Here is a 452,432-nt window from a genome sequence, read left to right as displayed (position 1 = left end):
GGACGTGTGGAATGAGTTTGATGGGCGAAAGGATTTATACAAGATGGATGGCCTGCATCTGAATGGATTTGGTGTATGGAGATTGGAAAAAGTGTTGCTGAAAGAAGTGAAATGGATGTGCAGAACCAGGGAAAGTAGAACTACGAGGAGGGGGGGGGTAGTGGATATGCGGACATCAATGAGACAGTTGAATGTAAGAATGTATATAATGTACCCGACCCAGTACTAAGGACAAGTAATCGGAATGGGATAATTAGAATAACGCATCAAGATAGGGGTGGGACAAAGGGACCTCTGCATTTAATATATATTAATGCCAGGAGTATTAGGAACAACAAGGAAGAATTTTTGGCCTTGGTTGGCTCTTCCTGGCCACAGATTATTGGCATTAGTGAAACATGGCTGATGGAAGATGATATAGTTAGTGGGATAGAATGTGTAGGTTATAGTGTGTTTAAGAGGGACAGAGAGAGAGAATAAAATGGGGGGAGGGGTGTTATTGATGATAGCTGATGAACTGCAGCCAAGGAGAATTGAAGTTGTATTGCAGGATAGTGAAAAGAGCTCATTTGAGGCTATTTGGTGTGAGATTGAGACTGGCAGAACAAACTATACAGTTCGGTACTGCTATAGACCAGGTGATGGAATAGATGGTGGAGATAGTATGCATAAAAAAATTGATGAAATGAGTGGAAGGAGGGTAATTATTATGGGAGATTTCAATTATGGTAACACTGATTGGAAGGAGGAGAGGTCACGTGTGAGGAAGGAAATGGATTTTATTCAATTATTAAGGGATAACTATCTGAGACAGCATGTAATTGAAAATACTAGGGGACCGAGAGTGCTTGACCTGGTAACAGCATCTGAGAATTTGACTGTAATGAATATGACCATGTTGCCACCTATTGGTGAGAGTGATCATAAGGTCTTGACCTGGGAGGTGGCTAAAGGTGTGGAATTTTCGATTAAGACAGGGTATATGTGGAATTACCGTGCTGGCAAGTATGACAAGCTTAGGAGATTTCTTGGATCAGTGCCATGGCATGTAAAACTGCAAGGGCTGGATGTCGATAGAGCATGGGAAGTGGTCAGGGAGCATTTACAGGAGGTTATGGCTGATTATATACCTAGGGTCCGAATAGTAAAACAAGTAGGGGTTAAATGGATGAATAACACCATTAAGCTTGAGCTGCAAAAAAAGAAACAACTGTGGAGGGAATTTAAAGAAAGAGGTGACCTGCAGGCACATGAACGGTATAAAGCGCAAGCCAGAAGGGTAATGAGTGTGGTAAAAAAAGTACAAGCGGATTATGAAAGGAAACTAGCTATGCAAGCTAAAGAGAATCCCAAACAGTTCTTTCAATATGCTGCAAGCAAAAAAAAAAAAAAAAAAACTGTACACAGCAGAATGATTTTAAGGAATGTCGATGGTAAGGTGGTCACTGAATCAGTCAATACAGTGGAATTACTGAGTGAGCACTTTGCAAGAGTATATCATCCAGGTGGTGAATTGAAAAAATGAAGGAACCATTAGTTTATAGAGGAATTGTGATGAATGAAGTGGAGGTGAATAGTCTATTACAGAACCTTAATGTGAATACATCTGTGGGATTGGATGGTATACCGGCACGGGTCTTACGTGAAGCGGCTAAAGAATTATCAGTGCCCTTGACCATGTTGTTTAATCTGAGTCTCGGGTATGGTTTAGTCCTGAAGGTGTGAAAAGAGGGGAAAATAGTACCACTGCATAAAGGAGGATCCAAGACTACTGTTGCAAATTACCAACCGATCAGCATATCAGGAGTCATTGTCAAGGTCTTGGAGAAAGTAGTTAAGGGAAAAATACAGGAATGGATTGATGAAAATGAGATACTGTACGGGGGGACAGCATGGCTTTGTGAAGGGTAGATCATGCCTCAGTAACTTGAGCAAGTTTTATAACACAGTGACGGCTGAACTAGATAAGGGTAATGGGTTTACAGTGATACTGCTGGACCTGTCTAAGGCATTTGACAGGATACCACATGGAATTCTAATCCGTAAACTGCAACATATGGGAATGGATATAGGGTTGGTGAGATGGATAGGTGGGTGGTTGATAGAGAGATATCAGAGAGTAGTTTATTCAGGAGTAGAGTCCAAAAGACGGCCTGTGACTAGTGGTGTGCCGCAGGGTTCTGTTTGTGGACCACTGCTGTTTAATTTGTTTATTAACGATATCGGGAAGGATCTAAGTGGAACAGTTCATTTTTTCGCTGATGATGCAAAGTTGGGTAGGACAATAGTGAATGCAGACGATGTCAAAATCTTGCAGGCCGATTTGAATAGATTGGAGTTCTGGGCTAAGGAGAATGGATATCAATTTAATGTGACAAAATGTAAGGTTATGCATTTTGGGGAGAAAAGATTAGCAGCAGTATACCACATTGGTGGAACTGTACTCCAGGTAGATTGATGAGGGCAGGGACCTGGGAGTGTTAGTGGATAGGGAGATGAAGTGTAGGGGGTACATTGCAAAAGTGGCTAAATCAGCTCATCAACTCACTTGATTGTTGAAAAATACTTTGACGAGCAGAGACAAGCAAGTTATTGTTCCTCTGTACCGAGCCTTGATAAGACCTCATCTCGACTACTGTGCCCAGATTTGGTCACCTAGGTTTCTTCTTGATGGGGGGGAGGAGGAGGAGGAGGAGGAGAGGATCCAGAGGATCCTCCCCCCCCCCATCAAGTGACCAAAATGATAGCAGGTCTATGGAACGAACCTTATGAGAACAGGTTGAAGATTTGTGGGTTGCAGAAAGTGGTTGATAGGCAGAAAAGGGGAGATATGATTGAGACATTCAAATTGCTAAAGGATTTCTATAGGATTAATTCAGAGGATATTTTTGAGATCAGGACCGGTGGTGGGAGAACTATGGAACATCTATGGAAGCTGGGCAAGAGTGTGGTTGGCAACGGTGTTAGAGCTGGGTTTTTTACTTTTAGAGTGGTAAATGAGTGGAATAAGCTGCCAGAGTCTGTTGTGGGTGCTGTGACAGTGAGTGAGTTCAAGGCAAGGTATGGTAGATACTGTGAGAATGTCGTATAGTTGTGCGGACATGTTTAGGGCCTCCCTAAACATCATGAATCTAAGGACTCCCTGGAGTTGTCCGTAATAATAATAATAATGGTGATTTATGGTTTTTTAATGGTGCAAGGACAGCAAAAGTCATACTGTGCCATATCAAAGGTTATAGCAGTACACAAGGTAAGATAATCACTAACATACATGCCCGCAGTGGGATTCGAACCTGCAACCTGTTGGTGAGAGTACAGGTACACTAACTACTCAGCCAACCAGGTTTGTGTATGAGAAGCAGAAAGAGTTGGGGATGTCAGTGAGAGAAGAACAAATGGAGCTGTGATGTATGCAGATTAAATGATTCTGTTTGCACAGAGCAGGATATTAGAGGACTACTTGCCTAGAGGAAGAAGGAGGCAATCCTCCCTGCTTCCAACAATCTTCAATGTACTGTCATATCAGAAACATTAATCTCAGTAGCTGCCAAGTCTCTACTTGAGTCTATAGCAGACAATCTTGGATTCATTTTGCTTTTCCTAACTAGTAAACAATCTTTAGTAAGTGTTTTTCCTTTTTCACCCACATTTTCCTTTTCTGTCAGGAGAAAAGGTAGCTGTCTCCCTAAACCTACACAAATTTACATTTTAAAATCACAGTACCCAACACCACACTCATTTGGCAATTTGTCTTTGAATTATGAATGTGTACTGAGAAAGAGTACATATTTTTGAATGCTTTCTTGGAGATGTATCCATTTGATAGCTACACAAAATGATTAAAGCACTAGGTTTTCAATAGTGTAAACAAGTTGACACTATTAATAAACATTGTAGAGACAGTTAAAACATGCAGCACTCAACCAAAATAGTGAACTAAAACCAAAACAATTGCGAACTGAAACAAAAAATCAAAAACTGGACAAAAATTTGGCTTGTTCGGATTAATTTGTTCGCTAATGTATAGGACTCGATAAATATGCTTGACCACTTGTTATAGATAGACAAGACCGATTATAATTAAAAAAAAATAATAATAAATAAAATAACCTCTCCAACCACAGTTCAACACTATTAATAATTTTGTGGAACTTTTATTGACTTATTAGGTCACATCATTAAATAAATGGGATCTTAGGAGATTAAATTTTTTGGGTGGTGAATAGGGTTTGGCGAGAAATTTGTCAAGCCTTGTATATGTATATATATACATATATGAATACATTTTCATAAAATATGAATTTTTATTATTTTAATTTCAATTATTTAATTTTAAACTTAATTTCAAAATTAAGTTTTCAAAATATATTGCTATATTTTGTACTGTTATATTTTGAAAACTTTACAAGATCACAGTTCTCCCTTTGAAAATAAGACTAACACTTCTCCAAATAATGCGGGAAATATGTTAAAATCTAATTTTTCACTAATCATATGAATGCTATTCCTAAAAATCAAAAGAGATTACTAAAGAGGGAAAGACTTTGGTTATCATATTTCTGACACACACACACACACACGGGCTTCCACTGGCTACCGAGCACATCCCCTAGGTGGAAGATGGGGGGGGAAACCCTGACTACATCCATTGGATATCAGGGCAGCTCAGAATATACTGAATAAAGAGCTGTGGACCAGTGGTTTTGGCACTGGCGATCCCATGTGAAAATATTGTCATTCACCAACCTGCAGTGGGTCAGCATGGTGAATATATGGCCCAACCTTCCAAGATGAATCAAAGAGAAATAAAATGACCTCATTCACTGGAGCCAGATTGTTACTATCTACGGCAGCAGGCAGTTACACATGAAGGCAGAAGGTGCTAAGAATCCCAAAGTAACCAGATCCTGCTGCCATTGGAAACTAGACCTTGGAACTTTAAACTGTAAGACTCTGAGCAGTGAAGCATGGCTAATTTAACTAACTGAAGAGCTAAAGCGACTAAAATGGGACATTCTCAGACTGTGTGAAATTAGACATAATGGTGAGGAAATTCTTCAATTAAAAAAAGGAGACACATTATATTACAGAGACCAAGATAAGGAAAGAATCAGTGGAGTTGGATTCATGATCAACAAAAAATTGAAGAACAACATAATAGAATTTGATAGCATATCTGATCGAATAGCAAGTACTGTTGTTCAAATCTCAAAATGATACACCATCCAGGTCTATGCACCAATAATGTCATACTGATGAAGAAATTGAAGCCTTCTATCATGATGTATCCCAACTTTACAATAAAGGAAAACATAATTTTAGAATTGTAATGGGAGACTTTAATGCTAGAATTGGTATACAACAATAAGATGAAAGCTCAATGGGAAATTTTGGATATTGCATGAGAGATGATAGAGGAATAAGGTTAATAAAATTTGCAGGAAAAGAAAACTTGTACATCATGAATTCTTTTTTCAAGAAGTGGACATGGAAAAGTTCAAATGGAAAAACTAGTGAAATTGACTTTATTCTCAGCAATAAGAAAAACATCTTTCAAGACTGCACTGTTATAAACACCTTCAATATTGGAAGTGACCATTGTATGGTACGCAGTAAGATTCAAATAAGCTGCCAAAAAGGAAGAAGAAAAATGTTTCGAAGATTAAAGTAAAATAAAACATAGACATACACAAACTCAACATTAAAAAAGATATATTCCAAACATGAACTAAACAGCAGATTTTAAAAATTTATTACAGGTGACAATGTTGATCCATCAGAAAATAATGACATTATTGCCCAAAACCTTTTACAATGCTCATAGCTAATACCACAGAACAGAAACAAGAAAAAATTTTATTATTATTATGTGACACCTCCAGGGAATCCAAAGACTCATCGAGGGAGGGCCCCCACTCTACAGCTCTGTCTTCACGACTCAATTCACCAACCACAATGAACTGCAACTGCACCAACACCATCTATCTCCCACCATCAACAGTATTTTCACAGACAATCACAAACATCCATGCCCATGGTGGGATTTGAACCCACAGCCTTTTGGCTGGAGAGCGGATATGCCAACCAGGCCGGCGAATTTCTGAAGAAACAAAGAGAAATGAAACAATCAAATAACCTACAGAATAAAACTGAATACACTGAATTGTGCAAAATGATCAGAAAATGTATCACGGAAGAAATAAGAAAATTCAATTGTAAATTCATACAACAAACAACTGAAAACAACTATAGTCTCAGAAAAGCCAAATAGCAATTTATGAACCGCAATAAACAGATGGTTGCAAGATGGGACCATAACCAGAGATAGATTATGCTATAGCAAAAAGAATTGAATTTTATTTAGTATTATATCAGGATGATGAATTAAATGAAGAAGAACTATGGAATAGCTAAAATACCACAGATTCTACCAGAAGAAGTTATGTGGAGCATCCAAAGCTTGCAAAAATAGAAAAGCAGGTGAGGATAAAGTTATCGCTGAATTTCTAAAAGTAGATAGAGAAATGATCTACAAACTCTTAGCAAAACTATTTACTTTATGCCTGAAGAAAAATGATGTACCAAGAACATGGAAGAAGGTTACCCTAATTCTGATACATAAAAAAATGTGAGGTAGAGGACTTGACAAATTACCAACCCATCAGTCTACTATCAGTGGTTTACAAAATGTTTACAAAAGAGCTCATAAGCTTTGTATGACTCTAGACCTAGCACAACCAAAAGAACAGGCAGGTTTTCGAAGTGGCTTCAGTACAATGGACCTTATTCAAGTTGTACAACAGATTATTGAATGGTGTAATGAATAAATGAATATCAGTTACCATTATGTCTTGGTTTTATTGATTATGAGAAAGACTTTGATTCAGTAAAAACTTGTACAATACTTAAAGCATTATGAAACCAACAAGTGGAGGAGCAATATGTCAGGACCATCAAATCAGCACATATACTAATGCCACAGCTGCAATTTATTTCAATGGAAACATCTCTACTGTGGAAATACGGAGGAGTATATAAGACAGGGTGGCACAATTTCTCCGAAATTATTCATAGCATGCCTAGAAGAAATATTCAAACTTCTTGATTCAGAAGGGAAAGGTCTGAAGATAAATGGAAGATATTTAAGCCATTTACTCTTTGCAGATGACATAGTTATCTTTACTTCAACTGTGCATGAATTACAGACTTGTATCCATGAACTCCAAATTGTTACCAAAACAGCTGGCCTAAAGATAAGCCTAAAGAAGACCCAAGTTATGTTCAATAGCTATGTCCACCCAGAAATAATAAAAATCAATAATGATGGAATTAAACAAATATATCATTACACATACTTACGAAAACAGGTATGGAACAAAATATCATGGATGGAATTAAAAGACACACGATGCTTGGGTGGAAAGCATTTGGAAAATTAGATTCAATAACAAAAGCCAACTACCATTATGCTTGAAGAGAAAAGTTTTTAACCAATATATTCTTCTATATTGACATATGGCTGCAAAACATGGACACTAAATGCAAAGGAAATTCAAAAATTAAGAACAACACAATTTAGCATGGAAAGAAGTATGCTTGGTATCACAAGACTGGATCACAAAAGGAATACATGGATAAGAAATCAATCCAAAGTCTCTGACATCATAGGAAGAGTGAAACATCTGAAATGACAATGAGCTGGGTATATTGCTTGAAGACAGGATCAATGATGGACAAAAGAAGTACTGGATTGGATTCCACAAGAGGAGAAATGACCACCATCATGACGATGGCCTAAATCACGATGGATTAATGATATCATTAGATTTGCAGGAGTGACATGGGAAAGGAGAGCCATGGACAGACAATTTTGGAGTAATCCTGGAAAGGCCTTCATCCAGCAGTAGATCGACAATGGCTGATAATGATGATATAAATAAATAAATAAATATATATATATATATCACAGATGCAAGACAGAGAAAGATTTGTCTTCATAACAACAAATGACTCATATCTGAAGTTAAGAAGTTGTAATTCATTCTGATATCTTACATGATTTTTCAATAAATGTGTGTGTATGTATGTATTGGTCATATTATTATTATATGTATGGTCATGTCTTCCTGCATACATACTGTTAATATTGAAGATACAGAAGATTATTATTATTATACAGGCATCTCCATGGAGTCCGAAGATTCATGCAGGAGATACAATCTATCCACACAATCTATCATACCTCTCTCTCTTTGAACCCATTAACAGACAAAGCACTCAAAACTGACTCGGGTAACCCACTCCATTCATTCACAACTCTCCAATCAAAAAATCTAGTCCTCACAATTATTGTAATGTCACATTTTCTTAAGATCAGTGACATTTTAATCATATGATTTATTATCATTATTATTATATGACACCTCCAGGGAGTAAAAAGACTCATTAAGGGAGGGTACCTACTCTACAGCTCGTTCTAACTGCAACTACACTAACACCATCTACTGCCCACCACCACCACTAATATTTCCACAGACAATCATAAACATCCATGCCCATGGCAGGATTTGAACCCGCAGCCTTTTGGCTGGAGAGTGGATATGCTAGCCAGTCGGCCAACCAGACCAGCAATATAAAGGAGGTGCAATTTTCAATGTCCTATGCTTTAAAAAATTGATTTAAGAATTAAACATTCAAACAGTGAACATGTCAGAGAAAGAAGAAGTTTATTTGAGTGTTAATAATAATAATAATAATAATAAAAAACCACTCCTCTCATCACAAATAATTTTGTGTGCATTAACAGACTTAGTTTTCAAAATTAACTACAGATGGAGCATAAATACCCATCTCCTCCAGGATGTATCGAAGTGCTACCAAAACAGATGATAGATGGTAACAGTCATATAACACAATCAATACTTTAAGAGATTACAATAATAATCAGAGGATGGAACAAGATTTGAAGCTTTTGTGTCATAAGAAAGTATTTCTAGAAATAACATTTACAGAAGGACTTGACATTTTGCATTAAATACAAACTGAGAAAAATCAACAAATAATAACCCTATCACTAATAAAGTTATTCAAATGTGTTTTCACTTCTTGGGTCATATGACTGAAAGGAACTCAAGTACAAAACAACAACAATGAAGAAATGATTGTATTTGTTATTAATGAAGTGCTTGCATCAATTTTGCCATCTTATCATTCTGAAACATTTAGTGTTTTGACTTGTTAGTTTATGATGACTGGAAGAAACTCATGTATAAATGAATAACAATGACAAAATACATGTATTTGTCATTAATAAGAATGCACTTAAGTAATGTGCTGCATACCAAAGACATAATGAAGAAAATTAACTGAGCTACTAATCTAAGTGAGTTGAAGATTTGGAATCTTATATTTATTAAGGAAAAGCAGTTTACAGGCTTTGTATATTACATATATATTATTCATCACCTTTATCATATTTTGTCATATTTGTAATATATAAAGATCATTTGATCTAACTTCCCCTTATTTGGAGCTTAATGTCAACTCCATTAAAATAAATTCCAAATCCCATTAAAGATTGAATAAAGTGATGTGGTTAGTACTCAAATGCTAACAATTGTGTGAGCCTATAAGTGACTGGCCCTAGCGTTAGCATCTAAACAATCCACAAACTTCAACTGCTACTCCTAATTGTGCGTACTTCTTCAGAGAAAAAAGAATTTCGAAAAGATGAAATAAAAATATTGTTTTACATTTTGCATGGATATATTAATCTTTTATATACAATGTATACTTTTTTCTTCTTTAATACACTTGAACAGCATTTTTACTGAAACTTTTAAAAATTGTTCCTTTGATATGAAATGGAAATAGGCCAATGAAAAATATGTACTTTGATGCCCTTTCTAAATATATATATATATATATATATATATATATATATTAAAAAAAAAAAATACAAATATCAGTCAAGCTTATTTCATCCAACAGCATATATATATATATATTTTTTTTTTCCACCCTCCCAGAAATACAGTATTGTAATATTTTCATAATCAGCAAATGCAAAAGTCACTACTAATTAAGATTTTATAAAACACTACTCTGAAATTGCAATACTTTAGAAACTATTCCAGATTGTGTTTCATTTTTGTTCCTCCAACAAAACAGTAACAATATCTTTGAAAGATATGTTGAATAAGTAATATAGTACAATGATGAGTGCTTCATGTCAAGTGACTGATTAAAAAAAAAATCTCAAACAGATTTAAGAACTAAATACATTGCACAAGGCACTTTTTTTTAACTATACAAGACAACTGTACAATGAGAATGATCTACTCAAGACTTATTTGTAAAAAAAAAAATAAATAAAATAAAATAAAATAAAAAATAAATAAAAATCTAAGCATGATGTATGATAAAATTTTTTATCTTAGCTTTTATATTAATTGAAAAATATTACACTTTCAATCATGGATTTAAAATCTAGATGTAAAAAATTTATTATACATCTGTGAATAAGCTATATTACAACAATATTTAAGACATTTCATATAGGATATTTCAGTAGCAGTACAAAATAGTGAGCATAACCTTGAGAATGGGGGAAGGGGGCAACACAAAAAAAGTTCAACATAAGTATTCTTTAAAATTAAACAAACCAATTTTGAATATTACTAATGATTTTCTCAATGCACAATTATTAAAGTAACATAGGTCTAAGTGAAATTAGGTAGCAGCTAAAGTTTGATCTCTGTATTATTCAAAAATAAGTACAGAAACAAAAGCTTATTTTGTTATATTAAAAAAATGTTAAACCCTGCATATATATTTAGTATTTATATATTTTTTTTCTAGATGAAATATTTGATAACAAAATTTAAGATTTTCTATTTTTGATTCATTACAAGTAAGTACCAGGATAATCAAAATCCTTTATGAAATTGAAATCTACTTATGATGTATGTACTATATACAGTTTTAATTATATACAATGAAGAGATGAGTCCCTTACATGAGAGATTAATAACATCAACAAATGTTTCCACAGATAAGCACAATTAAAACGACAGCTGGGAAACAGCAAAAATATTGTACATCATTCAATTTTTCAATTACATTTTAGTATACAAATAGCTGAAATCACATAGTGATATTTTACTGGATATATAAAAATATTGAGCTTTTCAACTTGGATAAAGTAACTAATAATATAAATAATTCAGAAAACAGTATAATTAATAACATTCGTAATGAAAACTAATGAATACATGGAATTCATTACTATGAAGTCATATATGCCAAGTTCTATCATAACACATTAAACCAAAGCAGTACAGTTATATTTTAAACTGCTTTTTAATCAACAAAATTTGGTCAGTGGAATTTTATTATATACTAGTATGAAATAAATCCAACACAAAAAGCTTTGCTTAACTACTTATTAGGATCCCACTAGAAAACTGCTCCACCCATATTTAATTAATAAAATAAGGAGCATTAATTTGAAATAGCAACAGAATTTAATTAAAATTCTCATTATTTCAACAATACCATTTTCTTCATTTTAATGAATATTCAGGGATTCTATAACATTAAAAGTTATGTAATTTTTATGTCTGCACAAATTGAATAATGAAACATTACTTATACAATTCACATATTTGAAGAGAAATGTGTTTATTATGCCTACTGAATCATTAACTATATGAAATAGGAACACATAAATTTTTTGTAATTTACTTGTTTAAGTGACAGAAATCGAAATGGAATTGCAGTCTGTCTCACAAAAGAGAAGAAATAACTTTTATAAAAAAATTATCATCATGATTATACACAGCTAAGAATAGTACAAAAACTGTATTTTTTGCATGAAGTATAGCGAGAGACAAAAAAAAAAAAAAAATTGCATTACTACTGTATATATCATCATTCTGCTTTGGGAATTTCAATACTACTGACTGATATAATGCACCTTCTGTAGTGCAACTGGAAGAATGAGACATTGTGCTGTTTGACTGGAAATGACCTGAGTGTTCAATTCTTGTTGTAATCAGAAGAATTTTTATATGGACTTTTTCAATGGAGGTGAGTTAGCCAATCTCATATGGAGGTGGTAGGGTTTTTGTCTCTCAAAAACTTGGGTTATTCATCCCACATATAAGCAAATTGGCCAGATAACAAACAATTTAGAGGCAAAAAACATTACTACTGGGTGATATAATGTTGCAAGCAGATGGAGGACTGTTTAGTGTAGATGGTGGGGTATGTGGAGTATGTCCTTTGGCAATGAATCCTTAGTTTTCTTGAATTGTCATGTAATAACAATAACTGATAAGCAAGATTACTGCAGCAGCATTAAAGTGATTAACAACCGTTTACATTTTTCATAATGTTAAATAATATTTTTCTGGAGAAAATCTTTATTTTAAATAAACCAAATTTTAAGTCTAAATGAAATCTGTGAAACAAAAAATACTAAGAAAAACCACTTCTACTAAATAGCTTTCATCTAGAGATGACAATTCTTTTCAGATAACAGAGATGTTAGTAGAGCAGGACTGTCATATTAAACAATCCATAAATATTTACTGAAGCATTAGACTTCTGTAAACTTTTTTTTTTTTTTTTGAGATACTTAATTTTTCTTGCAGCGATTTTGCATATGTGATATAGAAAATATCACGTATTCACCTTGTCTATCAATTTTTTCTTTCTTTCTGTACTGTGATGCAATCTGAGTTACATGGATTTAAAAAAAAAACTTTGTTGACAAAATGAAATTTAAATTTGCCAGCAAAGATTGGTCGAGCCTCTGCTACTAATGGCTCAGCAAAAAGTTAAGTTTGAGCACGTTTTGTAGTTGGAAGGGGTTCAAATTGTTTGATGCTGTTGGCACACTCTCCCTCGATGAGTCTTTGGACTCCCTGGAGTTGTCACATAATAATAATAGCTGAAAACTTGAAATGGCAAAACCTGAATAAATGGTAAATTTTTGAAAAAAATTAATGTAATAATTCTTAGAGGTATCCTTACAATATGCAGGTATGTGTAGTCCAATGATCAGTTTTATCATAACTATATGGTAGAATATCTTTTATATGGAAAAATTCGTAACTAGTGATTTATTTCTGATCTCTGATTCTTTAAATAGGAAATCACTCTCTCTATCACTTCCAAGTGATAGAGAGAGTGATTCAAGCAAGTAGTTCTCTAGGGAATATTTTTGAAAATTTGAAGACATTCATAGGAAAATATATATGTACATAAACAAAAAAAAGTTTACAGAAGTTTAATACTTCAGTAAAATATTTATGAATTGTTTCTATTGTTCATCTCTATAAAAATTATAGAGATGAACAATAGTGACTAAAATCACTATTGTTCATCTCTGCTGGGAAATGATGAGCAAAATGCATGATCAAGGTCAACACTTGTTTTTCAGAAACAATAGTTGAAAATCTGGGAATTCAAGATAAGGAAAGGGATTTCAGACAGAATTATGAAAAATTCCAAGCTGACATAGCATACCACACTCAAACATTTCAAGAATGCTACAGGTGACTATCACCTTTATCAATATCATTACTACCATCAACTAACGCTACAAAATAAGAAGTACATGTGGCTGGTGACTGGCCTGTCTAAAACTTCATTCCATAACTAGGATGAACTGATATCTAACTTTAATTTTTCTAGGTCTTCATTCTTTCTCAACCATTGCACTTCTCATGCAACTTTGATGATGTAAAAATAATTTCAAAAAAATCATGCAATACCATTTTGGGAGGAGATCTTTCATAACCTATAAAAAATATTTCAAAGAACTGGCAAAGACTGTACAATCCGCATAATCCTATGGTGCACTCCATTACTAGATATTGACTTGGATGCTTAACAAATAGGAATGAGCCAGCAATTAATAAAATTATGATACAAAGTATCATAATGTTTAAATTAATGTCATATGCGTTATGAGAAACAATCTGAAGATGAGGTTTGCAATTATACTGTCCATTTATCATATTTCAAATTTACTAATAAGTTAAGGATGTAAATAACATTTATTTAGCTATGATATGCTACAAAACTGACAAAGATAAATGTATATCACAAACATGCACAACAAGAACAATACAATAACAAAAAAAAAAAAAAAAACTAACAAAAAAAAGTATTAAACAAGATATTTAAAGTGTACTACTGCAATCAATATAGCAGTCTTCTGAAAATGACAGTGATGTAGAAGACAAACCATATTCTAGAGACTTGTGTGAGATCATTATAATTTAAATTAGGGGTATTCAACATAGCTTCTTATTAAACTTCATATTTCTTGAACAGTGTCACCAGTTCTATATGGTAATGTTGCAATTTCTAAACTGTCAATTATTTTCATTGTGACCACCTTGCTTAAGGAAGACTCAAGTGACATAAACATTACTAGATAATCAGAGCAGGTTTCTCAGCTTATTTAAGGTTTAGAATGGGATGCACATGATATAACCTTTACAACTTTTGGTGGGTGCGACTGCAATAAAACCAGTCTCACAGATTTATATTTTACAAGTGGATAAGTTTCACTTGTAAATTTTATTACATTCCATTTTATTATGCAATACATGCAATGACTTAAGTATCATCAAACTTCTCTAGCTATAGGAATCATATATTTATGTTATTTAAGTCAATTGCTGCAAACTCTATGACTAAACACTATTCTTTATTTTAATTCATAGTTTTTATACGAGGATAAAAAAATAACAAGAAGGTTTATCAAACAGGAGCACAAGTAGCCAGTACTAAATTCTGCATGCCTTCAAAATTATAAGCAGAGTCTATTAAATTTCTTACTTTCTAGTATTTCAAAATATAACTAATCTCTGTGTAGATATTGATAAAATGATTAGAACAACTGGGAAAGATTAGAGAATGAAGCAGATACAAAATAGCAGAGAGGCTTAGAATAAGTACAAAATAATCATAGCACAAATGGAGAAAAGTAGCAGAATGAGGACTCAACACACACACAGAAAGAAAGAGAGAGAGAGAGAAAGAGAGAGGAGAGGGGGAATAGGTGGAAATAAAGCTGATTTATTCATCTTCAAAACCTAATTGTGTTTGTTATAATGAAAGACAATTGTAATATGTTTAGCTTTATACCACTTTGTTGAAGACCAGAATCTGTAATTCTTGGTAGCAACAAGTCTTGGCAAGATAGTTTATTATATACTTATACATAGTCTAAATGTCTATTACTTCTGGTTTAGCAGTTTCATGGGTGCTTTACTGAAGTGGCATGAGCTGTTATTTTTGGCAACTATATTAATCACAATAGCACTCCATTGTATGTCTGCATGGTTAGCCTAGTGGCTATGCGCTTCGCAACCACATGCCTGGGGAAGGAGTGTCCTAGGTTCATTCCTGTCGACAATGTGAGGAGCTTAAGGATCTTCCTCAGTCATAACCAAGTTAGCCGGTCTTGGGGTAGACAGCAGAGGTTTTTCCCCCAGTTTATCTGGGGTTTTTCATCCCACAAGCAAGCAAACCAGCCCCGTGAACACACATACAGTCAGGAATATTTAACACAATCACTCCAGTTATAGGTCTGAATTGTCAGCTGTGCCGGTTCCAAGCCTGGATAAAAATGGGGGTGGGGGGATTGAGGTGGTGTCGAACCTCCCTGTAAAAGGGGCTCACGGCCATTGAATCATCATATGAAATGAATGGTATATACAACACCAAAAGAGGAAAAAATAAATTAATTTATGGAACTTATTAATATTTCACTGGTTTTCTACTCAACATCTTCAGCATACAAAATATAACCATGAAAAGCACACAGGCACTAAATTAAAACATTAACAACAATTTAAACTGTAACTGAAAGAGAATTAATGTTCCAACATCGGCTCCTCTATTGGATAGATGACTATCTCCCAGATCTTTGGAAAATTAATGCAACCATACTTGTTGAGGTCGTGGGGAGTGCTTCATAACAGATACTGATTCTGAAAATAGTCTCTCAGACCTAAGTGACTTCTATGTAATATTGATGTCTTTTGCCATTTAATCCTATGTGAAGGAAGCATCAAAAGCATAGTCTGCTAGTTCTGACTTGCCATACAGATGATCAAGACTGTAATTTTTATGTTCTTCAAAGCAGATGTAATCTGATCTACCAGTGTCTGTCCAAAGTAGGACAGACTTTGTAGGCACAAGGAACTTCATATACTTCAGGATATGCAAGTGGATGAAACTGATCTTTGAGAGAATAGATGAAGGGAGAATGAGTGATTTGAAAGCAGCATGGGGATCATATTTACAGAGAACTTTAACTATCTTTTCTGATGTATGCTGTGATCCGGTGTGTTGGTTGCAGGAAGGATGGAGGGATGAATGCAGTATTTTATGTATTTTATACTGGTTGTAGCCACTGGCTAAAATGGTGTTGAAAAAGTCCCTGAGCTCAGATGCAAGGGCTGTGTGTCATTTGAACAAATAGCCTCGGCTCTGTGAGTAAGTGTTTTGAGGATGCCATACTATTGGGATTGGTATTATGCAAATACCTTCCTATATGTGTGGATTTTCTGTAAATAGAAAAGGATACTGAACCATTAGGAAGTCATATCACTAATATATCTCGAAAGGAGTGAGAACTGTTACTTTCTTTTTCTATTGTGAAGGTTTTAGGATGCTGGCTGCTGAGATGTGCTAAAACCATATCCAATGTGTTTGGCTGAGGTTGAATAGCAAACACATCATCAACATAGTGCAGCCAGTTCATTGGTGTGAACTGGCTGCACTATGTAATGGTATTGAGTATTTGCTTCTCTGCAAATATAATCATTACACCACTTTTAAATCACTCATTCAGCTAGCTACCATCATCTATTCTCCCAAAAATCAACTTCATCCTCTTGCACATCCTAGAGTGTACAAAGTTCCTTGTGTCTGTAGTTTAGCTTACTTTAGACAGAATTATAGATCATTTAACATCCACCTTGAAGAACACAAAAATTACATCCATGATCATCTATATGGCAGAAAATACTAGTATTATGTAGACGTCACTATAGGTCTGAGAGCCTATTTTCAGAATAAGTATATGCTATGAAGCACAACCTCAACAAGTGGCTGCATTAATTTGCAAAAAATCCCTCCTGCAACCAACACACAGGATCATAGCATACATCAGAAAAGATGGTTAAAGTTCTCTGTGAATATAGCATAATGAAAGGAACAACTTATAACTGTGAAAAGCACACAGGCACTAAACAGAAACAATTCGAATTGTAAGTGAAACATAACTAATGTTGTAACACCAATTCTGTTTCAGTTACAATTTGAATTGTTTCTAATGTTTTAGTTTAGTGCCTGTGTGCTTTTCAGTTATAATTTGTGCTTTTATTATGTTAGGTAGAAAAACATCAAAATATTAGTAGGTTCAAGAAATCAATTTTTTCTCTTGAGGTATTGTTTATATTGAAACGCTATTATGAATAATCAACAACACGTAAGCCTTTCTATATGTATAAACTGCATTAATATTGTTGTCTTCCTTTTGGTGCTAGAGGAAGGGGATGCTGTAATCTTTGACGTGGGGTAAATATGCATATTAAGGCACAGTCCAACATAGGAAGTACTGTACTTTGCTGACAAGCTTAGCGCTGGAGATAGCAAATAACATCAGACTTGATGTTGCCAACATCCTCGCCTCCAAAAAGTAATTTAACATCCACCCAACACAACACACTGCTCTCATGAAATTATGGAAAGAAAAAAGTATTGTCATCACCAGAGCGGATAAGGGTAATGCCACAGAATACAATCGAAAAACGGAAACATCCTCTGAGATCACTCTACTTACATCCCGCTAAAACCCCACAAAAACACAAGTTAAAAAATTAAAAAACTTACTTAAAAAAGTATCTTCCTGGCCCCCAGACATCATGAAAAAACTTGAACCTTTCTGTTCCCCCCCCCCAATATACGGTTTACCAAAAATCCACAAACCCGATTCTGCACTAAGACCTATAGTAGATGCCACCTTGCTACAAACTGTCAAAACAACTGGCCAACTCTCTGACACCCCCTCCCCTCACTGGACTTTCCACATCCTATATAAAAAATTGTACCCATTTTAAAACCCTCATAGAAAATTTAACCTTAAATAACACAGACACATTGGTAAGCTTTGACATCTTCTCATTGTTTACCAATATTCCCTTAATTGATACCTTAACAATCTTAGAAAACGTTTTTCCTTCTGACATCTTAGATCTCTTTTCCTTTGCCATAAATTCTGGTTATTTTTCTTGGAAGAAAAAAATCTACAAGCAGATAGAGGGAACAGCCATGGGTCCCCCCCCCCCCCCTCTTGCTAATTTTTATATGGAAGATTTTGAAAAACAAGCCATAGACTCGGCCCCTCTCAAACCTTCTATCTGGCTAAGATATGTATATGATGTGTTCTCTATTTAGCCTCATGGCCCAGACACATTAGACTCCTTTCTCAGCCACCTCAACAGCCTACACCCAAGAATCCAGTTTACAATGGAAAAGGAAAAGAACAATTGTTTACCCTTCCTAGACACCTTAGTTACACGCCTTGCTAACAGTACACTTTCCTTCACTGTATATAGAAAACCTACGCATACAGGCAGATACATTCACAAACTCTCCCACCACCCCGCTCAACAATATGGCATTATTAAAACTCTAGCCGAGAGAGCCCACAATCTGTGTTCCAGTGGAACTGCCCATACAACTGAGCTTGACCACATACATAACACTTTCCTCTCCAATGGCTACAGCAATCACAGTATTAAAAAAATAATCAGTTCCTTTCCCCATTCCTCGGTCCTCTCTTCAGAAAGAGTTTAGACATGCCATCACTATACCCTACATTCGTGGCACATCCGAAAAAATGCCAAGATTTTAAAAAAGTATAACCTACACACAGTATTTAAGCCCCACCGCAAACTTGCTACCTTTATCTGTTCTACAAAAGATCAGCTCCCTCCTCTCTCAGTGCCTGGAGTTTATAAAGTACCCTGTTCTTGTAAGCTGGTGTACTTTGGACAGACAGGCAGATCAGCAGATCAGCCTGGAGGAACACACGTCATACATCTGCAACCACGACTATGGTCAATCAGGCCTGGCTGACCATATCTTGGATATAACCAGTGGTGAGCTATAAGGGGCTTGTGCGAGCCCTTTGTTAAATTTTTCTCAAATTTGTGAGCACCTTCTTCTTCTTGTTTAATAATTGTTTAGAACTAGAAAATACCACCGTAGAATGTAAACACTATATAATTGTTACTTTAAATTGCTACTTTAAATTTATGTGGATTTTCTGATAACTATATAAAAAATAATTTCATTGCATTTTGTTCTGATTGAGCTAGTGTAATGTTAGGAAACAAATCAGGTGTTGCAATCAAATTTCTACAAAAATTTCCCAACGTTGTGTTTTGGCATTGTGCTCATCGTTTACACTTAGCATTAGATGACTCGATAAAAAACATTAAAGAAATAAATCATTTTGAAATATTTATGGCTAAATTATATGCTTTTTATCATCAATCACCAAAAAATCAATGAGAATTAAATACGATTGACCTTGGTAACAAAATTTTAAAGATCGGCCGTGTATTTTGACCATGATGAGCAGCTTGCAGTTTACAAATGGCTCTTGCTTTGTGGAGAAATTATCCAGCTTTATGCAAGCATTTTGCATCGAACGATAAATACAAGGTCTTTTTAAACCGACTTCTCAATTTGGAATTTTTAAAAGATCTAGCATTAATGATTGATATCCTGCAGGAATTATCATATCTATCAAAAGCTCTACAAAGTTGCAATATGAGTATTATAAGGGCTAAGTTAGGCCTTTTTTTTTTTTTTTTTTTTTTTTTTTTTTTTTTTTGCCTGATGATGCGAGCCATTTGTTAAAACAACCCACAGGATCTCATGGAAAAAACCACCATGCTCCACTACAGCAAATTCAAAAAAGAGAGACTATTTTTGAAATCAGCAGCAGCTCTCAGAAATCAACCAAATCTTAATAAATACGGTTGCATTAAGCTTCCTAAGATTTGGGAAACACTTATCAGAGATCCGACCTTACATTCCAGGCCACCTACAACTGCCCTTAGAGGGCGTTCCACCTAGACAGGACTTTAGTGTCACCCACGTGGTTGGGCTTAGTATTGTGTGTTATTTGTATATATGTTACATTAGTTTTTTTGTAATCCCTGAAGATGTCTCAGTGACTGAGATGAAATAGAGGAGGTATTAAATTCTGTTTTAATCCTTTCTGAGTGCATATACAATCCATTAAGCCTCCAACATGATAACACCAGATAATGAAATTCATGTATGCCTAAAGCTGGTTTATACTTATCTCATTCCATCCTATCTTCCTTTAAGTATTAGGCTAGATGACTGTGTAACTTGGCTTTCTATAAATTAAATTTTAGTGATGATTATGCTTATTATTATTTGACACCTCTAAGGACTCCAAAGACACATTGCGAGAGAGCACTCTAACCTACTTCATTACATACATCTCACTGTCCACCCTGCTATGACTTAATTCTCCAACTACACTCACTGATACTACTACTGCTACCAACACCATCTACTGTCCACCAGCAACAGCAGCAGCATTTTTTGTCTGTAAATTTATGTGTTCTCATGGGCAATTTACCTGTATGCAGGATGAAAAACCCTACCACCTCCCATATCAGATCAGCTAACTTGCCTTCAATCAAAAAACCCCCATATGAAGATTCCTCTCATCAGAACGAGAAATGAATGCAAGTCTTTTCCAATCAAAGGTCGCAATGTTCTGTTATTCTTGGTGGTTAATCCTATCTCTATAGTCTCTTTATATCTGTCAATACATGTGTTCTCTGAACTGTTTGTATGTTTGGCAAGAAAAGTCCTGATACCATCATTTCACCAGTAGCTGAAATATCTTTATAAATGTTCTTCTCGTATATACCATGACAGGAATTAAAAACACAACATTTCTGACCAAAGTATCAATAAAATCAACTGTGATAGTGAAGTAAAGGTACATCATACCAACATGATAATTTATATTTATTCTCACATCTATTATATTTATAATAGTGAGAACGTTTCAATAAGTAAATGATCTGCACTCTCTCTTTAAATGTTTCTTTTTTTAAAAATTAAGATACTGAACTAATTTTAAAAACTAAATTCTGAGACAGCATTAACTTGCTTAGCACAAGTAGTTCTACTATTAAAAAAAAGCTCATTTTCCAAACAAAAAATGAAGCTATATACTTTTATTTTACTTCAAAAAGTTTCATGGACAGTTTTATATTAACATATGACAGGAGTGTTCAACCCATCGATCGCGGAGAGATTTTTGGTCGATCTCTTGTGTGTTCCTCCTTACTTACAAATTTAATTAAAACTGAAAACATAATATTTTATTTATCATTATTTTTGTATTATTTTTAATTCGCTTTAAATGTATTGCTATTGTTTATTTATTTTTCGTTAAATTGTCAGTAATTTTCTTATAAGTCCGGGTAAATGAATTAATTTGGAACAGTGGAAGTCAAACAGCAAGCGGAGTGAATACGATTATAAGCAAAGTGTAAAAACTCAATAGTAGCTTAAATATTAAATATTCCAAAACACATTACATCAAATTTTTACTTAGGTTAAGTCCCATGTGAATATTGTAAAAAAATAAACTTTGTTTGTCTCGGTAGTTTGTATTAGATGTTTTTGTAAATAACTCTTTTGAAGCTAACTGTATATACTGCTTTAATAAGAATATGTTAGAGTGTTAAAAACAAAAACGATGTTTTTGTCGCCGAAGCTGTACATGGTGGCATTAGAAAGATTGTTATTGAAACTCGTATGTATGAGAAAGGCTTGGAGGCTCTAAGTGTAAAAATCTCCGAAGTCAGTCAGAAAGAGTACAAACAACTTTCTGATGGCTGGCAACTTACAATCAAAAGAAAGCGGAGGAGAACAAAAGGCGTGCTGAACTTGAAACTTAAGATGAAAGACTCATACCGATTCTTTGGGGGTTGCCAAACTTCATGCGAGGTCTCAGAGGAGGCCTAATAAAAAGGGACTGAAACAAGCAGAAGGGGTCCCGGTTCCAGAATTGCTGTCAGAGAGGAGGTTGCCCGGTCCAGAGTTGCTGTCAGAGAGACTGCCCGGATTCACGTTGCTTGAGAGAGGTTTCCCGTTTCCTGAAAGAAGCCTTCTCGATTCGAGACGTCACTAGAGAGAGACTACTTCTAGGTCGCAGACAAGGTTTGAAATTGCCAAAAAGAAGAGTTCCAATTGCCAGAGAAAAGTTTCCAGGCCAAGTTAATGTCAGACATTCACCAGTGTGTTGCGTTTTCATTACAATTTGATGAATCAAACGACTTCACCGATATTGCTCAGTTAATGGTATTTATTTGCATGGTATTTCAAGATTATTCAAGTAAAGAAGAATTTTTGAAAATTATACCATTATTGGGAAGGACTAGGGGAGAAGATATTTTTTCGGCATTTGATGAATTTGTGAAACAAAACAAACTTCCGCTTTTTAAACTTGTGACTATTACTACTGATGGTGCTCTTGCAATGATATGTAATAAATCAGGCTTCATTTCATCATGTAAAAACGATGACAAATATCCAGATTTTTTAATGTACCACTGTATTATTCACCAACAAGTACTGTGTAGTAAAAGATTAAACACAAAAGATGTTTTGGATATTATATTTAAAATTGTAAATTCTGTTCGAGGAAAAGCCCTGCAACAGCGGTTATTTAAATTACAGGCAGATGAAGATGATGATATAGTTGTACAATAATGTTTGCTGGCTCAGCAGAAGTCCATTTTTTGAAAGATTTCTTTTATTAATTAACGATATAAAAAATTTTCTTGATGAAAAAGGAGATATTTATCCACAATTGAGTGATAAAAGATGGTTGTTACACTTATCATTTTTAGTAGATTTCTGTATGAAATTAAGCAATTTAAATTTACAGTTACAAGGTAGAGATAAAAATTTAATTGATATGTTAAGTTCAATAAAAACTTTCCAACAATACTTACTTTTATTAAAGAAAAATATAAATGACCGCGAATTTAGACATCTCCCATATTTATTAAAAGTTTTTGAACAAAATCAAGAAGTGCTTCGCTATGATTTATTCGTGAAATAAAATTAGTTGAGGAAGAAATAAATTCAAGATTTAAAGATTTTAATAAAACTGAAATGATTGTATCTTTTATCAATAATCCATTTCAAGAAAACTTGAACATCACAGAAATTTCAAATAAAATTAGTGGGCTGTTTGATATAAACCAAGCTGAAGTAGAACTTCAGATAATAAACATTTAGAATAGTTTACATTTAAAATCAATAAACAACGAAGTCATTTGGAAGTATGCACATCAAAAATTCCCAATATTAACTGATATTGCGCGAAAAATTCTGTCGTGTTTCGCATTGACAAACTTGTCAGAATCCACTTTTTCAAATATGACCGTCATAAAAAATCAATTAAGAAACCAAATTACAAATGATCATTTGGATGACTGTCTGTGATTGGCCACTTCTTCATATCAACTTGACTATTAAAATATTGCGAGGTCCAAACAATGCCAAATTTCACATTAACTTTTTTTTTTTTTTAAATCAACCAGCATTTCCCTGTAACTTGTGTGAGTTTGTAATCAATCTGTTGTTTTTTCTAACTTTGGTTTTCCAAAATAGAGAAATAAACATTTTATTCCAATATATATATATATTTTTTTGTTGTTGTTGTATTAAAATATCTGTTGTATTAAAATAATTAGAAGTGATAAATAAATTTTTAAATACACAAATAAAGTTTTTAGTTGTGTAATTTTTTTTAGTTGTTCCTTTGTGCATAATCAGATATCAGGTTGGGGGAACGTGATCTATATAAGAGAGTAGATCGCCGAATAACTTATTATAGAAAAGTAGCTCACATAGTAAAATAGGTTGAACACCACTGACATATGACATCATATCCTGAACACATCTGCACTCAAATGAAAATTATAATTTTTTTTTTAATGCAGAAATATATAAGAAATTGTGGCCGTAATTTTTTTTTTTTTTTTGTAAAAATGTTATTTAGAAAAAAATCCACTTCTCAGAATCTCAAGAAAATGTTTTCTTTTCAGCTACCTGGACCAAAAGTTTACTTATTAGTGATTTTTAGAACTAAAGCAGACACACTTAAATTTGTGACCCACAGTGGCTTACCAATCCCACAGACAAAATAAGGTGATCAAATTACATTAAACTTGCCAAGAAATTTTATTCTCATTTAATTTGTTATCCCAGTGTAAGCAAGCAAGGTTTATGCATGAAGTGTCTTCACAACTATCCTGCTTGTATATAGACACTGATTAGAAATTAAACTTCACATCAATTGCCTTAGTATCCCATAATGTAAAGCACACTTCCTTCCAACAGCGAACATTTCCATGCACTATGGAAAGGGTCACTACCCAGACTATATTGATCTTTATTGTGGTCTCATCAGTGTAAGCTAGACCTTAACCCACTTCTGAAAGAAAGTGTGCTTTGCATTATGGGATACTAAGGCAAGCGATGTGAAGTCATTAGCCTCTATAAACAAGTATCCTAGTTGTAAAGCTACTTCATGCACAAACTTTGTTTGCTTATACTTGGATAAAGTACTAAACAAGAATGTTTAATTTAATTTCTAATGAAGTGGAAAAACCTTCTACAAGGTGATCCAAATGTGATGTACTTTGTCCTATAGCAAAGACACTAAGAAAGAACTCTACTAATGGATCACATAATGTAAAATTGTTAATTTTTAATGTATCTGGGGCAAACACCATCCTGACCAGTAGTTATGTTAATTACAAGAATCATTGAGCACAAATTCAAATTGTTGTAATGCAATGGTTCCTAATCAAATATTTTCAATCATCACAAATGTTTTGTTGAATAAATATCATGCGAAAAAATTAAAGCAATTTGAAAACAGAAAAAAAAACAAAAACATAATTTTTCTTCTCCTCCAGAGACCCCATTAAGGTCAGTTATACTAATTTAATAAATTAAAAAAAAAAATTGGAATATAACTTTTGTACATTGCTTCACCTTGCCCAACGAATTCCAACCAAATCTAGAAAAGAATTATTTTTCATGTTGTTTAAGGTCCTTTGAAAATATTCAGCCCAACTAGACCAAAATGAAGAGAAAGAAAAGGTAAGGGGAAGGGGAAGGGGTAATTTCTATGAAAGATAACTCTAGGCTGCTTATTCGACTGTCTTCAACCTTCATTTTTATGTCTGGAATATATATATATATATATATATATATATATATATATATATTTTTTTTTTTTTTTTTAATATCATCAAATCCTGGAAGTATTTCTCCCAACTGTGCTCAAAATTTATAAAAATGCTTTATGCTCCAGAATTAATACACACCCTGTATCAACTTTCTCATGGAAAGGCTTAGACGTTGGTTATGCATTTTTTACTAAATAATTTAAGGAAATTACAACGAAATATTGAAGTATATTAAAATTTATTTTAATGTATATCCTAGTTGACGTTGTAATTTCCTTAAATTATTTAGTAAAAAATGTATCAGCTTTATATCTGATAACATACAAACAAGTTCTATATTTAGCTTATTCCAAAAAAAAAGAGAAAGAGATAAAGTCAATCACCAATCATTCCACTACTTTTTGTTTCAATTCTCAGGAAAATAATGGAGAAAAGTCACACCAACTTTTACACTACCTGGAGGCTCACCAATTAATTAGTGATCACCAGTATGGATTCTGCTACACTTGATCCATAACATATCTCCTAGTGAATAGTGTTCACCTCTGGATACAAGCTACAGAAAGGGCTAAATAAATCTATGTAACTTGCTCTTGACATTTCCAGGGTCTTTGATCTAGTATAGCATAGAGGCCTATTTACCAAGCTCCTATCTTATGACCTTTCTTGTCTACACTTCATTTTTTTTCTTTTTAATGTGGCTTCCTGATGGTTGTAAACCTATAATACATTAGTATACCATGGGTGAAATCATTAGGTACCAGTTTCCTCTCTTCAGATTTCTCCACTAGAATATCCCCTGGAATCTATATGCTCTTTGTCTAATAAGAAAATGATCTATTATCAACATCAAATCCTATCCATAGTTTTTTAATGGTGACAGTATATGCTATTCTTCTTTATCAAGTGACAAATTTTGTAGTGCCCAAGCATTCCAAATTTTGATCTTCCATAGCAAATGCTTCACCATAATTGAATGTGATAAGAAGCACTGCAAACTTTAATACTATCAAAACAGAGCTCTCTAATTTCTTGCAAGAAAGCTATTACTTCACCTCCCATTACCTTTGACAATAATAATCAGATTTATAGGCAAGATCAGGTTTCATTTTATGGGCTGGCAGAAATATCCATAGCCTCTTCCACCTAAAAACTCAGTGTCCTTTTCTATTCTGGACACTACTGATCACTGTATATCAGCTAACACATGCAACTGCCAATACTACATAAATTTCAAATCTGTACAAAATATGCTTTATGCCACCCAAAAGAGAACATTTATTAAGTTAACAGATGATCCTCCTCTTTCACATTTACTCCAATCAATTTCTTATAGATATTCTGTTTCTGCTGAACTGGCCAACATCATTTCTCACATTCTATTGTATAATAAGCAACTACTAGTCAACATTCATATGTACACAGTCCACCTTCAAAATATCTAGAAATACCAACAAGTTTCTTATTTTTTTCTCAATCACTTGTCTAAACATGGCACAGATGTAATACAGATTTTGCACTCCACAAAGTGGGTGTGATAATAATACAAGCTTCTCTGAAAATTTCAGTCAACTTGACTGGACTAAAATGAAGTGTGATGTGCAAAAGGGAAGAATTGTAAGGGGGGATCATTTTCTCCAAAGATGCTTTTATAGGTCACATTGTTCAACAGTTTTTGATCAAATGGAATATAGTTATCTTTTACAAATATATTCTATTTGATCAAAAGGTCCCTTGATAATTTTGCATAACCAGACAAGAATAAAAAGTGGAGTATTAAAGAAAGCTTTGAAAGCATTAAAAAAAAAAAAAAAAAAAAAACTCATGAAAGAAAGGAAGAGATGGTCTACAATTCTGAACCCACTCAGTTGATATAGTTAAAATTATTGAGAATGTAAATTTCTCTCTGAAATTTGTGGCTACTTCTGCGTGTTTTCTTCTCAGTAGTTTGCACATGATTTTACAGAAGATTTATTTTAATAAGATCATTTCTATATTCCTGCTTTCATTAGTTTTTGTAAAGATACAAAGGTCATTCCATAAGTTATGGCAACTGTTCATTTTCATAAAATGTGAAAGGCAGGAAGTCAAGTGCATACAATTCAAAGTAGATAGTATGCAATTGCAAATGACACCATCACATGGTGTATATGTACTGCAGTTATGAGTATGATTATTCAGATGGAGGCCTGTAAAGTGGAGCAGCATTTTTATACAAAAACTGCAGTACAGTTGTAACAAAAATGAAAGTACCATGAAGATTTACCTAAACAATGTGTGTGTTTGTGCCCTAAACATATCATACAGTAGCAAACTGGGTGCATGCATTCAAACGCAGAATGCCAACTGCAGACACAAATCACAATAGATGTTATGTTCATGCAAATGTGTCAGTGGTAATATGAATAGTGCACTGGATTTACCTATACCTCCAACTTTTCCTGGAAAACATATTTCAACCATATCATCTGCTAACTTTATACAAATCCCAAATTGGTCCAAACATGGAATATTGCTCACATATTTAGAATGGTGCACCAAAATCTTCTCTTAGATTGCTCAATTCTATCCAGAAGAGGGCAGTTCAGTTAATAATCATAAGAACAAGAGCTACTGCTAACCAACACCCTTTTTACAGTCTAGCTTGAAACTAACCAAACCAACTTCTCTGCCTCTTTCATTCCATCTACTTTTGTTCTTTGGAACAGCACCTCCCTCGCTCTGTCTTCCTTCACAAAAACGTAAACAGATTCCGCTTTTCTTCTCATCAACTATATGCCTTGTAACCTTTTGTGTGTGTGGATGAGATATAAAAAGACAGAGTATAGTCAGAATTTCAATTAGCAGAACATACAAGAATTTTTGAGTCTAGAGTGCTGTGAATTTTATAACAGGATTTAAATGAACGCACTATGAGACGTACTATCTGGAATAATTTTTCACAAAGATAATGATACATCAAATTGGATAACTACAAATGAAATATGGTCATAGTCAGTTCTGTGACTGACTAGTTCACAGTCAGTTCTGTGACTGTGAACTGACTATGACTTGGAAACCAAGTCATAGTCAGTTCACAGACTATGACTTGGTTTCCAAAGCATCCACTGAATGAAAAGATGCTTTGCAAACAGAAAGGGCATTTTAACAGGCCCAGTCGAAGAGTAATATGAATTAGCATATAATGCTATTGAGGCTTTTAGTTTAGTTGTAAAGACAGTGACATAATTTGCAACTAATTGTAAATAGCCACCAAATATTTCAATGTTTGTATTCAAACACTCAATGCACATTGTAATGCATGTGCATAGCCTAGTGAATGACATCTGCAATTCCATGCCAAGTCTTTAACAGTACATATACTAGATTTTTTGTGTTGCCAGATTTTCATAAAAAAATAACTAGTTAACATGATTTATGGAATAACTTGAATAATAAATAAATAATCTTACATGATAAAAGATTTTTGCTATGCAAAAGTAAAATCCTAAATTATCTTTCATTTTAAGAATATTATAATGTAATCACTATAAACACAAGCAATTATAATTCAAATAAAAGTATTTATTAAAGGTTTCTTTTTGAAACCAAGCAATAATATTTTCAAGTCATTAAAAATCTGCCTAAGAACCTGCAGTCACTCTGTCATCACAAATTACTCTACAGCGGTAAAAATTATAAAATAATCACCGATATCTACCGATATTAGAGTTAGGAAAAATAAATTCCTTGTCTTACAAAGGTTACCAAGCTAAATGATACACGCATGCACACAAAAAAAAAAAGTTGCATTCTCTTGCAAATAACACTTTGCTGCAGATCTACTAAATTTCTGCTTATCCATTAAAAAAAGGATCCCCAATGCAATATAAATCTAACACCATACTAAATCTCTGCATATTTTTCTTTTCAAGTAATATATTGATATATATTTGTTGTTTTCTCTAAATAACATTCATGAAGCAGTGAGTTACATGATCTGATATTCCTATAAACTTCACCTTCCAGTCTTCAATTTCAGTGGGCTTAGTTCTACTTTGATCTCGAGCATAGTAGTGCTGCAATAATTAAAATAGGTGGAATGATGAATCACAGTTACTATCTTTTGTTAATAGCTATTTTTTTTTAAAAAAAAAAAAGAACTGTATGCATTCTTTTTTTTTAAATATGATTTTGTGTATGTGCATGCGTGCGAGCGTGTGCGTGCGTGTGAGGAGGGGGGGGGGAATAATGTGGTATATATATTTCTTGCAAGTTTTCTTGATATGTGAATTGAGGCTCATACAAATAAATCTTGATTCTACTTCATAACAACTATGAAGATGTTACTGGTTCAATAATTTCTATTAATGCCCATCCAAAAAAATTTGAGAAAAATAAAGAAATGGTTGCAGACAATCATGGTAGCATGTACAGTGACATCATCAGAACAACTGAAACTAGAGTTATTTTTGGCATACTGTAGAAAATTTTGTTTTGCCTAATTTTTTTAATAGATGATAGTTCAACTAAAATGACAAATGTCAAATTTCATTTAATTAAACTCTATCAAGCCAAGGAGGAATTACTATTGTCATTTCAAATTAGTTTGCCAATTAAAATGATCCATTCCAAAAAGGTTACTGTGATCATTTCAAATCTTTTTGACAATAAAAATTATGATTTGGGGGGTGGGGGCTTTCGGTGAACAGTCTTGAACTGCCAGGTTCAAGACTGTTCAACAAAATGTATGGTTTAACAATGAAAATTACTGCACTGCTTTGTATTTATGATAAGATAAAAATTAGACTTTGTAGGTCTTATAATTGTTTAAATACAACACAATACAGTTTGAAATTGTTCAGAATGAAGTTTGATTGTCAATAATCCCATTGTTTACACAAAAACTATCACAATCTGTGACAAATTTATGTTATTCAAAGAACTATCAAGTGTAGTACTTCAGTAAAAATATTATATGAAAATGAAATATGAAAAGTTTATGGGATTATCTAACACTTAGCTCACCAAAGGTACTAACAAGAGGAGGCAAGAGTTTATGACATGCTGATCTCTATTTGGCTGATGTACTACAGATATATAATTTTGTTTTTGCTTAATTTTGCTATTAAAAATGGTACAATTGAAACCAAATTTAAAACAACAACTTTTAACAGACATCCTAGATACTAAATTCAACTGTATCCAACCAGCAATCCAGTGTGCAATTAATAATGATATTAGTAATCACGCAAAAAATAAAAATTAATCAACTGAAATCAAAGCTGATTAATATGGACATCTTCTTATGGTCATCTTAAATCCTGAATTTTATTAAATTTCCTGTAGCAAGAGCAAGTTATTATTATTATTATTATTATGTGACACCTCCAGGGAGTCCAAAGACAACTAACTCATCGAGGGAGGGCACCTACTCTACAACTCTGTTTCCACCACTCAATTCACCAATACCATCATCATCTACACCAATGCCATCTACCGCCCACCACCACTAGTATTTTTACAAGACAATCACAAACATCCATGCCCACAGCGGGATTCGGACCTGTCATGGGCATGGAGCCTTTTGGCTGGAGAGAGGATAATAGTTATATAGCATATAAGTTATAACATATAATTTCAACGTAGTTCCCCTGAAAAATGGTCAAGTGGAACATAAATCAGGATAACTCAAGAAATTTATATAAGTTGTTCCAAACAATCTGTTCACCAGAATTCTGGATTAACTTACCTGCAGATGGAGGATTTATAAAAAAATGAATCTAAACCTTGTGAAATGCACCTAAATGGTGTCAGAATTTTCAGAAGTAATGCTGTTTAGTATGCTTACACCATACTTAACCCCTCGTCACATTACATTTGAGCAAGAAATATTCATGAAATATACTTTTCTGCTTAGTTATACTGTTTTGTGATCATATATTGTGTGTGTGAAGGTACATGGCTCACCTTTTTTTATTTTTGGGGAAAAAAAAAAGGACAAATTTTAAAATTCTAAAGGCCTTTATCTTTTATCTAACTATACATTATTCTTGAATTTCACCAGTTTAAGGCAGAGAGGAAATTGCTAAATATGTGCTACTGTGCAGGAATTGTCTAGAATAATATTAAACTGCTCAGCCAACCAGTTTGGTTGGACAAGTAGTTAGCATATTCATTCTTCAGACAGGTAGTGGGGTAAAATCCTGTCATAGTGATGGAAGTTTACACTATGAATTTCACTGCTTGGAGTGAGATCACCAACTCATTTATTGGAGGCTTGAAATGGTCTTTAGAGCAGGGTTTCTTTATTATCTAACCCTTAACCTACTCATGATAATAATACCAATGCATTATTGGCTAACAGTGAGTGGGACTCATATTTATTTTAAAAAAAGTCACAAAACCAAGCCATTTTGTTAAAAAAAAAATTAAATTTTTCAGATAAGAAACAAATTTAACAATTTAAAAATCATTACAAACAGCCTTATTACCTTAGGTTGAAAGAAAAGAAAGATAAAAAACAGTGAAAATAAACTTCTATCAGGTATTTAAATGGATAACCTTTAATGCGTTTCCATATTTCAATTTTTTTAAAAATTATTATATGAGATGGAAAGAAGAAAGGTTCTTAAGCTCTATGAGAGGTAAGGAGAGGGAAAGGTTCACAATCAAAACTAGTTAATTCTATTTTCTGCCTGGAAATATTAAAAATAAATGACCATGCCAAATAACCAGTAATATTGTATATATTAACAATAAACTGTGTATTAAATGATTATAAAATAAGTTTAATATTTTTTATAAACAGAGAAGCAATATGTCATATTGTGTAACTGTTGCATTGCTTTATATTTTAATTTTTTTAATGTTATGTTTTAATGATTTTTGTTGCCGGGAAGGATCACGATCACCACCCTCTTCAGCAGAAAGTTTGAAGTGGCTTGAAAAGTTAAACATTTGGTTTCTAGAGTAGGCTTTCTGGATTATCTGATGAGAGCCCATTCACAGCACAGTATCCATAAAAGGTTAGCAAACTTTCATGGAGGGATGGATCTATAACATTTCTTAATTGTGCTGCAATTGCTACCATTAATGGAGTAGATCAAGAGCATTCCTTCCTTTAATTTGTACTAGTTTACTTCTGCCTCTGACAGTCCCACTTCCTAATTACAGCACTCTGGAATATTACAACTTTGGTAAGTAAGCTCTGACTCAAGGTGGTTGGATGTCACTTAACTCACTGTAGATAATCTGGAAAAGTTTTTCACTATTGGGAAATTACAAATGACTTATCATTTCTACTTTTAGAGAATTTGCTAATGATGTGGTGCAAAATTGTCTAACTGTTTATCGGTGTTGAGAAACAGGTTCAGTCTTTCAGATTAAACTGCACCATTTATAACAGATTCAAACAGTACCATTTCAGTTCTTTCTTTTTTAAGGTTACATGATGGTCAGCACTCATAGTGAAAAATTTATGGAGACAAAAACATGTGTTGTAATAAATACTTCACTCATAATTATGAAAATAACACTCGACATGTCGACCTCTATATCGAGATCATCATCAGGAAACATGAATATGGCACAGGACACAAGTTATATGACACTACATAAAAGTAAGATACATCTAAATGTTTTGTGAATTGTTTACTCTAGCCTGATCTCTGGTACAAAAAAAAAAAAAATAAATAAATAAAAATATATGCAAAAATAAAATTAATTAACAAAAAAAAAAATTTTTTATACATATCAGTATAATAATATACAGATGATTAAAAAAACAGTTTTACAGCAAAACTACATTAAACACATCTCTACAGTTCTCTTATATTAAGGCTTTCTTGTGTTGGGGTTCTATCATTATGTTCTGAATGTTATATAGGTTGCAGATGGGTCCTCCAGATTCTTGGAATTACTAACTCACCAATCTAGTTTAGATTCGAATGATGTTTCAAGATCTCCCAAGCTTCCTTGAACTTTCTTTCAAACCAGGTTTTGGTGAGTATAGGGACTTGGTGCCTTTTCAGTTGATGCTGTGACATGTTTGAAGTGCACGGTCTGACAGGCACGTCATTTTACCATAGTAGAGGAATTTAATGTAGCATTTATGTTTGTTTTTGTTTACTGGGATGGTGCACCTTGTTTCCCCTATGTAGGGTAGGGGGAAACAGGGTGAATTTTTTAAACCCCTGGGTGAGCAAGATATGATGGCAGAACACCAACACAAGAAAACCTTAATATAAGAGGACTGTAGAGATGTGTTTAATGTAGTTCCACTATAAAACTTTATTTTTATTTATTTAGAGATTTTTTTCCCTATCAGTATATTATTATACTGATACACTAGTGGCCAAAATTGTGGAAACCTTTTGGAAAAAGTGTATTTTTGAAGTTTGATGGCTCATAAGACCACTTTTTTTTTTATGTAATACCATAAAATTACATATCAATGGAAAGAAAATTTAATCAAGAATATAATGCAACAAAGTTTGTTCAATTATCTGTATTCTATGAAAAGTTATAGACAAATAACGAGAAAAAAAAAGAAGCACAACTTCCTTAGGTTGATACGAAGTAGCTTTCCTTCATTTAAATGTAGCCAAGGAGCATGAGTGTTTAGAGAGCCAATCAGGTGTCATCTTGCTTTGGCAATGAGCCAATAAGGTCACAGTAGGATTCAGCTATTGATGTCATGTATTGGAGCTGAGAGGAGAACATTTGTTAGTGTGTGTTATGTGATTGCTATCAAGTTGGTTGATTTTTTTGTGTTCTTTCATTTAGTGAGCTTGTAAAACGTAATAAAATTAAAGAAATGGCATAAAGAGTTGATTGTTCACCCAGAAAGTGATCTAAAATAGTACTATTAAGTGAACAAGGCTACAGTTATGAAGAAATTAGAAGAAAAATTGGTGGAAACTTAACCAAAGGTGGCATTTCTAAATTTTTGAAGAGGTATAAGGAGACTCAGTCACTACAAAACCAGACTGATAAAGGCAGGAAAAGGTGCACAACAGCAAGTGATGATAGCAGAATTGAGAGACTGTGCTTACGTGACAGAAGAAAATCATCTGGGTGTATACAAGATGAAATGGTGCAATACAATGTGAAGTTGAGTGCAAGGACTGTTCGGCACAGATTGCAGGAATTTGGTCTAAATGCTAGAATTCCGCGAAAAAAGCCATTTTTATCTCTCAAACAAAGGTTGAAAAGATTAAACTGGGCTAAAACCCATGTTAATTGGACAGCAGAACAATGGGACAGTGTTATTTGGAGTGATGAGACCAAAATCTCCCTGTTTGTTAGTGATGGCATAAAATACGTAAGGAGAAGAATCGGAGAAGATTTGCATCCTGATTGCATTACACCTACCATGAAACACACACTTAGTGTTATGATCTGGGGTTGTCTATGACATCAAAAGATGTGGGCAGAATTGGCATGATTAATGGGAATATAAATGCACCAAAATACATAAATGAAATACTTGAGCCCAAACTGAAGCCTTCCGCACGTGATCTTTTCCAAGATAATGAAGCATTTATATTTCAACAGGATTCAGCTCCATGTCATGTTGCTGCTGTGTGCAAAAAGTGGTTTCAGGATAATCATATTCCACTGCTGGAATGGCCTGAGAATAGCCCAGACCTTACCCCAATCGAAAATCTATGGAGCCGACTAAAGAAACTTGTTAGTCAGAAGCAATCCACAAATAAAACCCAATTAATAGAAGCAATAATTCAATCTTGATTTCACATTATAACAGCTGCAGAACTAAAAATCTTGGTTGACTCCATGGGAAGGCGTTGTAAGGCCGTAATTAACGCTAAAGGTTACCCAACTAAGTATTAACTCACAATGTGAGAATTTTTGTATATCTCTTTTTTCTATGTGTTTTACTTTTCTTCTTTATAACTGCTGTTCTAATAAAAAATCCTTCATAAAAGTTATTGCATTACATTCTTGATTAAATTATCTTTCCATTGATATATAACTTTATGGAATTACACCAAAAAAAAGTGGTGTTATGAGCCATCAAACCTCAAAAATACACTTTTTCCAAAAGTGTTTCCACAATTTTGGCCACTAGTGTATGTGGTATTATTTTTTTTCTACCAGAGGTCAGACTAGGTAAACAATTCACAAAGCATTTAGATTTATCTTACTTTTGTGTAGTCATGTAGCTTGTGTCCTGTGCATATGTATGTTTTCCTGATGATGACTTTGATGCAGAGATTAAAATGGCAAGTGTTTATTTTCATAATTATAAATCGAGTAATTCTCCAACATTTGTTTTTGTCTCTATAAATTCTTCACTATGAATACTATTTCAGAATGGCTTTTGTATTTCGTACTTCTCTGTCACAAAACCAACAGACCAACCCTTGATGTTATCAATTAAATCATGCTATTATTTATGATATTCAGTAACTTTATTTTTATACCAAATATAACAAGCCCTTTTAAAAAACTTTTAGATTTCAGCTATAATCAAATTATGTTCAATGTGATTTTAACTAAACTCAGAGTGTATGCTAACAAGTTTCAATACAGTTTTTTTTTTTTTTAAACTTAAGAATATATAGGATCATCAAATACAAATGCTCTAGTAAATATTGTCTATATTTATTAAAGCATTTCATGTACAATATTTTTTTACAAAATAAATAATACTTAAGCATTTATTATTAGTTAATTACTGGTAAATATTACTTTATCAGACTTTTTTAATAGAAAAATACATTATTTCTTATAGAGATTCCTTAAAAAAATGAGTGCAATTTTTGATGAGCCTATATCTATTTTACCTATATAAAGTCAGATCCCAACTTACACAGGAGTCACATTCTACAAACCTTTTTTATATAACATGAATTTTACACAAGTCAGATCTAATACATCTAACCTCTTAATCACACCCTATTGTTTATGTGTTTGCAATACATGCATCCAATAGTACATTAACATGTTTTAAAGGTTATTTCTGTTCAGTTTCATTCTCAGGATGCACAAATTGAAATTAGATTCCAATTCAATATGTAACTATTAATGCGAAGTAATGTAATACAGTACAGTATAAATAATATTAGAAAATAGAAAAATTAAAATGTGTTTGCAATACATGCATACAATAGTACATTAACATGTTTTAAAGGTTATTCTGATTTTTCTCTCCCCATCATCACTAGAGCTGCAATTGTTTGAAGTCTTCTAAGATTGAAAGAAATTGTGAAGATGCTTGTAGAAGCAGAAAATGACGTCAATGTGAAGAACAAGACAAACTTCACACCGTTGGATTTTGCATGTGAGAAAGGATTCGAACCGTTTATTGAATACCTTGTTGTAAACGGGGCTGATGCTGACCAAGTTAGCAGTGTTGGATTCTGAATATATAAAGATTTGAGTAATTATATTTGCTTCAGAATACAACATGATCTTCCATCACATGGGAAAGACTTGTATATATCATTTTAATGTAAATCACTTGTTAATAAGTTAATATTCATATAACTACCTTTAATTTTAGTAATATTTTATTATTTAATCAAGGATAAGTATTAATAGTGAAAAGATTCTGTATTAAAATATTATAAAGTTTATTTTATTTATTCCTATGTTAATATTATAAGAATTTGTATTCAACATTTAAATTGCGTATTAATTGAAGTGTAAATATTCATTTGTTTCTGTATATAGAGGTATAACATTGTGCAATGCCTCTGTTTTATTATATTTTTTGGTTGTCAAGGAGACGTACGTAAGATAGCTAGCGCGACAGTGCGTGATAGATCGGTATTGAGAGGCTGAAAAGGCTTTAGTAGAAGTAAAGCATGAGAACAATTTCAGAAGGAAGAGGGGATATATAAGCGAAGAACAGAGAAAACGATTGACTGGAAAGGAATAAAGAGGAGATTCATTCAGGGGGAATCAGGGTGAAATAACAGAGAGTTGGCGAGTCAAGCAAGTAGCTAGTTAAAGTCTAATAGTCGAGGAGTGAGTTAGCTAGTAAGTTGCAGAACAACAAATAAAGCAACGGAAAATAGCAAAGTAACTACTGGATGACTAGCGATATAATTGTTGGGATTTTGATTCAGGACTGACCTTTCAGGGACACATGGAAACTTGAAGCATAGCACGGAGTAACTAAGAGAATAATTAGAGGCAACAAGGTTGAGTTTAAACGATAGCTGTGTTAAGAGATATAATGACTAAAAGATTAATTAAGTGCTGGAAGAATAGGCAATTGTGCATAAAAACTTCAAATTAAAGAATTATTGCGTGTTCCTTAGTACATCAGTTATTAGTAGAATACTGAATTGGTCAAATGACGTCAAAGATAGTACAAGTGTTTGCTCCATACAAGAACATTTAACTATGTGAATTGCGACCATTAAATTATTCAGTTATTACTAAGAAGATTTGTTTTAATAAGTGCTGTCAATTGTTTTAAGTGAATACAGTTATAAAAGGTGTTCGTATATAAGTAGATGAACAGGGAAAATTACTGGTAAGAATTATCCAGCTTTGATACTTCTATGTGGAGATATACATGTGTGTTTCTTCCTAAAATATCCCAACATTAACAGTAACATTTTGCAGAGATTAGCTGGAGTGTGGATTTAAGAGTGTATACTTGTGAAGAAGTGTTGCTGCCCTTTTATCATATTTGTAACTTAAGTAACTATGAGATACTTGTGTAATCAGTTACTAAAGAACTTTATGACTTTGAACTTTATCAAATAGTTAATTGAATTTTGTGTAAGCTGTATTTCAGACAACAGATTAACCATTGCCTATTGCCTGAAATTATGTGACTATATTATCAGATGACCCAAATTGTTTATAATACCTTATTCAGTGATTTAAACTGAAGCGTATAATTTGTAATCCTAAATTAAATGTTTGTTTTGTTGATCTAAAGTTGTATTTTGCCTGAATCTCTTTTACTGCACCGCTCATAAAATAATCGAACCAAAGCGGAAGAATTAAATAAGTTAAATTAACTCGGCCTGTATACATAATAACAACATATAGAAAGAAATAGTTGAGAGTTGGTTTTACTTCAATTTTTTTGAACAAATTCAGATATAGAGTGGTGCAGTCAATAAATACAAATTTTCTCTATATTTGGATTAGAAATCAACTAGCAACCTATTATTTGTTTAAGAACATCGTAGTAACAAAATGATGGATCCAAAGTACAGGTTAAGATGAAATGGGATCCAAAAGCAGCAAGGTATCGTGCCAGCTAAAGTGTGGAGCAAATCATCCAGCAGGAGGGGAAGAGACAAAGCAAGCTCTTGGCATTCGTCATCGTCAATTTTTAAGAGCAATTCAGATGAGAAACATTGCGCAAGTGAATTGGATCTTGATGAAAGGAGGAGATCCAAATACACTCTGTAGAGGAGTGCCGGTTCTGTTCGATGCTGTTAGAAGAAGACATGCAGAACTAGTTGAATGCTTATTGGGATGGCGATGTGAACATTAAAGACAAGAAAGGTTTGACCCCCTTTACATATGGCAACAAGACTAGAAGACGTGAGAATTGTCAAACTGCTGTTGGATTACGGAGTGATACATTACTCAAGGATACATTAGATTATGAAATATTTAAGGACAATCTTATTTCTCAGTTCTCAAAGTTAAGAAGTATTTGCCCAAACTTATGGAAGCTACAGAGAATTTCACAAAAGGACAGAGAAACTGTTTCTGATTTTTACAATCAGTTGATGACTTTATCTAATAGCTTAAATGTCACAAGTGAAGACAAACCTCATTTAGAATGGGCTGTGTTTCAACAATTCTGCCAAGGTGTTAGAACAGAATTGAGGGAAACAGTGTATAAAAAGAAAATTTCCACATTGGAAGAGTGTTTTAAAGCTGTAAAGGAAAAAGAGCAGATGATAGGGGATTTCTCTCCCTCATCCAACATAAGCCATATAAATATCTTAGAAAAGGATAATTGTTCCTCTGTCATTAACAAAACTGAGAAGGAGAATAAAAAGGAAAAAGGAAGGATATTGGGGAAAATCTTATAAATTTTAATCAAATGTCAAATAGCGAAAATCAATCTGACAGAATGAAATTAATGGAAGAAATGAAAACTCTAGTTCATCATGAAGTGAACAGATTGCAGCAACCAGTAATAGATCGTCTCGATCAAGTGGTGACACAGCTTGCATCTATTACCTTGAAATCTCATGAGGATAACAACCTCTCAACCGATGGAATCAACAAGATAATAGAACAAGAAGTACAAAGACAAAATCTACCCATATTAATAAGTCTGGATAGAGTGATACAAAAACTAGAGGGTTTTAGTCAACAAGTACCTAATAACTCTCAATCTCAAGAAAGGAAGGAATATCTCACTACCCTTAGAGATCCTCCTCAATGCTTCAGGTGCAACAAAATTGGACATCTCGCTAGAAATTGTTATTATAACAAGAAAGATTACTCTACCAAAAACTGGGATTCAAAGTTTGGATACATACCCCACAGAAGAAATAATAGAATTCGGAAACACCAAGCATCTAGTGAAAGAATGATGAGAGTTAGAGGAGAAATCCTGGGTTCTGAATGTAATATTTTGTTTGATACAGGATGTAATGCTTCAACTATTAGAAAGGACTATCTCCAAGGTAGATAGCCCTTGGAGATAGTCCTTTCAACATAAATTAAGGAATAACATTGCCAATCTAAGACAACCTGTAAGAATTACTACTCTTTCAGATTCAAACTTTGTAGCATATGAAAAGATCCATGCAAGAATCTACCTACCAGAATTTAAGCTAAATGTCTGGCAAGACGTACTTATCATCCCTTCAACCTCTAACATAAACTCCCACATCATATTGGGAACAAATTTCTTAGAAAGATATCAGTTCTCCTGTGATTTTTTTTAGAAGGGAAATATGTCTAATGAGCAGGAAAATAAGTGTCAGAACAAATGACAATTATATGCGTAATAGAACAAGGAGACAGAGGGAAAGGTTTTATATACCTGAGAAAGGATTTGCCCCAAATAAAGTAGAACTGACTGTGAATGAACCAACTGTGGAGGATAGTAATACACAATCTGTTATGCCTTATCAACCAGGATCACAATGTAATACTGATAAACATTCTCAACAACTGATATCCAAACCCGAACCTGAAATTATCAATAAGGAACAAACAACAGTTGAAGTCAATTGTGCCAAGGTGAGTAGTCTATATGACAGAAAACAAGATTTATATCTTAAAAGGACTTTTTCACACACTAAATGCAAAATAGAATTAGTTACTTGTGTATGGAACAAAAGAATCCAAGGAGAGAAGTAAAGTAAAATAAGTGCACAAACTGGAATGGCAAGTGTAAAAACTATGTAAGACCATATGGAAAAAATAAAGGATCTAAGTTCTTAGACATATGAAGAGCTAAAGGTTTCAATTCGGCGACATATATAACTTGTTTAAGTTAAGGGATATATATCCCATATCATTTCTTAGCCTTCTACTCATAGAAGGGTGGTAAGTTCTGTTCACTACAAACTTGATATTAACTAGGTCTACCTACTCACTGATGAGACCTCAATAAAGGTTGAAACTGGTCTGTATAGTGACCTTCTCTGATAATATAGAACAGTAATACAGCTCCTAGAAGCTAAGTTCACATTATGGGTAAATATCAAGAATAGTGATCGGAGCTTGCTCCACCTTAGACATGAGTTGCCTCAGCTTGCACTACGTTAAGGGAAAGTTGCTGCAGTATCCAGGTATTTGCTTACGCTTGGAATCGCCGAACTTTATATAGTTTCTACTATATTCGGCATGAAACTCTTTGAGTTTCTTATTAGGCTAAGAAATGATATGGGATATATATCCCTTAACTTAAACAAGGATCTAAGTTCTCCTCTGAAGGAACTTGTATGAAAAATTTTTTAAAGGAAGAGTAAACCTTTGTTGGATTCTGAATATATAGAGATTTGAGTAATTAATATTTGCTTCAGAATCCAACATGATCTTCCATCACATGGGAAAGACGTAAATATTATTTTAATGTAAATCACTTGTTTATAAGTTAATATTCATATAACTACCTTTAATTTTAGTAATCTTTTATTATTTAATCAAGGATAAGTATTAATAGTGAAAAGATTCTGTATTAAAATATTATAAAGTTTATTTTATTTATTCCTATGTTAATATTATAAGAATTTGTATTCAACATTTAAAATGCGTATTAATTGAAGTGTAAATATTCTTTATTTGTTTCTGTATATAGAGGTATAACGTTGTGCAATGCTTCTGTTTTATTATATTTTGTTTTGGTTGTCATGGAGACGTATGTAAGATAGCTAGCGCTAGTTTAGAACAGTGCGTGACAGATCAGTATTGAGAGGCTGAAAAGGATTTAGTAGAAGTAAAGCACAAGAACAATTTCGGCAGGAAGAGGGGATATATAAGAGAAGAACAGAGAAAACGATTGATTGGGAAGGAATAAAAAGGAGATTCATTCAGGAATCGCGAGTCAAGCAAGTAGCTAGTTAAAGTCTAATAGTCTAGGAGCAAGTTAGCTAGTAAGTTGCAGAACAATAAATGAAGCAACGGAAAATAGCAAAGTAACTACTGGATGACTAGCAATATACTTGTTGGGATTTTGATTCAGGACCATACTTTCAGGGACACACGGAAACTTAAAGCATAGCATGGTGTAACTTAGAGAATAATTAGAGGCAACAAGGATGAGTTTAAACAATAGCTGAGTTAAGAGATATAATGTCTAAAAGATTAATTAAATGCTGGAAGAATAGGCAACTGTGCATAAAAACTTCAAATTAAAGAATTATTGCGTGTTCCTTAGTTCATGAGTTATTAGTAGAATACTGACTTGGTCAAGTGACGTCAAAGATAGTACAAGTGTTTGCTCCATACAAGAACTTTTAACTATGTGAATTGCGACCATTAAATTATTCAGTTATTACTAAGAAGATTTGTTTTAATAAGTGCTGTCAATTGTTTTAAGTGAATACAGTTATAAAAGGTGTTCGTATATAAGTAGATGAACAGGGAAAATTACCGGTAAGAATTATCCAACTTTGATACTCCTATGCGGAGATATGTGTGTGTTTCTTCCTAAAATATCACTACATTAACAGTAACAATTTACGGAGATTAGCTGGAGTGTGGATTTAAGAGTGTATACCTGTGAAGAAGTTGCCGCCCTTTTATCGTATTTGTAACTTAAGTAACTATGAGATATTTGTGTAATCAGTTACTAAAGAACTTTATGACTTTGAACTTTATCAAATAGTTAATTGAATTTTGTGTAAGCTGTATTTCAGACAACAGATTAACTATTGCCTATTGCCTGAAATTATGTGACTATATTATCAGATGAGCCAAATTGTTTATAATACCTTATTCAGTGATTTAAACTGAAGCGTATAATTTGTAATCCTAAATTAAATGTTTGTTTTGTTGATCTAAAGTTGTATTTTGCCTGAATCTCTTTTACTGCACCGTTCATAAAATAATCGAACCAAAGCGGAAGATTTAAATAAGTTAAATAAACTCGGCCTGTATACATAATAACAACATATAGAAAGAAATAGTTGAGAGTTGGTTTTACTTCAATTTTTTTGAACAACTTCAGATATAGAGTGGCGCAGTCAATAAATACAAATTTTCTCTATATTTGGATTAGAAATCAACTAGCAACCTATTATTTGTTTAAGAACATCATAGTAACAAAATGATGGATCCAACAGCAGCAAGGTATCGTGCCAGCTAAAGTGTGGAGCAAATCATCCAGCAGGAGGGGAAGAGACAAAGCAAGCTTTCGGCATTCGTCATCATCAATTTTTAAGAGCAATTCAGATGAGAAACATTGCGCAAGTGAATCGGATCTTGATGAAAGGAAAAGATCCAAATACACTCTGTAGAGGAGTGCCAGTTCTGTTCGATGCTGTTAGAAAAAGATATTCAGAACTAATTGAATGCTTATTGGGATGGCGATGTGAATTGAACATTAAAGACAAAAAAGGTTTGAACCCTTTACATATGGCAACAAGGCTAGGATACGTGAGACTTGTCAAACTGCTGTTGGATTATGGAGCAGATATCACATTGAAATCAGTCACAACTGGAAATACTGCTCTGCAAGAGGCATTTTGGAGTAATGCTGCTTACAGATTTGACGTTCTGGAGATGCTTGGAAAAGCAGGAAGTGACGTCAACGCAGAGAACCGAAGTGAACACACACCTCTTGTTATGGCTTGCAAGGAAGGATCCGTAATGTTAATGAAATACCTTCTCGAACACGGAGCCGATGTTAATCGACCTGACTCTAGAGGAACAACTCCTTTAATTTACGCAGTTTGCTCAAATAATACATCCCTTGTGCCCTCTTTGCTTGATGCTGGAGCTAAGGTAAATCACTGATGTAAACAGAATATCACAGCTCTACATTTTGCCATCATCAGTGCTTTTATTTTTAAAACTAGTTGGGATCCCCTAGCCAATCAGCAACAAATGCTAATTATCGACCTCCTCATTGCCGCTAGAACTGATCTGAATGATTCCTCTGGAGTGGATGTGATGTTCTACAGATCAATATCAATAATCACTTGTTTATAAGTTAATGTTCATATAACTACCTTTAAGTTTATTAATATTTTATTATTTAATCAAGGATAAGTATTAATAGTGAAAAGATTCTGTATTAAAATATAAAGTTTATTTTATTTATTCCTATGTTAATATTATAAGAATTTGTATTCAACATTTAAAATGCATATTAATTGAAGTGTAAATATTCTTTATTTGTTTCTGTATGTAGAGGTATAACGTTGTGCAATGCCTCTGTTTCATTATATTTTGTTTTGGTTGTCATGGAGACGTATGTAAGATAGCTAGCGCGAGTTTAGAACAGTGCGTGACAGATCGGTATTTAGAGGCTGAAAAGGATTTAGTAGAAGTAAAGCACGAGAACAATTTCGGCAGGAAGAGGGGATATATAAGCGAAGAACGGAGAAAACGATTGATTGGGAAGGAATAAAAAGTCGATTCATTCAGGGGGAATCAGGGTAAAATAACAGAGAGTCGGTGAGTCAAGCAAGTAGCTAGTTAAAGTCTAATAATCGAGGAGCGAGTTAGCTAGTAAGTTGCAAAACAACAAATAAAGCAACGGAAAATAGCAAAGTAACTACTGGATGACTAGCGATATACTTGTTGGGATTTTGATTCAGGACTGACCTTCCAGGGACACATGGAAACTTGAAGCATAGCATGGAGTAACTAAGAGAATAATTAGAGGCAACAAGGTTGAGTTTAAACGATAGCTGTGTTAAGAGATATAATGACTAAAAGATTAATTAAGTGCTGGAAAAATAGGCAACTGTGCATAAAAACTTCAAGTTAAAGAATTATTGTGTGTTCCTTAGTTCGTGAGTTATTAGTAGAATACTGAATTGGTCAAGTGATGTCAAAGATAGTACAAGTGTTTGCTCCATACAAGAACATTTAACTATGTGAATTGCGACCATTAAATTATTCAGTTATTACTAAGAAGATTTGTTTTAATAAGTGCTGTCAATTGTTTTAAGTGAATACAGTTATAAAAGGTGTTCGTATATAAGTAGATGAACAGGGAAAATTACCGGTAAGAATTATCCAACTTTGATACTCCTATGCAGAGATATGTGTGTGTTTCTTCCTAAAATATCACTACATTAACAGTAACATTTTGCGGAGATTAGCTGGAGTGTGGATTTAAGAGTGTATACTTGTGAAGAAGTGTTGCCACCCTTTTATCGTATTTGTAACTTAAGTAACTATGAGATATTTGTGTAATCAGTTTCTAAAGAACTTTATGACTTTGATCTTTATCAAATAGTTAATTGAATTATGTGTAAGCTGTATTTCAGACAACAGATTAACCATTGCCTGAAATTATGTGACTATATTATCAGATGACCCAAATTGTTTATAATACCTTATTCAGTGATTTAAACTGAAGCGTATAATTTGTAATCCTAAATTAAATGTTTGTTTTGTTGATCTAAAGTTGTATTTTGCCTGAATCTCTTTTACTGCACCGTTCATAAAATAATCGAACCAAAGCGGAAGAATTAAATAAGTTAAATTAACTCGGCCTGTATACATAATAACAACATATAGAAAGAAATAGTTGAGAGTTGGTTTTACTTCAATTTTTTTGAACAACTTCAGATATAGAGTGGCGCAGTCAATAAATACAAATTTTCTCTATATTTGGATTAGAAATCAACTAGCAACCTATTATTTGTTTAAGAACATTGTAGTAACAAAATGACGGATCCAAAGCATAGGTTAAGATGAAATGGGATCCAAAAGCAGCAAGGTATCGTGCCAGCTAAAGTGTGGAGCAAATCATCCAGCAAGAGGGGAAGAGACAAAGCAAACTCTTGGCATTCGTCATCGTCAATTTTTAAGAGCAATTCAAATGAGAAACATTGTGCAAGTGAATTGGATCTTGATGAAAGGAGGAGATCCAAATACACTCTGTAGAGGAGTGCCGGTTCTGTTCGATGCTGTTAGAAGAAGACATGCAGAACTAGTTGAATGCTTATTGGGATGACGATGTGAACTGAACATTAAAGACAAAAAAGGTTTGACCCCTTTACATATGGGCAACAAGGCTAGGAGATGTGAGAATTGTTAAACTGCTGAAATCAGTCGCACGAGGCATTTCGGAGTAATGCTGCTTACAGATTTGACGTTCTGGAGTTGCTTGTAAAAGCAGGAAGTGATGTCAACGCAGAGAACCGAAGTGAACACACACCTCTTGTTATGTCTTGCAAGGAAGGATCCGTAATGTTAATGAAATACCTTCTCGAACACGGAGCCGATGTTAATCGACCTGACTCCAGAGGAACAACTCCTTTAATTTACACAGTTTGCTCAAATAATACATCCCTTGTGTCCTCTTTGCTTGATGCTGGAGCTAATGTAAATCACCGATGTAAACAGAATATCACAGCTCTACATTTTGCCATCATCAGTGCTTTTATTTTTTAAAACTAGTAGGGATCCCCTAGCCAATCAGCAACAAATGCTAATTATCGACCTCCTCATTGCTGCTGGAACTGATCTGAATGATTCCTCTGGATTGGATGTGATGTTCTACAGTTCAATATTAGGAATTGGAAGAGTCATGGAAAAGCTGGTTTACGCTCACTATGACCTGAGTAAATGTCCGACAGATTACACATCAGCGTTGTTTCAACTAGCTGACGAAGGTAACAAAAGAGTAGTTATGCTGCTTGTAGCAGGGAATTGACTTACAGCAGCAGCAAACGTGGTTGAAAAACAAATCCCTCCTTGATAAAATTAGCGATAACGATATCAAGAAGTGGCTGCTTGATCAGATGTCATCTCCTCCCTCCCTTCTTCACTGAGTCATATTGCTATAAGAAACCTCCTGGGGGCGAAAGATGGATACTGTCGTGGAGAGTGGAATGTCTAACAACATTGAAAACCTATTTATTTATGTGTTCGGGATGACCGTTCTGGTGAACCTCTATAGTTCGCTTCTTTTGGAGGTAATTATTAGAATATTTTTATAGCCTTATTCGCATTGACACTTCAGATCCCTGGTCAGGAGAAGTGTATATGCGACCACAGCAAAGATGCCACTACAACAACAGAAACATCCCCGAGTCCTGCATGGCCCACACTCACCTTTCTACAGTGGCGGTGAGGCACTGAGTGTGGCCAGGGGTGCTAAGAATGTCGCAGATGAAAACAGGCCACCTCTTAAATCTATGAAAATGGCAATCGGTACCCTCAATACTCGAACTTTGGCAAGAGACTACAGAATAGATTTATTAATCAAAGAACTAACTAATATCAACTTGGATATCCTGCTAGCGAATGAAACAAAAAGATTGAAAGAACTGACAGCAAAATGGTACAATGGCTCACAGATACTCCTCGGAGCATCCTCAAACAATGGCAAACAAGGTGTAGTGGGTTTCATTGTTAAATCTAAGCTCACCAAGTCAATCCTTTCTTGTAACATCATATCTGAAAGAATAAGTGTACTCGTAATTGGAATAGAGAACAATAAAACAATAAAATCGACCAACCTTGCCGGCGAAGGTTGGTCGATTGGTAGAGCCTCTGCTACTAATGGCTCAGTTAAGTAAGTTTGAGCGCGGTTAGTAGTTGGAAGGGGGCCAATCGTTCGATGCTGTCGGCACACTCTCCCTCGATGAGTCTTTGGACTCCCTGGAGGTGTCAAAATAATAATAATAATAAAAAATTAATATCCTGCTATGCTCCAACATCTGTAGCTGATAATCAAGAAATAGAAAATTTTTACATGAATCTTGAACAGGCATTAAATTATAAGTCAACATACACATTTGTTGGTGGTGACTTTAATGCAAAAATAGGATGTGGAAAAGAAGATGGAAAAGAAGATGAAAAGTTTATAGGACCACATGGCCTAGGAGAAAGAAATAGAAGAGGAGAGAGATTAGCTGAATTTGCTGCAGCTGAACAACTCTTTATCATGAACACTTTTTTTCAACAAACGCCTAGGAAGAAGATGAACTTGGCAATCACCGAATGGAGACACAAAAAATGAAATTGACTACATTTTAACAGACTGTAAAAGACTGGTACAAAATGTTGGTACAATAGGTGAAACATACTTCAACATAGATTCTGACCACAGACTCCTCAGAGCCATTATAAGAATAGACCACAAAAAAGAACAACCTATCAGGGCAACATCCAACCATAAAAGACAATCCAAACAAATAGACTACCACTAGTTCAGGAAGTACATAGAAGAGACCGAATGGACTATTAAAAACTGTTACATAAATGATGACTACATTGACTTTATTAATAAATTCAATGAGTGCAAGAAAAAATCAGAAATTCCCGTGAAACAAAAAAAAAAAAAAGAGAACGACTCTCACCTCAAACTCTAGAACTACTGAAAAAGAGAAAAGAACTGAAGAAATCTGAGGAAAAGTTTCTAGAATACAAAATTATCTGTAAATTACTAAGGAAAAGAATTCCAGAGGACTACAAAGCTTTCAGGATACAAAAATTAAGTGAAGCAGTGCAGGCAAAAACCAGCCTGAAAAAAATAGAGAAAGACTTAAATTTTAAACAGTCAATTCCATCTGCTTTACAGAATCAAAATTGAGAAAAACATACTAATAGAAAAAGGATAGAAGAAACTGTGCAGAATTTTTATAATGATCTCTATTCAACTAAGTGCCAAGTTTCAGAACCTATCATTCCAAAACCAAGCAATAAACCAGATGTATTTCCAGAAGAAATAGAACACGCCCTTAAGAAAATGAGTCAAGGAAAAGCCTCAGGACTCAATCATGTTAAGGCTGAAGAAATCCAACAAGGTGAACCAATTATTTTTAAAGCCTTGGCTGCCAGATTCATGTGGCACTTCAGAGAAAGAAAGATTCCAGAGGAATGGAAAACCTCAAAAACCATACTTCTATTCAAAAAAAAGGGAACAAGGAAGACATAAAAAACTATCGTCTAATCTGTCTACTCTCTCACATATATAAGATCATGAACAGAGTAATACTGAACAGAATCCAAAACACCCTAGAAGACAATTCCAGCAGAGAGCAGGCAGGATTCAGAAGAGGCTTCTCCACAATAGATCATATCCAGGTCATTTCACAACTAACAGAAAAATGCAGAGAATACCGAATCCCTCTATCTTTCCTCTTGATTGATTTTAAAAAGCATTTGATACCATAGAACACAATGCAGTCATCAGTGCCTTACTGGAAATAAATGTGGATCCTACTTATATCCACATGATAAAAGAAATTAACAAAAATCAGACCACACAAATAACCCTATTTGATCAACCTATAAATATAGATATAAAGAGAGGGGTCCGCCAAGGCAATGTGATCTCCACAAATCTATTTACCAGCACTTTAGAATACATTCCGAAAAAAATAGACCTAAACGGAGGAATAAGCACAGATGGTGAAAAGCTACAAATTCTTATGTTTGCCGATGATCTAGTACTGATATCCCACAACCCAAAAGACCTAGAAGAAATGGGTGAAAAAGTATACACAAACAGCAGTAAGATAGGCTTAGAAATGAATCTAGAAAAAACAAAATGGATCAAAAACATCTACACAAGTGACAGTCACCTATGTATTGATAACATCCCTATAGAACAAGTTGACTCATACAAGTACTTAGGACAAACAATAAAAAAGAACTAGCAAAAAGAAAGAAAGCTGCATGGCTATCATTCAACAGACTAAAAGAAACACTTACTGATCCAAATCTTGATATCTCTCCGAAGGCAAAACTATTTAATAGTGATATTCTACCATCACTCACATATGGATCAGAAACATGGAACACGACAAGAAAAGAAGAGACTCTCAGAATAACTCAGCGTGCAATAGAACACAGGATTTGTAACATCAGCAGAATGGAACATGTTAGAAACACGGAACTAAGAAAGAGATCAGGCATAAAAGATGTGGTAACTGCAGTATATGAAAGCAAGATGAGATGGGCAGGTCACATAGCCAGACTCAGGGATAACAGATGGACATATAGAATACTCAACTGGCAACCAAGAATAAAGAGAAAACCAGGAAGACCACCTACAAGATGGGAAGATCCACTAGTGAAATCTATGGGTATAACATGGAAGAGAGAGGCTCAAGATCGAGATCGTTGGAGGAATCTTTGTGATCTGCATTCATAGAGAAATCCTGAGTGAAATACGGGTCCATCAAGGTATAATTTTGCTGTTTGATATTTTCTTTATGAAATTATTAAGAGATGACTGAGCAGTGGCTTATTTCTTCTTTTCTGTAAATCTCTTGATATCAAGCTAAAGTGTCATCTAATTATTTTTGGACTTTTTAAGCAAAGATGTAGGAACACTTTGGCATTGGGGCAGTTGCCAAGGACACCAGCATTAGCAGGGCACCAGATGCTGGATATTTTACCAATTATCAAACTGACACACTATAAAAGGCACTTAGTGATAAATCTACCAAGGATACCAAGAGCCTGGCTACAATGCTATTTCTAATAACCATGAGGCATTAAGACCGGTCTTCCCCAATCATGCTATTTCTGCTGTAATCTCAAAGAATGCAACTGTCATCTCCTCAAGGCAACTACTTTCATATGTTCCTTTACATGAGTAGCATCCTTCATAATTATGTTCAATGCCAATGGTCATAGACCAAGATCACATCCTATGAACATTAAGCTTTGTCCATCCTGTCAACATTTATTTATAATTTTTCAGAGACAGAGCTATATAAAAGAGATGGGCTACATTTTGGTGTGAGTCAGTTGGACAAATTGTTGCTGCAAGAGAAAGTAATTACTAAAGTGACTGGAAGACCTGAGGAAGCAAGAGGTGGTGTGGAAAAGCATGAGAGTAAGGTACGAGAGTTGGCAATAAAGAGGTGAGTGGCATGACTGAAGAGAATGAGAGAGAAGGAACACAAGATTGACAGGGAAATGGTTGGGTTGGGATGGACAGGGAAAACACTGTAAGACCTGTGGTTTCAGGAATGGATGCGTGATTGTGCAGGAAAGGAAGAAGGAGTGCTGTTGATGATGGTAGAGGAGTTGCGCCCATCTAGGGTGGAGATGCTAGGAGCAAATAGTGAGAATGGTTTTGCAACAGCATGGAGGTGGACAGGATGAAATGTTTAGTAGGATTTTGCTATAGACCTGGTAAAGTGGGAAGCAGTGAGAAGGAAATCTATAGGAAAATTGGTATGGCTAATAAGAAAACAGTGATCAATATAGGTAATTTCAATTATAGTAATAAGAATGGAATGAAAAGACAGCATCTAGAACCATAGAGAATGAATTTGAATTTTTGAGGAACAACAATCTTAGGCAATACATAACAGAGATTATGCAAGGATTGAGGGTCTTTGATTTGATCATCTCTTCAGAGAATATTATTGTAAAGGAAGTGTCAAGTCTTCCTCCAGATGGTGAAAGTTACCAAGATCACTTCTTGATGAAAGATGATTATGACAAACTCTGGAGGCCATTTGCAGTTTTATCATGGAATGCAGAATTAGATAAGAAATTAATCAATACTGCTAGGTCTTTAGTCAGAAACTATCTGACAGAGACAATGACAGTGTATTCCAAAGGATAAGAGATTAAATAAGGTAGGTGTAAAATGGATGACTGAAGAGGTATAGCATACAATCTGGAAGAAAAAGGCATTATGTAGGCAGCACAAGATGGGTGGCAATAATCAGTTATATGAAGTATAAAGAGCAAGCAAGGAAGATAACTTGCTTGATAAGGGTAGTGAAATCACAGTATGAGTAGCAGTAAGCAAATGAGGCTAAAGAAAATCCTAAGGAGTTTTTTTGATATGTGGCCAGTAGAAGAAACACTGGTTATTATGGGAGGAATGACATTATTTGGTGATAAGGGTAGAATGACAGCCACCGAAGAAGACATAGTAGAGGTAATAAAATAGCAGTTCATTAAAGTATTCCAGTCTTGTGAATAGAACATAATGCAGAACTTGAGAGCAGTGGGAAGAACTACTGATGGTGAGTAAGCAGGAGATATGTGAAGAATTGACTAAACTTGATGTCATTAAAGCCACTTGGTGGAATATCACCACGTGTTTCAGGGAATGTTCCAGGGAGTTAAAAACAGATTTAACTTGCATTTTTAACATAAGTCTTAGATTTACTCAAGTTCCAAAATGAGCGGAAAGAGGGCAAAATTGTTGAACTTCATATAGGGGAGTGATAAGACTAAGACTTCGAATTACAGACCAATCTGCTTGCCTGGAATTGTGGTTAAGATGTTAGAGAAGCTAATAAGGACCAGAACTCAGAATTCAGAGTTGACAGCAGCAGAATTCTCTTTGATGGACTGCATAGGTTTGCTAAAGGAAGATGTTTTAGACTGCTTAAACATTGCCACATGGTAAACTGGTAAGTAAATTGGGACAGATGGGGTTGGATGGTAGATTAGTGCATTAGACTGGTTGTCTGATAGTTATTGGCAGGTTACATATTGAGGATGATATACCAAAAGAGGAACGTTAACTTTTGGGATAACTAGTAACTTAATTTGTATGTAAATGACACTGGAAAATGCTTGAATAGTGATACTGATATACAGTTATTTGCAGATGATGTAAAGTTGTGGAAAATATGAGAAGTAGAGCAGATGCTGTAGCTTTACAAGAGACTTGAATAAACTGTGCAAATGGGTGAGTATGTGGGGATTAAGTTCAATGTAGCAAAGTGTAAGGTTTTAAAATTTGGGAAGCAAAGATGGGGGTGCAGAATATAAAATTTGTGGAGATATCTTAGAGAAGGTGGAGGAGATGAAAGATCTGGGTGATGGTGGATAGGGACCTGAAATTTTGGGGGCAACAATGGATTATGGCAATGATATGGAGAACATGTAGAAGGATGTTATGATTCCATTGTACAAGACTTTGATCAGACCAACAGGATTACTGTGCACAGATTTGGTCAACTAGATGTCAGAAGGATGATGAAATGTTAGAGATGGTTCAGAAATGATTAACTGAATTGGTTTCATGTCTTTGGAATGTGAAGTATGAGAATAGATTAAGAGAATGCAAATTGCAGAGCCTAGTGGATAGAGGATGAGGTGGGACATGATCGAGACATAAGTTAGTAAGTGATAATTTCCAAATTAATGTGGATGAGATTTTTCATAGAATGGCTCCTTATGCATGGAAGCTGTATAAGGAGGGTGTGAGCAAGGAGGGGGGGGGGTGAGAAGTAATTTTTTGAATGGAGAGTGGTGGGTGATTGGAATTCTTTGCCTGAAAGTGTGGGATAACTAGTAACTAAATGCATTTAAGTTAAGGCGTATGGTGAGCTGTGTGTGTGTGTGTGTGTGTGTGTGTGTGAGAGAGCAAGAAAGTGGCACCTTCCACAATGAGTCTCTTGACACCATGGTTCACTTTTTCTGCTTTTGTTCCTTTTTCAGTTATGACTGTACTCTACCAAGCATGAAAACACTAAAAATTATAAAAGTGTAGGAAAAGAAATGCAGAGCAAGTCCACGTTCAACAGTAAACAAAGCAAGACTGAGGAATGCTCATGCATGGGCTCTTTGTCCTGCGGAAGACTGTTGCTAAGTAACGGCTTTATGTAAAATTTTTGTATCTTGAAATTTTTTCTATAGTCCTTTCAGAATAATTTGCTAAGTCCAGATTTATATAAGTTGGGGTCTGCCTGTACTAGGATTCTGCACTAAAGACTGGTTAATAATACCATGCCATTAACTAAGGAAATAAATATTCATTATTTTCCCTGTATCTATTGAAAATATCTTTTTTTTTTTTTAAATCAAATTATATGTAAATTTTATAATAACAGTATTTTACTACAGTATTTAGCAGAAATACTCTAGAAAATGTATTAGTAAGCCAATTTTCTGCAAAAATGGAAATAAAATTTACTACTTGTTCTAAGCACTTATTTTAAAAATTATTTCGATAACAGTATAAGGTACTGATGTTACAAGTTTTTTTACTTGGTTATACTATAAATTAAAGATGCTAAGAAATTATATTCTTGGTTTCATCTTTTATCCAAGTGGAAGCAAACAAAGTTTGCGTGTGATGTAACTTCACTACTTGTATATAGAGGCTAACGACTTCACATCAATTGCCTTAGCATTCCATAAAGCAACACACACATATCCTTACAGTCTGTAAGTAGCCCAGTCGTGAAGTTACTTTATGCACAAACTTTGTTTGCTTACACTTACAGTCTGTAAGGATATGTGCATTCCATTATGGGTTACTAAGGCAATTGATGTGAAGTCATTAGTCTCTATATACAAGTAGCTCAGTCATGAAGTTACTTCATGTGCTTTGCTTACACTTGGATAAAGGATGAAACCAAGAACATAATTTCTTGGCATCTTTAATTTATAGTATAAGTTATCTGTTAATGTCGGAATGCCAATCAATTTTTTTCAAAAACTAATTTTTACAAAGATGCACATTTCAGTAATGTGTATGAATTAAGAAAACTTTATCAACATGTTTTAAAAGATATACTCCATAAGAGATTAACAGTCCAGAAGCATTTGAAATCAGCCAGCAAAAATAACACAAAACAGTTTATAGAGTTCATGCAATTCTTATATTCCTACAAATAGAATAAAATATTTTAGTTGTAGAACAAAAATATTTTGTTCTGCAAAGAACAAAATATTGATGATGAATAATGTTATCAACAACAGGACAATGCAAAACATGCTATGGCACTTATTAGTTCTGTTCATATATCCAATGCAATTATATGGCTACAAAAATCTGGAGAAGAAAATACATGAGAGGATAAAAATAATAATAAAAAGAAACAGACATTCCTTTAGAGATATGTAATCGTGTACTAATATTTGCATGATCACAAATTTTGTCTTCTAAAAGATTTTTTTTTTTTACAGGTGTCTCTAAATTAAATGTCTTAATTGATGTGTGACTTACTAGATAATTAATATTATAATTAAATGAGAAACTATATATTCCTGAAATTGTTTCATTACATGAATGAAAACACCTTAATTCACGAATTTAAAAAAAAATGATAATCACTAATCTGATGAAAAATAGTCAAAGTTATTGAAATTATCTACTGTCATAATTATTTCATGTTAGTATTATAATACTATACCACTAATTCATGAACAGAAAATAATAATAATAATCTTAAGAGCTAAGGAACTATCACCAAGCATAAAAAACTTGCACTTGGACTCAAGAAAGAATAAAAACATTCCTTGCTTTCTTAAGTTTTTAAATAAAAATATATACTTTTTAAACTACTACACACTTTTTGGAGGATACCTCCATTAGATATATACAAATAATTAAAAGCATTGATTTATGCAGACTTATCACTGGAGTGGGCTGTCAGATTCAGTACTGAAACTACGAACACGTGAAAACCAAAAAGGAGGAAAATTTGCTGGAGTTAAATCAAATTCAGATATGACTTCTTGTCCATTCCTTGAAATAACAAATAAAATTTTAAATGAGTTAACAATTATACATTTTTAAAATCCAACTAACATTTAAATAATATTAATAAAGATAAAAACAGAACTGGAAATCTAACTGCTTGCAATTTTTTTTACATTTTGAAAAAATGAATTTACAGTAGCGTCATAGAACCATGTGACAATCTGCATAATCTAGCAGATTTATAAGATTCTAAATCTTATAAATCTGCTAGATTATGCATATAGCAGAATATTTTAATAAAGCCTTCTAAATGCAAGGAGCATGCCACCCTGTATATAATTATTAGCTCTACCAGATCAAACAAACAGTTGGAAATTAATCCAGAGTTCTAAAAATTGGGTGCTTTGAAAAATATGATAAACAGTGTTTCTCAGAAGGATTATAATTTAAGAAATGCTGATGTTAATGAAACTTGAGCATACAATATGGTCAAACACAGTTAATAAATAATTAAAAAAATAATAAAACATTCAAATTATCTGTGCATTTCTTTTATCATAGTTCAGCAAACATAAATTATGCATCTTAAAATAGCTGCTTTAAGAGCTTTGAGTAAAATAAATTATTATTTTTTTTGATCTATCGTGGTTTAAAGCAGAAAAATAATGCTCCCCAACAACTACTAAAACTGAATTCACATATTCTTTTCCCACTAAGTAAGAAAAGCAAATGGTCATTTAAAATAATGATTCTGAATTATAATTTTGAACAAAATTTCAAATTTCATTATGAACTATGACTTCATATGTTTTTTTGGAAAAAGGTCACATAAAAAATTTTTCAGATTAAACTAAAAGTGGATTTTTTAAAGGTGGCATCATTTTTTAAATGATGCCAGCATTTAAATTATCTCACACCAGAGGTCTGGACAAAATATAAAGTTAGCAGGTGCTATAGACCAGAGGATGCAAAGGATAAGGCAGACAGTATACACTAAATAAACTCAATGAGTAGAGGCAAGTGATTATTATGGAGGACTTCAACTATGAAAACACATATTAGAAGGAGAAAAGGAAAAGACACATGGGAAGAATGAAATGCAATTTATGCAGTTACTAAGGAATAATTACCTGAGGCAGTATGGAAAGTATTAGGGGTTTGAGATTGCCAGATCTAGTAACTGCACATCATAGGATTTGTCTGTAACCAAGCTGATAGGATCGAAAGAGGTGATCACCCTCACCATATTGCTGAGAACTGGTGAGAATGCTCATGTAGTTTAGACCTGGAAAGTGACTAAATGTGTGGAATTTTCAGTAAATAGGAGATATGTTTATGTGAAATTACAGGGTTGGTAAGTATGAGAAACTTAGGAGATTGTTTGGAGCAATGCCATGGCAAAAGAAACTGCAAGGGTTGGATGTTGATGCAAGGAAGTGGTAAAGGAAGCTTTGAAAGAAGTAACAGTAGATTGCATACCTAGAGTCAGAAGGCTACATCAAGTGGGAGTTAAATGGATGAACAGATCTTTAAGCAGAGGTTATTAATAAAAAAAAAAATTGTGGAGGGAACTGATGACTAGCAGGCACATGAGAAGTACAAAACACAGGCCAGACAGCGTGATGGGTATAGTAAAGAAGGCAAAATTAGAGTATAAGAGGAAACTGGTGGTGCAAGCCAAAGGTAATCCCAAAGAGTTCTTCTGGTAAGTAGCAAGTAAAAGGAGGAATGATTATGGAAGAATCATTTTGACAAATGCTAATGGTAGGGCAATAAGTGATGCAGAATGAAATAGTTGAATTACTAAGTGATCATTTTGCAAAGGTATATTTGTCAAGATTGTACCACTTCATAAAGGAGGTGGCAGAAGTCAGGCATTTCTTCTTTCAAATTATAGGCCAATCTGTGTGTCAGATATTGTGTTAAAGTGTTGGAAAGACTGGTGAGAATCAGGATCCAGAATTGGGTTGACAACAATGGTATTATCTTTGATGAACAGCATGGATTTGCTAAAGGGAAGTAAGTAAGTAAGTAGTCTACTTACTTATTATAATAAGGTGACAACAGCATTGGATGCAGGAGATGGATACAAAGTAGTATATTTGAACTTTGTAAAGACTTTTGATAGAATACTGCACGACGAATTGATAGTCAAACTAGCGTGGATGGTGGTTGGATATTAGACTAGTACAGTAGATTGGAGATTGACTGTCTGATAGGTATCAATAAGTTGTGTATGGGGAAGCAATATCACAGAAGAAGAAAGTCACTAGTGGTATGCCTCAGGGGTCTGTTTTAGGGCCATTGCTGGTTAACCTGTTTAATATGTTAATGATATTGAGGAAGACATGAATGGGAATATTCAGTTGTTGGTGGATGATCCAAAGTTGGAACAAATTTTGAGGAATAGAGCAGATGTTGTGGCCTTATACTATACACGAAGGCTTGAATAGACACTGAGTGAGTGGGCATGGGAATGCAGATGCCAATTCAATTTTGCAAAATGTAAGGTTTTAAAATTTGGAAAACAAAGATGAGATGTAGAATTTACTCTTGGTGAGGATATATGTATTGGAGGTGGAGAAATAAGAAATCTTGGGGGTGATAGTGGATAAGGATCTGAAATTTAGAGGACATATTGCCAAAATTATGAGGACAACACAATGAATTCTGGGAATGATGTGGAGGACACTGACTTGCAGAAGTAAGGAGATTGTGGTTCCATTGTATTAGGCTCTGATTATGGACTACTGTGCACAAATGTGGTCACCTTGTTTTCAAAAGGATGAAAAGATCTTGGAGAGGGTGTAGAGGCAATTGACCAAAATAGTTTCTGATCTCTGGAATGTTGAATATGAAGAAAGGTTGAGACGATGCAATCTGAAGAGTCTAGTGCAGGGGTCGGCAACTTGCGGCTCGCGAGCCACATGCGGCTCTTTGGATGTGAAGCTGCGGCTCTTTAGTTCCATACGCAAATATTATTTATTTTATCAAAAAAAAAAAAAAAAAAATTTAAAATTCGTTCTGAATCGATTAACGAGGATTAGGCACCGATTCTATCTCTCAGCCACTTGTACTCGCTTTTCACCGCACCCCTCCCCCGTGACACGCATTGTCACTGTCGTCAGTCCGTCGGAAGCTCTCGAATGACGCCGTCGTCGGATGTTTCTATGTAGGTTTTAATTCGCTTTCGACACAAGACAATTTGGCGTCTTCACCAGTGCTTTGGCTGTGGCTCTTTAAAAAATTTTGTGGCTCTTTAAAAACTTTGAAATTTTGTAAATTGTAATTTTTGACTCTTCCGACTCAAAAGGTTGCCGACCCCGGGTCTAGTGGATAGGAGGAAGGGGGGGGTGAAAAGATAGAGACATACAAGTAAAAGGTTATTATAAGATTAATGTTGAAGAGGTTTTTCATAAAATGGCAGGAGATTGGGGAGAACAGGAGGTCATCCCTGGAAGCTATATTAGGAGGGTGTGAACAGGGGAGTGTCAAGCAGATTTTTTGCATGAAGAGTTCTGAATGATTGGAATGCATTGCCTGATGGTGTCTGCAGAGAATTTGAATGTGTTTAAGGTGAGATATGATGAGCTGCATGTATGACAAAAGAGACCTTCTAGATGAGTCTGTGACTCCATGGGGTATTGGGATAATAATGATAATAATAACCAGGGAAGGATGCTGAAAAGCAATTGGAAGAAACCAAATGCAAAAAATGGATCGTAGAAGAAAACAGAGAAATTATGAAAGGTTTTTACAGATCGTCACCAGAAAAATGGGGTTTTAGAAAGTGTATGCACATGATTTGGAAACAGAAATTTACAGAATCTGCAATGACAGAATGAAGACTTATGGACCAAAAGAATTTCATTTTCCACAACAAAATATTTACTCAATTTGAGCTGCAAAAGTTACGTAATAAACCAACAGCTCCAGTAACAGCAAATCATTAGGAGGTAGCTATATCTAACTTTGAAATTCAACTCAATAAGGATCAAGCTGACAACATACCTCAGAATGTTTTAACAGAAGTACAGTGTAAAATGAAGTCAGGGATATTGGAACATATGAACTCCATAAATGACCATATAAGATTATCAACATTAAAATCCTTACATAAATCTAAGCTTAAAAAAACTCCTCTTAGATGCAAATACTGTGATAAAAACCATCACAATCAATAGTATAAAGGAAACAATCAGCTCCTGCACAGTACAGCTTGTATCATTACAATGATCTTGGTTGCAAACTACAAGAATAAAAGCCAAAGATAAAGCAATTTGCACCATGGAAAATCTGGTTGGAACAAGTGATAATTTCCTTGTCTTGTCAGGTGTTATCTCCTTCCAGGAGGTTGACTATAATGAACTTTCACTGTGTATAGTTTGTGCTTTTCTCTTACATTCTTCATAAGACAAAAAGGTCCAGTCCTTAATATTTCCCATATAATCTATTCTTTGTCTTCCTCCTCTTCTTTTCTTTGTATCATTCCTTCTGAAAGTGTTTCTCTCCAATCATCTCTAATATCTTTAAATTAGTTTTTTTAGGCAGTCCATGGGACCCTAAGGATCCACATTTCAAAGGCTTTAGTTTATCTTCACGATAATTTGATATTGTCCAGGTTTCTGCTCCATATAGCAGTGTTGACCATATGTAGCATTTGGACAGCCTAATTCTTGATTTTATGTGAATTTTCCTTGAGTTCAGAATGTTTTCATGCTAATGAATGTTGATCTAGCAATTTCTATCCTCCTTAATATTTCTTCAACACACTTTCCATTCTCTGTAATTAGCAGACCCAAATATATATGACTCTCTACTTGATCTAAAGTATTTCCCTTGATCTTAATATTTATATTGGGTATCTTCCCTTTTTCTCTTGTTATCAGCATGGTTTTGGTTTTTTTGATGTTGAAATCAAGTCCATATTTTTCGCTTAGTTTCAGTGTCTCTTCTAGTAGGTTTTGAAGGTCTTTAAAATGTAAGTAATATAATCTTTCTATAATAGTTCCAACATTGAAGAGTCCTTCTCTAGTCCCTTTATTTTCCTGAAAACCAGATTATGTTTCATTAATTTCCAATTTCATTTTATGTTTATTTCTTTCTAGGATGATATATAGCATAACTTTTGTATCTGACTGATCAGATTAATTGTTCTGTACTCTTCACATTTGATTGTCTTAGATTTTTTTAGGTAGTGGTAGGAATGCTGAGTGCTTAATATTTTCAGTAAGGCTTTAAGTGATCACTTAAAGCCTTTACATTCTGCCATAATTCCATCCGTTCCTGGAGCTTTTCCTGGTTTAAGTTTCCTAATGGCGTTTGTTACTTCTGAGGTAAGAATAGTCAGTCCCTCCAAATTTTCTTGCAACGGCTTATCTATTCTATCATGATTGTAGTGTCCCTTTGAATACTCTACCCATCTATCCCTTATTTTGTCTTTCTCCATTAGGATGTTTCCACTGGCAGAATCTTCAATGCAATAAAAGCCTATCTTTTTGCAAGATTTGCTAGTTAGCTCCCTAACTTTTTCATGAAGTTCTCTGGCTTTGTATTTTTTGTCCAAAAGCTCAATTTCCTTGCATTTGTTGTTGAGCCATAGTTCTTTTGCAATCCTGCATTCTTTCTGATCTCCTCATTTAAGTTCTTGTATTCAGGACAATTTTTGTTTCTTTCTTTCCTCCATCATTTTCAGTATCTTGTATTCATTCATCCAGGGTTTACTCATCTTCTTCTCAAATTTGTGAATTGTTTGTTTAACTACCTTTTTTTATGTCCTCTTCAAATTTCTGCAATCTATCCTCAATCTCATCTTTAGGGTAAGGATACTTGGTGGAATCAGGAATGTTAACAGCAGTGGATTGTGCAAGTTCCTTTAAATATTTATCTTGTGTTTCTTGATTTTTAAGGGAGCCAAAATCGTATTTTTCTATGCGTATAGGTTTCATTGTTTTCATTAATTTTATTGCTGCTTTAAGGACCACAGGGTTGGTCTGATCCAATATCAGCCCCCTGGTATGTTTTGGCATGTAAGATGCTATTCCAAAATCTTTTTTTTAATCATTATATAGTCAATCTGGTTCCTACAGCTATATCTGAGGCTTTTCCGTGTGTAAAATCTTCTAGGAGGTTGGTTAAACGAAGTATATTGTTATCGGATCGTTTTCTACACAGAATTGTATTAATCTTTTCCTCTTGGATTTCTATGTCCCAGACCTTAGTTTCCCATAGGGAAGAAATCTTTTCTGAGTCTACTTTAGTTTAGATCTCCAGTAACGATAGTTATATCATCTGATTTGGCATTGTTAAGTGCATTTTGAATGTTTTTATAGAAGTGTTCTACACCTTCATTTGGGTAATCAGAAGTAGGTGCATATATTTGGATGATAAAAATATTAAAAGGTTGGGCTGTAAATTTTAATGCAATTGCTCTGTCCTTATGGGCCAACATTCAAGTAAGGATTGGGCAATCTTATTTTTAGTACAAATGCTACTCCATTCCTATGACTGTCTCTGCATGAATATATGACTGAAATACCCTTTCTTTCTGGTTTCAGAAATATTCTGAAAACAAAACTTAATGGATTAAGCTATAGCATATAGGGCTATAGCAGTGATCCAATCATGGCATAATAAATTGGACAAAAGAGGACCTGGACAAATTAGACTGCAAAATAAATTTAATGACTATGCATCATGCATTACATCCATGAAGAAGCTGACTGGCAGTACCTACCAAGAAGAATAGGTGGACGAGGTCTTCTGCAAGTGAGACAGATTGTGGAAGAAAAAGAAATCAGTTTAAAAAATTACAACGATGATGGTACTGAGCAAATGCTTCAAGCCATTTCACAAGAAGGCCTTTTAAATGCAATAGGAAACAAATCCAATTACAAAAAGGAACAGCAAAATAATCGATATGATCACTGGAAAAATAAACCCTTGAATGGTCAATTTCTTTGAGATACTGAGGATAAAATAAATGAGACCAAGATGTGGCAATGGCTACAACATGGATATATTAAAAAAGAAACAGAAAGATTTATTGTAGCTGTCAAGAACAGGCATTACAAACTAATGCAATCACAGCAAAAATTTTTAACATTGATAATGACAGCTGCAGACTACATAATCAGAAAGATGAGACTTAGAACATCTAATCAGTGTATTAGATGCTATCTTGCCTGCAGCAAGATAGCATAAACTGATTACAAATACAACCATGACCAAGTGGCCAAAATAATTCATTGGCATGTATACAAAAAATATGGTTTTCCTACTTCTGATAACTGGTCGCAACATTAAAATAGGCAGTATTGGAAAATGAAACAGCAATAATTCTCTGGGACATTAGAATACAAACTGATTGGCATTTGGAACACAACACTATTTACAAGAATTAAACATCAACGAAGTGACCACATATTTTATGGAACAGTCCTTATTTTATGACACTACCTAACAGACTATTCTTAGATTCTTAGGTAGAATATGAACTGCTCTAACACCAAACTGTTGTTTGAATGATATCTTGTTTTGACTGTGTATCAACTGTGTGAATAATATAATAATATCATCTAGGTGGATATATTGCAGTAACAAGAGAGTCAAGAGCCTATATGGAAATAGAGATAGATGAAGTGGAGGTACATAGGATATTACAGAACCTTGATGTGAATACAGCTATGGGATTAGATAGTATACCAACTAGGGAATTGGCAGCATCTTTGATCACCAGTAATGATCTGTACTAAGTCTCAGCTCTGTGTTAGTCCCAAGAGGATGGCAAGAGAAGAAAATAGTTCCATTGTATAAAGGAAATGCCAAACTGAGGAAGCAAATTATTTACCAATAAGCATCTCAGGAGTGGTGATCAAGGTATTGGAGAAGTTGGTTAAGAGCAAAATCCAGGAATGGCTAGATAAGAATGGGATATCATATGGGGTTGGCCATATTTTAGTAACTTACTCACCTTTTATAACACAATGATAGCTGAAATGGCTACATGGTGATACTGATGGACTCGGCAAAGGTTTCTGACAGGATTCTGCATGGAATTCTGATAAATAAATTGCAGTGGATAAGAAGATAGCTGATGGAGAGATACCGGATAGTGGTTTATTTAGGAGAAGAATCCATGAGAAGGCCTGTGATTAGTGACATGCCTCAGGGCTCTGTAGATGGGCATCTACTATTTAATTTGTATATTAATGATATGAGAAATGAAAGGGGATATATTCAGTTGTTTGCCAATGAAAAAATTGGGTAGAGTAACAGTTAATAAAAATGACATTAACATTTTGCAGGATGATTTAAATAGTAATAATAGCAAAGTAAGATTATGTATTTTAAGGTGAAAAGATCACCAGCTATGTGCCATATTGATGGAACAGTACTCCAGGAAATTGTTGAAGCTAGATATTTGTGGATAGGGAGTTGAAGTTTAGCAGACACATTGCAAAAGTAGCTAAAAAAGCTCATCAGATTATTTGATTACTGAAGAACACCCTGATGAGAAGAGATAAGCAGGTTACTATATCTCTTTATAGGGTCTTACCAAGACCCTATTTCGACTACTGCACACAGATGGCCACCTGGGTTTCTTGGAAATGAGGAGGAGGTGGAGAGGTGAGTGGCCAAGGTAGCAGATCTATGGAATGAAAAAGATAGGTTAAAGAATTGTTGTTTATAGAATTGATACAGAGAAAATTTTTCAGAACAGGTCTGGTGTGTATATGGTGTGTGTGTGGGGGGGGGGGATCAAAGGAAATGGTCATTCTTTGAAATTGAGCAAGTATGTGGTTAGCAAGGGCATAAGGACTAGATGTTTTTTTGCGGTGGTTAATGAGTGGACTAGGAAAGGAAATTTATCCATGGAGAGAATGCAATCAACTGGATACATGATTTATGCAACAAAATCTGGAAGAGGAAGATAGCCAAATGATTGGACTAGTTCCACCATTATCCCAATCTACAAAAAAAGGCAATTACAACAAATGTGAAAACTCTGTGCCATCACCCTTATCTTACATACTAGGAAAATTTTATTATTAAGGAAAGATTACAAAGTTTTATAGACCATCATATCTCAGAAGAACAAGCAGGATTCAGAAAAGGTCGAGAAACTAGAGATCATATATCTAACATCACACAAATAATCAAAAAAGCAAGGGAATTTGATTTAAGCCTTTATCTATGCTTTATAGATTACTCCAAGGCCTTTGACTGTATGAGATGGGATATTTTATGGGATATCATGCAAGAATCAGGAATACCAAGCCATCTAGTAACCCTCATAAAGAACTTATATCAAGGAAATTAAGCAACAGTAAGAAATGAAAAACTCGATGTCTTCTGCATTCCAATTTGAAAAAGGATCAAGACAAGGATGCATACTCTTGCCATTACTATTCAACCTTTACAGCAAAACTATAATGAAAAGATCTCTAGAAAAGTGGAATGGAGACATTAAAATAGGTGGCGGAACAATCACTAACCTATGATATGCAGATGACACAGTGATAATAGTCACAAATGAACAGGAATTAAAATCCATCCTAAATCAATTAGAATGGGAAAGCTTAAGCAAATAAATAAAGATAAAACCAAAATATTGATTTTAAACGATGTAGAAGAGATAGATATAGAAGGAATTGAAATTGTCGACAATTTCAAATACCTTGAAGTGATAATCACAAAAAAGATTATTATTATTTAATATTATTATTATTATTTGACACCTCCAAGGAGTCCAAAGACTCATCGAGGGAGGGCACCTGCTCTACAACTCTGTCTCCACCACTCAATCCACCAACTGACTGCAACTACACCAGTGCCATCTACTGCCAACTACCACCACTAATTTTTACACAGACAATCACAAACATCCATGCCCCTGGTGGGATTCGAACCCGCAGCCCTTTGGCTAGAGAGCGGATACGCTAACTACTCGACCAGCCAGGCAAGACGGATGGGAAAAAAAAAAAAAAGAGATAAGAAGAAGAAGAATAGCACTAGCTAAGAAAGCGATGGCTGATTTAACTAAGATCTGGAAAGACAGGTACATCTCCAAAAGATGATAGAAGAATTGAGGCATTTGAGCTCTGGTGCTGGAGAAGAATGTTAAGAGTGTCTTGGACAGAAAAATGAACAAACAAAAAAAACAAACAAAAGTATCCGAGAAGAACTGAATATCCATGCAAGACTGACAAACATAATTGACAAGAGAATTGTGCAATATTTTGGACACATATGCAGAAGGGAAAATGAAAAAGTGGGAAACTGTGTGGGAAATGAAAAAGCGGGAAACTCTCAACAGATGGATTAACCAAATATCAAGAATCACCGAACTTAAACTAGAACAAACAATAAGAGAAGCACAGGGGAAAAAGAAATGGCAAAGCATCATCAAGAAGGTCACAAGTCCTCAGGCATTAGGAGATCTGAGAGAGAGAGAGAGGAAAGCAGCATGATCTGTTTAGGGGTGCCATGACTAAATGAGTTCAAAGCAAAGTATGATAGATACTGCACGAATACTGGATAGTGCTTGGAATAATTTTTAGGGTTTTTCTTGATGAGTCTACAGACTCCATGGAGTTGTCCATTTAGTAATAATAATAATTGACCATAAGTGTCTCTTATGATAAAGCTATGAGGCCAATATATTATCTTTATGGTTGGCTGATTAAGGTTTCAGGTGAAAGGAAAGCAAAGGTCATACCATGCTAAACCAAAGATTACAGCAGTACTCAAGATAATAATACACAGTAACAAACAGATAAATTAGTATATAACATATTATGTATAAAAATATAATTTTAAAAAATTAATATGTTAAGCAAAGCAGTACCTACATATAAATAGAATTTATAATCAAATGTGTTTGTATAAACTAATTCTTGTTAAAAACTTCATGCATTTGCCTGAGTTTTATAAGATCTGCTTGAGGGTATAAGGCTCAGAGATTAGTAAAAAAATTCATCTGTCTCTTGAGTGAAGTGCTGGTATTTCACTCAAGAGTGAAGTACCAGCAAATGGTGAGGTGACTGTTGAATTGTTCAAACATATGTGAGTCATTAGCCCCCCATTAAATACAAACATGTATGATGACTGTGACCTATGCAGAGTCTAGCAAGAACAACTTCCTCTCTTCTGTTTCAACGTTGTTTCTAAGACTGCTAAGTGCTTCCTGCCATTGCATTTTATATTTGATATTATAAACTGTCTGTAGGCTGTATAAGGAACTGGCAAACAGTACCTGGAAAACGTGTGATCTATCACCTGCAGTCTCATTTCCCTTAATTCCAATGTGGCTGGGAATCCAACACGTATGTTATACAAATTGAACTTCACAAAGCATTGGGTGTGGATTATACATAAGAGACAAGGATGGCCTGTAAAGAACTCAATGAGTCTATATAATATAAATTATACACTTTTGATAATGGTTTTCTTTTATATCCACAAACCCAAGCTGAATTGCATACAATTCTGTTGTATAACTGCTCCAATTGAGTAGGATCTGATTAGATTTGATAAAGTCAAAAAACCACTACCAAAAGAGCATATAATTTATAAGTCATATAATTTATAAAAATCAAAATTTTCTTCCCATTGCTGACAGGTGGTAAATACTGGAAAAAAAAAAAAAAACCTGTCCAACACATTACATAATCTGTTCCAAATACATAAGGCAGCTGTAGAATGCATATTCTACTATTTTCCAACTGGTAACAGATATCACAAATTGGATTTCCGATGTTCAAGTACCTCCACCATTTGATGATATTGACTGGAAGGAACCATATGCAATTCTCCAAAAAAGATCCCTCCGATTAGTGTATCCTTGGTTTGAAATTATGAAACAACAACACTTTGTTTCATAATTTACTTGGAACTTTAGTAAATTATGAAAGAAAGTGTTGTTGTCAGTACCTAACTGTGAAAGTCTGTGGCAAAAGAGATTAAAGATTTTTTTATACCAACTTTTATTAATGGAAAGAATGTCAATGCCAGAATGTTGTAGCAATCTTAGAGTTAAGCACAGAATGTTGTAGTATTCAAGAACAATATCTCACTTTTGGACCATTATAATAATTTATTCCAAACAAGGAGAAGATGAAAACTTAGGAAGTACCAGAGAAGGTCTGCAACATTTTATGGATTTTTGAAGATGTAATGCTTAAATAGCAACTAGCAGAATTTTAAGAGTGGAAGTCCAAAGCCTCCATGCTTCTTTGATAGTTGAAGAAATTCCTTTTAGACTTCTTGGTATTGGCTGGTCAAAAAAAATTACATAGGCTTACTATATAATTGCTTTTCTTTAGCTTCTGTAATGTCTGTAATATTTATTATGCACAATTGAGCAGGGAAAGTTATGGTTTTAAGTACTATGGTTTAGAAGAAAGAAGATTCCAATCTTGTAAGGTTTCGATGTTCTTGTATATAAGTTCTTGAACTGGTATTTTTGGGTAAGTGGAGATGGGAATTCCAAGTATAATGAGGGGTTCTCTCTTAAGGGTTAGTTCAAAAGGAATGCCTTCAATATCCAACTTTTCAAAAACGTTTATTTTTGTCTTGTCTGCATGAGCAGTTAATCCACTAATTTTGCTGAATTTTTCCAAAATACCAAAAAAGATGTATACGGAATCATTATTCTTCAAAGTGCCTACTACATCATCGGTATAAGAAGATAGTCTGAAAAGTTCTTGGCTTAACATTGAAAAAATGAATTTATAATTTCAAAATTATTTTTATTTTTCAACATAATCTCCCATAAGACTAATACATTTATTCCAACGTTGCTCCAGCACCATTATCCCATTCCTGTAGCAGTTCTCAGTAAGATCTGCAAATTACCACTCTACAGCAGCAATCACCTCTTGATTCGAAGAAAAATGCTGATCAGCAAGAAAGAGTTTTAGTTTTGAGAAGAGATAGAAGTCAGAGGGAGCCAAATCTGGAGAATAGGGTGGATGTTCTAACAATTCATAGTGCAGATCCCTTAATTTTCCCATTGCCAAAACACTTTTGTGGGCAGGTGCACTGTCCTGATGAAAGACAATTTTCTTCTTCTGCAAACCAGGTCTTTTCTCATGAATTTTTTTTTGTCTAGTCTTGTTAAAATATCGGAATAATATTCCCCGGTTATTGTTTTACCCTTTTCAAGATAATTAATAAACAAAACCTTTAGCATCCTAAAATACCAATGTCATGACCTTTCCTGCTGATGGAATCGACTTTGTCTTCTTTGGCGCTGAACAACCAGCTTCTGTCCACTGTTTTGACTGCTGTTTGGATTCTGGTATGTAATGGTGAATCCAAGTCTCATCCATAGTAATAAATCAACACACAAAATCAGTTTTATTCTTGTTAAAATGCTCCAAGCGCTGTTTAGAGATTTTCATGCGAGTGTGTTTTTGATCTGCTGTGAGCAAGCATGGCACTCATCTTGCGATTTTCATTTGCAATTCTTCATGCAAAATATATCCTATACATTCTTTTCAAATACCTATAGTCTCAGCAATTTCATGCGCTTTGCCTTGCCGGTCATCCAATATCATATCGTGCACTTGATCAATGATTTCTGGTATTGTTACACTTTTTGGATGTCCTTCACATGGATCATCTTCAAGGCTGGTACAGCCATGTCTAAACTCGGCAGCCCATTTCTTAATTGTTGAAAATGAAGGAGAAGAGTGCCCATAAACTTTTATGAACTTCGAATGAATTTTTTTGGCGTTAAACCTTCTTTTACAAAGAATTTGATAACCACACGATACTCAATTTTATCCATTTCAAGGGATATAGACAACACTTTTGCTTCAGACAGCTGTATAAAACAAACTACTTGATAGAATGACTTCCATTTTCACATGGATGCTTATGACAGATGTACCAATTTAGAAAAAAAAAAAATCTTGCCGATAGTGTTGCCATCTATGGTCGAGGGCGAGAACTTTTCAGACCACCTTCGTATGCTAATACCTAATTTTCCTTTATAGTTGAAGGAATTGTTATACCTCACCCCCGCACATGTATTGTTGACTTCCTGCAATGAAAATTCAAGAACCAATGCAATGAGTAATGGACCAAGAGGACAATCTTGCTTGATTCCTTTTTTTGAATTTTGACTGGATCTAATAGGAACACATTAACTAGGAGGCAGGTAGTTGAAATGGTAGGCTCCTTTAATAACAGACAGCAGTTTTTGCCTGCACCAATCTTCTGGAGGATGCCAGTCATTATCAAATGCTTAAGTCAGGTCTACTGATACCACTGTCATTAGCTGCCTTTTTGTATTAACTAAGAGGAGTAGATCATACAGCAGAAACAGATCAAATTCTACTGCTTGGCCTGGAACTCCATATATCTGTGTGCTTTTAATTATGTATCTCATTCCCAATTTGAGCCTGTTATTGATAATGTGGAAAAATATCTTGTAGTCAGTATCAGATAAAGAAATATGGCTCCAGCTGCTGATTAAGGTATGATCTCTATTAGGTTTTGGAATGAGTACGGTATGGCTTGCTACAAATTCACTTGGTATGTGCACTGGAAAAAAGAAAAAAGCATTAAACAGTATAACTAAAATGGGAAGAATCAAATCCCAGTCTAAATCCTGCCTGTTCTTTTATCAGCATTTTATCTATTTTCTGGACTTAGTCTGTTCAAGATTAACCTTTCATACAGCTTCAGAATTGAGCATAGGAGAGCTACAGGTGTGTAGCTCTTTGGATCGTCAGCAAGTTTACCTGGTTTCAGGATAGGTATTACTTTAGTTGGCCTCCATATGCTGGGTATTTTAGTAAATTTCCAACAAAAGTTGAAAAATTCTAACAACCACTCTGTTGCTTTTTCTCCCAGATTCCTTAGTATCTCGTTTTTGACATCATAATACCAGCAGCTTTTCCTCATTTTAAGGCTTTTAGGGCATTTTCTAGGTCCTCTTTAGTAAATGGTGCTTCAAAGATATTATTTTCTGAATCCCTAACTTTTTTAATGTAATTTTAGGTATTTTCCCTTCAGTACTTGGTTTACCTGGTTTCTACAATACTTTCTACAAGAATTACTTGGTTTACCATTCAGAGATAGCTGAATTGAAAGTTGGTTTGCATCTATATTAACTTTGGTTGCTGCTGTTATGGGGTCACCAGATAATTTTTTGAGTAAGAGTCAGGCTTTCCTGCTACCATGTTTCATATCGAAACTTTTAAATTTTCTCTGCCCATTGTCGACTTCTTTTTTCAGACAGTGCTGTTATAAGTTCCTCTCCTGTGTCAATTGTTTCTGATGAAAATGGATCTTTATCACATAGGTCACAATATCTTTCATATATTTCCACTTTCCATTCTGTAAAACCCAGAATATAACATGTTCTACAACACCTCTTGGGATGTGCTACCAATCTAATACCTATCTAATACCCACCGTCTAATAGCTTTGATGAACTTTCCATAATTTCCTGGTCTGGGTAAAATGTTGGACAAGTTTATGTCTAATTCTCTTGAGAATTGTTCTCAGTTAGCTTTTTTTAAAATTAAAGCATCTTCTAAGTGGGATCTCCTTAAGTTGGACTGGTGGGAAAACTTGCAGCATTATTGGTCTATGTTGTGAACTTGGGATTCATGAAAGTACCTGTTTCACTAAACAGTTTCATAGATTAGCTTACTAACAATTCCAAGGTTTGGGTTATAGCCTCTTTTCCATCTTCCACTGTTAAATTATGATGGCTGTTTAGGATCATGTATAAGACAGATGTGTGTACCACAATTCTGTCTTATACACGATCTACATGATGTGTTTCCCAGATGTGTGGTGCACACCGAGCACACCTGAATATGTGTCCCTACAAATAATGTAGGGTAAAAATAAGTGTTCAATATGAAGAAAGATGTTATGGAGGTGGAATAATGTAGCATACTATAAAGATGACATGTATTATTATTATTATTATTACTATTATTATTACATCACACCTCCAGGGAGTCCAAAGACTCATCGAGGGAGGGCATCTACTCTACAACTCTACATCTCACTACTCCACCACTTAGTGCTTTCACAGACAATCACAAACATCCATGCCCACGGCAGGATTCGAACCCACAACCTTTTGGCTGGAGAGCGGATACGCTAACCACTCAGCCAACCAGGCTGGCTAAGTATGATAAGGAAAAAGAAAGTACAGTATAACTAGCACTCAGGCAATCAAGCTAAAGGAAAATTTTCAGTATGCAGTCAGTGAGAGAAAGAATGATTATGGAAAGAAGACTAGATGATGGAAATGGTAGCAGCAACTCAAGTAGATATAGTGAAACTATTTAAAGGGCATTTCATTAAGGCGTTTCATGCTTGTGAGGGTGATTTTGTGTCAAATTTTTGAAAAAGGAGAGAAAAATACTGAGGACAAAAGTCCACCTGACAACTTAAGGTACTGCATAGAGTATATGTAAGAAGCATAAGAGACAGAGGCAGCAGAAAGAAAACTGATGGAAAGAAAAGTAATCAACAAATGTCATCTTTTTAAACTAAATATTTAAAAAAATAAAAATAAAATAAAATCACTTAATATATAGATATATTTTATAAATTGTATACTAACCTGTACATGGTATGCACAGAATAATGATGCCATACTAGCTGAAAATTTGGTCGTCCTTTCACTGTTCTTACTTCCAGTTCCTTATATTAAAGAGATTTATATATCCTTAGTGCATATAATAGTGCCATTTAATTCTACTACATAAATGACATTAAATATGAATTAGAGGCTCATGCATATTCTACTACTAAGAATGTTATAAAAACACTATAAAAACAAATAGAATTTAAATATTATCATACACAGTGATTGTAAGTTGTGCACTAGGCGTTTTTGATTTTTCATTTAATTTGATTTTTGCAAATTCACCAACATTAATTGGAAAAAAGCCAGTTTCTTTACTTTTTGTTTTTGATAAATTTTCAAACATTTCCAAAAATGTACTTTCATTAAAAAACATTACAAAACTAATGTTATTTATAAATATTTCAAGTAATTAAAAATGCTACTAATTTTTTAAAATATTTAATAATAATATACAATTCTGAAAGGATTTTATGTCAATGCAAAGCTGGATAATGAAATTGTTTATAGTAAAGCTTATTTAACTAGGATGAAACTTCCTGTGATAGATCAAAATGGAATATGCTAACATAAAATGACAAAAACAAGTAATGAAATTATATTTAATATATTAGGAGGAGAATAAAAATTTTAAACAAACCTGAATTTTTTTTGAAGATGAAGTCAATGATGTTACGTTCAGTAAGGAATTTGATAATGCTGCAGATAAACAGTATTAGATTTTGACATAATATAAAATATCGAATCAGTGAATAAGATAAAATGGCAAGAATGAGATAAAAATAAAAGAAATGATAAAAACAATGACTCAAAAAATTACTGATTTCAGAAGAAAGCAAAAGAATATAAAAAAATAATAAATAAAAATAAACAAACAAAAAAGCCCTGTAAGAATGAATTACAAGCCAGTAGTATGACAGAGTGTTGGCAGTTTAGACATCAAATAGTGGAGAATGTGACAACTGGCTGTAAACTTTTCGTGTGCTTTAGGGAATAAGATAATAAGTGGAATTCAATTGGTTTGAGAGTAATGAGGAAGTAATTTATTTTATTTAATTGCCATGAGTGAGAGATTAGATTATTGGCTTTGTGTTTGTATCATACTGATCTGATCTTAGAGCAATACACTGAGAACAACATGATTTGATTTCATTATACTGGAAATCAATAATGGTAATCTTGATCTGAAGGGGTGTATGTTTCGATTGAAATGCAGATGATATTTCATCATCATCAATTTCCTACTATGTACCCTCAAGTAGTGTATAGGTTTGTATTACAGGCTATGACAGTACTACACCTGTTTCGGTAACTTTTCCTCTTCCATTCTGTTTAAGTGACTATACCACCTTAGATTAGAAAGTGAAGAAAGATCTTCAATTTTGTTTCAGTAAGGAAATACTGTGAGTAGACATATTAATTAAAATTATAATAACGGAATTAACTCACGTAAAATATTACTTATTAGTATAATTTTTACCTGAGTATCACAGGCATCTTTAGTACATGTAAGAAGCTAATTAAACAATAACTGACAATTCCAAAAGGCACCACCTAAGTAGCTAATGTAAAATAACTAAAAAAGGTCATTAAATTTCCTAACTTATTTAAAAAAAATAGATAAATAAATAAATAATATATATATATATATATACAAATTAAAAAAGTTAGGAAAGATTAGCTGATTTAAAAAGTACTATCTCCCACAAAGGGGATAGATGTAGACCATCGGATCTCTTTAAGTTAGGAGAATGAAGTAAAGTTTCACGTCTTAATATGCTTCTTTATAAAGCCGTTCCATGAGGAACTGACTTTTGTGAAGAACTTTTGTCTTGTTCCAGTGAACTCTATGTCTAGTGTTGATGGCATGCTCTGCAAGTCCAGACTGTTCGGGATCAAGGTATTGAATATATGACTTGTGTTCTTCTAGCCGAATAAAAACAGATCTTTCTGTTTGTCCGAAATAAGATAACCCACAAGAGCAAGGAATCTGGTAAACACCTGGATAATTGAGATGTGGAAGCTTGTCCTTTGGAGAAGTGAGAAAGGTGGAGATTTTTCTGATGGGTCGAAAAGCAACAAAAATATTTAGTGGTTTTAATACTTTTGCTATGGTTCACTAATGTCTTGTACATAAGGGATAGGAATACGTGTTATTTCTTTTGTATTTGAAGAGGAAGATATATCAACACTACTCAAAGCCCTTTTGATGAAAGAATTCTTGTATCTATTAGATAAAAAAGAGGAAATAATATATTGCAATTCTTTCTGTAATAGTTCCTCTAAAGAACAAAAGGAGTGGGCCCGATGAACAAGTGTTTTAATAATTCCCACCTTTTGACTGGGATGGTGATGAGATTCAGCATGGATATAATGGAATGTATGAGTCTCCTTCCTATAGATGACAAATGTAGATTATCATTTGGGTGGTGAAGAATTAAAAGATCTAAAAAGGCTAACTGCTTATTTACTTCTACTTCTAGGGTGAACTGGATCCTTGGATGAAGTGCATTTAATTTAGAGAGAAATTGTTGCAATTCATCAGAAGAGCCATTCCAGATAGCAAAAATGTCATCTATATATCTGAACCAATGAATAGGTCTAGGAGAAATGTTGTCAAAATACATTGTTCAAAGTGCTCCATAAAGAAGTTGACAATAGCAGGAGAAATAGGATTGCCTATTGCTGTTCCTTCGATTTGTTGATATAACTTGTTTGTAAAGAAAAATAACCAGAATGTATTACAAAATAAAATATTTTTGCAATGTCTGAAGGAAATTCTTCTTGCAGTAAATCATTGGTGTCAGATAAAGGACACTTCAGATATTATGATTAGTCTAGATGTTGTTTCATTATTTACTGTTTTTTCATGAATAACATTTATATAATCTACAATTTACCTGTAAAAGCTGCTCAACTTTAATTCTTTCTAAAGCTTTTTTACATATTGTTCTTTTCATATTATATTCATTTTAACCTACCTAAAATTAAGTGATGGTCATTCCAATTTCAAATCCTCTGTACACTTTTATATCCTGAACTAACATCATTATCAACAATAACATAGAAGTTTTTCTTATTACTTGTGTCTTCTTTCCACGTGAACTTGTGAACATCTTTATGCTGGAACATGGTATCAGTAGTGACCAGTTCAGAGAATAAATATAGCAGGTACTTAACCATTATTATCAGCCTTGCTGCTTTTTCCAAATTTTCAAAAATGTTTTTGTATGCCTGGTTGGATTCATTTCCTACTCTGTTATTTAGATCTCCAACATGGACCACTTTCCATTTTCTTTATGTCAAGTGCCTACTCTAATGACTAAAAATTCTCCCACCTCTTTGTTAGAGAAACTTCTGGGAACATAAGCACAAATAAGTTTTTGTCCATTTCCCATTATGAAGTTTTTCAACATAACTCTACTTGAAATACAACCAAGAAGTTTATCTTCATTTTTAGTGTTGAATACTATTGCTACTCCTTCCTTTCCTTGATCATTATTGTCCAGATATAATATCCTATACTTATTTAATAGGATATTACCTATTTTAGTCTTCTTTTTCTCAGTAATGCCAATTATGTCCATGTGGTGTATTTTTCCAGTTCTTCTGCATGTTCTATTTCCTTTCCAATGATAATCTTTTATGGTGATGTTTACTATCTTCAATTCTTCTGACATTTAGGAATTATAGACACGTTAACACAAGAATATTTTAATATTTGCCAAATATTTCAATCTGAAACTAACAGACTTTTAATGTAGGAATTAAACTTTTAATTCCTACATTAAAAAAAAAATTTTTTTTAATTAAAAAAAAAATTAATGTGTTATCTGGATTAAACTTTCCTATATTTTTGATAAGGATATACAGTCATTTCGATTCATTTGGTTTGTTGTTGTTGTTCTTTATGTTGTGTTGGAATTTGTTACAGTGGCTGAATTTTCACTGTTTGCCCTGGCTTCCTGACAAAATAGCAGGATCCTTGTTTAACTGGGCAACACCCCAGCTGACATGAAATTTCATTGTACCATCACGTTTGTCTGGTTCAAGCCAAAAGATAGTACAATTTGAATGGCTAAGTCTAAAATTGCCAGTACATCCTTGTTCATTCATTCATTACCCAATGAATACCTATTACCAGCGTGCACTGCATGAAGGTGAGGGTTGGATATTAGGCTAAAAGCCCCCACTTGATTCTGTGCAATGTTTAAAAGTCATGTAGGGGTTGCTTCCCAGTTATCTGACTTTTACCTTCAAGCAGCCCCAGGTACAGGAACATTACAATTATGACAATGCTCAATTACATGGGATTTTAAAGAATGAATAATAGACCGAATGCAAGAATGCTGCAGATAGATTGTCAGTTAAATTTATATATAACGTGCCATGATAATATATCAGATAGTGTTGATCTGGTTTTATGTTTTAATAAGTTCCATAGTTTATTACTAGTGGTGACAATTTTGTACTTCAAATATTTAAAGATATGTAGCTTTGTAAATATTTTGGATATATGAAAATTTTAAGACTAAAAACTGTTTTGGATTTTTATTCCAGGAGGAGGCAATATGATTTTGGGCAGACTGGATGGTATAGTTTATTAGCTGTAGAAGATAATGCTGAATACTGAAGATATGTTTGAGGCATGTAATTTCTTGGTTTAAAGCTGTGATTGATGATGAATACAATTGTATGCATGATAGATTGATATTTATCATGCATTTATATTTTATATGGCAGATTTTTATTTTATTTTATTATACATATATATATATATATATATACACACACACAATTTTATTTTATTATATATCTTATAAAGGCACTAAAAATACAATGTGCAGATTTAGTTAAGGTTTTAATTAAAAAAATCAATCAGAATTTATCTTTTTCATATTCAATTCATAATTGTAATTTTGAATGGCTAAAGAAGTTTAGAGAATGCAATAATTTTTGTTTAATGGCAATACCTTACATATATCGTAATGCAAATGTCAAAGAAAGTGTGTTTAGCATCATGGGACACTAATGCAACTGATGTGAAGTCATCAGTCTCCATAAACAAGTACCCTAGTCATGAAGATACTTTATTCACAAGCTTTGTTTGTTTACACTTGGATAAAAAAAAAAATTTCTTGTCAAGTATAATTTAATTTAAACTACTTCTTGTTACTCTCAAATCGACCCAATTCTACTTAATACCTTATTTCCTGAAGCACACAAGTTCACAGCTAGTTTTCACATTTCCATTATCTGATGACAATTTCTTGAAAATGGCCAGCGCACGCACGCACGCTGTCATATCATGAGCAGCATTATTAAATGCCATATTGAATATAACATCATCCACTTCATCTTCAAAAAAATTCAGGTTTGTTTAAAATTTTTATTCTCCTCCTAAAATATATTCTCATGACTACCTTGTTTTTTGACAATTTATGTTTATTAATCACTTTTAAACATAGCTTATCCTTTTGATCTATCAAGGGGAGAGCTTCATCCTGGTTAAACAAGTTTGGTAAGACATTTTCATTAAAATATTTAATATTGAAAGCAGCTGATTTTTGCATATACTGAAGAGAGTTGCATATGCACAGTATGGTTAACATTTTACATAATACTTTTCAAATACGAGGAAACAGAGGCACCATTATTATTATTTTAATATACATATATAAATGGTTTTAATATCAATGTTAAACTACAGATTTTATTATCAACACTTTCACTATCTTCTGCTATATTACAGCATCAAAAAGTAAAATTATACTAAAATGAGGATATTATGAATCCCATGTTTTTTTAGCCAAATATAGAAAAAAACTTAAGCTCTGGAATTTAGCAGAGATCTTATATGAATATGGCCCTTGCCATTGGAGATGTCTTGGCATGGGCCTCTGTTCAAAACCCAGTATATTTACTCTGCAACAGTAATGAACAGAGGATATTTGTCCTTCCGTGTGTAGAGGCTTAAGTGCTGTGAGGACATCATGTTGGAGGCTTAATGGATTTTTTACAACACTCAGAAAGGATTAAAACAGAATTTAATACTTCCCATATTTTGTCGTCACTGAGACATCTTCAGGGATTACAAAAAAAACTAATGTAACATAAACACAAATAACAAACAATACTAAACCCAACCATGTGGGTGACACTAAAGTCCTAACTAGGTGAAGCGCCCTCTAAAGGCGGTTGTAGGTGACTTGGAATGTACGGTGGGACCTCTGGTGACAAGTGTTTCCCAAATCTTAGGAAGCTTAATGCAACCGCATTTATTAAGATTTAGTTGATTTCTGAGAGCTGCTGCTCTCTTTTTTGAATTTGCTGTGGTGGAGCATGGTGTTTTTTTTCCATGAGATCCTATGGTTGTATCCAAGACATGGTCAGCAAGGCCTGACTGACCAGTGTGTTGCAGATGTATGACTTGTGTTCCTCCAGGCAGATGATTGCTGATCTGCCTGTCTGTCCAAAGTACGCCAGCTTACAGGAACAGGGTACTTTATAAACTCCAAGCACTGAGAGAGGAGGGAGCTGATCTTTTATAGAACAGATAAAGGTAGCAAGTTTGCGGTGGGGTTTAAATATTGTGTGTAGGTTATACTTTTTTAAAATTTTGGCTAATTTTTTGGATGTGCCACGAATGTAGGGTATAGTGATGGCATGTCTAAACTCTTTCTGAAGAGAGGACCGAGGAATGGGGAAAGGAACTGATTATTTTTTTAATACTGTGATTGCTGTAGCCATTGGAGAGGAAACTGTTATTTATGTATGTGGTCAAGCTCAGTTGTATGGGCAATTCCACTGGAACACAGATTGTGGGCTCTCTTGGCTAGAGTTTTAATAATGCCATATTGTTGAGCGGGGTGGTGGGAGAGTTTGTGAATGTATCTGCCTGTATGCATAGGTTTTCTATATGCAGTGAAGGAAAGTGTACTGTTAGCAAGGTGTGTAACTAAGGTGTCTAGGAAGGGTAAACAATTGTTCTTTTCCTTTTCCATTGTAAACTGGATTCTTGGGTGTAGGCTGTTGAGGTGCCTGAGAAAGGAGTCTAATGTGTCTGGGCCATGAGGACAAATAGAGAACACATCATATACATATCTTAGCCAGATAGAAGGTTTGAGAGGGGCCGAGTCTATGGCTTGTTTTTCAAAATCTTCCATATTAAAATTAGCAAGAGGGAGTGAGGGGGGGGGGGAACTCATGGCTGTTCCCTCTATCTGCTTGTAGATTTTTTTCTTCCAAGAAAAATAACCAGAATTTATGGCAAAGGAAAAGAGATCTAAGATGTCAGAAGGAAAAACGTTTTCTAAGATTGTTAAGGTATCAATTAAGGGAATATTGGTAAACAATGAGGAGATGTCAAAGCTTACCAATATGTCTATGTTATTTAAGGTTAAATATTCTATGAGGGTTTTAAAATGGGTACAATTTTTTATATAGGATGTGGAAAGTCCAGTGGGGGGGGTCAGAGAGTTGGCCAGTTGTTTTGACAGTTTGTAACAAGGTGCATTAGTGGCATCCACTATAAGTCTTAGTGGGGAATAGGGTTTATGGATTTTTGGTAAACTGCATATTGGGGGGGGGGGGGGAGAACAGAAAGACTCGAGTTTTTCTGTGATGTTCGGGGGGGGGGGATAGTTTTTAAATTTTTAACTTGTGTTTTTGTGTGGTCGTGTTCTAGCGGGGTGTAGGTCGAGCAATCTTGGAATATAATACCCATTTTCCAATTGTATAACGTGCATCCGATTATATTTCCTTTGCCATCAATTCTGGGTATTTTTCTTGAAAGTACAAAATCTACAAAAAGTACAAAATAGAGGGAACCGCCATGAGTTCTCACCTCTCTTGCGAATTTTTATATGGAAGATTTCGAAAAACGAGCCATAGACTCAGCCCCTCTCAAACCTTCTATCTGGCTAAGATATGTTGATGATGTGTTCTCTATTTGGCCTCATGGTCCAGACACATTAGACCGTTTCCTCAGTCACCTCAACAGCCTACATCCAAGAATCCAGTTTACGATGGAAAAGGAAAACAACTGTTTACCCTTCCTAGACACCTTAGTTACACGCCTTCCTAACAGTACACTTTCCTTCACTGTATATAGAAAACCTATGCACACAGACAGATACAATCACAAACTTTCTCACCACCATCAACCTGCTCTACAATATGGCATTATTAAAACTCTTACCAAGAGAGACAATCTTTGTTCCAGTGGAACTGCCCTTACTACTGAACTTGACCACATAGACAACACTTTCCTCGCCAATGGCAACAGCGATCACAGTATCAAAAAAAATAATCAGTTCCTCCCCCATTCCCCGGTCTTCTCGTCAGGAAGAGTTTAGAAATGCCATCACCGTACCCTACATCCGTGGTGCATCCGAAAAAATAGCCAAGATTTTAAACAAGTACAACCAACACACAGCTTTTAAGCCCCACTGCAAACTTGCTACCCTTATTCTGTTCTACAAAAGATCAGCTCCCTCCTCTCTCAGTGCCTGTAGTTTATAAAGTACCCTGTTCCTGTAAGCTGGTGTACTTTGGACAGACAGACAGATCAGCAACCATCCGCCTGGAGGAACAAAAGTCATACATCTGCAACCACGACTATGGTCAGTCAGGCCTTGCTGACCATGTCTTGGATACAACCCATAGGATCTCATGGGAAAAAACCACCATGCTCCACCACAGCAAATTCAAAAAAGAGAGACTAGTCTAAGAATCAGCAGCAGCTCTCCAAAATCAACCAAATCTTAATAAATGCAGTTGCATTAAGCTTCCTAAAATTTGGGAAACACTTATCACCAGAGGTGCCACCCTACATTCCGGCCACCTACAACTGCTCTTAGAGGGCACTCCACCTAGTTAGGACTTTAGTGTCACCCATGTGGTTGGGCTTAGTATTGTTTGTTATTTGTGTTTATGTTACATTAGTTTTTTTTGTAATCCCTGAAGATGTCTCAGTGACTGAGACAGGAAGTATTAAATTCTGTTTTAATCTTTTCTGAGTGTTGTAAGAAATCCATTAAGCCTCCAACATGATATTTGTCCTCTTGGGTTCTGCCTAGTTTCTAGTAAATCCTACAGAGTTTTTGATATGTGTGAAGTGGAAGAAAGAGTGATTATGGAATAATAATGCTAGCAGATAAAATGGTAGACTGGTACCTTCTGCAGATGATATAGTTCAGGTTTTCAAAAAGCATTTATTGGGTTATTTCATCCTCATGAATGTGAAGCTTGAATATAAAGGATGTGGTGGGGGAGGGACTGGTAATGAGTGAACAAGAGGATAAGTTATCACTACATGTCTTAAAGGGATGCTCCTGAGAGTCAATGACACCTATGTATTTCTGTTAAACAAGAGTCTTGCAACAAGAAGAAGAATCCCAAAGAAGTGAAAAGAGAATAAAATTGTTCCACTTCATAAAGAGAATATAAAACTGAGGCTACAAATTGTAGGCCAATCTGCATGTGTGTCTGAAGTTGTGGGTAAAGTATTGGAGAGGTTGGTGAATACTGCAATTATCAATTCAGAAATGATTTGATATGAGCAGCCTTCTCCCTGGCAGTCACCATGAGCTACGTAAAGAGAGTTGATGTTTTAGCAATGCACTTATACTAGAACAAGGTGACAAATTCAATGAACAAGGGAGATGCGCACACACACACATGTACAGTAGTATACTTGGATTTTTCAAAGGCCTTTGATAGACTTCCACATGACAAGCTGCTAACCAAATTAAAATGGATGGGTATAGATAACAGATTGGTGAAATGGATAGTGATTGGGTATTAGACAGGTATAAGTGGGATAGGTATCAAAAGGCCCCCTTGGCCCTTTGCTATTCTTCTGCTGAATACGCTTGCCCAGTATGGTTCAGATCCTGCCATCCTGTAATAAAGCTGCCGCTTAATTACAGGATGCCTGAAACCAACACCACTAAAAGACCTGTATACTTTGGCTGGTATTGCACCCCCTTCAATTCAAAGATCTGTATTCTCAGCTGATGAAAGAAGCAAACAAATGAATGATGAATGCCACCCACTATTCGGCCAGACCGCAGTGCCCCAAAGACTAAGATCCTGACACAGCTTCCTGGCAACTGTTGAACCACCTGAAAACCTCCTAGAGACAAGACTTCAACAATGGCTTGCACTATATCCTGAAAATAATACTGGTATTCCAATAGCTGAACATCTTGCACACTTGGATTGGAATACTTCAAAAAGCCTCCTGACTTCGAACGACAGGACGCTGCAAACAAAACCTCACCAAATGGGGCTACCTCACTGGCCCAGACAATTGTGAGTGTGGGACAACCCAGTCCATGGAACAGCTTCTTTCTTGTCCCTTTCTCCCATCACCATGCACAAAAAAGGACCTTATATCCTGCACAGAAAGAGCAGTTGATTGTGCAAGATACTGGAGGAACATCTGACCATGTTTATTGTATATAAGTTATGTATGGTTTCATTTTTTTCATATTTAATGATTAGTCCCTGTATAATTCACCTATCACATCTAAGCTGATCTCATTGTAATGTATCCTAATTTGCTGTAAATCATGTTGTACCACTTACTACTGTACCACTTGTATTTGGATACGAAATAAAAGTGATATTCCAAAAGATGTATGTAATGTAAGGGTCTGTTTTGGGACTGCCATTGCTTAACTTGTATGTTAATGTGATTGAGACAAGTTTAACTGAGATGTATAGCTGTTTGAAGATGATGCAATTGGGAAGAACTATGAGCAACAGAGCAGATGGTGAGGTCTTAGAGGAGAATCTGAATAGTGTGTATGTGAGTGGGCAAGTGAGTGGAGATACCAGTCGAATGTTAAAAAGTGTAAGGTCTTGAATGGTAGGCAAGGATGGGATGAAGAGTATACAATTAATGGGGGAAAGTTTGAAGAAGGTGGGGATGATGATGAGAGATCTGGGGGTGGTGGAGGACAAAGTCTCAAAGTTTAGGAGTAATGTTGCTAAATTGTGAAAACATCACAATTCTATACATTAAGATTCTTTTCATGATTGCATGAAAAGAATCTTAATATGCAGAAACAAAGAGGTTATGATTCCTTTGTATGAGGCCTTGATCAGACCACATATGAACTAGTGTGCACAAATCTGGTCACCTGGATTTCAAGGTGATGAAAATATCTTAGAAAGAGTACAGAGGAGATTTACTAAGGAAGTGTTACATCTCTGAAATGTGGGATATCTGACTAAGGGAATGCAATTTGCAGAGACTTGTGAATAGAAGGAGATATGACTGAGATATGTAAGTTGGTGAGAGGTTATAACTAGATTAATGTAAGGGGATTTTTCACAAAGTAGAGGGAGATAGGCATAACAAGAGGCCATCTCTTTTGTTTTATCTGTGTAGAAAAAACAGTGCTAGCAAGGGAGTGAGAAGCAGGTTCTCTGCACAGAGTGTGGTAATGAGTGGAATGCAATACCTGAGAATGTAATGGGAACAAAACTGAGAATGACACGGTTCAATGATCTTTTTGTGTGAGTGTGTGTGTGTGTGGACCTCCAGTGATGAGTCTACTCCATGGAGGTCTGATGTTGATGATAATCTATTGGGATTCAATTATTATCATCACATTTTATATTTTGGTCTTCTAAGGCAATTCATACTGTATCAATCAACCATTGTGGCATCAAATACTTGTATTGCTAACCTTTTTTCTTCCATTCTCTTCAAATGACCATACTACTAGATTAGCTCTGCTAGCAGTGTCAAGTTCTTTCTTAGTATTTTTCTCGTTCTTAGAACTTTATAGATCTACATAAAGCATTCCACAGTATAAAATTACAAGATATATAAAGTAGATAGTAAAGCTTATCAAAGATATATGTCATTAGCATCATCCTGCACTTCAGGGATTTAGTTTAGGTCTATTAGATTTAAAAGCCATCAGCAAGTCTCTCCAGTGGATGTCCTAGTCTTTTTTTATTCTTTCCTGATGGTTTATAATGAAGAATGAGTTTGGGTAGTCTTTCCATTTGTATTATTTTAACATCATCCAGCCATATTGGATCTTGGTTTAAATTTTTCATTATTTCTTCTTTTATGATCAAATAGAGTATAATTTGCTGTTTTATTATTATTACAGGCAACTTCAAGGAGTCCTTTGAGGGAGGCCCTAAACATTATGTCAAGAACTATTCAGCATTCACAGTATCTATCATACTTTGCTTTGAACTCATTCACAGTCATGACACCCACAACAGACTCTGGCATCTTATTCCACTCATTCACCACTATCCAAGTAAAAAACCTAGTTCTAACACCCTTGCTAACTACACTCTTGCTCAGTTTCCACGGATAGCTACTAGTTCTCCCACCACCACACTTGTTCTGAAAAATTTCCTCTGAATTAATCTTGTAAAAACCCCTCAGTAATTTGAATGTCTCAATCGCATCATCCCTTTTCTGCCTATCAACCAGTTTCTGTAACCCACATATCTTCAACTTGTTCTTACAAGGTTCATTCCATAGACCAGCTACCATATTGGTGACTTGCCTCTGGAACCTCTCTACCTCCTCCCAATCACCAAAAAACCCTGGCACCCATATCTGTGCACAGTAGTCAAGATGGGGTCTTATCAATTCTCGATAAAGATGAACAATAACTTGCTTGTCTCTGCTCATCAAATTAGGTACTTTTGCTATGTGCCCCCTAAACTTTAACTCCCTATCAATTAACACTCTGGCTTTGTCAATTTCCTGGAGTATGGTTCCACCAATGTGGTATACTGCTGATAATCTTTTTCACTCCAAAATGCATAACCTTACACTTTGCCACATTAAACTAACATCCATTCTCCTTAGCACAGTCTGCCAATCTATTCAAATTATCCTGCAAAATTTTGACATCTTGTGTATTCACTATTGCTCTATCCAACTTTGCATCATAGGCAAATAACTGAACAGTTCCTCTCAGATCCTTTCCTATATCATTAATGACCAAATTAAATAGCAGTAGTCCAAGAACAGAATCCTCCAGCACAGGCCTTCTTTTGGATTCTACACCTGAATAAACTACTTTCTGATATCTCTCCATCAACCACACTCCTATCCATCTCACCAACCCTATATCCATCCCCCATGTGCTGCAGTTTACTGATTAGAATTCTATGTGGTATCCTGTCAAAGGCCTTTGCAATGTCTAGCAGTATCACTGTAAACCTATTATCCTTATCCAATTCAGCTGTCACTGTATTAAAAAACACGAGCAAGTTATTGAGGAATGACTACCCTTCACAAAACCATGCTACCCCCCCCCTCCATACAGTATCCCATTTCCATCTATCCATTCCTGTAGTTTGCTCTTGACCAACTTCTCCAAATACTTTGAAAATGACTCCTGATATGCTAATTGATCAGTCATTTACAACTGCAGTCTTGGAGTCTCCTTTACGCAATGGAACTATTTTTTTCCCTCTTTACACCCCCTCGGGACTAACCTAGAGCTGAGACTTAGATTAAACAATATGGTAAAGGGCACTGACAATTCCTTTGCCACTTCATGCAAGACTTGAGCTGGTATACCATCCAATCCCATGGATGTATCTACATTAAGGTTCTGTAATATGCTATTCATCTCAGTTCCCATATAAGCCCTAAGTTCCCTCATTCCTTCAATATCACTGCCTGGATGATATACTCTTGCAAAGTGTTCACTTAGTAATTCTACTATTTTGGCTGATTCAGTTACCTCCCTACCATCAGCATTCCTTAAAATCATTCTGCCGTATACATTTTTTCTTCTACTTGTAGCATATCGAAAGAACTGTTTTGGGATTCTCTTTAGCCTGCGTTGCCAACTTCCTTTCATAATTTGCTTTTGCTTTTCTTACCACACTAGTTACCCTTCTGGCCTGTGCCTTGTACTGTTTGTGTGCCTGCAGGTCACCCTTCTCCTTAAATTCCCTCCATAATTGTTTCTTATTTTTCAGCTCAGCTTAATGGTGTTATTCATCAATTTAACTCACACTTGATTTACTCTCCTGACTCTAGGTATGCACTGAGCCATTACCTCTCTCCAACACTTCTTTACCGCTTCCCATGCACTATCAATATCCAGCCCTTGCAGTTTTACATGCCATGGCACTGATCCAAGCAATTTCCTAAGCTTGTCATACTTACCAGCCTGGTAATTCCACATATACCCAGTTTTAACTGAAAATTCCACACATTTAGCCACCTCCCAGGTCAAGACCATATGATCACTCTCACCAATAGATGGCAACGTGGTCATAATCATTATAGACAAATTCTCAGATGCAATTACTAGATTGAGCACTCTCAAACCCCTAGTATATTCCATTACATGCTGTCTCAGGTAAATATCCCTTACTAACTACATAAAATCCATTTTCTTCCTCCCATGTGCCATCTCCTCCTTCCTTTCCTCATAAATTTAACTCCAACTGTTTATGTCCTTTTCATCTCCATCATTCTGGATTTGCACCATTAAAAGCGGTTGTTTTTTATTTTTCTGTTGAGATTATCATTTTCTAAAAATTATCTTCATAGTTTGTAATTACCACCTGGTCATCAGGGAAGAGGATTGTGTTTAAATTGACATTACAGGAGATAGTTTAATACCTTGATAGTTTCTATTCCATTTTTCATTTAAATTAATAGTGAATATAGTTGAAGATGAGGGACATCCTTGTCTAACTCTGTAGTTTATTTTTCTTCAAGATGACAGTTCAGAGTTCAATTATATTTGTATTTCTTTATATGTATATAATTACTTTTAGAATTTGTATTTGTCTTTTTTGTAATAAGTTAAATAAAATGTTTATTTTTATCTTATCAAATGCTTTTTCAAGATCAAAGTTAAATCAATGCATAAATATTGAGCCTATAAAGACAATAAATGTGTAATAAAGTACTACACAATACTGAAACAAAAGAAGCTGAAATGAAAACAGGAATTCAAGAGGTAGATTGATTAAATCCTTTATTGGTCAAGATTTTAATGAATGAAATAATAACAAAACTAAAAGATAAGAAATAAATGGGTAAAAAATAATAGATAATAATATAATAAATCTAATCAGCTAGGCAGATGACATAGTAATGGCAGGAGGGACAGAAGTTAATTTACAAAGACTAAGTATTTCATTTCTTACCAATTTGCCAAAAATAAAATATGGAAATATCAACAGAAACAAACCAAAACACTTGTGATTACAACCAATCAGGTGTAATCTAGAAATAAACAGAAAAATAACTGAACAAGTGATGAATTTTAAATACTTAGCAATTCAGATTAATTCAGAATAAACAACAGAAATCAGTATTATCACTAGTATTACTTCCAAGCCTCCATGGTGTCCAAAGACATCATGGGAGGTCAAACACTCACTGACCACAATAACTATCATACCTTAACTTGAATACATTCAATGTTGGAGCACTAATCACCTACGCTGGCAATATATTTCACTCATTCATCACTTGCCAAGCAAAAAAAAAAAAATCTTGATTTCAGTTTCTTATTCACATGGCCTTTATACAGTTTCCAGGGATAACCTCTCATTCTTGAATCACCCATTATCCTATGCAGCAATTCCCTATATCTATTTGATAGGCTCATCATACTAACTTGTATATCTCAATCATATTACTCCTTCTCCTCCTATCTGTCAAGCTATCCTCACACTCAATATTCCCGAGTCCTGAGGCAATCTTAGTAATTTGTCTCTGCACTCTCTCCACTGTTTCCTTATCACTGATATAGCCAGGTAACCAGATCTGATTTTTTTCTATATCATTATAGACAATGTTACCACATGCTTCTCTGGCTAAACCAATCAATGTTTTCTTCAACGTGTGCCAACGAGATTCCAAGTTTTAATTCTTGTTTTCAAACTCTTTAATTTTTTTCTTCCATAATATTTCCATACTTGAGCCTACAGTTTACCTATGAAAGTTGCTTTCTTTTTAAAACAGATTTCCTTTTTTAAAATAGGATGTATGTAGACATAATAATATCTTTATTAGCAGAATTTCTACTAATGTATTACAGGCATCACTAGTGGTAGTGGGGGGGGGGGGAAGACATAACATACAGATACAGCTTAAAAGAAAAAAAGTTTGACAAAGCAGCAATGAGGTTTAGCAGACAATTTCTTTAATTCCTGCTTGTTATAGAATTAAAGTTTTTTTTTTTTTTTTTAATTACTCCAAGGCCCATCAGATTTATATGAGGATGAGTAAGTAATACATCATGTCATCTCAACAAAATCAAAATATCTTTAGCATTCCTAAATGTTGAAAGTAATTCCATTAAGGACTCTCTTATCATTGTTTGACTGAGTTATTTAACATTGTTCGCCAAACTTTCTCAGAATCCTCCAAATGGATTTTTAAAGAAAAATAAACATAAAAAAAAATATGTTGTACATGACAATCTCAAACAAAATTTGAATTACTCACAGCTGTTCTTGAACACCTTCAATCATCATACCATTAGTAACCAAGATTAATTATTATTATTACATAACATCTCCAGGGAGTCCAAAGATTCATTGAGGGAGGGGTACCTACCCTACAACTCTCTGTCTCCACCAATTGCAACTATGCTCATCATCTATACCGCCGACCACCACTAATATTTTCACAGACAAATATCCATGCCCTGTGGGATTCGAACCTGAAGCCTTTTGGCTGGAGAGCAGATACGCTAACCACTCGGCCAACCAGGCCAGCAAAAAAGTCTTGGCAAATGTTCCTCTAGTCATCTAGATTTCAACTGAAGTCTTCCATGCGGTCAAGCGCTGTGGAATGCAAACGCAATTTCCACTGAGCTACACAGGCTCCCTATTAGTAGCTAAGATTTCTGGCCATCCAATCTCTTAAGATTAATGGCATTATCCGAGGATCAGGATATGCTGTTTCACCAAGAAAAGTACCAATCATGGATTTTTTTTTCATTTGATAGAGGTAAGCTTATACCATTCTTTCCAAGACATCCAACAGAATTTGTTTTGAAGCTGCTATGGTTCTTTTCACAGCAAAGGCATCTTCCCCCAAACTTACATTTTCTAGAAATGAATATTCTTAAATTCTTAAAACACGATATTAATCTTATTGTCACCAAGGAAGACAAAGGCAAAGACAAAACAGAATATTAGGATGATTTCTTTAATGCACTGTGGCCACTCTACCCAACCCCTCTCTTGTGGTCCTACACTTGATTCATTCATTCAAGTGCTGTCTGGAGTTGGCAGCCATGGAGCTTCACTAATTGCTATCTTGTGCTTCTCTAAAGATCTCTGTATGGTAGTATTGACTGACCAGTGTTCATTATACTTTATACAGAGATGTCATAGTCAATCTCTATATCTTCGTTTTCTTCCCTGTAATTTTCATATGATAATCACATTGTTCAGTCCACTTTCTTATACCACATGTCCTAAGAATTTTATTTTCCTCTTTTTGATCTCATTCAGTAATCTTTTTGGTTTACTCTCTATTGGTTATCTGTAACATTTTCTATCCAGTTAATCCACATCATTCATCTTAGTAACCATCTCCATCTTAGTTATCATCTCCAGAGACATCATTTTCCCTCACCCACCCCCTCTGATAGTTCATGTTTCTGAGGTGATACAATGATGAAAAAGATGCATAATAATGCAACACTCATATTCATGTATTTATATTGACTTTTCTGTAGAAAAGTATTTGTTTCATGTTAAAAAGTGCTGTTTTGACTATTTGTATTTATCTTTTGATTTCTTCTGTTGTTTCACATTTTCCATCATCATCACTGATTAGACTTCTGAGATATATAAATCTATGTACTTATTCTATGAGGTGGCCCTTTTAAGGTTATGCTTAGGTTTTTATCCATTGTTTTACCTGTGATTATCATTATTTTTGTTGTGTGTTTAATTTTAGTCTTTATCACAGCTCTCTGTTAGTTTATTAACGATATTTTGCTCATACGCTTCATTCTCAGTGATTAGTATGTTGTCTGAATACCTTAGGTTAATGTTTCTCCCACCAAATGAAATGCTTCTACATGTTTTGATTTATGATCCCTTTCTGAGAAGTTCCCAAACAGCAATGGTAATAATATACATCCCTGTCAGACTCCTCTCGATTGCAGATTGTTGATTCCAGTATATGTTTTTATCTTCCTTAAATCTTTGAGTTCAGACCAGTGATTTCTAAGATTCTTATGAACTTATAATGAGAAACATGTCAAATGCTTTTTAAAAATCGATGAAGCAGCAGCAGACTTGTTTATGTACAGTAATTGATCTTTAGCATATCAGTCTGAAGTTTAGTATTGCATCACTTGTGCTTTTTACCACTTCGGCATCCATATTATTTTTTGGCTATTACTTCATTTAATGAGTTTTGAAACCTCTCTAATATTATTATTATTATTATATTATTAAGAGAGACCTCCAGGGAGTCACGAACTTATCGAGGGAGGCCACATACTGCACACACCAGCTATTATACACATTCATGAATTCATTCACACTGCAAGCAGTGTGAATGAATTCATGATTCCAATCGTGCACCACCCTATGAGAAAAAAATCTAGCCCTCACCCCCTTCTTTGTGGCATTCATTCTTAGCTTCCAAGGATGCCCTCTTGTCTTTTCACCACTCTCTATATGAAAAATTCCATCAACTGAAATCCTATATGACTCTTTCAGAAGTTTGTACGTCTCAATCATGTCACCCTTCTTTTTCCTGTTTGCTAGTGTCTGTAGTCTACAAATTCTCAGATTGTCTTCATAATCAGTATTCCACAATCCTGATTATTATTTTAAAATTCTCTTTTGCAGTCTCTTCACTGAATCAGAATCACAAAGGAAACTAGGAGACCAGACCTGCACACAATAGTCCAGGTGAGGTCTTATCAAGAGGCAACATTATAAAAATAACTTCATGGCATTGCACATTAAGCTGATTGTTCAATAATCAGCACATCTTAGATAATTTGGCCTTTTTGGTATTGGAACGATTGTTGATTTTTAGTGTTAGGTAAAATACCATCGAGCTTGAGTTTCTTCTGTCACATGCTGCTTGAGGAAGTTGTCTTGCGACACTCAATAAATTCAGTTTCATTCTTCTTAAGATTTCACAGCTACCCAATAAACTTTCAGATAATTAAAGTTACTCATTATGTTTCTCACCCACCATCTTTATTTCGTTATGCATTTCTTCATCACTAGCGACTGATCCACAGGTCTATAACAACATCCCACTATGTATTTGATCTTATTAGACTCCACCTCACACCAGTACATAAAACTATTACTAGTATTGCAATTGTAGGTCTCAACTCTACTGGATACAAGTTGTCTAATGTCATTAGCAGCACCCCTTCCACTCTAGTCTATCCTTCTAATAATACTGTAATAAGCTTTACACTTGATATCAGTTAATATATCTGCTTCTGACAGGCAGGTCCCACTAATGTCTACAGTGTGAGGTCCCAACACATTGACCAAGGCAACAAACTCTATCCCTTTGTTTCTGATACTCTCAGCATTTATGAACAGATATAATAAGTTACCTGGATGCCTTCTTGTATCCTCTTGTTTGTAATCTGTATAACACAGATTAAAGCAGCAAAATTATATAATACGAAGACTTTAAAAACTAAAACAAAATGTATGAAAATATCACAAGAACCACAAAGATGCAAATTAGAATTAGAAGGTACTATTATCGAACAAATAACAAATTCCAACTATTTATGTGTATACAACTGAACAGGGAAGGGAAGGCCACATCTAGAAGTCAGAGAGCAATTTGCAAAAGCTGCAAGAATATCAGGATGTTTGAATGAAACAATATGGAAAAATAAACATCTTAGAATAGAGACAAAAACCAGAATTTATAAAGCAGTAATCAGGCCTATTATGACATATAATGCAGAAACAAGACCAGACACTAGGAAAACAAGACAAATGTTAAACACAAGCGAAATGAATATATTAAGAAAAATAGTAAATAAATCTTTTATCTAGACTAGATAAAATAAAAAATACAGATATCAGAAAACAATGTTAAATACAAGCAATAAGGAAGAATAAAATGGATTGAACATGTGGAGAGAAGAAGTGAAGAAAGAATAATAAAACAAGTCTATAGTTGGAAACTAAAGAATAAGAGAAGAACAGGAAGACCTAGAAAAGACTAAAATTTTGATACCATTAAAGAAGACAAATCTTGGTCACAATAGATATCACATCTAATGCATGAAGAAGAAGAAGATGATTTTCAATATCATTTTTAGCAGGGAAAGCTTTGTTGTTCTCTACTTCACTGTTCTTGTTAGTGTGTGTTTTTTGGCACTATTTTACAGTTGTATTTAATACTGTAATATCCCAATAAAACTATGTTAAAAAACACAATAAATACTCTAAAAACATGAAAATATACTCTAATATACTATAAAACACCAATTTTCAAAGGAAAAAATAAATAAATAAAAAGATGAAAATCAACAATTTTACGAGTGCTAAATACACTGACTACTCACAGCGTAGCCTCAAACCCAGGTATTTCAAGCCTGTTAAGCATTTCAGCTTAGTCTCAAGCTTTTATTGCTACTTAGTCAGATTAACAAAACTCAATAATTTCATTGATAATGTTTCCACAGTGGAACCTCGGTTGTCAAACTTAATTCGTTTGCGAAGGCTGTTCAAAAACCGAATTGTTAAACTGAAACCATTTTCCCATAAGAATTAATGTAAAATGGATTAATCCATTACCGAAACCCATTTGATTGTTTATTTAAACCTTCACAACAGTACTTCATGCATAAGATCATATACAAACATAATGAAAATGCATAAAATTTTACATAAAAAGAATAAACACAATACACTAGTGGCCAAAATTGTGGAAACCTTTTGGAAAAGTGTATTTTTGAGGTTTGATGGCTCATAACACTACTTTTTTTTGGTGTAATACCTAGGGATCCCAGATACATTGGAAAAAAATATGGAACACTTATGACTGAGGGTGAAAGTTTAGTATGTGCATCCATCACATATGCCAGTCATACAAAATGATTCTAACTTTCCAAGTGTGTGAGTGGTAAGGTTTACTATGCACACACTTTACTAAGTACAAATAAACAAATAGTAAATCCAATTGTTAGGCTGCATCTTATCATTAAGCCACTTTAAGTTGCCTCCAAATGGTTTTTTACTTACTATTATAGATACAAAATGGATTGTTAATACAGTAATGCTCTTCTCACCTGACAATATTCTTATTAATCAATCAGTCTTGCTCACTCTTGCAATACTTTTCTGAAGAATGAATTTCACTTAACAATTGTTTGCTTTTAAGAATCATGTCATGAAAAGCTACACAATCCTCATTGAAGAATGATAGAATGAGAAAATAAATGTGTCTATAGTTCCCTGTAATGACGGAGAGCGATGCTTGTAATAGAATAGAAATTGTTACTCATCGATTTTGTTATTCAGTCTTGAACTCTAAAATACAGGACAAAAAGCTGCCCCGAAGAGTTTTTTCGGGACAACGGGATGCATTAGCCAAAAATGGGATTCCCGTATTTTACGGGACGTCTAGGATACCAAGTAATACCATAAAATTACCGTATTTTTCGGACCATAAGATGCACTTTTTTATATAGAAAAATTGACTTAAAATTGGGGTGCGTCTTATGGCCCAAAGGTAACATTAAAATACGAATCTTTACAGTGTACCGAAGCTCAATTACTGGTGCAATATGTTAATAAAATTAGTAAGTACGCCACTGAAGGTAGGTACCTAAGTTATCTCGCTGCATGTGGGTGAACCACCGATTTAGAGCGTAAATAGTCATTAGTGTGTAAACATGTGCTTTTGTACAGTTCATTTGAATTATTTTTTATAAGTCGCTAAAATTTTTATCTTAAAATTAGAAAATAATGAGTAAAACAAAAAAAATTTCATATAACGTGAGTTATAAATTAAATGTGATAAATTATACAAAACAATATGGAAACAGAGCAGCAGAAAGACATTTTGGTCCACCACCAACAGAAAAAATGGTTTGCAAGTGGAGAAAACAAGAGGAACAATTAAAACTGCTATGAAAACACAAGAAAACATTTAGTTTGCACCTAGAAAAATGGTTAGAATTAGAAGTACAAACGAAAAATAACAAATCATTGAAACATGGGAATATCTGTTTCTATGAAAATGATAATTTTTGAAGCGAAACGTTGGACAACTGCTAATGGAATTTTAGATTTTACCAGATCACCGTCTTGGATTGTTATGCATGCGTACAAAAACCACTCTAGCCTCAAAAAATGCCGGCTGACTATGAAGCTAAAATTATAGAATTCCATACATTTGTCATATCAGCGAGAAGGAATTTAAATTTAAGCTTAATCAAATTGCAAACATGGATGAAGTGCCTCTAACTTTTGATGTTCCTTCAAATCAGACAGTAGATACAAAAGGCACCAAATCAATAGTGATCAAAACACAGGTCACGAAAAAACTCACTACACTGTAGTAAGAGCTTGTTGCGCAGACAGAACAAAACTACCCCCATGTTAATCTTCAAGAGAAAAACGTTACTGAGAGATGAAATTCCTCGCGGCATTATTATCCACGTTCAAGATAAAGGCTGGATGGATGAAACAGGAATGAAATTATGAATACAAAAGATATGGGCAAAACGTCCAGGTGTGTTGTTTAAAAAAAGCCTGCAATGTTAGTGTGGGATCAATTCAGAGTGCATAAAACAGAATCAACCAAGAAGCTTCTAAAAGAAATAAATACAGAATTAGCTGTCATTCCTGGAGGCCTTACAAGTCAATTATAACCCTTGGATGGATCCATTAATAAACCATTCAAAAATTTTAATGTGGGAAGAGTGGAACAAATGGATGGCAAAGGCAAATCACGATGTTACAGCAACAGGACATATGAAACAGCCAACAATTTCAGAAGTATGTACCTGGGTGAAAAATTCATGGGAAGCTGTGAAAGAAGAGACGATTATAAAGTCATTTAAGAAATGCGGGATAAGTAATGCGATGGATGGCACCAAAGATGATGCAGTTTTTGAAGGGAGTGATAACAATAGTTCAGACGAAAGTAATATGAACTTTTTTGACGCTAACGAGACGAGTGATAGTACCGAGAGTGAAGATGAACTGAATATTGCTAATACAAATGATTGTAACAATAAATAAAAATTAAGTAAGAATTTGTAAATATCTTTATATAATAAAATATTTCATTCTAAAAATCACCTCATAAATTTGGGGGTGCGTCTTATCATACGAAAAATACGGTATATATCAATGGAAAGATAATTTAATCAAGAATGAAATGCAACAAAGTTTGTTCCCTATCAGTATATTATTATACTGATACACTAGTGGCCAAAATTGTGGAAACCTTTTGGAAAAAGTGTATTTTTGAGGTTGGATGGCTCATAAGACCACTTTTTTTTTATGTAATACCATAAAATTACATATCAATGGAAAGAAAATTTAATCAAGAATATAATGCAACAAAGTTTGTTCAATTATCTGTATTCTATGAAAAGTTATAGACAAATAACGAGAAAAAAAAAAGAAGCACAACTTCCTTAGGTTGATACGAAGTAGCTTTCCTTCATTTAAATGTAGCCAAGGAGCATGAGTGTTTAGAGAGCCAATCAGGTGTCATCTTGCTTTGGCAATGAGCCAATAAGGTCACAGTAGGATTCAGCTATTGATGTCATGTATTGGAGCTGAGAGGAGAACATTTGTTAGTGTGTGTTATGTGATTGCTATCAAGCTGGTTGATTTTTTTGTGTTCTTTCATTTAGTGAGCTTGTAAAACGTAATAAAATTAAAGATATGGCATAAAGAGTTGATTGTTCACCCAGAAAGTGATCTAAAATAGTACTATTAAGTGAACAAGGCTACAGTTATGAAGAAATTAGAAGAAAAATTGGTGGAAACTTAACCAAAGGTGGCATCTCTAAATTTTTGAAGAGGTATAAGGAGACTCAGTCACTACAAAACCAGGTAAAGGTTTTGTAGTGAAGTGCATCTTTTTTGTAGTGTTGTGCATCTTTTCCTGGTAAAGGCAGGAAAAGATGCACAACAGCAAGTGATGATAGCAGAATTGAGAGACTGTGCTTATGTGACAGAAGAAAATCATCTGGGTGTATACAAGATGAAATGGTGCAATACAATGTGAGTGCAAGGCCTGTTCGGCACAGATTGCAGGAATTTGGTCTAAATGCTAGAATTCCACGAAAAAAGTCATTTTTATCTCTCAAACAAAAGGTTGAAAAGATTAAACTGGGCTAAAACCCATGTTAATTGGACAGCAGAACAATGGGACAGTGTTATTTGGAGTGATGAGACCAAAATCTCCCTGTTTGTTAGTGATGGCATAAAATACGTAAGGAGAAGAATCGGAGAAGATTTGCATCCTGATTGCATTACACCTACCGTGAAACACCCATTTAGTGTTATGATCTGGGGTTGTCTATGACATCAAAAGATGTGGGCAGAATTGCCGTGATTAATGGGAATATAAATGCACCAAAATACATAAATGAAATACTTGAGCCCAAACTGAAGCCTTCCACACGTGATCTTTTCCAAGATAATGGAAGCATTTATATTTCAACAGGATTCAGCTCCATGTCATGTTGCTGCTGTGCAAAAAGTGGTTTCAAGATAATCATATTCCACTGCTGGAATGGCCTGAGAATAGCCCAGACCTTAACCCAATCGATAATCTATGGACTGACTAAAGAAATTTGTCAGTCAGAAGCAACCAATAAAACCCAATTAATAGAAGCAATAATTCAATCTTGGTTTCACATTATAACAGCTGCAGAACTAAAAAACTTGGTTCACTCCATGGGAAGAAGTAAGGGCATAATTAACGCTAAAGGTTACCCAACTAAGTATTAACTCACATTGTGAGAATTTTTGTATATCTCATTTTTTCTATGTGTTTCAATTTTCTTCTTTATAACTGCTGTTCTAATAAAAAATCCTTCATAAAAGTTATTGCATTACATTCTTAATTAAATTCTTTCCATTGATATATAATTTTATGGTATTACACCAAAAAAAGTGGTATTATGAGCCATCAAATCTCAAAAATACACTTTTTCCAAAAGGTTTCCACAATTTTGGCCCCTAGTGTAAACAGATAAAATAAAAACGAAAATTTAACTTCCTTTAACCATACATAAGGAGAAGAGTTGATGGCATAAGTGGAAGGAGGTGAGTAAGGGGAGTCCCCTTCCATAAAAACATCAGGTTATCATCTTTCTGGGGATTTTTCTCTTTCTCTTTTCTGTCTCTTGGCATCACTAGACTCTGCTTGAGACACACTGGGCCTCTGTCTCACTAAAAACCTGTGCAATGACATTTGTTTTTGCCTGTGTTTTAAAATGTTTCTGAAGTGAGACAGGGCACTGTCATTGAAATGGTTTATGATGTGGTTTGTTACAGCTTTGTGAGGGTGATATCTTGCCACAAAACTTTGCACCTCATCCCATTTTGTACACATTTCTTTGATCAAAGAACTAGGAACATCCTAAATCCCTTCCTCTGTGTTTGAAGACATTTCCTCCACCTCCGTCTTTTGCTGCTCTTTCTGAAGGTGTTCCAGTTCTTCCGTGGTGAGCTCATCCCTGTGATCCTCCACATCAGCATTGTCAACTTCCAAGCTCATGCTTTTGCCCAGAGACACAATATCATCGACAAGAGCAACATGCTCAACCTCGATGTCTCTGTCTGCTACACAGTCTGGCCACAATTTCCTCAAGGCCGAGTTCATTCCTTTAAGTCACTTGTGCCCAGGTTTTGTCAAGGATACTTAAGTAATGGAGGATGCTGAAGTGATTTTTCCAGAATTCTCTGAGTGTTAATTCTGTGTCAGAAGTCACTTCAAAACACCTTTGAAACAGTGCTTTGGTGTAGAGTTTCTTAAAGTTCGAAATGACCTGCTGGTCCATGGGCTGAATTAGAGAAGTTGTGTTAGCGGGCAGGAACTTCACTGTGATAAAATCAGATTCCTCCACTAACTCGTCCTAGAGAGTGAGCAGGAGCATTGTCTATCACAAGAAGGCATCTAATTGGCAAATTTTTTTCTTGAAGGTATTTTCTCACACGGGAAAAGACTTCATGGATATGTCTCTCAATAAACAATTGCCTGGTTACCCAAGCCCTACTATTAGCCCTCCACATAACAGGCAATTTACTTTTCATCATGTTATTTTTCTTAAACACCCTCAGATTCTCAGAGTGGTACACAAGCAATGGCTTGATCTTGAAGTCCCCACTTACGTTTTCATATAGCAAAAGAGTCAGCCTGTCCTTCATCGCTTGTGTCCTGGCAATGCTTTTTTCTCCTGAGTGATGTAGGTCCTCTTTGGCAATTTTTTTTCCAGAATAGGCTGGTTCCATCACAGTTGAACACTTGTTGGGTAAGAAAACCCTCAGCCTTTACACAGTCACTAAATTCTTGCACATATTTCTCAGCAGCCTTCCCCAAACTATGTATCCGCTTTTCCCCTTAAATTTCTCGAAAAACTCTCTACTAGCTTTGAACACATCAGTAGCAGCACTTGCACCATGGTTTTTCTTTAACAGGTCATCATATAATCGCCTTGCTTTTTCACAAATTATAGCCTCAGAAACACTATCACCAGCTAACTGTTTCTTGTTTATCCAAATTAGCAACAATTTTTCCACTTCTTCGCCTGCAATCTTTGTTTAGTAAGCACTTTCACTCCTCTTGCAACTTCAGCTCTCTTGATCGCCTCTTTATTTTTGAATATTGTACATATCGTTGATTTCGCCATACTGAACTGCATAGATTCGAGACACGAACGCTATTTTCATGTTTGGATATGATTTCTTTTTTCATCTCTATCATGGTTCTAACAACTTTTCTTTTCACTTTGCTGCTATCACTATTCTTCTGTGGCCCCATGGTGGCTTATTTAATAATAATTTATTAAAATAAAAAAAAAAAATAAAAAAAATAAAAAATCAAGAAAACGCACTGCAAATTTGAGCAGGTGTCTGGACTGAATGTAAATGACGCTTTCCTGCCTTACAGCTCAGCACGCGGAGCACGTGGTTGCCATTTGCCTGTTCGGGAACCAAAATTCTGTTCGGAAACCGGGGCGTTTTTTGTTTGAAAAATATGTTCGGAAACCGAATTGTTCAAGAACAGAGGCGTTCAACAACCGAAGTTCCACTGTAGTTAGAATGATGATTAAAAAAAAAAAAAAAAAAAAAAAAAAAAAAAAAAAAAAAAAAAAAAAATCAAGACTTTCTACAGTTCATAAACTCTCAAAACATCTGTCAACTTTGCCCTGTGGTTTCAGGCAAGTCACCTCTCTACACTAACAACAAAATTTGTGATCTTCATCTGGACATATCTTACCATTAGGATCATTTGATCAGTCTCACTTTTACAAACATACCTTTAAAGGATAGCAATGAATTTCCTAATTCATTGCTTGTTTGATTATTTTTCTATTTATTTCTAGTGTACATACATCTGAAGAGTTTCTTATTTCTTTCCTGTATGCAAATTTTTGTACATCCTTATGTTGGTATATTTGAGTAATTACTAGTCCAGTTCCTGAACAGAAATTCAACAGGTATTTACCATTATTTTTACTCTTTTCTCCAAATTTTCTCCCCACGTTATTTTATGATTTTCTTTATGTTGGTAGAATGCGTTATTTATTCTCAATTCATTTTTTGTACAGAACTGCAGTAATTTAATTCCATTTTTATTTTGTAATTGGTTCACGAAATCTTTGGCATATTCCTGGTACCCAATTCGTGAATCTAACTCTCCAGCTATAATGATAATTTCTGTTGGTTTTATTTTATATAGAGTTCTTGTAATTTTTTGTAGAATGCATTTATTTCTATTTATGTTTCCCCCCCCCTCTTCAGGACTATAAACAAATATTAAATTTATTATATGTTCTTTTATCACATATGAATGATCTTTCTGATATGTAGTTATATTCTTTTATATTTAACTGATACTGTTCATGTAGTATTATTGATACTCCCACTTTGGCCCTTCATTATTTACTCCATATGTTATTACATAATTTTGTGTTTTCTACATTCCATTTCCTTTCTTTTTAGTTTCAGACAATGCTACTATTTTAATTTAATATTTCTTTTCTTAATTTCTTTAATTAACACATCTTTTGATCTTATACTGCAAGTTGCTATTTTAAAGGCATACCATTTGCAAGTTTTTGATTTCCTTGTAAAATCCATCAGTTCTGTATGGTCAGTCTGGTTGCAATCTTCACAGCTCCCCTGAGTAAGATAACTTTATGTCTTGAGACAGGCTGCTAACGTAATTTTTCTCTGCCCCCCCCCCCCCATATTAACTGTGCACAGTGACGTGGCCTTCATGGCTAGGGTGGCCCTACTGGTAGTATATACTATTGACATGCTTTGTCCACATTCGCCTCTTACCACTAAGGTGCAGAAGGATCAAAGAGCATTGTCAGAAATTAACAATAAAAATTCAGAAAGTATTTTACCTTGGGTATAATAAATGTTAAGGATACCAAGCTATTTTTAAACCTGGTTTTACTCCATTTCCTAAGTAAGCAAACAGACAAACAAGTCAAGTTTGTCCCTGCAAGTGTTGCAAGTCTAGCTGACCCTGCACGTAGTGCAAGACCAAGGCAACTCATGGAAAAGTAAAATAAGCTCTGATCACTAATCTTGTTCTGGTAAAATACTTATAAGCTCTGTATTAATAAAATCTTGGTATTTCTAGCCTGGCTCCCACTGATGAGACCTCAATCATCTTGATGTGGTCTTCTGGGTAGTGGCCCCTTGCCTTTAATACAAAGCATCATACATCTCCTCCAGGAGATGTGCTTTGCATTAAGGGTAAATATTAAGATTAGTGATCAGAGCTTATTCTACTTTTACCATGAGTTGCCTTGGTCTTGCACTACGTGCAGGGTCAGCTAGACTTGCAACACTTGCAGGCATAAACTTGACTTGTTTGTCTGTTTGCTTACTTGGGAAATGGAGTAAAACCAGGTTTAAAAATAGCTTGGTATCTTTAACAATAAAAATTCATTCAAACTTCTGATCACGAATCCCTGGTTTCCTTGTCATAATGCTTATTTTCACTTAGTATAAAATACTGAGTGATAAAAGGCACTACTAACAGTTTTTTTTGTCATTTTTTATAAAAGAAATTTATAGAAATCATAAAATGTGCATCACAAAAGGAGAGATTTTCAACTAATGCCATACTGAAAGGGTAATGAATACAAAATTGGCATTACATCAACTAATCTGAAAAGGCTTTACCATTTTCTTACTGTGAAGAGGTTGAAAATATGAAAAATAATTTGATTCAAGAATTTTATAAATGCTCTTTCTAGGTTTAAGTCAGATGCTTGATAATATATCCAGTGATGTATAATGTACAGGAAGGCTAGAGAAAAAAATTTGTGGACCAGATTTGGCTGCACTGAGAAATACTTCTTGGACTACAAATGGCAACAAGTCAATTACACAAATTCTCTTTCTCGTTATCATCCATACTTATACTCTAATTGTAAATTAGATATTTCGGATCACTTATTTATTCAGGCATTAGGAATTTGAAAAGGAAGGGGTATTCATAATATTCACCTAAAATGCAGATAAACTTCTTGAATGAATTCAATTTAAAGTAAAGTGATATGGCTAAATAGGAAACTGGACAATAAGACTTGTATGAGCCTATGGTCTTCTTAATTATCAAAGATGTAGAAAAAGAAGAGAAGAGGAGGAGGAATATTAGCTCATTACAGATGCCAGATAGGAAAAGCTTCTTGTTGGAGACATAATCAGTGACTTGAGAAACACATCAAGATGCATATCAATGTTTTGGAAAAATTTGTATAAAAGGCTGGGCTAATAATAACAAAAAGCAGCAACTAGAGATAAACACCTACTAGATTTCTGCTCAGGACTCCCCAAAAACTTAACTACTAAATGGCCTATTGTTGACCAAAAACCTTACTGATAATAAACAGTCGAATAACATATATTTTGTATGTTATATGTTTTATATACTGTATTCTTGCAATAAAGTAAGATAAAGAAAAGAAAATGTTATTAAGAAAATCATAAGGAAGACAGAGAATACATTTACAGTACTGTATTTATCGATACAGTAAGTTTATGTTGTCTGTTTACAAGATGAATGGTCCGTCTGTTAGTACCTACATCGATATTGTCTTATATGATACTAAACACTGTAGATATTATACGTATTACTAACCCTATACATCAATAATAAAAATATCTGAAAAAGAAATTCATATTTATTTACAGGCATAACGATTAATGCACTGATAATGAAAAATCAGCAATATGACTGCTTTATGGTAGCCTAACAATAATAATAATAATTATCTGAGAACTCCAGGGAGTCAAGAACTCATCAAGGAAAGCTGTAAATCACCCAAACCAGCTGTCACATATTCACATAAATTCATTCACACTAGATACTCTTACTACCCCCCCCCCCCCAAAGGCAAATTATTCCACTCACTCACTGCTCTGTGAGAGAAAAACCTACACCTTTCTTGACTGTGAATAAACTTAACTTAACTTCCATGGATGCCTCTGTGTTCTCTCCCCACCTTCCATATAACGAAAACTTTCATCAGTTGATATCCTATAACACCCATTCAAAAGTTTATAGATCTCTATTATATCATCCTCTTTCTCCTATTAACCATAGTCTGTAATCCACATACTCACAATCTGTCCTCATAATCTAAATCCCATAAGAGTTACAAAAATATAATCTTTGTAACTCTTCTTTATTCCCTTGGAATCTGGGAGATCAAATCTGTGCATAATAATCCAGATGCGGTCTTATCAAAGCCTTATAAAGCGACAAAATTACTTCCCTATCCATAGATGTCAAGGTTCGCTTCAACATGGCAATCATCCTCTGAGTTGTACTTGCAACTTTTCCTATATGACCTTTGAACTTCAAAGGTCACATATGCCAAGATCCCTTGTCTCCTTCAGTTCTTGTAGAATAATTCTGCTAATATAATATGCCACTGGAATTCTCATCATGCCAAAGTGCATAAATTTATAGCCATTTTCATTTGTCCAAATTTCCAGCCTATTCAAATCATTTTGTAAGTGCTGCATATCAGTAGCATCCCTGATTGCCCTGCCCTGATCACCATCCCCTGATCTAAGTTAAGAGTTTATATTCCAATCCCAGAGTTATATTCTCCAGTTTATGCAACAGCCTTTCATGTGGTATCCTATCAAATGCCTTAGAAAATTCCATCATCCATTCCCTTTATCCAACTTGGCCATAACATTGTTATAAAATATGAGTAAATTGCTAAAACATGACCTTCCTTTAGTAAACCCATGCTACTCCTTGTAGAGTATGGCTTGTTTGTCTACACATTTCTATATGCGTGTTCTTACCAACTTCTCTAAAATATTCTCTACCAGACCAAAGATACTAACAGATCAGTAGTTAGACACATCAGTTCTTGCACCACCTTTGTACAATGGAACTATCATACATTCCTTCCATTCCTGTGGTATCCTTCCTGAGTTGAGACTCACATTATACAAACATGTGAAATCGACCCCTAACAATGTTATATCGACCCCCCCAGGGGTCGATATAACATTGTTATGGGTCGATTTGGGCTCAACAGAAAAATATAAGACATCATTGTATGGGTAATATTTAATTCGGTTAACTTGGATTACCTCCATGACAAAAGACATGGAGGTAATGACAACGCAATTAAGAGTGAATCGTGAGATCAGTACCTCCATCTTACAGGTCTATGAATAGGACCCGTAAGATGGAGTAAGGTCATGAAAATAGTTACTGAGGCCAATCAAGTACGCTAAAATGACATATTTACCAATAAACGGATGTTGGTGGTTCCTGCCGGCCGGCACAGTGGGAGCGAGATTGCAACACATGCGTGGTTCTTATTTATTGATACTTACAAGTATTCGATCCCAGTCTCATTTTTGCGCATCGACATACAAGTGAGCGTTACTGTTCTAAAATTCATCAACATACATATTATAATTCAATCGTTATTCATTCACGAACTAAACCTGTTGAAGAGTTGAGCAGCGCTGGTAGTAATACCAGTGATATTAATACCAGTAGTTTATTAATATCACTAGTAATACCAGTGATATTACTAGTGATAGTAATAGTAATATAATAATATATACTATATTATACATACAATAAACACTAACTATAAAATAAACAATCTAAAAACTTACATAAGCGCCTTTTTTTTGCTTGTCATATTATAATTATGTAATAGTAAAATAGAGGGGGGGGGGTCGATAAAAAGTCAAGAAACTCTTCAAGGGGGTCGACGGGCAAATAACTTTGGCGACCCCTGGCCTAGACAATTCAGCTGAACATTCCTTTAGCAAAAGGGCTGATATTCCATCTGTCCCTATAGACAAATTCTTATACAGGTTATGCAACAGCTCTTCAACCTCATTTTCACAAATCTCCAACTCTTCATCCAATGTAGCAGTAGCACTGTGCACCATGTTACATACACCTGGTTGATATATCTTAGCAAAGTGAGCACTCATTAACTGAACAATCTCATTAGCTTCTGATAATAGTCTGCATCCAATAAAGTTATTCATTCACATTCATTCTTTCTTTTGCTTGCATGACCAATACTTTGATTTAGCTTTCTGCACAATACTCATTACTTTCTTTGGCCTGAGCTTTATATATTTCACAACTGCCCTCACAATATTCTTTCCACATCATCTTCTTTTTGTGGACCTCTTACTTAATAAGGTTCCACCCCTCTCCATTTCACTCCCGACCTATTTATTCTTTGAACACTAAGGATACATTCAGATACTGCCTCATTTAAACACTTTTTCAAAGATTCCCATGCATTGTTGACATTTTTCTCATTCAGTAACTGATACTATGGGACCGAAGATAGTACAGGCAGCCCTCAGTTTAAGACGGTTCAATTTATGCCGATTCACAATAACGGCAGATGCCTGCACGTGCTTTCTTACTGTAGTGTGGTCTGACTGAGAAATGATGCTAGCAGGCACTCTAGTGTTTGAGTGTTTACCGAGCTACTACGACGTATATGTATCAAACCTAGTTTTGCTGTTGAATCTACCTAATTGTTCTATTTAATTTTTTTTACATACATACATATTTAAATTGATAAAGTACGTAATTACATAACATGTCTGATAAAAGAAGTGCAGAAAAGTTAGCAGAACTTGGTGTTAAGAAATTGCAGAAATCAATCACACTTCAAAAGAAGATGGAGGTGATTCGAAGAATGGAAGTTGGGCAGACACGTGCTAATGTCTGTAGAAGTATGAACTTAGCTCCATCGACTGTTACAACAATTATGAAAAATGCAGATAGAATAAAACAGTCTGCGCAACAATCTACGGCAGTACTAAATGCAAAACATGTAAGTTATAGCAGGGGTAAACTTTATGAAAAAATGGAAAAATTATTATCATTATGGGATTTGAATCAGAAAAACATTCCTCTGATGCAGGCTGTTATAATTGAGAAAGCAAAAACAATTTTTGAGGATCTTAAAAAGACAGATGGAGGCGAAGAAACATTTTTAGAAAGCAAAGGTTGGTTCATACTATTAAAGACTATTGGTGGTGAGGCAGCAAGTGCAGATGTTGCAGCAGTGGCTGCTTTTCCTAAAAAATTTCAAGACTGTGTAGAACAAGGAAGTTATCCTCCTGATCTCATTTTTAATGTTGATGAGACTGGGCTCTACTGGAAAAAATTGCCATCATGCACCTTCATTTCCTGTGAAGAACGTTCTGCTCCAGGTTTTAAAGCTGCAAAAGCTAGACTTACGCTTTTGTTGGATGCAAATGTCTCCGGAACTTTGAAGCTTAAACCAATGTTGGTGTACCATTCACAGACACCATGTGTCTTCAAGGGTCAAAAAGCCATGTTGCCAGTCTATTGGAAATGGAACAAGAAAGCTTGGGTTACACAAGATTTTATAGATTGGTACACAAATTATTTTTGCCCTACCATGCTTCGCTTCTGTAAAAAAAATGATTTGCCAGTCAAGGCATTGCTTCTCTTGGATAATGCCCCTGGACATCCTCAAAACCTTGCTGAAGTAAAAACACCATTGGATGTCAAGGTTGTTTACATGTTCCCCAAGCACAACACCGTTTTTGCAACCGATGGATCACGGGATTATATCAATCTTCAAAGCCTATTACCTCCGTATAACATTTATAGAAATGGTAGGAGTCTTGAACACTTCAGGAAAAACTATTAAAGACTATTAGTCGTCATTCGATATTTTGAAGGGCATTAACAACATCAAGGCAGCTCAGAACGAAGTGTCAGCAAAGTGTTTAAAAGGAGCATGGCAAAAACTTCTTCCAGAATTTATTCACGACTTCGAGGAATTAAAGCAAGAGGAGAATGTTACTGAAGATGTTACCAAGCTTGCATGAGAGGTAGGATTGGACGATATTACAGCTGAAGATGTGACAGAAGTCTTAGAGAGCCATGATAAACCGCTTTCCAATGAAGACTTAAAAGAATTAGCTGAACAATTAAGTCAACATCCAAAGGAGGAGAAAGAAACCGAAGAAGGTCCTCTGAGAGATATAAAAACGGCCGATTTACAGCATATCCTTGCAAGCAAAGAGACATGGACTGATGAACGCTGCGAAATGGACCACAATTGGAAATAGAGTGCGAATGTAAAAAGGAGTGTAATCACATCTATTCGACCTTACACTGAACTCCTTAAAGAAAGAAAAAGAAAATCTAGGCACTTAACAGCTGGATACTTTTTTCAAAGAAAATGCAGGTGATCCGAAACCAGGTACTTCAACATGGAAATATGTAATATCTTTTCGAAGTTTCATATTTTTTATATATAATTTTTTGTTTTCTTTTTTGTTATAAATAATTTTATTTTAACAAATATATATGTATGTTAAATCCCACATAGTTTTAAAACCGAATAAGAAACTCAAAGATAGGAATCAGAGAGTTTCTTGCCGAATATAGTAAAAACTATAAAGTATCGGCGACACTAGCGTTAGCCAATGCAAGTGACCCTAGTACATAGTACAATACCGGACGACTTGTTGCAAAGGTGGGGGAAGTTCAGATCGCTATTCTTAGGTGTTTTCCATAATGTAAAAACACATTTCCTAGGAAATGTATGCTGTTATTACATTATGGAGGGAGGTCACTACCCAGACCGGTTTCAGCCTTTTTTGAGGCTTCATCAGTGAGTAGTTAGACCTAATACCAAAGTGTATAGCGAAAAGAACTTATATATTCTGCGAACGAGTTTTCCAAACAGGTGCAACCATTAAGTTACTTAAGTATAAAGAGCTAATAAGCTTCATTTCGGCAATGAAAACATTACTTAAATTAAGGGGATATTAAATCCCACATAGTTTTAAAACCGAATAAGAAACTCAAAGATAGGAATCAGAGAGTTTCTTGCCGAATATAGTATAGTAATGTAATAACAGCATACACTTCCTAGGAAATGTGTTTTTACATTATGGAAAATACCTAAGAATAGCGATCTGAACTTCCCCCCTTTGCAACGAGTCGTCCGGTATTGTACTACGTACTAGGGTCACTTGCATTGGCTAACGCTAGTGTCGCCGATACTTTATAGTTTTTACTATATTCGGCAAGAAACTCTCTGATTCCTATCTTTGAGTTTCTTATTCGGTTTTAAAACTATGTGGGATTTAATATCCCCTTAATTTAAGTAATGTTTTCATTGCCGAAATGAAGCTTATTAGCTCTTTATACTTAAATATATATATGTATTATCAAAGCTTTAAATATAATAATGTTACACATTTTTTTTTTGAACTACGTGGAACATAACTTTGTACCTCCCATTAAAATTGGGTTAGTTTTACGCCAATTTGGTATATGCTCGTGTTTTCAGGAATGGAAGTGAGGCATAAACCGAGAGCTGCCTGTATTCTTCTAAGTTGATCATAATTTTCAGTTTTGTAGTTCAACATGTAACCTGCTCTAATCAGAGCATCAATACAATTAGATATTTCTCAAAAAAGTACAGCATGATTAAGGACTCATCAAGAGAGGCTATAAATCACTCAAACCAGCTGTCATACCTTCCCTTAAATTCATTCACACTAGATATACTTACTACCAATTGGTGGTAAAATAGTCATATTCTTAACAGAGACCCCTTCTCAGACTATGAGCAAATCCAATGCTCTTTGACCTCGAGAACACAAGAAAACAATGATGGTAACAATGTTTTCTTGTGTTTTGATCCTAACTGACTTAAGTCATTTGATATCATTAGTAGTACTCCTCCTCCTCTCCTATCTCTTCTGTCATTCCTAAAAATAGTATACCCATTACGCTTGATCCTAGTTACTATATCTGATTCTGATACCCATGTTTCACTAATGGCAACAGTCTTAGGCCACATTATATTCAATAAGGCAACAAACTCAACCCCTATGTTTCTGATGCTCCTGGCATCTGAGGGTGGTCTGAAAAGTTCTCGGCCTAAAAATGGAAAAAAAAAAAAAAAAAAAAATTATAATGTTAAAATTATTTTTATTTTTCAACATAATCTACCTTAAGACTAATACATTTAATCCAGTGATGCTCAAGCGCCATTATCCCATCCCTGTAGTGGTTGGTTCTCAGTAAGATATGCAAAATACCTCTCTAAAGCTGCAATCACCTCTTCATTCGAAGAAAAACACTGACCAGCGAGGAAGAGTTTTAATTTTGGGAAGAGATAGAAGTCAGAGGGAGCCAAATCTGGGGAATAGATTGGATGTTCCAACAATTCATAGTGCAGATCCCTTAATTTTCCCATTGCCAAAACGCTTTTGTGGACAGGTGCACTGTCCTGATGAAAGACGATTTTTTTCTTCTGCAAACCAGTCTTTTTTCACAAATTTTTTTGTCTAGTCTTTAAAAGATCGGAATAATATTCCCCGGATATTGTTTTACCCTTTCCAAGATAATTAATAAACAAAATGCTTTTAAGCATCCCAAAACACCAATGCCATGACCTTACCTGCCGATGGAACCGACTTTGTCTTCTTTGGTGCTGAACAACCAGCTTCTGTCCACTGTTTTGACTGCTGTTTGGATTCTGGTGTGTAACGGTGAATCCAAGTCTCATCCATAGTAATAAATTGATGCACAAAATCACTTTTATTCTTGTCAAAACGCTCCAAGCACTGTTCAGAGATTTTCATGCGAGTGTGTTTTTGATCTGCTGTGAGCAAGCACGGCACCCATCTTGCACAAAGCTTTTTCATTTGCCATTCTTCATGCAAAATATATCCTACACATTCTTTTCAAATGCCTATAGTCTCAGCAATTTCATGCACTTTGACTCGCCGGTCATCCAATATCATATCGTGCACTTGATCAATGATTTCTGGTGGTGGTACACTTTTTGGATGTCTCCTTCACGTGGATCATCTTCGAGGCTGGTACAGCCACGTTTAAACTCAATAGTCCATTTCTTAATTGTCAAAAATGAAGGAGAAGAGAGCCCATAAACTTTTATGAACTTCGAATGAATTTCTTTTGTTGTTAAACCTTCTTTTACAAAGAATTTCATAACCACACGATACTCAGTTTATCATTTCAAGGGATATAGACAACACTTTTGCTTCAGACAGCTGTATCAAACAAACTACTTGATAGAATGACTTGCATTTTCACATGGATGTTCATGACAGATGTACCAACTTAAAAAAAAATCTTGCTAATAGTGTTTCCATCTATGGTCAATCCAAGAACTTTTCAGACCACCCTTGAAAAAACTCACATCCATTTCTTCTACACAGCCTGCACGTGAAATCATTTGCTATTGTCCTCCTCCTTAACTCAGTACTCTCACATTTCTTTCTCCCTTCTTCCAACAGACCTTTCATACCTTCTCTTATACTATGTTTGTTACTACTTAAATTATTTGTACCTACCAGAACTACCATCTCTTTTACTTTTGTTTTTTTGTTTTTCAAGTATGTTTGTGATATCTTTAATTTTCACCTCCAGGAAACTAGAAGTGGTGACTCCCTCGGAAAGCGCAAATTTTAAGATTGAATCACTATACCATATCATTTCTTTTTTCTTAGATTTTACCTGACTTACCTTGTTGTTAATATTATGATTACTAAGTTCAGTGCTATCCTACTTGTTCTTGTTCTTATCCTGTTTAAGTTTAGTTAAATGTTTTTCCACGTTTTCTAATTCTCTCTTTTAATCGATATATTTCTAATGTCTGTTTATCCTCAGATAAATTATCATCATCACTGTAGCAGCACTTTTGTTTACCAGGACAAATGCTCTCCTCAGTAGTAACAATTTGAGCTTTAGACACTGCCCTGCTGTGACAAGTTTTCAGCACCACTCTTAAGAGTAGTAAAAATTAAGAATATTTCTGCAGTAATGTTATAGAACACTGCAGTACATAATTACACTAAAACACTAAATAATATAATAAAAATACACCATTAAATTGAAGAAAGCACTCAATAAATCAACAAAAATCTCAGATCTTTCAGGAGCTTTCTAACATCACGTCTTTTCATCACATAGCCTCAAACCCAAAAAATCAATTGTTATGATTGCTTCACAGTAGCCTAACCTATACACTAATGAATCTTTATAAAAATTTTATTTTATGCTAATTAATTAAAATTAACAAATTAATAACAGTTAATTTATGCAGTCATGATTGCACTTTACGTTTGCTTACCTTTCTCTTGGCTGCAAACTGAGCTATTTACAATTTGTAAGTATTTGTGTGCATAAGTTTTGATAAATTTTAACTTTTTATAATAGATTTGTGTATGTTTTATCAGTAAATGATAAAAAGACTAGTATCTACATATATTTTATGCTTTCATGACATACCTAACTTTTTCTTAATTTTTTCAATATTTTTAGTCTTACCTTGTTGTTCATCTGCAAATTTTTTCAAATTGTCGCAAATCTTTAAAAAATGTTCCAATATATTTATTGAAAAAAATCCGTGTATAAGTGGATCTGAGCAGTTTAAACCCACGTTGTTCAAGAGTCAACTGTACTTAACTATTATAACTAATGCGCATTGACAAATTCTCATACATAAACTATAGAGTCAAATACATACATTTATTGGGAAAAGATGAAAGAATTTGAAAACCAGAATGAAATATCAGAGACCGAGTGGAAATCTGAGTGAAAGCACTAATTAAATCAGGCAAAGAAGTTAGTGCTATGGCTGTCTGCAAGAATAAACAAAAATTTTTAGTGACACAAGAAATTAAAGTTCAGATAAAAAATAAATAAATAAATAATGGATACTGAAAGCCCCCAGGAAATAAATCAGCATGCTAAGATTCAATATGAAGTACCAAAATAATATGAAGACTTTGGAAAGAATATAAAAGATAAATATCATGCACTGGAGAAAAAATGTCTAGAGCATCGGTTCCCAACCAGTGGTATGCGTACCCCTGGGGTATGTGCTGGGCCATTCAGGAGTACATGAAAAATAATCAGTAATGGCAGAAAAACAAGTAAAGTAAACAATTTTACATCAAGATAGGCACTGAAAAAAGTGTCAGTATTTAAAAACAGCTATTTTAAAAACAAGGGGTACAATTTATACAAATGGGTTTAAAAGGGGTACACAAGTGGGAAAAAGGTTGGGAACCACTGGTCTAGAACCCTGTTCTTCAACCTGTGGTCTGGACCAGTGCCGCTCCACGGAAATTTCCTGGCGGTCTGCCAAAAATTCCCCCCCCAATCATGTGGCGGCAGGCGCTACATTGTTGAATGGTGAGCGGGACGCTACACACGACAATGTAGTGCCTGAAGTATAGGCAAAGAGGCGGCCGTCGAATGCCAGTATTGCGTCAGCTCGCAATACTGGCATTTGTCGACATGTCCCAAAAATTCTTATTTTATCGCACTCTTCCATATTGTTTTCTAATATTGTGTTGTGGTATTTCGGAAAACAAGTTATTTCTTTTGTAAAATTTGAAACCCTACAAAATGGAGACAAAAAAGTCAAACAGCAAAACCTTTTAACCTTCTTTAGTTGAGGCAAGGACAATATTCAGGAGAAAAGTAGCGATGGTACCAAAAGCATGCCAAGTACTAGTGCTTCAAAGTTTAGAAGAAACAAAGAAAAAGAAATATGTTGATACTTCAGAATGTACAATACAAACCAAAAAAAGAAAAGGAAACTTTGTTAGGCATTTCGACAAGGACTATTTAAATATCACCATGGCCTTTGTGTGTAGTATGTTCTGAAATTCTGTCAAGTGATGCTATGAAACCTTCCAAACTTGCTCGTCATTTGCATTCAAAGCATAGAGATTTTATTGATAAGCCACTGGACTTTTTTCAAAGATTACGTGACCAGATGAAAAGTCAGAAAAGTGAAATGAAGATGACGATGACTAGTGACAAGTCTCTGCTTTGAGTGTCTTATTTAGTTGCTCTTTGATTAGCTAAAACGAAAAAACCATTTGCTATTGGTGAGGAATTAGTAAAGCCTTGCATCTTAGATGTCGTACGAGAAATTTTGGGTCCTCAAGCCACTAAAAAACTGGAGGCTATATTGCTTTCGGACATCACCATTCAGAGGAGAATTACTGATATGGCCACCGATATTGAAAAGCAAGTTGTAGATGGGGATAAAGAAATCGAGATGTTTCGCGATTAAACTTGATGAATCAACTGACGTGAGTAACCATGCTATCCTACTTTACTTCGTGAGGTATAGTGAAGATGAAGACTTAAGGGAAGAACTTCTTTGTTGCCTTGACTTACCTGGATGGACCACTAGTTCAGAGATATTTAATGCTCTTGACGGGTATTTTCAAGCACAGGGCTTAGAATGGAGCAAATGCGTCGGAGTGTGTACGGATGGTGCTGCGAGCATGACTGGACGTCGCTCAGGAGTAGTTGCGAAAATAAAGGAAGTCGTGCACCCAGAAGTTTTGTCAACTCACTGTATGATCCACCTGGAGCACCTAGCTGCAAAGCTTTCTACTGAACTAAACACTGATGAATGACACGGTGAAGATCATTAATGAAATGTGTAGTCGAGCTATGAATTCCAGGCTGTTCACGACACTGTGTGAGAATGTGGACTCACACCACCATCATCTCCTTCTCCATGCAGAAGTGAGGTGGTTATCGAGAGGAAGGCTTCTTGCACGCCTTTTGGAACTGAGGGAAGAAAGCAGTTTCTGCGAGAGCAAAAATCTGACCTAGTAGAGCCTTTGTTGAATGAGGAATGGATGGCTGAGCTTGCATATATGGCAGGCATATTTAGCCTTCTAACAGATAAGCTTAGGTGTTGATGGTTATTCATGACTTATTTTTCACAGTATTAACAACACAACACACTTTTTTCACAAAGATGTTTTATTAACGCTTATATTTCGCTGATTTTCAACTCAGCATCATCAGAGCACAATACACTTGTACACGCAACAGTGAGTGAGTGAAACAATATAATTGTAAAAGACAAAAGATCTAAATAATAAAGTAACACGTAAAAACAGTCAAATCTTTAATTAGTAAGAAGACAGATATTTCGTACTAAAAATAATAGTACATCTTCAGTGTCTGTAACAGTAATAGGAATGGAATACAGGTAAATGTTCGGTGGATCACCTATTAAAATACAATTGTTGCCGTGTGCTAGGAAATAATAGAAATAACAAATTTAATCTATTAAGATAAATGGTTTTTTACATTAGATAAAAGTCTCCCAGATCTTTGAGAGAGACATAGTCATTTCTATTTAAATTCGGTCGGTGTAAGATAGTTTCACAACTTTCTTTGAATAAGCGTTTATATTTGAATCTGCATCTATGGAGGAGAACTGCTTTATCCCACTGGACAATATGAGTAGAGTCAATACTGTGCTATGCCAGACCAGACTTCAGAGGTTTGTTATAATCAATATAATATTGATGTTCTTTTAGTCTTTTTTCCAAAGAACAGCCAGCTTGTCCAAAATAAGAGACATCGCATTCGCAAGGTATTTCGTAAATGCCAGCCAAAGATAGAGAAGACAGTTTATCCTTTGTAGAAGGTAATAAAGAAGAAATTTTGTTGATAGGAATATATGTTGGAATCAGTTGATACTTTTTCAGAATTCTACCTATAGGTTCTGAGATTCCTGGAATGTACGGAATAGGAACTCTGCGGACTGTTGAAGAAACTGTAAGTGTTGGAACATAAGAGTCAAGTATCTGTTGGATTTGATTGGAGTTGTAATCATTTGATTCCATTAACTTTTTAATGATGGAAAGTTCTTGTTGTAAGATTATTGGGGAAGAGCAAACTTTATGTGCTCTATGAATTAAAGATTTAAGAATGCCAAATTTTTGAGACATGTGGTGCGTAGACTTTTTGTGAATGTATCTGCCAGTAAAAGTGGGTTTTCGAAAGACGCTTGTAGATAAGGTACCAGAAGACATTCTAGTAAGAAGGATGTCCAAAAATGATAAAGTACCAGAGTTTTCTTTTTCCATAGTGAATTAGATGCATGGGTGAAGGTTATTTATCCGTTGTAGAAAAGTGGAAAGTTCATCTTCAGTGTGTGGGCAAACAGCAAAAACATCATCGACGTAATGGTACCAAAGAGATGGATGAGGATGAATGCATAGTATCTGAGAACATAGTATCTTCGAATTATTTCAAATAGTAGTTTGCCAAAGGTGGAGACAGAGGGCTACCCATGGCAGTACCTTCGATTTGTTTGTAGATTTTGTTTTTCCAACTGAAATAAACTGAGTGGATGACATATTTGAATATCCTTGCGATATCTGAAGGATAATCTTCATATAATGAATTGACTGTGTCGGTTAATGGGATATTGGTGAACAGAGAAATTGGTGAACAGAGAAAAAACTGACTAATATTAAAACAATCCTTATCCTGGTCTTATGAGAAATCTTCAAAATCTTATGCAAAAATACAACTATTTATATAACAAGCAAAAGAAAAATCTTACCTCTGATGGTACGTCTACAAATAAATGGATTGTAAACATTTCCGATCGCCAATTATCCACCGCTGAAACCAGAGCTTTAGCAAAGGGCCTTGATTTTGCTGTTATTCCTTCACGCATTCCTTATCTTGATTTCTTACATATTATATAATGCAATTTGTCAGGACTTCCTAGCGAAGATGCCAACAAACTACATTTTGAAGTTTTGACTTCGTTATTCAAAAGCAAATTACCTCCATGCAATTTATCAAATGCTGAAATTAAAGGTCTAACTTCTTTAAGAAAAGATAATACAATATCCATTTCTAAGGCCGATAAAGGAAAAGCTATTGTAATTATGAATAAGACTGACTATGAGACAAAAGTATCCAGCCTATTAGAAGACACCACAACCTACCAAGAGATCACAAGTAATCCTACTAATTCACAAATTAAACAGCTAAATAAATAAATTACTTGATGAGGTTATAAGTTGGGATCCGAACTACGTGGATAAAATACACACCTACTTTGGAAGAACTCCTCGTCTTTATGGACTCCCAAAAATCCATAAAGAAGGCTGTCCTGTATGACCCATCGTAAATTGCATTGACTCTCCAACTTATTGGATTGCAAAAGTATTATCACATTCCTTAAGTGCTCTCACTGGTCATTCCAGATCCTATATAAAAAACTCAACAGATTTTCTTGAAAAAATCAAGGATATAAAAATTACAGATTCTGAAATATTAGTCAGTTTTGACATCATTTCTCTGTTTACCAATATCCCATTAACCGACACAGTCAATTCATTATATGAAGATTACCCTCCAGATATTGCAAGGATATTGGAATATGTCATCCACTCAGGTTGGAAAAACAAAATCTACAAACAAATTGAAGGTACTGCCATAGGTAGCCCTCTATCTCCACCTTTGGCAAACTATTATTTGAAACAATTCGAAGATATTACGTTTGCCTGTATTCCACATCTATTACTGTTACAGACACTGAAGATGTACTATTATTTTTAGTACGAAATATCTGTCTTTTTACTAATTAAAGATTTCACTGTGATTTTTACGTGTTACTTTATTATTTAATTACTATGCCACAGGTTCCACTAAAAATCAAAAGATCTAAAGTTCTATTTTTGGCACCCTCTAACGAAAAAAAAAAAAAAAAAAAAAGCTATGCAGGAGTTTTTCTTAGGATAACCATCTCCCAAATTTTTGGCAAATTAATGCAACCATATTTGTTAAGGTTGGGAGAGCTTCAAAGCCATTGCTGACTCAAAAAATAACCTTTCAGATCTATAATGACACCTAAATAGCACATTTGTTTTCCTCCATCTAATCCTGTGTAAAGGAGTGTCCAAAGCATGGTCTGCCAGTTCCGACTTGCCATAGTAATAGTAGCAAATGTATCTTTCATGTTCTTCCAGGCAGATGTTCACTGATCTTCCTGAATTTCATACACTCCTGGGTGTGCTAAAGGGTGAAGTTTATCCTTAGGCGAGTAGATCAGAGTTGCGCTTGACATGAGGTTTGAAAGTGGTGCGAAGGCTATTTTTCAACAAAATTTCAGCTATCTTGTACCTCTGATATAGGGAATAGAAATGGTCATGTTGTATTCTTGTGTATTAGGGGAGGGGAGAGTAATGGGCCTATGTAGTGTTTTATCTATTTTGTAGGGATTGTAGCCATTAGCTAAGAACGTATAGTGCAGATATTGGAGTTCTGTGGTTAGGGCTGTATCGTTGGAACAAATGGCTCTGGCTCTGTGTGTAAGTGTTTTTAAAATGCTGTACTGTTGGACTGGATGATGATGTGATTGTTTATGTAGGTATCTTCCTGTGTGTGTAGGCTTTCTGTAAATAGAAAAAGATAGTGATCCATCTGAAAGGCAGGTGACTAATGTGTCAAGAAATTTTAAACAGTTATTTGATTATTTTTCTACTGTGAAGTGGATTTTGGGGTGTTGGCTGTTTAGGTAGGTGACAAACACATCCAAAGTGTCTTTTCCATGGGGCCAGATGGCAAACACATCTTCTACATAGCATAACCACACGTGGCTTGTATGTAGCTGTGGTAAATACTTTGTTTTCAAAGTGTTCCATGTAAAAATTTGCTAACAGGGAAGAGAGGGGGGAACCCATAGCAGTACCATTAATCTGTTTGTAGAATGGCAAGTCAGGACTGGCAGACCACGCTTTGGACACCCCTTCACATTCGTTTTCTTCCATTACATGGAGGAAAACGAATGTGCTATTTAGGAGTCGTTATAGATCTGAAAGGTTATTTTTTGAGTCAGCTATGGCTTTGAAGAATTCTCCCAACCTTAACAAATCTGGTTGCATTAATTTGCCAAAAATTTGGGAGACGGTTATCCTAAGAAAAACTCCTGCATAGCTGTTTTTTTTCGTCAGAGGGTGCCAAAAATAGGAGTTCAGATCTTTTGTCTTTTGCAATTATATTGTTTCACTCACTCACTGTCGTGTGTACAAGTGTGTTGTGCTCTGATGATGCTAAGTTGAAAATCAGCAAAATATAAGCATTAATAAAAAATCTTTGTGGAAAAAGTGTGTGTTGTTGTTAATACCATGAAAAATAAGTCATGAATATTTAGCCTTCTTAACGAACTTAATATTTCTCTTCAGGGATCTTGTACAAATATTTTTACACTGAGAAATAAAATGGATGTGTTCGTTCAAAAAGAAGCTGGCTCTTTGGGATAGTCACGTACAAGAGGAAGATATAGAAATGTTTCCACTTTTGGGAGAATTTTTGATTGCTGCTGATGTCAACAAGAAAGTCATAATCAACAATATAAGTCAATATTTAATGGCATTAGCTGAAAACTTTAATAATTATTTCCCTGAAAATGAGAATCCTTGTAAAGGTAACTTCTGGATTAATAATCCCTTCTTGGAAGATATAAAATTATGTGCACTTGATCCTCATGAAAAAGAAAAGCTGATTGAGTTGTCTTCTGATGTCACTCTGGTGTCCAGACATAAAATGCAATCATTGTCTCAATTTTGGATATTACTCGAAAAAGAATATCCATCTCTGAGTTATAAAACTATCAAATTGTTGGTCGTTTTTTCTACTTCCTATTTGTGTGAAAAGACTTTTTCAGCCATGTCAGTAATAAAAACCAAACAGAGAAATCGAATGGATGTTATTGCAGCACTTTGTCTCTCGGAAACAACTCCAGCCATGTATATCAAATTTTCTAATCTCTAAGCAGCAGCAGATGTCGCACTAGCTAAAAATTGTAATTTTATAACATTGGATTTAATAAATAAAATACTATCTACATTGGTTTATGTTTCTGTCTTAGTCGTCAGCTAGTCCGCAAAATATTTCTCCTATTTTCCCCAGTCCGCAGGTAAAAAGGTTGAAGAATGCTGGTCTAGAGGATACAAAGAAAGTACGAAAGAATACATGAAAAGAATCAATGATTGTAAAGGTGAAGAATATTCTTAAGATAAAGATATGCTATGCTTGTTCCTGGAGTAATTAGTTAGTAAAACTATTAAATGAGATACAGAAAAGTAAAAAATATCTAGGCAGAATGCAACAAGAAGAACATATTGATGATTTAGATAAAAAAATACCATCGGAAATCTAAAATGTGGAAGTTGCAGTATATAATATTTGATCTGAAACACTTATTTGGTCATTTCACATCAAATATTAAATGGAATTTAATTGTTTATGGCTATTACATAATTAAGAAAACACGGTCAAAGGTTGGATTTCAGATGGAGTAGTTAAGTCGTCAGGAATCAAGCACAGTACCCAACTAGAAAGTGAGAAATAAAATGGAAATTTATATATTGAACATGACAAAAAAGATTAATACATGCTTACTTTGAAAAAAAAAGGAAAGAAACATGTGAAAGATCAGGTTGGATTCAGACAAAAGATAATCTTTAAGATAAACTGTTAAGATAGTGTAGGTCCAGAACTTTGAAAGTTTTGCAGATCTTATGACATTATAAATCAAAACTGAAGGATGTACAGAAGATGGTTTGATATTTATGTTATAGAGCACTCAGTTGTAAGGGAAGGCTGCATAATATCCACTGTATAATCATTCTACATAGGTTACATTATGAAGAAAAGTATCATTAAATCTAATATCAAAATCTGAGATATTCAACTCAGTTCTTGACTATATGCAGATGATGTTATACTCTGAAATAAAGGACAGGTTCCTTATAGGAGAGACTGCAAAGCATTAGTAAAACATCCTAATCTTAATAGATCTGAATACCTGTGTTTTATTCAGAGTGTGGTGATATAAACTCAGTCCATCAGGATAGTACTGCTTAACAGCATTCAACATACTGTATTTATTTTCCTTAAAAAAAAGAGGGATTTCACTTACAACAATTAGAATGCAACACAACTACCACTAATGATTTCATATCTGCACTGGGGGTCCTTTTGTCATTTATGTTATGCTCTTTTTTGTTGTTGTTCCATTTTTTCATATCTAAAATGCCCAATAAGACAAATGAGATATGAATGATTATACATATTGAAAGAAAAGGTAATTTTTTTTAAATAAAAAAAGTCATTTCATGTAAGTAATCCATATTTATTATTCATTTGTATTACTAAATAAATCTGCTACAGACCTTGACTCTTTAACTGAACTGAATAACAGCTGTAACAAATTTGATATAAAAATCAGAAATAAAAATATGAAAACTATGAAAATGGATAAGAATACGAAACCTAACTATATTCTCTTATCTGTTTCTATAGCAGGGTTTTTTCTCCCGGAAACTCAGATTTTTCATCCAGCATACAGACAAATCGGCCCTTCAGAACACATGCAATTTACAGACAAAAAAATACTTGTTTTGGTGGTGGGTGGTAGATGGCACTGATGTAGTTGATTGGTAGTAGAAGTTCGGTGCAGTGATGGAGATGGAGAGTTGTACAGTAGGCGTTCTCCTGCAATGAGTCTTCGGACTCCTTGGAGGTGTCACGAATAATAATAATAATAATAGAAGAAATAAAACATATCAACAATTTATGCATAGTTTTTAGTGAAACTAGCAACAAAAAATAAAACAAAATGGAATAGAACAAAAAATAAAATAAGAAAAGCTAGGATAGTAAGGATATCAGATGAATAAATTTATTTATCTAGTTTCCCCACTTAGCTTTTCTTATAAAATAAGAGCAAAGATCAGTCAAAAAACTGATGCAGCAGTAAATTAAAAGAAAAGCATCTTAATAGTTATTAGCATTTATTTAAAACATCATAAGAACAAAATAAATAAGATTACTTAATTATTGGACTGCTTTGTCAGATTTTAAAACTTATAATTTCAAAGTAGAATGTAAGATATCTGTATTAAAATTCAGAAAATCCACAAATTAAAGAATTTTGCGTGTTGCAAGCAATCTTTAGCAAATCAAACCTTGCTTATGAATAAATAAATATTTGATATGAGGTTTAGTGAATAAATGTGTTCATATGATTGTTATATTGAAAACAATTTTGACATCCCCTCCCTATCAATTGAAAACAATTGATAGGGAGGGGATGTCAAAAGTGAGTGCTTTATACATGTTTTGGAAGTGAAACAAGCTTACCTCAGAGTTTAAATATTGTGAAATTAAAAAGTCATAATATTCATTACTTTCATCATTGCAAAATTATGAATGTATAACTTTCTTGAACTAAGAAAATAATATTGATGGTGTTTCAAGAAAAATGCCAACATTAGTAATAGTGGACAATGTTGAAATAGAACAGAAATTGCTCTGCTATATTTCTGAATATGTGCAGAAGTAAAAATAATGATAATGGACATTGTGAAGGATCTGCTGTTTGAGAGAGAGAGGAGAAGATAATACAACAGAAGAACTGTAATATTTTTGTGTCTTTGATATATATGAAGGCTGAACAGAAATTACAAGAAAGGTTAGAAATAGAAGACAGATGGAGGAAACATCCTTTAAAAAAAAGAAAAATAAATGTGAACTTTATTATAGTTATTAGTCCATATAGGATTTATTCAGTTAAAATTTAAAAGAAACTTTATTGCTTTTTAGATCATACAGAAAGTGACCCAGTAATTTGTATGTAAGTCATGAACTTGTTTTATTTCATTCGCTATCTGAAGGGTGATTTGAAACTGTTGATGTGGTTTTAGTTATTTCTTCAACAAAGTATGATGACTTTCATATAGAAGGCAAATCATTCTAAAGTGAGTGATTAAAGATGTAGGAAGAACTTAATTTATGCTGCTGTTTTATAAGTAGGAGCAGTTTCTATATTAATCTTCCTCCTGCATGAATGACTCCAAGAGAATGTGAGTTCTGCTTGAAGAAAGAGCCTAAAATTCTAGAAGACTGGCCATAAAGGGTAAATACTATTCACTCACATAAACTGCTGCTTTTCCCATTGTACTGAAAGGAAGCAGCATGTTTTTCATACAGTTTCGTGATATATATATATATACACATACAGTAGATTCCAGTTAATTGGGACAATCAGGACCAGATCATTTTAATCCAATTAAGTGGCTCCTCAATTATGCAAAATTTCATGTTAATAGTTAAAGAGATATAAAAAGGCAAACTAATATTTCACTGAGAAACAAATCATTTATCGTCGCATGGTTAGCCTAGTGGCTGTGCACTTCATAACCATATGCCGCGGGGAAGGAGTGTTCTAGGTTCAATTCCTGTTGGAGACATGAGGAGTTGAAGGATTTTCCTCAACCATAACCAAGTTAGTCAGTCTTGGGCATGGACAGTAGGGTTTTCCCCCCAGTTTATTCTGGGGTTTTTCATCCTGCAAAGCAGGCAAACCGGCCTTGAGAACTGAACGCTACGGACATAGGATACACCAGAGTGTAGGACTGACCACCTTATCCTGTGAACGGTTTAGGTCCAATAATTAACAAACCCTCGACACCGCAAGGTAAAAAGGAAAATGAGATGAGATGACAAATCATTTATTCAAATTAATTATAACAGTAAAATATGTACATATTTAAATTTCCCTCATCACCAATATCGACAAAAACAATGACATGTTGTCCTTAGTCTTTCAATGTAATCCTATTTAAAATCATCATGACCCAGCTTTTCAGCTAGCTCCTCTGACTTCTTTTTTGACACTGGACCACTTATGCATATCCCTTGTCGTTTATAATGGAGAACCACTGATTCAGGGCATCTTCAATGTCAGGATCCTTACCTTCATGCCTCTATTTTTTTTCCCATGCCATGGCATGTCTATTCTTCTTGCAGTTTATCTCGCTCTTGTTTCAAATCATAGATTTTGGTAGTCCAGTTATCTCCACCAGACAATGATAACAGATACTGGCGAATGGCCTTTGATTGAGTCTAGTAAGGCAATTTTTTTTGGCTAGTGATAAATTTTTATGTGGTATCTTTGTAAGAGTACAAAATTTTATAAAATTAAAAACAAAATTATCCAAAAACAGAGCACTGAAAAATCTCTGCGCTTTTCTGATTATATGTTGACCTAGCATGAAAGATGATAAGTGCACACAGCTGATACTAGTTAGAAACTGTTACTCATAAGGTAATACAGCATGTAACCTGAGTTGGTGAGAAGAATGATGAGTTATTCACATGATCACCCAAAACATGCATAGAACAAAGCCGATGAGTCATTTACAAGCTGTAGTTTGGCATAGTATGACCTTTGCTCTCCTTATATCAATAATCCTTAAACATTTACAAGTAATTACTTCAGAGGGATACTCTTGAGTGCTGCATTCTCCTGTCCTAAATAACTAAAGAAAACTGGCAAATTTTTTTTACTTGGTTTTGTTCTTTAAGATATGTATCAAATAAATGGCTCTCACAATTAAATGGATTCTACTGTGTTTACATACATACATATATCTGAGATCCTGGATATGTATATGTGAGCAAGTTGATTTGCATTTTTTTTTCTTTTAAAAAAGACTTAATCACTTGAAATCAAAGATGTAATTTATAGATAGCACTTACAGAACCGAATGTATGAAAAGAAAATAAACATTCCTAACATAAAAAAAAAACACTTGCTGCAGTACAAAAGGCACCAACAATCAAGTAAGCATTAAAATACTATAATAGAGGGAAGAACTGCTGTAGTACCAATGCATTCTCAGGGTCAGACATTTAAAGTTATTTGTGACTGTTGGATTGAAGATTATTATTATTACATAACACCTCCAGGGAGTCCAAAGACTCATCGAGGGAGGGAACCTACTCTACAACTCTCCGTCTCCACCACTCCACCAGCCGCAACAACCTTCATCATCATCTACACCAACTGTATCTACCGCCGACCATCAACACTAGTATTTTCACAAACAAACATCCATGCCCATGGTGGGATTCGAACCTGCAGCCTTTTGACTGGATACGCTAACCACTCGGCCAACCAGGCTGGCGATCTAAAAATGATTGTTTCCAACATTTTTGGAAAAAACTTGCAGCCTTTTTATGTACTATGCACCAGTTATACATTAGTAAAACAATTTTTGAATATATGCTTGAAATTTTTTGTTCTTATTTAACCATGCTTAATCTGCCTTTGTTATCATCATCATCAAATTCCTAACATATACCCCTCAGGGGATGTAGTGGATATTATGATGGTACTACATGAAAAATTTAAGCCATTACTGACTTCTAATCAACAATTTTCCTCTAAATTAATTTGTTATCTATCAAGACTCCAACATTATCATCATCGACATCAAATTCCTGATATGTCACCCTGGGGGAGGGGGTACAGGATAATCATGATGGTACTACATGAAAAAGTTACACCATTACTGCCCTTTGATCAACAATTTTCCTCCAAATTAATCTGTTATCTGTCAAGACTTCAAATTATCAGATCTTATATTTTTATCTTTAAGGCACTTTTTACTGTGTCTATCCATCTTGGTCTTCCTCTGGGTCTTTTCCCTGACAACCTGGCAAAGAACACTTGTTTTGATATCCTTCCTCTCCCATTCAATTCTAGACACAACATGCCTCTCTTGCTGAATTGATAAATATTATCTTCAGGGTTTGCCACTGAATCTCTGATTCGCTTCTTGTTTTCAAACTCTTATTTTTTCATCAATGATTTGTATATTTAACAGCCTACAGTCACCTCTGAAAGTTGCTCAACTTAATTTATTTTAAAACTTTCTTACACACTCTTCTGTTCAATATAAATTTAATTTTATTGTGTTCAAAACTAAATAGTGATTACTTCCAATTTCAAATCCTCTGTATACTCTTGTGTCCTGAACCAGTGGAAAAATATTGCTATCATCTATAACCTAGTCAATGAAACAATGAAATTGATGCAAGAAATAAGACAGGTCTTATTTCTTGCATCTTCTCTTCATGTAAATTTGTGCCCATTTTTATGTTGGAAAATGGTGTTAGTAATAACTAATCCATGTCCTGAACAGAAGTCCAATAAGCGTTTGAAGTTTATTTTCCACTTGGTTAGACTATAATACTTTTAATTAATCCTTTATCCAAGTGTAGGCAAACAAAGTTTGCACCTGAAGTAGTTCAGAACTGAGGCAACTTGTAGCAAAGGTGGACCAAGCTCTCATCACTCTTTGTCTCAGTATCTCCCATAATGCAAAGCACATCTACTTGCGGACATGTATAATGCTATGCATTAAGGGAAGGGCCACTATCCAGACTGGTTTCGACCTTTATTGAGGTCTTGTCAGTGGGAGGTAGACCCAGAAGTGGTGATACTAAGGCAAAAGCAATGGAGAGGTCATATTTACTTATACGAGTTGCCAAAAGGTGTTTCACCTTATTATTAATTGACTCTAGATTTAGAGAAAGATGTTGGAAGTTTATTTTCCACTTGGTTAGACTATGATAATTTTAGTTTAATCCTTTACCCAAGTGTAGGCAAACAAAGATGAGAGCTTGGTTCACCTTTATTATGAGTTGCCTCAGTCCTGAACTACTTCAGGCGCAAACTTTGCGTACACTTGGGTAAAGGATTAAACTAAATTTATTATAGTCTAACCAAGTGGAAAATAAACTTCCAACATCTTTTTCTAAATCCAGAGAAAATTAATAATAAGGTGAAACACCTTTTGGCAACTCGTATAAGTAAATATGACCTCTCCATTGCTTCTGCCTTCCACTGACGAGACCTCAATAAAGGTCAAACCAGTCTGGGTAGTGGTCCTTCCCCTAATGCATAACATTATACATGTCCGCAAGGAGATGTGCTTTGCATTATGGGAGTTAGTGAGACAAGGAGTGATGAGAGCTTGGTCCACCTTTGCTATGAGTTGCCTCAGTCCTGAACTACTTCAGGTTCAACCTTTGTTTGCCTACACTTAAAGGATTAAACTAAAATTATTAAAATCCAATAGGCATTCACCATTATTATTACCTTTGCACTTTTCTCCAAATATTCCTAAAACATTTCTGTATACCCACAATGTAAAATGATGGTACAACATGACAGAACTTCCAACATTATCAGATCTTAAATTTCTGTCTTCTTCTAAGGCACTTTTTACTGTATCTACCCACTTACATCTTGGTCTTTCTCTGAGTCTTTTTCCTGCCAACTTGGTAAACAACACTTGTTTTGCTCTTTCCTCCCCCATTCTGTTTAAGTGGGTGTTTAAGCTCTAATTCTGATATCAGGTTTAATGTCCTATTTCCACTCCTGTAGAACATGGCCTAATCTAAGACTTGTGTTAAAATAGTTCAAAGCTGTTGTTAACTCCCTGGAACATTCTTTCAAAACAAGTGGTGATATATCATTAAGTCCTACATGCTTCCTAACATTATGTTTAATCAATTCCTTATATATAACTCTTGCTCACAATCAGTAGATTCTTCTCCCTTTTCACTGCTTGCAAGCTTTGCATATAATGTTATAATCAAGAAGATAACATACCTTTATGAACAGCTCATTTAACACTTCAATTATGTCCTCCTTGGTGATTATTATTCTAGCATTTTCATTAACAAGTATCATCCTTCCACAATCTTTCATTCTTTCTTTCTTCTACTTGCCACATACTAAAAAATGTCCTGTTTTTTTCCTCATTAGCTCAACTCTTATGAGTAACTTTTCTCACCTACTCTTTGTAAACTTTCATGAAATTGATTATTATCCCTCATCTTGTACTGTCCCCCATAATGCCTTCTTCTTCCAAACTGCATGATGACACCTCTTCATTCATCCATTTCACATCTACTTTGTTTAACCTCCTGACCTTTGGAAAGTATTCAAACATTGCCTCTAGCAAATAGTTCCCAAGCAGTACTGATATTCTTTCTATCCAATTCCTCATTCCACGAGCACCAAGCTATTTCCTGAGTTTATCTCCTCACCAGCCTTATAGTCCACCCATGTCCTTTTCTCCAAGAAGTCCTTATATGGCTGGCCACTACCTAAATGATCACTTTATGGTCACTTTCACCAACTGAAGAAAGATTTGACACTATTTACAATAGCATCCTGTGACGGGATAATCAAATTCAAGACCCTTGATCCTCATGTGCCCTCTGTTATATACTGCCTAAGGTAGCTGTTTCTCAGAAATCCAGAAATTCATTCCCTTTGCACCTGGATGCTCTCTCTTCATTTCAGTCTATATTACTATAATTAAAGTCACCCATAATGATCACCCTTTTTTTACTAGTCAGACCAATTTGCCTATATATTTCCTTCTCACTGCCCTCCACATTACTGTGTCTATAGCAACATCCAACTAAATATTTCAACCTGTCTGCCTCTACCTCACACCATGCCACATCAAAACTACTGTTACGATTTGCTCCTTGCATCTCCACCTTGGACTGGCATAACTCCTCTGTTACCTTTTCTTCCCTGTCTGTTTTCATGAAAAAGACCATATCCTTCCATCACCATTCCTGTCATCATCCTCATCCAACCATGTCTCACTTTTTCCAAAAATTTTGGATGAATGACCTCGATCAATGAAACAATTTCATATCATATAGAACCATAATAGTTCCTTTCTGGTTATATAACAAGTTCCACCGGCAACCTTGAATGAATCCTCCATACCCTACTACCATTCCTCTCCATCATCACCATTCTTACATCTCTTCCTATATCTGAATGATCCCATCCTTTCATATCTCTGGATGTTCTTCAAGGGTAGTAGATGTTAACAAAGATAACTTGACGTATAGGAAAACGTAAGACATGATAATTAATAAATAACATAAAATGGAATACTTATATCTATGTTTTATTAGTATAAAATTTTTGTCCTAGTATCAAGATCATCTTCATACTGAAGATACCCTTGATACAGGGCAAAAATGTTATAGTAATAAAAATACAGATTGAGCATACTATGAACAGACAAACAGGAAAATCTTTGTTAACATTAATAAATAACATAAAATGGGTTACATATATCTATATTTTTATTAGTATAAAATTTTTGCCCTAGTATCAAGGACATGTTCACACTGAAGATCATATCAAGGGTATCCTCAGCATGAAGATGATCTTGATACTAGGGCAAAACTTTTATACTAATAAAAATATAGATGTAAGTAATCCATTTTATGTTATTTATTAATGTTAACAAAGATTTTCTTGTTTGTCTGTCCATAGTCAGACAAGTTATAAACTCAAGACAATTTATACACTGTCAGGTGTGTCAGAGATGGAGTCCCCCCCCCCCCCCTTAGAAGACTAGATAAGGGTTGCTAGTTTGATATGAGGTTAAGAGTATTGTAAAGATTATAAGAAATTACAGCTATTTCATTTAAGAAGTTCACTTTGAAACCTCAAAGTCTGGTTTGTTCTAAACAGCAATAAAATATCCTTAGAATATGAAAAATATAAAATGTAAATAATTAAACTATCATCATAAACTTACCATGTGAAAATTCTGTTCTTGTGTTTCTTGAGAAATTGCTTGACGTCTTCTGTAACGATAATATCCTATTCCACCTGCATTTTCAGATTTAGGCTTTTTAACAACTGCTGTTACTTTATTGCCCACAAGACGATAATGACCACATATAACATTCTGATACCTGGGTTTACGATAACGGAGTTTTGCCACAGACTGGTATGGATCATCAGGTGTAGTAATCATTAAAACTAAGCCTTGTGTGTGTGGGGGGGGGGAGAGAAAGAGAGTAGTGATCTTAGAAAATTTTAAAAGTCAAAAAGTCAAAATATACAAAGGATTAATTTTAATATAACAAGTCAACAAGTCAAAATATACAAAGGATTAATTTTAATAATCTTGCAGAACTGCACATAACATGTTTAGTACTTTTGTCAGTACTATTAATAGTTTTGAATTTTTTTCTTCTTTAAGCATTCTTTATTCACAAGTTTATTTTCCGATAATTAGTGTATCCAATGTAACTTTAATTAAAGTCACCCATAACGGTCACCCTTTTTTTTACTAGCCAGGCCAATTTGCCTATATATTTCCTTCTCACTGCCCTCCACATTACTGTGTCTATAGCAACATCCAACTAAATATTTCAACCTGTCTGCCTCTACCTCACACCATGCCACCTCAAAACTACTGTTACGATTTGCTCCTTGCATCTCCACCTTGGACTGTTGTTGAAAGTTTTTTCAGTTGGTTACAAAGTAAATTATAACAGACAAGAAATTATATTTTTGTTTAAATCCTTTATCGATGTATAAGCAAAGTTTGTACCAGAAGTATCTTCACAATTAGCCTACTTGTACATAGAAGCTGTTGACTTCACAACAATTACCTTAATATCCCATTAATGCAAAATCCACTTCCTTTTGAATATACTGGTGTGTATCATGGAAAGGGTTGCTGCCCAGATTGGTTTCAGCATTTATTGAGGTCTTATCAGAGGGAGCTAGACCCAAGAAGATAATGAGATGAAATAAATGCAGAAACAATATGCAAACAGTAAAATGGTGTACCACCATAGAAATACAATTTTATTAATACAGACCAGTTTACAATAAAACATTTATTAAAACCTACCAGTTTCGCCAGCAAACTGTCTGGCTTTTTCAAGGCGTTATGGAGATATGAAAGTTAGTAAATACAAATTAAAAGGAACATAAAAAACGTTGTAAAAACCAAACTAGTAGCCCTTCCACATACATGTTTCGCGTGACAGAGATGACTTATTGTTCTTATTCATTATCACGCATGCATGTTTGTTGTAGACTTGTAATGTGATTACTGGCTAGCTGTAGTTCAGATTGATTGAGAGAGAGGGGATCAAGTTTTTCCACGAACTGTTTAGAATTACACCCTGATTTCTGTTGAGGTTTCCGCCGGTTATTAATACTATTGTGGCTTCCTTAAATACACGATGCCTGTAGTCGTCATCGAGATATGGCATGGAGCTGTTTTGCCGATCTATCGTGTGGTTAGACATGCAGAAATGATGTGCTAAGCCAGAAGAGATGCTTCTGTTGTGGCTTACATCACCAACATGTTCTTTTTGTCTAATTTCTAAACTTCATGAAGTTTTTCCGATGTAGGCAAGACCACAGGAGCAGGGAATGTAATATACTCCTGGATATTTGTAAAACGAACTTTATCTTTTGGAGATCCTAAAACTTGTCTGATGTTGGTGGTTGGTTTGAAGACCACTCTGATGTTGTGGGCTCTTAGTATTCTTGCTATTTGATAAGAAATTGACTTGATGAAAGGTATCACTACAGTAGAAATGTGCTGACAGTGGGATGCTTCTTGTCTGGGGTTGTCATTGTATAGATATTTTTTGATGATGTTTTGAGGATATCCATTTTGTGATAATGTGTTGGCTATTAGTGAGAGTTCATTCTGTGTATCCTCCTCTTCTGATATAAACTTTTTGGCTCTATGTTTCAACATGTGGATAATACTCAGTTTGTGTGTCTTGTGATGGTTTGAAGTATAATGAAGATATCTTCCAGTATCTGTGGGCTTTCTGTAAATGGATAATTTGACACTGTTAGGTTGTTTTTTTTATCAAGATATCTAAAAAATGCAGTTGGTTGTTGTTTTCTACTTCCAGAGTGAATTTAGGTGTACCACCATATTATTAAAATACTTTGATAAAGGATTTAAACATAGAGATATGAAACCAACAGCCTCTATGTACAAGCAGACTAGTTGTGAAGATACTTCACGTGCAAACTTATTCTGCTAGAGGGCAATGTGTGTGCAGGGGTTCATAATTAGAGCAGTGCAGAAAAATAAGTAATTTTTCGAATTCAGTTAATAACATTATGTCAATCTGTTGTAGTTTTTTGTTTTTATGAGTATATGATAGACAGAGTCATTTACCTTTTAAGTAGATATGTTTTCATGGCACCAATGCATAACAGAACAATGGTGGCAAAGACATCTTTGTCGGGGGGGGGGGTGTTTAACAGGTGAGGTTTTGCTTAATGCAGTGTGTGCATGCACGTGTATGATATACATATTGCAAAAGGTGAAAATATGTGGAAGGAAAGCAAGACTGGTGAGCAAATATGTAGGAAATATTTTGAGAGAGAGAAAGAGAGCCAATACAATTGAAAAAAAAAAAAAAATCAAATGTAATAAAGGAGTAGAGAATATTGAAAAAAGCTGGAAAAATGTCAGTGTTAGTGATATCATTGAAAGTGAAATGGCAGCAAGTCAGGAGAACGTCATGAAAGAAACAGCCCACTTACATGGAGACCTCCAAAAGACAAAATGCAAGATTGAACAATTGCATAAACATCAGGCAAATGGTATAGCTGAGAAGAGAAAAACAAACTAACAAGAAGCACAAAGAAGAAAAAGGAACATATGACTATGTGATAGAAAGAGTAAAGAGAAAATTTTTTATGGCATTCTATGATAGTGTCTTATGCTCTATAGCATACTTCATCAGGAATATAGCTAACAATATGAAAACATAAAAGAGTAGAATGATTCTGAAACTCAGAAGTATAAATAGAAAAGAACTAGTGGAAGAATTAGAGGAGCACCACATTGACATAATTGGTATTACTGAAACAAAGAAGACAAAACAGGAGAGATTTTTCTGAATAACAACTAGTTGTTATAGATGTTAATAACTATACATTCAACATTACACATGTGATGATCTTCTTGAGTGGAAGGCAATTTAAAGTAGTATGATGGATGGGAATGGGACAATGATACATTGTGCCACCAGAAGGTTCTACTAAGGAAGAAATGGATGATCTTTGAGTCTATAAAGAAGGCACCTAACAAAGAGTAAAATTGGTTCACTGAAAATGTATGCAATAGAGCAGGAAATAAATAAGAGACATACAGAACTATTTGGAAAAATTTGAAGATAAGAGCAAAACTAATGATAACAGTAAGTACCTGTTGAAGTTTGGTTCAGAATATGGACCAGTCATTACTAATGCCATGTTCCAATGTAAAGATGTGCACAAATTCACATGAAGAGAAGACAAAAGAAATAAGAAAAATCTCACAATATTACTATTATTATTTATATGGGCACTCCATAGGGTCAAAAAGACTCATCACAGGAGACCCACTCATTCCATTAACAAAATACCTATCATCCATCTACCAAATTACACATTACACAGCTCTTTCTAGCACAGAGGCAGCACTTTGCATTCATCAGATCTACCATACCATGCCAAAGACAACACATCCTTGAATCCTGACTGTTTGATCTGCTTTGGCTCAAAATTTCTCTACCAAACTAACCTGCCCTTTCCATTATGCTCTCTACTGCTCTCGAAACTCAGTCAACCATTCTGACCTCATCCATTTCTTCAACTATCTCTCTAAAGTTTGATTTTCTGCAGTTGAAATACCCCTAATAGTGAAGTCATCCTTCTTGGGGATTTCAGTATCCACAAGTCACACTGGCTCTCCTTCTCCAGTTTCACCGACCAAGAAGGGAGGGATGCCAAGGTATTTGCTATCAGCAATGACCTATCTAAGATCATCAATCTTCCTACCAGAATACTTGACAACCCCCCTCCAATTTGCCAACACACGACATCTTCCTAACAAGCTCTCCTTCCAGGTATAATGTGGTTGTTGGTTCTTCTCTTGTAAACTTGGACTACAACCACATACAAATCTTTTGCCACAGAACAACCTTCACCCATCAGTTCACAATCTTGTGTCCTTTGGCACTACAAAGGTGCCAACTGGGAGAATCTCTGTCAGTTCTATTCCTTCTTCCCATGGTGAGATTACTGTTTCAGTTCTTCTGATCCAAACACCTGCTCAGATTGAATAACAAAAATCATCCTCACAGGAATGAAGGCTTTCATCCTTTATTCCAATCCAAATTCTCAGTCACTATCCAAGCCTTGGTTCTCAAAAAAGTGTGCCAATGCAATAAAAGAAAAAACCTCTGCTTATCAGGAATGGCTCAAGACCAAAAGTCCAACTGCTCACTCAGCAGATTGCAACAGTTGTAAAAGAATCATCACCAAGTCCAAGTTAGACTTTAAAAGGGCCAAATGCTGCAAACTTGTCTCCTGCCCAAATGGCAGTTGCTCCTTCTGGTCTCTTGCCAAGGCCACCAGCCACAACTTCTGACCCATCTGGATTTCCACCACTCTCAACATCCGGATGGTGCTGTAGTTACCTCACCTAAGGACAAGGGCAACTTACTGGCATCACTCTTCTCTTCCAATTCCTGCAATGATGCAAAGTTCCCTCCACAATACCAAGAACAGCTCCTTTCATGTCACCCATAGTCTTTCAACAAAAAGAAATCCGAAGAATCCTCAATAACCTGAACACAAACAAGGCTCCTAGTCCTGATGGTATGCCTATTGTGTTTATTATGATCAAAAATGTATAATTTATATGGAGTAATTACTTAGAAAAATTACTAAATGAAACAATCAGTGACAGCACAGTGACAAAAAACACTCGACAAGCATGCAATCAGGAATACATATCCATACTTGAAGTAGAAGAAGCCATCAAAAGCCTGAAATGTGGAAAGGCAAGAGGAGTAGATGATATTCAACCAGAAATGCTGATGTATGGAGGTATAAACGTCTTACAGTGGCCACTGTATAGTTCAGAAGGCGTGGACAGAGGGACGAATTCCAGATGAATGGAGTAGGGCTCTCATAGTACCCATATCTTCTTCTTTTCAGCCATTTTCTGTCCATTGCTGGATGAAGGTTCTTTCCACCTTTCTCTGTTGGTGGAAAGAACCTTCTTTCCACCAACAGAGAAAGATGTAGAATGATGTCCATTGTACATCTTCTTTCCACCAACAGAGAAAGAAGATGTACAATGATGTCCATTGTCATCTTCTCTTCTGGATAATGTCTGGCCCATTTCCATTTTAGTCACTTATGGTGAAGAATGATGTCAGTGATATAAGTCTGGCTCCTTATCCAGGTGTTTCGCTTATCTTTTAATGTGATGCCTAGCATCAACCTCTCCATTTTTCTTTGAGTTGTTGCTAGTTTATTTGCAGTGCTTTGTTACAGATCAAGTTTCACAACCATATGTGATGACTGGAAGTATACACTGGTTAAATGTCTTCCTTTTTAAACAGAGTGGGACATCATTGTTTTGAAAAATGTTTTTCAATTTTCTGAATGCACTCCAAGTAAGTTGAACTCTACTATTTATTTCCTTTTGGAATCCACAGTTTAGATCAATGAGATGACCTAAGTATATACAAAATGAGATGACCCATACACAAAAAGGGAAATAAAACTGAATGTGAGAAATATCTCTGTAATTCTCAAAAGGTAAGATTTATGCAAATATACTTGAGAAACAGTTGAAAAGGATTGTGGAAGAGAAGCTTGGTGAAGAACAAGCTGGATTCAGTTCAAATAGAGGCTGTCAGGATCAGATTTTCACTTTATGACAAATAGTGGAGAAATCATGGGAATATAACAAAGATCTGTATTTAAGTTTTGTACATCTGGAAAAGGCATATGACGAGGTGCCAAGAGAGAAGCTATTCAAAATATTACAGTTGTATGGTGTCAATGGGACATTATATCAAGCAATATATAGTCTTTATATTTGTTGTAAGTCAACAGTTAGAATTGAAGAATGTACAGGAAGAGGATCTGATGTTAAATCTGGTGTCAGACAAGGATGTACATTATCCCATCTGTTATTCATTATCTATATGGATCACATTATGAACCAAAGCAGTATTAAACCTGATATCAAAAATTGGAGATGTAATTTCAGTCATTACTTTATGCAGATGATGTTATACTTTTAAATAAATCCAGTACAAGCCTGCAAGATTCCCTGACTAAATTGCATAACTGTTGTAATAAACCTGGTATAGAAATCAGCAATAACAAAACAAAGACAATGAAAATAGGCAGAAATATTGAAGATATCAACTACATCATGAAAGGAAAACCTATAGAACAACTAAAACATATCAGCTACTTAGGCACAATTTTTAGTAAAGATGGTAAAATAAATATGGAAATAGACAACAGAATCAACAGAGTTGATATGGTAGGAAATCAACTGAATAAATTTATATGGAATAAGAGAGAAATTAGTCAAAACACTAAATTAGCTATATACAAGAGAGTGTTCAAACCAATTTTAGCTTATGGATCTGAGAGTTGGGTTAGAAATAAAGCACTTGACCAAAGACTACAGACTACAGATATGAGAATCCTGAGAAAGACTGAGGGTAGGAACAGATGGCATCAATGGCAATATCATATTAAAAATGAGGATATTAAGAAAGAACTTGACTATCCAGGAATATGTTAGCAAGCTAATCTCATTTAAACAGAATGGGAGAGGAAGATTTGCAAAACAAGTGTTCTCTGCCAGGTTGGAGAAAAAAAAGACCCAATGGAAGACCAAGACATAGGTGGATTGATACAGTAAAAAGTGCCTTAGAAGATAGAAATATAAGATCTGATAATGTTGGAGTCTTGACAGATAACAGATTGATTTTTAGGAAAATTGTTGATATCAAATTATATTCTAGAGGTACAGAATGGATTTAGAAAAGGACGATCATGTATAGACCCAGCCTTTTGCCTAAAATTAATAGTAGAAAAAAGAAGAGAATATAATTTGGAAACACATATTGCATTTATTGACTTTGAAAAAGCATTTGACAAAGTTAAAAGAAACATATTATTTAACATATTAAAAGAAAGACAAATACCAAATAATATCCTAAAAGCTATCACAAGTATATATGAAAATAATCAAATACAAATAAGATTAAATCACGAGCTATCACATACAAGAGAGATAAACCAAGGGGTCCGACAGGGATGTCCCCTCTCAGCAACTCTTTTTAATATCTACTTAAATGAAATAATAATAAAATGGAGTAAAAATTTACACCAAGGAATTAAACTTTCATCTACAGTTAACTTAAACACTCTCCTCTTTGCAGACGACCAAATAATAATTACAAATTCTGAAGATAACTTACAGAAAGCTATTTTAAATCTAAATGAGATATCCAAAGATTATGGTATGATAATATTAACAGAAAAATCAAAAACTATGGCCTTTAAAGGACAAGATTCAGCAAGAACTAAAATAGTAATAGATAACAAGATCTTAGAACAGGTGAATTCATTTAACTACCTAGGATGTATGATCACATATGAAAATGAAAAAGATATAAACGTAAAAATTGCAAAATATTTAAAAATAACAGGTGTAATTAACTCTATATTTAAACCAAACCTAGTTCAAAAACAAACCAGGCTAAAAGTATACAATACATTAGCCTTGCCGGTCTTAATGTATGGAAGTGAAATCTGGACAATAAAACAAAAAGACAAACAAAGATTAACAACAGCAGAAATGAAGTTTATGAGAAAAACTGCAAAGTATACCCTATTTGATCACAAAAGAAACGTAGATATTATGAAAGAATTAAACCAAGAACCAGTAATAGAAAAAATTAAAAAATATAAACATAAATGGATGGAAGATGTTCAAAGAATGAAAACAGAAAGATTACCAAAACAAGCCTTAAAGTACAAGCCATTAAAAAAAAGAAAACCAGGACGTCCTCTTAAACGATGACTTCTAAGGCCGGAACAGGCCATGCTAGGCCTAAATCCTTGATACGTATGATGATGATGATGAAGTTATAATGATGTAAGTTCTTCACGTAGTGCTATCATAATATCCTGCACACCCCTTGAGGGTACATGTCAGGAATAAACATGATTTGAAAACCAGCAGTATGATATACAAATGATTTACAATATTGTATTGTGAAAATTGTATTATTCAGTTAGATTATTTTTATATTTAGAAAGAAGCATTCTAGGAGATATCAGTTTTTTTGGCTAGATGGTGTAGACCCCCCCCCCACATTATGTAATATTCATGAGGGGGCAAAAAAGGTTTCTGTCTATTTTTACTATGTTTTAAAAGGTTCCATCCTCTTAGTTCAATGTGGTCTTATGGTCAATTGCAGGGATAACTGGAGGGCAATCCCAGGCAGAGAAGGCCAACTCAAGGCAGTTAACCATCCAGGTATCAGTCATCTTTGTGCTTTAGTTTCAATTGGTCTTTTGGTTGTTCATCTGAATGATACTGATGAAAAAGGAAAACTGATAGTCTTTGGCTATATGAGGATAAAAGAGTTGAGGACTTTTTCTCTAACTCTGAGACTATCTATCTCGCTTTTCTTTCTCCTAATACTATCAAACGCTCTTGCACCGTTATACTTAACTATTCTAGGCCTATGATGAACATCCCTTTACTTTTTCACCTCAATAAAGGTAGAAACCAGTCTGCATTATGGAATACTAAGGCAGCTGATGTGAAGTCATTAACTCAATACACAAGTAGCCCAATCGTGAAGATTCTTCATGCACAAACTTTGTTCGCTTACATTTGGATAAAGGATGAAACCAAGAACATAATTTCTTGGCATCTTTAATTAACACTATAACCAAGTGAATAAACTTTTAACATCCATAGCACAGCAGTTGTTTCTCTCATTTTTAAAAATGAATACTGGTTACCATCTAACTATGAAAGAAAGGTTTTTCTTTACATGTGATTATACCAGATCTATTTATTATGAACCCCCAACCACAGAAAGTTGTCTATAATTTCATTTCACCCAATTTTGTCATTAAAATAGTGTCTGAGAGAAACAAAAGTTGCAATGACTTCAAATTTAAAAGATCTTGACACTGACTACCAAAAAGATTTCATGAAATCCTATCTACAGAGATGAAACTCTTTAACTGAAACTGTTCAAATATTTTGAACAGTTTTATAAATAAAAATGAGCAAATTATAATGGGAGAGTGGTAAAATATCATTCATCAACCAGGCTTGAAAGTAAGAACGAAACAGTGGGTGAGAGGAATCCGTAACAAGTTTTTAACCTAAAACTGAAAATTTCTGCATATTTTAAGATATACATTATAGAAAAAAAAACACACACACATATATATATGTGTGATAATCGGCTTTTACTTGGTTGTTGTGATACATTTTAAAAACATATAGATTTAATGACTAAAGAGAAATTTTCGGTTTTTAGTCATTAAATCTATTTTTTTAATATATATATACAGGGTGTTCGGGATAAATTTGACATATTTATAATTAATTATATTTTTCCGTAAGTTACATGTATTAACACACACTTCTCTTCATTTAAAAGTTTGGACCCTTCTTCATTCATATACAAGATGTCAGAAAGGATGGATAGCTGGAACCCACCTGAATCATGGAAGAGAATAACTTGTATCATGATGATTCGTGCCCGCCATCAAAATAAGGATATTACGACTGCTGCCCAATGCTCCCTGAATACAGTAAAAACAATCAGGCATGAACTAGAGACTTGCAATGGTGACTACGAGGATGTAGCAAGAAGAAAGATCCCTAGCAGACGATCTGATTGCGTTCGTACAGCAGAATTCCTCGCAAATCTGCAGGAACAGGTGTTGAAGAACCCTGGCATTGGAATTCGGGCTTTGTTCGTGGAGTTGCTAACTGTAGTCAAGCCCTGGATAACAAGGGTAGCCAATGGTAGGCCGTATGTATGGCAGCAGGATTCGGCCCCTTGCCACACCTCTGGGAAAAGTCAAAAATGGTTGTCTGAAAATTTCTACGACTTCACCAGTCCAAATGTTTGGCCTCCAAACTCCCCAGACCTTAACCCCATGGATTATTTTGTATGGGGCGCAGTTGAAAAAGACACCAATCGCACTTCCAGTAATACAAAAGCCCAGTTAATGGATAAAATTAAAACAGTTTTTGCGGCCCTTCCCAGGGAGACTGTAGCATCAGCTTGTTCGAGGTTCCGAAGCAGAATTGAAGCTGTGATCGATGCTAATGGTGGTTATTTTGAGTAAATCTTGTTGATAGTATTGTAATTAACTCTGCCTGTAATGTTTTTTTGTCAATTCATTAAATTTAATAGATACAAAGAAGATTTTATTTTTCCTTACGAAACTGTCAAATTTATCCCGAACACCCTGTATATATATATAGCAATTTACCTTGCTCTTATAATCCTTTACATAAAATACAGTTTGAAAAACTTTGAAATTTGAATTTTCACTAGATATAACTGAGAGGAGACCTCCACATAGCCTTTAAAGGAATGTGGAGAACCGACCAGAGCTACTAACCTAATGTCCACTTCTCACCTTCTCGTGGTGCACTCTGTTGGGTATCTACCTGGATACTGAACGAACGAGGATGGGCTGGCAATTTGGAATTTAGCTGACCAAATTGTATTTCTATTGGTTAAACCAAAATACAAAATGACGGTACAACATGAAAAAATTTCATGCCGGCTGGGGCATCGCCCGGTTAAACAAGGCTCCCGTTGTTTTTGCCAGGGAACCAGGGCAAACAGCGAAAAGTCAGCTACTGGAACAAATCTGAAAACACACCCCAACTCAACATCACCAGAGTTAAAAATCGGTACTATCAACATAAGAAGCCTGAATGGCAAAGAAATGGAGCTAGCTGAGGAATTAGATAAGTACCAGATCGACATAATAGGGGTGACTGAAACAAAAAAGATAAAAACTGGTGAGATCTTTCTAAGCAATAAATACAAAATGTTATATTCAGGCAATGACAATCAAGGAAAAGAAGGAGTAGCCATAGTATTCAACACAAAATACGAAGCTCATCTTCTTGAATGGCAGGCAGTGTCAAGTAGAGTGATTTCGGCAAATATCAGAATGGGGAACTGGACAATGAGACTTATTTGTGCCTATGGTCCCACAGAAGGTTCTACTAAGGTAGAAGTGGAGGAATTTTTTGAGGCTCTAGAGAAAGCTACTGACACAATGAAAAAGAAAAAGTTGGTCCTTGGGGATCTAAATAGCAGAGTAGGAAGTGATTGTCAGACACACAAAAATGTTTTGGGAAAATTTGGAGAAAAGAGCAAAGCTAATAATAATGGCAAATACCTGTTGGATTTTTGCTCAGGGCATGGACTGGTTATTACTAACACCATGTTCCAACATAAAAATGTGCACAAATTCATATGGAGAGAAGAGGCAAGGAATAAGAAAAGTCTCATTGACTATGTTATTGTTGATAGTGATGTTTTCTCCCTGGTGCAGGACACCAGAGTGTACAAAGGATTTGAAATTGGAAGTGATCACTATTTAGTTTTGAGCAGGATAAAATTGAATTTCATATTGAAAAGAATGAATGACATGTAAGAAAGTTTTAAAGCGAATAAAAGTTGAGCAGCTCTCAGATGTCAACTGTAGACTAAAATACATAAAGATTATTGAAGGAAAAATGAAAAAGTTTGAGAACAGGAACCAAACCTTGGAGATTCATTGGCAAGCCTTGAAGAAAACCCTGATTGATTCAGCTAGAGAGGCATGTGGTGAATTTGTCTGCAAGGATAGAAAAATTAGAACTCCATGGTGGACACAAGAAGTTAAAGAGGCAGGAAAAGAAGAAAGCATATCAAAAGTTCCTGGCAAATATGTCTGCTTGTGTTCTTAGAGAATACAGAGACAAATGTAAGAAAGCTAAACATTGTGTAAAACTAGCTAAACAAAAGTCATGGGAGGACTTTGGCAAGAATATAGAAAATAAATATCAAGAAGGTGGCAAAATATTCTGGAGGTTGGTAAAGAAGCTTAGGAATGGAGGAAAGAGTGCTGTAAAAGGAGTTAGAGATGATAAAGGTGAAATGAAAAAGGGAGAAAAAGATATCCTTGAAGTATGGAGTAATTACTTTGAAAATTTGCTAAATGAAACAAGTAGTGATGACAGCACAGTGATAAAAAACACTGACCAGGCATGCAGTCAGGAATACATATCCATACTTGAAGTAGAAAAAGCCATCAAAGGCTTGAAATGTGGAAAGGCAACTGGAGTAGATGATATTCGACCAGAAATGCTGAAGTATGTTGGTATAAAAGTCTTACAGTGGCTGCACTTCATAGTTCAGAATGCCTGGACAGAGGGACGGATTCCAGATGATTGGAGTAGAGCTCTCATAGTACCCATATATAAAAAAGGGAAATAAAACCGAATGTGAGATTTACAGAGGTATATCCCTATTGAGTGTTCCTGGTAAGATATATGCAAGTATACTTGAGAAACAGTTGAGAAGAATTGTGGAAGAAAAGCTTGGTGAAGAACAAGCTGGATTCAGGTCAAATAGAGACTGTCAGGATCAGATCTTCACTTTATGACAAATAGTGGAGAAATCATGGGAATATAACAAAGATCTGTATTTAAGTTTTGTCGATAAAAGTTAACATTTCTAGTAAAAAATATTTGAAAACATTTAAACACTGGAAAGTGTGCATTCACTATTATGCTGGCTGTTGGTTCGTGGGTTGCGGTAACATACTGCTAGTGACTTTAGCATACTATGTGGATTGTAACTTAGCTTGTTTCTTTGTGTATATATATGTGTATACTCCAGATGATGACCTTGATATGAAGGTCAAAATTGCAGGTGATTGCTTTGGTTTATACTAAAATGAAATTTTACTATAGCATGGTTAGCTGTTTCTATAATTTTTAGATACAAGTGTATCATGATGGATTAAGGAAGACCAGACTTGATGTAAATAATCACTTGTTTTTTGTTACACTGTAGAGAATGCTTCACATTTCAGCTGATTATTTGAATGCTCTTGAGTAAAAATGGTAATCAATGTGGAGCATTTCATAGCTTGTTACAATTCTACTTGGTATTTTGGTTCCATTGCATGTGCTGCCAGCCCTGATTTGTGATTTCTTCCATTCTCAATGTCTCAAAATATACAAAGAGGATATTTGTAAAAATTAGTGCATTTATTAAACTCTGACTGATTTTGGCTTATAATCAACTTGCATGCTATAAAAACCTATTGCAAAGTCTCCAGTCCCACCAAAGATCCTAAATATAATGCAACTAAAAGAAATTCACTATAGCAAACTATTCTTGTAATCCCCTATATGTTGTAGCAAGAATAGACTATATAATGTGAGCACCACATTGTCTACCCTACTTCATCATATGAACCTGCAAATCATATAATGAAACAAAAACTAAGAACACTTTGACTTTTTTAATGGATTTCAAAACACACATTTCAATGAAATCCAATCAGCCAAAGTCCATGAACAATTTGTGTTGTACTTCAGGGTGCAGTACTAGGGCCACTACTCTAATTTGTATATCAATGGCAGAGGGAAAGATTTAAGAGGGAATATTCAGTTGTTTGCTGATGATGCAAACTGAGGAGAGCAATAGTTGTTGGAGGTGATGTAGATATCCTGCAGGAAGATTTAAATAAATTGGCATTGCAAGCAAAGGATAATGATTATCAATTTAATGTTGCAAAACAAAGGGTTGAAAAGGTTGCATATAGTGTATCATATTGATAGTATGGTTTGAAGAAAATTGATGAGGCTAGGGACTTGGGGATAATGGTGAACAAAGAGTTAAACTTCAGAGGGCATATCGCAAAAGTTGGTAAAATAGCTCAAAGAATTACTTGGATGTTGAAAAGCATGTTAACAAGTAAAGATAAGGAAGTTATTATCCCTTTTTATAAGGCTATGATTCAGCCACATCTTGACCACTGTGCACAGATTTGGTCACTTGGGTTTCTTGGGGAACAGGGGGTGCTCAAAAAGATTCAGAGACAAGTGACTAGCATGGTGACAGGTGTGTGTGTGGAATAATCCCCCATGAAGATAGGTTGAAGGTTGGGGGGGGGGGGGTTACAAAGTTTAGTCGATAGGCAGAAAAGAGGGGAACATGATAGACTCTTTTAAGATATTAAAGGGATTTTATAAAATTGATGCAAGTGAATTGATGCTTTCAATATATGACAAGTAATCAGAGAACTAGGGACCATCCGTGGAAGTTGTGTAAGGGTGTGGTTAGTGGGGGAGGAGACCAGCTGTAGTGCTGCTGGAACATTATCAACAATGTTCAAGAACTACAGGACATACTACTCAGTAGGCTGATTTGAGCTTTGTGCAATTCTCTCAAACATCTCTTGATGCTTCAGCACAAAAAGAATTTTAAAAAGTAAAGGCTCACCATATCCAAAAGTTTAATAATTTAGAAAAGAAGATAAGCTGCAGTTACCTCCAGAACATGTGGTAATTAATAAATTGTTTAAGCTGAAGAAAGACACTAGCAAATCTCTCAATATTAGCACCATAACTATACCATAATTCCAGAAAAAATATACCGAGCCTGCAAATTATGGCCAAAACAGATTGTAGCATCTACAGCCCGCTCCCCATATTGCTAATAACATCCAGCTAGATATAGCCAACATTTCACTCTCAGCAAGGCCTCCAAAAAGAAAAGCTATCAAGGCTCTCAATCTTAGCGCCATAACTATGCCATAATTCCAAAAGAAATATACTGAGCCTGCAAATTATGGCCAAAACAGATTGTAGCATCTACAGCCCGTTCCCCATATTGCCAATAACATCCAGCTAGATATAGCCAACATTTTCCTCTCAGCAAGGCCATCAAAAAGAAAAGCTATCAAGGCTCTCAATCTTAACACCATAACTCCAAAAGAAATACCAAGCCTACAAATTATGGGCAAAATGGAATGTAGCATCTACAGTCTCCTACCCCAAATTGCCAATAACATCTAGCTAGAAGTAAACAACATTTTACAGTCAGCAGAGCCTCCAAAAAGAAACATATTCTATGTGAAATTGATGACACTTAAAAACCTACACCAGAACATTATCATCACCAAAGCAGATAATGGTAATGTCACTGCAATACTTGATCACTCAGAATATGATCGAAAAATGCCAATCTTACACAAAGATCGATTGCTAAACACAAAAAAAAGCTCTTGAAAAATTATTAGAGAAATTGGTATTCTGACCTAAAATTAAAACTATTTAAAAACTTAAAATATATAATCATAGACCCCCCCCCCTCTAGATTTATACATTACCAAATATACACAATCAGAAGATACCCTTGAGACCCATAATAGACAGGATTGATTCCCCTGCTTATAAAGTGGCCAAACACTAAGTCAAAGAACTCTTTCTCATTTGGCCCCACTTCTGTCCATATAAAAGATTCTGTGCACTTCAAGCCTTGCTTGTCAGATCGAACCTCAGAGACACTGACATTATGATCATGATATAGCCTCCCTATTCACTAATGTACTGCTACAAGAAATCTCAGAACTCATTCAGACTCTATCCCCACCCCCAACCTATCAGTCTTATTCACTTTCACCATGCACTCTGACTATTTTACCTCGCAAGTAAAACCTACAAGCAGATTGAAGGTACAACTATGGGCTCCCCCTTGCTAATCTTGACACAGAACATTATTTTGAAAACATAGCCTTAACTCTGCCCCCCCCCCCCCTCAAACCCACAATACGGCTATGCTACATTGACGATGAGGTCTCCATATGGCCACATGGTGGAGATATGTTAGAAATGTTTATAGCACACCTCAATAACCAACACCTGAGGATCCGTTTCACTGTTGTAAAGATACATGGTACTAACATCCTATAGAATGTTAGTACCATGTCTGGGCAACAGGTTGAGAAAGGAGAAATGGTTTCCATTCGATTTGAAAGCCTGTATATTGCATTCCCTGGAAACATGGAGGGGGGGGGGGGGCGAAACTGTTCCACAATATAGCAGTAGCAAGGAGAAGGAGGACGAAAAGAAACTTGTTCTGTGAGTCTGGAATTGGATCGTGAAGGGATGTTGGGCAGAAGTTGCATATGTTGCAACAGATCTAGTAGAGTGGTAATTAGTTTACGGAATTAACAACGCAAATGAAGTATGTTAATTAAAGGTAACTTTAATGAATCACTTCTATATTTCGGCAACGTCACATTGCCATCTTCAGGAACATAAAGATATGGTATGTGCACACAGGCACTAACACAAAGCAAATGAGGAAGAAAACAAGAAAATAATATTGTTCCTAAAGTCCTAATGGTGCCCTCTTGCGGGCTAATTTGGTAGTCTTGGCTGTTGGGCTGAAGTTCTCATAATGTAAGTCTCCCAAATTTGGGGTAGTTTCATGCACCGAAATTTGTTGAGGTTAGGAACGTTTTTTAGAGCTGCTGAAGATTCTTTGAATAATCTTTCGTATTTAAACTTGCTGCGATGAATTATTTTTGTTTTTTTCCAACGAATTTTATGGTGGGTATCTAAGGCATGGTCTGCCAGCCCAGAGCGGCTGTACTGGTGAAACCAGATGTAGTCTTTTGTGTTCTGAAATCCTGATATTAGTTATTCTGCCTGTTTGGCCAAAGTAGGACAATTTGCAGCTGCAAGGGACCTGGTATACACCAGGTAGGTCTAGGGGAAGTGGTTGGTCTTTGGTAGAGCGGATAAGGGATGCCAACTTTTTATATGGTCTGTAACAGGAAGTAAGGTCATATTTTTTGAGGATATTGGTTATTTTCTCAGAGGTGCCCTGGATGTAGGGGATGGTGATAGACTTGGTGTAATCTTTATTGTGGAGGGGGGGAGGGGGGTTGTGAATAACAAATATGCAGCCCTACAAGAATTGAAAAACAACAACAAAAAAAAAAAACAGTAATCACCAAAGCTGATAAGGGAAGCGCCACTGTGGTGCTCAATCAAAAAGACTACAAAGGTAAGCTAAATGCTTTAGTACTAGACCATACTACTTACCTCCCCATTGAATACAATCCGACCAGCTCTCAGATTAGAACTCTCCACAGACTCCTTAAGAAAGTCACTTCTTGGCCTGTGGAAGTCACCAACAAACTTAAACCTTATAACTCTAGACCCCCCCCCAGATTATATGGACTCCCAAAAATACATACACAAAATGTACCATTGCATCCCATAGTGGATGGCATTGATTCCCCCACATATAAATTAGCCAAACATTTAGCCAAAACGCTCACACACTACACTGGCAACACACCGTCACACATAAAAAACTCAGCCCACTTTAAAGCCAGTATAGAAAACCTCACACTCCAACACACTGACATAATGGTCAGTTTTGATGTCTCCTCCCTATTCACTAATGTCCCACTCAAAGAAACCCTTGAGCTCATCCAAGCCAAGTTTCCTCCCGATATCTCAGCCCTATTTCAGTTCACAATGAACTCAGGCATTGATTCCCTCACATATAAATTAGCCAAACATTTAGCCAAAACGCTCACACACTACACTGGCAACACACCGTCACACATAAAAAACTCAGCCCACTTTAAAGCCAGTATAGAAAACCTCACACTCCAACACACTGACATAATGGTCAGTTTTGACGTCTCCTCCCTATTCACTAATGTCCCACTCAAAGAAACCCTTGAGCTCATCCAAGCCAAGTTTCCTCCCGATATCTCAGCCCTATTTCAGTTCACAATGAACTCAGGCTATTTCGTTTGGCAAGGAAAGTTCTACAAACAGATAGAGGGGACAGCCATGGGCTCACCAGTTTCCCCACCCTTGGCCAATTTCTTTATGGAGACATTCGAAGAGAAAGCCTTAAACTCCGCCCCACAAAAACCCACTATTTGGCTTTGTTATGTGGATGATGTGTTTGCTATTTGGCCACATGGCTCAGACACACTCCACTCCTTCCTAACACACTTAAACAACCAACACCCCAGAGTCCAGTTCACCTTAGAAAAAGAGGAAAACAGCACCCTCCCCTTCCTAGACACTTTAATCACCCGCCAGCTTAATGGATCTTTGGTTTTCTCTGTTTACAGAAAACTCACCCATACTGGCCGATACATTCACCAGCAATCCCCCCCCCCCACTCACAACAATATGGGGTTATAAAAACACTATATAACAGGGCAAAATTAATCTGCTCAGAGAAACCCTTGAGCTCATCCAAGTTCAGTAGACAAAGCCCTGACTACTGAACTAAACCATATCCTCAACACTTTCTTAGCCAATGGCTATAACCCCAAAAAAATCCAAAAAATACTAAAACCAGTAAACCACAACCCCCCTCCCCCCCTCCACAATAAAGATTACACCAAGTCTATCACCATCCCCTACATCCAGGGCACCTCTGAGAAAATAACCAATATCCTCAAAAAATATGACCTTACTTCCTGTTACAGACCATATAAAAAGTTGGCATCCCTTATCCGCTCTATCAAAGACCAACCACTTCCCCTAGACCTACCTGGTGTATACCAGGTCCCTTGCAGCTGCAAATTGTCCTACTTTGGCCAAACAGGCAGAACAACTAATATCAGGATTTCAGAACACAAAGACTACATCCGGTTTCACCAGTACAGCCACTCTGGGCTGGCAGACCATGCCTTAGATACCCACCATAAAATTCGTTGGAAAAAAACAAAAATAATTCATCGCAGCAAGTTTAAATACCAAAGATTATTCAAAGAATCTTCAGCAGCTCTAAAAAACGTTCCTAACCTCAACAAATTTGGGTGCATGAAACTACCCCAAATTTGGGAGACTTACATTATGAGAACTTCAGCCCAACAGCCAAGACTACCAAATTAGCCCGCAAGAGGGCACCATTAGGACTTGAGGAACAATATTATTTTCTTGCTTTCTTCCTCATTTGCTTTGTGTTAGTGCCTGCGTGCACATACCATATCTTTATGTTCCTGAAGATGGCAATGTGACATTGCCGAAATATAGAAGTGATTCATTAAAGTTACCTTTAATTAATATACTTCATTTGCATTGTTAATTCCGTAAACTAATTACCAGTTATGTCTAACCAGCGTATAAGCCTTGCTACTAGAATCAAGATCTAGTAGAGAGTGGAGGAATAATTGACATTGCGGAAACCAAAGACCTGTGTGAAAGTGGGCAGAGTGAGTTGGTAAGAGATAGGTTATTAATCAAATCTGATTGTTCTCTTCTGTATTATGTCAAGTATTTTTAGGGAGTTCTTAGGGTCCATCCCAAATGTGGGAGCAGAATTCAATAGCTGGGTGGATTTGTGATTTGTAAAAGGTTAGTAGCTGTTCTGAGGTGAAGTAATGCCTTGTACAAGAGAGAAATCCTAGTTTTTTGGAAGCTGAGGAAGCAATGGTTGTGATGTGTTTATTCCAGGAGAGGCGTGATGTCAGAGTGTTCCCCAAGAAGAGAAATCTCATCTTGTTTAGAGATCTGAGTGTTATCGAAGAAAATATCAGAAGCAAATGTTTTGTGAGTGCGCGCACAAAAAAAATAATAGAGATCAGAATTAAGGGCAGTGAAGGTTGATGTTTTGTAAGTGGAGGTAATTTGTGTAGCATATAGTTTGTCAAATGAAAGGGAAAAGTGCAATGTGCTGTTATGTGCAAAACTGTATATTGAGATGGTGGTCAACTGAAGTAGGTCATTGATATACCGAAGGAAGAGGGCTGGTGAGAAAACAGTATTAGTTGAATAGTGAGAGGATAAGGAATTATCTATCATGACACTTAACGTGTGTCCAGTCAGAAAGCTGGCAGTCCAATTGCAGAAGTCATTGATAGACAAAATGATGGGAGTAATGGTTCTCTCCATTACTTTAGGCAGGACTGAGGTGAGTAAGATAGGGCATAATTGGATGGCAGTGATTTGTCACCCTTTTTGAGAATAGGCCAATTTCTAAGCTGTGGGGTAGATACCAGTGGAGTAAGAGAGCATAAACAGGTGACATAGGCCAGAGATTAGTTCTGGTGAATGCGGGATTATTGCATATTGTGCATCTGGAGTGGTGATGGGCAAGGGGGAGGGGGGAGTTTTACCATGATTAATTATGAATGCACTGTAGGCTCTGTTGCATCATCAGAGCCATAGCCATCTGGATATGACAGGAGTAGTTTGAGGCAAAAATTATGACCAATTGCCTTGGTGAAAGACCAAAAGGCTTGACTGTCATTTGGACAAGATGCAAATTTTCTGCTTTTTTTTGCTCTTTCAAACTCTGTTAAAGAAGTACTGATAGTTTTCTTTGGGTTTCAGTATAGACACTAAATGAAGACAGAGTTCTTGATGTAAGCCAGTTGTGGTATGCTTGATTTTTTTTTGCTTGTACAGCCTTGGTACATCTTTTGGTGAATCAAGTTTAGCTTGGGGGGGGGGGGGGAGACAAATCAGAAAGTGTGGGGAATGTATGTTTCCATGCATTGCCAGGATTACTTCGATATATTCTGTGCATATGTTTGGGGTTGGAAGATCGAAAACAACAGTCCAACCATGGGAATGAGACAAATAAGTCACAGAGGCCTTCCCATTTGGCACTATTATAATGCTTTACTACTCTTGTTTGAGAGGGACTGTGCAAGTGTTATTCATGGGGGAGGAGACATGTTATGGTCGTCTACATTACTTATGGGGACCCACTACATTTGCAGTGTACTTGGAAGAGTCGTTCGTGAGGAAAAAATTTACGGTATTTGGGAAGTGGTTAGGATTATCTGGTATTCCAGTAGGCATGTGAACAATTTGTGTAACGTCATTAGTGATGGCAAATGTCAGCATCTCTGCCTACTTTCCACCTCCAGTTTGTAGGAGGAAATCCAGTTGGTATTATGAACATCAAACTCTCCAATGAGGATGATTTCACTGTTAAGGAAGTGGGACTGGATAAGGTTGAGATGAGTAGCTTGGGGAAGGGGTGAGATATGGGTTTCTGCCAGGAAGAGTAGATGGGGTTTGGTAAACTAGAGATGATAACAGACACTATTAAGGTTGAAGCCATGGATGTTGGCGAAGTGAATATGGAAGATTATGTGGGGTATATATTTGACCACAATGATACAGCCACATGCACATTTGGGTTGTGCACATTTCCTATTCAGTGCCTGCACACTGGTTTTTACAGTGACTAATAGCATCACTTAATTTCTGCATCAACTTTCCATGTTTGTAGTCAATGATCCAACTGGCATCTTCATTTTGGCATTTTCCTTCTAGTTGTTTTCATAATTTACAACCTTGTTCTCTTTGAGCAAAGGTTAGGTCAGGCTGAGCTGATGTGCCATTAAACTTGTTGTTAATGGCTGTTAACAACAAGTTTGATGTGCTTGTCAGTGTGTCATAAGTCATTTTAATGAGACATGGGAAGTCCATTTTGTTCTTTTTTTTTATTTGTGAGTCCAAACAGATGGCATCTGATAATATTTCTGGGAAAAAAAGTTGCATTTTCCTGCCAACTTAGTGATATCATCCTTTAGTGATTGGCTAGTTTCCGCTGGAAAGTTCAGAATGACAGCGATTAATTTCTTGTTTACGACCTCAATCGAGAGTTGTGTATCAATGACATGATGAGGTCACAAAGTTTGTGAGTTCTGTCGGGAGGGAAAAGAACACTTGATTATGGCACTGATCATCAAGAAATTCAAGTTTTGCTTCCTTTGTTCCAATTTTGGAGGAGAATGTTTTATCTATAGAGTTAAAGTGATTCAAGACTTCAATGTGTTTTTCTCAAGTTCAGAAACTGCTTTACAGAAGAGAAGACAGCAAACAAAAAAAAGGCTGGGTGAGGTCAATGAGCGGTTTGTGTGCCAATTTTTGTGCTACAAGCATGGAGCAGTCCAACTGAAATCAAATTAGACTTTTTTCTTGTCGGTAATATCTAGTTTGCAACTGTGGCACTTTGTATCATCGCTGGATTTGTCAGTGACCAACAGCATTGCACCGGCAAGACCTGAAGTGCTCTGCCATCTATGGATTTTAATGCTGCCACCTCTGCTTTGCATGGTAACATTGCAAGCAAACTTGCATGTGGTTGATATTTAATTGAGCAAATAAACTGACAATGCACTTTAAGTACTTAAGAGCTGTGCAGAAGTATTCAGCTCTTTAGTACCTGCTGTTGTGATTTCTATTTATTGGATATATATTTTGGATGGAAAACACTTTTAATAATAATAAAATATGAGCACACATATTTATACTAACTTATTCCAAGGTGCCATGTAGTGAATCCAGTCAGCCTTCCTTGAAATTTACCCAGCTACTAAAGGGATACTTATCCTTTTCAGAGTACAGAAAACCCCACACTATCTGCCACACTGGTACATCCACCACTTTTCCAAGCAGTAAGGTGTTATCAAAACCTTAGCAAACAAAGCTCAGAACCATCTGCTTGGATCACATTATCCTCTCCACTGAAGTCAGTCACATTCAGGACACATTTTTAGCCAATTGCTTCTCCCTTAACAAAATCAACAGAACTATCTGCCTAACCCAACACCTTCTTTTTTTTCCAGAACACAAAAAATCCATTGCTATTCCCTACATCTCAGGAAAAACTGCACACATTCTTAAAAAAAGTATAACACAGAAATATCATTGAAACCTAAAAATTGGTTATCCTTATCCCTCACATAAAGACGCTCTCCACCATTTGACCATGCTAGGATCTACGACATCCCTTGCTACCGCAAGCTTAACTTTAGACAAAAGGAAGAACTGCCAATATCTGTCAAGAAGAACACAGAAAATAGGTTCATCTACACTAAAGTTATTCATGGTTTGCATAACCATAGCATGGTTATGCAAACCATGCTATGGATATGGATCACCAAATCTAGTGGAATAAACCTCTCTTCCATATAGAAACAGATTTAAATCAGAGTGAGACTATTTCTGGAATCTGCTACAGAACTACATTTCCAAAACTTAAACAAATTTGGCTGTATCATATTGCCAAAAATCTGGGAGACCTTCATTTTGAGACCATCGACAAGTGTCCACCACCACCACACAATAGAGGGTGCCAGTTAGGACTGTAGGAGCCCACAGTTACAATCTTTGTGTTTGCTTTCCTACCAGTGTGCTTGTCATGCTTATGTTAAATATATATCTTCGTGCCCATGAAGAAGCTTTGATGATTAAGCTAAATTCACTAAATAAATTCAGTTAGTTAATTATTAGCTTTCGGCATCTGTTTTTTCTACTAAACATCAACACAGCAGAAAATTATACAAGTGTAAACACATGACACCAATGACAGGACCATATTAAAAACAAATATAGAAAGAAAAGAGAATTGTTAATATTTAAGATGCAGAAGTAAAGTTAATCTATGATAATATGAACACATTAGCAAAACATGTACCCGAAGTAAAAATGGAAGGGAAGAAATTCAAAGAGAATGAATGAATTAATGAATATACACCAGAAGAGAATGCACTTGATTTTTGAAATGTAGAAATATAACAATTGATTAAATTGCAAACATATGAATAAAATTCACTGACAGAAACCCAATAATGAAGTCTGTTGGATTATCAATATATCCTGCACTCTTTGAGAGTGTACATTCAGTTATATTCATATATCCATAAATATAATCATTTTATCTTTGAAATGATAATTTCAAAGATAAATGTAACTTCCTTTAACTATTTCTTAAACAAAAAGTAACAATAATGCAAGAAAAAATTATAACAACAATAATTACAAAGCAAAAGCATTTCAGTTACCTTCTGGAAAAAAGCGCAGATATCGAAAATATTCAACCAAGTAACAAGGTCTGTAATTGGTATCCTGAAATGATGGTTCTCCATATCTAACATAAGTTGTTTTACTGATATAGGCTCCTAATAAAATAAAATACTTTTTTATTAGCTTCTGATAATTTGATTGAATTTTAGAAACACATATTCAGGAATGAACTACAAAACAGAAGGCTAGAAATGCATTTTTTACTAAACAGAAAATTCAAATACAGTCAGTGCTTGACTCATAACAGGGTTCTGTTCTGACAATCCTGTCATAAGCTGAAAAGACTGTAAGTCAGAAATCGCTATATGAACCATAAGGTTCATACAGTGATTGTTAACATACTGTTAACAATCGTGCATATGTTAACAATTAATATGCCTGAATGATGAACTGTGTAAGTCTGTTAGGTCATATTTCTTAACCAATTTTCCTCTTGCTTTAAAATGAAATTATAAATAAATGTACAAAGTAAAACAAAATTTCTGCATATAGCACTGTACTGTAATAAATAATGAAGCATGAATGTACAGCACTTCAGTGCTTTTATCAGCAAAATAATAATAATTATTATTATTAGAATATCTCCAAGAGAGTCCAAGGGACTCATCGAGAGAGGGCACCTACTCTACAACTCTCTGTCTTCACCACTCAATCCATCAACTACAACGAACCGAACTATCATCATCATCTATACCAACGTCATTACCGCCCACCACTACGACCACTGGTATTTTCACAGACAATCACAATAACACAGATAATCATATGGAAACACATACAGCAAGAGTAATTCTTCAAAGCTACTGCATGTGTTTCCAGCTGGCTATATTACTTTATTAACATGATTCATCAGAACAGCCAGGGGAGGCCAGGTAATCAGCAACAAATTGTTCAAATTCAAGAACTGCAGCTAAGCATTTTTCAGGTTGGTTCAAAAGATGCATAACTTGTGGAAGGTCTAGGCTCATCTTCAGGGGATGAGGTGATAGCAAGAATAGGTTTCTTAAAAAAAGTTGTGAATTACCACCAACTTTGCACAGGTTTTCTTTTCTTTTCTGCATAAATTTCTCTGCATTTCTGAGATCCATTTCCTCAAACAACTGAACTGCCTTATGGGCACAGGCAAATGCTTCTACAATTTTTTCAGTGGACACTTTTTAAAAGACTCAGTTTCCTCTTCTTGTTTTTTTTCTTTTCTCTTCGTGCTTTTAGCTCTATAAGGTCTTTGTTTGAGAGCACTTCTCCCACAGCTTCCAACAAATGCTCTTCATCTACAATGTCACCCTACAACTCCCTTGTTAACTAGGAGCACAATACATTGCTTCAATCTCTTGTAAGACTTTGTCATTGTTGAATTTTGCGAATGTATATATTTTTTGCAGTTTCTTCCAAACACCAATATACTGTTGCTTCACTCTATGTTGCATCTACATTTTTTGTAGTGCAAGATATTGTATTTCTTCCAACAGTCTCTAGGGGTTTTTTCACCCTCATCAGTAGCCTGGGTAAAACTATTTCTTAAATAATATTCTGTAAAGACAACAATAACACAATGGTCCATGGGTTGCAGAGTGAGCTATTATTCAATGAATGCATTAATGGGATGACAATCATAAGTTGCATACGTTGTAAGTCGAGAAATGATTGTATGTGTGTATATGGGTGTGTTTGTACACACACACACACACACACTATTATCATCAGAACTTCATGGAGTCAAGCAATCTAATCAGAAAGGCTACATCTAACCAGGAACACATCTTGCATATCATTCCTTAAACTCAATCACACTCTTCATTCACTCATTTTGCTAATTCACCATTCTACACGTAAAAATATCTGCTCCTCATTCTCTTGCTCATGACACTCTTATACAACTTCTAGGAATGACCACTCATTCTCCTCCACCCTATGAAAACCATATTAAAATGGTAAAACCCTTTCACCAACTGAAAGGTCTATAGAACATACATCAAGCTCTGCAATTTACATTTCTTAACCTCTTTTCATAACTAACATTCCTAAACCATGATAATGCCATAATTAATCATCTCTGAATAGTCTATAGTTTCCTCATTGCTGCAGAAACAAATTTACACACAACAGTGTCCAGATGCAGGACTGTTAAGGCCTTACATAGTGGTACCTCTCTCTCCTTATCTCACTTGTATCTTCTTTATTGTAACAGCAACACTCTATGGTCTTCACCCTCTTGCAATGTATACATAAACTTTAGGTGTTGGTTATCAGCCCCCCTCCCCCCCCCACCACCACACATTCCAAATCTTATCCACTTCCTGCAGGTAGTTCCAACCACAATATATAACATTTCACACACACGTATACACTTTTTATATCGACCACACAAAACAAGAAGTTATACAATCCACATACCATGTGGCATGCATGGGCCATGGTTATGGAAAGAGAAGGAAGCAGTTCATTTATTTTTTGAACAGCTGGGGGGAGTAAGAAATACAATGTGGAAGGAAAACTGTTCCAAAGAACAATGTTAGATGATGAATGAGAATAAGCAACTATTTTAATAAGTTTGAAGCTGAGCTGCACCTGATGTTGTTGACCATGTCCAATACATAGGAATTCTGCTTTATTCATAAATCATTAAAGCTGCTGTTATTATTTGGGATTATGGACTAAGCAACAAGGCTATAAACCCAACATATCATGTCTGTTAGTTGCAAGTGTTCTGGTGGTTTGCCTGTTGTGCAAGATGAAAAAGCTAGCCAGTAAGTTAGCTCCCATCTCTGTATGAGACTGGCTAACTCAACTTCAGCTGAAAAGCATTTATCATATCCTAGAAAGGATTCGAATACAGGTCTTTCCAACCATAGGGCATTACTGATATCTACTGAGTGAGCTACAAAGCTCCCATAAAAGCAAAAGACTCAGTAAAAAACTTTATAAAGGTTATTTATTTACTAGACCAATGTTATCGGATCATATTCACTGAATTTGTTTACTATAAAAAAAATTCTATTATCTCAACTTCATAATTAAAAACCTCTAGAAAATGTTTCATGTTACTGAACACTCAATAAATATAAGAGATTAAACCAAATTAACTATTAATTGGACTTAGGAATTTGCTAACATAAAAGGAAGATTTCAGTGGGGAGGGATCTCCGAGTAGAGCTTTTCATGATTACATGGGAAGCTACACTTTTCAAAAGCTATTTTTGAATCACTATTATTTCTCATTCTCCTCACCTTTTTTCCTTTTTGATTTCATTTCTTATCTTCTTCTTACCTTTGTTTTTTTTTTTTTTTTTGTGTGTGTGTGTGTCTTTCAAGTGCCTATATAAAGCTAGCTTGAGCCTTTAATTCATCATGAGTTAAATAGTGCTTTCTAATCAACTGATATGCTCAAAGATTCAAGCACTGGTTAAATAATGTTATGGTTAGTTGAGGATCATATAAATGAGATCTCTGCAGTTTAAATTCCATCTGTAACAGGAGGAACTTTATGCCTTTTTTCAGAAAGCTATATTAGAAGTTGTTAAGCAGAGATTACAGGATTTCCCCTTCATAAATGAATAAACCAAATGTTACATGCATTTGTATCATATAAACAGTTTGTGAGTTTTAAGCTAGCCATTTTAACCAGCTAAAGATATAGTTAAATGTCAGTAAACTCTTATACTTACAGGTATCCTAAGAATAAAGCAAAGATACTTTTTAAAAAAACAAAATTACATGCTTATAACCAGGGCTACAGAAATACAACTTAAATCTACTAGACAGAAAAAAAGTTTACTTAATGAAGGTCTACTTAATATAAATATTGTTATTGGTGATGCTAAAAAAAAAAACACTAAAAGTTATATGTTGAAAAAAGCAAAATAATACATTCTTTAATTCTCATTATACATTATCAGTAAATATACAGAAATAGCTTTCCTGAAGATGGACTTAAAATGTATGCTATAACACAGCTTATCACAGCTCAGTTTGTTTTCTTTTGTTTATAATGAAGGATGTATTTATAATCCATGAACAATAATTCAACAGGATAGACAAATAATAAAATTCACGAAAGCAAGAAAGTAGGTAGCACTCAATATGAAGGCAGACTCACTTTTCACAATGCACTCAGTCATATGATTTGGTCTTTGACCTGTCTTTAAAAGAAAATTGTATTTTTTAAATAACAGTATTAAAAAGAATCTGTGTTATGCAATATTTTCACACATTTAATTACACAAAGCTAATTCATGTTGTGAGCTGTGAAAATCAGCTTAGGACAATACTATATTACAATTGCACACCTACTTAAGAGGTAAAGATGTTTGAAGAATAAGACAATATAGATGTACTGCAGTATTTAATTAGATTGTACTAATTTTAATTTTTTGTGTTTATAATTATTGATTTGTTTTGTTGATGAAATTATATTGTAAGAAAAGTACTTTAATAATTTTTTTAAATAATAGATTGTCTATTACATAAGTTGTGCACACTGTATATATGTGTAAGTTTAATATTAAACGAAATGAATGCATTGATTTGATTAAAAATTTATTTATTGGAAATGATAACTGCAATTTAATTTAAATGTATATATGATATGAAAAACTTATATATTTTTTTTCACACGCTTGAAGTGTGCAAGATTGACTGTTTTCAAGTCAAACTCATTTTTTTCACTTCATAACTGAAACGAAAACCAGAAGCATGTAGCACAGTGAAGCATGCATGGAGTGAAGGCAACACTATAATATTGCTGTTAGAAAAATGAGATTTTTGGAACTCAAAAGCAGATATCCATGAAGTCTTTCATATAGAAAGAAAAATGTTTCGAAGTTATCAATTATTATGTTACAACAATGATGACAGAACAACTGATGGGGGGGAGATCCATCATGTTGAGTTTTTAATTACTATGAACAGTCTTTCGTATAAAAAGAAAACTAAAGTTCTGAACCTTAAAGGTGATAAAGGAGGGAAGAAAGTGAAGACAAGTGGTTTATATTATGTCTTAGAGAACTGGAAACTAAAATTGCAACTGTTTCAGTGATTTTTCAAAAGAGAATGCTGCAATGTTCGAATTAACTATTTCAGATACAGATGTTTTATTTCCAACTCTCTGGGAAATAAAACTTCTCTAATGAATTCATTGCCAGTCACCCATGATCAAAATAACTTGACAGTGAATGAGATATTTTAAGAAAAGAAAAAAAAAGTGTAAATTATGCAAAATATATATATATAGATAGATAGAGATAGATATTGAATGCATTTAGAAGGAGGCCGAAAATTCACTTGCCACTTGCCTTTGTTTACTCGCTGTGGTGAGTGGATTTCCTGGAGCCCTGCTTGTAACATTATCTTAAAAGTTCTGTTTGACTCTGCAATATATATCAACACACATTAAATAGCAAATTAACTGTCCATCATCACCCAGAGTTGTAAAATCATTACGCTGATTTTACAACGGAGCCCTGCTTTCCATCCTAAACGTTCTGCTTGACTCTGCAATATATACCAACACATATTAAATAGCAGATAACTGTCTGTCACCCAGAGTTGTAAAATCACTACGCTGCTTATTGACAATGTCTGAAGTGGCTTAAAAATAATTCTAAATCTGGTGTCTACCAGTGGATTTCTGGATTATCTAAATCCTTATCTCACCCATCCTCAAGTATACTAACTGTTACAGGTTTCCAACCTTTTATAGATGAAACTGACATTACCAATTATATATTTGGTTTAATCCTTTATCCAAGTGTAAGCAAACAAAGTTTGAACATGAAGTATTTTCAGGACTGTGGCAACTCGTGGTAAAGGTGTTATAAGTTCTGATCACCTGCCTTAGTATCCCACAATGCAAAGCACATATCCTTATGGGTATGTATAATACTATGCATTATGAAAAGAGTCAATACCCACACCGGTTTCGACCTTTATCGAGGTCTCGTCAGTGGGAGCCAGACCTTGAGGTGGTGATACTAAGGTGGAAGTAATGCAGAAGTCATATCACCATATACCAGTTGCCAAAAAGTGTCAACACCTTATTATTAAAGTTCTCTGAATTAGAGATAGTTGATGGAAGTTTTTTCACTTGGCTATGCTACTAATTATATATTTGGTTTAATCCTTTATCCAAGTGTAAGCAAACATTGTGTTTGCTTACACTTGGATAAAGGATTAAACCAAATGTTGCCCCGGTCCTGAAAATACTACAGGGCAAACTTTGTTTGCTTACACTTGGATAAAGGATTAAACCAAATGTTGCCCCGGTCCTGAAAATACTACAGGGCAAACTTTGTTTGCTTACACTTGGATAAAGGATTAAACCAAATATATAATTCGTAGCATAGCCAAGTGAAAAAACTTCCAGAAACTGACAAAAAAATGAGAAAATAAATAAAATTAGTAAGGTGACAAATGATTTTTAAAAAAAAGTTTCTAAAAAACTTTAAAAAAAAAAATCTAAAAAAAGTGAAGCCAGCAAAAACATGCACACGTACACACATTCATAACCAAGAATGTTACATAATTTATTATTATTATGAGAGTGATCTCAAGAGTTTTTGGCCTAACAATGAAAAAACGAATTTATATTTTCAAAATTATTTCCCTTGAGACTAATACATTTATTTCAGCGATGCTCAAGCGCCATCCCTGTAGTGGTTCTCAGTAAGATCTGCAAAATACCCCTCTACAGCTGCAATCACCTCTTGATTCGAAGAAAAACACTGACAAGCGAGGAAGAGTTTTAGTTTTGGGAAGAGATAGAAGTCAGAGGAAGCTAAATCTGGGGAATAGGGTGGATGTTCCAACAATTCATAGTGCAGATCCCTTAATTTTCCCATTGCCGAAACACTTTTGTGGGCAGGTGCACTGTCCTGATGAAAGACGATTTTTTTCTTCTGCAAACTGGGTTTTTTCTCATGAATATTTTTGTCTAGTCTCGTTAAAAGATTGGAATAATATTCCACAGTTATTGTTTTGCCCTTTTCAAGATAATTAACAAACAAAATGCTTTTAGCATCATCCCAAAACATTAATGCCATGACCTTTCCTGTTGATGGAACTGACTTTGTCTTCTTTGGCACTGAACAACTGGCTTCTCTCCACTGTTTTGACTGCTGTTTGGATTCTAGTGTGTAATGGTGAGTCCAAGTCTCATCCCTAGTAATAAATCGATGCCCAAAATCAGTTTTATTCTTGTTAAAATGCTCCAAGCACTGTTCAGAGGTTTTCATGCGAGTGGATTTTTGATCTGCTGTGAGCAAGCGCAGCATCCATCTTGCGCAAAGCTTTATCATTTGCAATTCTACATGCAATATATATCCTAAATGTTCTTTTGAAATGCCTATAGTCTCAGAAATTTCATGCACTTTGACTCACCGGTCATCCAATACCGTATCGTGCACTTGATCAATGATTTCTGGTGTTGTTACTCTTTTTGGACGTCCTTCACGTGGATCATCTTCAAGGCTGGTATGGCCAAGTTTAAACTCAGCAACCCATTTCTTAATTGTCGAAAATAAAGAAGAAGAGTACCCATAAACTTTAATGAACTTCTTTTGGCGTTAAACCTTCTTTTATAAAGAATTTTATAACCACACGATACTCAATTTTATCCATTTCAAGGGATATAGACAACATTTTTGCTTCAGACAGCTGTATAAAACAAACTACTTAATAGAATGACTTGGATTTTCACATGGAGGCTTATGACAGATGTACCAACTTAGGGAAAAAAATATCTTGCTGATAGTGTTGCTATCTATGGTTGAGGCCGAGAACTTTTCAGACCCTCGTATTACGGTAACCTCCATGGAGTCAGGAGACTCATTCTAGGAGGCCCACTTAACTAGCAACATGAATATCATTTTAAACCTTGGAATCATTTACACTCCCTGTATTCATAATATACTCCAACAAAGCACTCCACTCGCAAAACAACTCTTCAGGTAAAAAAAAGTACTCCTCACACTCTTCTTTACCACATCTTTATACAACTTCCATGGATGGCTTTGCGCTCTTCCCCATCTTAAGGTCCACTCCTTTTATAATTCCTTCTGTATTAATTCTGTAATTACACACACACACACACACATCTGAAGATGTCTGAAGTGGCTTAAAAATAATTCTAAATCTGGTGTCTAGCACAGAATTTCTGGATTATCTAAATCCTTATCTCACCCATCCTCAAGTGTACTAACTCTTATATATATATCTCCATCAAACTCTGTAATGTACATTGCATCAACCACTCTACATGACGAACACTCCAAAGCCCCGATATCATTTTGATTATTCATCCTTTAGTGTTTTCACATCACAATGAAAACTAGGAAACCAAATTTCAGCAAAATAGTCTATTTGTGGTCTGAGTAATGCCTTATACAGAAGCACCACCACCACCACCTTATCCCTACATGTCACTGTACTATGATAAGAAGTATGCATATATACAATGCTTGGTAGTCTTTGCAACACTTGCAATGTGCCCTCTTTACTTTTGTACACTGTTTACCATCACCCCAAGATCCCAAATCTCATCCACTTCCTGAATCACATTCATCAGTACAGTATACAGCCTTATATCTCTGTATCCCAGTGGCAGGCTAGGCAACCGGTTGGGAGTGGTACCAACAAGAAGTCGCATCTAAGTAACACGCGAACCCTGCATAGGAAGCGGGAATAAAGCGTAGTGAAAGAAGAAGTGTGAGACTATTACTCTGCTTACTGAAGGCCTGAAGTGGCTTGTTCTCTAGAGCAGGGTTTCTGGATTATGTAAAAACAAAACTAGCTTGTATATAGTAGTTATATACCTGTGCTTCGCTACAGTATTTAACTACTATAAATCCATTTTGACTCCAATAAACTTTCCTTTGATTGCAATGAACAATTTAAATTTAGAACAACTACCCCATGGTTCCATCAAATGACATGACCAACACCACATTGATGTTCGGGTTAAAATTCCCTTTAATTTGATACCTCACATTATATTTTTAGACATTTGTACATTGAATTCGAAATTTATATATATTTGTCATTTAAAAACAATCAAATTATAATACTTCTGGGTATATAACTTCTTTTTTTTTTTTAAATTGTTATTTTCGTATTTTTGAATTGGTTTTCTGATATAATAGCATAGTAACCATGCTTTGCAAAGGCATTTGCAAAAGTAAATGAAAACTAATAAAGAAAAAGTATATATAGTTTGAATAAAGCGAAACGTATTGATGCAGAAAAACTGAAGTAAAATTCAAAATATAATATTTGATGAAGAAATAAAAAAAAAAGAAGATTGTAGTGAAACAAATAGTGAGAAAAATACCTACGACCTTTTTTTTTCTCTACTTAAGGACCTCTTAAGGATCAAACTAAAAACACTATGCAATCATCACTTGAGTTTCACATTGAATTGAAACAGAGTTTTGGAACAGCTGTCACTGGCAGAAATGAGGAATACCAGGATTAATTTTGCTCTCCTTCCTTGAAGGAGAGCAAAATTAATTAAGATTGAAGGAAACAGAATGCATCAAGCCTCCTATTTTAGTGCTGGTACATACTCAAAGTAACTGGGAGAATGATAAATGCTCTCCATAAAGTGAGCAGATATCTAAAATGGAATTTTCCCTTTGAAAAAGTTAGAAGTTGTATATAATTTATATACATAAAAACGTATATATTTGTTCACAACATCTGGAACAACGTAACTTAAAAAGGACAAATGAAATCTCTTTTTGAACAGTTCAATCAATCTAAGAAATTTGATAGGTAAGATGCAGTGCGGGGATACAATTTTTTTTTTTTTTTTTTTTTTTTTTAATAAAAAAAAAGGTGGGAAGAGAAAGAGACCAGCTGATTAAGAAAGTAATGAAAAAAGAAATAAAGGTTTTCTTACAGTTAAATAAAACTACAAAACTTACAGTTTTCTGACTAAAGGGCTTCGTCTATACTGACTGAGCTATGGAGGCTCTTGGAGTGGTGGTGAAGGTACTATAGAGAGATTGGTAAGAACTAGGATACGGAAATGGGTTGATAACAGCAGTATTCTCAACAGATGTCTTGAACAAGGGAGGTGCGTGAGTTGGATCGGCAACTGGCTGTTAGATAGGTATCAGAAAGTTGAATATAGGGTGCAGTATCCTGAAAGAGAAAAGTCACTAGTGGTGTGCAACAGGGGTCAGTTTGTTTTCGGACCATTGTTGTTCAATTTGTATATTAATAGGACAATGTTCAAACCAATTTTAACTTATGGATTCTGAGAGCTGGGCTAGAAGTAAAACACTTGACCAAAGACTAGAGACAGCAGATATGAGAATCCTGAGAAAGATTAGGGGAGTGAACAGATGGCATCAATGGCAATATCATATTAAAAATGAGGATATTAGGAAAGTACTTGACATTGTTTGCATCCAGGAATGTGTTAGCAGAGCTAATCTCAGGTGGTATGGTCACTTAAACAGAATGGGAGAGGAAAGGTTAGCAAAACAAGTGTTCTCTGCCAGGGTGGCAGGAAAAAGACCCAGAGGAAGACCAAGATATAGGTGGATTGCTACAGTAAAAAGTGCCTTAGAAGATAGAAATATAAGATATGATGATGTTGGAATCTTGACAGGTAATAACAGATTGATTTGGAGGAAATTGTAGATAGGAAGTTAGTAATGATGTACATTTTTCATGTAGTACTATCATATCCTATATATCCCTTGGGGTACATGTCAGGAATTGATGATAATAATGATACTGGGATAGGTCTAACTGGTGATATGTAGCTGTTTGCAGATTATGCATAATTGGGGAGGGCAATGGAGAGTCAAGCAGATGTTATGGCCTTACAGGAGGACTTAAATAGATTATATGAATAAGGAGGGAAGTGGAACTGTCAGTTCAATGTTACAAAGTGTAAGGTTTTGAAATTTGGTAAGCAACAATGGGATGCAAAGAATACATATGGTGGGGAAACTTTAAAGGAGGTAGAGGATGAGAGATCTGGAAGTGGTGGTGGACAAAGATCTGAAATTTAGGGGCCACATTCAAGCTGTGAAAATGTCACATCAGATAATGGCAATATTGCAGAAGACTCTGATGTGTAGAAATAAAGAGGTTATTTGGTCACTGGGTTTTCACGGTGATGAGGCTATGTTAGAAAGGGTCCAGAGAAGATTCACAAAGGTGGTCAGTGGAGTGTGGAATTCTTTGGAATGTGGAGTATAAGGGCAAATTGAGAGAATGTAAATTGAAAATCCTTGTGAATAGGAGGAGGAGGATGTGATTGATATATATAAGTTAGTCAGAGGTTGTTATCAGGCTCATATGGAAAATATTTTTCATAGAATGAGAGAGGAGGATAGAACAAGAGGCCATCCCTGGAAACTGCATAAGGAGGATGTGAGTAGAGAAGTGAGGTTTGGTTTATAGTTTATTTGGCAGAAAAACAACAAAGAGCAAAGAGCATAGTGCACCATAGTAAAGGTTACAGCTATATATAAATAGTTAAAGAAAATTGTAAACAATATGCATGTACAAAAATTAAGTTCCACAATGCAGCATCTACATATAATCAAAATTACTGCAGAGGTCACAGCAACATACAAGTCAAAAGTTACAGCAGTACATAAATATTCAGCAGTGCAAGTTAAACAAAATGCATGTACAAAGCAAAGGAATGCAGTATCTACATATAGATAAAATTACAACAAATGTTATTACAGCAGTATAAAATAGTCAAAAAAGGAATTATTATACAATATGCATGCATAAAAATTAAGTTTAGCAATGTGGTATCTACATATAAACAAAATTACAAGGTTATACAAATATACAAGGCCAAAGGCTACAGCAATATATAATTAGTCAAAAAATAAACTAGTAAATAATGTGTATCTACAAAAGTTAAGTTAAGCAATGCAGTATCTATGTATAAACAAAATTACAGTCAAATGTGTTTGTACAAATTAATTCCTTTGTAAAAAGTTAAAACATCATGCAATCTGCCTGAGTCTGCTAGCAGCTGTCTGAGTGTAGATGGTTTAGCTAGATAGGTAAAAATTTAATTTCTCTCTTCTGTAAAGTGCTGGCACTCCACCATTTTTCACACATGGGAGGGTTACGAATCCTCGGTAAATAAGAATGTGTAAGATGACTGTGATCTATGCAGAGCCTAACAAGAACAACTTTCTCTCTTCTCTTTATATGTTGAATAGAATGCCAATGCTTAATTTCAAGCTTAATGTCATATAATTATTTCTTTTAAGGTTACATGATGGTCAGCATTCATAGAGAAGAATTTATGGAGACACAACACACATGTTAGAATAATTACTTTACTTATCATTAAGAAAGTAACATTTGACCTCTATATTGAGGTCATCATCAGGATAACATACATATGTACAGGATACAAGCTACATGACACTACACTATACAAAAGATGAATCTAAATGTTTGTTAATTATTTACTGCCTGACCTCTAGTGAAAACAAAAAACAGAACTACATTAAACAATTTCTAAAGTCTTCTCGTATACAATACAATAGGACTTTACGATACGAGGACTTTAGAAATTGTTTAATGTAGTTCTTTTTTCTTTCACCAGAGGGCAAGCTAGGATAAATGATTAACAAACATTTAGATTCATCTTACTTTTGTGTAGTGTATTGTCATGTAGCTTGTATCCTGTACATATGTATGTTTTCCTGATGATGACTTCAACAGAGGTTCACACGTTGAATGTCACTTTCTTAATGATAAGTAAAGTAATTATTCTAGCATGTGTGCTGTGTCTCCATAAATTCTTCACTATGAATGTCATATAATTTGTCAATGATGACTGTCATTGAGTAATTAGCTTTGATATTATAAACTGTCTGTAGTCTGTACATGGTAGTGTCTAACAGTATGTGGAGAAAGTATGAGCTGATTTAGCAGCTGCAGCCTCAATTCCCTTAATTCCAATGTGGCTGGGAATCCAGCACAACTAAACATCAAAATTAAGGATTTCATTTTGTACAATGGCTATAACACCTCATACAGCACTGGATTTGGATTATACATAGGAGAGGAGATAGCCTGTAAAGAGCTCAATGAGTCTGTATAAATTGTATAGAAGATATATGTTGGAGATATATATCTCCAACAGAAGATATATAATAAATAATACCGAAGTGCTTAATAGATTTAATACAGGAAGTGACCACAAACTAGTAAGGGCAAAAGTATGGATCAACAAAAAATGGGAACAGAATAAGCTCATAAGAAAAAAGTGCAATTTAGTGAATCTACAAACCCTCTACCACAATAAAAGCTGTTATAGAGAATCATCACTCAAAAATGAACTAAAAAAGTTAAACACAGCTACTACATCGATGATGCTAATGAAATCTTAACAAAATCTATCTTGAATTGTGCACTAGAAATAGAAGGTGTAAAAAGGCACCAAAGAGAGGAAAAACTAAGACAGGAACCTTAGATCTGATGAAGAAGATATGAAGAGATTTGAATGACACCAATAAAATAGAATATGCGGAAATTTGTAAAGCTATACGTATCAAATAAAAGGATGGAACATAAAATTAGATCGTATAATACTAGGAAAATTAAAGAAGCAATAAAAAACAATAGTAATATGAAGGTCCTAAGACGAACATTATCAGTTGGAACCAAGGAAATAGCTGCTGTAAGAGGAAAAAATGGTGAATTCAGTATAAAATTCAGGAATTTTATACTGAACTCTATGAAGACAAAAACACAAAGACCAAGACATCCAAGAATCATCTATGAATAACTCAAGTGAAGAAGAACACAATGCCTCTGAGATCTTACAAGTTGAAGTGAAAATGGCACCTCAACTTGTAAGATCACAGTGGAAATGAAGAATGGAAAGGCCCCAGGAGAAGATGGAATTATGGTAGACTTCTTAAAACTGGGAGGAAGCCCTGTCATCAAACAGCTGACTAAACTCTTTAATAAATGCCTCAAACAGAGAAAAATTCCAAAAAATTGGAACAATTCACTTCTAATAATAATTTTTAAAAGGGCAATAAGGAAGAAATTAAAAACTACAGACCTATAAGCCTACTCCCCCACAATATATAAAGTCTTCACAAAAATTATAAATAATAGAATAAAATCTAAACTAGAGGGAATGCAATCCTGTGAACAAGCTGGATTTAGAAAGAATTACAATACTTTGGACCATATTCACACATTAAGAGAGCTAATTGAAAAATCAACTGAATACAATAAACCTTATGTTTGGCCTATATAGACATTGAAAAAGCATTTGATTCAGTTAAAACATCTGCAACACTAAAAGCTCTTGAAACCCAGGGAACTGAGAAACCATATATTGAAACACTAAAACATATAATGCAACTTCTGTAATTAAATTATATAAAAACAGTGAAAAGTTCCCAATACAAAAAGGCATCTGGCAAGGTGACACCATATCTCCCAAATTATTTACAGCTGCATTAAAGGAAGTCTTTAGAAGCCTTAATTGGGAAACAAAAGGAATAAACATAAATGGAGAAAAGCCTAATATCATCTTGAAGATCTAGAAGAAAGGCTAAATCAGCTAAATGAAGCTTCCAAAGTAATTGGATTAAAAATAAATAGAGAAAAAAAAAAAATAATGATGAATAAATACATAAACCATAGAACTGTCAAAGTTGAAAACCATGAAATAGAACAAGTTACTTCATATGTATATTTGGGCCAATTGTTATCCTTTAAGGATTGCCAAAGAAAAGAGATTGAACAAAGAATTCACCTTGAATGGATGGTTTATGGGAAAATGAGAGACATATTCAGAAGTGACATCCCTATGAGTCTAAAAAGGAAAGCTTTCGACCAGTGCATACTTACTGTCCTAACATACGAAGGAGAAACATGGACTTTAACAGAAGCCCTAAACAAAAAGCTGAGAACAACACAACATCGCATGGGGAGAAGTATGCTAAAAATAACATTAAGAGATAGGAAGATAAATACCTGGATAAGATCTCAAACAGGTGTCATGGATATTGTAAAATACATTAAACAGGCTAAGTGGAGATGGGCTGGCCATATTGCTAGATGAAGTGATGGGAAATGGACTAGAAAAACAACAGAGTGGAGACCAATGGATGGAGCAAGACAAAGAGGAAGACCGAGAAGAAGGTGGAAGGATGAGCTGGAACAAATTGCAGGAGTGAGATAGATGGGAGAGGTCTGGAAAATCATGGGGGAGACCTTTGTCCAGCAGTGGACAGAACCAAAAGGTTCAAGAAGAAGTAGTAGTAGTGGTTTTCTTTTATATGCACAAGTGCAAGTCGAATGGCATGCAACTCTGCTTTATAATTGCTGCAATCAGGTGGGATCTGGTTGAAGATAATAATGTCAGGAAACACAGCAGCACAGCCAACAGAGGTATCAGTTCTTTAACCATCAGTATAGATGGGCAAGAAATCAGTGGGCTGCTCTGTGTGCATTAAACAATTGCAGGTAGACAGATGATGGGGTATGAGACTTTTGTAGCTGACCAAGTGAGAGATTGCAGGATGAAGTGCAAACCTGCCATGGAGTGATGCTGTTATGTTCAGTGTAGGCAATGTTGTCAACATTCATGCCAAAAGCTTGCACATGCACATGTCTCTTTAACATGCATACCAAAAGGACGTATGGCAGTCTGAAGTGTGTGATATTGAGCTTCCCAATGCAGAGAAAAGAGACTAGTCCATGTAGAATAATCTAGGAGAAACTTTATCTTTATGGCATAATTAAGAGACAACTGTTTCAAACAAAGTGATAAAGCCAGTTCATTTGCTTCAACATAAGGACTTTGAGTGGGTGACGTGTGAAAGGTACCAGTAGCTATCCATATACCTTGATGATGGATGGAATCTAACAATCGCAGGTTACTCTGTCTTGCAGAACCATAAGACTTGAGACCCATAATCCAGCTTTGAACATATAAGTTTTCTGTCAAAGATGAGTCCCAAGAATTCGGCTTCTGTAGCTACTGGAATAACAGCTCATCCCATTCTTAATTCAGGATCTGGGTGAAGAATGGAATTTCGACAGCATGTACACAGACACTTTTTTCTGTTGAAAATCTGAACCCATTACTAAGAGCCCACAGAGAAATATGATCAATTGCTTGCTGAAGTCGTCTTTCAATTACCCTCATGTTATGAGAGTGACAGTAAATTGTGAAGTCATCAACATATAGAGCACTGACTACAGTGGGAGGAAGCTGTTCAGTGATTGAGTTAACTTTAATATCAAAAAGTGTCATACTTAAGACAGAGCCTTAGGGAAACGCCCTGTTCTTGATATGGTCGAGATAGTGTACTTCCCACTCTAACTTGCAAAGTTCGCCTGGACGGAAAGTTTTTAATAAATACAGGAAGGTGTCCTTGAAAACCAGGTTATAGAGGTCTTTTAATATGTCATATCTCTAGGCTGCATCATAAGGTTTTTCCATGTTAGAGAAAACTGAAACAAGATGTTCTTGCTTCAGAAATGTATCTCTTATACAAGTTTCTAAATGAACCAAATGGTCTAAAGTTGAACAATGTCTATATTACCCACATTGTGTATTGGAGAGAAGATAGTCGCTTTCTAAATATCAGAAGTCTGGCATCATTCAACTTTAGACCATTTGGTTCATTTATAAACTTGTATAAGAGCTGCATTTCTGAAGCAAGAACATCTTGTTCTTGCTTCAGTTTTTCTAGTGTCTTACAAAGACAGCTGGTTAGAGCAATAGGTCGATAATTATTTGCTTGTGTTGGATCCTTTCCTGGTTTTGGGATAGCAATAACAACTGACTTATGCCAAACATCCAGAAACTCTTCCTCTGCAAGTATTCTGTAGTATATTAAGAGAAGGAGATCCACAGAAGATGATGGCAGATATTTTATAATTTTGTAATGGATGTCATAAGGCCTTAGTGAACTAGGGTGAGACAGTAGAAGAGTTCCTTAACGAATGGCTGATTGTATGGATCAAAAACATTTGTAGAAAAATTTAGCCTTTGTTTCGCTTGCTGCTCTTACAGTATTAAAAATTCAGGACATGAAGCTGTTGCTAAGATTCTGGCAAAATTTTCTCCCAAAATGTCTGCAATACTTTGCCAGCCTGTCTGGCTGAGTGGTTAGCATATCCATTCTCCAGCCAAAAGGCAGTGCATTCGAATCTCGCAGTGGACAAGGATGTTTGTGATTGTCTGTGAAAATACTCGTGGTGGTGGGCAATATATGGTGTTGGTGTAGATTATGGGGTTTGCTGTAGTTGGTGGAGATGGAGAGTTGTAGAGTAGGTGCCCTCCCTTGATGAGTCTTTGGACTCCTTGGAGGTGTCACATAATAATAGCTTTGGGATCAGCAGTAACATTTCCATTATGGTCTAAGGTAGACAAAAGAATGTGTTCTATATCTACCTTTTATTTTCTGTATTTTATCCCATACAGTTTTTTGGGCTAGTCAATTTGATTAATTGATGTGGTAAATTGGATCCATGATTGTTTTTGGTTTGAGCATGCTTAAAAGCTATTAGGTTTGATGTGGTGGGGAATCTACGAAATATACCCCATGCTCTGTGTTGATCTTTTTTGGCTGTCTGGCATTCTGGGTTCCACCAAGGCTTTCGATAGAGTGGAAATTGAGATGATGTTTTCAGGATGGATGCTGTTGCTGCCTGGACAATGCATTCTGCTATATACTTTACCACTTCACTGATAGGAGTTTGACCTGGTATCAGCATTAAATTTTGCAAGATGAGAAAAAGTGTTCCAGTCAGCTTGATCCATTTTCCATATGGGTGAACATGGTTCCTGTGAAGACATTGTGCAAAGAACAGGAAAGTGATCACTTCCTTATATGTTCTCTTCAACGTCCCATATGACCAATGGAAGAATGGAAGGGGAACAGATTGTAAGATCAATTGGAATATGAGCAGGTAGGCATATAGAAGAAAGTATTGAGTCTATTATTCAAAAGGGAAGAGGTCAAGGATTCTTTCAGTGATTCGACCTTGTCTATTAGTGTTGGCACTACCCCACAGAGTACTGTGACTATGAAAGTCACCCCATCAAAAGTATGGGTTCAGGCAGTTGCAAGATAAGGTTATCAAGATCAATTTCATTTAACTCAGAACTCAGTGGTAAATAAATTGAACATACTATAATAAGAAATTCCACGGAGAGGTGAATCACTACTGCTTCCAAAGCAGTATTAAGTTGGATATAATGGAAAGGAATATGACTGCTCACTAGGACAGCTACTCCTCCATGAGCAGGACCACCTCGAGTTCTGTCCTTGCATACAACAGTGAACTTCCTAAAGATAGGGTCCTCATTGGGTCTTAAGTACGTTTCCTGTAGACAGAAACAGAAAGGTTTGCGTTTCTGCAACAAAATCTTAATATCATCGATATTCTGGAGAAACCCAAGACAGTTCCATTGTTAAAATTTTGCTATTGTTTTGGCTTTATAGACTTGTCTGGTTTTTGGGTGGTTGAGGGCTTACCTTTGTCAGGTTCATATTTATCAGTTGTTTTTGGGAAGCATGAACGGCCAGTGTCCATCTCTTCCTCTGGTAAAATATTCAATACGTCTCATGTGTTAAAGTCAGTTGGTAAGTTTAATTTACTTTCAGTGGATACCGAAGTATCCAATTTTTCTGTGGAGATGTCTGGTAGTTTATCTATAAGTGCTATCTTTGCCATAATTTTTTGACAAGTGGATTCTCATTGAATGGGACCATTTTTGGAGATGTATCTGGAGTAAGGCCATAGATCAACAGAGAATTGATGTGCTCAACAGAGAAGTACTCATGATGATTAAGTTCAGATATGGTGAAATTATCAGATGGTGGAATAGACGTACGATGGCATATTCTTAATTGTTACCTTCTTAGCATACGAGGATCGTCATCACACGTACGAGCAGGTGTGATGGTCGTTAGCTTTCTTTTTGCATCCTGATATATGTTTTTTTCTGTTTTCATTTTCTGTATTTCTTTTTCATCTTTCCACTTCTGACATGCACGAGAGTAAGCTGGATGATCTCCCTGACACTTGACATATTTAGCTTTTTTTGCACAGCAAGATTTGTTATTATGCTCTTTACTACCACATCAGGCACAGGTAGTGGAACCACAAAAGGCAGTTTGGGTATATCCCATATTTCTGACATTTAAAGCAACTTAGTGGATTAGGGATGTACATTCTAATAGGGCAGCTGAAATACCCTACTTTTTCCAGATGCTGGAGGCTTAGGTGTATCAAAAGTAAGGACGATGTTCCTGGTTGAAACCAGGTGACCATCCTACGTATCACAATACGCCTCAAACCCCTTCCCCGATCTTTAAGCTTTGAACATATCTCCTCATCAGGAACATCAAGGAGATCCCATTCTGATATCACTCTTCTACAGGAATTGAGTGTTTTATGAGATGTTAATGTGATTGGTATTCTACCCATTGACATTGCTCCAGTAGTTTCTTGGAATGTTGCTGACACAATATTTCCACAAGGATATCACCAGAACGCAATTTCTTAACAATTTTGGGAGGTCCTGCCAGTCCTTCTAAACCCTTTTGAATAAAGAAGGTTGACATTTTCCCTATTGGCTTTTCACCTGTTGCATGAATGATCAGGTACATTTATACTAGTATCATATATCTTTTGTATACATGATATACAAAAGATGTATGATACTAGTATAATACATCTTTTATATCTTACTTCTGTTACCCAATGCTGTATCAATAGTATCAGTACTTGATTGAGACTTTGTTAGAGCTCCTGAAATGTTCGAGGATGAAGAATTCATGCTCAAGGAATTTTTTGGTCCAGCACCAGAGCTCCCCACCCACCACAGAACCACACATAGATACCCACTGGCTGGCAAGCAATGCCTGAGCTCAGGAGTGGAATGCCAGGGCTACCCCCGGATGCTATACCGCTACTACAGCAAGCCTAGAATCCCGACCCCAGATCATTGGGTGAGAGACTTACTGCAATACTGTTGACCCTTGCAGACAAATCCACTAGCCGACTGATCCTGGCTGAGCCATCCAGGAATGCCCATTTTGCCAAAGCAGAGACCAAAGTAGCAAGACTACAAGGATCTCCCCTTTCCAGATGTCCACGGGTCGCACCGCACAGCAAACACAAAGTTTGATCCCAGTGATGGTGGTCTGGAAAAAAAGGATAGTAAAAAAGACTCAGGAGAAGTAGAGCCAAGAATACAGAAAGAAAAGTAAAGAAAAAGAGGAAGAATGAAAAGGGCCTGTATCATCACCGGGAAGTCCCTCCACCACAAACAGGTGCTCCACATGGAGGGGGGGGGGGGGAGTGAGGAGCAAGTTCTTTATATGGAGAGTGGAATTCATTGCCTGAGTGTGTTGTGAATGTAGACACACTGAATCAATTATGGTATGGTTGGATGAGCTTTGTGTGTGATAGTGTGTATTACCCATGATAAGTCTCTGACTCCACAGAGTTCAGATGTTAATAGTAATAATAATAAATATCTCTTGGAGTCAAATACTAATTATTCATTACTTTTTTAAATATAATAATAATTCTTTTATGGAGAAGTTAAGCTAAACTAAAATAACACATCGTGTGTAATATAACACAAGAAAAATCATGACTTTGTAAATAAAAGGTTTTAAAAAACAACATTTTCCTTTAAATTAATTAGTTTAATTCTTTATCCAAGTGTAAGCAAACAAAGTTTGCACCTGAAGTGTTTTCAGGACTGGAGCAACTCGTGGTAAAGGTGCTATGACTTCACATCACTTGCCTTAGTATCCCACAATGCAAAGCACATCTCCTTGTGGACATGTATAATGCATTATGAGAAAGGTCACTACCCAGACTGGTTTCGATCTTTATTGAGGTCTCATCAGTGGGAGCCAGACCCAGAGGTGATACCAAGGTTGAAGTAATGTAGAAGTCATATTTTCATATACGAGTTGCCAGAAGGTAACTGTTGTTGAAAGTTTTTCCACTTGGTTAAACTATAAATTAATTGATCTAATCCTTTATTCAAGTGTAAGCAAACAAAGTTTGTGCCTGTAGTATTTTCAGACCTGGGCAAGTGGAAAAACTTTCAACCACTACATTTTCCTTCTCCACTTCTGAATAATATTGATTTTTTGCTGATATATGGAAGGCAACAATAACACATCTCACAAAAACTGGTCGCTTTTTTTTTTGTGATAATGATCCAGATTTCCTTCATGTTATATTGTGTTTGTTTAAAATTTAAACTGTAAATGTAAACACAGGCAATAAATTTTGTCAGACATGATTATTAAGTGCAAAATAAAAGGCTTCACAAATGTATCAGTAGCAATGGATGCAATTTCCCTATTAGCTCTACCAATGGTAATTACAGTTCACTCATATCAAATTCAACCTTCTAAGAGAAAAATCTATTCATTCCATCAAACAGTAATATTTTAAAAAGGTTAATATTGAAAAACTGTTTTACTCAATGCATGTTTTGGAATGTGTATGCTTCTAACACTTTCAGTCAAGTGGCAAATTATATATTATGTTTGCTGCACTGAATTTTCTCCACCACCACTACCTTTCATGGTTTTTCCCCATATAAACAACCTAGATATCCTGTCAGCCCTGATGATTCTAATTCATTTCTTAAAACTATAACTCCCGTTGTAGGAAATAAACAATGCACTGCACTTTGCTCTTACAGACCTCCAAGCAGATGATAAAAGGCTTATTCCCATGACAGTGGCCATGGCATTATACTATGTTTTTTTTTCAAGGTCATAGCAGTATATATGCTGCCATGACCAACTTTAAAGTTGTTTAATTAAATACTCCCAGATGCATAAGCTGAACGTATATACTTGAATTATTTATCTGTATCGCAGTTTTTGATTTCTTAAAAATAATGCTTTTTTTCCCAATTAGGTTACTTTTAAATCAAATTGGTTAGAAAGAAAAATTATTTCTGAGAATTTTTTTATTGTTTAACACAAAACAACAAGAATGCAATTTTGTCCCACTACATTGATTTAAAAAGAAAAAAAATTCAAATATTTTGCAGTAAGATTTGTTTAAATCTTGGTTATTTCATTTGTGACACAATTTTTAAGCTTTATTAAGCTGTATTCTAGCCTAAGTACACTTTGGCATTGGGATATTTGCCATGGGTGTCAAGATACATAAAGCAATGTATATCTTGCCAAGGCCAAGATACATTGCTTTGTATTCCATATTCAGATTATCTATTCTAGCAACCATAGGAATGATTCAGAATGAGTAATAATCTCAGCCATGCTTTGTATTGTTATTAATGCTGGCATAAACTTTTCAGTCAATACCAGAAAATGTGCAAAGTGATTCAATTACATAAAAAGTAAGAAAAAAATCTTACTAACAAGGCCAAGATACATTGCTTTGTATTCCATATTCAGATCATCTATTCTAGCAACCATAGGAATGATTCAGAATGAGTAGTAATCTCAGCCATGCTTTGTATTGTTATTAATGCTGGCATAAACTTTTCAGTCAATACCAGAAAATGTGCAAAGTGATTCAATTACATAAAAAGTAAGAAAAAAATCATGCCTAAAAATTTTGATTAAGTTGTTGTGATGAACAATAATTATTATTATTATTATTATTATTATTATTACGGGTATCTCCATGGAGTCAGTAGACTCATCGCGGGAGACCCAAACTAGCAAAACAATATCTGTCATATCTCTTCTTGAATTCATTTACAGACGAAGAGCTCACAACTAAGTCAGGCAATGAATTCCACTCATTCACCACCCTCCAGGCAAAAAACCTTGTTCTGACACCTTTGTTAACCACACTCTTCTTTAATTTCCAGAGATGACCTCTTGTTCTTCCATCACTATCACACAGCTGAAACATTTCCCCTGCATCAATCCTATAAAAACCTTTTAGTAATTTGAATGTTTCTATCATATCACCTCTTCTTCGCCTATCAACCAATCTCTGCAATCCACAAGCTCTCAATCTATCAATGTAGGGAGTATTTTTTATATCACTCACCAACTTGGTCACTCTTCTCTGAACCCTCTCCACAGCCTCCTGATCTCCAAGGAATCCAGGTGACCTGAGCACAGTAATCCAAATGTGGAAGTATCAATGCTTTATAAAGGGGAATAATAACCTCTTTATCTCTAGATGTCAGTGTGTTCCTCAACAACCAAGTAATCCTATGTGCAATCTTGGACACCTTAGCAATGTGTCCTCTGAACTTCATCTCCCTATCTACCAATACCCCTAAGTCCCTAGCCTCATCAATCTCTTGGAGTACCTTTCCATCGATGTAGTACACAGCTGGTAATCTTTTAATCCCAAAATGCATGACTTTATACTTTTCCACATTGAACTGACATCCATTTTCTTTTGCCCATTTTACCAGCTTATTTAAATCCTCCTGCAAACTTTCAACATCAGCTTGATTTTTTATTGCACTACACAACTTTGCATCATCAGCAAACAACTGAATATCTCCCTTTAAGCCGTTTCCTATATCATTTATATACAAATTAAACAACATTGGCCCAAGCACAGAGCCCTGAGGTACACCACTGGTCACCTGCCTCATTCTGGACTCGGCTCCTCCATACACCACCTTATGGTATCTCTCCCTGAGCCATTCTCCTATCCATATCACCAATTTAATATCCATTCCCATCTGCTCCAATTTGCGTAACAGTGTTCTATGGGGTATCCTGTCAAAAGCCTTAGCAAAATCCAGAAGTACCACTGTGTAGCCAGTTGTTAAATACATAATAATGTATTTAACTGTAAGCACGTTGACAAGGCATACTGGAATTTCACAAGAAAATAACAAAAAGTTCATGTATTTCAACAAATGTTATTTGGAACCATTGTGTTTTTCATATATATGTAATGTAATTATTTTTTATCCAAGCATTTTTGCATAAAAAATATCTGCAATACAGTGGTATCTCGCTAATCCAAACCTTCCAGTAATTCAAACTGCAGTTTGAAAAAAAAAAGTTTCATTTATTGCGTATTATTATTTTGTGTACTATTATTTTTATTTAATAATTAATATTTTAATTATTATTTATTATATTATTATTATTATTATAGTACAGTGTTTTTCATACTGTCAATTATACCATTATACTGAAGGCCTATTTTGATTTATTGTGTGTTCACGTTTGCTTTTTTATACTGTACAGTAAGTACTGTATTGTCGGCATGAATCACAAATACAGTATACACAAAAATAGGAAATTCAAAACATGCATAATTTGGTTAAAAATATAAATTCAGATGTTGAAATTTCACAAATAGATGTTATGGAATGGGTTATAGGTAGAACCGAAAGTGAATTTGAAATCAAATCAGATGCTAAAATTATAAATATGATACTACAGAATGAATTAGAAGACGATGATGAACTCGAAGAAGAAAAAAAAAGAGAGTAAAACATGAAGAGGTAGGTGACAGTTTTAATATGTGTATAGAATGGGCTAAGGAAAATGATAAGCCATTCCACAAAATTTTGTTACTAATGCAGCTTCAAGAAGAAGCATTCGAAAAAAGTTCAGCTTCCAAGAAACAAAAGAAAATCAGTGACTTTTTGTACAAAGAAATAAAAAACTTTTTGTGTTATTTTGTAAAACTTTTTTTGTGTTGTGTACAAGAAATATTTTTTATGAAATTAAGTTACGTACTAAACTATGCAATTTTATTAAATCAGAATCCTCAACAATATAGGTACATACAAATTAAATTTTTTTTACTAAAATAAACTTGTGTACTGTATTATTATTTTTTTGTTTTACATTACAGTACAGTAGCTTTTTTTTTTCTATCAGTTACTTCATTTATTTACAGAATTAAATTCCTGTACCATTAGAATCTGATTATTTTCGTTTTAAACGCTAGTTATTGTTGCCTCTTGGAGGAAAATTCACTAATCCGAACTTGCATGGTTTTTATTAGTTCAGATTAGCGAGATACCACTGTATTTTCAGCAAAATGAAAGAACCTGAATAAAATATCTGTTCATTACACTGATTGGAAGAATAAATAATAATAATAACAAAAAATGGTAAGGCAAATATTACCATAAATAAATAAATGTACTGCTATGATTGATCTCATATTTCAAAATAGATGATTTATTTTCACATTTGAAATTTTACACCTCTTGTGGACAAACAAAATAAATGAATTTTAAAATAGAATGTTTTTATCATTGAAATATTGCAGGTAAGACAGTTCGTGTAGCTGATGCACTTCAGAGATTAATAGAAATACGGTGGGCTCACTGGACATGTTTCATAGAACCACTGCATGTTCCAACATCTTGGATAGACAGCTGTAGTATATTTTCATAGGAAGTATTTGCATATCTCAAGACACTGGTTAGAAAGTAGCATACCAGTATATATAAGGCATCAAATTTTCCCTGTGCAACATAGCACTGTTTTCCTTTTAATTTTTGGTTTTATTGAAAGTAATAGAAGAACAGCATCTAAATTATCACCTAGCAAGAAGGGGATGAAACAGATGATATTTTAGCAAGAAAGGAAAGTTTTTTTTTTTTTTTTTTTTGCAAGGAATCTTCTAAGTTGCTGAGTAAGTGGAAGACACTGACAAAACTAAGAACAGAGATTGTTGATGAAGTAGCATGTTAATGGTTTCAGCAGCAACAAGTAAAGAAGATTCTGGTGACAGGTTGACTAATTAGAGAAAAGCCAAAATACTTCCACGAAAAAATTAACATACTTTAAATTGCATGTATATGTAAGGGATAGTTGTACTGGTTTAAGTAGCATCACAGAATCAGGTGCACTGTAATTTGAGAGAAGTGAAGCAATCATCAGATTTCAAGGCTGCAGAAGATTTTGAAACAGTTTTCCAAGAATTGTTCATGATAACAAGTGTTTAATGCAGATGAGATCGGCTTGTTTTGGAGGATGGTGCCAACATCAACTATGGCATACAGCAGCAAGCAAACACTATTTCTGAATATTACAACTGCAAATTCAAACAAATCAGCTTGTCACAATTTGTATAACTGACGATTTCAAGCAGAAAGTGGGTACACATTCTAATTTTCAAATCATGCACAAAGGAATCATGTGGTAGCACTCAATAGGATAAAAGGCAAAAGGCTGCAGTAAGCAAATTGTGTTTGAAGGAAGCTCTTTTCATGAAGGAATAAAGTTTCAAACTTGGATGTCTTGTAATGTGTCAAAGAGATCATCTAGATGATTTCACGTGGGGAAGAATTACTGGAACACTTGAAGGCCACAGAATTACTGATACTACCCAAAGAGTTTGGAATCTCATGCAGCATTGTATCTAGGCTGCAGAAACACTGCTCTGGGCAGTATTTCAAACCAATGGAATATGTTCCAAACATTTGTTAAGAAGTTGCCCTCACGCAGCTATGAAGCATGAAGACAGATTTTTGGTTATAACAGCAAAATGTAATCAACGCAGCACCATTCAGTTTCCAATCCGAAACTGAGTGAGTCAAAAATGAAGAAAAAAATTACAAAAAACCTAGCAAACAAATACACCCATTAAAAAAAAATCATTTTCATATCCACTTAACCAACATTCACAGTATAAACAGAAACATAAGAACATACATCAATACTTACAAACATGCAGACATAACTCAATTTCTGACCGAACCTCAATATCAACTGTAACAGCATACATCTCAGCTGTCCAAACTATACTGTATGATTCCTTCCACCACAAAGGCAGTTCTGCCTTTGCTCAATCTGCAATATGATGATCCAAGGAATTCTGTTTTTGACTTCTCAGGCTTAAAGTCCCTTGTCTGACTCTATTATATTCATGAAACTTCTTTCTCACTATATTCAAATTCTGAAAATCACTGTGACCGATCCTCTATGACTTTCTATCACAAACTTATATAAACAATAATCTGAAATCTTTCATCTCTCTATCCACCAGAAAACAGGATAATCGCAAACTTTCCCATCTCTGACCCTTACTAACAGTATGGTAGTATTAGAAGTAACTAATTAAGCCATCAGTCTATGTTCCAAAGGAGTATCCCATACATCTTCTTATCTGATGACTATCATTCCAATAGAAGATCAAAATATTTAACCTCCTTCTTAAACTTGACCTTCACCATATACAGATCATAGTAATGCAAACCAGATTTTCTATAACATTATATGTAACAAAAAATTTCACTAGCTGTCCTTATCAGTTCCAGGGGATGGATAGGGGAAACCAGTTTCGAGTGTGTGTGTGGGGGGGGGGGGGGGGGGCTGGATGCAAGTAGCTTAACAAAAGAACTCTAATGTAATTCTCAACCTACATTGAAGCATGCAACACAAAACAAAACAACCAGTAACAAATCCAAATCTGACTTTGAAAGTGCCAAATGCAGAAAATTTGCTTCCTATGCTATTTTAGCAATTTGCAGTTATAACTGAAGCAACTAAAGCTATGATGGCAGTATATTATGTCTATTATACTGGTCAGTTTGTCAGAATGAAAAACACAAGTGTTTAGAGGAAAAACCCTGTTATCTCTTATGAGGCTCTGTACAAATGGCAGTTGTACCTTCTTCTCCTGTAAAGGTCATCAAGTATAACTTCCTCTACTCTGCTTCAGTCTCTTTCTTGCCCAGAGATGATAACAGTGTTGCTACAATAACACCTAATAATAAAATAAATGAAAAGTTTACATTATTACTAACTTCCTACTGATAATTTTCCTCCATTAGGTTATCTGCCAGGATTCCAATATTGTCAGATCTTATATTTTGTCCTCCAAAAGTACTTTGTAATGTATCATTCCATCTGGATGTTGGTCTTCCTCTGGATCTTTTAGCCACTGTCTTTGCATCAAATGCCTGCTTTGCTAATCTTTCCTTTCCCATTCTTTTTAAGTGACCATACAGACTAAGATTAGCTCTGTTCACATATTCCTGAATGCTAATAATGTCAAGTTCCTTCCTAATATCTTCATTCTGAATAAAATTCTGCAATTGATGTCATCCATTCATTCCTTAACTTTTCTCAGAACTTTCCTATCTGTGGTCTCTGGTCTTTGATCGATTGTTTTACTTTTAACCTAGCTCTTAGATCCATAAGTTAAAACTGGTTTGAATACTGTCTTATATTCTGCAGGTTTAGTGTTTTGACTAATTTTCCATTAATGCCATACAGATTTATTTGGATGACTCCCCATGATACCTGCTTATTTATTCTACTATCTATTTCCATATTTAATTTGCCATAGTCACTAAAATAATTTTTAGTGAATATGGCAAATTGCTTAAATGTTGTTCTACAGGTTCTCCATTCAGGAAACAGTGGATGTTTTTAATATTGCTGCCTAAGTTCACTCATTTTGTTTTTATTGCTAATTTCATGCCTTATTTGTTACATCAGTTATTCAAATTACTTAATCCTGAAAACATGTACAGCATTTATTAAGAAGTATAACAACATCTGCATAAAGTGGAGATCTGAGATTAACATTGCCAATGATGACATCTGGTTCAGTGCCACTTTCCTTCATAATGTGATTAATAACAGTTGCGGTAGTGTGCACTCTTATCTCACACCAGATTTACATCAGCCATCTACCTGTGCCTCTTTCAATTCTAATTGCTGATTTACAACTTAAATATAGGATGTGTGAAATAGAATGTGAAATCATTATATGATTTCACTCATGTTTTCTCAAATATTTTTCTTAAGTGAAAATCTGATCCTGACAACATCTATTTGGCCTGAACCTGGCTTTACTCTAATCCAAGTTTGGAAAAGGCCTAAGTTCGATTCTCATTGTGATGGGAGGAATCTTTATATGGGTTTTTTCAATTGAAGGTGAGTTAGCCAATCTCATACGGAGGTAGCAGGGTTTTTTCTCCCAGAAACTCAGGTTTTTCATCCTGCATATACAGATAAATCAGCCTTCAGGACACAAGCAATTTACAGACAAAAAAAAAAAAAAACTAGTGGTGGTGTAAATGATGGTGACAGATGGAAGTGGCGGAGACAAAGAGTTGTAGAGTAGGTGCCCTCCCTTGATGAGTCTTTGGACTCCTTGGAGGTGTCACGAAATAATAATAAAGACAAAAGATTTTCTTCAAAAAATAGTAGTGGTTCCAAAAGATATTTACTTTTAAATAAACATTCTTTCATTTTCTTCTGATTTCAATTCAATTCATTTTATTCAAAATATTTTTAAAATAATGCTAAAAAAAAAATCAGCTAATGCCTTTTATTCCCTTATAGGGAGTAGTCAGCGTGAGGCTTTAGGGAGTAGTATAGTAGGTTCGAAAGCAATGGTGTAGCTAGAGCTTTTGCTGCCCAGGGTGGTCCTTGAGTTGCAGGCCCCTCTCAATACTCACCAAAATACTACAAAATACTACATATTGGAAAATAAATTAAAACACTATGTTTATTTTTGAAGTAAAACTTTAATTTCAACATTCTAAAATGTTATTTTTCTTGCTTTTCTCTTAGCAAAATCGTCGATGACATTGGCGAAGTCTATTTCATAGTAATGTAGGTAATTCGTAATCAATTTTATTTAGAAAAAAATCCTCTCACAACTAGCAACACTCACAGCAATTGTGAGGAAAATTCACAGTAGTATTACAATATTTGGAACTGAGTTCTCAAGATTGTATTTTAGAATTAACTGCAAAGTTCAAAAAGGTTCAAAGTGCCGCCCCTCCCTAGCTATGCCAGTGTTTGAAAGTGAGTTAGCTGATCTCCCTAGCTTTTGAGGACTGAGTGGGAAGTTCAATTTCCAGCAGTAGCCAATCAGAGATAGCTGGCTACAGATAGTTAGGTATTGAGAGATGGTGGCACTTGTTTGCCTGTCTATCACTAATTATAGATGGGACCAGTGAAGAGACAGGCAAACAAGTGCCACCATCTCTCAATACCTAACCCTAACAGGATATTACTGTCTGAAATAATGTGGGTCCTATGGTCGATTTTCTTGAGTTCACGGGAAGGAAAACCCGCTTGCCCGTGCCAGAGATCGACTAACTAGAGAAGTGGCCAAAGATAGGCTTAGAAAAAGTTCCTTCAGTCGGTGACTAGACTTGAACTTAAGTCTACCTATGCAGATATAACACACACACACACACACACACACACACACACACACACACACACACACACACACACACACACACACACACACACACACACAGTGGATTCCAGTTAAATGGGCAACATCGCGGGAATAGCATAATCTGGCTCAACTAAGCAGCTGTGCCTACTGCACAAAAATGCATGTAGAAAGTGCACATACATAACATAAAAATACAAGTTTAAACAAGTTTTTCATTTACTGAGTAGAAAATTACTGATTTAGAGAGACACTTAAACAGTTGAATGTAATTAAAGTAAAATGTGTATTAAAGATGCATGCAGTTCCTAGCAGTTAACAAAGTTGTAGGAATCTGTAATATGTTACACTCAATTGATTGAGTGTAGCCTATTGTAGTCCATTTGCAATGGTTCAAGATCTAGGCTTGCTTTTTTGCATCACTAATCTAAGTCTCAACTGCACAAAATCAGCAGAGGTATCTAGTGCAGATATAGCACTGATGTTGGAAGTTTTTTTTTCACTTGGTTATCCTATAAATTAAAGATACCAAGAAGTGATATACTTAGTTTAATCCTTTATCCAAGTGTAAGCAAACAAAGTTTGGACCTGAAGTATTTTAAGGACTAGGGAAATTCGTATAAAGTTAAGACTTCATATCACTTGCCTTAGTATCCCATAATGCAAAGCACATCTCCTTGCAGACATGTAATGCTATGCATTATGGGAAGGGTCACTACCCAGACCGGTTTCGACTTTTATTGAGATCTTTTCAGTGGGAGCCAAACCCAGAGGTGAGGTGATACTAAGTTTGAAGTAATGCCGAAGTCATATTTTCATATTCCAGTTGCCAAAAGTGTCACACTGAAATAGAATTCATCATCTAGCAATAAAATAACTGAAGAAATACAGCCTTCAGTTGTTCAAAAAAATGTAAACAGATTCTTGCTTTCTTCTTATAATATCTCACTCACACACACATGGCACTGATCTGCCATAGGTCTTGGGAACTATCATGTGTAGGTCATCATCATCAAATTCCTGATATGCACCCCTTTGAGGGTGCACAGAATAATTAAAGTAATACATCAAAAAGTCACACCATTACTAACTTCCAATAAACAATTTTCCTCCAAATTAACTGTTATCTGTCAAGACTCCAGCATTATCAGATCTTATATTTCTGATTTTTAAGCACTTTTTACTGTATCAATTCATCTATATCTTAGGTCTTCCTCTGCATCTTTTTCCTGCCGACCTGGAAAAGAATACTTGTTTCGCTAATCTTTCCTCCCTCATCCTGTTTACACCTGAGATTAGCTCTACTATCAGATAACACAGGTAAGCTTGCTTCTTTATGTTTAGATCGGTCTACCTGCCTCCCTATAGAATATGATCCCACCAGTTCCCAAATCACAGCACTCCATAAGCTCCTTAAGAAGGTTAACTCTTGGCCTGTGGAAGTGACTAACAGACTAAAACATTTTAACTCTAGACCCCCCCCCACCCCAGATAAATGGACTACCAAAAATCCATAAGCAAAATGTACCATTATGTCCCACTGTGGATGGCACTGATTCTCCCACATACAAATCAGCCAAACATTTAGCCAAAGTGCTCACACAATATGCTGGCAATACACCTTCACACATAAAAAACTCAGACGACTTTAAAGCCAGTATAGAAAACCTCAACACTCCCCCACACTGATATAGTGGTCAGTTTTGATGCCTCCTCCTTATTCACCAATGTCCCACTCAAAGATATCTTAGACCTCATCCAAGCCAAATTTCCTCACAATATCTCAGCCCTATTTCAGTTCACCATGAACTCCGGCTATTTCGTTTAGCAAGGAAAATTCTACAAACAGATAGAGGGGACAGTCATGGAATCTCCACCTCTGGCCAACTTCTTTATAGAGACTTTTGAAGAAAAAGCCTTAACCCAGTCCCACATAAACCCACTGCTGGGCTACGCTATGTGGATGGCGTGTTCACTATTAGATGCACGGCCTGGATAGAATCAACAATTTCTCAACATACTTAAATGATCAACACCCAAGGATCCAGTTCACCTTGGAAAAGGAAAACAACAACAGTCTCCCCTTTCCTAAATTCTCTGATAAAGATGGATCACTGGCTTTCTCTATTTACAGAAAACCTACACATACTGATAGATACATTCACCAGCAGTCACCCCTCAACAATATGGGATAACAGAGCAAAATTAATCAGTTCAGATAACAATGCTCTAACCATATCCTTAACACCTTCTTAGCAAATGGCTACAACCCCCAAAAATACAAAAAAAATATTAAAACCAGTAAACCACAATCCTCCTCCCCCCTTCATAGCAGAGATTACTCTAAATTTATCACCATTCCTTATATCCAGGGTACATCCAAAAAACTAACAAAAATCCTAAGAAAATATGACCTCACAACTTGTTATAAACCACATAAGAAATTGGCATCTCTTACCACTCCTCCACCAAAGACCAGCTACTTGCACTAGACTTACCTGAAGTAGACCAAGTCCCTTGCAGTTGTAAACTGTCCTCCTATGGCCAAAAAGGCAGGACAGTCAATATCAGGATATCTGAACACAAGGCCTACATTTGGTTCAACCACTCAGGTGTCTTGCTGACCATGCACTGGCCACCCACCACAGAATACGCTGGAAGAAAGCCACTTTATTACACCATAGCAAGTACAAGTATGAAAGACCGTTCCTTGGATGAGCCTCAGCTCTGAAAAACTTGCCAAACCTCAACAAATTTGGGTGCATGAGATTGTCCCAAATTTGGAAATCTTACATTCTTAGATTATCAGCCCCAATGTCCAAGACAACCCAATTTAGCCTGCTAGAGGGAACCTTAAAGACTCTAGAACTGACTTCAGTTGTTTTTCTTCAGCCTCATCTGCTTAGTGTGAGTGCCTGCATGCACATATCAATGTTTTGTGATCCCTGAAGATGACAATGTAACATTGCCAAGGTATTGATTAACATTTTTTAATTAATATTCTAATATACGTTGTCATTTCCTGAAAAATTAAAAGCTAAGTAAACATGGGCACTGTAAGTTATCAGAATGCCAACTGCCAATCCTGTATCAATTTCTATTTGTAGGACAAGCCCCTGATATTCTGGTTCAGAGAACCAGGACAAACAGTGAAAAGTCAGCTACTGGAACAAGCTCCAACTCAATATCTTGAAGAAGAAGAATAAACCTAATAACAGAAGAAATGAAAATAGGAACCATCAATATAAGGAGTATTAATGAAAAGGAAATCAAACCTGCAGAAGAACTGGAAAAGTACCACGTGGACATACAAGGGTGGTCTGAACAGTTCTCGGCCTCGACCACAGATTGGAACATTATTGGCAAGATTTTTATTTTTAAATGTTGTTACATCTGTCATAAGCATCCATGTGAAAATGCAAGTCATTCTATCAAGTAGTTTGTTTTATACAGCTGTCTGAAGCAAAAGTGTTGTCTATATCCCTTGAAATGATAAACTGAGTATCGTGTAGTTATGAAATTCTTTGTAAAAGAAAGGTTTAACAACAAAAGAAATTCATCCGAAGTTCATAAAAGTTTATGGGCACTCTTCTCCTTCATTTTTGACAATTAAGAAATGGACTATTGAGTTTAAACGTGGCTGTACCAGCCTCAAAGATAATCCACGTGAAGGAGACGTCCAAAAAGTGTACCACCACCAGAAATCATTGATCAAGTGCACAACATGGTATTGGAAGACCAGCGAGTCAAAGTGCGTGAAATTGCTGAGACTATAGGCATTTCAAAAGAACATGTAGGATATATTTTGCATGAAGAATGGCAAATGAAAAAGTTTTGTGCAAGATGGGTGATCAAAAAAGATCAGCAAGATGTGCAAGATCAGCAGATCAAAAATGCACTCGCATGAAAACCTCTGAACAGTGCTTGGAGCATTTTAACAAGAATACAACTGATTTTGTGTGTCGATTTATTACTATGGATGAAACTTGGATTCATCATTACATACTAGAATCCAAACAGCAGTCAAAACAGTGGACAGAAACTGATTGTTCAGCGCTAAAGAAGATAAAGTCAGTTTCATCAGCAGAAAAGGTCATGGCATTGGTGTTTTGGGATGCTAAAGGCATTTTGTTTGTTAATTATCTTGAAAAGGGTAAAACAATAACCTGGGAATATTATTCCGATTTTTTAACCAGACTAGAAGAAATAATTCGTGAGAAAAGACCTGGTTTGTAGAAGAAAAAATCATCTTTTATCAGGACAATGCACCTGCCCACAAAGGTGTTTTGGCAATGGGAAAATTAAGGGATCTGCACTATGAATTGTTGGAACATCCACCCTATTCCTCAGATTTGGCTCCCTTTGACTTCTATCTCTTCCCAAAACTAAAACTCTTCCTTGCTGGTCAGCGTTTTTCTTCAAATCAAGAGGTGATTGCAGCTGTAGAGGGATATTTTGTAGATCTTACTGAGAACCACTACAGGGATGGGATTATGGTGCTTGAGCATCACTGGCATAAATGTATGTCTTAAGGGAGATTATGTTGAAAAATAAAAAATAATTTTGAAATTATAAATTCATTTTTTCATTGTTAGGCCAAGTCTTTTCAGATAACCCTCATAATTGGCATTACTCAGACAAAGAAGACAAAAACATGGAGATTTTGTAAATAATAAGTATAAGAGATGCTATTTTCAGACAATAATGATCAAGGAAAGGAAAAAGTAAAGATAGCATTCAACGACATGAAGATAAACTACTTGATTGGAAGGCAGTTTCAAGTAGTTATGTGGACAAACTTCAAAATGAGGACATGGACAACAAAACTGATTTGTGCCTATGGTCATATAGTAGGTTCTTCAAGGAAGAAGTGGAGGAATTTTTTAAGTCATTAGAACAGGCAACTAACAAAGAAAATGGAAAAAGTGGTCCTTGTTGGATATCTCAACAGCAGAGTATGAAATGAACCCCACCAGGCATATAGGAACATTTTGGGAAAATTTGGAGAAAAGGGCAAAGCTAATAATAATGGTAAGTATTTACTGGGCTTCTGCTCAAGACAAAGACTAGTCGTTACTAACACAATGTTTCCACATAAAGATGTGCATAAGTTTACATGGAGAGAAGACACAAGAAATGAAAAGCTTAATTGACTACATCATTGTTGATAGTGATATCTTCATGCTCATTCAGGATACAAAAGTATACAGAGGATTTGAAATTGGAAGTGACCATCACTTAGTACTAAGCATGATAAATATGGATATCACACTGAAAAGAAGAATATGTAAGAAAGTTAAAAAAATAATTACGGTTGAGCAGCTTTCACAAGCAAATTATAGACTTGACTATGCAAACACTTAAAGCAGTCCTGGAAAAGAAGAAAGCATACCAAATGTTCTTAGCAAATAAGTCAGCAGATGCCCTAAAAGAATACAGAGAAAAATGTAAAAGAGCTGTGTAAGAGCTAAGCTAAGATTGTGAAAGAGAAATTTGGAGAAGAACAAGGATCTGTACTTAAGTTTTATAGGTCTGGAAAAGGCATATGACAAGGTGTCCAGAGAAAGGCTTTTTCAAAACACTTCAATTATATGGGGTGAATGGAACATTATACACAGCAATATATAGTGTATAAATATCAGGAAGGTGATAAAATGTTCTGCAGGTTATTGAAGAACCTTAGAAATGGAGGAAAGAATACTGTAAAAGGAATCAAAGATGATAAAGGTGACATAAAAACTGAAGATTAAAGATATCCTATCTGGAGTTTGAAAGATGGTTTTAAACGAACCAAGCAGCAACAGAAACCATACTAGAAAACTTTCAAGGGTAGTACATATCAATACTTTCAGTAGAAAATGCCATCAAAAACTTGAAATGTGGAAAGGCAGCTGGAGTATTATTAGACTATATATTAGACCAGAAATGCTTATATATGGAGGTATAAAAATTTTACAGTGGCTTCACTGCATAATTCAGAGGGCCTGGACTAGAGATCTCATGGCACCCATCTATAAAAAAGGGAATAAAACTGAATGTGAGAATTACAGAGGAATTTTTCTACTAAATGTTCCAGGTAAGATTAATGTAAGCATACTTGAAAAGAGGTTGAGAAAGAGTGTGAAAGAGAAACTTGGAGAAGAACAAGCTGGGTTCAAATCAAATAGAGGTTGTCAGGATTCAGATTTTCACTTTAAGACAAATAGTTGAGAAATCGTGGCAATATGACAAAGATCTGTACTTTAGTTTTGTAGGTCTGGAAAAGGCATATGGCAAATGCTCAGAGAAAAGCTTTTCAAAACCCTTCAATTATATGGGGTGAATGGAACATTATACAGAGCAATACATAGTCTATATTTAAGTTGTCAGTCAGCAGTCAGAATTGAAGGAAACAGAAATATGGTTTGATGTAAAATCAGGGGTAAGACAAGGATGCACATTATCTCCATTCATATTCATCATCTATATGGATCACGTTATGAAAGAAAGTGGCATAAAGCTGATATTAGAATCTGAAATGTTAAATTTGGCTCTTTGCTTTATGCAGATGATGATGTATTCCTAAATGCATCTAGTGCAAGTCTCCAGGATTCACTAACTAAAATAAATAACAGCTATAACAAATTTATCATGAAAATCGGCAATAAAAAGACCAAAGCTATGAAAATAGGCAGGAGCATATAAAACTGCAGTCTGAATGGATGCAGAAATTGTGAAGATGGCAGGTTAAATCTGGAAATAGACAACAGAATAAGCAAAGATGGTATGGTGGGTGCTAGCCAGCTGAATAAATGTATATGGAATAAGAGAGAAATTAGCCAAAACACCATTGTTTAAACAGTGTTTAAACCAGTTTTAAGTTATGGATCTGAGAGTTGGATTAGAAATACAGCACTTGATCAAAGACTTGAGACCACAGATATGAGGTTTCTGAGTAAAATTAGGAGAGTGAACCAACTGGCATCAATGGCGAAATCATATTAAAAATGAAGACATTAGAAAGAAATTTGACATCATTAGCATTCAAGAATGTGTCAGCAGAGCTAATCTAAGCTGGTATGGCCACTTAAATAGAATGGGTGAAGAAAGGTTAGCAAAACTGGTGTTTGATGCCAAGAAGGCAAAGAGACCAAGGTCTAGGTGGACTAATATGGTCAGAAGTGCTTTAGAAGCAAGGAATGTTAGATATAACATGCTCACAAGTAATAGATTGATTTGGAGGAAAATTGTTGATAGGAAATTAATAATAATGTAAACTTAATCATGCAGTGCTGTCATAGCACTGAACACCCCTTGCAGGCACATATCAGGAAATTGATGATAATGATGATGTATTTAAATATTCAGCTGTAGAATTAGAAGTAGTTACAATTTTCAACTGTAAGTAGCTTTCACCTCTGCATGTAATTACCATTTATAAATAAGACCTTGCTTACCACTATGCTAAAATTTTTTATTAAGTTCATAATATGGAGCTAAACAAATATCCAATTGTCTCGTGAATTTTCTGGAGCGCTCGACTGAGGGATCATCATCCGCAAAATAAGTTCCTAACTTTCTCACCAAGTCCAATCCTTCTGTTAATTTCTTTAAACTGAATTTTTTAACGGATTCATCACAACAGAATCATCGGAAGAACTTTCCCCGTCATTTGGTTTGACGTCATCTATTAATTGTACCAGTTCCTCCTCATTTAAATCTAGTTCCTAATCAGTTAATTCACTAATTTCGTTTTCAACCATATCACAAAAGCCCTCCAAGTGGCCATTACTATAAAAATAAATTTTTTTTTACATAAAAAAAGCATTACATATTGTATGTAACTCACCAGAAAATAAAGTGCTCAGCTTGAGATTAACACACTTATGATTTTTAATGTGCTTTCCTGGCAGAAAACAAAGATAATTTTCAACAATAAACGCTTTATATGGTAACCAACTGACGTAAATGCGTGCTAAAGGATATTTCCCCTAATATAAATTTGCTACTTATAACTACGTGTGATATGAGCTGATGCAAATTTAACGAAGATAAGAAGATAAAATTTGATTTTTAAGTCGCACGGTGAAAAATATTTTTAAAGTTAAAGGATTACTACAATCTGTAGACCGTGTTTTTATCGAAACCGTGTTGTATAAGTACTGCGTTGAACAAGGGTTACTACAATTTGTAGACTGTGTTATATCGAAACCATGTTATACGAGGGTTACCATATTTACAAATGGAGTAATTACAGAAATATGTTATGAGCTACATATCCCCAGATATGTAGTTCATAACATGTATAATAAATGACCACAGATAAGATGTTCAACAATGCAGGATGCAGAAATATTTATCTAAGCTTAGTTAAAAGTATAAATTATGAAATAATAAGTATTTCTCAATTTTTAAACTTATTTTATGAATAATTCTAAAAATACTGAAATTACTTATGACTGTGAATCAATACATCTTTTAGAATTTTTTTAAATTTAAAAATACTACCATTGAAAGAAAGATGAGGTCTGTAAAGAAACATCTCTCGCCAGGAACCATATTTATTTGGTGTCCCACAGTTAACTCCCCAAATCCTATAAAACCAAAACAATAATAATTTAATTGTCATATAATTTATTATACGACACTTCAAAATTGAATATATTATTAAATGGGCATTTTTATGGCATTCCAAGACTCAACATGAGAAGCATACATTGATCTTTCATTTTGGATCACCATTATTCATATAGGTTACTCATTGACAATGCACTCGTGAAATCAGATAAACCATTCCATTCAGTCATCACAAAAAAATCCATAAAAGGTGTTAAAAGCTTATAGACACCAAATTAAAGTAATAAAACTAATATGTATATAATTTATATAAGATGATATACACTGATACTTCACAAAAACTTAATAAGACCAGGGATGATACTTGATGAATCTTATAAAATCGGCATAAGTCTACATGGCTCAAGCAGATTATGAATGTGACCAAAATAGTGACTGCACTTGTTGATGAAATGAGGACAGTCGATTAAAATATGAATGATGGTTAGTCCAGTACCACACCACTCACACATAGGTATCATCACACCTCAGTAGAAAGCAGTGCATAAGGTGGCTATGACCTATGTGAAGCCAAGCAAGAATAACTTCCTCCTTAGGGTTCCTACTAGAATGCCGCAATTTGATTTCAGGCTTGATTTGATTGGAGCTTATTAATGATAACTCTCTCTCTCACACACACACACAAATCCACTCTAACTACTATGTTGGAGTGAAGCAATACTGCTCAAGTGAAGCCAGCAACTGCTCAACATCCACAGTCCAAATGCAAACCCACCAAACCTGCTCCTCTTCTACTTTTCCCTCTATAGCTGGCTCTCACTACACCAAACTTCTAAAGATCACAGAAACAGTTACTTATGGTAACTAGTTAGCTGCCTTTGATTAGGACTTTCTAGTGGTTTGTTATATTGAGTAATTTTTTTAGTGATGTTTGCTTAGTAAGAGATGATTATACCACTGTTCTCTAGAAGAGCCAGACTTAACAAATGTTTTCCAAGAACTATAACCTAGAACTATTCAAAAAGAACATCAACAGATTACATCTCTTTTAATACTACATGCAATGGCACTAATGTATTATAATTCAACAACCTTTCATATGTATGTGTGGTGGAGGAGATTGACATATCAAAAAAAAAAAAAAAAATGAAAATGAAAGAAAGAAAAATTTAAACCTTAAAATAATTTATGCATAATTAACATGCTCATATAACTATCAGGCTATAATATCCTGCAATTTATGCATAATTAACATGCTCATATAACTATCAGGCTATAATATCCTGCAATTTATGCATAATTAACATGCTCATATAACTATCAGGCTATAATATCCTGCAATTTATGCATAATTAACATGCTCATATAACTATCAGGCTATAATATCCTGCAATGTGACAGATAAGAATATTCGGGTTCTTAAGAGGTTCACTGAAAGTTTGTTGTAGGGAAGGTGAAAAGATATAGCTATCTCCCATATGTCAATGCCACACACTTTGGAGGGAATTTGTTTCAAATAGTCAATCATGAAGAAAACAATTTTTTTTTTCTCAAATTCACTAGCGATTTATTTTTATATCATGACAAGTATTTTTTTAGCCCTACAGCTTCACTATATTGAGCATCTACTAAATGAATATTATTCATTTTATATATATATATATATATATATATATATATATATATATATATATATATATATATATATATATATATATATATATATATTAGCTCCACACATGAGAGGTCCCAAGACTAATGACACAGCAACACTGTGTATAGGCAGGTGATTAGGAGGAAGAAAGAAATTTGTTGATGTGTATTTTTTTTTTTTTGAAGACCTGAAGGTTTATAATCATTGGGGAAAACTGTATGGGAAAGACTGTTCCAAACAGTACAGTGAATGGAATGAAGGCAGAGGATAAGAAGTGGTTCAATTTATTTATTTATTTATTTCATATCCAAACACAGTAGTACAGTAGTAAGTAAGTGGTACAACATGATTCACACCAAATTAGGATACATTACAATGAGATCAGTTTAGATTTGGTAGGTGAATTATACAGGGAAATAATAATTAAATATGAAAAAAGGAAACTATACATAATTTATATACAATAGATATGGTCAGATATTCCTCCAGTATCTTGCACAATCAACTGCTCTTTCTGTGCAGAATATAAGGTCCTCTTTTGTGCAAGTTGATGGAAGAAAGGGGAAAGCAAGGTGTTCCATGGACTGGATTGTCCCATGCCCACAATTGTCTGGGCCAGTGAGGTAGCCCCATTTGATGAGGTTTTGTTTGTAGCGTCTTGTTCGTTCGCAGTCTGTTGAGGCTTTTCCAAATATTCCAGTGCAAGTGGGCACTACGTGGAAGATGTTCGGCTATTGGAATGCCAGTATTATTTTCAGGATACAATGCAAGACATTGTTGAAGTCTTATCTCTGGGAGGTTTTTAGGTGGTTCAACAGTTGCCAGGAAGCTATGTCGAGATCTTAGTCTTTGGGGCACTGCAGTCTGGCCGAATAGTGGGTGGCATTCGTCATTCATTTATCTGCTTCTTTCATCAGCTGAGAATGCAGATCTTCGAATTGAAGGGGGTGCAATGCCAGCCAAAGTATACAGGTCTTTTAGTGGTGTTGGTTTCAGGCATCCTGTAATTAAGCGGCAGCTTTCATGCAATGCTGGATCAAGTTTTTCAGCATGGCAGGATCTGGACCATACTGGGCAGGCATATTCAGCAGAAGAATAGCAAAGGGCCAAGGCAGAAGATCTCAGTGTGTTACGGTCTGCACCCCATTTGGAGGAGGTAAGCTTTCATAATATATTGTTTCTTGCATTCACTTTTGCCTTTGTTTTTCCTATGTGGGTTTTATATGAGAGGTGCGATCGAGAGTCACACTGAGGTAGATTGGGTTCCAGGAATGTTCTATTATAGAGCCTTCACAAGAAATCTGTAGCTTCCTGTTTGCTTCCTTGATGTTAAGGTGGAAAAGGCCAGTCTGGGTTTTCAAGGGGTTTGGTTTTAGTTGATTGCTGGTACAGTATGTGGTTAGACTATTTAAGGCAAGTGCTAGAGTAGTTTCAATGGACTTGAAATTTTTTGATTGGGTAGCTATGGCAAGGTCATCAGCATAGATAAAATTTCTAGTTCTTGGAAAGATGGGGGGGATCACTGACGTAGATGTTGAAAAGTAATGGTGATAACACACTTCCCTGGGGGAGGCCATTTTTTTGGAGGTGCCAGCGGCTCTTCCTACCCCAAGGTCCACATAAAAGCATCTGTTTTCCAAGAGTGATTGGATCAGGAGGACAAGGCAATAGTCTCTACTTATTCTGTATATTTTATTTCTGAGTGCGAGATGGTTTATGGTATCATATGCTGCAGTTAGGTCTACAAAGACTGCTCCTGTTCCTAGTTTTTGCTCATAAACATTTTCTATATATTGAGTGAGGCTGAGAATTTGAGGTAGTTCAATGAGTTTGTAGTTAGACTTTAAATGGATGTTGACTAGCAGCTGCTTGTGTTTGTATATGATTAGAGGAAAGCAGAGGAATGGTAGTAGTAGGCAGTTCAGTGGAGCAGCACTGAAATACATATAGAAGAGGCATAATACAGCAACAAAGTATTTGGAAAGTGAGCAACTGGAGGAAGTCAGTGGAGGAGGGGTCATCTCCCCCCCCCCACTGACTTCATCTAGAAGGTTGGATGCATGAGCTTTATAAAGGATCAAGGAGCTGAGCAGGAGAGTAGTACTGTTGGAAACAAAAAAGAATTCCAAGCTTTTTTAGAGGATGAAGAGGCTATGGATGTGATATTTTCTCTTACTGAGTTACTTCTCACATATAATCTGTTCTAAAATAATATCAGGTTGGCAAGAAGAGCATTGTCAAAAGTGAGAGAGAGGGGCATGGTCTTTCTTCCAGGAAATGAAACAGGATTGTATTTTCAAGACATTAACATTTACCAGGTTGTCCTCACCCCATTTAAGAACTACAAGGAGATCAGCATTTTAAGCATTGGTAAAAGAAGATCTTGAAATGTGAATTACCTGAGCACTACAAGATTTTGAAAATGAAATAGGAAGTTCAATCCATTTAAAAAGGGAAGGAGGAATACTATAAGAGGGTAGCTTGGCAAGAAAGCCACAATACCAAACTTAATCAAATGTCAAGAGTAACTACCTGAGATTCTCCAAACATTTCCAAGACATATGTCCAAAAGTGAATGAGGCTGAAAGTAAGCCTAAGGTCAGAGTAATAGTCTGATGGATGTTTGGGAACACGGTGGATGAAAGCTTTCTTCCAAGCTGCTGAATAGATGCCAGATAATATGACAGTTGAAACGATGATGATACAAGATAAATGTGAGTTCTAGAGTACAACTGAAAGAATGCCATCAAGAGAAGGAAACTTACTGATATCAAGGCTAGTCAGAATTTTTCTGACGTCCTTTCTGCCAAACTTTCAGAGGAAGCACGCCATGGATGGTTAGTGGAATGGAGGAAGGAAATCTGCCTTGATCATTTACATGCGAGTTGCAAGGAAAAAAAAACTGATGCCAAGAGATATTACCACTGTACCATTAGAATGTATGAGAGAGAGGTGGAAACATGGAAAACAGAAGTTGCATCGCGCAGTTTTGGTGAAGGACCAGAAGGCTCAATTGTCATTTGGATAGGAGACTAAGCTTAGTGCTTTTGTTCCTTACAATGTCTTCTTTGGAATTGCTGATGATTTTTTGTGGACATTGTTATGAGCTGTAAGCTTGGTGAGAGGTTGAAGTTTTGACTGGAGCCAATGGGCATAATTTTTTGGATTGAATTGCTTTTTTACAAATGTTGGAGAACCAGAGTTTGAATAAAAGTCAAGGATTTTGAGTGGAGTGGGGAATAAAGGCACTCATCCCAGTGAGAATTTTCTCTGTTCAGAGCACATGCTAGGATCAGAAAAGAGGAAGCATTAATCAGAACATGGGAACAAGGTGCAGAAGTCCCAAAGGTCATCCCAATTGGCACTGTCGTAGTACAAGAGGATATGAGGCTAAGAATGACTGGAAGAAAGACAATCTGTAGAAATGGAGACATGGACAGTTATGGTCAGACTTGCTAAGAGGAGAGCTAACATCATCAGTGTATCTGGAGAATGATTAGGATTATCTAGCATTCTGATGGGTGAGTGAACAATTTGAGTTAACTCATTAATGACAGCAAAAACTTTGGCTTCTTTTCAAGCTTAGTCTGTAAAGTTGGAGAAGGGGGGGGAGAACCGTTATAAATTGTGGACATTGAAATTCACCAAGGAAGATTACCTCACAGTTCAGGTAACGTACACTGTATATGATTGACTTTCAGAGATAGCCAGTCAAATAGGTCAGTGAAGTTTTCTGAATTAGGAGAACAGAACAGGTAGCAAATGAAAGCAGAAAAAAGCAAGGTAAGGTAATTGTGAGCCAAAGCAGATCACATAAAGGGGATTCCAGGTCTGATAACCTTTGCAAGGGAATTAGACCTAACAAATGCACAAGTCTTGCCCTTCCTACAAAAAACATTGTGGAAGATGTAATGAGTAAAGTAAAGATGTGAGATGCTGTTGCAGTGGATGCCAGTTGTAGCTCTGAATAACATATAGGGTTTGGATGTCTGTAGTAAGTGGTGCACATCTTTGATATTAGAATTAAGACCTCTGATGTAAGTAAAGTCAATCACTAAGTTTCTTTTTATTGCACTGTCTGAGATGGAATTCTGAGATTTTGTTTGTTTTTTGAAGTATATTTTTTTTTGCAAAATTTTGAAGCGTTTTTGATATTTTTAGAGATTTTATAGTGGTTTTTGTGGGGGATTTTTTATAACTGCAGTGACTGGAATTTTTTGCACTTTATCAATTATAATAGATGCTATTCTATGCTCCTTCTATTCTATATATCATCCAATATCATGAGATCTTATATATTAGTCAACCCACCACTTACTTTAATCTTCTTCTCTTCAAGGATTAGGCATTTGCTGTTCTGGCTTCACTGGTTTTTCCCATCTTGCCGCTGGTCTTCCTTTCTCTCTCTCTCTCTCTCTTGTCATAAAGACTTCTCATTATATAAAAATAAATCACTGTAATGAATTTGAGGGGGGGGGGGATTGATGAATCTGATAAAATCTGCCTAAGTGTACATGGCTCAAGCAAATTATGAATGTGACTAAATTAGTGACTGCACTGGTTGATGAAACGAGGATATTCAATTAAATTATGAATGATGGTTAGTCCAGTACCACACACCACTCACACGTAGGTGTCATCACTTCTCAGCAGAAAGCAGTGTGTGAGTGGCTATGATCTATGTGACGCCAAGCAAGAATAACTTCCTCTTCAGGGTCCCTACCAGAATGCCGCAATTTGATTACAGGCTTGATCTATCCACTTCTTTTGGTAACCAATATCTTTTCATCCTAAATAGAGGTTCTTTCCATTTCTCTCTCTATATTCCTTGATCTTTTCATTTTTGTTATAAATATCTAGGTCTTTTCTGATGTTCTCATTTCTTATGTGGTCCAATTTTGATCTAACTTTAATAATTCATCCAAATCTTGATTTTCCTCTGGGTCTTTTTTCTACTATCCCAGGAAAACCCATGTTTTGCTAATCTTTCCTCTCCCATTCTGTTTAAGGAACACCATACTAACTTAGAATATCTATCACACAATTCCTGAATGCTAACCATGTCAAGTACCTTTCTAACTCCTCATTTTAAATATGATTCTGCCATTGATGCCATCTCCTGACCCTCCTAGATTAGTTCACTCTTGAAATTGTTCTTAGAACTATCATACGTATAGTCTACTGGCTTTGATCAAATGCTTTACTTTTATCCCAACTCTCAGATCCATAACTTACAATCAGTTTCAAGTGTATGAGTGGCTATGTACACTGCTCTATGGCATTTAGGACTAATTTCTCTCTCATTCCATATAAATTTATTCATTTGACTTTCTATCATATCATCTTTGATAAGTCTGCTATTTATTTCCATATTTATTTTGCTATCTTCACTAAAAAATTGTGCCTAAATAGCTGAAACAAGACAATGTTGAAACTGATTGTATTGATTGTTCAACTCCAACTTAGAATAGCTATGCTGACACAATTCCTGAATGCTTCAAGATGCAGTTGATGTTTCTGCCTATTTTCATAGTTGTTGTCTTGGTTTTTCATCTATTTTCATCTTGGCTCTTTATCAGGAAATTTATTATGTAAAGCTGTTATTCAATTTAGTAAGCAAACTTTTACATTATTTGTTTAGGATTGAGATTACACACTTATTTGCATAAAGTAAAGATACGAGATTAACATCAAATTTCATCAGATTTAATTCCATTTTCCTTCTTAATGCAATCCATATAGATGATAAACAATAGTACAGATAATGTGTGCTCTTACACCTAATTTAACACGTTCACTGCCACGCTACTTCGGCAAACAATTTCACTTCTTCAAGGTCAGTACGGTAATCTCGTTGCCTGCAGTAAGCGTCATACGAGTATACTCGTAGTTGGCTTGTGTAGAGCATATACTATTTATGAGAATACACAGTTTTGATGCTAGCTCCACAAGCCAAGCATTTTCACTTCTTCAAGGTCAGTACAGTAATCTCGTTACCGGCGGTAAGCGCCATACGAGTATACTCGTAATTGGCAGCGAATGTGTTAACATTCAACCATCTTCTTGTACCGCCTTCAATTCTAACTGCTGACAGAGAACTCAAATATAGATGTGCATTGATTGATATAATGTATCATTTACACTACATACAATGGTGTCCAAAAGCTAATGACAAACTACATTTTTATCTGTATATGCAAAAATTTTTCATGACTACAGCCAAATGTGGACATAAATTTATTGCAAGCATACTAATAAATTGTATTACACAAAAAAAGTGTTACAAATTAAATTGCAATATGTTTTTGGTAAAACTTACAAATTTCCTAAGGACATGTTAAGGAATTAATGTACAATGTTTACAGAAAACTATGTAGAGAGACATTTCAGTATGACATATGTCCACTCCAAACTATAATGCAGCTCTCAAAATGACGTACCATGCTTAACACCAAGTGATATGGGAGCTCCTGAGGCAAACTGGCCCACCTCCATCAGAGCAAGAATAAGGCCTTGTTTGTCTTCAGGAGCAAAATTTAGAGCAGCAATGCATTTTCCAAATGTGTCCCAAATGTGTTCTATGGGTTGAAATCTGGGGAACATACTTGCCACTTGATTTGATTAATATCCTCAAGTCTCCAGAAGTATCTCAACTACTCCTGTACAATGTCATATGGCATTGTCATCCATAAAAATTAATTCTTCACTTACAAATGTGGGATTGTTCCATCATGTAACAATCCCTCATGATGTTGAAGAACTTCATTGCAATATTGTTTACCAGTCATAGTCCATTTTTCCAGCACTTGCAGCTTGGTGTGTCCATTAAGCATAATGCCCTCCCTCCCAACACACACACCATGACCCCAGCACCACCATATCTATCCATTTCAAGAACATTCTCGCAATGGTAAGCAGTACCACTTTCACGCCCAATTAAGTGTCATCTAGAATTGGAGGAAAGACTAAAACGACTCTCATCTATAAAGAGTACCTTAGCCCACTGGTATCTTGCCCAATTTTTATGGATACAACACCACTGAAAATGTGCTCTATGATGAGCTGTTGATAAAGGGACACAGGCTACAGGCCTTTGGATGCATAGGCCTACTTGTCACAGACGTCTTGCCACGGTTTGTCCAGATATTTACATACCTGTGCTTGAACGGAGCCAACTTGCAAGCTGACCTGCTATGGTGCATCGATTATGTTTTGCTGTTATAACCAAAAATCTGGCTTCATGGTTGAGCGAGGGCAACTTCTTAGTAAACCTCAATAACACATGCCATCGGTTTCACATAGCACTGTATAATTAATACAATGCTATGTGTATTAATATATGTATTAATTTATATTAATATATAAAACCTATGCGAGATTCCAAACTCTATGGTAAAATCAGTAATTCTGCGGCCTTCAAGCTTTCCAATAATTTGTCCCTGCATGAAATAATCTAGATGATGTCTTTGACATTACAAAACATTCAAGTTTGCAACTTTATTCCTTCAGATGATGTAGATATTTTATAAGATGGTTTAAATAAATTGGCAGTGTGGGCAAAGGACAATGGTAGTCAATTCAATGTTGTAAAATGTAAGGTAATGCACTTGGTATAAAATGATTACAAACTTTTGTACCATACTGATGGTACAAGTTTACAGGAAACTGATGATGTTAGGAATCTGGGGGTGATGGTGGATAGAGATTTGAAATTCAGAGGATATACTGCAAGGAGTTGGAGAAATAGCTCAGAGGATTACTTGGATGCTGAAGAGCACACTGAAAAGTAAAGATAGGAAGGTTATTACCCATCTTCATAAAGCTATGATTCAGTCGCATGTTCACAGATTTGATCACTTGCATTTCTTAGGGGATCAGGAGGTATTGGAGAGGATTCAGAGATGAGTGACCAAGTTGGTGATGGGTCTGCAGAATGTTCCTTATGAGGATGGATTGAGGGTGTGTAGGTTGCAAAATTTAGCTGACAGGAGGAGGAGGAGGAAGAGAAGGGGATATGATAGAAACTTATAAGTAACTAAAGGGATTCTATAAGATTTACACAGAAGAAATATTTCAATACATGGGGAGTAGCGGGAAAACAAGGGGTCACACTTGGAAGCTAAGAGTGTGGTTAGTAAGGGTGTACTGACCAGATTCTTTACTTGGAGAGTGGTAAATGAGTGGAATGAGTTGCCAGAAGTGGTTGTGAGTAACCCAACAGTGAATAGATTTGAGGAGATGTATGATAGGTATTGTGTTATGGATAGAGTAGGTCTCTTGCGATGAGTCTTTTGAATTCATGGAGTGCCCATATAAATAATAATAATAATAATAATTCTTATCAAAGTTCTCCCTTGGCTTTTGTTCAGCTTCTTTTATGCACTGTTTTACTTTCCTACATTTTTCTCTGTTCTCTTGGAACACATGCTGATTTACTTGCTAGGAACTTTCGATATGCTTTTTTTTTTTTTTTAATCATGACTACCTATTTCACTTCCTCAGTCCACCATAGAGTTCTGATTTTTCTATCCTTGCAGTACATGTTTCCATATCTGAATCAATTAATGTTTTCTTCATGAATCTGCAAAGTTTGATTCTTGTCTTCAAACTCTTTCATTTTTTCTTGAATGCTATTTGTATATTTGAGTCTACAGTGCACCCCTGTAAGCAGCTTGATTTTGATTCCTTCAAAAACTTTCTTATAAGCTTTTCTTTTCTTCTCAATGTGATAATCGATTTTAGTCTGATCAAGCCTAAATGGTAATCACTTCGTCTTTTATAGCAGCTGAGAGTCGATGAGATTTTTTTCTTATTTCTTGTGTCTTCTCTCAATGTGAATTTTTGCACATCTTTATGTGAAACATGACATTAATAATGATAGTCCACATCCTGAACAGAAATCCAGCAGGCACTTACTAAAATAAAGAGTCAAAAGTCTTCATTTTGGTGGTTATTAAATCAAGCGAATATTAAATCCAGCATTATTTCAAAGCCGAATGCAGAAACTATGAAAGTTTCATATGACATTTGACCAGAGAGCTTATGAGAATACACTCACCAGCATTTACGAGTTGTCCTGCTGCGGACCTTATAGAAAACATGATTGCTTGCCCAAGCATCCATAATGTTTCTGCCTGGTCTCCGAGGAGAACCAACCAGTTCGAAACAGCTGTCAGGTCGGTGAAACCTTATCAAAATGGACCAATAGAAGGAAATGCAAAAACGATGAAACTTTCATCGTTTTTGCATTTCTTTCTTGATTTATATATTTTTGCATCACCAAAATGAAACCTTCTGGCTCTTTATTTTAGTAAATACTTAACACCCCAACCGAGAGTTGGTGCAAAAAATATTTACTTACAAAAAATACACCTCTCCAACACTTCGAGTTCCTTAGTACTGAATGAGAGTTTTTTCTCTCTTAAGGTTTCTGCCTGGTCTCTGAGGAGAACCAACCTGTTCGAAACAGCTGTCAGGTCAGTGAAACCTTATCAAAATGGACCAAGAGAAGGCGAATATATGAACGCTTGGGCAAACGATCATGTTTTCTATAAGGTCTGTGCTAGGGTGAATCGTAAATGCCAGTGAGTGTATTCCCATAAGCTCTCTCTCTGTTCAAATTTCATACGAAACTTTCATAGTTTCTGCATTCAGTTTGAAATAATGCTTGATTTATTAATAATGCTTGATTTATAAAGACCTACGATTATTATTATTAGTGCTGCTCCTTTCTCCAAATTTCCCCAGTGACTTGAAAAATTCAGCAACTAGAAAATTCCTCCACTTCTTTCTTATTAGACCTTCTGTGGGACCAGGCACAAATAAGCCTCCTCCTCAAATTCCCATTATGATGTTCGGCCATATCATTCTGCTTGATACTGCTTGCCATTCAATAAGCATAATCTTCATATTTAGTGTTGAATGCTATAACAACACCTTCCTTTTCCACTTAACATTATTGCATGCATATAACATATTATAATGATTATTTAGAAGAATCTCACTTTCTTCTTCTTTTTTTTTTTTTGCCTTCTTTCTTTCTTTTGGCAGCACCAATTATGTCACCCTAGTACTTCTCTAGTTCTTCAGCTAATTCCACTTCTTTTCCACTGATGCCTCTTATGTTGATGATGCCAAGCTTGAATTCTGTGGATGATGATTTTTTCACTGTTCATTGTGGTTCCCTGGTGAAAACAGTGGCGATGATATTGCTTAACTGGGTGAAGCCTGAGCTTGTATGAAATTCCATCTTGTCATACCATCATTTTGTATTTTGGGTTAGGCTATTAAGAATACAATTTAGTCAGCTAAATCTCAAATTGCCAGCCCATCCTCATTCATTCAGTGTCCAAGTAGATAACTATTAATGGGAGTGCACCTAAAGAAGGTGACAACTGGATATTGAAAATTCATAGATGAGCCAATAATCTGGGATTTAAATGACCAAATTTTGTTCTTAGTGGCTGAAACAGAAATAGAAAACGGTGGTACAATATGATGGAATTTATGCCAACTAATTTCTTTCTTCTAGGTCAGATGCTCTGCTCAGTCCTCCACTTTTCTTAAAAGGCTATGTGGAAGCAGCCTTAGTTATCTAGCTTTCAGCCTTAAGTGATCCCTTTATATATATATATATATATATATATATATATATATATATATATATCACTACAAAAAATATATCCTTCACAGAATCACAAGTATCTATTCCAATCTGCTTGGAAGTACAAGATCAAATTGACATTTTTTGTATTTCATTATATAAAAAGCAAAGTAACAAGCAATGATTTACGTTCTCGGTATATAAATGCATAATGATAATAGTAGTAGAATGCCCTTACAAATAAATATGTTTTCTGTGAATAAATAGTTGAAGAGAGTCATTTCAGTGATAATTTCAGATGGAGAGAAATTTTCAGCTGATTTACTCTCATAATTAGCAATAATGACAAATCAGCAAAAGTTGACTTGTTACAGTGATAATGTTGAATTTCTAGTATGATAAGCTGCATGCTATGTTTCATTTATTTTTAAACTTTATACATTAGTTAATAGAAAAATGAGAAAAGCATTGCCTTAAATATATGAACTATAAATTCCAAAAGAATTTATTACCTTTTATTTTTTAAGCAAATTATGCAAACATTACCAAACAATGGAGGGGAGGAGGGAGATGCTGAAATGGATATGCAATTCTTGAAGATTAATAACATTAAAACACTTAATTTTAAAGTCTACATATCTGCCTGATTAAAGAGAATAATTTCTGTTTTTTATTATTAATAAAAAATTAAAATATGATAGTTTCATTGTACAAGGGTGGTGCAAAAACTGACGTATCTTACTACTGACCTATTAGTATCTCTGGAGTGGTAGTGAAGATTTTAGAGAAGTTGGTAAGAACTCGCATACAGAAATGGGTAGACAAATATGCTATACTCTGCAAGGAACTGCATGGGTTTACTAAAGGAAGATCATGTTTTAGCAATTTGCTCATATTTTATAACAATGTTCCAGCCGAGTTGGATAAAGGGAATGGATACACTATGATAACGTTGGATTTTTCTAAGGCATTTGATAGCATACCACACGAAAGGCTGTTGTATAAACTGGTGAATATGGGATTGGAATATAAACTCTTGACTTTGATCAGGAGATGGTTGACAGATAGATATCAAAAAGTGGTATACAGTGGGTGTGAATCTGCCAAATTTAAGGTGACCAGTGATGTACCTCAGGATTCAGTCCTTGGGCCATTATTGTTCAATATATATGCATTAATAACATCAGGAAGGATCTAACATCAGATGTGCAATTGTTTGCCGATGATGTGAAGATAGGTAGGGCAATCAGGGATGCTATTGATATTCAACAATTACAAAATGATTTGAATAGAGTGGAAATTTGGGCAAACAAAAATGGGTAGCGATTTAATGTTAGTAAGTGTAAAGTTATGCATTTTGGCATGATTAGAGTTCCAGTGGCATATTATATTAGTGGGGTTATGCTACAAGAAAATGAGGAGGCAAGGGATCTTGGCATATTGGTGGATAGGAATTAAAGTTCAAAGGTCACATAGCAAAAGTTGGAAATACAACTCAGAGGATAATTGTAATATAAAAGCAAATCTTGACATGTAAGGATAAGGAAGTCATTTTTGCCTCTTTATAAGGTTTTGATAAGACCCCACCTAGATTATTGTGACAAGATTTGGTCTCCCGGTTCCAAGAGGATAAAGAAGCTGTGGAAAGAGTGCAAAAAAGAGTTACAAAGATTATATCTGGATTATGGGATTTAGATTATGAGAACAGATTGTAAGCATGCAGATTGCAGACTGGTTAACAGGAGAAAGGGGGGGGGGTATGATTGAGGTCTATAAACGTTTGAATGGGTGTTATAGGATATCAACTGATGAAATTTTTCATTATATAGAAGGTGGGGAAAGAACACGGGGGCATCTATGGAAGTTAAATTTATTTGCAGTCAAGAAAGAAGTAAGAGCTAGGTTTTTCTCCCAGAGAGCAGTGAGTGAGTGGAATAATTTGCCCTTACAGGTAATGAGTGCATCTAGTGTGATTTAATTTAAGGGAAGGTATGATAGCTGGTTTGGGTGATTTATAGCCTCCCTCGATGAGCCCTTGACTTCCTGGAAGTCTCGGATAATAATAATAATTAATTTCTATACATGACGAGTTATAATTTTAAAATATGAAATATCTGAAGCATCTCAGATATTGCACTATGTGCCACACATGACAACAACATATTTTACCATGTGTAACATATACTACATTATCAGTACTTAAATCTTTAATATTTTCTCATTTCTGAGCTCAGGTGACCACATCTAAAGGTTTAAGAACCAGTAATGCATAGATGTGATCACGAGCTTCTCAGAAATGAGGAAATAGTAGCGAGAATCCAGAGTCGAGTGTCTAAGATGGTGGGTGGTCAGCTGAATATTCCCTACAACAGCATACTGAAAGTTTGTGCATCGCAGAAGTTAATGTTGATATGTGGGAAAGAGGGAATATGATAGAAATGTTTTATGCATAGGAAATTTTTCAGCACTTGCCTAGAACAAGGCTTGGGCCAGAAAAATGAAACTGAGTAAGTATGTAGTGAGTAAGGTCAACATTTTTCACTTGGAGAGTGGCGAATGAATGGTATTGGTTGTCAGAGTCTGTCGTGAATGCTTTGTCAGTGAGTGCAATGAGAAATGAGATAGATACTTGTGTGGATAGTGCAGGTCTCTTGCAATGAGTCTGCGGTTGTCCCATGTAGTAATAGTAATAAGAAAAAAAATCATCCAGCATTATTTCATTGTAAAAAAAAAACTAGTATGACATTTATTTTTATTTATTAGTTTTCTTGATTCAGAAGAAAAACACACTAACATGTTCAAAAATATAATTATATATCTACAGCATTACACAACATAAGATCCAATAAGAATTGAGCAAATTATTGCTAATCACGAAAAGAGAATTTTCACTTTTGCTAAGATTATCTATTAACATTTTCAGACATACTACTTAACAAAAAAACAATTTATCTACTATCTAACAAACAAAAAATCAATTACTGACCTTAGACATGCTAACCTCCATATCTCAGGATCACGAGAACATAAGTAGAAACCTCGGCATACCTAAAGCAAAATGTAATAGAAAAATTCCATAATATTAAAAGGCATATCCAAAAACCACATAAAGCTGATCTGTTGTTACATTAATTTTGATGAATCTTATTTACAGACCCAAATATCTTGAAATATGTTTGCAAGTTATTTAGAAAAAAACAAGTTTTAATATATATATATATATATATATATATATATATATATATGTAAATAAGTTTTTTTACCTTGGGAATAATGTATATTAGGGTTACCAAGTAATTTTATAAACTTGGTTATTTTACTCCTAATCCCAAGTAAGCAAACAGTTAAGTTTGTGCCTGAACGTAATTCAAGTCTAAAGGTGATGCAACACAGGGCAACTCACTGGTAAAGGTGGGTAAAGCTCTGATCACTATTCTTAGTATTTTCCATAATGTAAAGCACATCTCACTAAGAGATGTATAGTGCAACACATGAGATGTGCTTTACATTATGGAAAATACTAAAAATAGTGATCAGAGCTTTACCCACCTTTACAATGAGTTGCCCTGGTGTTGCACCACCTTTAGACTTGAACTATGTTCAGGTGCAAACTTAACTGTTTGCTTACTTGGGATTAGGAGTAAAATAACCAAGTTTATAAAATTACTTGGTAACCCTAATATATATATATATATATATATATATATATATATATATATATATATACACACACACACACACTAGAGGGGGGACCCCCTAGCGCCTACGGTGCCCCCCCCTCCCCGAGTTCCGGGCTGGTAAGACAAAAAACGTGACATAAAAAACGTTTCAAATTTCGGCTTATCTTTTTATATATAGAGAGTAGATATATATATATATATATATATATATATATATATATATATATATATATATATATTACATAAATTCCACTATATGCTACATTTATCATCAATTCTTGATCATGTATTCTCAAAGGGTATAAAGAATTCTAAGATAGCACCAAATAATTAAGTTTTATCAGTTTATGTTATCAAATAGAGTGATCAACAAACATGCAATTTACTTTCTTGTGGCCGAAATGTCTAAGAAAATGACTTTTATCTCCTGTATTACAAGTTTCAGGAGATAAATTTATGTACACATTAGAAACTATACCCTCTCTTGGTGTTTAAACAGGAGAATGGAAAGTCACTGTTAAGTAAGTTAACTATTAAGTTTATATATTGCACTTTGAGCTTGTTTCAGAAGTGAACAAGCTCAAAGTGCAATATATCAATGAGAGATCATTTTCAAAATGTCTAAAATTTCAAAGGGAAATACTGTATGTTGCTTGTACATAAAATAACAATGGTTATTTTATGTGCAAACTTTTTTTTCTTCATCTTACCAGATATTATTTTGTTTAATAATATCTGGTAAGATGAAGCTTCTTAGCTCTTTTTCCTGAATAAATCTGAACTTCACAACAAATCTCAGATTATGCATTTAAAGTACTCTTTATCTGATTTAATCAATATCCATAAACCGAAAACCAATGTAGCTACAATGTATACTAGAGCACACATTTCTAAGGCAATAGTAGAGATATTAAAATTCCTCTCCTCAACTCTAAATTTATGTTTAAGTCCACAAAGAGGTCCAAAAAAAAAAAAAAAAATCTTATCTGGAAAGTTCCTAGATAACCAGCATATGCTCTAAGCAAACACAGAGAAAAATGTATGCAAGTTATGTGTGAAAGTAGCCATGAGGAAAATTTCAATGAAGGAAAAAGATACTTCACAAAGGAATCGAATTTCATAAGTGTAACATCAAAATGAAAGATAAAAATATCCTGAATGAGGAATACTTTTACCATCATCATCAAATTCCTGATATGTACCCTCAAGGGATGTACAGGGACAGTACCACATGAAAAGTTTACATCATTATTAACTTCCAAGTAACCTCCTATAGTCCTGACAGATAAATTGCTCTGTTATCTGTCAGGACTATAATATTATCTTATATTTGTCTTCTAAGACAAAGACACTTATGCTGCATTAAGTTCAGGAGGAAGCGTGAAGCCATGGCATAAAAACCTGCAAGGGAAGGATGTTAATAGTGCATGGAAGATAGTAAACAGACATCTAGAGGAAGCAATATCAAATGGTATACCTAAGGTCAGGAGGGTTAATCAAGTAGGAGTTAAATAGTAGTGTCATTAAGCATAAGCTGCAGAAAACAAAAATGATGTGGAACATATATAAGGAGAAAGATGATATATAAGGAGAGAGGATGACCAGCAAGCTCATGAACAGCAAAAGAATCAGGCAAGAAAGGTGAGTGACCAGCCAGGTGAGGAAGATAAAATCAGATTATGAGAGGAATCGAGCCAAGCAGACCAAGGGAAATCCCAATAAGCTTAATGAATGCTGATGGCGACAAAGTGACAGAAGCTGATAAAATAGTTGAGTTACTGAGTGACTACTTTGCAAGGGTATATCATCCATGTGAAGTTACTTCTGGGACAGAGACTGATGTGGAACAGAGGTGTATGAATTGGAGGTTATTAGGATATTGCAGAATCTCAATGTAAATATGTGGGATATTAGCTCACATTTTACAAGAATGTGCAAGGGAGCTTGGTAATGGCTCTAACTGGGCTCTTTAAGTCTCAGCTCTGGTACAGTTTCAAGGGAGTAGAAAAAAAGGCAAAATAATTCCTTTGCATAAGGGAAGTTCTATGACTGCAGTAGCAAATTATAGACCAATCAGTATCTCAGTAGTGGTGGTAAAAGTACTTGAAATTGGTCAAAAAGAGAATTCAAGAATGGGTAGATAAAAATATGATACTCTATGAGGGACAACATGGCTTCGTGAAGGGTTGGTCATGCCTTAGTAATTTACTAATCTTTTATAATAGAGTGACAGCTCAGTTGGATAAAGGAAATGGCTACACGATGATTCTGTTGGATTCTGAAGGCATCTGACAGAATACCACATCAAACTCTATTACACAAATCAGAAGATATGGGAATGGATATGAGGATGGCTGATGGATAGATATCAAAAAAAGAGGTATATGAAGGAGCAGAATCCAGGAGAATGTGAGTGAGTAGAGGTGTGCCACAAGGTTCTGTGTTAAGATCATTACTGTTTAATTTGTACATAAATGACACAAGTAATCTGAATGGATTTATATTCAACCTGATATATTCAGTTGTTTGGCAATGATGCAAAACTAGGTAGAGTAACGGTTAATCAAGCCGATGTGGACAGCTTGCAGGATGATTTAAATAGGTATGGGCAAAAGATAATGGGTATCAGTTTAATGTGAAGAAATGTAAATTATGCATTTTGGATAAATCGATTACAAGCTGTGTACCACACTGATGGCACTTTATTCCAAGAAATAGATGAGGCTAGGGATTTGGAGGTGGCAGTAGACAGAGAGATGAAGTTTAGAAGGGATACTGCTGAAGTTGCCAAGGTAAGAGGGCAATTCTATATATTTCTATGTGACTCAATAGTTACTTGGCTAATGAAGAATACACTAACAAGTAGAGATAAGGAAGTTATTATTCCTCTTTATAAAGTCATGATACATGCATATGTGGATTACTGTTCCTGGGTCTGGCCTCTGGAGTTCCTTGATGAGAAAGTGGTAGTGGAGAGGATTCAGAGGCAAGTGACCAAGATGGTGAATAATCTGTGGAATGCAGCCTATTAGGACATAGTTGAGAGTGTGTGGATTGCAGAAGTTGGTTGATAGTTGAAAAAGAGATGATATGATAGAAACATTTTACTTAAAAGGATTTCATAAGATTGATGCAGGGAAAACATTTCAGTACTAGATGTGACATAACAAGAGGTTATCCATCTACGTTGATTAAAGTGTTATTACTAGGTGTGCAAGGACTAGATTTTTTGCTTGGAGAAAGTTTGAATGAATGGAATGGGTTGCCAGTCAGCTGGCATTGTCTTGTTAATAGTCACAGGGAAATATGATAGATTGTATGGATAGTTTGGGTCTTCCCAGAAGAGTCTTCAGACTCCAATAATAATAATAACATTGTGTTAGTAATGACTAGTCCATATCCTGTGCAGAAATCCAAAAGGTACTTACTATTATTATTATAAGCCTTACCTTTTTTTTCTCCAAAATTTTCAAAGTATTTCTATATGCCTGGTGGGATTCATTTTCTACTCTGCTGTTTAGATCTCCAACATGTACCACTTTTTCCATTTTCTTTGTCAGCTTCCTGATCTAATGACTAGAAAAATTCCTCAATTTCTTCCTCAGAAGAACCTTCTGTGGGACCATAGGCACAAATAAGTTTTATTGTCCATTTCCTCGTTTTGAACTTTGTCCACATCTTTCAGCTTGAAATTACCTTCCAACCAAGAACTTTATCTTCATGTTTGGTGTTAATTGCTATCACCACCCCTTGCTTTCCTTGATCATTATTGTTTGAATATAACATCCTATACTTATTAAATTAGTAGTACAATCTCAGCTATTTTTGTATCCATAATCCCAATTATATAATGTTCACATGGTACTTTTCCAGTTCCTCTGTAAGTCTGATTTCCTTTCCATTAATTCTCCTGATGTTGAAGGTTTCTACTTTAAATAATCATTCAGGTTTAAAAAAGCACCTGCAGACAAGACCAATGGATTTCTTGTAGATGTGGTATTGGTGCTCTTGAAGTATGTTCTAAATGAAATTCCTGGTTTGTCCAAAGTATGTGAGGTGGATATCACAAAAATACTTGGTACAATCTTAGAAAAGCCACCAGTGAAAGTGTCATTGTTGGATGCATTTATAACATGAATGGTCATCATCATCATCATCGAATTCCTGCTATGCACCCTCAAGGGGTTTACAGGATATGAGAGTACTACATGAAAAATTAACATCATTATTAACTTCCCATCTACAATTTACTCCATATCAATGAATCTGTTACCTGTCAAGACTCCAACATTATCATATCTTATATTTCTATCATCTAAGGCACTATTTACCATATTAATCCACCTATATCTTGGTCATCCTCTGGGTTTTATTTCCTGCCAACCTGGCAGAGAATTGTTTTGCTAATCTTTCCACACCCATTCTGTTTAGGTGACCATACCACCTGAGATTAGCTCTGCTAACACATTCCTGGATGCTGACAATGTCAAGTTCTTTCCTAATATCCTTATTTTTAATATGATATTGCCATTGATGCCATCTGTTGGTGCCCCCAATCTTTCTCAGGACTCTCATATCTGGGATCTCTAGTCTTTGTCAAGTGTTTTACTTCTGACCCAGCTCTCAGATCCATAAGTTAAAACTGGTTTGAACACTGTCTTGTATACAACTAATTTAGTGTTCCGACTAAGTTCTCTCTTATTCCATATGAATTTATTGAATTGACTTCCTACCATACCAGCTTTGTTAATTCTGTTGTCTATTTCCATATTTAAGTTACCATCTTCACTAAAAACTATGCCTAAGTAGTTGAAATGTTTTAGTTGTTCCACAGATTCTCCATTCACAACGCAGTTGACATTTTCGGTGCTTCTGCTTATTTTCATTGTCTTTGTCTTGTTATTGCTGACCTTCATACCATATCTATTACAACAGTTTTTCAATTTAGTCAGGGAATCTTGCAGACTTGCAGCAGATTTATTTAGAAGTATAACATCGTCTGCATAAAGCAAAGAGCTGAGATTAACATCTCCAATTTTGATATCAGGTTTAAAACCACTTTCCTTCATAATGTGATCCAAACAGATAATGAATAACAGAGGGGATAATGTACATCCTTGTCTCACACCAGATTCAACATTAAACCATCTTCCTGTACTTCCTTCAATTCTAACTGCTGACTTACAACTCAAATAAAGACTAAGTGTTGCTTGATATAATGCCCCATTGACACCATATAACTGTAATGTATTGAATGGCTTCTCTCTCTCTCTCTTTTGGCACCTTGTTATATGCCTTTTCCAGATCTACAAAACTTAAATACAGATCTTTGTTATATTCCATGATTTCTCCACTATTTGTCATAAAGTGAAGATCTGATCCTGACAGCTTCTATTTGGCCTGAATCCAGCTTGTTCTTCACCAAGCTTTTCTTCCACAATTCTTCTCAACCGTTTCTCAAGTATACTTGCATAGATCTTACCAGGAACACTCAGTAGGGAAATACCTCTGTAATTCTCACATTCAGTTTTATTTCCCTTTTTATATATGGGTACTATGAGAGCTCTACTCCAATCATCGGGGATTCGTCCCACTGTCCACACCTTCTGAACTATGCAGTGTAGCCACTGTAAGACTGTTATACCACCATACTTCAGCATTTCTGATCGAATATCATCTACTCCTGCTGCCTTTCCACATTTCAAGCCTTTGATGGCTTTTTCTACTTCAAGTATGGATATGTATTCCTGACTGCCTGTTGAGTGTTTATTACCACTGTGCTATCACTGCTTGTTTCATTTAGCAATTTTTCGAAGTAATTACTCCATACTTCAAGGATATCTTTTTCTCCTATTTTCATGTCACCTTTATCATCTTAACTCCCTTTACAACACTCTTTCCTCCATTCCTAAGCTTCTTCAACAACCTTCAGAATATTATGCCACCTTATTGATATTTATTTTCTATGTTCTAGCCAAAGTCCTCCCATGACTTTTGTTTAACGAGTTTTACGCAGTGTTTAGCTTTCTTACATTTGTCTCTGTATTCTCTAAGAGCACAAGCTGACTTATTTGGCAGGAACTCTTGATATGCTTTCTTCTTTTCCTTCATTGCCTCTTTAACTTCTTGTGTCCACCATGGAGTTCTAATTTTTCTATTCTTGCAGACAACCTCAACACATGCCTCTCTGGCTGAATCAATCAGGGTTTTCTTCAAGGCTTGCACTGAATCTCCAAGGTTTGGTTCCTCTTCTCAAATTCTTTTATTTTTTCTTCAATAATCTTTGTGTGTTTTAGTCTACAGTTCACATCCGAGAGCTGCTCAACTTTTATTTGCTTTAAAACTTTCTTATATGTTCTTCTTTTCAATATGAAATTCAATTTTATCTTGATCAAGACTAAATAGTGATCGCTTCCAATTTCAAATCCTCTGTACACTCTGGTGTCCTGCACCAGGGAGAAAACATCACTATCACAATAACATAGTCAATGAGACTTTTTTTATTCCTTGACTCTTCTCTCCATGTGAATTTGTGCATATTTTTATGTTGGAACATGGTGTTAGTAATAACTAGTCCATGGCCTGAGCAGAAATCCAACAGGTATTTGCCATTATTATTAGCTTTGCTCTTTTCTCCAAATTTTCCCAAAGCATTTTTGTATGTCTGACAATCACTTCCTACACTGCTTAGATCCAACAAGGACCAACTTTTTCTTTTTCATTGTGTCAATTGCTTTCTCTAAAGCCTCAAAAAATTCCTCCACTTCTACTTTAGTAAAACCTTCTGTGGGACCATAGGCACAACTAAGTCTCATTGTCCAGTTCTCCATTCTGATATTGCCCTCATCACTCTACTTGAGACTGCCTGCCATTCAAGAAGATTAGCCTCATATTTAGTGTTGAATACTATGGCTACTCCTTCTTTCCCTTGATTGTCATTGCCTGAATATAACATTTTGTATTTATTGCTCAGAAAGATCTCACCAGTTTTGGTCTATTTTGTTTCAGTCACCCCTATTATGTCGACCTGGTACTTATCTAATTCCTCAGCTAGCTCCATTTCTTTGCCATTCAGGCTTCTTATGTTCATAGTACTGATCTTTAACTCTGGTGATGTTGAGTTGGGGTGTGTTTTCAGATTTGTTCCAGTAGCTGACTTCTTGCTGTTTGCCCTAGTTCCCTGGCAAAAACAACGGGGGCCTTGTTTAACTGGGTGATGCCCCAGCCAGCATGAAATTTTGTCATGTTGTACCATCATTTTGTATTTTGGTTTAAGCCAATAAGAATACAATTTGGTTGGCTAAATCCCAAACTGCCAGCCCATCCTCGTTCGTTCAGTATCTAGGTAGATACCCAACAGGGTGCACCACGAGAAGGTGAGGAATGGACATTAGGGTCAGAAGCCCTGGTCGGTTCTCTGCATTCCTTTAAAGGCTATATGGAGGTCTCCTCTCAGTTATACAGCTTTGACCCTTAAGTACCCCTTAAGGTGAATGGTTGTGAAAGAAGATAAACCCAATCGTAGAAGATAAACCCAATCAAGCAGAGTGATGTGGGCCAATATCAGAATGGGGAATTGGACAAAGAGACTTATTTGTGCCTATGATCCCACAAAAGGTTCTATTAAGGAAGAAATGAAGGAATTTTTTGAGGAGTTAGAGAAGGCAACTGAGACAATGAAAAAAGAAAGGTTGGTCCTTGTGGTGATCTAAACTGTAGAGTAGTAAATGATTAACAGACATATAGAAATCTTAAGGACCAACCTTTCTTTTTTGGAGAATTTGGAGAAAAAAAGTAAAGCTAATAATAATGGTAAGTGCCTGTTGGATTTCTGTTCAGGACATGGATTAATTATTACTAATACCATGATCCAACATAAAAATGTGCACAAATTCACATGCAGGAAGGTGCAAGAAATAAAAAAAGTCTCATTGACCGTCTCATAGTTGAAAGCAATGTTTTCCCACTGGCTCAGGACATAAGAGCATACAGAGGATTTGAATAAGAAGTGATTATTATTTAATTTTGAGCAGTGTAGTACTGTGCACTGTGTAAAACCAGCTAAATAAAAGTCATGAGAAGACTTTGGTAAGAACATAGAAAATAAATATCAGGAAAGTGGCAAAATATTCTAGAGGCTATAGCTTAGAAATGAAGGAAAAAGTACTGTAAAAAGAATCAGAGTTGTTATAGGTAACATGAAAACTGAAGATAAAGATATTCTAAATGTCTGGAGTAATTACAGAACTTCTCAACATACATAACCATTCCACAACTTCTTATGCAAGTTGAAATTTACATAAGTCGGATTCCCTCCCTTCTCTTCCCTCGACCTTTCATAATAGACTTTGTCATGTCAAACACATATGCAAAAAATTAACCATGTAATGCAAGGCAGAAATATTAAATAGTAAAAAAATTATAAACACCCTGTATTAAATCCTTTCCTTACATGGTGATCAGCATTTATTATTAAAAATAATTATGGAAACAAGTACCATGCTCTCTCAGGGGACCCTGTAACCCCTAGAGAGCGCGTCCCCTGGGTGGCGGATAGGGGAGCCCACCGTGTGTGTGTGTGTGTACATTGTATTTTGTGAGAGCAACATGCTCTCACAAAATTCCTAAATAAATTAGAACAAAACAGTATAGATGGTGGCCAATAAGAGTTGAAATTATTGCTTAGCCTAAAGCAAGTGCTTGCTGGAAAACTCGAAATATTAATTGGGCTGAATGTGTGTCATCCAAATTTTCAGGATTTTTATGCCACTATTATTATTAAGATTAGGATGGTGGTTCAAAATTTCACAGGCTTCTTTAAATTTGCATTCATACCAAGCTTTTTGTACAATGTAAGAAACAGGTCCTTTTCCAATCAATTTGGTGTAGAGTGTTAGTAAGAGCATGATCCGAGAGGTCTGCTTTACCAAGGTTTTTAAATTTAATGCATTGTTTGTGATCTTTTTTTTATGGATAGGAATTATGTGTCCAGTTTCACCAATATAAGGAAAGTTACAAGTGCAAAGGATACAGTACAGCACAGGATGGAGGGGAGGAGGAAGATCCCTGGAGGAGTTGAATATGTTTTTATTTTATTTTATTTTTATATTTTGATAAATTGTTTAAAAGCAGCATTAAGATTGTAATGGTGTAGAATTCTATTATTTTATCTGATAACTCTTTAATGTATGGGAGAGCTATGGTTTTATTCTAATCTGTATTATATGCAATTTTTGATAAAGTTGAAGTTTTATGAAGAACTTTATACCATCTATACTGTTTTGTTCTAATTTATGTGAGTAATTATGTAAGGACATGTTGCTCACTAGCTTTAATGTAGTAAGGTTTTTTCCCCCACCAGAGGTCAAGCCAGTAGTTTTAACGGTTGACCAAATTACTGTGACTTTTAACATACCATGTAGATTGTCACATAACATGTTTCTTTGTATATATATGTATATACCACAGATGATGACCTTGATATGAAGGTCAAAACGTCTTGTAATTATTTTGGTTTATATTAAACTGAAGTTTTACTATAATACAGTAGTTGTTTCCATAATTTTTTTTAATAATGAACCTTGTATTAAATACATAAAAGATACATACATTTTACACATATCCAGTTGGACAATTTTGAAACACCAAAAACACCACATATATTATTACAATTTGACCATTTGAAAGCCAGAATGATTTTTATAACATGCAAACTAACCACTGCTTGCAGCAAACGACTGTATTCCTTCATGGAATTTTCCCTTAAGGTTCTCAAATAAACTTCTTGCCCTTAGCATGTATTGTCATAAGACCTAAAGGAACATGTTTCTGAATCTGGTCTTACATCCATATCATAAGCAATTTTTCCATCTATGTTAGTGTGCCTTCACATTTTTTTGTTATCATGGCTGTTTTCATGCTGGCTGTTCCTCGAACATGTTCTTTTTTATGCAAGGCATCCTTTACTATATTATTTACTGTCAATACCACAAACCAGAGATCATGTGCTATACCTGATAAGCTTGCTCCACCTTCATATTTCATTATTATCCATAATTTCATCTCTAGATCAATTGCAGTATGTCTGCAAGATAGTTCACATTTTGATTCAAGGACATGTTTACCACCAGCCATTGTGAATAATATTAAGAAAAAACACCAAAAATGTGAAAATAAGCACAATACTATATAGATGCGTTCACAGCAAGAGACAAATGGGAACTGGGATGATGCAGCATATGGGGCTGCATTGTGGAATTATCTTTTTAGTTGTATTTTCAACCTTTGCTACATGGCCCATGAACTTCAACTTACTATCTAATAACACTCCGAGATCCTTAGCCTGATCAGTTTCTTCTAGCATAATCCCACCAATATGATACGACATTGGATATCTAATTCAAAGTGCATGCTTTAACATTTACTGACATCCATTTTCACATACCCACAATTCCAACCTATTCAAATTATTCAGCAAGTACTGCATATCAGTAGCATTTCTGATTACCCTGCCCATCTTTGCATCATCAGCAAACAGCTGAATATGTTGCCTGTCAAATCCTTCCCAATATCATTAATGTACAGATTGAATAACAGTGGACCAAGGACTAATCCTTGTGGTACACCACTAGTTACCTTAAATCTTGCAGACTCATCCCCCATATACCACTTTTTGATATCTGTTAGTCAGTCATCCTCTTATCCACGCTAATATTTTATAATCCAAACCTATATTCTCCAATTTATGCAAAAGTCTTCCATGCTATATTCTTAGCAATATCCAAAAGTATCATGATGTATCCTCCATTCACCTAGTTCAATAGTAACATTATTATAGAATGTGAGCAAGTTGATCAAACATGACCTTCCCTTAGTAAACCCATGCTGTTCATTGCAAAGTGTAGGTTTCCTGTCAATCTATTTCTAAATGTGAGTTCTAACCAACTTTTCCAAAATCTTCACCACCACTCTGAGATACTAATTGGTTGATAGTTGCATAAATCGGTCTTTGCACCACTCTTGTGCAATGGGATTACCACACATTCTTTCCACTCTTGTGGAATCTTCACTGTTCTGAGACTCAAATTATATAGTCTGGTCAAAGGAATTGCCAGTTCAGTCGAACACTCTTTTAGCACCTGTGCTGATATCCCATCAGTCCGTATTGGTGAATTCTTATTCAGTTTGTGTAACAACTCTAATACCTCCTCTTCATACACCTGAGTTTCTTCAAAAGAAGTAGTAGTAGTGAACTCAATGTTGCATACACCAAGTTGATAGCTTGAGCAAAATGGGTACTCATTAGTTGAACAACCTTTTCTGCATCTGTACCCTCACACCATCTGCATTCAGAAGAGTTATTCTTTCATATTCATTCTTTCTTTTATTTACAGAATATCAATAGAATTCCCATGGGTTGTCTTTAGCTTGCAGAACCAGTTTCTTGTCATATGCAGCCTTTAGCTTTCCATACAACAGTTGTGACCTTCTGGCCTGGTGTTTATAATTTTCATAACAGACATCATCCTTGTGAAGACGATATTCCTTCCACATCATCCATTTCTTACAAACATCCTGCTAAATAAGATTACACATCTATTTGACTCCTACTCTTTTATTCTTTGAACTCTTGGGACACATTCTGATATTGCAACATTTAAGTATTCTTTAAATGCTTCCCATGCATTGTTGGTATTCTTCACATCCAGCAACTGACCATTCCACTGAACTCAGTACATACTCCTCAGTTGGTCATAATTTCCTGCTTTGTAGTTTGATTATGCAGTACTCACTTCCCAAGTGAGTACTGCATGATCACTGTCACCAACTGGAGGCAGAATAGTTACGTTTTTAACTAAAACACCCTCTGACACTATATTCAAATATAACACTCTTTGACCTTGAGATTCTTCTTGTCACATGCTGCTTGAGGAAGTTGTCCTGCAACAGCTCAATAAATTCAGTTTCTTTCTTTTCATGAGATTATACTATATCCAATCAATATTTGGATAATTCAAGTTTCCCATTACGATTACTCTTTTGGTGCCCATCATCTCTATTTGGTGGTGCATTTTTTCATTACTAGCAAATGATCCACCAGGTATGTAACAACACCCCACTATGTAATTGATTTTATTAGATTCCACATTGTACCAGATGGCTTCAAATTCACTGGCATGTGAAATATTGTTACTAGTAGTACTACAATCATAGTTCTCAACACCTAAATGAAGTGAAGTCATCCGATATTATTAGCAGCACATCCTCTCCTATCATGTCTATCCTTCTTAAAAATAATATAGCCTTTACACTCAATACCAGTTAGTATGTCAGATTCTGATAGCCAGGTCTTACTAATGCCCATAATCCGAGGTCTCAACATATTGACCAAGGCAACAAACTCAACCCCTCCCCCTTTGCTTCTGATACTCCTAGCATTCGTATATAGACATAATTAGCTACCTGCATGTTCTTTTGTATGGATGTCTTTTATGTGGAGTCTGCAGTCCGCATAACACAGTTTGACAACTTGCAAATCTCTACTCTTCTCTAGTGCTTTATACATGTAGACATCTTTGCACATTTTTGATGGGTTCAAACCAGACAAACACAAAGTTGAAATCATTCTCTCCTCATAATCATTTCCATGATGATATAACTCCTAAATAAATCCAGGACAAATCTTCAGCATTCCTCGACCAAATTGAATAACTGTTGTAATAAATTTGATATGAAAATCAGCATTAAAAAAATAAAGACAATGAAAATAGACAGAAAGATTGAAAACATCAACTGTATCCTGAACGAAAAAACCTATAGAACAAGTTAAAACATTTCAGCTATTTAGGTGCAATTTTTAGTGTAGATGGTAAATTAAATATGGAAATAGGCAACAGAATTAGTAAAGCTGGTATGGTAGGAAAACAACTGAATAAATTAATAAGAAAAATATTAGTCAAAACACTAAATCAGCTGTATACAACGGAGTGTTCAATGGCAGTATCATTAAAGATAATGATATTAGGAAAGAACTTGGCATTGTTAGCATTCAGGAATGTGTTAGAAGAGCTAATCTCAGGTGGTATAGTCATTTAAACAGAATGGGAGGGGAAAGATTAGCAAAACAAGTTTTCTTTGCCAGGTTTGCAGGAAAAAGACCCAGAGGAAGACAAAGATGTAGTTGGATTGATACAGTAAAAAGTGTAAGAAGACAGAAATATAAGATCTCATAATGTTGGAGTCCCGATAGATAACAGATTAATTTGGAGGGAAAATTGTTGATCAGAAATTACTAATGACGTAACTTTTTCACGTAGTACCATTAATTCTCCTGTACACACCCTGGAGGTACATATCAGGAATTTGATGATGATGAATATTTTCTAGGTTCACTGTTGCACAAGAATGTCAGTGAATGTCCTGGAATATATTTTTCCCCAATTATGGCTGAAGCAACTAAGAGAGAGGCAGATATATCTGAATGTATCTTTGAGGGTACATATCAGGAATTTGATGCTGATGATTACAAAGTTGTATGTTCTCAGAATTCTTGAAAATGACTCAGAGATTATTATTATTATTACATCACACCTCCAGGGAGTCCAAAGACTCATCAAGGGAGGGCATCTACTCTACAACTCGTCTCACTACTCCACCAACCTTCATCATCTAACACCAACGCAATCTACCGCCGACTACTACCACTAGTGCTTTCACAAACAATCACAAACATCCATGCCCACGGCAGGATTTGAACCCGCAGCCTTCTGGCTGGAGAGCAGATGTGCTAACCACTCGGCCAACCAGACCGGCAAAAATTAGACGTGGTGATGGAGTAGTCTGAATTGAGTTATGATGCGCCCATCGTACCACTTCACATATCGCGCTACATTTGCCAGCCGTGAGCCTTCCCAACTCTGTTGAAAGAACGTAGCATCTGCCGATCCCACTAGATGGTGGTAACGGCATCACACGCCGATATTCCTCAACAGGTGAATTTCTCTTGACTCACCTCCCATTAAGGGAGGATCCTGCTAGGATCTATGAGGGCCTTTCTCTCAGACCTTCCCAAGGATAAGAAGAGTAATAAATACTCAGTAAGTCATCCATCCCTAATGTGAACATCACCACCCTCATTTTGATTATGAGTCAAATTGTAAATGCCTATAATGGTTGGGATCTTCTTAGGGATAGTGTTTCCCAAAGTGTTATATGTGTATGCCTGTGAATATATCTTTAGGAGTACATGATACTAAAATTTTGATTACTTTACTTTTATTTAATTTTATGTTTTTACCACTACATCGTTGCAGATAACTGCAGGTCTATTCAACAGTTAATTTTGCAATAACTAAAAAATTTAAAGGAAGTTTTAGACAAAATGTGTCTCTTGGTATTGACCGACTTCTGTTAGGGTTGTATCTGGTTGACAGCACAACTGTGTTTCCTTTGCATGCATTACAAGTTTAAAGTCAAACTATGCAGTCGGAACTCACTGGTAATTTTATTTATCTCATGAAACTTTTTATTCTTATTCAAAACTGAAGTTTATGTTTCTACTCTATGCATATTGATTTCATATAAGTATAAATATATTTAATAATTAAAAAATTATTAATAGGCATAGTGAGTTATAATGAGAAGTTATAATAACTTCTCCAAAATTGCCTTTGTCTGAGAAGGAGTACTCACCATTGTTAGTAAATTTTTAAAAGGAATACGTGAGTAATGAAAGTTTAGGAAACACTGTTTTTAGATGTGAAAACTTTTCCTTTCTTTCTTTCTTTCTTTTCCCTTTTATTATCAAAATTCAAAAACAAAATTCTATCATTAGTAATATTCCTATTATCATTTGCAGCTCACAATTCATACAAAGAATGGGAAATTGACTGTATCCTACCATTATCTACTCACCAAAAGATTCTCTCCATCATCTAGTTCATAGATGGCAAACCTATGACATGCATGACAGAGGTGGCACGTCCGAGAATTTTGCTGGCACGTCAATGATTTACAGGTGATATCCTTTTATACGCTTATAAATTATTCAACCTTTTTTTTAATTGTTACATATATACTTACAAGTTAAAGTTTGTTTTACACCAGAGAGCAGCAATGAAGATGTGCATATGACTGGTGCGGTATTAACAAAAGGTGGCACGACCCAAAGGCAACCTACAATTGTTGAGTTGAAATGCTAATTCTCTTTAACCGATTTCCATAACATCTGAAACCGTCCTAACAACATTCACTATATATTTCTTAATTTTAAAACATTCACGTCAGGTTGTATTTTATCGTTCTGATGGAACTTCTCTTTATCGGTGGGCCCAACTCACACAAAGTTTCACCCTTGGGTTGAATTTTATTGGTGCTTTTTGCATTTGAGCTCAGGAACTCACACATGCATATGGCATATTTCAATTCGTGATAGAATTTTATTTGAAGTTAGCCTTTGTGATCTGTCACAATGACATCGAGAATTTCAAATGCAATAAAACAAACACTTATTTCATGTAATTGAAAAATTGGACAACAGTTTTTAGTTAGATACTGTGTTTCCAGTGCAACATATGGTTTTGCTTGAGTCTATACAGCTCAGTTTCTGTGAGAAGGAACATGTGATTCATTAGTTAGCACCGTTTTTATTCCAGCTGTCTCTAATTGCAATATTCGTTGAGAAATATATTACACAAACTGCAAAAGCCTCCATACCTTAATCAGGGATACAATAAAATACTTGTTTTTCTTGCATTTGCAGTATAATGGCTGTTGGGGAGGGCATGTTGTTAACTGCAGGGAGCGAGTTACTATCGCCTCGACGTGAATATGTTTAAACATTTTTCATGTGAGAGACATATGCAACACTTTTTAATGTCTTTTTTCATAAAGTAAAATCAGGGGTGCCAGTTATATGTGAGGGAGAGTTATTTTCGAGTAAATATGGTAAGCGTTTCGCACACAAGTTGACAAACTTCTGCTGCTTCCCTTGCTCAGCTAACTTCGATGGTGAGTTACAATGCATATTTTACTCACTACTTTTTTTTTTTCAAACCAACATAATGAAAATCAATTTAATAATACAATAATCAATTTTACACTGAAGAACATTATAAATTTTACATAAATAAAATAAAATATTTATAAAATTATAAATAATTATTTATAAAATATTATAAATAAATACATATATTATAAATTTATAAATAAATAAGTTAGATTAATTTTCTATTAATTTTTCCCCTATTAAAAACTGCCCAGCACGTCAGCAAATCGATTGGTAAATTTTGACACACACCGCAACTCGATTTGTAAATTTTTGGCACGCGCACATAAAAAGGTTCGCCACCACTGATCTAGTTCATCCAAGGTTCTAGAATATCTCTTGCTCCTGCAAACTAATATTTGTAAAAATTGGAAAAAAATACAGCCATTCAGAGATGGCAGTGGATCTAATGCAAAAAAAAATCCTTTTATCCAGAAGGAAATATGAGAAACTACTACTAGAATCCACCACAACACTGTTATATTCTCCAAATCTAAACAAATTTGGCTACTTAACATTACCAAAACTCTTGTAGACCATTATCTTGAGCCCTTCATCAAGATCCCATACCTCACCCATAGAGGGTGCCACTTTTTTTTTTTACACTCAGTCTGTGTTTGCTTTCTTACTGATGTGCTTCTGTACTCAAGCACATGTATATCTTTGTACCATAATGATGCCTTAGTGACTAAGGTGAAATATTTGTCTAGTAATTTAATACTAAATAAATTTTGTTAGTTAATTATTAATCTCCAGATGGGTGCGCATTTACTCCTCTTCGTTTGATGCTGGAGTTAGCATTTTCTTGTGCCAAATTTTGCTTGGTTAATTCTTGAAATTTCTCATTTGTGAGAGGGTATCGAAAACAAATTTACTTAATATCTCAAACACATCACATTCATCAATTTCCATTCTCTTACTGTCCCAGCTTACAGCTGGGCTCAATGCTAATTCCCCTTCATTCAACATGAAATATGCTGACAAAATATCATTAAACATTTCTACACTATATCACCTGCTGTCATCACCATAGCCCACTCCAGCAACCATGATTAATCTTGCACTTCTCCTTTTAGTCACACACTTAAACTGTATCTAGTCTATTCTTTCAAACTTCTTTTCATATTCCATTTTCTACTTCCACAACTGTCACTTTTCTTGCCTTACATGCAAAAATCACATATACCTCCTCCTCCAGGGCACTTTCTTCTTCTCAAATTAGTTCCTGTCTAATCACATTATCATCCACTACTTACTCTGTTTATCTTCCTAACCTGAGGGCTCGCAAAACTGTTTTTAATGGTCATGAACTAAACTGTAGGCACTATAGGTTATCTTTTCACCTAGTTCTTCCTTCTCAAATAATATCTATTGACTTGTAGCCAATCATAATTGTTCTTTGACAGACAGTTCCACGTGTTTTTTTTCTCATTAGAACATGAACCTACCTGTACATGTTAACTGTCAATAGAATAAAATGATAACAGAATAAAAGTCAATATAATAAATTTTTTGAAAAAAATTAAACGTTTATAAAACAGCATAATTATACATACAAGTGTATTTAAAAGAAAACTATTTTCTTGAGAAATTTCTGGAGGTAGTTTGCAATGATTTTTGTTTCTTTTATCCATGATTAATGGATAAAAGAAACATTACTGTGAAATGTCTGTGTAGATTTCACAGTAATAGTTCACAGCTTCATCTTCAACTTACATGATGTGATCAAGATTAAGGTCCAAATTAATTTAAAGTTACATTGTTATGTCGTTTATCAAATTAATGAGGTCATTGTCACTCCCTTCTTCTGAATGAGAATTTAATAATTCCCGAACATTTATTTGTCAATTTCATTTAAGCCTAATTCTTTCCCAATGTTCACTATTTTTTTTTTTAATAACAGAGTCCATTCATTGGGTAAAGCCTACAAAATCATTTGCACAATGTGACAGAAGATTTTCTTCATACAGCTCTCATGTTAGTTTTGTCACTTGGTGCCATGCTTTCTCAATATTTTCAATAGAATTTGTTATATTATAATTTTTCCAGAATTCCAGCAATGTAATTGGTTTGCTGGATATAGTGCTTGAATCAAAAGCCTACCAAAGCTTCAAAATTCAAAAGCCTGTTCAAATGCTTTTTTCACATAATAAGTCATAAAAGGTAAAACTGTTCCTTGATCCATATATTGTAAAATTGATGATGTATGTGGTGATAAATATTACCTTCACATTTTCATTCAAATTATCTAGTGAAAAAGGATGGAGGCATTATTTAAAAGCAATACATCATTAAAACTATAATTAGTTTCATTACAATACCTTTCAACTAATAAACAGAAACAATTACTGAAACAGTCTTCAAAGAGAATCATGGCCATTCATGTTTTAAGTAGTATGCCAAGTGACAGGCAGTGATTGCTGGCTGTAACTTCTAAGCATTCTAGGATTTTGCATGCAGTACACTTTAGCATTACCACACATTAAATTTTTTATCTAATCTTTTAATGATTTATAACTAAATTGTGATTTTATATTTGCAATACAAATTTTGGAAAGTATTATTTTCAAGAGCAAACCTATTTCATTCACAATGAAAAGTTACTTGCCACAATAACCACCGTCTATTATTTTTTGAAAAAATCATGGAAACTTTATTGCAATTGTGGACTCACTTTAAATTGTAAGATTATGCAATCCATTCATTTTTTTACAGCATTCACAAACCAGTCAGAGTTACCAAAAAAAAAACTTTTTTTTTTTATCACATCCTTTCAATATAGAAAACAGCCTTAAAGTTTGATAAATAAAATTTTTAATTGATAAAAGTTGCTCCATTTCAATTATTTCATCGCTTTGATTTCTAGTGGAATACATAGTTACTGAAATCAATGCAATTAGTCTCTTTTTCCTATAAATCACATCACATGTATTTTCTACTTCATCACCATGCTCAATATCTTTCAATTCAAGTTTTTGCTCTAAAGTGATATTTGCTTTTTATCATTGGTACTTACGATTTCATGCTTCCATTTATCCTTTTTAATATAAAAATGTTTATATAACACAAAAGACAATTAGTCAACAGATGCTTATTTAATGGTGGCTTGAACCACAATGCTTACTAAGCACACAGCATTATATGTATGTATGTTTAGTATGTCGCAATGATAACCAAAGCAAATTTTTAACCCATGTTAAATTCTGGTATCAATTTATTAACTATGTTAATTCAAAAAGTGTTATTCAATATTACATAAAATTAGGGATTCCTGTAGCTTGTCACAGTAAGTAAGCAATAACAATCAGTTATTAGTGAAAACAATCTTAAAATTGTAATGGATAAACACGAATTACTATCCTAATTTGGTACCATCTGTTCTTGGACAAGCTGATCTTAAAATGATTACCCCCAGATTTCTGACAAATTAATACAGCCACACTTGATGAAATTTGAGTAGTGTTTCAAAGATAATGATTACAAAAACTGTCTTTCCAAGTTGAAACAACTTGTGTGCAGCACTCTGGATTTCTTCCATCTAATCCTGTTGTATGTTTGGGGGGGGGGGGAAGAAACTTCTACCAAAGCTGCTTCTGTTAAGATTGTTGATGATAAGTTCATAACAATAAAATCATGATATAGCTGTGGTTGATCTGCTATATGCTATTGGAGGATTTCGATATTTTTCTGGTGCTTCCTTTTAACTTTTTTGATTTCCTTAATTGCTACAGCTTTGAAGATACTGAGGATAGCCCATAATTCAGGATTTAAAGTTTTGTACAGGTAATGATACAATGATGTTATAATGAATGAAACAGAACATGACAAAAAAAAAAAAAAAAAAAAAAAAAAAAAAAACTCTGCAAGATCATGCCACAGCACACTAACACTTAAAATAAAAAAAAAGTCAAATTACAGAAAAAAAAGTCACATTTTTGCCCAAAGAAATTATTATGAAGCTAAAAGCATATTACAGAAAACTACTCAGAATATTGAACACCAAATCACAAATCAATATTCATCATGATTAGTTTTCATATTTCCTATTTACTAATTTACCACTCAGAGAAACCCTTGATTTGATAAATTCCTCTGCAATCCTACACTTAAATTCCTACACTTGAACTACTCAAATTTACAGTACAGGCTGATTATTTCACATAAAAAAGAAAAATATACCAGTAACTAGATAAGAAAGCAATGGAATTTCCTACATTGCTGTTTCTAAATTACTACATAAAAAACAAATACTCAATACAGCTGCACTCAAAACCAGTGGTCTGGTTGTACTATAGAGAGAGATATGTTTGCTATTTGGTTCCATGTTCCAAACATTCTGGATACATTTTAAGTGTATTTAAATAACCAATATTCCAATATCTCTTTAAAATACAAAAGAATCTAATAACTGTCTGCCCTTCCTAGATACACTGGTCATGCATCTTACTAACAGTTCATTTTCTTTTCTATTTACAGAATGCCAACACACACACACACACACACACACACACACACACACACACACACACACACACACACACACACACACACACACACACCGGAAGATATTTACACAAGCAATCCCACCATCATCCAGTGTAAAAATAGGACATCCTAAAGAGAATAAACACACACAGCAAGAGCTATCTGTTCTGATGATTCTGTTCTTGCAACTTACCTGCATGAAAAGTTTTAACCAATGGATTTATATCTCCCAAGAAAATAAATAAAATACTGAATGCCCCCCCCCCCCAAAAAAAAGAACACAAGAGATAACAGGTATTAGTTATGTCTTAAGATGACCATCTCCCAAATTTTAGGCAAATTTATACAGCCATACTTGTTGAATTATCTCTCACTTTTTTTTTTTAACATAGAGGGTACCTAATTAGGACTTTAGTCTTTGTGTTGTAGTTACAATTGCTCTAACTAGTCCCATTGTTACACCAGATTGTTGTTGTCTCATGCACTGTGATAAACTGCTTTTGGGCTCTGAAGATGCTGGTTAGAATACCAGCGAAATATCAGCAATAAGTCAATAAATTAATTATTTACTTATCAGTCCGTGTTCTAATATATACTGTCAAAATTAACTAACTTCTAACTAGATGGGATCTGAACAGGAGTCTTTACAACCCAAGGGCATCATCACTGATACTAACTGAGCCTGTCTCATGTGGGATTGTGGGCTTGGCCTCCACATCCTGAAGTAGACCCCCAGGTCAAGATTTTTGGCGGTCCCCTACCTGTCGCTCGGGTTAAGGACAACACATTGCTATACAGTCTACAAGGTTTAGGATCAATTAGTTCAAATGATAACACAAAAGTAATATTTATTTAAAAAACTACCAAAATCTATATAATACAAACTAATAATAATATTCAAAATTACTTCCAAATATATTTTCTAGCTTTTTTCGACGCAAATTTATCAATAATGTCAATAAAATCAACTCGCTTAGCCAAATCATTTTCGATGCACAAAATTGCTAGGTGATTAAGTCGTTCTTGGCTACTTGTGCTTCTTTGCCATGTTTTCAATGAATTGGCCAGTCTGCTGAATGATCTCTCAGCTGAAGAAACAGTAACCAGTATTGTGCAAAACAGTTTAATGATGAGGCAAATATTGGCAAATATACCTTGCAGGTTTTTGTCATAAATTGCATTCAGAAGTCTTACCGGACTTGTTTCTGTGCCAAAAACTATCTTATGAATACATCTAAGGTGAAGAATTTCATTAAATAACTCTTCTGACAGATCTTTTTCATACATATTCACATGTTTTGCTGCTTTTGCAATAAGTTGACCGTCGTTCAAGTTGTGGAAATTTAAAATAGGTGAGAATAATTCACATATATTACCTGCTGCTTCAGACCTTGTTTTTAAATCATTCATAATGAAATTCAATACTGGATAAATTACGAAAATTTTGAAATCTTGTTCAGGTGTTCTAGAGTATTTTCTTGATTTTCACAAAATTGAGGTTGCACACCGATTGCTTCAGCAACTACTTTTTGCTTCTTGGACAACACTTTCCCATGAGTCACGTAAGTGTTGTATCTCTTGCACTAATTCTCTTATAAGCACGGACTCGACCTCAAGAGATATTCCTTTACTTTGTATAATAATGTTCTTATTGTCAATATTTGCTAATATTTTGTGCCAAAACATTGTCATTAGCATACCTTTATAAGATCTGAAATATTTTTTCAAGCCTTTAATTGTGTTGAGTGTTGAAGGAGAAAGCAAGACGGGCGAATGAAAACCGAAAACTAAAGTAAATCCTTTTGAATGGGAAGTTCAGAAGAGTATGAAAAGATGGATAATGGGCTGGAATCGATTGCAAAAGCTAGTAATCCCTCTCGGCACATATTCATTCATATTTTGTAGTTTCTTTTTGTCTTTTGTTAGTCTCACTTAACTGGCTAGAGCCCCCAGGCTAGAGCCCTGTCAGCTCCCACCCTTGTGGGGCCATGATATCTTTGGTTCATGGTATCAGGTATCATTTACTGAATAGCAAGCTTTGACAAGATTTTTAAATGAAGCAGTATCTGAATGTGTCTATGCTTCAAAGAACAAATACTTTGGGAATGAAATTAATGTGCAATCTTATTAAGCAAGAGATCTATATGAAGAAGATGTAAGAGGAATATTGTGAAAATAAAAGTGGAATATAAAATCTAACACAGGTCATGGGTTATGGGTATGTACAGAAAGCTGAAACGGAGCATGAAAAGAAATTGGCTCTGCAGGCAGTGCAAAAAGAAAGAAAAAATGAATATAGAAGAATAACTTTAGTGAATGCATATGGTATGTTTGTGTTAGAAGCATGAGATTGAAAATAATGAATGCTCACTTCACTAAGATCTATCAAAAACTGTGTAACACAGTGGTTTCTTAGTAATGTCAAAGATTAAACAGCTCCTTCCTGAGAGCTATTGAATAACGTGGATAAGAATTTGGCAAAGGGGGATAGATGGCATATATCCACTTGGCTACAGAAATGTTCAGTTGAATTGGCTTCACCCTTGACATGTTTGTATAACTTGAGTCAGATCAAGAAGAATCTCACAGGAATGGAAAGAATGTATGACAGCCCTGTTATATGAGTGGTACAAAAACCAATGTGTCTAACATCCCATCTATCAGTATATCTGGAGTGGTGTTGAAGATTTTAGAGAAGCTGGTTTGAGAACTCGCATATAGAAATGGGTTGATAGATGAGCTATACTTTGAAAAGAACAGAAGGAGGTTTACTAAAGATCAGTCATATTTTAGCAATTTGCTCATATTTTATAATAATGTTACAGCTGAGTTGGATAAAGGGAATGGATACACTGTGATACTGCTGAACTCTGCCTGATAGGATACTACATGCTGTATAAATTGGAGAACATATGGAATGGAATATAAACTATTGATCCAGATACATTAAAAAATAAAAAAAATTCCACCTGATAAGAGCAAAATTTAGCATGTTCAAATTTTATATGCCTTGCATTTCATGTTATAACACATCATCAAATTCATGATATGTACCTAAGGGTGTATACAGGATGTTATAATCATACATAAAAAAGATTTACATCATCACTAAGTTCCTAGCAACAATTTTCCTCCAAATTATTCTATCTGTCAGGGCTACAATGTTGTCATATCCTATATTTTGGTCTTCTACAAAATTTCTCCTTGATTCAACCCACCAAGATCTTGGTCTTCCTCTAAATCTTTTTTCTGCAATCATATAAAAAAAAAAACTTGTTTTGCTAACCTTTCCTTTCCCATTTTGTTTAAGTGACTATACCACCAAGCCAGCCTGGGTGGCCGAGTGGTTAGCATATCTGCTCTCCAACTTACAGAATGAGTTAGAATCCCACATTGGGCATGGATGTTTGTGATTGTCTTTAGGTGAGAGATAAATTACATGCCCATATGTGAAACCACCACCCTGCTTACTGGAGGTCTGAAGTGGCTCAACAAGGTTCCAGGTTTGGTCTCTAGAGAACAGGGTTTCAGAATGTGTAAAAATAAATAAGAATAGCAAAAAAAAATATATAAAATTAATAAAAATAGAAAAATAATCCTTAACCCACCCACAATATGAATGTACTACAGGTTTACAAATAAACCTTTTCGTGGGGTAAGAGTCATCATCATCATCAAATTCTTGCCATGTACTCTCAAGGGATGTACAGGATATTATGATAGTACTATATGAAAAATTTACATCATTACTAACTTCCTATCTACAATTTTCCTCCAAATCAATCTGTTACCTATCAAGACTCCAACTTTATCAGATCTTATATTTCTATCTTCTAAGGCACTTTTTACTATCAATCCACCTATATCTTGGTCTTCTCTGGGTCTTTTTCCTGCCAACCTGGCAGAGAACACTTGTTTTGCTAATCTTTCCTCTCCCATTCTGTGTAAGTGACCATACCACCTGAGATCAGCTCTGCTAATGCATTCTGGGATGCTGACAATGTGAAATCCTTTCCTAATATCCTCGTTTTTAATATGATATTGCCATTGATGCCATCTGTTCATGCCCCTAATCTTTCTCAGGACTCTCATATCTGCAGTCTATAGTCTTTGGTCAAGTGTTTTATTTCTGACACAGCTCTCAGATCCATAAGTTAAAATGGGTAGGAATTAAAGTGGGTAGGAGTCATATAACAAAAAAAATAAATAAAATTAAAAAAAAAAAAAAAACTAAAGTTAGGGCTGTTCACACACTCCTGAATTAGAACAATACCAGGTCCGTTCCTAATATCTGCATTTTTAATGATATTAAAAGGCTCAGTCTACTAATTAAGTGTTTTATTTCTAAACCAGCTGCCCCATCCATACCTTAAAAATGGCTTGAACACTGTCTTGTATACAGCTGGTTTAGTGTTTTGACTAATTTCTCTCTTATTCCATACAAATTTATTCAGTTGACTTTCTACCATAGCAGTTTTTCTAATTCTGTTATTTCATGTACAGGTACATCACCAATTTTCTGGCAACAGATGGTCTGGCATCTCCTTTAGTCCAGACAAAATTATGTGAGTGCACTTGAAATTTCTGTGCTCACTCAACTAGTTCACTGGGTTGCCACAGCTGTGCTTAAATAATTAAGTACATGCTTGCTTAATTAGTATGATGAGTGAGGGATAGTTTAAAAGGTTTAAGAAGCAACAGGGAATTTCTATCCATAATGGTGAAAACCGGTCTGCAAACCATGAAGGAGTACTGAGTATATAGACAAATTTGGCAAACTTATAGCTAACGAGTTCTCAGTCATAACAAGTGTATAATATTGATGAAGCTACGCTATATTGCAATACACACTGCAAAAAACAGTAGAGGACAAAAAAAAGCTTAGAAGATTCAGACAATGTAGGGATACAGTTATTATCCTTGGGTGCCGAAATGGTGATAAGATAAACTAAACGTCCTAGGGTCCTAATATACTGTGCAAATAAAACTGGCTGGATTTCCATCAAGAGTATGTTAGAATGGTTTAAAAAGCATGAAGCCCTGCACATCTGTAGGCCTACCAGAAAATTCTTCTCATTCTGGATAAGTATTCAGTTACAGCTGAACTGCTGTGTAAGAAAAATATTTATTCTGTGTATTCACCACCAAATTGCATATCACACTCTATGAAGGCTAATTACTGCCCACTTTTATGAAACTTTGTGAAATATAAATGCTAGTAAGCTTATAGAGACATTTATTCAAGAATTTAACATGAAAGTGTTTCGGTTCATTACTAGTGACTAGGAGAAAGTACAAGCATCAACACTAAACAAATGCTGGTAACTTGTAGTCTGTCTTGACATGTTGATAATTCTCCTCATGAAAATGTTAGCAATAACTTTACAGAATTTGATGTATCAAAGGAAAGGAGAAAGAAGTTGTTCTTGAGTTGCTCGATTACACATACAAAAAAGTGTTACAGAACTTAAGTCCAAGAGCATAGCAAATAGGTTTAATGAAGAAAATCTGGCTGAGTAAATGAACATTGATGAAGGAATGCCTGTTATTCATCACTATACTGGCTCTGAAATTATATTGTTCTCAATGTCCTAAAAAATGCAATTTGGTCACTTAAATCCCAATCTGCCATCCCATTCCTGTTTATTTAGCATTTAGGTAGATACCTACTAACAGGATACATCATGAAAAGGTGAGGATTAGATTATGACTGCTGACATTAGATCAGCAGCCATAATCGGTTTTTTGACATTTCCACATTAAAAAGCTACATGGAGGTCTCCTTCCAAACATTCAGCTCTTGCCCTAAGTGACACCGTATCATAACACTAGAAAATGACAAAATGGGCTTGATCACAATCTAGACATAAATAAATAATGCAATATATAAAAATTTTCAGTACATAAATTTAGGCCAACATAAGTAATCTTCACCTATGTGCATTTTTGAACAGAAACTAGCTGCTACTTACTCTTGCTACTTGATCCAATGAAAACATATCCAAATCTCCAGAAACTACCCACTTTAATATGTATATAAACACTTCAGGAGGAAGAGCAGATATGTGTGTCATCTAAACACAAAAGATAAAGTGAAATCACCACATCTCATAAAGTTTTGCATTTAATTAATACAAACCAACAAATTATATATATACATAAACACTATATGACATGATAATAAACAACCATTATTATTTTAAATTCTATAATTAATATTTCATTAATACTTCTGATTGAATATTTCAATGGGCTGACATCAGTTTACATTCCAAGTTTCTGCCTAATCTATGATGAGATTAGCAGTTCAAAATACCTGTCAGGCAAATGATGATTATCATCATTTTCTGATAATTGCATGCTCAAGGGATAAAGAGCTTACTGTGAAAAATCCTGCATAATTAAGAATCCATTATTATTATTTTTTTTTTTTGAAGAAAATTGTTGATGGCTTCTAAAAAATGAATTTATAAAAAACTGATTATTTGCAGACCTCCAACATGTCTGATGTCTCAGTCTTCTAAGGCACCACTAATTGCATCAAGCCATCTAGACTTTGGTCTTTATGTTTTTTCCTGCCATCCTAGCATCAACATCTGTTCTGCTGACTTTTCCTCTCATGTTCTCCTGGAGTCTTCATAGTGCAGTCAGTACCAATGATGCCCCTTTGGCTGGATAGACTGTGGCTCAAATCCCATCTAGGACTTGAAGAACCTATATAAGGAGTTTCTCAGTAAAGAGAAATTCTAATGCCATCAAGCTCTTTTCTAATATCTTCATTTTGAATAATGCTAAATCAGCATCTTGGCTAATTCTCTTTAACTGTGTATAAAATTTATTCAAATGGCTGTGCACACACAGCTTTGCATATTTACTTTCATACTTAACTTGAGAACATCACTTAAAAATTTTGCTATAAAGTTGCAGTATAAAACATTTCTAAAGAAAAATGTTTTATACCGCAACTTTTTAAAATGCTGTTGAATCCTGATGTATAGTGGATTTAAGAGCATAATCTTCTCTTCTATCCTCAAGATGTGTTGAGTCCCATGTGGATAAGAGCCTTCTACCTTCTTTCATATGCCAACAGCTATAAAAGTCCAATGCAGTTCTAAGGACTTTAGATTACCTTAGACCTTAGTTAGAAGACCAGATTAGCCATGCTAATCTTGGTCTTCCCCTGGGTCTTGTACCCTCCATAGTGCCCTCAAAAATACCAAGTGAGGAAGTTGGTCCAGTTCCGTTCACACAATGTGACCAAACCAATGGAGTTGATGCCATTTAACTATGTTAAGAATTGTTGAGTTAGGGATATTCAACTCGTGCAGCACTTGTGCATTTGTTTTATTTGTTATACTTGTGCATATCTCCAGGCAGCATCATAAGCTTTTTTTCATGTCAAAGAAAACTGAAACCCAAAACTCAGGAATCATCTTGGAACAGTGCCATGGCTTGAGAAACTACAAAGAGAGAATGTCAGTGGTGCATGGACAGTGTACAAAATGGTCCAGTATCAAACGGTGTGTATGAAAGCAACAACGTGTGATGGGGAAAAAGTGATGTGTTCTAAATATCATAGAAGTCTGCCATTAATCATTTTCTGCAATATCATACAAAGACAGCAAGTCAGAGTGATAGATCAGTGATTGTTTGCATTAGATCTTTTCCTGGTTTTGGGAAGGCAAGGGCAGGTGACTTATGCCATGAATCTGGAAAAGGCTCATTGGTAAGTATTCTGTTGTACAGTATAAAGAGATTTAATTCACTGTTTCGCTTGTATTTTCCATACCAAAAATTCAGATGGATAAGAAGCTCTTGCTAAGATTCCAGAAAAATCTTTCTCTGCATGTATCTGCAACTGCTTTGGATCATTAAGCAACTACACATCCAATATGTGCAAGGGTTGACAAATGATGTGTGTTTTCAGATTTTATCCCATACAACTTTCACACTGGTTGTATGATTAATAGATAATGTAAATTGGACTCATGACTGGTTTTGAATCTGACATCTAATGTAACATGGTCTGCCCTGAGCACATTTAAAAGCTAATAGATTTGATGTGCTATGGTATCGCTGAAATATACTGTGCACTGTTTTTGGATGCTTGATATTGATACTCAGAACATTAAATAAAATGGAAATCAAAATATTTTCAGAACTGCAGTTGTGGCTGCCTGAACAGTGAAATCTGTTACAAACATCACTGCTTCATTGATTTTTACATTAAATTTTGCAAGATGGGAAAAGATATTCCAGTAAATCTTTCACATGGGCATCCACAATCCACATAGGAGAATATGACTCCTGAACATGGTGCTATGATTCATGTGAAAGTGACTGAAAAAAAAAAAAAAAAACTATATAGAATCAGGAATGGAAATAGATAATTTACTGACTAAAATTATTTATTTATAAAGCTAATGTTTCACTAGATTAAGCTGGCATTATCAGAGGCACTTTAACAATACAGTCAAGTAAAGTACAGGGAATGAAATGATCTTGAAAACAAGAACAGTGGCACTCTTCACGGACACACCACCCTATCTACACATTAGCATTAAATAAAATAGAACATTAAATAAAATGGAAATCAAAATATTTTCAGAACTGCAGTTGTGGCTGCCTGAACAGTGAAATCTGTTACAAACATCACTGCTTCATTGATTTTTACATTAAATTTTGCAAGATGGGAAAAGATATTCCAGTAAATCTTTCACATGGGCATCCACAATCCACATAGGAGAATATGACTCCTGAACATGGTGCTATGATTCATGTGAAAGTGACTGAAAAAAAAAAAAAAAAAAACTATATAGAATCAGGAATGGAAATAGATAATTTACTGACTAAAATTATTTATTTATAAAGCTAATGTTTCACTAGATTAAGCTGGCATTATCAGAGGCACTTTAACAATACAGTCAAGTAAAGTACAGGGAATGAAATGATCTTGAAAACAAGAACAGTGGCACTCTTCACGGACACACCACCCTATCTACACATTAGCATTAATAACAAAAATTATCCAAAGAGTGCCACTGTCACCTTCCATGCACATGACTATTCTAGTTAGTGAGGTCATTTCAATCCCTGTCTTCACTGACTGTGTACTTAAAGTGCCTCTGATACTGCTGAAATTTTCAAGCAAAATTTTAGCTTGAAAATAATTAATTTTAGTCAGTAAATTATTTATACGCATTCCTGTTTCTATGTAGTTTTTTTTTTTGTTGTTCCAGAAACTTTGACATAAATCACTTCCTTAGATGTTCTTGACATTCCACATAAACAAATGAAGAATGGCACAGAGCAGAGTGCAAGATCTATTGTAGAATATGAGCTGAAAGGCTTAGGAAAGACTGTATAGCATACCTTATTAAGAGCAAAGTCATTGCTATCAACCATACGCTCAACAATTTGGTCTTGCTATTCACGTTAGCACTACCCGACAGAAATGTGTCCATTAAAGTCACCCATAATAAGTATGGACTGAGACAGTTGTAATATAAGATTATTAAGACTAATCTGAGTTAACTCAAAACCCATGGGTAAATAAATGGAACATATTGAAATAAGAAATTCCAAAGAGGTAGCTGGCTAACATTCCCAGAGGAGCATTAAGTTGGCCACTGAAAAGGATGATGATCACCCACAAGGATAGTGATTTCTCTATGAGCAAGTTCATCTCCAGTTCTGTACTTAAAAATAATAGCGAAATGCATTAAAGTGCGATCCTCACTGGGTTTTAAATATGCCTCAGAACCTTGATATTTGGTGGTATATATACGAGAGTTTCATTATAAGAATTTCTCTATTCTTTTGGCTTTGTAGATTTATCCATTTTGGTTGATTTTGTGAAGTATGGAAAAATCTTCTGGAAAAATGTTTAATGCATCATCTAAAATACCAGGGGCCATTGAAATATTTTTTTTCTTTTTTTCCTGTGGAGGTGCCCGCAGGTTTTCTTTACACGTTATTCTTACCATGATGGTTTTTTTTTTTTTTTTTTTTTTTTTTTTTTTTTTTTTTTTTTGATAAGGGGATTCTCATTTGGTAGAATCATTTTAGGAGTTTTTACAGCAGCTTGTAATAGATATCAGGCGATTAATGCAATCCAGAAAAAAGCACTCATGATCATAAAGTTCAGGTATTTTGAAATTATGAGATGGTGAGATAGATATAAGTGCTGCTTGTGTTGCCTTTGAAATTTTGTTAACTGAAAGCTTTCCACAAAAGGGTTTCAGGGAAGCTGTTGTCATGAGAGGACTAACCTCTTCTATGCATCCTGATATGAAATATTCTGCTCTGTTCTGTGTGTGTTTACCTCTTTTCATCCTTCCACTTTGACATGCTCAGGAGTAAGATGGATGGTCTCTATCGTAGTTGATGCATCTGGGTCTCTTTGCACAGATATGACAGGCAGTTTAAGCATGCCCATATTTTTGACATTTAAAACAACTTAGTGGATTAGGGATGTGGAACCTAACAGGATAGTTGAGATATCTTGCTTTTGCAAATATTGAAGGTTTATATGTGTGTCAAAAGTAGGATTGATATTCCTGGTCAGAACTAGTCCACCATCCTTTTTTTTTAAATGTTGGGCCCATATACAAGAGGTTGATGATAAGCCTATTAGTGCTATAAAATCTCTCATGATATGTGACTTCGTAACTTATCATGTTCGTTTTTACATGTTTTTTTGTTTAGGAGAATGTACTTAGAGAAATGTTAATTTTTGTAATAATCTTGTGATGAGCCTTTCTTAAAATAGTGTGGCTCATGACATCATTATGCAATGATATTAACTCATGTTAAATCAGTAAGTTTAATTATAAAAATAGTGAAGAATTCCAGGAATTGTCATAGATGGAAATTTCCAAACACACGCGAAGAATGACGTCATCATGCCAAAAGTCAATAAATGACCATAGTGAAGAATTCTAAGAATTGCCATAGATAGTGAATTCCAAAGACATGTGAAGAATGATGTCAGCATGTCTGAAAGTCAATACCTGACCATTTTCGAGAGGCGCACATGCGCACAAGGGCAGTTCAAGCGTATATAAGGCAGGTCATAGAGGAGAAAAATTTGTCTTAGGTTTCTCAAACCTTCTCTTACCTGGGTCTGCCGTCAGGTAAGGTTGTTGTAGGGAATTGAAAGAGAAGGAAATTTGTCTTGGGATTTTCTAAGCCTTCTCTTACCTGGGTCTGCTGTCACGCAAGATTTGTTGTTGGCAGTTGAAAGAGAAGTGACGTTGGTTCTGTCTTCTATCTGGGTCCGTCGCCATGTGAGAAATATTGTGTCAATCATCTCGAAAGGAAAGAGCTGCACATCGCTACCATGTTAAGGGTCCTATAGGGCAGCGTCAACATCTCGGACTAAGAAGAAATTTAGTGGAAAATCAGGAACGAGTCAGCAAGTGGAAAGAAAGACAACAAGGAGCACTTAACTGAGAACAAAAGATTAATTCCACACTAGAGGTTAATGTGAAGGACAGTGTGCTGAACAAGATTTGTAAGTAGTGATAATACTGAACAAGAATGTATGTCAAGTGTCTACGTTAATGAGATAATGTATATGTTGAATTAGGCTTAAACAAGGTATGCCTTATATTCAGTTAATGTTATGCTAGATTGTGAATTAGAACTAAGGTTAGATTAGAAAGAATTGAGACTAGGAAGAAAATTGTAATGACTCTGTACATATATGCAAATGTGAATCATTCTGTAATTATTTCCTTTTGACTTAATTAAATGGTTTGTGAACAACAATTGGACCTCATTCTGTCAATGCACTATCCTAAATAAGAAAGTTTATTTTTTCACTTGGTTAGAGTATAATAAAATTAGTTTAATCCTTTATCCAAGTGTGAGCAAACAAAGTTTGCGCCTGAAGTATCTTCAGGACTAGGGTAAAGTGATACAACACCAGGGCAACTCGTTGCAAAGGTGGAGAAAGCAACCAACACTCCTAACTCAGTATCTCCTATATATATAATGCAAAACACATCTCCTTGCAGATATGTCTAATGTTATGCATTAAAGGAAGGGCCACTACCCAGACTAGTTTCGACCTTTATTGAGGTCTCTTCAGTGGGAGCCAGGCCCTAGTGGAAATACCAGTTCTTAAAGTTCTTAAAAGAACTGGGCGATGGACTGAGTCCTTGACTCTTTATCCCGTCATCTGAATGAAGAAAATCTGTGTGGATGGGGTGTTATTGAGCTGAAAAGCTCTAGTCATGGCTGGGTAACGGCAATAGCGGAGCCTCAGTTAAAACTTCATTAGCTACAGCATTGCCATTTGTTACCCTGGAAGTCCTAAAAAGGACTCTTTTCATATTTCTTCCAGTGGAAATACCAGGCAGAAGCATTAGCAGGTCATCTCCACCTATAGGAGTTGCCAAATGGTGTGCCACCCTTTTTTAATAAATTACTCTGGATTTAGAGAAAGATGTTGAAAGTTTATTTTTTCACTTGGTTAGAGTATAATAAAATTAGTTTAATCCTTTATCCAAGTGTGAGCAAACAAAGTTTGCGCCTGAAGTATCTTCAGGACTAGGGTAAAGTGATACAACACCAGGGCAACTCGTTGCAAAGGTGGAGAAAGCAACCAACACTCCTAACTCAGTATCTCCTATATAATGCAAAACACATCTCCTTGGGGATATGTCTAATGTTATGCATTAAAGGAAGGGCCACTACCCAGACTAGTTTCGACCTTTATTGAGGTCTCTTCAGTGGGAGCCAGGCCCTAGTGGAAATACCAGGCAGAAGCATTAGCAGGTCATCTCCACCTATAGGAGTTGCCAAATGGTGTGCCACCCTTTTTTAATAAATTACTCTGGATTTAGAGAAAGATGTTGAAAGTTTATTTTTTCACTTGGTTAGAGTATAATAAAATTAGTTTAATCCTTTATCCAAGTGTGAGCAAACAAAGTTTGCGCCTGAAGTATCTTCAGGACTAGGGTAAAGTGATACAACACCAGGGCAACTCGTTGCACAGGTGGAGAAAGCAACCAACACTCCTAACTCAGTATCTCCTATATAATGCAAAACACATCTCCTTGCAGATATGTCTAATGTTATGCATTAAAGGAAGGGCCACTACCCAGACTAGTTTCGACCTTTATTGAGGTCTCTTCAGTGGGAGCCAGGCCCTAGTGGAAATACCAGGCAGAAGCATTAGCAGGTCATCTCCACCTATAGGAGTTGCCAAATGGTGTGCCACCCTTTTTTAATAAATTACTCTGGATTTAGAGAAAGATGTTGAAAGTTTATTTTTTCACTTGGTTAGAGTATAATAAAATTAGTTTAATCCTTTATCCAAGTGTGAGCAAACAAAGTTTGCGCCTGAAGTATCTTCAGGACTAGGGTAAATAGGTGGAGATGACCTGCTAATGCTTCTGCCTGGTATTTCCACTAGGGCCTGGCTCCCACTGAAGAGACCTCAATAAAGGTCGAAACTAGTCTGGGTAGTGGCCCTTCCTTTAATGCATAACATTAGACATATCTGCAAGGAGATGTGTTTTGCATTATATAGGAGATACTGAGTTAGGAGTGTTGGTTGCTTTCTCCACCTGTGCAACGAGTTGCCCTGGTGTTGTATCACTTTACCCTAGTCCTGAAGATACTTCAGGCGCAAACTTTGTTTGCTCACACTTGGATAAAGGATTAAACTAATTTTATTATACTCTAACCAAGTGAAAAAATAAACTTTCAACATCTTTCTCTAAATCCAGAGTAATTTATTAAAAAAGGGTGGCACACCATTTGGCAACTCCTATAGGTGGAGATGACCTGCTAATGCTTCTGCCTGGTATTTCCACTAGGGCCTGGCTCCCACTGAAGAGACCTCAATAAAGGTCAAAACTAGTCTGGGTAGTGGCCCTTCCTTTAATGCATAACATTAGACATATCTGCAAGGAGATGTGTTTTGCATTATATAGGAGATACTGAGTTAGGAGTGTTGGTGGCTTGCTCCACCTTTGCAACGAGTTGCCCTGGTGTTGTATCACCCTACCCTAGTCCTGAAGATACTTCAGGCGCAAACTTTGTTTGCTCACACTTGGATAAAGGATTAAACTAATTTTATTATATCCTAAATAAATTCGAACCTGCACAAGATAGAAATTTAGATGATTTATAATTAAGCCACAACTATTTTAAGGTAAGGGTATACATACACATATATATATATATACATACATACATACATATATATATATATATACACACACATATATATATACACACACACACATACACATATATATATACACACACACATACACACATATATATATACACACACACATACACACATATATATATACACACACATATATATATACACACACACATACACATATATATATACACACACATACACATATATATATACACACACATACACACATATATATACACACACACACATATATATAAGTGGGGAATACTAACAATATCTGCTTTGTCTTTGATTTAAGATCTTATAATCTCACACTCAACATATAGTCTAACTGGCTCAGTCATAAAACAAATAATTTGTTAGACTATAGAGTGTGAGAACATGGGTTTTAGTAGAAATAGACAGATGGTGGCAGTCCATAGTTAAGGCAGCCAATCATTCACAAATATCAAGTAAAGAAATTAAAGACAAAGCAGGGTAGTAGAAGTATGTAATAGACGACAAAATATATATAATTATTACAAATGGCACAGTATTAACTATAACAGTGCCTCATACCAATAACTCCTTGATCCATAAGCTCTGAAACTAACTCCTCATCTGGACCAACTTCCATCCAATTCTAATGTCACACCTCTAGAACAGTTGAATGTTTTACAAGAATATTAGCAGAACAGTTTTATTTTTATTTATTTTTTTTACTGTTTTGGGAGATCTTGCCAATTCTAAATAAAGAACGGTGACATTTTCCATACTGGCTTTTCACCTGTTGCATAGATTATGTTAAATGATAATTAATGGTATATTTATATAATTATATAATATGTATTGTTAGACTTTTTTTGTTGTTGTTTTTTATTCTTGCATCTATGGTATCTGCATGATTGAAGCTTGTGAGGACCCCTGAAAAATATGAGGTTGAAGGATTCATGTTAAAAGAGATTTTGGCAGCAGGAAGTTGGATCCCAGTGAGGTGCCATAGAAGATATGAAAATAACAAAAACACTCAGAAGTGAAGCAAAAAGTACATGAAAAAAATCACAGAAGAAAAAAAAAAGAAGAATGAAAAAGGGTCAGCCATCACTGGAAAGTTTCTTCCACTATGAACACAGAGAGGAATATCTATGGAATGATCATTAAGGTGCTGGAGAAGATAAGGTCTGTATCTAGAGGTAGGCAAATAGCACCTTAATGGTCTACAGAGGATAGTATAGTTTGTTATAAGCAGGTCTTATTTTATAAGCAAGCCTCACAATTTATAATATAGTGACTACAGAATTTGATGGGGGGGGGGGTATGATGGCATAATACTTTTGAATTTTGGTGGGGTATCTGATACAATTCCACACTAGAGGTTGTTATTCAAATTCGAAGGAATAGGTATGCAAAATAAGCTTGGCATGGTAGGAGAATGGTTGAATGACAGGTAATGGAACATGTAGGTACTGTATCTAAGAAAAGGAGTACGACCAGTGGGATCAACATGGGTTTTTGCACTTGGACCTCTGTTGTTTAACTGGTATATAATGAGGTTGATATGGAAAGTAATACACAATTTGCTGATGATGATCAAAGTAAGGACAATAAGGAACATTTTTTATAGAGAATACTTTCAGGCTGATCTAAACAAACCAATTTTATGTGCAAACGACAACGAATATCAGTTCAATGTTGCTAAGTGCAGGACAGGCACTGTAGGCAGAGTATGATATTAATGGTAATTTGCTACAAGTGGTCAATGAAGCTAGAGACTCGAGAGTATGTTAGACAGTTAAAGTTTAGCAGCCACATTGCTAACTGAAGTCTCAGATCAGATAACCACAATATTGAAGAAAATACTAACTTTTTAAGACCAAAGTAGTTCTTCTTGCATAAGATCTTTGATAAGATCACGCCTTTAAGGTTTCTGCAGTTATATATCAAATTATTTCCAGTATAAAGACTAACAAAGTATAAAGACTTTTATCTGTATGTTGTATTTAGTATAAAGACTTGTATCTGTAAAAACATATTTATTAATTTAAAATCCTATAAGGATTCACATATCTTGTTGTATGCTTCTTCAGGAGCAATACAAAATGAATTAGAATGCTCAATAAGAAACATGTATGGCAAACAAGCCAATCCATAGAAGTAAAAGAATAACAGTTAAATAGTTCAACAATTCGGTGCATTATTAAACTCATGTATTATTTATGTCTAAAAGTGTAGAGTGCATCCTGTTCCAAGAGATTTTTAATAAACGAGGACTACACTTAAATATAATAACTTCTGGATTTTTGTTACACTAGGGTGGGGTTAAATAACATTTTGGAAGCTTCTTTGAATTTCCTAATAAAACATTTATAGTCATCAGTATAGTATTTCTGTTCACTACCAAAAGACTTGATGAGCTTCACTGGTCGCAAAGAAGGCTAGCACCAGTGTATTTCTTTGCTTTTCAACATCCCTGATGTATTCTGGGTTTTTAAGGGATGGATGGAGAGGTTTCATTGGATGTAAAAATACTCAGATCTTACAAAAGGATAAAGGCTTCTTTTATCTCATCTTAGTATCTTTAATATTCTGTGTGTCACATGTCAGATGGAAAAAAATATATATAAAAAAACATCCTACAACTTTTCCTATAGAACCCTACAATAAGGAAGAGAAACAGGTCTATAAAGGAGCATTATCTCATCCTTATATACAGATATGCATAAAATATCAAAGGTGCCAAAAGAAGAACAAATAAAATTAACTTTCATTTCACTCTGTAAGATCCCCAAAATTTTAAATCCACCAAAACTTTTTTTTAACTTCCCCATCCACCTGAATGGGAAAGTTAAAAAAATTAGAGGGCTAAAAAGTCTATTGTTGTTGCATTATGTGCTCTCTCAAATAAACAAACAAGCCTATCTAGAGAAATTTGCAGGTCAGAAGAAATCAAAGAAAAGAAAACACATTAAATTAAAAATGCCAAAAAATTATAGTCTTGTTTAATCCTTTATCCAAATATAAGCAAACAAAGGTTACACATGAAGTTTCTTTACAACTAGGGTACTTGTATATAGAGGTTAATGACTTCACATTAACTGCCTTAGTATCTCATAATGCAATGCATACATCCATTCAGGTGTGTATAATGCTATACATTATGGGAAGGAACCTAAGAAAATGTCAGACTCAGACCCATTTCGACTTTATTGAAGTGTCATTACTGGGAGCCAGATCCATACCAACACTGAAGTAATGCAGAAGTAATATACGATTCCCACTGATGAGAACTAGATAGTGGCCCTTGCCATAATGCATAGCATTATACACACCTGAAAGGATGTGTGCATTACATTATGGGATCCTAAGGCAATTAATGTGAAGTTATTAACTGTCTATATACAAGTAGCCTAGTTATGAAGAAACTTCACATGCGAACTTCGTTTGCTTACACTTGGATAAAAGATTAAATAAAAATATAATTTCGTGCCATTTTTAATTTAATTTACGAGGGACATCCAGAAAGTAAGTTCCGTTTTTAAATATTTTCACTGCAGTGCTGCAATCGCAATGGTAGGCATGCATGCTGAGTTTGTTGATTCCTTAGCAAGGTGTCGGTGCCATTTTCAGACATTCTTGCAGTGTGTACGCTTCTTGGTGTGTGTGTTTATAATGTCTAAGAAAATTGAATTGCTCACCACATGTAAAGTATATGAGTATGTACTGCCAAACCCTTAAGAAACTGCATCATGCGATCCAGAATAAACGACATGGCATGCTTACCAAGAGAGTTGTTTTGATTCATGATAATGCCCGCCCACACACGGCCAGCATAACACAACAACTTCTCGTGACCTTAGGCTGGGAACAATTCCATTATCCCCCCATACAGTCCAGACCTCGCGCCAAGCGACTTTCACCTGTTCCTTGGTGGCTGGCGGTTTCAAGATGACGACAAGGTCAAAGAAGCAGTCAATATACGTGGTTTGCGTCGCAGGCGGCAACCTTCTACAACAAAGATATACAACTCTTGGTGCCCCGTTATGAAGTGACTGTGTAAAAATTCGATGTTGCCAAAATAAATCATCTAAAAACATCGACTTTTTACAGTAGGAATTCACCTGAATAATTTTTGTAAAAATGTATATTTTAACCATCTATGTAAAGCCATCTGTATAAAGAGCAAAATAAGCCCAAAAGGGAATTAACTCGCTCATTGTTTAAGAAGGGATGTAGAAGCATTGAGACTAAGAGCATCGCCCGAAATTCGGCATGTCTTTTGAAGATTGTATGCAAGACCCATTGCAGGTGACCTTCAAGGTCAATATTGAAAGGGCATGGTGCGGATCAAAAGGAAAGGCCCGTAGGCAAGATTAAGGTGGTAAAGAGTGGAAGTATGACTGTCGGCGAACTTTCGAGAAACATAATACAGGGTTCTCCAAACTACTAGCAAGACTCGCACGTGGACGCTAGGGATCCCAAAAACTTAATCAAAGGTGCAGGGACTCTGGCGTATAAAAGAGTTGGTTCAAATATGAAAGAGGCTTCCTTTTCTTCATCCTGAGTGATCCATCCATGAGAGATCGAGGACGAGGTGTCGTATTTTCCGGTGGGGAAGACGGAGAGGCCCGTCCACAGATAGTCGTTCCAGTCACAGCCGAAGATATCCGGAGGCGATAAGTTAAGGAGAAATCTTGCCATATTGGTCCTGATGTCAAGCAAGCACACGACCTGACCTACGCAGAAATCCTTCACCAGACAGTTCAAGATGCCGGAAAAAGCCTACCCTATATCCCGCCAGCTGCCACGACTATTCATCGGTGCCCTATAATGCTTCAAGGAGAATTCCAAAACACGGAACGGAGGAGAGAACTCCCACTCAAGCGCCGGAATAAGGAGAGAAGGACGGAAGACACATATACGATAGAGAGAGACCCATGTGAGTCTATTTTTTTATAGTTTGTTTGCGATTTAAGAAAGGATTCCCTATCGAACTGCTAAGTTGTCTGGTTTTAAGGAGATAGTATTTAGAATGTTAACATTTCTCATAAAAGTGTGAAATAGCTAATGAGTGAAGCATGAGCGCTGTTAATTTCCCTGGGAAATACTGAGCTATTGAAATTTCCTTGATTGATTATATGTGGACTTGATTGAATTTTATGATAGAGTATGTTCCTGATGTCATACCACTGGAATGTTTGAAACTCAATGAGGTGGATTGTATAAATATTATTGCCTAGATTATGATTAAGTACTTGAAAGGAATGAGATTCTGAGAGATATAGTTTATACACGTTTTATTTTGATAGACACAAAAATTGGGAATGTTAAGCGTATCTAACGAATTCATGTCATGTGGATAACTTCCTGATAGTTTTAACATAAAGTATTATTATTATTATTATTATTATTATTATTATTATTATTGTTCTGGGAAACTCCAAGGAGTTGACAGACTCATCGAGGGAGGCCCTAACATCATGTCTGAAACAACTATTCAACATTCACACAGTATCTATCATATCTTGCCTTGAACTCATTCACGGTCGTAGCACCCACAACAGACTCTGGAAGCTTATTCCACTCATTCACCACTCTCCAAGTAAAAAACCTAGCTCTAACACCCTTGTCAACCACGCTCTTGCCCAGCTTCCATGCATGGCCCCTAGTCCTCCCACCACCAGTCATATTTTCAACAATATCTTCTGGATCAATCGTATAAAAACCCTTCAGTAATTTGAATGTCTCAATCATATCACCCCTCCTTCGCCTATCGTCCAATTTCTGCAACCCACAAATCCTCAACCTATTCTCATAAGGTTCATTCCACAGACCTGCTATCATCTTGGTCACTCGTCTCTGGACCCTCTCCACTTCCTCCCCATCACGAAGAAACCCTGGTGCCCATAACTGGGCACAGAAGTCCAGATGGGGTCTTATCAAGGCTCGATAAAGAGGAACAACAACTTGTTTGTCTCTGCATGTTAAAGTATTTTTCATAAGCCAAGTGATTTGGTGAGCTGTTTTAGTCACTTTTGCAATGTGCCCCCTAAACTTCAACTCCCTATCCACCAGCACTCCCAAATCCCTGGCCTCATCAATCTCCTGGAGTACGGTTCCACCAATGCAATATACTGCTGCTGTTCTTTTCACCCCAAAGTGCATAACCTTACACTTTGCCACATTAAACTGACATCCATTTTTCCTAGCCCAGTCCTCCAAACTATCCAAATCATCCTGTAAAATTTTGACATCCAGTGCACTCACAATTGCTCTACCCAACTTTGCATCATCAGCAAACAAGTGAACACTTCCTCTCAAATCCTTTCCAATATCATTGATGAACAAATTGAAAAGCAGTGGTCCAAGAACAGAGCCCTGCGGCACTCCACTAGTCACAAGACGTCTTTTTGACTCCACTCCTGAATAAACCACTCTCTGGTATCTCTCCTTCAACCACCCTCCTATCCATCTTACCAACCCTATATCTATCCCCATCTGCTCCAGTTTACTGATTAGGGTTCCATGTGGTATCCTGTCAAAGGCCTTGGCAAGGTCCAGTAGTATCACTGTAAACCCATTACCCCTATCCAGTTCAGCCGTCACTGTGTTATAAAACATGAGCAAGTTACTGAGGCATGATCTACCCTTCACAAAACCATGTTGTCCCCCATACAATATCCCATTTTCATCTATCCAATCTTGTATTCTTTTCTTGACTAATTTCTCTAAGACCTTGACAATGATTCCTGATATGCTAATCGGTCGGTAATTTACAACAGCAGTCTTGGAACCACCTTTATGCAGTGGAACTATTTTCCCCTCCTTCTGCCCGCTTGGGACTAACCCAGACCCGAGACTCAAATTAAACAAAATGGTCAAGGGTACTGACAATTCTTTAGCTGCTTCTCGTACTATACGAGCTGGTATACCATCCAATCCCACAGATGTATTGACATTGAGGTTCTGCAATAGACTACTCACCTCCACTTCATTCACCACAATTCCCGTATAATCTACTGGTTTATTTGTTTCTGCAATGTCACCACCTGGATGATATATTCTTGCAAAGTGCTCACTCAGTAACTCAGCTATCTCAACTGATTCAGTTACCTCCCTACCATCGGCAGTCTTTAAAATCATTCTGCCATGTACATTTTTCCTTTTACTTGCTACATATCTAAAAAACTGTTTAGGATTCTCTTTAGCCTGAATGGCCAATGTTCTTTCGTAATCCTTTTTTGCTTTTCTTACCACACTCGTCACCCTTCTGACCTGCGCTTTATACTGTTCATGTGCCTGCCGGTCACCTTTCTCCTTAAATTCCCTCCATAGTTGTTTCTTTTTTTGCAGCTCAAGCTTAATGGTGTTATTCATCCATTTAACCCTAGTTGATTTATTATTCAGACTCTAGGTATACAGTCAGCCATTGTTTCATGCAAGCACTTCTTAACTACCTCCCATGCACTATCAACTTCTAGTCCTTGCAGTTGTACATGCCATGGCACTGAGCCAATCAAACTCCTAAGCTTGTCATACTTTCCAGCCCGATAATTCCACATGCACCCTGTCTTAATTGAAAATTCTACACCTTTAGCCACCTCCCAAGTCAAGACCCTATGATCACTCTCACCGATTGGTGGCAATGTGGTCATATTTGTTACAGCCAAATCTTCAGATGTAATTACTAGGTCAAGCACTCTCTGACCCCTAGTATTTTCCATTACATGCTGTCGCAGATAGTTATCCCTCAATAACCGCATAAAATCCAATTCCTTCCTCCCGTGTGTCCTCTCCTCACTCCAATCAATGCGACCATAGTTGAAATCTCCCATAATAATCACACTCCTTCCACTCATTTCTTCTATTTGCTTGTGCATACTGTCACCACCATCTTTTCCATCACCTGGTCTATAGCAGCACCCAATTGTATATTTAGTTCTGCTAGCCACAATCTCACACCAAATGGCCTCAAATGTGCTCTTTTCTCTATCCTGCAATTCAACTTCTATTCTCCTTGGCTGTAGCTCATCAGCTATCATCAATAATACTCCTCCCCCCATTTTATTCTCTCTGTCATTCCTGAACACACTATACCCATCACATTCAATCCCACTAGCTATATCATCTACAGTCAGCCATGTTTCACTAATACCAATAACCTGTGGTCTGGAAGTGCCAACTATGGCCAAAAACTCTTCCTTCTTGTTCCTAATACTCCTAGCATTAGTGTACATGAATTTAAGACCCCCATTAGCCCCAACCCTACCTTGATGCCTTATATTAACTATCCCACTCTGGTTTGTTGTCCTTATTTGCTCTAGCATATTATATTCATTCTTACATTCAACTGCCTCCCTAAGGACTGTATATCTACTGCCCCCCCCTTAACAAATCTAGTTTCCCTGAATTTGCACATCCACTACATTCAGCAACACTTTCTCAAGTCTTCTTACACCATAACCATTCAAATGCAAGCCATCCATCTTATATAGATCCTTTCGCCCATCAAACTCACTCCACATGTCCACAAATTCCACACCACTCGTCATACATAACCCACGCATAAAGTCATTCGCAATTATGGCCCTCCTTTTAAACATTTCACTGTCATACTGTGGCAAAAGACTAATCATTCTAACTCTCTCACTCTTTTCTTTTGCTACCTCAAACAATTCATTCAGGTCTTCTATCATTTCCATTTTATCTCCTTTCAAATCATTCGGACCTGCCACAACAATCATTTCTTTCACCCTTTCCTTTTGCTCTCTAATAGACTCAGTTACATCCTTTATGGTCGCACCAGGTTGGTACGATTTTGTCAAATCCTCTACTAACACACCTCGTACTAACGAGTCTCTATACAGCACTCTATCCTTCATTTTGTTCATGTTCACATTCATACGCCTATTTTTCCTGTCATACCTTTTATTATTGGTTGGTTCATTCAGTCGACTTTTGTTCATGCACTCTAGCTGCTGTTTTGCCCTTTCTATCGCACCATTCAACAACGCGATCTCACTCAATGCATCTATCTCATCTTTTTTATTCTCTGAGAAACCATTAATACTATCATTCACACTTTCTACATTCACACTCTCATAATTCTCATGTACAACCTTGCCGTTTCTTGTCATATCGCTATTTTCTTCATTCTGAAGTTTGACAAAAATATCACACTCACGATCCGAAATACACTTCAATTCCTCATTCTCCCTACATTTTCTACACGCATTCAATCCTTTATTATCATCTATCCACACTCCGACCGCACTCCGCAAAGCATACATTTCACAGCTAGTGCACTGATTCATTTCTTTTATACTACCGTTCTTTGATAAAGATGGCGAACCATCATTACTGGCCGCCATTTTCCTTCATACAGGTGCCATAATTATTACAACGTGTTTTATCAAATAATAAGTTATAACACACCAAAAACACACAAATAGACGCACTAAAATACGCAAGGCAAACAAAACTACGCAATATTAAGTAATTTTATCAACGATAACTTAAAATAATACTTATCTTATCAGGAGCTTGCACGAATACTACACACTACGATATAACCTCGAACTCGTCTGTTGTTTGAAAGTCTTGTGTGAAATGGAGATGGTCATCTCTTTACTTTACACAGATGATGCCATATTCTTAAATTAATTCAGCATATGTCATTGCTTAACTAAATCGAATAACTGCTCTAACAAATTTAAAACGAAAATCAGCAATAAAAAACTATCAAAACTGGGGGGGGAACAGTGTAAGCATCAGATGGATCATGATATTTTCCATGTTCTTCTATAGAATAAGAAAACCATATCAACTATATAGGCACAATTTTTAGTGGAGATGGCAAATTAAATATAGAAATAGACAAAAGTATTTTTTTTTTTATATATATAGAGAAACCTGTGGAGTATTCATAACTATAAATTCACAGACGACAGTATAAACACAGCTGGTATGGGAAGAAACTTAATAAATTTATGTGAAGGAAAAGGAAATTAGTTAAAACACTGAAGTAGCTATATACAAGCTGTAGATAGTTTTCACACCAATTCTAAATTATGGACCTTAGAGATGGGTTAGAAATAAAACAGCTGATCAAAGATTAAAGACCACAGATAAGAGAGTTCCGAGAAAAATTAAGGGAGTGAACAGATAACACCAATGGCAGAATCATATTAAAAATGAAGACCTTGGGAAGGGACCTCTCAGTGTTGACATTATGTAATGTGTGAGCAGAGTTAATCACAGGTAGTATGTCACTTATATGGAATGAAAAGTTAGCAAAACTGGTATCTGATGCCAAAATGGCAGGAAAAGACCTGCAAGGAAGCTAAGGTCTAGGTGGATTGATGTGGTAAGAAATGTCTTAGGAGACTGAAATATAAGATCTGCCATTATTGAGTTCTGATAATAGACTATCTGTAGGAAGATTTTTCACAGAAAGTTAGTAATAATGTAAACTTATCATGCAGTAATATCATAGTATTTGTGAACCCCTTGGGGGTACACATCAGGAATTTGATTATGATGCTTATACTATTGCCTCTTCATTTATACCTTCTGCTAATGTTCTGCGTGATGAGTGCTCCAGAGAAACTACAATTCTACAGTCATTTAACAAATGTCAGCAATTTTCTAATATCTATCCATGATAAGCTATCAATGATACTGTATCTTATGAGTTTCTTTTATTGGTAGTGTTCAATGTTCTGTATTTCTATTGCCTTGCTTCATCTTTTTGTTCTTTAGCGGATATTGTTAGTATTCCCTGCGTATGTTAATCTTTACCTTTGATTAGTCGTGGCTCGATTATTGACCACTTAAACTTTATCTTATGCAGGTTCAAAGTTTTCAGAATAGTGCATTGACAGAATCAGTCCAATGTGTTGTTAACAAACCATTTAATTAAATCAAAAAGGAATATTTACATATTTATAGCCTGATCCACATTAACACACACACACACACACACACACACACACACACACACACACACACACACACACACACACACACACACACACACACACACAACTACATTACAAGTCTTTATCATATTCCATTTCTTCCTGATTCAAACAACTTAGTTTTAAGTTTCTTCCCTCAAAGTTAAATCACAATCTAGACTATCCTGCTAGTCATACATACACAAACTGGAAAATAAGGCATAGCTTAATTCAATATTAAATTACATCAGTTCAGTATTCTTCTTACTCTTACAATAATTAATTATACACAGTTGAGATTAAGGGGAGTGAAGCTTGAATGAAATAAGCTCACACCTTGAGTGAGCTTATTTCAATTGTTAACTTACACAATCTTATTGTACCCATAAGCAGACACATGATATACATCCTTGCTCGGAAATAACATATATAAGTACTTACAATTCTAGTTCAGCACTATCTTTTACATGAATCTTTTGTTCACACGAAAGTGATCCTTTTTGTCTTTCTTTCATTCTGCTGTCTCGTTCTTGATCTCCTGCCATATTTCTTCTTTGTCTGAGTCATTGATTATTCTATGCCCTTTAGAACTCTTAACATAGCAGCAATGTTAAGGCTCTTTCTTAGTCTCATTCTTTCCTAGCGAGACTTCCCAATGATTGACACAATATTTCTCATGGTGGCAGATCGAGAACTCTTAGAACTATGACACTTCTCTTTCAATTCCTACCATTGGACCTCACATGGCGGCAGATCCAGATAAGAGAAGACTGAGAAACCAAAGACCAAGTCCTTCTCGATGTTTCACCTTAAGACCTGGACTTCTGTTGTACGCATGCACGTGTCTCTCGAAACGTCCATATATGGTCACATACTGACATCCAACCATGATGATATCATATTTCACGCATCTTTTGAAATTGCCATATATGGACATGAGTCAACAGCATTACATAATGAGGTCATGCACCACATTATTTTAACAAAGTCTCATGGTTCAATTATTACAAATACAAGACTATTAAAGACATAATTGACATTTCTTTAAGTGCAGTCTCTCTGGAAAAACTTGTAAAAACTAGCATGATAAGTTACATAGTAACATATCATGAGAGATTTTACAGTAGGGTGCTATTAAAAAGAAAGCATTTTTGTTATTCAATACTTATCATTAGGGGAAACTTCTTATATTACTATTTATGTATGATATTCTCCTTTCTTTATACTTTTATATCAATGGTAAAGTTCAACACAGTAATAACTCCAAACTGAAAATTTTTAGAAAATTGAGTTGAAATGTTGAAAGTTATTTTACCTGGTTATACTATAAATTAAAGATGCCAAGAAATTATATTCTTGGCATCTTTACATCTATGCATACCCATTATTATATTACAATGCATAGCATATTACATGTCCATAAGGATATGTGCATTGCATTATGGGATACCAAGGCAATTGATGTGAAGTCATTAGCCTCTATATACAAGTAGTCCAGTTGTGAAGTGAGTTTAAATGTTTGGTCAGTTATGGAATAAAAAGCAGGTTTTCTGTAATAACTTTAAATATTTTTAGTGTTTTTCCCTACATGCTTGTTAATGGTTTAACAAACTCATTACATTTCTAAAAACTTGCACCTTTCACTTTGTAGTTTTTGCTGCCTTGAACTGTACTAGTAATATAATTTTATAAACTTGAAATATTCGATTTGTTAATATTTGAAAGACTTTTGCACTAAAGTCAGCATGGTGATTTACATGACAAGTGTTTATATCATGTAGTACTATCATATCCTGTACACTCCTTGAGGGTAGATGGCAGGAATTTGATGATGACGATGATGTTTATATCAGTATGATTTACACAATGGCAGAAGATTTCTGTTCTCTGAAGTGCTTTACATGGGATTCTTTATAAAGTTTTTCAGAAGTATTCCTGAGTACTTTTTCCAAGGTCCAGATCCAGTTAATTTACAGTTCAAACCCTACAAAATAACAGTATTTCTGTGTAATGTTAATTATGAATGAATAACCATAACCATCAAAACTGAAACATACTGATCATTCACACGCTTCCTACATAAATAGCAACCACAAAATATTGTTAATTACTTGAAAATGCTCTACCAGCTACATTAGGCAATGTTGTGGAACTTGACCTGATTCCATTTGCCTCTTTATATTAAAAAAAAAGACAAGTTTATAAAATGCATATCAAAACTTTGAAACAAGAAGAAAGGCAAGCTTTTCTAAAAATTCTAACATAACAAATCAAAAAATAATGTTCTTTTTTATTTTATAACATTACATTAAAAATTTAAGAGATAAAGCACATTTCTTCCACTCATTTTGAAAATAAAAATTAGTTCTGACCTTCTGTTCATGTGCTGGAATACAAATGCGGTTATTTTCGGTGCTTTCTGAGAGTTTCTGAAATTTTTCAAGCAAATCATCTACATCCTCTTCAGCAGCTTCATTGCTAACAGTGCTGCAGGCATAAAAATAAAGATATGCTTAAATTTATAATGCAAAGCATAATTATAATTAAAATTTATATAAATTATAATTATTAATTACAATATAAGCATAATTATAATTAACATTTATATAAATGTAGAGGACATAACAGGTTAGTTTCCATGAAGATCAAAAGAGCTTGTCCACTTACACACACACACAGTGTGTGTGTGTGTGCGCGATTATTTATCATTAATTTATTATTTACCAGCTAATTTATCATTAGCATATGCAAGGATCTAAAGGGGTGGGGGGGGGTGGACCATGTGAAGATTGGTGTTTGCATTCTCTAAAAGAGAACCACACAAAAATGATAATTTTAGTAAATTCTTCAACTGAATATTTGTTATAAGTTGATATGATATCAGCAGATAAAAGTAGAATAAATCAAAGTCAGACTCCAACCCTAAGAAAACCAGAATCAGGCCCTAAAAATCTCCACCTTTTGATATATAAATGTTACCATTAAAATATATAATTCAGCTATTCTACAAAATAACTGGTCATTTCATACTTTATCTGGGTAATTTATGAAATATTTGGTATTCTACAGAATAAATTCTCATTAAAATATATAAAAGCACTTGCCACTTGCAGTTCTCGTTAAAGTATTTAAAAAAATAACTATTTCTAAAATAAAAAACATGATATTCACTTTCATAAATTTGTTTATTTATTTGCACATAATGAACTATTATGGTATTCTGAGCTGCACAAGACATTTCTTTTCAAACAAACATTTTATATTCCTGATCTGCACCAGTTGATTGCACTATAGATACTATTAGAAGAGACACTTTTTCTGGCACCTCTTCGAGGGAAATAAATTTCTAGCCATGAACTTAAAATTGTGATCTTGCATATAATTCTTTTATAACTCCATTTATAGTGCCCAGTTTATAAAAACCATCCTTAGTTGTTTTTTTTCAAGTACAATAGCTAATATAGAACAAGCATCACTTTTTTCAAGGTCTACTTCAGAAACTTAAATATCTACAGCTGAACCAATACAAGCTATAAAATGTCTAGGGCTGTAAGTAATTTTCTTTGCTTGTAAACTTAAACATGCTTTCAACTATTCTGGTTCTTTTAAAATAACTATTATTATTATTGCACAAAAGACACAGGTTTGAATCAAACCCATTAGGCTCATCATCTACATTTAATCCACATACTATATGCACCAGCAATTTGCACTCAATGCAAATGGATGCTGCTATGTATTATTCAAAACACACTACATATTTTGTTTTGTTAGAACACCTGTAAGTATCAATTTCTATATTTTCATTTATATTACATTATAAGAAAATACTTTTATATATTTCATTTATATTACATATTATCAGAAAAAAAAATTCTACCAGAAATGCTTAAATATGGAAGTATTAAAGTTTTGCAGTGGCTATGCTCCATAATTCAGAGGACCACCTGGTCAGAAATTATATTCTTGGTTTAATCCTTTATCCAAGTGTAAGCAAACAAGTGTAGTTATCCAAGTGTAAGCAAAGTTTGCAGCTGAAGTATCTTCAGACTTGGCAATTCATATAATAGAGGTTCATAATGTAACATTATACATGTCCGTAAGGACGTGTGCTTTGCATTATGGAATACTAAGGAAAGTGATGTGAAGTCATTAGCCTCTATATACCAGTTGCCCAATCCTGAAGATACTTCAGGTCCAAACTTTGTTTGCTTATACTTGGATAAAGGATTAAACCAAGAATATAATTTCTTGGCATCTTTAATTTATAGTATAACCAAGTGAAAAAATTTTCAACAACTGGTCAGAAGGTGATATTAGAGGCTAAATAGAATGAAACAGTACTAAGAAAGGATTCAAATAATATTAAATTCTTCCAATATGTCATTCAGTCACCAAGACATCATCAGAGAGTACAATATAAGACTTGAAGCATGTGCGTGCATATGCGCGCGCACACGCACACACGCACACACACACACACAAAGGCAACACAAAACTAAGTAAAACACATCCTAACTAGGTGGGATGCCCTCTGTGGACACCTGTTGGTGACCTAGGATGTAAACTGAGATCTCAAAGTATTAGTTCGATCTTTATTGAGGTCTCTTCAGTGGGAGCCAGACAGGCGATACCAAGGTTGAAGCAATAAGGTGTGACATCTTTAGGCAACTCGTATAGGTAAATATGACTTCTGCATTGCTTCAACCTTGGTATCACCTCTGGGTCTGGCTCCCACTGAAGAGATCTCAATAAAGGTCGAAACCGGTCTGGGTTTCGATATAATGCTATGCATTATCTATGCAATCCATTCCTATGCTACTCAATCACTTCCTATAATGCATAGCATTATACATGTCCACAAGGAGATGTGCTTTGCATTATGGGATACTAAGACAAGTGATATGAAGCTTGATCAATCTTTACCACGAGTTGCCCCAGTACTGAAGATATAGTTTGCCCACCGTTTGTAGGTCTCTGCTTGGCGTCTTGCCAAGAATAGTTGATTCATGCTGAAGGGGAGAAAGAAATGATGGACGTACGAATTGGTCACAAACACGCGAAATCACGTGCTTTATAGGTAAAATTTTCCAACTGTTATACAAGCAACATAGTTAACTACGATAATCATAAAAGAGGTTAATTTTCAACCTGTAATAATAAACAACTCATCCCACAATATGGACTGATTACCCTATTATCAGAATGGATTCTCCTTTTTCTGACATGTGCAGAAGTGTCGAAGGATCTCTAATCGTGGGCGAATTATACTTCAGGTGCAAACTTTGTTTGCTTACACTTGGATAAAGGATTAAACTAAATATATAATTCAAAGTATCAGTATTTCTCATATTTTGAAAGTTTAATACAACCATATTTATTCAAATTATACTGATTTCTGAGAGAACGTGCAGATGAAAACAATCTTTCTCTTCTAAACTTAATGTGATGGAGCATGGGGGGTCTTTTTACAATTGATTCTGAGCCATATTGTTATATCGCTGTTTCTATATGATTTATGCTTAATTAGTTGTTTACTTAAATCTATCCTTTCTTATCTAAAACCTTATACAATCAAAATCCTACAGGCTGCTCTATTGTTAAATATTTATTCTCTTTATTTACTTACTTTAATCTTATTCTTATATCTAGGATTGTTTCCTCTTCGGATACTGGCAAATTTATATTTTGCTGCGCCAGCCAGTATCCTATAGCAGAAAAGATCCTTGCTCAGGGAGACAATACTAGAGTCTGAAGATTACTTACACAATATCTTACTTAAACTGCCGTATAGATTTAGATTATTGCAGTCGTGACCTAAATCTATTATTATATTCACTCTCTAAATCCTTCCCGCCAAAATAGGTTCTATTTTTATAAGTGGTAAGTTGGAATTGTAATCAGGCATGACTCAGATTCAGGTACATATGACGTTTATTGGAATATCTAAAACACAATACAAAATTCATACACTCAATTATGCTCAATACTAAATAAAATTCAAATTAAGAGGTTAACACTTTCTAAATTAATTAAATCTTATAAAGCATACTAAACACAGTAACTGCATATTGGGATAGATAGCAAATGATATGAAGTTAAGCTAAATACCTTTCAGTAGTATTACTCGCAAGAGAAAACTAACAAACATTCTAATGTTACTGAGATACTAAATTCTACTATTCTTATCACATCAAGTTAATCCTATCATATACAAAATTACAAAAGATCACTTCCAAACAATTCTTCATACTCTCAAAGGAGGTTAACTTTCTAAATAGAGACTGTCCACAGAGTTCTTTAGAATACATTTTATTAGAATACTTTTATGGAGAGTGGTCAATAAAAGATGAAAATTGCTTAGAGTCCTAAAGTTAGGGTTTGATGGAAACTAAGTGGGCTGAATATTGCCATCCAAATTCTTGGGATTTTTAAGCCATCATTATTATTATTAAGATTAGGGTGGGTGTAGATCAATTCGATGTAGGGTGTTAAGGGCGTGATCTGAGAGCCTGCTTCACCAAAATTATTATATTTAATGTGTCGTGTTTTTTTGTTTTCTTTTTTACGGATAGGGATTGTACGTCCAGTTTCCCCAATATAAAGTAAGTTACAGGTGCAATAGATGCAATAGTGTGCCAATGGGGGGAGAGGATCCTTAGAGGAGTTGAATATGTTTTTTAATTTTAAACGTGGTTTAAAAATGGCGTTAGGATTATAATGATGTAGGATTCTATTAATTTTTTCTGATAACTGTTTAATGTTCGGGATTAAATGTGAAGGATAGAACACCTGAGGGAATATGTGTGACTAGTGTATCCAGGAAAGGGAGCAAGTTCTGATTTTCAATTTCAGTAGCAAATTGTATGCACTCGTGTTGTTTGTTCAGGTGGCTAAGGAATGTGTTTTCAACGTTTGGAGGCTGTGTGCCCAGATAACGAAAACATCGTCAACGTATCCAAGCAAAACTGTAGGTTTTAGAGTAAAGGAATCAAGAGCACTCTGCTCAAAAGCTTCCATATAGTAAAACTTCCATAAGTAAAACCATAACATTTTACTTTTTGATGAAGTTTTATGAAGAATTTTATTAATAGTATTTTTGCTATATCCGTTATTTATAAATGTATTGCTAACAACTTTTAATTCTTGTTTAAGATCTTATTCATTAGAGTGAATTGTTATAGCTCTGTTTTTGAGAGTTTGATGACTCAAATTTTTGCGAAGGGTGATGATATTAGTTAGTATGTATATATTGGCCGGTGTGTGTGTAGGTTTGCGGTAAACAGTGAAGGACAGACTGCCTGAGGAAAAATGTGTGACTAGTGAATCCAGGAAAAGGAGTGAGTTCTGTTTTTCAATTTCAACAGTAAATTGTATGAGCTCATGTTGTTTGTTCAGGTGGCTAAGGAATGTGATAGTCACCTAGCCAAGAAATCAGCATCAACACTCAGAGCGGGTAGTTCATTCCCCCCCCCCTATATAAAGAACACACAACACTTCATAAACAAAATTAAAAATATAACTCTGAAAAGATGATTTATTAGTCAGTTTTGACGTTTCTGCCCTTTTCACAAATGTCACAATCAATGACATAATTCTTCTACAGAACAAATTTTCACCTGATATTACGGCTCACTGTGTCCAAGTACTACGTTCCAGTTACTTCGTGTGGCAAAATAAATTTTACCTACAAAAAGAAGGTGTGGGCATGGGCTCACCACTATCCCCCCCCCCCTTGCTAATTTTTATATAGAAGCTTTTGAGCAGAGTACTCGATTCCTTTACTCGAAAACCTACAGTTTGTCTTAGATACGTTGACAATGTTTTCATTATCTAGCCACATGGCCTCCAAATGTTGAACACATTCCTTAGCCACCTGAACAAACAATATGAGCACGCATACAATTTGCTATTGAAATTGAAAATCAGAACTAGCTCCCTTTCCTGGATACACTAGTCACACATCTTCCCTCAGGTGGTCTATTCCTCACTGCTTACCACCCCCCCCACACACACACAGGCCAATATATACATGCTAACTCATATCACCACCCTTCACAAAAATTTCGAGTCATCGAAACTCTCAAAAACAGAACTATAACAATTTGCTCTAATGAACAAGACCTTAAACAAGAATTAAAAGTTATTAGCAATACATTGATAAATAATGGATATAGCAAAAATACTATTAATAAAATTCTTCATAAAACTTCATCAAAAAGTAATATAGATTACAGTAAAACCATAACTATCCATTACATTAATGGGTTATCAGAAAAATTAATAGAATCCTACATCATTATAATCTTAATGCCACTTTTAAACCACCTTTAAAATTAAAAAACATATTCAACTCCTCTAAGGATCCTCCCCCCCCCCCCCACAATTGGCACACCCTGGAGTTTATTACATCTATTGCACCTGTAACTTATCTTATATTGAGGAAACTAAACATACAATCCCTATCTGTAAAAAAAAAAAAAAAAAAACACAAACGACATTAAATATAATAATTTTGGTGAAGCAGGCCTCTCAGATCACACTCTTAATACTCTACATCAAATTGATTGGAAAAGTACTTGTTCTTTACATCATATAAAAACTTGGTATGAACAGATATTTAAAGAGGCCTGTGAAATTTTGATCAACCATCCTAATCTTAATAATAATTGTGGCTTAAAAATCCCAAGAATTTGGATAGCACACATTCAGCCCACTTAGTTTCCATCACCTAACTTTAGGACTCTAAGCAATTTTCATCTTTTATTGGCCACTGTCTCCATGCCAATTGTTGCAATTTATATGTATACTTATATGGGTAATTTTATTTTTATTTATTAATTTTCTGTATGTTATTCTCTAGCTTAAGTTAACTTTCTCGTACACAGGCTTATACGTTGGTTATGCATTATTAAAACAACTTAAGGAATTGAACAACGTAGTTAAGGATATAAATTAAATTAAACTTTAATAAATATTTTCCGATATTTCGGCAACGTCACGTTGCCATCTTCTAAAGGAACTTGCAAAAAAAGTTATGTGCACGTAGGCACTACAACACAGAAACTGGGAATGAAGAGATGAGGCTATTGTTCTCCTAACAGTCCTGATGGTGCCCTCTAGCGGGCTAAGTAGGTGTTCTTGGCCACTGGGCTGAAGGTCTGCTGATGTAGGCCTCCCAAATTTGGGGCAGTCGCATACAACCAAATTTGTTGAGGTTTGGAGAATTTCTTAGGGTTGAGGCTGATTCCATAAAGAGTCTTTCAAATTTGTATTTGCTATGGTGTATCACTGTAGCTTTCTTCCATTAGAAAACCAAGGTTCCATTAGGCTGGCGGGTGACTAGACACACTAGTCACCCGCCAGCCTAATGGAACCTTGGTTTTCTCAGTTTACAGAAAACCCACCCATACAGGCAGATACATTCACCAACAATCCCCCCCCCCCTCACAACAATATGGAGCAGTGAAAACACTATACAACAGGGCTAAACTAATCTGTTCAAACGACTTGGCCCTAAACACTGAGCTAAATCACATCCTCAACACTCTCTCAGCCAATGGCTACCCCCCCAAAAAAATCCAAAAAATATTAGAACCTATAAACCACAGGTCCCCTCCCCCCCCCCTCCACAACAAGGATTACTCTAAATCCATCACCATTCCCTACATCCGAGGCACCTCGGAAAAGATTACCAAAATCTTAAAAAAACATGACCTGACCTCCTGTTACAAACCTTACAGAAAATTGGCATCCCTTATCCGCTCCACTAAAGACCAACCACTTCCCCCCTAGACCTACCTGGTGTATACCAGATCCCTTGCAGTTGTAAACTGTCTTACTTTGGCCAAACAGGCAGGACAGCGAATATCAGAATTTCGGAACACAAGGACTACATCCGTTTTCACAAATACAGTCCTTCTGGGCTTGTGGACCATGCTCTTGATACATGCCACAGAATACGGTGGAAGAAAGCTACAGTGATACACCGTAGCAAATACAAATTTGAAAGACTCTTTATGGAATTCGCCTCAGCCCTAAGAAATTCTCCAAACCTCAACAAATTTGATTGTATGTGACTGCCCCAAATTTGGGAGGCCTACATCAGCAGACCTTCAGCCCAACGGCCAAGAACACCTACATATCCCACTAGGGGTGCACCATTAGGACTTTTAGGAAAACAATAGCTTCCTCACTTCATTCTCAGTTACTGTGTTGTAGTGTCTACGTGCACGTGCCTTTTTTGTAAGTTCCTTTAGAAGATGGCAACGTGACGTTGCCGAAATATCGGAACATATTTATTAAAGTTTAATTTAATTTATATCCTTAACTACGTTGTTCAATTCCTTAAGTTGTTTTAATAAGTTAACTTTGTACAGGACTCTAGCTTTTGATGGAGTAAGTTTTTTTTGGGTTTTTTTTTTCTAAACACCAGAGGTCAGGCAAATAGTTCTAACAATTGATCAGTAACTTCAGCATGCCATGTAGATTGTAGTGCAGCTTGTTTCTTTGCATATATATGTATACTCCAGAAGATGACCTTAATATGAAGGTCAAAACATCGAGTGTTTATTTTGGTTTATATTAAACTAAAGTTTTACTCTAGCACGGTAGTTGTATCCATATTTTTCATAAAATGTATTCTAATCACCTTGTAAGCATGAAAGAAAGGATAGCAGTATAGTCATTACCAAAGCTGATAAGCGAGTGCTACTGTTATTTTTAATACCAGTGGATACAATAGAAAAATGGACATCATTTTCAGAGACAGCTCCAACTAGACCTCATCATCATCATCATCAAATTCCTGACATGTACCCTCAAGGGGTGTACAGAATATGATAGCACTACATGAAAAAAATTACATCATTATTAATTTCCTATTTACAATTTTCCTCCAAATCAGTCTGTTACTTGTCAAGACTCCAACATTATCAGATCTTATATTTCTATCGTCTAAGGCACTTTGTACCGTATCAATCCACCTATATCTTGGTCATCCTCTGGGTCGTTTTCCTGCCAACCTGGCAGAGAACACTTGTTTTGCTAATCTTTCCTCGCCCATTCTGTTTAAGTGACTATACCACATGAGATTAGCTCTGCTAACGCATTCCTGGATGCTGACAATGTCAAGTTCTTTCCTAATATCCTCGTTTTTAATATGATATTGCTATTGATGCCATCTGTTCACCTATAATCTTTCTCAGGACTCTCATATCTGTGGTATCTAGTCTTTGGTCAAGTGTTTTACTTCTGACCCAGCTCTCAGATCCATAAGTTAAAACTGGTTTGAACACTGTCTTGTATACAGCTAATTTAGTGTTCCGGCTAATTTCTCTCTTATTCCATATGAATTTATTCAATTGACTTCCGACATACCAGCTTTGCTGATTCTGTTGTCTATTTCTATATTTAATTTACCATCTTCAGTAAAAATCGTGCCTAAATAGTTGAAATGCTTTCCTTGTTCCACAGGTTCTCCATTCACAACACAGTTGACATTTTCAATGATTCTGACTATTTTCATTGTCTTTGTCTTTTTATTGCTGACCTTCGTACCATATCTATTACAACAGCTATTCAATTTAGTCAGAGAATCTTGCAGACTTGTAGCGGATTTATTTAGAAGTATAACATGATCCGCATAAAGCAAAGAGCTGACATTAACATCTCCAATTTTGAAATCATGTTTAATACCACTTTCCTTCATAATGTGATCCATATAGATAATGAATAACAGAGGGGATAATGTACATCCTTGTCTCACACCAGATTTAACATTAAACCATCATCCTGTACTTCCGTCAATTCTAACTGCTGACTTACAACTCAAATAAAGATTAAGTATTGCTTGATATAATGCCCCATTGACACCATATAACTGCAGCATATTGAATAGCTTCTCTCTTGGCACCTTGTCATATGCCTTTTCCAAATCGACAAAACTTAAATACAGATCTTTGTTATATTCCCATGCTTTCTCAACCATTTGTCGTAAAGTGAAGATCTGATCTTGACAGCCTCTATTTGGCCTGAATCCAGCTTGTTCTTCACCAAGCTTTTCTTCCACAATTCTTCTCAACCGTTTCTCAAGTATACTTACATAGATCTTGCCAGGAACACTCAGTAGGGAAATACCTCTGTAATTCTCACATTCAGTTTTATTTCCCTTTTTATATATGGGTACTATGAGAGCTCTACTCCAATCATCGGGAATTCGTCCCTCTGTCCAGGCTTTCTGAACTATGCAGTGCAGCCACTGTAAGACTTTTATACCACCATACTTCAGCATTTCTGGTCGATTATATCATCTACTCCTGCTGCCTTTCCACATTTCAAGCCTTTGATGGCTTTTTCTACTTCAAGTATGAATATGTATTCCTGACTGCATGCCTGGTCAGTGTTTTTTACCACTGTGCTATCATCACTGCTTGTTTCATTTAGCAGTTTTTCAAAGTAATTACTCCATACTTCAAGGATATCTTTTTCTCCCGTTTTCATGTCAACTTTATCATCTCTAATTCCTTTTACGGCACTCTTTCCTCCATTCTTAACTTCTTCAACAACCTCCAGAATATTTTGCCACATTCTTGATATTTATTTTCTATATTCTTGCCAAAGTCCTCCCATGACTTTTGTTTAGTTAGTTTTACACACTGTTTAGCTTTCTTACATTTGTCTCTGTATTCTGTAAGAGTAAAAGCTGACTTATTTGACAGGAACTTTTGGTATGCTTTCTTCTTTTCCTTCACTGCCTCTTTAACTTCCTGTGTCCACCAGGGAGTTCTGTTTTTTTTTATCCTTACAGACAACCTCACCACATGCCTCTGTGGCAGAATCAATCAATGTTTTCTTCAGAGTTTGCCACTGAATCTCCAAGGTTTGATTCCTCTTCTCAAACTCTTTCATTTTCTTTTCAATAATCTTTCTGTATTTTAGTCTACAGTTCACATCTGAGAGCTGCTCAACTTTTATTCGCTTTAAAACTTTCTTACATGTTATTCTTTTCAATATGAAATTCAATTTTACCCTGCTCAAGACTAAATAGTGATCACTTCCAATTTCAAATCCTCTGTACACTCTGGTGTCCTGCACCAGGGAGAAAACATCACTATCAACAGTAACATAGTCAATGAGACTTTTCTTATTCCTAGCCTCTTCTCTCCATGTGAATTTGTGCACATTTTTGTGTTGTGCACAATATGCACATTTGTGCACAATACATACAATATTTTTGTATGTCTCACAATCATTTCCTACTCTGCTATTTAGATCCCCAACAAGGACCAACTTTTCATTTTTCATTGTGTCAGTTGCTTTTTCTAAAGCCTCAAAAAATTCCTCCACTTCTACCTTACTAGAACCTTCTGTGGGACTTTAGGCACAAATAAGTCTCATTGTCCAGTTCCCCATTCTCATATTTTACCACATTACTCTACTTGAGACTGACTGCCATTCAAGAAGATTAGCCTCGTATTTTGTGTTGAGTACTATGGCTACTTCTTCTTTTCCTTGATTGTCATTGCTTGAATATAACATTTTGTATTTATTGCTCAGAAAGATCTCACCAGTTTTGGTTTTCTTTGTTTCAGTCACCCCTATTATGTCGATCTGGTACTTATCTAATTCCTCAGCAAGCTCCATTTCTTTGCCATTCAGGCTTCTTACGTTGATAGTACTAATCTTTAACTCTGGTGATGTTGAGTTGGGGTTTGTTTTCAGATTTGTTCCAGTAGCTGACTTTTTGCTGTTTGCCCTGGTTCCCTGGCGAAAACAACGGGAGCCTTGTTTAACTGGGCGATGCCCCAGCCGGCATGAAATTTTGTCATGTTGTACCATCATTTTTTCATTTTTTTATTTTGGTTTAACCAATAAGAATACAATTTGGTCGGCTAAATCCCAAATTGCCAGCCCATCCTCGTCCGTTCAGTATCCAAGTAGATACCCAACAGGGTGTACCACGAGAAGGTGAGGGTTGGACATTAGGTCAGAATCCCTGGTCGGTTCTCCGCATTCCTTTAAAGGCTATGTGGAGGTCTCCTTTCAGTTATACAGCTTTGACTCTTAAGCACCCCTTTGTCTATTTCCATATTTGATTTATCATCTTCGCTAAAAATCGTGTCTAAGTAGGTGAAATGTTTTACTTGTTCCACAGGTTCTCCATTTACAATGCAGTTGACATTTTCAATGATTCTACCTATTTTCACTGTCTTTGTCTTTTTATTGCTGACCTTCATACCATATCTACTACAACAATTATTCAATTTAGTCAGGGAATCTTGGAAACTTGTAGCAGATTTATTTAGAAGTATAACATCGTCCGCATAAAGCAAAGCGCTGATATTAACATCTCCAATTCTGATATCATGTTTAATACCATTTTCGGATTGCCAAATAGTAAAAATATATCAAGTATTCGGATTGCAACTTGTCTGTAATGGATTGACACCATGTGATACTCTATATGATGTATATAGTCATGATATGCACTATATACTCATACATTACTTGGAAAAAAGTAAACAGACTCCAAGGCAAAGTGCATAGTGCCATGTAACGAGTTATGTGTTTCTAGCTGGAATAAACTGAAGAAATATGATGTTCCCAAGTCAGTGCAACTGTGTCCAGTTAAAATGGCTGTGAAAGGGAATTGATGTAGCTTGAAAGAAATACTGTGATAGGATGCCAAGTTGCAGGCCTATCTGGTTCACAAATTGTGCCATCCCAGGTTAACAATCAGTGATACCATACTGAAATGAAAGCACAGGGAAACAACTCAAAGTGCTACCTGCAATGAATGATCCATCACACTCAATGAACATGACTCTAGGGGCATCTTCCCCCAAAAAAAGCATTCTTCAGCTGACACATTGAATGTGGAGTTCTAGGCATCGACTGGAACATGAATCTGCACAAAAACATTCAGAACTGAGGCTCACAAGATGGATTTCCACAGTAGAAACACAATGTGCAAGTCCCACATTACACAAACCAACATGCCATGTCATCTTCAATGATGCAAAGAGCATGTACAGTGGGACGTGGAAGCTGTGTTATGAAGCAATAAATCAAGCTTACACCCTCTACTGAGCAGACTGATGGGTGTGGTGGATGCCTGTTGAATGTCTTTTACCATAGTGTGAAAACCCCAACTATGAAATTCAGAGGTGACAATGTGATGGTATACTACTGTTTTTCTGGTTTGGTCTCAAACCTTTGTGGTGCCAGGAACATTGAACTCCAAGAGTTATCTGAACATTCTGGACAATGCAATGTTTCCTACTTTGTGGCATTTCTACAGAACTGACCTGATAACTAATAATTAAGGAATTGACAGCATACACTAGAAATATAAATTAAATAAACTTTAATATACACTTTCCAATATTTCGGTAAACGTCACGTTGCCATCTTCTTGGAAACTTAATACAAAGACAAGTGCATGCAGGTACTACATAACAGCAAATGAGAACCAAAGCTAGGAAGCTAACGTTTTCCTAAAGTCCTGATGGTTCCCCCTGGCAGGCTATATTGGTAATTCTTGGCCTTTGGGCTGAAGTTCTTCTGATAAATGTTTCCCAAATTTGGGGCAGTCTCATGCATCCAAATTTGTTGAGGTTTGGCATGTTCCTAAGGGCTGAGGCTGATTTCATGAATAGTCTTTCATATTTGAACTTGCTGTGGTGTATATTACTGTGGCTTTCTTCCATCTTATTCTGTGGCGAGTATCCAGAGCATGGTCTGCAAGCCCAGAGTGGCTGTACTGGTGAAATCGGATGTAATCCTTGTGTTCTGAGATTCTGATTTTTGCTGTCCTGCTTTTTGGCCAAAGTAGGACAATTTACAGCTGCAAGGGACCAGGTATACACCATATAGGTATACAGTAATACAACGCAGCAAGTTCAAATATGAAAGACTATTCATGATGGTGTATACCAGGTCCCTTGCTCTAATTTTATTTTAATGATAAGGCAGGAGCATTGATCAAATTGAAATTTAAGGGGGATGTTTGGTTGTTTGCTGACAATGAAAACTACGGAGAGTAATAGTTGATAAAGGTGACATAGATATCCTGCAGGATGATTTAAATAAATTGGTAAGTGTAGACAAAGGAAAACGGCTGCTAATTAAATATTGCAAAATGTAAGATAATCCACTTTGGGATGAAAAGATTATATACTTTGTAATGATACAAAGTACTGATAATGTAATGATACAAAATTACATATTTATGATACTGGATTACAGGAAATTTAAGAGGCTAAGGATCTGGGAGTAATGGTGAACAGAGATTTGAAGGTCAGAGAACATACTGCAAAACAGCTCAAAGGATTACTTGAATTTGAAGAATTATTGAAGAACACAGTGACAAGTAAAAATAGAGAGTTCATTATGTCTTTCTATAATACTATGATTCAGATATCTTAATGACTATACACAGATTTGGTCAGTTAGGTTTTTTCCTCAGGGATCAGAAGATGGTGGAGAGGAATCAGAAATGAGGACCCAAGCTAGTAATAGATCTGTGGAATATACCCCATGAGAAGAGAGTGAAGCCATGTGGGCTGCAGAGTTTATTTAAAAGGCACAGACAAAAGGACATGATAGAAATGTATAAGTTACTACAGCAATTCTATAAGATTCACACAAAGGAAAGTTCTTAAATACATGACAAGGGGAGAGAACAAGGAGTCATTCCTGGAAGCTGTGTAAGAGTGTGGTTAAGTAAGGGAGTGCAGATTTTTTGGATTTTTTGCTTGGAGAATGGTAAATGAGTAGAATGAATTGTCAGCGGTAGTTGTGAGGGTCCTGACAGTGAATGAGAGGTATGATAGGTATTGTGAATAATAGTTAGTGTGGGTATCCTGCAATGAGTCTTTTGATTGCATGGAGATACCCTCTTCTTCTTCTTCTTTTCAACGATTAGACATCTGCCTGCTATGGCTTACTGGTCTTCCTCCCCCTCTATCTCTCTCTCTTTCCCTTTGGTCTATATCTATCGACCTCTTTTGGTAGCCAATATCTTTCTATCCTAAATAGATGTTCTTTCCATTTCTCTCTATATTCCTTGATCGTTTCATTTATGTCATAACTATCTACTTCTTTTTTGATGTCTTCATTTCTTATATGGCCCAATTTGTGCATCCTTGAATTGCTCTGAAAAATCTCATCTCTGCAACATGTATTTTACTTTCATCTTTTTTTTAACAGTCCATGTTTTTGAACCATATATAACCAGTACAGTGGGAGTGGCCATTACTTTATAAAATTTTAGTTGAGTTTCTCATCTTGTTTTTTTATTCAGTGTCCTTTAATTGTTCCACAGATTTTCTGAAATTTCTTTATTTTTTCATCTATATCTTTATCTTTTAGATATGCAGTCTAAATAATTAAACTCTGTCATCTGTTCTATTATTTTATTTTCTATAGCTATACCATGTTAGATCTTTTGATCTAACATGATCTCAACCTTTAAATGCCAGGACTTTTGTTTTCTTTTGTGAAATTGTTAAAATGTCTTGTTGGCTTATTTTGTTTAATTCATAAACTGATTTTTGAACTTAATTTTCGTTGTCTTGTATTGGGTTGGCAAATAAGTTCGTTCGGTTTATGTGTTAGTACAAGTTTAAGCTGCTTTGCCTGTTGCTATTGTTGTGCTACCGTGCAACGCTATTGCGCAGTTGAAAGGAGACATTATACATAACCTTTCAGTGAATTTTCATTCGGCCTACTTCAGTTGCGTATGTGTGTAACATATTTTTAGAAATGGAAGGAAATAAAATACATTACTGGCAAATTATGCTTTTTTATTCCAAAAAAGACAAAAGAGCTATGGAGGCCCATAAAAAAAAAAGTTAAAAAAAAAAAGGAGTTGTCTTTCACCATGACAATGGCAGACCACACATATCGTTAACAACCTGGAGTAAATTGTTACATCTTGGCTGGGATGTTTTGCCGCATCCTCCATATTCACTGGACCTGGCACCTTCTGATTACCACTTATTTCGATCGTTGCAGAATTCTCTGAACGGGAAAAGCTTCGCTAATGAGGAGGCTGTCAAAAGACACCTGATCAGATTTTCACCAGTAAATCTCAGGAGTTTTATGAATGCGGCATAATGAAGTTGGTGGACAGATGGCAAGAGGTCATTGATAAAGAGGGTCAATATATAAATGACTAGTATGTATTATATATATTAAATAAAACGCGTTTCATTCTACTCTGAAAAACCGAATGAACTTATTTGCCAACCCAATAATATAATCTGATCACCTGCATACAGCATTTTATTGATAACAGTTCTTATCTGGTTAACTAGATACCTTGTTTTATTGTTTTCCATATTTTAATAATCTGATCAATATATACTGAATAGAGTTGCAAATAAGCTAAATTCCTGTCTGATGCCCACATTTATTTCAATCTCTTCTGTTAATTTATTACCTAACTGTATTTTTGCATCTTTATATAAACTTTGTATAGCTTGTAGCAAATGTAATGGATATCCTTGTTTTTTCATTATATTCCATAATTTTTCTCTGTGTATTTTATCAAAAGCTTTCTCATAATCTATAAAGGTCATATGAGTGTCTAAATTAAATTCTTGTCTTTTTTCAATAATTTGTTTTACCACATAAATATTGTCTACACGTGATCTTTTGGAAACTTTTTGTTCTTCTGAGAGTAGATTGTTTGCAATATTTCTGAGTATTTTATTCAGGATTTTATTGTATATTTTGGAGATATCTGTATAATAATAATAAAAATGGAAGAGTAAGGATATGAATATAAAATCTAATCTCTCAGCACTGAGTAGTGATTTCTCGGCTTAATTAGTTTTTTTTTTCTTTCCCCACCAATGAGTTAATTAGTTATGTTTGTGGGTTGGTTTAACTCTGAGTACTCCAGTTTTTCACTCAACATAAAACTGACCCCAAACACATTTGGAAATAGCATAAAGATATAAATTTATAACCATAGATTTTGTTAATTTGTGGAGTTTATGCTACTACCAGCCTAAGATGAACATAATTGCCTGATGGAGATGGTAATAATAATAATAATAAAATTGATCATGTCTAATTTACTGGAAATAAATTCTAGGAAAATGAATATTTAATCAAAAATTTCTTACCTATCTAATTTAGAGTTCTCGGCTTCAACATCTGGGGAAGAAAAATGAGCATTTCAAACCATATTAACTTCAATCAAACAAATATTTTTTTCTATATTATAATACAGTAATTAAATACATGCATAATTAAATACAATTAAATACATGCAGGCTCCAGAAGTGAAACGATTTTTAACAAATTTAAAAAAAAAAAAGCAGAAAATGAGGTCTGTTAAAAAGAAATCATGAAATTTACACAAGTTGTTAAGTTTCATTTGATCTAAAGATTTCATGAATGATGGTGATAAATTTTGTTAGATTTAAATTTAAGTATGAATTAATGCTTATAAGTCATTTTTTCCTCCCTCACTTTTTAATAAAAAAAATATCATGCAACATTCATTCCAATGCATTTGTATGGCATCGCTATTATATAGGGTTGCTGAAAGGTCAAAGCAGGAGAGGGACCTCTACATGGCCCTTTAAGGAATGAGGAAAACTGATATGGACTTCTAACTCAATTTCCAATTCTCACCTCTTCATGGTGCATTAGTAGACTTCAGAGCCACCAAAGTCAGTCCAAAATTCTAATTTCTCTACTTAACTTTCAACAAGGGGGTCAAAGCTGTATAACTGAGAGGAGACCTCCACATAGCCTTTAAAGGAATATGGAGAACCGACCAGGGCTTCTGACCTAATGTCTAATCCTCACCTTCTCATGGCGCACCCTGTTAGGTATCTACCTGGATATTGAACGAAGGATGGGCTGGCAATTTGTTTTCGGCAGGGAACCAGGATAAACTGCGAAAAGACAGCTACTGGAACAAATCCTGAAACACAGCCCAACTCAACATCATCAGAGTTCAAGATCGGTACTATCAACATAACAAGCCTGAATGGCAAAGAAATAGAGCTAGCTGAGGAATTGGATAAGTACTAGATCAACATCATAGGGATGACTGAAACAAAAAGGACAAAATCTGGTGAGATTTTTCTGAGCAATATATACAAAATGTTACATTCATGCAATGATAATCAAAAAAAAGAAGGTGTAGCTATTGTACTGAACACAAAATACAAGGCATTTTTGCTTGCCATTCAAGAGCTTCTTGAATGGCAAGCAATATCAAATAGTGATGTGGGCAAATATCAGAATGGGGAACTGGACAATGAGACTAATTTGTGCCTATGGTCCCACAAAAGGTTCTATTCTACTAAAGTAGAAGTTGGAGAATTTTTTGAGGCTTTAGCGAAAGCAACTGACACAATGAAAAAGGAAAGTCGGTCCTTGTTGGGGGATCTATCTAAATAGCAGAATAGGAAATGATTGTCAGACATACAAAAATATTTTTGAAAAATTTGGAGAAAAAAGCAGAGCTAATGATAATGGCATATACCTGTTAGATTTCTGCTCAGGACATGGACTGGGTATTAGTAACACCATATTCCAACATAAAAATGTGCACAAATTCACATGAAGAGAAGAAGCAAGGAATAAGAAAAGTCTCATCGACTATGTTATTGTCGATAGTGATGTTTTCTCTGTACACACTGGTGCAGGACACCAGAGTGTACAGAGGATTTGAAATTGGAAGTGATCACTACTTAATCTTGAGCAGGATAAAACTGAATTTCATATTGAAAAGAATAACATGTAAGAAAACTTTAAAGCGAAAAAAGTTGAGCCGCTCTCAGAGATGTGAACTGTAGACTAAAATACACAAAGATTATTGAAGAAAAAATGAAAGAGTTTGAGAACAGGAATCAAACCTTGGAGATTCAGTGGCAAACTCTGAAGAAAACATTCATTGATTCTGCGAGAGAGGCATGTGGTGAGGTTGTCTGTGCAAGGATAAAAAAATCAGACCTACACAGTGGACACAGGAAGTTAAAGAAGAAAGCTTATCAAAAGTTCATGGCAAATAAGTCAGCTTGAGCTCTTAGAGAATACAGAGACAAATGAAAGAAAGCTAAACACTGCATAAAACTAGCTAAACAAAACTCATGGAAAGACTATGGTAACAACATAGAAAATAATATCAAGAAGGTGGCAAAATATTTTGGAGACTGTTGAAAAGGCTCAGAAATGGAGGAAAGAGTGCTGTAAATGACATGAAAACTGGTGAAAAAGATATCCTTGATATGTGGAGTAATTACTTCGAAAAATTGCTAAACAAAACAATCAGTGACAGCACAGTAGTAAAAAAAAAACTCAAAAGGTATGCAATCAGAAATACATATCCATACTTGAAGTAGAAAAAGACATCAAAAGCCTGAAATGTGGAAAGGCAGTGGGAGTAGATGATATTCAACTAGAAATGCTCAGGTATGGAGGTATACAGTGGCTGCACTGCAAAGTTCAGAAGGCTGGACAGATTGACGAATTCCAGATCATTGGAGTTGAGCTCTCATAGTACCCATATATAAATAGGGCAATAAAACTGAATGTGAGAATTACAGAGGTATTTTCCTACTGAGTGTTCCTGGTAAGATTTATGCAAGTATACTTGAGAAATAGTTGAGAAGGTTTGTGGAAGGGAAGCTTGGTGAAGAACAAGCTGGATTCAGGCCAAATAGAGGCTATCAGGATTAGATTTTTACTTTATGACAAATAGTTGAGAAATCGTGGGAATATAACAAAGATCTGTATTTAAGTTTTGTAGACCTGGAAAAGGTATATGACTAGGTGCCAAGAAAAAAAGCTATTCAAAACGCTACAGTTGTATGGTGTCAATGAGGTATTATATCAAGCAATACTTAGTCTTTGAGTCGTAAGTCAGCAGCTAGAATTGAAAGATGTACAGGAAGATGGTTTTATGTTAATTCTGGAGACAATCAAGGATGTATATTAGCCCCTATGTTATTTATTATTTATATCAGTGGTGTTCAACCTTTTTTACTACACGAGCTACTTTTCTATAAAAAGTTATTCGGCGATCTACTCTCTTATATATAAGTTATTTGGCTATCTACTCTCTTATATAGATCACGTTCCCCCAACCTGATATCTGATTACGCACAAATAAACAACTAAAAAAAAAAATACACAACTAAAAACTTTATTTGTGTATTTAAAAATTTATTTATCACTTTTAATTATTTTAATACAACAAATATTTTAATATAACAAATATATATATATATATATATATATTGGAATCAAATATTTATTTCTCTATCTTGGAAAACCAAAGTTAGAAAAAACAACAGATTGATTACAAACTCACAAGTTACAGGAAATGCTGGTTGATTAAAAAAAAAAAAAAAGTTAATGTGTAAAATTTAGCATTGTTTGGACCGCGCAATATTTTCATAGTCAAGTTGATAAGAAGAAGTGGCCAATCGCCGACAATCATCCAAATGATCATTTGTAATTTGGTTTCTTAATTGATTTTTTATGACGGTCATATTTGAAAAATCGGACTCTGACTAGCATGTCGATCCAAAACACGACAGAATTTTTCGTGCAACATCAGTTAATATTGGGAATTTTTCATGTGCATACTTCCAAATGACTTCATTTGTTTATTGATTTTAAATGTAAACTATTCTGAATGTTTATTATCTCAAGTTCTACTTCAGCTTGGTTTATATCAAACAGCCCACTAATTTTATTTGAAATTTCTGTGATGTTCAAGTTTTCTTGAAATGGATTACTGATAAAAGATACAATCATTTTAGTTTTATTAAAATCTTTAAATTTTGAATTTATTTCCTCCTCAAGTAATTCTATTTCACAAATAAATTCTTTTAAATCATAGTGAATAGAGACCAAATAGAGACTAAATCTATGACAATTGTGAGAAAAATGACAGACAACAGAAAGCTTTGATAGAAGAATTATATTAATATCATGCATAATGAAAAACAGTAATACAGCTCCTAGGAGCTGGGCGTCACATTATGGGTAAATACCAAGAACAGTGAACGGAGCCTGCTCCACCCTTACTATGAGTTGCACTACAAGATGGTAAATATGAATTGATATCATTAGCAGCCAAGAGCAATCAGGGGTAAATTAAAATGATATGGTTATTTAAGCAGAGAAAAGGTTAACAAAACACGTTTATGACACGAAAAAGATCAAGAGGAAGACCAAAATCTATGCTATATACATTACTTCTGGGCACATATCAGGAATTTTAACGATGATGAAAAAAATAACTATTAAAATACTGTTATGTATAACAGTATACATATCCACAAGGAAATGTATTTTTCATTATGGGAGATACTGGGTTAGAAGTGTGGGTAGCTTGCTCCACCCTTGCTATGAGTTGTCTGGGTGTTGTACTACTTACCCAGGTAAGATAGTGCAACACTATATTCAGTCCTGAAGATATTTTCAGGCACACACTTTGTGCTCTCACTGGGATAAAGGATTAAACTAAATTCATTATATCTTTTGCGTTTAATCTTTTACTACACAGTACTTGTTGGTGAATAATACAGTGGTACGTTAAAAAATCTGGATATTTGTCATCGTTTTTACATAATGAAATGAAGCTTGATTTATTATTGCAGGAGCACCATCAGTAGTAACAGACACAAGTTTAAAAAGCGGAAGTTTGTGTTATTTCACAAATTGATCAAATGCCGAAAAAATGTCTTCTCTCCTAGTCCTTCCCAATAATGGTATAATTTTCAAAAGTTCTTCTTTACTTCGGTATGAATAATCTTGAAATACCATTAACTGAGCAATATCAGTGGAGTCGTTTGATTCATCAAATTGTAATGAAAACGCAACACACTGGTGAATGTCTGACATTAACCTGGCCTGGAAACTTTTCTCCAGCAATTGGAACTCTTCCTTTCGGCAATTTGAAACCTTGTCTGCAGCCTAGAAGTAGTCTCTCTCTAGTGATGTCTCGAACCGAGAAACTCCTTTCTGGAAGTGGGAAACTCCTCACTCAAGCAATGTGGATCCGGGCAGTCTCTCTGACGACGACTCTGGACCAGGCAGCCTCCTCTCTGACAGAAATTCTGGAACCGGGACCGCTTCTGCTTGCTTCAGTCTCTTTTTATTAGACCTCCTCTGAGACCTCGCATGAAGTTTGGCAACCCCCAAAGAATCGGTATGAGTCTTTCACCAACTGTTATTTATTGTGGAGTGTGTTCATTTCTATAATAATAATGAAATTCTCGGTTCTTTGTAAAGTAAATTTTCGTGAGTGGAAGCAACATAAATAAATATATATAGGAGGAAATTATCTGAAATCATATCCTGCACGGAATGGATTTTGAGTATCATTTAATCTTTTAAGTATTCCCCCCCCCTCTGCCACGACCAATTATAGTAACTAATTTCCCATTTCATTCTTTTCATACAAAAGTATTTCATACTTTTCACTGTGTACTTCACAACCGAGATGATTACAGATTTTTACAATATCTATAAAGAATAGTTGTCAAACCTCATCCTTCATGAAATTTGTGAACAAATTTACGAAATTTATTTGGATAAAAAAAAAAAAATCCGAATAAATATTTAGGTCAGGGATAAAGTAACTCGTGGTAAACCACACAGATGCAAGAAAAAACAAGTACTTTTCTTGAATAAGGTACAGTGACAGTTGCAATCTGTGTGATATATTTCTCAACAAATAGTGCAATTCGAGAGAGAGAGAGACCACTGAGATAAGAAAGGCCCCTTCCCACAGAAACTATGCTAATTAGACTCCAGCAAAACCATATGTAGCACCGCAAAACAAGCTAACTAAAAACTCATTCTTGGGGTCTCCCCTATGGTCAAACGCAACGCAGTAATAAAATTCAACCATGTTAAATTCGTAAATGTGTTAAAAGTAGGAAATATGTAGTGAATGTTGTTATGACAGTTTCAGACATTGAATTCCCTTTGTCCTCAAAGAGAATTAGCGCTTCTATTCAAAGACTGTCGGCCTGCTTGTATCTAAGAGTCGCACAATCTTTTGTTAATACCGCACCATAGCTGTGTCTTACCCGTTCTTCTTTAATTTCATATTAGTCATTCGGTTAGCCTAGTGGCTTTGCGCTTCACAACCATATGCCTGGGGGAAGGAGTGTCCTAGGTTCGATTCCCGTCCACGACGTGAGGAGCTTAAGGATCTTCCTCAGCCATAGCCAAGTTAGCCGGTCTTGGGCGTGGGCAGCAGGGTTTTTTCCGCCAGTTTATCTGGGGTTTTTCATCCCGCAAGCAGGCAAACCGGCCCCGTGAACACACAGGTTACAGTCATAAATACTTACGGCAAGGAAGGCAACGGGAAACCACCTTGCTCATAATCATCTCTCCCTAGAATGGTAGCATATAGCTACCCTCCCGCGGCCATATGGCAGATGGGAACCAGAAGAAGTCATTCGTGAAGGGTTGTTCATTATCCTCCCTATGGAGTAGATGTATGAAATAGCGAAGACCGACTTAGCAATTTTCATGGATCAATACTTCATCGGCATTTTACCTTTCATCATGCAATTACTTCCCTCCGCTGTTATTCCCTTAACGGCGATTTTAGAGCCATTAGCGAAGTAACTGTGGTAGAGGGACCTTTGTGCCATCTGTCTTTATCTGAAAAACCACATGAAGAAATAGAAATAGAATGGCTTAATATAAAAATGATACTAAATGCATCAGCAAATGAAAGCTTAGGAAAGACCAAAAAACTTCAATGAAAGGAAAAAACTTAAGATATGGGATGATACAACCAAAGAAATAATCAAACTGAAAAAAAAAAACCCTATTATAAATGGTTAAGCAGTAAAAGATTAGAAGATGAAATACAATATAAAAGAATAAGAGCCTTAGCTAAAAGTGAAGTCAGAAAAAGACAGAGAATCATGGAACAAATTTGTTTCTAATTTAGAACATGATTTATAAAAAATAAGACCCAATGCATATAAGATTTTGAAACACTTAAATGCTGATAGCAAAGAAAACATAAAAATAAACACCAAATTGAAATTAGAAGAATTTCTAAATTACTACACAGAATTGTGGAGAGTCAAATATTTTAAAAAATACACCTGGCAAACATTTAATGAAATGGAAATAACTAAAGAAGAATTAGAAATCAGCCTGAAAGAAACAAGAAACAGAAATCACCTGGAGAAAATAAGTTAGGTTCAGAACTGTATATGCAGGAACCAGATTCAAAGAAAGACTTCTATTATTTTGAAATAAAATTTATACAACTGGTATCCCCCCAATGGAATGGAAGAAAGCAATTATGATTCTTATCTTTAAAAAAGGTAATAGAGATGACCATAAAAAATATAGAGGTATCAGTATACTGAATTCTTGTTACAAAATATATAGCAGAATTTTAAATAGCAAACTAATAAAATATTCCGAAAACTTAATTTTAGAAGTACAGAATGGATTTAGAAAAGGGACAATGATGTATAGCCTTTTGCCTAACATTATTAATGGAGAAAAGAAGATAATACAATGTCGAAACACATAATGCATTTATTGACTTTGAAAAAGCATTTCACAATGAAATAAGCATTTTATTGAATATATTAATTTCTTCCTGTCCCCTACAATATTTGACCCATTTTTGCTTCAAAATGTATATATTGTTTCTTAAAATAAAAAAAAAAAAAAACGATTTTCAAATCGGCGTAACTGAATAATACATCCTGAAATTAGAGCAGCCTTCGCAATCGATCGATCGCATAGTAGTAAATTTCCTTTCTGTTATTCTTCGATAACACCAGACGAACTGGACAAACTCAGTCAAAGAAGGCAGCAAATCTAAATGTTACCTATGAATAACTGGAACAATAAAGACCTAAATGATTTTAAATTCCACAGATTCCACAATTATAAGAGTAATAGTAAACCTGAAGCTATACAACAATATCATCTACTCATGGGTTTCTTGCTTACATCGATGATGCTGTTATGTATTAAATATGCAGACAGCAAATAGCAATATCGCAAAAGAATTACTAACAAAAAAGATGTTCACACACACCCACACTGGATAACAGATGAACTAAAAATATGATAAGGACAAAAGAGAAGCTGTATCATAAGCATAGGAAAAATTCCCACAATTTAATGTGTGAACACGGCTACAAAAGTTTCGCTTTTGTAGCCGTGTGAACACGGCTACAAAAGCGAAACACCTAAACGAAATAATGAAGCAAAAGAATATTGTCTTCTATTGAAATTTCTTTCTTGTAATGATAAAAGTAAAGAATGGAGGTTGTTTATTATGATAATAGGTAACATAAAACACGCAAATTCCCCGAGGGCAATGCAGTGGCGTAGCTAGAGCTTTTGCCACCCGGAGCGGTCCCTGAGTTTGCCATCCCCTCAATACACAACAAAAATACTACAAAAAGGCCAAACGACGTATAGGAAAATAAAATAAAACATTATGTTTATTTTTGAAGTAAATCTTTAATTTCAACATTCTAAAATATTATTTTTCTTGCTGTTAGAAAAATTCCATGACATTGACGAAGTTTATTTCATAGTATTGTAGGTAATTCTTAACCAAATATTATTTAGAAAAACACCTATCACAACTAGCAACACTTACAGCAATTGTGAGGAAAATTTGCAGTGGTATTACAATATTTGGAACTGAGTTCTCGAGACTGTATTTTAGAATTAACTGCGAAAGTTCAAAAAGGTTCAAAGTACCGCCTGGGGCAGACTACCCCCCCCCCCAGCTACACCACTGGGGCAATGATTTAACCTACGTACTTAACAACACGAACAACCACTTTACAAACTATGTTAGTTGTCTAATTATATGAAGAGCCAAAGGCTTCAATTCAGCGACATAACTTATTTAAGTTAAAGGGATATTACATCCCATATTGTTTCTTAGCCGAATAAGAAACTCAAAGAGTTTCGTGCCGAATATAGAAACTATATAAAGTTCGGCGATTCCAAGCATAAACAAATACCTGGATACTGCAGCAACTGACCCTTTAGGTAGTGCAAGCTGAGGCAACTCATATCAAAGGTGGAGCAAGCTCCGATCACTATTCTTGATATTTACCCATAATGTGAACTTAGCTCCTAGGAGCTGTATTATTGTTCTACATTATGAGAGAAGGTCACTACCCAGACTGGTTTCAACCTTTATTGAGGTCTCATCAGTGAGTAGATAGACCTAGTTAATAATACCAAGTTTGTAGTGAACAGAACTTACATCCCTTCTATGAGAATTGCCAAGAGGTGTCCTAATAAATTTCTAATTATATGAAGAGCCAAAGGCTTCAATTCGGCGACATAACTTATTTAAGTTAAAGGGATATTACATCCCATATTGTTTCTTAGCCGAATAAGAAACTCAAAGAGTTTCATGCCGAATATAGAAATTTCTATATTCGGCATGAAACTCTTTGAGTTTCTTATTCGGCTAAGAAACAATATAGGATGTAATATCGGCTAAGAAACAATATGGGATGTAAAGAAAGCGAAAAAAAAAATTTTTTTCGCTTTCTTTCACAGGATTCGTGTGTTGTGGACATGCCAGCTTACCAAGATGAAAGTCAGAGCATTCTACTCAGCTGAAAAAAGATAAGTTGACTTTGTGAATTTTCAGTGTATTCTTTGATTCAAAAACATTGTTCCTGTTCTGTGCATTGCAGCAGTTGAGACACAGATGACGGATTATTTTCGCTATCTTTTACAGGATTCGTGTGTTGTGGACATGCCAGCCTGAAACAAAAATTCCCCCACTACTCCAAATAATGGTACTGCTGATAATGGCTTATATACAATTAATCTATGAAGTGCTTAATTAATAGTTATAGTTGCAAATGAAATTGTGAATTCATGCATTAAATGTCTGTGATATATATATATCGTTATATATAATGATCACAGATGCTATGTGCTGAAAAAAAATGCAAATATAATACATGAGGGTTTATTTATTTTCATTTACAATATAAGAATAAAAATTTTGCCGATTGTTGCGAGGTAAACCAGCTAGATATAAGAGGCCTAAAATGCTTAGAAATTTGTGCTGTCTATTCGTTTTAACATCTCTTTCTCTTGAATACCATTTCGAAATGCACTATTGGACTTTTCTTCTTAAAATACTTTCTCCAAAGCCATATAGCAGCAAAGACAGTTTCACAGAGCACACTACACATTTTGACTTATCAGGTCCACTGAAGTAGTTAAGTATGTTTCAAGAAAGGACATATAATACACTTTATAATACTAGGTTAATCAAACAATGAAAGGTAGGTAGATGATTGGGTGGGGACGCAATGTGCTTTTATTTATTTTTCGGAAACAAAAATCACAAGTGCGGCAAGCTTTTTTCACCATGGCCACGTATGGTGACATACCATAAAAAGCAAACATGCCTGCTCGGCTGAATATGCACGCAAGCAACTGATCGTAACCAGATGCACATAAGCAAACATGCCGCATGTGCTTGGCCGCATATTCGCGCAAGCGACCGTATCGTGACCAGGGACATACGGAGACCACGGCCACTATCCTACTTGCAGCCGGAGAGAGAGCCAAGCGTCACAGTGACGTCAATGTGATGTAACTTCCGCTTCATCCCCCTTCCGGTGACGTCACTTCCGGTAGCGAACGAAGACGAGGTGCCCGCTCGCGCATTATTGCATCCGCTGCGGTCTCCCATAGGCTACCAATGTTAAAGAACCAGCCGTTTGAAGGGAAAGAGTCCGATTTTCGAAATGGATTAATTCCCAAACCTGAAACGAGCCCTAATTTTAGTAAGTTGCGCTATTCTCACTGAAAGGTAACAAATTGCATGACATGCTAATATCAGAATTTAGATTCGAGACAATCTTTATCACGCTTTTTGTCGAAGGCTTTCCTAGTTAAAAAAGACAGTGAAAATAATTTAACTTCTCAAATTGCAAGGTTAAAGCAGATTACTAGACAGATGATGCAGGAATTATAAAAAGCCAAATAGCATTTAGAGAAATGCGGGGGGGGACAAAGTTAAGCAGCAAAATGAAAAACATCAAAGCACAGAATCAGGTAAGTTAGTTCATAACAAAAATCAGGTAAGAACTGTTCATTGTAAAAAAATTGTTATTTGGTATGGCGAGCATCATAAAACATATCATTGATAAGTGGATTACACAGTAACTTCAAGTTTTCTCAGAGCTAAAATTGAAAATATAGCAAATGCAGTAGAAAAACAGAAAAACAAAGCAAACGAGATGGCAATTTTAGTAGGTACAAATGACTTAATTAGTGATAAATTCAAGATGATAAGGTTATTTGAAGAAGCAAGAGTGAACGGTAAGAAAGTGAAAATCCTAAGTATATTAACTAGATATGATAGAAATGAATTAAGAAGAAGGGCTATGATGGTATTGTGTCGTCTCTCTTATGTTTAGAGCCCTCTTTTATCCTTTATACATATATGGTTCGTTTATTCTACTCTTCTCTTTATAAATCCAACTTATTCCTTTCTTATTACTTATCTAATATCATCTACTTAAACTTTATCTAATTTACATAACTCAGGCTGAATACTTGACAAGAGTGAAGCTGTGGGTTTGTGAGACAAAGGAAATGCAAATGGCAGATGCCTACTCCTTTGTCTCAGCACTGTTTCTAATTCCTTATTCAAATTCAGAGAAATTTATTTTTTTTGCTGCGCCACCCTGAATCCTAGATTATATTAAACTTGGATCACCAAGGAATTAGAGTACAGTCAGCATTCAATCATGATCTAATATTATCTATCTTCCCGCTTTTGTGGTTCGCTAAATTTTATGAGCAAGTGCAGTAGGTACTAATTTCAGGCAACACAACATTTATATTTTAAACAAAGCATTTTAATTTCAAGAAAGGACATACAATACACTTTATAATACTAGGTTAATCAAACAATGAAAGGTAGGTAGAGAATTAGCATTCTTACATACAATTACTTTATCTTTCCCATGGATTTCAATCTGAGAAACTTATTTATAACATTTAAAAACGTAGTCTCGTTGTGCTACCCTAATCAATCAATTCCATTCATATTATATATCAAATTCTATTCACATCTTCTTTGACAATCCTATTCAATATATATATATCAGAATTAATTAAGAACTCTTACAAATCTCTCTCAAGGTTAATTTATGCTACGATTCTCCCTATCTCTTCAAAATTTGGAACTAATTTCTAGATTCTAGCTGCCACATAAAATTTATGTACAATATTCCATTTCTTTCACAATCTATCAATTAACTGTCCCAAGAGTTTTGCGTAGCACATACAATAAAATCTTCCTATTCATTTCCACTAGTTAGAAGATATAAAATTTTCACCTTACCAATTGCTGGTATGTTACTTTGGCCGCTTCACTATCTCGTTGGATATCTACCTTCTATGTCTACTTTACTTCACACATTTTCTGGATGTTCACTGCGAATTCCCTCTGTATTTCATAGTGGGATATCTCTGTAATCCTCCGCAATTATCGTCTGCTGGGCTAGTTTCCGACTGGCAGGTTTCCGGGACATTCTTTCGAAATCTCCTTGAACAAAGGAAAACGACGTGGAGGCTCCACACCATTCGGACCTACGATGGCACAGGAACACTCGAACAGCAGCAAGAAAAAAAAGCCTCGTCTCCAGCGTTACATGCACTTTTTAAATGCCACGCCACTCCTATCTCTTTTGTCATCGACATCTACGTCATGCTTCCTTCACGTCACTCCGCACTTAGCGCCGCACGCAGAATCCTCGCGTAACTTACGGAGTGTAGCAGTGGAAGGGGGGGGAGGCACCATGCTTACTAAAGGATATACCAGTACACTGTATTACGTGTTGCAGAAGTTGGCCATTTTACAATACGGAATATCACTTCTATCCCAGCAATTGTTAGGTACTTACATGTGACTAAGCAGCTATACATAAAATAAAACTTTACAATACAATATAAGATAAGACAAAAACTTAAATTAAGATTGCTATACAAGTGCTTATTCATTCTGACAAATCATTATTTGCTCCAAGAGAGTGATAACTCTGTTAAGTCCGCGTGAAACGAAATTTTCTTTAATTTTAAGTTTCACTCCAACTTAATAATGGTAAACGATTCAAAGTAGGCAATGCAGAAAGAATGTATGCAAGTTTTTGATATGTAGAGTGATTTTAAAGTAAGAATGGATTTGTATAAGAGGGACAGCCAAGACTTGAATACGTTTGCTATCAGGAGTCATGAAAAATTATTAACTGGCATGAAAACTAATACAGAGTCAGGGAAACTGAATTATGATGGGAGGATTGGGGAAAATCTGTGTGTAGAGTGACACTGTTATGTAACTGTGTTAATGATGGGAATGGATATTATTATGAAAATAATTATGAGAGAACAATTTTGTGTTCATCCAGTTTGGACCTATCAAGCATGTGCAAAGATGTTTGCACAAGTAAGACACTAGCTAAGAACAGATATGTGCAAGTTGTTCAACTGTGTCACACAGACTACATACATGAGTATAGAAAAAAGCATGCAGGCAACTTATTATGTCTGTAGACAATTGCTGGAGTTATCAGAAACAAAGGTGTAGAATTTGTTGCCTTGGTCAATATGCTTGGACCTCATCTTGTGGGCATTAGTGGGACCTGGCTATCTGAAACAGACATACTAACTGGTATTGAGTGTAAAGGGTAGTATTTTCATGAAGAATAGGAAGGGGGTGGAGGTGCTGCTAATGACATTAGACAACCTGAATCCAGTTAGAGTTGAGACCTACAACTGCAATACTAGTAACATTGAGTTTGAAGCCATCTGGAGTGAGGTGTAATCAAACAAGAGCAAATACATAGTGGAGTGTTGTTACAGACTTAATGAATCAGTTGGTAAAAAATGCTTTACCAAATAAAGATGATAGGTAATAAACGAGTAATCATATGGGAGATTTTAATTATCTGAACTGATTGAGTAGTTGCGAAAACTCAGGAGATAAATGAAACTGGATTTATTGAGCTATTGCAAAACAACTTCCTCAAGAAGCATGTGACAGAAGAGTGTTAAAAATCTCCACTAACACTGGCCAAAAAGTGTTAGATCTGATTACAGTGTCAGAGTAGGTTTCTGCCTCCAGCTGGTAACAGAGACCATGTAGTATTCATTGGGTAAGTTATTAAGTTTATGAATGTTCCATTCAGAAAAGGTTACATGCTAAACTACAAAACTGGAAATTATGAAGAACTGAGGAGTAGGAAAGAAATTGATATGTAATCTAATTAACAAACAGATTCGTAAGAAAAAGATGATGTAGGGAATACTGTGTGCATAGGGATGATATAAGTTATGAAAATTATAAGCATTGGGTCAGAAGTGTGGAAAGCTAAGTCTGAGTATGGAAAGAAACCAGCTCTGCAAGCTAAAGACAACCCAAAAGAATTCTATCATTATGCTGCAAGTAAAGGAAAGAATGAATATGAAAGAATAACTCTACTGAATGCAGATGATATGCAGGTGACTGATGCAGAAGATATTGTTCAACTAGTGAGCAGCCATTTTGCTAAAATGTATCAATGTGGTGTATGCAACGTTGCTTTCACTGTTACCTCTTCACTGTATGAGGAAACTCATGCAGATGGGGAGGAAATACTAGAACTATTTCACAAACTGAATAAGAATTCCGCAATAGGAACTGATGTCATATCAGCACAGATGCTAAAAGTGTTCAGCTGAACTAGCTATTTTGACCTTTGACCAGACTTATTCTTTTAAGTCTCAGAACAGGTATAATTCCACAAGAGTGGAAAGAATGTATAGTACTCCCACTGCACAAGTGTTGTGCAAAGACCAATGTATCCAACTATCGAACAATCAGTATCTAAAGAGTTGTGAAGATTTTGGAAAAGTTGGTTAGGGCTAGCATTCAGAAATGGATTGACAGAGAATCTCTACTTTGCAATAAACATTATGGGTTTATTAAGGGAAGGTAATATATGACAAATTGCTCAAATTTTACAATAATGTTACAATTGAGCTAAGCAAGGGGGGGGAATGGATACACCAAGATACTTTTGGATTTTGCTAAGACTTTTGATAGAATACAGCATGGAAGACTTTTGCATAAATTGGAGAATATAGGTTTGGATTATAAATTATTGACATGGATAAGAGAATGGATGGCTGACTGACAGATATCAAAAAGTGTTATATGCGGGATGTGAGTCTACAAGATTTAAGGTCACCTGTGGTGTACCACAAGGATCAGTCCTTGGTCCTTTGTTATTCAAACTGTACATTAATGATATTTGGAAGGACTTGACAAGCGACATGCAGCTATTTTCTGATGATGCAAAGATAGGTAGGGTAACCAGGAATGCTGCTGACATGCAGTACTTGCAGAATGATTTGAATAGCCTGGAACTGTGGGCATGTGGAAAATGGCTGTCAATTCAATGCTAGTAAATGTAAAATCATGCACTTTGGTGCGATTAGATATTCAGTGTCGTATTATATTGGTGGGATTATGCTAGAAGAAACTGATCAAGTTATGGATCTTGGAGTTTTGGTTGTGGTTATAGCCTTTTGGCTGTTTAGGGGCAGCTATATATATATATATATATATATATATATATATATATGTGTGTGTGTGTGTGTGTGTGTGTGCCAGCATCAAAATAACATTATTGAATGAAGAATGACTATGAGCAAGGTGGTTTCAAAAAACCGTTGCCTTCCTTGCTGCACTATATCCTGTGTGTTCACGGGTCTAGTTTGCCTGCTTGTGGGATGAAAAACCCCAGATAAACTGGTGGGAAAAACCCTGCTGTCCACGCCCAAGAGTGGCTAACTTGGTTATGGTTGAGGAAGATCCTTAAGCTCCTCATGTCTCTGATGGGAATCGAACCTAGGACACTCCTTCCCCAGTCATATGGTGCACATAGCCACTAGGCAAACCGTGCGGACCTTGGAGTTTTAGTAGACAGGAAATTGAAATTCAAGGTTCATATAGCAAAGATTGCAAATAAAACTCAGAGAATAATTGCAATGCTGAAACAAACCTTGGCATGTAAAGACAAGGAAATCATTTTGCCTCTTTACAAGGCCTTGATAAAACCTCACTTGGATTATTGAACACAGGCCTGGTTTCTCCATTTCCAATATGATTCTGATACAATGAAGAGTGTTAAAGATGATATCATAATTGTGGAATACTGATTATGAAGACAAATTGAAAAAATGTAAACAAGATTTCAGTAGATGGATTTTTCCATTTTATAGAGGGTGAGGAAAGAACAAAAGGCCATCCTTGAAAGGTGAGAATGAATGCCATTAAAAAATTAAAAAAAAAGAGGGGAAGAGGCCTAGATTTTTCTCTCTTATAGAGTGGTGCATGATTGGAATGGATTGCCAGATGGATGTGGTGTGTACAAAGAGTGTAAATAAATTCAAGAACAGGTATGAGAGTTGATGCAGACAGCATGACCTCCCACGAGTCACTGACTCTCTAGAATTCCCCTTAATAATAAAGGGTTGTTAAGATGAGATTTCTACTTTAAAACAAACATTCAAGAAATCATGGGAATATAGCAATGGATTGATATTCAAATATGTAGAGCTCAAGATGGTACACAATAAGATGCCAAGAGAACAGCTTTTCAAAATGCTACAATTATATACAGGCAAATTTGATATGATACATTATGCAAAGCTATATATAGTCAGAAAACAAAGAAAGACAAAAGTACAGGATGGAGTTTTGATACAAAATCAGGTAAGAGCAATGAATACTATCTCTATTGCTATCCATTATCTACATGTATTACATTATGAAGTGACAGTATACTTAATACAGTTAACTCACACTATAACAAACTTGTAGGAACTACAAAAATAGACTGTTATGTGGCAAGTTTACTACAGTGAAATTCTTTTACCATAGCTTTGTACCTTTGGTGTTTGATCAGGAATTTTCAGCAGTTTGCTACAGTAAATATGTTAGTGGGTCAAATGTATTAAACTTTTGTTTAATACATTTAATACATGTATCAAATGTATTAAACTTAGTTCTTGACTTTATGAGGATGAGGTTATAGTCTTCAATAAATCCACTATAGGTCTCATATTCTTATCTAAACTAAATAAATAACTAACAAATATGGTATGAAAATCCATAATAAAAAGATGAAACCTGTCAAAATAAGTAGAAATATAAATAAACATCAACTGTGTTCTCCATGGTAAACTTACAGAATGAGGCCACCATTTCAGCTATTTAGGTACAATGTTTAGTGAAGATAGCAAATTAAATATGGAAACAGATAACAGAATAAGTGAGAGACTGTATGATGAGGAGTGAGATGAATAAATTCATATGAAATAAGAAATTAGCCAAAACACTATCAACATACAAGACATATAAACATACAAGACAACATACAAACTAATCTGAACTTATGGATCTAAGAACTGGGGAAAAATAAAACAATTCATCAAAGGATGGAGACTACTTGACAGAGTTGTAAGGAAAATTAGGGAAGTGAACAAATTATATCAATGGCAAAATGATATTTAAAATTTAAATATATTAAACAAGAAACTTTACAAAGATAGAAGCAGAGTAAATCTAAAGGGTATTGATCACAGTTAAACAGAACGAAGGAGCAAAGGTTAGCAAAAACAGATGTTTGATTCAGAAATGAAAGGAGACCCAGAGGATAAGAGCAAGCACAGGGTGGTGTAGTTAGTAATAGTGCTTTTAAAGACTGTTGCATTACATTATCAGACACTTAACAGATTACTTTGGAAGAAATTTTTGTTACAGAGTTAATCATAACCAAAACTTTGGGCTATAATGGTGTCCAGTAAATCCCTGGAGAGTACATAGGATGAATTAAAATAAGGACAGTTTAATTGTCTAAGTGGTTGGCATATCTGCTGTCTAACCAACAGTCTGTGGGATGTTTTGTTTGTGATTATCTTTAGGTGGGAAATGAATTTCATCATCTGGTGTCAAGACCATTACACCACTTATTAAGGCTTGAAGTGGCTTAAAAAAATTCTGTTTGGTCTCTATAGCAAGGTATCCAGATTATATAAAAAAATAAATAAAAATACAAAAAATATATAAAAGTAATAAAAATAGAAAAAAAAAAAATCATTACCCCACTCAGGTACTAAGGGACTATAGGTTTATAACGTTTCTTGGGTGGGAGTCACATTTAAAAAAATAATAAATCAAAATAATTCATTAATTTTTAGATAATGAATCTAAACTCTAGATAAGTTTAGATTCTACTTATGCCACAACCTTTTCTAGTCATTTTGAGGTGAACAAGCATATTCAGGAGCAATACTCATGATTCCTATCCACACACTTTTTTTATCCAACATTTCATTTCCAAAGTGATGGGTTGGGGGGGGGGGGATACAGGATACTAACTTTCTATCAACAATTTTCTTTCAAATTAATCTGTTATTTGTTAGGTCTCCAACATTATCAGATCTTACATTCAGTACTCTAAGGCATTACCAAACATATCCTCTTCCCCCCCCCCCACCTTGCTATCCTGGCATAAAATCTGGTTCACCTTACCCTTCCCATTTTATCAGGTGTACTTAGAACTTATCTAAGTACACCTGATAAATCATACATCCTTAAATGCAAACAATGCTAAGTTCCTTTCGAATATCTACTTTTCACATGATACTACCAGTGATGTCATTTGTTCCCTAATTTTCCTAAAAACTCTCACAGCTGTGGTTTCAAAGGGTTTTACTTCCAACCAACTTTCAGATCCATAAATTAAAACTTCATAAATTAAAAAGCTTTTCACCATATCAGCTTCACTTATTCTGTTATATATTTCCATATTTAATTTACTATATTCACTAAAAACTATGCATAAGCTAAAATGACATAATTCTCTGATATAGCATGCATAATAAGGTATACAGATATAATTTTATAATTTGGTAAAAAATTTCAAGACGTAGCAGCTGACATGTATGATTCTGCCAGCAATACCATTTGTTCAGAAAACAGGACCCAACAAAAAAGTCAAATTAAATAAATTATTGGACTATGAACAACCATGGGATACTTACTACTGTTGAGAAGTTATGAATTTATCATGCTTGCCCACCATGTCTCTATGATCTTCCTAAAGTTATTTCTCTATAAAGTTAGTTCTCCCACTTAAGATCATACCAAACAGCCTTCTCATCTTCTTTGAAAACCTGACTGTCCACACTAGTTCTTATATTAAGAACTGCACTGACTTTAAAGAAAAAATTAAACATCTGGACAATGGTTTCCTTTCATGTGGTTTCCTTATTCACCAACATATCACTTCAAGAGACTCTTCAATATTTACAAGCTGATTTCCCTGATACTGTTCACTTGTTGAAATTCACCATCAATGAAGGCTATCTTACAGGCGGAATAAGATGCTCACACAAACTGAAGGAAGAGTGATGGGCAGTTCTATTTCTCTTACTTTGGCTTATTATTTTATGGAACATCTCAAAAACCAGCTCTTCAGTAATTTTTCCTCAGCCTCATGCCTGACTTTGTTTCAATGATATCTGCTCAGTTTGGTTCCACTCAGAGACAAAATTACTATAATTTCTAGAGAAAACTAACTCCTTGTACTCCTATATTGAATTCATTGTTGAACTTGAATGAATCCAAAAACAGTCTTCCCTTTGTGGATACCTTAATAACTCATATCCTAAGGAGCATTGAATTTTCTGTTTACAGAAAACCTTCCTGTTTACTGGCAGATACATCCAATTGTCCTCACACCATTACTTCACTGAAGATAGGTATTATTAAAAGTATTGTGCACTGAGCTCATGCAATCTGCTTTTCTGATTCCCTTCTGTTAGATTAATTAAATAAAATAAAAATCATGCTGGTGACTAATGGCTACAAAGAAATTACCATCCAGAAAATTACTGGCAGTTATCATCTGTCAATCAGACTAAATCTGATGAGAAAAGAATTTCCATACCCTACCTTAAAGCAAAGTGTGACCAAACAACACAGATTCTTTGCAAATACAATCTATACACTTCCTTCAAACCAGCTTGGAACCAGTCTTTTCTACCATCTGACATGGACAAGTTACCCCCTCTCTCCTCACCAGGTATCTATTAAGTGCCCTGTTCATGTCAACTTTTGTTACTTTGGACAAACTGGCCATTCTGCTAAGATTAGAATTCAAGAACATCAAAATTACATTGTATTTTTTAGAATCTACAACTCTGATTTGCTTCCCATCCACTGAAATCTAGACAAAGAGTTCTTTAGAATTAGAGCAAGATTCTACATTTCATAAGATTCAGATTTGATTATTTGTTCCTTGAAACATGTGAAACATTATGAAATTATCTGAACATTAATCACTCTGATTGTATATCAATCTGAAAATTCTGGGAAGTGATCATCATTAACTGTTCATATTTTTATTTTATTTATTTTTAATATGAATTAGGTTATTCAATTATAGCTTACAGAAACTATCCAACTCGTTTCTGTGAACTTGAATAGTGCATCTGCCTATCGACTCAGCTGAAACTGAAAAACAAGGTAGTAAGCACATTCTACGACTCGTATCTTGTGATTCGTGTTTGAATGTGATTAACTGATCTCTTTTCTTCCTGATGATGACCATGTTACACTGGATAAAATATACTTGATGCATGGAAACATACTCCAAACCTCAACAAGTATGACTGTTGCATAAATAGTCTCTACTGCATAAAAGGGTTCTAGCAAAATAAGTTTTAAGTTTGTCTATGGTATGGTCATCAAGGCTAATTTTAAGATCTAATTAATATTTGTTTTCTCTCTTTTCCAACATAGATGGCGCCTAATTAGAACTTTAGTTCCTTGTGTTGTCTGTTACAATTTTTTTAAACTAGTCCCACTGTTATACCAAATTGTTATTTCACATACTGTGACAAACTGTTTTCATGCTCTGAAGATGCTGGATATAATACCAGCGAAATATCAGCCAATAAGTTAAGAAATATTATTTTCTTAACTTAGTGGATGTCACTGATACCGTGAAAATAAATAACATGAAATATAACAGAGCTTTTAATAAATTCTATAATTTTTTTTATGCATGCGTCAGCAATGTATAAATGATTAACAATACGTCGGAACATAGTGTTATTGATAAACAAAATCCCGAGCAGAAACAGATTTGGGTAATATCATCATCACACTGATGTTTTTTTTTCTTCTGAAACAGAGTTCTTCAACAGTTTTGAAATGATCCACTGATATATGTTTAACAGGATACACCATAACTCTGAAAAATGCATACACAGAAATCTGAAGCAAAGGTCTGTGTGACTAATTTCAATTTTAATACTATTTCTGCTATTCTGGGTTGAATATACTTAGTGTATGGATGCACCAATAAAACTCTCCAAAGGACTTAACAAGATAGCTAATTTTACAATGACTATATCCTGATTTTTAAATTTTGGTTTATCCAAGCATATATGTATCTAAAAGTCTAAAAAATTAAACTAAAACACTCACCAGAACTCGATCTTGAGGATGTATCAGAAATTCGAAACTCTATATCTGGAACAAGTTGAACAGCTCTTCGATACAAAGAAATTGCTATGAAGTAAGGAGGTCAAAACTTAGTTGATATAAAAACAAGGTTGAAACAGTTTAAATATTTTATATAAAAAAGGGATAGATTGAAAATTTACCTTCATATAATTTTCCAGCTTGTTCTGCATGGATACCTCTGAGAAAGTAACTGCGTGCCTGAAAGATTTGTAATTGTCAGTGATTTGTAACACTACATATCTGGAAACTGGATCATTACTGTTATTAATAAGATAAAATTAAAATGAGCAAAAATCTAGCTTGTATATATATATATATATATATATTATTGAAATTAGGATTTACTCGGGATGTATACATTTATAAAAATAAATTTAACTGACTAGAACCCGAGAAAGTATAACAAAAACCTTTAATACATCACGACTAGTTTCATCGGTGCTCCGACTTCTTCAGGTGAGAAATAAAAAACATAAGATATAAAAATAACAAGGTAAAAAATGTTTTCCATGTTTTTTACCTTGTTATTTTTATATCTTTAATACATCATGAAACTAGTCGTGATGTATTAAAGGTTTTTGTTATACTTTCTCGGGTTCTAGTCAGTTAAATTTATTTTTATAAATATATATATATATATATCAGACAACTTTCTTAAATTCACATAATAATACAAGGAAAGGAGTGAATAATATTTATTCAAAAGCCATATATTTCAAGCTGAAAATTACAGATCATCAATGGCAACAGGTAGTTAAATATAAAGTAGAATGCAAACAATAGATTAATTTGAGACAGTGAGAGCCACACGATGTTATACATAAAACAATACAAAAGAATGAGGAAACATCTCAGATTTTCTATTGATGATATAAGACTGATATTCTTGTATTCTTTTCTACACTGAACATCCAGTTTGTCTTAAGAAAGGTCAGAGTCACAAGGAACTTGGTAGATAGCAGGAAGAGCAAGAAGGTAGCGCATATCTAAAAAATATATGAATGATGATATTTGTTGAGTGGAATAAATGTAGCCACTAGATAATACTTCTTAAAAATTCTAAAATTATATGCCTAGAAGTAAACATGCCATGGGATTGGAGAGCATATTGAGCTGTGTACTACAAGAATGTGCGAGGGAATTATCAGCTCCTTTGACCAAGCAGTTTAATTTAAGCACCAGTACTGGGAGAAACAATGGAGTGGGAAGAGAGTAAAATAGTCCCTACTACATAAAAGGGTTCTAGCAAAATAAGTTTTAAGTTTGCCTATGGTATGGTCATCAAGGCTTATGACCTCATCTAAGAGCGAGTTTAATTTTCTGAGCTGACTATTGGTCAGGTTGTGATCCATATCCTGGTGAGTTGAACTATTATGTAGTAAAAAGAGTTATTTTTCATTTGTTTGCAGCATCAATAACTACTGTGGATTTTCCTTTGTTTGCTTTTATAATAATGAGATGACTGTTGTATATTAAAGGGATGAGACTTCCAGCCAAAGTTTATTGGAGTTCTCACTACAGAGTGGAAAAATTCCATTAAATATTAAAAAGGCAATCCAAATAAAGTATCTTCTTATGTACTATTGCAAATTCATGTCCTTTGGAAGGAATATGAATTTCAGTTGTTGAAAGTTTTCCACTTGGTTATACTACAAAATTAAAGATACCAAGAACATATAAACTTGGTTTAATCCTTTATCCAAGTGTAAGCAAACTAAGTTTGTGTCTGAAGTATTGTCAGGACTGGGCAAATCGTGGTAAAGGTGGTATTGACTTCACATCACTTGCCTTAGTATATCCCATAATGCAAAGCACATCTCCTTGTGGACATGTATAATGCTATGCATTATGGGAAGGTTCACTACCCAAACCGGTTTTGACCTTTATTGAGGTCTCATCAGTGGGAGCCAGACCCAGAGGTGATACCAAAGTCGAAGTAATTCAGAAGTCATATTTTTATATACGAGTTGAAAAAAGGTGTGTCACACCTTATAATTATAATACTCTGAATTAGAGATAGTTAGTTGTTTAAAGTTTTTCCACTTGGTTATATTATAAATTAAAGATACCAAGAACTTATATACTTGGTTTAATCCTTTATCCAAGTGTAAGCAAGTAAGTTTGCACCTGAAAAAAAAAAAAAACTTTCAACAACTATCTCTAATCCAGAGTATTATAATAATAATAAGGTGTGACACCTTTTGGCAACTCATATATAAAAATATAATTTCTGCATTACTTCAACTTGGTATCACCTCTGGGTCTGGCTCCCACTGATGAGACCTCAATAAAGGTCGAAACCGGTCTGGGTAGTGACCCTTCCCATAATGCATAGCATTATACATGTCCACAAGGAGATGTACTTTGCATTATGGGATACTAAGGCAAGTGATGTTAAGTCATACCACGTTTACCACGAGTTGCTGCAGTCCTGAAAATATTTCCGGTGCAAACTTAGTTTGCTTACACTTGGATAAAGGATTAAACCAAGTATATAAGTTCTTGGTATCTTTCATTTATAGAATATGAATTTCACTTTCAGTTAAAGGGCATCCTGAAATGTTAACTACCCAATTATCTGGGTAGTGAGCATCTCAGGGATGTGGGCCTTGCTTAGTGACAATGGCATTGAATTTTCAATCTAAATGTCACTTGTGTTTGTCAAATGATTGGTGACAAGAACGTTCAATGACCATTAAAATTACATGGGATAGTTGAGGATCTACAATGTAGGTAATATTATTCTAGAGGTCAAGCTTCGCAGCTCAAAGTTGATTATGGATGAGTGACAGACTTGAATTTAAATAGACATTATGTGAGCTGAGATATGACAGTTTATTCTCAACTTAGGAATTAGGAAGCATTTTTTAAGAAAGACTATCCTTGCTCACAGCTTACCTTGTAATATGGATAATTTACTGAATTGGACTTCTTAGTTATTTCTTCTCAGTGAAGGATTTGTAATTGTTTTGCAGATACTTGTGCTATAAGGTTTCTTAAATTCACATGATAACACAAGGAAAGGAGAGAATATTTATTCAAAGGCCATATTTCAACCTGAAAATTACAAGTCATCATCATCAGTGGCAACAGGTAGTTGAATAAAAAGTAGAATGTGTACAATGAATTAATTTGAAATGGTGAGACCACATTATGTTGTACATAAAACAATGTAAAGAAAAAATTGAGGAACATTAATTATTAGCTATAACATTCAATACTAAATATGATGGATAATCTAATTGACTGGAAGGCCATTTAAAGTAGAGTGATATAATGTGTTGTTTTATCTGTAACATCACATGGCTCTCAATGTTTCAAATTAATCCACTGCCCTTGTTCTACTTTGTATTCAACTACCTGCTATCACTGATGACAACCTGTAATTTCCGGGTTAAAATATATGGCCTTTGAATAAATATTATTCACTCCTTTACTTGTGTTATCATGTGAATTTAAGAAGCCTTAAGGCACAAGAATCTCAAAAAGAACAACCATTAAAACAACTTTGCTGTCAACAAAACTACCCATATTGGAAATTTATTTATGAAAATATTTTTGTCTTTATTTATGGCATCCATGTTAACTAACAAAAAAGAACCTAAAATGCAAGCCCCATATAACCTAATTAGTGAAATGTAAATTATGAAATATAGTAGAATAATAACATGCAGGATATTTAGCATATGCAGGATAATATGCAGAATAATAACATGCAGGATAATAATAACATGCAGGATATTTAGCATCTCTCAGGGGACCCTGTAACCCCTAGAGAGCGCGTCCCCTGGGTGGCGGATAGGGGAGCCCACCATGTGTGTGTGTGTGTGTGTGTGTATATATATATGGTGGGGTGGTCCGAATATACTAAATAAGGACTCGTGGACCAACAGGGCCACGAGGGGCAATCATCTTGATTGTAAGGGAAGCGGCACTCCCATGGACCCCTAGCTGGATCTGTCCTCTCCTTCTTCTACTTTGAGGAAGACCCACTTACTTTAATCTTTCCTATAAGGCCTTATCAGAGAACTCTTCTTACTTTATGACCTTTGTGCTATTAGAGTACTTGAGGGCCATGGGGTCTTTTCGTTTCTGGCCTTACAACTATGTCCTCTCTATAAACCTTACTATATTTCTTCTATAATCTACCCTTTCCCCTTCAATATACCCTATTCCTCCTATGGGTTTAAATTCGGAAGAAGGCGAGTTCAGAAGCCTTAAGGTAGCAGCCCTACCACTGAACTATTCCATCGTCAGGCTAGTCCCCTGACATGGAGAACATAACTATACTTGTAAGCTGACAGAAAAAGATAATCGGATTGAATCTATGGGAAACGACCATGGAATGGAAAAGGGAAAACGAAAATGGAAACAAAATATAATACACATAGCAAACTGGAATGTAAGAGGAATAGCATATAAAGAAATAGAATTAGACCAGTTATTAAATGAAAGAAATTTTAAAATAGCAGTAATCACTGAAACAAAAAAGAAATTAAAAGGAACTATGAGAACTGAAAATTTTAATGTGATATACAGTGGAGTCGACAGAGACCAAAGAGCACAAGCAGGAGTCATGATTTGGATTCATAACTCCTTTTCAAAACAGTTAAAACATTATAAATTATGGAATGAAAGAATAATAGAAGCTAGAATAAAAATAGATACAGGCTATTTAACAATAATTGGTTTATATGCCCCAGAAGAAGGAAGAGAACAGGATAATATTGATTTTTATAATCAGCTACAAAACATATATAATAAAATAAATAAAAATGATTACATAATTTTAGCAGGAGACTTAAATGCAAGAATTGGAAACACGAAAATTAATAATAATATAGGAATACATGGAGAACACGCTCTAAACAGAAATGGTAAAAAACTGATTGACTTTGTAGTTTATAATAACCTAAAAATAATGAATTCCTTCTATAAACATAAAGACATACATAAATATACTTGGGCAGCAAGAGGATGGAAATCAATATTAGATTACTTCATATTAAATGAAAATACATCAAAATTTTCACTAGATGTTAGAGTTCACAGAGGATATGAAATAAGCAGTGACCACTTCCTTGTTAAAATAAAATTAAGATTAACACCTAAATGGCTACAAGTAACAAGAACAGAAAGAAAAATTGAAACATTTGTTTATAAAACTAGACTATTGAATGACACAAATGTACAATGGCTATATGAACAAAGAATTAACCAGTATCTAGATAAAATAAAACAAAATGAAGAAATAGAAATAGAATGGCTTAATATAAAAACGATACTAAATGCAGCAGCAAATGAAAGCTTAGGAAAGACCAAAAAATTCAATAAAAGAAAAAAACTGAAGATCTGGGATGATACAATCAAAGAAATAATCAAAAAGAAAAAAGAAGCCTGTCACAAATGGTTAAGCAATAAAAGATTAGAAGATGAAATAGAATATAAAAGAATAAGAGCCATAGCTAAAAGAGAAGTCAGAAAAAGACAGAGAGAATCATGGAATAAATTTGTTTCTAATTTAGAACATGATTTATATAAAATAAGACCCAATGTATATAAGATTTTGAAACACCTAAATGCAGATACCAAAGAAAACATAAAATTAAACACTGAATTGAAATTAGAAGAATTTCTAAATTACTACACAGAACTGTGGATAGACAAATATTTTAAAAAAGACAACTGGCAAACAATTAACGAAAATGAAAAGGAAATAACTGAAGAAGAATTAGAAATCAGCCTGAAAGAAACGGAAAATCACCTGGAGAAGATAAGCTAGGTTCAGAACTATATAAATATTCAGGAACAAGATTCAAAGGAAGACTCTTATTATTTTTAAATAAAATTTACTCAACTGGTATGCCCCCAATAGAATGGAAAAAAGCAACTGTGATTCCTATCTTTAAGAAAGGTAATAGAGATGACCCTAAAAACTATAGAGGTATCAGTATACTAAATTCATGTTACAAAATATACAGCAGAATCTTAAATAACAAATTAATGAAATATTCCGAAAACTATTCTAGAGGTACAAAATGGATTTAGAAAAGGACGATCATGTATAGACCCAGCCTTCTGCCTAAAATTAATAATAGAGAAAAGAAGAGAATATAATTTAGAAACACATATTGCATTTATTGACTTTGAAAAAGCATTTGACAAAGTTAAAAGAAACATATTATTTAACATATTAAAAGAAAGACAAATACAAATAATATCCTAAAAGCTGTCACAAGTATATATGAAAATAATCAAATACAAATAAGATTAAATCATGAGCTATCATATACAAGAGAGATAAACCAAGGGGTCCGACAGGGATGTCCCCTCTCAGCAACTCTTTTTAATATCTACTTAAATGAAATAATAATAAAATGGAGTAAAAATTTACATCAAGGAATTAAACTTTCACCTACAGTTAACTTAAACACTCTCCTCTTTGCAGACGACCAAATAATAATTACAAATTCTGGAGATAACTTACAGAAAGCTATTTTAAATCTAAATGAGATATCCAAAGATTATGGTATGATAATATCAACGGAAAAATCAAAAACTATGGCCTTTAAAGGACAAGATCCAGCAAGAACTAAAATAGTATTAGATAACAAGATCTTAGAACAGGTGAATTCATTTAACTACCTAGGATGTATGATCACTTATGAAAATGAAAATGATATAAACATAAAAATTGCAAAATATTTAAAAATAACAGGAGTAATTAACTCTATATTTAAACCAAACCTAGTTCAAAAACAAACCAGGCTAAACGTATACAATACATCAGTCCTACCGGTCTTAATGTATGGAAGCGAAATCTGGACAATAAAGCAAAAAGACAAACAAAGATTAACAAAAGCAGAAATGAAGTTTATGAGAAAAACTGCAAAGTATACCCTATTTGATCACAAAAGAAACGAAGATATTATGAAAGAATTAAACCAAGAACCAGTAATTGAAAAAATTAAAAAATATAAACATAGATGGATGGAATGAAAACAGAAAGATTACCAAAACAAGCCTTAAAGTACAAGCCATTAGGAAAAAGAAAACCAGGACGTCCTCTTAAACATTCAACGATGACTTCTAAGGCCCGGAACAGGCCATACTAGGCCTAAATCCTTGATACGTATGATGATGATGATATTTAGCATATACAGGTATCCCTTGATATATGCGGTTAATTAATCCTCGATAGACACCGATATATCAAAACCGCATTATTCAATATTACGCATTAATGGGAATAATTATAATGAATCCTGCAAAATATAAAAATTTAAACATCATTTATTTTTTAAGGTGACATGTATTTATATATTTTATTTATACATATTTGTTAGATAAAAATTTATCTAAATATTTATTTTTTATAAAAAAAACTTATCTAACGTAAATTGAACAGTGGTTACATTTTTTTTTTCTCCTCCGTGATTTTGCGATAACAATCAATTTGTTTATCTAAACTGTGACTAACATTCTTACTTCTCTCTACATTTGCTTTGCTTTGTCCGTTATCAAACCTTTTAATAATGTCAATTTTAGTATCCAATGTAATAAGTTTTCGTTTATTACTCTTGTTCGAGGCCTGGTTACGAAGGGTAATGCTTTATATAATTTAAAAATTATGTGATATGCGGATAGGCCGTAAGCATATACGTCTGTACACGCCATGCTCTGCTGATAAATTGAAGCCCTGAGACCGAGGTCGAGAGTGAGTTACGTTGGAGCACGACTCGTACCATGTGATCTGATCGGTTTCATTGACCAAGTCTAACGCTTTGCTTATTTTCAAACTTTTTGGGCTGCACTAATCAAATTTGATACCACATATATCAAGTTTATGGTCACAATAATTTTTTGTGCACTAATCAAAACCATGTTAATCAAAGCCACATATATGTATATGTTATGATATGTTATGTATATGATACCTGTATATGTTGATACTTATAAAATTACCCATTTGCAAAGCCATCTCAAACTACCTTGTATCGAAAACAAGAACACTACATTAAAAAATAAAAGTGAAGTAGAGAAACTGAAATGCAAAGCTAAGGCAAGTGACTCCAAGGAGGTCATTATTATCTCTGAAATGAAAAAAATCATGGCCATTGGTAAAATGCCAATATCATCCTGCTTAGGAACGTAACTTATTTGGAGGTCGCTATTAAATGACTAAAGGGAGGAATGGTAAAAAAAGATGTAATAAAAAAATGTCATGAGAATATACCACTACTGGTAGATTTACATTCTAGGTATAGTCCTATATATCGACATTTTGTGAAAGACCATGCTGTTTAACCTCTTAACGTACCAATTAAACATCAGAAAGCGGTAGTTTTTCTGCCAACGTTTTGGGCGAGGGTGATTTGCTGGATCAAATTCATTATTTGAAAAATAATGATGAATTTGTGCAAATGCAAATGAAATAGCCAATACACACCGTTGGCAACTTTTCTCGGCTGAAAGGAAATAGGCACAAGATTGTCTAGCGTCTATATTCAGTTGTATTTATATGTGAAACCAAAATTCAAAATCAATTTTGGTGCAATAAACAAAAGATGTGTCACTGATGTCTTTGTATGTTAAGGGGTTAATTCAGAAAGATGATGGCTTTCTTGGAGTCGCTTGACTTAGCTTTGCATCTGTTTCTCTGCTTCATAGCAGTGCAATTTGTCCATATCATTACCCATCTGCATGAGGTGACTTACTATATATTTTCTTAATCTTATTATCAGTCTTCTTAATTATCTCTAGTACTAATTCTAATGATATCCTTATTAAGGAGTTGCCTTTGGGTACCAGCTAAATAACTGGGAGGAGACCATCCCTTCCCACTAACATAAAATCCAATTCTCACTTTCTTACTGTGCACTATAGGTATTTACCTGGATACTTAACAAATGAGAATGCTCTTTAACAAAATTCTATTCTAATTATGGAATGAAATATCATGCCAGCTGGATCAGCAATGATAAACAAGGTCCATATCAGAGAAGTGCAATCACTGAAAAATTCAGGTGGGTGAACAAACTCAAGCTCAAACTCAGCCAGCAGATTAAAAGAAGTTAATTAATGAAAAAGTGCAACTTACTAAAGTACCAGCTCAACTGATACCTAACAAATACCAAAACAAAGACTAAAACAGGTGAGACAATACTAAATAATAAACATGTTATATTCAGCCCAAATATTTAAACTGTAAATTGCCAAGATACTTTACACACAAACTTTGTTTGCTTACACTTGGATAAAGGATTAAACCAAGATATAATTTCTTGGCATCCTTAATTTATAGTTTAACCAAGTGAAAAAAAAACTTTCAACACTTGTAATCCACAGTAATTTGATAAGGTGATGCACCTTTTCATTACTTGTATATGAAAATGTATTCATTACCCCAACCTTTGTATCTCTTCTAGGTTTGGTTCCCACCGACCAGACTTCAATAAAGGTCCCCATAATGCAGAGCATTATACATATCCGAAAGGAAGGAGGAGGGGGGGGGCATGCTTTGCATCATGTGATACGAAGGCAACTGATGTGAAGTCATTAGCCTGTATATGCAAGTAGCCAGTTGGGAAGATACTTCGCTACAAATTTTGTTTGCTTATGTTTGGATAAAGGATTAAACCAAGAATATAATTTCTTGGCATCTGTAATTTATGCTCATAGGCATGCTGATCGTTTTTTCTTTATATTCCCTCCAAAACGTTTTTTTTTGTTTGCAACTTCTCCTTGATGATGCCATTCAGTCCATAATTCTTACCTGATTTATACTTCTGACTGGATATATGGTCTGATACTGCTTTCTTCACACATCCCTCACTATCTCACTTCTACAAATTCTTGAGAACAGGCTCCTCAATTTAAAATTGAAAAGACTCTCAAAACCCATATACATGAACTGTAGGCTGATCAGAAATAAATTTCTGAGGACATTCAGAAGAATGTCCTCAGAAACATATTTCTTCCCACCAAAAGTTTTGAATTTACGATGTTATCATTATAAGAGACCTCAATGGAGTCAAGAACTCATCAAGGGATGTCATACAGTGTGCAGATTGTGAGAAGGAATGGCATGCAGTCAGTTTGATGGAAGGAGGGATTTATATAAGGTCGATGGCTTGCATTTGAATGGATTTGGAGCCAGAAATCCTGAGAAAGTATTGTTCAATGAGAATTCTGAAGTACAGAGTCAGGGAAAACTACAATATTTGAGTGGGGAGAGGGGTGAGTGAGTGAGTGTGAGTCCAGACAACCTATAGGTTAATAAGTGGGAGAGTGATCATATGATGCTAAGTGTAGCACACCATGTTCTTAATCGTAGCAGGCTAAGCAACACAAGGGAGGTTGTGGAATGAAGAGTGTTTTGCAGCTTATGTATTACTAATGCCAGAATTATTCAAAATAAAGGTGAAGTGTTTTTGGCAATAGTTATAGTTTAGTCAAAAGTTACAGGCATTAGTGACACTTGGTTGACTGAGTTATGATATAGTCATAGGAATAGAAGACAAAAGATACAGTATCTTAAAAGAGGATGGAAAGAACAGGATGAGAGAAGGGTTCTGCTAATGATAGAAGAATTGAAGGCAAAAAGAATCATGTACATCAGGAGGACAGGGAAGCAGAAGGCAGTTCATTTGGGCTACGATGACATAGAGGCCAACAGAATGATATATATCACTGGATGCTGTTATAATCCAAGAGGTATAACAATGAAAGTAGACAGCACACATTGGCAAATAAGCATGATTAGTGCAGGTCAAGTAATTATTACGGGAGGGGGGGGGGTCAACAATGAGAATATAGATTGGGAGAATGGTGAGAGAGAAGGGAATGAAATCTATACAGTTGCTAAGAGATAATTACCTCAGGCAGCATGGTAATGGAGCGAACATGAGGTCCAAAAGTGTTAGATCTGGTCATAGCATCAGAGAACTTAACAGTATCCAATCTAGCTTGATGCCTCTTAGGGAAACTTATGTAGTCTTGACCTGAAAGATTGCCAGACATGCAGAATTTTCTGTTAAGATGGGATATATGTGGAATTACAAAACAAGTGATTGTGATAAGCTGGGGAGTCAGCTTTCAGCATTGCCATGGCATAAGAATTTGGAGGGGAGAGATATTGTTGGTGCATAGAAGATGGTCAAGGGGCTGTTTTAAAAAAAAGTAGTATATCCAGAATCAGAAGGATAAATCAGGTAGGAGTCAGATGGATGAATAACATCATTAGGCAGTAGCTGCACACAAAGAGAAAGTTGTGGAGGGACATGAAAAGGGTGATCAGAATGCCCATGAGCAGTAGAAGGCACAGGCAAGAAGAGTGATCTGTATGGCAAAGAAAGCTAATTATGAGAGAAAGGTAGTTGAAGATAAAAAAAAAACTTCCCAAAGTTATATCCTCCTTTGACCAAGCAGTTTAATTTAAGCACCAGTACTGGGAGGGGCAATGGAGTGGGAAGAGAGTAAAATAATCCCTACTGCATAAAAGGAGACTCCAAGTCAGAAGTAACAAATTATAGGCCAATCAACATATCAGAAATGGTAGTTAAGGTATTGGAGAAATTGATAAAAGGTAGAATTCAGGACTGGCTGGATAGTAGTATGATACTTCATAAGGGGCAATATGGTTTGTAAAAGGCAGATCTTGTCTTAGTAATTTGCTCACTTTTTTATAATAAAGCAATTATGGAGTTAAATAAGGGAAATGGCTAATCAGTAATAATCTGCTGGACTTTTGCAAGGAATCTGACAGAATTCCATATAGAATTATCTTGCATAAATTGGAGCAAATGAGGAAAGATATGAATCTGGTGATTTAGATAGAGTGGTTTATGGAGGAATTGAATCCAAGAGAAGGCATATGACTAGTGATGCACCTCAAGGGCTCAGTATTTGGTCTTCGTTTATTTTTTACATCAATGATACAGGAAATGATTTGATAGGAAATATAATTCATAACTCCTCTTATGCTTATTCTCACAATATTCCTCCTACATCATATTCTCATAGATCTTACATAATAATAATATTGCACATCCATTTCATGTCCACCCTATTTTTCTTTGAAATCTAGGAGAACATTTGAATACTGCATCGCTTAAGCATTTTTCAAAGCTTTCCATGCACTCCTGTTGGCCCTTCCATTCATGGGACCTAACATAGTGTTTTCTTGAGTTTGTTACAATTTCCAGCTTTACAGTTCAGTATGTGATCTTTCCTAAATGGAACATCCATATACTTGGCTACTTTTGAGGTCAGTATGACATGATTACTGTCACCAACTGATAACAAAACAGCCACATCCTTAACTGAGTCACTTCTGATACTATGATCAGATTTAACACTTTGACCTTGAGTTCCTTCTTTCCCTTGCAGCTTGAGAAAATTGTCTCATAATTCAAATTATACTTCATTCTCATGAGCTTTCTCAAATAATGATTACTCATTTAGTATCCAAAGTAATTTGGTGATGGATCTCATTGTCCCCAGCAACTGACCTGCATGAGCTGAAGCAGAATCCCATATATTTCATCATGTCAGCCACCACTTCACACCAGATATCTCATTAACCTCCCCCCTAAACCGTATATACGATACGATTCTGTAATACCTATTGAATAACATGGATAAGAAGTGCAAGTTGGTCTCACTATTTCATCCACCTCAGCTGGTAGAGAGGTTAAGTGAGAAGTCAAATACTGCATAGGCCTGCATTTTATATCATACTATCTCTACTTTACTGAATTCACAATATTCAGGAATTACATTTCAATTTTTTTTTGTCTCTGCACAAAGTATTAATTCTTTTCATCTCTTAAGATGAAATTTTTATTTCATCTTAAGATTGAGTGTGCCAAAAGATATTAAGAGATGAAAAGTATTAATTCTTTTCATCTCTTAATATCTTTTAATTGTAAATAGTTGAATATATTATTATTACGGGTATCACCATGGAGTCAGTAGACTCATCGCATGAATATTTTTCATACCCTAATTTTTTATGAGTTATCCTTTCATTGATATTGCATGTTTTATTCTGTATATTATTTTTAATTTGTGTAAATAATTTTGTAGCATGAGAGAAATTCTGTAGCCTTCAGAAGACAATTTACATTATCCTCAGCATATTATTATTATGTGACACCTCCAGGGAGTCCAAAGACTCATCGAGGGAGTGTGCCAACAGCATCGAATGATTTAACCCCTTCCAACTACTAACCACGCTCAAACTTGCTTAACTTTTTGCAAGCCATTAGTAGCAGAGGCACTACCAATCGACCAATTTTTGCTGGCATTAAGCAGTGTTTTTTTTTATTTATTTATTTTTTTTCCTTCTCTCGCTTACTATTAATTCTATGCATAGTAAGTAAGACTATCTTGCTCAAGCATTCTATGATGCAAAAATATGGCAGCATGGATATCATTATGTATGTCAGAGAAACAAAGATTTAAATTTTAAATTTATCCAAAAATTTTAAGGAGAAAATCATCGTCCATTTTTTTTTTTAAATTTATGATACTGAAAAGAAGATTGGAAACGAATGAGAGAGAGACAGTGGATGATCCCCAAAGTATAATTTTTCATTCGTAAACAAGTTATACTTGTTTAAGAGTGAGGATCATCCACCCTCAGATTATCAATATGGAAACATTTAAGTTAAAAATAAATGTCTTTGTTCAGTAAATAAACAAATCGTTAGGTTTGTTTTGGTGTTATTTGCTAATTAATATTGTTTGCTTTAGTATTTTCTTTTTTAATCCCATCATCTTCTCTTGACATGTACCCTCTCAACAATAGTGTTGGACTATCACAGTATTTTGTATATTCCTATGAGAGTCTAACACTATTAAAGAGTGTTTGTCACTAGTTTCCTATCAGTAATTTACTTCCAGAAATGATCTTTTTCTACCTCTAAAAGCAGTACTATTTGCATACATCTAATTCTGGATCTTCATCTGGAGCTTTTCCAAGCCAACTTATTTCAAATCTCCTGGGTATGGAGATTTGAAATAAATTGGTCATTTATTATTTTATTTACTTATTTTTTTTCTGTAACTACAGAGATCACATGTACTTATATATTTTTGCATACAGACATAGTGTTACATCCTGAATGAAGAACTTTTAAAAGGAAACAATTCATTCAGGATTTAACAAGTCAGAAAAATCAGCTGAAAGAAAAAACTTGTACTCGAGCAGAAGAAATAAAGTACTAATTTAAATAGAAATAGAATTACCTCCTTTTGGTAGAATTGTAATACCATGCAAAGAACTTTGTGTATAAATTGGTATTATATGAATGCATCATGTATACAATGAATGGGTAAATTAGATGCAAACAATAGTCTAAAGGTCACAGGCGGGCCTGAGGCATTGGCAATCTCGGAAAGTGATGCACATTCGTTTCCCGGAAGACACTGCTAGAGATCTCGCAATGTGCCGAAATCCCCGCGGACGAAGAAAGTAGCAGGCGGGAAAAGATACGGAAAGTATGAGGATGCTATCGCAGCTAGTAACAGGGTGCTAAAAAGGGGGGGAAGTGAAGGGAGAATAAAAAGGGTCTGCACCCCTTCCTCAAGGCTTTTTTTTCGCCTATTTTGCTGGATGATGATTCGACTTCTCCCGTGGACAGGAAGTTCCTGATTGTGTTTCTTGGTGATAGTACGATATTGGACGGTGCGCCTTTCCCTTCGATGTCTGAATTTCTGCCGGTACTAAAGCGTGAGATGTCGGCATATGCTGTCCTCGCTCCTTCGCTGAAAGTTCCGACAGAATAATATCGTGGACGTATCTCTTGAACCGGCAGTAAAAACGAGGATGGCCCGAAATAGATCGAGAATAGACGAGGGAAAAACGCCAGGTGCAGAGCATAGCTTAATCTGATGACCATAGTGCCCTACCTGGACACAGGGCTTATGGAAGTATCGAGAGGTAATCCAAATAAAGGACAGTTCAGACGGACCTGGAGATTCTGCCCCAAGAAATGGTAAAGTACAGATTATGTTGTATAATTACTCAGTCAGTAAAAGGGAAATATCATTGTAGTGTAATAATCAAGTATGGACAGTATTTAATAACTTTAAGTGATTATTTAGCAGTGGCTAATGTCCATAAGAAATTGTCTGGAATGATTATAGATGATTGTGACTTGTTTAATGTGCAAGACTAACATAGTAGGTAGAATATTGATTAGAAGTGTATAATGTATATATTATGTGTGTTTAATCTCTAACTTAAAAGAAGGATTTATTGTTCATGCATTAGAGTATTAATCAGTTTGATTTAGCATGTCATTGAACTAAGTGAAAATGAGATTGGTCTAAGTGTATGTCTTTAGATTCCAATAAATGTTTTTTCTTCTATACCTGAGTTTTGCCTGTGATATGAATCAAAACTACCACTCATTAATCTGAACCATAGCAGGTGTGTGTGTGTGGGGGGGAATTGAAAGAAAAGCATAACATGTTGTTATAGAGGTTATGACTGCAAACCAGAATTCACTTAGCCACAGTAAAGCATTTAATTTACGAGTTTAAGCACTAAATTTATTCATCTATGTGTACCAAAAGTCTGGAAAAGTTTCCCTGAATAAGAGTCCCCTCTATTCTAAGATATTGGCTGGCACAGCTTTAAAAAATAAATTTGTCAATATCTGAAGAGGAGATGGCCCCAGAAAGAAATTAGAGGATTCGTTTCTTTTAGCAAGGAATAACCTTTAACAGTCAGGGTAAGCACACGAATAAAATTAGGAATCAGCTAGATATATAGAATTTGCTTTCCTTATAGAATGAACACGTAAGAAGTGATACTGATATTAGAGTCAGGGAAATTTTGTAAGTCTTGTAGTTATTGTAGAGAGGTAAAGTCATAAAGGAAGTAAATTATTATAGGAAAAGTAATGACATAACAATGCCGCAGCTGACAACATTTAACAATAGCTAGTTCATTTGCAATGATCATGATTTAAATTTTAATACAGTTCTGAAGCCATGTATTCGGAGCCTGACTTTTCTCAGAACTCTCATAGGTGGTCAAAGGCGAGGTGTGTGTGTGTGGGGGGGGGGGTTACACAATGGTATGCTGTACTAGCACCTTTAATTTGACATATGGATATGGTCCATTTAAAATTTGCAATAGACCCATTTTCTCATGAAATAAATAAGTTTATTTATTTAATGCTATTTACATTTTTCACTTTATCCACTGTTAACATATTTACTATATAAAACTTTATGTATTTGCTATATAAAATGTTTATTAAAAATCATCATGTACCTTTTGCTCATTTTTCTTACATACTTGCACAATAAATTCATGCTCAATAAACTGCACAAACTTAATTTGATGCTCTTATTCCAAAAACATTATTGGACTATGGAAAAACAAAAAACAAAAAAGATCAGCAAATACTTTTTTCATATTTAATTTTCAATTTTTCCTGCTAGCAAAGAATGGCTACTGGCACCTAATGTTTTACAAAATTTAAATACAGATCCTTGATATTCCTATGATTTCTCATCTACTGAATTTGTCTTAAAGTGCCTAGCTTGCTTGTCTCTTCCACAATGGTTCTTAGCCTCTTCTCAAGTATGCTTGCATAAACTCTCTCCGTAGACACCTAACAACACCAAAACTATTTGGATGCAGTCCATCAGCATTGTACAAATACTTCTTTCTGTTAAACAAAGACCACAGATAAACAAATCCTGCATCATTCCTTCTGCCCAACCTACAAGTAGACTAATTAGCTAGAAATGCCCTCCTCCTCAGTTCACCTCTATCATGGCATGGTAAGAGACTTACGATCTTCAATAACAATCTTCTATTTACTTCAATAATATTTGTATATTTGAGTCTATAGTTCACTTGTGGAATTACTCAACTGATTCTTTTTTTAAAACTTGTAATGTTTTTTTACTCTATTAATAAGAAATTCATTTTTGTTCTGCTCAAAACTAAATGTTGATCACTTCCTATTTAAAAGTTCCTGTATGTTCTTTTTGTTATTCCTTATTCTTCTTTCTTGTACCTTCTGTCTATGTGAATTACTTATTATTAACTATGTTCTTTTCTCCAAATTTTCCCAAAACATTTCTACATGTTTGGGGGGAAAAAAAGGAACATATGGCTTGTTCCCTTTTTTTTTATTCTACTGTGCAATTCAACGAGAACCAACTTTTCCTTGTTTTTTTGTCAAGTATCTCCTCTAATGATCTGAATAATTCTCCAGCTTCTTCCTTACTTTTATGACACCACAGGCACAATAAGTTTAATTATCCAATTTCTCCTTTTGATATCAGCACACCTCACACTTGAAATTTCCTGCTAGACATTATTCTGATGTTTGGTGTTGAATACTATAGGTACTTCTTCCTTTCTATGATTAGCAATGTCTCAATATAGCATCTTGTATTAGACAAATCTCACCTGTTTATGTCAACAATGAACCTTTCTAAATATTCTGCTAGTTCCACTTCTTTTCACTGATACTGTTTATGATGATGCCAGCAATCAACATAATTCCTGTTTTGTCCTGGTTTCCTGACAAAGAGAGGGGAGCCTTGCTTAACCAGGAACTTGTTGTACCATCATTGTCTTTTAGTTTAAACCAATATAAAATATAATTTGGTTTGCTAAATCCCAAATGGTAAACATGTTCTCATTTTTTCAACATCCAGATAGATATCTACTAATGGACTATACCACAAGAACATGCAATTAGACATTAGGACAAGAGCCCCACTAATTTCTCCACTTACGTCTGGAAGCCCCAGAATGGTGACAGAAAATATTCAAAGAGAATACAATCAGGAGTACATAATGATAATTGAAATTAAAAAAAATCTGGAATGCAGCAAAAAATCTGAAATGCAGAGGGGCATCTAGAGTAGCTGATCTTCAATAAAAAAATTTTTTTAAAAATGCTAAAATATGGAGGTATAGATATAAGAATTTTAAAGTGGCTGCACTGCAAAATTTGGAATGCATGGTCAGAAAGTCAAATTCTGGATACTATCTACCTATAAAGGGGGGGGGGGGGGGGAGGAGAGAATGCGAGAAATGTAGGTGAATTTTTCTATTAAGTGTTCTAAGAAAGATTTATGGGTAAGCATACTTGAAAAGATGCTATGAAAAATTGGGCTTGCAAATCTTACCTGTACACTCAGTATAGAAATTTCTCTGCCATTCACACATTCAATTTTATTTCCATTTGCAGGTGGATAGTATGAGAGCTTTATTCCAATTTTTGGGAATTTGACCTTCTGATCATGCCTTCCAAAATCTGCAATGCAGGCACCACAAACTTAAATCACCATATTTGAGAGGTATAAGAATTTTAGTTAGAGGGTGAGAGGATCACAGTTTCTTTTACTTTAAGATAAATAGTTGAGAGATCCTGGAAATATAACAAGGAGCAGTATTAAAATTTTGTAGGTCTGAAAAAAAGGCATAAGATGCCCAGAGAAAAGCTGTTCAAAACACTTCAGTTATTCAAAGAAATACATAGTCCACGTTTAAGTTGTACACCAGTAGTTAGAATGCCAGAGGCACAGATGGTTTATTATAAAATCAGTTGTAAAACAAGGGTATAGACAAAGTCATTTGGTCAGAAAGACCTGGGTTTGATTCCTATCCATGATGTGAGGAATCTTTATCTGGTCTCTTTCGATTAAAAGTGAGTTAGCCAGTCTCATACAGAAGTAGGGTTTCTTCTTACCCGGAAACTTGGGTTTTTTTGTCTACCAGAACAGGCAAACCAGTCCCGTGAACATAAACATGGATTTACAGCCATGAATACTTAAGACACAGCCAACAGGCCTGATTTGTCAGATATATGTGGTCACAAACCCAGATAAAATGGGATGTTGGTGAAAGCAATGGTGAACTACCCTGTAAAATCTCACTAGAAACACTTCATGACAAAAATACCTTGCCTACAAAGTTACCAAGAGTCGGACATCACTGAAGCATTAAATCATCATCATATAGATCATATCGTGAAGGAAAGTGGCATTAAAACTGGCATCCAAGTGGAGACCACAGCTCTTTATTTCATGCAGATGATGCTAACGTGCATTTCTTGAACAACAAATCAAATAAATTCAAATAAACACACACACACACACACACACACACACACACACACACACACACACACACACACACACAGGTATCCCTTGATTAACGTGATTAATTAATCCCTCGATGTTACTGCATATATCAAAATCACGTGAATCAAATATAATAATCAATGGCAAAAATTACAATTCATCCATGATCGATTACTGCATTAATAATTTGTTTTATATGGTGCTCTTTTAGGAAAGATAAAAAATGAATGCAAAGTAAATGTTTAATATATCTTTGTACGTTAGTTTCTGCAATTTTTTTATCAAAAAAAGCTTATCAAGAGTCGTTTGAACAGTTTCAGTTTTTTTCTTATCAGCATAAATTCTACGATAACAAGCAAAATGACTCTAAACCTCGGCAAACAGGCATTCTTCAATTAACATCTAGATCCATAATATAATAAATTTAGTTTAATCCTTTATCCAAGTGTGAGCAAACAAGGTTTGCGCCTGAAAGTATCTTCAGGATTGTGGTAAGGTGGTACAACACCAGAAAACTCGTTGCAAAGGTGGAGCAAGCTACCAACACTCCTATCTCAGTATCTCCTATAATGCAAAACACATCTCCTTGCGGATATGTCTAACGTTATGCATTAAGGGAAGGGCCACTACCCAGACTAGTTTCGATCTTTATTGAGGTCTCTTCAGTGGGAGCCAGGCCCAAGTGGAGATACCAGGCCGAAGCATTAGCAGGTCATCTCTACCTATAGGACTTGCCAAATGGTGTGCCACCCTTTTTTAATAAATTACTCTGGATTTAGAGAAAGATGTTGAAAGTTTATTTTTCACTTAGTTAGAGTATAATAAATTTAGTTTAATCCTTTATCCAAGTGTGATAAAGGATTAAACTAAATTTATTTAGTTTAATCCTAATTAAATTTAAATTAAAGTTCAATTTAAACTACAATATTTGCTCACACTTGGATAAAGGATTAAACTAAATTTATTATACTCTAACCAAGTGAAAAATAAACTTTCAACATCTTTCTCTAAATCCAGAGTAATTTATTAAAAAAGGGTGGCACACCATTTGGCAAGTCCTATAGGTAGAGATGACCTGCTAATGCTTCGGCCTGGTATCTCCACTTGGGCCTGGCTCCCACTGAAGAGACCTCAATAAAGGTCGAAACTAGTCTGGGTAGTGGCCCTTCCCTTAATGCATAACATTAGACATATCCGCAAGGAGATGTGTTTTGCATTATAGGAGATACTGAGATAGGAGTGTTGGTAGCTTGCTCTACCTTTGCAACGAGTTGCCCTGGTGTTGTACCACCTTACCCCGTCCTGAAGATACTTTCAGGCGCAAACTTTGTTTGCTCACACTTGGATAAAGGATTAAACTAAATTTATTATACTCTAACCAAGTGAAAAATAAACTTTCATCCATACCCAGATGTTAATCGAACCTCATCTTCACATTCCATTTGTTTGTTGTCTTTATATGCACATTGTTGTTCAATTTCGAGAACGTCGTTGTCACTGAAATCTTTTGAATTTGAATCCAATTCTTTAACATCTTCTGCATCACACCATCAAAACCGAGGTCTTCACTAATTGCAATAATTTCTTCAACCACATTGTTCACAGAATTTTGCAAACCACCTGAGTTATTAACGCATTCTGCCAAAAGGTTTTTCCAAAATTGCATGTTTCGTGTTAAAATTTTTCCAAAATTCTTGGAGCGTAATCGCATTTTCTCCCATTGTTGTTTCTACTGCATTTGAGAATGTCTCTTTAAGAAAATAGACTTTTAAAGTTGCAATGACACCCATATTTGGTGGAAAAAAATAAAAGTTTCACATTCTCACACAGATCATTAAGATAATTTGGATGAAATTCTTTTTTGAATGAAAAAATTTACGAAGAACGTAATTTGTAAATACAGCAGAACAATTGGAGCTTGTAACAACAAACTCTTAATACTTAATGGGAGGAATGACATCATCATGCTCATGACTTTCTTTCTCTCAGCCAGGAAACACTCCTCGAGGCTTGCATGTTTTTGCATGGTAAATTTAAATGTGCATTAATTAAAACTCTTGCTACATATATAAAGAGATTGTTGCAATTAATTTTGCTGCGTTAATCAAATCCCGCGTTAAGCAAGGGATACCTGTATGTGTGTGTGTGTATATATATTGTACTGCAAAAAAAAAATAAAATAAATAATAACAATATGAAAATGGCCAAGAACTGATGCACATGTACTCCAGAATGTAAATAATTGATGCTAGTCGATGTTTTTTTTTTTTTGGGGGGGGGGGGGGGTAGCAAAAGAAAATGTCTATTTTAGAAATTCACAAAACAGACATTCTTTTCTTGTGTTTCCTAACTGAATCAAGTGCAAAAAGTACAGTATTTTTAGGAAGGACAGACATGAAAGGAGAGGAGGAAGAGGAGACATACTGCTAATGATATCAAATGTCTTGAATCCAGTTTAGAGTTGAGACCTATGACTACAACACTAGTAACAATTTCTCATGTGGCAGTGAGTATAAAGCCATCTGGTATGAGGTGGAGTCTAACAAAATTATATACACAGTGGGGAATTGTTACAGATCTGGTGGATTGGTTGCTAGTGAAGAAGAAGAAATGCATTAACAAATGCATTTCTTCTTCTAGAAAGAGTAATCATGATTATCCAAATCATGATTATCTAAAAAGAGTAATCATGATTATCCAAACATTGATTGAGTAGCTGTGAAATCACGAGAAGAATGAAACTGAATTGTTGCGAGACATCTTCCTCAAGCAGCATGAGACAGAAAAAACTCAGTCAAAGAGTGTTAGATCTGATTATAGTGTCACAGGGAGTATCATTTAAAGATGTAATTATTCTGCCTGCCTCTCATTGGTGATAGTGATCATGCAGTACTCACTTGGGAAGTGGCTAAGTTTATGAGTGTTCTATTCAGAAAAGGATACATGCTGAACTAAAAGCAGGAAATTGTGACCATCTGAGAGGTATGCTGGGTTCTGTGCCATGGCATCAGTTATTGGATGGGAAGGATATCGACAGTGCGTGGGAAGAGGTTAAAAAATACTTAAATGATGCAATATCAGAATGTGTCCCTAGAGTTAGAAGAATAAATAGAGTAGGAATGAAATTGATGTGTAATCTAATTAAGCAAGATTCGTAAGAAAAATATGATGTGGAAGGGATATCGTGTGTCAGTTATGATAATTATAAGAAATTAGGCCAGAAGAGTCACAAGTGTTGTACAGAAAGCTAAATCTGAGTATGAAAAGAAACTAGCTCTACAAGTTAAAGACAACCCAAAAGAATTCTATAATTATGCTGCAAGTAAAAGAAAGAATGAATTTGAAAGAATAAATCTACTGAATGCAGATGGTATGTGGGTAACCGATGCAGAATTGACTGTTCAACTATGAGCAACCATTTCGCTAAAAGCTATCAACCTGGTGTATGCAGCATTGAGCTCACTGCTACCTCTTCATTGGATGATGAAATTCAGGTGTATGAGGACAAGGTATTAGAGCTGTTGCACAAAATGAATAAGAATTCTGCAATAAAAATTGATGGGATATCAGCACAGATGCCAAAAGTGTGTTCAGTAGAACTGGCTAGTGCCTTGACCAAGCTATCTAATTTGAGTCTCAGAACAAGAAATATTCCACAGGAGTGGAAAGAATGTATGGTAATCCCATTGCATAAGGGTGGTGCAAAGAATGATGTATCCAACTATTGACCTATCAGTATCTCTGGAGTGGTGGTGAAGATTTTGGAAAAGTTGGTTAGAACTCACATTCAGAAATGGATTGACAGGAAACCTACACTTTGCAACGAACAGCATGAATTTACTAAGGATTATTAACTTATACCATGATACTTTTGGATTTTGCTAAGACTTTTGACAGAATGCAGCATGGAAGACTTTTGCATAAATTGGAGAATATGGGTTTGGATTATAGATACTGGCATGGATAAAAGGATGGATGACTGACTGACAGATATCAAAAAGTGTTATATGTGGGATGTGAGTCTACAGATTTAAGGTCACCTGTGGTGTACCACAAGAATCAGTCCTTGGTCCTTTGTTATTCAATCTGTACATTAATGACATTGGGAAGGATTTGATATACGACATACAGGTATTTGCTGATGATGCAAAGATAGGTGTAGTAATCAGAAGTGCTGCTGATATGCAGAACTTGCAGAATGATTTGAATAGCCTGGAATTGTGGGCATGTGAAAATGGCTGTCAATTCAATGTTAGTAAATGTAAAATTATGCACTTTGGTGCAATTAGATATCCAATGTTGTATTATATTGGTGGTATGATGCTTGAAGAAAATGATGGAGCTAGAAATCTTAGAGTTTTAGTAGACAGGAAGTTGAAGTTCAAGGGTTGTATAGCAAAAATTGTAAATACAACTCAGAGAATAATTTCAATGCTGAAACTAACCTTGACGTGTAAAGATAAGGAAATCAATTTGCCACTTTACAAGGCCTTGATAAGACTTCACTGGAACTACTGAGCACAGACCTGGTCACCTGGTTTCCTTGGTGATTTTGATACAACAGAGAGTGTGCAATACAGAGTGAAAAATGATATCAGGATTGTGGAATATTAATTATGAAGATAGATTAAGAATTTGTAGACTGCAGGCGCTAGCAAACAGGAGAAAGAGGGGGGTGATATGATTGAGACTTAAAAACTTCTGCAAGGGTTATAGAGAATTTCAATAGACGGAACTTTTCATTTTATGGAGAATGGGGGGGGGGGGGGGACACGAGGTCATCCTTGGAAGTTGAGACTGAATGCTGTCAAGAAGGGGGATGAGGGAAAGATTTTTTCTCTCATGGAGTAGTGCATGATTGGAATGAATTTGCTGTTGGATTTTGTGTGTGCAAGATGTGTGAATGAATTCAAGAAAAGGTATTACAGCTGGTGCGAATAGTATGGTCTACCTCAATAAATTCCTGATTCTTTGGAATTCTTTCTTAAAAATAATAATATATTTGGGGGGGGGGGGGTCCTGCCTGCAGTTATTTCCTTTATAGCAATAACCATGTCTCAAACCAGAAACTAATACTTTATTCATAGCTTTATTACAAGTTTGAGTTAAGAAAATTCATTTTCCTTAATTTAATTATAACTCAATTATGAAATCACAGACATTTATGCACCCTAGTTGGTACTTGTTCTTTGCATTTCATTTTCAAATTTCTGTAGTTGTTGCTATAATTTGTGTTGAAAGCTCCTGAACCAACATAACTACACAGAAACAGGAACACAAATAATTTACTGACTAAAATTAATTATTTTTAAGCTGATGTTTTGTTAGCTTAAGCTAGCATTATCAGAGGGAATTTAACAATACAGAGTCACTGAATGAAATGACCTCATGAACAAGATCAAATCACTTGTATGGAGAGTAATGGCGATGGTGCTCTTCGTGGTACTTTCTGTTATTAATATTGACAAGCAGATAGAGCAGCAGGGGCCAAAATCTATGCAGGATCACACCATCAGTAGTTAACTGGGTTCTGTAGAACTTGTGCCACTTCCAGGAACAGTCTCTCCAATTTAAACTGGAATTTGTGAAGTAGTCTGGCTTTCTCCCACCTGATGAAAATGGTTCTCCTCCAAGGTATGTTGTGCTAGTTTGCTTTCTAGTTTTTGCTATATTGGATTTATTTTTTATGCTCTTTTTTTCGAACCAAGGCAGTCCACTCTGTTTTTCCAAAATACTGAGTTCCACACTGGCAGGTTGCTGTAGTCACCTGGAAGGTGAGAGGATCTATTGTATCCATTTTGTTGAAATGAAATAATCAGAGCCTGCTGTTCCAGGCACACTGTCTAAGAATGAAATCTGCTCTGTCCTAGAAGCTAAAGTTTTGAAATGTACAGGTTTCTGAGCAGGATGGTGAAGTAAACCAGCATGTAGGTATCTACCTGTGTGTGTGTGTGTGTGTGTGGGCTTACAGTAGATTTGTACACATGATGAACTCATCCAATTGTAAACTAAAAGTTCTAAAGTAACTAAAGTATTCAACAAAGAAAAAGAGCTTTTTTCCCTCCTCCACGGTAAAACTAATCTGGGGTTGAATATTGTTAAGAAAATTAGAAAGAAAGAACCTGTGGGCCATGTGGCCAAATGGCAAAGACATAGTCCATATACCTCAGAATATTAAAAATAAAGTTATCAGTTAGGAACTTGAACATTTTTAATATGATTCTACCACTGATGCCATTTGTTAACTCCCCTATTTTTTCTCGGAGCTCTCACATCTCCTAGTCATTGATCAACTGTTTTATTTCTAAACCAACTCTCAGATCCATGAGTTAAAACTTATGTGAATACTGTCTTGTATATAGCTATTTCAGTATTCTGATAAATTTCTCTCTTATTCCAAATAAATTTATTTAGTATTGTCCTACCATACAAGTGCCAGCCTGGTTGGCCGAGTGGTTAGTGTATCCACTCTCCAGCCAAAAGGCTGCAGGTTCGAATCCCGCCGTGGGCTTGGATGTTTGTGATAGTCATTGAAAATACTAGTGGGAGTGGTGGGCGGTAGATGGCGTTGGTGTAGATGGAAAGTTGTAGGGTAGATGCCCTCCCTCGATGAGTCTTTGGACTCCCTGGAGGTGTCAAGTAATAATAATAATAATAATATTAGCTTTGCTAATTCTGTTGTCTGTTTCCATATTGCCATCTTCACTAAAAATTGTGCCTATTTACATGAAGTTGCTTGGAGTGCAGTTTGATGGACTACTGAAAGGGTTAGCTAAACAAGGATGTGATGCCAGGACTTATTAGACTCAAATATAAGATTTGATAATACTGGAATCCTGAAAGATAAAGACTAATTTGGAGGAAAATTGTCGATAGGAGTTTGGTAATAATGTACACTTGTGATATGTAGCTATCACAGTTTCCTGTACACTCCCTAAAAATACATATATACAGAGAGTAGTCAACAAATTAATCTGAAAAAGCCAAATTTTCGTCAAGTTTTTGGTTTTGTTTGGTTTTGTGATTTGGACTGTTGAGAAGTGGACAGTCGTATTCTCAGATGAAAGCCATTTCTTTGTCCAAGAAGAGCGAGTATTGTTGGCAAATCAGGGGCTGAGAAGACTTTTCCTGTTACCTTCAATAGCTCCTAAACACCCAGCTAAAAAGATGTTCTGGGATTGTTTTGTAAATGACAGTCCAGGATCACTTGTGTCTGTTGACAGTATGATGAAAAGTGACCAATATATAAAAATATTGGAGAAAAGAGTGGTCCCACAGATCCAGAAAGACAAAGAACTTGTCCTCTAACAAGATCTCGCTCCATGCCACACTTCAAAAAAAGTGAAAGAGTCCGTCAAAAATCACAACATCCAATTGCTTCAGTGGCCAGGTAACTCTCCTAATATTAACTCAATCGAAAATTGGTGGGCCAAGTGAAAAAGAGACTTGGAAAATTAAATTGTGATACAAAGAATAACTTACAATCAATTATAAAAGTACGGTTTCAAGATGCAGAAATAACAAAAGTGTGTGTTCTAAGTGCGTTAGAAGAGTCCATGCCTAAATGAATTAATGAACTTATTAGGAACAGAGGAGCACATGTATAAACTATTAGGAAAAGTTGAAGCTTCATTTTTGTACTTATTTTCTTGCAAAATTTAAATTTTTCTTTAAAATGTGGGTGTTTGGATTAATTTGTTCGCTACTGTGTGTGTGCATAAATATATATAGTGCTTTTTTGTTAAAAAAAAATAGGCAGTGATACTCATTCTTTGTTGGCAGGAAAAACAAAAACTGCAAAATTAAACTACATGAAAAGGAAATTAAATAATTTTTATGATATTGTTATTTCATAGTGTGATAATGTTTTTAGAATAAGACCAACAAATTAAGTAGATGACACAGTTTATTATCAATACATTTATCATACAAGTATATAAAAATAAGTAAAATGTACATGATAATTTTTATAAAAAATTCCAAATTTTTATTAAGTTCTCGTCCAGCACAATATGCAAACGTCTTTCCTTACTATTTATGATTACTGCTGAATGACGTTTCCTAAGCAGCCATGAATTGACATATTTTGCTGGATTGAAGGGTGTCAGTGATGGACTGCAATTTTAATGAATAGTAGTGAAGATATTGTTTTTGTCATAAATCCTTGTCCACATTCACATGCTCAAACTCGCATCAAACTCAGAAAGTTCATCAAATGCTTCAGAATTTTTGAAACAGTCTGTTCATGTTAGGTATATACAAAATCAAAGAACTAGATCTCTTTCATTTAACTGATGTCTCATTGACAAACTTCTCTCTCATCAAATGTCACTTGAGAATTAATATCTTCAGATCCATGTTTCTTATCAAGTGCTTGAGCAGATGCTGCAAAATCAGAATTTTTACTATCCAACAGCCTGCTTTCCGCTGATTGTTTCAAAGTTCTGTAGAAAACTTTCCGATTGATTAGAGAATGATTTCTATAATCTGACCATGAAGTGATACTCATTGAAATCGTAAATTTTCAGCAGTATCTTTGTATTATTACCTCAGAACCATTTATTTTTAATGAAAAAAAGTTATACAACAACTTTTTTTTTTAATTTGCCTATAGAAATCTATATCATGTTCCTGAAATTCCAAACTTAGGTCTGATATAATGATTCGTAAGAAAAAAGATGATGTGGAAGGAATACTGTGTGCATAAGGATGATGTCAGTTATAATAATTATAAGCAGCAGGCCAGAAGAGTCGCAAGTGTTGTATGGAAGGCTAAGTCTGAGAATGAACTGGCTCTGCAAGTTAAAGACAACCCAAAAGAATTCTATCATTATGCTGCAAGTAATAGAAACAATAAATCTGAAATAACAGCTGTACTGAATGCAGATGGTATGCAATTGACTGATGCAGAAGTTATCAGTCATCCAACAATCATCCAACTAATGAGTAGCCATTTTGCTAAAAGCTATCAAGTAATACATGCAACATTGGTTTCACTGTTACCTCTTCACTGTATAAGGAAACTCATGCAGATGAGGAGGAAATACTAGAACTATTGCACAACCTGAATAAAAATTCTGCAATAGGAACTGATGAGATATCACCACAGATGCTAAAAGTGTTCAGCTGAACTAGCTAATTAACCTTTGACCAGGCTTATTATTTTGAGTCTCAGAACAGGTAAGATTTTACAGGAGTGGAAAGAATGTATGGTAATCCCATTACACAAGGGTGGTGCAAAGACTGATGTATCCAACCATCGACCAATCAGCATCTCAGGAGTCGTGGTAAAGATTTTGGAAAAGTTGGTGAGAGCTCGCATTCAGAAATGGATTAACAGAGAATCTGTACTTTGCAACAAATATTAAGGGAAGGTCATGTTTTAGCAACTTGCTCACATTCTATAATAATGTTACCACTGAGTTAGACAAGGGGAATGGTTACACCATGATACTTCTGGATTTTGCTAAGTCTTTTGATAGAATACATCATAGAAGACTGTGCATAAATTGGGATTGAATATGGGATTGGATTATAAACTATTAGCATGGATAAGAGGATGGCTGGCTGACAGATTTCAAAAAAGTATATGGGGGGAGGGAGTGAATCTGTAAGATTCACAGTGATGATTCAAGGATCAATCCTTGGTTCATTGTTATTCAATCTGTACAATAACGACATTGGAAAGGATTTGACAGGCAACATTCAGCTATTTGCTGATGATTCAAAGATAGGTAACATAATTAAAAGTGTAGCTGATATGGAGTATTTGCAGAATGATTTGAATAGGCTAGAATTGTGGGCATATGAAAATATTTGTCTATCAGTTCAATAGTAATAAATGGTAATAATAAAAAGTTATGCACTTGGGTTTGATTAGATATCCAATGTCATATTATATATAGAGTAAAAGTTATATGGGGAGCCTCAGTCGGTATAGACGAAGCCCTTTGGTCAGAAAGACCTGGGTTCGATTCCCATCCAAGATGTGAAGAACCTTTCATCCGGTCACTTTCGACTAAAGGTGAGTTTAGTCAGTCTCATGAGGAGGTAGGGGGTTTTTTCACCCAGAAACTTGGGCTTATCTTCCCCCCAGAAGAGGAAACCTTTCCTGCGAACGCATGCATCTACAAACATAGGACACACCAGGAGGCACAGGGCCAACCACCTTATCCTCGAGAGGGTCGCAGTTGTGAAGTCCACAGTTAAAGAACCTCAATGGTTTATGAAAATCTTAAGACAAGGAGTTATATAGACGAGTAATATTATTAAGCACAAGCTGCAGAAGAAGGAAATGCTGTGGAGGGTATATAAAGAGAAAGGTGGCCAGCAAACTCATGAATGGTACAAGGCACAGGCAAGAAAGGAGACCAGCATGGCAACAAAGGCAAAATCAGATTATGAGAAGAATTTAGCCGATCATGCCAAAGGAAACCTAAAGAGTTCTTTCGCTATGTGGCAAGTAAGAGGAAGAATAACTATGGAAGATTAACCTTAATGAGTGATGATGGTCACGAGGAGACAGAAGTGGATAAAATAGTTGAGAACTGGGTGACCACTTCGCATGGGTATATCATCCTAGAGAGATTACTGCTTTAACCTATGTGACAGACACTAATGCAGGAACAGATGTGGATGAATAGGAGGGTTTTAGAATATTGCAGAATCTCAGTGTAAATACAGCTGTGGGATTCAATGGGATATCAGCTAGGGTTTTTGCAAGAATGTGCATGGGAACTGGCAAGGCCTTCGACTAGGCTCTTTTAGTCTCAGCTCAGGTAGAGTTCCAAGGGAGTGTAAAGAGGGCAAAATAATTTCATTGCATAAGGGAGGTTCTAAGACTGCAGTAGTAAATTATAGGCCAATCAGTATCTCAGGAGTGGTGGTAAAAGTACTAGAAAAATTGGTAATAAAGAGAATTCAAGAATGGGTAGATAAAAATATGATACTGTATGAGGATTAACATGGCTTTGTGAAGGGTCAATCATGTCTTAGTAATTTACTGCCTTTTTATAATAGAGTAACGGCAGAGTTGGATAAAGGAAATGGCTACATGATGATTCTGCTGAATACTGCAAAGGCATTTGGGAGAATACCACATCGAACTCCGTTATGAAAGTTAGAACAAATGGGGGATGGATGTCACACTGATTAAGTGGATAAGAGGGTGGCTGCTGAACAGATATCAAAAAGTGGTATATGGAGGGACAGAACTGAAGTGAAAACAGGTGACTAGTGGTGTGCTGCAAGGTTCAGTACTGGGGCCATTGCTGTTTAATTTGTACATGAATGATATAGGAAATAACCTGAAAGGAAATATTCAGTTGTTTGCTGACAATGCAAAATTAGGTAGAGTAATAGTTAATCAAGGTGATGTGGAGATTTTGCAGGATGATTTAAACAGGCTGTCAGTATGAACAAGAGTTAATGGGTGTCAGTTTAATATCATCATCGTCACGCTTTTCAAGGATTTAGGCCTACAGTGAACTTTTCTGGCCTTAGAGGACGTCCTGGTTTTCTTTTTCCTAATTTATTCCTGGAAAGAATGTATTAGTCTTAAAGGAGATTATGTTGAAAAATAAAAATAATTCTGAAATTATAAATTCGTTTTTTCATTGTTAGGCTGAGAACTTTTCAGACCACCCTCGTATACACCTGGGTATGCTGTTCACTAAAACACAGAGAGAACATAAATCCAATCCAAATGACATCACCTACTGATCCTACCATCACCTACCAGTATGTGAAATCATCACCGAACTTAAGAATAGGAGAGCACCAGGCTCAAATGGGATTTCTAACAAAATAATCAAATGCCTGCCACATTAAGATATAACTACTTTCCTGCACAATGGAAAGTAGCAGATGTAATCTTAATCCCAAAACCAGTAAAAGCAGTACACCTTCTCCAAAAACTATCAGCCCAATCAGCCCTGCTTTTCTGCATAGGAAAAATAGCTGAGAGGGTAATACTAATAAGATTAATATTAATAATCTTATCCAAGAGGAAGAGCCTCCATAGCTCAGTCAGTATAGACGAAGCCCTTTGATCAGAAAGACCTGGGCTCGATTCCCATCAGTGAAGCAAGGAACCCTTATCGGGTCTCTTCTGGAGATAAGTGAGTTAGCTGGTCTCATCATAAGGAGGTAAGGGGGGGGGGTCTTTATCACCCAGAAACTCGGGTTTTTCCTGCCCTAGAACAGCCAAACCCACCCCATTAACACACGCATCTACAGACATAGGACACCTCCAGGAATAAGGAGTAACCAATCTATTTCGTAGGATTTCGGTTCCAAATACCTACACAGTAAAATGTGTAAGTCTATATGTGAGCGTAAATAATGATAGGATCCAAGAGGAGCAATATGGATTCCAGGAGAACCACTCCACAGAACAAGTATTCAGAGTCATGGAAAACATCAGCGCAGAATTCAACTGGAAGCAGCACACAGGGATGATCTTTATAGATGTTGCCAAAGCATTTGACAAAAAATAACACAATGGGCTACTTTTCAAACTCCTGCAGACCAAATTTCCTTAAGGACTGATCAAAATGACCAAATCATAGATCAGTGATTGCAAACTCCGAGTGAAGCACTATAAAGAATTAGATTGTCTGAATGCAACATCACTGCAGGCTTCTCCCAGGTGGGGCACACCCTGCTATCCCTCTGCTCTTTGCCATCTATGTGGCTGACATCCCATACACACAGTTCCCTATTCACAGATGATACTGCAATAATGACTGCTTCTTGCAACCTAGACTGCCATCTCTCAATATGCAAACAATGGTTGAAAAAATGGCAAATTGATATTAATGCAGACTACAGTACTGCAGTGCTATTCGCAAGTAGATGAGTGTCCTCAGAGGTCAAAGTTGTCAGATTTGGCACCTCCATTCCATGGCAACCAGTAGCCAAATACTTAGGAGTATAACTAGATAAAGGGATTTGCTTTAAAACTCATATTGATCATGTCTGCTCAAATGGGACAGCTATACCAATTGCTAAATCGTTAATCAGCTAAGCACAGAACTTAGAATGCTGCTATACAAGATGCTGATTAGGCCTGAACATGGAGTCACACAGCAGATTCAAACATTACCAAATTACAGATAATCCAAAAAGAGTGTTTACGAATAGCATTTAACACACCATGTTTTGTATGAAACATACGCTTCACCAGGATGCCAATACCCCCGAGATCAAAGCTTACCTATGCAAAAAATGATGCAAAATTCTTTGTAACTATTGCTATCCACCCTAATCTGCCAAGCAGTAGACCACACTGAGCACGATCCTACAAAACACAAATGTCCCAAAACCATACTGAACAGGTAAGTTTTTAAAATCCACTGCTAGAAGCCACACATGGGTAAGCCAAATGCTCAATAATATTCCTTAATGCAGAAACCTGAAAACAAACCCCAACTCAACATCACCAGAGTTAAAGATCGGTACTATCAACATAAGAAGCCTGAATGGCAAAGAAATGGAGCTAGCTGAGGAATTAAATAAGTACCAGATTGACAAAATAGGGGTGACTGAAACAAAAAAGACAAAAACTGGTGAAATCTTTCTGAGCGATAAATACAAAATGTTATATTCAGGCAATGACAATCAAGGAAAAGAAGGAGTAGCCATAGTATTCAACACAAAATATGAGGCTAATCTTGTTGAATGGCAGTCAGTCTCAAGTAGAGTAATGTGGGCAAATATGAGAATGGGGAACTGGACAATGAGACTTATTTGTGCCTATGGTCCCACAGAAGGTTCTACTAAGGTAGAAGTGGAGATATTTTTTGAGGCTTTAGAAAAAGCAACTGACACAATGAAAAAGGAAAAGTTGGTCCTTGATGGGGATCTAAATAGCAGAGTAGGAAATGATTGTGAGACATACAAAAATATTTTGGGAAAATTTGGAGAAAAGAGCCAAGCTAATAATAATGGCAAATATCTGTTGGATTTCTGCTCAGGATATGGACTTCTTATTACTAACACCATGTTCCAACATAAAAATGTGCACAAATTCACATGGAGAGAAGAGGCAAGGAATAAGAAAAGTCTCATTGACTATGTTATTGTTGATAGTGATGTTTTCTTCCTGGTGCAGGGCACAAGAGTGTACAGAGGATTTGAAATTGGAAGTGATCACTATTTAGTCTTGAGCAGGGTAAAATTGAATTTCATATTGAAAAGAATAACATGTAAGAAAGTTTTAAAGCGAATAAAAGTTGAGCAGCTCTCAGATGTGAACTGTAGACTAAAATACACAAAGATTATTGAAAAAAAAATGAAAGAGCTTGAGAACAGGAATCAAACCTTGGAGATTCAGTGGCAAACTCTGAAGAAAACATTGATTCTGAGAGAGAGGCATGTGGTGAGGTTGTCTGCAAGGATAAAAAAAATCAGAACTCCCTGGTGGACACAGGAAGTTAAAGAGGCAGTGAAGGAAAAGAAGAAAGCATATCAAAAGTTCCTGTCAAATAAGTCAGCTTGTGCTCTTAGAGAATACAGAGACAAATGCAAGAATGCTAAATACTGTGTAAAACTAGCTAAACAGAAGTCATGGGAGGACTTTGGCAAGAATATAGAAAATAAATATCAAGAAGGTGGCAAAATATTCTGGAGGTTGTTGAAGAAGCTTAAGAATGAAGGAAAGACTGCTGTAAAAGGAGTTAGAGATGATAAAGGTGACATGAAAACAGGAGAAAATGATATCCTTGAGGTATAGAGTAATTACTTTGAAAAACTGCTAAATGAAACAAGCAGTGATGACAGCACAGTGGGAAAAAACACTGACCAGGCATGCAGTCAGGAATACATATCCATACTTGAAGTAGAAAAAGCCATCAAAGGCTTGAAATGTGGAAGGGCAGCTGGAGTAGATGATATTCGACCAGAAATGCTGAAGTATGGTGGTATAAGAGTCTTACAGTGGCTGCACTGCATAGTTCGGAAAGCCTGGACAGAGGGACAAATTCCCGATGATTGGAGTAGAGCTCTCATAGTACCCATATATAAAAAGGGAAATAAAACTGAATGTGAGAATTACAGAGGTATTTCCCTACTGAGTGTTCCTGGTAAGATCTATGCAAGTATACTTGAGAAACGGTTGAGAAGAATTGTGGAAGAAAAGCTTGGTGAAGAACAAGCTGGATTCAGGCCAAATAGAGGCTGTCAAGATCAGATCTTCACTTTACGACAAATAGTCGAGAAAGCATGGGAATATAACAAAGATCTGTATTTAAGTTTTGTCGATTTGGAAAAGGCATATGACAAGGTGCCAAGAGAGAAGCTATTCAATACGCTGCAGTTATATGGTTTCAATGGGGCATTATATCATGCAATACTTAGTCTTTATTTGAGTTGTAAATCAGTAGTTAGAATTGAAGGGAAGTACAGGAAGATGGTTTAATGTTAAATCTGGTGTGAGACAAGGATTTACATTATCCCCTCTGTTATTCATTATCTATATGGATCACATTATGAAGGAAAGTGGTATTAAACATGATATCAAAATTGGAGATGTTAATGTCAGCTCTTTGCTTTATGCGGATGATGTTATACTTCTAAATAAATCCGCTACAAGTCTGCAAGATTCTCTGACTAAATTGAATAGCTGTTGTAATAGATACGGTATGAAGATCAGCAATAAAAAGACAAAGACAATGAAAATAGGCAGAATCATTGAAAAGGTCAACTGTGTTGTGAATGGAGAGCCTGTGGAACAAGTAAAACATTTCAGCTACTTAGGCACGATTTTTACTGAAGATGGTAAATTAAATATAGAAATTGACAACAGAATCAGCAAAGCTGGTATGGTGGAAAGTCAATTGAATAAAATCATATGGAATAAGAGAGAAATTAGTCGGAACATTAAATTAGCTGTATACAAGACAGTGTTCAAACCAGTTTTAACTTATGGATCTGAGAGCTGGGTCAGAAGTAAAACACTTGACCAAAGACTAGAGACCGCAGATATGAGAGTCCTGAGAAAGATTATATGCGTGAACAGATGGCATCAATGGCAATATCATATTAAAAACGAGGATATTAGGAAAGAACTTGACATTGTCAGCATCCAGGAATGCATTAGCAGAGCTAATCTCAGGTGGTATGGTCACTTAAACAGAATGGGCGAAGAAAGATTAGCAAAACAAGTGTTCTCTGCCAGGTTGGCATGAAAACAACCCAGAGGAAGACCAAGATATAGGTGGATTGATACGGTACAAAGTGCCTTAGACGATAGAAATATAAGATCTGATAATGTTGGAGTCTTAACAAGTAACACACTGATTTGGAGAAAAATTGTAGATAGGAAGTTAGTAATGATGTAATTTTTTTCATGTAGTACTATCATATCCTGTACACCCCTTGAGGGTACATGGCAGGAATTTGATGATGATGATAATGCAGAAACTTCGTTGCAAATTTGACAAAGAGAAAAAGGACCATAGATCCAATAAATCCATCTTGCTAAAACAGTTAACATTCCTATAAACTTTTTCTACTCTCTAAATAGAACTCATATTCTCTTTCCAATCTCCACAGTTATCTAAACAACAGCATGTTCTTTAGCTGTGCTGATGCCTCAAAATTCTGCCCATATGTGCACAAGCTTCAAACTATGGGTATAACTTAGTGGCACTTTTCTTGAATGGTAGGAAGAAACAACATGTAAAATAAACTTTCAGGTAAAAAAAAATGCTTTTATTATACATATTAAACTTTTCTTGATATCTGTTGGCCAAAATGTCATGCAGTTTTTGAACTTAAAAATTTCTTTACTTCATACATTGTCTCCGTTGCCATTACGAAACGTTACTGAAGTTCTGCGATACTTTGTAATATACAAAAGTTACAAAAGTGTTTTAATAACATTTTTTGAACTAGTTTATCAACATTAATTCTTTATTCTCTTTGTGGAGACAAAGAAAAATTAACCTCCTTACCGGCCGAGGTGGATGAAATGATGAGACCAAATTGCACTTCTTATCCATGTTTTTCAACAGGTGTTACAGAATTATATCCAGATTAATCTGGACGTCTAGAGATGTCATGGCCGGTAGGGGGGAGGGGGAGGTTAAATTATAATGCTAAATTAAATTTTGTGACAGAGCATTAAAAGAAACTATTACATCATGGTAAATGGGTGGGAGGGAAGAAATGTACATTTACTTATCCCAATTTCTAATCTTTTTTTTTTAAAGATTACTTAATAAAAGTTATCTAATTCATAAAAATAAATAAATAAAATGTGATATATCTGAAAGTCATCAGATACCCCACATTGCAAAAATCTTCCCATGACCTTGGAACTTAGCTACTTTTATACTAACTTAGTTTTCTTAAATGTTTCTCTATATCTGCCAATGCCACTCACTAACTTACTAGCCAAAAAATATATAATTCTATTCTTGGACTGCTATTTTTTTTAAGTTTATGACAGTATTAGTTTTTCCTCTTTCTGCAATAATTTCATTACATGCTAACTTTACCTACATCCAACAATGTTGTTGTCAGACTATCTTCCTGGTTTCTAATATTCTTGGTTCTTGTTTGTTAATATTTTCAGTTTGTTTTATTACTTGCATATTTGCAAGTGGCATGGATGTTTGTGATTGTCATTGAAAATACTAGTGGTGATGTTGGGCGGTAGATGGCGTTGTTGGAGGTGATAATGTTGCGGTTCGTTGTAGTTGGTGGATTCAGTGGTGGAGAAAGAGAACTGTAGAACAGGTGCCCTCCCTTGATGAGTCCTTGGACTCTCTGGAGGTGTTATGTAATAATAATATTTTAGTCTGAACTTATTGCCTCTGAAAATAGTTCAAGCTTTTATTTTTTTTTTTTTTTTTTTAGCACATACTTAAAACTTTCTCTTTTCATCATGAAACTCATTATTAGTCTGCTGAGAATTAGATAGCAGTAATCACTTCCTATTTCAAAGTCAATATTCAGTATTGCATGCCGGACCAGTCTGAAGATATCATTGTGAATAGTGATATAATATAATCAAATAAGACTCTTGTTTTTATGTTATGTCCACATGAACTTATGCATACCTTTGAACTCTGTCATAGTTCTAATAATGAATAGTCCATGTACATAGCAGAATTCCAATAGGTATTGACCATTATTGTAATTCTGGCCTTTTACCCAGTTCTCAGAGCATTTCTGCAAGTTCAGAAATCATTTCCTATTTGCTAAGTCTCTGACAAGAACAAGTTTTTTTGCTGGTCATATCAGCTGCTCTTTCATATGAATCAAAGAATTTCTCTACTTCTTTGATACTTCAGTAAAAAAGCATAAAAGTGCATTACCATATGTTTCATTTACCTACATTTCTCTAATTACACCATCTCCCATTTCAACAAACTTATCACCATGTCTGGTGTTAAATACCATAGCTACTCTTCTGCCCTTACTGATCCCTATGGCCCTGAATAAATTTAATGATTATTTAAAAATAACTATTTTGGTCTTCTTCATCTCAATAAGTTCAGTTATGATGATTGGGTATTGCTTTATTTCCTCTGCTAAGTCTAATTTCTTTGATGCATATAGTGATTGTTCCTATTTTCAGTTCTGTTGAAGGTGACACTGTTCCGTTTGCTAAATTTTGTTTTAATACAGAATACAAAACTGATTGGCTGAATTCCAAATTGTCAGTCAATTCAAACAGTATCCAAATAAGTACCTACCAACAGGGTGCATTTCAAGAAAGTGAGGAATGAGCATTAGAGAAGTTTCAGTCAGTTCTCTGCCATCCTGCAATCTCTTCCCAATAACATGATTTAATCCTCAAGTAACCATTTCTGAACCTAGATGATAGATGAACTTCACTGATTAATGTTAATATCACCAATCTAATTAGCACAAATTTGATGTAGCCAAAAATTATGTTTGGACTAAGAGGCTTGGTTTACTTCTTTCCATTTCTTCCAACATGTAATATGAATAACGTTTTCAAAGTTATGTTAGAAATGCAGAGATCCATCATTTCTTCTTTTGAGAATATAGCTTACATAGCTTTTGCACACACGCGCGCACACACACGCACACACACACAAGACAGTGCATTGTTACTAAGCTACTAGGTCAACAACCATATTTTGTCCATTAATCTGTCATGTGTGCCTGGAAGGAGTCTGATAATCATAAGTTGGGACACTGTAAAGTACATATTCTATATCCCTCATTCAACACCATTTCAACTTTAACTTAATTCTAAGAACCATGAAAAAATAAAGAATAAAGAAAAAAGAAAGCAAAGAGAAAAACAGTACATGAAAGAAAAAGCAAATATCTCAAAAACCCTCCATATTCACTTCACTAATACATGTTACATGATTTTAGTTCAAATGTAGGCTATTTCCATCTGATCCTCCAAACCATTCTTCGATGGGATCAAATAACCTTGTCAATTTTAACGCCTGCAAAATACAGTTTTGCCTTACTTTCCACAAAAAAGAACCATATTATCCCAAGTTACCTTTGACCACATCCAAATCTCTAGGAAAGATGAGATCTCTCACCTTGCGATTACCTTGACATCAAGACTCACTTGGCATAAACACATTATAATCGAAAAAATTAGGATTCCTATTTTGTTCAAGGCATTACTTTACCCCAAATGACTATTAACCCTGTACAAATCTGCCCATTCATTTCATCGAGTATTGTTCACACATCTGAGGAAGTGTCCCTAAGAAATCCCTAAAAATACTCAATGTACAGAAGAGAGCATTCAGACTGACTGACTGCTCAAACTCACCCAACCACTCTCACACAAGCATCTAGTATCTACTGCATGCATCTTCTATAAATATTTCAATGGTAAATGGTTCATTAGAACTATCATTAATAATTTCCTCTCTCTCTTCTACCCAAATCCATTGAAACACATTAACCACAGTCCATGTATGAACATGGAAAAACTTGTTTTTCCCGTGTTCGTACATGGACTGTAGTTAACGTGCCTAATCTACTTGTACCTTCACTAAACAGAAAAGGATTTTCCAAAGTAAGTCTTCATAGAATAAATGTGGTTAATGTGCCTAATCTACCTGTACCTTCACTATTAGACTTACTTAGACAATACAGCTGCTGTGATTATAGAACATGATGCTAATAGAAGCAAAAAATGATTCTAGCCTGAGAAAAAGCTAGCCTGAAATAGCAAACAGCAGCTTGCACTCATTTGATAAGTAATACTAGTTATCAAACATAGCATAAAAGAACTAATACTACTTCATTACAAGTATTCAGCATCATAGAAAACAAAAAATAGAGTGATAACTGCCTCCTGAAAGAAACCAATTAAAAGTATCACCACTATAATCATTGTCCTTTCCAACCAGCTAATCCTTCCAATCTTACTTTTCCTCCAACACCTGCACAGACAACTACAGGTAAATCACCTCCAACTATGCCAAATTCACTGCATGCTTTTTCAGGTATTTTACCTCTGAAAGAAATTTGAAAAATTCTGAATACCCAGAAAGATGTTTTCTGATCCTGATGGTATTTATCCACAAAATAGCACTCCAGATTTGTCATCCATTATTAAAAGTCATTCTATATTGTCTTTACAATGTTTCCAGCTCACTCAGCATTCTATCCTACAGCACAGATGTAAGCTTATAATAACCTATTCTAAAGAAATGCAATAAAAGTCAGCCAGCCAGCCAGCCAATCTGCTGCCCATTTCCCAGTTGATAAACCGACCAAACCTTCACCTGGAGGCCCACACCAATTAGCAAAGCAATCATCAATGCAGACTCCACTATTCTCAGACCTGAACCATTACAGAGATTTGGAGATATTCATGCAGTTGCTCTTGACATTTCAAAAACATTAAATGAGGTTGGCATAGAGGCCTGCTTACCAAGCTATCATTCTATGGTCTACATGCTTTTCAAACAACTGCCAGTTTCCTTTCTGGATATTCACGTCATAAGTAGATGCATTCCTCTCTTCAGATTTCCCCACTGACAGCAAATCCTAGGGTTCTGTAATTTTGCCCATGCTCTTCTTTCTATACATAGATAACCATGTTCCACTAACCACAAATCCTATCCAGAGTTTGCTGATGAAAGTATACCCAATTTCTCTTCTTCATTTGACAATCTGGAGTCCTCAAGCATTCAAAGCTCCCATCATTATTAAAACTAGTTTTGTCTTATTTTTCACAAAAATTCACTTCATGATACTACCTGGATCAGATTCTCTACTTTAGTTAACTTACACCTTTAACTGTTCGACCACAAGCACATCACATCAGTAACCTTCTCAGACTCCAAAAAAGTTGATGTCTTTTTCTATACCAGATAACACAATTGTTGCTCTATAACTCCTAAATCTACATCTTAAAATTGTGTTTTCACATTTGGGTTTGTGCACAAAAAAACTTCTATAAAAATGCTTGATGCTATCAAGAAGAGAGAAATAAGGTAATATATGCCTCTCCATTCTCAATGACTTACTCCAATCTTCTTATCACAGATGTTCTTTGCCTTTTCTATATTTTCATGGGCAATGGTTGGCTGAACTGGTCACTAACATTCCTCTACTCAAATACTGCTTGTAAGAGTCCAAGCCAACCAACATCCATTTAATATCCAGCTCAAACTACTCAATTCCTCACAACCCCCCCCCCTTTGATTCCATATACCTCTGTCCTGGAAGCAGAGGTAGATAGAATCTTTGTCTTCTCTTCCTTCTTCACACTGTTTTTCCCAAAGACTACAACCTAAAGCTGTTCAAGAATCATATCAACAGTTCCTTCTTGTTCCTTAACCACTTGCCCCCACACATACAGCTCTGATGTGCTAAAGTTTTAGCAGTACTTTTCATGTATCAAAATGGTATGTGTGTGTGTGTGTAAAGAAACTTGACTAAACCAAGAGTGATATACATTTTGCCTGACAGATGCAACATCAAAAACATAGAGGCATATCTTTACTCAAAAGAAAGCTGACTTCAGCTGATATTGCGCTGCAAACAGAATTAGTTAAAACATGCATTTTCATTTAATTAAAAATAATAATTATACACTGAGAGATAAGTTATCTATATTGTGAGTAAATTCTTACTCTACATTTCAATGACTTTCAGATCATGTGACAAATTGGGGGGGGGGGGGGGGGCATATGCAGACATCAATGAAGCAGTTGAGTGTAAGAATGTGAATAATATGCCTGAGCTAGTACGGAGAACAACAAATCAAAATGGGATAGTTAGTATAGGGCATCGAGATAGGGGTGAGACTAACAGGCTTCTGCACTTCATGTATACTAATGCCAGGAGTATTAGGAACAAGAAGGAAGAATTTTTGGCCTTGGTTGGCTCTTCCTGGCCACAGGTTATTGGCATTTTGGAAGTTTATTTTGCACTTGGTTAGACTATAATAAATTTAGTCCTTTATCCAAGTGTAAGCAAACAAAGTTTGCACCTGAAAATATCTTCAGGACTGAGGTAAGGTGGTGCAACACCAGGCAACTCCAAGCAAAGGTGGACCAAGCTCTCATCACTCCATGTCTCAGTATCTCCAATAATACAAAGCACATCTCCTTGCGGACATGTATACTGCTATGCATTAAGGGAAGGGCCACTAGCCAGACCTCAAAAGATATTTTCAGGCACAAACTTTGTTTGCTTACACTTGGATAAAGGATTAAACTAAATTTATTATAGTCTAACCAAGTGCAAAATAAACTTCCAACATCTTTCTCTAAATCCAGAGTAATTCAATAATAAGGTGGTACACCTGTTGGCAACTTGTATAGGTAAATATGACCTCTCCTATTGCTTCTGCCTTAGTATCTCCACGTTTGGGTCTGCTTCCCACAGACGAGACCTCAATAAAGGTCGAAACCGGTCTTACACTTGGATAAAGGATTAAACTAAATTTATTATAGTCTAACCAAGTGCAAAATAAACTTCCAACATCTTTCTCTAAATCCAGAGTAATTCAATAATAAGGTGGTACACCTGTTGGCAACTTGTATAGGTAAATATGACCTCTCCTATTGCTTCTGCCTTAGTATCTCCACGTTTGGGTCTGCTTCCCACAGACGAGACCTCAATAAAGGTCGAAACCGGTCTTACACTTGGATAAAGGATTAAACTAAATTTATTATAGTCTAACCAAGTGCAAAATAAACTTCCAACATCTTTCTCTAAATCCAGAGTAATTCAATAATAAGGTGGTACACCTGTTGGCAACTTGTATAGGTAAATATGACCTCTCCTATTGCTTCTGCCTTAGTATCTCCACGTTTGGGTCTGCTTCCCACAGACGAGACCTCAATAAAGGTCGAAACCGGTCTGGGTAGTGGCCCTTCCCTTAATGCATAGCAGTATACATGTCCACAAGGAAATGTGCTTTGCATTATAGGAGATACTGAGACAAGGAGTGATGAGCGCTTGGTCCACCTTTGCTTGGAGTAGTCTGGTGTTGCACCACCTTACCTCAGTCCTGAAGATATTTTCAGGCGCAAACTTTGTTTGCTTACACTTGGATAAAGGATTAAACTAAATTTATTATAGTTATTGGCATTAGTGAGACATGGCTGACAGAAGATGATATAGCTAGTGGGATAGAATGTGAAGGTATAGTGTGTTAAGAAGGGACAGAGAGAAAAAAATGGGGGGGGAGTGTTATTGATGATAGCTGATGAACTGCAGCCAAGGAGAATTGAAGTTGAAGTGCAGGATAGTGAAGAGAGCACACTTGAGGCTATTTGGTGTGAGATTGAGACAAGCAGAACAAAATATACAGTTGGGTGCTGCTATAGACCAAGTGATGGAATAGATGGTGGAGATAGTATGCATAGACAAATAGATGCAATGAGTGGAAGGAGGGTAATTATTATGAGGGGTTTCAACTATGGTAACATTGATTGGAAGGAGAGGACACATGAGAGGAAGGAATTGGATTTTATGCAATTATTAAGGGATAATTACCTGAGACAGTATGTAATGGAATATACTAGGGGTTCGAGAGTGCTTGACCTAGTAATTGCATCTGAGAATTTGATTGTGATGAATATGACCACTTCACCACCAATTGGTGAGAGTGACCATAAGGTTTTAGTTTTCACCTGGGAGGTGGCCAAAAGTATGGAATTTTCCATTAAGAAAGGATACATTTGGAAGTACCGGGCTGGTGAGTATGACATGCTCAGGAGATTGCTTGGTTCAGTGCCATGGCATGTAAAACTGCAAGGGCTGGAGGTTGATAGTGCATGGGAAGTGGTAAAGGAGTGTTTGAAGGAGGTAATGGCTGACTGTATACCTAGAGTCCGGATAGTAAATCAAGTAGGGGTTAAATGGATGAATAAAAGCATTAAGCTTGAGCTGCAAAAAAAAGAAACAACTGTGGAGGGAATTTAAGGAGAAAGGTGACCTCCAGGCACACGAACAATATAAAGCACAGGCCAGAAAGGTAATGAGTGTGATAAGGAAAGAAAAAGCTGATTATGAAAGGAAATTAGCCACACAAGCTAAAGAGAATCCCAAACAGTTTTTTTCGATATGCTGCAAGTAAAAGAAAAAATGTATACGCCAGAATGATTTTAAGGAATGCTGATGGTAGGGAGGTAACCAAATTAATTACTGAGCGAGTACTTTGCAAGAGTATATCATTCAGGTGGTGATATTGCAGGAATGAAAGATCCAACAGGTTATATGGGAATTGAGGTGAATGAAATGGAGGTGAATAGTATATTACAAAACCTTAATGTGAATACATCTGTGGGTTTGGATAGTATACAAGCTCGGGTCTTACGTGAAGCGGCAAAAGAATTGTCAGTGCCCGTGACCATTTTGTTTAATTGAGTCTCGGATCTGGGTTAGTCCCAGGGGGGGGTGGAAAGAGGGGGGAAATAGTACAACTGCATAAGGGAGGTTTCAAGACTGCTGTTGCAAATTATTGACTGATCAGCATATCAGGAGTTGTTGTCAAGGTTTTGGAGAAGGTAGTCAAGAGAAGAATACAGGAATGGATAACGGGATACTGTATGGGGGACAGCATGGTTATGTGAAGAATAGATCATGCCTCACTAACTTGCTCACGTTTTATAACACAGTGACGGCTGAGCTGGATAAGGGTAATGGGTTTACAGTCATACTGCTGGACCTTGCTAAGGCTTTTGACAGGATACCACATGGAATTCTAATCAGCAAACTGCAGTATACGGGGATGGATATAGGGTTGGTGAGATGGATAGGAGGGTGGTTGACGGAAAAATATCAGAGAGTAGTTTATTCAGGAGTGGAGTCCAAAAGACGGCCTGTGATTAGTGGTGTGCTGCAGGGTTCTGTTCTTGGACCACTACTATTTAATTTCTTCATTAATGATATTGGAAAGGATCTGAGAGGAACTATTCATTTGTTTGCTGATGATGCAAACAAATGAATAGGAAGAGCAATAGTGAATTCACATGATGTCAAAATTTTGCAAGATGATTTGGATAGATTCGGGGACTGGGCTAAGGAGATTGGATGTCAATTTAATATGTCAAAGTGTAAGGTTATGCATTTTGGGGTGAAAAGATTAGCAGCAGTATACCACAATGGTGGAACTGTACTCCAGAAAATTGACGAAGCCAGGGATATGGGGGTGTTGGTGGATAGGGAGTTGAAGTTTAGGGGGCACATTGCAAAAGTGGCTAAATCAGCTCATCAAATCACTTGGTTACTGAAGAATACTTTGATGGGCAGAGACAAGCAAGTTATTGTTCCTCTGTATCGAGCCTTGATAAGACCCCATCTTGACTACTGTGCCCAGATCTGGGCGCCAGGGTTTCTTCTTGATGAGGAGGAGGTAGAGAGGATCCAGAGGCGAGTTCAAGGTGATAGCAGGTCTATGGAATGAACCTTATCAGAACAGGTTGAAGATTTGTGGGTTGCAGACATTGGTTGACAGGCAGAAGAGGGGTGATATGATTGAGACATTCAAATTACTGAAGGGTTTCTATAAGATTAATTTATAGGATATTTTTCAGAACAGGTCTGGTGGTGGGAGGACTAGGGGGGGGGGCATCCATGGAAACTGGGCAAGAGTGTGGTTAGCAAAGGTGTTAGAACTAGTTTTTTTGCATGGAGAATGGTGAATGAGTGGAATAAGTTGCCAGAGTCTGTTGTGGGTGCCATTACTGTGAGTGGGTTCAAGGCAAGGTATGATAGATACTGTGTGGAAGCTGAATAGTTGTTGACATGATGTTTAGGGCCTCCCTCGATGAGTCTAAGGACTCCTTGGAATTGCCCATAATAATAATAGTAATAATAAATTAAAGGGGGGGGAGTGTCTTACCTGATCTTCTTTCTTTCGTTCTGCCTTCTCTCTTGCTCCCACATTGTTGCAACTTTCATCCAAAATACTTTTTGAAATATCTTCTCTACAAGGTGATGGCTCTAATTCTTTTTGCCACTGCTGGCGAAAATTGTTCAACTCTTCTTCAACAGCTAACAGAGAAAGAGATGAAGATTCTTCATCTTGTGCATCTCCAGCTTCTTCTTCTTCACCTACATCTCCATTTCTACTACCTTCCCCAGAATTTCTGGGGTTCTCTCCATCTGCTTTATGAAGAATTCCACTTGAATTCATATGAACAGATTTTTCCTAAAATCCAAACACAAAAAATAAATAAATAAAAACCTAAATAAATAAATCTATAAAATAAGTTTAAGGCTCAGTTATATATCCATATTATAACAGTAGTTCCCAAACACTGGTTCCACAAACTAGTGCTGATCTAACAATTAAATAAGCTAATTTTTCAAATTTATTGAACTGCACATAGCAACAACAAAGTTACATTTTATATTTTAACTTTTTTTTTTTTAAATTTAGAATGCCAAATTATGCTGGATAAGCAATTATATCTTCTTGTTGTTATTACAGCAACTTCTGTGACGTCAGGGGACTCATCATGGGAGGTCAACTAGTAACATGTCCAGGTATTGAACAGTACATTGATTTACACTCCCAACATATTATATGAAGATTTTTCATCTTCATATACCACGTTTACCAACTTCAAGGAATGGCCTCTTATTGTTCCCCTCTTTTTATAATTCCCTTTATGTTAATCTGGTAAAATCTTTCTCACTAACTTAGCATCATTATCATACCACCAATTTTCGTCCTGTCTAAACACCGATTTATATTCCCTCACCTCTTATCAATATATTCCATAGCAAAAATGTAATGTGTGGTCTTTGAAACACTTGCAATGTGCCCTCTGAACTTCAATCCACTATCATCTATTACTCCAAAATCACATCCACTTCCTGAAGCACCGTTCCATCAACAAAGCCTTATGTTTCTGCAATCCACAGTATAGCATCTTGCATTTATTAAAACTATAACCGCCCCCTCATTTGTTCAAGCTAGGTCTATTCAAATATTCCTTAAGGAAATTAACATCAGCAGCACTCCTTATATTTTCCCCCAAAATCTGCATTGCCAGCAAGCAATCAAAGATCCCCAATCTCTTAATCCATTAACAAATAGATAACAGATATCATTAACAAATAAGTTAAACAATAGGGTCCTAAGAACAGAACCCTGAGGCACACCATGGTTGATTTCTGTTTGAGACAATGCCCTATCATACACAACTTGCTGGTATCATTCAAAGAACCAATCGCTATTACCATTATTGATTACCACTATCCATTATTGTCTTCTGGAGCTTGTACACCCACCATTTACCCTATCATTCATTTTCAATTTTCACTTTTTTTTTTTTCTTCATGTCAGCATATGCAAACAATCACTTTGGACATGAAGGATCTTCACAACAGGCTTTCTATGTGCTGAATGCATAATATTTTGTAAAAACTGAATACGGTTTTACATTATAGTGAGTCAAGTTTCGAGCCAGTTTCAACCTTTACTAAAGTAACACCATGTCAGTAGTACAAAAAAAAAAAAGAAACTGTGCAACTTCAGTTTTACTATACACTATGAAATGATTGTAACATTAAAAACTCACTAAGTTGCTTTTATATAAATATAGCACACCTGGAAGGAAATAATATTCTTACATTAATGAAAGGTCCATTAATGAGATATCAATCAAGATTAAAACTAGTCTGGGGATAATTCATGCATTAATTATAAAATATACACTTCTAAAATGTGTGCTTTACATCACAGTATATTTAAAGCAATTTGGCAAAATCAGCTGCATGTGAATTTTTAATCACAGAATACTTACATATGCTTGCAATAGGATACAACATGAATGAAAACAAAAAATTTCTTCTTAAATATAATATATAATACTAATACCAGTGGAAAAACTTGCTACAGTTATCTCAAAATTTTGCATATAATTTTGTAACACAGTTGTATAAGAACAGTTGCAGATTTGTAATTAACCCATTTAAAAATTAGCAGATTCTCGTCACTGCACCACATGATATTAATCATTCTGCTATAGCCATCCGAAGTTGCTTACTGTCCTCAAACAATATTTGTACATGAAGTATCTTTGTGACTGGGCTACTTGTATATAGAGGCTAAAGTTTCTAATTTAGAGTATTTTAATAGTAAGGGTTGACACCTTTTTACCAGTCTTCAAAACATTTCAGTCTTACTACGGACAGACTGATAAATCTATCCTTCTCCGTGTTGAGGAGCACAAAAGACATTTCTTATAACATAATCAAAGCAGCCAGCGCTCTCGCCAGCCACCGTCTTGTTCTCCATAAACTCTGATGAATGCCGCCAACATCAAATAGACTGGCCTCAAACTTCTAATATTCACAAACGTTATGATGAACTTGAAAGACGTATTCTTGAGTCAAAAGAAATTATCCTGGATTCAACCCACATGAATAGCAGCCTCAGCTACAGCTTGCCAGATTCACACAGCGCTATCCAGTGCTGGCGTTCTCGCGATTTCACACGCACACACATGAACATACAGCTGGAACTGTAGTGCGGACTTCAATTTAAACTGTACTACAGTTTTTAGTAAATCGTTTGTTGTTAATATGTGGTGTTTCTGTAAGATTATTTTATATATTTCTTTGTATTTTTGACACCTGAAGAAGTTGGATTACCAACAAAACTAGTAGTGTCCTCATTAAACCTTATTTTTTATCTCAGTGTTAAGTCATTTAAATTAAATTAATAAGCATATATATATATATATACAACCCTCGTATAACGCGGTACTTATATAAAGCGGTTTCGATATAACGCGGTCTACAAATTGTAGTAACCCTTGTTGAACGCGGTACTTATACAACGCGGTTTCGATATAAGACTGTCTACAAACTGTAGTAACCCTTTATCTTTCCGTATATTTTTCAACTTCGTTAAATTTACATCTGCCTGTAGTGCACATGTAGTTATAAGCAGCAAATTTATATTAGGGGAAATACCCTTGAGCACGCATGTATGTCAACTGTTTACCATATAAAGTATTTATCGTTGAAAATTGTCTTCGTTTTCTGCCAGGAAAGTGCATTAAAAATCATAAGTGTGTTAATCTCAAGCTGAGCACTGTATTTTTTGGTGAGTTACATACAATATGTAATGCTTTTTTTATGGTAAAAAAAGCATTTTTTATAGTAATGGCCACTTAGAGCACTTTCAATATACACGTTTGTTAATACGGATAAACCCACACCCACTGTAAACTGCCAAGGTAACAATTGAATAAGACTGAAGATATATTCGGTTTCGATCAGCACATGAGGCTCAACCTTCGTGAACTTCATAAGTGCATCAATCTCTTCAATAGTGAATTAATTGATGGGGAAATAGATTTAAATGAGGAGGAACTGGTGCAATTAATAGATGACATCGAACCAAATGGCAGGGAAAGTTCTGCCAAAGATTCTAATTGTGATGAATTCAGAATTAAAGAATTCAGTTTAAAGAAATTAGCAGAAGGATTGGACTTGGGAAGAAAGTTATTTTATGGATAATGATCTCTCAATGGAGCGCTCCAGAAAATTCACAAGACAATTGGATATTTGTTTAGCTCCATATTATGAACTTAATAAAAAATTGCAGCATAGTGGTAAGCAATGTCTTATTACTGACTTCTTGATAACTAAACCAGCCAAAGTATGCAATGAGAATTACACAAATGATGTCCAAGAGATTTCAAGTGATGGTGACGTCCGGCCACTCATAAATAAAGAACATCTATGAAATGTTACTTTTGAAGAGAGCGATGATGATAAAAATATACACTTTATTTTATTTTGCTTAAAACATTTATATATTATGTGCAATGAAGTTTATGTATAATTTATAATTTTTTGTAATTTTACACTATGTATTTGTTTCATAGTTTATATGTGTTCTTAACTTACATGAATTACCTGAATTAAATAAAAACATATTTTTGTTGAATATTTCATTGTTTATATAATCTTTAAAGAAAAAAAAAAACGATTTCGGAACCTAACTCTACTTTTTCTATGTGATCTGAGTCTCACATAACGCGATTTATATAACGCGCCATTTTTGTGGAACCTAACATCCGTGTTATACGAGGGTTACCTGTATGTGAGTGTGTATATATATATATATATATATATATATATATATGTAGAAAGTTTTTTACCTTGGGTATAATATACGTTAAAGATACCAAGCTATTTTAAACCTGGTTTTAATCCATTTCCCAAGCAAGCAAACAGACAAGTAAGTCAAGTTTGTGCCTGCAAGTAGTGCAAGCCTTAGGCAACTCGTGGTAAACGTGGAATAAGCTCTGATCACTATTCTTAATATTTACCCTTAATGCAAAGCACATCTCCTTGAGGAGATGTATGATGCTATGCATTAAAGGCAAGGGGCCACTACCCAGACCAGTTTCGACCTTTACTGAGGTCTCATCAGCGGGAGCAAGGCTTAGAAATACCAAGGTTTAAGTAATATAGAACTTATAAGTATTTTATCAAAACAAGTTACCATTTGATGCATAGCATACCATTTGTATATGCATAGCATCATACATCTCCTCAAGGAGATGTGCTTTGCATTAAGGATAAATATTAAGAATAGTGATCAGAGCTTATTCCACCTTTACCATGAGTTGCACTACGTGTGGGTCACCCCAGACTTGCACAACATGCAGGCACAAACTTGGCTTACTTGTCTGTTTGCTTACTTGGGAAATGGATTAAAACCAGGTTTAAAATAGCTTGGTATCTTTAATATATATATATATATATATCTATGCGTTCAGGAACATTGACTCGGTTGTTTTGATACATTTTTATAAAGAGATTTAATGACTAAAACCGAGAATAATTATAAGGCTTTAATGATATAAAACACTACTAGTTTCAGCTTTTCATAGCCTTCTTCAGGTGTCTTCTAAAAATAGGAAACAGCAATAAAAACACTGAAGTTTAAAACTGAGAAGCACAGGAAAATTGCAGTCCATAATTAACAAGAAAAAACGTATTTACATTTAAGTTGTTCTTTCAAACGTGGCATTGTTTGTTGAGTGCGTGACTGCAGACTCTCGTGAACGTCAGTACTGAACAACAGCAGAGTGGCTATCAGGGATGTTGTAGCTCAAATTGTTATTTAAATGTTCACGATTAAAGATGATTTCTCTGGACTCCACAATTTTTCTTTCAAACTCATCATAGCAATGAAAGATGTTTTTGGATCTATCCCAGCAGACTGAATGACTCTGGTGTTCATCATCAGGATTGTTCGAGAAAAGAACATGACTAGACAAGGCACTGGCATGTGTTCTTTTGTAAGATGTCTCTCTCGTGTTCCTCCATACTTAATTCAATTATGTATGGAGGAATTGAATTGAAATATTGAATTATGTAATTCAATTACAGATGTCTCGCTTGTGGTCCTCCATACGTAATTCAATTACATGTGGAGGAACACAAGAGAGGCATCTCTTACAAAAGAACACATGCCAGTGCCTTGTCTAGTCATGTTATTTTCTCGAACAATCCTGATGAACACCAGGGTCATTCAGTCTGCTGGGATAGATCCGAAAACATCTTTCGCTGCAATGATGAGTTTGAAAGAAAAATTGTGGAGTCCAGAGAAATCATCCTTAATCGTGAACATTTAAATAACAATTTGAGCTACAACATCCCTGATAGCCACTCTGATGTTGTTCAGTACTGGCGTTCACGAGAGTTACGTACTCAACAAACAATGCCACGTTTGAAAGAACAACGTAAATGTAAATACAACATTTTTTCATGTCGATTATGTACTGCAATTTTCCTGTGCTTCTCAATTTTAAACTTCAGTGTTTTTATTGCTGTTTCCTATTTTTAGAAGTCATCCGAAGAAGGCTGAAAAGCCAAAACTAGTAGTGTTTTATATCATTAAAGCCTTACAGTTATTCTCGGTTTTAGTCATTAAATCTCTTTATAAAAAAAAAAAATATATATATATATATATATATATGTTATGTAAACTGGATTCAAATGCAATACAACTGAAAACAGTGACAACTAGCTTGCAACTCAGCTACAGATGCTTGTTTACTTCATTCTTGATTATGATGTGACAAAACATGTTCATCATGGAAATATTACCTCAAATCCAACTTGAAAACAAATGCAACTATTTGACAGAGAGAGAAAAACAGGTAACATCCGAGATCTTACATTGCTACATGAATATACTCAGAATTTGCATTCTGAGTATATTCATATAGCATTTGAATGCAAATACTTAAAGTGAAATTATTCTGCAAAACTATTTTTTTTTATGACTCCCATCCACAAAAAGTTGTAAACCTATAGCACATTAGTATCATGGGTGGATTAAGATTTTATTTATTTATTTTTTTTTTTTTTGTATATTTTATTCATTTTTTAGTAGTCTGGAAATCCTGGTCTAAGAGAAACCAAACAAGGAATTTTTTCAAGCCACCTCAGGCCTCCAATAAACAGGGCAGTAGTCTCACACCATGTGATGAAATTCATCTCACATCTAAAGACAATCACAAGTATCCATGCCCACAGTGGGATTTGAACCTTCGGCCTCTTGGTTGGAGAGAAGATATACTAACTATTCTGCCAACCAGGCCAGTTACTGTTATAATCAACATAAATAATAACACCAATCAGGTCAGCTATAATATATTTATCATTCAGTTTAACAAAAGAACGCTGATATTTTAAATGCAAACATTTTTTAAACCAAATGCTGAAAGCTACCTAAGATAATTGCCTTATTCAGAGTCGAGTGCATGCACTCAATTCCATTTTAATTGGTAAGTATCAAGACAACAGTTCAACAAAGTTAATATGCTTCATGTTAAGCAAAATCTGAGTCAGAAATCCATGTGTGATTACAATTTAGATAAATCTATCAGGCTGACTATTTTAAAAATCATGCTCCTAGACAGCTTAGGACTATCCTACTGCAGCCAGATATGGAAACATTTTGGAAGCAGATATGGAAACATCTTGGAAGAATCTGCATCTGCCACAGCTGCAGAAAGTTGATTTGCTTGTTTTAATCATTTATTTGTTTTAAAGAATTAAAACAAGAAACTATATTATTGTTTTAATAATTTATCCAAGCACATGAATTATCTTTGTGACTAGGTTACATGTACATAGAGGCTGTTAACTTCACATTGAGTACCTCAATATTCCATACAGTGTTTCACTAGTAGGAGGCCCCGAGTTATTGTTTATTACAGACATAATATACAAACAAGACAGTTGCAACTATGGGAGTACTGACATGGAAAAAGACATTTAAATACAAAAGGCTCCGGCATGTCTCACCTGCATGGCACCACATTGCAGCTGCCATAGGAACTGTCATCAACTTCCGATGTTGAGTTCCCCACACCCTGATAAGCTCAGTTTGCAGCCGGTCTCAGCATGGTAAACATGTACGTGATTGAGTAAAAAGTGTTCTTGGTCAAATCATATTGGAATACAGGTTCATTCAAGATTACATGCTCAATTTCAGAAAGTGGTGTAATGCTGCAGTGCTGTCAAAAAATTGTGATAGAGAAGATGGTGAAAAAACTGACAACAGGCACGTTAGTGAATGTCCAGAGGGTAGCCATCCCCGCAATGATTAAGGAAACAGTGAAGGATATGCATAACAGATTGCTTAACTCACCAAGCCAGTCCTTACAACAACTGTCCCAAGAAATTGGCTTGTCACCTTCGACTTGCCACAGAGCAGCAAAAAAAGGGAGCATGCATCCATATCAAGCATCCGTAGTGCAGGAAATGCAGGGGCCTGATTTCGCATCAAAGGTGTCATACTGCAACTGACTTCGTGGCTGAAAACGATGACATCCTGGACGTAACATTTTTCTCAGACGAAGCGTGGTTCCACCTGTCTGGGTACATCAATTCACAGAATATGCGTTTGTGGGCCGAAGCAAATCCACATGTGATTCATGAACATATGATCAGTATGTACTACCACAATTATGTTTGCCTATCTTGTATATAATCTGTAATAAACGATAATTCGGGGCCTCCTACGAGTGAAACACCCTGTACATTTCCTTTCAGACATGTACATTACATTATCATACAGCTGTATAATAATATATACATGTAATGTACATTACATGTACATACAGCTATACATTATTAAAATACTCTATACTCTATACATTATTAAAATACTCTATACTCTATACATTATTAAAATACTCTGATCCAGAGTATTTTAATAATATGGCAATATATCACTCTACTCAGTCTCTTCTTTCTTCATTATCAATAGCTCCAACAGAAAGTGTGAGGTCAAGCAGATCAAAGCTTTTCATTTCTTATATTGATACATTTTCTTGTTCATTAAAATCAAACTTGTTTAATTTAGTCTTTGTGAAATTCCAAAAAACTATTTTTTTAACTTAACTGCTTTATTAACTATGAATCCACTAGCATGTTCTTTTCCTTTCCTCTTTCAATTTTCCACACATGCACCTCTTATTCTATTTCTACTATTACATCTCAAAATTTTACCCACTGATCTGCTTTATATGTAATTAACTAATGGCCTTGCACCTGATACAAGACTCAAATTGTTGCTTGAGTTCAGTCTGTTTCAACATCGACAGCCTTAGCTTTCTATCTCTGTTTTTTTTCTTGCTACATTTATTTTCCATACATTAAAGGTGGCTTTATAAAAGAAGCCTATGATTTCCATCTAAGGCAACATTTTGAAAAACTTTGATGTTCATGATTTCCTACTCCATTCTTTATCAAAGATAAAATAACCTATTATGCCTGAAGATTGTGTAACTGTCTTTTCTCAAATTAGCTATTTCCAATTTCAAGATAATTTCTGATACAAAAACCTAATAACCTTTGTCCATTATTTCTTTGACATAAACCATATAGCCCTAAATGGTTTTCTATTCCTGTTATATCTTCTCCAATCTGCACATTAATATCAAAATATCCTAAGATGATTACCTAAGACAATCTGGTGCTACATAGGTGATTTTTGGTTCAGAAAGATAAGTTCTTTTTGAAAGTTTAGCAATAATTAACTCATTATTTTTTGCATTATTATGAATGTTTGTTTGAAAAACTGTAAGGGTAGTGTGCTCGATTTTGTGGTTTTTCAAAGCTTTTATTTTATTATATGCTGCATTGTGCATCATGGCACCAATGCGCAAAACAATGGCAGGCGATTTCAATGTGTGTAATTTTGTTCGCTACAGAGCATGCAAAACATATACATTTCATAGAATGAGAGATTTATGGAAGGAGAAGAACAAAACTGAGGAGTATGTTTGCCATAAATGTTTCATGAGCGAATGCCAGAAGTATGAAAAGAGTAATAAGAATGATAGTGGGGAGCTGAAAGATGGAATGCATGATAATGCAATTGGTGAGACCGGTGTTACAAGCGGTATGAGTGACTAAGAATAAAATGGTGGAAAATTAAGAGAATGACTAGATGGTAATGGAAAAGTTATTGTACACATAGGTAGAATTCTCCACAGAACAAAACAAGAATGAGTGGTTGGATGGTATGACACACAGAAGTGAACAAAGGGGGAAATTGCAGTAGAGCAAAAGCAGAGCATGAAAGATCAAATTTTGTATAGTGATTCATCGATAACAAGAATGAGGAATGTGATGAAATCATATTCTTAGTGACAAATTTAAAGATGTTAGTAAATGCATGCAGTAAGGATGCATATAGAGAAGGAGAAAGATGCATTTATTTTCAGCTGGTACAAATGCAGTATGCAAGAAGATATAAAGGAGTTGCTAGTACGTGTGAAAAGGAAGAGTGAGAAATTAAAAGCTGTCAGTCTTTTGCCATGGTATGACAGAGGACAGCTCAGACACTGAGCTATGAGTGTAAGTGAGTCAGTGCACATGTGCAGGAGGAATGTTGAGGAGTTTATGAATGTGTGGAGTGATTTTGATGGAAGGAAAGATTTACATAAGTGGATAGTTTGTATTTGAATAAATTTGGGGTGCCAGAAGTTTTGAGAAAGTGTTGTTGATTAAGAAGTGCAGAGTTAAGAAAACAAGTATGTTCAGGGCAGTTGGAAATGGCTCCAGCCAACCTCGAAGTTAATAAATGATTACATGATGCTAAGCGTAACATCCGGTTCTTAATTTTCATAGGTTAAGCAATACCAGGTGTAAGGGAGGTTGGAGGATGAAGGGCATTTTGTAACTTATGTATTACTAATACCAGAAGTATTCAGAATAAGGGAGGGGAGTTTTGGGCAAATAGTTAGCTCAACTTGGCTAAAAGTTATAGGCATTAGTGACACTTGGTTGACCGAGTATGATATAGTCACAGGAATAGAATGCAAAGAATATAGTATCTTAAGAGGATGTAAGGAAGAGGGTGGCAAGAAGGGTTCTACTAATGATAGCAGAAAATCTGAAGCCAAAAAAAAAAAAAAAAAGTCATGTACATCAGGAGGACAAGGAAGCAGAGGACAATTCATTTGAGGCTACCTGGTGTGAGATAGAGCCAACAGAATGAAATATATAATTAGCACGCTGAGTGAACGTTGAATAATTATTATTATGAAGTATTTCAACTAGGAGAACAGAGATTGGGAAGAGGCATGGTTAGAGAGAGGGAAGGAAATGGAATTTATACAGCTGCTAAGAGATAATTACCTCAGGCAGCATGTAATGGAGGGAACACGAAGTTCAAAGTGCTAGATCTGGTCATAGCATCAAAGAACTTAAGTATCCAATCTAGCTTGAATCTTCTACTTGAGGAAACTGTTTATGTAGTCTTGACCTGGGAGAGTGCAAGACATGCAGAATTTTCTGTTAAGATGGGATACATGTGAAATTACAAAGCAGGTGATTATGATAAGCTGAGAAGTCAACTTTCGGTAGGCATAAGAATTTGGAGGAAGAGAGAGATGGTGGGGGTGTCCGCGTGGTTAGCCTGGTGGCTTTGTGCTTCACAACCATATGCCTGGGGAAGGAGTGTCCTGGGTTCGATTCCCGTCGAAGACATGAGGAACTTGAGGATCTTCCTCAGCCATAGCCAAGTTAGCTGGTCTTGAGCGCGGGCAGTAGGGTTTTTCCCGCCAGTTTATCTGGCTTTTTTTCATCCTGCAGGCAAGCAAACTGGCCCAGTGAACATACGCTTCTATAGCCAAAAATATATCATCCCCCCCCAGCGGCAGACTAGGCGACAGGTCGGACTAACAAGAAGTCGCATCTAAGTAACACGCGGACCCTGCATAGGAAGCGGGAATAACACGTAGTGAAAGAAGAGAGGTGGTGGTGGTGCACAGAAGATGGTAAAGGGGGTGTCTGAAGGAAGCAGTACATCTAGAATCAGAAGGATAAATCAGGTAGGAATTAAGACAGATGAATAACATCATTACTCAGTAGTCAGAGACAAAGTTGTAAAGGGAGTATAAAGAAATAGGTGATCAGCATGACCACGAGTAGGACAAGGCACAGGCAAGAAGGATGACATGTAGGTAAGGAGAGTCCAAGCTAATTATGAGAGATAGCAAGCTGATGAAATACAAAAGCTTTTTTTTTTTTTTTTTTGCTATGTGGTAAGTAAGAGGTGAAATCACTATAAAAGGATGACTTCTTTAAAAAGTGCTGGTGGGGGGAGGCAACCAAACAAACCAAAGAGTTGAATTACTCAGTGATAATTTTGAAAGGGTGTATCATCTGTGTTTATATTATAATAAAAATATGACCTGATTGATGGGCATGGGATTAACACTGAAGACTTTTATTCAGTACATGGCAGGAAGAGAGAGAGAGAACGAGGGGTCACCTAGAAATTGTGTAAAAGTGTGGTTAACAAGGTTGCTAAGACTAGATTTTTGGCTTGGAGGGTGGTGAATGGATGATTGTGGGCAGAGAGTTAAAGTTTAAAGGACATGTTGCAAAGGTAGCCAAAAAAGCATATCACATTATGTGGTTATTGAAGAACACACTAACAAGCAGGGAAAAAAAAAGTTACTGTTCATCTATATAAGGCTTTACTAAGACCACATCTGAACACCCAGATCCCATGGGGATTAAGAAGTAGTAGAGAGGATCCAGTGTAGAGTGATAAAAGATTGTAGCAGGTCTATGGAATGATCCTTATGAGAATAGAATGATGATCTGTAGGCTTCAAAAACTAGCTGATAGGCAAAAAAGAAGAGACATGATACAGTAATGAACAAATTAATCCAAACAAATTTTAATTTTGCAAGAAATTAAGTTCATTAATTCACTTAGGCATGGACTCTTCATGTAGAACACATTTCTGTTATTTCTGCATCTTGAAACCATACTTTTATAATTGATTGTATTAAGTTATTCTTTGTATCACTATTTAATTTTCCAAGTCTCTTTTTCACTATGGCCCACCAATTTTCCATTGGTTTAATGCCAGGAGAGTTACCTGACCACTGAAGAAATTGGATGTTGTGATTTTTGAGGGACTCTTTCACTTTTTTTAAAGTATGGGATGAAGCAAGATCTTGTTAGAAGACAAGTTCTTTGTCTTTCTGGATCTGTGGGACCACTCTTTTCTCCAATATTTTTATGTATTGGTCACTTTTCATCATACTGTCAACAGGCATAAGTGATCCTGAACTGTCATGCATAAAACATTCCCAGAACATCTTTTTAGCTGGATGTTTAGGAGCTTGTTGAAGGTGGGCAGGAGAAGTCTTCTCAGCCGCTGATTTGCCAACTTAGGGTACTCGTGCTCCTTGGACAAAGAAATGGCTCTCATCTGAAAACATGACCCTTCTACTTCTCAACAGTCCAATCTTTGTACACGTTTGCCACTGGAGCCTCTTTTTCTGCATAGCCTTCATCAACATTTGTTTCTTTTTTTGGTCTGTGGGCAGTCCTCCCTGCTTCCAACAATCTTTGACAGACTGTCATGTCAGAAACATTACTTCCACTAGCTGACAAGTCTCTATTTAAGTCTACAGCAGACAATCTTGAATTAATTTTGCTTTTCCTAATTAGTTTTCTTTTTTGTCGTCATTTTCCTTTTCTGTCAAGAGAAAAGACATTTGTCTCCCTAAACCTCTTTAAAATCACATTAACAGTATAATCAAACCAACACCACATTCACTGGCAATTTGTATTTGAGTCATGGTTGTGTGCTGAGAAAGAGTACATATTTTAGAATGCTTTCTTGGAGATGTATCGATTTATTCCTACACAAAATGAACAAAACACTACAAATGTCAACTTGTTCACACTATCAAAAGCATACAACGCTATTAATAAACATTGCAGAGACAGTTAAAACATGCAGCACTCAACCGAAATAGTGAACTAAAATCAAAATTATTGTGAACTGAAACAAAAACCAAACCAAAACCAAAAACTTCATGCAAATTCAGCCTGTTTGGATTAATTTGTTCACTACTGTAGAAGCTTATAAGTTATTAATTGGGTTTTATAGGATTATATATGTTGAAAGTTTTTTCACTTGGTTAACTATAAATTAAAGATGCCAACCATTCTTGGTTTAATTCTTTATCCAAGTGTAAGCAAACAATGTTTGTGCATGAAGTATCTTTGTGACTAGGCTTCTTGTATATAGAGGCTTCACATCAACTGCCTCAGTATTCCATAGTGCAAAGCGTGTGCACGTGCGCAACTACACACCCCTTTCAGATGTGTATAATTCTATGCATTGTAGGAAGGGCCATTACCCAGACTGCTTTCAACCTTCATTGAGGTCTCATCAGTGAAAGTTAGACCCAGAAGGGATACCAAGGTTGAAGTAATGCAGAAGTCATTAATCATATACAAGTAGTCAAAAGGTGTCAACCCTTATTATTAAAATACTCTAAATTAGAGTATTTTAATAATAATATTAAAAATAACTATACAAGTAGTCCAACGACAAAGATACTTTATGCACAAACGTTGTTTGCTTATACTCGGATAAAGGATTAAACCAAGAATATTATTTCTTGGCATCTTATTTAAATTTTTATTTTTGAAATTTAAATTTTTTTCACTTGGTTAATTTAAAGTTAACCAAGTGAAAAAAACTTGCAACATCTATCTCTAATCCAGAGTATTTTAATAATAAGGTGTGACACTTTTTGATTACTTGTATATGGTTAATTTATGACATCTGCACTGCTTCAATCTTAGTATACCTTCTGAGTTTGGTTCCCAGTGATGAGACCTCAAAGGTCAAAATGATCTGGGTAGTGGCCTTCCCATAATGCGTAGCATTACACTCAAAAGGTCTCTATATTCAAGTAGCCCAGTTGTGAAGATACTTCATGTACAACCTTTGTTTGCTTACACATTTTGATAAACAATTAAACCAGGACGACTATAATTTCTTGACATCTTTAATTTATAGTATAACTAAGTGAAAAAAAAACTTTCTACACATTAGTCAGTGTGCAATGATAATTGGTACAGTTATTTTTCAATGACTTTCATGCTAAAAGAATGATAGAAAATGGTTACTATAAAAAGCAATGTTTATAGTATGATGAAGATATGTGCTACAGTTAACTTTAAGAGTAAAAATGCATTACACATAAATATCCTTTTTTATAGCTAGAAGGTGATTTCCCAGTTGATTTGGTGAATCCAGCTGAATAGAAACGTTTTGATAAAAAGAGGAAAGTGAGACCAAAGTTATAAAGATCTTTCTTGAAATTCCAAATCTCCATATGAAATAAGTTTTTTTTTTGTTTTGTTTTTTTCATATCAAAGAAATGTCACCATGTTGCCACATGTTTTATGAATGTATCTCTGATGGATGTTTCTAGATAAATTAACATCAACAAGTTTCTGAAGAACAATTTTGGGCATAAAAATAGGTATTTTCTATATATAGGAAAAGTTTGCCATTTTCTCCAAGATCATGCCAACACAAGTTGGTCAGAGAAATGAACAGTAATTATGCATGGATTATGGATCCTTTTTCTGAGTTGTGCCTTTTTCCAGAAATCCAGCAGTTGCTCCTCTCAAGATATTTTCTTATAAAGGAATGGCAGTAGATCAATAAAAGATCACAGGAAATGTTTTACTATCTCATAATGAATATCATTAGGCTCTATAGCACATAAGAAAGAGTAAAAGTACTACTTTAAGTTCCTCAGTTACGAATGGCTGATTATATACTTCCAAATCATCTGAAGAAAAATTAAGTTGCTCTTCTGTCTGAGAACCAGAAATTTAGGAAAATATGAAGCTCTCCTCCAAGATCTGGAATTGCTGCAACTACCTTAGGATCAGTAACTGGACTTCCATGCTTCAGTTTTTCAGTTCTAGAGTATCTATGAAATACACCCAAGCTTCTTTCCTACGGCATTTGAAGATACAATAGTTCTGGAAAGAGTGAAATGTGGAATGTTTTTTAGAAATGAAGTTGCTCCTGTTTGGACTATATAATCCATTATGCAAATAGCTGCTTCAATGACAGAGGTGCATAGCTGACCACAGCTTTATTAGATTAAATATCTTACAAATGTTTTGCAGATGACTGCAAGAAATGAGAGGTGTGTGGAAACTGCTAGAATGAAGCAACTGGTATTAACAACATAAGGCAAGATTGCAAAAGTGTTACAGAGAATGTGAAAGGAGTGAAAGATAGTGTGCAAAATATGAATGTGAAAGAAGTGGCTGAAGGTAATGTAGATGATGATGAGGTGACAGCGAGGAGAGAAATAGTGCACTTACGCGGCATCCTTCACCAAACAAAACATGATTTAGCGTGACTGGAGAAACAAGTGTCATGTGGTACATCAGGAAAGAGAATGAAAGAAAAAGTGATAAAAGTATGAAAGTGTGAGAAGCTGTAAGTAAGGAGAAGGTACGGAGATTCGATGACAACAGGTGTACTTAAGGAGAAAGTGATGAAAACATGTTTCCCAGGTGTGAAATGAAATGAAAGAATTGATTCTTTTGGCTGGTACAAATGACTTGAAAGATGAAAAATATGCAATAAGAGAAGATACGAAAAAGGTGCTGATAGAAACAAAAAAAAAAGAAAGGTGAGAATGTAAGGAGCTTAAGTCTGCTGCCTCAGTATGACAGTAGTGAATTGAGAAGAATGGCCACAAATGCGAATGAGTCAGTGAGAATTGTGCAGGAGGAATGGTGTGCAGTTTATAGATGCATGGAATGAATTTGATGAACAAAAGGGCTTATATATGCATGATGGGCAGAATTTAAATGTTTTGGAGTTAGATGTGTGGAGAGAGTGTTGTTCAGTGAGAGGTTGGAAGTACAAAGTCAAGAAAACTAGATGTATTAGTGTGAGTTTCAGTCAAGTGTAGGTTCAATCACCCTGGAGACAATGAGTGCAAGTAAAGTACAGAAATGATTATGCAATGGTGAATGCAGTTTCACAGGTTTCAAATTCAAATGACTTGGTAATGAAGTTATGCAAGAGTAACTATGGGTCCAAGGAGATGTTGAAATATGTGTACATGAATGCCAGGAGTATCAGAAATAAAAGAAATGAGTTTTTGGCATTGGTCAGCTTGACTTGGTCAAAAATTATAGACATTAGTGAGATCTAGTTGACAGAAAGTAATATACAGTAGAATCTAGTTAATTAGATTAGCCATTTATTTTGAGACAAACTTTAAAGAACAAAATCTAATTGATAAAACTGCCAGAGTTTACTTTGCTTATCTGGGGTAACAAGTCATTTATTTGAGACAGGAGCACTCAAGATTATCCCTTTGAGGTAATCACCTGTAAATGATTAGTTGATTTAAGGCTTATTAGCACAAGGAGTGTCAAAAAAATAAACTGCAAGAAGAATGGACAAGTCATGGAAAAGAGGGAGCATCCCAAAAACGGAAGTGTGAAGGTAAGGATGCTAACCCTGATGATGCCCTAAATGAGTGGTTCTCCATTATAATTGAACAAGGAGTGTGCGTCGGTGATCCAAATGTTAAAAAAGAAGTCAGAGGAGCTACCTAAAAAGCTGGGTCATGATGATTTTAAAGCAACAGATGGTTGTTTGTCTCAATGGAAATGTAGACATGATATTAAATTCAAGAAAGCACACGACGAAAAATATAATACTGATGTTGTAGGCACAGAAGAATGGAAATCCACAAAATACCTGAATTACTTCAGAATTTCTGTGTAGATGATATGTATACTGCTGATGAAACAAGCCTGTTTTATCATGCCACATCAGATGGTTCTCTCTACAATCATGTAAGCTGTCAGGTTCTAAGAAAGCAATGGATTGCATAACTGTGTTATTAATACACGTGCATTAAACATGTTGAAGTAAGTTTCATGACTTGCACATGTAAAAAAAATTAGAACATGGGCTAATATATGCATGATTTACGACTCATTATTTTGATTCATCTTTTGAATGCACTTAACACTCCATCTCCCTGATGATGTCCATGCAACGTTGGATGAAATATATTGGAGTTTTTGAATAAATTCTATATAATTTTTGTTACATGTATAAGCCATGAAACTTACTTTAATAGATGTGTGTTATGCTCTTTAAAAACATGACAGAAACTAACAAAAAGCAGCTGTTGGTTACTGGGAAAAGTGCTAAGCCTCTATGCTTTAAGGGACAAAGATTGGATAATTTCTTTTTTTGTATTTGCATACTATGCTAATAACTATACTATATAAGTATTATTGTATAAGTGGTATTCGTATTGTAAACTCGATGTAGCTTAAAAATACCAAAGCACTCTACATCGATTTTTACAGAGGTCAAGTCTCAAGAGAACTGTTACAAAAATAACCTTGTTTGTATCTATGTATTTTATTAATGTAAATAACCATATGGGAATTGACCGTATTTACCGTTTTAACTAAAGTTTCTAGAATGTCAAAAACAAAGGCAATGCTTTGCTATGGAACTTTGTAAAATAGCTATGTATAAGAGAACAAGAAAGTTGTTTACGATTAAGTGTGTGAGAAAGTTGTTTGTAAGCTCTGCGCATGAACACCTTCAAAGCTAGTATCAAAGAGGTCCGCTAGTTTCAGAGAAGTTTCCGCTGACCGACAAGACAAGAAAAAAAGAGCGCATGGAGGAGAAGAAAGAACGGATCAGCCTTAACAAAAGGATCAAGAAGAACTGCCGATTTCTTCGGGATATACAACCCTTGGTGCAAGGTCCCGAGAAGGCGAAAATAAAAGAGGACTGAGCCGAACATTTTGGGCAGTTTCCAGCAGAGAACTAGGGCAGTTTTCAGCAGAGAACCAGAGGCAGTCGAGAGGAGGCGAGGTTCAGTTGCTGACAGCAGGAGAGGCGAAGCGCTGTTACTGAAGAGAGCCAGAGGAAGTCGGCGCGGAACCAGAAGCATACTGACCCAGAAAAACAGACTTTACAGCAAACCCACATCAGAGGAAAAAATTTGGAAAGTCAACCGAAGCCAAAAGCCGCAGAATGATCTTCAAAGCCTGTATACTGAAACTTCTTGCCTGAGCTTTAGAGTACCAGGAAAATTGCAGTCCAAGAACCGCTAATACTCCAACGAAACGCCCCCCGAAGTAAGGCGTAAGATGAAAGAAGAACCATAGTGACTTTGATGCAGGACCTTTGGAAGGTGTCGTGACAAAGAGTCTCCGTAAGTGTGTTCCAACCTCTAATGTATATTCTTTTTGTAATCTAGGAGATATGTCATAGATGGACTGATAAGAAATAGTAATAAGAAATATCTATAAGAGAGTCCTCTAATTTGGTGTTAACTGGAATATAAATTGTAAGATAATTTGCCATACTTAGCTAATCTCTTTATAAGTAATTTAGTCTCGGTAATTTGATTTTTTTTTTTAAGCAGAGAAGTAACAGAGTAATTATACATATTGTATAGTCATTTAATATCAAAAAGAGAAAGTTTGTTTCTTTATACCAAAAGCATAAAGGATAGGTAGAGAAGAGTAACCTCCCTATCGCTTATTTAATGCACTTTATTTTAAAATGTAAATAAGTGTGTTTTAATTATATGTCAATAGAGTGCCACCTGATTGTTTATTTTACAATGCACTGTTTCTAAAAAAATTATCGGACTTGTGAGTGGGAAACCAAGTGAGATAGCCAAAGCATATAGTTAAGTGCAAATAGACCACGACTGTTTGTGTAAAGTTTTATTGAAGGAATTTGTGTTAGAGAAAGAGAGAGAGAAATCAACCGGCCGTATTACAATGCCAGTTAAAAGATATTAGTGGCGCAGTCTCAATAAAAATAAATTTTCTAGTATCAATAGGCATAAGACTCGTAGTGTGAAAGGTAGATAAACATAGTATGCAATAGTATAAGCAAGAAAGGTTACGATAGAGAAACGCACACTGCTAATTAGAATAACAGTATTTCAAAGGTGCAGTAACCAAACAGGCTCTATAAATAAAAGGCTTTATAAATAGAAGTAAGAGTATCACAGGTTACAGTATGTTTCAAAAAGAATGTCCCGATTTGAAAATTGTATATCTGTTTTCATTATTAATTTTCATTATTTGTTAAAAATAAAGATGATATTATAGCACAGCCTATGATATAATATTATATATTACTCACATATAATATTATATCATAAGCTGTGCTATAATATCATCTTTATTTTTAACAAATAATGAAAATTAATAATCAAAACAGAGATATACAATTTTCAAATCAGGACATTCTTTTTGAAACACACTGAATACTGTGCTAATAAGAATGCATGGATGACCCAAAATTTTTAAGAAACAGTTAAATTGGAAATCAAGAAAGGTTCTGATTCTTGACAGTTGTGTGGCACACCTACAAAATTTGATCATGTTGTACTGCACAAAGTTGGTGAACCACATCCTAGAAGCAACTGAAGAAAATATACCGACATCTTCCACAGCCAAGGAAGTGAGTTAAGTTAACCTTTTCCAAGAATTACATTTTATTGCCAATAGTTCGTGAAAAATAGGCAGCAAGACAATTCAGAACTGTTTTTCTCACTGCAGTTTAAAACATCAAGGGTTAGAGATACCTGAAACAGACAAAAGTGAAGATGAGCATTTCAGAAGCACAAAAAGGAACTGCGAAAAATTTGAAGATATTAACAAATTTAATGACAATGAAGATCATGAGGAAGAAATCACTCAAAACACAAAGACAAGAAGTTAGAAAGTGAAAAAAGTGATGAAAATGACATCTGAATTTGAATGAGTGACTCTTGTAGATAAACTTATACATTGGTAATACGTAGTTTTCAGTTTTTCAGGAAATGACAACATATACTAGAATATTAATTATAAACTTTAATCAATACCTTCCTATATTTTGGCAATGTTATATTGCCATCTTCAGGGATCACAAAACAATGATATGTGCATACAGGCACTAAGCAAATGAAGCTGAATAAAGTTAAGTGAAGTAGTTCCTAGAGTCCTAAAGGTGTCCCCCCCCCTAGTGGGCTAAATTGGGTTGTCTTGGTCATTGGGCAGATGTTCTTAGAATGCAAGCTTCCCAGATTTGAGGCAGTCTCGTGCACCCAAATTTGATGAGGTTTGGGAAGTTTTTCAGAGCTGAGCCTGATTCCAGGAATAATCTTTCATACTTGTACTTGCTGTAGCATAATAAAGTGGCATAACTGACTTCAGTTGTCTTTCTTCGGCCTCATTTGCTTAGTGTTAGTGCCTGCATGCACCTATCATTGTTTTGTGATCCCTGAAGATGTCAATGTAACATTGCCAAAATATAGGAAGGTACTGATTAAAGTTTTTAATTAATATTCTAATATACATTGTCATTTCTAAAAATTAAAAGTTATGAATGAGTGACCACTCAGGATGCCAGGAAATTTACTGATCAGTTACAACAATAGTTCATGCAGGAAGGCAATCTTAGTGTCTGCACTAGATGTCTGTGCTGATTTTGGACACTCAACTCACAGAAAAAAAACACAGCAAAGTACAGTGAATAAATTCTTCCAGCAATAATATTAGGAACTAAAAGCTGAAAGTATGCACATATTTATTATATAAATTGCATGTTATATAAATTAAATGAGTCCGTGCAGTTAGCCTAGTGGCTGTGCGCTTCGCAACCATATGCCTGGGAAGGAGTGTCCTAGGTTCGATTCCCGTTGGTGATGTGAGGAGCTGAAGGATCTTCCTCAGCCATAGCCAAGTTAGCCAGTCTTGGGAGTGGACAGTAGGGTTTTTCTCCCAGTTTATTCTGGGGTTTTTCATCCTGCAAAGCAGGTGAACCGGCCTTGAGAACTCAACCCCTATAGGACATAGGATACACTGGGGCATAGAGCTGACCACCTTATCCTGTGAACGGTTTCAGGTCCAATGATTAATAAACCCTCGACACTGAAAGTAAAAGAGGGTAAAAGGAAGATGAGATGAGAGATAAACTAAATGTTTAAATATCAAATATTTTCTAATGTGTTGTGTATTTTGTTTTAATAGAACTACTGAAGGACAACAGGTCTCTGTCAATATTGACAATGAAGGAAAAATTAAATATATACATATTTTGCTATTGTAATTAATTTGAATAAATAATTTCTTGCTCAACGAAATGTTAGTTTGTCCTTTTATATATTTTTAACTATTAGCATGAAACTTCACATAATTGGGGAGCTGCTTAATTGGGCCAAAATGTTCTAGTCTTGATGTGTCCAATTAACCAGGATCTAGTTGCAGGAATAGAAGGTAAAGGGTATTGTATGTTCAAGGAAGATAGAGGGAATAGTACAGGATGTAAGATATTGCTGATGATCCATGAAGAATGTCAACAAAATTAGAGGCTAAAGGATTTTAGGTCTGGGGGAGATGATTCATTTCAGGCTATCTGGTGCAAGATAGAGGTGCAAGATACGACAAAATATATTGTTGTTTCTTGCTATAGACCAAGAGATGCACAGGAAGATGTGGATGGTATTCATTGGCATATTAGCACAATGAGTGCAGGCTGAGCAATTATTATTGGAGACTTCAACTATGGGGACACAGCATGGAAGGAGGAAAGGGAGACATGGCAGGATGAAAGTGAAATTCATGAAGTTGCTAAGGGATAATAACCTGAAACAGCATGTCATGGAAGGGACTAAAAGTTTGAGGGTGCTCAATCTGGTAACAGAATCAGAAGATGCATCCATAACAAAAGTACACTCTGCCTCCAATCCCCCAAGAGAGCCCATGCAATCTTGTCCTGGGAGGTTAATATGTGAAATTCTTTGTCAAGGAAGAGTTTATGTTGAACTACAAAGCTAGTAATTATGACAGACTAGAAGCATCTTGAACCAGTGCCATGGGTTGAGAAGCTGCAAGGAAAGGATGTCAGTCATCTACGGTGAGAAGTGGTCCGGGATTGTTTGAGAGAAGCAACATCAGACTGCAGGAATATAAAGCATGAGCTGCAGAAAGAAAAAAAAATAAAAATAAAAAATAAAACACTGAATATAAAGAAAAAGATGATCAACATACTCATGGCAGTATAAAGTGCAAGCAAGAAGGCTGACTATGATGGTAAGAAAGGCTAAATCTGATTATCAGAGAAAATTAATGAGGCTAAGCAGGCCAAAATAAATCAAGAAGTTTTTTTTTAATGTAGCAAGTAAAAGGAAGAATAATTTTAACCAACAGTGATTGTAGAAATGTGACAGAAGCAAAAAAATAGTTCAGTTGCTAGGTGATCACTTTGCAAACATGATTCAAGTGGAGATTTTGCAGTTGCTGACATAACAGAGTCTGATGTCAGAATTCAGGTAGATGAACAGGAGCTGCTCAGCATGTTCAAAATATCAATGTAAAATTCAACAGGACTGGATGACATGTTAGCTTATGTGCACATGCAGAACTGCCAGTACCACTGGCAAAATTCAACGAAATTCTTCGATCTGTGTAACAGCTCTGGTAAGATTCCAAAGGAGTGGAAGGAGGGGTAAGATAGTTTCATTACCTAAAGGTGGCTTCAATATAGAAGTAGCAAATTACAGAACAATATTTCAGGAATGGTAGTTCAAGTATCGGAAAAGTTGGTTAAAGGTAAAATCCAGCAATGGGTGGATGGGAATAAGATACTCTACGGTGGGCAGCATGGCTTTGTAAAAGGGAGGTCCTGCTTTAGGAATTTACTAATGTTTTATAATAGAGTGATAACAAAATTAGATAAGAGATATGACTGCATCAGGATACTGCTGGACTTTGCAAATGCATTTTACAGAATACTGCATGGAAAACTATTAAGTTGAAGCAAATAGGAATGGATATGAAGCTGGTAACATGGATAGGGGTGGCTGAGAGACAGAAACCAGAAAGTAGGATGTGGTGGAGTGGATTCTAGGAGAATGAGGGTAAATTAATTTGTATATTAACTCTTTGACCATTAGGTTCCAGTTTCACATACTTTACTTCAAGGCTGTTTTTTTTTTTTTTTTTCGAATTTCAAGATTACGTGTTGAACTAGGTATAAAAAAAATTTACAATGTTTATACAAAAATTGTCAATGATTTACTAAAAAAGAATATTTAGCTAATAAATGATTTTTATACATGCAACAATAACTATAATAACCTACATACAGTGACACTGCTTCAAAAATTTCAAATAGTATGGTAGATTTTGAAGCATGGCAAAGCACACAACCCTACCTGGCAATCAAGGCACCACATACGCATTTCTTTGCAAACCTTTCCTAAAACTGATCTTGTGTAACAAATGGCACATTCTCTTCTCAGCTCTGCTTGCTTTGCAGTAGAGGCTATACATTCTGGAAAGTGCTTTCCTGTCAGTCTGATTGGGTTCCCTCCTCTGGCTGGTCCTGTCTGCCTTTCTTGTTAGCCCTCTGTGTGTGGTAGGTTTCAATGATCTTGTCTATGAGATCCAGACTAAAAGCTATGTGATCAAGTTACCACCTAACTTTGTATGTAGCATAAAAGCATTGTACACAGAGATATGCAAAAAGTGTCTGAATATTTTTATATAGTAGGAGGGTGTTGTTTGAAAAGTTCGGTAAATTTCAAATAGACAGCGATACAATTCATTCATTCATTCATACCAGTGTAGGCACGTAATCATCTTTTTCATGACCCCTGGCAAAATTTCACCAACATGCAACACATAGTTCTCATTTGGCAAACATTTAAAATATGACCATGTTCGGACATTTCATAAAAATGGAGAAAAACAAGTTTCACGCAGTGATAAAAACTTTTATTTGGCTGAGCAGATCAAAGCCGAGTTAGATGCAGTTCATGGGGACTCTGCACCAGCATTTATTTTTGGATAAATGAGTTTAAACATGGTCATAAGTCCATCAAAGATGAAGCACGCTCCGGACGCCCGACTGAGGTCACTATGAAGGAAATGATTGAGAAAATCCATGGTATCATTATGGAAGACCGCCGAGTGAAAGTGCATGAGACTGCTGAGATTGTAGGCATCTCAAGTGAACAGGTATATATCCTGCACAAAAAATTGCACATGAAAAAGCTGTGTGCACGATGGGTGCCACGATTGTTGACCATCGATCAAAAACGCATGTGAAAACATTTCAACACAGTGTTTGGGTATGTTTAATCGCAATTCGCAAGATTTTTTGCATCAATTCGTAACTGTAGATGAAACTTGGATCCACCACCACACACCTGACTCCAAGCAGCAGTCAAAACAGTGGACGATGCCTCGTAAAAGAGCACCGAAAAAAAGCAAAGACCGTTTTGTCAGCTGAGAAGGTGATAGCCACTGTTTTTTGGAATTCCCAATGAATTATCACGATAGACTATTTGGAAAAGGGTAAGACAATAACAGGAGGTTATGCATCATTGTTGGACTGTTTAAAAGAAGAAACTGAAGGAAAAAACGGCAAATATTGGTGCACAAAAATTGCTCTTTCAAGACAATGCATCACCCCACACATCGACTGGCCGTCGCAATGGCAAAATTGCATGAACTGAGGTTCGAATTGCTTCCAGATCCACCATATTCTCCAGACTTGGATTCGTGTGACCTCTTCTTGTTCCCAAACTTAAAAATTTGCTCAGTGGAAAAAAAGTTTCTTCAAGCAAGGATGTCATCAAGGCTGTCAATGACTATTTTACACAATTTGACAAATCCTTCTTTTTAGATGGGATGAAAAAATTAGAAACTCGGTGGACCAAATGTGTAGACCTCAATGGAGACTATGTTGAGAAATAAAGTTGATTATTTCCAAAAAAAATGTGTTTAACTTATTTTTTTACCAAACTTTTCAAACAACCCTGTTTGTTCCGGGTAGCAGGATAATATGAAAGCATTTGGTCTAAACAATCAACACCTCCCAGTGTTGTGGTTATACTGTAATACCAGCTGGTTTTTTCACTATTCCTTTCCTTGACTCTACATCCTCTATTTCATTCCCACAGATGGTGCCCATCATAGTTACATCTTCATCTTTCTTGTCTTTCCATTTCAAGGCAACAATCTTCCCACACTGAAAAGACACAAATTTCTCCTTTCTTCAATTTGAGTTCTTCAGGTATTACTTTCTGGGTCATCTTCACAGTCCCATAAACATAAAATTTTTGGTAACTAAGTAGTCTATGAACTTGGGACTGTTGAAATAATTATCTACGTTAATGCAGTACCCCTTATTCAGCAGCGAAGATGTTAAGGAAACAACAATTTGTGCATTAGCATTAGGAAGTAAACTGCATGCCTTTACCTGTTAAATTATCAGTTCATATATGTAGCCAATAGATGATTAACAAAGTTTATAAAGCATTTCAAACCAAAACGAGAGAGAGCTGCAGCATGTACTGTTTCCAACCAAGTCGGCCCTTATATAAAATAACGCTTTTATCAACACATATATCTTGTTCTGGTGTATAAACTTCCTGAAACTTCTTTTTGAGAGAGTCCAAAAAAAAAAGACTATTTTTTTTTAGCTTTCGGTTGGGATATCAGAATCCTTGTCAGTAAAGTGTAAAAATTTCATTATCAAGGAATACCTAAATCAGACATCACTTCTGAAAAAAAAAATGGTATCTTAATCATCTTTTTTTTTTCTTTTTTTTTGACCAATACCACTTTATTTCTGATTTTTGAACTATGCCTTGAAGCAGTAATAATGCTAAAAACACCTTCATTTCACTGCTGCGTATCTTTTGAGGGTTGTAGCGGCAACGAGCTGCATAGCTTTATTGTTCATTTCCTCAACTAAAATGTTCATTATATCTTCATCAAAATATAATTCAAACAGTTCCAATGAGCAATTACTTACGAGGATATCTTGAAAAATACCAGGTATTCCCGTAAAAGAAAAGTGAGGACGATGTAAAACATAGCGATCAAGCCAGTATATGGCAACATCTCCTAGTTTGGGACAAACCACAACTGTCTTCATCACTATCAGAACTATCCAATGAGACATCAACATCGCTTACATCTAAAAAGAATTCTTGAACATATTCTTCATCTGATTCACTATCAGATTCTCTTGCAAATAACGCAGCAGACATCTTGTACTTCTGCAAACCCAATATCAATGCCATTTTTTTTTTTACACCATGTGCGTCCTTCAACATACTTTCATTTCTAGCAAAGTAAACAAATTTCTTTTCTCACAAAAAACAATTGTCCTCTATGTGTAAGCAAGAAAAATAAATCAAACACGTCTAGCATGGTTATAACGATTATAAAATGAAAATGTTTATGGAAATGTGCTCAGAGCATTAGTAACTACCAATGAATTATGGAAAAGTGCCCACAGTGTTAGTAATGGTAAAGAAACAATATCAATGAACGTGCTCAGCACATTTGTAACAGTCTAATGATATAGGAAAAGATTTGGGAGGGGGGGGGTATTCAATTATTTGCTGATGATGCAAAACTGGGGGAAAACAATAATTGATAAAGGTGATGAAGATATACTGCAGGATGATGTAAAGAAATTGGCAGTGTAGGCAAGGATAATGATTGTCAATTTAATGTTGCAAAATGTAAAGTTATGCACTTTGGGTTGAAAATGTTACATACTGTGTATCGTATTGAAGATACTGGATGGCAGGATATTGATGAGACTAGAAACTTAGTGTGATGGCGGGACAGGGAATTGAAGTTCAGAGGGCATATTGCAAACATTGGCAAAATAGCTAAGGATTACTCAGATGCGGGAAAACTAACTAGTAAATATAACCAGGTTATTGTCCCTCTTTATAGGGCTAGGAATCTACTACATCTTAACTACTGAGCACAGGTTTGATCACCTGGATTTCTTGCAGATTAGAAAGTGGTGGAGAGAATTCAGAGGTGAGTGACTAAGCTGGTGACAGATCCGTGGAATTCTTCCCATGAGACTAGATTTTAGATGTGTGGGTTATAATGTTTAGTTGATGGCTGGAGAGGAGAGGACAGGATAGAAACTTATGAGTTATTAAAGCGATTCTACAAGGTTGAAACAAAAGATTTTTCAATACATGGCAAACATAGGGAAAACTAGAGGTCACTCGTGGAAGTTGTGTAACAGCATAATTAATAAGGGTGTGTGGACTATATTTTTTGCTAGGAGAGAGTGATGAACAAGTGGAATAGTGAATCAGTTGTGAGTGCCCTGACAGTAATGAGTTTAAGGAGAGGTATGATAGGTATCGTGAGTATAAAGGTTAATGTTAGTCTCCCACAATAATAATAATAATGCAAAAATGCATGCTAGTCGGTACCTCATAAGCAAGTTTAAAATGCAGCATGTTACACACATACATTTCTTTGTTTAGCTGGAGTTTTAGTGCCATGTGGTTCACTGAAGCTATATGACATGTATAAAGTTTAAATAGTCAAAGATTACAAACACAATGACAATTATTACCATCCTAGATTTCTGGATTCAGACTTTCATGGAACCTAGGATGATGATAATGTCATTCAGAAATTTTAATTCTTTTATTTATACAAATAGCAAGTATGAAATTGCATCAATCACATCACAGCATATATATTTCAACAAGAATTAACCATTAATGATCATCAGTGTTCTGATCTTTTTAATTACTGTTATAATCTTTCTGGTATAATACAATGGTGGAGCTATCATTGCTGAGCACCTCTCCCTCATGCAACACACACTGTTGGACCCTAAAATGCATTCAATGAAATCCTCAAAAACTTGCACCTCCTCTAGACTCTTGAGTTCTCACCCTCACTCATTACAGAGTTTTGCCACTATAATAGATATGGGAACATCTGCTGGTCTCTTGGAATCATTTCTTATGGCAACAATATACACAAAACTGAAAACTAAAAGGAAATTAATCCCAATTAAAGTTACTATTATAACACTAACAACCAGGCCTATTTATATCCATGATTCTACTCTTATTAATAATAATAAGTATTTACTGGACTTCTGCTCAGAACACAGACTAGTCATTACTAACACCATGTGTCAACATAAAGACATGCACAGGTTCACATGAAGAGAAGACAAAGAAATAAGAAAAACCTGATTGATTGTGTCATTGTTGATAGTGATTTCATGCTCATTCAGGATATAAGAGCATACAAAAGATTTGAAATTGGAAAACCATTATTTAGTACTAAACTAAGCATGATAAAAATGGATATCACATTGAAAAGAACAGTATGTAAGAAAGTTTTAAAAAGAATTAAAGTCAAGCAGCTTTTACAAGTAAATTGTAGACTCAACTATACAAACATTATTGCAGAAAAAATTAAACACATTGAAAACAAGAATTAAACCTTGGAGTCTCAGCAGCAAACTGAAGAAGACATTGATTGATTCAGCTAGGGAGGTATGTCGTGAAGTTATCTGCAAGGATAGAAAAATAATAACACCATAGTGAACAAGAAATTAATGAAGCAGTCCTGGAAAAGAAGAAAGCATAACAAAGTTCTTAACAAATAAGTCGGCAGATGCCCTAAAAGAATACAAAGAAAGATGTACAAATAAGTCGGCAGATGCCCTAAAAGAATACAGAGAAAGATGTAAGAGCTAAGCTGCGTCTAAAAGTAGCTAAACAAAAGTCATGGAAAGAATTTGGTAAGAATATAAAAAATAAATATCAAGGAGGTAGCAAAATGTTCTGGAAGCTATTAAAGAAGCTTAGAAATGGAAAAAAGAGTACTAAAAGGAATCAAAGAAGATAAAGGAGACATGAAAACTGAAGATAAGGATATCCTAGATGTCTGGAGATGTACTTTGAAAGATTGTTAAATGAACCAATCAGTGTCAGAACCATACTAGAAAATTTTCAAGAAGAATGCAAAGAGGAGTGATTGAGGTAGAAAAAGCCATCAAAAGCCTGAAATGTGGAAAGGCAGATGGAGTAGATGATATAGAACCAGAAATGCTTAAGAATGGAAATATAAAAGTTTTGCAGTGGCTACACTGCATAATTCAGAACGCCTGGTCGAATTCCCTGAATGTGAAAATTACAGGGGAATTTCTCTACTAAGTGTTCCAGAAAAAGCTGGGTTCAGGCCAAATAGAGGTTGTCAAGATCAGATTTTCACTTTAAAACAAATAGCTGAGAAATCATGAGAATATGACAAGGATCTGTACACTTATGTTTTGAAGATCTGGGAATGGCATATGACAAGGTGCCCAGAGAAAAGCTTTTCAAAACACTACAGTTATATGGGAACATCATTATTATTATTATGTGACACCTCCAGGGAGTCCAAAGACTCATCGAGGGAGGACACCTACTCCACAGCCCTCTGTCTCCACCACTCAAATCCACCAACTACAGTGAACTGCAACTACCATCATCTTCTACACTAATGCCATCTACCACCCACCACCACTAGTATTTTCAAAGACGATCACAAACATCGATGCCCATGGCAGGATTTGAACCCACAGCCTTTTATTTGCTCTCCAGCTAATCAGACTATCTTCCAACAGGAAGATAGTCTGATGTAAAATCATGGGCAAGACAAGGATACACATTATCTCCATTCTTATTCATTGTCTATGTGGATCATATTATGAAAGTGGCATCAAGCCTGGTATTAAAAGTCGACATGTCAAACTTGGCTCTTTGCTTTATGCATATATTGTACTCCTAAATGCATCTAGTGCAAGTCTCCAGGATTCATTAACTAAATTGAATAACAGCTGTAACAAATTTGGTATGAAAATCAGCAATAAAAAGACTAAAACTATGAAAATAGGCAAAGCATAGAAAACTTCAGCTGCATTCTTAATGGAGATCCTATAGAACAAGTAAAATATTTCAGCTATTTAGGCACAGTTTTTATTGATGATGGAAGATTAAATCTGGAAATAGACAACAGAATAAACAAAGCTGGTATGGTGGGTGACCAGCTGAATAAATTTATATGAAATAAGAGAGAAATTAGCCAAAAATCCAAACTAGCAGTATACAAAACTGTGTTTAAACCAGTTTTAAGTTTTGGATCTGAGAGTTGGGTTAGAAATAAAGCACTTGATCAAAGACTAGAGACCACAGGCAGGAGGATTCTGAGAAAAATTAGAGGAGTGAACCAATGGCATCAATGGTAGAATCATATTAAAAATGAAGATATTAGAAAGGAACTTGACATTATTAATACATTAATATTAATATAGAAATAAAGCACTGGATCAAAGACTTGAGACCACAGATATGAGAGTTCAGAGAAAAATTAGGAGAGTGAACCAATGGCAAAATCATATTAAAAATGAAGATAGAAAGGAACGACACCATTAGCATTCAAGAATGTGTCAGCAGAGCTTATCTACTGTGGTATGGCCACCACTTAAATAGAATGGGTGAAGACAGGTTAGCAAAACAGGTATTTGATGCTAAGATGGAAAAGACACTGTGAGGAAGACCAAGGTCTAGGTGGACTGATACAGTCAGAAGTGCTTTAGAAGCATGTAATATTAGATATGGCAATATTGAAGTGCTCACAAGTAATAAATTAATTTGAAGGAAAATTGTTTATGAGATTAATAATGTAAACTTAATCATGTAGTGCTATCCTTAATGTAAACTTAATCATGTAACCTGAACACCCCCTTGGGGGGGGGGGATACATATCAGGAAAGTGATGATGATGGTTGTGCTTGGCACTTGATGTTTATGTGTGATCATACTTTGTGAAAACTATTTTCTGAATGATCTGAAAAATTTTTTAAAAATCTAAAAATGTTCTAAACAACAATGGGTAAAGGATGTTAAGGATATTGGAAAAGATTTGAATTGTGATATGAATGAGGAGTCGTGGAAGAAGGGGGGGGGTGATGGATAAGGATCTAATTCTGGGACACAATGCTAAATCTATGAGGACAGAATGGCAGATTATGGTAATGATGTGAAGGACACTGATGTGTTGAAGTAAGGATGTTATGGTTCCATTGTTTAGGGCTTTAATCAAGCCACATGGATTACTATGCAGAGATCTGATCACCTGCTTTACAAAAGAAGGTAGTTTCTGGTCTGTGGAATGTTGAATGTAAAGACAGATTAAGGAAATGCAATTTGCAAAGTTGAGTGGATAGGAGGATAAAATTGAGACAAGTTGATAAGGGGTTATTAACAGATTGATGTGTGGTTTTTCATAGAATGGGGAGAGACAGGGAGAACAAGAGACCATCCATTGAAGATGTACAAGGAGAGTGTGAGCAGAGAGGGATGATGAGGAGTATGTTACTCTCGTAGATTGGTAGGCGATTGGACTGCACAGCTTGAGTGTAGTGGGTGCAGAGACAATGAATGCATTTAAGGTATTTTATAATAAACTAGGTGTGACAGTGGACCTTCCCATAAGTCTTTTGACTCTATAGAGGTCTGATAATAATAACCTATGCAGAGTAGAGCAAGAAACAACTTCCTCTATACGAACCCCGGAAGAGTGGACTGTGAAACTAATTTCAGGCTTAAAGTTAACTAGTATTGAATTTTTTTTTTTTTTTGTTTCCTCTATGCATATTTGCTCCTGTCTTATAATCTGCCCAGATGATGATCTTAGGGAAAGAACTGACCTAGCTGCAATATCTGCAGCATTGCTGAGAATTATTTATTGGTATAAATAATGCATCTATGGTATCATTTCACTTTTATGTATGTAAGCTCTACCACATGCAGCTTATCGCTACAGCACATTCTGGTAGGATCTGATTAGATATGTTCTCTAGAAAGACACAACAAACCCCCAGTAAAGTGATTCTGAACCACTGATATAGACAGGTACAGAGCAAGGGCAGAATGCTTAATCTGCACAAGGTGAAGGTGTATATCACAAAGGTGTATATTTAGTGATGTCATTCACAGTCATATCCAGAGTTTGTAGTAATGCTTTTAATTGCAAACCAAAGGGACATATGGCAGGTCTGACAGGTATTGCAGAAATTTTTCCATCATGCATGAAAAATAATCGGCAATGTGAGATGGTCTGGCAGGAATTTTGCTTTAGTCACATATAGTAAGAACAGCTGTTGACAAAGTGACCGTTGTGGTTCATTTCAACATAAAGACTAGGAAAATATGTGAACCACTCCAACCACTGAAGTGTGACATACTGTTTCTGGCATAGATTTCAGGCCAATAATCAGGTCTTGATCTGATAAGTGTTCAATATATTGCCTCCATAGCACAATTGGAAGAATGACAGTACGTTGTGCCCTTCAATTGGTAAAAGCCTAAGTTCGAGTCTTGCCGTGATGGGAGGAATCTTTATACGGACTTTTTCAACTGATGGTGAGTTAGCCAATCTCATATGGAGGTAGCAGGATTTTTTCTCCTGGAAACTCAGGTTTTTCATCCTGCATACAGACAAATCAGCCTTTCAGAATACACGCAATTTACAGACAAAATAATACTGTTTGTGGGAAGTAGATGCTGTTGATGTAGATGATCGGTAGTAGAGGTACGGTGTAAGGGTGGAGACGGAGAGTTGTACAGTAGGTGTCCTCCCACGATGAGTCTTCAGATTCCTTGGAGGTGTCACAAATAATAATATAAACAGAGTATCTGTCTGTATCTCAAAAAGTGGAAACTAGGGTGTGTGAAGATGTTTATCTTTCTTTGGCACTTGGACATTACTACATAAAGAGCATTACTTACACGAGGAAGCTGTTCTTATTTATTAACTTTGTGTGACACATAAAACATTATGGAATTCCCTCCTCTTGGAGGAATGTTCAGGAGAGAATTGATATCCACTAAGATTTAGAAAATTCAGTTAGATATAAAGTTTTTAATACAGAGAGAGACGTTTCCTCTGAGACGAAAGTTGTGTAGGCCTTTCAAATATGCTAAACTTCTAATCTGTGTTATATGCTTTTTAACATGTCAAAGCAAACCAATACTAAGTGCCTGTATTTTAGGAAAGCATCTCTAATGGATGCTTTCAGCTGGACTTGTAGGATGATGTTTTTGGAAGCAGTTACTGTGTCTTGGAGAAACAGTTATTGCTCTTCAGAAACCAAAAAAAGATGATAAATTTAAGCAGGTCGTAAAAGTAACAATAATTTGATGGTATTTTTGGATCCTCGACTAGCTTTGGAAAGGCAATAATAATCACCCTTTGCCCTCTTGGAAATTCAATCTCAAGAAAATTCTGTTGCATAAGCAGAGCAGTAAATCTATGGAGGAAGTGACAGATGTTTAACCATCTCATAACAGACGTAGTGTGGTCTTTTGGCAGTTAGTATTGAAGCAAACCATGTTTCAAGTTCTTTCTTGAATGGACTGAAGTGAACAGAATTTGATGTTTTTCTGCTTTGCATTTTACAACAGAATTCTAGGGTGTAAGATGATGTTGCTGATATTTTGGAAAAACACTGTAACATCACATGCAATTGCTTTTTCTTGGGGGGGGGGGGGAGCAACTGTTTTTATTCTGTTCCAGGATCAAAGAGGAATATCTGCCCTTATTTTCCTTATTTTGTCCCAAACCTCCTTGGTGTTTGATCTGATGATTGAAGATACAAACTAGAATCACAACTCCTTTTGGCTATGATAGTATGTGCACTGCAATGTTCAAGAACAAGTGTATCGTGTGGTGGGGTATCTGTGGAAAATATCCCCAAGATTTGCTTCAAGCTTTCATGGCTCTTGTACATTCTACTTGGTTTGAGGAAAGGCAGAAACCAACTTGTTTTGGGTATTACCATTGTAGTGGCCTGGAGTAATGAAATTCATTGCTTCACCAACAGGAGAGGTGCTAACTGTTGCAAAATCAAATTCTGCAAGCAATAAGATAGCCCACACAGCTTGATCTATTTTCCATTGTGATATCTTTGACAGAATACCTGGCTGCTGATTAAAAGAGTGGATATCACAGAAAAATGATCATACTCATAGATCATGTTATCTTCTACTTCCCACTTAAACAATGGGAAGTAAGGTGGTGAACAAACTGTTAGGATGATAGCAGTCAACGTTCAGGCAAGCATATGGAACGTGTTACTTCCAGTGTTCAGGAAGGAACTCCTCATCTTTTCCTATGATGTTAATTTGTGCACCATCCCAGAGTACTGTTTCCATTTAAATCCCCCCCCCCCCCCAATTAAGAGTATAAGGATGAAAAATGCAATATGAGATCATTGTGGTCATCCTGGAAAAGATATGTACTGGGTTTATAGCAACTATTCCATGTCAATGTGTTGTTGAACAGAAGTAGGTTGCCCACAAGGATGACGACTCCTCCATGGGTGACCCCCATTCCCTATCCAGTCCCTTTTGGATGAGAGACAGCAAATATGAGACAGGAGATGGATGGTATACTTGCTTCTATCTGAAGAGAACAATGATTTCAACCATGTTTTGGTGGAATCTGTGACAATTCTATTGTAGAAAGTTGTTTGTTTCGTGCATACATATGATTTTCAATTTTGCTTTTATCAGGTTCGGATTTTTCCAGGACATGCGGAAGACCAGTGTCCATTTTCTCATCTTCAGAAAAATATTCAAGACATCAAATTCTACTGACAATAAATATGCATTTTATTGGTTTTATTTTCTTCTGGGAATGAAGGGGAGGGGGAGGTATTCACCCCATTTATTAATGGGTCTGGAGGCATGTCCTTTATGATTTGGGGCACACAATATTATTTTTTTTAACTTGCACATTTTAACCTACTAGAATTATTTCTCATGTTTTGAGCAAGACCACATTCATCTTTTTCTCTAATTTGCTCTATGGTGATTGCAAATACATCATACTGCTCAGGGAGATGTATAGCTTTGAGAAAGTGAGGCAAATAAATATTGATGTCCCCTTTCATGCCTTTCTTGGTTTCTTGTAAGCATAAAAGGGGTTTTTTCCACTAGATATTGATGCTGGTATACTTCCTTTTTGCCTCCTAGTATGACATGTCCTGCTTATCCTTGATCTTTTAAATCTCCTTTTTATCCTTCAGCCTCTGAACATGCTTAGGAGTAACTTGGATGTTATACATCAATTAGCACATTTGGGATTTGCAATTAGATTCTTTATTCTTGTGCTGTTTATTGCAACATGGAACACAGATGGCAGAGCCATGACAGGCAGTCTGATCATGACTGTATTTCTGATTGACATTTCTGATTGAAGTATTTCTTCAATCAGAAATGTATTTGTGCTCCTTTACAGGAGCACAAAGCGTTTGGGATATAAAACCTGATAGGACAATTAAAATACCCTGCTTTCACTGATGTTAGAGGTTTTGGAACATTAAATATAAGGATAACATTCCTGGTTGGTACTAGAATGACACTCCTAACATGTGAGAATTCTTCTTAGGGTCATCAGGAATGTCAAGGTGGTCCGTCTCTGATATTACTCCTCAAGAAAAGTTTGAGTTTTGTCAGATTGCCAACATTGGTACTCTCATCTTCCTAAGCAACGTAGCATGAAGGTGTTGCCTCAACTTTTTCTGGGAAGATGTTTCAACCAGAACGTCTCCTAAACAGAGCTTTTTGCATATTTTGAGGTATCCTGGTTTGCCAGCAAGGTTGGCAGAGTAATTAGCATATCTATACTCCCCAGGCTGTAGTTTCAAATCCTGCCATAGATTATGGATGTTTGTGATTGTCTTTAGGCAAAAGATGAATTTCATTGCCAGAAGTGAGACTACTGTCCAGTTACTAGAGACCTGAAGTAGCTTGAAAAAGTTCCATGTTTGGTCTCTATAACAGGATTTCCAGACTATATTAAAAAAAAAAAAATTAAAATTAAAAAATAAAATAAAATACACACACGCTATGTTGACAAATGTATTTGGACATCTTACATGCCATGCAAATTTCGGATCCAGCCCCATGCAAATATTCAAGGAGTGTCTGCAAAAGTCTGGTAATAAAAGGTGGGATGTGCTGCATGTTTTGCACAGAACTCAATGTCAAGATGCCATGTTCAGCAGAACTGACCGACTTCCAACATGGGGATTGTAGTTGGGTGTAACATCAGTGGTCCTTCTGTCCATGGCATCGCTACCTGTCTCATTATACTGAAATCCATTGTTGCTTATGTCATTTGTAGATAGACAGTTGATGGTACAACCGCAGCAGGAAAATGCCCTAGGAGGCCACAACACTCACTGACCAAAATTGATGAGATTTGTCTTGGATGTTCAAGCATCCCCCACGTCAGCAGCACACCAAAGGGTCAACCTGGAAAATGCTTGCAGGGACATCTGCAACTTTCTGCAGACTAGATCTGTCTGCAGAAAGTTGCATGCCTTAGATTAGTATGGCAAAGCTGCTGCTGCAAACAAGCCATACATTTATCCCACCTCAACAACAAATGACATTTGGACTGGTGTCTTTCGCACCATTCCTAGATAATTAGAAAAGAGTACTGTGGAACAATGACTCATGCTTCACTCTGATGGTTATGTTTGGATCTGGAGATTATCTAGGAAACAGTTCTGGCAGGACAGCATCATTCCAACTGTCAAGTTTGGTGAAGGCTCAGTTGGATGAGGCTTGGTCCATTGGTGGATGTGCCCAAAACCATCATGGCTACCTGGACAACTTCATGCTTCCGATGCTGCAAAGTACTTTGGCAGTGACCCTTGCATGTTTCAGCATGACAATGCTCCATGCCATACTGCACTATGTGTCTGAGACTATTTTTCCACAAAACAACATTGAAGTGTTGGACTGACTGACTGAGAGACCCCACACTTCAATCCCATTGAACATCTTTGGGACAAATTAGAATGTCAAATTTGCTCCAGACCACAGTGGCCATCATCATCAGCAATTGGTGGTAACTTTGCGCAAGGAATGGGAGAATATTCCTGTTATGATGAATCAGAAATTGGTTGAAAACATGCCCCAAAGAGTAGTTAGTCATTCCAAAGTTGGTTCCACTCGGTACTAGAAATGCAATTAAACACATTTTTTTGACCACAACTAGGTGTCCAAATAGTTTTGTCAACAATGTGTGTGTGTGTGTGCGTGTGTGTGTAAAATTAATAAAAATAAAAAAATAAATCAGAACATAAGAAAAGATAGTGTATTTGTAAGTAATTCCAACATTTTCTGTTTCTTTTGTCTGCTGATGTTATTATGGTCTTGTACTTGACGGGCTTGATTAAGGACCTCTGATAAACTTGGAGAAGGAACTGATTCTTATAGGGAGGGAAAAATTAATATCAAAGCTGTCACACACACTAAGGAGTCGCACATGGATGCCCATGATTTGGCAAGAAATAACTACACTCAGAAGTGAAATGTCAGGGTATCCAAGGGCACCTCATTGGCACCATAGCAAGACTTGGGCAATGCCTCTGGACCACAGGGGAAAGTAACTAAATGTAAAACTGCTGATGCCCACTAGGCAAATGATCCTGGCTCGACCATCCAGGACTGCCTATCTTACTGCTTATCATACTGACTTGGGAGCATCATATTCCTCCAATTTATACCAGCTACAAACACGTGACACGTTACATGGCACAATGCACCTTGCTCATAGGGTGTCCATTGCCTTCTTTCCAAGAAGTATACATATTTGTATCATGAGTATTTATATAATGTATTACTATTTCTGGAATTATATTTCAGGTTTTAATTATAGTTTTATTAATATCTGCTGGGTAGTTTTACAAATGTGCTAATCTATATGAATGTTAAAATGTTATGGCAAGTTTGATTTGCACCTCATTTTTATAGTTTGTGATCTGATATTGCTGGCAGCTTATTACTCTGTATAAGTTTAGATTGCTATTTTTCTTTGCATAAAGAGCCAATAAATTATGCAAGAATTATTACATGATTAATCTGAATGTAACATAATATTTCTTTTGTTTTTGTTGAATATCATAAGCCACTTATTCTTACTTTTGATTGGGCATAGCAACTTGTGCATTTTAATATTCACCTTTGCATTCATCATTATCAAATGATGATGAATGCAAAGGTGATATATATTGTCAATAGGTGTACAGGATATTATGATAGTACTATATGAAAAAGTTACATCACTGTATTCTATGCGGCAATACCTTTGAATGCTATACACTTAATTATTGCTTCACAAATCAGTTAATCAACTTCACACATAATTATTGTTATTGTTGTACAGACATCACCATGAAGCCTGAAGACTCATAACAGGAGACCCAAACTATCCACATAATCTATCATACTTCATGAACCCATTAACAGACAAAGCACTCACAACTGACTCTGGCAACCTATTCCATTCATTTACAATTCTCCAAGAGAAAAATCTATTCCCCAAAAATGTATACTAACCACACCTTTACTCAACTTCCAGGGATGACCTATTGTTCAGGTCCCTCTAGACAAGTGCTGAAACATTTCCCAGACATCAATCCTATAAAATTCAGTAACTTAAATGTTTCAATCACATCCTCTCTTTTTTTTGCTTATTAACCAACACCAACTTCTGAAATCGAAACATCCTCAATCTATCACCACAGGATGCATTCCACAGACCACTCACCATCTTGGTTGCTTGCTTCTGAATCCTCTCCACAATTTCCTCATCCCCTAGAAACCCAGGAGAGCAGACCTGACCACAGTAATCCAGATGTGAACATATCCCACCTAATCCCACAGCTGTATTTACATTAAGATTCAGTAATACAGTATGAACAATCAATTCATCCACCTCTTTTACACATCAGTCTGTTACATGTCATACCTCACTTCGATGATATACCCTTATAAAGTGGTCACTCAGGAACTCAACTTCTGTCACATCATCACCATCAGCACTCATTAAGGTTATTCTTTCATAGTCATTCTTCCTCTTACTTACAATGTGACAAAAGAACTCTTTGGGATTACCCTTAGTCTGTTTGACTAGTTTCTTCTCTTAATCTGATTTTTGCTTCCTTACCATACTGGTAACCTTTCTTTCCTGACCCTTGTACTGTTTATAAGCTTGCTGGTCATCTTTCTCCTTATACCCTCCACATTTTCTTTTTCTGCAGCCCATACTTAATAATACTACTCATACATCTAACTTCTACCTGATTAACCCTCATGATCTTAGGTACATAATTTGATATTGCTTCATCTAGATGCACATTTACTCTCTCTCTCTCTCATGCACTACTACCATCCTTCTCTTGCAGATTTTTATTCCATGGCTTCAAGCTTCCTCCAGAACGTCATAATCACCTGCAATGTAGTTCCACACATATCCCTTCTTGAGAGAATATTCCTCATGTTTTACAATTTTCCAAGTCAAGAAAGCATGGTCACTTTCCCCAGTGAGTGCAATGTGGCCACCTTGGTTATCAATAGCTCTTGTGATCCTGTGACCAGTTCCAATACCCTCACACTCCAAGTCCTCTCCATCAAGTAATTATCTCTCAGTAGGTGTATAAATTCCATTTCCTTCCTGCCATGTGATCTTTCTTCCTTCCAATCTTTATCTCCATAGTTGAAGTCCACCATAATAATCACTCGAACTGCACTCACTGTACTAATTTGCTGATGTGTGTCTTCCAGATCATCCTGATCTGTAGCCGCAACTAACCATATATTTTGTCTTATTGGCCTTGATCCCACACCAGATCACTTCAAAACAAAAAGCTACCCATCCTCTTGGCTATTCTGATGAACATTTACCATGGAAATATTTATAGAAGATGCATGCACAATAGATACCTGAATGCCTGTGCGAGATTGGATGGAGTGAGTTGGTAAGAGATGAATCGTTAATCAGTCTGATTTTTTTTCTTCTGTATTGCACTGAGTATTTTAGGGAGCTCTTGGGGACATTTCCCAGATGTATGAGCAGCTCGATGGATGGGCAGATTTGTGATTTGATACAGGATTAATAACTGTTTGGAAGTAACGTCTTGAGCAAAAGAGAAATCCTAATTTTTTGGATGCCAAGTAGGTGATGGTTGTAAGTGTGTTTATGCCAAAAAAGTCTTAATGTCAAGGTAACCCCAAGGAGAGATTTCATCTTGCCTAGAGATTTGGGTGTTGGCTTGACAAATATGTTTTGTGTGTGTATGAAATAAGCCAACTGTGTTTTGCAGGCAATGAAACTGACAAGGTTATCTGAGCCTCACAGAGCAATGGTTTGGAGATCAGAATTTAGGCTTGAAGAGGTTGTTGCTCTGTGAGTTTTACTTGTTTGTTTGGTGCAAGGTTTCTCAAGGAGGAGAAATGTAGAGTATTGTCATCAGCAAAACTGTGTACTGGATTGGTTGTCAAGTAGAACAGATCACTGATGTATACAAAAAAAAGGGTGAGTGAGAGGACAACCTTGCCAGACCCCAGCATTAGTTGCATAGTTTGGGAACTGTTCACCATCAAGTGCAATGTGTGATCAGTAAGAAAACTGACAATCCAGTTGCAGAATCCTTTGGCAGATTGATGGGAGCTTACTTAATAGGCCCTTGTGCCAGACACAGTACAAGGCCTTAGAGATATCTGGTGCAACCATTTGGAATTTGCCAAACCTTTCCATGGTACTTATCCAGAGGTGGGTGACATAGACAAGCAGATCCTCTGTTGATTGGCATTGGCAGAATCCATACTGGTGGTGGTGGTTTATTGGATGTCGATAGTTCTCTCTATTACTTGGAGAGGACTGAGGTGAATAAGTATACTTGATGGTAAGTATCTGTCATTCTTCTTGGTAATAGGTTGGATGTGAGCTAATTTACAGGATGTAGAATATATGCAAGTGTAGTAAGAGCACATAAAGAGATAATATAGAATAGGAGTCAACTCTTAAGTGCAAATCTTCAATACATTTGGAGGAATACTGTCAGGATCAGTCAACTTTTTTTTGGCATCTACTTTGAACAGAATTTTTCTGATCACCTCTTGATGAAAGGTCAGAGAAGGCAATGAGTGTTGAGTGTTTGGAGAACATACCAAAATTATCTATACAGGGGGGGGAGGGAAGATTGATGCTAGGATATTGGTTTTCTCTGTGGATCATGATGCAACAGAACCATCTATGCAATAGAAGGGAGCAGTGCTGGGCAAACGTTGTGGCCAACTGCTTTGGCAAGAAGCCAAAATGCGTGGTTACCATTTATGTACAATGCCAGTTTCATGCTTTTGGCTATTTGGAAATCAGTTTTTGATGCATCGATGACTTTCTTGCAGCTGTTTTGGGCTTTGGTGTAAGCAGTTAGAGAAGGCAGAGAACTTGATGATAGTCAGTTGCAGCAGGCTTAGTTCTTCATTTGTACAGCTTGATGCATCTTTTGGTGAATCAAAGCTTACTTAGGTGGATGGGAATTTAGCATGGAATGGGGAATATATGCTTTCATATGGAGAGAGAATGACTTCTGTTATGCGTTCAGTGCATATGTTCAGGTTAGAAGGCAATAATCAAACCATGGGAATGAGGCATAGAAATCTTTGAGGTGATCCCACTTAGCATTTTTATGATGATGACTCTTGGTTCAGAATGGCAGTGTGGGTGTTGCTTGGTGGGGAGAAGAGATAAACACAAGGGTTGTGGTCTGAATTACCTAAGGGAGATACTACTTTCACAGTATGTTTGGAGGATCACTAGTGAGGAAGGGTCCACAGTGTTTGGAGAATGGTTTGGATTATCTGGTGGGCATATGAATAATTTGTGTAAGTCATATGCAATGGCAAATGTCTCAACTTTTCTACCTGCTTGATCTGTGTAGTGGAGAAAAAAAAAAAGACAGTTGTTATTGTGAACATTAAAATTGCCAAGTAAGTTAACCTTACTGCTAGGAAAACTGAACAAAAGGATATTGACTTTCAAGGAAAGGAAGTCAGAGTGCAGAGTGATTGGTGGCATTGAGAGAGCAATATAAAATGAATGTGAATTTGAGTGGATAGAGAGATTTTCAGTCAAAGTCGATTGCAACTGGGAAATGTTGTTTCTGCATTCTTTTCTGTAGGCATTTTCATGGATGTTGCTCCACTTCCCTCTATCACGTTGGGGGGTGGGGGGGGGGGGGGGTGGGGGGGGGGGGGGGTGGGGGGGGGGGGGGGTGGGGGGGGGGGGGGGTGGGGGGGGGGGGGGGTGGGGGGGGGGGGGGGTGGGGGGGGGGGGGGGTGGGGGGGGGGGGGGGTGGGGGGGGGGGGGGGTGGGGGGGGGGGGGGGTGGGGGGGGGGGGGGGTGGGGGGGGGGGGGGGTGGGGGGGGGGGGGGGTGGGGGGGGGGGGGGGTGGGGGGGGGGGGGGGTGGGGGGGGGGGGGGGTGGGGGGGGGGGGGGGTGGGGGGGGGGGGGGGTGGGGGGGGGGGGGGGTGGGGGGGGGGGGGGGTGGGGGGGGGGGGGGGTGGGGGGGGGGGGGGGTGGGGGGGGGGGGGGGTGGGGGGGGGGGGGGGTGGGGGGGGGGGGGGGTGGGGGGGGGGGGGGGTGGGGGGGGGGGGGGGTGGGGGGGGGGGGGGGTGGGGGGGGGGGGGGGTGGGGGGGGGGGGGGGTGGGGGGGGGGGGAAGAAGGAAGTAGCTATTAAACATTAGGATAAGCTTCTTGAATTGCAGGCAGCATCAAGCAGTGTGATGTGGGCAAGCATCAGAAAAAAAAAAGGGGGAACTGGAGAATGAAACTTATTTGCATCTATCATCCTACAGAAGATTCTACTAAGAAAGAGGAACTTTTTGAGATTAGAAAAGTCAGATAAAACAAAGAAAAAGGAAACGTTGGTCCTTGTTGGAATCTAAACAGCAGAGTAAGACATGATTACCAAACTTACAGAAATGTTTTTTGGAAATTTTGAAAAACGAGTAAAGCTAATAATAATGATAAGTACCTGCTGGGTCTCTGTTCAGGACATGGACTATCATTACTAACACCTTGTTCCACTATAGAGATGTGCACAAATTCACATGAAGAGAAGACAAAAGAAATAAGAAAAATATCAGTGACTCTGACTGTTGATAGCAACATATTCATGCTGATTTAGGGCACAAGAAGATATAGAGGATGTGAAATAGGAAAGAAAATTATTACCATTTTCTGGACTGTTTTTTTTTCTTTTTTTTTTAATGTGGTTCCCACCTATGAAAGGTCTCTGGAAACCTATAGTATATTCATAAAACCCTGCTCTAGAGACCAAATATGAAACTTTTTCATGTCACTTCACTCTTCCAGTAAGCAGGGTGGTGGTATCGATCTGGGTGATGAAGTTCATCTCTCACTTAAAGACAATCAGAAACATCCAATGCGCATGGTGGGATTTGAACCTGCAACCTGTTGGTTGGTGAGTGAATGTGCTAAAAGCTTGGCTAACCAATTAACAAATAACCTCATGCTGATCAAACTAAGAGAACAACCTGAAAGAAAAGTAGGTTTAGAAGGTTTGTATTGAATGGCAAAAGAAGTCTGGAAGCTGGTGCATGTGTTTTATAGCAGGCTTAGTTGAAAGCAGAGAAATGATGGATTACAGTTCAGTAGTGCAGTGCTGGAGAGTACAGTGCCTTTTGAAAAGATAAGACAAAAAGATGTCTTTGAGGTAGCTGTTCATATTATTATTATGTGACACCTACAGGGAGTCCAAAGACTCATCTAGGGAGAGTGTGCCAACAGCATCGAACGATTGAACCCCTTCCAACTACTAACTGTGCTCAAATTTGCTTAATCTTTTGGTTGAGCCATTAGTAACAGAGGCTCTACCAATCGACCAACCTTATATAAATCACTAATTGCATTGGCCAAATTTCTTGTTTTCATAACTCTTCCTACATACATAATATATATTCTTAACATTTTGTGGATGGGAATATTATGCATATTATAAAAATGCATCATCTACCCACCACCTCTGTGATGACTAAAAAGAACATCTAGTACAAAACTTTTAAATAGTGTATGGGAAAGCAAACTACATGTTTTACTAACTTAGAGGTTAAGCAAACTTTTACTAAGGTAAATGTAGTTTTTAAATTCACTTCAGTTATTATTCCTGAAAAGTAATCCTCTGCTCTCAAGCAGGTGGTCTGAGGTAAGAATTGAGATCAAACTAGAAAAAAAAGGTAAGGAGATAATTATGTATGAAGACCATATGATCAGAATTACGAGTTGGACCGTGAAGGGATGTCAGGTGGTAGCTGCATGTTTCAGTGGATTTGGTCCTGTATTCATTTTGTCATCAGCAAAAGCTATGACAGTACATGTTAATGAGAGAAGATCATTGTTGTATAGTAGAAAGAGATAGTGAAGGCACAGAGCCTTGAATACTCTGGACTGATGGAAAAATCAGATGAGAAGGAAACATCCACCATAACATGCAACAATGAAGGACCAGAGAGGAATTCAGTGATCCACTCCCATAACGTAGGAGGGAGACCATAAGATGGTAGCCTAGAAAGAAAGAAGTGATGCCAGACTCAATCAGGTGCCTTGGAAATAGTCAAGAGTAAACAAATGACATTCTCCAAATCTTTCTATGGTCAAATTCCTGCCATGTACCCTCAAGGGGTGTACAGGATATGATAGTACTACATGAAAAATTTACATCATTACTAACTTCCCATCTACAATTTTCCTCCAAATCAGTCTGTTACTTGTCAAGACTCCAACATTACCAGATCTTATACTTCTACCGTCTAAGACACTTTGTACCGTATCAATCCACTTATATCTTGGTCTTTATCGTTTTCCTACATCGTTTTCCGGCCAACTTGGCAGACAACACTTGTTTTGCTAATCTTTCCTCACCCATTCTATCAAAATGACCATACCACCTGAGATTAGCTCTGCTAACGCCTTCCTGGATGCCGACAATGTCAAGTTCTTTCCTAATATTCTTGTTTTTAATATGATATTGCCATTGATTCCATCTGTTCACTCCTCTAATCTTTCTCAGTACTCGCATATCTGCAGTCTCTAGTCTTTGGTCAAGTGTTTTACTTCTGACCCAGCTCTCAGATCCATAAGTTAAAACTGGTTTGAACACTGTCTTGTATACAGCTAATTTAGTGTTCCGACTAATTTCTCTCTCATTCCATATGATTTTATTCAATTGACTTTCCACCATACCAGCTTTGCTGATTCTGTTGTCAATTTCTATATTTAATTTACCATCTTCAGTAAAAATCGTGACTAAGTAGCTGAAATGTTTTACTTGTTCCACAGGGTCTCCATTCACAACACAGTTGACCTTTTCAATGATTCTGCCTATTTTCATTGTCTTTGTCTTTTTATTGCTGATCTTCATACCATATCTATTACAACAGCTATTCAATTTAGTCAGAGAATCTTGCAGACTTGTAGCAGATTTATTTAGAAGTATAACATCATCCGCATAAAGCAAAGAGCTGACATTAACATCTCCAATTTTGATATCATGTTTAATACCACTTTCCTTCATATAGATAATGAATAACAGAGGGGATAATGTACATCCTTATCTCACACCATTTAACATTAACATTAAACCATCGTCCTACTTCCTTCAATTCTAACTGCTGACTTACAACTCAAATAAAGACTAAGTATTGCTTGATATAATGCCCCACTGACACCATATAACTGTAGTGTATTGAATAGCTTCTCTCTTGGCACCTTGTCATATGCCTTTTTCAAATCGACAAAACTTAAATACAGATCTTTGTTATATTCCCATGATTTCTCCACTATTTGTCGTAAAGTGAAGATCTGATCCTGACAGCCTCTATTTGACCTGAACCCAGCTTGTTCTTCACCAAGCTTCTCTTCCACAATTCTTCTCAACCATTTCTCAAGTATACTTGCATATATCTTACCAGGAACACTCAGTAGGGATATACCTCTGTAATTCTCACATTCAGTTTTATTTCCCTTTTTATATATGGGTACTATGAGAGCTCTACTCCAATCCCCTGGAATTCGTCCCTCTGTCCAGGAATTCTGAACTACGGATTGCAGCCACTGTAAGACTTTTATACCACCTTACTTCAGCATTTCTGGTTGAATATCATCTACTCCTGCTGCCTTTCCACATTTCAAGCCTTTGATGGCTTTTTCTACTTCAAGTATGGATATGTATTCCTGACTGCATGCCTGGTCAGTGTTTTTTACCACTGTGCTGTCATCATTGCTTGTTTCATTTAGCAGTTTTTCAAAGTAATTACTCCATACTTCAAGGATATCTTTTTCTCGTCTTTTCATGTCACCTTTATCATCTCTAACTCCTTTTACAGCACTCTTTCCTCCATTCCTAAGCTTCTTCAAGAACCTCCAGAATATTTTGCCACCTTCTTGATATTTATTTTCTATATTCTTGCCAAAGTCATCCCATGACTTTTGTTTAGCTAGTTTTACACAGTGTTTAGCATTCTTGCATTTGTCTATATTCTCTAAGAGCACAAGCTGACTTATTTGACAGGAACTATTGATATGCTTTCTTCTTTTCCTTCACTGCCTCTTTAACTTCCTGTGTCCACCATGGAGTTCTAATTTTTCTATCATTGCAGACAACTTCACCACATGCCTCTCTAGGTGAATCAATCAAGGTTTTCTTAAAGGCTTGCCACTGAATCTCCAAGGTTTGGCTCCTGTTCTCTTTCATTTTTCCTTCAATAATCTTTGTGTATTTTAGTCTACAGTTCACATCTAAGAGCGGCTCAACTTTAATTCGCTTTAAAACTTTTTTACATGTCATTCTTTTCAATATGAAATTCAATTTTATCCTGCTCAAGACTAAATAGTGATCACTTCCAATTTCAAATCCTCTGTACACTCTGGTGTCCTGCACCATGGAGAAAACATCACTCTCAACAATAACATAGTCAATGAGACTTTTCTTATTCCTTGTCTCTTCTCTCCATGTGAATTTGTGCACATTTTTATGTTGGAACATGGTGTTAGTAATAAGAAGTACATGTCCTGAGCAGAAATCCAACAGGTATTTGCCATTATTATTAGCTTTGCTCTTTTCTCCAAATTTTCCCAAAATATTTTTGTATGTCTCACAATCATTTCCTACTCTGCTATTTAGATCCCCAACAAGGACCAACTTTTCCTTTTTCATTGTGTTAGTTGCTTTTTCTAAAGCCTCAAAAAATTCCTCCACTTCTACCTTAGTAGAACCTTCTGTGGGACAATAGGCACAAATAAGTCTCATTGTCTAGTTCTCCATTCTCATATTTGCCCACATTACTCTACTTGAGACTGCCTGCCATTCAAGAAGATTAGCCTCGTATTTTGTGTTGAATACTATAGCTACTCCTACTTTTCCTTGATCGTCATTGCCTGAATATAACATTTTGTATTTATTGCTCAGAAAGATCTCACCAGTTTTTGTCTTTTTTGTTTCAGTCACCTCTATTATGTCGATCTGGTACTTAACTAATTCCTCCGCTAGCTCCATTTCTTTGCCATTCAGGCTTCTTATGTTGATAGTATCGATCTTTCACTCTGGTGATGTTGTGTTGGGGTGTGTTTTCAGATTTGTTCCAGTAGCTTACTTTTCGCTGTTTGCCCTGGTTCCCTGGCGAAAACAACGGGGGGCCTTGTTTAACTGGGCGACACCCCAGCCGGCATGAAATTTTGTCATGTTGTACCATCATTTTGTATTTTGGCTTAACCAATAGGAATACAATTTGATCGGCTAAATCCCAAATTGCCAGCCCATCCTCGTTCATTCAGTATCCAGGTAGATACCCAACAGGGTGCACCACGAGAAGGTGAGGATTGGACATTAGGTCAGAAGCCCTGGTCGGTTCTCCGCATTCCTTTAAAGGCTATGTGGAGGTCTCCTCTCAGTTTTACAGCTTTGACCCTTAAGCACCCCTCCATATAACTCCACATATAAATTTCACTTTCATCTTTCCATATCCCCTTTCCTCTCTCCTATCTATGTCATCACCATAGTTAAAGTTGCTCATAATAAATGTTCAATCTGCACTCATTGTGCTAATCTGCCAATACATAGGATCTACATCTGCCTGTGGACCCCCCCCCCCAGTCTATAGCAGCAACCAACAATATATTTTGTCCTATTGGCCTCTATCTCATGCCAAAGAGCCTCAAATGAACCATCTCCTCCAGACCTAAAATCCTCTAACTTCTAATTTTGTTGGCTATAATTCTTCAACTATCATTAGCAATACCCCTCACCTCCTGTCCTATCCCCTCTATCCTCCCTGAAAATACAATACTCTTTACATTCTATCCCTGTAACTATATCATTTTCTGTCAACCAGGTCTCACTGATGCATATAATTTTTGGTCAAATCGAGATGACCAATGCCAAAAACTCCTCTCCCTTATTCCACACCATTCAAATTGGAAACCTGTGAAATTGCATTCAGCATTGCATAATCATTTCTGTACAAATTTTTCACAGGGATGGGAAGACATGCTTGATTGCATCCTCCCTAATATCTCTAGAGTCCCTGGCTTGCACTTCCAATTTCTCACTAATCAACATTCTCAACACATGTAACTCCGAAACATTTAAATTTTGTCTGTCAGGCATATATGTCTTTTGTCCATCAAATTCACTCCATTTCTCCTGCACAATCTTCTCATTGACTCATTAGCAGTAATGGACCTTCTTCTCAATTCTGTCCTATCATACCAAGGCAGCACTCACAATTTTTACTTCCTTACTCTTCATTTTTGCTTCTTGCAACAACTCTTTCATATCTTCTCTCATTACATATTTCTCCCCTTTTAAATCAATCAATTTGTTCCTGCCATTGTTAATGGTCCCTGAGAAGGGCCACTAGCACTGGTTTCACCCTTTATTGAGATCTCATCAGTGGGAGTCAGACCAAAAAAGATACCTCAGTTGAATTAATGCAGAAGTAATACCTTTCTGGGTCTAGCTGCCACTGATAAGACCTCAATAAAAGTTGAAACTAATATGGATAGTGGACCTTCCCATAATGCATAACAATATACATAACTGAAAGTGTACTTTGCATTATGAGATATTAATGCAACTGATGTGAAGTGAATAGACTCTATATAGAAGTAATGTAGTTGCGAAGGTACTTCATGCACAAACTTTGTTTGCTTATACTTGGTTAAAGGGATTAAACAAGAATATTATTTCTTGGTAAGTATAATTTACTTTATAGCCAAATGAAAAAAACTTTCGACTATAATATAACTTCTATAAATATATTACTATAAATATTCAACTATCTGATCTTCCTAGAGATAGCAATAGGTCTTTCAAATGGTTCACAATCATTTTCCTTATATAGAAGATTTATAATACAATAGAAGATACATAAATAAATTGCATTACTGACCAGTGCAACAATACAGAAGTCTTTAAACGCTACACAGAGCCAGCCTATTTTTTTCAGTGATACATCTTGTATCACTATGCCACACTTTTTTTAGTCAATAGCTACAACACTGCAAAACATATAAAACAGTACAAATTGATAAGTATGTTATTTTCAACCACAAAAGTAATGTAATTAAAATAACTAAACACTGGGTTTATTGGTTGCAAAGATTTTTGGCAAGACTAGTAGTATTAAATCTTTATGACCAATAAACCCAGTTTAGTTATTTTAATTACAGTATATATTCCTTATATATTACATTCTCTTACCTATGACATACAAGACCATAGCAATTCATACCCATCCCTTATATCTCAAATATGCCTAAACAGATAGCCAAAGTACTATATAATTGTTTCACTACCTTTAAAGGACATATCAAACTAGCAGTCCTTATACATTTCCCTTAGGACAAATTCCATCCTTTGACACATCCAGTTATGTCATGTGCCTGCAATCTAGCCTCCTCTGAGCAGACATCAACTACTGGAAAGATCTGCCTTAAAATAAATAAGAAATGTGCACTAAAATCATCATTATGGCAAGGTAGGACTAGCAGACTAATACCTATTCACATAGGTGTAAAACGAAGATAATAGTAAGGAAGAATCGAATGAAATCTGAGAGGCTTTTTTGGGGGGTTAGCATCAACAACGAGTCTGCCTCTAATCTCATCAAATATGGCTGCATTAATTTGTCTAAAATTTACGATACTTATTCTAAACCCACCTTCAGTCCAAAAGTCACAGACTACTTATAATATCTAGTACAAGACTGTGCACACTAAAAGTTTAGTTCTCTTCTTTTTTTTTTGTTACTCCAAATGCTTGAGTGTAGTGTCTGGTATTCCAGACAAGTTCTTCTGTGTTCTGAACATGCTACTCTGAAACCAGCAATCAGCAGCTTAAAAAAAGATAGTTTATTTTGATCCTGTATGGTGTTATGTGTTGATACCCAGTAGAAGTACAGAACGGAGAACAGCTGACACTCATTATGTAACTAAGGTACAAACTTTAATTTTTAATGGTTTATGCAAAAACTAAACCGTATATTTGTATACCAGTCTAAAGATATTACCATTAATAATAACGACTTATTTTTTGTGAATTTATGTATTTTTATGATGGAACATGGTATTAGTAATGTAATGACTAGTCTTTATCCTGAACATAAATAAAACAATTACATGGCATTATTATAATTTGCTCTCTAGTCTGAATACGACAAACTATCTGCAGATTAATAGTTACACTTTTCTAAATGTCGCAAAAACATTTCTGTATGTGTAGGATTCATTTTTTATTCTACTCCATTTATATCTCTAACAACAATTAGCTTTTTCTTTTTCTTTATATCAGCTGCCCTTTCTAATGAGTCAAAGGATCATCATCACTAAACCCTCCAATGAGGCTATAAGCACAAATAATTTAATTCCCACTGTCCAATTTCTCAATATCAAATCTGTCCCCATCAACTACTCTCATCCAGAAAGCTTTTCTTCATGTTTAGTGTAAATCCCATGGCAATTCCATCCTTTATCTTCTCGTTATTTCAATATCAAAAATTTCATATTTAATACAGAAACAATTAATATTGTTACTTAAAATGAAAATGTCAATGAGATAAAACAATTTCCTTCAATCTGCACATTGAAGTACAGGCCACACAAATTCTTACTATATGTATAATCTTCTACCAATTCCTATCACTATTCATTTCACTGACTCAGTTTCAAAACAGTTGATAAGTTAAAAAAGATAAGTGTATGAATTAAAGAGCAGCATAGTCCTTAATGAAATCTAGTCCAAGACCATTCTTCAGCATTAAGATTTTTTTTTCTTATGTGAATTTATAAAAATACATATTTATTTTTTTTACCATTCTTTATTCTTCAAAATACAAAGTCTTATCAAAATATACAAAGAAAGACTAAGACAAAATAAATATAGAAAAAAAGATTGAGTTAAATAAGTAGCATGATACACATTACAATAAGTTACTGAGTTACTGCTTGCATAAATAGTAACTTCACTGACAATGCCACTGCTTCTCAATGCTGAAATTTTTGTCAAAAAATATCACAGGCATGAGAGAAAGAGAGCAAAACAAACAAAATTATCCTAAATCCATACTACATACCAAACTCACACACTTCTGAAGGTCAGACAAGGCACAGAGCCAGGGTTTGAAAAATACACTCATCTGCTTTTCATGACAAGTGAGAATTTTTAGTTGACAAGTGGGGGGGGGGGGAATGCAGAAGAGGAGTTTTAGTTTAATCATCAGTTTTGTTTATATAATGCCAATTATGTTTCTACTTCAGTCACTGACTATTGCTGTTGTCACAAATTTGCTGTTGTCTCAGATACAAATTAAAAACTTGTAGCTGAGATGCATAATTTAGTGAAAAATGTCAGAAGGGTGGCATAAGACATCTGAAAAGGTGTAATGGAAAATAGGAGACAATGCCACTGCTCCTCAAGGCTGAAATTTTTGACAAAAAGTATCATGGTTACAAGAGAGAAAGAGAGTAAAAGAAACAAACCCATCTTAAATCTACACTTCATACCAAACCCAGTCATTTCTGAAAGTCTGACAAGGCACACAGGCAGGGCTTGAAAAATGTGCTCATCTGCTTTACGTGATGGGCGAGAATTTTTAGTTGACGAGTAAAAAAAATTTGGATAAAAAAAAATACCAATTCTGTTTCATATTTTATTTCAAATAGCTGTGTGTGTGTGTGTTTACATTACTTATCGTATCTATTGGGAAATGTTGGTTATTACAAATACGTTTCATCAATTATCACAGATTCTGTCATAATGAAATATGAACAATGAGAGGATAGGATACACACCCATCATTTTATCTTCAGGAGAGCACTCAATTGTACTGCAAAATAACCAGTTAGTTGTGACATGGCAACCTAAAATTGATATACAGTGAACAGCAATAATTAGCTTATTTCTTACCCAGTGACAAAACATGCAGAATACAAACCATTAATGGTGGATATTAAAACCTGGAAAAGTTCAGAAAGAAGTATTTATATTCTCAAAATATTTCTTTATATTGATTCTAACCTAAATGTTTTTTTATTGTTTTCTGAGTTGCTGCCATGTCACGACATCACTAGTCCTGTCATCCAGCGTTTCTAAGCCAATCAAAATTCAAGAATGCCATAATGTATTTGTATGTGCAGACCTAAGAGTTTTATTTTATTGAGAGTTTTTATGATGCTGAACATTTTCAATGTTTGCATATAATCGCAGAGAAGAAATTGTTTATATTTTTACAGGAAAGTAATTCAAGATAAATATGCGTTAGAAGCAAAAACATAGCAAAAAATGGTATTATTAATTAAAAATAATAATAAAAGGTCTTGTATCTCTTATAAAATGCATGAATTTTTTGTTCACAGAACTGATAAACACAGTAATACATAATCAGTAAACAGTTTTTTTCCTCAGAGGATTGCAAATGATGCAGCAGCATTGCAACAAGTATAATAACACTTTGTGGGAAATATGCAGAATAATGTGAAAGCTACATTGGTTCTACCTCAATTCCTTCATAGTGATTATCACAACATATCAGCATACTCGTAGTTTGATACAGCATTCTAGCCAATAACACTGTTCCAAAATTTGGTTTTTAAATTTTGGGCTTCCTTTACTTGGTAGCTTATATAATACAAATTTCACACTGACCTAAACTGCTAAAAAGAAGCAGACATGCATACAGAATTCTATGAATCATTTCTCTGAAATTTAAAATATTTCAAGGTACTAATTAATAATTTTCTTTGTATATCTGATAGTCAAATTTAGATTCTGAATTAAAGTACATAAAAAAAATGAATAAAAAGGAGTAAAAGTACACCAATCACACATCATATTTGCAGATGATGTAGTAATTATAACAGATTACAAATCAAATTGCCAATACTAGCTTGCAAAATTACAAGAAACTCGCAGAAATTATAATGACCATAAATTCAAATAAAACAAAAATAATGAAAATCAGAAGGCACTGGGAAGATAAACAGATAGCACTTAATCAGGAAATCATAACACAAGTTAATGGTTATGATTTTAATTACCTAGGAACAAGTAATACTTGATTTCAAATTTAAATGACATGGCAACAATAAAACTCTCCGTAGCATGGTCAACATTGAATAAACTTAACAGAATTTGGAAAAACAACAAAATTCCTACAACTCTAAAAATCAAAGTATAGAAAAGTATTATAGCACCAACAGCTCTCTACAGGACAGAAACCTCGACCTTAAAAAAAAAACAGAGGAAACTGTTGGCTTTTAAAATGAAATGCTTTAGGAAAATAAACAGAACTCACTGGATAGAACATAAGACTAATACACAAATGCAGCAAAATTTGAATATCCCTAATTCAACAATTCTTAACTGAGTTAAAAAGCAGCAACTGTGTTGATTTGGCCACCATCTGTAAACGGAAGCAGACTTTCTCGCCTCACGCTTGAGGGCACAAGACCCACAAGAAGACCAAAACTGACATAGCTAAAGCCCTTAGAAATGCACTAGGTTTTCAAAGCTACTAGCATATGAAAGTGCTTGCTTTGGACAGAGAAGGGTGCAAGGCTCTTATGTATGAGAGCCTCAAACCCATCTTGAGGATGGAAGAGAAGAAGGAAAAATGTATGGACAAACACTAGTGAATTTTACATAACATAAAGTCTAGTGTTAGTGAGCTAAAAAAAAAAAGTTTGAGTTGTTTACAATTAACAATTAGACATATTAAAGGTGCATGCTCAGCAATCAGTTTATCTGTAGAAAACATTATGCCAGTCCATTTAAAATCATCAAATTCCTGATATGTACAAGATATAACCTTTGGAGGTTAACTTAGGAATTTGATATTTGATGATGGTTTACAAAATGATTCAGTTCACATTATTATTAGCAATTTTCTTCCAAATTAATCTACTATATGCCAGGACTCCAGATATTTCAGAATTCCAAGTTTCATTAATCCACATTTTTTTCTCCTCTTCTGGCACCAAAACCCGTTTTGGTAGCCTTTAATGTCCCATCCTTCTAAATTAACCTAGATTAACTCTATAGAGATGTTTCTGAATGCTAATGATGTCAAGTTCCTTCCAAAACTTCCATTTTTAATGACCCCAATTCCGTCGGTTTACTCTCCTAATTTTTCTCAGAGCACTTGTATCTGTGGTAATTATCATAGACAAGCTTATATGTTTTATGCATTACTAAATCACTTAAGGAATTGACAACTTACATAAGAATATAAATTAAATTATACTTTAATAAATATTTCTGATATTTTGGCAACGTCACATTGCCATCTTCAAAAGGAAATTACAAAAAAAGTTCCTTTTGAAGGAACTTTTTTTGTAATTTCCTTAAAACTGCACGTAGGCACTACAACACAGTAACTGAGAATGAAGTGAGGAAGCTATTGTTCTCCTAAAAGTCCTAATGGTGCCCCTTAGCGGGCTATGTAGGTGTTCTTGGCCGTTGGACTGAAGGTCTGCCGATGTAAGCCTCCCAAATTTGGGGCAGTCTAATGCAACTAAATTCGTTGAGGTTTGGAGAGTTTCTTAGAGCTGAGGCTGATTCCACAAGTCTTTCGAATTTGAACTTGCTATGGTATTTATGGACTCCCAAAAATACATAAAGAAAATGTGCCATTACGTTCCATAGTGAATGGCATTAATTTCCCCCACATACAAATTAGCTAAACATTTGGCCAAAGCGCTCACACACTATACTGGCAACACACCATCACACATAAAAAACTCAGCCCACTTCAAAGCCAGCATAGAAAACCTTACACTCCAACATACTGACATAATGGTCAGCTTTGACGTCTTCTCCTTATTCACAAATGTCCCACTCAAGGAAACTTTAGAGCTAATCCAAGCTAAATTTTCTCCCGATATCTCAGCCCTATTTCAGTTCACAATGAACTCAGACTATTTCGTTTGACAGGGAAAATTCTACAAACAAATAGAGGGGACAGCCATGGGTTCACCACTCTCCCCACCCTTGGCCAATTTCTTTATGGAGACCTTTGAAGAAAAAGCCTTGGCCTTTGCCCCACAAAAACTAACCATATGGCTTTGCTACGTTGATGATGTATTCACTATTTGGCCACATGGCTCTGATACACTCCTCTCCTTAACACACTTAAACAACCAACACCCCAGAATCAAGTTCACTCTGGAAAAAGAGTAAAACAACAGCCTCCCTTTCCTAGACACACTAGTCACCAGTCAGCATGATGGAACCTTGGTTTTCTCAGTTTATAGAAAACCTATCCATACAGGCAGGTACATTCACCAATAATCCCCTTCCCCCTCACAACAATATAGAGTGGTGAAAACACTATACAACAGGGCTAAACTAATCTGTTCAAATGACAAGGCCTTAAACACTGAACTAAATCACATCCTCAACACTTTCTCAGCTAATGGCTACCCTCCCCCCATAAAATCCAAAAAATATTGAAAAACCAACAAACCACAACCCCCTCCCCTTCACAACAAGGATTACTCTAAATCCATCAACATTCCCTATGTCCAAGGCACCTCGGAAAAAATTACCAAAATCTTAAAAAAAAACATGACTTGACCTCCTGTTACAGACCATACAGAAAATTGGCATCCCTTATCTGCTCCACTAAAGATCAACCACTTCCCCTAGACCTACCTGGTGTATACCAGGTCTCTTGCAGCTGTAAACTGTCTTACTCTGGCCAAACAGGCAGGACAGCGAATATCAGAATTTCGGAACACAAGGACTACATCCGGTTTCACAAGTACAGCCACTCGGGTCTTGCAGACCATGCTCTGGATACATGCCACAGAATACGGTGGATGAAAGCTACAATAATACACTGTAACAAGTTCAAATTCGAAAGACTATTCATGGAATCAGCCTCAGTCCTAAGAAACTCTCCAAACCTCAACAAACTTGGTTGCATAAGACTGCCCCAAATTTGGGAAGCTTACATCAGCAGACCTTCAGCCCAATGGCCAAGAACACCTACATAGCCCACTAGGGGGACACCATTAGGACTTTTAGGAAAACAATAGCTTCCTCACTTCATTCTCAGTTACTGTGTTGTAGTGTCTACGTGCACGTGCCTTTTTTGTAAGTTCCTTTTGAAGATGGCAACGTGACGTTGCCGAAATATCGGAAATATTTATTAATTAAAGTATAATTTAATTTATATTCTTATGTATGTTGTCAAATCCTTAAGTGATTTAGTAATGTATCTGTGGTAATCAGTTTATGATCAAGTTTTTTTTTTCTAACCCAATTATCACACCCTTAAGTCAAAATTGATTTTTACGATGCCTTGTGTACTGTTAGTTTAATGTTCTGGCTAATTTCCCTCTTATTCCATATAAATTTATTCAACTGCCTCCTTCCCACCCACCACCACCACCACCACACCAACTTTGCTTATTCTAGTGTCCATTTCCACATTAAATTTGACATCTTCATTAGAAATGGTACCTCATCAAGAGCTGAAGAATTTAACCTGTTCTAGAAATTCCCCATTCAGAATGCAGTTAAAGTCTTACGTTCCTGCCTTCTTTCATCACTTTATTGCTGATTTTCAAAGCAAACTTGTTATAGCAGTAATTCAATTTAGTTTAAAAGTTCTGAAGACTTCCAGTATATTGAAAAAAGAGCTTAAAATGCTTCATTTCAGCAATATAAATTAATAGAAATAAGAGATATATAAATCCATCCTTATTTCATAGCCAAATGTATAGAAACTTGGAAAGTTCTGAAAAGCAGACGAGAGCTATTACGAGAATACAGTCCTCTTCAAAGTTGCCACAGTGGCTTGCATTACTTAAAAGACATGAGCTCTGCCCAGAAGTCCATATATTTTTTACTTTTATTAGTGCTTTTAGGTTTCACTGGCTTGACAGGTGGATTTGAACTGATAGTTCTCATCAGTGACCAGGCAGATCTTAAGGGGAACATTTGATTTATTTGACTTATTAGGGATTTATTTAGGAGTCTAACATTATCTACATAATTCATAGTGAAGAATTTATGGAGACACAACACACGTATTAGAATAATTACTTTACTTAACATCAGGAAAGTAACATTCGAAGTTTCAACCTCTGTATTGAGGTCATCATCAGGAAGAATACATGTGTATAAGATACAAGCTATATGACATAGCACTATACAAAAGTAAGATGAATCTAAATGCTTTATTAATTATTTACCCTAGCCTGACTTCTGGCAGAAAAATAATAATAATAAATTAAATAAAAAGTAAAATTAAATAAATAAAATAATAAAAAATTTTAATAAAAATAAAATAAAAACGTAACTATATTAAACAAATTCTTAAGTTCTCTCTCTCTCGTATTCAGATTTTCTTCTGTTTGGGTTTGTTCTAGTTGCTATATGGGTTGAAGATGGGTCCTACACATTCCTGGAATAATTAATCCATCATTTTTGTTCAGATTTGGATGATGTTTCAGCATTTAACCAGCTTCTTTGAAATTTCTTTCAAACCAGGTTTCAGTGCAGTGTAGGGACTTGGTACCTTTCCAGTCAATTCTGTGGCATGCTTGGAGTGTGTGGCCTAATAGGCCTGTTTTACCATAGTGGAGGTATTTAATGTGGCATTTGTGTTCATCTTTTCTGATTGGGATGGTACATTGAATTTTGTAAACCCCTGGATTGGCCAGGTATGGAAGAGGATTTTTGGAAGAGTTAAGTAAATTTCCTAATTTTGTCAGGGGTTTGAAGGTTGTCTTAATGTTGTATTTAAGTAAGTTCTATCTATTTTTTCCGAAATGCCCCTAATGTAGGGTATGGCTATGGCATTCTTGTAACCTTTTTCGCTTTTAGTGACATTTTTATGGAGGATCTTGTGAACTTTTTTTTTACTGTAGCCATTTTTTTTACAAAATGGCTACAGTAAAAAATGGAGCAAATTGTTAGGGCTGTGTTTGAGGGTGCTGATGACTCCTAGTTTTTGTGTTTTGGGTGGTGATATGAATTTTTATGTATGTATCGGCCTGTATGTAGGTTTGTGGCAGACCGTAAAGGAGAGACAGCCTGAGGGAGGACGTGTGATGAGTGTGTCTAGAAAAGAAAGAGAGAGTTGTTTTCAATTTTGATGGTGAATTGGATAAATTTGTGTTGTTTGTTCAGGTGGCTTAGGAATGTATTTAATGTTTCACGGTCGTGGGGCCAAAATGACAAAAATATCATCAACATATCTGAGCCAGACTTTGGGCTGACCAAATCTAAAACTCATTGTTCGAAGTCTTCCATGTAAAAGTTAGCTATTGGGGGAGGTGAGCCCATGGCCGTACCTTCTTTTAGCACATGAAATACCTGGAGCAGAGTAGGTGGGCAAAGAGGGGACATGACATCTGGTGGAAATATTTACTGTAAGAGAAGAATAGTATCAATGATCAGGACATTAATGAAAAGGGCAGTTATGTAAAAGCTGACTAACAAATCTTTGTCGTTGAGTGTAACGTTTCTAATTTTGTTTATGAAGTGTTGTGTATTTTTTATGTAGGAGGGCAGAATGACCTACCAATTCTTTGAGAGTGTGGTTGCTAATTTCTTAGCTAAGTGATATTTAAGGCTGTCAATTCCTTCAACATAGTGGTGTGTTTGTTTTGTGTATTTTTGGCAGGTCATAAATTCTGGGAGAGCAGGCATAACGTGGTATTAGTTTTTTGGTTTGTTCCTCTGGCCATGTCATCACCGATTTGATTAATTCAGTTGTTTTCTTTTTGATGCAGTTTGTAGGGTTGTAGTTCACCATTTGGTACGTGTTGTGGTCGGATACCAAATGTTTCATTTTTTCCAGGTATACTGTCCGATCGAGGACAACGGTAGTATTGCCTTTATCTGCTTTTATAATCAAGATGTCTGTTAAGGGCCAATTTTTCTGCTCTAGTTAGGTTGCAACTTAGTTGTTTATGAGAGTTTAATATGTACGATGTTATCATTCAGCTAAATTTGAGGGGAGGGATTTTAGACATCTTTCAATGTGATAAATGAAATCTAATTTGGTAACTGACCTTGTTGTATTGTAATTATTCTAACGTGCATTGTGTCTCCATAAATTTTTCACTATGAATGCTGACAACTGTTAGGTTCAATGCTACATGGCTTCATAATGTGATCTAAAAATGATGAATAAGACTAAAGATAGGTTGATGTAAAATCAGATATAAGCTAAAGGCACACAAAATCTTCTTATACTTCCAATTTCTAAGGTCTGATTTCCAATTTAAGTAGAGGCTAATACATTGCATTCTATAATGTTCCACTTACACCAGAGTTTTGGAAAGCTTTTCTCTTGTTATATGCCTTTTCGACATCAAATTTAAATACAGATTCACTTCATATTCCAGAATTTCTTGACTGTCTTAAAATAAAAATCTAATTTTTCCAACTTCTAGCTAGTCTGAAAAAGCTTGTTCTTCTTCAGATTTCTCTTCCACGATTTTTCTTAACCACCTGTCAAGTATGCTTGCATAAATCTCACATGGGACACTTATTAAAGAAAATCCTTTAATTCTCACATTCAGTTTTATTTCACTTTTCATAGATAAGTACCATCAGAACTCCAATCCAATCATGTGGAATTCAACTTCTGAATGACATAGTGCAACCACTTTAAAAATTTCACATCTCCATTCCTGGTAGAGTATAATGTATTACAGCTGTCTTTTCATATTTCAAGTTTTTGATGGATCTTTTTTTTTCTACCTCAAGTACTGATATGTACTGCTGGATTGTATTCCTCTTAAATATTTTCTACCCCTCTTTTGTCACATGATTACATGATTTAATGATCTTTCAAAGTAATTACTCCAGACATCCAGAATATCATTACCTTCAGTTTTTATGTCACCTTTACCATACTCATAGTGCTTCACAGTATAAATAACACAAAGAATAGAAGAAAAAGAATACACAAACAGCTGGATGGGACTGTAATGGGTTCCCCTCTTTCTCCCTTACTATCCAACCTCTATATAGAACATTTTGAAACCAAGCACTCAACACCCCCCCACACACACACTTAAACCATTAATGTAGCTGCACTATGTTGATGATGTGTCTGCTATAGCCTAGATATGTCAGATACATTTTTAGTGCATTTTTAACAGCCAACATACTAAAATAAACTTCACGATAGAAAAAGAAAGTAACAATTGTCTGCACTATTCCACACAGGATTCAAAAATTAATTTGTTTCCAGCTATTGAAGAAAAATATTACAGAGAGAATAATTTGGCATGTAAAGTTTTACTGCTCCTTAATAATGCACAAGATCATCCTACAATATTAAACGACTTAAATTCAAATGTAAAAGTGATATTGTTGTCTACTAGTATCATGCTTACTGCAACCTATGAACCAAACAATAATTGTAACCTTCAAATGATTCTATTTACATTATACAATTAACCAATTGTATGATGTAAATAGAATCTCTCTTGGTCAATCAATCTCTGTTGGAGAAAACTGTGCCACACTTTCTTTTTGGTTTACAGGATTCTTAAGAAACTAAAAAACAAATCACCAGGAAGATGTAAAAATGAGATGGAAATGGATGCTTCAGATGTAGAAAAGTCAACTGATTTTCATTCAGGTGAACTGACAAATGAGCTAATTGAAAAATACAGAAAGAACTTGGAAAAGGCAGATGAAGACAACAAAAATAATATGAACCTTCCTACATAGGTTTTGAAAGTCAAACTTCTTGCTGATTCTTTAAATCAAATTGGAATGGCCTTCACAGGCACTACAAGATAATGACTCAAATAGCAAAAGAAGTTCTAGTCAACAAAGGTATTAATAGAGAGTTGGCTTGCTACAAACAAGTGTATGAAAAAAATGAGTGTTCTGTGCAGCTTTTTCTTGAGACTTTCTTTAAGAAAGTAGAGAAAAACCCTAGCCTTAATGGATTTGAGGATCTCAAAACCAATTCTGAACAGTAGTACCTGATGTACTGTATGCATTAAAAAATACTGGACTCTTTGCTTAAAATAAATTTAATTCTTTTCAAATTATGTATTTTTACAATAGACTTTTTAGAATGAATTAACTGTTTTCAAATTATGCATTTTTACTAATGAATACAGTTAATTTATTTTAGGAATACATTAACAAATTTGACAATATACATTATAAAAAAATAAATCTATCTCACGAAAATTCATCTTACAAACACATTTAAAAGAAAACATAATGTTTGTAAGTTGGGGTTTGCCTATATACTTAGTTGAAATTATCACATTTCAAAATCTAATGTGATCATATCCAAAGATCTCTGTGCCTGAGATTTTTGATAAATGATGACCAGACAATGCAAAATGATGCCTTAGTTTTTATTTTATTGAGTAGGTATGCAGAGTATTCCTGAAGATTCCTTGAGCTTCAATGAGAATGGTCTTCATTGGTTGCATAATAATATATATATATATATCTCCAGATCATCCTATAACACCAAGGTTTTTTATGTCGTTGTCAAAGAAGTATTTCAGAAATTTTGCCCATTCTATGTTGGATATAAAGAAGGGTTACTGCACTTTTCTATTCTTATTTATTGTTGTCCTGGAATAGGGAGGAGTTCCACAATTGTTCCTCTCTATGTTGCTAGAGAAGTTATATTCTCTGTATCTTTTAAAATTATTAAAATGATGAAATTAAAATGATTAATTATTCTTATTTTCTACACAGAATGGTGATGAGACAGACATGGACTCTACCATTCTTGGACATTCTGCAGTATCCAAAGAGAACAAATTCATTTATTCAGCATACAGGAAGCCTATCCACACTGGGAGATACCTCCATGCCTAATCTCACCATCACCATCCTGTGAGGAAAGAAGAAAAAAAAAAACATAAATAAAATAAACATAAATATAACATGAATAATTCAGAACACCAAGAGAAAGGGCATACATGTTTGGCAACACACAGAAGAGGAATCAAGAACTTAAATATCTCAACCAAACCCTATCTCAAAATGGCCAGGTACAAGACAATCAACAAGTGATCATTAATGAAACATTAATGATCACTTGTTGATCATTAATGAAATGTTTCTTATTACTTGTATCTTCTCTCCATGTGAGTTTGTTCATTCTTTATGTTGGAACATATCATTAGTGATGACAAGTCTATGTCCCTAACATAAATCCAACAAGTACTTACCATTATCATTAAAGTTACTATTTTCTCCATATTTTCCCAGAATAGTTTTGTCTTTCATTTTCAACTCTGCTGTTTAGATCCTCAACAAGGAACAAATCTCATTTATTGTACTGAATTTAATATAAACTGCCTTCTCCAATTCTTTGAAAAATTATTCTACTTCTTCCTTAGCGGAACATTCTGTGGGACAATAGGGAAATAAGTCCAATACTACATCCATCACTCTACTAGAAATCATTAAGATTATCTTCAAATTTCATGTTGAATAATATGGCTACTGCCTCTCTTTGCTGATCATTATTGCCTGAATCTTGTAGTTGTTATATTCAGAAGAACCACACTTCTTGGTTCTCCTTTGTTTTGCTAATACCAATTATGTCTATCTGGTACTTCTCTAATTCTTCTACTAGTTCCACTTCTTTTCCATTGATACTTCTTATGTTGATGATGCTTATCTTGAATTCTGCTGATAAAGTTTTTCCTAATTTTCACTGGTTTTTTTCTGTCATGCTGGCTAGGGTCACTGGTTGGTTAACCAGCCAATGTTTCAAGCTGTCACAACATTTCATCTTGCCGTGCATTCATTGTCTTTTGGTTTATGTCCATACAGAAAAACAATTTGATTGGTTAAACCCAAAATTGCACATCTTCATTCATTCAGATCCCTGTTAGTAAACACCTAATAACAAGGTGCATCACAAAAAAGGTGAGATTGGACATTAAGTCGCAGCCCCAGTCGGTTCTCCCCATTCTTTAAAAGGCTATGTGGATATCTCTTTGATACTTTGATCTCTTCCAGACAGGATCTCCACAAACCTTCAAAAGTTATAGCAAGAGTTTGTATATACATCGCTATCTGTCCAGATCAGCCATTGTGATGTCATTAAAGAAATACAGGCTTTAGGCTAGACCTAAAACAAATATAAAGGTCAATGCAAAAGTTCCATATGCTATGCTCCTGTTACATAATAGAATCTTCATTCTACTTTATCACCACTGCCTAATATTTGGATAAGCCTTATCTTTCTTTGTTGATGTGCTAACTTACATCCCTTCAGAAGAAACCCATAGTAACAGTGAAGTATTTCCAAGGAATGCTTCTTACAACTCACTGAATAGATCAAAGCCAAGAGGACATATGTCAGATCTGTGGTGGTGGTGGGGGGGATTGAGATGAGATGAGATACTACACTGAAAACGCATGGCTGTGCACTGTCATGCTAAATACATGATATCTGATCTGAGCCAGTTCTTCCTCTATTCTGAAGTGTTTCATTTTGCAGAACAAGAACACCAGAAACAGAAATTTTCACAATTAATATGAAGGTGGAAACATTACTTAATCCCACTGGCCATGCACAATGTGCAGAACTCATGAAAGATCTTCAATAGTTATTTCCCAGAATGTACCCTAAAGGGAGACTGTGATAAATATACAACAAAATGAAGACTTTATTGCTGGTTTCTATCAAGAATTAATAATTCTTTTCCAAATTATTCTATTACTTGTTCTTTAATTTTACCCATCATTGTTTTCTAAGATAGTCCTAAGTGCATCATGCCATCTATTATCCTAGTCTTATGCATCATTTGGATTTAAGATTAGATTAGCAAAATGCGCATGAACAAAAATGTCCAGGTGCATTTTGCTACTCTAATTTTCTATATCCTTTCCTTCCAACTCCATGAACATACTATCTTAGACTGCCTCAGTTTAATATTCTTCAAAATGTAACATCAAATTTTGATGATGATTATAATATTCATTAAAATAATATTATATTGTTCTCTAATAATTCATTTATTGTTTTATATAGTTTTGTCAGTGAAGTTGTTTTAGATGGAGTCGCATTCCAACGTCCCTCACACTTTAAAGTATCCAATCTAGAGTCCTTTGATGAAATATTTTGTTTCTAATTCAAATTTCAAATTCATGTTAAACTTGGTTTGAACACTATATAAATACGACTAATTTGGTGTACTGGCTTTTCCCAAAATTAATCTTCAAGGCGGGATCAATTCAGCAACTACAATTCCTTCCACTATGTACCAAACTATCTGCTAACCCATGTTCATTCAGTATCCAAGAGGATACTGAATTTACTTAATAAAAGAATATCCTAAAAAGCTGAAGCTGGACATCAAGTCAGAAACCCTACTTACTTCCCATTTCTTATTCACTTTTTCATAACCTACTACAAAGTCTTATTCAACCTTTATGGAAGTGAATAAGAAAAAAGTGAAATCTCCCCATAACCTAATTAGGACATGAAGAAGCTGCCTAGTTCACGAGCTTTGACCCTTAAGTGCGACCCCATATATAACACATACTGCACTATATGCATATAAATTTCTTATTTGTGATTGCCTTTAATTTCATTAATTTCCATTTCATCACTTTCATTTCCAATAAACTGGAAATTATTTAAAATGATGGGCTGATAGTGATCAACATTCTGGATGCCACTGACAGAGAACAATCAATGAATTTAAAATGTTAATATCACTTTTTCACTGCTTATTGTGTGATTTACATATTCAGAGGCTTTTTGTGACTAATAGCTGAGATTTTCACCAGACTTGAAATGGAACTATCACTTTCCATTGTTAGAAACATATCAAGTGGAAGTATCTTGAGATCTGAAAGAAACAGAGAGTTATTACTTGGTGCATTTATGAGAGAATGTCGAAATATTACACAGTTTACAAATAAATAAAAGAAAACTAACATGTTTTGAAATGCTTTCTTGGGGGGGGGGGGATAAGGAAACCAGGAAAACAGTGACACAAACTACCAGCACAATTATCAAAAGGAATAAAGTTAGCACTATCAATGTAAACAGCATCGATGGAAAAGAGGTAGAAGCAGAAAAGAATGATGACATATATTGTTGATATATGTCTCAGCAACTGGTGTTACTGAGACAAAGAAGACTAAATCAAGTGAATTCTTTTTAAATAATAAATCTGAGATATTATATTCAGGTAACAGGGATCAGGAAAAGGAAAGGTTTGAGTGGAATGCCATGAGTAAATTTCAAAATGGGGAATGGCAATTTATTATGTTCATATGGTCTCAATGAGGGTACCAAAAGAAGTAGATATTTTCTAAGTAATTGAGAATGATCAACTGATGTAAAAATGACCTAAAGTAGTAAAAATATCTTGGGAAACTTTGGAGAAAAGGGCAGGACTAAAAATGTTAAGTACTTATTAGATTTCTAATCAAAACATTACTAGTCATTACTAACACCACATTCCAATATAAACAAATGCTAGAATTCACATGGTGAGGATGTACTTGAAACAAGAAGTCTTGATATACTGCAGACCATCAGTATATATATAGATGTTCTCAAGTATTTTTATTTATATAAATTAGTGTAAAAAGAGTTTGCTGTTTCAAATTACCAGTTTTCGTTGTTAATGTATTTATATTATGCAGAAAAGCACAACTAATTGTTTGAGTATGTCTAATGTAGTTGCGCATTGTAAATATATCATGTTTACATGTAGCATTAACATTTTGTGAAGTGAATGTAGTAGAAGATTTGCTTGTAGTTTCCTTCCTGATTGACACTTATGTGCATAGACCCACACGTCACTGTGCAGGTATTAGAAACTAAATCTGAAGGAATAGAGTTAATCCTTATTCCCAAAGTGTCCTATGTTTGTATATTGCATGTGTTCTTCCAGCCGGTTTGCCTGTTTTGAGGGATGTAAAACCCATGTTTACAATAGAAAAAACCATCTACCTCCATATGAGACTGGCTAACTTACCATCTGAATGAAATTATGATTTATGGTTTTAATGGTGAAAGAACAGCAAAAGGTTATACTGTACCATATCAAAAGTTATAGCAGCACACAAACATCCCTCTCACAGCAGGATTCAAACTTGCGACCTGTTGGTTGGAGAGCAGGAACACTAACCACTCAGCCAACCAGTCAGCTTTGACTGAAAACACCTGATAAAGGTTCCTCACCATAAAGAGGATTTGAACCCAAGTCTTTCCAACCAAAGGGCTCATCTAAACCAAATGAGCTATGGAGGCTGCTTATAGTTTACTTTATCCAAAATAAGTATTATAGTTTAACGTTTAGCTATGTTTAAAATACATGTAATGGCAACAGTTTCCTTCACTTCATGACTGAAGCTGAACCAGAAGTATTATGCACACTGGGGCATTCACAAGTGAAAACACAGTAACTAGAAAACGGCTGGGGAGGGCAGTTCTGTTAATAGCAGTCTTTCAAAAAAAAAGATGCTCTGAAAGTTATTTAGCTGAAAGTAACTGGAATAACAGTTGTGAAAGAAATTTACAGGAACTTTGGAACTTGATAAATGAAGTTTCTCATATAGGAAGAACAATGTTAATCAAATATGAAAGGTGTTCAATTAGTGCAGTAATGAATTAACAGCTGTTTTGGCAAACAGATATAACTAGTTAATTTTTAAGTATGCAATCATTTTTCCTTGGAAATTGTTTGTACAGGTAGAGGAAAAAGGCTGTGAATCTAGAAAAAGAAAGCATAAAGAAGCAATATTTATGCGTGATTTTTCTAGATGCCATTCGAACACGCTACACAGTGTTCGAATTTGAGGATTTATTGTTGAGCCTGAACTTTTTGTATTTTGAATAGGAAATCAACAGTTATTTTCAAGACGTTCATAAGAAAAAGGGGATCTTAAAGATAAGCAACAGTTTCCAATGAAGAGATAAAGAACTGTTTTGTTAAACTTTTATTGGAAGCACAGCTGAGTTTGAAAGAAACAAATGTTCTTTTTATCTGGTATATTTTGGGCCCAGATAAGATGTGATTTAGTTAATTATCTTTTTAGGTTTTAAGTTGTGGTTAAAGTTCAGAATATATTGTACATTTCTTTTAATGTATTTTAGTATTATTAAACTGTTTTTTTGTTTTTGTAAACAGAGATGTGAAGACTCAATTTACTTAATTATTGTTGATACTAACATTGAATTTTTGAGAATAGATAGCAAATTATCATAGCCAAACATATATCTAGGATCTTATTTGTGTGCTTAGATTTAAGTATAGAAATCTGATACCTCTGGCCTATTTTTACAAAAGGTGCAATCAATGATCAGGATTTAATAAATAATAATATATAAACATTTCTACAAAATAGCATATGAAACTTCTACAAATATTGCAGTAAACACGATTTAACAGCTAAAACACTTTGCAATCTATTATTGATAATATCTCCAGATTGTCAATGACATGTGATTGTAAAAGGAATGTGAATGAAGTAGCGATCTGGTTTTGAATGATAAAAATAAGTATCATTAAAAAAAAAAACTTAACTGCTACACACAATTCATTACAAATTATTTCAGGTGGGAACTGTAGAATGAAGAATACAAATATTATTAAAGAATTTGAAATTTGTAAAATTTGAAAAGAATTTGAAAATAAAAAAAAAACCTGAGGTAGTGAAAGACAAAATGTAAAGAAAACGTGCTGTTACAGCCAAGAAGAATGTGGTAACAATGTTTGCTAGAATATAAATAAACATCAGAATTCTATACTAAAAACAGGAAGCAAAAAGCAATCCATGATAACAAATTTATATAGAAAGTTCTTGGCTGCAAACCAGCACATGATGCTAGAGAACACATAGAACAACATAAGACAGTTATGAATAAAAGCTGGTGTGTATAAAATGTCAAAGAGTGATGGGAAGATTTTGGAAAGGGCACAGAAGATAAATAGCAAGGTATCAAAATATTTTGGATGCTATTACGAAAGCTTAAAAATGGAGGAAAGACTATCATGAATAAGGAAATCGGCAATCATAAAGGTGATATAACAGCTAAAGATAAGAATATAGCGAATGTCATGAGCCGTTGTGGAAAATTATTAAATAAAACAGTCAGTGAAAAAACTAGAACAAAATACATGCAAAGAAGAAGGCAATCAGATATTGCAGATAAAGTATAAAATCCTAAAATATGGAAAGGTGGTTAGAGTAGTTAATATTCAACTGGATCTACTTAAAAATATTAAAAAGGAAAAACATTTTACAGTGGCTACACTGCATAATTCAAAAAGTGTTGAATCCTTGGTGACTGGAGGAGAGCACTTGTAAAATTTATAAAAAAAGAGAAATAAAACTAAATGTGAGAATTTTTTTGCATTTTTCTTTGCTTTCTTACGTTTCTATGTATTCTTTCAGAGCATGTTGATTTACTTGCTAGGAACTTTTGAAGTGCTTTCTTTCTTTACCATGACTGCCTCTTTAACTTGCCGAGTCAATGATGGAGTTTTGATATTTCTATCCTTGCAGACACTCTTCACCATGTTTTCCTGGCTGAATTTATCAATGTTTTCTTCAGTTTGCCGATGAATCTCCAAAATTTGCTTTGTCTTCAAATTTTCACTTTCATATTTTCTTGAATATTTGTATATATTATGATCTACAGTTCACTTCTTGAAGCAGCTCTACTTTATGATTAAAAAATAATAGAATGGTACAGTGTAATATGATATAATTTCACACCCTAGATGACATGAAGACAAAATATAAAGTTTTGTGCTGCCACTATATATTTTGGCTTGTTGTACCACCACTTTATATTTTGGTTTAACACAATAATACAATTTGATCAGCTAAATGGTCAACGTATGTGTCTAGCTGCCCTTGAAACATATGAGTGTGAGTGCAGCAATAACAGTGAACAGCTGGGTATATTTTCCCATATACTTGAATCTGAATAGGCTGGTAAAGACCAGGGGCAAATATTCCAGGTGTGCTAGGTGTGCGGTGCTCATCCACAAAATATCAGTATCGCCCATATTATATTTTTGCATTTATTCCCGTTAAAAACTCCCCCAATTGTTTGCAGACTTCGTGCAATTCCTAAAATTGAACACAATATACTGTACTAATGCTTCATTGTCCCCTTCACGAGCATAATAAAGCATTAGTGCTTCATGAAGAAGCACTTTTCGCCGGGTAAACATTGCGTCACATTCGCGTTAATAGCCAGGGTGTGCTTTCGAAATGCATACACCTTTGCGCCCTTTGAAAAGATGTAAAGAGGGCACAGCGGGTCAAATTCTTAGCGTTTTAGTATTTTTAAACTGCTGAGAAGGCAGGGCTAGGCGAGCTAAAATTTTGAGCTCACCCAGCACCTAGCGGCTGTGATTAGTTATTGTGTCAACCAATCCAACTGAATGTTGTCACTTGTCATGAGTTGCGATTACTATACCGATGGCTTTATTACAAATAGCTGTTACACATGTTTTCTGGAACTGAAAATTTGAAAGTGGATGTTAGGAGAAAAAAACTAAACGTTTCTCTTGATATGCAGTATAGAATCTGTTGAGGTTGCAAAGTTTTTTTTTAACGGTAGAGAGACATTTTTGTTCTAGTCTTCGGAAACAACAGACAGTAAAAAGATATCTATTCCTGAATAACAATGAGCATTCTGTGTATTATAAGACGTTGATGATCTACAACAAAATAACATCATATGTGAGATTGATAAGAAAGAAGAATACTGAAAAAAAAAAAAACTGATGAATGTAGGATTCTCGAAAGTAAGGACAATTCCGATAATCGGATGTTATGTATACCGAGTCTCAGAAAAAAAAGAAATTTCTTGGAAAATGGAGCAAAATATACACAAACTGGAGAAATACACATAACATGGGCAACAAATTTTATGAGATGATTTGCTGCTCCATCAAACCATATTTATTCCTGCCATTCTCTGTCTCCTCATATTTTTTTTTTTTAATTATGCCATCATAAATTCACTTATTCATGTCTAGACTTTATAGGATCATACTATTTGCTCTACCCAGCAACTTATAGGATACACATATCACAAATGTTAATTATTAATAATTCATTTACCATTAATGAAAGTATTTCTACTCATTATTCTTTCTTTTCATTTCCTATTCTAACATGTCTTATAAATGATGGCTCACATATTTTCATCTTTGAGTATTTCAAATATACCAACCAACTATAGTATTCTCCTTCATTATTTTTTTCTAATAAATCTTAAAATTAAGATGAGTGCTAATGCCCTATGCACTCTCAAAACTTTCATGCAACTCAACAACAAAGGCAAGCTGACAACTGTTGAGTTGAAATGCTGATTCTCTTCAACCGAATTCCAAAATATCACTACCTATTCCTTAAAGTTTTGTGTGAGGTATATGATATGAAACTTTTTAATTTCTATTTTCATAATGTAAAATCAGCGGTGCAAGATATTCATGTAAATACAGTATCACTTCATTAAATACTCTGATGAGAGAGAGTTTTTTTTCCACTCTGTTACAATGTACAGGATGGCCATAATTAAAGAGGTGTTCAGAGCCCTGTAGTGAAAAATGTACTGGACGAAATTCAACCAAACTTGGTGTAAGTATACTATGGAACATGGGATTTTGATCAGGTGAAAGTGAGCCTCATCTCCCCACAAAATCAACCACGGCTATTCAGCGTCCACTTGAGCAAGGAATGTTAAAGCGAATGTCAGTCAACCTTTAAAGTTTGGTGTGAGGGTTATCTTAAATGGATAGAAATGCAAAATCTTCAACACAATTTTCTAGACAGTTGTCTAAGGCAGCGCTTCCCAAACTGGGGGCCGTAGGTTTTGTTGAGGGGGGGGCCGTGAAATAATGAAAACAAATTTAAAATGTTTTAAGACTAAGTATATTTTTTTATTTTAAAAGAAATGTATTTAACTTTTATTATTTATTATTTCTTTTTTGTTATTTTTTATATTTTAATGGAAAAATTCACACATTTGTGTTGGTTCACAAACTTTGCTTCTTGCGTATTTCGACGCTTAATGAATATTAGTAAATATTGCTTATTCATATGTTTCATTTCAAAGCAGTGGTTAATTGTATTTACTTCGAATGCACTCCAGGGAAGCTCCAAATTTTCCTGTCCCTTTCATCACACGTTCGTAATCAGGGACTGTTGATATTGACTTTATATACATATCAAAACTCGTTTTATATTATCACTGTCATCCGAGCTAGTTTACTGTTACCAATAAAAGTTTCCCATATACTTCACACATGAAAAAAAGCTTAAATAAGTTCATGTGGGGAGATAGTAACTCCCTTGCAGTGGTAAACAACACCCCTCCCTAACAGCCACTATACTGCAGAGGCAATAAAAACAAGTACTTTTATTATGCCAGTGAATAAGGTATGAGGAGTCTGTGTAATATATTTCTCAACAACTAGTGCAATTAGAGACAACTGGGATAAAAACACACTAATTAATGAATCACATGTCCCCTCATACAGAAACTATGCTGTATAGACTGAAACAAAACCATATATTGCATGGGCAAACACGGTATCTAACTAAAAACTATTGTTTTTAATCAGATGCGTGTGAGTTCGATTTCCCAAGGCAGCAATAAAATTCAACCAAACGTGTTAAAATTCGTAAAAGTGTTAAAACTAAGTAATATATATATATATATATATATATATATATATATATATATATATATATATATATATATAATGAATGTTATGGCAGTTTCACATATGGAATTCGGCTGAAGAGAGTTAGCATTTCAACTCAATTGTCAGCTATGTTTTTATCTTTCGGTTGCGCGATCTTTTGTTAATACCGCACCAATCATATGCACGTTTTAATAACCTGCCTTTGCTGCCTGTTTCGCGTTAAGTTTAATTACCTTAAAGGGAGAAAAGTCACAAAAGAGAAAAATGTTCCTGGTCCTGGGATTCCCTTATTCAGGTAATATTCACTAATTTCATGTTATCAGTCTGTGGTGTGCCAGTATCGGTAAGTGGTGATATTATTTGATCTATTCTACTTTAAAAAATTTAACCCTGAGATGGATAAGTGGTTGATAAAAAATAAAAAACAAAATTCCCGTGAACAATCAGAAGAAGCAGAAACAGACTCAAAAAAAAAAAAGGACAGTATTTCATATTTTACCAGAACAGCCCACATCGTCTTCAGAACCAAACGGTAAGAGGCAAAAAATGTAATATATGCATTTGATTTTTGCAATATTCGCTGTGTATGTTTTGTATTGAATATAAATACAATAAATATTGGGGGGGGGGGTGGGGGGGGGGGGGGGTGGGGGGGGGGGGGGGTGGGGGGGGGGGGGGGTGGGGGGGGGGGGGGGTGGGGGGGGGGGGGGGTGGGGGGGGGGGGGGGTGGGGGGGGGGGGGGGTGGGGGGGGGGGGGGGTGGGGGGGGGGGGGGGTGGGGGGGGGGGGGGGTGGGGGGGGGGGGGGGTGGGGGGGGGGGGGGGTGGGGGGGGGGGGGGGTGGGGGGGGGGGGGGGTGGGGGGGGGGGGGGGTGGGGGGGGGGGGGGGTGGGGGGGGGGGGGGGTGGGGGGGGGGGGGGGTGGGGGGGGGGGGGGGTGGGGGGGGGGGGGGGTGGGGGGGGGGGGGGGTGGGGGGGGGGGGGGGTGGGGGGGGGGGGGGGTGGGGGGGGGGGGGGGTGGGGGGGGGGGGGGGTGGGGGGGGGGGGGGGTGGGGGGGGGGGGGGGTGGGGGGGGGGGGGGGTGGGGGGGGGGGGGGGTGGGGGGGGGGGGGGGTGGGGGGGAGATTTCATCAAGACTTAAAAACTATGGAAGATCAGTACCAAGGAAGATGGGATTCTCACATGATGGCCAACTACTGTAGGAGTATTCAAAGGGATTGCCAAAACAGAACTCACAGCAGAAATTGCTACAAACAGAAATTTATTCCCTGAAACTCATGTGTAAGTAAAATTGTTATTTTTTTAATAAATATTCGTGTAATTTTTAATGAATATTGTTAAGTAGTTATGTATCTAATTATCGGCCTCTCTCGCATTCAAAGCGCCAGTACGTACCGTTGCAGGTTCTTACTCATTTATTCGTTTACTAACAAGCGAGAGCGGTGAGCGCTCCGATTCTGATCTGCGCACCGCTTTTGAATAATAGGCTATATCTTCAGGAATTTTTCGAATTTCTTGATAAAAAGTTAGGAACAGATTTTTAAAAGTACATACTTTCAGAAAATTAATATTAAAAAATCGATTTTTTTTGATCCTCTAAATAGTACTTCTTCCTTAAAACTATCAAAAACTTACAAATTAGCAAAAAGAAAATGCCATAGAGGAAAAACCTGACGTGATAAAGAAAAATGGGTTTGATGTTTGAAATCAGCGCACCGAAATTAGTAAAAAACAAGTCTCATATAAAAGTCAGCAAAAATTGTGTTGGACAGTGTAATCAATTGTTCTAATACATACCCCTGCTTAGTAGTATTTATTAAGAGCATGCGTGCAATTTGCTACGCATTATTTACAAAAATTTAATTTAAAAAGCACTACGTCACCAATCCCAGCCATATGTCTGATTCGTCAGCTAAATATCTCTCAGATAATAGTAATAACATGCTGGTCCCAAGACCGGATAAATGGGGCGGATCAGAAAAAAGCAATGGTGAACAGGGTCAAATGCTGGTCTCTAAATTCACGCTTGCTCTTGTTATCATTCCAGAAGTGAGAGGTGTGATTGAAGTCTGATTAGAGGAATAAAATTACTGACCATTTAAAACTATATATTCAGCAATTTATGTACATTTAATCATACAAATACAGAATTTATTTTACAAATAATATTCTATCTTTTTCAATTTAGCTACTGGAATACATATTCAACCTTACAGTTCTTTATGAACTGATCAATAACATCGTCATAAAAAGTTGGTTGTAACTTAATTTTACCAAGCAACATGCAGACTTGTAAAGGCTGCCTCAAGCTCACTGACTAGAGCTAATTTGACTGCGTATGGCCTGTGTTTAAGACGACGTGAAGGAAGCGGAAATGACTATGCGCGCGCATGAAATCACAGTGCTGCAGCAGCGAGGACCTGGAAGTTCCCACAACCGAACAAGCTAAGGTAGCTTTGACTAGACGACCAAGCATCGGCTTTCAATACACAACGCAAAGCTCAATTATTGCAGCGCAAGCTTAAGACGTCTTCTCTCTACAAAAATAAAAGCCTAGCTGGAAGAATGCTTATAAATGCTTGCATTTATTAACAAATAAATATTACTTTTTTTCTCAAGTAATCAGCTTGCTCAGCAAGCATAGTAAGCATGGAGAATTCGCCCCTGATGGTGAACTACCCTGTAAAAGAATCTCACCAGAACACTTTATGACCAGAACTCAACATGCTTCAAATACGGATACCAACAGTGAACTCTTCAGGCTGGATGATAGTCTACAAACGACTGGGGAAGAGCAAGGGATTGTGCCTAGTAGTCATTGAGTATACGCTGCAGTTGAGTTAAATCCTAAAGAAAGTGTAACAGTTAATGCTGCCCATGATGAAAGAAACAGCCTGTGCTGCAGAAAATTTTATCAAATTGGAACATGGACCGTCAAGGGCATGTTTCGTGGAAAACTAGAAATTGTGAAACGTAGGATGAGTAGAAAAAACATACACATCCTGGGTATTAGGGAATTACACTGAATAGGAAATAGTCAGTTTCAGTCTGTCGGATTTACCGTCTACTTTTTCGAAAACAACAGTGTTAGAAGAAGGGAAGTTGCCTTCATTGCAAACAAGCAGGTGGCTAAGTGTGTTAAGAATCACAGAGCACACAGTGATCATATAATTTCCATCAGAATTTGTGTCAAACCATTCAACATAACCATACTACAAGTTTATGCACTAACTTCAGATGCAAATGAACTTGAAATAGAACAATTCTATGATGAACTTCAAAATGCTCTAAACCAAATACAAAAGAAGGATCTACTCTACGTTATGGGCGATTTCGACGCAAAATTAGGTGAAGAAGAAGATGAACGGGTAGTAGGCAGGTTTGGGTCAGGCGAAAGGATTGCTGCTGGAGATCATCTTGTGCAATCCTGAAAGGAAAATCATTTCAGCATTGTAATCACTTTGTTTATCCATCTAAACGATGTTTGTACACATGGACTTCACCAAATGGACAACATCGGAATTTATCCCAACAGCTTTTGGAAAAGCTCAATTGCCTCCGCAAAGACATTACCTGGTGCTGATTGCAGCACAGACCATCGACTATAAGTGGCCAGAATGAAGCTTGGACTGTGCATGAAAAAATCATCACCCAAAAAAAAGTTCAATTTCAACTGGATATCACCAATATATATTGTGGAAGTGAAAAACAGATTTGACTTACTCAACCTTGATAGAAAAGACACAGATATGACATTATGTGCATTATGAACAATGGCATGATATTAGAGATACTATCATCGAAACTGAGGAGAAAAATGTTCAATACCAAAAGCTTAAGAAATCAAAAAATGGCTATCTGACAACACCATCGAAATAGCTGATCAGCGAAGAGTGGCCAAAGACAGGGGAAGCAAGGTTGAGGTCAAAAAGCTGAATGCAGCATTCCAATGTGAAGCTAAGAAGGATGAGGAAAAATAGATAAATGAATAATGTTAACATCAAAGAAAGCTAACAAGAAAGGGACATATCAGAGCCCTGTTTGCTGAAGTGAAGTTGATGCCATCTAGTTTCTCTGCATGACAAGGAATAGTCAGGGACTGCAATGGATATCTGTAGGTATCTTATCAATAATTGATAAGATACCTACAGAACTCCTAAAACCAATTCCAGTCAATATTATCATAGCTTTGTGCCAAAACATGTCGCTCACTTGATGTGGGCTGGACAAGATCAGATGTCGATTGGAGAAGATCAATATTCATCCAATTTCCAAAGAAAGGTGATGCCGGAGATTGCTCCAATTATCGCACAATAGCACTGATTTCTCATGCACACAAGATTCTATTGAAAACTATTCAACAGCAACTACAGCAGGTCATCAATTAGGAGCTACCCGGCGTCCAAGCTGGTTTGAGGAAAGGGAGGGGGCCCAGAGATCACATCGCCAACATTCACAAGACCAGCGAACACCAGAAAGACCTGAATATGTGTTTCATTGATTACAGCAAAGCTTTTGGCTTTGTAAAGCATGATAAGCTATGGGTGGCTCTGCATGGCCTTGGTGTCCCATCTTACCTGATCAAGCTTATTAGATCGCAGTATATTGATTAAGAAACAACAGTACGAACACTTTGTCGCGATACAGATTGGTTAAAGATCAGCAAGGGTGTGAGACATGGATGTATTTTGTCTCCATTTCTTTTCAGCCTCTATGCTGAAGTGATCATTAGGAAATTAGACATGGACTCATCCAATATCAGAGTGAAGATAAGAAGAAGAACTATAACAGTTTGAGGTATGTAGATGAAACAACCTTATTGGTAGAAAGAGAAGATGGCCTGCTAAATCTAATTTAGAAAATCATGAAATAAAATGAAAAAAAAAAGGGACTGGACCTTAACACAAAGAAAATAATGATCAAGAAAACAGCAGATAGTGGAGAAGTGAAGTTTAAAATCAATGACGAATAAACAGAAACAGTTCAGGATTTCATATTCCTTGATTCAAAAATTAACCGTGATGGCAGATACACACTCCTGAAATCAAGCATAGGATCACCCTGGCCATGTTGCAATGATCAGCATGAATAAGATCTAGAAAAGCAAAGACATTGCTCTAAGCACCGAAAGTAGACTACTCAGAGATATAGTCTTTCCTATCATGAAGTACAAGTGCCAAAGCTGGGCAATAAAAAGGGCTGACAGAAGAAAAATTGACGAATTTGAAATGTGGTGGCGGAAACTGTTACAAATACCACAGACAGCCAGGGTGACAAATAGAGAAGTGCTGGAGCTCATAAAACCAGTGACATTACTAGAAGCTAAAATCACTAGACTACGACTAACTGACTTTTGGCCGCATCATGCATGCCAACTCACTAGGGATGTCTGTGATTTTGGGAATGGTCAGTGGTACTAGAAGAAGGGGCCGACAAAGAACACGCTAGCTCAACAACATTCAAGAGGATACCAACATGAACATCAAACACCTGAAAGAAGCAGTGCATAATAGGACAGCATAAAGAACACTTGCCTACAAAGTCATAAAGAGTCGGACACAAATGAATGTTTGAGTGAATGAAATGCGATCAATGTCAAAAGATTAACTAACTACGTATGTAGTTTATTTGAGTTGGGAATATAGACAAAAATGACTCTTGAATTAACTCTGAGAGGTAGACTCAAACGCATATAAACAACTTCCACCTTTCATTGAAAAAAAGCCAGCAACCATTACAAATAGCGCAGCCAGTGTCTTCTTCTTCTTCTTTCACTCTGCCTTATCCCATGTTAAACGGGGTCGGTGCACCAATCTTTAACCTTCCTCTTCCAAGTTCTCCGGTCCGGAGCATCCTTCGGACTTCATCCTTTCTCCCTAAGATCCTCTATCATCTTATCCCTCCACCTGAGCTTGGGCCCGCCTCTTTTCCTCCTTCCCTCCAACTCCATATACTCCACTCGTTTACCAACATACTCCTCACCCTTCCTCTCAACATGTCCAAACCCCCTCAGCCTACTTTCTTGTATCTTCTTGCAAATTGGTCCCACCTTAACCGTCCCTCTGATGTAGTCATTCCTTATACTGTCCTTCTTTGTCACACCACTCATCCATCTCAACATCCGCATCTCCGCTACCTCCATCTTCCTCTCCTGTGCCTTGGTTATAGGCCACGTCTCCGCATCATGGAGCATCGCCGTCCTCATCACCATCTTATAGAGCTTTCCTTTCCTCTTACAACTCACTATCTTGTCGCACAGGACCCCGCTCATCTTCCTCCAATTCATCCAACCGCATGTTATTCGGTGCTGTATTTCCTCATCCAAGTCACCATTCCTCTCGACAACCGACCCAAGGTACTTGAATTTCTTCCCTGAAATTAGCCTTTCACCCTGGAGTCGTATGACGATATCCTCGTCACTCCCCGTTGATATATATTCAGTCTTCACCCGGTTAATTCTAATGCCGCTCTTCTCCAATGCCTTTCTCCACTCTTCCAGGGTATTTTCAAGCTTCTCTCGGGATGATTCGCATAGAACAATGTCATCGGCAAACAGCATGCTCCATGGTGCCTCCTTCTTGACATCCTCCACTAGTACATCCATGACCAGGTCAAAGAGGTAGGGGCTCAGAGCTGACCCTTGGTGTAGCCCTACGACAATAGGGAACCCTTCTGTCATGCCGACACTAGACCTGACCTGAGTTTCTGTTCCCTCATACAGTATACTATGCTGAAAGATTTGCAATCATTCATCCTTCAGTTTTAATGTTTTAATAATCAAAAAAGATTGCCAGATGTTGAAAAACAGAATTCTCTCACATATATCCAGGATTATTCTGAATTTACATGTTTTTAAAAGGGAGAAATTGGTTCTGTCAGGACAGATATGCCTGTCAAGTATTGAGAGGCTCATTTGCACCATAAAAACCACTATTATAACAAATTAACAATGTGAAACTTTGACAAAAGCCAAAGTGATAGCAACAGTGTATATCAGACAAGAATTTGTTCTTTGTTAGTTCGGTTTATTTATAAAATTTTGTTTTAACCGTGCGGTCACATTACTCATAAAATATTTTAATAAAAATTGCTGATTCCTTAAATGAGATATTTCTGTTTTGAAGAATCTTCTAATGCCGATTTTTATTCATCAGAGGGATCACATTGGAACATAACCATCACTTTTGGAATCAGTAGGTTGGAATTGACCGAAGCCATTTGCCAAGGAGAGCCAAGTTCATTTCTAAGAGAATATTAGAAAAGAAAAAGAAGAAAAAAAACACGCTGCCATTTCTTGTTACCATTATTACTTGGCCTACGAGTGAATTGGTTAATTTCATTGTCGCAATAATGCTGATTGCTTAGTGTATTCAATATTAAAGGAAATAACCTGAAAGGAAATATTCAGGTGTTTGCTGATGATGCAAATTTTGGTAGAGCAATAGCGAATGAAGGTGACGTGGGGAGCTTGCAGGATGATTTACATAGGCTGTTAGTATCTGAAAAAGATAATATGTGTCACTTTAATGTCAATAAATGTAATGTGCTTCAGAGCTTTACGAGTAATTGTAAATTTAATTAAAATTGTAATTTTTAATTTTTTATGGAAGTGAAACTTCATATCAGCATAGATGAAGTTTCCAAGACCGCCTCCTGAGACTCATTAGATTAGATAAAAATAAAAATACAGAAATAAGAGAACAATTAGATACAAAAAATATCATACGAGAAATAGATGTATAGCAGCAAAATTGCCTATACCACATAGAAAGAATGAATAACAATAGGATTCCTAAACTAGAACTAGAATATAATCCTACACGAGGAAGAGACTGTGGACGTCCAAGATTAAGATGGAAAGATCAGTTTCATCTGCAGAGCAGGAACAGGACATAAAAGCCTGTACCTAATTTGCTCAGACGACAATGACCTAAATTGCTCAGACGACGATGAAATGTAATGTTACTCATTTTGGGATAAATATATTACAAGTTTTATACCACATTGATGGAAATGTATTCCAGGAAATATATGAAGCTTGGGATTTAGATGTGGCAGAAGACAGAGAGTTGTTCAGAGGAAATATTGTTAAGGTAGCTCATGAGGTTACGTGAATATTAAAGAACACACACACACACACACACACACACACACACACACACACACACACACACACACACACACACACACACACACACACACACACACACACACACACACACAAATTATAAATAAGGAAGTTGTTATTCCTCCTTATAAGGACGTGATACAACATCTGGATTATTGTGCTCAGCTCTAGCTTCCTGAATGTCTAGAGGATGGGGAAGTGAAAACACAGAGGCGAACAACCAAGATAGAGAATGATCTGTGGGGTGCATAAGAGATGAGGACAGAATTGAGAGTGTGTTGAGTGCAGAAGTTGATCGATAGGCAAAATAGGACAGTATGTGACAGAAACATTTAAGTTACTTAAAGGATTTTGTTGAAGGTTATTAATGGGCTTGGGGAACCCTACCAAGCACATTCCTCAGGAGACAGATGAGGGAAGCCCAAGCGGGCCTCTCTGAATAATGAATAACGAGCTGTGGACCAAAGTTGCACTTCAGCACCATGGTTATGAGAAGTGCTGTGATTACTTTCTAGTTTTCCAATATTTTACTATGAATTCCTATATATTTTATTATTATACTCTGAGAAATCCTTTACTTCAAAGGATTAATTAATATAATATTATTATTAACAACAGATATATTATTATTATTATTATTAATGTTAGTAGTAGTAGCAGTAGTACTAATAATGATTAATGCTATTCCCCTCATCCTCCTCAATGATTCGTGAGATAGCAGTGCTATTTTAATAGAGAATAATTATAGAACAATATGTTTTTTTATTGTCTTTAGTGTCCGATAACTGTTTGATGTCCGTATTATTTTGTTCATGGAAGTTCAGCCATTTCCGTATTAGGCCTGTTAACTCACCCTCAGGTAAAAAGGACTGATAAAAATTGTGCTCGTCGTATATGGAATTCCAACCCAGATCTTTCTAATTAAAGGTCTATGTTTATACCCACTGAACTACGCAAACCCTATTCGGTGCTACAAAGGAACAGACAAACTGACATAGGGTAATTCGCAGAAGTCGCAGTACAAGAAGCTGCAAAGAAGTTTCGAAATGATATTAGTAATTCTGCTCTGGCTAGATGAAATTTAATGAAATTTTACAGTTAAGATATACCGGGTGATTATAAAATAACGTCAAGTGTTCAGAGCCCTCTAGCGAGTAATGTATTGGACGAACCACACCAACATTCGGTAGACGTACACAGTGGAACATGGGGATTCGATTTAACGAAAAACAAAATAGTACCAAAAGTCGCCAACAGGGGAAATTTTGGCGCTGCCAAATTAATTTTAGTAGGTGTGACTAATTAATGACTAAATGGCAAATGAAAGACAGCACACATCAATTTCATGACGTTTATTGTTAATTACAAATGAGGTTCAATATGACCACCATTCTGATGTTCCAAGAACTGCATATGGCGCACGGCATTTTCCACAGTAGCTCGCAACATATCGGAATTGATTTGTCTCACGTGTAACGTTATTCGATCTTTCAAAGTTGGAATATCGGGTACATGTCTTTGATACACAATGCTTTTAAGAAATCCCCACAGCCAAAAGTCACAAGAATTGAGATCAGGCGATCTCGGTGGCCATGGCGTGGGAAATGCACGACTAATGATTCTTCTGTCAGAGAAATGTTGTCACAAAACATGCTGTACCTGAAGTCCGATGTGGGTGATGCACCATCCTGCATGAAGATAGTCGAATTGAGACATTCTCTTTGCTGCAGTTGTGGTGTTACAAAGTTCTGTAGCATATTGGCATACCTGTTAGCATTGACGGAACAGGTCACTGGTCCATTTTGGCGATTTTCCTCTTAAAAGTATAGACCGATGATAAAAGATGCCGTAAATCCGCACCACACTGTGACTTTAGGCGAGTGGATAGGCATCTGCAGACACACGTGCGGATTAGTTGCAGCCCAAATGCGACAGTTGCGTATGTTAATATCGCCGTTCAAATAAAAGTGCGCTTCGTCACTCCATAATATCTGCCACGGCCATGTATCATCCTTTTCCATGCGCGCTAAGAATCTCAAAGACAAGTCAATTCGTGTGGTCGCATCACCAGGGCGCAATTCTTGAACATGACTGATTTTATAGGAGTAAAACTTGAACATCTGATGTAGGATTTTCCACACCGTTGTGTATGCGATATCCGTTTGCCAGGATATTGCTCGTGCACTGCTGGTACCCTGCACATTCGTCATCTCCTGTTCCACAATAGCAGTTGCAACTTGTTGAACTTGTTGGAGATTGATTGGTTTGCATCCCCTGCCTACCTGCACTGCTAGAGTTTCAGTAGTTTCAAATCGCCGAATCAGTTTTCGTAAGTTTGTTACGCTAATCGGTCCTTTTTAAATTTTTCATATGCCGAAAATCACGAAGACAAGCACTGGCGTTATTGTTCCGCTGATAATAGAGTTTGACTAACAAAGCATGCTCGCATAAAGTAAGAGGCATCGAAAAGCAGTTCGTCTACGAATGATAAGAAATCTCACAGGCTTTCCTTTTATTATATGATTGCTCACAAGAAACGCGATAATGTAAATTAATGCATTTTACTCGGTAAACAGCGCCAAAATTTCCCCTTTTGGCGACTTTTGGTACTTTTTTTCGTTAAATCGAATCCCCATGTTCCACTGTGTACGTCTACCAAATATTGGTGTGTTTCGTCCAATACATTATTCGCTAGAGGGCTCTGAAACACTTGACATTATTTTATAATCACCCGGTATATGTAAGTTTTAATTTCAGTCTAACTAGTGTTATTATGACAAAATTTGGTAGAACGAAATTTGGTCCATTCAGATAAATCGCTATCTGCTCAATGAAGCAGTATATACACTTACATAAAATGTTATAAAATGCAAAAAATAAATTATTATTATGTTTCATTGACCACTTCCATATTTTGTCTGTATCTTGAGTAAGGTTAGGTATTGTTACCGAATGCTTTTAAACAAGAGTTTGCAACAAAAAAAAAGAGTTTTCGATTAATTATTTTTTCGATGAATTGTATTTTCGACGAATTATCTTTCGAAGATTTGTCGTTCGATGAATTGTTCATTCGATGAATTGCCTTTTCGACGAATTGCAATTCGTTAAATTGTCATTCGATGAATTCTTTATTCGGCGAATTGCTTTTTCAATGAATTGTCATTCGATTAATTGCATTTGATAAATTGTCTTCCGATGAATTATTTTTCGGTGAACTTTCATGTAACCCTGTAGACTACTGTAAAGATGCCGGAAAGTAAAAGAAGAAAAAGGCCCCAAATTCCTGTGCGGCTGTTTGCATTCCCAAGGTGGTGGTGGTGGTGTTGGTGAGGAATCTGCCAGAGCAGAGGATGCTAAGAATCTCGAAAAAAGAAGGTAGACCACCATCTGGAAATTCGACCTTTTTATTGGTTCTTTCAACACTCAAACAGTGTCCTCAGATTCCCGTATTGATTTCCTGTTTTGAGAACTGCAAAATGTAAAGTTTGATATGCTTGCTATTTGTGAAACCCAATGAAGCGCTGAATTCACAGCAAAATGGAACGATGTCAACAAAATCTTCTTGGGAGCTTCAAATAACGCTACAAGGTTTGGAGGAGTTGAATTCATCATAAACGAAAAGTTAACTGAAACTATTATTTCTTGCACAGTCCATTCTGAACGACTAGGAACACTAAAATTAAAAATAGGAGAACCAGTAACAATAAAAATAATAGTAGTCTATGTTCCAACATCAACAGCTGACAAAGAAGAAATAGAAAACTTCTGTGAACAACTATGAGAAAAATTACAGAAGAAAACAACATACACTATAGTGTTAGGGGATTTCAGTGAAGATCGGTACAGGATCTATTGAAAAAAAAAATCAGCTAACGCCTTTTTGTTCCGTTTTCCGGGAGAAGGGGAGGCCGTTTTTTATCCCTATCTAAAAAAGATAGACTGAAGTGGGCAGTTCAATCTCCACTGGTAGCCAATCAGAGATAGCTGGCCCAAGGTTAACACTAATTAATCGGCACGCGGTGAAGGCGGCTAGTAATTGCCGCCATCTGGTGGTCCCTAACCCAAACACAATATTTTTAATGTCTGAAAACAGTGTGGGTTCGACGGCCAATTTTCTTGAGTTTTGGGAGAAAAAACCCGTTAGCCCGTGCCAGAGATCGACTAACTCTGGAAACGGTCGAGAAAATGCTTAGAAAAAGTTCTTCTAGTCGGTGACTAGACTCGAACGCCTTTCGTCGTGCGGTCAAACGCTGTAGAGTGCAAACGCCACTTCTACTGAGCTACACAGGCTCTGTTGAAGAAAAATATATTGGACCATTGGGGAAAGAAATGAACGAAGCGAATTCCTAGCAGAATTTGTTGAAGCAGAAAGGCTTTACAATATTAACAGTTTTTTTTTTAAAGAGAGAACTGGAAAAAAGATGGTGTTGGCAATCTCCAAATGGAGAGACAAGAAATGAAATTGATTTCATCCTAACAAATTGCAAAAGAATAGTAAAAAATGTTGAAGTTATTTGAAAAACCTGCTGTGATATTCATGCAGACCACAGTTCAATAAAAGCCACCATAAAAATACATAGAAAAAATGAAGAACCTCCAAATGGAGAGACAAGAAATGAAATTGATTTCATCCTAACAAATTGCAAAAGAAGAGTAAAAAATGTTGAAGTCATTTGAAAATCCTGCTGTGATATTCATTCAGACCACAGTTCAATAAAAGCCACCATAAAAATACATAGAAAAAATGAAGAACGCATACGAGCACAGTCCAACCATAAAACACGTTCAAAACAGATAAATTCAGAAGGATTTTAAAAAAAAAAATGTGGAAGAAACTGACTGGAAATTAAAAAATTACATCGATGAAGATTTAACAAATTTTAATAATCATTTATTGAATTGCAAAGAAAGAGCCTCCTATGAACTTCCTTCTAAAACCGAGGAACGCCTATCAGCGAGAACGATAGAACTATTGAAGAAAAGTAGAAAACTGAAAGATACAGGAAAAGACCATTTAGAATATAACATTATCTGTAAACAACTGAGACAGAACATCAAAGACGACTATAATATATATTCAAATGACGAAATTGGCAGACGCAGCTTGGCTTCACAGTAACCTAAAAAAAAGTAGAAAAATAAATAAGTCTAAAGCAACCACTACCATCAATCTTCACAGACAATCAAGGAAACGGACACACAAACACAGGTGAAATAGAATAATTAATAAAACGTTTCATGAGAACCTTTATTCATCTAGGTGCTAGATGGAAATTTGAAAAATTCGGAAATACTATCTGTTTTACCTAAGCTGACCATACATACCGTTTTGAACGGGACAGAACCGTGTTTTGGTTTGTTTTCATATTTCCCGGAGGTCCCGTCGTTTTAATAAAAATGTCAATTTTGACCCGTTTTTAATAAAAACTATAAATATACTTTAATATTGATCAATCATAAATTATTATTCATAACCTATAATTGCATATCAATATCACGGATACCAGAAATTTGTCAATCAAATCAACCAACGCCTTTTTATTCCCATATATAGGGAGTATGTGAGGACATTTAGCCATATCTAACTTTTGGAGACTGAGTGGGCAGTTCAATCTCCACTGGTACCCAATCAGAGATAGCTAGCCCAAGGCTATCACTAATTACGCGGCTCGCAGTGAAGAGAGACGGCTCAACAAGTGCCACCATCTCGTGGTCCCTAACCCTAACACTCGTATTTAATGTCTGAAATAATGTGGTTTCTACGGTCGATTTTCTTTAGTTTGAGGGACGAAAAATCGGAGTTTCCGGGAGGAAAAACCCGCTTGCCCATGCCAGAGATCGACTAACTCGGGGACCAGTCGAAAAAAAGCTTAGAAAAATGTATTCTAGTCGCTGACTAGATTCGAAACCAAGAAGTCTTCCTTTGTGCGGAAAGCGCCATGGTGTGCAAATGCCACATCCACTGAACTGCACGGGCTCTGTAATTTGTTTAAAAAAAAAAATAAGCTAACGCCTTTATAATCCCGAATAGGGAGTAGGCGAGGCCGTTTACCCTATCTAACTTTTGGAGACTGAGTAGGCAGTTCAATCTCCACTGGTAGCCAATCAGAGACAGCTGGCCCAAGGCTATCACTAATTAAGCGGTACGCAGTGAAGAGAGACGGCTCAATAAGTGCCGCTATCTCGTGGTCCTTGACCCTAACACAGTATATTTAATGTCTGAAATGATGTGGATTCTACGGTCGATAGCCTTGAGTTTACGGGAGAAAAAACCCGCTTGCCCATGCCAGAGATCGACTAACTCGGGAACCGGTCGAAAAAAGACTTAGAAAAATTTCCTCTAGTCGGCGACTAGATTCGAAACAAAGTCTTCCTTCGTGTGGTTAAGCGCCATGGTGTGCAAACGCCACATCCACTGAGCTAAACAGGCTATTCTGTAATTTGTTGTATAATAATAATAACATATTATTATTATTATTAATATTATTTAATTATTATTATTATTAATAATTATTATTAATAATTATTATTAATAATTATTATAATTAATTAATAATCTAGTAGAAAGATTTACTCAATATATACAATTAAGGAGAGCACCTACTGAATGAAAAACATCAAAGACCATAATTCTGCATAAAAAATGTAATAAAGAAGATATCAGTAATTACAATGAAAATAGCTGCAAAGAACAGGCCAGTTTCAAAAAAAGGCTTTTCGACAATCGACCCCATTCAGACTATTACTCAACTAATAGAAAGATGCAGAGAATACAAGATGCCACTTTGTTCTCTTTTTATAGATTTTGAAAAGGCATTCGACACTGTTGAACATAACGCAGTATTCCAAGATTTAATAGAACAAGGAGTAGAAATAGCATATATCCATCTCGTAAAAGATATTTACAAAGACGGCACAACAAATATCACTCTTTTCAATCACCCGATTAAAATTAACTTAAGTAGAGGAGCATGTCAGGGCTATGACTTATCTCCTCTTCTCTTCTACTCTGGGCAGAATCATTCGAATAACTGACATGAAAGGTGGAATAAACATTAATGGTGAAATTTTAAATATTCTGCTACTCCCCGACGATGTGGTATTAATATCTCACTCCCCCAAACTCTTAGAATCAATGCTGAATAATAGAATACAGTAAATCCTCGATTTAACGGACTAATATGGGTTAAGGAGTTTTCGTTAAATTGCGATTTTTTTTTAATAAAAATATCTGAAACATTATACTGCAATTTTATCAATATTAACACAAAAAGTGTTTTACACACACTTTTAGATAAGTCAATGTTCGATATTGGTGCGCTTGGTTTAGATAATCCTGCTTTGAAAAAAATATCAAGTTTTTTTTTTTTAACCTTTAAAGTCCGCTGTTTTTTTTTGTTTGTTTTTTTAATTAACTCCCTAAAATTACGAAAATGTGTGTAATAAAACTGCCGCAGAAAGTCACGCCACGTGACAAAAGAACCAATTACAATGCGATCGGTGTGATTACATCTTAATCATCCGCATAACATGTTTTATTAGCGGTGACTCATTTATGTCGCCTAAATTACTATAGTGTTTTGCTAACATATGATGGCCTATTCTCCAAATTTTCTTTAAAATAACAGGAAATTAATAATAAAAAATAACCTGATCATTTAATTATAAGCAAATCTTGGTTAAAAGCATTTTAAAATTAACAGGGTGATAATTTTCACATATGACATATGGACCGAAAATTTTGTCCATTAGATCAAGGTCCGTTAAATCGGGGGTTTACTGTATTTAGCATTTCTTGAATTACAGAATATTTAAGCCAAAATTGCCAAAAAATTGGATTGGAAATACATCCGGATATAACAAGATGGATGAAAAACGAATACTGTAAAGATTTTTACAATCATTCTAGAATCCCACACCATCGAAAAAAGTTGAAAATTACATCTACATCGGATAGTCCATAAAAAGGAATAACGACATATCAAATGAAATAGCAAGGAGAAAAAAAAACTCGCTTGGGTGATCTTCAACAATTACCGACCAAAACATAGATATGGAAATAAGAGCCCGTCTTTTCAATAATCACCTCCTATCAGCATTAACTTAAAGCGGTAAAACTTGAAACAACTTTAACAGAAGAACAAAGCCTAATAATAACTCAACGTTCAATAGAAAGAAGAACGTGAAATATAATTTTAAAAAGACCACGTAAGACACATAGAAATCAGAAAGGAGCCTGGACTCAAATATGTAATAAAAGCAATCCACAGCAGTAAAAATAGATGGGCAGGACATCCTGCCAGAATGAGAGATAACCGATGGATACTCAGAGTAGCAAATTGGTATCCGAGAGATACCAAAAGGAAACCTGGAAGACTGGCCTTAAGGTGGGAATACCCGTGATCAAGAAAGTTGAAAAGAAAATGGAGAAGAAAGGCTCAAGACAGGAATAGTTGGACTCTTTATGACCTGTAGTCGTGAAGAAATCATGACTGAAATCACAGGCCCATCAAAGTAAAGGGCTTTATAGGATTAATGAGGGGGAAATGTTTCAACACTTCTTTGGCTAGGGGAGGCAGGACAAGAGGTCATCCCTGGAAGTTGAGTAAAGGTATGGGAAGTGGAGGTATGGGGAGTAGATTTTTTACTCGGTGAATTGTAAATGAATGGAATGGGTTGCCAGAATCACTTCTGAGTGCTTTGTCTTTTAATGGGTTCAAGAAAATGTATGATTGTGTGGATAGTTTGGGTCTCACAACTGACTCTGCCAACCCATTCCATTCGTTCACAATTCTCTAAGATTAAACTCTAGTCAAACCTTATAAAATCAAAATCAAACATGAAAAACCTTTACAGCTGATATACGCTTGGAAAGAATTCAACGGACACCATAGTGTGAAGAATAAACAGCCATTGCACCCTCCTTAATATGCTGTAGGTCCTCCTTAACAGGATGAAGGACCTTCTTTCGTAGATTACTATGATGACAGCAGCAATCCTATTAGAAATACTTTCCACAAACGTACGATAACAATCAATAGGAATTTTCCACCATTCTTCCTGTTGAGATGTGATCGGGTCCTGGACTGTTCTTGGTCGGACCTCCCTTGACCTCACCCGACGCTCCACTTCATTCCACAGATATTCAGTGGAGTATAGACCAGGGCTCTATGGAAGCCAGTCAAGTGTAGTTTATTAATTCATATTCAAAAACTACGCAGTAACAGCTGCAGTCTCATGAGAGGGTGCATTGTTTTGTGGAAAAAGAAAATGGTCATTTCCTTAAAATCGCCTAAACGTAGGAAGCATTATATTGTACAGAATGTTCAGATACCTCTCGGAATTCAATGTTAGTGGCACGACAAACAGAGGTCCAAAGTCAATCCAGAAGAACTGGTGCCACAAGCCACTTCCTGAATTTCACAGTTGGGACACTCTGGTAAGAGACATCCTCCGGGCATTCGGCATACCCAAATCGGTCCATTTGCAAGGTAGAGATGTAGCGTGATTCGCCGCTTGGATAACAACTTTGCAAGCTTCCACCTCACACTGCACTCGTTCTTTCGCCAGTAAAAAAATGGACTGAGCGAAGTTAACATCCAAAAACAGTGCATCATTTCATCAAAGAAAAGCCGAAATCGTCCCTGAGATCGATTGAAGTTGAATTGGGGATTCCAAAATCAACTGTGCACAACATTTTGATCGAGAGTTTGGGCCTTCGTAAATTGAATTCGCGATTTGTTCCCCACAAGTTGACCGACGACCAAAAAAGGTATCGAATTGAACACTGCAAAGACCTCATGAAAACCGCTCGTAAAGACTCAAACGTCCTTGAAACGATCGTTACTGGTGACGAAACGTGGTGTTTTGAATATGAGCCCGAAACAGACTGCTGAGTAGAGACCATGAGAAGAGGGGCATCCGAAAAAAAGTCGCTTGGAGATGTAAAAAGTAAAGCCAATGCTTATTTGTTTCTACGATTCCAAGGGCATTATTCACAAAGAACTCGTTCCACCTGTCCAAACTGTCAATGGTGAGTTTTATCTCGAAGTTTTGAAGCGATTGTTAGCGTTAATTCGTCGCGTACGGCAAGAATATCGTGACGAACGACCTTTCGTCTAAACATACTATCATTCTTGGCACTATAAATCGGCTTCTAATGAAACAAATGTCATAAACAGTTGACACAACACTAATGAATGTTGCCGCTTTAGACATCAAAAAGATACAACAGGTGGCGCCACTAGTTTCTTCTATTTTCGAGGAAAGCTCGGTTTTTTGAATAGTGTGTGTGTGTGTGTGTGTGTGTGTGTGTGTGTGTGTGTGTGTGTGTGTGTGTGTGTGTGTGTGTGTGTGTGTGTGTGTGCGTGCGTGCGCGCGCACTGTGAGTAACATTTTCTTCAAGAAAAAGCTAGAGGTTGAAGTTATTGAGAAAACTTCATGAGAAAAGATATTCCCAAACACAGAGATAGATGGAATTATTAAATGAAGAAAAGGAGATGGGGGAGCTGTGTCGAACTGCTGTTCTTCTGAGAAGTGTGCCAATAGAAAGCATAGTAATGATGTTTGGAAGTTCACTGGAGCAGTGATTTTGAAAGTACCTATAGAAAAGACATAGCTGGAACAATATGCCTATAAAATAGAGTTTGAGGTGGGTCCGGGAGGGGTCTATAATCAGAATTTATTTTCTCAGCACAGCTTCAAGAATTATTAGGGAGCTTTTAGATGCGCGATCTCCCAAACGTGTGAACAGTATTCTAAGGAAGGACAAATTTGAGATTTGTATAGGGTTACTAGCTTGCTGAGTGTAAAATATCATCTTGGGCCGAAAAGACTGCCTCGTTTTTAGAACATCGAGAAACTATTCATGTGGTGTGTTTATGCAAGGAGGTTGGAGGAAAATGTCAGTAGTGGAAGGAGAGAGAGAGAGAGAGAGGAGAGAGAGAGAGAGGGTGATTATATCTGGTGATTTGTGTATTATTGAGGGTAAAGTTAGATGATCTGATATTCCTTTTATTAGAGAAGAGGTAAGATTGCGTTTGATGACATTAACCACCTTACCGGCCATTATGGATCAAATACGCATCCTCATACGCTTCGTATCCATCATATATTTCAATGTAATATCAATGGTATTACAATTTTAATATGCACTTCGCATCCATGATAACTTGGACGTATATATTACGTCCTGGCTGGTAGCGTGGAGGTAATCAGATTATTTTTACTGCTCATGAATGATCGTATCAAAAGCAGTTAATGCTTTGTTGCAGAACTTTGACGCAGGAATGTCTTATAACTACATTGTTCTTCGAAAAAGTGGGATGAATGGGAACAGTGCGCTATTAGATGTAGAATCACTGTCAATGTGGATAGCACATTTTGTTATGTGCTATCTACTATAACAGCGAAGAACCACAGAGAAAGTTGACCGTTTAATTATAGAGGATTGCAGGCAGATTAAATGCGATGTCAAACAAAGGTGATTTTGAAAGATGATTTTTTCCTTCCGAAAAACGGGTCTTCTCTCACGAATTTTTTTGTCTAGGCTGGTTAAAAGATCGGAATAATATCCCCGGTTATTGTTTTACCCTTTTCGAGATAATTAATAAACATCCCAAAACCCTGATGCCATGACCTTTTCTTCTTTGGTGCTGAACATCCAGTTTCTGTCCACAGTTTTCGACTGCTGCTTGGATTCTGGTGTGTAATGGTGAATCCAAGTCTCATCCATAGTAATACACCGACGCGCAAAATCAGTTCTATTCTTGTTAAAACGCTCCAAGCACTGTTCAGAGATTTTCATGCAAGTGCGTTTTTGATATACTGTGAGCAAGCGTGGGATCCATCTTGTGCAAAGCTTCTTCATTTGCAATTCTTCATGCAAAATATATTCTACAAGTTCTTTTGAAATTCCTATAGTCTCAGCAATTTCACGCATTTTGACTCCCCGGTCGTCCAATATCATATCGTTCACTGATCAATGATTTCTGGTGTTGTTTACACTTTTTGAAGTCCGTCACGTCGATCATCTTCCAGGCTGGTATGGCCGCGTTTAAACTCGGCAGTGCATTTCTTAATTGTCGAAAACAAAAGAGAAGAGTGCCCATAAACGTTTATGGACTTCGAGTGAATTTCGTTTGGAGTTAAACCTTCTTTCACAAAGAGTTTTACAACAGCACGATACTCAGTTTTATCCATTTCAAGGGATAAAGACAACGCTTTAGCTTCCGACAGCTGTGTAAAAAAAAAAAAATACTTGATAGAATAACTTGCAATTTCACCTCGATGCTTATGACAGGTGCACCAACTTAAAAAAAAATCTCGCCGACAATGTTGCCATTTATAGTGGAGGCCGAGAACCTTTCTGACCACCCACATATATCTTAAGGGAAATTTGAACGTTTGAAAGTTTATCTATTAAATGCGTCGTTTTTCTAATAGAAGTTACTATGCCCGATATGAGGCTTCAGGAGGTTAGTAAAGTGTTTCGAGCGAACAGTGCCATAACGAGAGCGTGGCGAAAGAGGCGCCCGCCACGGGCCAACTTGGTTTGGGGAGCAAAACGTATAACATTTTTGTTTGGGTTAAGGGTTGCACAAGCTAGACACTTGGCACAGGGGCTTCACACCCTCGTTACGCCACTGCGAGCGAAGATATGTTAGAGAGCTTCTGGACATAGAGAGAGTGAGAGAGAGAGAGAAAGAGATGTCTTATGAACTTTAGCCACGCTATATAATCTTGAAATAATCGGGTGTCTCGATTTCTGTTTTTATTTAAGATCTTCTGTAAATTCAGAGGTACTGGAGATCAAATCATTAGTTTTTACATATGATGACCAAGTGGGATCAGGATCCATTTCCGAATAAGTGGAAGAGTCCGATAACATGGAGGTGATCTTGGTGGCACAACCTGCACTCTTTAAAATGACTGTTCAATTTCCTTTGTCTTACTAAGCACAATGATATCATCATTGTTAACACTTTCATTGCCAAGCTGAAAATTGGAATTTCGTGTGGTGGCCAATTGTTTTTTATTTTTTTATTTAGTCAACGACGTCCACGCGATAACGAGTGATCGGCCGTTTGGTGAGAACTCGCATCGCGTGATCGCGCGATTTCGTTCATTGCCAAGCTGAAAATTGGAATTTCGTGTGGTGGACAATTTTTTTTATTTTTTCATTTAGTTAGCGACGTCCACGCGATAACGCGTGATCGGCCGTGTGGTGAGGGCTCGTATCGCGCGATATCGCGTGATTGGCAATGAACGTGTTAAATAAATTTGCTCATGAGGAATAAGTAACTTTTTCGCATTTTAGTTGAAAATATTAAGTTAACTTATTGTAGATTTTGTTTTAAACGAGTACGTGATTGAATAAACTATTAGTTTGTAAGTAAAGATTTTTTTATTATTATTTATTCACGATATTCGGTATGGCGAGCCTGTGTAGCTCAGTAGAAATGGCGTTTGCACTATACAGTGCTTAATTGCACGACGAAAGGCGTTCGAATCTAGTCGCCGACTAGAGGAACTTTTTCTAAGCCTTTTCTCGACCGGTTCCAGAGTTAGTCGATCTCTAACATGGGCTAGCGGGTTTTTCCTCCAGGAAACACGGGTTTTTCGTCCCTTAAACTCAAGAAAATCGGCCGTCGAACCCACACTATTTTCAGACATTAAAAATGTGTTAGGGACCACCAGATGGTTGCACTTACTAGCCGCCTTCTTCACTGCGTACCGATTAATTAGTGATAGCCTTGGGCAAGCTATCTCTGATTGGCTACCAGTGGAGATTGAACTGCCCACTCAGTCTCCAATAAAGTTAGATAAGGCTAAAAAACTGTCTCGCTTACTCCCTATACTGGAACATAAAGGGGTTAGCTGATTTTTTTTTATTTTATTTTTATTCGGTATGGCGCCATTGCCTGGTAGAATAATGGCAGTAAAAATCACTTTGTCGAGAGATTTGAATTTGCGGATTTCGTGCAGAGAAAGCAATATTGCGGTATTTTGTGCAGTGTGTGTGGAATGTATTCGTTTCAAAAGTGAATGCTTATTAGATGACAAGAAGGCAGCAAATATCAGTAGAGTAGACAGATCCGACGGTAGGATGGAATATGGTGTTATTAATGTAGAACATACCACCGTGAAAATATAGAACGAAATGGTCATTAATAAAGAAGTAGCGCGCTTAATTGTTATCCTGCTTCAGGACAAAGTGCGAAATTGAAAAATTGCAGAAGCAGCAAGTAATTAGCAGGGCTAAAAAGAAAAGGAAGCAGGTGGCCGGGAGTAATAACAAAGACCGAGCAAGCGAACAAGAAAAACACGTTAAGGAAAATTATATACGGAGACTCAACGATCAGTGGAGCGATCAATGAAAGTGTGACAAACTCGTGTCTCCCTGGTGAAAAATTAACGATAATAGTCACGCCATTCGGATGCAAAAACGTAAGTCGAAGGAAATGATATTCTTTCTTGGCACAAATGATTTAAGAGGCAGGAACTATTCCTTGACGGAGGATGTCAAGGAGTTGTTAGAAGAGACAAAACTGAAGAGGTAGAAGTTAAAGATTGTAAGCCGCCTACTACGCTATGATAGAGGCGAACTGGGGAGGAGGACTTTGCTAGCTAATGAGTCTATACATAGGTTATGAAGAAGGAATGATGTAGGATCTGTGATCTGCGTTTATTGGTAAGAAGGATTTGTATAATGCTGATGGACTGCATCTAAGTGTTATTGATGCTAGGTGTCGAGAGAGAATTTCTAGAGAGAAAGCTTTGTTCTCTGAGCATGCTGAAGCCCAATTCAGGAAAACTTCAGGAACGAGGCTGGAAGCAGGTGAGTTTGTGTGAAGGCACCAATGAGGCCAGTCAGTATGCGAACGGCCACATGCGGAATATAGTTTCTCAAGACAAAAATATTGAATAGGATAGTCAAATCAGGAAGTAAAGTGGGTGGAGGTTGCTGCAATTTCTGTATACTGATGCCAGACGTATCGGAAACATAGGTAGGGGTGTTTGACATTGGTTAGTGCAACCTCACCAAAATGTCATGGGCTCAGTGAGACTTAGATAACAGCAGATGAGTAGTTACAGGTATAGAACGTGAAGAGTTTAGTATCTTATGGAAAGAGAAGATAGGGTTGGGTAAGGGTACTGCTGATGATAGCGGATGATTTGCAGCCAAACGAATAGGGGGATAGGCAGGAGGATGGTTGACCATTTGAAAAGTCTGGTGCGAGATTAAGACCAGTTAGACAAAATATACAGTGTTGTTGATATAAGCCATGGAGTTACACGGATGATCTGCAAGACATGCTTTGGCAAATTAGTACAATGAGTACAGGTCGGTGATTATTATAGGGGACTTCAACGTATACGAGGGTATATGTGGAACTAAGTCAAGTGATTATCATAAGATTAGGAAGAAGCTTAAATCTGTGCCATGGCATAAAATACTCCAGGGAAATAATGTTAGTAATGCATGGGAGATAGTTAAGCGTCATCTGGAGGAAGCAATATTAAATTCTATACCTAAGGCAAGTAGGGTTAATCAGGTAGGAGTTAAATGGATGAGTAATATCATTAAGCACAAGAAGAGAAAGACAGAAGAAGACAATGCTGCGGTGGGTATAAAGGGAAAGGTGGCCAGCAAAGTCACGTCCAGTAAAAGGCTCGTACAAGAAACGTGAACAGCATGGCAAGGGAAGGCAAAATCAGATTATCAGAAGAATCTAGCCGAACTGGCCAAAGGAAATCCCAAACTGTTCTTTCGTTATATGTCAAGTAAGAGGTAAATGACTATAGATGATGAAGCTTAATGAGTGATGATGTTCGCGAGGTGAGAGAACCAGATAAAATAATCGAGTTACTGAGTGACCACTTTACAAGGGTATATATTATTATTTATTTATTTTTTTGACACTGACACCTCCAGGGAGTCCAAGACTCATCAAGGGAGGGCATCTACTCTACAACTCTTCGTCTCCACCATTCAACCTCATACACAAATCACATGATCTACACCAACGCCATCTACTCTTCACCACCATCACTAGTATTTTCACAGACAATCACGAACATCCATATAATAACATTATCCTAGTGAGGTTACTGCTTTAACATATGTGAGAGACAAATGTGGGAAAAGCGGTGGATGAATTGGAGGTTCTTAGGATATTGCAGAGTCTCGATGTAAATACAGCTGTGGAATAAGATGGGATGTCAGATAGGATTTTGCGGGAATGTGCAAGGGAACTGGCAATGCCTTTGACTAGGCTCTTTAAGTCTCAGCTCTGGCACAGTTCCAAGGGGGTGGAAAGATGACTAAATAATTCCTTCGCATAAGAAAGGTTCTAAGACTGCAATATCTAATTAGAGACCAAAATCGGTATTTCAGGCATAGTGGTAAAAATATTAGAAAACTATGTAAAACAAGAATTCATGTTTGATGGTTAGCATGGCTTTGTAAAGGGTCGGTCATGCCTTAGTAATTTACTGTCTTTTTAAAATAGAGTGACAACATAGTTGGATAAGGAAAGGTACACGGTGATTCTGCTGATTTTGCAAACGCATTTGACTGAATACCACATGGAACTCTGTTATGAAAATTAGTACAAATAGTACGGATATGATACTGATTAAGTGGATAAGAGGGTGGCTGCTGGACAAATATCCAAAAGTGGTATATATGTATGGGGAAGAATCGAGGCGTAAACAGGTGACTAGTAGTGTGCCACAAGGTTCAGTGCACGGTACATTCCTGTTTCATTTGTACATAAATGATATAGGAAATAACTTGAAAGGAAATTTTTAGTTGTTTGCTGATGATGCGAAATTGGGTAGAGTAATAATTAATCAAGGCAATATGGAGAGCTGCAGGACGATTTAAATAGGCTGTCAGTATGGGCAAATTATAATGGGTATCAGTTTAATATCGAAAATTGTAAAGTTATGCACTTTGGGATAAATATATTACAAGCCATTTATCACGTTGATGGTACTGCACTCCAGGAAATAGATGAAGCTAGAAATTTCAGAGTGGTGGAAGACAGAAAGTTAAAGTTTTCAGGACATATTGCTCAGGTATCCCATAAGATTACTTGGCTATTAAAGAAGACATTAACAAGTAAAGATAAGGAAGTTATTATTCCTCTTTATACGGTCTTGATACGTCCACATCCGGATTTTTGTGTTTACGTCTGGTTACCTGGTTTTTTAAGGGGGGGAGGAATGGTGCAGAAGATTCAGAGACCATTGAGCAAGATTGTGAGTGGTCTGTGAATGTTCTCTATGAAGATAGATTGAGGTGTGCGGATTGCAGAAGTTGGTAGACAGGCGTAAAAGAGCGGATCTGATAAGTTGCTTAAAGGGTTTTATTGGGAAAAAATACAAGAGAAATGTTTCAGCACTTACCTGGAGGGGTCCAGATCAAGGGGTCATCCCTGGAAGTTGAATAAAGGTGTGGTTAGTAGGGTGTAAGGACCAGATGTTTTGATTGGAGAGTTGTGAATGAGCGACATGGGTTGCCAGAGTCAGTTGTGAGTGCTTTGCTTGTTAATGGTTTCAAGATGTATGGGGATTGTGTGGATAGTTCGGGTATCCTGCAATGTCTTCGGACTCCATGGAGGTGTCCGTACAATAATAGCAATAATAAACTTCTTAAAGCTCTTTCTCTTAAGCTCTAAAATTATTTCTCGGCTTGTGACTATTTAATAAAGCTGAACTGCTAAATAATTTTGTGGATAATGCCTCTTAATGAGAAGGCATATATTTAGTAGCTTTTTCTACACTGGTCATAATGTCCAAGTTTGGAATGTCTTTGTTTAGAACTGAAGGTTTTATATTAGTAAGTTATAATTTGGAAAAAAAAAATCAATACCAATTTATTAGAATTCAGAAAGCTTTCGATTTTTTGAACTTGACTGCATAGTTGCTTGAATTTTACCTACAGTTTATGTTTGCATCTTTGTCTGTTGAGTCCTTCGAATACTTGCTATCTACGCACTGCATGCGTTTGAGGATATTGAATTAGCTAGGTTACAATGCAGGTGCTATGTTTTTTGTTAATCTGAAAAAAAGAATCGGATCGATTTTTTTTAAAACACGGGTTATAGCGTTATCTGTGCAATTTTTTTTAAAAAATTAAGTCTGCTAGAAAGGGATATATTCTTGCATTTAAACTTTTATAAATTTCAATATCAAAGAAACATCGCTGATATTTAAACAGGGAGAAAAAGAAACATCTGTTTCTTTGTCTCCCCCTGTATGCGAGTAATCTTGCTTGAATAATAAATAACGAAGTTTAAACTCTTATATGTTTTTATTTATAGTAGTTGTATTTATAGTAGTTTTTTTTTATAGTAGTTGTATTTTTGATGTGGTTCTCACCCACGAAATTTATTTTAATCCCATAGTACATTTGTACCGTGGGTAGGCTAATGATTCCTCCCCATTTCTATCAAATGTATATATATACACACCCTCTGTCCAAAAAGAAACTGAACTTGTCAAAAATAGAAGAAACTAGTGGCGCCACCTGTTGTATCTTTTTGATGTCGACAGCGGCAGTCTTCATTAGTGTTGTGTGAACTGAAATGATATTTATTTCATTAGAAGCCGAGTCATAGTGCCAAGAATGACAGTGTGTTTTGACGAACGGTAGGTCGTCACGATATCATAGGGCCCCGTACATAAGCACTGCGACACTGCAGACCCCCCCAAGGAAAAAATTAAAAAATTAAATTTTGTTTGTGTTTATAAATAATAATAATGCTTACAACATTATATAAATGGAGTACAACATGTTAAAGGTTACAGCTTATATTTTGACATTGATCGAATAGTTAATAATTCGAATTGTTCGATTAACGCTTTAGATTACGATACAAATGCACTGCGATCTAACGCCGATATTCGTTTGCTCTTGTCATTGCACGTTATGTCATTTCCAACTGTAACTGCTCAAACGGCAGTGTATTTTTAGTAAGCTTACGTGCCTTATTTCTGTGAGATACATTTATTATTGGGGCATGTGCCTGGTGAACTATTTTTTGTAAATCTTATTTTATTTTGTTAAAATAACATATAATTATTTATTTAGTATAGATACAAGGCTGAATTATGACGAGTGTCACTGTTGAAAATATGAAAAGAATATTTTTTCAATTATCGTTACACGAAACAAATGCACTGCGATCTAACACCGATATTCGTTTGCTGTCGTTGCACATTACGTAATTAGATACATTGCCACTTGGGCAGTGTATCTTATGCCTGCATTCGTTATTTCTGTGATATATTATTATTATTCGTGACACCTCCAAGGAGTCCAAAGACTCATCGCGGGAGGACACCTACAACTGTCTCAACCACTACACCGAACCTCTACTACAAATCAACGCCATCTACCGCTTCCATCACTACCACAACTAGTATTTTTTGTCTGTAAATTGCGTATGTTCTGAAGGACCGATTTGTCTGTATGCAGGATGAAAAACCCGATTTTCCGGGAGAAATGAAACGTTTATTATTGGCGCGTGTTCATGGTTAACTATTTTTTTGTAAATCTTATTTTATTTTGTTAAAATAACATATAATTATTTATTTATTATAGATATAAGGCCGATTATGACTGTTGAAAATATGAAAAGAATTATATTTTTTCAATTATCATTACACGAAACAAATGCACTGCAATCTAACGCCGATATTCGTTTGCACTTGTCATTGCTACTGATACGAAACTTTTCTTATTGGTTCGTGGTGAGGATGAAATATTTTTAATATGTAAATTTATTATTAATAAATTCGTTACTGATTAGGAAAAAAAAAAGTTTTTTTTATTACTATAAGAAAAACAATTATTCTAAGAAAATAACATAAAAAATAACACAATAATATACAATGAGGATAAATAATTTCACAGGAGCGTTCAATGGACGGACCATTCACTATATATAACCTCGAACCAGACTCTAGTCCTTTTAAAATATTAAAAACTTGAAATCGGGAATAGGCCTGTGTAGCTAAGTGGAAGTGTCACTTGTAACATCTGCGCTCGGTCGCAAGAAGATAGACTTCAAGCTTAATCGCCGACTGCAGGAACTTATTCTAAGCTTTCTTCGACCGGTTCCCGAGTTAGTCTATCTCTGGCACAGAAACTCGGATTTTTCATTCCGTAAACTCAAGAAAATCGACGGTAGAACCGACATTATTTCATTTCAGACAAAAATATATTCTTTTAGGTACCAAGAGATAGAAGCACTTGTTTGCTCTTCACTGATCGACGCTTATAGTTAGTGATAGTTTTGAGCCATCTATCTCTGGTTATCTGCATGTAGAGATTGAACTTCCCACTCAGTCTCCAAAAGCTAGAGAAGGTTAAAAGGACTCGCTTACTCCTTATAAGGGAATAAAAGGCATTAGCTGTTTTATTTATTTATATCTATTGTTGAAATGGGGAAAGAAATGTTCCAATGGGGAAGTAAAATGTCACGCACTGCATAATTCAGGTCAGGTTGGAAAATCAAATTCTGGAAGGTTCGCCCTGTCTGAACCTTCCAGAGTTCGTATCTCTAAATGAAATAATGATATATATATAGAATGCTAAAATCTATAATGAAAACAAAGAACTAGGGTTACGTTTTGTTGAAAATGGGGAAGCTGCATCGTGCCATCTAACGAGTCAAGGGGTTTGTAGTAGATATAAGTTGCAGGAATATGAAGCTCCCAAGTCAGTGCAACTGTGTCAGGATGAAATGGCTATGAGAAGGGAACCGACGGAGTTTGAAAGACACATTGTGATAGGATTCCAAGTGGCAGGCATATCTGTTTGGAAAAATAGTTGAGAAATGAGGCTATCTCAGGTCAACTATCAGTGACACCATACTGATATTGAAGCACAGGGAGTCAAGTACAACTGCTACCAGCAGCGGACGACCCACCATGCTCACTGAACATGATCGTAGCGTGCTACAAAAGATAATATGTAAAACCTCCATTCCTCGCCGAAACGGTGCATGCGGAGTTTCGTGCATCGCCTTCCAAAAAATGTCATAGAATGAACCGAATCAATGAAATTTAAGCATCCGTCTTTCAAAGAAGACATAGTAAGCTCAATACATTTCTGAAATCATTATGCCAATCCAGGTGGACTGGATTTTCCACAAGACATGAATGTCTTATGTAAACCTAAGTTCCACCTAATCGATCAAACTAGTCTGTTAATTGTGAGAACTGGTTTGATCAAATCGTACATTCTGTTGTTCCAAACAGGGCGATTTTACCATTAGGTAAACTTAGGCAATCGCCTTGGGTCGCTAACACTTATTTAAGATGTAGTGTATGTGTGCCTGTGTGAGTATGACAATATACATATATATATATATATATAGAGAGAGAGAGAGACAATGTATATGGACGCCTAAATTTTCTTTGCCTAGGGGAATCAGATATTCTCGGACCAGCCCTGGTTCCAGAGCATGCTTTCTATCTTAAACTTCGCAACTACCACATAACGCACCATTGTACACAAGTGTATAGTATTTTTTTTTTTAATAGAAGAGGCACAACTGTAGTAGCATGTTGTTTGACAATATTGCCCTCATGGCCACGTCAAAACTACTAAGCAGATCTTTAAAACTTTATGAGTCTGCTAAGCAGCCAGGAGTGCAATATCATTTGGATCAAATTCCAATATATATATATATAATATAATATAATAACAATAAACAGGATAATCAATGATATCATGATCATTGATCAGGGAATTAGTATAATTATCCATTAGGGCTACTTTAAAAAAATGAACAGAACTGCAAATAGGTCCTATTCAAGAAATGTTTTCCTGTCTGGTCAAGTGATTAGTATCTTCTGCTCTATAACCAACAGGATCTGGATCAAATCCCAACAAATGCTTTTAGGTAGTAGAATTTCATCACAGTGGATGTTATCTCATTACCTACTCACACTGAAGCAATGGAACATTGTTTTCTCCAATTGCCTGTTGCAATTTACAGAACATCTGAAGAATACTAAACAAAGTCAGGATTCGCAATAAGATATTGCTTATGTTTTGGCAAAACTCTATTCAAGACTATCTGCATTGCTTTAGTGTCCACAATTGTAAATCCTGTTCCAAAATGTTTAGTTTATCTGTTTTTCAATTTGTGAATTACTTTTGTTTCAGGTTGTTGTGATGTTGAGCGAGATACAGAGTATGTAAATAGGATACAAAGCCTTTTGCTTTGAGAGCAGATACAACATACTAGCACGACCGTAAGCAATTATGTTTGTGAAGGGATGTCGGCAGAAGATACCCACAAACTTGGTAGCCAGCTTCGACTGCTGTACATTGAGTTCACCATGATCTGACTCAGTTTTGGGTATTGCAGTTGTAGTAGCTCGTATTATACCCTGTAATATTTCACTGCTGCAATAATAAGTGTTATAAGCATTTAACCTCCTCGCATACGACACTATAGGATCTTTACCAAGTTTCACATGTCTAAGATATAACCAATCTGTGATACTAGTAGGCCTTTAAGGCCCATGAGCTCCCAGACTGGCTTTCATAACCATAATTTTAGGATAAGGTTGTTTTTATACCTATATATATATATATATATATTTGTGCTAAATTGCATGTGTTCAGCTAGCAAATTTGCCTGATTGTAGACGGGATTCATATCTGAGCCTTTAAAACAGAGTGAGCTATGAAGGCTCTCTGCTGCTGTTAGTTTAGATAAGTCTCCTGCAGGAAAAAATAGCACACAGCCTTATGCTCTGCCAGAGGATACTGATGTCACTAATGTTAGCTTTGTATCCTCCGGATACAAAGATCAGCATTTCTTATGCTGTCATATCCAAAATCTTTTCTTGTAGTTTGTCATTATTATTATTATTATTATTATTTAACGAAAGGATTATCCTTTAACGGTTATCTTTGGTGTGTTTTAAGAGTAAGACCAAAGTAAATCACAGATTTCCAGTAAATTGTGAGAGTGATACGAGTTTTTCATTTCTATATTAGCATTATGTCTGAAAATTGCATTCAACCGGCCAGTTTGCCTATTTTGTGGGGATGAAAAACATGCCATATTCGTACGAAAACAGCAAAATCACTACTTGTTGAAAAACCGATAGATTCTTTGCATCCTAGACGGGAATTAAACCCATGTCTTTACAACCAAAGAGCATCATTGATACTGACTGATCTACATTCTCAGTACAAGACAGGTTTCCACAAGATGGAGTATTCTCCCTCTTTAACTTCTGATACAAGATGTTCTGCTCCATTTCGCTTCTTTCAATTTCTTTTACATCCTTCACCTTTGACATGCACATGAGTAAGCTGAATGTTCTCCCTCACTGGTGCATTCAAAATATAAGCACGTCACATAATGCAGTTGAGTTAGCCTGCTTCATAAAGTTAAAGGTTTTGAATGTAAAATTTAAAGATTCATCTTAGTCATTGCTCTTCAATTATTGTTCAAAATACACTCTTCTAAGGTATCTTTTGAACTTGGAGCAACCTATCAACATGCTCAGATAGAGGGATGACAATTTCCTGACTGTATGTTAATTCAGCAGAGTTCTTAGAAAGAAACTAAGTATCTGTTTCTGGTAGCTTTCTCTTTTTCAATTGATGTGGCAATAGTTTCTGAACTGGACTATTGCTTGTTCAGTATCACTAATAAATATATATCAACAGAGCTGATTCAGCACCAGAACTTCTCCCTCCCCCACAATCAAAAAGCACAGAAATCACATATCTAGAAAGTAGTGCTCTGGAGCCAGAGCTTCCCAATCCTGACATCATGAGACTTATTACAACGTTTTAACAGAATAAGCTATTCTGGTGGCCAAGCTAGGATCAGTCAGCTAGTAGGACTGACTACAAGCATCAGCAGTGGTCTGAAAGTGAACAAACATGGGAAAAGTAGAGCAAATACAGGATATCTTTTCTTCAAGCAGGAGCAAAGTTTGCACATAAGTATCACGTATAGAAGCAGGCAACCTCCTCACCAAATTGTTTTAGCATGGCACCTTGGGTAGTGTTTCCATGAATTATGAGAAGAGGAATTACCCCAAACCAGCTTAAACCTTTGAAGTTGCAACAATTGGAATCAGAACTGTGGAAACATTGAAATCAATGCAAAGTTATGGTTTCCATATATATATATATATATATATATATATAGCAAAATACACTTGTGTCCAAAATTTCATGACGAATATTCTTTCTGAAATTACAACTGCAAATTCAAATGAATCAACTTGTAGCAATCCAATCTGTATCACTGACAATTTCAAGGAGAAAGTACAGATTCAGATTTTCGAATCGAGCGCAAAAGGGTCACATGGCAGTACTCAACAGGATAAAAGGCTGTACTAATTGAATTATAGTTGAAGGAAACTCTTCATGAATGAATAAAGATGCAAACTTGAATGTCCTGTAACGTCTCAAAGACATCATATAGATGATTTCATGCAGGGAAGAATTACTGGAAAGCTTGAAGGTGCCACCGCAGAATTACTATTGCCAGAGCTTGGAATCTCACATAGCATTGCATCCAGGCTCTGGGCAGCATTTCAAACCAAGGGAAGGTGTTCCAGACGTTCACTAAGAGGTCACCCTCGCTCTACCATGAAGCATGAATCACTTATATAATAACAGCAAAACGTAATCAACGCACCTAGCAGATCAGCTTCATTCAAGCACAGGTATGCAGATACCACGACAAACTGTGGAAAGACATCTGCAATAAGTAGGCCTATACGCTCGAAAACCTATGTCTACATCCCTTTATCCACAGCTCATCGTAGAGCAAGTTTTCGGTGGTGTAGTATCCTTAAAAATTGGATACAACACAAACATGCTAATGTACTTTTTACAGACGAGTTGTTATAGTCTTTTCTCCAATTCCAGACACTTGATCTGACATGAAATGGAATTCTCGCGATGGTAAGCAATGCTCTCCAATCGTGAGAATGTCCTTGAAAGTGATAGACACTGCAGTGCTAGGGTGATGGTATAGGAGGCATTATGCTTAATGGACGCACTGAGCTACAGGTGCTGGAAAAAAGAGACAATGACTGGTGAACAATATTGCAAAGGAGTTCTTCAATGTCACGTTCGATTATTCCGTAGTGCTATAGGCGAAGAATTCATTTTTATGGATAACAATGCTAAACCATCATACATGAGCAGTGGAGATACTCCTGGAGACCAAGGATATTAATCGAATCCAGTGGCCATCATTCTCCCCAGATCTCAACCCTACAGAAAACATTTGGGAGATGCATTGCTGCTCGAAAAGTCCCCTCCACAAAACAAACACAGCATTATCCTTGCTCTGGAGGAGTGGGCCAGTTTGCCTCAAGAACTCTTGGACAACTAGGTGCTAAGAATGGTACGGCATTGCATGAGGTGCATCATTTATTCCTGAACAGCATTCTTAGGAAATTTGTAACTTTTGCCAAAAACATATTGTAATTTAATTTGTATGAAATTTATAACATTTTTTGCATAATATAATTTATTAGCATGCTGGCAATCATTTATGCTGCCTACATGTGACTGTAGTCATGAAAATTTTTTCCTATGCAGGTAAAAATGTAGTCTTTTTTTTTTTAAAAAAAAAGTAACTTAACAAGTTACGTTCTTATCATTTACTTTAACTATGTGCACACAAAAGTGGCATGAAGTAACATCACAACTAAGCTGTTTCTACATATAAGTAGCATCAAATTATCTTAGTTTTCATCAGTTTAGCCAGGGGTCTCAAACTCAAACCCTTTGTCTGGCAGCAAAGAGCCAGTCAATTATTCTGTGAACCAAAACTAAAAAAAGAAAGGCTCTAACAAAGGTCCTTTTACATAAACATTTTTATTTTTAAATATGTAACAAATTTAGAAAATTAAGTTCAATTAAATTTTATTCATATTTTAAGAAAATTATTTAAATATATAATTTTGACTTGCAAAAATAAAGATTTTTTATCTATGAGTCTTTTTATTTTTATTTTATTTAGATCCTGAAACCTGACATCTTTTCCTCTGTACTAACATGTCGATATCTGCTTTTTTTCGTTTCGCGTTGCAATATGTAGTATTGCATTTAATCTAGAATCTTTTATCCGTGAGCGGATGATTGAAAATAATTGCCACATGCATAGGTGCTTCCAAAGATTAACATTTTTGCATAATATATTTACTGCCGAGGTATTTATAAAAATTTGGTATGCCAACTTTATATTTATTTCGGTATTGAATTGGAGTTCCATTTGTAATTCTTCGTCAACCCTTTCAATATTAATTTAAAAAAGGTGAACTGGTTAATAATTCATTTTCAAACTGGTTGAAATCAGAAAATCTTTTTTCAAATTGAATTTGAGGAATGTAATTTTCATCATTATTTCGAGAAATCGATTTAGGTGTAAGAAAGTGGGCTAAATTATTCTTTGCCAAAGATAGTTTTGCCAGAAATGACTTAATTGAATCATGCACGACATATCAACTGTTAACGTCCTTGCAGAGCATTATTCAGTGTTGTGGCTTGTTATGTCAACTAAAAAGGTCAAGTCTTTGCACCAATCTTCATCGTGAAGTGAGGAATCAATTTTCCTTTGGATGAAGTAAACATACCAACTGCTTTGAAGAGTTCAAAAAATATTTTTAACACGACTAAGCCACCTAACCTCCATATAATATAGCAAACTGCTGTATTGTGAATCCAATTCATCCAACAAAGCATTGAATTGTCGATTATTCAAGAAGTGAGAGCATATCCACTGTACTATTTTAATTACTACACTCATGACGTGTTCTATCTTTTTTTTTTAGCACAAAGTGACTCCTGGTGTATTATGCAGTGAAACGATTTAAGTTTATCCTTGCACATTTTCTTTTTCATTTGACGTTCTGTAACAAGTCCGACGTTAACACCAACCACAGCAGGGGCCCCATCTGTAGCACGCTATTTTTGACCAGGCCACGTGAACATTTTCAAGTCTTTTCTTAATACACAAATATAAGTAATTTCCTATCGTTGTTCCTGACATAGGCACTATATCCAATAGTTCGTCACATTCATAGTCATCAACGCCACGAATAAATATTGCTAACTGGGAAGTATTAATAATGTCTGTACGTTCATCAACTGCAATGGAAAACGCTACAAAACACTATTTTTTCACTCAACACATCTTGGAAGTTCTCTGCTATATCTTCAACACACTCTGCAACTGTATTTCCTGATAAAGATTATACTTGGAAATGATTGCTTTTTTCCCGGACATATGATTTCGACTGCACTTAAAATACAATATTTAATAAATTCTCCATCAGTAAAAGGTTTCGAAGCCAGAGCAATTTTTTCACTTATGACGTAACTAAATTTAACAGCAGCATCACTTGTGATAACATTCGAAAATAACCTGTTGAAACTTCAGTTCATTTTTTAAATGGTCGTCATCACGCATCTTTTCTGTATATTTATCACAGTTCTTATGGTTTGTTTCATAACTGCGTTTTAGGTTATATTCTTTCACCATCGGCGACACTTTGTCTACATATAGACATGCTGGAATATTTTTTACTTCCACAAAGAAATATGCCTTCTCTCATTTTTCTTGAAAAGTTCTGCCTTCTTGATCTATATTTCTTTTTCTAACTTTAAATTCAGACATTATGGGCAAAAAAAAAAGTTATTGAGGTAACTTTTTATTAACACATATCGTATTACAATGGTAACCTGTAACTTATTGACATTGCATCACGTGACTGCGTGACAAGTAACTTCCATTCAATGTTGCCAACATTTGATGATCGAAACATGGTACAAAGAATTGTAGTAATAAGTTTTACTTTTGTTTAAAGCTGTCAAAAAATATTTATAAGTCGGAATTTTTTCTGTTTTAATCCCTGCAGAATGTTAGAAACATTCATTTTTAGAAAAGAAATCATTTGGGTCGCGGGCCGTATCCGAACCCCAGGTCACCAATTTGCAACCCTTGGTTTAGATTTTAATTGATATCTCATCAATAGGAACTGAACCTATGGAGATGCTGGGAGCTAAATCATGCTTAGATACAGGATAAAATTAAAATACTTTCTTGTCTGCTCTCCAACCAGCAATCTGCAGGTTCCAATCCCGGCATGGACATGGATGTTTGTGATTATCTTTAGGTGGAAGGTGAATTCCATCACCTTTTCTGTACTGCTTAATGGAGGCTTCAAAAAGTTCCATATTTAGTCTCTAGAGTAGAGTTTCTGGACTATGTCAAAATAAATAAAAATACAAAAAATTATATAAAATTAATTAGGGAGAAAAAGTGTCAGCCAACCCAAAACATGAATGTAGCAAAAACATTGTGGGTGGTAGCTACATTTAAAAAAAAATATTAGCTTCCTAACCAAGTGAAAAACGTTGGTACAACTCTCTCTCAACTAGCATAATTTAATATGGTGATAAACCACTTTGCTATTAGTATACAGGGTGTTCGGGATAAATTTGACAGTTTCGTAAGGAAAAAGAAAATCTTCTTTGTATCTATTAAATTTAATGAATTGACAAAAAACATTACAGGCAGAGTTAATTACAATACTATCAACAAGATTTACTCAAAATAACCACCATTAGCATCGATCACAGCTTCAATTCTGCTTCGGAACCTCGAACAAGCTGATGCTACAGTCTCCCTGGGAAGGGCCGCAAAAACTGTTTTAATTTTACCAATTAACTGGGCTTTTGTATTACTGGAAGTGCGATTGGTGTCTTTTTCAACTGCCCCATACAAAATAATCCATGGGGTTAAGGTCTGGGGAGTTTGGAGGCCAAACATTTGGACTGGTGAAGTCGTAGAAATTTTCAGACAACCATTTTTTGACTTTTCCCAGAGGTGTGGCAAGGGGCCGAATCCTGCTGCCATTCATACGGCCTACCATTGGCTACCCTTGTTATCCAGGGCTTGACTACAGTTAGCAACTCCACGAACAAAGCCCGAATTCCAATGCCAGGGTTCTTCAACACCTGTTCCTGCAGATTTGCGAGGAATTCTGCTGTACGAACGCAATCAGATCGTCTGCTAGGGATCTTTCTTCTTGCTACATCCTCGTAGTCACCATTGCAAGTCTCTAGTTCATGCCTGATTGTTTTTACTGTATTCAGGGAGCATTGGGCAGCAGTCGTAATATCCTTATTTTGATGGCAGGCACGAATCATCATGATACAAGTTATTCTCTTCCATGATTCAGGTGGGTTCCAGCTATCCATCCTTTCTGACATCTTGTATATGAATGAAGAAGGGTCCAAACTTTTAAATGAAGAGAAGTGTGTGTTAATACATGTAACTTACGGAAAAATATAATTAATTATAAATATGTCAAATTTATCCCGAACACCCTGTATATGGAAAATGTGACTTATGTTGATTTTGCTCTCAGCATCTCGATGGGTTTGGTTCTCACTGATGTCCACAATCAGTCTCAGCTGTGACTTTCCCAACAATGCATGGTACATACCCATCTGAATGAAGCATGATATGCATTATGGTATAACAGAACAATATGTCTCATCTACCTCTAAATACAAGCAGCCTAGTTATAATGGTTCTTCATGTTCAAATTTTTTGCTTGCTCATAGTTGGATAAAGGATAAAAGAGGATACTTTTATCTTGTGGTGCCGAGGATTTTTCTACATTTAACCACTACCATATCGAGGATAAGGTGGTTAGCCCTATGCCTCCCAGCATGTCCTATGTCTGTAGATGCATATGTTTAGGTGACGAATAACCAGTTTCTGGGTGAAAAAAACCAGATAAAGGTTCCTCACATCACTACAGGAATCGAACCCAGGTCTTTCCGAACTACGGAGGATCAGAATATCAGAATCATAAAAATCAGAATATAATTTGTCGAGCATAATTTATTTTCAAACTAAGCGAAAAAACATAATACAACAATCAATGGGAGGTTCCACCATCACGAACAGGTACTACTTCGCATGCTAGTGGTCTAGAGAGATGGTTCGAACTGTATGAATTCCTACTGTTACTATGTTATAGAAATGTGTATACTGTGCAAATTGAAAATGCTGTTAATGATATTTATAAGATAAGCAGATACCAAAAGAAAAATGTGATATATAAATAACAATCACTGTGTATGAAGGAATTTTGTAATATTATTAAGATATATATTATGTTATGAACATTGTTTTATATACTGCTTTGGCCAATTTCTCTCTTATTCTATATAAATTTATTCAACTGGCTCATACCAATTTTACTTATTCTGCTGTCTCCTCTTACACAAAAGAGGATTCTGTTGTCCATTTCCATATTTAATCTGCCATCTGCTCTAAAAATAGCTGAAATATTTTAAGTGTTCTACTGAGATTGCAACTAAAGTTTTCCATGTTCCAGTCATTTTCATAGTTTTGGTCTTTTTATTGCTGATTTTCATAAATTTGTAAAGCTGTTATTTAATTTGGTTAGGGAATCCAGAAGACTTAAGCTGTGTTTTTAGAATTCCACCACCTGCATAAAGAGCAAAGAGCCACGTTTGATATCTTCATTCTAATATCAAGTTTAATGCCCCATTCTTTGATAATGTGATCCATAAAGATTATAAGAGTGCAGATGGTGCACAAACTTATGTTACAACTAAATTTATATCAAATCATCATCCTGTGCTTCCTTTAATTCCTAACTGCTGACTTACAATATGTATTGCTCTGTATAACATTCTTTTCTTCCATATAACTATAGTGTTTTGTACAGATCTTTGTTATATTCAAATAATTTATTTTTATAAAATACTCGTTCCCCAAAGGAAAAAGTCAAGGACTGTTAAATCTGGCAAACAAGCAGGCCAAATGAATGCCGAATTTCTTAAAATTAGACATTCGCCAAAAATCTCCCTTAAGACCTCTATCATGGCTTGAGCAGTGTGTGCAGTGGTCCGCATCTGTTGGAACCACATCTCTGGAGTATCACCACAAGCTGGTCTTAAAAAAATTGATTATATCGCTCACCAGTTAGAGTTACGTCACTTCAGGCAGAACGTGGTCTTCCAGATCTTGGCAGATCTTGCAAAAATATCCCACCAAGCATTGGATCATCAATTCAGAAGGTGCATTTCACGCATTAAAATAACAGCAATAGGCTCGTTGGGTCTGGATTATTGAACAATGTTCAAAATAAAGCTCCATGATCTTGGTTTGTGCATAATGGTGTAACATTTCATACTGAATCTTCCAGATGTACTCACAAGCTCTGAAAAGAAAAATTAGAACACTGAATTTCAAAAAGTTATGATTTTTTTTAACCCCTTCGCCACTTTTGCACCACCCTGTATAAATCTTACCTAGAACACAAAAATTCCTCTAATTCTCACATTCAAGCTTTATTCCCCTTTTTTTAATAGACAGGAATTATGACAGCTCTTCTCCTTCAATCACCTAGCCATGGCAAACTTTTACATCTTATATTTGAGCATTTCTAATGTCATCTAGTTTTGATTACTTTTCTACCTGAAATACTGATATATATATATATATATATATACTCTGCATTCCTCTTCAATATTTTCTATTAGTGTTCTGCCACTGTTTCTTACCTTTAGGTCTTTTAAAGTAATTACTTGAAACATCTTGAATTACCTTACCTTCAGTTTTCACATCATCTTAGATCATTTTACCATACTCTTTCTTCCATTTCTAAGCTTTTTCAATAGCCCCAGAAGTTTGCTGACTTCCTGATATTTATGTTCTATACTCATACTGATCTCAAAACAAGTCTTCCCATGACTTGTTTAGCTACATTTACACAGAATAGTTTTCTAATTTTTCTCTGTATTCCTTTAGTGCATTTGTCTACTTACTTGCTTGGAATTTTTGTATGCTTTACCTCTTGCCAAGGACTGCTACTTTAACTTCTGTTCACCATAGCGTTCTTATTTGTTTATCCTTTCAAACAACTTTACCATATGTCTCCCTAGCTGAATCAATCAACATCTAACTTAAAGTTTGCCATTAAGACAAGATTTGGTTCTTGTTTTTGAACTATTTTTTCCATGAATAATGTTTGTACAGTTAATTCTGCAGTTTGGCTGTAAAAAATCTACTCACCTTTAATTCTTTTTTAAGTTTCTAACATGTTGTTCTTTTCAATGTGAGGTATTCATTTTTATCCTACTGAAAACCGAGCTCGCATCCAATTTCAAATTCTCTATATACTTTTATCCTGAATTAGCATGAAGATATTAACTATCAATAATAACAGCAAGGCTTTACTTATTTCTTGTGTCATCTCTCCACGTGAACTTGTGCACATCTTTATGAAAGGACGTTAGTAATGACTAGTCTGTATTCTGAGCAGAGATCCAGCTAGTACTTTTGTTATTAACCGTGCACTTTTCTACATGCCTGGTGAGATTCATTTTGTGGTTTGTTGTTTAGATCGTCTCCAACAAGGATCACCTTTTCCATTTCCTTTATGCCAGCTTCCTGCTCTAATAACTTGAAAAAATTCCTTGATTTCTTACTTAAGAGAACCTTCTGTGGGATCATAAGTACTTTTTAGTGTCATGGTCCATTTCCTAAGTTTTAAGTTTGTCCACATAACTACTTGAAATTGCTTTTTTTAGAAGTTCATCTTCATGTTTGGTGTTGAATGCTATAACGTTAATAACATAAGTACTTGCTGGATTTCTGCTCAGAATACAGACAAGTCATTACTAATGTCCCATCATAAAGATGTGCACAAGTTCACGTGGAGAGACGACCCAAGAAATAAGAAAAGATTTGACTGTTATTATCGAAAGTAATATCTTCATACTAGCTCAGTACTTGATTGTTACTGCCCAAATGTCCGTGTGGCTATGTGCTTCGCAACCATATGCCTGGGGAAGGAGTATCCTGGGTTCGATTCCCATCGCCGACATGAGCTTAAGGATCTTCCTCAGCCATAGCCAAGTTAGCCAGTCTTGGGCGTGGACAGCAGGGTTTTTTCCTCCAGGTTTATCTGGGGTTTTTTCATTCCACAAGCAGGCAAACCGGCCCCATGAACACACCGATCTACAGCCATAAATACTTAACCCCCCCACGAAGGAGCTCAACTCGCCCCAATAGGGACAGGGAAGGAAACGCCACATGAATAAATAAATAAAAACTGCCCAAATATCGTATCTTATGCTTATTGAGTAGGATCTCACCTGTTTTAATTTTATTCATCACAATAAAAACAATTATGTCCACGTGTTACTTTTCCAGTTCAGCAACTTTCCACTGATACTCCTCATACTGATGGTTCCTATCTTGAATTCTTCTGAGATTGAGTTTATTCTTCATTCCCAAGATTCTTCAACTATTTGTCTTAAAGTGATGTTGCAACTTTCCCAGTGCTACAGAGGTGCTAGATATTGAGTTGGACTTTGTTTCAGTAGATGACTTTTCACTGTTTGTCCTGATTCACTGATGAAAAACAGCAGGGCTTTATTTAACTGGGTGACACTCCAGGCAGAT

At 35.6% G+C, this 452,432-nt stretch overlaps 1 protein-coding gene and 1 non-coding gene across 2 annotated transcripts; both read right to left on the bottom strand.

Annotated features, from left to right (window-relative positions):
- Window positions 1-54,672: 54,672 nt before the first annotated feature.
- Window positions 54,673-364,905, bottom strand: LOC150107459 (F-box only protein 9). The gene is made up of 14 exons (XM_090392105.1): window positions 364,776-364,905; window positions 360,758-360,822; window positions 338,343-338,651; window positions 293,035-293,092; window positions 292,856-292,939; window positions 271,410-271,440; window positions 254,646-254,760; window positions 233,124-233,225; window positions 205,928-205,989; window positions 190,616-190,701; window positions 151,975-152,091; window positions 128,021-128,253; window positions 71,963-72,042; window positions 54,673-55,407 (listed from the first exon to the last, which is right to left on the bottom strand). The coding sequence occupies exons 1-14, from the start codon at window positions 364,903-364,905 to the stop codon at window positions 55,296-55,298; spliced, it is 1,584 nt and encodes a 527-aa protein (XP_090248231.1). The 3' UTR covers window positions 54,673-55,295.
- On the bottom strand, window positions 220,445-220,751 carry LOC150107460 (Nuclear RNase P). The gene has a single exon (XR_016548277.1).
- Window positions 364,906-452,432: the final 87,527 nt, after the last annotated feature.

Source organism: Typopeltis vanoorti, chromosome 4 (genome assembly GCF_054136105.1).
Source record: "Typopeltis vanoorti isolate ZY-2024b chromosome 4, IOZ_Tvanoo_1.0, whole genome shotgun sequence".
In the NCBI taxonomy this organism is placed as follows: Eukaryota; Metazoa; Arthropoda; class Arachnida; order Uropygi; family Thelyphonidae; genus Typopeltis; species Typopeltis vanoorti.
The sequence above is the reverse complement of the archived record's forward strand: the minus strand, read 5'-3'. Positions and strand labels throughout refer to the sequence as shown.

Excerpts from the sequence above, each read along its gene's own strand:
- LOC150107459 (XM_090392105.1), bottom strand. The coding sequence starts at position 364,905 with ATGTCTGCTGCGTTATTTGCAAGAGAATCTGATAGTGAATCAGATGAA. Across the intron at positions 292,940-293,034 it reads AGCTGGAAAATTATATGAAG|CAATTTCTTTGTATCGAAGA; the intron begins GTAAATTTTCAA and ends CTTACTTCATAG. Across the intron at positions 72,043-128,020 it reads AAGAACAGAATTTTCACATG|GAACTGGAAGTAAGAACAGT; the intron begins GTAAGTTTATGA and ends CTTTAATATAAG.